The following is a 493114-nucleotide window of genomic DNA, read 5'->3' on the forward strand; positions in this document are numbered from 1 at the left end:
TCGTTTCCCAGATTCATTCAACAAATGTCAGTGGGTCGCTTTCTATGTTCTAGAGCCTGCACAAGGCATGGAGCATTCTAGACATTTGAAGCATCCAAACTTGAATCATTTTTATTTTTAAGAAAATCATTCAAAGTATTTTAAATACTTTTGTCCTGCTCATAAACAATATTCCAAGGAATTCTTTATGCCAAATATGCATGAAAACAAGAGAAGAGAGGTAAATTACCTTTGAGAGGCCCAATTACAGAATGGAATTAAAGAAACCCAATTTATTATTAAAAACACATGTATGTGAAAGGAAAGGGGAATATGAAAGGGAAAAAATCTAAGGAAGGGAGAAATAGGAGTGAGAAACAGTGGAAGTTACTGTGAGCTCCAAATGGTGTGCAGTTAATCACAAAGTAACGTAAACATCAAGTCGTGAGAAGCTTTAAGTGTACTATCCATAGGGGGAAAGTCACCAGTGACCTTCTTGTATTCACCATGATTCAAGAGATAGAAAGCCGTCCTACTGACTTCTGAAGCGGAATGTCTGTGTAAGGATAGAGTTACCATGAGCCCAGGAGCAGACCCTTACTCCCAAGGTAAGGAGTTGTGTATGAGACTGCTTGTTTAATCAGGTTATTAATATTACCCTACATTGAAAAATACAAAATACCACTTATAGAATGAGCATGGTATGCTTTGTTAGCTTCTTTATACTTTCCCTTCCAAGTAGAGAAGTCGCCTTGAGGCACTAAATTTAAATCAAAAGGTGGCTTGACAGAAGTGTAAATGAAGATTATCCTAAGGGATAATGTCATCAAGCTCTACTAGTCTGAAGCACCCTTCTTTACTATAAGGAAATCTAAGCAGACAAACATAGAACCAGCAGCCAGTCATGGCACATTTTCCCCTTGATACCATCAGAAATACAATTAGCAGAGTTTTAAAAAATTCTCTAACAGTCCTATTTCATTTTCTAAAAATCAGCCCCTAGAAATATTATATCGTTATAACACTTCTTCATAACATTTAAAACTCTTAAGGTTTTTATTCCATTGGTTTCATTTTAAAGTATAGCCTTCTTTTTTTAAAAAATTTTTATTGGAGTATAGTTGATTTACAATGTTGTGTTAGCCTCAGGTATACAGCAAAGTGAATCAGTTATACATATATCCATTGTTTTTTTTTTTTAGATTCTTTTCCCATATAGGCCATTACAGAGTATTGAGTAGAGTTCCCTGTGCTATACACAGTTCCCTGTGTTCTTATTAGTTATCTATTTTATAGGGATTAATCCCAAGGATGCAGGGATTCTTCAGTATCCACAAGTATAGTTTTCTTTATCAGCCACAATATTTTACGTGATTGTTTTCTCCACAGGATGGCTGATCTCATCAGTTTAATGTTGATTCTTGTTAGCTTTCATTTATTCAGCATTTTCTGGGGACTTCCCTGGTGGTCCAGTGATTAAGACTCTGCACTCCCAATGCAGGGGGCCTGGGTTCCATCCCTGGTCAGGGAACTAGATCCCACATGCCGCAACTAAGAGCCCACATGCTCCAACAAAGATCCTGCACGCCTCAACTGAGACCTGGTGCAGCCAAATAAATAAATAAAACATTTTCTGACTTCGTCTTCAAATTCTGGATGTATCTTACTGATTTCCCTAGGCCATTCTAAAGACCCACAGGATCCACATGGGAAAATACAGAGAAAGCATAAACTTTGGACTCCAAAGATCAGAATTTCAGTGTCACCACGCCACATCTTGGCTATATAATCTCAAGGCTGATAAACACAAATACCTGTTTGTTGTTGTTTCAATCTGTAAAACGAGGGGAGTGATAATGCCAGTCCTATCTATCTGTATCATTGTGACGATCAAACATTATAGGTTTGCCCTTTGTGAAATATAAAGTTACCCTCTTGGTTAGAATTCAGACAAAGCATAGCAGACATGGCTTATTTCTGCTCCATGATGTCTGTGACCTCAGCTGAGAAGCTGAATGCCTGGAGGTGTCTGAATGCCTGGAGGTGTCTCAGTCATGGGGGTCTGGAATCACCTGGAGGCTGATTTCCTCATATGTCAGCTGGTTGAAGCTGGGACCTCAGGTAAGGCAGTCAGCCAGGATGCCTAAATAATCTCTTCACGTGGCCTGAGCTTCCTCCTAGCATGGCTGCCTCAGGGTGGTCAGACTTGTAACAAGGCAGCTGAGGGCTCCATATACTAGGGTTCCTGTAAGCAAGGTGGAAGCTGTATTGCATTTTATGACCTAGTTTCCTAAGTCACACAGCATCACTTCTGCTGCATTTTATTGGATACAGGTAAGTCACAAAGTCCAGCCCAAATTCATGGAGAGAGACTATAGAACCCACCTCTCAATGAAAGACATGTCAAAGAATTTACAGACATATTTAACGTACAGACAGACTGTGTTTAGAATAATGGACTAGCTACTCTGTAGAAATAGCTGCTTATCCTCACCTTCTCCCAAGGGGATTCTACACTGAAACTCTCCCCCTTTTATTACTGAGAATCACCAAGACATATCTCAGTATGGTACAGAAGAAGGCCTTACCTTCTTTCTTTAGCTTCTGAGGCCCCCACTGCCTGCAAAACTAAATGCAGGTCCTTGGCTATTGGACACATCCTAACTCTCTCCTCTTGGGCATTTCCCCCCAAATCCCAATGCTGATGGGATTTGGTAGTGTTGATGTGCTGAAATCCACTACACAAAACAGTGGCACTGTGTTCTTGGAGCCTGTAATGAGCCAAGCCAGTTTGTGTTGAGCAGAAACAGAAATAACACCTCCCTTTTGTGTTATAGCATGCCATATGGGCATCAAAGCAGTCTTATCTTGCATTTTAAAGTCTTACAGACATTTTAGTCAACACAGTTCTTATAGCTTTTTCTCACCATCCCCTTTTCCCCTAGGGCATTCATGTATTCACAGGAAGCTGGGAAACAAATCTAGATGAGAAGCGCTACTCCGAACATTGCTCCAGAGGATGGCTGAGACACTGTTACGAAGCCTTGCTGGTAGGCCTGACCCTCTCTTCCCTGGAGATAAGTTTATTTCCGACTGGTGTTTCTAACCTGAATCCTGCATTCTATAGACACTGGATAGTCCCACCCATCAGCCAGACTTGCCCAGCGAGGTCTGATCCCACATGTATTGGTCAGCTACTCGAAAACAGGTAAGCAGCCTCTAGGAAGCTTCTATAGCTCCAACCATGTTCAATGCTGTAGAGCTCACCACAGTTTAATATTTTCTTTATGAATCAAGGTCATCATTACAAATAACACATTCTATATTGTTTAATTCTATATTGTTTAATAGAAGCTGTTTAGGTGTGAATAGAAAACAGAATCATAGAGTTGATTCCCCACCATCTTCCCACTGGGAGATACTTGGAATCTCCTCTGTGGAATTTTAAACTCTATCCAAGTACTTTAGTGGTAGGAACCTCACTAATACATACATTCAACTGTAACTTTTTTTTTCTGAAGTTAAATTGAAATCCTCCTCTTTATGACATCTGTATTCTGATTTGAGTTTTGCCTTATAGAGGAACACAAGATGAGTCTGTTTCTTGTTCTGTGTAACTGCTTTCAGATATTTGAAGGGAGTTCTCTCAAAGCATTTTCTCACCTTTCTGTGTACTCTTTTCAATGTTCCTGTTAAAATGTGGTCCCATGAATTAAACACTGTTCCAGATTTGATCCAACTAACAAAGAATAGAATCTCTCATTGCAATAACCTAGGAACCATGCTTTTGTTAATATAATCAAAAATCATATAAGCACCCATTATTGATACATATGAAGGTTACAGTCAACAAAAAACCTTTGTTGTTTCTTAAATAAAATGCTGTTGTATCAAGTCTAGATTTTCAGTCTTTTTAGCATTGGACATCTCTTCCACTGAACTCACATTTCTCAGACTTTAATTCTTGAAGGAAAACCTTGCTTTTTAATTCACAAAATTTGTTGGATATTACATTTCTAACATTTACCAAAGGATGTTTATATCAATATGTTATTTCATCTTATAACATCTTGCTTATACTATCCTTGGGTGTGTTAATAAGATACAGAGTTCTTTGAAATATTCTTTGTGAATTTGGTAATTTGGGGTATTAAATTTTTAAAGTTTGCTTTTATTGCAAGGTGTAGTTTTCCATATATATATATATGGAAAACTATATCTATATAGTGAAAATAGTACCTGATAAGGGATGGGTCAGAGAAGGGTGGAGGAGATAGTGTGGGAGTGAGGCTTCTCTGAGTATACCTTCTAATATGGTTTTACTTTATGAGACATGTAAATAAATGAAAAAGTAAGATCTAACCAAATGAACCTAATGGTACATCAAATTGATAACATAGCTACACAGAGAAAATGGTTAATTCAAGTAGCTTCTGAATATAGTTTTCTGACTGTAGACTACGGTGGGTTTACACTGTTTTATTAGCTAAACTGGACTTGTTTCCCAGAATCCTCTTCCATCCTGTAAGACCTGCTCACCATCTCCTTAAATATATCCCATGAAAGGGTCCAAAACACACTCTCTTCACCAAAGATGTAAGAAATGGATTTAGAGCTCTGTGGTGACTCCCTTCCGTAAGACAGAACTGACAATAAGCAATACCATTTTGGTGGAGTGGCCTTTTAACTGTGGTGGTGAGCACTGGCTTCTCCTGCAGGACCCACATCACTGGAGTTGCCATGAGAACCTCAGGTAGTGAGAGTCTGACTTATACTGCAGTCCCTCCTCACAGGTTCCAGCAGCAGACCCAGAAACACCGGCCTCACAGAGACTGCTTAAACACCTCCACAACTGCATAAGATCAAATCCCTATAGTAAATTCCTTGTTATTTACATTTCCTAGGGCTTCTGCTTCTGATTACGTACTGACTGGAATAGATTCTAAAAGCAAAATTAACTACAAATAATCTTCAACTTTATTAAGATTTATTATTGGTAGTCATCTTGGTTTTGTAATTCTGAAACAATTTGTCATTATTGTGGCATAGAGCAAATGAGTACATATGTTGATATTGGCAATCGGGGTTCTTTCTGTGGAAAAAGTAGAAATACATATGGAACAGGGGAAGTTGAAGAAGAACCCTGTGGTTCTTGGTGTTGGATTTGAATTGGAAGTAGCAGTATTAACATAAGATTTAGGGGGAAAAATATATGTATATATACACATACTATAAATATACATACACACAAACACACACCTAGACATACTGTATAATTTTTAAAAGAATATATGCTAGTTAATATACAGAGAAGGAATGATACAATTAGGAAAATACATACTAATAAGTATATATATTGCGTTAAGAACATGCATGTACTATATAAGTACATATGCTATAAAAGTGTATACTCTTGTCCCTTGAATAACACAGGTTGGAGCTGCATGGGTCTGCTTATACACAGGTCTTTTTCAAATAGTAAATACTACAGTACTACATGATCCAAGTCTGGTTGAATCCACAGATGCAGAACTGCGGATACGGAGGAACCGTGTATACAGCAGACTAACTGTAAGTTATACATGGATTTTCAACTGCGAGGCGGGTCAGTGCCCCTAACCCCTGCACTGTTCAAGAGTCAACTGTAGGGACTTCCCTGGTGGTCCAGTGGTTGAGATTCTGCACTTCCCCTGCAGGGGGCACGGGTTTGATCCCTGGTCTGGGGAGTTCTGCATGCCATGCCATACGGCCAAAAAGAAAACAGAAGAATTCAACGGTATATACTTATAAGTATATAATCTATATATTTGTATCTATGGCTATACCTATGTAGAATATACGTGTATACTACATTACTTATGTGTATGTGTATATATATTCAAGTACTTAAGTATTATGTATGTACTTACATAGATATATAATTTATTTTTTTAACAGAAAAAGCCAAATGAACTTTTTGGCCAACCCAACGCAGTATTATAAATAATAATATAAATAATATTATATATAATAATGTATTATTATATTATATATTTTAATATATTAAAATAATATAAATAATATATCATTCATATATTATTTTAATGTACTAAAAATATATACTAGGACTTCCCTGGTGGCGCAGTGGTTAAGAATCCACCTGCTGATGCAGGGGACATGGGTTCAAGCCCTGGTCCGGGAAGATCCCACATGCCACGGAGCAACTAAGCCCGTGCACCACAACTACTGAGCCTGTGCTCTACAGCCCGCGAGCCACAACTACTGAGCCCACGTGCCACAACTAATGAAGCCCGCGCGCCTAGAGTCTGTGCTCCACAACAAGAGAAGCCACTGCAATGAGAAGCCGGCGCACCACAACGAAGAGTAGCCCCCGCTCGCCGCAACTAGAGAAAGCCTGCGCACAGCAGCACAAGACCCAACGCAGCCAAAAACTTTTAAAAATAAAAAAATTTAAATAAAAATTTTGAAATATATATATACTATATAATAATTATAATTATTGTAATATATATACTATATAAAATATATAATTACATATTTTAATATATTAAAATATATAAATAATAAATAGTACAATATATAAATACTTATGTTTATATGTAGTCTATATAGATGTAGATATAGATTCAAAAGTTCTTAGCTCTGCCCGCCGAAAAAAGTGCCTAGGAGTAGTAGTAAGTATATCTGGTGCCTGGATCTTGGTTTTGAAAGGCCATTCTCCACGAAAAGTAACATGGGCTTTAAGAAATGGTTGATCCAGATCTAGGGAAGTATATGTATAAATTGAGCTTGCACAGGATGTGCCTTGGTATATGCAAGAGCAAGGATATGATAGAATTAGAAAAATTACCATTTTGCAACCACCAGTGTAATCATTACTCCGAGTCAGGACCATGAATAGTTGCTGAAACTATTATTGGGTAAAAGACTGTTAGGGAACAGGACCGTCTCATGGTTTCATAACACCACCGCACAGACCTCTTACTAATTATAAAGGGGAAGTGTATATTTACAGTGGAGAGATCTGGCAGCCACTCTATTAACCAAGTAATAAAACTTAGCACCACCAATAGGGGAACACTTCAACACTATGTAAGTCCTGATGCAGTACATAGTCTATGTAGTATTTGGGCCCAATAGGTTTAACCTGAATGTAATCATGAGGAGACAATCAAATCCAGAACGTGGGACGTTATATAAGACAACCGACTCTAACTCTTTAAAAATTCAATATTGTGTGGTCTTCCCTGGTGGCGCAGTGGTTGAGAGTCCGCCTGCTCGATGCAGGGGACACGGGTTCGTGCCCCGGTCCGGGAGGATCCCACATGCTGCGGAGCAGCTGGGCCCGTGAGCCATGGCCGCGGAGCCTGCGCGTCCGGAGCCTGTGCCCTGCGACGGGAGAGGCCGCAGTAGTGAGAAACCCGCGTACCGCAAAAAAAAAAAAAAAAATTCAATATTGTGAAAAATAAAAAGTCAAGGGCAGAGGACTATTCTAGTTTAAAACAGAGTAAAGAGATACAACAACCAAATGCAATACATGAAACTTAACTGAATCCCGGATAACAAAATAAACTATAAGAGATATTTTGGGGACAGTTGGGAAAATTTAAATATGGGCTATATATTAAATGCTAATTGTGAATTAAATTAATTAATTTAATTAATGTTAATATTCTTATTCCTATGAGATGAGTGGTGAAGTGTTTAGGGCTGAAATGTCATTATATCTTCAACTTATTTTAAAATGGCTCAGAAAAGGGCCCCGGTCTGGGAAGATCCCACATGCCGCGGAGCGGCTAGGCCCGTGAGCCGTGGCCACTGAGTCTGCGCGTCCGGAGCCTGCGCTCCGCAACGGGAGAGGCCACAACAGTGAGAGGCCCGCGTACAGCAAAAAAAAAAAAAAAAAAAAAAGGCTCAGAAAAAAATGGAGATAGAGATAAAGAAAAGGGGCAACCTAGACGGATATAGTAATGTGTTTGTAATACTATTCTTTTAACTTTTCTGTACATTTGAAATTTTTCCAAAAATGCTGGAAGAAACATTTTCTATATAAAAGTAATACGTACCTATGGTAATAAAACATTGTGGTAAGTTTCCAAAGGAATTTTTTTTCAGGCAATTAAAAACTTGTAAGGCATCTATTAATATTACATTAAGTTTTACCTTCTTACATTACCTGCCTAGGATTATTCCTGATAAATCTAGTTTGATAATACTTTTAATTTTCAGATACACTGGAATTAAACCATTTTGTATCATGATTTATAGACAATAAGAGTCATGAAGCAAAGTTCTGCTGTATCTTGCTCAGGTTTTAACAAGACCCTATAATGTACCTCTACCTATCAAGTGAGAATTTTCTCACATCTTAAATGTTGTTATGTTAATCTGTGTGTGTTTGGAGTACATATTTTTTATTTTAAATATTTGCAGCAAAACCTGTCCTAGTATCTTCTTGTTCTTAAGATATTTTTATGATGTCTCATAGTTCATATCTTCATTTATTCATTCACTCCACAAATACTTACTGCATACCTACTTGGTGCCAAACACTGCACTAGGCTTTTATGAAATCTGAACAATAATGAGAGTCTTAGATTTTGGTTTGTTTGTTTTAACACTTACCATCGCTTGGGAAGAGCCTCGTATACAGTAGATTGTTAAAAAGCAAATCTCTAATAGTACCCAACGTTAGAGACATCAGAACTTCTATTACTGGTTTTTGGTATTTAATGTCTCTAATGCTGATTTTTAAAACTGTGTTTTGCTTTTGTCTTCGATTCTTAGGTATAGAAACCTTTCTACGGGATCTTGCTTCCTACTTCACAGAGAAAATAGAGGCTTTAAGGCATGAACTCTTTAGTTTCCCCCAAGTGGGAACGTCTATGCATTTTTATTCATTCTCATCACCTTCCCTACTTCGCACTGTGAAGTGCCACTCCTCATTTACGCATCGACACTGCTGGCTGTCTCCTTTTTCTCAAAAATCTCTATTGCAGGCTTTCCTGGTGGCACAGTGGTTAAGAATCCGCCTGCCAATGCAGGGGACATGGGTTTGAGCCCTGGGCCAGGAAGACCCCACATGTCGCGGAGCAACTAAGCCCATGCGCCACAATTACTGAGCCCATGTGCCACAACTTCTGAAGCCCGCGTGCCTAGAGCCCGTGCTGCATAACAAGAGAAGCCACCGCAGTGAGAAGCCTGTGCACCACAGTGAAGAGTAGCTCCCCCTCACCTCAACCAGAGAAAAGCCCACGCGCAGCAACAAAGACCCAACGCAGCCAAAAATAAAACAAATATATTAAAAAATATACTTTATAAAAAAAATCTCTGTTGCCTTAGATTCCATGACTCCACACATTTCCAGTACTCCTCATAAAAGGTTAGTTCTTTCTTGGTTTCCTTTTTGGGGTCAGCTTTCACCATCTGCAATTTAACTGTAGGTATAACCCGGGCTTCCATATTCTGCCAATTATTTTTTCTCATGGAACTCATTTTATCCTCTTATCAATTCCATTGGTTTTATTTGCAATGATAACTTCTACATCTATATCACAGTGTAGGTATCTCCACCTGGCCTCAACCTTCTGTATCCAACTACCTACTAAGTGTCTTCACTTGAGTATGTCACAGACAGTGCAAACTCCACAAGTACCAAACTGAGCTCTACAATCCCACATTCTGCTTCAACAGCTGCTCATCCTGTATGTTTAAAAACACCTCGATGGCACCACCCTTCGACTTTTTAATTTAAATATAATGACTAAGTACATAACTTTGTTCTCTGATGTAGATATAACAAATCTTTGAGTTGATTTCTGTAATCCTTTTTAAGTAATTGAATTCAGCTACTTCTGAAGTTTTTTAGCAATAGATTGGTAAATGTATGTCTCTTCACCTTCACATCTTTTCTATTTTAGGTGTCCTCCTCTGAAAAATCTGGAGTTTTCTCTTCTAAAATTCTTTTATTTATTACTCTGATAAATTTTTAGCTGTCTTTTTCACTCCTGGTTTCTTGTTTCAGCATCTGCCATGATCACTTCTCGGCACTTTTATTTTAATGCCTCAATATTAGATAATTTAAGCCAAATTTAACATTATAGCTTTGGGAAGCAAATATCCTAATTATTCAGACCCTTTCACACTGTTCAGAATTAGTGTGGTTTTGTAGGTAGCACTTTTCATATAAGAATTTTTCTTGCATGAATACAAGTATATCTTCCATGATTTTGTATAGGACAATAATTCACTCTCTAGGAAATGTTATTAGTTGCTAAAAGAATGAAAGACATTAGATGTTAGGAAATTAAGGTGCCAAGAACACTGTTACTTTAATGAGAAAATTGAATATTTTATCATATTTGCATTTCATGCTGTTTGATACCTTTGAAACATACTATAAGTGTGGTGGATTGTTCTGGATGAGACTAGGCCCAAAGATTTTTGAAACACTGAAGAGAGAATACAGTTAAAACTGCCATAAAACTTATAAGCAGGAGACTGTCAGAGGGAACAGAGCTGTAGTGGTGGCAGACAACCAGGCTGGACTCAACCAGAAGCTGAATTTTACTGCTACTGGGTTACAGGATGGTGATAAATGCAGACAGCAGCTTCATAATATTACTCTAACTTTAGAAGTTTCTAAATATATAGATTGAGGTTGGAACTCCCAACCCTATATGGAAGGATGCTTAGAGAGGTCTCAGCTTAAAATGAACAAGTTAAAGGCAAAACTGACACAATGAAGAAATTTAAAAGCCTTTTGCTATGGGACTTCCCTGGTGGCGCAGTGTTTAAGAATCCACCTGCCAATGCAGGGGACACGGGTTTGAGCCCTGGTCTGGGAAGATCCCACATGCTGCAGAGCAACTAAGCCCATGAGCCACAACTACTGAGCCTGCCTGCTGCAACTACTGAAGCCCGCGAGCCTAGAGCCTGTGCTCCACAACAAGAGAAGCGGCCGCAGTGAGAAGCCCGCGCACCGCAATGGAGAGTAGCCCCTGCTCGCCACAACCAGAGCAGCAACGAAGACTCAACGCAGCCAAAAGTTAAATAAATAAATAAATTTATAAATAAGTAAAATAAAAGCCTTTTGCTAAAAGAATTGACATGGCTAAGTACTGAAGTATCAAAAGTGAGGATCATCCATCTTCTTAACTAGCTTATTTTTACTAAGTCTTAATGTATCTATTTATTCCCTTTGTTGAATTGACCTGCCAGTTATGAGGTGTTTGTGAGCTATAAACAATATTACAATTTTCTTGATAATATGGAACAGGTACAATTTCTTCAAGGCCATTATAGTTTTCCTCAAGACACTTGTCCTTGTAACTTGACCTTGCTGGATGTTGGAAACTTGAAGTTATGGAAGGTGTAAAACCAGTTTTCCTTTCTCTGTCCCTGAAGACTTATTTCATTGTCAAGTTTTCAGCATAGAGTTAATTGCACATCTTTGGTTGTGGTTTATTTAATTATTCTCTGTGGGAAAACAGATCATAGGAAAATAGTTTGGAAATGTTAAATATACTCAGTAAATTAAAGATTTTTAAAATTTAGAAGTTACAAAGTTTTACTTCTAGAATGGGTCTAGATATAAAGCAACTACCCGGTCGCTTTTACCTCTAAATACATATATGCATACATACATACACACATACCATCACTGTTAAATAACCACAGGTATTAGGTGTTCTGATTTAGATATATGCTTCTTTATCCTTTTGGATGGAGATTGGAGAAGGCACATGGAGATGTTGATGTATTGTGCATTGAGGCAGATTAACCCAAAACCAGCTGGTTATTCCATGGCTAAGGCAAACTTTTGGTAGGGGATAATGTTGAGAGTTGCTTGCAGGAGATGAAGAATGAATGGAGAGGGGAAGCTGATGGCACACTTTGGTGAGAGACTTCATAAGGTTTGCCTTGAACACCTGAGAAGCAGAGTACCATGAATGTAGGGAGCAGGCCTTTCTCCTCATACCTGCACAGAACCCAGGCCTGATCTGGAAATGTGCAAACAATTGGGCTGGCATTATCAAGGGGCTGCATCCTCGGCGTGAGTAGTGGGGAGCCTGCGAAGGGTGTCCTCAACATTCGTATCAGTGGTTCTCCTTCAGGCAATGTCAAGGACAGTCAACAGTGGCCAGGGGCACCGGAAGCAGAAGAGGAAGAACACAGTAGGTCCTGAGTGGGAGTTGGTTTGTGAACACCTGAAAGGCACAGGGTCAATGCTACACCATTCCAGGGACACTGTTCACATTTTACTTACTGTGAATCTCAGTTGTGCTCCAGGGAGTGACGTTCACCCAGGATATAATGTCAATTGTACCCCCTGGAATTGGGGAAGGTGACTGTCTGATCCTGGGACGCATCCCTTTTGCAGGTTCCCAGAAATAATTATAGGCTGCCTTAAATGGGCTGCTGAGGTTCAAACTATCCAACTGGTAGGGACACAAACCATTGTGATTTTGAGTTAATATATCCTCATTTTATTCATTTGGTCTGATAATATCTGGGAATTTGGATTGCTTAGTTTATACACTCTTGCCAGATATTGTTATGTTCTCTTACACAGGGACCCAGCTGGAGTCTCAGCAGTGTTCCAGATCCAAGTGTATTTGGAGGACTGGTGGGACATGCCTGCCGGCAGCCCATTTACATAAGGGATTGGAGTGCCTTGTAAATGGATCAAGGAACATGAACCAGTGTTGAAAAAGAGATTCACATAATAGTACATTACCTATTATTTAAATTGTTCTCCATTCCCACAGCTCTCACTCATACCTGAGGGGTTTTTTTGTTTGCTTGTTTTTTTAATTAATTATTTTATTTTGGGCTGCGTTGGGTACTCGTTGCTGCGCGCGGGCTTTCTCTAGTTGCAGTGAGTGGGGGGTGCTCTTCGTTGCGGTGCGCAGGCTTCTCATTGCGGTGGCTTCTCTTGTTGCGGAGCATGCGCTCTAGGTGCGTGGGCTTCAGTAGTTGTGGCATGCGGGCTCAGTAGTTGTGGCTCGTGGGCTCTAGAGCACAGGCTCAGTAGTTGTGGTGCATGGGCTTAGTTGCTCCATGGCATGTGGGATCTTCCTGGACCGGGGCTTGAACCCATGTCCCCTGCATTGGCAGGTGGCTTCTTAACCACTGTGCCACCAGCAAAGTCCCCATACCTGAGTTTTGAGGTAAATCTGTAAAAAGGTATATCTGTTCAGTATGGAGTTCAGTATGGAGCAAGCTCCAGTGGGAGAATCACAGTGCTGACCATTCTGGAGTGAGGCCATATGCCATCTGAAGAAGAGAATTACACACCTTTGAGAAACATTTGCTGGCATATCGCTGGGCCCTGATAGAGACAGAATATTAGACTATGGGGAGATAAGGCGCCATGGGTCCAGAAATGCTCATTAGGGGTTTTATCAGACCTGCCAATTTATAAGGTCAGATGGGCCCAGCAGCAATCCATCAAAAGAGTGAAATCAAGTAGGACCAGAGGGCAAAGCAGGGAACCTAGACCTCCTTGTCACCCACCACAGATGCACAGGTACCTCTTTCCTCACTCATACTTATGACTGCCTTGTCATGGGAGGTCCTCTAAAACCAGCTAAAGGAGCAGCAAAAAGGCCAAATGTGGTTCACAGGTGTGTTACCTAGGTACATGGGTGAAAACTGAATATGATTATGGCTGCAATATGTCCACTTTTAGGGATGGCCTTGAGCAATAGTAGGTAGGGAAAATCTTCCCTATGAGTTGAACTTCCCTATGAGTTGGACTATGAGTTGAACAACTGGTCACACACTTTATGGAAGGAGAAGTGGGCCAAGAGAAGAATATATGCAGATTCTTGGGCCGTGGTCAATGATCAGGGGCCTAGAAGGAAGGGACTGACAGATCTGTACAAGGAAATCTAGGGAAAAGCTTTGTGAGTAGACCTATGAGAGTCGGCACCAGTGAGCAGATCTTTATATCAAATGTTAACGTCCACCAGAGAGCATCCTCCGTGGATAAGGCATTAAACTACCAAACAGACAAAATGGTTAGGCCAGTTGATGTCAGCCAGCCTATGTCGTAAGACATCCCAGTGCTGGCACAATGGGCACATGAGCAAACTCTCTGTGGGAGCAGACACTGAGGTTGCTCATGGCCCCCCAGCCTGGCCTCGCACTTGCCAAGGTGGCTCTAGCTACTGCTGCCATCCTGCCAGCCACAGAGACCAAGGCTGAGCCCTTGATACTGCACGGTTTATTGAGGAGACCAATTGGTCACTTGGTGACAAATTGACCACACTAGACATCTTACTTTTCTTACTCAATAATACTAAAAATACCTGGTAGTCCCTCAAAGTCAACTGCCATGGCATGGGTTCGATCCCTGGTTGGGCAACTGAGATCCCCACAAGCTGTGTGATGCAGCAAAAAAAAAGCAGGTGTGCCTTGAAAAAGGTACAAATAAATGTAATTTTAATAGATATTGCCAATTGTTTTACAAAACGGCTCTAATACTTCCTATTTCCACCAACAATACATGAGAATCTCCTCCCCACATTCTTGCCAATACTAGACATTATCACTTCAAAAATTTTTTGAAAAATGGATTTAAAGTGATATCTCAAAGTTACTTTAATTTATATTTCCCTGATAATAGTATTTTTATGTGTCTATGGGTTATTACATTTTTTTCTTCTATGAATTGTCTGTTCATATCTTTTGCCTAATTTTCTACTAGTTTCTTACTCTCTCCTGCCTTAGTTTGTAAGAGCTCATTATTATCGTTACTGAATATTTATCCTCTTCCATATTATAAATATTTTCTCTGAATCTGTTGTCTATTAGTATAAATTATGATATCTCTTCCGTATTTATTCATACAAAAGTTAAAAATTTTTTAGAGTCATATTTGTCTTTTTTTTTCTTTTATATCTTCTGGCTTTCCAGTGCCTTCTACCTGTTGATTAAATATATATTTTTCCTAGATTTTTTCCCCTCAAGGATTTTGTTTGTTTGATTGATTTTTCAGTATTTCATCCAACCATTTTATCCATCTGTATTTTTTATATCTACCACAATAGCTAGTTGTGCTAGCACCATTTATTATATAATTTATCTTTCCTACAGTGATTCCACCCACCATTATCACATATTACTTTTCACATATATGCTGAAATCTCTTTCTGGATTCTTATTCCGTTCCATTGATATGTTTGTCTAATTTAGAGTTCTGTAATGATTTGATAACAGTGAATTTTCAGTGTGTTCTAATATCTGCTAAATCTTCCTTCACTGTTTATTTTGCTATACTCAGTCATTTATTTTTCTATATAACCTTTACAGGTATTTTATCTAATTCCAACCTACATCCATACCCTATTAGAGTAGTAATTGAAATTTTATTAAATTTATACAATGTTTTGAGAAAATTGACTTTTTTAATATTAATGTCCTCATCCAAGAACATGAATGCTTTTCCTTTTGTTCAGCACTTGCTTTATGTTCTGAAATAAGATGTTATTATTTTCTTCATTTAAGTGCTGTGCTTTTCTTGTCAAATTTATCTCTAAGTAATTTATATGTTTTTCTCCTATTGTGAGTAGCATTTTTAACCTCATTTCCTTTTCTAAATGCTTATTAAAAGAGGAAAGCCAGGGCTTCCCTGGTGGCCCAGTGGTTAAGAATCTGCCTGCCAATGCAGGGGATACGGGTTCGAGCCCTGGTCTGGGAAGATCCCATATGCTGCAGAGCAACAAAGCCAGCACGCCACAATTACTGAGCTTGTGCTCTAGAGCCCGCGAGCCACAACTACTGAGCCAACGCACCACAACTACTGAAGCCCGCGTGCCTAGAGCCTGTGCTCTGCAACAAGAGAAGCCACTGCAATGAAAGCCCACGCACCACAACGAAGAGTAGCCCCCGCTCACTGCAACTAGAGAAAGCCCACGCACATCAATGAAGACCCAATACAACCAAAAATAAATAAATAAAATAAATAAATTTGGGCTTCCCTGGTGGCGCAGTGGTTGAGAGTCCACCTGCCGATGCAGGGGACACGGGTTCGTGCCCCGGTCCGGGAGGATCCCACATGCCGCGGAGCGGCTGGGCCCCTGAACCATGGTCGCTGAGCCTGAGCGTCCGGAGCCTGTGCTCCGCAGCGGGAGAGGCCACAACAGTGAGAGGCCCGCGTACCGCAAAAAATAAAAAAAATTAAAAAAAAAAAAATTAAAAAAAAATAAAAATAAAAAAAATAAATAAATTTATTTTTTAAAAAAAGAGGAAAGCTATTAACTCCTATATATTGATCTTGTCTTCAGGCATCTTATCTTAGTTTTCTTTTTTTCTACCTATATCTCTTGAGTTTTATCTCCTTTTCTCCTAATATTTATACCATTTTTCCTGTCTCACTGAATGTACTAGACTGTCCAAGACAATGTTTAATAATACTGACATAGCATCCCTGAGTACTTAACGATTTTAATGAAACGGTTTTGGTATTTTGCTATTTAGGATACTTTCTATTGGGCTTTGGTAAACAGTCTATTGTACGAAGGTTTCCTTCTATTTTATGTAGAATTTTTATTAGGAATACTATTGGATTTTATCAAAAATCTTTTCAGCACCTATTGACATGATTATATAGTTTTTCTCCTTAAATTTTTTGATAAAATGGATTATACTGAAAAAATTCTTATTATTGAACCACCTCAAAAATACTTGATTACGTTAATGGATTAAATGTAATTGTTTGGAACCATGCAACTATATTTATAAACTTGGAAATGTATGTCTATACTCATGAATGAGACTGGTCTACAGTTTCCTGTTTTTTGTATTGTCTTTATCCAGTTTAGATTTAAAGTTCGCTGACTTTGTAAAATGAACTACTGGGGTTCCTATCTTTTCCTTAATAGCTTAGAATAGTTTAAATCACAATGAAATTTTATGCTCTTTAAAGAATAGATAAAAATCAGCTGGGAACCCATCTGGTTCTGGTACAATTTACAACATTAGAGTTCAACACTTTTCAAATTCCATCTACAGTAATTGTTCTGTTCATGTTTACCATCTTTCTTGGGTAGGTTTTGTTTATATAGGAAATCATCTATTTATCCCCAGTTTTCAAACGTATTGACATAAAGCTGTATATGGTATTCTCTTAGAATTCTTTTAATCACTCTATCTCTGGTATGTCTTCTATCTCTTTCCTAATCTTGTATATTTTTATTCCCTTTATTTGTCCCTAATTAGATTCATAAAAGTTTATTAATATTATTATTCATTAAAAATGTGTTTTATGTTATTAAAAGAGAGTACTTGAAGTTATAAAGCATCATGCAGGGACTTCCCTGGTGGCTAAGACTCCTAGCTCCCAATGCAGGGGGCCTGGGTTCGATCCCTGGTCAGGGAACTATATCCCACATGCATGCCGCAACTAAGAGTTTGCATGCCACAACTAAAGAGCCCACCTGCCACAACTATGACCAGGTGCAACTAAACAAATAAATAAAAATTTTTAAAAAAGCATCATACATCTCCCAATTGTCTTTGATGATGAAGAGGGACAGTATTTTTCCCCAGAAGAAATCTCAAAGAAACTTTAAAAAAAAGCCACAAAAGGAATTCCCTGGGAGTCCAGTGGTTAGGGCTCCACACTTCCACTGCAGGGGGCATGGGTTTGATCCCTGGTCGGGGAACTAAGGTCCCTCATGCCATGTGGCATGGCCAAAAATAAATAAACAAAATTTAAAAAAAATTTTAAAGCCATGGGACTTCCCTAGTGGTCCAGTGGGTAAGACTCCGTGCTCCCAATACAGGGGGCCCAGGTTCAATCCCTGGTCAGGGAACTAGATCCCATATGTGTGCCGCAACTAAGAGTCCGCATGCCACATTTAAAGATCACATGGTGCAGCAAGGATCCCACGTGTTGCATCTAAGACCAGGCACAGCCTAAATAAATAAATATTAAAAAAAAATAAAAATAAAATTTTAAAAGCCACAAAATAGGCAAAGTAGGCAATTATACAGCAGACAGAAAATAATGGAAAGAAACATGAGAAATACATATGAATTAAGTATAATTATCTTCGTTGTCATTTGTGAACTCAGAGTAAAACTTTTAAAATAAATGCTCATGCCTTTAACAAACAGATGTCTTCACTTAAGCATATGCACCTTGCTAAGAGTACTCTTTACCTTGGGGGGAAAGTGCAGTCAAACTTATACTGAGAAAGAAAACGTTTCCACAGTTACCAAGGTGTCTTGTCTCAGAGTACTGTGGGGAATAGCGTTTGGTTCTTCTTATTTTGTTGTCAAAGAGTTTAATTTTTAAATGAAAATCCTTATCAGTAGATAAGTAGGTTAAATTTGGTAACAACTTTGTTCTAAACCAAATAACAAATCTATAAACTTTCTAATAAGTTTACCATATGACCCAGCAATTCTACTTCTAGGTTTATACCCAAGATAATTGAAAACATATGTTGGGACTTCCCTGGTTGTCCAGTGGTCAAGACTCCACGCTTCCACTGCAGGGGGCCCACGTTTGATCCCTGGTGGGGGAACTAAGATCCCACATGCAGCACAGTGTGGCCAAAAAAAAAAAAAAAATCGAAAAATATGTTCATGTGAAAACTTGTGCATGGATGTCCATAGCAGTATTATTTTTTTATAATAGCCAAAAAACAATCCAAATATTCATCAACTGATGAATGGATAAAGAAAATGTTATATACTCTTACAATGGAATATTTTTCAGCCATTTAAAGGAATGTAGTACTGATCCATGTTTCAACATGGATGAACCAAGAAAGCATTATGCTAAGTGAGAGAAGGCAGTCTTAAAAGGCTGCATGTTGTATGATTCCATTTATATAACATGTCCAGAATAGGTAAATATGTAGAGACAGAAGGATTAGTGGTTGCCAGTAGTTGAGGGGAAGACGAATGGGGAATGTATACTAATGGGTAGACAAGGTATCTTTTTGGAGTGAAAAAAAATGTTCTGGAGATAGATAATGGTGATGATTGCATAACGTTGTGAATATGCTGAAAACCACTGAATTGTACACTTTGAAATGGTAAATGTTATATTATAAAATTTTACCTAAAAACATTGTGAAATAAAAAATGACTAAGGAAAATGTTAAGGATTGGTATATATGCAAGTCTGGAGCCCAGGGAAGAGGTCATACTAGAGATATAAATTTAGAAGTGATTGCTATATTGATGGGATATAAAGTGTCAAGTCAGTGTCTCTATTTGCAGATAATATGACTGAATGTGAGGAAAATCCTATGGATTCCACAAAGCAACCACCACAACTATTAAGTGAATTTAGCAAGGTCCCAGGATATAAGGTTATACATAAAAATCAGTTGTAGGGCTTCCCTGGTGGCGCAGTGGTTGAGAGTTCGCCTGCCGATGCAGGGGACACGGGTTCATGCCCCGGTCCGGGAAGATCCCCCATGCCGCGGAGCGGCTGGGCCCGTGAGCCATGGTCGCTGAGCCTGCGCGTCCGGAGCCTGTGCTCCGCAACGGGAGATGCCACAACAGTGAGAGGCCCGCGTACCGCAAAAAAAAAAAAAAAAAAAAATCAGCTGTATATTTATATACCATAGCAAAAAGTTAGAAAATGAAAAAACACTCCATTTATAACAATTTTATATTGGTCTCTATCCCTGATCCCTGACACAGTGTTGCAACCCTTGTTGATAGGGATGCTAGGAGAATCTTTTGTTCTTACCTTTAATCTTTGACCCCAGTTCCTGGCACGGAGATTCTAAAACTCTTGTAATTTCCAAGTGATAAGAGCACTGGGAGCATCTTTTGTTGTAATACTTGGTCTCTGACCCCAGTTCCTGACACAGGGCTTCTGAATCCGTTGGAATTTCCTGGGTGATAGGAGTGTCTTTTGTTCTAATGAGGTGACTCTGGATGGGCTCCTGGATGATTCCTGGATCAGGGCTGGTCACCAGAAAGACCAAGCCATGATTAGAAGCTTAGAATTTTCAGCCCCACTCCCTCATTCTCTAAGAGAGGGGAGAGGGGCTGGAAATGGAGTTAATAATTGACCATGCCTACGTGATGAAGCCTCCATTAAAATCCCAACAGTATGGGGTTGGTAAAGCTTCTACATTGGTGAATACATCCACGTACTGGGAAGGTGACAGATCCCAATTCCACAGGGACAGAAGCTCCTGTGTTTGGGACCCTCTCAAACCTTGCCCTGTGTATCTCTTCATCTGGATGTCCATCTGTATCCTTTACATTATCCCTTATTATACATTAAACAGGTAAATGTAAGCAAGTATTTACCTGAGTTCTGTGAGCTGTTCTAGCAAATAATCGAATCCAAGGGGGAGGAGATCATGGGAACCTCTGAACTGTAGCCAAGTTAGCCAGAAGCTGTTGGTAACCTGGGGACCTACTAGCAGTTGGCAGCTGAGTGGGGGCAGTCTCATGGTAATGAGCCCTTAACTTGTGGGATCTGTTGCTAACTCCAGGTGAATAGTATAAGAATTGAGTTTAATTGTAGGACACCCAACTGGTGTCACAGAAAGTTGCTTGGTGTGAGAAAAAAACCCCACGTATCTGGTGTCAGAAATGTTGTGAGCATGGTAGTAGTATGAATGTAAAGGAGGGACACAACTGAGGAGGATTGGGCTTTTCCTAATCACATGGATTGGCTGATTCAATATCGTTAAAACATCTATAGATTCAATGCAGTCTCAATAATAAGTCCACTAGACTTTTTTTTTTTTTAACTGAAAGGCTCATTCTAAAATTTGTATGGGGACTTCCTTGGCAGTCCAGTGGTTAAGACTCCACACTACCAATGCAGGGAGCATGGGTTCGATCCCTGGTCAGGGAACTAAGATCTCACATGCCTCATGGTGCCGTCAAAACAAACAAACAAACAAACAAACAAAAAAAGAAGTAAAATTTGTATGGAAGCAGAAATGGCCTAGAATATCTAAAGCAATCTTGCAAAATAAGAACAAAGTTGGAGGACTAACATTACTTGAATTCAGTATTTACAATAAATGTAAAATAATCAAGGCAGCATAGTATTGTTATAGGGATCAACTAATAGATCAATAGAATTGAAGAAAAATCCCAGAAACAGACACACATATAATCATTTGATTTTCAACAAAGATGTCAAAGCAATCCAATGAGGAAAGGAAAATCTTTTCAACAAATTATGCTAGAACAACTGGATATCATAGAAAATCCTTAACAACTATCTCACATCATATATAAAAATTAATGCTGAATTAGTCATAAACCTAAGCATAAAAGCTAAAACTATAAAGCATCTAAAAGAAAAGATAGGAGAATATCTTTGTGACTTGTGGTTAAACAAAGATTTTAGAACACAGACTTATCTAGCCATAAAAGAATAGATTGGAAAAGGGGAGGACTTCCCTGGTGGCGCAGTGGTTGAGAGTCCGCCTGCCGATGCAGGGGACATGGGTTCGTGCCCTGGTCCGGGAAGATCCCACATGCCGCGGAGCGGCTGGGCCCGTGAGCCATGGCCGCTGAGCCTGCGCGTCCGGAGCCTGCGCTCCACAACGGGAGAGGCCACAACAGTGAGAGGCCCATGTACCGCAAAAAAAAGAAAAAGGGGGAGATATTAATCAAAAAGTACAAAATTTTAGTTATAAGATGAATAAGTTCTGGATACCTAATGTAAACTATAGTTAACAATATTGTATAAGTAGCAATCCTGGAGATAAAAGTACACTAACTGAAATGAAAATTTAACTTGAAGAGCTCAACAGTAGATTTGAACATGCAGAAAAAAGAATCAGTGAACTTTAAAGTTAGTAAATTGAGATTATCCAGTGTGAGGAACAGAAAGGAAAAAAATGAATGAAGAAAAATGAAGACAGCCCTAGAGACTGTAGGACATCATTAAGTGTACCAACATATGCCTAATGGGACTCTCAGACGAAGAGTCAGAGAAAGGGCAGAAAGAGGATTTGAAAAAAACAGAATAAATTTGATGTCAGACATTATTATACACATCCAGGAAGTTCAACAAACTCCAAGTAGGATAAACAAGAAGAGAGTCAGACCTTGACACATCATAATCAAGCTATCAAAAGTTAGACAAAGAGAATCTTTATTTATTTATTTATTGCTGCATTGGATCTTCGTTGCTGTGTGCGGGCTTTCGCTAGTTGTGGTGAGTGGGAGCTACTCTTTGTTGTGGTGCGTGGGCTTCTCATCGCGGTGCCTTCTCTTGTTGCAGAGCACAGACTCCAGGTGCGTGGGCTTCAGTAGTTGTGGCACACGAGCTTAGTTGTTCTGTGGCACGTGAGATCTTCTTGGACCAGGGCTTGAACCTGTGTCTCCTGCACTGGCAGGTGGATTCTTAACCACTGCGCCACCAGGAAGTCCCTAGAGAATCTTGAAAGCAACAAGAGCAATGTGACTCATCACATACAAGGGATCTTCAATAAGATTATTTGATTTCTCATAGAAACTATGGAGGCCAGAAGGCATTGGGATCACATATTCAAAAGACTGAAAGAAAAATACTGTCAATTAAGAATTCTATACCCAAACAGGGGCTTCCCTGGTGGCGCAGTGTTTAAGAATCTGCCTGCCAATGCAGGGGACACAGGTTTGATCCCTGGTCTGGGAAGATCTCCCATGCTGCGGAGCAACTAAGCCTGTGTACAACAACTACTGAGCCACAACTACTGAGCCTGTGCTCTGGAGCCTGTGCACCACAACTACTGAAGCCCATGCACCTAGAGCCCATGCTCTGCAATGAGAAGCCACCACAATGAGAAGCCTGCGTACCGCAACTAAGAGTAGCCCCCGCTCGTCGCAACTAGAGGAAGCCTGCACGCAGCAACGAAGACCCAACGCAGTCAAAAATAAATAAATAAATAAATAAATTTTTAAAAAAAGAATTCTATACCCAAAACAAACAGCAACAACCAAAAAACCTATCTTTCAAAGATAAAGGGGAAATAAGACGTTCCTAGATAAGCAAAAATGGAGAGAATTTATTGCTAGCAGACCTGCCCTTATAAGAAACACTAAAGAGAGTCCTTCAAGCTGAAATAAAAAGATACTAGACAGTAACTTGAATTCATGTGAAGAAGTAAAGTGCAGTCGTAAAAGTAACGGCATAGGTAAATATTAAAAGCAATATGAATGTATTTTTTGCTTGTAATTCTTTATTTTCCCTGATTTAAAAAGAGATACATAAAGCAACAATTATAAATCTGTGTTGATGCACATACAATGTATATTGTATGACAGTAATAGCACAAAGGAGCAGGAAGGGAATGGAGCTTATAGGAGCAAAGTTTTTCATATACAATTGAAATTAAGATGGTACTAATGTGAACTAGATTGTTATACATTAAGATGTTATACATTAAGAGGTTATAAATTAAGATGGTACTAATGTGAATTAGATTGTTATACATTAAGATTGTTATACATTAAGATGTTATAAATTAAGATGGTACTAATGTGAACTAGATTGTTATACATTAAGATGTTATACATTAAGATGGTACTAATGTGAACTAGATTGTTATACATTAAGTTACAGTACTACGTAAGATCTCTCTTGTCTTTTACCACTTTTCCCTTCCTCCTTCTTACCCCAACCTTGGAGGGGCCACAAACCACATCTAATTGAGTAGAGAGCAAAATAGGACAAAGTGGAAAAACAGGAGTCACCCAGGGTCACCTTTTTCCACAGCAACCTTCCACCTGTGGGAGAAGAGAAACTTTACCTTAAATGGAGTTCATTTCATTGCACTTCTTTGTTCTATCACTACATGTGCATTGTTAAATATTATGGCATTTCTTTACACATTTTAAAACTTTATGTATGGGAATTCCCTGGTGGTCCAGTGGTTAGGACTCCACACTTTCGCTGCCGAGGATGCGGGTTCAGTCCCTGGTCAGGGAACTAAGATCCTGCAAGCTGTGCCTCATGGCCCCCCCCCCCCAAAAAAAAACTTTATGTAACTGCTGCATTGAACAAGCAGGAATACATGGAATAGAATTGGATGTCAATAAAGTTGTCTTTTGCTTGCAAGTCTATAGAGTCCTGTACCCTCAGCATCTAACAGTGCCTGGCATGTTGCAAGGTGGATAAGAATGAGGCCTCTGGCGGCAAAACTTGTATAAATCACAGCTCTATCACATACTCACCTGTGACTAGCTTGGTTTCCTCATTTGTAATAGGAGTAATTATACTCTCTAGCGCATAGGGGTGTTGCGAAGGTGGAATGAGATAATCCATACAGAGTTCTTAGCATGGTGCCTGGAACATAATGGACACGAAATAAATGTTAGTTATCAAGTTTGTTAAATAAAGGATTGAATCTATAACCCCCACCCCCCCCCCCCCGGGCATGTCCATGCCTCAAGTATTTTGGGGTTTAAATAAGTTTAGCATCAAAATGCCTTTCTTCATCTCTCTGACCTAGCAAAGCACAGAAAGAGACTGGGTTAATTAACTGGAAGGCAGACAGTGATTTGCAGTACTTCGGCAGCGTTTAAAGCCGCAGCATTTGAAGCCTATGATTGTCCTTCTGCCAATCAGTATGTTTCTTTCCATTTGACTACCTGTGTCTAGTTTTCTTTTTCATGGTATCTTGCTCTTGTTCTAGTATTTGCTTTGAATCTCTTTTCCTCTTTCTTTTCTTTGAAAATCGTGAAATACTACCAACACAGAGAAAAATAGAATAATAAAATTACAAGGGCACCCATAACCAAGCTTTATCAAGTATCACCATTTTACTTTTTGCTTCAAATTTACATTAAAAAATAAATATAAACATAGTTGAACCGCCTAGGCTGTTACTTTCCTCCCTTCTCCAGAGGTAACCACTATCCTGAATTCATGTTTATTACAATCATGCATTTTTGTACTTGTATTTCAATATATAAATATTCATAAACAAAATAATCATTTTACAGTTTAAAAAAATTATATAAATGATGATATACTATACTTATTACCTGTAACTTGCTTTTTTTAGGTCAACAGTATCTTTCTGAGATTTATACATGTTGATTTATGAAGCTCTAGTACATGCATTTTAATTGTCATATGAGTATAACAACATATATCTGTTTATCCTTTTGTTGATAGACATCTCCCTTCTCCCTTTTTTCTTCTGTTACAAACAGCACTGCAAGGAATATGCTTTTCTATGTCTCCTGTGCACAAGTGCAAGGGATTCTTGTACTCCACAGACCATACACTAAATACCAAGGGTCTAGGGTTGATATATAGAATTGGAATTGTTATGCCCATCTTCAACTGTACTAGCTTCTTCCAAGTTGCTCTCCAAAGTGATTGCACCAATGTACCCTTTACCAGCAATGTATGCATGTCCGCGTTTCTACATTTCCTTGCCAACACTTCGTATCAGATGTTACACATTCTGTCTATCTGATGAACATAAAAGGGTATCTCACCATTTTCATTTACATTTCCCTGATTATTCGTGTTAAACATACAGATTTACTAGGTTTAAACATGTATATTTATCGTGGTGGTTGTGTTTTTCATAAAACAAGTTCACGGCTAAGGTATCCTGGGCTGGTACATCTGTTTAATAGCCATTTAGGACTCAGGCTTAGTTTGCCCTTTCTTTCTTTTTTTCCTTGTGTTTTCTTCTATCCCTTTCTTCCCCAGCATTGCTAGTATGTTGGCTTTTGTCCTGATCTTGTTGCACGTGGTTGGGAGCTAGATGGCTATTCCACCTCCAGCTTTAAGTCTGGACTCTAGAGTGGAAGAAAGAGGAACAGGAAGTGTGTATCAAGAAAGCAAAAACCTTTCTAAAGTCCCCAGTGGATTTCTACTTATATTTCAGTCAAATCTTAGTTACATGGTGTAGGGGTTCAGAGTATGTCACCCCAAATTAGGCACTGTGGCATATTATTTTGAATTAAAGGTACTTGAGAAACAGCCAGTGCAAAAATGTCACTCTGACCCTCCTTTGACCCCTTGAAAGCAGGAGAAAAATCTCCCATGTGAAAAAGTACACTCCTTGTAGCAGGAGGGTAGAAAGGCATCCTTATCACTAGAGATAGGGAATTTAGGGCCAAGAAGGCTGTATAAACAAACATTGTTACTTCTTCACCATTTTACCACTAGCTCAAACGCCTTTGTCTTGTCAATTCTTTACAGATTTACTGTTTCTTTATTTACAAGGTATAAAGGCATCCTCCTCTGGTCACTTCTTTGAGCCTCATATCTTTATGGGACGCCCATGCATACACATGTAATTAAATTCGTTTTTCTCCCGTTAATGTCTCTTTATTACAGGGGAGCCTCTGTCAAGCGTCTAGAAGGGTAGAGGAAAAATGATTTCTTCTCCCCTCCAATGGCCACCGTAACATCAAGGAAGAACAGAGCCTCTATAGTACACCAGGCAAGAGATAAGGAGTTAGAGGTTGAGACAGGGTCAAACCTCCTCTGATTGCTACCTCTCATCTCTCTGTACACGCCCTTCTTCCCTTTCGGTGGAGAGGCGCATTTGTCTCCCCTTAAGGGAGACAACCACAAAGTCTCATCCACAGACTGTGTCCAGCTTGACACCCCAGATCTTTGAAGGAGTACCATCCTCTCCATCACGTATGAACATGGCTCTGGTAATCCTGCAACCCGTAAGCTTAACGACAAATTGCTTGTGTCCAGGATACCTAATATACAGTGGTGAGAAGACCAGGATGACGGCAATAAAACTCCCACTCAGAGAAAGGGGAAAATGGGAAATTACTGCGGTTACCAACCTTTAGAAATGATCAAATCCTGCTAGACAATTACTGAATCCTACTGGACAGGAACAGTGAGGACTCCTTGCCCTGATAGAGAAGTAATTTCCTTAATGTGCCAATCTGGCAGCCCCTAGTCTTCTCCCTGGGGTAAACCTGTGTCTCCCTCCATCTTTGGAGATAATGCCCTTCTCTTCCTCCTGGTACTACTTGGGGACCCAGAGATTGCTTTAGAATTCAACAGCCATAGGCTGTTACCATGCTTTGTGTTTTGTTTTGTTTTTCTTTCTTTTTTTTTTTAACACCTTTATTGGAGTATAATTGCTTTACAAGGGTGTGTTAGTTACTGCTTTATAACAAAGTGAATCAGTTATACATATACATATGTTCCCATATCTCATCCCTCTTGCGTCTCCCTCCCTCCCACCCTCACCATCCCACCCCTCCAAGCGGTCACAAATCACCGAGCTGATCTCCCTGTGCTATGTGGCTGCGTCCCACTAGCTATCTACCTTACGTTTGGTAGTGTATATATGTCCTTGCCTCTCTCTCGCTTTGTCACACCTTACCCTTCCCCCTCCCCATATCCTTAAGTCCATTCTCTAGTACGTCTGTGTCTTTATTCCTGTCTTACCCCGAGGTTCTTCATGACATTTTTTTCCTTAAATTCCATATATATGTGTTAGCATACGGTATTTGTCTTTCTCTTTCTGACTTCACTCTGCATGACAGACTCTAGGTCTATCCACCTCATTACAAATAGCTCAATTTCGTTTCATGGCTGAGTAATATTCCATTGTATATATGTGCCACATCTTCTTTATCCATTCATCCAATGATGGACACTTAGGTTGTTTCCATCTCTGGGCTATTGTAAATAGAGCTGCAATGAACATTTTGGTACATGACTCTTTTTGAATTATGGTTTTCTCAGGGTATATGCCCAGTAGTGGGATTGCTGGGTCATATGGTAGTTCTATTTGTAGTTTTTTAAGGAATCTCCATACTGTATCAATTTACGTTCCCACTAACAGTGCAAGAGGGTTTCCTTTTCGCCACACCCTCTCCAGCATTTATTGTTTCTAGATTTTTTGAAGATGGCCATTCTGACTGGTGTGAGATGACATCTCATTGTAGTTTTGATTTGCATTTCTCTAATGATTAATGATGTTGAGCATTCTTTCATGTGTTTGTTGGCAGTCTGTATACCTTCTTTAGAGAAATGTATAATTAGGTTTTCTGCCCATTTTTTGGATTGGGTTGTTTGTTTTTTTGTTATTGAGCTGCATGAGCTGCTTATGAATTTTGGAGATTAATCCTTTGTCAGTTGCTTTATTTGCAAATATTTTCTCCTATTCTGAGGGCTGTCTTTTGGTCTTGTTTATGGTTTCCTTTGCTGTGCAAAAGCTTTGAAGTTTCATTAGGTCCCATTTGTTTATTTTTGTTTTTATTTCCATTTCTCTAGGAGGTGGGTCAAAAAGGACCTTGCTGTGATTTATGTCATAGAGTGTTCTGCCTATGTTTTCCTCTAAGAGTTTGATAGTTTCCGGCCTTACATTTAGGTCTTTAATCCATTTTGAGCTTATTTTTGTGTATGGTGTTAGGGAGTGTTCTAATCTCATACTTTTACATGTAGCTGTCCAGTTTTCCCAGCACCACTTATTGAAGAGGCCGTCCTTTCTCCACTGTACATTCCTGCCTCCTTTATCAAAGATAAGGTGACCATATGTGCGTGGGTTTATCTCTGGGCTTTCTATCCTGTTCCATTGATCTATATTTCTGTTTTACTGCCAGTACCATACTGTCTTGATTACTGTAGCTTTGTAGTATAGTCTGAAGTCAGGGAGCCTGATTCCTCCAGCTCCGTTTTTCATTGTCAAGATTGCTTTGGCTATTCAGGGTCTTTTGTGTTTCCATACACATTGTGAAATTTTTTGTTCTAGTTCTGTGAAAAATGCCAGTGGTAGTTTGATAGGGATTGCATTGAATCTGTAGATTGCTTTGGGTAGCAGAGTCATTTTCACAATGTTGATTCTTCCAATCCAAGAACATGGTATATCTCTCCATCTATTTGCATCATCTTTAATTTCTTTCATCAGTGACTTATAATTTCCTGCATACAAGTCTTTTGTCTCCTTAGGTAGGTTTATTCCTAGATATTTTATCCTTTTTGTTGCAGTGGTAAATGGGAGTGTTTTCCTGATTTCACTTTCAGATTTTTCATCCTTAGTGTATAGGAATGCCAGAGATTTCTGTGCATTAATTTTGTATCCTGCTACTTTACCAAATTCATTGATTAGCTCTAGTAGTTTTCTGGTAGCATCTGCAAACAGTGATAGCTTTACTTCTTCTTTTCCAATTTGGATTCCTTTTATTTCCTTTTCTTCTCTGATTGCTGTGACTAAAACTTCCAAAACTATGTTGAATAAAAGTGGTGAGAGTGGGCAACCTTGTCTTGTTCCTGATCTTAGTGGAAATGCTTTCAGTTTTTCACCATTGAGGACGATGTTGGCTGTGGGTTTGTCATATATGGCCTTTATTATGTTGAGGAAAGTTCCCTCTATGCCTACTTTCTGCAGGGTTTTTATCATAAATTGGTGTTGAATTTTGTCGAAAGCTTTCTCTGCATCTATTGAGATGATCATACGGTTTTTTTCCTTCAATTTGTTAATATGGTGTATCACATTGATTGATTTGCGTATATTGAAGAATCCTTGCATTCCTGGAATAAACCCCATTTGATCATGGTGTTTGAGCCGTTTAATGTGCTGTTGGATTCTGTTTGCTAGTATTTTGTTGAGGATTTTTGCATTTATGTTCATCAGTGATATTGGCCTGTAGTTTTCTTTCTTTGTGACATTCTTGTCTGGTTTTGGTATCAGAGTGATGGTGGCCTTGTAGAATGAGTTTGGGAGTGTTCCTCCCTCTGCTATATTTTGGAAGAATTTGAGAAGGATAGGTGTTAGCTCTTCTCTAAATGTTTGATAGAATTCGCCTGTGAAGCCATCTGGTCCTGGGCTTTTGTTTGTTGGAAGATTTTAAATCACAGTTTCAATTTCAGTGCTTGTGATTGGCCTGTTCATATTTTCTATTTCTTCCTGATTCAGTCTTGGCAGGTTGTGCGTTTCTAAGAATTTGTCCATTTCTTCCAGGTTGTCCATTTTATTGGCATAGAGTTGCTTGTAGTAATCTCTCATAATCTTTTGTATTTCTGCAGTGTCAGTTGTTACTTCTCCTTTTTCATTTCTAATTCTATTGATTTGAGTCTTCTCCCTTTTTTTCTTGATGAGTCTGGCTAAGGGATTATCAATGTTGCTTATCTTCTCAAAGAACAAGCTTTTAGTTTTATTGATCTTTGCTATCATTTCCTTCATTTCTTTTTCTTTTATTTCTGATCTGATTTTTATGATTTCTTTCCTCCTGCTGACTTTGGGGGTTTTTTGTTCTTCTTTCTCTAATTGCTTTAGGTGCAAGGTTAGGTTGTTTATTCGAGATGTTTCCTGTTTCTTAAGGTAGGACTGTATTGCTATAAACTTCCCCCTTAGAACTGCTTTTGCTGCATCCCATAGATTTTGGGTCGTCGTGTCTCCATTGTCATTTGTTTCTAGGTATTTTTTTTATTTCCTCTTTGATTTCTTCAGTGATCACTTCGTTATTAAGTAGTGTATTGTTTAGCCTCCATGTGTTTGTATGTTTTACATATGTTTTCCTGTAATTGATATGTAGTCTCATAGCGTTGTGGTCGGAAAAGATACTTGATACAATTTCAGTGTTCTTAAATTTACCAAGGCTTGATTTGTGACCCAAGATATGATCTATCCTGGAGAATGTTCCATGAGCACTTGAGAAAAATGTGTATTCTATTGTTTTTGGATGGAATGTACTATAAATATCAATTAAGTCCATCTTGTTTAATGTATCATTTAAAGCTTGTGTTTCCTTATTTATTTTCATTTTGGATGATCTGTCCATTGGTGAAAGTGGGGTGTTAAAGTCCACTACTATGAATGTGTTACTGTTGATTTCCCCTTTTATGGCTGTTAGTATCTGCCTTATGTATTAAGGTGCTCCTATGTTGGGTGCATAAATATTTACAATTGTTATATCTTCTTCTTGTATCGATCCCTTGATGATTATGTAGTGTCCTTCTTTGTCTCTTGTAATAGTCTTTATTTTAAAGTCTATTTTGTCTCATATGAGAATTGCTACTCCAGCTTTCTTTTGGTTTCCATTTGCATGAAATATCTTTTTCCATCCCCTCACTTTCAGTCTGTATGTGTCCCTAGGTCTGAAGTGGGTCTCTTGTAGACAGCAAATATATGGGTGTTGTTTTTTTTTTTTTTTTTTTTTGCGGTACAAGGGCCTCTCCCATTGCAGAGCACAGGCTCCGGACGCACAGGCTCAGCGGCCATGGCTCACAGGCCCAGCCGCTCCGCGGCATATGGGATCTTCCCAGACTGGGGCACGAACCCGTATCCGCTGTATCGGCAGGCGGACTCTGAACCACTGCACCACCAGGGAAGCCCTGGGTGTTGTTTTTGTATCCATTCAGCCAATCTGTGTCTTTTGGTGGGAGCATTTAGTCCATTTACATTTAAGGTAATTATCGATATGTATGTTCCTATTCCCATTTTCTTAATTGTTTTGGGTTCGTTATTGTAGGTCTTTTCCTTCTCTTGTGTTTCTTGCCTAGAGAAGTTCCTTTAGCAGTTGTTGTAAAGCTGGTTTGGTGGTGCTGAACTCTCTCAGCTTTTGCTTGTCTGTAAAGGTTTTAATTTCTCCATCAAATCTGAATGAGATCCTTGCTGGGTAGAGGAATCTTGGTTGTAAGTTTTTCTCCTTCATCACTTTAAATATGTCCTGTCAGTCCCTTCTGGCTTGCAGAGTTTCTGCTGAAAGATCAGCTGTTAACCTTATGGGGATTCCCTTGTGTGTTATTTGTTGTTTTTCCCTTGCTGCTTTTAATATGTTTTCTTTGTATTTAATTTTTTTGACAGTTTGATTAATATGTGTCTTGGCATGTTTCTCCTTGGATTTATCCTGTATGGACCTCTCTGTGCTTCCTGGACTTGATTAACTATTTCCTTTCCCATATTAGGGAAGTTTTCAACTATAATCTCTTCAAATATTTTCTCAGTTCCTTTCTTTTTCTCTTCTTCTTCTGGAACCCCTATAATTTGAATGTTGGTGTGTTTAATGTTGTCCCAGAGGTCTCTGAGACTGTCCTCAGTTCTTTTCATTCTTTTTTCTTTATTCTGCTCTGCAGTAGTTATTTCCACTATTTTATCTTCCAAGTCACTTATCCGTTCTTCTGCCTTAGTTATTCTGCTATTGATCCCATCTAGAGTATTTTTAATTTCATTTATTGTGGTGTTCATCGTTGTCTGTTTCATCTTTAGTTCTTCTAGGTCCTTGTTAAATGTTTCTTGCATTTTGTCTATTCTATTTCCAAGATTTTGGATCATCTTTACTGTCATTATTCTGAATTCTTTTTCAGGTAGACTGCCTATTTCCTCTTCATTTGTTAGGTCTGGTGGGTTTTTATCTTGCTCCTTCATCTGCTGTGTGTTTTTCTGTCTTCTCATTTTGCTTATCTTACTGTGTTTGGGGCCTCCTTTTTGCAGGCTGCAGGTTCGTAGTTCCCATTGTTTCTGGTGTCTGTCCCCAGTGGCTAAGGTTGGTTCAGTGGGTTGTGTAGGCTTCCTGGTGGAGGGGACTAGTGCCTGTATTCTGGTGGATGAGGCTGGATCTTCTCTTTCTGGTGGGCAGGTCCACGTCTGGTGGTGTGTTTTGGGGTGTCTGTGGCCTTATTATAATTTTAGGCAGCCTCTCTGCTAATGGGTGTGGTTGTGTTCCTGTCTTGCTAGTTGTTTGGTATAGGATGTCCAGCACTGTTGCTTGCTGGTCATTGAGTGAAGCTGGGTGTTGGTTTTGAGATGGAGATCTCTGGGAGATTTTTGCCGTTTGATATTATGTGGAGCTGGGAGGTCTCTTGTGGACTAGTGTCTTGAAGTCGGCTCTCCCCCGTCAGAGGTACAGCACTGACTCCTGGCTGCAGCACCAAGAGCCTTTCATCCACATGGCTCAGAATAAAAGGGAGAAAAAGTAGAAAGAAAGAATTAGTAGAAGTAGAAAGAAAGAAAGGAGGGAGGGAGGGAGGAAGGAAGGAAGGAGGGAAGAAAGGAAAAAACAGAGAAAGAAGATAAAGTAAAATAAAATAAAGTAAGGTAAAATATAATAAAGTTATTAAGATAGAAAAATAATTATTAAGAGAAAAAAGAAAAAAATTTAAAAACAACAACAAAAAAACGGACGGATAGAATGCTAGGACAAATGGCGGAAGCAAAGCTATACAGACAAAATCTCACACAGAAGCATACACATACACACAAAAAGAGGAAAAGGGGAAAAAATCATAAATCTTGCTCTCAAAGTCCACCTCCTTAATTTGGGACGATTCGTTGTCTATTCATGTATTCCACAGATGCAGGGTACATCAAGTTGATTGTGGAGCTTTAATCCGCTGCTCCTGTGGCTGCTGGGAGAGATTTCCCTTTCTCTTCTTTGTTCTCACAGCTCCCGAGGCTCAGCTTTGGATTTGGCCCCGCCTCTGCGTGTAGGTCGCTGGAGGGCGTCTGTTCTTTGCTCAGACAGGACGGGGTTAAAGGAGCCGCTGCTTCCGGGGCTTTGGCTCACTCAGGCCAGGGGGAGGGCGGGGCATGGCGTGAGGGGCGGGCCTGCGGCGGCAGAGGCCGGCGTGACGTTGCACCAGCCTGAGGTGCGCCTTGCGTTCTCCCGGGGGAGTTGTCCCTGGCTCCCAGGACCCTGGCAGTGGCGGGCTGCACAGGCTCCCCGGAAGGGGTGTGTGGAGAGTGACCTGTGCTCGCACACAGGTTTCTTGGTGGCGGCAGCAGCAGCCTTAGCGTCTCATGCCCGTCTCTAAAGCCGCGGCTCGCGCCCGTCTCTGGAGCTCCTTTAAGCGGCGCTCTTAATCCCCTCTCCTCGCGCACCAGGAAACAAAGAGGGAAGAAAAAGTCTCTTGCCTCTTCGGCAGGTCCAGACTTTTCCCCGGACTCCCTCCCGGCTCGCCGTGGCGCACTAACCCCCTGCAGGCTGTTTTCACGCCGCCAGTCCCTTCCCTGCGCTCCGACCGAAGCCGAGCCTCAGGTCCCAACCTCCGCCTCTGGGTGAGCAGACAAGCCTCTTGGGCTGGTGAGTGCCGGTCGGCCCTGATCCTCTGTGCGGGAATCTCTCCGCTTTGCCCTCCGCACCCCTGTGGCTGGGCTCTCCTCCGCGGCACCGAAGCTTCCCTCTCCGACACCTGCAGTCTCCGCCTGTGAAGGGGCTTCCTAGTGTATGGAAACCTTTCCTCCTAAACTGCTCCCTCCCACTGGTGCAGGTCCCATCCCTATTCTTTTGTCTCTGTTTATTCTTTTTTCTTTTGCCCTACCCAGGTACGTGGGGGGTTTCTTGCCTTTCGGGAGGTCTGAGGTCTTCTGCCAGCGTTCAGTAGGTGTTCTGTAGGAGTTGTTCCACGTGTAGATGTATTTCTGGTGTATCTGTTGGGGGAGGAAGGTGATGTCCGCGTCTTACTCTTCCAACATCTTCCCGGAAGCTCCTTGTTTTGTTTTTCAATCAACACAGTCCTCTCCTAAACCTGGTAGGTTTTTGGATTATCTATTTCCAATTAATTGTATGTGCAAGTAACCACAGTCAAGACTTTTTCTAGATAGTCTTTGAGCCTGAAAATTTTTGGCTCTCAGGCCAGCCTTTGTGCTCTGCCAGTCCCCCACTCCCAGAATTTAACGGCCACAGGCTTGAGGCACTGTTTAAGCAAAGGCAGGAAAACAACACCCTTAATCCCATCTTCTTCCACTGGCATTCCTTGTCTGGCAAAGAATTTTTTTTAAATAAATTTATTGATTGATTTTTTGGCTGTGTTGGGTCTTCGTTGCTGTGCACAGGCTTTCTTTTCTCTAGCTGCGGCGAGCGGGGGCTACTCTTCGTTGCGGTGCGCGGGCTCCTCATTGCAGTGGCTTCTCTTGTTGCGGAGCACGGACTCTAGGCGCGCGGGCTTCAGTAGTTGTGGCGCACAGGCTTAGCTGCTCCGTGGCATGTGGATCTTCCCGGACCAGGGCTCGAACCCGTGTGCCCTGCCTTGGCAGGCAGATTCTCAACCACTGCGCCACCAGGGAAGTCTTGTCTGACAAAGAATTCTTAAGTGTGAAGGTATTGGGTAAAGTTCTGGGCACCCAGTCTTCTGCCCTGCTGACCTGTTGCTTCACAGCACTGCTGGCTTGGACCGCAGGGTGAGGTATTGAAGCAGTCGATGTTTTCAGCCTCACAAGTATCCCAACACTAGGACTTCCGGAGTCTGCAGACAGAGCCCCTCTTAGCCCTGCAGTTCTCCACATTCCCTTCCCTCTGTGTTTGCATCCCGCTAACTTGAGTCTCAGTTCACTCCTCTTTTAGAGATTCTTTGCTGAAAGTGGCAAGACATGTGGTTTCCAGCACACTCAGAGTCCTTACAATGGCCCCAAGGCCTTCCATGCTCTCACTCCCCTCCCCTACGACACACCCCTCTACATCATTTTTTACTATCCTCCTTTTCTTTGTTTCCTTAGTCTTCCAGGAACACTCTAGTGATACCCCTCCTATTCCCACAGCTTGGAGAGTGTCATCCAGGTAGCCTCATGGCTCTCCCTCTCACTTCCTTGAGGTCCCTGCCTACCTTTCACATTATCACAGTAGCCTTTTTGACCAACTCGTATAAAAGCAACTCCCATCTGTAGAACTCCCTTATCTCCTTTACTTTGCTGATTTTTTTCCTATAGCACTTCGTAGACTGCACATTATATGACAAGGTATGACAGATGATATTCTGCCCAGATATTTCATTACCACATATCAAATTTCACCACCTTTTCAGCCTGAAATGAGTGATTCCTTGGTACTCTCTGACCTACTTCCTCTTAGCCAATTCCACAATTTAGTTTTCTTACTCTTGTGGTTTCTCATTTCTGATAAAAGTCATAATCAGTCAGGAATACTTTCACCTGCAAGTAATCAAAAACTTCAGTGTGGTTGTTAAATAGATGGAGGATTATTTGTCTCAAATCACAAGAAATTGGGGGACAGGTAGGTAGTCCAGGTTTGGTGCAGTGAATTCTCTGGGTCCAGGCTTCTCCGTCTTCCCACACTTTTAGTATTTTGGCCTGTGTCCCCATGATGGTTTCCTGTTAGACACAATACGGCTGCTGCATCTTCATGCTTTGGACACACATTTAAGCAAGAGGAAGAAAGAAAGGGCATTAGCTGTATCAATAATGAAAAACTTTTCCAGAAATCCTCAGCACTTTCATTTTTTTCTTCATGTCCAGAACTGTATCACATGGCCTCTTCAATATGCAAGAAAATTGTAGACAGTGAATATTTTTAGCTGGAAACATTGCTCCCTGGAACGAAATCTGGGCTCTGTTAATAAGGAAGAAGAGGTGAATGGCTATTAGGTAAACAGAAAAATCTGTCAGTGTTTTCCTCTTCTGTGAAGTGCTATTTATACATTATGCCTGTTTTTTCTACTGGGTTATTTATCACCACCTCATTAATTTTTAGGGGCACATTGTATAATTGGAATGTTAATGCTTTGTTGATTTTATGCATTACAAATAGTTTCTACCATTCATTCATTCATTTTTTTAAAAGTGTGGTTAAAATACACATAAATTTACCATCTTAACTATTTTTAAGTGTACAGTTCAGTGACATTAAATACATAGTCACACTGTTGTGCAACCATTATCAGAACTTTTTCGTCTTTCTCAGCTTAAACTCTGTACCTATTAAATACTAACTCTCCATTCTCCACCTGCCCCCAACCCCTGGCGACCACCATTCTACTTTCTGTCTCTATGCATTCGACTACACTAGGACCTGATGTAAGTGGAATCATGCAATATTTGTCCTTTTGTGGCTAGCTTATTTCATTTAGCATAATGTACTCAAGGTTCATCCATGTTGTAGCATGTGACAACATTTCCTTCATTTTTAAGGCTGAATAATATTCCTTTTGTATATATAGACCACATTTTGCTTATCTATTCATCCGTCAGTGGTAAATGGACATTTGGGTTGCTTCTGCCTTTCGGCTACTGTGAATAATGCTGCTATGAATATGGGTGTACAAGTGTCTCCTCAGGACCTTGCTTTCCACTCTTTGAGGTATATATCATGAAGTGGAATTGTTGGGTTATTTTATTTATTTATTTGAGGAACCACCATGCTGTTTTGGCTGCACCATTTTACATTCCCACCAACAGTGCACAAGGGTTCCAATTCCTCCCCACCCTCGCCAACAAATTTTTTTTATAGTAGTAGTGGTCATCCTGATGGGTATGAGATGGTATCGCATTGTGGTTTTGATTTGCATTTCCCTAATGACTAGTGATGTTGGGCATCTTTTCATGTCCTTGTTGGCATTTGTATATCTTTTTTTTTTTTTGGCTGCGTTGGGTCTTCACTGCTGCACGGGGACTTTCTCTAGTTGCGGAGAGCGGGGGCTACTCTTCGTTGCAGTGTGCATGCTTCTCATTGCAGTGGCTTCTCTTGTTGCGGAGCACAGGCTCTAGGCGCATGGACTTCAGTAGTTGCAGCATGCGGGCTTCAGTAGCTGTGGCTCACAGGCTCTAGAGCGCAGGCTCAGTAGTTGTGGCGCACGGGCTTAGTTGCTCCGCGGCATGTGGGATCTTCCCAGACCAGGTCTCAAACCCGTGTGCCCCGCATTAGTGGGCGGATTCTTAACCACTGTGCCACCAGGGAAGTCCTGTATATCTTTTTTTTGAGAAATGTCTATTTAAGTCCTTTGCCCGTGTTTTAATCATGTTGCTTGGGGTTTTTTGTTGTTGTTGTTCAGTTGTAGGAGTTCTTTATATATTCTGGATATTAACCCTTTGTCAGATATTTGGTTTGTAAGTATTTTCTCCCATTCAGTGGGTTGACTTTTTACTCTGTGTCTTTTAATGCACAGAAGTTTTTAATCTTGATGCAGTCCTGTTTATCTGTTTTCACTTTTGTTGCCTGTGCTTTGGTGTCATTCCAAGAAATCATGGTCAAATTTAATATCAAGAAGCATTCCTCCTGTGTCTTTTCCTTAAAGTGTTATAGTTTTCACTCTTATGTTTAGGTCTTTAATACATTCTGAGTTAATTTTTTTTTTTTTTTTTTTGCGGTACGCAGGCTTCTCACTGTTGTGGCCTCTCCCGTTGTGGAGCACAGGCTCTGGACGCATAGGCTCAGCGGCCATGGCTCACGGGCCCAGCCGCTCCGCGCCATGTGGGATCTTCCTGGACCGGGGCACGAACCCGTGACCCCTGCATCGGCAGGCAGACTCCCAACTACTGCGCCATCAGGGAAGCACTGAGTTAATTTTTATATATGGTGTAAGGTAAGAGTCCAACTTCACTCTTTTGCATGTGGCTATCCAGTTTTCCCTATACCATTTGTCGAAAAGACTGTCCTTTCCCCACTGAATGGTCTTGGTATCCTTGTCAAAAATCATTTGACCACATATGGAAGAATTTATTTCTGGGCTATCTATTCTATTATGTTGGTCTGTATGTCTGTCTTTATGCCAGCACCACACTGTTAAAATACATAGTTAATATATATTATTTTAACAATGTCTAAAGTTATTCAGTATCCTTATCCTTCTCCCAAAACAATACAGATCTTGCACACTTTAACCATAAGATATCCTCCTCCATCTTTTAATTTCTGAACAGCTTTAAGTTGTCTTTCTTAAACACAAAGAAATTAGTTATTTGTAAGTTACCATTAGTAGTTATATTTAAATTTACCAACTTTTTAAAAAATCAATTTTTATCAGTTTCTGGGCTTTCTATTATTTATTTATTTTAAAAGATTTATTTTTATTTATTTAGTTAATTTATTTTTGGCTGTGTCAGGTCTTAGTTGCGGCACGAGGGATCTTTGTTGACGCACGTGGATATTTCGTTGTGGTGCGCAGGCTCTTCGTTGCGTCGCCCGGGCTTCTCTCTAGCTGTGGCATGCTGGTTTTCTCTTCTCTAGTTGTGGTGAGCAGGCTCCAGAGCGCTTGAGGAGCCTCTGAGGTTTGAGGCACGTGGGCTCTAGCTGAGGCGCGCGAGCTCAGTAGTTATGGCATGCAGGCTTAATTGCCCCACGGCATGTGGGATCTTAGTTCCCTGACCAGGGATTGAACCTGCATCCCCTGCATTGTAAGGTGGATTCTTTACCACTGGACCACCAGGGAAGTCCCATGGACTTTCTGTTGTTTATTGATTCTATGATATTCTCTAAGATTCCCCCTTCTTTTGCCGAAGGGCATTTGTACTGATTTTTAAGTTATTGTCTTTTAGCTCAAAATCCACTCTTTGCTCTGTGATGCTGGGCCTGGGACTTTGCAAACCATGTGTCTCCTTTGTCACCTGGCTCCCTGTTAGGTTTTACCAACAAGGGACCCTAAAAGTAGACTGGAGAGCTGGAGAAAAGAGGAGTGACTTGCTTCTTCTTATTTATGTTATTCCTGTTAGCATTTCCTCAAAATCTTTCCACATTCCACTCATCCCTTTGCATCTGAGGTCCAAAAAAACCACTTTTTTTTTAAAGGAGGAAGACTCATAATCTTACCTCGCTGGAAAAAAATGTTTTTGTATGCAAGTACTTTGAAAAAAAAAAAAGACGACAGCTTTATTGAGATATAATCTACATTCAATAAAACTCACGCACTTAAATGTACAATTCAGTGGTTTTTAGTATATTCAGAGTCATGCAACCATCACCACAATCTAATTTTAGAAAATTTTCATCACCCCCAAAAGAAACCCCATATGTATTAGCAGCCTAATAGAATCATTTTTAGTTTGAGATTCCATTTGGCCTTTAGCCGGATACATACACATTTTTATCCAATTATAATCATGGTGTACCTGACATTTTGTATACCTTATGATGGTCTTACTTTACATTGCAAGAATTTTCTGTTTCTAGAGTCTTCATAATTATTTAAGATTTTAATGTAATATGTCACTGTGTGGGCTTACCATGATTAACTGAGGAAGTGCGATTGTTTCCACCTAAGGCAAGGTTCCACAATACTGGCCCAGAAATTGTGCTAAAGCTTTATCTTAGGCCCTGTCTTTCACTTCTGGACAATTGCATTTGGTGGGTAAGAGATCAGATGAAGACAGTGCCAAACATTCCAGACCCTGTGTCCTCTGGGCTGACAGCCGCCCTTGGACAGGCCACATTCACATGTTGTGGCATCCTGCTTTATAGGTCCTGTTCAACTCAAACCAATCATGGTCAGGATGGGCAGGTTCTGTCTGCACAGGCTAAGCAATGCTCACAGGAGAAAGCCTGATCCAAAGGCTTCCTGTTAATTAGTGTTTCTCACCTGCTGGGTATTACCTGTCTTTTCATCACCTTACCCCCTCCATGCCAGAGGCAGCTTTTTTTTTTTTTTTTTTTTTTTTTTTTTGCGGTACGCGGGCCTCTCACTGTTGTGGCCTCTCCCTCTGCGGAGCACAGGCTCCGGACGCGCAGGCTCAGTGGTCATGGCTCACAGGCCCAGCCGCTCTGCGGTATGTGGGATCCTCCCAGACCTGGGCACGAACCTGTGTCCCCTGCATCGGCAGGCGGACTCTCAACCACTGCGCCACCAGGGAAGCCCCCAGAGGCAGCTTTGACCCTGAGGATCCTGAGGCCCATTGCCTAGATTCTATAAATTTTTTGCTGGGAAGATCAAAGATCCGAGAGGACTATAAGGTTTTACTCCTAAGAGATGTAAGCCTACATATTTTACCATGTTCTTAAAGACATAGGAAGCTTTTAAGACTTTATCCTTGAAATAAAATCTTGGCAGGACCACTGTCTTTGGCTGCACAATTCCAGGGGCCGCCATTCATAAAAACTACAGTATGTGAAAGGCACACCCTAGTGTACAGAGTGTAACCAGCACCAATGTCCTTAGCAGCCTGGGTTCTTGGCCAGCACATATATAGTAACAACAGGACAGAAGTAATGAGGAGGATAATTAACATTCTATGTCACCTTCTGTGTGTGAGTTTTAGCTAGAATGTCTCATCAAATCTGAACATAAAACCGGGGATGATACTTCGGCTCTCCTTCAGGCTCTCCCACCCCCATCTTTACTGAGGAATCATTGACAAACAAAAATTGTATATCTTTAAGGTGTACATCTTGCTGCTTTGATATATGTTTACGTTGTGAAGTAATTGCCACAATCAAGCTAATTAACATATTCATCCCCTCACGTAGTTACCATTTTCCTGTTCTTTTCTCTCGCTCTCTGTTTTGTTTGTTTGTTTGTTTGTTGGGGTTTTTTTTGGTGAAAACACGTAAGATTTTCCCTCTTAGCAAATAAACAACACGGTATTGTTGACTCTAGTCACAATACATTACATTAGTAATGTATTAGATCCGGAGATCTAATCTAGTACCTTAGATCTCCAGAACAATCTGCAAGATCTCATCTCGTATAACTGAAACTTCGTGCCCCTTAACCACCAACTCCCCATTTTTCTCTCCCCCAGTCCCTGGCCACCACCATCTACTCTCTGCTTCTATGAGTTTGCCTATTTTATTTATTTGTTTGTTTGTTTGTTTATTGGCTGCGTCAGGTCTTAGTTGCGACTCGCGGGCTTCTCTCTAGTTGTGGCGCATGGGCTTAGTTGCCCCGTGACACGCGGGACCCTAGTTCTCTGACCAGAGATCAAACTGGTGTCCCCTGCGTTGGAAGATGGACTCTCAACCGCTGGACCACCAGGGACGTCCCGAGTTTGGCCCTTTTAGATTCCGCTCTCCTCTGTGCTTTTACGTATGCAGTTCCCTCTGGCTGAGGCATTCTTTTCCTGTAGCTTCATGTGACCCACCTCTATTTTTTCTGCCCTACTTAGCTCTGCTGTCACCTTCCTAAGCTCCCTAAGTGGGAAGGTTGCTGTGCCTCTGGTCTCCGTTGCAGAAACACCCAGCAGATAGCTCTACCATAAGGCTTATTGAATAGAAAGCGATTGGCTGTTTGCCTATGTCTCCCCCAAAGATTTAATCATGTCTTCCTAGCATACTGAAAGTTTTCAATAACATTCACTGAACCTATAGATGAGGTACTGAGACTACCATAGTATTTCCCCAAACTTATGTGTAAAGGAGCCAGGAGTAGAACCCTGGCCTTTGACTTCAAATCCCAAGTTCTGGAGGTTCCTCTATCCAACCTCCATGCTGGAGGTTCCTCTATCCATCCCCAGTTAAAGTCCCACCTTCAAGGCATCTGTGTGATTTTGTTTTGAAGCTGGTATGTAACTTCACATGACCTGTGCATTGAATAAGCAAATCTTAAGGGAAAGTAATCAGAGAATGCATCTTTATTTTTCTTCCCACTGTTTCTCTCCTCTAGCTAAGACCATCTGTAGATGGAAATCTTTCTTCACTTTATGCTTCCACCCCTCCCCTTCAACTTGCTAAATAACCAAGATTTCTGGGTTCTCAGAGGTTGAAGGGGTGAAAAAAGAAGAAACACAGCTGGAAAGCAGGGTTGGAAGGAAGGTGCTTGCCTCAGGTGCAAAATTTAAAGGGCATCAGTAATCAAGGTAAATATTAATGCAATGTTTTAAAAAATTGAATGCAAAAAATCCAGCATGAACAACACACCAAAAGTGTAAATATAGACAGGCTGTCGTTTTTTGTTTGTTTTATGACCTTGAGTTATTGTGCAATGGAAACAGTGTTTCTAATCATCAGCTTGTAGTTCAAGGGCCACCAGGTCATCGGGATCATCGTGTCCCCCAATGAGTATGTTTATGAGGGTTTACAATGGTGGGAGAACAGACTGGGCAACTCAGGACTTCATATGTCATCCTGTTTTTAGATTGTAAAATCTTTATTAACTTTTCCACAGGTTCAACATATGGGAGGATAATTTGATAAGTGTATATAGGGGTGCGGATTTTTCCTATGGACGCAGGCTCCAATATGGCTTGGTACAGCACTGCAGGAAAGTTCTTACTTGACTGGTAGACTTGGAAGATGACCTTACAGCTCTGGGTCTGACAGATGTTTCTGGCTGACAATTTCTTTCATGGGACTCTTCCCAGGTTCTTTGGAGGCAGCCCCTGGGAACACTGGGCTGCCTTTCCTGTGATGTTTTCCACAGGTTGGCCAGTTCTTTCTCTGGTTTTTCAGGGGTTTGCTCCATGTAGAGTCTTGTTTTCTGCTGTCCTTCCTTCCTTCATGTGGCCCTCTGGGGCCAGGTCCAATATGGCTCCAGGCAGGCTCTCTACTGAGAGGGCCACAGTGGGTCTTCAAAATGCTCAAGCGTCCTCTGCTCTGACACTCTCTGGGAGCATGGCCACCCCAAGCAGCCACTCCCCTACACTCCCACTATCCTTATCTCACTTCCGGATCTGATGTCAGCCCTTCTCTGGCTTGGGGTTTTTCTAGGTGGGAATCAGGCACCAGTTCACTGTGTTTCTTCTTTCTTCACCTGACATAAAGGGAGAAGTACCCTCCACTCCCCTAAGGGGGGTAGGAGAGAGAATCACAGCACAATTTTCTGCAAGTAAATTTTGCTACAAATTCTTCTCCTTTTTCCACAATTTTCTCCTTTTATAGTTTTAATATGGGTAAAGGGTTTTTAAGAGCCATGCTACCAATTTTTTAGATATCCGCTGAAAGATTCCTGTAGGGTGGTCTATCTTGAAAATTCCTTTGGAATCAAATAGGTATTGCCTTGGTGTCTCAGCTGAAAAGTCCATTTTAACATTCTGCTACTGTTATATTGAAGAAGTATTTTTCCTAAAGATCTGGACATGGTGAGATGAAGTGTGAATTAAGATTCCTCAGCTCTATTCTTAAAGGCAGGGGTCTACATTTTAGTAAAAACTTAATATTTCAAACTGGAACCCGTGGAGTCCCTGTGAATGGTGTGACAGTGGAGCCAGTGCCTGGAACATCACCTAAAGTTAGTGTTCGTACCTGAGTCATGGCCGAGATAACTCACTTCATATCGGGCAGTGATTCATCAAACTTCAGATTCTTTACTACATCCTACTGAGAGTGGCTAAAACTCACAGGTAAAGATCCCAAAGGTGGAAGTTGCTACAGTCTCATTTTCAGACCAGATGTTGTGTGTGAAAGACAAACTTTGAAGAGCTATATACGGCTTTGTTATTCTTAGTTTTCTCTGGAAGTCTAATTCTCTGTATGCAGTGTCAAAGTATAGGTCAGCCAAATTTCTAAGTGAGTAATTCACAGATTCAAAATTAGCAGAATTCAGTTAAGGAGGGTTTGGCTGGGACTATCTTTATTCTGCTGTAGGAATATAATGCCAGTCTTTTTAGGTGTTGCTAGTAACCAGCCTCAGGCCAGTTTGTCTGTGTTGTCTCTCTGTTAGCAATCTTTGTACAATTTAGCTTACCTAAGAAAATGCTAATCCTAGTACGTGTTTCTCCTCGAGTCTATTTTAAATGGAAGTAGGACAATACTGCAGGATAGGAAATTGTTTATAGTATATCAGACTGATCTGACATTCAGCCATCACGTTAAATATCATTTCTGGAGAGGTGCTTTTGGAGTGTCAAGGTCCCTTGATAGGCTACAAGTACCATGAGGGTAGGGACTGTCTGTATCTCGCCCACTGCTGTGCCTCCAGGAGCTCGTACGTGGCTAGCACAAAGCAGATACTCCGTGATCATCCTCTCAATGGATGAACTCACATACTCACTAACGTGTTGCAGGCCCAGTGTTCGGTACTGGGATATAAAGAGGACAGATGAGGTCCCTGTCCTCGAGCAGCTTATGGTCCCTTGAGGGGAGACCGAGAACTGCTGTGCAGTACGAAAAGCACTTTGTAGAGCACAACATCTGAGTTGTGTGGGAACACAGAGGAGGGGTATGTGGCACTGTTTGAGTGAGGGTGGGAGGAATGGGGGAGTGACCCAGAGAGGGCAGTGTCGCTTGAACTAAGTGTTTAAGGATGGGTAAAAGTTAGCTAGATCAGAGCAGTAGAGGAGAAGAAATTGCTTGTTCAAAAGGAGAGAGTACAAAGAGTGTGTTTGTGTATCAGCACTGCCCTAAGGCAGGGTCTAAGAGGTATGTGAGTGTGTGTGTGTGTGTCTATGTCTATCAGTGTGTGGCTGTGATGAAAAAGTCAGCTGGTGCTCATGGGTTCCTCTGGAGACCCATGACCCTCTTTCCAAACAACGTATTGGGCTGAAACAGACTGTTTTTCCATCTGCTTGCTCTTTGCCTTGCACCCACTTCCGTCCTTCTCCCCCAAGTCATTTGTTTGGCCTTGATGCCTGGCTACCTGGCCAGGGCTCCTTTTCTTTCCTGTCCCTGCATGGGTGTAGCCTCCTCATTTACACGGCCAGCAGTCCTTGGAGTGGGGGACATCTCTGAGTCAGCCCCAAATCGTAGTCCCAGGACAGTGACTCCTTCATATCACAAATGGTGATTATTTCCCCTCTACGGAATTATTTGATTAATTGTCTTAATCTTTCATTTTTCTTTCCATTCAAAGACACAATCTGATATTCATGTCTTAGTTTTTTCTTTGGGAAAAGCAACCGAGGATACCACACTGCTAAGGCAATGGGACAAGAACAGTGGAATCAAGCTCAGAGAACCAGGTTCCAGTAAAACCAGGACCACTGATTAGCTGTATAACCTTGGAAAATTGGTTTTCTTGTGTTTAAAACAATAGCTGGACTAGTACTAGGTGCTCTCTAAGATATTGTCCCACTCAGATTCTTGTCAAGGGAGGAAATACTTAGCCTTTACTAAGGAAGAGACAAGGTATTATTGATATTGAGCAAAAAACACCTGCCCATCTCTCTCTCTCTGTTTCTCTCTCTCTCTCTCATACACACACAGACACACACACACTCCATGGGAATATCTCAGTGAAAGGAAATCAGCTAAACAGAAACCCAGCAGTGGGTGTAAGGTTAGCATTCTCCATAAATATCTTGATAATTGTACACTTGTGATTAAGTTCTGCTTGAGAAAATTTGTTCTCACGGTGCAGCTTGAGAACTTCCTTCATTGCTTATTCAACTCCAAAGCTAAGTGGGTCTCTGTATCCTATTAGTCACCAACTTAGTTTGTTGTCCTAAGGTCCAAAGCACTATGATACCACTGAGAGATGGCATCATCTACCTGACTTCTGACCAATATATGTTGGAAGTTGGTGATCTGTATTTTATGAACAACAACAAAACAAAAATCTGTTTACATTTAGATTTTGAAGAATATCTTCCCATCTAAAGGAGAGCTAATTACACTGTTTTTCTTCAAGGGGGTAGCTGGTTCTGAGTTTCTGGTATTCGGTATGTGTGCATGTGTGTGTGTACCTGTCTAAAATAAAGTAACAGTTCCAGTTTGGCAACCCCCTAATTGCAGGGATGGCTAAAAAGATTATTATACATGTTATTGCAGAGAACTCAGCACCCTATAAAGTCATGTGGCAGGAACTGGGGCATTTCTCAATTTATCGCGTAACATTGCATTAAACCAACTCTTCTCTGTAAACAGCAGGCCAGGAGGACTACCCGGAGGGTGGACTTGTAGGGTCTTCTCGAAACTTCTGTTGTCGTGGGAGGGTGGAGAAATCATTTTGTTAATTCTTATGTTGTTCTTTGGCTTTTCTCCTTTTATTTCTCTCTTTTTTTCTAATTAGAAAAGGAATACTTATTGAATGTAGAGTGCATAAAATGCATTTTGTAAAATGCATAAAAATATAAAGAAGCAGAAATAAAATTGAGATCCCATTTCCCAGTTACAACCATTATTAACCTTTAGAAATATTCCCTTACTGTCTTTATTCATGCATAAAAAATAGTTATGCTCTGCTTTTAACACAATGTTACAAGGCAGGCGTTTTTCTTATTTAAAAAATTATTAAAAACCATCATTTCAAGTGGCTACCTGGTGTTTTATTTATGGATTTGCCTAAACAGACTTCTATCATTAGTTGTTAGGTCAGTGTCAATTTTTCACCTGTATAAAAAGTTTTACGTTGTTCATCTTAATGTCAAAATACTTGTGTATATTTTGGATTACTACTTTAGCATAGGCTACTGAAAAATGGAATTTCAAGGTCAGAAAGTAGAACATTTTAAAGCATCTTTAAACACATTGTGAATTCTGAAAAGTTGTATTAATTTTTATTCCTACTACCAGCAATATATGAAAGGACCCATTTCATCACACTTTCGTCAGTTGGGACATTCACATTTTAACACATCTTTGCTCAGTTCATAGGTAGGCGAAATACCATGTATTTATAGTTTTAATTCTCAGTTATTTGATTTCAGTGAAGTTAATCATTTTACCAAATGTTTATCATCCAATTGCATGTGCATTGTCTCTTCATGTTCTTTGTCCATTGTCTATACAGAATTTAGAGGGTTTTTTCTTTTACTCATTTGTATGAGTTCATTTACTCCTTAGTCTATAATATTTGTTTCAGTATTTCCCTCAAGTGTTGCTTGTATTTCAAACCTACCTATATCTCTTTGATGCAGCTCAACTTTTTAATCTTTTATTTTCTTTTATTTATCTTTTTAATAAATTTATTTATTTTATTTAGGTATTTTTGGCTGCCCCGAGTCTTTGTTGCTGCATGCAGCCTTTCTCTAGTTGCGGCGAGTGGGGGTACTCTTCGTTGCGGTGCGCGGGCTTCTCATGGCGGTGGCTTCTCTTGTTGCGGAGCACGGGCTCTAGGTGCGCAGGCTTCAGTAGTTGTGGCACGTGGGCTCAGTAGTTGCAGCGTGCAGGCTCTAGAGTGCAGGTTCAGTAGTTGTGGCTTGCGGGCTTAGTTGCTCCGCGGCACGTGGGACCTTCCAGGACCAGGGCTCGAACCCATGACCCCTGTACTGGTGGCAGGCGGATTCTTAACCACTGCACCACCAGGGAAGCCCCTCTTTTATTTTTAAACTTAGAAAGTTATCTCCAGTCCAGAGATATTTAACAAAGTTTTCCTTCTCTTTTCTTTTATTGTATATCCATAAGCTATTTTAAATGCAAAACACTTACATACCGCCAAAGTCTGAGGATATACTCATCAGCTCAAAGAAAGCATAAGTAATGATTCATTAAGAAGGTAAAGCTGGTCTCTGTTAGGAACCAGTTGGACTGCAAACTTTTAATAAGAGTATTTGAAAGAAAAACCTGTGGGCTTCCCTGGTGGCACAGTGGTTGAGAGTCCGCCTGCCGATGCAGGGGACACGGGTTCTGTGCCCCGGCCGGGAAGATCCCACATGCCGCGGAGAGGCTGGGCCCGTGAGCCATGGCCACTGAGCCTGCGCGTCCGGAGCCTGTGCTGCGCAACTGGAGAGGCCACAACAGTGAGAGGCCCGCGTACCGCAAAAAAAAAAAAAAAAAAAAAGGAAAGAAAGAAACATCTGTGACTGTCCATGAGCTGCTGATTAGGAAGAGTGGGGATGACTGGGAGGGGATGGTTAGAGAGTCTGGAATGATGGATTTTCACACTGGTTTGAGGCCTCTTCATGTTTTTCATTCTTTTCTTTTCCTGAGTTTCTAGAGTAAATTTGTAGCAGCCGTGGGTTCAAGGAATGATGACTTAAGACCTTTCCTAAGAATGACAGAAAACTGTGGGTTGCGGAAAGCACAGTTCCTCATTTTCAAAAGGAACTGAGAAGAGAGAAAAAAGAGAGAACTGGGGGAAAGTGGACTGGGAATCTCTTAATGTCTCACCATGATAAACAAAAACAGTGGGTAAATGTAAAATTTTAGTGTCAAGGCACAGAAGGTGAGTTACATGGGAAAGTGGAGCCTAAATGAGAGAAAGTTATTCCCCTTTTGAAATGAAATGAGAATCGGAATTAGATTAAGCAGTCATACAGTTTGAAACTCAGTGTGAGAGAGGCAGATATTTGTAGTTCATATATTTTATCTATACTTTGAACCTACTTATCTTTATTTTATCATTGCGGATTATTTAAATATTTGTATAGGTTATCAATTCAGCTAGCACGCTTAATTTTTAGTTGAAATTACAATGTATGCCCTCATGATCATTCCCACTTGGACAAAGCCTAAGTGGCTGGTCTAGCAGCTACTAAGGAGAATTTATCTTTTAACCTACCTGAACTGCAAACATAGTGACTAAGAGGAACTACTTGGTTTGTAAAGCACTGGCTTGGTAAACTCAGCCTTATAAAGTGACCACAGGTTTCACAAATTAACATTTGTGCCCTGTTTGAGCACATTTGCCAATAGTCTTTCTGTAACCTGGGATCTAGTTCTGCATTTCTAAGGGATCCTGGGCAAAACATCTAGCTCCTGACATGCCAATTTCTTCAGCTGTTCTCTGGGGGCTTTGACTAAATCTCTAAGGTTGCTGCCAGCTCTAAAGCTTGGATTTTTTTTTTTAATCCTGCAATTAAAAGAAACCTAACAAGGAGAGTTTTCTTGCCATTCTTCTTCAGCCATATGAAAAATACATTTCAGGAGAGTCACAGGAAGCAGCCTGGAACTTTATAATTGATTAGGAATACTAGAAAGACAAAATAATATTATTCCTTTAAGTTACTCTAATTGCCTAAGCAGTGTGACAAGGCTCTGACTTTTTTTGAGTTCTTTTTTTTTTTAAATCTTTAAATTTTTTTTCTGTTTTCTTTATCTTGGTATGTAAGAAATATTTACCATATTCAATTAAGTGCAAAGATTTTAATAACGAATTAAAACAGAGCAAAGAATAAAACCATACATATTCTGATATATTAGAACACCTTCCTATAGTAAAATCCTTATTGTTCAAATAACTTGGCCATGATTGAGGCACTACCATCACCTGCTGGCACATTGCCTAATTACAGGAAAAGCATCTAAAGAAAAGTCAGCTTGTGAAACTAAAAAGTGATGGCACACGTTATGTTTTTTTTAATAAGCAGTGATTTTAAAAAAAATTTTGTTTATTTTCTGGCTGCATTGGGTCTTCGTTGCTGCGCACGGGCTTTCTCTAGTTGCAGCGAGCGGGGGCTACTCTTTGTTGTGGTGCACGGGCTTCTCATTGTGGTGTCTTCTCTTGTTGTGGAGCACGGGCTCTAGGTGCGCGGGCTTCAGTAGTTGTGGTGCAGAGGCTCAGTAGTTGTGGCTCATGGGCTCTAGAGCGCAGGCTCAGTAGTTGTGGTGCACGGGCTTAGTTGTTCCGTGGCATGTGGGATTTTTCCCAGACCAGGGCTTGAACCCGTGTCCCATGCATTGGCAGGCGGATTCTTAACCACTGCGCCACCAGGGAAGTCCCACAAGTGTTATAGTTTTAAACAAGCCTCTGAAATGTATATTTAACAAGGCAATTGCTATTTGGATAAAGATTTTATAATCTAGTAGTGACCAGGTTAGTGCCACTGAACCTATAGTCAGACAACATCGATTATTAAATTCTTGCATCTGTGCTCTTGGGAAGGAAAAAAATCCACTTTTTTTTTTTCCCCAATTGCTCCAGTAGCATTTATTTATTTATTTAAAATTTTAACCAAGTCATGATGTTTATTGTGGAAAAGTTAGAAACCTCAAAGAAGCAACAAGGTTATAAAAGTCATTTACAATGGCATCACCCAGGAGTAAACACTGTTAACTTTTGGGTATATTTCCAATATCATAATTTTTTCTACATCATTTTTAATGATGGGATAACAATATTAACAATAACAGCTAACACTTACATTGTACTTACTATATGCCAGGCACAGTTCCAAGTGCTTTATGTATATTAAATTTAATCTTCATGGCTGGCTTATGAAGAAGGTAGTATTATTATCTTCATGTTACACACATTGAAGCATATAGAAAAGAAATAACTTACCAGATGTTACACATATAATAATTGGTAGAGCTGGGATTCAAACTTAGTCTGCTTGGATTTAGAATCTGTTCTTAACCACTATACTCTACCGCCTTTCTGTATTCTGTTATGCTGATAAATTTTATTCACTAAATTACCACTGTTGGACAGTTAGGAAGTTTCTAAGTTATTGTCATTATAAACAGTGATGTGAGGGTCATCACTTTTGTTAATTTTTGCAAACATACTTCATTATACCTTTAGGCTAAATTCCAGTAAGTAAAAATGAGGGTCAAATTAACTCAGCATTTTTTAAGGTTCATTGTCTAATTGCCTTGTGTCAGACAGTAAGGATGTACTCAAAGAAAGAGGGGTGTAGTGAGGGAAAGCTAGAGTAAGCCAGTGGTATTGGATTGGAATTGAAGGTATGCGTATGAACTTATGGTATTTGAGAAACATATTTAGACTGTTAAATATAGAAATAGATACAGATATGTGTGTATTGGGAGGATATAAATGCATACATGTATATGTTTACCAGCTCTGTCTGCTGAAAGGGCCTAAAAACAATGACACCCAGTAGCAATGAGCAAACTTAGCACCCACATCTTGGTTTCTAAGTGCCATTCTTCCTTAAAAGCAACCACATCTTCCTTGGAGAAATGGCCAGTTCCAACGCTGGGCCTGGAAAAGTGCCAGATGAGTGTGCAACATTTTTGTGTCAGAAAGTAAGGCGGTGCCCGAAGAAAGAGGGAATATGTGAAAAGAACATAGGAGTCAGCTAAATGGGGCTCCCACTGGCCAAATCTGGGACAATTTGAGCATCAAAATGAATAATCATAGTAAAGAATCCATGAGTTCAAACTGATAAGAATGTATGAAAGAAAGAACAAACAAATGAATAAATGACAGAAAGGGAAAGTTTTCCTTGATAGTAATATTCTAACTAATTAATGTAGAAGGAATGATGGAAGTAGAAAATCACTATTACAAAGGAAAAACTAGTAAATTAACAGGGGAGAAACCTGGCAGACATCACCTTCACCAAGTGTTCAAGGTTTAACATCACCTGTAATGGCCCATAGTGTGCCTCCTGATACAGAGCATGGAGAACACATTACACCTATGATACTGCCACCCATAATGATAACCTAACCAGAATCATGAGGAAACATCAGACAAACCCAAACTGAGTCACTTTCTTCAAAATACTTGGACTGTATTCATCAGAAATATCAAGGTCATGAAAAACAAGGAAAGACTGAGGCACTGTCTCTGATCAAAGGAGACTAAAGAAACACGACAGCTGAATGCAATTCATTATCTGAGATTTTCTTTTCCTATAAAAGTCATTATTGGGATAATAGTTGAAATACAGTTTGTAGATTAGCTAATAGCTTTTTATCTATGTTAATTTCTTGATTTTCCTGATTTTGGTAATTATACTGCAGTTATGTAACAGAATGCTTTGCTTTAGTAAATACATGCTCAAGTATTTAGAGGTCCAAGGGTAATCATATCTGCAACTTACTCTCAGTTTTAAAAATTTACACACAAACACACACACAGAAAGAGAGAAAAAGGAGAGAGAGAGAAGGAAAGAGGGGAAAGGAGAGGGAGAGAGAGAAAACAAATCTGATATGTTAACATCTGGGGAATCTGGGTGGAGGTTATAAAGTAATTCTTTGGACTATTTTTGCAACTTAGTGTAAATCTGAAATTTTGCCAGAATCGAAAGTTTAAAAAAATCCAAACAATGCAAAAATGTATATGCTGTAATACGAATAAGAAAGTGATTTTTATTCTTTTTTTAATCCTTTTCCTTAGATATAATCACAATAAACAGTTTGGTGGGTAGGCTTACAAACATATGCTATGCATATATAAATAGATGTGTATGTACATGTCTGTATATGTGTTCTTACACATAATTTTTTTTTTATTTTTTTTTTGCGGTACGCGGGCCTCTCACTGTTGTGGCCTCTCCCGTTGTGGAGCACAGGCTCCGGATGCGCAGGCTCAGCGGCCATGGGTCACGGGCCCAGCCGCCCCGCGGCATGTGGGATCTTCCCGGACCGGGGCACGAACCCGCGTCCCCTGCATCGGCAGGCGGAGTCTCAACCACTGCGCCACCAGGGAAGCCCCCTTACACATAATTTTTAAGTAGGTTCATACTATAATACTTCAATAGAATGTTCTGCTACTTGATTTTTTAAAATGTTTTATCACTGATATTTTCCCATGTCAGAACATATACATATATCTCTTTTTAAAAACTAGTTGTTTAATATCCAGGGTATGGATGTATAGTACAACTTATTTAATAACTTTACTATTGATGAACATGGACATTTTTTTCCTGTTTTTCTACAAAAACTGCATGGACTTTTTTGTGCATTTGTATTGAATATCTGTATTCCTGTGCTACAGTCATATGGGATTCCTGAGTCAAAGGATATTCATATTTAACCTGTTGATTAATATTGCAAGGGCCACTTTAGAAAGCAAAAGCTCACCTAAGTAGTATCTCTTAATTGCCACTGTCAGAAACATACATTCAGAATAAATGTGAACAATGACTGAGACCAATCTGTGGGCTGTTTGAATGAGTCTTAGGGACCACGAGTTGCTTATTTTTTTGTGTGTGTGGTATGCGGGCCTCTCACTGTTGTGGCCTTTCCCGTTGCGGAGCACAGGCTCCGGACGCGCAGGCTCAGCGGCCATGGCTCACAGGCCCAGCTGCTCCGCGGCATGTGGGATCCTCCCAGACCGGGGCACGAATCCGTGTCCCCTGCATCGGCAGGCGGACTCTCAACCACTTGCGCCACTAGGGAAGCCCCATGAGTTGCTTATTGCTGTGCCTTGCTGACCAGCAGGGGCAGTGATAACTGCCTCTTGTATATTACCAATGAACATCTCTGGCTGTGTGTTATCTCATGCAGGCTGGTACCTGACTACACAGTCTCTCAAGAGTGCATTGTTAACCTGAGGGGTTATGCGAACTCTGTAAGTGCCCCATAATTACCTGCATGTTTGCTGGTGTGTTTGTCTTAAGAACACAGCTATTAATTATTGTGACTCTGGGATCACTACTTATCTTCTACTTTACTTTCTTCTCTTCACTGTTTTTTTGTCTTTCACTCACAACCAATTCAGTAATATCAGTTAGATACCTGTAGGAAAATATTAGCAGCATCAAGACAGGCTTAATATAAATGAATAGAAACATTACTTCCTTTTATTATACCATCTACCACCACCCCCTAAAAATATCTGCTCTGTAAGCTGGCTTTTCATCAGCAATGGATATGTTATGCAGTGGGAGAAGGCAGTGGGCAAGGGAAAGGGGGCAGAAATAGTTATCCCGACGAAACACAGGCTCAGAGATCGTTTCTAGGCCAATGCAAATGTTTTTGAATCATTACTGTAAATTAGCAAATTAAAGATACAAGGATAGTTTTTAAAGGATAGAAGGTTACAGTGTGAAAATCTTCAGGCAACATACGATTTACTATGACATGACTCTAAAACAAAGAAAGGAAAGATCAAAAAGTTGTTTTCATTTACTGAGCCTCTGTTCCAGGTCCCGGGCTGGGTGCTGAGGAACATAGATAACTAAGGCGTGCCCTTTGCCCTTGAGTAACTCAACTTCTTGTGGGGGACACAGATATGTGAGCATATAATTATAATATGGTAAGAAGACTCTGTAATACTGGTATGTACTAGATGTAGATGTAAAGTATCAAAGGTATCAAGGGAGCACAAAAGAGAGAATGATTAGTTTTGGCTCAGGTTATAAGGAAGGTTCCAATGGGGATGTGATCTTTGGGCTGGGCCTTGAGGGAGTTTGCCAGATTGATGAGCTGTTACGGAAGGTATTTCGGGGCACAGAGAATAACGAATTGCACGAGTAAAGGCAGAAAGGCTGCATTTGTGTCCCTGGTATACCTACGACCTCTAAGGACTCTGAAGGTTAATAATACAAATCTAAGTCAGTGCCTGCAAACCCCCTGGGGATCTTGTTAGCAAACAGATCCTGATCCAAAAGGTCTGGGCTGAGCCTGCAATTCTGCATTTCTAGCAAGCTCTCAGGGGGTCCACATATCACATTTTGAGTAAAAAGGCTCTAATTCTGTAAATGTTGTCTGCTTCAGCTGGGCCTGCTGGCTGGTGCAACCTAAGAGCAGGATGGAGAGCACAGGTTTGTCTGAGCAAGTTAATAAAAAGTATGAGAAGCCTCTTTTTTGGAGACTGTAGCATTTCAGAAACAGATTCGGCATTGTACCTGAACCGGTAAGTTGAGGGTCACTCACCCTGTAGGTCACCGGTTCAGGAAATGTGGGAGCAGGCACGGCAGTAATGCCGAGGGCAAAATTTCCGCAGGACCGGTCAGTTCCCGTGGATCAGGGCAGCAGGCCAGTGGAGAACTCCTGAGTCTGAGGGTCTGTGGTGGAAGGTGGAAAGGAAAGCAGGGCACGTGGGACTTGCACAAGTTTTAAACTGACTGGAGCTCCTGCAGAATAATAACAGTTAGGAAAACATAACCCACGTTACCATTTTGAGTTATTTTGTTGATGCTTTCTCAGGTGCTTCATTTTTAACTAGAAAATAGATGCATCCATTGAGATGCTCTGCTTTGAATTCATGACCATGTTCTTCCTAAAGAACGACCTTTTGTTTTGTTTTGTTTTGTATCATAGAAGTCATACTTGTTTTTTGCAGAACATTTGACAACCGACCATGTTTCGGAGTGATCTTAGTCGAGAGGATGATCTGGACTAATTTTCTTTTATTCCTGTTTTCCATACATCACCCTGTCGCCATGCCCTCCCTGGGGAGCTGGCTCTGGTGAGTGGCTTGGCGACGTGGCAAACAGAATCCCAGAGGGCCAACCTGTGTGCTAAAGACAGATTGCGATCTCCAAATGAGATCACTGAGCTTCTCTTCACTTTCATCTTCCCTGCTATTAAGGCTGGTTGTGAAATGCAGTGGGGAGACTTCAAAAGACTAATGAAGGCGGAGGAAAGATCAATTGATTATTTTTCACAAGAAAGGTAATTCTCGTCATGCCTGCCTTTCCATGATGAACTGTACAGCCTGCACAGATGGTTTGGAGCAGACCACGTGGCTGGAATTTAGCACCCAGGGATTCGGGTATCCTTACTACCTGTGCATCCTTGAACATGCCCCCGCAGAGACAAGATCATACCAGAATGATAAGCAATTATTAACACCAAGGCCTCACTAAGAATCAAACCAGACAGACATATGAGCTTGTTGGAGAGAATTATAAAATCAGAGCCTGAAGGAGATTGGTGATGAGGACCCCACAATTCAAAGTTGACTCAAGTCATCTTTGATACGTTTCCAAGCACACGGTCATCTGGAGGCCTACATCTTGTGGCTCACTAACGAAGTATCTTGGAACCAGTGTTTATCCCTTTCAATTTTGTTTCCACCAGAATTCCTGAAACAGTGATGCTCATGCTTTAAAGTGCATATTAATCACCTGGAAGCACTTGTGGGAAATGCAGATGCCTGGGCTGCAGCCCATCCAGCTGATTCAGAGACGCCTCAGGTGACGATTCTGCGCAGGAGGGCTGAGTCCATCCGCTGAGTGTTATTCCTTCTTGGAGTCACACTGATTGACAAGTGCAAGTCTTGTGCGACTGGGAAAGAAAGTGGTGTTTTAACTCCGACTGGTCTCCCACCCAGAGCTAAGAGCAAAGGCTAAACGAAGGGAAGAGGTCCAAAGAAAAACAGAATAGACAAACCCCAATTTTTACATCCTAGATGTATTTCTGAAAGGTTGTGTAAAAATCTAATTTATGTGAGCTCATCTTTACTTTCCCTTTACTTAAACCCCAGCATGTTCTATCCACTTTTGATTTTCACGTGGTAGTGGCTTTGCCGCCTCTCCTTTCTTTTTCAGCTCCACCTAGCCTCTCCACCACGAATAACTCCCCGTGAACAGGATAAGCAGAGCAAGCGAGAGCCCTGAGGGCCCCCGCCTTCACAGCGGCAGAGCCCCTCGTCCGCCTGAGGGCTCCCCTCCCCACACAGACGGCTGGTGCCTCCTCCTATCTCTCTGGGGGTCATTGCTGCTGGCTTCTGCCTCCGTGTGAGGGGTTTATACTCTGCCCAAGGCCCCGGCTCTCCCTGCGCTCTGCCCCGCTGACTGTCAAGTTGTGGCTGGAGAAGCAGAGTGACGGAGCCCTTGCCTTCTCTATGCCACCTGCCAGACCAGGTGTCCTGGTCGGGCTGGTCACCCATCTGGCTTCATTCTGGGTCAGTACCACCACTGACCCAAGGGCTCAGAAGTCATTCCCCATCGGAGTTCAAGTTCATGCTTGGCAGCCAGCAATTCCTACCCGTATTTGCTATCAGAGTAGGTAAGATGCACACTCACACAGGGAAGACAGCCAGAAAACTTCTGTTCCAGAACAGTGGTCCCTCCTGAAATGCATCATCTCTTCTTCCTCCCACCTCTGCCCTCAAACCACACAAATATGTCTGTCTCGTCCATGCAAAGCCTACTGGATCCTATTCTATTTTTTCCTTGGCTGTCGCAAGATCCCAGGAAACAGAGAGAGAACCAGGTGTCTTACTGCTTAGAGAAGAGCTGAGTGTGACAGAGCAGAAACCATGAAGCCTGCGAGGCTCTTCCTCGGTAGAATGTGCTTTCCTGTCTCAGTTTCTGACGGCATGGATTGATAGCACTGCCCCTGGAACTTAGGCGCTCTGGCTGCACTGGAACCTTGCAGAGAGCACCCTCACCAGCGACGCTCCTTCAACACCAAGGGGGCTGATTCAAACCCAGGCCAGGGACAGGCAGTGCCTTATCCTACAGTCACTCCCTGCCTGGCTCGTCACGTGGACTTCACTGCTTCGGCGAGATCCTGAAACTGAAAAGCCTACAGGAAAGCCACGCAGGTGACGGAACCAGAGAAACAGGCAGGGAAACAGCCCAGTAATAAACGGAGGCTGTCTCTGACTTCTCTGTCCTGGAGGGGCAGCCACAGACACCCAGTGTTCCCATGACTTCTGATTTTTTTTTTTTTAAAGAGAAGCTGATATCTGATGATGTAAATCTGATGATTTTACATTCTGATGTAAAATCTCTTCATTAAAAAACATTGATATCTACTTCACAGTTCAAAAAATATCATGTGGGCCAGACAAATCACATTCACGGGCCAAATATGGGCTGCAGGCTACCGGCCTATGACCTCTGGGCTAGATTCTTTCCCTCTGATCCTTCTTGGCCTGGTTGCTTCTTTCTTGAACTCTCTGGTCCTTATGCTTCCACACTCTGAGCTTGATTTTACCTTTTGCACTCTTCTTTCTCTAATTACTAACTCCAGGCTCACTTGTGTCCCCCAGCTGCCTAACCCATGTCCCCCTGCTCCGCCTTCTGCTGTCACTGCTGCTTCCAGGACCAGAGCCTTCGCCTGGGGAAACCTGCATGGGCCAAGGCAAGGTGCCATGTGTGTTAATCTCGTACTGTCATAGCCCTGCAACTCCAAGCCCATCTGTATCTTGCCAGGGTACCTGACAGAAGTCCCAGTTCTACTTATGGGGAAGAACTTCACAGGAGTGGTGTAGCCCTCTCAGTGTATCCTATCAGGAGTACAGGATGTCGGCGTGTCTTATTATTGATGTCAACGTGGATTACCTGCTTAAGGTGGTGCCCGCTAGGTTTCTCTACCTTAAAGTTACTACTTTTCTCCTTGTAAACAATAGTTATCTAGGGGATATCATTTAAAAGCATACAAATATCTGGTTTCTCCTAAAACTTTTGCCCACTAATTTCAGCATCCCATCAGTGGATCTGGGCTGCAGCAATGATTATGCGGTGTTCCGATGGTGATTTCCTCTTTCCCTCATTCCTTACATTTTTAAATTAGAATTCTTCTATAAGGAAGGGTTGTCCCTTCTTCCCAATTTATTTGTATCAGTATGAGCTCAAGGATATTTATTTTAATCTCTGGGTTTTAATTCAGTACTATTCTTATTTGTTTTGTTGCTCAAATTGTTCCAGCCTTGGCCACTGGGAACTTTTTCGGGTTGGATTCCATGCCCTTTCAACAGGTCCCTCATCCTTTTTTTGGAGGGGCACTTCCTGACTTTCTGGCATAATTTGTATCTTACCTGTCCCAGCTCTGGAATCCACTGTTTCTCCAAGGAGCTAGGATATATTTTGTTGGAGAATAGTGTTTAAAAATCAACACCATTTTGGGTCAGAGGATATGGGTGTTATTAATGGCTCAGTATACACATCGATAGATTCTTTTTCTTTTCTTTTTTTTAAAGCATAGGCTTTTAAATTAATTAATTATTAAAAATTTTGGCTGTGTTGGGTCTTCATTGCTGCCTGTGGGCTTTCTCTAGTTGTGGTGAGCGGGGGTTACTCTTCTTTGAGATGCACAGCCTTCTTATTGCGGTGGCTTCTCGTTGCGGAGCACGGGCTCTAGGTGCGTGGGCTCAGTAGTTGTGGCTTACGGGCTCTAGAGCACAGGCTCAGTAGTTGTGGCGCACGGGCTTAGTTGCTTCGTGGCATGTGGGATCTTCCCAGACCAGGGCTCGAACCTGTGTCCTCTGCTTTTGGCAGGCGGATTCTTAACCATTGCGCCACCAGGGAAGACCAGATTCTTTTCCCATAAGGTTAAACTAAATACGCTGCCGACAACGTTTTCCAGTTTTACTAAATCACGTTATCAATCCAAATGAATTATCATTATCATTCACTTATCTTTCTCTTCCTTCATCTCTCCCTCCCTCCCTTTCTCCTTTTCTTTCTCTCTTTTCTAATATAGTGAGAAAAATGTACCTCATTTACGTTCCAATTATAAGCAAGCTTGAGTATTTCATTCATTCAACAAAAATGTAGAGATTCTGACTACGAATCACGTACTGTTCGAGGCACTGGGGATATGGCAGTGTGTAAAATTCCTGTCCACACAGAGCTGGGTTCTAGCAAGGGGAAAAGGTGCCAGGGAGAAAAATGAAGCAGAAGAGGGGGTGTGGTTCACTAGTGAATAACATATGTGATTTTCAAATGGCTGGTCAGAGAAAGCTTTGTTGAGGTGACATTTGAACAAAGACCTGAAAAAGTGAGTTCAAGAGTCAGGTGGGACGTCTGGGGAGATTGTGTTTGGAGGCAAAGATATAATGGCCCTGAGGCCAAAGTGTGTATCCCCCCCACCCCCCCACCCCCCCACCGTGTATTTGTTTACTACTTCTAGTTGCTCTTTTTGTGTCATTTGCCTATTTATATCATTTGCCCTTTTTCTTTTGTTACATGAATGTTTTTCTCATAAAATTGTATGAGCTCTTTATATAACTTTAAAAATACCCTATTTATTTGTCTTGTTTGCCATAAATATTTTTTGGTATGATTTAAAAATTTTCTTAAGAACCTGTTTTTAATCTGCTTGCCTTTTCCTTGGGCTTCTTTTATTACTTGAAGTTAGAGAAGTAAATTCCTGTCCAAGTTTAGCTAATGATTCAGTTCTATTCCCTTATAGTTTCCATTAATAATTTTCCCCCCATGTTTAATTACTGACGCATCCAAAATTTATTTGGTGTATGGCATGAAGTGATAACCTAAATTGTTTTCCCCCCACCCAATTGCCAACTAATTGTCCCAATACCATTTATTAACTAATTTGTGAAGCATCTTTTATTATATGTTAATTCTTATACAAACTATTTCTGGGTTATCTCTTTTTTTCCCCAATGATTTATTCTTGTATGAATATCACTATTTTTAGAAACAACTTTTTTTTTTTTTTTGGCTGTGTTGGTTCTTTTTTGCAATGCGCAGGCTTCTCATTGCGGTGGCTTCTCTTGTTGCAGAGCACGGGCTCTAGGCGCGCAGGCTTCAGTAGTTGCAGCATACAGGCTCAGTAGTTGCCGCACGTGGGCCCTAGGGCACACGGGCTTCAGTAGTTGTGGCTCATGGGCTTAGTTGCTCCACAGCACGTGGGATCTTCCTGGACCAGGGATCTAACCTGTGTCCCCTGCATTGATAGGCAGATTCTATCCACTGCGCCACCAGGGAAATCCAGAAACAATTTAAATTATATGTTTCAACATCTGTTATAAGTCCCCACATTATTCTTCCTTTTCAGAATTTCTTGTGTTCTCTATTTTTCCTTCCAAATGGATTTTGAAATTTTAAATCCTTTTATCAAACACAAGAAATGTATATCGAAATTTTGGTATAAATTATATAAATTAAATGTAAACAATTAACATCTCAATAATACATAATCTTCCCATTCAGATATATGGGATCCCTCTCCATTTATTCAATTTTTTTTACAACATTCAGTATTTTCATAAACTTTCTCATATTAGCTAAATCTTTCTCCCTACCTGGGATACTTATTTTACTGCTGTCAAGTTCTAAAGATTTGAAAAGGTTCCAGGGTGGCTAGGGAATTTCACTAGCGAGGTAGAGCCACAGTAGTTTGCCAATGGGGGGACCTTGGCCAAGCGACTTTAAACTATTAGTTCTCCAAGTGTGGTCCCACACCAGCAGCACCAGCAACACCTGGGAAGCATTACGAATGCAAATTCTTGGGCCCCTTGGAGCCCTACTGAATAAGACACTCTGGGGTGTGGCCAGCTATGTCTGACAAGCTCTCCAGATGATACTGCTGAACACTGGAGTTTGAGGAATACTGCTTTAAACCAATGATTCTTAAACTTGGCTACACAACAGAGCCATAGGAGCTTCTCAGAAATACAGTGATTAAGTCATTTCTCCCTCCCTGTCCCAACTCGGATTGAATTGGCCTGGAGTGGGACCAGGCACAGGGCTCTTCTAACCTCCTGCCGGGGATTCTAATGGATAGCTGGAGCTGAGAACCACAGCTCTAAACTGCAGTCCACATATAAAATGGGAACGGTAACACTTCCTTCATAGGGTTGTTTTAAGAATTAAATGATATAGCTTATAGAAAGAGTTAAGCATAGTGCTTGGCAAATGCTAAAACACTGGACAAGTGGTAGTTATTGTTACGATAATCCTCTGACTTAGCAGATCTGTACTACTCTGTCGTGTCATAAAAGGTACAAGCTTTTGAGTCAGGCAGCTTGGATTTAAACCTCAGTCTAAGACATTTAGAGCTGTGTGATCTTGGGTACAAGATCTAAGCCTCAGTTTCTTCATCTGTAAAACGGGGATTCTTATCATATGGGGGTTACGTAAGGTTTACAAAGCACAACGCCTGGCATCTGGTAAGTGCTCCAAAAATGTTGACATTACTTGCAATCATTGTTTTCACTGCTTGTGAAGTTCCTGATGATTCAAACCACACGGATCTCTCCTCTCTGTTATTTCTTTATTAAGAGTTTAACTTGTTTGGTGCTTAATGCACTGGTCAATTCCCATACCGATATACTCAGCCTGGAGCTCTTTTTAGATAGATCCTTGTTCTCTTCAGTTTCTGTTGAGTGTTGTTTTTATGCCAAACTCAAAAGGAAGGGTCAGTTAGTAGTTTTCAGGCGATTTGGGGAAGATGATACCGAGCGCCAATTCAGATTGTCAGTAAGGAGAAGCGCATGTTTTCTGCAACAGACACAGAAAGTTCTCCGTAAATGAATCTATCCTGTCTCAGAAAACACATTTTCTTAAGTAGAAGACGATTTAGAATCTACATTGGTTTAAGTCTAGTTTCTACTTTAATATGAACTTATAATTCTACCAGATCTCCAGTGACGTTAGAAAGTTGCATCTGGGTAGGTTCTTTGGTCAGTCTTCCCACTAGTTTCATGAACTTCTCTGTTTTGCTGCTTCTATGTCATTTTACAAAACGTTTCAAGTTCAGCATAAATGTTTTACTGGTTTTCCAGTATTTGGATATCCAGGGTTTCACTGTTTGTTTCCCTGTTTCATCTAAGTCTTCTTGAATGTATTGCTGTTTGTTTTGCTGATTTTATCTCAAAAAAAATTTTTTTTTAAAGAAACGCTTCCTTTTGAACTAACAAATGAGTACTTAAGGGCCATGAAGACAGGATTGGCAGGTTGAAAGACCTTTCCCCCTGTCTATTGCTCTGGAAGTTTGTTCCTATCTCTCACTCTCTAAACTTTGAGACTTAGAAGCTTTGGGAGAAATGTGTGAGGAAAGAGGAAAAAGGTGAAGAGGGTGGAATTTTAAATTCTGACTTATTCTTCTGTGGAAGGTGCTTCATAAATAAAAGCACTATTATGTATGTGTGTGCTTTTTCAAAAAATAAATTTCTGGAACCCATGATTACATAACAATAAAATGCATTTTGGGACTTCCCTGGTGGTCCAGTGGTAAAGAATCCACCTTCCAATGCGGGGGACATCGGTTCGATCCCTGGTCCGGGAAGATCCCACATGCCGCGAAGCAACTAAGCCTGTGCGCCACAACTACTGAGCCCACGCGCCTCAACAGAGAGCCTGCATGCCGCCAACTGCAGAGCCCACACGCCCTGGAGCCCGCGCGCCCCAACTAGAGAGAAGCCTGCATGCCACGACGAAGAGCCCGTGTGCTGCAACTAACACATGGCGCAGCCAAAAATTAAATAAAATGTTAGAAACAAAAACAATAAAGTGCATCTCACACTTGTTTCTTCCTGAACCTATCACGCTGCATGTAAACACAGAGAACTTCATATTTTTAGCAGGTATTTGTCAACACCTTCTTGGAAAAATCTGCTAGTAAGACGTACCGATTCTTACTGGTCATACAAATAGCTGTATGTAAAAATATTTGATTAACCTTTTACAGTTTACCTAGTCCTTTTCACAAACATGATTTCATTAATCCAGTGAAGTATCATCAGGATTTGACAGAGGCAGAAAGAGGTTCAGAGGCGTTAAGTGACTTGAGGTCTCCCAGCCAGTGAGTAGAACTCGCACAAACCCATGACTTTTGAATCCAAACCCTAATCTCTTTTTACTATGCCACACTAAAGTCAAGGGCAAAATCCTTCATGCACACAAAACACTAAACATTAGAGGGAAAACAAATAGTTTGGGTCGTGACCAGAGAAATCCAACTAAACAATCTGGCTAGCTGAAACCTACAGTTAAAAGACTTTTTTTCTAGTTACAGTTAGTTCTTGTCTTAACCTTTGGTCACTGGTGTCCTGAAATGTGTTGGTTCCATGGCATCAAGAATTGACTAGTCCTCATGTACCACAATGTTCATTGCAGCTCTATTTACAATAGCCAGGACATGGAAGGAACCTAAGTGTCCATCGACAGATGAATGGATAAAGAAGATGTGGCACATATATACAATGGAATATTACTCAGCCACAAAAAGAAACGAAATTGAGTTATTTGCAGTGAGATGGATGGACCTAGAGTCTGTCGTACAGAGTGAAGTAAGTCAGAAAGAGAAAAACAAATACTGTATGCTAACACATATATATGGAATCTAAAAACAAAAACAAAAAATGGTCATGAAGAACCTAGGGGCAAGACAGGAATAAAGACGCAGACCTACTAGAGAATGGACTTGAGGACACGGGGAGGGGGAAGGGTAAGCTGGGACAAAGTGAGAGAGTGGCATGGACATATATACGCCACCAAACGTAAAATAGATAGCTAGTGGGAAGCAGCTGCATAGCACAGGGAGATCAGCTCGGTGCCTTGTGACCACCTGGAGGGGTGGGATAGGGAGGGTGGGAGACGCAAGAGGGAAGAGATATGGGGATATATGTATAACGGATTCACTTTGTTATAAAGCAGAAACTAACATACCATTGTAAAGCAATTATACTCCAATAAAGATGTTAAAAAAAAAAAAAAGAATTGACTCGTCCCTCTCATCCTCTACTTTCCATCTGGTCCACTGTTTAGTACAGGCTGTCTTGAGCTGCACAGTGTTTACTGTATCAGTTCGTTTTAGGGTACAGCTGATGTACAAATGCATTTTAGCTTTAGTTCCTAATTTTCAGCATGGAGCAGTGCCACACTAACCTGCTGCTGAGTTGTCTACAGCTTCCCTATCAAACAGTGCTAAGGCTCCTTGGAGGCTCGGGGCCCATCAGAGAACCAACACACAGATTTTTGCCTTGTTTTCTGACTCAGGATAGCTGTTGGGATCTAAAGCAGTTATCCTCTTTAAAGTATCAACCTAATGCTCCTAAGTTCCTCTTACAGTTAGTCTTTCTCCCAAAGGTGGAGATGGCATGATTCAGAACATCCATTTAGCTACACTGGATCCAGGCTACAAGCCTGTTTCTCAGTCCAGTGTCCTGGGGCCCATCCACCCACCAGGCTCAGCTGCATTGGCCAAGAGTAACAGTGCATCTGCACTTTTCTGAGCAAATCCCCAAGATCTTGTCGATACTTTACAACACACACATGCTCATTCACACAGTCTTAAGGACTACGGCTATTTATCTGTGTCCTCTAAAATTAGCATGTGCCAGGCATGTGGCAGGTGCTCGGGAAAGAGTTCTAACTGGATTCTCAGCCTTCTGCTGGAATTCACATCTATCAGATGGAATTACCCATTTTTAGTTAGTTTTTATTTTTACCAACAACTGTAATATAGGCCCTAGCTATACCATCTGGATTAGGCCTCTTTAAAAATATCATTTATCTAAGCATATGCAGCAGGATTCCTACTAGTTCAGGAATTATTCACGGGGCAGTTATTGCCAATACTTCCAGTGTTGGAGGGAAAGAAAATCATAGTTGGAGTAGTAGCTGCACGCGCTCCCGCCTGTGTGCTTTGCTCTTTTCCTGAGAGAGGTAGGAACGAGGTTAAAGGTACTTTATTTGGCACAACAATGTGCATATAGTTACCACTTCTGTACTGTACACTTGAAAATCGTTAAGATGGTAAATTTTATGATTTTACCACAATAAAAACAAAGTACTTAAAAAATTTCCTTGATGGTGCTAGAGATCTTCAGAATTCTTGGAAAAAAAAAAAATCAGAAAGCCCTTGCAACCTCATTGGAAACTCACTGCTAGAATATAACACAATGAGCATCGAGCTCCTCTACTGTATACAACTCACCTCTCACAGAAATAACGTCTTACGCACTTTGATCTCTGGTTAAGTTGGTTAAGTCCAACCTTTTTCACAGAACTTGCAAAGCCCTTCACAGTCTGGCCTTTGTCTATTTCATTATGACTAACCCATACTAGTTAGTGGTCATTTTTCCAATTCCTTGAACGGGACAATTTCTTCTTACCTTAGGGCTTTGCAAACGGCATTCTCTGTGCCTCAAATGCTTTTCCACCATTTTTCTTCTGCCTAACTCTAATTTATTCTTCAGAGCCCCACTTAAATATCATCTCTTCAGGGACGCCTTCTTTAAAATACCAAATGAGGTTTGGGCCTCTTGCTTTGTGGATCGATCCATCCACACTCTCACAGAAGTCTGGTCTGGATTTTTCCTTTGTAGCATGTAATACAATTGTATTTATGTAATTATGTAATATTAGGCTCTCCCTCAGGACTGAAAGTTCCACAAGGTACGGACTGTTTGTTGCAAACCACTGTATTACCCGGGCTCTGGTAGGCTGTATACAGCAGGTACCCAATGCTCTCTTAACAGACGCAGCCTTTTATCCCACAAATTTATCTTACAGATATTCTCAAAGGAGTAGGTGGAGAGGCACATCAAGTTTGTGAGCTTGGTGGTGGAGACCGTAGCTGAACAGCCAGAGAGATGAAAGAGCTTAGGGCTGGCTAAGTGGGGAAGCAAGGAGGGAGTAACGAGGGTGTTCATTTAATGAGTTTCCCCTCTACTCCGCCAACATCCCATCCCCTCCCAAACAAGTCATTCAATAGTAATCATGCACTCATTTCTCTGGGGAATAAGGTAAACTTCAGATTACAGAACCAAGGTAAACAATGTTGCAGAATTAAAATGTGTTCAAGAAACCAGTCACAATTCAACTGCATTAGACTTCAGCACGGAGATGACTGTATTCCTCTGAATAATCTTCAACTTAGGAAGCTTGTACTCCTCCAATATGTGGAGGGACAATAAATACACTTCGTCCTGCTCTTGGTTGCTGAGGGAGAAGTCCTCGCCTGATGGCCCAACACTATTTCCTTTTTGCTGCTCTCTTCCCTTCTCCTTTCCTTGGTTTCCCCTTTCCACGAAGCTTCTTCAGACGCCGCTGCTCATCCTTAAAGTCCTGATGCTCATCTCTAAAAGAGAAAGAAAAAAAAAGTAGCCAGTATTTTTATCAGACTGGAAAAGTACACCAATCTAGAATGTTCTCTTAGGTGGTTCTGGTTATCAAGCTTTGACTCCTACAGGGCGCATGCTCAGCTTGGTGAACAGAAAGGACAGGGAATCCCCGACATACAGATGGGCTGTGTTCCCAAAGTTCATTTCTAGGTCAGTTTTCCCTCACAGAAACAATGCTACCCACAGCTTAATTACCAAACCCGCCCATGTAAACCTAGGTAACTAGGATACAACACTGATAATTGCCCCAAATTTCCCTGTAACACTAAGACTAAACACTGAAGGGGGCAGAAAGTGGGTATAAGCTTCAACAGCTACATGAGACCCTGAGGGGCCCAGGGATTAGCACCTGCTACAAACGGGAAAGGTCTGGAGGAAGCTGCCCTGATGGCAGTGGATGATTCACACAAAAAGGCTGCCGGGGAAAGTCTCAGGCAGAAGGAAGCCGGATCAACAGACAGATCCTCCAGGGGTCAAGGCTGCCAGGACTGTCTGTACATACGAATGAAGACTGCCTGTACTGTATAAAAATATCTGCGTTCTAAGATCAAATACGGTCAGTGTTCTTGGGGGACTGGCTCTAGGACCCCCCCCAGATACCGAAATCCACTGACGCTCAAGTCCCTTACGTAAAACAGCATAGTATTTGCATATTCTACACTCATCCTCCTGAATATTTCAAATCATCTCTACATTACTTACAACACCTAATACAATGTAAATGCTATATAAATAGTTGCCAGGTGTGTGGCAAATTCAAGTTTTGCTTTTTGGAACTTTCTGGAATTTTTTTTAATATTTTTGATCCGTGGTCAGTTGAATCTGCAGATATGCAACCTGCGGATATAGAGGCCCTCAAACAGTATAGTGTTTAAATATGTAAGCTGTGGAACCCATTTGACCCTGGGTTTAAGTCACAGCTCCACCATTCAGTAGCTGTGTGACCTTGGATAAGGAATCTTCCCTCCCTGCCCCTTGGTCTCCTCACCTGTAAAAGGGTGGATAATGGCGTACCAATTAAATGTAAGAGAGGGGTTTGCTGGGCCCAATTTTTAACTCCCTAGGCTATTTTACTTTATTTTTTTATTTTGGCCGTGCCATGTGGTCTGTGGAATCTTAGTCCCCCAACCGCATTGAACCCGGGCCCTTAGCAGTGAAAGCTCAGAGTCTTAACCACTACACTGCCAGGGAATTCCCCCTAGGCTGTTTTAAAATAGATCAGTTTTAAGGGTATGATGTTTCATTCCATGAACATGATAGGTACAACAGACCTCTTAGGGATCAGCTATGATTGCCCCCCAAATAAGTCATTCTCAAAAACAGAGTAATTCTTCTGAAATATAAGTCAGATCATGTCACTCCTGTTTACAACCCGGCAAACTGCTCCCCGTTTTACTCAGCCCCCTGCACAATCCACCTCCTGTCCCACTGTTCTCCCCTCAGCCTGTGCAGCCCCTGGAACAGACGAGGAACATTCCAACTCAAGGCCTTTGCTCGGCTCTTGTCTCTGCCTTGCAAGCTCTTCCCTGGGTCCCACCTGGCTCACTCACCACTCTCAAGTCTCTGCTTAAGCCTCATCTTCTCAATGAGGCTAACCTTGACTGTCCTGTTTAATACTGTGCCCAGTCAGCACTCTTGATCCTGCTCAGCAGGCTCTACTGTTTTTCTTCCCTGTAGCACATTCAACTTGGTAACACACCACATAATTTACTTATTTAATATGTTTCCCCCTTCTCCTTCCCTCCCCGCCCCCCAACCTTTCCCGACAACCTCCTCCAGAGAGCAAGCGACCAAGGCAGGGGTCTTTGTCTCTGCTGATGAACCAGCCCAAGCACCTGCTTGGCTGAATGAGTCACTGTTTTTGAGAACCTGCTTCCCTCCCTGTTTTGTAGGTCTCTGAGTAAGATTTTCTTCATTGAAGACTGTCTAGTTTCATCCTGCCTGACTTCCCAGGAGGCCTTGTGTTAGAGGCACCATTTACCATAACTAGTGGCTAAATGTGAAAATAATTGTGCTTTTCCATGGATAACTAAATGCTAAGTATTTTTTCTCTGTCCCCAAAGATAGTCAAGGCTTTATTTTTCAAACAAATGGAGAGTAGCAGCAAACAAGTAAATTAAAATAACTGAATGTATTTAATTTGGTTATGGGTTATGATTTTCTACTGAGGACATCTACCTTCCAATATTTTATTTGGGGTAAGAATAAAATTAATTTTTATTTTTTGAGCCGAGACTAATGGCAAGGGAGATAATCCCAAAAGCAATTCCAGAAATTCAAAATAACGTCATGGACTATCATCTCTAGTAATATATTAACTAAGAAAATCTATTCTATTTTGTTAATTGCTGTTCCCCCTGTGCCCATCTTAAGTGCCTGTACATGGAAGGTACTTAAAAAAAAATCTATTGGATAAAAGAATGTACCAATCTTTAGTTATCTGGAATGAACTATTAATTTTATTATATTAGCGCCAACAGTCCCAAATTAATGTTTGTACTGTTGCCCTAAGACAAGTCCAATTAAAACTTGTTAAATTGAAAAAAAAAGTAGGCATTTTAACTTTATACAATTATGTACTGTTTAAATTCTTTTATAATGAGCATGTATTTGTTTGGTAACTAAGACTTTTTTTTAAAGAAAATGGTCACATGGGTATTTGATCTTTTTTCTTTCTAGAGCAGTATATCATCTTAAGCACCCACTTCCGACACATACACAAACATACAAATGCATGGTGGAAAGAGCCTGCTACTCTTACTATTACATATTATTATCCTATTATAATGTTGATTACATATTACTCTTAAAGGTAAACTACAGCTTATTTAGACCAAATTCGTATACCAAAAAGGGTACCAACTAAAAGTGTCCAAAGAGGGTGAAAGGAAATAAGAAATCCTACAAAACTGCCCTCAGGAAAGGAAGGAGGCTCCCCCTCGCCAGTTAGGAAGCAGATCAGCCACAGGGCAGGGACTCTTTTCATCTGACCAACAAAAATGTGCTCAGTGTTTAGGCCAGTTTTCCTCTGCATCCATTGAGTGCTCTTAGATTAATGACTAATTTAACATCTCACTATAGCTCAGTATCTAGTCAATGTTAGTCACATTTTAGACATAATTAAATTATGTCTTCCAATAACTGCATGTTTCTTTTTTTTTTTAAGTATATTCATTATGGATATTTTGAAAGCTTTCCCCTCCCACAACTGTACCTTTTGAACTACCTGGGCACTATTATAAGAACCACAAAACTATAAAGATAGAAAGGCTAATTTTTTCCTTTTCTGATCTACTAAACAAATTTCTTATAGGTTACTCTTCGTGTGTGTGGTTTTTTTTTGTCATTACCTGTAGAGTCCAAGAAAACGTAGTGTCCCCATGAGTGCAAAATAAGTGTTGTGATTAGGATACCAGTCATAAGTCTCCTTCCTCTTGGCCAAAGGCTGCTCGCTGAACAGCTTCACCACTTTCATGGATTTGGAATCAGCAGGCCTGGCAACTTCACCAAACAGCCGGGCACTGAGACGACTCATGCGCAAGGCATATTCTGAAAGTGACGACATTTCTTGCGCAGCAAGGAGCAAGAGTCCCTATAGAAAATGAGAAGAAAGATAAACAGGTTAGTGCAAGAAATTCCCAGATTATCGAATGAACGGTTTACAAAGTGAAAACACGGCAAGCCACACGTGAATCAGTTCACATCTTTGGCAGGATGTGCCTTGGTGTTGAGAAATATCCACAGTCCAAGTGGCTATTTCCTTTGCATGCTTTACATTTTTTGCATCTTTTTTTTTTTTTTTTTTTTGCGGTATGCGGGCCTCTCACTGTCGTGGCCTCTCCCGTTGCGGAGCACAGGCTCCGGACGCGCAGGCTCAGCGGCTATGGCTCATGGGCCCAGCCGCTCCGCGCGCGGCATGTGGGATCCTCCCGGACCAGGGCACGAACCCGTGTCCCCTGCATCGGCAGGCGGACTCTCAACCACTGCGCCACCAGGGAAGCCCCTTTTTGCATCTTTTACATTTGGTGTTCACACACTATTACGTCCCAGCTGTACTGCCTCTTTTACAATGAACGATTTTATGACTCAATAGGTTATTTACTGAGAGTCAGCTTACCTATTTGTAGGCTAGATGAGGACAGGGAAACAAGTTATCCTACCACAGCATTGTTATTATACCTTCAGAAAACACCTACCTCAGCAATCTGCATAATAAACATGCTGACTGCTTGCCACCTAAAGGTTTAATCATGGTGGAGAAATAATTATGCTGTTGTCTTTATTATCAGCCCTTTGAATGCTGTTCTCCTCAAGGGCTCCAGATGGCTCTAAGAACAGCTAATGAGTTATGAGGTCATTTAGCCTCCAGGTTGCTGGATTGAATTCTGCCTAGAGACTGAGAGCCAGCTGGGAAAAACAAAGATAGTAGTCTTATAGGAATTAACTCAACAGCTCAAAAGATTCATTTTATTCCTGAACAAAAGGCATTTATGAATTGTGATGTTACTTGCCTTATCTTCCATTTTATATATTCTGCTTTAATGAAAATTAGCTGAATTCTTATTAGCTGAAAACAGTAACTTTTTCTTCAGAGGCATAGAATGTTGAAATAGTATAAGAATGATATCTGTAATATGCAGAAATTATAGGTACTATATATCGAAGATTATATAGGTGATACATAAAAATCAAGAACGTTCACAGGTACTACAGCCAATATTTTATAATAACTGTAAATGGAGTATTACCTTTAAAAATTGTGAATCACTATATGGTACACTTGTAACATATAATATTGTACACCAACTATACTTCAATTAAAAAAAAAAAGCATTTGAGAGTTCCTTAACTGAAAAAAAACAAAAAAACAAAGAATGTTGCTGGTGGAATAACCCTCATTCCATGCTAGTTCAAATGTAAGGGTACCTGTTGGCAGAATATGCTAATTTACATGAAATTTTTATAGTGAGATGAGAGTCTTTGCTGACTAAGACAGTATCCTGGGGGACAGTTCAGCTGGGATGAAAAGGAGTTGATCTCCAAATAGAAAAAAGGCATAAACCTATCTTGAAAAACCAAGAGAAGAAATATATTAAAAAACCCTCCTCAACAGGAATGCCGCCAAGTTAATTTCAAAACTGCTCTGGCAATTTAAATATCCAGTATTTAAATTAAAGAATTTTTCATGTCCATTCCAAGATCCATTGAAAGAGCAGAGGATGACCTCAAACCAATTTCAGAATGTTAGTCTCAAACCATTTACCTTCCGAACACCAACTGAGCAATATTGGGCCAATAGCGCCACCTGAAGGCCAGCAGTGGGAGAACTGTCCAAGGTCTCTCCCCTCCAACCTGGGATCTGTGCAAACCTTACTTACTCCTTCCTTTTCCTTTCAGCACTCAGTTCTAGGATTCCTTTCTCTCCCAACTCTTGCTCCATTATGTGGATGGGGATGGATTGGGGTTGTCAGAGATGTATAATTTCATCAATGAGAAAAAAAGTCATTAACAGTTAATGTATAAAGAGAAAACAGTCAGTGCTATAAACCTCTAAAGGCCTTGCAAATTACCAGAAGTTGCCTTCAGAAGCTACAAAAAGTTTCTTTGCATGCATTATCTTTTGTCTTCTTTCCACTTTTAAGGTTATCTTTTTCCCAAACATCAGACAAAAAAACTTAAAAACAAAAGGTTTCTTAATCAACTTTTCTTTGTTTTGCTTAATTACCATTATGGCATCAGAACAGATTTCTGTTGCCATTGCACAATATTTCCACGATCAGTTATTTGTAAGGTGGTCTAGGAACTATCATTTTGCTACAAAAGTTTCACGAAAATATGTTCTGAACCCCAAATCATTTTATTTTATTTTATTTTATTTTATTTGCAGTACGCGGGCCTCTCACTGTTGCGGCCTCTCCCGTCGCAGAGCACAGGCTCCAGACGCGCAGGCTCAGCGGCCATGGTTCACGGGCCCAGCCGCTCCGCGGCATGTGGGATCTTCTCGGACCGAGGCACGAACCCGGTCCCCTGCATCGGCAGGCGGGCTCTCAACCACTGCGCCACCAGGGAAGCCCCAAATCATTTTATTTTTATTTATTTATTTTTATTTTTATTTTTTTTTTGCGGTACGCGGACCTTTCGCTGCTGTGGCCTCTCCCGTTGTGGAGCGCAGGCTCAGCGGCCATGGCTCACGGGCCCAGCCGCTCCGCGGCATGTGGGATCTTCCCGGACCGAGGCACGAACCCGGTCCCCTGCATCGGCAGGCGGACTCTCAACCACTGCGCCACCAGGGAAGCCCCAAATCATTTTATTTTTAAATGAAGAGGCAGCATGGAATCCTGAGGCCTAGGTTTGAGTACTGGCTCTGCCACTCATCAACCGGGTTATTTTGAACAATTACCTATCCTCTCTAAATATGAGTTTCCTTTTCGGAAAACAAAGCTTGAAGGACCATGTGAGAAACAAGACAGTGGCACTGAATCAATGGTAAACTAAAAAAAGAAAAAAGGAAAAACCTGAACATGCTTGGTGTTCATACGTTCTATACAGACACATTTGTTTATTCCTTGTCCTCATTTAATCATGTAAAAAAGCATCTGCACACTCCATGTAGTTGAACCTGCACCTCCCTGGAATGGTATCCTCACTTACAGACACTGACAGCCAGAGAAACATAGACGAGGGGACCAGCAGCTTGGTAATCTGACAGGTAGTAAGGAGGGAGGGACTCACTAGGACAGTGGTCACGGAAGCCTTCCCAGGATGCTAAGTTATCTCCATGCCCACCATGGAATGTAGCAAAGTACTGGGACACATAGCTCATAAATAATAAGGTCTCATTAGAATCCAATGGAAATGGTCATATCACAAAATCCAAGTCCTAAAACTTTTATGATGGAGAAGGAGAATAAGCCTCTCCAAACCTGAATCCTTTACTAGAAACAGAAACACTTGCTAAATAGAAGCAAACTGAAAATGCCTATGACAGTTGCCAATTACTGCTTTGTAGTCTCTTACAGAGCACAGACCTGTATGCTTCTGATGAAGTACAGCATAGGAGCTTGGTAAACCTTCCTGTTACATAGACTAAAACAGCTCACAAGTTCTGCTGTCCATAAATATTGGTCCTGAGACTGGCAAACTGCCACTATATTAGCTTTACGTTTTTTTAAAGATTGGAAAGCCTTATCTAGGATTTTTCAGGACCCTGGTATGCCCCTTTACAGAAACTTTCAACTTTATCTTAAAAAAACCATGATGACCGTGTGAAAGACATTAAGATAAAAGGCAAAAAAATTAGATTTTTTTGAAGCTATTCTAAGGGGTAGAGAATAGTCACTTAAAATATCAAATTTTCTTTAAATGTGAACTAAAGAAAACAGTATCATGAAGAAAAATTACCTGGACTTGAAAATGCTAAGCAAAAACAAATTACTGAAATGTGCCGGAGCAAAACATGTTAAGCCCATAGGAGAAAATATCCATCTCTTTACTTTAGCATAAAAGGCTAAGTTTCTCTGATCGTTCTGATAGGTCTGATGCATTTAAAAGGTCAAGTTTATACAGTAACTGGCTTTGGATTAGGTTTGCCTTTTTTCTTTGAAAAGTGCAGATAATGTGCAGGAGTTCTTAACCTGGGTAACCCTCAGTGTGGTGAATCCCCGGGGGGAACTTTAAAAGTGAATGCTGAAATGTGTGTGTGTGTGTGTGTTTGTAAATTCTGCTGGGGGGGGGGGAGGTTTCTCAAAAACCACGGGTTAGTGGAGAGCGCCAGCTCTGGAGTAGAAAAGCTGGTTGGAATCTTGCCACTGCACTTTAATGGACATATCGTGTTTGCAGTAGTATGTATTCTTTGCCTTCGTTTTCTCATCTACTACAGGACAGTTGTACTATCTCACTGAATTATGAGGCTGACGTGCGAAACTCATGGCCCAGGGCCTGCCCTAATAGAGTTATCAGGCCTCAAGGAACTCACACAATGTGCACACGTGTTTCACAGAAAAATCTAGACACAGTGCTTTTTTTTTTTTAAAGCCCAGTACCGCTTATTTTACTGGGTCGCAGAGACACGAACGGCTCTGAATGGATGTCAAGCTTTACTCAATTCAACAAGAACACCCCCAACCTCCAACCGCCTGGATCACGCCTGCCTGTGATGGAAGCAACAGTGTCAAGTCAACCGACGTTTAAATCGGTAGGGCATTTCGCTAATATTTTTCTTAAATATCATTCAATCATACTTTTCTGAAGCTGGTAACAAAACTAATCTGCACCCCCAGCCCCACAAAGCTAAGGCCAACTGATGAGCAGAGAAACCGAGCCTTGAATGCTGCCTAAACAGGAAGAGAGTAACTGCGCCGGAGAGGAAACTAGGCTAGCGTCCTTCGTTTGGTAAATCTCGCCAAGTTATGCAGGAAAAGGCCAAGTTGTTTGGGGGAGACCTGTGAAACCTCCGAGCTGCTTAATGAAATTGACTCGTCCTACTCCTGGAGACTCTACAAGGTTGGAGACCTCCGCAGGGTCTCTGCAGCCATTGCCCATAACTCACTACATGCCCCCCTAACAGTCACCTACAGACTTACCTATTCGCAAGCCTCCTCTGCCGCGCGCCCCTTTCCCGGAAGGCCCGCCCCCCAGTTCCTGCCGGAGACTTCAGCGGGGAGCAGTAGAGAAACGGAAGTTTGGCGGCTAGAGTGGAGTCTTAGTGAGAGACCCGGAACTCCTAACGTCTGACCTGGCGCCTGCGCAGTGAGACGAGCGCCTCCAGGTGAGCGGAGGACTGACGGAACGCAGGTTCAGGGACGAGAGGCCTGGCTTTCATGAACGTCCTGCAGGGTTCGCTAACTCTATTTTGTTGGAAATGGCTATAGCGCTGACCCCAACCCCCCAACCTCTGAAGCAATGTTTATGCGTGTGCCATGTGGTGGAGAATGAAATGCTTTTTTTTTTTCTTTTCCTCCTTCCACTTTCTTTCTGCGTGATTTTTTTTCTCTTTTCATCCAGCTTAGGCCTTGACGTGCTTCAAGCGCATTGCTTGACTTTAGGGGCTGAAGAAACTTCTGACTCATCAGGGGTGCCATTCCCCTCCCTCCCACCGAGCTACTCATCTCTAACAGTCAATTAGTATCGCTTCCCGGAGGCCATTCTTGATACCCCTTTGCTGGATTAGGGGAACTATTTGGAGTGCTCTGTGTTTCTCTACCCCACTGGCCTGAAGCTTCTTCAGGGAGTAGGGATGGGGTATTTATCTGACTCCTCAGTAGTTATCTAGACCCCGCTTGACAGTAGAAACACTGTATTTTACTCCATAAGACATCTGCTCTCAAGCAAGCCATATAGGCATTGGCTGAAGCATTTGTTGAATATTTAATAGTTCAGCTGAGAACACTTCTTATTTTCTGAGCATTTTTCAAGGCCTGTCATAAATACTCTAAAATGTACCCCGGAATTAAGGTAAATCAGTGGCAAGCTATATTCCTAGAGGGTATTCTATTGACACCCTCTTCCCTCCTATAGAATTTTGTTTTATTAGGTTTTGATATCTTATCAATATGTGCTATAGAATTTGTTTTTATCAAGTTAAGTTTTGATATGTTATCAACCTATGATATAATTAGTAGCCTTGTTAACTTGGGTCTGGCTTAAGAAGTTGACACAGGGTGTAATGAGTATAGCATGCATAGCTCAGTCCAAAAGAAATATCCTGGGTAGGAATTTCACCTTGTCTTGGCTTGTTTTTATCTAATAACCACTGAATCACATAAACAAGGAGACTTCCTTTGAATACTGGCTGTTAGAAACTTTAAAGCCAAATTTGCTGTGGACTCATGGCAGGAACTATTATATGTATATTTGCATACAGAAATATAAACCTTGTTGGCTCTGTTTTGCATATATATCTTTGGGTTTTCCCTTTTCGCCTATTTATTATTTGTGTTATCAGGATGTTTTGTGACTCTCTGTAAGCTACCATAACTCTTTCTTAAAATATAGCAAGGTATAGAGAGTTACAGATGGCTGTGTACTATGGGGCACTTTGTACCTTGTCTCTTATTAAGTCAATTTCATAGGGCTTATACTAGTTTCGGAGCCTGCTATAACAGAATACCACAAACTTGGTGGCTGAAAACATCAGAACTTTATTGTCTCACAGTTCTGGAGGCCGGAAGTCCAAAATCAGTATCAGTGGGCCCAAATCAAGGTGTTGGCAAGGCCACACTCCTTCCAGAGGCTCTGGGGTAGAATAATTTCTTTCACTCTTCCAGCTTCTGGTGGTTGCTGGCATTCACTGACTTATGGCCACATTATTCCAATCTTCAAGGCCAGAATCTTCAAATATCTCTGTGCCTCCTCTTTACATCACCTTCTCCTCGATGTGTATCAGATCTCCTACTGCCTTCCTCTTATAGGGTTATGTGTAATTGCATTTAGGGCCCACAGGATAATCCCGGATGATCTCCCCATCTCAAGATTCTTAATTTATTCATATCTGCCAGGGCCCTTGTCACATATATAGTGGGATTTACAAGTTCTAGGGATTAGGACTGATAACCTTGGGGGACATTTTCCTGTCTACCACAGAGTTGGAAACAGCAAGTCTATGATAATAGGCCTATAAAAGCTGTTACTGACCAATGGGGAAGTTTAAATATTACGGTGGGCAAACTAATGTAACAATAAAATTTAACCTCCTGTGGATATTAACTTCCAGACTTTGGCTTACCCACTTGTACCTCCAAGCTAAAGCTTCCTTAAGGACACTTGTTATAGTCAGAGATTGCCTTATATATTTCTATTTTCTATAGCCCAGTGTTTTAAATTTGTGGGTTATGAATCATTAGTTGGTTGTGAAATCAATTTAGTGGGTCGTGAACAGCATTAAAAGACATTAGAATAGGAAGTATCAGAGTGCATCACATGTAGTGAGGGTAATTATTGTTTCATGAAACAGTATGTATATGTGTATTGCATCATGATGTAAAATATACTGCTCACTCTAAGTTGTGGTAAAATGGAAAGCCTCTTCTGTAAGCAAATTCATTCTTCATCATACTCAGTGGCAAATGTTTCTTGCTATTTGAGCAGGAATTAAAGCTCACATCAATTCAAGTTCTTATTGTGTGGAATAGTCCACGGGACAGGTGGATACCTACTCCTTGAAGTAAATTAATTTATAGAGCCCTTATACTCTTTCCTAGTGTTGTGTAAGTTCTTCTTTCCTTCTTCTGCATTTACAATAGTTCTTTTCTAACTTTACAAAAGAAAGGTATATCCCTCACCTAGGGTGTAAAACCCTCTAGGATGACAAACAAAGGGACAATTCAACATGTTTTGGGAGAAGCTTCCTTTAATTATTAATCAAGGCATTATAAACCCTTCTTAGGCTTCCTGTCTTTTCCCATCTTACATATATCCCAGGTAAGGGTGAAGTAAGGCTGTTAGAAATATGGTAATTGGATATTTGTTGTGACTTTCTGAAATCAGATATACTGTGTGAGTGTGAATGGTGGGAGTGATAGTAATTTTCATCACATCTCTTTTAATCATCACATCTCTTTTATCTCTGTGGTTAAGAAGTGCATTATTATTGAAGGAGAGTCTGGTGAGAGCAAAGCAAAACCAGCATTGAAGAAAATATTGAACCCTAAATTTTTTTCACAGATTTAAACATAAGCAATATTTTCCAGCTATTCTGAACATTTATCTGTAAGATGTGTCATTATCTGGAAAGAAACGTGACTTTGAACAGCTGAAGGAGTGGAGGTTAGTGACAGTGATTCTTTTAAATATAAAATGGATTATTTTAAGAGACCTTCCTATTTTTTCCCATTATACAGAATAATCTGCAAAAAATGTCATATGTAATTTTATTTTAGATTTGGTATGTGTTGTTCAATAAAATTTAAAACGTATTGTAAAAATCACAGATCACCAAATAATTCCCATTCCCTCCCTTTTTAGGCATGAGGTTGGAGTTAATTTCATGGCAATCGTGGAATTGGGTAAGGCCATAGGATTATTTCTGGCCAGTGAGTTATGAACAGAAGTATTGCCTCTACCCATATGAAACCTCTAGAGCTCTCCTTTCCCTCTGGTGCAGGGGATCATCGCTCTGTCAGCCTGGGCCCTTGAGTGATTATGAGGAGCAGATCTGTTCTGCCAGCCACAGTGTGCATGTAGCTTAGGTTAGAAAGAAGCCTTTGTTGTTTTGAGTCATACCATTTTGTTGTTTGTTACTGCAGCATGACCTAGCCTATCCTGTCTGATATACTTATTTTATCAAATTCTGCATCAGTATATAAATACTCCCATCCTGACCTCACTTTATCTTTTAACATGTTTGATACTTTGTGCTTCTTATTATCAAAAAATTATGTGTTAGCTGCTGGACTGATCTATTTTTAACAACATACTTTTATTCCTCATTAAATATATGGGAAAAGTTTTTATTACTACTTCAAAAAAAAAAACTGGTTAGAGCTATTACAGAATTTTTATATGTGATTTTTATTTAGTTATTCCTGAAAGCTGAAAACCAAATTTCAGTATACACATGGATATACTTTATTAAAGGAATACTGTGCTTTAAAAAAATCATATTCTAATTCATAAATAATATTTATTGATTATGTTTTACTATTATGAATTAAGTGATGACAGACCCATATAGATTTATTCCTGGTTTTATGACATTATAAAAATGTATAAACTAATTCTATTAGTTCTTACATCATTTTAATCTTGATTGGTTTTAATAATTGAGCTTATGAGATACATTTTGTGATCTATTTCTCAGTTTTTAGAAAATTTACATCAAATTCATATACTAACACATTCATTTGAATTGAAAATTGTCACACTTTTTCTCAAAGTGAATTTTATTTAGATGATTGGTTTGACAGTGAGGATCGACTTTACTAATTAGATTACGTGGTCAATAGCACATTTTCTGCATATTGAATAAGTTATATCTGCAGCTGCAAGGTACAGCAAAAATATATAAAATACATGATGAAATGAAAGTATTTTATAAAAAATATTTTACGTTAAATTAATACTGTTTCCATTTTGCTAGTCCTTTAAGGGTTATTTCAGGTAAGGCAAGATGCTTCTAAATGAGAACAAAACAAATATGGATTTGGTAAATCTTCGTATTGCTTTTTTGGTTTATTTCCCAGACATTGTGAAAGTGAATGGCTATGATGGCTGTGTAATAAATTATTTTCCTTTTATCTCAGATTTTAGATTCTCTTTTGGAGTAAAACAGCCTCTACACTGTTTACAAGTTATTTTGAGTTGCAAAAATTCTTCTATGTTTTTCCTTATATTAGCATCTGTAGTAGAAACCTTAGCCACAGACAGTAACTGCTCCAGGTCAATATATTCTTTTAAAAGTCAGGTTGAAAACAATTCTTTGTTTTAAGAAATTTTAAAGGAGGAACTAGTGACGTTGTCAGTGGATAGATCATTACAAATAATTTTTATGATAGATTTCTATGTAATTTTTGGCATCTAACTTGGAATGGGTTTAAAGAATTGGGTGATATTGCTATACCTAGCTTTTTCCATTCCCATATACTTACTCATGTGAACAAAGTTTCTCAGTGCTTACGTCAATACAAGTGAAAATAGGGATAGAATTGATGCTGTCTCATTCAAGCAATAAGTAATAGTCATACATGGATACATTAGGTAAATGGGGAAAACTTATGTCAAGAGATGTGTTAAATTTTTTGTTGTTTATAAGCATTCACCAAAATTCATGATATATTTAGTTTGTTTTGCTCACTTGTGTACCAAAAAATTGAAGTTTAAAAAAAATTAAAATTCAATCTACAAATATTTTGTTGCAGAGAAATATGATAGATGATCAAGAAATAAATGTCTTTTAAGCATAAAAACATTAGGATATGGTGAAATTTCATGAGGTGAGTAGAATGTAAGTTGAAGGAGAAAAAGAAATGGTATAAACTTTTTGACTTCTAAAGAAGGCCTTATTCGTGAATTTTAAAAACAAATGATGATGGATATGAAATTACTATTCCTTTGGACATTGAAAAGATGATGTAATGGTTTTATTTTAAAATTTCAATGTTCATGATACACTTTGCCACCTTCTAAATTTATGATGAAAAATTTTAGATGTCAACCAAAGATGTGTGAGAGAGAACATGATTTTGTAAATTCTCTTAGGTGGCTCATAAGCAAAAGTTTGAAGACTGTGTTATATTTGTACACTAATGTTTTCTAAAGCTGTGTTGACAAGTGCTAACTGGAGAATTAAGGTAATTGTCTGAGAGTAATTACCATTTCCTGATATCTCTTTTTGTGAGAACTCATTGTAGGAAAAGAGTTTTATACCTGTTGCTTATCTGTGTAATTGTCTCATTTTCATAAGTGTGTGGATATTTACGTAGATTTAATCTAAATTATGGATACGGGAAAGCAAAGCTGTCTTCTGGTGGCACATACTACTACAAATGACCTTCATCCTTCCTTGTTGTTTCTATCACCCAATTCTCATATGTTTGTTGTATATCCTTTCAGACAAAGAAGTTGATAAATAAGGGAGAAATAAAACTTAGCAGTGTAGGAAACTGTTATCTCTTTATCAAAATAGTTTAAATGCGTTTTCCCTCACATCAACACATCTAAAAATGTCAACATTTTGTGAAAGGACTTAGTAGCATGTACGTATCATATGAAGACCCATTGCCAAAGGATTCCTGAACCCTAGGTCCTCTATTTTTTGGGCTTCCCAGCTTTATTTCAAGCCTAAAATGATATTTATCCATTTATCCTCCACTCTTTATACTAATACTTCAGTTGTCTGAAGTAGTACATGTACATATATTGAAAACTGGAGAAGGTTATAACTTCTGTTCTCAAGTCATACATATTTTTAAAAAAGAAGAAAAAGCATCTATTATATTTACCCAGATATTTACCATTTCTGTGTTCTTCCTTCATTCTTGAAGTTCCAAGTGTCCCTCTAGTATAATTTCCTTTCAGCCTAAAGAACTTCTTTTATCACTTTTTTTAGAGCAGATCTGCTTGTGACAAATTCTTTTATTTTTGCTTCATGTGAGAATGTCTTCATTTATTTATTTTTTTGCGGTACGCAGGCCTCTCACTGTTGTGGCCTCTCTCGTTGCGGAGCACAGGCTCCGGACACGCAGGCTCAGCGGCCATGGCTCACGGGCCCAGCCGCTCCGCAGCATGTGGGATCTTCCCGGACCAGTGCACGAACCCGTGTCCCCTGCATCGGCAGGTGGACTCTCAACCACTGCACCACCAGGGAAGCCCAAGAGAATGTCTTTATTTCACTGTCATTCCTTAAAGGTATTTTCACTGAATATAGAATTCTGTATTGATAGTTGTTTTCATTCAGCTCTTAAAAATGTTATTCCACTATCTTCTGCTCTCCATAGTTTCTGATGAGAAATCAGCAATAATTCAAATGGTTGTTCCCTTATATGTAATGTGTGAAGTTTTAAGATTTAAGAAAAAAAAAAACCTTTGGTCTTTAGAAGTTTGATTTGATGAATCTGCCTTTTTTTTTTTTTTTTTGCATTTATCCTGTTTGGGTTTCCTGAGCTTCTTGAATCTGTACATTTGTGTCTTTCACCAAATTAGGGAAGTTTTGGCCATTATTTTTTCAAAAATTCTTTTTATACTAATTTGCTTCTCCTGTCCTTCTAGGGCTCCAGTGACTCAAATGTTAGATTATTTGCTAATGCTCTGTTTTTTTATTCCCCTCTCACATGAGATAACGTCTATAATCTATTTTCAATCTAATCTTCAATTTCACTGGCCCTTTCCTTTCTCACTGTCTCTATTCTGTTATCAAGCCATTGCAGTGACATTTTTATTTCAGATGAAATGTTTATTTTATTTTCAGCCCTAAAATTTCGATTTGAGTTTTTGCTATTGATTCTGTTATTTTGCAAGAACTGTGTTTCTATTCACTTAAGGAATGTTTATCTTTGTGAAGCATGGATATGATGACTACTTTAAAGTAATTGATATTTCCAATATCTAGGTTGTTTTGGGGTTGGCATATCTTAATTTTCTTTTCCCTTGAGAATTGATCACAGTTTCCTGGTTTTTTGTATGTTGAGTAACTTTGGATTGTATCTTGTATTTCGAATATTAGGTAGTGAGTCTGTCAGCCCTGTTAAAATTCTCTGGAGAATGTTGATGTTTTGTCAGTTTGTTTTAGTAGGCAGTCAGCTTGGCTATATTTGGATTGCAAGTTATGTGTGGCTTCTATGTCAGTACAATTTTCAAAGCCCTTGCAATGCTGCTTTGGGTCAGTTCTTTTTTTTTTAAAATTATTGGTTGATTGATAGATTGATTGATTTTTGGCTGTGTTGGGTCTTCACTGCTGTGCACGGGCTTTCTCTAGTTGCGACAAGCGGGGGCTACTCTTCGTTGCGGTGCGCGGGCTTCTCATTGTTGTGGCTTCTCTTGTTGTAGGGCACGGGCTCTAGGCACGCAGCCTTCAGTAGTTGCAGCACGTGAGCTCAGTAGTTGTGGCTCATGGGCTCTAGAGCACAGGCTCAGTAGTTGTGGTGCACGGGCTTAGTTGCTCCGTGGCACATGGGATCTTCCCGGGCCAGGGCTCGAACCCGTGTCCCCTGCATTGGCAGGTGGATTCTTAACAACTGTGCCAGCAGTGAAGTCCCCTGGGTCAGTTCTAAGCATGTGCAGATTAGGGAGTGAGCCCCATAATGGGTCAGTTTATATAGAGAATTATGTTTCCCTTTCTCTCTGTTTCTACCCTCTGAGATTTCCTTCACACCCTCTGGCTCTCAGGGGCCTCTTTTTTTCCTCATCCTCTGGCTGCTATAAAGACATGTTTCTTTTAGGAGTTTAGTTATGTGCATTGCCATGACGGGGCCACCCATGGGGCCAAATAGGGAGGAAAAAGGGAGAGAGAAAAATGGTAGGGGTTCCTCTGCAGTCTTTAGATGACAAGGCCCCTCCCCCACTTCCTGTGTTCAGAATGATAAGTTACCTCTTGAGGTTTCAGATGCTTGCTCCACCACCAGCACTGTAGTGCAGCCCCATGACTGGGGCTAACCTTGCAGCAAGGCTAGAAAAGAAAAAAGAGAGGAAAAAGTGCATTTTCCCTATACTTTCTGGCTCTCAGGTTCCCCTTTTCTTGGTCCTCAAGACAGGAAGACAGTGTTTCTCTTGGAGTTTTTTGCTGCCTGTGCTGCTGCACAGTTCCTCACTTGGGCCACCCTCGGGTGAAATCTGGGAATTACAAGAGGAAAAACAAAAGGAAACTCATCACCTATTACCCAGAGATGATCTGTTTACATTCCAGAGTAAAAATCTTTCCCATCCTCTTGAGAAGAGATTGCCATCAGTCCCTTCATAAACTCTGAGTCTCATAATTTTGGGGTCTTCACCTCTGGTTTTAGCGCTGCTGCATCTGCAGGGTAACGTCAGGCCCTCATTGTGTTGTTCTGTGGGGAACTGGGCATCAGAACTGGTGCTAAGATGCTCTCTGAGTAATAAATGGCCTGTTGTCGAATCCAGAGACCTTGTATTTCCATGTACAGAAATCAACTCAAAATGTATCATAGATCTAAATGTAAGAACAAAAACTATAAAATTTCTTTGAGAAAACATACAAGAAGATTACTGTGACATTAGGTTAGGCAAAGTCTTCTTGGACAGGACATGAAAAATACAAGCCATAAAATAAAAAGTTGATAAATTGTACTTCATCGAAGATGTAAAACTTCTGATCTTTGAAATACACTGTTAAAAATATGAAGAGGTAAGCCACAACTGGGAGAAAATATTTGCAAAAATTATACCTGATAAAGGACTCATGTCCAGTCAGAAAATATAAAGAACTCCTACAACTAAAAATTAAGACAAACAACCCAATTAAAAATGGGCAAAAGATGTGAACAGACTCTTCACGAAAGAAGATATACAGATGGGAAATGAGCATGTGAAAAGATGCTTAACATCAGGGAAATGCGAACTAAAGGCAACTTACTGACTAGAATGGCTAAAATTAAAAACAGACAATAAAAGTGTTGGTGTGGATGTGGAGCTAGTGGAATTGGAACATGGTACAGGCACTTTGGAACACAATATGGCAAATTATTATGTTAAGTATATCCTTACCAGAATTCCCCAAAATTCCACTCCACCCAAGAGAAATGAAAAAATATGTTTACACAAAGACTTGTATTCAAATGTTCATAGCAGCCTTATTTATAATAGTCCAAACTGAGAAATGTGAAGGAATGTGTGTGTAAATGCAGAAGATATTCTTGAAGCCAGTCTGACTGAAAAAGTGTTCTTCTCTAGCTATTTCTTTTTTTTTTTTTTTTTTTTTTGCGGTACGTGGGCCCCTCACCGTTGTGGCCTCTCCCATTGCAGAGCACAGGCTCCAGACGCTCAGGCTCAGCGGCCATGGCTCACAGGCCCAGCCGCTCCGTGGCATGTGGGATCCTCCCAGACGGGGGCACGAACCCGTGTCCCCTGCATCGGCAGGCAGACTGTCAACCACTGCGCCACCAGGGAAGCCCTTCTCTAGCTATTTCTAATTTTATTAATTGAATTGCTTTTCTTTCTTTCTTAGCCAATTTCTCTTAATCAAACACTGTATTATCAGCACATCATGGTTTCTTCCCACTACTTGCTTGTTCAGTACTTTTCCCTATTTCTTTTTCTTAAAACTTTACTAATGGGGAAATTACCTCATCCCTTCACAGTGAATCTTGTCTGCTATCTGCTCATAGGAATTCTAGAAGCCCATCATCATCATCATCATTGTCATCATAGCAGCAGCAGCAGCATATAAGCATCACCATCACCATCATCATCATCCTTAAGTGATTTTTCAATCCCACTCACTGCCCATCTAAAACAGGGCAGATGCCACATAGCTTAGCTTTAGCAGACCTATTTTACTGTTCCAAAATAATCTCATTCCCAAGCCTGTTACAGTGGTTCTTATGGTGTGAGGTGCTATAGCAGAGTGGTTAAGAGCATATTCTGTGAAGCTAGATTCCCTGGATTCAAATTTTGGCTCAGCCGTTTACTAGCTGTGCAACCTCAGGCAAGTTATTTAACCCTTCTGTGCCTAAATCTTGGGCAAGTTATTTAACCTCTATGTGCCTTAATTTCCTCCTCGGTCAAATCAGACTGATGCTAGTACCTGTTTCATAGGATTGTTCTGAGTATTTTTTTTAAAAAATTTAAATTTTTAAATTAAAAAATTTTTTTAACATCTTTATTGGAGTATAATTGCTTTACAATGGTGTTTTAGTTTCTGCTTTATAACAAAGTGAATCAGCTATACATATACATGTATCCCCAAATCTCTTTCCTCTTGCGTCTCCCTCCCTCCCACCCCTTGTTCTGAGTATTAAATGTAGTATTATAGGTAAAGCACTTAGAACAGTGCCTGATAAATAGTTAGCTCTTAGTAAATGCTGATTGTTATTATAATTATATTGTTATTCCTCTTTCCTGGAATGTCCTGTTCCCTCCTTTCTATTTAACCAAGCCATCTATCCTGAAGGCTCAGATTAAGTTCCATGTCTGACTTAAAATCATCCTTTATTTTTTTAAATTTTTCTTGGAATAAAGTTGATTTAAAATGTTGTGCTAGATTCTGCTGTACAGCAAAGTGAGTCAGTTATACATATACATGTATCCACTCTTTTAAAAATTCTTTTCCCATATAGGTCATTAAGAATATTGAGAAGAGTTCCCTGTGCTCTGTAATAGGTCCTTATTAGTTATCTCTTTTATATATAGTAGCATGTATATGCATCCTGACTGTTTTTTGTTCTTACTGATATTCCTCCGCTCTACATTTGTATGGTACTTATAATCTGACCCATGTCATTTAACCCAATTATGTATTGAAATCTTTTGGCCTCCCCCTCTCTAGCTGCAGTTTAGCTTCTCTGAGAGCAGGAAGTGTGTCTTGTTTGCACTCTCTTTGAGTTCCAGACCCACATCTTTAAGGATGGGCTGGGAACTTTTAACCTGAGTGTCCCACCACTACTTCAAAGCCCATGTGCTGGGTATTCCCACTTGCACCTCCATATGTACTGTCCATTCTTTTCCACCCTGCCCTGTGCTGTAGGAGCTGACCTTCTAGGACTGCGTTTCATTGGGCCCAGGCATTGGGAGGCACCACCAAGAGATTGGAGGGCGGGGGTATTTATTCCCTTGAGTTTCCCCAGCCTGGGTGGCTACGTCTTCTACCCAAAGCCATTGGGCAGCCCTTCTCTACAGTCACAGCTCTTGCTGAGCTCTGCTAACTGCTCTCCTGCTCTGGACCCTTCAGGCCTATGGGCAGTAATAGCCTTCTGTTTTGGCAGTTGGGATGCTTCACCATCCATTGTTAGTTTCCTTAACAGCCCACGTATCTTTAATTTCTTCTTTTCTCATCCTTATATTATTTTTTTTCTGTTTAATAGAAATGATAACGGGAATCTCATTTTGCACCTGATTTCAGAAAGAGGAACCTTCCAATTTTTTTACCATTAAATATAATGCTTGCTGAGGTTTACTGTAGACATTATTTATCAGATTATGGCTTTTTGCTTCCCCCCCCCTTTTTTTTTTGACATCTTTATTGGAGTAAAATTGCTTTACGGTGTTGTGTTAGTTTTTTTTTTATTTTAATATCTTTATTGGAGTATAATTGCTTTACAATGGTGTGTTAGTTTCTGCCCCATAACAAAGTGAATCAGTTATACATATACACATGCTCCCATATCCCCTCCCTCTTGTGTCTCCCTCCCACCCTCCCTATCCCACCCCTCTAGGCTGTCACAAACCACCGAGCTGATCTCCCTGTGCTATGCGGCTGCCTCCCACCAGCTATACATTTTACGTTTGGTAGTGTATATATGTCCATGCCACTCTCTCACTCTGTCACAGCCTCCCCCTCCCCCTCCCCATATCCTCAAGTCCATTCTCTAGTAGGTCTGTGTCCTTATTCCCATCTTACCCCTAGGTTCTTCATGACCTTTTTTTCCCTTAGATTCCGTATATATGTGTTAGCATACAGTATTTGTTTTTCTCTTTCTGACTTACTTCACTCTGTATGACATACTCTAGGTCCCTCCACCTCACTACAAATAACTCAATTTCATTTCTTTTTATGGCTGAGTAATATTCCATTGTATATATGTGCCACATCTTCTTTATCCATTCATCTGTTGATGGACACTTAGGGTGCTTCCACGTCCTGGCTATTGTAAATAGAGCTGCAATGAACATTTTGGTACATGACTCATTTTGAATTATGGTTTTCTCAGGGTATATGCCCAGTAGTGGGATTGCTGGGTCATATGATAATTCTATTTTTAGTTTTTTAAGGAACCTCCATACTGTTCTCCATAGTGGCTGTATCAATTTACATTCCCACCAGTTGTGTTAGTTTCTGCTGTATAACAAAGTGAATCAGCTATATGTATACATATTTCCCCATATCCCCTCCCTCTTGCATCTGCCTCCCACCCTCCTTATCCAACCCCTCTAGGTGGTTGCAAAGCACCGAACTGATCTCCCTGTGCCATGCAGCTGCTACCCAGTAGCTATCTATTTTACACTTTGTAGTGTATATATGTTAGTGCCACCCTCTCACTTCATCCCAGCTTCTCCTTCCCCCTCCTTGTGTCCTCAAGTCCATTCTCTATGTCTATGTCTTTATTCCTGTCCTCCTCCTAGGTTCATCAGAACCAGTTTTTTTTTAATATTACATATATATGTGTTAGCATACTGTATTAGTTTTTCTCTTTCTGACTTACTTCACTCTGTATGACAGACTCTAGGTCCATCCACCTCACTACAAATAACTCAATTTCGTTTCCTTTTATGGCTGAGTAATATTCCATTGTATATATGTGCCCATCTTCTTTATCCATTCATCTGTTGATGGATACTTAGGTTGCTTCCATGTCCTGGCTATGGTAAATAGTGCTGCAATGAACATTGTGGTACATGACTCTTTTTGAATTATGGTTTTCTCAGGGTATATGCCCAGTAGTGGGATTGCTGGATCATATGGTAGTTGTTTTTAGTTTTTTAAGGAACCTCCATACTGTTCTCCATAGTGGCTGTATCAACTTACATTCCCACCAACAGTGCAGGAGGGTTCCCTTTTCTCCACACCCTCTCCAGCATTCATTGTTTGTAGATTTTTTGATGATGGCCATTCTGACTGGTGTGAGGTGATACCTCATTGTAGTTTTGATTTGCATTTCTCTAATGATTACTGATGTTGAGCATCTTTTCATGTGTTTGTTGGCAATCTGTATGTCTTCTTTGGAGAAATGTCTATTTAGGTCTTCTGCCCATTTTTAGATTGGGGTGTTTGTGATTTTGATATTGAGCTGCATGAGCTGCCTGTATATTTTGGAGATTAATCCTTTGTCAGTTTCTACATTTGCAAATATTTTCTCCCATTCTGAGGGTTGTCTTTTGGTCTTGTTTATGGTTTCCTTTGCTGTGCAAAAGCTTTTAAATTTCATTAGGTCCCATTTGTTTATTTTTGCTTTTATTTCCATTTCTCTAAGAGGTGGGTCAAAAAGGATCTTGCTGTGATTTATGTCATAGAGTGTTCTGCCTATGTTTTCCTCTAAGAGTTTTATACTGTCTGGCCTTACATTTATGTCTTTAATCCATTTTGAGTTTATTTTTGTGTATGGTGTTAGGAAGTGGTCTAATTTCATTCTTTTACATGTAGCTGTCCAGTTTCCCCAGCACCACTTATTGAAGACGCTGTCTTTTCTCCATTGTATATTCTTGCCTCCTTTATCAAAGATAAGGTGACCATATGTGCATGGGTTTATCTCTGGGCTTTCCATCCTGTTCCATTGATCTGTATTTCTGTTTTTGTGCCAGTACCATACTGTTTTGATTATTGTAGCTTTGTAGTATAGTCTGAAGTCTGGCAGCCTGATTCCTCCAGCTCTGTTTTTCTTTCTCAAGATTGTTTTGGCTATTCAGGGTCTTTTGTGTTTCCATACAAAGTGTGGAATTTTTTGTTCTAGTTCTGTGAAAAATGCCAGTGGTAGTTTGATAGGGATTGCATTGAATCTGTAGATTGCTTTGGGTATTATAGTCATTTTCACAGTGTTGATTCTTCCAATCCAAGAACATAGTATATCTCTCCATCTGTATCATCTTTAATTTCTTTCATCGGTGTCTTTTAGTTTTCTGTGTACAGGTCTTTTGTCTCCTTAGGTAGTTTTATTCGTAGGTATTTTATTCTTTTTGTTGCAGTGGTAAATGGGAGTGTTTCCTTAATTTCTCTTCCAGATTTTTCATCATTAGTGTTCCATGTAGCCTAACTTTTTATTGTCACAGTAGGCCCTGGGCTATCCATTTTCAGAGAACCAACCTTTGGCTTAGATAATCTTGTCTACTGTATGTTTGTTTTCTATTTTATTGTTTTCATCTACGTTTATTATCTTCTTTTCTGTTTGGGTTGAATTTGTTGCTTGTTTTTTGGTTTTTACTACTTATAAATGTGGATGCTTAGCATATTGATTTTAATCTACTTCATTATTTTTTTAATAAATTTATTTATTTTCTTTTTGGCTATATTGGGTCCTTGTTGCTGCGCACGGGCTTTCTCTAGTCGCGGCGAGTGGGAGCTACTCTTCGTTGTGGTGCACGGGCTTCTCATTGCAGTGGCTTCTCTTGTTGCAGAGCATGGGGTCTAGGTAGGCGGGCTTCATTAGTTGTGGCACATGGGGTCAGTAGTGGTGGCTTGCAGGCTCGAGAATGCAGGCTCAGTAGTTGTGGTGCACAGGCTTAGTTGCTCCATGGCATGTGGGATCTTCTCGGTCCAGGGCTCGAACCTGTGTCCCCTGCATTGGCAGGTGGATTCTTAACCACTGCTCCACCAGGGAAGCCCTTTAGCATATTGATTTTAAACCTGTCTTCTTTCCTACTATGTGCATTTAAAGAAATGATGACTTCTGAGGAGGGTGAGAACCCTGTGAGCTAGCATAGCTAGAGAAAGAATCACAGAGAAGATGGGACCTGCATTTTCAGAAAGAGGAAGGGAAGTGCATAGCAGGCTGATACAATATTGTAAACAAAAACTTAGTGGCAAGATGTATTAAAAGTTTTTTTAATAGAAAATTTCAAACATATACACAAGCAGAAAGAGCGACAGAATGAACCCCTATGTACCCATCACCCGATTTCATGGCCCATCTTCCCCTCCTTTAATATTATTTTGAAGCAAATCATAGATGGCATATGATTTCACATGCATGTATTTCAGCATACATGTCTAAAAGATTGGGACTTTCTTTTGCTTATTTAAAATAAAATCAGCCTTTTTCGGGACCTTGTAATGCAGTGTGAATAAGCAGTAACATTATCATGGTAATTTGGCCTGATGACTCATGAATATCCAAATCTGGGGCAATATGGCCTTCTGACTCTTAAACCCAAACTCAAATCCTGGAACTGTTATAACTCTGAGAGAGCAAAAAGTCACACCTGTCAATACCAGAGAAAAAGGATCCAAAGATGTTGTCATCACAGAGGTTATTGAAAAACATGTTTCCATTAGTGACCAGGAATCTTATCATTTAGATCACTTGCACAGGAAATCAACACAGTCTAGCATAGCCCATGGGCCATTTAGAAGGGCTCTTGTTTAAGGGGCATAATGCCTTGTGTAAATTGCAGGCACGCACTCTTTATCTTTTTCTTAATTGGTTAATGTATTTTTTTTAAATAAATAAATTTATTTATTTATTTATTTGGCTGCATTGGGTCTTTGTTGTTGCGAGCAGGCTTTCTCTAGTTGTGGCGAGTGAGGGCTACTCTTCATTGTGGTGCGCAGGTTTCTCATTGCAGCAGCTTCTCTTGTTGTGGAGCACAGGCTCTAGATGTGCGGACTTCAGTAGTTGTGGCTCGCGGGCTCTAGAGCACAGGCTTAGTAGTTGTGGCACACAGGCTTAGATGCTCCACGATATGTGGGATCTTCTTGGCCCAGGGCTCAAACCCATGTCCCCTGCATTGGCTGGCAGATTCTTAACCACTGCGCCAGCAGGGAAGCCCTAGGCACACACTCTTACGTTAGCTTGGCTCATTGTCTGCTGCGTTGACCCACTCCTTCTCACTCTAGCTTTTGGAAGTTCCCCTTTGTATCCCACCATTGGGGTGGATTTTGCGATCCTCGAAGAGGCATGCTCTTTTTCTGCTCCAGGGGGCAGCATGGTTAAAAACAAAAGTTTCGGAATCAGATAGAACTAGGTCTGAATCCTATGTCCCGTACTTAAGAGATCTAGATACTCTTTTAGCTATTTTCCTCATCAATAAAACAGGTTGGTAATGGCTATTTAGCAAGACCATCGTGAGAATTAATAAATATAATGTGTGAACCACATGGTGTTTGCCATTACTCATTCCTCTCAGTTTAAGGTTGAACCTGCCTTCCTAGGAGTTACCTAAACCTTGGTATGTATCTCTGGACTTGGTCAACAGAAATTAAACTCTACTTGGACATTTGTTATCATTATATCCGAATCTCCGAGTTGTCTGCTCTTAGAATGTTTTCCATATTTCTTAATTTCTGAATCCAGAAGTTCTCTCAAAGTTTCTAGTTTCCTCCACTATTCTGCCCTGGGTGGCAGGAGTTCTTGTCCTCGGCCATACATCAGAATGTTAGGAATTCTTATTTAACTGAAACATTTTGCCTTGAACCGTCTACTTGACAGCATTAGCATTCTTGGAACTCCACATTTATATTTCATCATATCCTCTCCAACCCATTTTGAGTTCTTAACTGAGTCATAATAATTTGGAGAGAATATATTATTTTCCAATAGCACCGTGGGGAATCAGAGTTACTAGTGAGAAAAGGGTTTGAAAGAGAGTTTAGAAACCCGAAAGGAAATACTCATTTGCTTCACAAATTTGCCTGCAGTTAGCTTTCCCAGTGACGAGACTGACGCTTCATTGTGGCAGCCTCGTATCTATTTAGTCTCTGTGGCTTCATTTTCCCATCTTCAGAGTGATAGATAATAGTGCCAGTGGTCAGTATCCTCTGAGTGGATTCTGAATAAGTATTCGTGTGACTTATTAATGATAGCATCGTAGTACCTACCCCACACGGTTAAGGAGATAGGAGAGTATTTGTGTTGCGGTTAAACACAAGAGTTTTAGAGCCAGACAACCTAGGTTTGAAGCCCAGCTTTACTACTTATTACCCACATGACTTTGGGCAAGTTACTTAACCTTTTATACCTTTACTTTCTCCATCTGTAAAATGGCAATAATAATAACATCTGTTTCATAGGGCTGTTAGAGGATTAAATGAAATAAATTCTGGTATTTAAGCACTCTATAAAAATCTTTTTATGGTTATTCTTAAAAGTACTAATGGTGATTAAAGTATTGAAATAAGTAGGTGTGAAAGCTCCAGCACAGTAGGTGCTTAATAAATGTGAGAAGCTGATAATTTTTTTTCTCTCTTTCAACACTTCCTTCTCTGTCAACTGAATAGAAAAGACGAAAAGTAAATGGTAAAGTGGTTAAGGACCTGGACTCTGGAATCAGACTGTCAGGGTTCAAATCCTAAATCTAAACTTTACTAGCTGTGTGGCCTTAGGCAAGTTACTTAACTTCTCTGTGCCTCAGTTCCCTCATCTATAAAGTTAGGTAATAGTAGAACCTACCTCATAAAATTATTATGAGGATTAAATGGTTTGATATAGTGAAGTATTTAATAACAGTCTCAATACACAGTCAGTGCTATATATATGTATATTAAATAAAATATTTTTTATTAAAAAAATTTTAATCCCAAATTCCACATGCATAAGTTCTCATTATGTAAATACATATGGTGGGTGATTGACATTGAGGTTGGATGAACTGTGGATAAGTTATATTGTTACAAATAGAGTTTTTAAACTCAGAGAAGAGAAACATGAAAACCAATATATACAGTTATATTAATAATTATTTAATACTTACTACACATTGGTTACTGGTTTAAATACTCAACATGAATTATCTCCTTTAATTCTTACCCCAATCCTTTGAGGTAGGAGCTATTTTATTCTTATGTTACAGATGAGAGAAATGAGGCACAGAGAGACTACATAACTTGCCTAAGGTCACAGAGTAGAGCTGGGTTAACTCTGAATCTGTCTCCACAGCCCTTGCATGTCACTCTCATGCCCAATCACCCTCCCAGTGAGACGGGCAGTATGGTGCTCTGCAGGTCATGGGCTTAAGCCAGTGGTTCTTCACACTCTGAGTCACTCATCCTTTTTTTTTTTTTTGGCGGTACGCGGGCCTCTCACTGCTGTGGCCTCTCCCGTTGCAGAGCACAGGCTCCAGACGCGCAGGCTCAGCGGCCATGGCTCACGGGCCCAGCCACTCTGCGGCATGTGGGATCCTCCCGGACCGGGGCACAAACCCGTGTCCCCTGCATCGACAGGCGGACTCTCAACCACTGCGCCACCAGGGAAGCCCTACTCATCCTTTTGAGATACAAGTGGACTTTCTCCTGGTTGAGGCCGGGGAGTTTAAAACATAGTGTCAGTTTTCTGCATAGCCTAATGCTAGTCCAAAAACTCTAGTAACATAAAATAAGTTTTCCCCCCTAAAATTTATTTGGCTCTTTATCCCAAGTTGCTTTTATACAAAAATGAACATGTAATAAATGTAGGCACTCCTGGGTCTTGCTAGTAATACAAAAATAAACACATTGACAAATAAATGTGGAAGTACAGTTGACCCTTGAACAATGCAGAGGTTAGGGGTGCGACCTTCCTCACAGTGGAAAATCCATGCATAACTTTATGGTCAGCCCTCCAAATCCCCAGTTCCCTATTCTCAGATTCAACTAACCTTGTATTGTGTGGTCCTGTAGTACTCATTTACTGAAAAGAATCTGTGTGTGTATGAACAACTTGTATTGTTCAAGGGTTGACTTCACTAAAGGCTGGCTTAGCGAAAAAACATGGTCGCCAATACACACAGAAGGCTTGACCATCAGCAGGATTTCTCTGACAATTACATTAATAGTTAAATTTCTGAACACAGAGAGGCAACAGATACTAAAGGGGTGTTGGGACATTTTCTTGGGAAAACCATGGAGCAGCTACATTTTGCCACAGTTCCTGGAACACTCGCGTTCGCCAGAGCCCTGGACCTTCCCTTGCTTTCCAAACAGGAGAGTCTGATACTGAAACTACGGTTGTTTAGGATCCAACTCTCACCATAGCAGCCACAGGTTACTTCAGTTTTATCTTAAACATCCATAGGCAACAGCGACTGTTTTGGTCACCCATCACACATTTGCTCTTCCTGTGGGCCAGAACATCCTGAATTTCCTCTGGTGAACCTTTCCCCGTGACTCAACCCTGTGGATTTTGGATCAGGTGAGGCTCCTTTCTGGCACCAGACGTGGAACATATGACCAAAGTCTGACTCATCAGGAGGGGACAGTGACCCAACTTGATCCAATCAGTGTGAACCCAGGACTCATAGGGGAGGTATTAGAAAAAGGCACTGTCTTCTCTGCTAGAATACAGTAGGGAGGATGGGAGCCCAGAGAGCTGCCGAGTGGAGAATGAGAATGAAGCCAACAGTGAGAGCAGTGCCAAGAGGGAAGGAAACGCTGTCATCCTGATAACATCATTTGGGCTCCAGGCTCACTGAAAATCATGCATCCTGAGACTTTTCAATAACAAACCAAAACCCTTTGCTGATGCCAGTTTGAGTTGAGTTTCTGTCACTTGCAACAGGACAGTTACCTGACATTGCAAAACAGACTATGGAGCTTTGTATTATTCATGGTAGCTTGTACCACTGTTTTAAAAAATTTATCTTAGGGCTTCCCTGGGGGCGCAGTGGTTGAGGGTCCGCCTGCCGATGCAGGGGACACGGGTTCGTGCCCTGGTCTGGGAAGATCCCACATGCTGCGGAGCGGCTGGGCCCATGAGCCATGGGTGCTGAGCCTGTGCGTCCGGAGCCTGTGCTCCGCAACGGGAGAGGCCACAACAGTGAGAGGCCCGCGTACCGCAAAAAAAAAAAAAAAAAAAAAAAAAATTATCTTAAAAAATCTATCTATCTATTATCTATTTCTTTTTCTTTTTAAAAATAGAGTAAAGCTTCATGTTTTTTGAGATCTCCTAGAGACCTTCATGGATCCCTAATTATTAATTGCCATTGTAGCATATAATTCCTTCCTAAATGCACATGTGAGAGTGCGCACGTCCATAATGACAAGTCAAGGACTGAAGATGCTGCAGTGGAATTTGGGTGCTGGGATCATGCACCAGCTGCTTGGGGCATAGGATTCTGAAAATTAATGTTTTAGCAAAATTATCTATTACCACAGGATGCAGACTTTAGGATCATTAAAGAGGAAACTAAACCTCAAATGCTAAATCTGCAATGTCAAGGATTAACTATATTGCCTCACTGTGTTAATTTGTCCTACTGCAATGTTTTCCTTTCCCTTCCATTTCATCAAGTCCGACTTTTCCTTTAAAAGCCTTCATATCTAACATCCATGCTCCAGAGTAAATTCTGGGTCCAAATACATTTGCTAGCCACTAAAGCAAAGTGAAAATATTAGAAATGTGCCACCTCCTTTTTTTAGTTAAAAAAAATTTTTTTTTAAACCTTTCTCTAAAGTCCACAGTTTACTGACCTTTACATTGTAGATTTTCTGTACTTACTGATACAGGAAAAGCAGAGTCATTTAAATGAGTTTCACTTTAAGAGAAGCTGGTATTTGAGAAGTAATATTTATGAAATGACTATTTGAAGGAGTGATTATTTGTATAAAAAAGATTTTTCACTTGAAACAAAGCCTTTTCTATGTTTCCCATTAATATTTACCCTAGTGAGTAAGCTATTTGACTTAATTTATAAAATTGTCCTTAGAATTCTGGAAATTCAGAACAGGAAAAATGTTTGATGATAATTTCATATTTGTAGAAGCCACGGAATGAGACAAGTTAAATAATTTGCCCAGTTAGTGATTGCTTGGTTAGCGGTAGTTGAGAATGTGTTGCCAGTAGACCCACCTTCTTCTTAAAAGAAGTTCTTCAGGAACCCTCCCTTTGCAACCCGACCCCCTTCCCCAGCCAAAGAAGTTCTTAGACAGAAAGAAAAATGATACAGGTCAGAAACTCGGGCCTCATAAAGAAAGGAAGAGCATTAGAGAAGGAATAAATAAAGGTAATATAAATCTTTTATTTTTCTCATTCTTAATCTAACATAATAGTTTGCTCAAAATAATAATAGAAACAAGGTATTTGGTGATTGTAGCTTATGCATAGTGAAATGAATGACAGTGCTATTATGAGGAATTGGAAATACCCTGTTATAAAGTACTTGGATTACCCATGAAGTGGTATAGTGTTATTTGAAAATGGACTTGGATTAGTTATTAACATCCATTATTTACCACCTGGATGAACTTGGGCAAATTACTGAGTGGCTCCCTTCATCTGACAAAAGTACATAATACAGGTTTATAGAATTTTGATGATCAAATGAAAAGTCCTCTGTTCAATGCTTGGCACAAATTAGGCAGCCAACAAATGGGGGGCTGGATGCTCATAACTGTCCTTCTGACCTGCCCTCCCTTCCAGTTGTCTGAGTTAATTGCAGAGGTTCTGGTTTTCCTTGCAGGACTATCCTTGTCCTGGTCTAGAATCTTGCTTTTGGACCACAGTTCCTGCTTCCTTTCTGGCTGTTTGTCCTCCTTCATTTAGTGGATGTTTTGGGTCCCATCAACTTGCTCGTTGACTGTGTTCCTGTGATTTTAGTTCTGGGTGCTCTCACTTGGCTTGGGTTAGAGCACCACTCCCATCAGGTCACTCAGTAACCTGCCTTCTAACCTTGGCAAAATCATTTCAGGTCCTGTACCATACCTGTGTTTCTCTATGGCATGTGCTTGTCAGACTGATGCATAAGGATCCAGTTGAGGGAGGAGATGGCTTTTGGCTTGCAATGAGCAGAGAACCCTGGAAAAACCACGACTCGTAATTTTTTCCTGAAAAGAATCTTCACTTTCAAAAAGAATAGGGTGAAAATATACAGTTCAAATCACTTAGAAGCAGAATTGTCTCTAAGGAGAATACTTTTAATTTTGGATGTCAGTGACTCTTTGATTGGTTTTGTACTTTTGAATGAATTTGTTCATTTTGGAACCTGGGGAAGCCTATCTGCATGGGCAATTAATCACACATATAAAAGTTTGAATTTGAGAACCTTTACTGTCTCAATATGACTGTTCTAGGTAATCAAGTAATACATGCTCATTATATAAAACCTAGAAAATACAAAAACCTTTAAAGAGAAAATAATCCAGAAATAATCCTAACATTTTGGTGTATGTCCTTGTCATTTGTTTTCCTTTATGAAATTTGGAAAATCCATGGTTTTATATCCTAGTCTTTGCACTTACCAGTATCTCTGGAGTGTCTTTCTACATTTAAAAATACTCCTCCAGGAGAACACTATGGAGGTTCCTTAAAAAACTAAATTAGAACTACCATATGACCCAGCAATCCTACTACTGGACATACACCCTGAGAAAAGCATAATTCAAAAAGAGTCATGTACCACAGTGTTCACTGCAGCACTATTTACAATAGCCAGGACATGGAAGCAACCTGAGTGTCCATTGACAGACGAATGGATAAAGAAGATGTGGTACATATATACAATGGAATATTACTCAGCCATAAAAAGAAATGAAACTGAGTTATTTGTAGTGAGCTGGATGGACCTAGAGTCTGTCATACAGAGTGAAGTAAGTCAGAAAGAGAAAAACAAATACTGTATGCTAACACATATGTATGGAATCTAAAAAAAAAATGGTTCTAATGAACCTAGGAGCAGGACAGGAATAAAGATGCAGACGTAGAGAATGGAGTTGAGGACATGGGGCGGGGGAAGAGTAAGCTGGTATGAAGTGAGACAGTAGCATTGACATATATACACTACCAAGCTAGTGGGAAGCAGCTGCATCGCACAGGGAGATCAGCTCGGTGCTTTGTGACCACCTAGAGGGGTGGGATAGGGAGGGTGGGAGGGAGATGCAAGAGGGAGGAGATATGGGGATATGTGTGTATGTATAGCTGGTTCACTTTGCTATACAGCAGAAACTAACACAACTTTGTAAAGCAATTATACTCCAATAAAGATGTTAAAAAAAATACTCCTCCAAAACATTATTTTTGATGGCTGCTTATCCTTTTATTGAATGACTGTATTATGATTTACTCATCTACCCCTATTGCTGGACATTTGTGAATCCTATTAGAAATAATACTTCAGTGTAAATATTTGAACTTTCATTTTTGAGTACTTATCCAGTTATACCCTTCAAATAGATTCTTTGTGAGCACTTTATATTTCCAAGGTCCTGTGGCTGTTCGTGAAGCTCTGGTTTGCCGTCCATGGGGTACCATTGAGATCAACTGCAGTGGGGCTAAAGGACCAAAGATGCGTTGGGTGGAGGATGCTCTCTGGTAGGATGCTTTTTATTACCTTCTAGGAGGGGGCTCTTCCCAGTGGGCTTAGTTGCTTGGCGCATATGAAATGGTAAACTTGACAAAGGCAGCTCGCTTTTGTTATGTTAGCTTGCTTATGTTATGAAGGAGTGGTTTCTGTGTCTGTGTTGCCTATTACAGGCTGTAGCCATGTGAGCGCCCTGTAATGCAATATCCTGGGCAGTACCTTCAAGTCTTGCGCAGGCCTTAGTTGAAGAGTGATTCCTTTTCCCAAAGGGAGTTCTCAGTCCAGGAGGTTGATGCCTGGAAAACCTCAGGGTATTGCATTGGCTGGGTGGCATTGCAGTGCACCTGTACTGGTCAAAGCCTGCCTGGGAGAAGTGTGTCTACTCATCACATTTCCAGATCCTGTGGAATTGTTGTCCCCAAGAGGTCTAATTTCATACAAATCACGTGTGCCATGATTTTTGGTGAATGATTAGATCAGGTTTCTTATTCTTTTTATTTATAAAAAAAATCCTGGGGCTCCTGGGGAAGAATTACAGAGTCTGAGAAGCAGATAATCACACAGTTTAAAATATTGTGGCTTTTAAAAATACTTATGAGATGGACTTCCCTGGTGGTGCAGTGGTTAAGAATCTGCCTGTCAGTGCACGGGACATGGGTTCGAGCCCTGGTGGGGAAGATCCCACATGCCACAGAGCAACTAAGCCCATGCGCCACAACTACTGAGCCTGTGCTCTAGAGCCCGCGAGCCACAACTACTGAGCCCGCGCTCCTAGAGCCTGTGCTCCGCAACAAGAGAAGCCACCGCAATGAGAAGCCCGCGCACCGCAATGAAGAATAGCCGCCCCCCACCCCCCGCTCGCCACAACTATAGAAAGCCCACGCGCAGCAACGAACATCCAGTGCAGCCAAAAATACGTACATACATACATACATACATACATACATACTTATGAGAGAGAAATTATCACAGAAAAATAACTATTCTCACTAGTAGATATTTACAGATGCACTTTAGAATTATTTTCCAATAAATACCTAGGTTTCAATAAAACCTATTGAAATTATGATTGGAACTGTGGTAAATATATGAATGATTTTGTAAAGCATTGGCATTTTAACAGTATTGAGTTGTTTCATTCAGGAACATGGTAGGTTTCTACATCTTTTCAGGTCATTTATGTCTATCGATAAAATTTTGTGGTTTTAAAGCCTTCACTTTCTTTGTAACTGTTACACTTAAGTATATTATAGGGTGTCTTTTGTTTGTTGTTGTTACTGTGCATAGGATACTTTTCCAGTAGTTGTTCTAACAATTAGTTGTTATTATATTAGAATGTATTGATTCCTGTGTATGTTTCTCATATCAGGCCATCTTATTGAACTCCCTTATTGGTGTTAATAGTTTTTTGGTTTTTTTCTTTTGAGTTTTCATTACCACCCCTCACCGCCCTAATATTAAATAGTGGTGGTAGAGAGAGCATACTTGTCTTTGTCCTGATTTTATGGAAATATCCCCTCTGGGCCAGTCCATCCTGGCCTGTTTGCCCTCAGATTTGTTCCTTGATTTTCCTTGCTCAGTTCTACTGCAGGGGGCTGACATTTGTAGGCTACATATCCTGAGGCTCCCATGTCAGCTGGTGTCCATCTGGGTTCAGCCAATGGGAGGTCCTGGGAAGAGATTAACGAACAAAAGAAAGGGAGCATCCAGAGTATCTCTCCCCTATTCTCTGCCGCAGGTAACAACTCCAGCCACAGCTGCCTCAATTCATGGTTCCATCTCTGGCCGGTCAAGTGTTTCCATGGTTCCAGCATCTGTTGGGTGAATCTGGTTCCTGGCCTCGGGACCTCTTTTTGTTCCTCCAGCTAGGCTGCCGTCAGTCCCCAGCAAGAGCGCCCTTGCCCTAGACCCCTTGTTTTAGAGGGCCCACATATCACAAACACACACAAAATAACTGTTGAAGACCTCATGGTTGCCTTTATGTCTTGGGATCCGGCATCAGTACTGGCATAGCATGGCTTGCAACCCAAAACATCTGTTCTTCTGGTTAACACAGAACAGGCCCCAAGGAGATGCTTATCTATACCTCTTGCCCTGTGTCCTCAAGACAAAAGGCAACTGCATCTGAATGCCTTTAAGTTATGCGGGTTGAGTTGCTGCTGATGTTGGCGATAGATACTGCTTTGGAGTGCTGAGAGGATCTGAGTTTGGAGGCACGTTGATAAAAGAAAAGATGAAATGATTAACTTGTCAAAGTCTTCCTCCCAGAGAGCAGGCCCACAGTAGATTTTTGAATAAGGAGGTATCATTTCCCAGGAGTGATGAGCATCCGTTTTCTTGCTTCCCTTTGTGTTCCAATTCATGGCTCTGGAGTTACACATGAATTAGCATGGTATTTTGAACAGTAGCACACAGTAACTGAGGAACTTTTTACAACATTATGCTCTTGCAATTCGTATTGCTCTTAAACTACCAGTGTATTTCTCTAGACCTAATCTGAATTTTGGCCCCCGATCCAGAAATATTCTTGTGTGGAACATAGTTTGAATTTGTTTCTAGCGATGTGGCCTCAACTGAGCGAATAGTCATGAAGTTCTTTGGGGAAACTCAAAGATTATTTATGATATGTCTTGAATCTATCCATAGATGAAATACATTTAAATTTGACTTTATAGCCACTTAAGACATATGATGGAAATGTCAATTAAATGTTGTTAAAGCCATTAAATTTAATTGAGAGTGGGTATAAGATATACTAGGATAGCTAAATGAAACAATAGAAGATCTTTAAATACAGAGCAAAATGTGGTCTTTGGTGGAAAATGAAATTAACTTTGGATTTGTGCTATCCAAAAGTTTTTGATATGAACTGTTGCTTGCTATTTTTAATATAAAAAAGCATATCTAAATTTGGCAATTTCTCACTTAAAGGGATTAAAATATTTTAAAATTGTAAAGAAAATGGTTTTCTAAGTAGAAATGAACTATGTAGAGCCAAAAGTGATATTCCAATAAAATATAAGGAAATTAGAACAAGGAAATGCAAATGTTTTTATGATTTTAAAGAAGATTCACATACAGTTAATCCCAAAGTAATGTCTGTAGTAACTATTTTCCAACCATTATTGATCAAATTATGGTCTTGTAGAGAGATTTGAATAAATTAAGCAATGTACTGCAATTTTTGGTTTTCTTCATTCTGACATTTAAATATTTGAAAGAACTTAATAAATATTGTGTGGATATAGATGTTACTTTAAGAGATAGTAAAAATCATGCTGTATGTGATAATGATTTATATGGTGAAAGTAATATAGTATTTTTTGCATTAACAATAATTTGTCATATGTGATTGCTACAATGCTTGAATGTAACATGTAAAATTCCAAATGCAAGTATTGCTTTAAGAATTTTATTGACACTTCCAATAGAAGTGCTATTGCCTCAGTAAAGTTTCTCCAAATTGAAATTAATTAAAAAAAACTATCTAGAAACTACAGTGAATCAAAAACAGTTGTCAAAAACATTTGGCATTATCATCTATGGAATATAATGTTATGTGAAAATCCTGGTTACAACAATAGAATGATTTTTCTGAAACAAAAGTCAAGAAGGTTAAGTCTTATGATACACATATTACAAGTTAATTACGAAGTCTTTATTTTACTCACTTTCACGTTGTTGGCCCATCAATGCATGAGCAATAATAATTAATTTGGTTGTCTTTGATATTTTGCCAACTTTTTTTCATACAAAAGCCATAACTTTACACATATTTGAAATTTCTGTCATCATAAAGGTAGAACGATAGAAAATTCTTAGTTAACAATTTTTCACTTGACTTCTGCCTTTTAAACATTTAGACATATGGTATGTGGGCCTCCATTTGTATGCTCGTCCTGAGCTCCTTGTTAGAGGTGAGCCTGCCTTCAGCTGCGGGGTGGTAGTGGCTTTTTGCTATCAACTTCCTGTTGCCTGCTTGGCTTCTTGGTTCTTCCATCATCCTTTAATTTTGCACAAATAAGCAGACACATGAATATTTTCTTATGTCCCTTTCTTTTTTACATGAAAGGTAAAGTCATGGGTTAAATAGTGTCCCCCCCCAAAAGGTATGTTGAAGTCCTTATCCTCATGCCCTCAAAATATGGCCTTATTTAGAAACAGTGTCATTGTAGATGTAATTAGTTAAGGTGAGGTTATGCTGGAGTAGGCTAGGCTCTTAATCCAATGAGACTAGTGTCCTTATAAGAAGAGAGAAATTTGGAGACAGAGGAAAGGATGATGTGAGAGAAGATGTTCATGTGCTGACACAAGCAAAGACTGGAGTGAAGCATCTGTAAACTGGGAAATGTCAAGAATTGCCAGCAGACCCTGGAGGTTAGAAGAGGCCGGGAAGGATTGTCCCCTACAGGTTCCAGAGGGAGCATGTCCGGCTAACAACTTGATTTTGGACTTCTAGCCTCTAGGACTGTGTGACGATACATTTCTGATGTTTTAAGACACATAGTTTGTGATACTTCGTCATAGAAACGCTAGGAAACTAATATAGGTGGTATAATGAATATACTCTTTGCCTGTTGTACAAGTGCTCTGCAGGCTAAATACCTGGAAGCACATCCATTGGGTCATAACAAGCCTGTATTTTTCATCTTAACAGCTCCTCCGAATTGTCCTCCAGTGTGGCAATGTCAGTTTACTCTCCTATCAGCCTTGCATGGGAGCACGTTTCCTTATGTCCTGGCCAACACTTGACATTAACAGACATGTACTTTTTCCCCATCTGATGGGTAAAAAGCAGTATTTAAAAAAATTGTATTCCCTGATTACTAGTGAGATTGAGTTTTTTCCCATATGTTAATTTCCCATTTGAATTTCTTCTTCTGTAAATTGTCTTTTTATAACCTTTGCCCGGTTTCCTGTTGTGTTATTTGTTTTATTCCTAGTAGTTTGAAATACTTCTTTATGCAGGAGATGATCTTACTCATTTTAAACCATTCCTGGTATAGGAAGAGCTTTTAAATATCAAGAATGTTTGTTGGGTTTAATTGGTTGTCTTTTCAGCTTCTAGTGAGATGATCAAATGATATTTATTTGACCTATTGATATGAGGCACCTGTAATTGTAAGAACTTTAAGAAGCAGAGCAATTAAATATTTATGGGCAAAAGGAGTGATGCCAATGTGGGGTTTTTCAAAATATGTCTAGAGGGCTGCCTGGTTAGAACAGAGGATGTGTCTAAGGGAATGTGACGGTCAGCTTTAGAAAACTGGCTGAAGCTTTGTGGGGCTTTATGTGGGGTACAGAGTTTGAGCTTTACTGTACAGGCAAAATGAAATCACTGCAGAATTTTGAGTAAAGGACTGTAGAATTTAAGAAGATTAATATGATGCTGTGGTGGAGGAAGACGAAAATAAAAGCAAGGAGTGGACTTAGAAACCCAGGGGTGAGATGAAAATAGCCTTTTGCCATAATGACCCTAATAAGGAAAAAAAGGAGGAAGGTAGGTATCACACCAATATGACTCTGATGAGGAGAGATTTAGGAAGAAGATCTTCATAAGGAAAGAAGTGTACCTATTCAAGCATAAGTACTAACGCGTCACAGACTTGGGGGACTTTGTCAGGAGGGCTAAAGTGGAAGATAACTTTTGGGTTTCAAATAATGTCCAGAGTTAATTAGGACAATAGAAATAAGAATATACAGAGGGCCTTTTCTCTGGGCAATGATGTAATCTTGATGGACGGCTAAGAGAAAGCACACCTCATCAACCTTTATTTTGCTTCCAATTGACAATGTCAAGGAGAGTGATTTTCAGACTGAAGGTGGGGTGTAGGGTAGAACAACTATGATAACTGAAGATAGTTCACAATGGGTGAAAAAATTATAGGAGAGCATCTATCTGCTCTGTGTGAGCTGTACCCCAGGAAACTGAAAGAAGTTTTAATGATATCTCTGAATCTCTGATGTTGACCTTGGAGAAAGCCTGGAGAATGTGAACTTAAAAATAGATGTGTGTGTATGCCTGTGTGTGTGTGTGTGTGTGTGTGTGCAAATAGAATTCCAAATTTCAAAAATGTAGATTTCACAAATTGCAAATGATCTTAATGTCATTTCGGGGCAAGATCCTAGGATAGCATTCCAAAGGGATGACTTGTAGTCTCCTAGAAGAGGAGGTGAGGATCTTTGGTTCTACATGGGTCATGCCATGACTGTTAGATCCAGGAGCACGATCTGATGCAGGAAGCACTAAAAATCAGGAGGTATTAGAAACCCAGTAGGAGCAAGCACAAGGAGGACATGAAGAAAGAATATTTAGCTTGGAGGGAAGAAGGCTTAGAGAGAACATCTGGTGGCTGATGTCAAATATGAGAAAGACCATTATATGGAAGAGGGATCAGGTATCTGTGGGCTTCTCGAAGGCCAATGGGTAGAATTCCAGGGACCTAGGATAAGACTTAGGATAAGGAAGACCTGTGTAACCACGTGCACCATCCAGTAGTGCTTTCCAAGACAGTGATTTTTCTTTTTCTTTTTTTAAAGATTTATTTATTTTTGGTCGTGCCGGGTCTTAGTTGCGGCACGCGGGATCTTCCTTGAGGCATGCGGGATCTTTTGTTGCAGCGCAGTCTTCTCTCTAGCTGTGGTGTACGGGTTTTCTCTCTCTAGTTGTGGTGCGTAGGCTCCAGGACGTGTGGGCTCTGTAGTCTGCAGCATGTGGGCTCTCTAGCTGAGGCTCGCGAGCTCAGTAGTTGTGGCGCCCGGGCTTAGTTGCCCCACAGCATGTGGGATCTTAGTTCCCTGACCAGACATCGAACCTGCATGCGCTGCATTGTAAGGCGGATTCTTTACCACTGGACCACCAGGGAAGTCCCCCAAGACAGTGATTTTTCTATCACTGCAAGTGTGCTAGCAGAAGCCGGTCAGTCACTTTTTTTGGAAATGTTCTTGAAGAGATTCATGTGTTATTGTGTGGGTAACTCTAAAGTTCCTTCCAATTTTGAGCTTCTGTGATCCTAGGCCAGTGTAGGTGCGAATGGGAAGGATTAGGTTGGAAATACAGAGACTGTGAAGCCGTAACTAATGAGGAATTGGAAGAAGACAGAGGGAAGAAATGTAGATCACTCAGTTGAGAAAAGAAAATCCTGTAGTCATATAGTCTAGAGGAAGAATCCACCATCTTTTTAGCCCCAAAGACCAGGATCATCTCCAAATGGTTTAGGGCTGTCCAAGAACGTTGCACTTTAAAGAAGGCCTCTAATCAGTGTCTTTCATAGGATTTTGGGGATGGAGGACAAACATTTCAAAATACAATTTTAATGATGTTCAGAAAAGATGACATTGTGCATTTTGCTCCCTTCCCCCCGCAGGACTGCTCAGGAGGACCATGAGGGAGGGGCGAGGCACATCATTGGAAGCAGGCCTAAGGCACAGGCCAGGAGAAAAAGTTAAAAAGCAAGAGCAAGAAAGGAGTGGAATAATGGCAGAGAGAGGAAGAATACAGACAAAATGAACAAGTACATTTATTGTGAACAGAAGCTGCCTGGGCTTCCAGAGGTCTCAGGCGCACCTCTTTCAGCTGGTTCTCAGGGGCAGGAGAGTTGGGTACCAGGAGACTGAGGCTCTACTGCTGGCTGTGCCCCAGCTTCCCGAGTGACCTTGTAGATGTCATTTCGCCTTTCTGCCTCCTTCCTATTGTCAAAGGCAGGCATACTGCTAAGCTAAAAGTGCTCTGGGCTTTACCGAAGAAAATAGCTCCAGAAATTTAAGACGTTGCCTGCCTGTGTACGAAGTGTCTGCACTTGTTTCTGTTTTTTTCACGGTTGACGGAGGGAGAGCGGGTAAGAGGAGTGTAGAAAGAAAGGTGAGAAGACATTGTGGCCAAAGTCGCTTAGCTCCGCCTTAGCTCCCGGGACCGGGATCTGGCAGAGGGGACATGCCTGCAGCCCGCGACCAGTGGGGCACCCAGGAACCCGAGCGGACATCCTCGGGTTCAGCTGTCCCTTCAGCGAGTCCCATTGCAGCATCAGGGACGAAAAGCGAGGCACACCCCTCCCCCACTAGATGGCACTGAAACGCCTCGTTCGCGATTTTCAAAATGCAGGAAGGAGGAAAAAAGACAAAAAGAATATGGTGGAGGTGCGCTCATTTTGCATCGCAGGCCCAGTTGTTCAAAGCAGGGTGCCGGACCCTCTCTTACTCCCCAGGGTAGCTCTTTACCCGGCAGTGCAGGCCCTCGGCTTTGGAATGAGGGTGAAAATGAGGGGCGAGGCTTAGAGTGAAGAGCCTAAGGTTTCGACCTGGGAGGGAGGCTCCCAGCCCTGCGGCGCCGTCTCACGTGAGCCGGGCGGTGTGTGTGTGGGGATGAAGCTGGGCTCGCTCGGGGCCCACTCGCTCAAGGTCTGGGGTCTACCCGCGACACCTCTCAGAGCCCTCGCAGAGCCCAAATCCAGCCCCCACCCGCATAAGGACAAAGCCCGCACCGAGGTTTCGTTTAACCCCACTTCCCCTCCTCAAAGCGCGAGGCCCTGGGCGTTTTCATAATGTCTATTAAGCACCACCCCCCCACCCATGAAAATTCTGTTCCTCTTGTCTGGAAAGGATCAGTCAATTTTCTTTTTTCTTCTCCCGCTGAGGAGGGAGGTGGAGGCAAGTGGAGGTGGGTGTGTGTCGGGTGTCTGGCGCTGGCGTGGGGCTGGACCGGGGCTGGCGGTGACAACCCCGCGGACACGCGTTCAGCCCCGGGTGGAAACGCCTGTAGCTAATAGGATAGCGCCTGTGGCTTTCTAGGGAAAACAAAGATCAAATACAATCCAGGACATCTGCGACCGAAACCGGGGATGCAGGGAACTTCCTCAGCCCCTCTGAATGCCGACTCCGCAATAAGCAGTCTTTTCTTCTATTTAAGGGAATTTTCCACGACTGAAAAGAGATAAACAGGAGATGGAGGCAACATCCCTAATTTAATACTAATGCGTGTAAACATGCTACATACCACATATATGTATATGTGCATAAATATGGATGTGGTTGGGCACAAACCTCTCTAGACACCATTGACTTGCCTGGTCAAAGAATAAGGCTTAGACATTTTGCCTGGGAAATGGTGCACTTTATCTTTAAGAATGCTAGAAAAATAAGAGATGAGGCTCACGTTGCACGGATGACATCACTAGCTTTTGGCTGCGCGCTCCGTGTTCTCGTCTGTGGGTTTTAGCCAAGGCTGCAGCGCCCGGCGCCCGAGCGAGCACAGCAGCGGCTTCCTACAGCGCCCGCAATCGGGCGATGCTATTTCCCGAGCCTCCCGGGCGCAGCCTGGGCTCTCGCTCCCCGGCACCGGCCGAGACCGCAAGGCCCCGGAGCCGCCGCGGCTAGAGGAGGAGGCCGGGAGGGGAAGCTGAGCGACCCAGCCTCCCTCCCCCACCCTCGCCCCATTCACCTCGGCGACCACCTCGCCGGGAGCCTGATCGTGGAACGCCGAGGCTGGGATGCGATTCTCTGCACGCTGCCGAGCGAGCCGGCACCTCAGCTCCTGGGTGGGCTGCGAAGAAAATGCTGCAATCTGAGAGCGGCTGACCCCAGTTGGGCAGCGCAGACGGGGTGCTAGAGTGCCGGGGCTCAGGTGTAAGGAGAAGGGGGCGGATTGTGTTGAAGGGCCGGGGCAGTTGTTTTTCTGGGTACCAGCAGCTCCCGGGCAGCACGTTCCCGGGGCTACCCGGGAGCCAGATGAAGTGAGGCGGAGGCGCCGCGGGAGAGGCGGGTCTGAAGGTGGCAGGGTGGACACTCCAGGAAGAAGACGGCACTGGGGAGGGCGGCATGACGCCCCGGGGGCTGGCTGCTTGGCTGGCGGGGAGCAGCCATCGCGCGACCTGTCCATGGTGTTGAAGGCGCCCTGCGCCGAGCTCCGCGAGCCCCGCGTGGTGCGCCCTGCCGGGTGCGCCCTCCCCGGCGCAGCCCGCCTCTCGCGCCCGCGAGCTGCCGCCGCAAACCCTCGGCCAAGGCTCGTCCGGTAACGCCGTCCGGGTGACCGCACCGTCGGCCCGAGGGGCCGCCTGAATGGCGAAGCAAGAGTTAGACGACCCGGGAGCTCGCGGGGAAAGGTCGGCCGAGACCGTGCGCCGACTGCGAGCCCGCCTCTGAGCGCAGCGCGCTGGCCAGAAGAAGCAAAGGACCTGCTGGTGGCCAGAGGACAGAGATTTTTAAAAGACCCGACCCAGAGAGGAAGAACATTTCTTCTCTCGCAGACCGGAAGGGGGAGAGTGGCTGAGAGGGAGACCCAGGCGGGACCCAGGGCAGGCAGCCCTGGCATCTGGAGGTTTCCTTCGCGGGGCGGCCGCATCGCGGGTGTTGCAGTTCATCCAGTCGTCTAGCGGCTCCTCCTGATAGACACTCTCCCACCCCATCCCCCTCCCAAGAAAGCCAAGCGAGTGGGTCCCATCGCCCCCCTACACAAAGAAAGCCCAAGGAGCCCCGCCGCAGCCGAGGGCACTCGGTGTTTGGTTTCCGGCCCGAGGGCAGCGTCGCCCGAAGCCCGGCTGAGTGCGGCCGCGGCGGGTTCGGAGCAGTCGCTTCCTGCCGAGCCGGGAGGGGGCGGGAGGCGGCCGTGTCTGGCTCGCCGCCGCCTGAGGCTGCACCTGCTCCGCAGGATGCGCAGAGGCTTGCCGGAGCCTCTCCGGATGAGAACTTTTTAGGCTGCCCGCCCGCGTTCCCGCAGTCCCTGGGCTGCGCACCGGCAGCCGGGGGCCGAGGGGGCGCCGCTGCGCGACCCCCTCTCCCGCCCCCTCCCCCTCCTTGGCTCGGCAGCCCGCCCGCCCGCAGCTGTGTTCCGGGCGCGCGGAGGGAAGGCGAGGCTGCGGCGGGTCATGCCCACGGTGTAGCCGCGAAGCGGAGGCATGGCTGCCGGAAGGTTCCTGCTCTACACGGGCCTGTCGCTAGCGCTCTGCGCCCTGGGCATGCTGGCCGTGGCCGTCTGCTCAGACCACTGGTACGAGACGGACGCCAGGAAGCACAGGGACAGGTGCAAGGCCTTCAACACGCGCCGGGTCGACCCTGGTTTCATTTACAACAATAACAACAACTTGCCACTCCGGGCCAGCCGCTCGCGCCTGGACCGCTGGGAGGGCACACTCCTCCGGGCCCGGAATCGCCGGCAGCTCTTCGCCATGAGCCCCGCCGACGAGTGCAGCCGGCAGTACAACTCCACCAACACTGGCCTCTGGAGGAAGTGCCACCGACAGGGCTTCGACGCGGAGATCGCGGCCCTGATTCGGAAAGGTAAGCGCTCGCCGCGACGCGTGGCGCTGCGGAGAGACCGGCGCCTCTGGGCCGGGCCGCCCTCTCCTCCCTTGAGCGGCCGCAGTCTCGCAGGCCTCCTGGTTCCAGGAGGTCAGGTTATCCAGGCTCGGCTGAGGCTTGCAGTGGCCAGATCTTGCCGCCGAGTAGCTGGTAATGGAGGCTTACCTCTCCCTACCCGGCCTCTTGCCTTGCGTTTTGTCTGATGGGATTCCAGTAGAATCTCACGGTCCAGGGTTTTTACACAGGGAAATGGCTTCAGTAGTCTCTGAAAAGCAAGGGAGTCTATAATGTTCTGCTTTTAGTAGAGGAAGCCCTTTAAGAGTGATTTGTCGGTGTAGACACACTCCTAGTTTTAATCTTTGTTTTAGATGTTGTTGAACTGATTCATCAAGGGAAATTTGGGAAAACATCTCACAGAGAAGGCCTTATTCATGCCGGAAGCGTTTAAGTGCTATGCTCTACCGGGCATACTGCAGGCATTGGTCATATAAACATTAATAAATCACAGCCCCTGCCCTGTTTCACCCCAAAAGCCCGTTGACCTGTAGCATCATGCCACAATTCTTGATTTCTCATTTTGAGAAAGTGGTTGACAAAAGTGTCTTATGCACATTGAATATGAACAAGATCTAATAAGCACACAAGAAGTAGTTCTTCCAGCAGCACCAAAGTGGGTACTTAAGACAAAAAAATACTATTTTCAGAAGATTTGTATACAAAATACCCAAAGTATACCAAAACAGAAAACAAACTGCATTTGCTAATGATAAAAATTTATTTGATACTTTAATATGATCACATAAATTTTTAAAAGTCTCTTCATCTGATGCAGTTTGTAAATCTTGCATGATTTATACTTTGGGGACTCTCCTGTTCCGTTAGCCTACTGAGATGTTGTTTCGATGTATACTAATGTTGCTCTGAAGAAGGGAATATGCATTGATGGTAGCTGCACCCTGGAAGATGTGGTGCAATTCTATATGTCTCGTTCCCCGCACCTCCCTTCATTTTCTTCATCTATTAAGTGGTGATACCAAAGTGAAAACAATGCTGTTAGCTGCAAAGTCTCTGTGGCCAAGATACCAAGCAGTTTCTTAATGTCTCAGTAAATATAATGCAAGGTTTCTCCTGTTTTAAAATCTTATATGTGAGAACTGATATTCTTTGATTTATAAAACTGTTGACATGGATCAGAAAACAATTGTTAATTTGAAAAAAAAGTCAGTTGTTTAAGAAAGGCAAACAGTGCGTATGGATTTAGATTTAGGTGGGGTAGGTCCAGAAAGAGAATCCATCTTAATGTTTGTTTTACAGCTTCTGTAGAATGACGAGGGATTTTAGCTGATTTAGTTAAGAATGTATTACTATTAGAAATATCACATCTGCTTCATGGTTAGACTCTTATTAGAGCAGGGTGTCCTGCTTGGAGCTCTACAACTTTGTCAAGCTGTACAGGATATTGGAGAATTGCAGAAGAGAACAACTTGGGTTTGGATTTAGAAGTGGGAAAACAAGAGGAAGCGGAAGAGTTTTTGACAATGGGTGACTTCGTAGCAGTTTTCAAATTCTCAGATTCAGAAAATGTTGTTTTATCCGTCATTTTCTGCTTTTATTAAAATTGCAGTGGTAGGAAGTTAGCTGACATGTGAGGAAGAATTCATGTTAATAATGACTGACAAACACTGGTAGGACTTGCTGAAGGACATTCTTGAATTTCCTTTCTTGAACATCTCCTGGAACAAGACTGGTATCCTTCTGTCTGGTACTGGTTAACCCCACTTAGAAAAAGGGGGATGGAATTCGTGGCTTCTGGTGGTTCCATTGAGAGCTTTGATTCCATGTTGCTCTGCTTGGCGATCCGACTAGAAAGGTTGACTTGGTCTGTGCACCAGAGGGATTGGTTACCATAGTGACATGTTCTTCCGGTGAAGCTGGAAACACAGTGACAGGGAAAGGGGTAGGGGAAGGATGTACAACATTTTGACTTTGTATCGACTGATTTTTAATTGAAGCAACAGAAAATGGACCAGCAGGGGGATTGAATACACTGATACCTAGAGTTGGGAGGGCACTGTATTTCTCTTGAACTAATGCAAACACTGTTCCCCATCACCCAAAATAAAGCAATCACTGTCAGCTGCAAGCCCTTGCTTACCATGGCTGTTTCTGTCCATTTGACATTCTTGTTAGTTATTATTGAGATAGATGGCATGCCAGCCTTACAAATCTTGAGAGACTTAAGGGCACTATCTTCATTTTTAATCTCAAAACATAATCTTTCAAAGCCAGATCTGCTTTTTCTAAGTAGTGATGGACACGTTTTGGAAATAAGTGCATCTTATATTAGGAGAATTCACAAGCAATTCCAATGGCACATAGAATGTAACCTCTAGACTTAATGTTCCTCCTAGAAGTACAGATTTTAGAAGGAAGTTAAAAAATAAATTGATATCCCTATATTTACTTTTAGGACACCTTAGGGAAAGATATTTCTCTCATGGTATTCATTAGCAGCCTCAAAAGCTATCTTACGCCTTTGTCTTTTTTGGAAACATCTTCGATTAAAATTCTGGAGATATGTGTTGGGCAGGGGGAAAGGGAAATCAGAGAAAAGACTGCTTAAAATCTGTCAGTATTATGGGAAAATTAGAGATTTATCTAAATGATCATATAGCCCTAAAGAACTCAGTCATTTGTTAAATCAATGTTCATTACATTAGAAAGTGCTGTTTTTGCATTTTACAATAAAACCACATAATTAATAAGAAAACAAAACAAATCCATATCTGATTTGAAGATAAAGTCCTTGGGATTCATGTTCTTTCTGGAATCTGTTTCTTGCCCTGCTGACATGACTGTACCCACAAAAAGGCATTTCTGATCACTGCGTATTTATTTGTTTGTCTTACTGAACAATAAGTTCCTGGAGGGCAGGAAAGATAATCATTTGTAAAATACATCTGCTTGGTACTTGGGAAATATACAAATTAGGTTCACAGAAACTTATCCATCAAGAGCTTATTCTAATTGTAGGAACACTGTATGGGAATCCAAATAAAGGATTAGTCAGAAAACTGTGATAGGAAATGAACCAGTGTAGCTCTCAGGGCAGGTTAATATTGCAACAGAGGCTACATAATTTAACAAGGAGGATTTCTTGAGCAAAAGCTTTGCTAAGGAATAGAGGTAACACCGTAGTTTTGGATAACACGTGTCATTGAAAAAACACATATCACGCACAATCATTATTTTTCACATTAGATAAGATTTTAATTATTTCCTTCTCGAGGGTAGGATTTGGGTAGAGGGTGCAGCAAGGATCAGTCACTCTTGAATTCCCATCTGTGTCCATACTCATGTCCTCTTGTCTTCCTGCTTTTCAACCTCATCTGTGTCTCCCTAGTAAGTCACTGCACTGGGGACAGATCAATGGCGGGATCAGCTTCTGAAATCCAAGAGACTTCCAGAACCTTAGGAGGACCAGCTACAGGTAGGATTCTGTTCCCGGGAACATGTATATTCTTTGGTTAGTACTGAAATCTTATATTGATATGGCTTGAAATCAGCAGACCTTCAACTGAGACGCTAAGAACTTTTTTATTATTTGAAAATAAGCCTTATAATAGCATTTGACCTAAATGGTTTTCATAATCATGGAGTGATGGTCAATGTTCTGAAGTATATTTTAATGGAACATTGCACGTATTCACAAATTAATAATGTTACTCAGCAAATATTTACTGCATAGGTATTATGGGATGGGCACATATCACTAGAACGAAGAGAGAATAAGACCTGGTCCTTAGAATTCCCATAGTCTGTTAGTGTCACATAGAATAAGTGACAAGTACAAGACACTGAGAGCAACAGAAACAGATGCAGAGAAACAGAGGACGTGATGCTGGACTGTGTCGGCAGTGGGATGAGGTCAGGCGGGAAGGAGTTAGGGAGAGCTGCCCTGAGGAAATGAAATTTGAACAAGATTTTCATAAAGTTTGGAGGTGGATGGGGAAGAAGGGCATTTCAGGCAAAGAGGCCAGCATATGCACAGCCATGGAGGTGTGAACCAGCAGTTTGGCCTTGTGAGTGTTGATTTCTGGGGCGAGGGAGAGGAGCAGACCAACAGCTGGAGAGCAGGCGAGGGCCAAGTCAAGGAGCTTGTGAGCTCAGATCCCCTGTAGCAGTGCGGCCCATAGGATGGCTGCTAGCCACACGCGGCTACTTAACTTAAAATAACCAAAATTAAATAAAATTTAAAAATCACTTCTGGGCTTCCCTGGTGGTGCAGTGGTTGAGAGTCCACCTGCCGATGCAGGGGACAGGGGTTCGTGCCCCGGTCCGGGAAGATCCCACATGCCGCAGAGCGGCTGGGCCCGTGAGCCATGGCCGCTGAGCCTGCGCGTCCGGAGCCTGTGCTCCGCAATGGGAGAAGCCACAACAGTGAGAGGCCCGCGTACCTCAAAAAAAAAAAAAAAAAAAAAAAAAATCACTTCTTTAGTCACATTGGTCACATTACAGATGCTCAGTAGCTGTATGTATCTAGTAGCCATCATTTCAGACAGTGCAGATTAGAGAATGTTTCCATCACCACAGAAAGTTCTATGGGACAGGGCGACATGGAGCCTATAGCCTCTAAGAGCAAGCGCATACTTTATTTCAGATGAGGGATAATTGAACATGGTAACTTGGGCTTAAATTTAAGAGTATTATTCTACACCTGAAGAAACTTTGCTACTTGAATGTTTCACAGAAGGTTTTAGTTCATGGTCAGTTGTGCTAAATCTATGTTTTATTAATTTTCCATGTTTTTCTTTTTAAATAAATTTAATTAATTAACTAATTAATTAATTTATTTATTTTTGGCCGCGTTGGGTCTTCATTGATGTGCGCGGGCTTTTCTCTAGTTGTGGCGAGCGGGGGGCCACTCCTCGCTGCGGTGCGCAGGCCTCTCAATACGGTGGCCTCACCCGTCGTGGCGTGCGGGCTCAGTAGCTGTGGCTCACAGGCTCCAGGCGTGCGGGCTTCAGTAGTTGTGGCGCATGGGCCTAGTTGCTCCGTGGCATGTTGGATCTTCCCGGACCAGGGCTGGAACCCGTGTCCGCTGCATTGGCAGGCGGATTCTTAACCACCGTGCCACCAGCGAAGCCGCTAATTTTCCATGTTTGACTCACAGAATTCTCTTCTCTCCTTTCCCTCCCCGACTCCATTAAAGTAACTTGCAAAGTTGACTGGGTGGGAAGATTAATAGTAATCAGACTTGGTGCCAGGTACTCTGCTAAAAGCTTTACATATATTACCTAACTTATTCTTCATAATACTGCTCTGAAGTGGGTAGTATTATTATTTATCTCTATTCTACAGTTGAGGAAACTGAGACACACAAAGCTTCATTAACTTGCCACAGCTCATGATAAGGAAATGAAGTTGTCAGGATTTGAATTCTGGCTCCTGGTTTGGAGACTCACGCACCCCACTCTACTGTCACCGTAGAGTCTGTCAGGGCAGGGGTGGGGGGAGAAGAAGCTGGTATACTGATTCCCCAAACTAAAAAAGAAATAGGGTCCCTTTGCTGTACACCTGAAACTAACACAACTTTGTAAATCAACTATAACTTTGTAAATCAACTTCAATAAGAAATAAACTTGCTATTTCAAAGATATAACAAAATAGGAAGTAATTTTAGAATCCACAAAGGTGAGACCTGCTGGAGGACTCCAGCTTAGCACTGAGAGGAAGGTCATTTCAAAGCAAAGCATCTCACTTTGCCTTGAGACCCCCGGACAGAAGCTTGTCCACCTTTTGTTCTGTGATTTTGAGTATTTTTTTTTTTTGAGTGTTTGTTTTGTTCACTGTGGTAGGTGCTGAGGTTATAGACATGAAGGACGTACACATTCATTCCACAAATATTTATTGATGGCCTGGAGGCTGGGTATTGTGGAGAAGCTTACATTCCATGGGGGGAGAGACAAACAATAAATAAATACAGATGGAATAAAAATAATATCGAATGAACTAATCAATATATAATATAATGTGCAGTAGTGGATGCTATGAAGTGTCTTTGCCCTTGGGAAGCAGAAAGGGGAAGGTGGACAAGTAAGCCAAAAATTAAATAGTTCTATTAGTTTTGGTTTCATAATATCCAGAGACTTTACCTGCTCACAGGCAGACATACACAAAGCCCACGGTCTCTGTATAAGGTGTGCATCCCCGTGCATATGTGTTATATGTGTGTTGGAGGAGAACAAAGAGTCATCATGTGGTTCTTGTCCTGAGGGAGCTTACGCTCCAGCTCACTGTTTCCCAAGTTCATTGTCACGTGTGGGTGAATCAGGCTCTTCTGCAGGAGGTCACGTCTGTATCAACTGGATCAGGAATCAGCTGGTCAGGGAACTCAAGGGTGAGCTCATCTTATTGAACCAACAAAGTCAAGGGTCTTGTTTCTGTTGCAGAAGGTGAGTTTATTTGTTCCTTTACTGTAGGGTAGGTAAGGATCAATTAGAGGATCGATTCTGTACATTCCACTTTGGATTGTCAGTTAAAAATATTTTCTCCTAAAAAAAATATATATATATTTTCTCCTTCTTTGCTATTTGTAGGTGATCTTAGGCCTTCGGGCAGAATCCTAAACACACTCTGGGTTAGTTTGACCCTTCACACACACACATGCATGCACGCAGGTATGCATCTAGACATTAGACAGTAGAGTCACAAATGTTCATTCAGATGCAGATACTTTTATAACTACTTACCCCAAAAAATACACAGAGAGAGAAGGGAGTGCGTGACTTGATAGATGAGTGGACAGAACGTTTATTCTAACATCTTGATTGGATGTCTGCTGTTTTTGAGAGAATGCATACATTCTTTTAAAGGACTTTTGTTTCCTCATGTGTAAGAGTGGGTTTGGGGGCTTTCCTGGTGGCGCAGTGGTTGAGAGTCCGCCTGCCGATGCAGGGGACCTGGGTTCGTGCCCCGGTCCGGGAAGATCCCACGTGCTGCAGAGCGGCTGGGCCTGTGAGCCATGGCTGCTGAGCCTGCATGTCTGGAGCCTGTGCTCCGCAAAGGGAGAGGCCACAGCAGTGAGAGGCCCGCGTACCACCAAAAAAAAAAGAGTGGGTTTGGATTGTAAACACATCAAACCCTTTCACATTTGATGAGAAAGTTAAGTTTATGTGATAGAGAGTAAATAAAGGGTGAATGGCTGAGAGAAGGTGAAAGAGAGGGATGGGAAATCAGGGAGAGGAAAGGGAGAGAAAGAGAGCAAATTGAGAGACAGAGACAGATGCTTCTGAAGGGATCATGGCGGGCTGCTAGTTTGTAAAAGGAAGAGGTGGAAAACAAAGCAGCTAATTTCATACTAATGTAGGACCTTGTAATAAGAATGAACTATTTCTCTCTCTAATGATTTGAAATGCCATGTTGCAGATTGGGGTTAAAAATCTGAAAAGTTAATGGAGGAAGGTGGTGTTGGTAGCACAACAGTGTGGATATACTTAATGCCACAGAGCCATACTCTTAAAAATGCTTAAAATGATAAAGTTTATATTATGTATGTTTTAACACAATTAAAATAAATAAATAAGTGAATTAAAAGAATTAAAAAACTTAATAGAGAGAGGAACTGGATTCCTGGTATGTAGAATGCTTCAAAACTGAGGATCTTCATTTAGTCAATACATTTTTTTAGCACCTACTGTGTGCCAGGCACTAGCTCAGATATGCTTGGGACACAGAAGTTAATAAAACAGACATAATCCCTGTTCTCATAGGGCTTACCCTGAAACACCTTCAAGGATTGTATCTTTTTCCTAAACAAAACTTTTCAAGAGCACCAGTATGTAAAACAAGTAAAAGTAATGAATACATTCCTCGGGTTATTTTAAAACCATTGTATGGTAAAGAACACTTCACTGTGTTTATTCTAAAGATGTCTATTGAGTACCAACTATTTCAGGCACGTTACTTGGGGTAGAGGATCCTGAGTGAAATACATAGCTGCTGTCCTCAGAGAGACCAAAAAAGGTAGTATACAAGAAGAGAAACAAATACAAACCCCAAGTTTTTTTTTTTAATATTTTAATTTGATTGGAGTATAGTTGATTTAAAACGTTGTGTTAGTTTCAGGTGTACAGCAAAGTGATTCAGTTATACATAAACATATACTCATTCTTTTTTAGATTCTTTTCTCCTATAGGTTATCACAGAATATTGAGTAGAGTTCCCTGCGCTATACGATACATCCCCATTGGTCATCTATCCTATGCAATAGTAGTGTGCATGAGTTCATCTCAAGCTCCTGATTTATCCCTCCCCCACTGCGTCTCCCCTTTGGTAACCAGAAGTTTGTTTTCGATATTGATAAGTCTGCTTCTGTTTTGTAAATAAGTTCATCTGTATCTTTTTTTTAAAAAATTAGATGACACATATGAGTGATGCCCTGTGATATTTGTCTTTCTCTGTCTGACTTACTTCATTTAGTATGATAATCTCTAAGTCCATCCACGTCTCTACAAATGACCCAGTTTCATTCCTTTTTATGGCTGAGTAATAGTCCATTGTATATATGTACCACATCTTCTTTATCCTTTCCTCTGTTGATGGACATTTAGGTTGCTTCCATGTCTTGGCAATTGTAAATCGTGCTGCAATGAACACTGTGGCACATGACTCTTTTTGAACTATGGTTGTCTCAGGGTATATGCCCAGTAGTGGGATTGCTGGGTCATATGGTAGTTCTATTTTTAGTTTTTTAAGGGACCTCCATACTGTTCTCCATAGTGGCTGTACCAATTTACATTCCCACCTGTTGGAATGTAGGAGGGTTCCCTTTTCTCCACACCCTCTCCAGCATTTATTGTCTGTAGACTTTTTGATGATGGCCATTCTGACCAGCGTGAGGTGATACCTCATTGTAGTTTTGATTTGAATTTCTCTGATAATTAGTGGTGTTGAGCATCTTTTCATGTGCTTTTTGGCCATCTGTATGTCTTCTTTGGAGAACTGTATATTTAGATCTTCTGCCCATTTTTTGATTGGCTTGTTTTTTTGACATAGAGCTGCATGAGCTGTTTGTTTATTTTGGAGATCCAAGTTTGGTTCTTTGAGAGATTTATGTGTTGGGGGCTTGAGTGATTCTTGAGTTTTGGAGGAGTTAGAGGAAGCTTTGCAGAAAAGGGGACATCTAGTCCTAACATGTACTTAGAGAGGTTGACTGTGGGTTGATAAGGTGAAGTCTTAGCCTCATTTAAAAATGATTAATTAATAATGACAAAGTAGTAACTTGTCCCGTCTGCTTTCCGCCCACCTTTGTCCCCTAGACTCCCAGTGCTTCTCCGAAGAGGCAGCTGTTGCTACCAGATTTTAAGAAATCATATCAGAGATATTCTGTTCAGCAATATTTAAAAATACCAGCAAGTATAAATATAGGTCAGGCAATGAACAGGGGATTTAAGGATGAAAAAAGTTTATTTTTTTTGCAAATTTGTACACACAGAGATGATATTTAGAGGCCCATTCCAGGAGTCACTAGGAATCTTCTACAGGTGATGTTTATTTTAAGGGGAGGCTGCTGTGGGCATTCAGAGAAGTTTGACAGATTTGCTGCTTTTATGGGAGAGTTCAGTATCTGAATTATTTCAATTGATTTTTTTTTTTTTTGGTGTCCAAGTAGTTTGCCAAGAAAAGGCAATTTACTTTATATTAGGTCATCTTCATAAATTTATATCATTTCCTACGTTTGAAAATGCCCTGCTGTTCTATATCCTGAAGCTCACTCTGTTGGACACTTTATTTGCTCTAGAGCAATCTCTCACTCAGTTTTGCCCTCAGTTTCTTTTCATCTTTGTAAGAGCAATTCTATTTAGGCAGACACAACTCTTATTCCCCAAGGCTCTGGAGTATTTTGCACACCTGGATGGGATAGGGTGATTTTTGCCTTGAAGAAGCTCTGGGCTCATACGCTGCTGTATGCTAACTAATACAGCATCGGACACTATCCTGTGAGTCTGAAGACACACGTGCCTTGTCGCCTGGCGCTTCTACCCCTGGCTATATACTCATGAGTCCATGGAACACATCCAAGACTCTCCGTGGCATCACTGTCTTATAATAATAAAATAAATAAGTAAAAAAAAGGAAAAAACTTGTATTCATTAATAGGAGAATGGGTAATAGGCATGGTATGTTCATACAGTGGAAACTACCACTGTGTATTTAAAATAAATATACTAGATGTACATATTTCCAAATGGATAAAATTTGAGTGAAAAGAGCAGGGTGCAGATTGAAATGAAGAGTATGGTGCTCTTTATATGAAGCTCAAAAACAGATCAGATAACATTAGATATTGTTTATTTGCCTTGTGTTTATAAACATATGCATGTGACTGATAAACACAAAATGAAGGATGGTGTTTATCTTTCTCAGGGCAAGAAAAGAAATGGAATTGGGGCGGTGCTTTCATCTGTGATATTTTATTTCTTGAAAAGCAGAAAAGATCTGAAGAAACTGGGACACACACATTCATGCACACTGAAGCTATTTGGAAAGTTGTTGCCGTTCTGACAAAAAAGAAGTTAACATTTTATTCAGACTACTATTCAGCGTTCAGGAGGAAGGTCCTTTAAAGAAAATTCTTGGAAAACTTTGCTTTGAGGCAATCTGTGACTGACTTTTGTAAGTAGCAGTAGCAAAGAGGAGAATCAGGTAACCTTTAACCAACAATTTTCACCGAAAGTAGCTCCCGGGGAAGGGTTTAGAAAGGATAAAATCATGTTTTACTCCCTTCTGATGTAATGTAAGAAGAGGAAATCAGGGCTTTAAAATGACTTATTTGTGAGATAGAGACTAGTGTACATGTCACTCCCTGCTTTGTAGATTTCCTGCAGCTTGTGGAGAAAAACCAAGAGTTCTAAGGGCCAGAAAGTTAAACCAAAGCCACCCCTCCAATGAACTTGATCAGACATTGAACGTTAATAGCTAAGGCACGGAGGCAGAGAGAGCGGGACAAACCAGAGACTGAGCACGAACACCTGGAAAGGCGTGTGAGCCCTAAGGGAGGAACTCAGCATAAACTAGGAAAGGAAAAGCTAAGGACTTCTAAGAAGGAATCAGAATTGTAGTCTTAAAATTGTGGGGATGACTTCAGCCAGGAGCCCGTCTGTTATGGTAATGGTATGTTCCCATGCCATACAAGTTCCAGCTGGAACAGGAAAGTCCCATCGGAATTACAGCAAGGGTTCCATTTTCACCTGATAACGCTTTTAAAACACCAAAGCTGGGCCTGAAGTTACTAGGGATCATGAAAGTCCTAGGGGGTTTCAGGGGTGTTGAAGCTGAATAACGATCACGTTTTAGTAACCACAGGGCTAAAGAGATGCCCACGTGTAGCTCTGGGCAGGCCTGCATCGCCAGGTCCCAGGTGGATAAGCTGCTTTATTCATTATGCTCCGCTGGGATGCTCTTCCTGCCCACCCTTAAATGAACGACTTTGGGAAGGGCTGGGCTCTGTGTTTCCAGCCTCTCCCTCTCTCTCCCTCCTCCCGGAATGGGTTAACACAAGCGAAACAGAAGATCATCTTGCTTGGCCCTTTTTCTTTTCAGGTGTGGCCTCTCCTCCTTGCCTGGGTCTCTTGTCTTCTTCACCTTCACCTTCAGTGCACTTTGAGGCCTCTGCCAATGGGTTTCCTCCCCGACCCCCAAGCTGGGACTACTCCTTCCCTGTGAAAACTTCACCTCCCCTGGCTTTGAGGACACCGTTCTCTCTTGGTCTGCTTCTGTCTTGGTTCTTACCCCCTCTCAGTCATTGGCTCTTCTTTCTCAGCCCGTGTGAGTGTTCTCCAGGGTACCACTTTTTCTTCTCACCCTTTGCCCTCTCCTTGAGCCATCTCACTCATGCCCCGGGCCAATTTCAGCCCTTGATGTTCACAACCTGTTGCACTGGGAATCTCTCACTCAGACCTTCCACCCAAACATCTCGCCTGTTGGATATCTCCACGTGGAGGTTCCATGTGTCCAGAAGAACCTATTTTCTCTTTTTCCCCCAGAGTCATTCCTCTTTCATTTTCCTTCATCTGGGGGAATGATATCACTTCCTCTCTCCTTGCCCAAACCGGAAACTTGAGAGTCATCCTTAGGGATCTCTTCATTCTTGCCCTCCTCATCCAAGCAGTGAACAAGCCACTTTTCCTGCTGATACATTCATCTCCCCATGCTATTCGGGTATCGCTGCTGAGGTGAGGTCCTCCTCACCTGTATTCTTGTAGCATTCTCTATTTGGTTTCTCTGTACTCTAATCTCATCTCCCGTAAATGCTTTTCTATATAGAGTGATTTTTTAAAAAATGTAAATCTAATCATGTTATCTCTTTGCTCAAAACCCTTCAGTGGCTCCTCGCAGCCTGTCTGTCACAATAAGGTCCATAATCTTCATTCACCTTGGCACATAAGGCTTCACAGGTCTGGCAACATTCTCCCCTCCCCACCCCCCAGCCTGCCCATCTCATCCTTTTGTCTACTTCTCTCCATAGAGAGATAGAGAGATAGAGAGATGAAGGACTCCTGGGTCCCCAAGCAGGCTAAGCTGTTTGGTGCCTTTGTTTATGAAGCTTCTTCCTTCTCCTGAAGGTCCCTGTCCCTGCTCACGGCCACCCCCAAGCCAGCCTGGCCAACACCTTCTCATGCTTTAGGCGTCAGCCTTCAGCCCCTCCTCCTAGTCTCGTCTGGGGTTCTGTCACCTCCATCTCCCAGGGAGAATTGCCTTCTTCCCCCTTAGCCCTCTGTCACACACTAGACATCTTTCCCCTCCTAGCACCAGTGACATTTTGCTTCCCCATATGTTTCCCTCCTTTCAAAGACTATTTTTGACCTGTTTATTATTCATTTTTTATCTGCAGTGTTTTGCATAATGCATGGGCCACAATAGGTATTTAATACATAGCTGTTGAATGAATGAAGGTTTATTTCAGTTAATGCAGTCGACCTGGAAACCTCATTTAGCGAAGAGCCATAATTTCATTGGACTAGGGAAACTCACTGTTAAAAGGAAACCTGCTGTGAGTTGTTCTGTAATGCACACAATCAACTTCAATTTATTTTCTTTGTTAAGGTTTGTATTCGCTTCAAGTGTTCATATCTCTGATTCACAAGAGGAGAATTTCAAGTGGGGACTGTTCCATTTTTCCTGGACTAGACCTCTTCATTATGATCGTACCTGCTTTCTCTTCTCAGCATGCTTTCCTTAGGCAGGTCCTCCCACCCGTAGTGTATTGGATAAAGAGAAGCCTAGCTCCATTTCTTGTCCCCATCATGGATATTAGAATTGCCAAATTTACCTCTGGGTCAGGCATATGTGACCATTCCCTCAAGTTTCGCAGTGTTTATCACCAGGCATGTCTTCAGGCTGTCTCAGTGAAGCCCCCCTCTCAACTGTTTATCTAGGGCAGCTTTCTCAAATCTCTTCTAGTAGAGATTTTGGTCAGATAATGGCCACAAGACAGAGGATGTGCTTTTGTGAGTGCCTCCCTTCTGGTTCATACCTCAGTTCGCTTTTCATAACTTCCAGCTGGGGTGGGTCAGCGATGCTGGGAAGACACGGCCAGTATCTATTTCCAGGTCTCTGATGCATCTGGCCCCATTGTGGCTGGTGAGCAACATTGCTCCCAGGAAACATCCATCCCCACAGAGGGTCTGGGGCCAGAAAGACATCATGACCGACCAGTACACCTTGGCTTATGAAGACCACCGAGTCCCAGTTCAGTTCACTCTCAGGGTGTCACTGGGAAGTGGATTCTATTCCGGAATGACAGTGACTATTGTTCAGGCTGATAATCTCATGGGGAAGGTTTTAAGGACCTCTTCTTTAGCCATGTGATTTACTAAGGGCAGAGCCATGGCTGTCATTCGGATTAGTAGAGTAATTCTTTTGTTTTCAGCAGATAAATGTACACTCAGCTACATTGCTTGGTTCTCTAAACTAGGTTGAATAAATGATTCATATCAAGGAAACATCTTCTATGACCACTGTATCTCCTGGATTTATATTAGTTAAGTCTATGCTGGGTTTAACCTAGAAAAATGATTTCCAGCGCCTTCTGCCTAAGTTGCATAAAGTGCTATAGTCCAAAACTTAGATTGTACATTCAGTAGTAACCATTGGGTAGGCCTCCCAACTAAACACTAAACTTGTGTTTTGAAGAGCTGGGTTAATTGTAAAAAATAATTATAAAAATTGTTAGTGATCTATGCAGTAATGTGGGTCCTATAAAATGGAGGGTAGCCCTTACCCTAGAAAACTGTCTCTTTGTCATATATGCTTGTTTTAAAACCTGTAGGAACCCAGCAGTTTACTTCAAACTGGAAGGTGGCATTTCATCTTTTTGGGTCAGCAGAATTGTTAACATTTCAGAAAAGGACTTTTGTGCTCCTGTGCCAGCAGCACGCCTGTATCAGCTTTTATTACACATATCCGTAGTGGTGTGGTGGCTGGCTGGGTGCTTGTAGATCAATAAGTTGCTAAAAGGGGAGATGCATCAGAGACTATAATGGCTTCTTCACAGAAGATAGATCGTCTCCAGGTAGTGAAGTGCATTTAGGAACAACAGTGATATCCCTGTACTGAGAGCCTTATTATTTAGAAGAGAGAAGTGGACTCTCTCAAGGTGATGAGTCCTATGATAAAGACTTTAACATGCTAAACATATACTCCAGGAGATTTTCTTTAAAAAAAAAAAAAAGAAAATAATAAATTAATTAAGTTTTGGCGGCGTTGGGTCTTCGTTGCTGTGCGCGGGCTTTCTCTAGTTGCGGCAAGCGGGGGCTACTCTTTGTTGCGATGCGCGGGCTTCTCATTTCAGTGGCTTCTCTGGTTGCAGAGCACGGACTCTGGTGTGTGGGCTTCATAGTTGTGGCTTGCGGGCTCTAGAGCACAGGCTCAGTAGTTGTGGCGCAGAGGCTTAGTTGCTCCGAGGCATGTGGGATCTTTCCAGACCAGGGCTCGAACTCATGTCCCCTGCCTTGGCAGGCAGATACTTAACCACTGCGCCACCAGGGAAGTCCAGAGGAGATCTTCTGTTCCAAACAAATTCAGTTTGTTTTAATAGAAGAATTCCCAGATGGAGAAGTACAGAATTAATTCTCTTGGCCTCAAACATGCCTTGATTGTAGTTGTTCTGCAACTTTGTTGTCCTATTAATTTAAAAAAGTCTTCTTATAATTTTAACACTGATTTTTAAGAGACTTGGGTGGGCTTGTATACAGCATCAGTGAGGAGTTGGGAAAAGTAGTGACCCTAACACAAAGTGATATGGCTGGGGTTTGAGGGTGGTGGAAACTTCCAGAAGATGGCACAGAGCTCCTTGGCTAAGGTTCTTGACTTGAAGGCTGTGGACACATGGAGTCAAGGTTATATCTGAGCTGAGTGTACTTATATACAGGAGAGTTCCTAGGAATATGGCGTCAGAGAGGATGGTGACTTTTTCCGGTTTGTGTGTGATAATTTCTACTCAGTGGTTCTCCTTCATGATGCAGGAATAAATTATATATTCATTTATTCAACACATATTTGGTGAATACTTTTATGTCAGGATTTGTACTAGGAGCTTAGGGTATAGTAGTGCACCAAATAGGCAAAACCCCCTGCCCACATGGAGATTATATTCCAGTGAGACAATAAAAAGATTAATAAGTAAAATATGTAATATATTTGACAGTGTTTAGTGCTAGGGAGAAAAAACAAAGCATGGAAAGGGAAAGGACATGTGAGGAGGCAGGGTTGGAATTATAGATGGAGTGGCCAGGGAGAACCTCACCGAGAAGGTGACTTTGAGTAAAGACCTGATGGGCATGCAGAAACTAGCTATGGGGAGATCTGGGGCAAGAGGATTTCAGACAGAGGGAGTAACAAGGACATTGGCCTTGATGTGGGAGAACAGCTAGCATGTTGGAGAAATAACAAGGATGGAAGAATGGCTGGGTGGGAGGAAGAAATGAAGGGGGGATTGTAGTAGGATATGATGTCAGCAGAGTAGAGAGCCACCTCCCACAGGGTTTGAAGGCCATAGGAAGGAGTGAGATGGGAAGCCATCATAGGGTTCTGAGAAGAGGAGTGACATGATTAGACTAGACATGGTTTAAAAGGATCACTTAGGTTGCTATGTTAATAATTAGATGCAGTGGGACACATATGGAAGCAGGGAGACTAGCCCACATAGGTAATGGATGGAACTAGAGTGGGGGAGAAGAGATTGGGTTCTGGATATATTTTGAATGAAAAACTATCAGGATTTTGGCTGATGGATCAGACACAGGTGGGTGAGAAAAAGCAAAGTCAAAGATGACATCAAGGTTTTTAGCCTGAGGACCTGGTAGCATGGAGTTGCCATTAAATATGATGGCCAGAACTGCAGGAAGATCTCGATTTGGGAATCCACACTTTTGGACATGATAACATTTGAGATACCTTTTAAATGCTCAGGTGGAAATGTCTATATCTAGTTGGATATGTTGGCCTGGGTTCAGGGGAGAAGTCTCACTTGGGATGTAAATTTAAGAGTCATCAGCTTATCGTATTTTTAAAGTCATGAGATGGAATGAGATCACCTAGAGAGTGCATGTAAATAGAGAAGAGAGGCGGTCTAAGGATTGAATCCTGGGGCACACGGGCTTTATAGACCTCAGGGAGTTGAGGAAGAATCAGCAAAAGAGACCGAGAAAGAACAGCTAGTGTAGTGAGGGAAAAATTAGCAGTGTGTCCTGGAAGCCAAGTAAAGGAAGTAGTTTAAGGAGGAAGAGGAAGTGATCAACGGTGTGCAAGGCTGCCTGTGGGTCGAGTAAGATGAGGCTGAGACTTGAACTTTGGATTTTACAACATGGAAGTTTTTGATTCCAGTGGTAGATTCAAGAGTGAATGGGAGGAGGGGAGGAATTGGAGGCACTGAGTTTAGACAACTTTTAAAAGGGTTTTCCGTGTAAAAGTGAGGAGAGAAGTGGTAGCTGGACTGAGAAATTTAGATTAAGAGAGACTTAAGAACTTTTTTTTTTAATTAGAGAAATATTAGTGTAACTGTAGGCTGATGGGAATGACACAGTAGACAGGGACAAAACTGATGGTACAGGGAAAAAAGAAGGAAGAATTGCTGGAGCAATTGCTGGAGAGGGTTGAGGCAGAAAGGAAGACAGAGAAAAGAGTGAAAGGAAAGGGATGTAGCCCATGTAGCCCAGGAAGAAACACATGTTTTAAGTGAGTAAGTAAAAATCTGAGATTATCATTTATTTATTTATTTAGTACTTTTTAACTGAAGTATAGTTTAATTTATAATGTGTTAGTTTCAGGTGCATAGCAAAGTGATTCAGTTATCCATATGTGTGAGTGTGTGTGTGTGTGTGTGTGTGTGTGTATATATATATATATATGTATGTATGTGTATATCTACATGCTTTTTAAAATTCCTTTCCATTATAGTTTTTCTTTTTTTCCCCGGTACGCGGGCCTCTCACTGTTGTGGTCTCTCCCGTTGCGGAGCACAGGCTCCGGACGCGCAGGCTCAGCGGCCATGGCTCACGGGCCCAGCCGCTCTGTGGCATGTGGGATCTTCCCGGACCGGGGCACGAACCCGTGTCCCCTGCATTGGCAGGCGGACTCTCAACCACTGCGCCACCAGGGAAGCCCTGCAGTGATCTTTTAACCAACAACTTCTGCAGTATTTTCATTTAAACCATCACTCTAATTAGGATCTTAGGATGCTTTGACTCTGATGACATTCATTTTTGAGATAAAGCTGCTTTATTTTCAGGCTGAATAGACACACTCTTGCCTTATCATCCTAAAAATGCCGCACTGTGTCTGCATTTCAGAGCCACTGGTTAAATGAGTGAAGACCTATGGTGGTGTGGAATTAGTCTTTTTTGTGTATTATACTGTAAGTTTCTCTGGAAAACAAAGCCCAAGAATTTCTGGTAACCTCTCAGCAGCAAATATTTTCTATGATTAGTGTAGGAACTAAAGTCACAAAATCTCCCTTTCTTGGGGGAGAAAAGAGTCTGGATATCGTGAAAAAATTATGAGTCAAATTTATAGGCAATCGCTTATCTGCATGTTTTTTGAAAAGGTGTGGATGTCATTAGCCTCTTTGATTTCTTCTTTGCAGATTGTAAAGACTCAAAAATCTAAGAAAAACTGTATAAGTTCTAGAGACAAAGAGTAACAGGTGCAAGTTAGGGGAGAGGTGGTGTATAATTTCACCTTTGCCTCCTACTCAGAAATAGGGAGGAAATTAGGTCCCAGTTTGGAAACCATGCGAGAAATGTCATTCATTGCCACCTAAAATTGCATGTAACTTTTGATTTTTTCTTTACCCTCCTGGCTTGTGGCTGGGAGTACATTTGGTTCCATCTAGAAGCAAGTAGGTTCTGAATTTCCACAAAATATCTTTCAGGGTGTATGCCGTGACCAATTTTATTTTTTCAAGCTCTTAGAAATTTTTAAGCTTATCATATTTCCCGATTAGGTTATTGCCACTTTCTTTCACAACTGTCACAGTAATAGGTTTATTCAAAGGTTGCTCTCCTCCCTAATCTTCTATCACCTACTTTTTCTCTCTCTTTCAGAGGTTGCTTATTCTCTCAAGTATATCCTTTCATCAGGACTTGTTTTCACCAGATAAACCCTGAGGCGCCTCACCAATATGTGGGGCCTATAGAGCAGATATAATTATTCCCATCATTTTACATATGAGGCACATGAGACTCAAAAAAAGTTTATCATCTGCTGCCTGACTAGTAAATAGTGAAACCGTACAAGGACTATTGCTTTTTTCCATATTGTTTCAACCACTACACACCAGGATGCTGCCTCATAGTGCTGGGTTGAATTGGGGGTGTGCCTGTATATTTTCCTATTTTGTACTCCTACCTCTCTTTCATCATTGCATCCATAAGAGGGACCAGATGGGTGAAAGGAAGTGCAAGCGCTGATGGTGGCTCTAGGCAATCAAGCCCTATCTCTCCACGGGCATCGACAGCCTCAGATGTGGTATCTAGAAGGGAAGAGACTCAGAACTACATTCTATACAACATGATTAGCATCTTAGCCAGGTTCTTGCTCTGGCTTCTTTTTTTTTTTTAACTGGAATAGTCTCTATTTTATTGAGTTGTTGCAAGGATCAAATTAAATTATGCATGTAAAGTGCTTAATATGGAGCCTGGCACATGATAAGCTTAGATAAATAATAACCATTACTGCATTATGGTTGTTATTTTGTCAAACTACTTTCTCTACCTTACTTTTTATTTTTTATTTTTACATCTTTATTGGATTATAATTGCTTTACAAAGGTGTGTTAGTTTCTGCTTTATAAGAAAGTGAATCAGTTATACATATACATATGTTCCCATATCCCCTCCCTCTTGCGTCTCCCTCCCACCCTCCCTATCCCACCCCTCTAGGTGGTCACAAAGCACCGAGCTGATCTCCCTGTGCTATGCGGCTGCTTCCCACTAGCAATCTACCTTACGTTTGGTAGTGTATATATATCCATGCCACTCGCTTTGTCACAGGTTACCCTTCCTCCTCCCCATATCCTCAAGTCCATTCTCTAGTAGGTCTGTGTCTTTATTCCTGTCTTACCCCTAGGTTCTTCATAACATTTTTTTTTCTTAAATTCCATAAATATGTGTTAGCATATGGTATTTGTCTTTCTCTTTCTGACTTACTTCACTCTGTATGACAGACTGTAGGTCCATCCACCTCATTCCAAATAGCTCAATTTCGTTTCTTTTTATGGCTGAGTAATATTCCATTGTATATATGTGCCACATCTTCTTTTTTTTTTTTCTAACATCTTTATTGGAGTATAATTGCTTTACAATGTTGTGTTAGTTTCTGCTTTACAACAAAATGAATCAGTTATATATATACATATGTTCCCATATCTCTTCCCTCTTGTGTCTCCCTCCCTCCCACCCACCCTATCCCTCCCCTCCAGGCGGTCACAAAGCACCAAGCTGATCTCCCTGTGCTATGCGGCTGCTTCCTACTAGCTATGTACCTTACGTTTGGTAGTGTATATATGTCCATGACTCTCTCTAGCTTTGTCACACCTTATCCTTCCCCCTCCCCATATGCTCAAGTCCATTCTCTAGTAGGTCTGTGTCTTTATTCCTGTTTTACCCCTAGGTTCTTCATGACCTTTTTTTTTCTTAAATTCCATATATATGTGTTAGCATACGGTATTTGTCTCTCTCTTTCTGACTTACTTCACTCTGTATGACAGACTCTAGGTCTATCCACCTCATTACAAATAGCTCAATTTCGTTCCTTTTTATGGCTCAGTAATATTTCATTGTATATATGTGCCACATCTTCTTTATCCATTCATCCGATGATGGACACTTAGGTTGTTTCCATCTCCAGGCTACTGTAAATAGAGCTGCAATGAACATTTTGGTACATGACTCTTTTTGAATTATGGTTTTCTCAGGGTATATGCCCAGTAGTGGGATTGCTGGGTCATATGGTATTCTATTTTTAGTTTTTTAAGGAGCCACCATACTGTTCTCCACAGTGGCTGTATCAATTTACATTCCCACCAACAGTGCAAGAGGATTCCCTTTTCTCCACACACTCTCCAGCATTTATTGTTTCTAGATTTTTTGATGATGGCCATTCTGACTGGTGTGAGATGATATCTCATTGTAGTTTTGATTTGCATTTCTCTAATGATTAGTGACGTTGAGCATTCTTTCATGTGTTTGTTGGCAGTCTGTATATCTTCTTTGGAGAAATGTCTATTTAGGTCTTCTGCCCATTTGTGGATTGGGTTGTTTGTTTTTTGTTATTGAGCTTCATGAGCTGCTTATAAATTTTGGAGATTAATCCTTTGTCAGTTGCTTCATTTGCAAATATTTTCTCCCATTCTGAGGGTTGTCTTTTGGTCTTGTTTATGGTTTCCTTTGCTGTGCAAAAGCTTTGAAGTTTCATTAGGTCCCATTTGTTTATTTTTGTTTTTATTTCCATTTCTTTAGGAGGTGGGTCAAAAAGGATTCTGCTGTGATTTATGTCATAGAGTGTTTTGCCTATGTTTTCCTCTAAGAGTTTTATACTGTCTGGCCTTACATTTACGTCTTTAATCCATTTTGAGCTTATTTTTGTGTATGGTGTTAGGGAGTGATCTAATCTCATACTTTTACATGTACCAGTCCAGTTTTCCCAGCACCACTTATTGAAGAGGCCGTCCTTTCTCCACTGTACATTCCTGCCTCCTTTATCAAAGATAAGGTGACCATATGTGCGTGGGTTTATCTCTGGGCTTTCTATCTTATGCCATTGATCTATCTTTCTGTTTTTGTGCCAGTACCATACTGTCTTGATTACTGTAGCTTTGTAGTATAGTCTGAAGTCAGGGAGCCTGATTCCTCCAGCTCCATTTTTCGTTCTCAAGATTGCTTCGGCTATTCGGGGTCTTTTGTGTTTCCATACAAATTGTGAAATTTTTTGTTCTAGTTCTGTGAAAAATGCCAGTGGTAGTTTGATAGGGATTGCACTGAATCTGTAGATTGCTTTGGGTAGTAGAGTCATTTTCACAATGTTTATTCTTCCAATCCAAGAACATGGTATATCTCCCCATCTACTTGTATCATCTTTAAATTCTTTCATCAGTGTCTTATAATTTTCTGCATACAGGTCTTTTGTCTCCTTAGGTAGGTTTATTCCTAGATATTTTATTCTTTTTGTTGCAATGGTAAATGGGAGTGTTTCCTTGATTCACTTTCAGATTTTTCATCATTAGTGTATAGGAATGCCAGAGATTTCTGTGCATTAATTTTGTATCCTGCTACTTTACCAAATTCATTGATTAGCTCTAGCAGTTTTCTGGTAGCATCTTTAGGATTCTCTATGTATAGTATATCATGCCATCTACAAACAGTGACAGCTTTATTTCTTCTTTTCCGATTTGGATTCCTTTTATTTAATTTTCTTCTCTGATTGCTGTGGCTAAAACATCCAAAACTATGTCAAATAAGAGTGGTGAGAGTGGGCAACCTTGTCTTGTTCCTGATCTTAGTGGAAATGCTTTCAATTTTTCACCATTGAGGACGATGTTGGCTGTGGGTTTGTCATATATAGCCTTTATTATGTGGAGGAAAGTTCCCTCTGTGCCTACTTTCTGCAGGGTTTTTATCATAAATGGGTGTTAAATTTTGTCAAAAGCTTTCTTTGCATCTATTGAGATAATCATATGGTTTTTCTCCTTCAATTTGTTAATATGGTGTATCACGTTGATTGATTTGCATATATTGAAGAATCCTTGCATTCCTGGAATAAACCCCACTTGATCATGGTATATGATCCTTTTAATGTGCTGTCAGATTCTGTTTGCTAGTATTTTGTTGAGGATTTTTGCATGTATGTTCATCAGTGATATTGGCCTGTAGTTTTCTTTCTTTGTGACATCCTTGTCTGGTTTTGGTATCAGTGTGATGGTGGCCTCGTAGAATGAGTTTAGGAGTGTTCCTCCCTCTGCTATATTTTGGAAGAGTTTGAGAAGGATAGGTGTTAGCTCTTCTCTAAATGTTTGATAGAATTCGCCTGTGAAGCCATCTGGTCCTGGGCTTTTGTTCGTTGGAAGACTTTTTTTTTTTTTTTTTTTGTGGTACGCGGTCCTCTCACTGTTGTGGCCTCTCCCGTTGCAGAACACAGGCTCTGGACGCACAGGCTCAGCGGCCATGGCTCACGGGTTCAGCCGCTCCGTGGCATGTGGGATCTTCCCAGACCGGGGCATGAACCCATGTCCCCTGCATCGGCAGGCAGACTCTCAACCACTGCGCCAGCAGGGAAGCCCTGTTGGAAGATTTTTAATCACAGTTTCAATTTCAGTGCTTCTGATTGGTCTGTTCATTATTTCTATTTCTTCCTGATTCAGTCTTGGCAGGTTGTGCATTTCTGAGAATTTGTCCATTTCTTCCAGGTTGTCCATTTTATTGGCATAGAGTTGCTTGTAGTAATCTCTCATGATCTTTTGTATTTCTGCAGTGTCAGTTGTTATTTCTCCTTTTTCATTTCTAATTCTATTGATTTGAGTCTTTTCTCCCTTTTTTTCTTGATGAGTCTGGCTAATGGTTTATCAATTTTGTTTATCTTCTCAAAGAACCAGCTTTTAGTTTTATTGATCTTTGCTATCGTTTCCTTCATTTCTTTTTCATTTATTTCTGATCTGATTTTTATGATTTCTTTCCTTCTGCTAACTTTGGGGTTTTTTTGTTTTTCTTTCTCTAATTGCTTTAGGTGCAAGCTTAGGTTGTTTATTCAAGATGTTTCCTGTTTCTTAAGGTAGGATTGTATTGCTATAAACTTCCCTCTTAGAACTGCTTTTGCTGCGTCCCATAGGTTTTGGGTCGTCGTGTCTCCATTGTCATTTGTTTCTAGGTATTTCTTGATTTCCTCTTTGATTTCTTCAGTGATCACTTCGTTATTAAGTAGTGTATTGTTTAGCCTCCATGTGTTTGTATTTTTTACAGATCTTTTCCTGTAATTGATATCTAGTCTCATAGCGTTGTGGTCGGAAAAGATACTTGATAGAATTTCAGTGTTCTTAAATTTACCAAGGCTTGATTTGTGACCCAAGATATGATCTATCCTGGAGAATGTTCCATGAGCACTTGAGAAAAATGTGTATTCTATTGTTTTTGGATGGAGTGTCCTATAAATATCAATTGAGTCCATCTTGTTTAATGCATCATTTAAAGCTTGTGTTTCCTTATTTATTTTCATTTTGGATGATCTGTCCATTGGTGAAAGTGGGGTGTTAAAGTCCCCTACTATGAATGTGTTACTGTTGATTTCCTCTTTTATGGCTGCTAGTATTTGCCGTATGTATTGAGGTGCTCCTATGTTGGGTGCATAAATATTTACAATTGTTATATCTTCTTCTTCATCGATCCCTTGATCATTATGTATTGTCCTTCTTTGTCTCTTGTAATAGTCTTTATTTTAAAGTCCATTTTGTCTGATATGAGAATTGCTACTCCAGCTTTCTTTTGGTTTCCATTTGCATGGAATATTTTTTTCCACCCCCTCACTTTCAGTCTGTATGTGTCCCTAGGTCTGAAGTGGGTCTCTTGTAGACAGCATATATATGGGTCTTGTTTTTGTATCCATTCAGCCAGTCTGTGTCTTTTGGTGGGAGCATTTAATCCATTTACATTTAAGGTAATTATCGATATGTATATTCCTATTCCCATTTTCTTAATTGTTTTGGGTTTGTTATTGTAGGTCTTTTCCTTCTCTTGTGTTTCTTGCCGAGAGAAGTTCCTTTAGCATTTGTTGTAAAGCTGGTTTGGTGGTGCTGAACTCTCTCAGCTTTTGCTTGTCTGTAAAGGTTTTAATTTCTCCATCAAATCAGAATGAGATCCTTGCTGGGTAGAGGAATCTTGGTTGTAAGTTTCTCTCCTTCATCACTTTAAATATGTCCTGCCAGTCCCTTCTGGCTTGTAGAGTTTCTGCTGAAAGATCAGCTGTTAACCTTATGGGGATTCCCTTGTGTGTTATTTGTTGTTTTTCCCTTGCTGCTTTTAATATTTTTTCTTTGTATTTAATTTTTGACAGTTTGATTAATATGTGTTTTGGCGTGTTTCTCCTTGGATTTATCCTGTATCGTACTCTCTGTGCTTCCTGGACTTGATTAACTATTTCCTTTCCCATATTAGGGAAGTTTTCAACTATAATCTCTTCAAATATTTTCTCAGTCCCTTTCTTTTTCTCTTCTTCTGGAACCCCTATAATTCGAATGTTGGTGCGTTTAATGTTTTCCCAGAGGTCTCTGAGACTGTCAGTTCTTTTCATTCTTTTTTCTTTATTCTGCTCTGCAGTAGTTATTTCCACTATTTTATCTTCCAGGTCACTTATCCGTTCTTCTGCCTCAGTTATTCTGCTATTGATCCCATCTAGAGTATTTTTAATTTCATTTATTGTGGTGTTCATCATTGCTTGTTTCATCTTTAGTTCTTCTAGGTCTTTGTTAAATGTTTCTTGCATTTTCTCTATTCTATTTCCAAGATTTTGGATTATCATTACTATCATTATTCTGAATTCTTTTTCAGGTAGACTGCCTATTTCCTCTTCATTTGTTAGGTCTGGTGGGTTTTTATCTTGCTTCTTCATCTGCTGTGTGTTTTTCTGTCTTCTCATTTTGCTTATCTTACTGTGTTTGGGGTCTCCTTTTTGCAGGCTGCAGGTTCGTAGTTCCCGTAGTTTTTGGTGTCTGTCCCCAGTGGCTCAAGTTGGTTCAGTGGGTTGTGTAGGCTTCCTGGTGGAGGGGACTAGTGCCTGTGTTCTGGTGGATGAGGCTGGATCTTGTCTTTCTGGTGGCTAGGTCTACGTCTGGTGGTGTGTTTTGGGGTGTCTGTGGACTTATTATAATTTTAGGCAGCCTCTGTGCTAATGGGTGGGGTTGTGTTCCTCTCTTGCTAGTTGTTTGGCATACGGTGTCCAGCACTGTAGCTTGCTGGTCGTTGAGTGAAGCTGGGTGCTGGCGTTGAGATGGAGATCTCTCGGAGATTTTTGCTGTTTGATATTATGTGCAGCTGGGAGGTCTCTTGTGGACCAGTGTCCTGAAGTTGGCTCTCCCATGTCAGAGGCACAGCACTGACTCCTGGCTGCAGCACCAAGAGCCTTTCATCCACATGGCTCAGAATAAAAGGGAGAGAGAGAGAGAAAAAGAAAGAAAGAGAGAGCGAGAGAGAGAGCGAGAGAGAGAAAGAAAGAGACGGGGGGGGAGGGAGGGAGGAAGGAAGGGAGAAAAAGAAGGAAAGAAAGGAAGAAAGGAAGGAAGAAAGAAAGAAAGAAAAGGATAAAATAAAGTAAGATAAAATAAAAGTTATTAAAATAAAAAATAATTATTAAGAAAAAAAATTTTTAAAGAAAAAAAAAAACGGACGGATAGAACCCTAGGACAAATATTGAAAGCAAAGCTATACAGACAAAATTTCTCACAGAAGCATACACATGCACGCTCAGAAAAAGAGGAAAAGGGGACAAAATCATAAATCTTGCTCTCAAGTGCACCACCTCAATTTGGGATGATTCGTTGTCTATTCATGTATTCCACAGATGCAGGTACATCCAGTTGTTTGTGGAGCTTTAATCCGCTGCTTCTGAGGCTGCTGGGAGAGATTTCCCTTTCTCTTCTGTGTTCGCACAGCTCCCGGGGCTCAGCTTTGGATTTGGCCCCGCCTCTGCATGTAGGTCGCCTGCGGGCTTCTGTTTTTCGCTCAGACAGGACGGTGTTAAAGGAGCCACTGATTCGGGGGCTCTGGCTCACTCAGGCCAGGGGGAGGGAGGGGCACGGAGTGCGGGGCGAGCCTGCGGCGGCAGAGGCCGGTGTGACGTTGCACCAGCCTGAGGCACGCCGTTCTTCCGGGGAAGTTGTCTCTGGATCCCGGGACCCTGGCAGTGGCGGGCTGCACAGGCTCCCCGGAAGGGGTGTGTGGAGAGTGACCTGTGCTCACACACAGGCTTCTGGGTGGCGGCAGCAGCAGCCTTAGCGTCTCATGCCCGTCTCTGGGGTCCGCGCTTTTAGCCGCGGCTCGCGCCCGTCTCTGGAGCTCCTTTAAGCGGCGCCCTTAAACCCCTCTCCTCGCGCACCAGGAAACAAAGAGGGAAGAAAAAGTCTCTTGCCTCTTCGGCAGGTCCAGACTTTCCCCCGGACTCCCTCCCGGCTAGCTGTGGTGCACTAAACACCTGGAGGCTGCGTTCACGCCGCCAACCCCAGTCCTCTCCCTGCGCTCCAGCCGAAGCCCGAGCCTCAACTCCAGGCCCTGCCCGCCCCGGCGGGTGAGCAGACAAGCCTCTTGGTCTGGTGAGTGCCGGTCGGCCCTGATCCTCTGTGCGGGAATCTCTCCGCTTTTCCCTCCGCACCCCTGTTGCTGTGCTCTCCTCCGCGGCTCCGAAGCTTACCCGCTCCGCCACCCGCAGTCTCCACCCGCGAATGGGCTCCAAGTGTGCAGAAACCTTTCCTCCTTCACGGCTCCCTCCCACTGGTGCAGGTCCCATCCCTATTCTTTTGTCTCTGTTTATTCTTTTTTCTTTTGCCCTACCCAGGTACGTGGGGAGTTTCTTGCCTTTTGGGAGGTCTGAGGTCTTCTGCCAGCGTTCAGTAGGTGTTCTGTAGGAGTTGTTCCACGTGTAGATGCATTTCTGATATATCTGTGGGGAGGAAGGTGATCTCTGCGTCTTACTCTTCCGCCATCTTCTCCCTCTCTCCCCCAAGTAAAGATTTAAGAACAGTTCCTGGCACACAGTGACAGTTGGCTATTATCATATTTAAAACTTGCAAGAAAATAGAATGGATTAAACAGGATAAATTATATGTAGGTCTCTGGTATTAAATAATTGTCAAAATGATCTCTGTGGCCAAAAGTGCCTTATGGATAAGCAGATATCTGAAAGTCTCCAATTTTTAATTTCTTTGGGGTTTTCTCTTCATCTTTCAAGAGCAGATGATGTTTGCTCTTTTAAGAATCCATTTTTGATCCCAGTACTGGTCATGGTTATTTACAAAAACCAGATCAAAACAAAAACAAATAAAAAATCTGTTAAAAAACCCCAAAACAAAATTCTTCAACTTTGCTAAAGCCAGCTTGACCATACAACACCATCCACAGCAAAACTGGAACTAGGCACAGCTGTGAAATTTGTCTTTGGATACCCTGTGTCCCCTTTCAGAATCTTTTCCTCCTTTGATAGAATCCCATTTTTGTCTATTAAAACATTAATCTACTTTCCTTCCTATCATAGCTCTTCATCTGAGGAAAGAATCTGAGTAGGTTCTTCACTATCAATTGTAAATGTCCAACAAAGCTCAATGCCTAGGCCTTCCCAGAGGAACTTGCTACAGATAAGGAGAAGTGTTAAGCTAAAGGAATACATTTCTAATGTGAAATTTTAGCAATTAGATGGGATGAATATTTTGTGGTCACACATTCTTTTCTAACATCCTTATAAATAGCTACCTTTTTCCACTTTCTTACATATCTCGGCTCTGATTAAGTGTTTATATGTTAATTCATTCTGCACTGAATTGTAGTCTTGTTGAATGGACTTAAATGTGGCTAGCAATTTATTGTTAAAGAACCATAAGCTGAGGCCTTCAAAGAGGGAGGCAAATCAGAATAGAGCTCCCATCCTCAGTAACGTTCCAGTCTCTTGATTGGGCACGGTAGCTTGATTTGTCCTGTTGTAGATTCATAGCAAATCACAATTTCATATGTATCAACTGGTGTCAATGTGTTATTGTCCTTAATCACAGCTATTGGTGACATTTAGTTGAAAGATCACTGTGCTAGGTTTAATCAAAGCCTTGGATCCTACTTCTAGCTCTGCCATTTACCTGGGGTCACTGCCTCCTTTGTTTTATAGCTTCTGTCTGTAAAATGAAAATGGTGTCTCTTAATTCAGGCTGCAGTCAGTATCACCTGGGCAGCTTAAAACTATGCAGCTTCTTAGACCTCAGCTCTATAACTTCTAATTTAGTATGTTTGAGTGGGCTAGGTGGTCTATAATAAGACTGGATTGGGAATTACTGGACGGGTCCATTTTTAAGGTCCTTTGGATCTTTTGAGCAATTATTTTCTTTCTAAATGCTCTTAGTCTGCACTCTCTGTAAGTGCAAACACTCATACACATACCTTCTCCTTGTACTGTGAAGTGTGAGAGATGCTAGCATTTTTGATAACCAGCTTCGAGTAGATAGCAAGCTGGATTCTATGGAGAGTGCAGGAAACGTGGTCAGCCTCCCAGGTATTCCTAATTCAGTCTGGCCCCCCATCATTATGTGGTTTGTTATTTCAGTTGAAATAAATTTATAGACGTTCCAAAACAACTACATTCTAACAGGAAAATACAAAAGCATGCTCAACCAAATAGAAATGATTTTTACATCATTCACTCTGAAGTTCTTCTTTTGGATATAAAGGAGGGTGGAATGCATTTGAGTGCATGCATAGTGCATGGCAATAAGCTGATTTTCTTGTGTGGCTCATAAACTTATTCTAACAATTATTTCAAAGGAAATATTCCAGAAGTGTTTTGAGCAGTGGAATAATTATATTGACCTCAAAGGTAAAGCATTAAAGGGCTCTACGGGACAATCAAGTGATCGTATACATTTTGCATTTGTTTAAACAAGCAGATGCCTTTAAATAGTTTGGCTACTTTATAAGTAGACAGGTTCTGACTTAAGTGCCCTCAAAGCTCTTACTCCTTTTCATGGATCTTTGGAAAGGAGAAAAATTGACTTCCATAGGCTTGATTTGAGTACTTTCTAAGTTATTGAAATAATCCTTTGAGATACATTCTTTGAAACGTCAGATAAGGCATCCAGTTCTAAGTCTGTAATCTGAAAATCTGGGAAAAAATATTTTGGCTCTTTTGAACCTAATTTGGGTTTGGCAAAAGTTACTCCAAATCTGTTGCCTGTTGTCTAACTCTTGATGGATTAATGAATGAACTACAGTAAAATGTTTTATGCAGCCTTTCTGTTTTTCCCTTTAACCTTTAAAAACTAGAATAATAGATTTTCACCTCTTTCTTTTTGCCAGTGTTCATGTAGTAAACATTGATTTCTTCAGCTGTGGCCCTCACTGCTCTTTAAAGAGCCTTAGTGGAAATGGTTGAAGTTATTAACTTGTGTTTTTCCTGGTACAGGTGGTGATGCCCTTGGAGCTTGGGGCATAAGGTGTGTAGCTCTCTGAGGTGGTTCTGGTGGCTTGGAAGCTGCTGTAATGGTAACAAGCCTGAAACAGACATATCTCATTATGTCATAGTGCTTTCTTCTCTCTTGTTTGGTGACGGCAGCTGGGGAGACTGATGGATGACAGATAGCTATCTAGAAATAAAAATATATGTAGCATATTTTGATACAACCTCCTCTATTAGGTATCCAATATTTTTGTTGTAGTGGAGTTTAGTTTTAATGACAGTATTACTAAAAATTACATTTCCAGTGTCCAGAGCTGAAGCCCTGCTCTTCCTGAATCAGCCATTGCAAAGGAATAACCTGAGTGTGAGGGTCCCCTACCACCTTTGTCATTACCTCTATTTTTCTTCTTCTAGTTCCTGGATAGTGTATGTAGGAGGTGTGTGTGTGTGTGTGTGTGTGTGTGTGCGCGCGCTGCATGCCTACCTGTATGTCTGAGTGAGTTTTAGTTTTTCAGTAGGTTTGATTGGGATGTTTGAGGTGAGAATCAGTGAAAAAGCGCGAGGGCCGTTGAAGAGTAATTGCTACTTGATGGCAGAACTAAAGCACTGTGAAGAGGTTAGCAACCCCTTTTATTGCCTGCAATGCAGAGATTTTGTAATTAGTAGTTTCATTAGAGAGTGTGGATGACTATTAAATGGTTCAGCCAAACAAAGCATTCATTGTATCGGAAAATTTACTGTAATCAGATAGAAAAAGTACTGTTTTTGGGAATCATTTGTCAGGTTGTGGAAATAGTTTCACTATCTGGAAATCTTTTGAAAGGGTTTTTACTCATAAGCTTTGAAATGTATAGGTCAGTGTCTTAGTCCGTTTGGGCTGCTGTAGCAACAATACCATGGACAGGGTGGCTTATACAACAAACATTTATTTCTCACAGTTCTAAAGACTGGGAAGTCCAAGATTGAGGCCCTGGCAGATTTGATGTCTGGTGAGAGCCTACTTCCCGGTTCACAGACAGCCATCTTCTTGCTGTGTCCTCACATGGCACAAGGGTCTCTTTTATAAGGGCACTAATCCCATTCATGAAGGCTCCACCCTCATGACCTAATCACTTCCCAGTACCATCACATTGGGGGTTTGGTTTCTGTATACGAATTCGGGGTGGGAGAGGCACAAACATCTGGTCCATAACAGTCAGTGTTCAAAACATGGTTACTTTGCTAGAGGTTCTATCTGCATTTATCCTGTGTATGTCCTCTGAATGGGGTTTCTTTATCTAATAGTGCAGGGTATATTTTATTCCATTGATAGAGGTTGGTGTTCAACATATTTCTTGAGTGTTGGGACAGTTGTGTTTGGCAGTGGTGTTGGCCTATTGCAGATTTCATTTCGTGAGCTCTCCTACACTGCTGCTATAAGGCCAACAGAAACGTGCTAGTTTCTAGGCATATGCAGGTTTCCTGGCGTGGAAAATGCTTATGGGGGTTTGCCCACACACCAACTGTCTCTGTTTAGGAGTAGCTGTCCCTATTTTTTAACCATCTTCACACTTTGTCGATCCAGAGGGGTACAGTATATTTTAATCAAGCCCTAAGGCAGCTTTGTGGCTAGGTTAATTATAACCCTCTCATATTTGTACAGTGTTTTTCAGGCTTAAGAACATTTCTCCTTATCACAGTTCCTTTGATTTTCTAAGCTTCCTGTGAGGTAGGCAGGGTAGATGGTATGACCCCATTTTGCAGACAAGAAAGTTGAAGCTGATGGCATTAAAGAAAATGTGTCCAGTTAAGTGGCTGAGGTGGGTGGAGCCAGGACTCTGGAGTCTCCATCTGGAACTCTCTCCATCACAGCCCACTAGCTACCTTTACTGCTATCCCCAGGGGCCCAGAGATACCCAGAATAGCACTCCATGCCATTTGTGAGTTTCCTCTACTCTTATAGCTGTCATTTCCCTGCTACCTAGTTTTCTTTCAAGTGGGGAGAGAAAAAATTGATTGCTCCCCAGGTGGTGCCAACTCATCTTTTCTGTGGACTTTGGGAGGCAGAGACCAGTCTAGACCTGCTGAATCATGTGACGTGGACCATGGGATCAGGAAAGAGAGGAGCAGTTGGTGGTGGACATAGATTGTTAGACTGAGTTGAGATCACAAAGCATTAAAACCAGCGTGCTCTGTGGTTCTCATCCGCTTGGCTTGGAAGTCACAATTCAGGTGCCTCCAGAATCCTGAATACAAGGACCACCTTTTTCTCCGTTTCCATCTCTCTTTCACTTTGCCTCTAGTGTAGCACGTATCATACTACATTCTAATCTGTTGATTTATTTGTCTGTCTAATTTGCCTGATAATGAATTCTTTGAAGGCAGAGGCTGTATCTCATCTGTCTACCTCCATTTCTATCACCCCGCTTGGCATGTAGTAGGTTTTCTCTGAGCGTTGGTTGAATGATTGAGGGAACTTTTAACGCTGGGCTCGGATGGAGGACTAGGGGTGGTGTTGGCTTTCACACCGTTTTAGGGGACAAGATTTGATTTGGAAGAAACCTGAATTTGTGCGGTAACGAGGTGTGTTGTTTGAATTTGCAGCATGCAGTATGTTGTTCCACTCATTTACTAACAGCATTGCCGACAGATTTTCTTTGAAGGTTTATTGGCAGATTTTACTAACTGTTAGTGCGGGAATTATGGGTTTTCCCTCGTAAACCTTATCATAGCAAAGGAAAACAGGGTTGACTGGACTCAGGATACTTCACAGATCCTCTGCATAATCACTGTTGAAGAGAAGAGAGTCTTCCTCACTTGGGGCAACTGGGTATCAGAATAGAAACAATTTTCTTTGTTTCTTCTCCATTCACCACCTGGCGATGCACAACTGAGAACACATTCATTCGTTTTTCAAGCTCTTGCTACCAGTGTTTCAGTTGAATCTGAGCAAAGTCAGAAATTTGACCAGTGTTGAATGTAAAGCAAACAGAATTCATGTTCCCCCAGCCTCCCGAGATGCAGGAAGAGCATCTGGGCAGGTGGCAAAGCCTTTGTCTTACCTGGAGGCTCACAGGAAGTGGGCTGTCCTGGTTCCTACTGTGGGGGCAAAGGGATCTCTGTTTTCAGCCCATATTTTATGCACAGTGAACCTAGAAAGGCTGACCTAGGGCTCCTGGGGGGCTCAGGAACGCCTTCCACTGGCAGCAGAAGAGGTGAAATTCCTTTGCAGGTGGAATGATGTGTTACTAGGTGCCAGGGAGTAACTGCTGTCTAACAAAACAAGGATCCTTTCTAGGTCTAAAAACATACTCAGATTTCCAGAGTTTTATTCTCCCTCTGCCTGCTGCTCTATTTCTGCCATCTGGGCACCATCGTCAATTACCTCCACGCCTTCCTACCCTCGCTTTCATCATTACTGAATTGCACCTACGGTTTATGGGCTGTATTCCTTTGCTAGGGCTGCTGTAGCAAAGTACCACAGACCGGGTAGCTTAACAACGGAAATTTATTTTCTGACAGTTCTGGAGGCTGGAACTCCGGGATGAAGGTTCTGGCAGGGTTGGTTTCTTCTGCGGCCCCTCTCCTTGGCTTGTAGATGGCCATCTTCTCTCTGTGTCTTCACCATCTTCCCTGTGTGTGTGTCTGTTTCCTAATCTCCTCTTCTTACAGTGATGTCAGTCGTATATATTAGAGCCCACTCTAATAATGTCATTTTAACCTAATTACCTCTTTAAAGACCCTGTCTCCAAATACAGTCCCATTCTGAGGTACCAGTGGTTAGGACTCTAACATGAATTTTGGGGGACACAGTTCAGCTTATAACGTGGGCTGAAGTCAGAACTCTCCATGCGCTTTGAGGACAGTTGCACTGAAGTCAGACTTATACCCCCAACCCCAATGTGGCTTTTTGTCTAAATGTTAGGACATGATGGAGGAGGAAGGGAAAAGAGAAAAGAGGGGATAACCCCAATGTGGCTTTTTGTCTAAATGTTAGGACATGATGGAAGAGGAAGGGAAAAGAGAAAAGAGGGGATAAGTGTAGTAATCAGAATGTGGTGAGGGAAGGACCAGCTGGCTGAGCTGTAGCGCCTGGCTCAGCCTCCACCCCAAGATTTTATCTGAAAGATGGAATATTTTATTCCTTTTGCTTTATTTAGCCACAAATGGAAATGCATGTTAATATCATTTTCTTTAAAATTACTCTCCTCCTTAATTTCTCTCATCGGTTGTAATGACTTCTTCCAAGTTAGAGCTGCTAAAGGATGTTAGAGGGAAAACATAAAATGTGACATGCAGGGCTTCCCTGGTGGCGCAGTGGTTGAGAGTCTGCCTGCCGATGCAGGGGACGCGGGTTCGTGCCCCGGTCCGGGAAGATCCCACATGCCGCGGAGCGGCTGGGCCCGTGAGCCATGGCCGCTGAGCCTGCGCGTCCGGAGCCTGTGCTCCGCAACGGGAGAGGCCACAACAGTGAGAGGCCCGCGTACCGCAAAAAAAAAAAAAAAGTGACATGCAGCTTCTCTAAAGATAACAGAGCTTCTCTCTAGAACAAAGTGTGTGGTCATTAGAAGGCTGTGAAGCAAAGACAGAAATTCACACAGAGTCTGTTTAATTCAAAGGAACCTCTCAATAGGACCTTTAAGAAGGGTCACTTAGCGTCCGACAAGGCAAAATTATGAAACAGGCCAGTTTGTTTTGACGCTTCCGTGTGGCTCTGCAACCCTCTTGGTTGCTGTTCGGTAGTTCCAAAGTGCCCTGTGATTATCAAAGTGGAGTTCCTGTACTCCCTAGGAGTATGTGACACCCAGGACAAACATGGTACCCCTTTGTCATTTGTGAGTTTTACTCTAGGAGTGTTTGGGAAATCAAGTAATTAAACAATTTAATATTATTTTTATATTAAAACAAATGGATGTATTACAGAGAGAAGTACAAAATGTGTACGACTTTTAAAGCTAAAACATGATACTTTAAAGACATTTAGGGCTTTGGTGGGCCATGCCCACTTCTCATTTACTCTAGGAGTACAAATTCCCAGTCATTTACTCTTTGGAGTAGGTTGCTGGGTTGTGAGAGAGTTTTAGAAATACTTAAGCCTTCTTTTGGCCTCAGGCCACTTTCCAAAGTAACAATCGGATAATTTGATAAGAACGTATGTGTAAATACACTAATAAATGCTAACTCATTAATGGGAACACAGTCGTCCTTTTACTCATCACCCTCTTCACTCCAGGATAAGCTTTGAGTATTTTAATTGTGGCCATTGAGTGACCGTGTCTCTGCCTCTTGTTGTATGTATTCACTCAACATATATTCATTGGGCACTAACAATGTGCCAGGCACTGTTCCAGGCACCTGAGATACAGGAGTAAAAAATAAATGAAATCCCTGCCCTGGCCGAGCCTACATTCTAGCAGGGAGATAATAATCAGAATAAGTAAATGATATACTGTGTTTGAAGCTGATGAGTGCTTTGGGAAAAATGGGATAAGGTAGGGGGCATAAGGAGTGGGGCACTGGTTTGCAATTTGAAAGAGGCCAGACAGGGAAGGACTCACCAAGTAGATGACATTGAAGGAGATAAAGGACCGAGACATATAGATTTCTAGGGAAAGATAAGGAAGAGTGAGGAAGTAGCCATGTAAAATCTCTAAGGCTGGAGTATGCCTGGCCTGCCTGAGAAACAGCCAGAGGCCAGCGGAGTGGAGTGGAATGAGTGAGTGAGTGAGTGAGGGGCAGAGCAGCAGGAGATGTGTTCATGTAGGGCCATTGTAAGGTCTTTGGCTTCCACTCTGAGATGGGATCGCAGCCACTGGGATCATTCTGATTGCTGTGTTGATAGCAGACTTGGGGGACAACAACAGAAGCCGGGAGATCAGTTAGGAGGCTATTCACAACTCAGACAAGGTGATGGTGGCTTGGGGCAGAGTGTTGGCGGTAGAAGTGGTGACGAGTGATTGGATTCTGGATATATTTTAAAGGTAAAGTGAACCTGGATTGATATGAGGGATGTGAGAGAAAGAGAGGACTCAGGGAAGGCTCCAGAGTTTTCAGTTGACCAGGGATGGAGTTGCCGTCAACCAAGATGGAGACCACAATGATTCGGCAGGCTTTGGGAAGATAAGGGCTTTGGTTTTTGGGGATATTAAGTTGGAGATGGCTGTTAGATGTTGCAGAGTAGGCACTTGGGTATATGTGTCTGGAGTTCAGCCGAGCAATCTGGACTGGAGATATAAACTTGAGAGTCATCAGCATAGATGGTGTTTAAAGCTATGATTAGATGAGACCACAAGGGAGTGGGTGAGAGAAGACTAAAGGTCCTAAGACTGAGGCTTGGGGCACTACAACATAAGGAGGTCCAGGAGAAAGAAGACCAAGAAGGAGTGGTCAGTATATTCTGGAAATTTAGTGAATAAAGTATTTCCAGGAGAAGGAAGTAGTCTGTGTCAAATATTGCTGGTTGATCAAATGGAATGAAGAGTGAGAATTGCCCAATGGGGTTGACAATTCGGAGGTCATTGCTGGTTGTTTTGGTAGAGGAGCAGAAGCCCAGTTGGGTTGGTTCATGAGAGGATGGAAGAGGAGATATTGGATAAATATAAAGTATAAATAACTCAACTATAAATAAGTATAAATAACTCAAGTATAAATAACTCCTCTAGTTAACTATGGTTTGTCATAAAAGTGGTAGAGAAATGGAGAATTAGCTGCAGTGAGAAGTGGGCCTAGGAAAGGGATTTTTAAAGGTGGGAGAAATAACACATTTGCATGATAACAGGAATGGTCCAATAGAGAAGGGAAATTTGTGGATGTGGGAGAGGGGGAGAATCCTTACAGTGATGTCACTGAGTAGGCACACGGAGATGGTATCTAGTGCACAAGTTTGCATCAGACAGGTGTACGAGCAGCTCATTTGTAGTCACAGGAGGCAAGGCAGAATGTGTGGTAGTTAGGCACGTGCTGGTAGGTAGACAGATGTGGTAGTGGGAGTTTGTGGAAATTCTATCAATTGCCTCAGTTCTCAGTGCTGCAGGATGCAAGATCATCGCCTGTGAAGATGGGAAGCAGGTGACAAAGGGCTGGACTTGGAAATGTAGTATCCTTGCAGGCAGCATTAAAGGTTCAGTCAAGGCTTGCGGTTCCACATTTAACACGAGACTAGCATGGCATGATTATGTGTTTTTCTCTAGAGTGTTTTGCTGCGTGAGCAAATGCATGGAGAAGGCAAAGAGTTAGAGTTAACCGAGAGTTCGCTAGAATAGAATATGAAGAAGTGAAAGAGACTGTGGCATCTACGCTTGAAAATGTGAAGAGAAAGGTCAGGAGATGAGGGATAGTGAAAAAGTGATGGGATCGATGGAATGTAAATCTTGGTGGGATCAAAGAATTGTTGGAGATGGGTCACTAGAGGGAGTAAACTGCAAACTTCAGGAGGTGGTGGACAAAGAGTGTGACCCTGAAATTGTGATTATGGAAGACTTACATTATGGGTAATGACAAGGCCTTTGAATTCTTACCTGACTTCCTGTTCTTAGGTTTTACAGACCTGGGTTCCTCTCCTTCAGTACACTTAATCCAGGTAGTAATTACACATTTATTATCATGATTGTTTCCTTCACTAGAGTATAAGCATCATAAGGGCAGGGACTGTGTCTGTTTCTTCTCATGGTTACATCACTCTGTGTCTAGGTCAGTGCTTGGCAAATTGTAGGAGCTTCACAAATAATTGTTGAATGAAAGGTAAGACCCATGCTGATGGTAGTAATGTGACCCAAGATGGGGAAGACACTGTCTACTTGGGCCCTGTGGATTTTGATGATGCCAACACAGGAGTCAAACATTGACTCCTAAGCAAAAATCAAATAGGATTTGACAATATCTCTGATCTGTTGATTAAAAGACACAATCCTGCACCATTTTTAAAAAAAATTTATTTATTTTATTTATTTACTTTTGGCTGTGTTGGGTCTTCGTTGCTGCGCGTGGGGTTTCTCTAGTTGCGGCGAGCGGGGGCTACTTTTCATTGCGGTGCATGGGCTTCTCATCGCAGTGGCTTCTCTTGTTGCGGAGCACGGGCTCTAGGCGCGCGCGGGCTTCAGTAGTTGTGGTGCGTGGGCTTCAGTAGTTGTGGCTCGTGGGCTCTAGAGTACAGGCTCAGTAGTTGTGGCGCATGGGCTTAGTTGCTCTGCGGCATGTGGGATCTTCCCAGACCAGGGCTTGAACCCATGTTCCCTGCATTGGCAGGCAGATTCTTAACCACTACGCCACCAGGGAAGTCCCCTGCACCATTTTTGAAAGTTAATTTCTAGGAAAAAGAAGGCATATGGTAGGAAAGATAGGATTGGATTTTAGGAGCTTATTTCTTTAACAATTTTATTAAAATAATGTTTTAAAATTTTGAGCAAGGTTATTGTTGTTTCTTTATTCATTCAGCAACTGTATGAATGTCAGTACGTGTCAGACACTATGTAGCTGTGAGTTTCATTGGAACAGGGCAAAGTCCTGTCCCCCAAGGACTTACAGAATTAAGAACTGATTGAAGAAAGAACTTTTTTTGGATAAATAAGTAGTGGAAATTCAGTAATACAATTCAGAATATACAGTTGCATCAGAACTTGGGAAGAACACACAAATAGTGATTTGAATTGTACTACTTCCTCCTGAGGCACCATACTTAATGTATAGATCAGCATTTTGAGAGTCAATAAGCTCACTTTAAAGGTGAATATATAAAACTGAAGATCTGAATAAGTGAGGCAGTCATTGTTCGGACATGAACATGTGTTCACTGTTTCTTTTCCTTTGAACATTTCTTCCCCTTTTCCCTCTTTTCCCTTTCACATCAGGAAATTGCCTGGCACATATTAGGAACTGAATAAATACTGACTGACTGAGTAAATAATTTACCTAAGTTCCAGAGAATAACAGATTTCTCCATAGGTAGTGTTGTGGTGTTGTTATGGATAGAATGTACACGATCTCCCCACCTTCCCCCCAATTCATATGTGGGAGCCCTAACCCCCAGTGTAGCTATATTTGTACTACACTGGGAAGTACAAGGGTTAAATGGGAAGTACTTAGGGTTAAATGAGGTCACGAGGGTGGGGCCCTGATCCGAAAGGATTAGTGTCCTTATGAGAAGAGACATCAGAGAGCTCACTGGCTCTCCGTCTATGCGTACACACGGAGGACAGGCCACATGAGGACTTAGCGAGAAGGTGGCCATCTGCAAGTGGGAAGGGAGATCCCAGCAGAAACTGAACCGTGTGGGAACCTTGATCCTGGACTTTCCACCCTCCAGAACTGTGAGAAAATAAATGTCTGTTGTGTGAGGCACCCAGTCTGTGGTATTTTGCTGACTAACACGGGCATGTGAAACTGCCTACAACTTGAAGAATGTGACATCTGCCAACCTCTGTTTATCTGATACATTAAATTTCCATTTATGTTATATAGGATTGCTTCACAGATGGTGTCTTTGCTGACAATTCCTTGGTCTAGGGAAAGTTCCTCAAATATGGATTGCTGCTTCTTGCCTCAACTGTGGAGAGAAGCCCGCTTTCATAGCATCTGAGAAGACAAATTTTAAAAGGGTCAGGGGATTTTCTGATGCTAATTCTGGATTAAAAAAAATAAAGAGAAGGAGGAAGGGTCAGAATCAAAAAGGCTCTCCATCACCTCTTCAGACATAACAGTGCTGGAACACTTTATAAAAACTTTTTCCGAGGAGAGAAGAGAGTAGGACAGATGAATGCCGCTGTGGATTGTGTTTCTATTTATTTTTCTATTGCCAGAAATGAGTGTTTGCTTATATCAATATTTTTATTCTGATTACACTCTTCAGTAAACTAAAGTGTGTGTACTAATTTATAGAAGTAGTTGAACAAAGTTAACAATTTTGTCATTTCATGACGAAGCCAGAAACATTAGTCTCTAGATCAGAAGTATTAAGGATGCACAATTTACAAAGTCAATAATTGTTTTTCCTGCTATTTGTTGATATTTGATCTTTCTTTTTTGCCCATGTGTATAATAGGTCATCAGGAAGAATTAACACATGCAGGACATTTTCATATGCTTTTTGGGCTGATTCTACTCTGGAAGGTTTATTTGCCTCAAAGCAGTTTATCTTCAGAAACTACCTCACTGACTCTGTGTTATTACTGGATTAGAATGTAAAAATCTACTAATAGTTCAGGTCAAGGTACCAGCAATCTCCCCTCTTTTCCACTTCACAGTTCCTAACCTTTTAGCAAGAACATCTCTGCATGGTCTGCAGCTAAGGACTCCAGGGAGGTAACAGCAAAGGTCTTTCTCTTGTTCATCAGAGAAGTGAGAACACCCCTCAAAACCGTGCGTTCCGTTCTGCAAATACCCACTCACCCACTTGGCCCGGGTGATAAATGGCTTTTGCTGGGTGAGTGGCCACGGAGCACGTTTCATTTATCTTACTGCTCAAGCCCCTCATGTGGGGAAGAGGAGGAAAAAGAGGTGAAGTGTATTGTGACCTGGGAGCTTGCTCTGCATTTTAGCCAGAGGCAGACCATTGGCTATCAGTGAATACCCCACCAGGCTTCCAAATGTTACGTAGCTTCCCCGAAGCTGTCTAACTTCTGCAATGGCAGGAACAGTTGGAGACATTTTGAGAAGTGCTGAGGATGAGGGTGAGGAAACCGAGGCCCCTCGAGGCTCCAGGTCCTGCTCCTGTGGCTGGTTGGTGGTAGCAGGGTGGGTCCCTAACTCCTGCACCAGTGCTTTCCACTCCATGAGCAGTTTTTACTTTTTTTTTCTTTCTTATTTTTTTTTTTTTTGCGGTATGCAGGCCTCTCACTGCTGTGGCCTCTCCCGTTGCGGAGCACAGGCTCCGGACGCGCAGGCTCAGCAGCCATGGCTCACGGGCCCAGCCACTCCACAGCATGTGGGATCTTCCCAGGCCGGGGCACGAACCCGTGTCCCCTGCATCGGCAGGCGGACTCTCAACCACTGTGCCACCAGGGAAGCCCCAGTTTTTACTTTTTAAATGCTTGTTTAACAGTGGAGTTCATTTTCTTCTAACTCAGCTGCTCTAGTTGAAGTGGGAAGGGGACCTCAGAGTCCTGTGCTCTGTCCCATCTGTCCCATTGCTGTCCATCTGTTCTCCGAGTTCCCGGGACTCCACATAACACAGCTTGAAAACTATCAGACTTGATAACCATTGGATTAGAAGGGCGTGGGAGGGCCCAGGTGAAGACATCGCCCAGCCAAATGAGTCTTCTTATTCCTATTCTCATGCCTCTCTCTGGGAGCATCCTTCTAGGTGGAATGACCAGTCAGAGCCCATCTCAACATCCTCTTCTCCAGGAAGCCATTCCCAATCCCCCCATCGGAATGGGAGCCCCCTCCCTCTGAACTCCAGTGCATCTGTTTCTCTGGGGCTCCTCTTGTTGTCTACCTTGGTGATAAGCTGGACCATCTTCAGTCTGAGGGTAAGCTTCCTGAGGCCAGGGACCACGGCATACTCATTTCATCTCTTCAGCACCTATAACGGCATAATGCAAACAATGGGGACTCAGCAAATGCTTGTGGAATTGAATTGAAGAGACCGTTTTAATTTGGTCACCATTTAAGCACCATTTGAGCTCTCTAACCTCTGATTTCTGGGTATACTAATTGTGCTACATCAGGCAGGGGGAGAAGGTTATTTAGATAATAAGTGTTCAGAAATGCTATGTAAAAATCTAAAGTCATGATTATATTTCTTGCTGTCTTCACAGTTAAGGGCATTTTAATATGGGGATCAAAGAACGTTTATAATTGGTATAAAGAGGAAGCCTTGAGTTTTCCAGGTTTGAAAGTAGATGACCACAGAATACCACTGGTCGGTGTGCAAGGTCCTCAAGGAGGAAGTGTGTGAGTTAATTTCACCATTAAGGACAGCACACCTATTTTAAGTATAGCATTGCATTAAGGTACTGAGGGTCTGTGTCAGACATCTCTGTGTCCTGCTTCACATCCTCTCAACCCATCTTTTACTCCAGCCATTACTGGGCAAGCAGCCTCACACAGGTGTAACCAGAAAGCATCTTGCTTCAGCTGCACCACATGGCTCTCCCTTTCTGCTCATAGGTTTCTGGGAACCATCGTTGGGAGGCCCCTTGGCGTGCAAAGGAGTCAACAGCTATTATGGGTTGTCCCTTACCAGTGAGGGGCGGGAGCTGGTGGTGAATTGCTCCCTTCTTTGTCCTTTGGATGGGTGATTCTGAGCCATATTCTGTTCATCTTCAGAGGGGCCAGTGCGATGGAGTCAGCCACACAAGGACCCACACAGAGAGCACTCATTCATGCACCTTTGTGTTGGCTCTCTCCCCTCCTGTGTTTCTCTCACCCCTAGTTCTTCACTCCCACTCCTGGGATCCATCCCAGATAACCTGCTGCATGAACATAAGCTGTTAGCAAAGACTCTGCTTTTAGTGGGGAATTCAGGCTAAGTTATGGGATTAAGGAGTGCCGTGGGATATTTTTCCTGTCTTACGAAAGCTTATAGCTTGGGGAGTCTTGTGGAACATTTGGTTACTTTAGAAGGCATTGAAAGGCCAAAATGGGTGAGTGCTACTGCAGAAAGGAAAAGGGAAGGTCTGTGTGAGTGGAGCTTGTGGACTAGGCACATCCCGAGAAGGAGGTGAGTGGGTGGGGAGGAAGGGCAGAGGAAGCTCCAGTGTTATGTAACAGCAGGTGTGAGCAGAAAAGCTGCGTTAGCGTTATTGTAGGGAAAGAGTGAAAAGTACATTTGGAGTTATCAGATTGTGTACAGCCTTGAATACCAGGCATAGGATTCCCGACTTTCCCTTGATTTGATGAAAAGTAGGAATTATGGAAATTTGAAAACTTGGGCCGTATAGTCTGGAGAAGGAAGAGAAAGGGACAAGAAACTGTTGAGACATTAAAGTGGGATCAGGTGAATGAGGGGCAAAGTTCAATGACCCAATCAATTGCAAACTTCGTTGAGCGTTCTGCTAGGAGCAGGGTTCCATGGGGGATACAAAGATCAACCTCGACAAAGGGGCATTCACTGGAGGGAGTTACGCTGAGTGAAACAAGTCAGACAAAGAAAGACAGATACTGTGTGATATCACTTATATGTGGAATCTAAAAAATACAACAGACTAGTGAATAAACCAAGAAAAAGCAGACTCACAGAATAAACTAGTGGTTACCAGTGGGGGTGGGAGGGTGGGAGACACAAACTACTGGGTATAAGATAGGCTCACAGATGTATTGTACAACATGGGGAATATAGCTAATATTTTGTAATAACTGTAAATGGAAATCAGCCCTTAAAAATTGTATAAAAAATTAAAAAGATATGTTTGCCCATTGTTAAAACAAAACAGAAAACCCCCAGGGGGCATTCACATCTGAGGAAGAGGCCCGTGTGTAAGGAGTAGAGTGGTGGTTAAAAGAAAAAAGTTCTCACGGACCCCCAGAGTTGACTTAAATTATTTTTATTATAGTTTTATTTAAATGTGTATAAAATAAGGCTAGGTATAAACTCATATGTCCATAAAACCCAAAGAGATTTACACATTAAAAACAAATAAGATGACAAAAATCAATAAAATTCACATTACCAACATTAATTTAATGTGCTGGATGATGTTTTCTGCTAAAATGAAATTGCTGTGGGTGAATGAGCGCGGTCCTGCCGGCCGCAGCTTGGACTCTGAGTTGAGGTTGCTGTTAGCCCTGCAAAGACTCCATCCTGCTGCCTGTTTCTGTTTGAACCACTGAGAAACCTTTGTTTGAACAGCTGGCCATGATTGAATGCATTATCTACCCACAGAGGCCGCCTCTGTTCTTTTCTCGTTAGTCAGAGACAATGAAAGTGGCATCCTTTGTACCAACTCAGCCTGAAGCACGAAGCGAAAGTGGGTGCGGACCTTCTGTGGCAGAGGGTGGGGGGAGGAGGCCCTGGAAGGAAGCTGGGAGATGGAGGTGGGAGGTCAACGGAGGACTGGAGAAAACGGTCAGCATCTCATGAGACCAAGAGGGATGCCGAAATCCAATATTTAGTTCAGCTGGGGAGCTGAAGTCAATTTCTTCGACTATTAAATTTCAGTGAAGGTGGGGATCTCAGAGATATTTTTCCGGATTAAAGGAACCCCCCCCCCCCCCCCCCCCCCCGCCGCAATGGCATCTGTGGGTGGAGGAGAATATTTGTGAAATATTACATTATTTACTATCTCCCATACAGTTTTGTGAAATTATTTTATTACAAGAAAGTCCTCCTACGGAAGGGAGCTTTGTTGTAAAGTTCAGGCTCTGGGCTCTCTGAGCACTGAAAATGCTTCACCTGTGGCTCATTTGTGCGCCCACCCCCGCCCCATCTATTTAAGGGCTTCTCTCGTGGGGCTAATTCCTAGACCTGAGGATGCCGCCAGTACCGGTGGACTCTGTTTGGAGGTCTGCCTTCGCTCTTAGACTTAGGGCTCAGAGGTAAGGCAGCCTGGGTTTTAATCTCAGCTTCTCCATTTCCTATGTGACTTTAGATCCAGTCTCTTCATCTGTCCAGTGGGGATGATAATAATGCTTGCTTTGTAGTACGAATGAGTTAACATACGTGAAGTGTTCAGAACACTCGGTGTGTAGTAAGTGCTGTGTAACAGTTAATGATGGTGATGGTGACGGTGTTGGTGACGTTTGACCCCAAAGGGAAGTGCTGGGCCTGCTGTTTGAAGGGTCTTGTACAGGTTTTGTGGGAGAAATGATTGGTGGACAACTATGGGGACCCTGCTGAAGGGGCAACACCAGGATATAAAAATACATCAGGAATCACAAAACCTCACTCTTTCAGCCCTCGTTCATTTGTGGTCAGTTGAAGTTTGCCTTTGCAAAGAGAGGGTGATGAAGGGAGGGTGTGAAGAAACAACAGTGAGAACAGACGTGAAAGGGCCTTTTCTGAGGCACTTCTGAAAACCTTACTTTTTTTTTTCTTTTTTTTTTTTTTTTTTTGCGGTACACGGGCCTCGCACTGTTGTGGCCTCTCCCGTTGCGGAGCACAGGCTCCGGACGTGCAGGCTCAGCAGCCATGGCTCACAGGCCCAGCCGCTCCGCGGCATGTGGGATCTTCCCGGACCGGGGCACGAACCCGTGTCCCCTGCATCGGCAGGCGGACTCTCAACCACTGCGCCACCAGGGAAGCCCGAAAACCTTACTTTCTAAATATGTTTATCTTGCAGTAAAAAAGATGTGCTAATTATGTGTCTTTTTAAAATAAATTTATTTATTTATTTTATTGTTTCTGGCTGCTTTGGGTCTTTGTTGCTGCTTCGTTGCTTTTCTCTAGTTGCAGCGAGCAGGGGCTACTCTGTTGCAGTGTACGGGCTTCTCATTGCAGTGGCTTCTCTTGTTGCAGAGCACAGGCTCTAGGCACACGGGCTTCAGTAGTTGTGGCACGTGGGCTTAGTAGTTGTGGCTCCAGGGCGCTGGAGCACAGGCTCAGTAGTTGTGGAGCACGGGCTTAGCTGCTCCGCGGCATGTGGTATCTTCCCGGGCCAGGGCTCGAACCCGTGTCCCCTGCCTTGACAGGTGGATTCTTAACTACTGAGCCACCAGGGAAGCCCATGTCAGTCTTATCTATTAACTATAGCAGGTCCCCAAGGACGATTAATTGGCGCACGTGGGTCTCTTAAGACATTTTGCTGAGTCAGGCCTCGTGTGAGGCCCCCATCCCGAGACAAGGACTGGAGGAGGCGTGGGGAGGGGGACGGGACAGGGTGGGTCATGAGAGGGCTGTTGCTGTGGGCAGCCTCTGGGGGACAGTGTGGAAAACGCTTCCAGTTTCTCAGGCTGACCTGTGAGGGTGTGTGCTGCGTATCCACCAATCCTCCAAGGCCCTGCGTTGAGGCCTGTGGGGGTGGGGAGAAGGCGTTAGCTAGCCGGCACTTGTGGTCTGTCTCGCAGAGCCCCAGAGGGACCAGAGAGGTGTCCAGGGAGGTTCTGTAGACAGGCTGTCAGGTCCTGGCAGCTGGAAGACTGGGCTCACCTGCAGGGACTGAGGCACCCCTGGGGGTGTGGGCTGGGATGGTGGCTAAGTCCTTTCCGAGTTCTGTGTTCTGTGCGACACTTGCACCTTCAGTTAGCACTCGGCAAATGTTTTCATTAACACGCTTTGTTACATTCTGCAGCTATATTTGCTAAGCGCCCTCATCCTTGGTGAGGAATCCCTGTTTGGTCCAGTCTCAGATAAAGGGGGGGCGGGCTGAGGTGGAGGAAAGGCTGGTGAAGGGAGCCAGGGCTGTGCAGGTTGGCGGAGGCTGCAGAGGCACCTGGCATGTGAAGGGGCTGGGCTCTCCCCTCCTTCAGGGGCAGCCATTGCGGGTGTGGGAAGAGGCTTCTCTCTCCCTCCTGGATCAGGGCAGGGCTCTGCCTTCACTGTGGGATTGAAAGGCTTAGCAGGGCGTGGTCTGCTTTTCCTAGGTAGTCTGGTGGAAACGGTGAGATGGCAGATTCTAGACATGGGTGAGAGGGTAAGGTGGAGTGCAGATGGATCTTGTAACTGGCTTTGGGAAGAGCAATGTGTTTCTCCACATTTGCAGGCAAAATCTGGGGGTATTAGCGTTGGGGGATCTGGCTTAGAACAGGGAGGCGGTATCAATGACAGCTACTGTGCAGCTGGAGACAGGAGGGGGGGAGGGTCTCCACTCTGTTCTGAGCCTTGTGACCTTGGGCAGGTTGACCTCTGTTCCTTCATCTGAAGGAAGAAATGGTAATATGCAACTTACCAGGTCATTAAGATCAGGTGAGCTGATATATCTGTTAGAAAACTGTCATGTTCTTCAGACTGGTGGTTGCCGAGGGGGTTGGGGGAGGGATGGAGTGGGAGTTTGGGGTTAGCAGGTGTAAGGTATTATACATAGAATGGTTAACAACAGGGTCCTACTGTATAGCACAGGAAACTATCTTCAATATCCTATGATTAAACCATAATGGAAAAGAATAAAAAAAGAATGTATATATATGTATAACTGAATCATTTTGCTGTGGAGCAGAAATTAACACAACATTGTAAGTCAACTATTCTTTTTTTATTTTTAATTAATTAATTTTTGGCTGCATTGGGTCTTCCTTGCTGCGTGCAGGCTTTCTCTGTTGCGTGAGGTGAGCGGGGGCTCTTCTTTGTCGAGGTGCACGTGCTTCTCATTGCGGTGGCTTCTCTTGTTGTGGAGCCCAGGCGCCCGGGCTCAGTAGTTTTGGCTTGTGGGCTCTAGAGCGCAGGCTCAGTCAGTAGTTGTGGCTCATGGGCTTAGTTGCTCTGCAGCATGTGGGATCTTCTCAGACCAGGGCTCGAATCCATGTCCCCTGTATCGGCAGGCAGATTCTTAACCACTGCACCACCAGGGTAAGTCCCTAAGTCAACTATTCTTCAGTTAAAAAAAAAAAAAAACTGGTATTAAAAAATAGTGCAACCACTTTGGAAAAGGTTTTGAAACTTTCTTATAAAATTAAACATATACTTACCATGGGAAAAACAAACAAAAAATCTCAAAGCAGTCCTGTTCTTTTGTGTGGAATGCTTTATTATCTTTTTTTAAGATTTTTTTTTTTTTTTTGCGGTACGCGGGCCTCTCACTGCTGTGGCCTCTCCCGTTGCGGAGCACAGGCTCCGGACGCGCAGGCCCAGCGGCCATGGCTCACTGGCCCAGCCGCTCTGTGGCATGTGGGATCCTCCTGGACCGGGGCACGAACCCATGTCCTCTGCATTGGCAGGCGGACTCCCAACCACTGCGCCATGGTTGGGAAGGACACAGAGAGGGAAGCCCTAAGATTTTTTTTGATGTGGACCATTTTTAAAGTCTTTATTGAATGTGTTATAATATTGCTTCTGTTTTTATGTATTCGTTTTTTGGCTACGAGGCATGTGGGATCTTAGCTCCCCGACCAGGGATCGAACCCCCACCCCCGGCATTGGAAGGCAAAGTCTTAATCACTGGACTGCCAGGGAAGTCCCTGGGATATTTTAAATGTTCGCATTTTTTAATTAAAAGCATTTAATTAAATGTAACCTAATGCAGTTATGCTATTTACAAGATAATTGCAGGTTTTATAAAAATGTTAATTCAGAGTATATATTAATGGGACACAAAATTTAAATTTAGATTTTTATTAACTTTTTAATCAAAGTAAAATAGTGGTAATAAAATACAACTAAAAGTGTCCTAAAGAAAAAAAACCAGTCTTTTGCCTCTCATTTCCCAAGCCAGTTTTTTAGAGGCAGTTACTTTAGATGTTTTTAGTTGTTTCCTCATTTTAAAATGATATACTCATGCTGCAATGTGTTAGGTATTACATAGTAACTTTCTGCTACCGATTGAATTTTAGTCCTTATACCCTATGCTTCATTCACCTCCTTATTTTCTCAATATTAAGTATATCACAATTTTTGGTTAAATCCTTTGTCAGTATTGACATTATTATGACTGTAGTTATCATTTACTTCTGAGCCAAATTGTGTACTCTGATTCTATTTCTTATACATTTTGTTTTCCTAGAGGTAGTAACTGCCTTTTAAAAAATTTGCTTAGCATTTGGTGTATCTTTTGCTAATTTCTCCCTAAGATTCTACAATAGATCTGTCAAATATCTATCAATACTGTTTTCCAAACACCTCAACAGGGGAGAGAATCTCTAAGTTCCATTCCCCCCTCTCACAGCCCTCTTTCATTCTGCTCTGGTGGGTCTTTCCTTAGGCTGGGACTGCAACTCCAGTGATCTGAGGACTTTAATTGACTACTCTCCTGGTTAAAATCCCTTTTTCATGGGTGTCCTGTATTTTTTTCTTAGTTTACTTCCTCTTTTTGCTGTAGCACATCCTATAGTAGCTTCTTTAAAAAGGGTGAATTTGAGTTCTTGTTGGTTTGAAAATGCTTTTATTCTTACTCTTGGTTGATAGAATTCTCTCCCTGGTCAAACTAAGTTGAAATGAACTATGTCTAAAATTTGAAACAATGAATCCATTGGTTTCTAGGTAATGAGTGGTGTGATGCTGCTTAGATTGTTTCTCTGTATGAGACATGATTTTTTTTTTCTCCCCCTGTGCACCTGGCACCCTAAGCCTCTCCAGGGCTCTGTGGTAGAGAATCACTCCCTTATGGTTGGCATCGTCACTTTTAACTTGCTGAGGTTATAACTTCCTTCACACTGTTTAGTCAGGTACCCTCCTCCACCTGCTGTCTCTTTAAAAAATTTGTTGAAGTCTTTGACATAAATGCAGCAATATATTTTTGGATTTGTCTCCAAGGGTAATGGAAACAAAAGTAAAAATAAACAAATGGAACCTAATTAAACTTAAAAGCTTTTGCACAGCAAAGGAAACCATAAATGAAAGAGACAGCCTACAGAATGGGAGAAAATATTCACAAATGATGCAACTGTCAAGTGTTTAGTTTCCAAAATATACAAACAGCTTATACAGCTGTAGATTACAAAAACAACCCAACCCAATCAAAAAATTGGGCAGAGGACATAGACATTTCTCTAAAGAAGACAGACAGATGGCCAACAGGCACTTGAAGATGCTCAAAATCACTAATTATTAGAGAAATGCAAATCGAAACTACAATGAAGCACCACCTCACATGGGTCAGAATGGCCATCATTAGAAAGTCTACAAATAATAAATGCTGGAGAAGGTGTGAGGTAAGGGAACCCTCCTACACTCTTGGTGGGAATGTAAATTGGTAGGCCACTATGGAGAACAGTATGAAGGTTCCTTAGAAAATTAAAAATAGAATTACCATATGATCCAGCAGTCCCACTCCTGGGCATGTATTAAAAGATGAAAACTGTAATTCAAAAAGATACGTGAACCCCTATGTTCATAGCAGCAGTATTTACAATAGCCAGGACATGAAAGCAACCTAAAGGTCCATTGACAAATGAATGGATAAAGAAGACGTGGTACATATATAGGATGGAATATTACTCATATAGGATGGAATATTACTCAGCCATAAGGAAGAATGAAATAATGTCATTTGCAGCAACATGGATGGACCTGGAGATTATCATACTAAGTAAGTCAAAGACAAATATCATGATATCACTTATATGTGGAATCTAAAAAAAGATACAAATAAACTTATTTACAAAACAGACAGACTCACAGACTTAGGAAAAGCTTATGTTTACCAAAGGGGAAAAGGTGGGGAGGGATAAATTAGGGGTTTGGGATTAACAGATACTCTCCTACATATAAAATAGATAAACAACAAGGACCTACTGTATAGGACAGGGAACTATACTCAATATCCTGTAATAACCTATAATGGAAAATCTGAAAAAGAATAAATATAACTAAATCACCTTGCTGTACACCTGAAACATTGTAAACCAGCTATACTTGAATTAAAAAAAACAACCACCCCTCACTAAACCAACAATTTGGAATCTTTCATGTGTTGATGTCTCCTTTTCTGTTCTGTTTTTGTGGAATTGTGACTTTTTCTTGGTAATTCATTTCCTTCCCTTAGAGTTCACGAGGAGAGAAGAACAAGTGTATTTGATCTGCTGTGTCCAATTTGAAATGTTATTAAAATTATTAGAATTATTATCATTAAATGAGAACACCTGAAAATTCCCCTGGAAAACTGGAACATAATGTATTCAAGGCCTTTTGTTAAGTAAATAAGACTTTGGCTGAGAAAGAAAAGAGGCAGGACAGGGCAAAGGAAGAAAAAGAAATGGAAGAATGAAGGAAGAGGGTTCAGTAGAAAAAATATGCCTCAGTGAAGGACTCTAGCGACATATTAAGAAGGAAAAAGTTGAAACCCAGGTCTGTCCTAATTCAGGTTCTTTGTCTGCTGTAGATCAGGGAATTGTTATTGATAATGGATTTATCAGTAAGCCACTGTACCTCTTACATATAAGAATTTTATACCTGTCAGCCTCAGAGGGTCCTAAAAACACAGGATTGTAAAACAAAGGACATTGATTATGCAAAACAAACTCTTTCCTGTCCTACTGAGCGGTGCTTCACCTCCATCAGAAGACTACCACTAGCGTCCTGGTAGATGAAATGCAGGGTCTGGCTGTGTATGAACGTACCGTATGGAGACTGTAGACTCAACCTTAAATGTGATTCCACAAATCATGATGGTGAGGGAGAAGATTACGGATAAGGGCTTTTTCCTTTGTCATCTTGTCCATTCTTTTTTTTTTTTTTAAACCACTTTTCTTGTTTGCAAATCTGAAGGCTCTGAATGAAAGATAATGATAATAGCTTGTTTCTTTGTGTAGCTCTTAAGACAACCATTATAGCTAGTTTGTTTCCATAGCCAAATACAGTATTTCTTGTCCGTTTACAGGTGGGTTAAGGCCACTGGTCAGAATAAGAAGAGAAACTTAAACTCTGGAAATTCCAGTTTTGGTCAGCCAGGACCAAAGAGAGAGGCAGGATAGGGCAAAGGAAAAAAAGGGAAGATAGTAAAGCTTCTGTCAAGCTGAGCTTGGGAGAGGGGAAGTGGGAAGGAGAGGGATGTGGTTCAGATCCCATTGGCTCTCACTGTTCCGAGTTTAGTAGATTTTCTTGAATAAATGTTGCTTCACTTTAAAAAAAAAAAAAGGGAGGGCTCAGCAGAAAAAATATGCCTCAGTGAAGGACTTCATAGAGACATATCTTCGTAGAGACATTCCTTCATAGAGGAAATTCAGGACTCAATTTCAGTCCAGTTTCATATGCAACATTCTGATGATGCCCTTGGTTCTTTTCCTTTAATTACTTTATTATCGCCTCTTTGTTTGAAGGTTTTTAGTGTGCTGAATGCTGCCCCATCTGTCTCGGCCCATCTTCTCTGTCTCTCGATGTTCTATTAGAGATACAGAAAAGTAGGAATTGGGCCCAAGTTGTGGAAAGAGAAGTTTTTTGAGATCAGCCAGGGCGGGAAGAGCAGCCCTAAGCTTTGCCGGATATTCAGTTGTTTAGTGGGTGTTCCGGTGACCAGGAGGCTCCCCCGTTCCTCCTTTTACGACTTGTCCCAGGGCCAGTGGTGTCTCTGTCATTAAGAAGATCCCCCGAAGCCTGCACTCCTCTCTGTCCTTCTGTAGCAAATGTAGGGAAGCAATGGGAACAGGAGTGGTCCCCCCTCCTCTTGGCTCCCACACACCCTCCCCGCTGAACTCCTTGAAGAGTCCAAGGAAGAAGCGTTAGCGTCATGCAGGGGAGAGGGCAGCTGCTCGTGGCAGTACGCCTGCCTCAGACCCAGGACATGGGTTCTAATCCCCTTGTCTACACTGGTGGCCGCTGTGAACTCAGACAAATGCAGACCTCGGGGGCCTCGGCTTCCTTGGTTGTATAGTAATGAGGAAGCTAGAGATCTCTGTAATCCTTTGAACTAGAACATTCTGTGAAGCTAGCGGCAATACGTATTCTAGAATTGTGTGCAGGAATACCTTGGAGATACTGTGGGTTCTGTTCCAGGCACTGCAGTAAGACAAATATCATGATAAAGTGAGTCACATGAGGTTTTTGGTTTCCCAGTGTATATAAAAGTTATGTTTATACTGTATTCTCTTAAGTATGTAACAGCATTATGTCTAAAAAATTTACATATCTTAGTTTATTGCTTAAAAAATGCTAACCATCATCTGAGGCTTCAGGGAGTCGGTCTTTTTTGCAATGGTAACAGCAAAGATCACTGATCACAGATCACCATAACAAATATAATAATGAGGAAGTTTGAAATATTGTAAGAATTACCAAAACGTGACAGACATGAAGCGAGCACATGCTTTTGGAAAAATGTCACCGATAGACCTGTTTGATGCAGGGTTGCTGTAAACCTTCAACTTACTAAAAAAAAGAAAAAAACAACAACAAAAAAACCCCAGTATCTGACAAGCACAATCAAGTGAGGTATGCTTGTACTGGTTATACATCCTTTCTTAGAGTGACATTAAACATTCACTTTTTAGAAGCTTCAAAGGATGAACTTCTCCTCATGTGGACCCACTTTAGTTTTTCTGACAGGGAGTATCGAACATTACGGAACAATGAGCTTTTGTGTCCTCCCCCGGCCCCAACCCGGGTCCTTTTTTAATAATGACAAGCATTATCCCCTAGACTAATCTCCCTGAAGGCAGGACTCCTGTTTGTCTTATGTAAGAATCCCTCAGAGCATCTGCCTGTCCACATGACTAGAAGTGAAAGTTGATCATACTTTGTTTTGTTTCTTTAGCACCTAGCATAGTGCTAGGCATGTAATATTTGTTGGAATTGGTGCCTAACATATGGTATTCTAAGTATTGTAACTGCTTGAAATTGCAACCTAAGCAAGGTAAGGGTATGAGCATGGTATTTTATTTGTTCTAAGAAAAAAAATATGGTCCAAAATAAAACCTTTCAAAGAAGATTACAAAGCTGTTTTCTTTCTCATTACTCATCACTTTCCTCCTCCCCAGAATTTCAAGTCCTGTTGTCTCACCAAACAGTGAAAAGAGAAAAATATAGGAAAGCTTCCAGAATTACCTAGGCTACTTATGCCCCTCCTTTTTTTGGTGTGTGTCCTTTTTGTGCTTTGTTTTGGTGGAAGGTAACCAAGGATAAAAAGAAGTATCTGAGGCCCCCTGTTAGAATGTTACTTGTTTTCTTGTCAAAGGAATTAAAAAGATGTTTCTGAGAGAATATCTACGTTTGATTTAGGAGGGAACTTCTCTCCTGTCTCAACCCGTTTTATGTGACATACTCAGGTGTCTCCAGTTAGCTCAAGAGGTGTTGAGACATTTAAAAAATTCTCAAAGCAAAATTAATTTTAGTTTGCTTTGGCTTAATATATGCCATACCTCCCCTCAGGAGGAAGAAGAGCTCTGATAAAATCTGGAAAACAATTAAAAAAAATCTCGGCTCCCCAGCTGCTTGGAAGGGAGTGAAGTCCAGTGTGAAGGTGACTGGAAAACAAAGCAGTTGTTTTAATAGCAGTTGGCATTTGCAACTCTCCAGGTGAAAGAAGTCAGCTTGATGGAAAACTTCTTCTGGCATCAGAAGCACAAGAGATGAATAAGAAAGAACCAAAGACAAAGTTGTCCTTACCCGTTAAAGCTCGTCTCTGGAATTGCTTACGACCCCGACCCCTCGAGTAACCTTTTGTGGTGGACGTTGAGAGACTGCCAAGTGGAGGGTGTCTGCAGGTGCAGAGAACTCCCTTCCCTAAAGGGCTCGGGGCTAGTTGAGAGTGGGAAGGGAGCAAGACACTTAAGAGAGAACCCGAGTTTGTGGGCCGAGTGTTCAAATCATCGGTGTGCTGGGATCTCAGAGAAACGAGAGGCCGTGTTGGACTGGAGTCCAGAAAGAAGACGCCATGGTGGGGGGTGGGGGCGGTGGTACATGGAGGGCGTTAATGAGAGATGAGGCAGGAATGGCGGGCAGGGACAGAGGTGTGAAATGCCTTGAAGATGGTGCTGTTTGAATCCGGAATGTCTTTCCCTGAGCCCAGTCTACTCCATCCTTTTCCGTCCATGCCCTTCACCATGTTCTGGGAGTACATAGAAACCGGTTGGGAAAGCACTGCCGTCGCAGTGGGCAGTCAGGGATGCTTTGATCAGGGGGATGCTATGTCTCAGAAGATGAGTATGTAAGAACTTATTTTTTAAATATAATTGTAATTGTTTTATGTCTTGTTTACAGCTGCAGCTTTTTTTTTTTTTGCGGTACGTGGGCCTCTCACTGCTGTGGCCTCTCCCGTTGCGGAGCGCAGGCTCAGCGGCCATGGCTCATGGGCCCAGCCGCTCCGCGGCATGTGGGATCTTCCCGGACCAGGGCACGAACCCGTGTCCCCTGCATCGGCAGGCGGACTCTCAACCATCTGCGCCACCAGGGAAGCCCCAGCTGCAGCTTTTGATGGACAGTGGACATGCTAAATTGTATCAGTGGTTGCTGTTTAATTCACTTGGTCAGGAGGGATCTTGGTCTAAAAATACCCTGGGGGAGTTCTGAGATGGCAGCCACCCATTGTTCTTGATGACTGTGGCCTGAGGAGTCCCAGTCTTTGCTTTGGCATCCCTCCAGAGTGTGTGTGTGGGGGGGCTAGTCAGTATATTTGGTGACCAAAAAGTGGACAGTACAGAGGCTTTAGGATGAGGCAGATTTTTTTTAATTGAAGTATAGTTAATTTACAGTGTTGTTAGTTTCAAGTGTACATCAAAGTGACTTAGTTACATATATATAAATTTATATATATGCATATATATAAATTTATATATATGTAAATTCTTTTTCAGATTCTTTTCTGGTATAGGTTATTAGAAGATAATGAGTATATTTCCCTGTGCTATACAGTAGGTCCTTGTTGTTCTATCTGTTTTATATGTAGTAGTGTGTATATGTTAATCCCAAACTCCTAATTTATCTCCCCCACCCCTCCCACTATCCCCTTTGATAACCACAAGTTTGTTTTCTGTGTCTGAGTCTGTTTTGTAAATAAGTTCATTTGTATCATGTTTTATAGAGTCCACATATAATATCATATGATATTTGTCTTTCTCTGCCTGACTTACTTCCCTTAGTATGATAATCTCTAGTTCCATTCATGTCGCTGCAAATAGCATTATTTCATTCTTTTTTTTACGGCTGAGTAATATTCCATTGTATACATGTACCACATCTTCTTTATCCGTTCCTCTGTCGATGGGCATCTAGGTTGAGGAATAGGCAGATCTGTGTCAGATGCAGCTCTGCTCCTTTCAGCCCTGTGACCTGTGTTGGAGTGTCACAGTCCAGCAACAGTGACTACCAGGGAAAGCCCCGTAGGCGAGAGGTGGGGAATGACTGTCAGGGGGTCCAGCCTCTCCTTGTTGGACACAGTGGCCTCAAAAGGAGACAGAGGAGGGTCTCCACTCATTGGGCATTTGGTTTGCTTGTATATTCTCTCCTGCAGGGAGTCTAGTTCTTTTTCTTCTTCCTCCAGATTTAGCTTAGAAGGACTTTAAAATTTTTTTTAAAAGAATATTTGGTGGACTTTGAGTCACCTGGGCACCATTTTGTACACATGTGTACAAAATGGTGTACAAAAAAGATACGTCCAAGTCCTAACCCCTGGAGCCTATGAAAGTCCCTTATTTGGAAAAAGGCTGTTTGCAGATGTAATTAAGAATCTCATGATGAGATCGTCCTGGATTTAAGATGAGCCCAAGTCTAATGACAGGTGCCCCTATGAGAAGAGGAGAGGACCCAGAGATATAGAGACACAGATAGAGGCTGTGTGAAGCTCAGGCAGAGACTGGAATGTTGGAATGCTAAGGGTTGCTGCAAATTACCAGAAGCTAGGAGAGAGGCATAGAACGCATCCTCCCAGAAGGAGCCATCCCTGCTGACACCCTGATTTTAGACTTCTGGCCTCCAGAACCACGAGAGAGTAAATTTCTGTGTTAAGCCACGCAGTTTATGGTAATTTGTTTTGGCGGCCCTAGGAAACTCGTATAACACCCATGTGGCCGAGCTTCCTCTCGCCTTTGTGGTCCAAGCCCTTTTAGCCTCTCTGAGTAGTTATCTTCTTTAGAAGTTTTGCACTTTCATTTCTCCGTGAGGTAGAGTTAGAATTTCATGTTTTAGGTCCACTTCCTTTGCACTGATTTCCTCCCAGGGTCTGTTGGTCCTGGAATCTGTACCTGTCTGAATGGGCCCTAGCATATCAGAGGACCTGGTCCCTTTCCCAGGGCTGTGCCAATTCCAGTTCACTGGCTCTTGCTTCTTTTACTGATAAGGTGTCTCTATAGTATATTGTTCAAGCTAGGACGCTTGTGAGAGTTAAAGGGGATGCTATTGGTATTTATAACAAATGTAAACTGAGACTGTCCTAGGTGAACCAGGACATCTGGTCGTCCTTCTTACTCTTCATTTGCAGATTCCAAATATTAGTCCCGTTGGGCTTCCTTTCTGGTCTTGTCAGTATTAAAGTCAGGAGTACTTGCTTAGCCTTAGAAAGAGTGAGAAATGCAGGGTGTTCAGAATCACTGACTGGCCTTCCTAGTCCCTTTTCTCTTGCTCTCTTGTTCTCTCCAGAGGTTGATTTTTTTTTTTTTTTCCTTTTCCTTTTTAGCTCCAGGGTTATCCAACTTGTTTTGTCTTCAGACCTCTTTGTAAGGCAACACAGCCCCTGGACCCCTTACTTGTTCCCGTTTTTTGCCACTCAGCTTTGTAAAAATGCTTCTCTACGGTGGGTAAGAAGATCAGGGCTCTTTTGGATGAACCATCAATTAATTTGAATCCTGTAGAATAAAACTTAAAATACGTTAAATTATTAATTCATACCAGAAACGAGAGCAAAGAGTTTGTCGTGTTTCATACATGAATGCTGCATGGGGCCAACTCTTAAACCATCTGGAGCGCAGAATCCTGGGGCCCATGATGAGGGCTGTAGGCAGTTGCTGAAGTTGTTTCATGATTCCCACACCACCGCCACTGCTGGGAGAACAGAGTGTCGTCTCTTGGATGTTCCTCTGGGGTGGAAGCTGGGCCACGTTCTCTAAAATTAGCCTCTTTCCTCTGCTGTTGTCGCAAATGAGGGGCCTTCCAGGAGAATATTTGCCATCACCACCAGTGACCTAGAAATGTCAGTTGCAATTAAGTACCATGATCTATTACCCATATTGCTTCTCAGGAGAAATGACCATGCATGGTGTTTCAGTTATTGGACTGGAATTAGGGGCTAAGGTATCTCTTGGGGAAGTCGGTAAACTGCTTCAGGACCCTGTAGCCACATTAAGAGAAGCTGCCCCCAGCTGCCCCAGGGTAGTGGGTTACACGTTTGACTGCCCGTTTCAGGGATGCTCTTAAGGGTAGGGATAGTGTTGCTATGTTCATTCATGTGTCCTGGGCACCCAGCATGGTGCTTGGCAGCTGGGAGATGCTCAGGAGATACGTATTGAATGAAGGAGCTATTTATAGTAGAAAAGGTCCAGCATTTCCATTCACTGAAGTCATCAGTGGCTAAAAATTTCTGAGATACTACATAAGAAATATTCATATTCCCAAATGTGCTTCTTTATTTAGCTTGATTGCACTATATTATGAGGAATAACATGCATAAAACACTCAGATCTGTAGTGAACAGCTCAGTTTTTATACATGTACACACTGATGTCATCACCACTCAGGTCAAGATCAAGAACATTTCTAACACACAAGGCTCCCCCGTGCCCCCTTCCAGTTAACAGTTTCTGCCAAACATAACCACTTTTCTGTCTTCTGTTATCGTAGGTTGGCTTTGCCTGTCTTTGAACTTCATATATATGAAATTATATAGTATGTGGTCTCTTGTGTTTGGCTTCTTTCACTCAATAGTATGTCTGTGAGATTCAAGTTGTTAATTGCTGTGTAGCAGCAGTTTTTATTGCAGGGAGGTATTCCATTATATGAATATACCACAGTTTATCCATTCTGCTGTTTGGGTTGTTTCCAGTTTGGGCTATTATGAATGAAACTATTATGAATGTTTTTGTACATGTCTTTAATTGCTCATATGTCCTAAAATTTCATGTTTTACTTATAGGAAGGGAGAGAGAGGAGGGAAATAATGATGATAATAACTGACACTATTGAAAGGTTATGCTATGCCAGGAAGTACAGTAAGCAATTAAGCAAATGCTCTATAGCCCTATCCATTGCATGCTCTTTATTGCTATACCATTCTGTCCTGCAACTTTGTACCTTAATTAGAAAAAAACCCTAAGGCAAGATACCCTTTTAGTACACATTGGGTACATGGTCAGTCAGCATCCGAAATTGTCTAATTGACTTTTTTCTTTTTTTTTTTTGTGGTACGCGGGCCTCTCACTGCTGTGGCCTCTCCCGTTGCAGAGCACAGGCTCCGGATACTCAGGCTCAGTGGCCATGGCTCACGGGCCCAGCCGCTCCGCGGCATGTGGGATCCTCCCGGACCGGGGCACGAACCTGTGTCCCCTGCATCGGTAGGCGGACTCTCAACCACTGCGCCACCAGGGAAGCCCTAATTGACTTTTTTTGTTTTGTTCTATAGTCGCCCCCCTTCCCCTTCTACCATTTCATCCCTCACTAGAATGGGAACCCAGCAGATTTGGGGCTGAATCCCCAACAACTGGTTCTGTGCCTGGCACTGAAACTCTGAGTAAATAGTCCTACTTACAAGGGGGTTATTTTTTTTAAAAGATTATTTGTGAGCAGGTTGGTTTTTGAATCTCAGACACACTTTGCCACAAAATTGTCTTGGACTGGTCTAACCCAACCTGTTGTTACTGAACTGGAATGCCACTGATGGCCACTAGGATATCATACGCTCTTAATTTCTAAGAGAGCAGCTCTTCAACTCAGATTTTTTAATATTGTTTATTGTGCCTATTGTGTTTTTTTATATTGTTTATTGTGTTGTGTGTGACATTTATTATGCCAGTGAGAGGCATAATACATGATTATTGATTGAATAAAGCAAGACAAGATGTTTGGCCTCTGAGTTTGGGCATCAAGAACTAGTATTGATAAACAACAAGGTCCTACTATATAGCACAGGGAACTATATTCAATATCCTGTGATAAACCATACTGGAAAAGAATATAAAGAATGTATGACTGAATCACCCTGCTGTACAGCAGAAATCAGCACAACGTTGTAAATCAACTGTACTTCAATAAAAAATTTAAAAAAAGAACTAATATTGAATCGCTAACATTAACAGTGTCTGTGGGACATCAGTAAAGGTATAGTTTTTTTTAAACATCTTTATTGGAGTATAATTGCTTTACAATGGTGTGTTAGTTTCTGCTTTATAACAAAGTGAATCAGTTATACATATACATATGTTCCCATATCTCTTCCCTCTTGTGTCTCCCTCCCACCCTCCCTACCCCACCGCTCTAGGTGGTCACAAAGCACCGAGCTGATCTCACTGTGTTATGTGGCTGCTTCCCACTAACTATCTGTTTTATGTTTGGTAGTGTTTATATGTCCATGCCACTCTCACTTGGTCCCAGCTTACCCTTCCCCCTCCCTGTGTCCTCAAGTCCATTCTCTACATCTGTGTGTTTATTCCTGTCCTGCCCCTAGGTTCATTAGAACCATTCTTTTTTTTTTTTTTTAAGATTCCATATATATGTGTTAGCAAACGGTATTTGTTTTTCTCTTTCTGACTTACTTCACTCTGTATGACAGACTCCAGGTCCATCCACCTCACTACAAATAACTCAATTTCATTTCTCTTTATGGCTGAGTAATATTCTATTGTATATATGTGCCACATCTTCTTTATCCATTCATCTGTTGATGGACACTTAGGTTGCTTTCATGCCCTGGCTATTGTAAGTAGAGCTGCAATGAACATTTTGGTACATGACTCTTTTTGAATTCTGGTTTTCTCAGATTATATGCCCAGTAGTGGGATTGCTGGATCGTATGGTAGTTCTATTTTCAGTTTTTTAAGGAACCTCCATACTGTTCTCCATAGTGATGGTATCAATTTACGTTCCCATCAACAGTTCAAGAGGGTTCCCTTTTCTCCACACCCTCTCCAGCATTTATCGTTTGTAGATTTTTTTGTTTAGATGTTGGGGGTAGGAGTTTATTAATTAATCTAGTTTTGCTGTGTTGGGTCTCCGTTTCTGTGCGAGGGCCTTCCCCAGTTGCGGCGAGCGGGGGCCACTCCTCATCGCGACGTGCGGGCCTCTCTGTTGCGGCCTCTCCTGCTGCGGAGCACAGGCTCCAGATGCGCAGGCTCAGCAGCCGTGGCTCACGGGCCCAGCCGCTCCGCGGCATGTGGGATCTTCCCGGACCGGGGCACGAACCCGTGTCCCCTGCATCAGCAGGCACACTCCCAACCACCGCGCCACCAGTGAAGCCCTGTGTGTAGATATTTTGCTGATGGCCATTCTGACCGGTGTGAGTTGATACCTATTGTAGTTTTGATTTGCATTTCTCCAATGATTAATGATGTTGAGCATTCTTTCATGTGTTTGTTGGCAATGTGTGTATCTTCTTTGTAGAATGTCTATTTAGATACCTCTAGTTTTTTTTTTTTTTTTTTTTTGTGGTACGCGGGCCTCTCACTGTTGTGGCCTCTCCCGTTGCGGAGCACAGGCTCCGGACGCGCAGGCTCAGCGGCCATGGCTCACGGGCCCAGCCGCTCCGCGGCATGTGGGATCTTCCCGGACCGGGGCACGAACCCGTGTCCCCTGCATCAGCAGTCGGACTCTTAACCACTGTGCCACCAGGAAAGCCCAAAACCTCTCGTTTTTATCTTCAGTATTTCAATTCCCTTTTACTTTTATAAAATGAGTGAATATAATATATTGCATAGTTGAACAAACATTGCTCTGCTAAGTAAGATGGCGGTACTGATGACACTGCCCTTCTTTTATTGCTTCTCACTGTACTTAGAGTAAGCTCCTTCCTCTTACTAGAGTCAAGGCGTTGAGTGGTCTCCTACCTACTCCCTCACCCTTATTTCTCACCACTCTCCCTCTTGTTCATGCCACTTTGGGAAGCTAACATTCTCTCCATTCCTTAGATGTACCAGCTTCTTTCCTGCTGGAGGGTTTTTACACATACTGTTTCCTAAGCTGTGAACACACTCCTTTCTTCACATGAGCTAGACCTTCAAGTCCAGGCTTAAATTTAACTCCCCAGCGAGGCTTTCTCAGACCACTCTATTTAAATTAGATTGCCCTCTCCATTTATTTATTTCTTTTTATTCATAGACTTTTAGTTTTAGAATAGTTCTAGATTTAAAGAAAAATTGAGCTAGATAGTACAGAGAGTTCTTAGCTAGCCCCTGCACAGTTTCCCTTACTATTAACACCTTGTATTAGTGGGGTTCATTTGTTTTCATTAATGAACCAATATTGCTGATGTTAACTAAAGTCTATATTTTATTCAGATTTCCTTAGTTTTTCTCTGTCCTTTTTCTGTTTTAGGACCCTAGTCAGGATACCACATTACATTTCGTTGTCATGTCTCCTTGGGCTCCTCTTGGCTGTGACAGTTTTTTAGACTCTCCTTGTTTTTGATGACTTTGACAGTGTTGAGGAATACTGGTTAGGGCTTTGGTGGGACGCTCTTCTTTTGAAACTTGTCTGATTTTTTTTTTCCCCCCCTCATGATTAGACTGGATAATGGGTTTGGGAGGAAAATTACACAGGTAAAGTGCCATTTTCATCACATCTTATTAGGGGTCCCTCCTGTCAACATGATTTATGACTGTTGATATTGACTTTGATCACTTAGCTGAAGTAGTATTTGTCAGATTTCTCTAAAGTTACTGTCCTCTTTGGAAGGAAGGGACAAGGCACAGCCCATAGCTAAGGAACGGGGCCATAACTCTCCAGTCCTTTAGGGTGGAGTATCTACATAAGTTATTTGGAATTTCTCGGTATGGGAGATTTTTCTTCATTTATTAATATAGTCAATTATTCATATTAGTATGGACTCATGAATATTTATATGTTGGGTTATAATCCAATACTATTTTATTTTGTTGCTCTGGTTGTTCCAGCTTTGGCCATTAGGAGCTCTTTCAGTTGGTTCCTGTGTCTCTTTGATCTTGCCCCATCAATAAGGTATTTATTTTTGAACACCTTCCTTCTTTCTGCCACTGCAAGGATATCTTGTATATTTCCTGCCCCACGCCTACAATCAGCCCTGTTCCTTTTATTGGAGAATGGTAGTAGAGACCAAGACCTAGGTGCTAGGTATGCTCGTCGCTGCTGGTGCGTTCCCATTTATTTTATTAGAGTACGCTGATTCTTTCATTCATAGCATAAATTAGTATGTTGTTTGCTTTATTGTCTGTCTTCCCACCTATATTGTCTGCTCCACAAAGTCACCCACAGTGCCTGACACATAGTTGGCCCTCAAGAAACATTTGTTGAAGGATGAATGAATGAATGAATGAATGCTGGCTGGAAGGCAGGACTTTCCTTAGAGCTTGAATGTTCATCTAACAGCTGTAGTTCAGTATATGAGTGGTGGTTCAGACTAGGGGTTTCGGTGTACAAAGTATTAGAGAAAGGTTAGGCAAGTCAAAGCTGAGCATATGAAACTGAGGATTTCCTTTATATATACAGTACTTAAAAATTCATTAATTGTGTTGATGTTTACATTCTAATTCTCTAGTCAGTTGTTTATTAGCTTTACAGTCAGAAAAAGTGTATACAAATTCTAGCTAAGTATTGCTCTCTGTAGTTAAGATAGCTGGATACTGAAAACTGATTTTTATTTTCTGGTAGATACAGTAAAGACAGTTTTTTTGTTTTGTTTTTTAATGTCTCCCTCCATCCCCAATAGCTGTGGACAAAGAAGTGCAAATGGAGGCACAGTAAATGTGCTCATTACTTTTTCTCTGTTAAAAGTAACATTTGGGGGGCTTCCCTGGTGGCGCAGTGGTTGAGAGTCTGCCTGCCGATGCAGGGGACACGGGTTCGTGCCCCGCTCCGGGAAGGTCCCACATGCTGCTCCACATGGAGCGGCTGGGCCCGTGAGCCATGGCCGCTGAGCCTGCGCGTCCGGAGCCTGTGCTCTGCAACGGGAGAGGCCACAACAGTGAGAGGCCCGTGTACCGCAAAAAAAAAAAAAAAAAAAAAGTAACATTTTGGAACAAAGTTAGAGATATGACAGGTAAAGCACAGAGGGCTGGAATAGGCTGGGGGGCGCTGGGGCCTGAAGCAGGTGCTCAGTGGGGGTGATTACTCAGGGACTCTGGGTGCAAGGGTCAGAACTGGAAGGGTCTCAAGTTTCTCATCGTCAGCCTGGGAGACTGCACCCTGGGGAGACCACAGTGTCCTTGCAGTGCAGAATCCAGACACAAACAATGCGGGGGGTCTGTGCACTGAGTGGGAACATTCTGGGGGTGCCTGCTAAGAGCAGGGCCCTAGTTCATCCAAGGAGCTTGGGAAGAGCCCTTCATTGAAAGAAGGGGGAGAGGGAGCATCTTGGGCTCAGAGACGTGGGCACAAGGGAGGTGGGGCTTATTTGCCAGGACTGGAGTCCATGGTGGGAGCAAGGGAGAGAAGCGTGACGCCAGGACTGGGCTACTGCAGGGCAGACTTGAGGTTCAACTCTAATGTGGGCTGGTACCCCTTAGTTGTCTCCTGTCGTTAACCAGGCTCAGGGCAGGTGGAGGTTGCAGGGCCTCGGGGTCCCGGGTTGGGGAGGTTGGTCATGTGACCACAGCCTTAGGTAGAGAGGAAATGCTGGGCCCGATTTGGGGGCCTTTGGTTACTGTTTGACCTTTAGCTCTGGTGTAATTACTTTTATGAGGAAATGATTCTAAGGCCACTTTAGGTTGCTTCCTGAGGCAGCCAGCAAGACTCACCCTTGCCCTGTATCCTGGGCAGCCTGAAGACTACATTCCACCAGCCCCAGTAGATGTTGGGCTGCCCTTGGGCTCTGCTCCCTTGTGCCTAGGGCCACGTTGCTGCCCTCCGAGTTCCCTTCCCGGGCTCCTCTGAGGAGAGGTGAATGGGGGACTGTGTTCCTCACCCTTTTACACTACAGTCAGCGATTCTGTCCCCCAGGAATTTTCTCCCTTACCTCAGAGCCACCTCTTCCTTCCAAGACAGACCTGGTAGAGTTAACGCTTCATGTTCCCTGCTGTGCGTAGCTTTTCAGACTTCTGAAATCTCTGTGGGGAAGGCACGGTGGCTTCCCCTCGAAGATTTCCTGGAAATCCTAGATTAAGAGGGCCACTTCTTTCCAGTGACAGAAATGGCCTTTGTTTATTTCCTGTCTTGTATAAAAGAAACATCTGAAGTTGGCAGTATTGCAGGTTAACTCATTCACCCCTGGGCTATGCATTTATTTGGAAAACACAGTGTCTCTTTCCTTTTTAATTCAGTGGTTCTCAAAATTGAGGGTGTACAAGAATTTAAACAGTAGAGCCTAGGGGCCCACCCCAGGAAAGTCAGATTCTGTAGGTCTGAAGCAGATTTAGGCCGCCTTGATTCTCAGCTGGGTGGAGAACTCAGATGCCTCAGGGGCTGGGCTGATGGTAATTGCAAATCTAGGTGCTGAGCTGCTTATCTTGTGGTGGCAACTTTTAAAATACTTTTTTGGCCTAATATATGCCGGGCCGTAATTTGCAATCGTTTTTCTAATGTTTCTGGAAAGCATTTGGTTTAAGGGAGTGTTGAAGAGTAACTAGTTGTTGAAGCAACGAGAGGAAGGGATTTATTTATTGAGAGCTCACTCACACTTAGCACTTTTGTATATAGTATCTTATTTAATTCCAATAAAGCTCAACAAGGTAGATATTAATATCTTCATTTATGGAGGAGGAAACTGATGCTCAGGGAGGTTAATAACATAACTTGCTGCGGTTTGCACAAATAATGGGCGGCAGAACTAGGAACTGGCTCCAGGTCAGCCTGACTTCAAGGCCAGTGTCCATCCACTAGTACCTGTCGCTGCCTTCTTTTCATGCTGCCTCTTCAGGGAAAGAAAACACACAGCCCGAACTCCAGCATGTGAGCTCCTAGTGGTCCGTGAGCACCTTACTCACAGGCAGGGTCTTGCATTGGGAGCTCGGTAAGAACACACTCTGGATCTGACTGCCTGGTTAGGAATCCAGGTCTTGCCACTTGTTAGCAATATGATGCTGGACATGTCACTTAACTTTCTGGGACCCCAGTACATCATCTGTGCATTGGGGATAATATCTACCTCATGAAATTGCTATGGGGATCAAATGAGGTAATATAACACTTAGTGCCTGGTGTATAGTGACCACAGTTGGAATATTAGCTGCTGTTTGATGATGATGACGACTACTGCTACTGTGGATCTGTTGCTTAGCAACATGGCATTTGGCCTATTGTTGGGGCTTAGGGAAGGTTGGTGAATGAGTATAGCCCAGTTGACTCTTCTGTGGTCATTCCTCTTTTCTTCCATTTACCCTCAACCTTCTACCATCCTTTCCCACCTCTCCTGTTTCTTTATTCTCACATTCCGTAAGCCACAGAAGTTGTCTGCTGCCCCACCTTTGGATGTTTGTGTCTTCAGGCTGTGTCTGTGTGAGAGGATCTTAAGGGTACTTGTGGGAAGGCACATGCAGTTGGATGAGCATCTGTCTGTATCTTCTGTGTTTGTATGTCTGTGGGTGGCCATATCTATAAGGAACTGAATACTTGCATGAATTTGCAAGTTGGGGTGTGATTTTGCATTTTTGGGGCGTGTCTTTCTTGAGTAATGAGAATGAATAATTGCTGATATATATGTTTGAGGAGGTGTTTGTATGGAGGAGGTGTTTCTACTCCCCTTTGGTAGTTCATCTGATTGGGGTTTTGGGAAAGGTATACACGGTGAAGGAAAGACCCCGTAGTGAGACCAAGTTTTTTCCTTCCTTCCCTCCCTCTTCCCAGTCTTCTAATAGAGGAGTGCACTTGGGGGCGTTGGAAGATGGGCTGCCATGAGGAGGAGGTGAGGCTGGAGTGATCGGGGTGGGAGGCAGACAGGGAAGCCTTGTAAGTCGCATTTAGCAACTTGACTTTTATGCTAGAGGAACCTATGGATAGAAAGGAGGGATGTGGAAAGATACTTGAATTTCAAAAAGAAAAATGCGGCGTGGAGGATGGATTTGAGGGGTTCAAGGATGGAGGTTGGGAGATCGGTTGGAAGACTTTTGTGGAAACCAAGACTGTGATAGAAACAATGGAGAGGAAGGGACAAGTTTATGAGATGAAATTAGCAGGACTTAGAGATTAGTTGGACGCTGGGGTGAAGAATAGGGAGTCCTCAAGGTGCCCTGCTTGGAACAGTTGGGTGTACGATGCTGCTGTCACCTGAGACAGAATACAAGTGGATGCTGTAATGGGATCCCAGAAAGTTAAGTGACATGTTGGGGTGGTGTGAGAGAGGGATTTGAGCTGAGGACATGGAATTTGGGGTGTCCATCAGACATCCAGTTAAAGATGTTAACAAGCTGTTGAATATGTAAATCTGAATTTTGGAGGAGAAACATCTGCTTGTAAAGGGTCATTGAAGCCGTAGGTGAAGATGAAGTTGCCCAAAGAGAGCATACAGAATGGAAGAGGAGAGAACTGTATTAATTTCCTAATATTGCTGTAACAAATTACTACAAACTTGGTGGCTTAAACAACAGAAATTTATTACCTTATTGTGCTAGAGGTCAGAAGTCTGAAATGGGCCTCACGTGGGAGTAAAATCAAGATGTCGGCAGAGCTACGTTCCTTCTGGAGACTCTTGGGGAGAATCTGTTCCTTGCCTTCCCAGCCTCTAGCGGCTGCCCACATTTCTTAGCTCGTGGCCACGTCACTCTCACCTCTGCTTTAGTTTTCATAACTTTCTCTCTGGTTCAGATCCTCCTGCCTCCCTTTCATAAGGATCCTGGTAATTACATTGGGCCCACCTGGATAACCCGGGATAATCTCCCCTTTGCAGATCCTTAACTTAATTGCATCTGCAAAGTCCTTTTTGCTGCAGAAGGTAACATATTCACAGGTTCCAGGCGTTAGGATGTGGACATCTTTGGGGGAGCCATTATCCTGCCTGCCACAGGGACCTGAAATAGAACCCCAAAGCTGGTTTACTGGCTTTAAAGGCACAGAGGCAGAGGAGTGTGCAAAGGAGCCAGAGAAATTAGACAGAACTAGGAGACCGCAGCCTGGAGGTTGGCTGGGGATAGGAGGAGATGGCGGAGAATTTCGTGAAGAGGAAATGACTGCTTCTATCCAACGCACTAGGTTCTAAAGGATAAAGATAGAAAAATGTCCATCGGACTTGACAACCAAGAGGCAGTTCATTCTTTCAAAAAATACTTAACTGAGCATCTCCTTTGTGCCAGGCACTCTCAGGCGTGGTGAATATAGCAGTGATGGAGGCCCAGTCCCTGCTTACATCCTAGCAGGGGAGGCAGGCGATGGATCAACAAGTAAAGAAGTCAGATAGTTACAAGCGCTATGTAAGGAATCAAATTAGGACATGTGAAAGAATGACTGGGAAGACCTCTGAAGGGGTGACGTCGAAACCTATGTCTGAGTGCCAAGAGGAATGAGTCATTGAGTCCTGGGGATGGCGTTCCAGGCGCTGGGAGCAGCCAGTGGAAAGGTCCTCACTTGGGCGGGTCCTCACTGGGCAGGAACAGAGAGGGTCTCCGTGTGGCCGTAGCATGAGAGTGAGGAGTGTGGTGGAGACTGAGGTTGGGAAAGGCTGTGTAGATCTTGGCTTTGCGCTTTGAATGCCAGGTAAGGAGTTTAGATTTTGTCCTGAGATTTTGCTGTAGGTGGTCAAGAGTGAAACAGGGAGACTAGAAAAAGAGGTGATTGCAGTGAGAAGGGATGGTGGCTTGGACTGGGATTATAGTAGTTGTTATGATTGAATTATGTCCCCTCACCCTCCAAAGATAATGTTGAAGTCCTAACACCTGGTACCTGTGAATGTGACTTTACTTGAAAATAGGGTCTTTGCAGATGTAAACAAATTAAAATGAGACCATACTGGATCAGGATGGGCCCTAGTCCAATATGACTGGTATCTTTATAAGAAGAGGGAAATTTCGACAGAGACAGACGCAAGGAGAGTGCCATGTGATGACGGACGCAGAGATGGGAGTGATGTAGCTGCAAACCAGGGAGCACCAAGGCCACCGCGAGAAGTTAGGAGGCAAGGAAGGATTCTCCCCTACAGATTACAGAAGGAGCAGGGCTCTACCAACACCTTGATTTCAGACTTCTCGCCTCTGGAACGATGAGACAATAAATTTCTGTTGCTCTAAGCCACCCAGTTGGTGGAAGTTTGGTACAGCAAGCCCTAGGAAATGGATATGGTAGTGGAGATGGGGAAGGGGTGGTGTGGAGGTAGAGCTGACGGGATTTGCTGTTGGATTGAAAATTGGATGTGTGAAGGAGGGGAAGCAATTGAGGACAAAGTAGATTCGTGGCCTGAGCAGCTGGATAACGGATGATTTTCTCTTCTGAGACTAGAAAGACCATGGATGGAGCAAGTTTGGGCAGCAAAATCAAGACTTGACTCTGTGAGTCAGAAGCTGAGCTGGAGGTGTACGTTTGAGGGTCATTAGCATATAGATGGCATTGAAATAATGAGGGTAAATGAAGTCACCCAGGGAGAAGAAGTTTCAGGCAACCCTGAGTGCCCTTAAATTCCTAATGTGGAGAAAAAGTATTTTCCAATGTCAGCTACTCCTGACTTTATGGGTTCCAGTAGGGGGATGTGTGCTAGTCCTCCAAGTTAAATGCATATTTCTTTTACTTCGTCTGGTTTGCAGACCTGGTTTGAAACCAAAATATTTTGAAGCTCCTTTCATGGAGATGTAGAGTCTATTCTTTCCTCCAAATTCCTCCCCGCTAGAAATAATTGTATTGGTCACGGGATTTGCTTTGACTGATGGATGTGGTAGAAGTGATGCTGAGCGAGTCTCAGAGCCTGGGCTCCAGAGGTCTTGCGGCTTCTGACTCTGCCCTCTTGGACCACTGCTACCTCCGTATAAGGAAGACTGGGCTCTATTGCTGATGATGGGAGAGTCGTCTGACTGCAACCCAGTGAGTGCATCCAAGTGAGACCGGCAGCAGAACTGCCTGGTCAGCCCACCCAACCGGGGGGAATCATACATGGTGGGTGGTTCTAAGCCGCAGAGTTTCAGACTGGTTGGCTCCATAAAGCGACCCACTTGGTTCAGAGCTCGCATCCACATGGGCAGGATAATATGGAGGGAGAGGGCTGTATGCTATTCAAGGTCATGAAAATAAATCAGGGTTTAATCTAGATGCGTGATTAAATGGCAATCTGTAAGGTCATGGAATCATACATCATTCACGAAATGATAAAATACAGAAGGCACATTTCGGAGACCAAATGGCATTCGTTAAATCATTCCTGCAACAAATATTTAAGGGTCTGCTCTCTACGGTATACCTGCAGGGCAGTAGGTGAGAGGCACAGAGGTGAGTGGGATGAGCCCTCAGAATACTGTCACTGACTGTATGGAGTTTATTACTGGGGGTGTGACATCACTGTGTGCTAGGAGTGGCCGTGGAGATGCACACTGGGGTTAATGATGGCAATGGCTGTCACTGATTGACCTCTCACTGGGTCCCGTGCCCTTTACATTTATTATCTTATTTAGACCTCACCACAGGCCTATGCAGTGGGGCTCGTCTGTTTCCATTCTACAGATGAACAGACAGACCGGCTCTTGTAAAGGTCAAGTAGCTTGGCCAGGATCACACATCTGGCAGGGGGTGGCTACACCACCACTTATGTCTGACTCTCAAGTTTATCCTCTTCTTCTACCAGGGTGTCTTAATTTCCCACGAATCCCTCACCTGACTTGAAGGCAGGTTATAGGGCCAGATTATAGTTTGGGTTTGGGGTACCCTGTCATCAGATGGAGTTCCTCTCTGGGTTGGCAGTTGACATGAGGAGGGTTGATGCTGAAGGGTGAAAACCACCGTGGACATACAGCACCTCCAGTGTCTCTGCACGAGGAGAATAAGGATCCCAGAGGGATGGGAAGACCGCATGAACCCACACCATCATGAATTCAATCTGTAAAATCTTGAAAGACCCCCCCCACCACCCCGCCCCAAGTCGACTTTAACAGGGAGGATCGCCCCTCCAGGATACGTGCTCATTGTGCCGGGTTCATGGCACAGCTGCAGGGGTGATGGGGGTGAGCTGTGAGGGGAGGACCACCTTCAGAGTCAGCGCCCCTCGCCTCGGGTCCCTCCTGGTGTGTGAGCTGCGTCCTGTGCCGTCCACAGCTTGGCGTGGGAGCCGGTTCCGTCAGCAGAGCTAGGGCATGGTGTCACAGCCATTGGACAGCGTGCTATGGGTGGGTGTGTGTGAGTGAGCTAAGTTCGGAGGAGGGCTTGCATGTCACTTGACTCTGAGGGGAAGAGGGAGGTCATGGCTAGGGGGTCGTCCCGTGCCGAAAGGAATGGCACCGTGCGGACTCGGAGGGAGCCCGTGGCAGCTACTGTCCTGAGAGTTAGGCTGATGAGAGGTCACAGGCAGAGAAAGGTTCCTCGCAGGGAGGCAGAAGTCAGCATCTCAGGATAGGATGCAGGAGACAGGGCCACGTGCTGCGAGGCCGCGCACGACTCTCAGTCCTGGAGCCCCCACCCCCCTTGCATGGGCCGCTGTCTGCAGTGAGGCCCCTCTTGGGGGCTGCGTGCAGGCACCGTCCCTGGGAGGGCCTCAGGGTGTCACAGGTCAGGCTGACTCAGCTTCCAGACTTCACAATGGGGGTCGCCTCAAAGATCGGTGCTTCTTTTTGCTTCCTGGTGTCCACTGTGGACCCTAGGTTCTGTGAGTCCTGGGACTTGAGGGCAGAGTGTGACCAAGAGTCCCTTCTATGCCACTGGACTGGGCTTTTGTCCTGACTCAGGCACTTAGGAGAGTTTTGAAGTTTGGAAAAAAAAAAAATCCTGAGGTAGCCTTGCTCTGCGGTGGCTGCAGGCTTTGTGGCCGTAGGAGCTAGAGTACCAGCAGGAGGTGAGTGGTGGAACGGGGGTCCCTCCCATCCAGTGGCTCTGTGGAGGACCACCAGCCAGAAGGGCCTTCTCTTCTTGGACAGAACTGGCCTTTTACCTGGACAGGCAGATTCTGTTAGACCCCAGTAGATACCAAAGCCAAACCTCCAAATATGTTCTTTTCTCTTTTTATTTTTTTCTTTTTTCTTTGCGGTACGCGGGCCTCTCACTGCTGTGGCCTCTCCCGTTGAGGAGCACAGGCTCCGGACGCGCAGGCTCAGCGGCCATGGCTCACGGGCCCAGCCGCTCCACGGCATGTGGGATCTTCCCGGACCGGGGCACGAACCCGTGTCCTCTGCATCGGCAGGCAGACTCTCAACAACTGCGCCACCAGGGAAGCCCCTTTTCTCTTTTTAAATGATAGTTACTGTTCATTTTCTCTAATGGCAGTAGCTGATATTTACCAGACATTTATTAGGTACCAGGAATTGTGCTAAGTACTTCACAGAGATTGTATTATTCGATTCTCACAACACTATGAGGCAGACACTAGCAGAACCCCTTTTGTACAGATGGTGGAACTGAGGTGCAGAGAAAGTAGATAATCTGTCCTGAGTCACATGGCTGGTAAGTCATGGACTCAGGAATTAAAGCCTGAGTGCTTACCTGTGCTGCTTCCAACAGGCAGAGAACAGGCTCAGGGCAGAAAATTTGCAAAACATTGAGAGAAACAAATCATCTGTAGTCTCTCTCTCCACAGATAACCTCTGTTAATATTTTTTCCATGCACATGGAATTAAAAAAAAAATGGAGTTACAGTAACTACTGACTTTAGTCTGCTTTTTTAAAATTCTGCATTGTATTTTGAACATTTTCCAATGTTAAGTATTTTCAACACCTTTTTTTTCTTGGCTACAAAGTATCTTATTATATAGGAATCTGTACTTTAACTTAAAAACATCTATTATTGGAACTTCAAGTTGTTTATAAGTTCTGTTATAAATAATGCCATGACTCACAATTTTGTTTATGCATCTTTGCATATATCACAGAAGACTGCCTACTTGAGGATAACTTCTTAGAAGAGGCATTTCTGAATTAAGAGGCAGGTATGCCTTAGAGGCTCTTGGTATTGGAAAAAGCACTTTCCAGAAGTTTTGTACTAATTTCCTTTCCCACTGTCTGGGTACCTATTTATTCCTAACTCTGCTAACACTGGATATTTCATTGTTTTTAAACTTTGTAAAATTTCTCATTGAGAAGCGACATCTTTCTTTGATTACTAATGACATTGAACACTATATGTTTATCAGCCGCATGTAGTTCCATTGTGAATTGCCTTCATTTTTTGTTTATTTTTTATTTTATTTTTTCTTCCAGTGTTTTTGAGAGGTAACTGACATATAGCACTGCATAAGTTTAAGGTGTACAGCGTAACGATTGGACTTTGGTACATACTTTCAGACAAAACGATGACCACAGTAGGTTTAGTGAACATCCGTCATCTCATGTAGATACAAAATGAAAGAAAAAGTGTTTTTTCCTTGTGATGAGACTCTTAGGATTTTCTCTCTTAACAACTTTCACATATAACAGACAGCAGTGCTAATTATATATTCATCATGTTGTACATTACATCCCTAGTATTTATTTATCTTATAACTGGAAGTTTATACCTTTTGACCACCTTCATCCCATTGCCCCTCCCACTCTGGTAACCACTAATCTGATCTCTTTTTCTATGAGTTAGTTTGTTTGCTTGTTTGTTTTTGAAGTATAATTTACCTAGAAAACTGTGTTAGTTCCTGGTGCACAAGATTGTGATTTAACATTTCTGTGCATTACAAAATACATGTCTTTATTTTTATTAGAATATTTATCTCTTTTCTTGACTTGGATGAGCTCTTTATATATTAAAATGTGACCTGAACCTTTTGTCATATATGTTGTAGATATTTTTCTATTTGCCATGTACTTTTATATTTTATGTAAAGTGGTTTCTTTATGTAAAGAAGTTTTAAATTTCTAGGTAATCAGATCTACCTATCTTTGCCTTTACTGTTTTCTACTTTTGGTTCTATGCAAGATGATATAGTTACCTCCATTTAAAAAAATTTATTCTGTTACTCATTTTTAAGTGATTAACTTGACAAATATTTATTGCATACCTGTGCTACACCTGACCCTTTCTAGGCATTGGGGATATACATAAGCAAGAGGGACAAATGTTCCACTTCTTTGACCTTTTCCATCCATCTGAAATTTATTTTTAAGTACGATGGGAGGCGAGGTTTTAAGAATATAGTCTGTCTTCACAAGGTCAGCTGCAGCTTGACTGAACTCCTCTGTGGTGGCCCTGCCTTCCTTAGCAAGAAAAGGTGAAAAGGAAAATTCTTAAGGCTGGAGTTTTAAGGCTTGAACTATAATGGCATTTTGCCTCAATGGAAGATACATCACCAAGAACCGTGTCCCTTCACTTGTAATCATCAGACTGTAAAAATCCGAGACCCTTTGCCACAGGCCAGTTCATCCCACTGAGGGCCACTGAGGCCCTCTGTCCTGAAATTGGCCCTTTCACATGGGCTTGGGCCCTCATCCAAACAGACCCAAGGCTTCAGTGTAACCGCTGGAATTACCGGTTGGCTTTTTTATTTGTACAGAAGATCCTCCAGAGGTGGCTTGGTTTGGACAAGAAAACTTGGCTTGACCCACTGAGGGTCATCGCCACCCCCAATAAGCTCATTACACCGAAGTCTCCTTTTTCAGTCTTCTTGTAGCGGTTCCTTCACGTGAGTTTTCTGGAAAACGCTGGATGCTTTCTCCATGGAAGGGTGACGGACCAAGGATTCACAGTGGCTGTTGGATAATTATAGTTCTGTTTCCTTGCTAGTTACCTGGAGGCCTGGGGCCCTTGGTCCCTGGAATGCAGCTGTTGACTTTTCTAACTCAGGTTGGAAAAGGAGAGAAGGGGTTGGTTTCCTTGCTATTGCCCCAACTTGGTCAGTCTGTGGAGGATTCAAAGGACACAGTGCTAGATATCCAGGACTGAAATCAGGGGCTAGTGTGGGGAGCAAGAATCAGGGATTCTAGGCAAAAGCCTTAGACAGACAAGGAGTTCCCAGAGGCAAGTTCTCATAGTTCAGGGACAAAGCTCTTGAGGGTCCTGGAGCTCTGACAGGGATCCAGGGAAGAGCTCTTGGATCCTTGCTTATTCTGGTTTTGGTTTTTTTCCTCTGAGTAGGCTGATCTCTAGGGAAGGGGCTTCTCAGTTTTAGGGTAAGCCATCAGTCCCTGGTGGAGGGACAACAGCCTATGCTGTGATCAAGAAAATGATACCACCCTTAAAAGTTGGCACGTGCCAGTTTCCACAGCATAAATACTCCCACTGTGGCTGATTGGAGCTACCAGCAGATTAGCAGTGGGTTCACAAAATTGAACTGTTGGCTTTCAGGAGCTGTCAAGAGCTGGTTGCAGCACACGATGGCAGCACCCTTTCCCTGCCAGGGGCCTTGGCGTCCATGTCTGAAGGAAGCCCTGTGTCTGCTCAGCAGACCTGGGCTCAGCCTGGTGTCCGAGGCACCAGTAGTCCTGGCAGCCTGCTGGCTCTTCAGGGAGGTCTCTGTTTCTTCCCAATAGGGGTCATTTTCTTCCCCAGCCTCAGAGCATGAGTCCTGGCATCTTCACAAATATGGACATAGTTTCAGTGGCTCCCTTAGACAGTTGGGCTTGTTGTGTGTTTAGAGCACAGTCCTGCTAATCTCATTCGTAGCACTGGTCACTCTGCCACTAACTAGCTGTGTGACATCAGAAATATCACTTACGTTCCTTGGGCCTCACTGTCCTTATCTCTAAAATGACGGCATTGGAACGAATGATCTCTAAGGTCTCTTCCAGCCCTAGCATGCTATGATTATAAGAACCTTTGGGTGACGGCAATATTTATAGGCAGTGATATGACTTAGATTATGAGCCAGCCTGAACATTCCCTATGTGAGGCAGAGAAGAACATGCCAAGTCATTTGGAAAGAAATGTTATTTTTGAGTACTGTAGACTCTAGTAATAAAACACAAATTCAGAACCGAAAGAAAGTGGGCCACATTTCATAGGTACAAAAGACTGACACCTTGCAAGACGATGGGGTTAATAGGTTCAGCTGTGATGCTCCCTGTGGCTCCAGCTCTGGAAGGAAGGTCCTCCTGGGAGATCAACAGGAGCTCTTTTAGACAGATCACCTCTACATTATGGAGGGATTATCTAGGTTCAATCTTGCTTTCATGCTTTTTGACTGCATCTGTTCTGCTTAATTACTTACTTGGTTGGCATCTCAAATTTCCTCTGTTTTCTTGTAGCCTGCAGGGAATCCCTTTGAGAGAGGGTGGTGTAGTGAAAAAGCAGTGGATTAGCAATCGGGAGACCCAATTTTTAACTGTTTCTAATGATAAGACTCCAACAGATCGGTTCTCCAGTCTGGGTCTCAGATGCATTTATTGAAAAATAAGGGATTTGGGATAGCTCAGTGACTTTCAACAAGGGGCCATGTCAGGACGTTGCTGGTCTGGCTTTGGCTCCTAGCTGCAGTTGGAGTTCAGGTCTGCTTTACCTGGCTCTCAGTGTTCTGGGACCGGTGGAGCATGTTCTTCTCTTAGCAGTGGTGGAAGTGGAAACATGGGGTGCATTCGTGTTTACGCGGAGTCGAGGCTCACGGTCACGTTTGCCCATATTCCACTGGCCAAGGCAGGTCACACAGCCAAGCTGAACATCCTTGGTGCGGGAATGTATGCTCCACTTCTCGTGGGACAAACTTCAAAGTCACATGGGTGACTGTGGGAATAGGAAGGGATGAAGACTGGGAACAGTATGCCCGTCTACCAGCGAGGACTCTCATCCTGCAGTCCCAGGAGAGGAGCCCTCTTCATTGTATAGGACAGCTTCCAGACAAGAAAGAAAGCAAAGCACAGCAGATCTTCACTTCCCTGCCCCTACACAACACACGCATGCGCGCGCACACACACACACACAAAACATAAGACACCAAGCAATGAACAATAACAGTGGTGACCACACAGAGAGAGGAGGTCTATGGGCATGTATAGTAAACACGGCTTACTTATCTGAATGGCTGGAGGCCAGGATCTATAGCTGGTAGTCTTATTTCAAAACACTTTTAGTTATACTAAGCCTCAGTTTCCCATCTGTGAAATGGGGATAATAACTTCAGTCTCACTCCCCACAGGGTGGCTGTGAGGATTGCGTTAATGGCCGTGAAGCTTGGCACGTAGTGAGTATTAAGACCTTTGTTTCTCCTTCTTGCTCACCTTTGGACCCTTATCTCCTCGTGGCTGGATTTTTAGATCAGCCTCCCATATGCCCCTTCCCACCTTCGGCTTCCCTCCTAATGGCTCTGCTTTTTCCTGCCTCTGTGCCTTTGATGGGGCGCTTTTCTCTGCTTGGTGTATCCTTTCTTCTCTGCAAAAATAGTGTTTTTCTTAAGGCCAGCACAAGTCCCACTTTCTTTTGCTAACAGACATCAGCTTACAACGGATTTTCTCTCCTTGCCGTTGGTATTTAACCTTGTGTGGCCTCCTATTGCCAATTGATGTCTCTGCTGAAAGTTTTTCAAGGGCAAAATCCATGTCTGATCCATCTCTGTATCTCTTATACCAGCACATTGCAAAGACCATGGTAGGTGCTTAGTAAATATTTGTTGAATGGTTAGAAAAATAATCTCAGGCTCCCCAGAGCCATCACCTTTATCTATGAGACGTGACCAAGGACAAGGAGACCAGCAGGATGTCAGGACTTATGAGGGTTCTTTGAGATAAGAGGCCAGGTCTGTGTAAAGGGTCACTCTGCCCGGAGCCCAGCCCTGGATGACATGGTCTCAGGAGCTCCTCCTGAGTGCAGGGACCCACTAATAAGCGACTGGCCAACTGTCCGGCTGCTGTTTGGAGATGTGATCTGACCCCCTGCTGGCCTGCATGGCCGAGGGACAAGCCTGTAGAATCCCCTGGTGTCTGGGTGTGGAGCTGGGGTCCCTGCCTGTGCCTCCTGAGGGTACCAGTTGCTTTCTGGCTGCACAGAACTTGATCCTGTGCCTGACCTGTTGATGAGTCATTTTCTGTCCCTGAGGAGTTTGGCAGGGAGGCCAGAGAGAATGCAGGTTCAATGGAGATTTATGGGTGTTTAAAAAAAAAAGGGGGGGTGGGGGGCTGCTGGGGAGAACAAGGGAAAGGAGGGGAAGTGTTGGCAGTGTTTCTGTCCCTTTTGTGAACTGTTTAAAGATACTTATGTTCATTCCTCTCTTCATCTCAGGGAATGCCGTCACCATACAGTCAGGGGCTCAGGCCGGAAACCTGAGGGTGTTCTTCACCTCCTTCCCCTCCTGTCCCACCTTTTCCCCGCGTTCTAGCCCTCGTCTGGCTGTAGTGGTTGAGTAATTTGGGGAAGCACAGCTGGCTGGCTGTGATTGGTTGCCTTTCGGTTTTGATTTCTTAACCCTGGGACACGTTCCAGGCTTAGGTTGGGGTTTGCTTACTTAGGCTACCGAGGCAGCGAAGCCGCCTCTGTCTGATGGGCTCCTTGTTTAATTAATTTCACAGCCTCAGAGCTGAAAGTAAAGTTTGAAGGAGGGATTTGCATACCACGTTTAGAGCAGTATTATTCACAGGAGCCAAAAGGTGGCAGCAACCCAAGTGTCCATCAGGGATGAATGGATAAACCAATGTCGTACATGCACACGGTGGACTATTATTCAGCCTCAGAAGGAAAGAAACCTTGTCACACGTTACAGCACGGATAAATCTTGTAGACGTTATGCTCCGCGTAACCAGCCAGTGACAAAAAGGTAGATACGGTGTGATTCTGCTTATATGAGGTTTGGAGTCTAATTCGTAGAGACAGACAGTAGGAAAATGGTAGTTGCCAGGGGATGGTGGAGGGGGGATGGGGAATCGCTGTTTAATGGGTATAGAATTTCAGATTTGCAAAATGAAAAATGTTCTGGAGAGGGGGTGGTGGGTGCACGATGTGCATGAATGTAGCGCCCCTGAACTGTGCCCTGAAAAATAGTTCAGGTGGTAAATTGTATGTTGTGTGTGATTTGTCAATGAAAAAGGAGCCCAGCCTTCTCATGACCGGTGGGTCTCTACCTGATCTGCCTCCACCTGAGCCTTCAGCCTCATGGTGCTGGGCCCTAATACACACTGTCTGGGTACCAGTCTCCCTTCTCTTCAGCTTCTCTTCTCCCAGAAGGGAATTTGCGTGGCTCGTGCCTTCTCATGGGTGGGTCTCCGCTCCAAGGTCACCTCCATCTCTTCCCTGCCCCACCTTCTCCCAGTTACTCTTTATAACCTTACCCCCTTTCTGGACCTTTATGGTGCTCGTTTTCTCTAGGATGGATTTTGTCCATCTGCCTCCCTAACCTGTTGCTTGACTTGTCTGCCCTCGTGGCCGGCAGAGTGTCAGCTTCAGGAAAAGATACTCGGTAACTACTGGCTGAGTGGTATTTCCTGATGCGTATCTCTGTTTGGCTATGAAGAGGGCATATGATCTAAGCCGTTTTCCTCATTGTGGGCCTGAGTTACACTGAACCAGCCGTGATCCCTGGGCCGGGCCGCTTATGTTCAGTGATGGAAACTGGCCGGATGTGGGATTAACAGAATTAATTGGTCCTCATAGGAATTAAATTATTAACCTCGAACTCAACACATTTTTATTGGATTTTTTTTACGATTAAGACATTAGGGCAGGGGAAGAGAGTTACAGGGATGAATGAGACGCAGGCTGTGTCTCACAGAGCTTCCAGTCTGACAAGATTGAAGATGTGCGTAGTCTGGGCCATGGTGAACGGCCGGAGGCGGCGAGTGGTGGGAGGGGTCTGTTACTTTTAGCCACAGGGCTCCAGAAAGTTCTCCATAGAAAGGTTCTGTTGAGGCAGGTCTGGATGGGGGGGGGGGGCTCTTAAGTGGAGAACAAGCCTGGCCTGTGATGCAGGAGCAACACGAGAGATGTGGGTCAGGGCGGGGCGGGCAGCGGTGGTGCCAGAGTGCGTGTCTGTGGCGTGGCTGTTACGCTGTAATCCTGAGGGAATCCAGGCTTCTGAGCAGAAGAGGGAGGAGATCAGAGCTGAGTTCCATGAAGATCATTGGACAGCCGTGGGCAGGTTGGCCCGGGTGGGTTGGGAGGCTGGCAGCAGGGGCCCCAGTGAGACTGGAGGCTCTTCCGGTGGTATAGGTAGAAGGCAGCGTGGGTGAGCGTGGCTGAGTGAAAGGAGGGCGAGGCCTTTCTGAGGTGGGTCAGACAGGACTTGACAGCTCTGTGTGTGTGTGAGGGGGTGTGTGTGCACTCGTGGGCAGAAAGGGGAGGCGTTCCTCCCGGTGCCCCACAGTCAGGTGCCACTAACCGCCTTTCCCCACCTGCAGGGCTTGGCCACCTCCCCTAGGATTCCCTGTTTCCCCGCAGGAACCACAGAGAAGCCCATTCAGGAGCAGGAAGCCATCTCGGATCTGGAGGGTGACGTGGAGGCAGGACGCCCAGTGGCTTCTGCGAGCCCCGTGGCCCCTGCTGCCTCCTCTCCAGCCACCGGCCTCTCGCCTTGTTCCGCTCATGTTTACATCCCTCTGCTGTACCCGGGCTCTGTGGCTGACTGTCCTTTGACCCCCGCAGGGCCTCGTGGCACCTTGTCTGCTGTGTTGCTGGCATGTGACACACTCTGGGTTTTTCTGGTTCTGGCTGCTGCCCGCACCCCGGGGCTGACTTCTGAACAGTGTGTGTGTAGAGCAACTTGACGCTTAATACGTGTTTGTGGAGTGATGTAAGAACAAGCAGAATGGGCCCAGCTAAATACATTTGCCTTTTAGCACGACTGCCTAAGGGGACAAAAGGAATATTCAACTCATTATAGGAGGCTGACATCTAATTTCGTTTCTTACCAATGCATAGTTAGAAAAAGAATCGTATCATTCGCATGGTACCACTACTAGCATTTGATTTCATTAATCAAAGTGGGCAAGGCTTTGTTGAATACAGGCACTGAACAAGATGGGGACTGGTATAAATAGTTTTTACATCATGATTTTAAAAGGCGGTATTGTGTAGATAAATGAGCATTTGCGTGCGTTTTTATGGGAGTGGAGAATAAAACTCGAGGGTTGTGCATGCAGGGTAGGCAGACTTCTTATCCATCTGTGGACAAAGGATTGATTGTGAGCGTGGCACCAAGTGGGCATCTGAATCCGTCAGTTCACAAGCAAGTCCATTTCTTGCAGAGCATTTTATGGCAAATACACGTTCCCAGTTCTTGTCAAAAACAGGTTCCCTCCAAAACTGAGGTTTTAAGGTGGTGTATCGGCTAGCTTTTGCTGTGTAACAAACAACCACACAAAGTCAGTGGCTTGTAATGCTTTGGGTACAGTGATCTGGCCTCTGCTGTGTGGCTCTGTTGATCAGTGAGGCTCACTCATGTATCTGGAGGTTGATGGGGATTTGTCTGGGGCACTTTAGCTGGGTCAGTTCTTTATATACTTCTCATCCTCCTCCTGCCAAGACCAGCAGGCTAGATTCAGCGTGTCATTCTCACAGCAATGGTGGAAGTGCCGTGAGTGCACGTGGAGACATGGTAAGCCTTGGAGCTGGCCCCCCATCACTCCTACCACCTAATAGTGACCAAAACAAGTCATATGGCTGAGCCCAGATTCTGGGGGTAGGGAAATAGGCTCTGCTTCGTTGGTGAGAAGAACTGCAGAGTTAGTTAGAAAGGTGAGGGTACGGGGAGGGGTGAAAAATTGGGACCAAATGCAATCTACCACAGAGCGGTGTTCTCTGTCTAGCAAACAGCATGTTGTTAAGCAGGTTTGATGAAGAAAGCAAAGGTATATATATTTGAATCGGTCATTTATGCATAGGTATTGAAATCTGAATGATTGCTCAGTGTTTTGAAGTTATGGATTATTAGAATTAGAAGGGAACTCAGAGGAAATCAAATCCCAACGAAACCACTAATTTTACAGACTAAGAAAATTTTAACCCAGATTGGTGAGGTGATGTTCGTAGGGTTTTTAGTCATCAGTGACCATAACTATTGAAACTATATATTTTTTTCTGAGTATAATACTGTTTGGTAGGTATAATAATACACACTTTCCTTCCTACATCCTCTTTTGAATAAAAACCAAGTAAATATACCAATAGCATTACTTTTAATATTAGAGCTTCTTGTTCACAAAACTCAAAATGTGAAAGTCACAGAATTATAATTTGCGGATGTGTTGCTGCATTCAGTAATTGATTCTTAAATGAAAAATTTAAGGATGTTTTCACCGGAGGTAGGTAAGTCAGTGTGACAACCAGAAGAAGCCTGCATTGCAGCATTTCACCCTGACTTTTATGTATATGATGATATTAATACTGCAGTGCCAGCGTTTGGAATTGTCACCAAGCAGTGAGACAGGTGGAGGAAATTGGACTGGGATAGGGCTGGGTCCCCATGTTTACTGCTGGTGACAGGACCTGGGCACATGATTCACCTCTTTGGTTCTTCTTTTACTCATGTGAAAAATAACAGGTTCGACGAGATGAAATCTAAGGCCAATACCAAGGCTAAAATCCTAATTATTTCATCAGTGATGGAAATGATACAGCTTTTCCCTATATTGCTGTTATTAATAAGGATTAGATTCAGCAGTACCTGACAGAAAGTTCCCCAAATAAGTGGCTTGTATAATATAGAGGCTATTTCGCTTTCTTATTAACAACCAAAAAAAGATTTGGAGTTAGGAGTTCAGGGCTAATAAGATAGCATTGCACAGTGAGAGGCCTGCATACCGCAAAAAAAAAAAAAAAAAAAAAAAAAATGATAGCATTGCGCATCATTGGGGATCCAGACTTCTATCTTTCTGTCCTGCCATCCTTAGGACAGGACTCCCATCCTCAAGGTGACCTTCAAGGTCGCCTCATGGATCAGAATGGGTGCTAGAGCTCCAGCAATCTTCATCATATGACAGGACAGCAGTAGAAAGAAATGGAGGAATGGGCAAAAGCACTTGCCCTTGCTTTTTGAAACCCTTTTTATTTTGAAATAATTTTAGATTTACTGAAGAGTTGCAAAGATAGAGTTCCCATGTATCTTTCATTCAACTTTTCCTAATGTTAACGTTATATATATAACCATGATATATTTATCAAAACCAAGAAATTAACATTGCTACAACACTATGAACCTAACTACAGTCAGTGTTTGTATGTTACAGTTTTTATACAAGTGTTTCTTTTGGGTTCCAGGATCCCATTCTGGATACCATGTTGCGCGTTTAGTCCGCATATCTCCTTCAGTCTGTGACAGTTTCTCTGTCTTTCCTTGTTTTCCCCACCTTCACAATCTTTAAGATTACTGGTCAGGTATTTTGTAGAAAGTGCCTCAATTTGGGGTTGTCTGACGTTCTTTCACGATTAGACAGCAGTTACGGGTTTCGGGGAAAATTCACAGAGGGGACGTCCCTTTCTCATTGCATTATATCAGGGTATGTGATATCAGTACGACTTATTACTGGTGATGTTAACCTTGATTGCCTGGTTAAGGTGGTGTCTTTCCATTGTCAAGTTATTCTGTTTCCATTTCCAGACTCTCTTGGGTAGAAGTAAGTTTCTAAATTGAGCTCACCCTCAAGGGAAGGGGAATGAAGCCCCACCTCCTGGATCTCTCGCCTTGAAGGCACATTCCAGGAGGTCCCACACAGAGCTTCCGCTTCTATTGGCTGGAATTTAGTGGAGTGTAATTGATGGTGAAGAGCTTTGACTGACTTCAGGCTGCTTGAGTTCAAATGGTAGCTCTGGCACTCATTAACAGTATGAATTGGGCAAATCGCTTAACTTCTGTGTTTGTTTCCTTGGTCAAAAAGGGGATAATAACTGCCTGCTCATAAGCTCACTGTGAGGATGGAGTGAGTTTCTACTCGTAAAGGTGCTTAGAATTGTGCCCGGCACATAATGAGGTGGCATCATGGTTAGCTATTGACGTTGTTATGTGGCCACACCCAGCTACGAGCGAGGCTGGGAAATGCAGTCTTTTTCCCACGAAGCAAAAATTGGCTAAAAATTGGGATGCTGCTGCTAAGGAGGAAAAGGGAGGCTATTCAGAGACAGTCAGCGGTGTCTGCCGTAATGGGCTGTTTTCAAGATCTGGATCTCTAGTAGGTGGGACGGTGAACTGAGCATCTTTCCTGTTACAAAGTCTCCCTTGAACAGGGTCCCCTGTGCTCTTGAAGTGGGCTCTGGGAAAGTGAGAAACACAGGCTGCCACCAGAAGGGAGCTAAGAGTTCGTCAGAAATTAAGGGTCCTGTTGGGTTTACTTGATCTTTGGGGAAGAATCAGTTTCCTCTCTGCATCCCATTCCCAGCCGAGGACATAGTGTGAGTGGCTCACACCTGGGATGAGCTTGGTGGAAGGAATGGTGAATCCATTTGAAAGTGTTTGATGTGTTTGCGTTCCTGAAAATATATTTAATCCTCAAAAAGGAAGAGATGGGGTGGGCTAGAAGTCTTTGCAAAGATCAGAGCCACCTTATCCTGTGTGTCAGTAGAAGGAGAGGTAAGAAAACATCCCTGGGACGGGAGGGCTGACATCCAGAAGAGCCGTGGGAATGACCCAGAAGCTGCCCAACCCTATCTTTCATGGATCAGGCGCTCCTTCAGAGCACCAGGAACCAAGGCCTGGGGCACCGCCAAGTCGTGCCTTTGGGTTTTCAGGTTTGAAAAAGAGCATAAAGAGAAAGGACCGAGAATGGCTCTGCTTTTGCCGATATGGGATCTCAACACTAATTATAGCTGGAGCCCTGCAGGCCTGTGTCTGACCTGCTCCAGCTCCTGAAGCTTGGTCCCGATAGGTGGCTCCTAACGAGCTTCCACTCCCCTCCCTATTATGTCAGTTGTCTGGGAGCAGTTTCCTCCCAGTCTAGCATTTACCCTGCCAGATTTGTGCTTTTCATAGAACGTGTCTGGAGAATGATAGTGTTCAAGGTCATAGCCGGAGCTTGCTGTGTGGCCTAGAGTTAGTTGCTTAACCTCTCTGGGCTCTAGTCTTCTCTGTCAAATAAGGGGATCAAAGACCCCTTCCAGCAAAAACTGCTCTGGGCTCTTTGTCCTGATCCAAGGGCACGTTATCCAGAGCTGCCTGTGAGTACTGCATCTTGTCCTTTGATGCGGGGCATAAGAACTCACCTCTGCACCCGTGTGTTACCCAGAGTGTCCCTCCGTATCGTTTGTTTATTTGACTCCAAGTGGCTCCAGTGCAGGGCGCTCCATCCTCCCATGGCAGCAGCCCAAGCCCGCACGAGGTGGGCGCCGCGAATGTGTGCGAGTCACATTGTTCTGCCAGTTCACCTCTCCTCGCTCTGGTCAGGTCTGATTAGGGATGACAACTCTGCAGCAGATTCGTGCCTTTAATCACTTCACCATGTACAAGGGCCTGGATCCGTGTCACGGACATCCCCTTGCTCTTTTTCATCCTTTTGATCAGAGACGGTGCCTGATGTGCTCTCTCACAACGGGCTTCCTTCCAATCCCTTAAACTGAAAACATTTTTGCAAAAATACTTGTGCCTGTGCTGCCCGCAGATGCATAATTAGGAAGGTAGTGTGGCTGAGGTCCCCGAGGCTGCTACCTCTTCAAGGGCCGGTGAAAGAATTCAGTACCCCCCGGGCGGGGTGGTGTGCAGGCCCCTTCGCTGGGGACCACCCATCCCAGGGGCCAATTTGCCTGCAGTTTGAATACTCCTTCCCCTGTCAAGGGAAACTGCGATTATCCTGCTGCTCTGAAGTTAAAACGTCTGCTCCCCACCTTATACTTGCTTCTATGTTTCTGTGAAAATCACACGATCATTGGCTCCTTTCCACGCTTTTATGCACTCATGTGCTCCAACATTTATTGTTTGAGGTTCTTATATAGCATTTACAGTTTATCCATCTGTTTCACGTACATTTTCATAACATGTTTGATTTTTATGACAGCCCCGTGAAAGACCAAGACAGAGGCCAGAAATCTGAGTCTCAGAAAGGGTGAGTGATTTGCTAAGCTGAGCACGTTCTTAGCTGGGTCTTCTGTCTCTACTCATCCAGGGACTCTGATCTTTCACGATTCTGACTTGTTATCATTTGCTTGTCTTCTGGCTTTAAGTCATTCTCCTCGTGACTTTGAATTTCATGCAAACTTCATGGCATCTCCTTCCGCAGACGAGCTCTGCCTCGGGGAAGATCTCCATACTTTGGAGAACTGGAGCTCTCCCATGCTTGTGCATCTGGGGAATTCAATTTGCCGAATTACAGCAAAGGGGCAAAATTCAGAAATTTTCAGTCAAGTCCTCTCTTCCCCAGAGCTTGCTCTCATCTCCTCTTTAAAAAAGAAAAAAAAGGTTCCTCCTGGGTATTTTCTTGAACCTCTAATTCATCGAATTAATATCTAGACACATGGCTCTGAATGATCAAATGGTCCCAGGCTCAGCAGAGGATCATCCAAGTGGTTGTCTGTCACCTTCTTTCAGTATTTATTGAGGTCCAGTCACTTGCAGAAAACTCTGGAGACACAAAGATGAGAAAGACACTGGTCTCGGTTTCAACAAGCTCACAGAGATGACTGGGGCTCTTGGAGACCTCAGGTTCCAGCACAATTTCCTTCATTTTCTGTTTTAAATTTTACATGGTACGCCAATAATGTTCAATATTTGTACAACTCTGAATTAAAAAAAGAAAAAAAATTTCACCCACGGTTTCCTCACACCCCCAAATCAAGCTGTTCTCAGTGTTCTGTGTTCCCTTCCACTTTTTGCCTATGTGAACATGAATTATGACTTTTCTTCAATATTATACAAATGTTTTTCCACATTGCTGTACAGTCGTTTTATTAATCAAGTGTATGTTTTGCGTGCTTAGCCTTTTGTTTACCATTAGATACTTAGGTTTCCACATTTCTGCCATTATAGAGCTGTAGTAAACTTCTGCCAATAATTTTAGTTATTTTGGGTTATTTCCTTCGTCTAGGTTCCTTGAAGTATGACTACTTGGTCAAAGGTTGAACATCTTCATGGCTCTTGATCGGTTTGTCATACTGTTATTTAAATGGTTATATTACCTTATCCTATCATCCACAAAGTGTGAGTTAATGTTCTTGACCCAAATTACCCCTGGATGGATTCTTTTCCATTATAACAGTAATCCTGGAGGTCCCTTGGAGTAACAGTCTTATGATTGAACCTTGTTTCTTCCATTGCAGTTCTTCTCAATTCTTTCTCAGTTGTGATGTGACCAGTGGTGAGATCACGGATAAGTGACTTAGCCTGAGTATTCTCCAGCCTGTTCATCACTAGAATGGGGACCATCAATTATTTCTGGGTTGTTGTGAGGATCAAACAATATAATTTATGGAATTTCTCTGTAAATGATACAGAAGTAAGCTGTTACTGATGATGTAACTGATTGCCTCTTAAACCCCCTTTCTCTGCTCTGAATGACCCTTCTCCCAAGGGGAAGGATGGCTGACACTAAGCTCCCACCAGCTACAAGGACTCTGCAGTGCATGGCTGTACCAGGGAGGAGATGGTGGGGTGAGGGGCAGGGATATGTGCTAGTGGAGAAGGGGCTGGAAGAGCCTAAGATAGAACTAATAATCCCAGACCAGTCCCTGTTGGTGAGGCCTTCAGTTAAGAGCTGTTCCTTCCTTCCTCGATGTACTCTTACAGATCCTGTGCTGAGCCCCTCTCCTGAGGCATCCTCCTTTCCTGGCCCGACACACTAGTTGATATTGAAGGAGATGCTACAGCTGTGGAGCAGCTCCTGCTGGGGGTGGTGAGGCTGGTGGAGCACACATGCCAAACCACGTAGCAAAGTCGGCATTCTTCTATCAATCAAAAGCCTATGCCCTGTTTTCTAGTTCCCTCGGATTGATGAATCTACACCTTCTGAATGAATCATTGGTTAGTGCAAATTTCACACAGATACATAAAACACCCCAAACGTAAAATATGCTTGACTACTCTTAGTCTTCTAGACTACTCTTAGTTCCTTAATATAGATCTATTGTCTATTTTAAAAATAAATATTTTAGAGTTTTACTATATGATAGAAACCGTTCTAAGTGCTTTACAGTCATTATCTTATTTCATCCATATAACGGTGATATGATGTAGGTACTAATGTTAAATCCATTTTACTGAGTGGGAAACAGTCTGGGACCTTAAATAACTTGCCCATGGTCACTTGGTTGCTAAGTGGTGGAGCCAGGATTAGAACTCGAGACTTTAAAAATATTCTGCTTATTGGTGTCTCGGGGCTCTGTCTTGGCCAGACCCGTACCCACAACTTATTCTGGATCGAGGTGCGTGACTGTACTCGGCAGCCGGTCTCCCTTATGTACCTGCCTTCTGAGGGACGCTTGCAAATCCCATGCAGAGGAAGGGCGTGGGGTGTCACAGCAGAGAGCCAGTGATGGGGGACGGTGCTTCGGGTGGGGCTGGGGGAGGGAAGAAGGTGGAACACGTGAGTGTGGGCCGGGGCAGGGGCAAGGGGAGCTATATGCCTGCAGTTCTTGTTGGAGTCTTGGCGTGTTGATTTTCAACAGATACTTGAGTACCTACTACGTGCCAGTGCCACGATGGCTGCAGCCATCTGTTGTGTGCTGACTGTGCTCCGCTCACTGGGGCAGGTACTTTATATCCGTTTTCTCTGTTCCTCCCAGTGATGCCGTGTGGTACATAGTCTTTTACCGATGAGGAAATGGAGGCACATAGAGATTAAATAGTTGCAACACAGTTCTAGAGTTGGAACCACTATTCCAGCTCCCAGGACGGTGAGTGTGAATAGTTTATTTCATAATTTCATTTTAATCATCCATTCACAGATGTTTACTGAGAGCCTGCTAGGTGGCAATCACAGTGTTAGGCACTGGGGTGAAGGGTGAAACCCTGGATTTGCTGCCAGGAAGAATGTGAAGAGTGTGACACAGGAGGTTCAAGACTCCACGTCTCTGTACTTGATGGGATCTCTTTCAGCTAGAACTTAAGCTGAAAGTTATTTTTCACACCAGAAGGGAAGCTGCCAATCCCCTCTTAGATGCTGCAGTGAAGCAGAGAACGCAGGCTGAGCAGGTCTGGCCAGAGGATTTGGGTCCTGGAACAGAGGGCACGGTGAACGGCAGGGCCCCCTCTCACGAGAGAAGAAGGTGCTGAGCTCAGCACCCAGCAGAGACGCAGGCTTGGCTGCAGAGCCTGACCAGGACTGCTGCCTCCCAGCCGTGAGGGATGCCACAGAGGGAGGACCTGAGAAGGTTTAGCAGGAAGGAACGCACACGGAAACAATTACAGCCACCTCTGCAAGGGAGGAGGAGGAATTAGCGATTATTGGACGTTGAAGGTGTAGTACTTCCAGATTGCTGTACATGATGAGGTGTGAGTTCTATCCCAAAGCAGAAATAGTCATTCTCAATTAATTCTTTTGTTCTCCTCATGAAATCCTAGTTAAAATACTCCTTGAGGTATTGTTATAGATGAGATCTGTACAAACATGGTACGAGTGTGTGTGTGCATGAAAAGAGCTGTTGAAGTTCAGACTGTAAGGCCTGGAGTGGGTGGCCAGCTAAGTGTCCCTAAGTCTGCTGGACATTGCACTTGGGCCTGGGATCCAGAGATGAATACGACAAAAGCCCTTCCCCTTAAGGAACTCAAAACAGGTGAATTCTACAAGGTAGACTGTAAGCTCCTTGAAGGCAGGAACCATATTGTATGTGAATTTGTATCCCCAGTGCCTAGCACCATGCCTGACGTGGAGTAGATACTCAATCAATGTTTCCTGATTGAGTTGAGTGAATGATAGACAAAGTGTTAAGGAAACAGAATAGCACCCGTTACTTACTACCTAACCACCTCTTCCCCAACCCTTTTTTCCTTGGGTGTTTTGGGGAATGTTCCTTGAGGAGGGATGTTTGAGTCAGATCTTCAAGACTGGACTGTGGTCATGGTGAGGATGTGAAGATACCAAGGAAGATAGCCCCTTGCCCCTGAAACACCTTCAACCTTGACAATTTATAAATCTACTCTGAGGCTGTGTAGCAATGACTTAGGCCTGGAATTGTTTCCTTCTGAATGTCCACCCAGTCAACCCAGATGGTGGCCTGAATTTGTGTTGAGAGGAGGATTGGGAAGTCTGTTACTGGCCATGCTTGCCGTGGTGTGGGAGAGGTGCTGGTGGTATTTGTAAGTGTCCGTATTAAGTCTCTGGGCTCTTAAAATAACCCCACTCCTTTCTTTGGCCTCAGCGCCATCTATAGGGGGAAAGCAGATTCATGGTGAACGGGGCGTGGCATTGCATGTGGTGCCAGCTCACACTAGGGGAAGAGACCGTACAGGGGAGAGAAGGGGTTCTCTGCTTTTTCATCGGTCAGGTCCTCCATCACAAAAGCATTTCTTCTGAGGCTGAGTGGATGGATTAGGCTTTGAAGAGATTCTCGTGGAGATGTTCTCTTGAAAAACAGTAATTGTCAGAAAGGAATTATGCGTCACAGAAGCAGACATTTTCGCACTATTCACTTTAATAATGTCTAATTGTTCTAGAGTTGTTGAGGTATCAACTGAACCACAAAGGTTAGATTTCCAGATTACTACTTAGGTTTTGTGTTAAAAACTTAAACACAGCTTAAAACAATTTTAAAGGGAATAACTATAGAATTGATGGTAGAATGTACTTAAATGGCTCACTCGCAAAGGCTGTTATTAAAGGTATCGTTGGTGATACATTGTCATCCTCATATGGTTAAGTTATTGTTATTTTGTTGTAATGCAGTTGTGTCCCCAAGGGTTACTGGGCTGCTTGGTCCTGCACTGAACAGTCCCAGGTGGCTTTTGAGACTTTACGTCTTCATTTTGTTTTCCTATGTCTTACTTTGATGTCAGCTCACAGCCTCCTGTCACTTTTCCTGCTTCCTTAGCAGCGCTTCTGTTTGTGTTACAGTTTTCTGAATTTCTCCAAAATCACGTAAGTAAGCCTGTTAAGATTTTGTCTAAAGGAAGCCACAGCAGGCTCTGAATGAAGGCCTGAGGGACGTTTCTGTGAATAAAGAACGTGCGCTTCCCACGCGTGGGTGTCTGGGCTTGCCCTGACACCTCTTTTCACTTACTTTGGGTTTCTCAGCTGGCTTTTGCTTCGTCGAGGTTGCTGCATAAGTGACCTGGGGATAAATCGAGGTATAACCGTGCTGCAGGAGATCCCCTGATTTTATGGGCGAGCGTTTGAGGTCAGACTTAAAACCACCGATCTAGAGAATAAGACTCCAGCCCGCAAAGCATTTGCTAGAATTTGCTTAGCTTCTCTGAAATTTTGAAGAAAATGCTGTCCTTTAACCTGGCTTCCAATAATTTAAGACTTTAGTTTCTTAGATAAAGGGCTGTATCAAGATCAGTATAAATACTTGCAGTGAAGAGTTAATATTAATTTAGGCAAAGTAGTGGCAGAATTTGCCAAAAAGAAAAAATTCTGAAAAATGGCATTTTGATTAATTTTTTTTTCTTTTGCGAGACGGTGAGGAGAGGCTTTCTGGTTAAAAAAAAAAAGTCATTGTTTGAAATGGTTGCATAATATTACCCGGCAGCCCTTCATCATGGACACAATGTACCACTGCTACAATATGCAGTGTCACTCGCAACTAATCCCTTTATTGATTTTCTTGTTTGTTTTCCTCCCCCTCTGAATTTGCTGACAGCAAAAGATTAGGTCTAGAGAAATAGTTGTGGTTCAGATTCTATTTGACAATATTTAGAATTTAAAGTGACCTTCAAAAGTGAAAGGGCTGCCCGGAGTGGGATTTAAGTGGTTAGGGACAGTGCGGTATTAAGGGCGAGGCGGGCCTCTCACTGTTTTGGCCTCTCCGTTGCGGAGCACAGGCTCCGGACGCGCAGGCTCAGCGGCCATGGCTCACGGGCCCAGCCACTCCGCGTCATGTGGGATCTTCCCGGACCGGGGCACGCACCCGTGTCCCCTGCATCGGCAGGCGGACTCCCAACCACTGCGCCACCAGGGAAGCCCGGGAATGCCTTTTTAATGCTGCTGTCAGGGCAGACCAGCCTGGAGAAGTATCCTCTGTCCTCAAGACCACATGAGAGCCCAGGGCCAGGTTGACCCTTGGCTTTGTTGTGAAGGAGATGAAGTTTGATTTTTGTCCCATTTGGTCTTTAATGCACTTGACTCTCCCTTCTGTAACCACCTCCTACCAGGCTCCTCTGTTTCTCTTGATCTCGCTCGTGTTGTCCAAAGCCCCCACTGTATATCCCACCCAGTCCTGCACATCTTCAGTGCCCTGGGCTCCCACGCCACCTCCAGTGGTCCTCCCATCTCTGCCCATTTTTAAGGGGAAAGTAGTCTAATTAAACTAATAAGATGTGAATGGCTGGTGGTCCTTAACTCTCCATGCAGTAAAGCCTTTGAAACTGTATATTGCTGGAGTTTTTTTTTCCTTTGTGCTTATCAATATGTCAAAATGATAGAAGGAGAGAATTGGTGGATGTGGTTTAACACATTAAGAACTTAACTAAAATACAAATATGTCCAAAAGCACGACACTCATTCCAGCCCTATCCTTTACTCTCTACCCTGCATCTGGCGGTCACCATTTCTCCTTTCCTTAGTCACTTTCATGGGAACAAAATTCATTCCTTTCTGGTAGACTTAGTGTGTCAAATGGAGCTTGTATTAGTGTTGGTCATACCTTTAGGAGTTATTTCACCTTGGTATATCCAGGTTCAAGTGATGGGTTCCATTCTGTCCTTTCACTTTTCAGTATCACCCGGCAGAGGACAGTGACATTTCCATTAGTTCCCAAATTGCATAATTACTAGTTTCTAGTTGTTTGACTTGTCATTTGATTCCTCTGGTCTTTAGTTTCCTTATCTGTGAAATTAGAAATGTGACCAGTTACCTCAAAGGCCACTTCTAACTGTAAAATTCTAGGTTTTCTTGTTCCTTGCCCTCTGTTGCTTCTAAATCCTATTCCAAAATCCTCCACCTGAGAAAAATTCCACCAGCATCCTTTCAGTCATCCATCCATCCCTCGTGTGCCAAGTACGATAGTGAACTGTAATAGGGTAAGATGACGGGGATTTAAAAGCCATAGAAGATGTGATCCTTTCTCTGGGGAACCTATATTTTAGTTTTAGAGACAAAATTAGGTATATAGGGCTTCCCTGGTGGCGCAGTGGTTGAGAGTCCGCCTGCCGATGCAGGGGACACGGGTTCGTGCCCCAGTCCGGGAAGATCCCACATGACGCGGAGCAGCTGGGCCCGTGAGCCATGGCCGCTGAGCCTGCACGTCCGGAGCCTATGTTCCGCAACGGGAGAGGCCACAGCAGTGAGAGGCCCACGTACTGAAAAAAAAAAGATTAGGTATATAAAATAGCCAGAGACCAGAAAAAAATATAAGTTTGTGTCATCACAGCAATGTGCTCATAATACATCTTTATGTAGTTAGGCTGTAAGCCTTCTGAGGCCTTAACACTCGGTAAATTCTTGATACATGTTTGAATCTCATGATGAGATACGTACAATGGAAATGTACAATACAGGGGTGACCAAGGTCGAGAGGCTGACTGGGGAGGGGTTGATGTAGGCTGGCTGACTAAGGAGGGGCCCAGTGTAGACTGGCTACCCGGAGGAGGAAGGGAGTTTTGAGACAAGTGGCTCGGGTGATTGTATCCTGAGCTGTAGTTCTGGAAGGGTGCTACCCATGAACATTGCTTTTCTTTGCATGTGAATGTGCCTTTGCCACTTTGGGTCTGTAGTGAGAGTGAGTTCAGGTTCATAGCCAGGAGCTGGGACCAGGAGCCACAGCTACGTGTACCCTTCTCTGTCGCTGGTCCTGGAGTCTGGTCCTTGAATGTCATTGTACTAAACTGCATCCCTCATTTCCTAAAACTCTTGGCGTGTCTTCCTTCTTGGGTTTTAAGCCTTTCCAAGTTCTGTCATCCCCTTCCCTAGAATCATGGTGCTACCAGCTGCCCAACTAGGAGGCTCATCTCGACCCAAAATGTCCTACTGCCAGAGTCCACCCACCATCTTGGACCCCTTGTCTGTTAACTAGAGGTGTTGATGTTTGGACTGATGATAATTCTCATTCAGGGCTGGACCTTGAGGTGGGTAGTCATTTCCTAGGCCTGCTTATTCCCAGCTGCACAATCTTCCCTATTGGCTTACATCTGAGGTCCTCATACTTTGAAGCTGGACCTGCAAGAATTATGATACAGAGAAAGTTAGGAGGTAGGAGTTTTGGGGCTTGGAATGTCAGGAACCAGGCAGGTGTTCCGGGCACCAGGGGAGGCCCAGGCATGCCTGCTGGGCCGTGGCCTCAGAATGCCATGATTGAGAAGACCGTCACCACTGAGAACACATTTGCACCCAGGAAGCTTTTTAGCCTCTTTCTACTGGGTTTAGGTGCAATTCTGGGGCATGGTCTATTGGGACTCACCCAGGGAAGAGAAAAGAAGCGGGTCATCTGGCTGGAAACAGTGAATGGGGGAAACATGTAGAAGGAATTGACACTGACTGGTCAGCATGTTGCAGTTGTGTTCATTCAAGATATGGAAGTAAAATAGTGAAACAATAGTCCTGAAGGATATCAAAGTCCCGAATCTTGTCACCTATTCAGAGGTTTTTTTTACTGGTGAGTTGCATGTGTTTGAATGAGCTGTGAAGCACCCTAACTGGCTAAAATTCCTCATTATAAAAACAACGTTGACTCTAAGTCATAACAAATTATAAGTCAGAGAGCCTCACAAACGGCTGTGTCCTTGCTGATCTCTTCCCAGACCTGAAATCTTTCAACGGCTTGGGGTTAAGTGAACCAAGGGTGGGAGGAAACAGCTCTTAATCTTTGGCAACTTTCACAGCTCTCACCCTGTCATCCACGTGTTCACTCAAATTCCAGGTCCTTTGTATTGCCCTTAATTGTTGAAAATGCACATGGAATTAACTTTGTCAGTGGTAAAAAATTAGTGCTCCGTTAAGTTAGAACTTTGCATTCTTCAAACAGGTCTGGGATTGGAATTTTTCTTTGTGTTACTTAGGGAAAAAACAGGGGGTTGAGGGTATTAGAAATGTAAGTATAACTTTCTGATTTCCAACAATTTAGAAGTACCTATTTATACCTTGACCATTGGTATGTTAATCACCAAACAGTGCTTTCTGTTTACCAGTGTAGTATTTCCCTGGACTTGATTTCTAGCTTGCTTTCTCCTCTTCCTCCTTTCTGCTCCCCTTCCCAAATTAGATTTTAAACTGCTGACACTGAGACTGTATTCATTTTCTTACCCCAGCACCTAGTGCAGTGCCTGGATACCTAATGACAGGAATGATGGATAATTGTGAACCTTTATAAGGTCATGACTGTCTGATAAGACCACTTCCTGGAAGGTGCAGGTTCTGAGCAGAGGGCAGCTGCTGGCCTGTGGCCTGTGGCCGAGTTTGCCCCAGCTTGCTGGCCTCCTTGGGACATAGAGCAGCCAGGTTTGGCCTCAGCAAAGGAACATCACCTTTCAGACATGACGGAACCAGCACCCTCTGGGCTCAGCCTGCTGCCGGGTGGGTCTCCCAGCTGGGCTCCTGGCACTGATGCTTTTTGAGAGCTCTTTCCTTCAGGAGGGTTTTTACCAAAGGAGAGACACTCTTCATGGATTTCTTCTGGGAGGTTCCAGTCTCTCACAGGATCTAAACAGCACAGACTAATGAGAACGGCAACTTGTTGGGACACAGGTAATAGAGTGAGATTCTGGAGGGCATATCTCCTCCATCATCTTACACAGTTGCTTGGGGAGCGTTTGTTGACTGACTTGTTGACTGATTGGAGTGGGTGCTAGACCTGCGACTGCTTCATTGTTTTGGTTCAGGTTTTAGGCATGGATTTAGCTTATCCTGATTTACACAGTCCTTCTTCCCCCACTGTTGTTCTTTAGGGACTCGCAAATTCCTCCCAGTGGGTTCAGGAAGTCCTAGAGGTGTCTGATGTATATTTCCAAACGTTCTTGGCTACCTGGAGGGCTCTTGTGATTCATTCAGAATGTGTCAAGACCTGTTCTCTCGGCCAGCGACAGCTGCCCTACAGCCTCTTCTGCTCCCACCGCTAGGCTCTCCTGCTGCTGCTCTCGTCTGATGAATGGGAGCCTCTGCCCTCCTAGTCTGTTCCAGACTTGGGCTGGTCCAGCTTTCTGTGCACCCTGACTCCCCAGGAGCATGGCTCTTGGTTGTCATTTCACTGGAGAGGGAAGAACCGCTCCCCCTGTTTGTGGGTCACCAGCACGCACTGTCGTGTGTGTGTGGCAGTGTCTTTCTTACAGGAGATTTTGGTATTTGCATTTATTTTGTTAAAGCTGTTCTTTCCTGAGGCTCTGGCACGAATCCTGGGTGCCAGGAGCCTGGGGACTCCAGAGCAGCACATCCTGCTGCGTTTGGAATCGCCCTGCCTCCACCCTGAACTGTTGTCCTTGGACCAGGCTTGTGCACAGTGACCTTTCCCTCAGGATGAATATTTTCCTGGTGGTCTCCTTGGTCCCTGGTGCAAATAAACTTCTGGAACGCTCAGAGAGGGGAAGAGACAGGTAATCCTGGGACTAGACTGCAGATACTCTGAATTCCAATCGGTCCCTCTCCTGCTCTGCAGGGCATCTGCCCTACTGACCCTCCGGATGTGCCCAGACGTGTCGAATGCCCCATGCAGTCACGGCTTAGGCTGTTACCATGGTACTTTCAGTGCTTTTCTGGGGAGGTGATGTTTAGCGGCTCATTCATGAGCCCCATCCAAAGAGGGTCTTAATTATGACATTAAATGTGAACTTTGGTCCTTGATCAGCTCCTCCTGAGAATTCTTTCCTTTTGAAAGTTCAATTTTTAACCTTTTAGATCCTTAATACCTTGGTCTTTCTGTCCCACTGTGACTTGAAACTATTTTAAGAAAAAAAAGAAACAGGGTTGGGGGGTGACCTATGATCAGTAAGTCAGGGTGACAGTTCATTCAGTTCATGATGAGTCAAGGTCATGGATAGGAAACCAGAGCTGATCCTAGAGGGGTCTGGGTAGTTGCCAAGAACTGAGAGGGTTTTGCCAACAACCATGGTCCAGGGAGGGAGCTACATCTTGGAAACTGCATGCCTTTTCAGTCAAGTCTGACTGGCTTGACTTCAAGGACCACAGGGTACTCACGTGGAGGGGGCTAATTGGGAGGATGGACTGCAGCTGGGAAGGTGAAGAACCGGGACAGCCCAGATCCAACCCCCTTTCTCTCGGGGCCTCTGCTTCTTCCTCATCTCTTTCTACCCAGGTTCCTACTTCCCTGCCTCCTTTATAACTTTAACCTGCCTTTTATTCTGTTGATTTTGTTTATTCTGTTTGTTTTTCTTGGTACCAGCCTAACGTGATTGGCTACCCCTTCAACTTCCTCTGCATTTCTTCAGCGTTTCTGCGATCATTTCACTTGAGGGAGGATGTGATTGGCTTAGCTGCGGATCTCGTGCTGGGCCCTTGCCATGGGTGGCTGTGGCCATCCCCGGCCCAGTCTTGGGTTGAGGGTCACGTGGCCATATTGCTGTTTAAGCAGCAGGAAAAACTGGTGAAGCACACTCTCTTAGAAGGAAGTTTGGGTGGTTCAGGCTTCTGGGGCAGGATTTCTCTGGTTTCCAGGAAGGTGGTTCTCTTGATTCCGTCACCGAGGCCACTGACAACATGGGCTGCCCTCATCTCAGGGCTCTTGCCTCTGCAGCATCTGTAAGGAGTCCCTGAGTATTGGCACGTGGCAACATCGCAAGTCCATTTACATAATGTAGAGCCTGTATCTTCTAGGTATACATCTTTGACAAGATGTCTGTAAAATGACTCTCAAGACACTAATTCCTGTGTTGTGTGTAATGGCTGGAACTGTACCTTCATACACCTGAACTCCTTAAACCTTCACAACAGCCCTGTGGAGTATGTGCTATTGCTTTCATTTTACACGGGAGGGCACTGAGTCAGGGAGAAGTTGTGAGACTTGCGTGATGAGTATGTGAAAGAGGCAGGATTAAGTCTTCTGACTTCTAGCCCTGTACCTCTTACTTGCCATACGTCACACATCTGTATGCCGAGCCTTGTAGTTCCCTAGGTGTTAGGAGGAGATAAAAAAGAAATAAGCTTACATTCCTAGTTAGGAGAAATTGCAAACAACATCTATTAAGACAGTCATCTGAGAGCTGATTGTTCTGTGCTGGTGATGGTGACCTTGAAATACACAGGAGGACACACAAATTACAGGCTGCTTTGAAAGTCTGGGATGTGCTGTGGATTGAAGATAAGCCCAGAGAGAATCAAGGTCACGTGCTTGTCCAAACCCGGGAAACCCTACCAGGAGTCAACGTTATTTGGTGGAAATACAGTGAGCTGGAGGGTGTTCCTGAATCCTGCTGCCTGAGGAGGTCCAGGCCTGGTGGTGACGGAATTGACAAGGAATCTGAAGCTGAAACCAAGGAGGTTGCTGTGTCCTTTGGGAAGAGAGTGGTGGAGCCAGTGTAGCTCTGAAGGTCCACACCGTGATGGTGTTTCATTTTCCAGACAGCCATGGTCCTTGCCGAGGACTTCACAAGAGGTTTTAAAAGCAGTTTTAACGTAGCCTAGAATGAACATCAAATGACAAGAGAGAATCCCTCAGTACAGTGTACTAGAACATAGCCGAGGGCAAGACTTGAAGAGCTGTTTCCGGGAACAAAGCTTGGACAGGTTGGCCACGGGGAGCACAGGAGTGAAGGCAGAGCTCTCCAAGCAGCGGGAAGGGGGGGTACCCAGGGGGAAGCCCAGCCAGCGGGGCGTCGCGGCGGGCAGACAGAGCAACAGGAACTAAAGGTCAGGCTGCGTGCTGCTGGATTGACGCACGGGAGACTGGCAGCCAGTGGCCGAGTCTCCTGAGGCTCGTCCAGGGCTAGGAATGCAGCTGTCCATCCGGACAAGCGGAAGGGGGAGCCTTCGGCCTGGAGGAAGTGGTGATTTAAGTGGCCATCACAGTCAGTCCTAGTCATGGGAGGATAGGCAGGACTGGTGAACAGGGGAGGGCAGGGTGAGTGGTGAGATGGCAGTTCTGACCTTGCCCCAATCTGAGCGTGGCCCCGGAGGCCACCAGCTCACCCACTGGCCGTGTCAGCCATTCTAAAGTCTCTCTGCGAAGGGCCGGTGCTGCTTTTAAGGTTAAGAGAGGGGTGGCTCAGACTGTGGGGAGCGGAGGGCTCTGAGGGCCGAGAAGAAAAAAGCGTCCGTCAAGGACCACCAAGGATGCTGAGTGCCAGGCAGCTGTGATATGGAAGCCAGAGGGCAGGGATCAGAATCTGTGGTTCAGAGCGGGGAACTGACTGCCTCGAAACCATCCGGAGCAGAGCTGGATTTTCTTTTTTATGATCTTAACTTTACCTTGTTTTGTTTTTATCATCATAATTTACTTTTTTGTATAGGTAAGACATTGACATGGTTCAGTGTTTTAAAAATATAAAACGATTATATGAAATATAAAATGGGGAATGTCTCTTTGCTTCTCATTTTCCCAACCTCCTGATTCTTTGTGTAGAAGGAAATACCACTGTTTTCCTCCTAGAGATGTTTTATGTATGTGCCGGAATGTACCTGTATAACTACATCTATATCTATCATCTCCTTCCCCCCCTTACATAAATGTGGTATATATTATGTACTGTTATGCACCTTGCTTATTTTCACTTAATTTATCTCGTAAGGCTTTCCATAGCGGTTTCTAAACAGTTTGGTCTTTTTCAAAATGTTGTATTGCCTTCCATTGTGTGGATATATCATAATTTATTTAACTAGTCTCCTATTGATGGAAATTTAGGTTGCTCTTGTAAGCAAACGGGCAATGAATAACCTTGTACCTATGTCATTTCACACCTGTGAGACATCTCTCAGATAAATGACTAAAAGGGGAATTTCTGGGTCAGACTGAGTCTTTGTAATTTGGAGGGAGATTGATGAATTGCCCTCCAGAGAGGTTGTACAAATTTATAAAATTTACATTCCAACAGCAGCCCCTAAGAGTATCTGTTTCCCCACACCTCACCAGGAGGTGTGTCATCAAACTTCTGGACCTCTGCCAGAATGAAAAGGGCACCTCAGTGTAGATTTAATTTGTAATTCTCTTATTTTGAGTGTTCTTGAGCATCTTTTCATATGTTTGATATATAGTATTTTCATGAACTATGTATATCTTTTGCTCATTTTAAAATTGGACTGTTGGTCTTTTTCTTATCAACGTGTAGGTGCTTTTTATGTATGAGGGAAATCAGTTCTTTGTGATGTGAGTTGCAAATATTTCCCTCAGTTTGTCTTTTGCTTTTGTTTACAGTGGGTTTTGCTATGTGGAAATTTTGTATTTTTTTGTTGTCAAATTTATCAGTATTTTCTTATTTTGTGTCATAGTTGTAAAGGCTTCCTCTCTCTAAGGCTTCAAAAGTTTTCTCCATGGTTTCTTCTAGTACTTTTATGATTTAACTTTTTTCCCAAACGAGTGTTCGATCTATCTGAAATTTATCCTGGCCTAAGATGCAAAGTATGCCTTGAGTTTTTTTCCCCAGAAGGTTTACCTAGTTTTCTGAATACAATTGATTGAATAAACCATCTTATCCCTATTGATTAAGATGCCACTATTACTATGCTAAGGACTGAATTGTGTCCCATCAAAAAATCCATACCTTGAAGCCCTAACCCCCAATGTGACTGTATTTGGACATGGGGCCCTCAGGTTAAATGAGGTCATATGGATGGGGCCCTAACTGGGTAGAACTAGTGTCCTTTGGAGGAAGAGACACCAGCCTGCTCTTTCTCCTTGTATCACAGAGGAAAGGCCATGTGAGGACACAGTGAGAAGTCAGCCACCTGTAAGCCATGGAAGAGTAGGTTCATCAGAAACCAACCCTGGCACCTTGATCTTGGACTTCTAGTCTCCGTATTATGAGAAAATAAATGACTGTAGTTTAATCCACCCAGTCTGTGGTGTTTCGTTGTGACCACCTGAGCAGACTGATACATACTGTATAGTAAATTCCCATGTGTTTTGGGTTGACTTCAGCTTTTCTGAGTTCTGGTCTACTTCTTCTATTGCCCACCAACTAGGCAGCAGGGCTAGAGTTGGGGCTCCCAAAGCCTGGGGAGGGGCGGCGGGGGGCAGAGGGAAATGCTGGGGAAGGGAAGCATCAAGTAGTGAGTGGAGAGAGGGAGCAGGGAGGGACTGAGATCAGTGGAGACCCTAGAGGCTGGAGAAGGACTGTTGGGCGTGGAGGGGGAACCACACGACTGGGCAAGAGGGAGACGGGAGCTGCTGGGCCCAGCAGAAGGAAACACCCGGACAGATGTCCTCAGAGCCAGCTGGGGGCTGCTGCAACTTGAACCAGAGATAGGAGAGAATGGGGACTCTGTGAGTGTATTCTTTGTCTTTCAGGTGTTTATTTCAGTGGAAAACAAAACATTGTTTTCCAGTGAAAAACAAAAACAAACTGCACTTGTTTTTCCGGTTGCATACCTGCCCTCAAACCCCAGGCTCCTTAGTTAGAGTCTTTCTTGATTCCGAGAACGTCTCCACAGTGTACATTTGGAGTACTAACTCTGGGCGGTGGCATCTTACTAGTCGATGTTTACACTTCTTTAAAAGAATCTTAATGTCTGCCATCTTCTGTAAGCAGGAAAGATATTAGTGAATGAGGTGCTTCCAGTACTAGCTGCCCCTGCCCTCCTTTAACCATCCCACTCCTGCCCCGCCCCTTCTCCCTGCCCGCACTGGTGGGGTCTGCTCTGTTCCTCTGCCTCCAGCCCTGCCTTTGGGGCGCTCCTGCTCTTGGCTCTCTTTCTGCATCCTGGGTCCCCTCCAGAAAGCCTCCTTTCCGGGCTGAGGCCGCACCAGTTCTGTTCCATTGCAGTGAGTGGAGTGACTCTCTGAGTCCTTGCAAAACTAGATGAAGACAGCTGTCCGTCTGACCTTGCTCTGCCTGTGTGTTGCCTGCTGATTTCCGTGAAGTCCTGGATGCAGAGCCTAAGGGGGCCTGGGAGTAATGGTCACTGTCCTTAGGGAGGAGTGGGGCAGCCTTTCAAGGAGCGGGTTACTCCATTAGGATGATCTGCACCTCTGCGCTCGCTCAGTCTGGATGTCTGGGGCCCCAGAGGGCACCCGCTCGCCACCTCTTTGCCCCTGTGATCTGAAAGTTGGGCAGCCGTTTGACTCAGCTGCAGTGGAAATGTTGGTCCACTGAGCAGGGAGGATGTTCCTGTGCCCGCCCTTTCAAGGAGCCAGGGAGGTAGACCAGAAGGCTCCACAGTGTCCTCCCCCTGTCCACACTTCCAGCCGTACTCGGGCCCTGGTATCTGGACAACCATGACAGCCCCCTGCCTGAGTTCTCCCCTCAGTGCCCTGCCACCAGCCCAAACGCAAGTCCCAGCGGGACCTCCCTAGGCTCTGGCCGAGGAGGAGTCTGTTTGCTGTTGAGTTCGCTGCAGACTCAGACGTGAGCTGGGCCCAGGCTACCCTTTCCCCCATATTCTGTGTCCCCCAAACTGAAGACCGTGATTCTTCCTTCTTCCTCCATCAGCCTTCCCTGATGTGCTCAGCCGCCTGTGGCCTCCCCTCGCCGCCCCTCCCCCGGCCCCGTGCAGCAGTCACCACGCCCTCTGTTCCCTGGTGCTTTCCTGTGTCTGTGTCATCTGCCCCTCTGGGCAGCGGAGGTGAGGTGGGGCTCACGGGTGGTTAGAAGTTACCAGGAGAAGGTCAGTGGGAGGTGAGCCAGAGCCCCCGGAGGTTCTCCTACCATTAAAACTTGGATAATACGGCTTTGATTTTGTTAAGTGACTGAGTGGATTTCTTCTCGAGAAGTGACTATTCTTTCTCATTGGGTCTCAAGACTATGTTTTGTGGGAGGAAAAAATCTAAAATACTGAAAAGTGCAAAGATACTGTAGGTATAACTCCACAGTTCTGTTTTCACTCTGTGTTATATTTTGAGGTCTATTAATGTGTACAGTTCATTTAAAGTATTGTATAATATCCTGTCATGTAAATATAACCACCTTCTATTTTCTTGCTCCTGATCGAGGGACCTTTAGGTCTTCACTATTTTTTGCAAGCAGTACTTTATAGAACATTCTGCTCTTCTCTCGTCCTCATGCACATGTGTAGGATTTTGTCTAAGGGTGTGATTTGGAGCCATAGGGTGTATATGTTTCCAATTTACTTGATTTTTGTCAAGTGTTTGTGACAACTTACACTCTCAACAATAGTGTCTGAATGCTTCCCCCAGCCGGCCCCCCGTCTTTACCAAACCTTGAAGTTATCCGACTCTGTTAGGTTTTGCTATTTTGATTGGGAGGTGGAATGTGGGGCAGCATTTCCAGAAAGTTAAAAAAAAAAAAAAAAATTTCATCTTGGTGTGGACCAGTGAGTGATTCATCAGGTGAGGGCTAGGAGACACCCTTCCAACTAGGAAGGGTCATCGTCACAGGTCACAGGTTTTCCTAAATCGCCACTCTCCTGGGTTTGGGTGGTCAACGTACTCGGTGCTGTGTAGTTGCAGCGATGCTTGTGCTGTTCTGTCTGTGAGGGTCTTACAGGTAGGCAGGGAGATGTATTCTGGAAGCTCACTGGTGTAACCAGTGTTACACCAGGGGGCTGGATTTGGGGGTGGTGGTCTCAGTCCTTGAGGCAGGAGCAGTGTGATAAGATGTAGGCAGGGTTGGAGCCTATGGGGAAATGCCCTGACCTGGGAGTTGGGGGGCTGGTGCCAGAGCCACAGCTGAGGAAGCATGAGGCAGGCAAAGACGGGGGGCTGGGAACCTGTCTTGTGGGACATCCATTTCTTTTGCTCAAACGTGTCAGATACACGATTGCTGCGTGTGTCTGACTCACACATGAGAACTTATTTGGCATCTGACACACATCATAAATCTGCGTCCTGTATGGTGATGACATAGTGTCAGGAATAATTATGGCGAGCTTACCAGGTGCAGGATCCTGTATGGTGATGACACAGTATCAGGAGTAATCATGGAGAGCTTACCAGGTGCAGGTGCTGGGTGCTTTATCTAAACTAACTCACTGAATTCTCACTGCACCCTTACGGGGGGTAGATATTTGTATCACGTCCCTTTAAAGTGAAGGCATGGAGGCACAGAGGGCTTTATTTGGCCGAAATCACTCACCCTGAGAGTTTCAAAGCTGGGATTTGACCCCAGGCAAGCTGGCTCCGGTTCCCAGCCTCTTGACCGCAAATACTGCTCCTGGACACAGCGGGGAAGGTGGAATAATTCACTATTCATATTTTCAACTCTGGTTTTGAATTTCATTTCAGCTAATGAGTCTGGTTTTGAATTTCATTTCAACTAATGAGTCAGGCTAAGTTAACACTTTAATTAACATCTTTAATCTAGCCAAGTCATTTAACTTAAACAAGAAAATAATCAATTTTGTGAGTAGAGGTATTAAGAAAAACATCATTAATCTGTTTGGGTTTTCTACTTTAATTCTGTGATCTTTAGTTTCCATTCAGTTTTTAGCTCAGGCACACAAGTTTAAGAGTAAAATAATGAACAGTCATCTGGGTTTGGTTTCTCACATAGTACAGCCCAACTTTCCCTAATGCTGCCCTACACACACACACACACACACACACACACACACACACACACACACACACACACACACACACACACACACACAATCTCTCTGTCCCTCTCCCTAAATTAACTGGTAAAAAGGAAAATCAGCATTATAAAACTCCTTTTTCAAATGAAAAGTAGAAAACTCAGTAAGCTGGATTTTTTCCCCCCTAGCTGAAAACAAACATTCAGCTCTTTGGAAATACCTGGGCAGCTGTCTGAATTCTGACTTTTATCTGGTGCCTCCATAGGGAATGGCTGGCCCTGGTCTTACAGAGATGCACACCTGAGGGTGGCAGAGCCTCCATCCCAGAAGCTGACAGTGTCCACGATCTGATCTGGAGCCCACCTGGGAGCAGCAGTGCCCTGCAAAGGCAGAGCCATCCTTGCCCTTGCGTCTGCAATGCTGGCAGCTCAGGGACTATCATCGTACTTTTCTCTGAAGGAGCAGGAATGAAGAATTTCCAGCTCGGTTTATCTTCTCCCTGTTCCTCCCCTTTAGGACAGTGTGTGCCTCGTGCTGGATCCTTAATTTAAAGAATATGGATGTTTCCCTCCAGCCTGAGAGCTGGGGATTCCTATCAAAAGTGACATTAGGGCTTCCCTGGTGGCGCAGTGGTTGAGGGTCCGCCTGCCGATGCAGGGGACGCGGGTTCGTGCCCCGGTCCGGGAGGATCCCACATGCCGCGGAGCGGCTGGGCCCGCGGGCCATGGCTGCTGAGGCTGCGCGTCCGGAGCCTGTGCTCTGCAACGGGAGAGGCCACAACAGTGAGAGGCCCGCGTACCGCAAAAAAAAAAAAAAAAAAAAGTGATATTAAAAAAGTGCGAGCCTGGCCTCCTCCGTCTTTCCTGCCCATCCCTCATCACTCCTGTCTGCTTACGTCACTGTCTCCCCATCTCCGGGTCTGTCTCTACTTCCTGGGTCTCTGGAGAGAAAGCATGAGCTCATTGTTTTCCAGTGAAAAACCACATTTGGTCTCCTCCGCTCCTCGTTTGTCTGTCAGGGCCTGGAGGTGGATGATGCCTCCACCAGCTGAAAGTGTGCCCGGAGGAGCCGCAGACTTGTGCACGGGGTGTCGGTGCTCCGGGGTGGGAGGCGGCCTTGGGGAGGACAGTGGCAGCTCAGGGCCCTGAACTCTCCGGAGGGTCATTAGGGATGTGATGGGAACAAGGGAGCAGATTATTTGCTACACCCCAGATGGTAATTTCAAGCCATACCTCACCTTCTCATTCTTTCCCAAGCAGCCTGTTTCAAGCTGGAAAGTACATGAGCAAGTTGGGGAAAAAGGCGGCCAGGACCTCGCAGGGAAGATGGTGGTGTGAGGCCAGCATGATGACACCTCGTTCTTTATTTTCCTTTTGTGAGGAAGTTACTATGTAATGACACCTTTTGCGTGTTTTAAACAAGACATTTTTAAGACTCAGGGGAAAAGATGTTCAAAATCCGGGAACAGGGAAGTGAGCATGAAAAGGTTGTAGATCGCACAAAAGATGAGGCGACGTTTAGCGCAGAAGACTGTGAAATGTCAGATGCTGCAGCGGTGAGTCAAGGAGTCACTTGATAAGGCGATGAGAAGAGCCTGGGGTGGGGGTGAGGGTGGAGCCAGGAGCCAGGGGCGGGGACCGTGCTCCGACGGGCGATGTGGACGTGCGTGGGGGTCACCCAGCAGAGAGGCCTCATTTCTATTCCTCGATTGCCGTGTTGGCCGCCAGGTGATGCAGAAGGATGGCAGGGAGCGTGGGAGGTCGTTTCTCCAGTGAGGTCACCCCGTTTGCGAAGGGAGACCGGACGGTCAGAGTAAGCTGTGGCGTCCAGGGTGCTGTGAGCCTGTGGGTAGGTGTGCCGTGTCCAGATTTTCAATCAAGGAGACTGGGGATTCCGTGCACGCAGACGAGCAGCTGTGCTAGAGGGAAAGGGCTTAGGAAACAGAGGGGGGTGGCGGGGTGCTCAGCAAGGAAGCTGTGGTGCTGAGCTGACCTCATCCCCTCTGTGGATGCAGTTCCTAGACCCGGTAGGTGGGCTGAACGGTACAGACAGGGTCTTTCATGACATCCAGGTACACAAGACGCGGACGTGGGGGAGGTGGATCGGGAATGTGAATTCACAGCAGGCTGGATGGTCCCACCCGAAGAGCTCTCTCTTAATGGTTTGATTTCTGATCACAAGGGGGGGGGGGGGTGGTGTGTGTGTGTGTGTGTGTGTGTGTGTGTGTGTGTGTGTGTGTGTGTGTGTGTGTGTGTCCAGAGTTCTGCCCTCACCACTGCCCTGTCGGGGGATTTTAGTGATGACTTGAATGAGGATGGGGGTGGCCTGCTGATGGAGTGTGTGGACTGATGGCTAATTCATGGAAGGACAGCATCACCATCCAGAAATGTCTTCAGGGGCCTGGAACAAATAGGAGATCCCACAGGAGGTAACAAATCAAACTACAGAAAACAACCCCGAATGAGACATGATAGCTGCCCAAGCCCGTGGTGGCTACATAGCTTCCCTGGAGGAAAGTACTTGTGCGTCGTCCCCTGCATGCGACCAGCCCTGTGACGTGGCTGCCCGCGAAGCTCACGGGGAACCTGGCTGCGCTGATACAGTTACGGCTCCAGACCAGGAGAGGCGTAGGTGTTGCATCCTCGGGGAATGATCGTGGTCAGTGTTGCCCTGGGAGAGATTTTGACGTGTGGCCGAACCTTGGGGACGACCAGTATGGTGCTGGGTTCTGAGACTGTGGGTGCAGAACCTGGACGTTCTCAGCTGGAAGAAAAGGAACCTTGGGTGGGAGGGGTGTGAGAGCTGTCTTTACATGCTTATGGGCTGTTCTATGGGAGCGGGTGTGTGTCCCAGAGAGAGAACTGATAAATGAACATTTCTTGAATGCCTTCTCTGGAGCAGGTTTTACATAAGTTGTCTCATTTATTCCTCGTCAGTCTTAAGAGGTGGATGCTATCATTATCTGCATTTTGCAGAAGAAGAAGTGAGGTTCTGAGAGGCTGAGTAACTTGCCCAAGGCCCTCCTGCTGATGAGTGGCTTGTGCTGGGAGCGGGGACAGGGCTGTGGCCAAGTGTGGGTCTGGTAGACACATTCTCAGCCCTCTTCCACCACGACTAGGAGCTGTCTTCTGGCCAGCTCATGAGGGGAGCTCTGGAAGCAAACATTCCGTCCTGCTCTGATAAGAGCAGCAAAGTCTGCAGAAGCTGGAAATCCCTGCACATGGAAAAGTTTTGCCTTGTTTCCGATAGAAAACCTTGGAGGGACTCTCTTTTTCTGAAGAGCTTGATTTTTCCCAGTTTCTCTTCACAAGTGGGTATAGTGTGGTGCTAGGGAGCGGGGTAGGTGGGTTTACGTCCCACCTGTGCCAAATAATAGCTCTGCATTCTTGGGCAGGAGACCTCTCTAAGCCTCTATGTCCTCATCTGTGAAATGGGGATAGTAACAGAGTCTAACTTTTAGGATTAAATGAGATAATGTGTAGTAAAGTCCTTTGTACAGTACTTAACACATAGAAAGCATTCATTGAACATAAACGATTGTTCAAAGGAGTTACTGTTGACCCTTGAACAATGAAGGGGTTAGACGTGGCCCCTCTGTGCAGTCGAAAATCCGAGTATAACTTATAGTCAGGGTATCCTGTACGTGGTTCCTCTGTAGCGTCGATTTCAACCAACCATGGATAGTATAGTACTGTAGTCTTTTTTTTTTTTTTTTGGCTGTGTTGGGTCTTCGTTTCTGTGCGAGGGCTTTCTCTACTTGTGGCAAGCGGGGGCCACCCTTCATCGCGGTGCGCGGGCCTCTCACTATCGCGGCCTCTCCTGTTGCGGAGCACAGGCTCCGGATGCGCAGGCTCAGTAGTTGTGGCTCACGGGCCCAGTTGCTCTGCGGCATGTGGGATCTTCCCAGACCAGGGCTCGAACCCGTGTCCCCTACATTGGCAGGCGGATTTTCAACCACTGCGCCACCAGGGAAGCCCAGTACTGTAGTCCTTACGATTGAAAAAATCTGTGAATAAGTGGATCCGTGCAGTTCAAACCCATGTTGGTCAAGGGTCATTTGTACCATACTCAAAGCACCATCTTGGCCGTCAGGAGTACAAAGATGAAAACCACAAGCTCCCCTATCCCAGACCATTTACCACAGACAGAAAGAGACGATTAATATACAAACAGCTGTGTTACAATAGAAGTCAGCAGAAGTGTTGGAGGAGAGGGTGAGGGGTCAGAAATGGGGTGGAGGGCTGGCATTTGGGAGCAGGGTTTTTAAGAATGCAACCCCTCTGTGTGAGTCCGGAGGGCCCCCTGAACATGGCTCCTAACAAGCATTTATGAAACATTGAATGGAAAGGAATTAAATATTTATGAGTCTGTCTGTGCGTTGCATACAAAACAACATTAAAAGGCCACGCCGACACCACAAACACAAAAAACAATGCGCACCAAATGGAACGCGTTTGCAAGCATTAAAAATGAAACGTCCGTAACACTTTTCCTCAGTATGAAGAAAATAAAACATTCTTTCTTGCCAGGTCGGCAGCAGCGATAAGCCTTGCAAATCCTTCGGCTCAGAACACCTGGAAGGGACAGGAGGCGCCAAAGAGGAGATGGGGGCGGGCTGGGGAGGGTTCTTGCAGTAAGCTTTTGCGAAGACCTGTCTGAGATCCGGGAGCATTTGTAAACATCGCTGCCCTCGTCACCCTCCTCCCCTTCCTGCCGGGCTTGGGGACCCCAGTCCCGTCTGCCCTCCTTGAACCCCTGGGACATCCCTGGTTTGCTTCCCTCCCCTTTCATCGGGGACGTGGTTTTGCTTCTGATCTCAAACCTTTAACCCCCTAATCTCCATCCCCACTCTTGTGGCTGGCTGAAGAATCCAACATTGCTAATGCTAATCTGATAATGGCTTTCCTCATTTGCCAAAGGAGATCGTCTCTACTTCCTCTCTCTTCTAAGGTGTAATTTTAACTTTTTTTTTTTTTGAAAATGCCCTTTAAGGAGGAGATGAAGTCCAAAATTTAAATCCTCAACCGGTTTCCTTTTTTTTTTTTTTTAAAGGTTGGCTTTCAAGTTTTTTCCAGTGTGTTCTTTCTACCTTTACTTAGTCTTTCCATTTATTAGGCACAGAGCACAGGCCTCGGGCTAGAACACTGGTTAAGAACCGCCAGCCCGGTGGGCGAGACAGATGTCAAAGTGAGACCATAAGAGCTCACCCTGTAGTGGGCTGAGGCCAGGGCCGGTCAGCGGGACTGACGCCAGTGTCCTGGCCATTCTCACCGTTGGCACCGAGGAAGGGCGAGCGGCAGACAACACATGGGTGATGTCCCTTCCTCCCTTTCTTCTTCTTCAGTGAATGTATCACGTTCCTCCACATACAAAGCACTGTGGCTGCGAAATTATCCTTGTTCCCAGTGAATCTCCAACCAGGCAGTGACTCAGCTGTGGTGTCTGAAACCTCTGCGCCGACACCCAGACACTGGCTGTTCTCCTTGCTGGCTGAGTGGCTCCAGAGAAGGCCTTCATCTGTCTAAACTCTCTCTTCCTTCAGTCAAATGGGAATATTACTGTAATATTTACCTCGCAAGGTTGTTGTGAGGATGACGGGGGATAAAATGAGTGTCCGGCGTCTGGAAGGCATTGTGAATAGATTTAATTTTTTTAAAGAAGGAGCTCTGGAATGAAGGAAACACGGGGACGCTCAGAAGCGGTCCAGTCATCCATCCGTGTGTCTTTAGGATGCTCGAATATCAAGAAGAAAAGAACATGAGGAACAAGGGAAGCTGAGAAGGAGCAGAGCCTGCCTCAGCCCTGGGTCCTGACGGGACCCTTCACAGCAACCTCGGGATCGAGTTGGACCAACTTTTTTTACTTCTTACTGTTCACACTTCTCAAACATATGAACCATTTGCACTGCTCTCCCCTAGGTGGTGGTTCTTCAGTGTTTGGTCCCCCAAAGCAGAGCCCGAGACAGGGACTTTGGGGGAGTTCCCGGGAAGGAGGAGAAGCCAGTGGATGGTGCAGTGCTGAGCAGCTTCCTGCTGTGAGCGTCCGTTTGGATCCCAGGGCCGCCCTCAGGGTCACCGTGCAGAGGGTGCCTTGTGGTCATCCCCCAGTGGGTGGGGTGCGTGCTCTGTCTCTCACGCCCTGGGTTGAGGGTCTCTCTTGTGAGTATTGACTCTCCTGCACCCTTGTGGGCTGCCCGTTGAGGGCCAAGTGACCTGTGAGTTGTAAAGAGGCGGGAGACTTGCCAGGGACCTGACGTGGGTGCCATGAGCACGCCCGGGAGCACTCGCTGCAGTTGCGGCCGGAGTCCAAGGTGGGCCAAGAGCACGGAGAGCCATGGCTCTAGTCCTGCCCACAAAGGTCCCAGACTGACTTCACGACATCGTGCAAACACAGCTCCTGGATGGGCATCTGCACCTGGTGCTGCATTGCTCCCAGATGTGGCTACGGAGATATGGCTCCCAGATATGGCTAGGAGAGGAGGCCAGCACATACTTGGGGCCAGCTACCTCCTTTACCTTGTGTGATGAAAGGACAGACCCTGGTGTCTATTCCCCACTCATCCAGATATGTATTGCTTGCCTGGCCCTGGGGGTAGAAGTGCAAACAAGAGACCTGGTTTCTGGGTTTGAGGAGCTCACAGTTGAGCGATAGAAACTGCTCTTTGAATAAGAAAGGATTTGGAGTCAAAGGAGTCTGGGGAAGTCTGCACGCCATACCTGTCCCCTCTAGGGGAGTTACAGTGTACGTTAAGAACTCTTAAAGTCCTGCAGCAAGAAAACCTTTTAAACATTGTTAAACCCAATTTTTCCTAAATACGTTTGACCATCGCATACCCAGCAGGCATCACTCCACTTTTAAAGTGAGAGCTGGGGAGGGGGTCCCATGTTCTGGTTCTTTCTCAGGCCCACGCTGATCAGCACCAGATATGGTCGTGAAGTTGCAGGGTTGCCTTTACAGCACACCTTCCCCCTCCCTCATGAGCTGCCGGGATCCTCAGCCTCTTTTCTCTAGGGTCCCTCTGCTGCTGAGGGTCCATCTAGAGGAAGGGATTTCGGAATCTCATCCACACCTAGGCACTAGTGACTCAGAACTACCCTCTTTGGACTTACTTAAAAGAGTTGTTTTTTTTTTTTGCGGTACGCGAGCCTCTCACTGTTGTGGACTCTCCCGTTGCGGAGCACAGGCTCTGGACGTGCAGGCTCAGCAGCCCTGGCTCACGGGCCCAGCCGCTCCGCGGCATGTGGGATCTTCCCGGACCGGGGCACGAACCCGTGTCCCCTGCATCGGCAGGCGGACTCTCAACCACTGCGCCACCAGGGAAGCCCCTTAAAAGAGCTTTAAAAATAGGTACCTAAGAGAACAATGTCTGAGCCAAAGGAATGATTCTCTAATGCATGAATATAAGTGCTGTGGCACCTGTTTAGGGAAGGTAAGTTTAGATGGTGTGGGGATGGGTCCTAGCACTGCCTCTGAAGTCTCCCTGCCTAAGAAGGTTTCCACTTAATATACATAACGGTGGAGTAATAGACTCCTTCTACAGCTACTTAGGAAACCAGGTCTTGCTGATAGCAGATTGCGCGTGAAAGGAATATCACCTGCTGGTATCATGGTAGAGCGTGGTCAGAATCCAGAGTTCATTGTGTACGCTGTCTCTGCTGCCCCCCTCCAGTCTGTTTCCTCATATGCCCAGTGTACATCAGGGGTCTTGTGCTACCAGCCTCCTAGGGGTATTGCATGTGAAATTTCTCTCTCCCCCTCTCCCCACCCCCTGCCTCTGTGTTTGTATAGTGTGATATAAACATTGCTTACTAATATTATTTCTGATTTCCTGTGGTCTTGCCCCCTTAGAGTAAGTAGTCTTAGGGCAGCAGTTCATAATAACTGGTGTTTATTGAGCACTTACTATGTGCAGGAAGTACATTAGTTTTTAACATGAATTATTACACTCATGCCTTGGGTCTTAAAGGATTTGAAAGGCAGGAAAAGGATAGGAACAGTCTCCCCCTGTTCCTTGTTCCAGGGTCTCCCTTCACCACTGAAGACCTTGAGAGGTGGAGGTGGGGGAGAGGCGGAAGGTGCTAGCATTGGACTAAGGGAAGCTGGAGTGATGTTTTAGAACGGGAGAGGGCTGGGGAGGTGTGGAAGGAAAGAGGAAGAAGGGCAGAGTGAGCTGGATGCTTGTGTTTGCCCCGTGGGTCCAGTCCCCACCTTCACCTGCTCGTACTCAGAGGCTGCCCCCCTGCACCTGGTGGGTTCAGGAAACGGAGGGGGGGGACTGGCAGGGAATGAGGGTAGGAGGAGTGAGAGGTAGGGTGCTTATTCCCTGCCCTTCACACAGGTTGGCTGTGACCCCCTGCCGAAGCCTGCATCACCTCTCCAGGTTCCGGTGATGCACCGCCCCCCCCCCCCGCCCCCCCGCCTTTCCCGGTCTCGGTGTTATAACCACATCCTTGTGTTGCGAGCCCCAGGGCCCTGCACCACCCTTGCCTGGTCTCTTTACACTCTGCGCTCAGCTTTGTAAATTGTCCCTTTTGGAAACTCTCCTCGGTTACCCATTTGGGTATCCTATCTCCCTGGGATCCTGACACGCAGATAGGAGGGTCCTCAGCTCAGAGGGCAGAGCATGGCTGAAGGTATAAAGTCCCAAGGGGCCCACAGGAGGGGCCACCCCTGCTGCCTCGCTGACCAGTTTTCTGGCCCCCAGCTGAGGCTTCCAGAGTGGGAAGCTCATGTCTCTGGGCTGGAATGCAGGAGGTGGGGAAGGTCATGGGCTTCTCCGTTGCCTTCCAGGTCGCCCCTCTAACCCATTCTTTGCAGGAAAATCTGTTTGTATTGGGAAGCCCACATTCTGGGCACACGAATTTGGTGCCCAGATGGCGCCTGAACTGACAAAAGCCCAGCACACTGACAGGACCTGCAGACACATGGGTAAATATTTTGCCTTTCTTCTTAGGCAATATTTGAGTCTTTCAAATTTAATTGCTGTCACAGGCAGGATGCTTGCATCCTTGAGGCAAAGCAAATAGTGAGGGCCTCCACCGGGGCTGCTGGGAAGTTCTCCAGCCAGGCTTCCTGGCCGGCTGCCCGCGGCGCCTGTCCGTCAGCTCCTGCTCTTGTCGAGTGTCAGGTGGCCTCTTGCCTCACTGGCTGGGTGGGCTGGGGGTGAGGGAGGCTCAGGGAGCCTGGAACCTGTGGCCACTTGTTGAGTATGTTTTGAGGCTGAGAGAACCTGGTCTTGGCTAGGAAATCAGGTACTTTTCTCAGACATGAGTGACAGGCACCAATCTAGCTCTTAACAGTGGGATCCTGTCTTGTGTCTCCCAAGCGGGGTCCAGGGAGGATTTTGTTTGATCTTGAAATCGCGGAATGTAGGGTGGCTGCTAGTTTGCATGACATCTTTGTGCAAATTAGATAAAGGCAGCCTCTCTGACAGGGACATCTCCCGCATACCCCACCAGGGTGCATGTCTTGGCAAGCAGAGCAGCAGCTGGACTTCAGCACCTAGGTACTCTCGGGAGGTACCCTTACGCAGTGCACAACCTGCTCAACTGTATATGTCCCAGGTAGTTGCCGATGATATTCATGTAAAAACCCTTTCTCCCTTATATCTCCCTCTCTTCTTTCTTTTTCTCTTTATTCCACCCCGAAACCATCGACCTAGTTGTCCCTCGGATTACATTTACAAAGTGCAGTGAGAGGCTATTCCACGTTCATGTGTGATCGACAAGCCTCTCCTTACGTTGTCCAGACAGGGAAGAGGTATTTGCTGTAGGATCCCAGAGTTCTGCAACAATCACCTCCTTTTATTCATGACATTCTAATTTGCCTCAATTATCTTAATCCCTTGCATATAATAGAAGCAGTTGGGGTCCTTGCCCACTGTGGTCTTCTAAAGGGCGCCTTATGTTGTTCATTGCTTTCTTCAAAGCACGTGTTCTTGATGCCCGCCCTGTGCTGGTGGCCGGGGAGATAAAGATGAATGAGTAAGACAGGTCCCTGCCCTTGAGAAACTCATCATCCAGTGGGGGAGCGAGGCGTGTAAATAGATAAATCACAGGGCATTGGTGTGCTGGCTGCATAGCGCAAGGAGCTTAGGGAGGGAGAAGGAGGGGATGTTGAATGCCTGCTGCTGTGTGCTGTCCTGGATGCAGGGAGGCTTTGCCGAGGAGCTGGAGGTGTACTAGGTGAAAGGCCGGGAGGAGAGGAGGGACAGAGTCGTGAGCGGACAGGGCATTATCAGGGCAGGGTGGAGGGGGGCGCGCCTGGCTGGAGCCTAGGGTGTGTAGTGGCTGGGGCCCAATGGGGGCTGGGACTTTCTGCCGGGAGTGTTGGGTTTATCCGGTGTGTGAAAGAGACTGCATTTTCTGGAATGCATTTTCCTTCTGGAATGCAGTCTGAGCAGCGGGTGCGGTGCGGAGGGTGGGCTGGTGGAGGAGACTCCCATCAGACAATTCTGAGTTCTAATCCTGGCACGGGCAAGTCACTTCATCTTCTTGAGCCTCCATTTTCCTATTCGTAAAATAGGGGTGATGAGCATCATAGCTCCTACTTAATTGGATTATAGAAAGGATTAGTAGGACAGTGTTCATAACAGAGTGTCTCGCTGGTGGGACAGGTACAGAAGCCGCGAATAGGTTATGGGTGGCTGAGGTGTGGCTCCTTCAACCCTCCCCGAGGCTGGACCGGACGCAGCAGCCCATCTGCTCATCCCGGCTGCCTTGCACGCATCTCTTCTACATGCGCCAGGGCATGAGTAAAGTTGGAAACCACTGGTCTACAAGGCTCTTGGCAAGTCTCTCCTACCTAGTAAGTCCTCAGCAAATGTGGAATCAGTCACTGTTTTTTTTTTTTTCAGTCACTGTTTTTGTGCAACTATGATAGAGGGAGTGGATACAGAGAGGGCAGGCTGGATGCCAGGGACATTTCTGAGACAGAACTGGCAAAATTTGGTGACCAGTTGGATGTCAAGGAGGCGTGGCACGGCTAGAGCTGGGAAAGCCTTGGGGATGACTGTGGGATTTGTGATGTGGCCTGGATGGGAGGTGATGCTGTTGATGGAAATTGCTATGGAAATGAGGTATGAATGTGCGTTGAAGAAGCGGAGACTGTCTGGCAGACTACTTTTTCTAGAAGTATTACCAGCTTAGGGAAGAAGGAACATAGAGGTGTGGGGGGATGTGGTCTGGGGGAGGGTATGGCATGCGAGAGACTCAGGATGTTTGTAGGCTAAGGGGAAAAAGACAGAGGAGTTGAGAAATTAAAAGAAAAATAGTGCACAGCACTTTCCTCAAACTTTGCCCCTTTGGACAGCGTCTGTCCCACTGGAGGAGTGTCTGCCAATAATGGGCGGTGGGCGGTTGTCCAGATATGATTTGCAATAAGGCGCTGTCTAAATTACTGCACTCCGCCAATTGCCAGGTTCCCTGCTGACAGTGAGCCAGGAATCAGACGATTCAGTCAGGTGCCACCACTTATAAACTGAAAATCAGTGGGGTGCAAAATGGATTACCATCAAAATCCATTCAGGTGCAAAACCAAATTTTAAAACCCCTAACCTTTAAAGATGACACCTTTCCTGATTGTTCACAACGCGCTGACGCTGAGTTTTAACATCCCCCAGATAAGCAAGTGTCGATGGAAGCGTCTGCAGGAGGCCAAGGACTCCTAATCATGCCTTCCTTTTGGAATTTGCAGACATGGCGGATTTATAAATTCGTGCTTTGGCAGTTCTGTTAGATTCTCAAAGGCGTCGGTTCTCAAACTAAAGTGTGCAACAGAATCACCTGGAGGGCCTATTAAAATTCAGATTGCAGGCTCTACCTCCTGGTTCTTGATTTAGCAGGTCTGGGGTCAGGCCTGGGAAATGACATTTCTAGAAAGTTCCCAGAGGATGCTGATGCTGTGATCCCAGGGCCACACTTGGAGGGCCTCTGCTCTAAGATGTAGGACTATTTTGACAATCTGACTAGCAAAGCATGCATTGATTGATAACGGCTTCTCAGTAAAAGTCCTACTGGACCAGGTGTTGAGTATGTCAGGGGGCTTCAGTTTTGTCCAAGAAATCTGAGAAGAGACTGGTTCAAGGAGATACAGATGGATCTGAGTGCTTTGTGTTCAGAGGTGAGGCTGGGGGGGCAGGGGATGGAGAAAAGGCAAGAGGCCCCCTCTAGCTCAGCATTCCGCAAGACAGCACGTACTACATGGTTAAGGCCGAGGCCTGCCGTTTACTGGTCTGTGGGTGCAAACTCTAAACGTCTTTAGATGCCAAACTTCCTCCCTTGATATAAAAGTTGATTTTCCTAAGGTTAAACACACATGGCTACTACTTTCTTTAACAAGCTGCTATCAGCCTAAGCATTGACTCTTCCCACCTCTGAATGATGCCAGAGGTGTATTTTTCTATCTAAATCCATGGCGTTTGATTTTGTCCTACCCTCTTGCTCTTTTGGAGTCAAGGTTATTACCTTGTACGTGTAAAATGTAGGTGTCACCAGGCCCGATATGAAACAAGTCCCTTGCCCCAGGACAGAAAAATGGATCCTGGAGACTGCCCCAGACCTGGTTCCTGCCTCATTAACCTTTGGTCTCCTGTCTCTCTTTGCCAGGAGAAATTGAGAGATGCACGTACATCAAATACCACTACTCCTCAGCCACCATCCCCAGGAACCTCACCTTCAACATCACGAAGACCATCCGCCAGGATGAGTGGCACGCCCTGCGTAAGTACACCTGAGTTTCTTTCTCTGGCTGTGACCTGTGGAGGGCGCGGAGACTGGATGCCCGTCAGCAGCTCGGTCCGGATGGACAGATGCACCTCCGTGTGAGACCTGTGGACAGTCTCAGAACTTGGCGGCAATCCTTAAAGTGTCGATGTCTGTGGGTCACAGTGGCCTCGGTTGGTTTTGATGGCATTGTAGCTTTTGAGGAATTTGCTTCTACAGTTAAAACAAAAAACGACCAGCAGTTAGACGGTGATCAGTGGTCTTGCTTCGCCATCCTGGTAGGCATTTAAGATTTCACCTATCTGACCAAACCAACTCCTGGGATTCAAGTCCAGTGTGTCTCCAAGTTGCCTGGGGTGTTACTGTGGCAACCTGCTAATCTCTCTCGTGTTGTCCTCTGTACGGGGTAAGACCTGCTAAGACCCGGTGGTGGTTGCAGGCAGCGTGGCGCTGGGAATTTGCATGTCGGAGGGGTCACGAAGGGGGAGGGGCTGGTCCTCAACTTCCAAGTTTCTGTTTCCCCTAGAATGATGGGACCCATGTTCGCATGTGATTGCTCAGAGAAGATCAGAGTATCTGCCTCCATTGGTTAGGGGAATTCTTGGTCAGGGATTCTCAGAGACTTAAATTATGAGAGGGTGACGTCATGAGCGGACACAGTTGGTTTGCTATTTTTACCTTTCTGCTCCATGGGGATCCACCTGCTTGTCTGTGTCAGGAAAGTTCTCCTTCCTCACCAGCATTGTTCTTCATGTGAACATGTTCTTCCTCTTAGTAAGCTCCACGCTGCCTCTGGTGCATTTGTCACTTCTCCCCGATTCTAGCTATTTTCACATAATGTCACAAGGTTAACTTTATGTTTATATGTGAAGGAGGCTCTTTGTTTCTTGATAACAAGGTTCCTGTAATCGGTAAACTTTGAAGAAGGTCAAAACCATCTTTTGTCTCTTTATTGTTGCCTCATTGTCTTTTGCATGCATGGGGCCCACCACTTTTTGGTTTGGTTTTAATCAAATCACCATAGCTTGAAGTGGGGGTGGGGTGAGAGACGAGTAAAATTAAACAGAGCAATCGTTCGTTGGTTTCAGGAAAAAGATTCTGACTAGGTGTCTGGATGAGTGTTACCTAATGCCAGTGGCCCAAAATGATGTAGGGCAGGTATGAGCAGATAGGAATGCGTTAACCAGATGGTTCCCCCCCCCCCCCCCCTTACAAGCTTTATCGCTGCTGGAGACACGAACCAGAAGCTGGGAACAGGGAGCTAATGTCCAATGGGCATCCTCAGGTGCTAGACATTGAGCTAAGCATACCACATACTTATTTAATTTTAATGTGAGATTTGCCTTAGGGACACTAGTAATCAGGGCTATTAATTTCCTTTTTGGAGGGAGACATGTGAAGAGCCAAGTGTATAAATCCCTGACAGTGACTGCTTATTCGTCAAGTTGCATTGGTCTAGGATAGTCACTTAATAGACACCTACAGTGCATGTTCAAGATACATGACAAGCCTGGTAGAAGAACCACTTAAATATAACTTAAGCAATGCAGTGGAGGGGGAGGGGCGTCGTGGAATCTCAGAAGGAAGACGTTGTTGTCGGTATTTCGGCTTCAATTCAGATTCACTCAGTTCAATCACAGTTACCGAGTGTTTCTGTGTACCGGGCACATGGTGGATACCGAGGCCACAGGGAGCTCTTTCAAAGAGCTCATGTCTGGAGGTGGAGGAGGGTGGGCAGGAGTGGAGAGATACAGTCACAAAGCAAATAATTACAGGGCAATGCCCTGATTACAATATAGTATAACGGTTTCATGCAGTTAAGGTAGTTTGTGAAAGTGTTTCAGCAAGAAGAATTATTCTAGCGTAAATTGCACAGATGCATTTCAAGGGCATCACTGAAAACATGTTACATGGTGTTAGCAAAGGCAGAGAGGAGGCTAATGCTAAGCTTTATGGCCCTTCTCTGAGCCCAGTGTCTCCCGGGTCCTTGTTCTGAAACTGGAGTGCCCTTAGGTTCTGCAAGATCGAGCGTGCAGGCTCTGCTGTGGTGAATGGGGGTGCTGACAGATCTATTTTTAAGTGATAAAAGCCATCTCAGCGACTGATACATGCAGACGTTTTGGGCACCCCGTGTTGGGTGAAGTCGAGGCTCCCCTTTGGTGAGGGATTCATCTGCCTGTTTCACAAAGTGACCTGCTGGTCTGTGAGGCAGGCAGAGAACGTTTGCCGTTCCGAGAGCAGGCGACCGTGGGTCACGCCTGAAGCTGCTGCTGAACGTAATTGGCAATGTTGGCGCAATGGGGAGGTGTAGTAAATGTCAGTTTTAATTTTCAAAGGTCAGATATCGATGACATTAGGTGGGACATGGGCACATAAGCCCCCTTTGAAATTAAGTAGAAACTGTCAAAGATTAGCAAACCCCTATGACCAAGCTTTGGAAATTAAGAAAAAAAAAACAGACTCTGATTTCTTTACTTATTTGAGAGTCCTGTATTGTTTAATACTGTCAGTGGGATCAAATTCCTTTAATACTAGGTCGGTTATCGTTTTATAATTTCGTCATAATACCTTACATTCTGTAATTTTTCTCAGGAAGTAATTTTTGCCAAAGCAAAAATTTTGATTTTTTCTCCTGAAATAACTTCTGGTAAATATTTTGGACTTTGGTTAAACTTAGGTTATACCTACATTTTCATCAAGAATTTGCATGTGGTCATGAAACACTGTTGTGGAAAAAAATGTTTTCAAAGAAGAAAAGCACCATTTGGTTTAAAACTATGCTGTGGGTTTTGAACAGGTAACCTCACCAATGGGAGGCTTCACTGGCTGTGAGCTCATTCACCTTATGGTCACATGAATAGCAGGTGAAAGAATAAAAGTATCTGTAGGTCGCTAGGTTTATAAGTCCAAGTGTAAAGAGCTAATAACCACGAGTCTGGGGAGTAAAGGTCGGAGAATCAAATGTGTTTGTGCATGTGTGTGTGTGTGTTGAGGGTGGTCTCTGCTATGGAGGTTTGAATACTGAGTTTTCTGGGTGATTTGGTGACAAGGTTCTGAATCTGTCTTGGATGATGATTGCAGATGAAGTGTTGGGTGTACCTGTTTCTCCTTCCCACCCTGGCAAGAGCCCCCCCAGAGAAGGCAGAACTCCTTCAATAGTTGGGACCGTGCCCTCAGTCCACCCAGACCTGACTGTTTGCCTGGGGCAGCCCACCTGGGCTTTCCTCCCTGTCTGCTGCCTCCCATGAGATCGCAGTGACCCCAAGTGGCATGGGTCCGGGCTCCGTGGGCTCCGAGGGTGCACTGCACCCCTGATCTGGGTCCTCCTGCCCCCTCCAGGGCTGGAGCAGGGTGGGTGAGTATCGCTGGGCCAGCGAGGATGGGGCGGTGGCTACAGGAGATGAGAGTGGCCGATGCCACTCTCTGGGTGGGTGGTCTGGTTTCATGTTTGGAATATGACAGAAGCAGATTGGCAGTGGTCAGGGGAAGCAGGCTGGCAGGACAGTGACATCTTAAACGGTGCCACTTCCTCCTCTCACTAGAACACATCCGCATGGGCTTTTCGTGCTCTGAAGTCCAGGCTTGGGTTGCTGTGTTTGTTTGGAGAATTCTGTGTCCTTGTGTCACCTTCAGGAACCCCTGAGGCCATCCCTAGTGGTCGTTCCTTTGCTTTCACTGTCACTGGTGTCCCTTTGGAATGCGCTTGTAGCACAGCTGGGGTCCTGGATGCTGCCAGTGGCAGGGCAGGGGGTGGGAGGGGTGCCTGGGTGGCCCGTGATGCGGACTGGGCAGCCAGGGTGCTGAGAAAGCAGGCTCTGGGGAGATGCTGCTGCTGAGATGTGGGTGCTTCTGCAAGGAGGAGCTGGCATGGAGTGGAGCTGGGCTTGGGGGGCTGCTCCAGCGACCGGGCTGAGGGAATGGGTGGCGGGGGCACAGTGGGGGGCCTGCCTGGGGGCTGCAGGGCAGGTACCCACTGGAAGGTGTGAGAAGGGCAGCCCTTTGTCACCCCCCTGGTCTCCAACTCTGCTTGTCAGGGACTCTGGGTAGCTGCTGACGAGTCTACCCCAGGGTCCAAGCCCTGAGGCTCCAGAGTCCTGTGCTTGTGAGCTCAGATTCTCTCCTTCCACTTAGCTTTTCAAGATGCAGGTTTCAGCTCACAGTTGATTGCCCCTGGCAGTGGGAATCAGGGAGTTGGGATTCCGCTTTCCTGCAATCACATCCTCTCCGCTATCTTTCAAGAGGCTGAGAGCCAAGAAAGCTCCAGGTTTTTTTGTTTTTGTTTTTGTTTTTTTTAAAGCTTCCTTCTGTCAAGACTGAAAGTTCAGCTAATTAAATTGGATGGTCACACAGCACATTTCCAGCTGGCCAGGGAGGGAGGGAGAGATGATCTCCTCCCCCGACACCCCCCCCCACCATCCTCCTGAGGGCTCACTCCCCACCCCCAGGGACACACAAACACAGCCTCACACAGTAGCTTTGCAAAGTGGAATCAGAAGCAATATGATATGTAGTTAAAGAGGGACGGAGAAGAGGAGGGAAAGGGCATTGGGGGAGGGAGGGAGCAGAGATGGAGGCTTTGTGGAGGAGCGAGAATGTGTCAGTGGATGTGCTGCTAAGAGGGGGAAGCAATAAAATTCAGAACTGTCTTGTCTAATGCACACACCTGAGTGACACACTTGGATCCCTGACCCCGAGACTCCTGACCGCCCACCGTGGAGGCCTGTAGCTTAGCTCAGTCTGGGGGTACCAGCCCCACCCAGGCTGTGCATGGTGGGAAGCCCAGCCTGTCTGCTAATCTGCTGTAGATCTTGGTGCCGAACTCTTCTCTTACTCTGCTTGGCCAAGCCCTACCCAGTTCCCCCTCTTCTAGCCTCTTCCGTAATCTCTTCCACACGCTCCCCTCTTTCTAGGATTAGCACGTCCTGCCCCTGAACCCTAGTCTCCCCGGTGCTAAGACTCCCTCCAGCCACCCCCAGGTACCGCCCACCTCCTGGGTCCAAAGCTGCTCCTTGCCCCTCCCCGCTGGCATTGGCCTTGGCCTTGGCCTTGTGTTGGCTTCTTGCCCGATGGCGCTTATCTTCTCCTTTCCTGATGGACTGTCCTGGCCCCTCAGGACCAGCCTGCTCATTGCCCTCTGAACTTTACTCCTACTCAGACCTCTGGCCTCACAGCCTAGGAGTGGCCTAGGTTTCTGGTCCCTCGTCCCCCAGCCATCCCTGCTTATGGCGAAATGAATGTGGTAGACCCAAGGGGTTGGGATGATGATAAGAGTAATTGTAACAGCGATAACTGCCTCTTGCAGATGGGGTAACCATGCCAGGCAGGAAGGGGCTGCCTAGAGGTCCCTTCTTGGCCTCAGAAGGATCTGAGACTCAGGATCCAGGTTTGAACTCCAGCAGACACCCTCCAGCTATTTTTTCTTTGTTTTTGGCGGATGTGATGTAAAACAGCCTAATGAGGTAAACATCCTAGACAAGAGAAGCTTCGGTCCCCTGCAGTGTTGACCATTTTCCTTCCCCTGCATCTGCCTCTGAGCCCAGCCAGTGTGAGGTTCTCACTGTGTGCAGTCTGTTGTGAGCTGCCTCTTGCTTGCAAGACTGCCATCCTTGGGGGTCATCCCTAGCAAGAAACCTCCCCAGAATTCTGGAAGCTTGGTAGCACAGGAACTCAACTGACAGAGCATCCCCATATGTCGCTTGGTGTTCTGAAGTCTTTGCTTTTTGCAACCCATCCCATGTCTCTCTGCCCCCAAGCCCTTGCAGGGAACATTGTAAACCTTTCAGGATACCCAAAGCCTGCAGCCCAGAGGCTGCCCTATGCTTGTCCTCCCAGAGCTCCTATGGTATTTTTGCAACAGGCCAGGCAGAGAACACACACCCCTTAATGTGGCATCACACCTACACCTGCTCTGGCAGCTGTAACTCATGCCAGGACTCCTTTCCTTCACAGCTTTCCCTGCCTGTCAAAACCTACCTCTTGGGCTTCCCTGGTGGCGCAGTGGTTGAGAGTCCGCCTGCCGATGCAGGGGACACGGGTTCGTGCCCCGGTCCGGGAAGATCCCACATGCTGCGGAGCGGCTGGGCCCGTGAGCCATGGCCGCTGAGCCTGCGTGTCCGGAGCCTCTGCAACGGGAGAGGCCACAGCAGGGAGAGGCCCGCGTACCACAAAAAACAAACAAACAAACAAAACAAACCTACCTCTCTTCTGTCCCATTCCCTCAGGCTTCTGCTAGACAGCACACTTCCTAATTGGATGAACTTTTTTAAGGTGTTAATGTCTTCTTGGGTTACCTGTCCTGATAGCATTGTTATTTTTCAGGAGACTTCACCCAAAGGTGTGATAGTGAGGTGTTAAAGGTCATGTGGAGATACTTTAAAATTGTAACATGTGTAGCTGTTGATCCCACCTACTTAAATGGCGGCCTGGCTAGGAACCAGTGGCGGAAATGGAGTGGACAAGAGGGAGAGTTTATTTTTGAGGCGGCCTTAGGAGTCGGGAAGGGAGGAGGCCTGGAGTAAGGGGCGGGGTGGAGTAGGGCACAACCTTTTCTGTTAAAGATAGCCAGGTACTGAAACGAAGCTGAGAACCACTGTGCTGGTGTAACTGCAGTCTTCAAGCCACAGTTCATCTGAATGGGCAGGTCCAATTTTGTGCTGGGAATTAGTTGCAAGTCTGGCCTAGAGGCGTTCTCTTAGCTTCTGCAGATTGGAAGGTGTTTTCTTCCGGCCGAGCACACCGATCTGGACACCACAAAGGAGACCTGGGTGCAACCCCACTGGCATCCCTCATCCATTTGTTCATTTACTCATTCAATATTCATGGAGTGCCTGTTCCATGAGAAGCCCCGGGTTAGGTGCTGGAGGAGATATTAAAAGGTATCCTGCTTTCCAAATTGGATGATATATTTCCAGGTGCCAACTGGGCAAGGGATCAAACTGCTTGTTGCTTAATGTTTATCGACTACCCAGAGTGCAGGCTAACGCGGCTGACACGCGCACACATCATGGGTCCCGACCTCCACGTTTAAATTGGCAAGAACTCATTGCAGGGGAAATAAAGGCAGAACATAAGGCAGAACTACCGTATCACAGAGGCTTTGGCCTCTGTGGGAAAAGTGGGGATGGTCTAAGATCTGCTTTCTCTGGGCCCTCTAGGGGAACTGTCCCAGCTCTAGGTGCTGAAAAGGAAGCTCAGTATTGCAGGTGATTCATCTTTCCAACAGCTCAGACAACAGCAGCTCACTGTGCAGGTGAGCTACAGCAGTGAGGGGGAGAAACAGGACCCGGAGCCGAGTGTTCCAGCGGGCAGGGGCAGCTCAGCAATAGGGAATCTGGGTTGGATGAGACACGGATATCTGAGCAGCAGACACTTGTCATCAGGGCAGTGGGTCAGCAGGTATGAATACAGTAAGTGGTGCTTTGGGGTTTCAGGACTGCATGATCCAATAGGGAAGAGGCTTGGCCAGGAGAAGGCAGGCACTAGTTCCCGAGAAATCTGGGACATTAGGGAGTTAGAATAAGAAATAGAGAACAGCAGCTAGGAGAGAAGCCCAGTTTTAAGGTCAGGGATACTACGCCTTGAACAAGAATGGGGCGTGATCTTAGAGCAGCAGTCTCAAACTGTGATCAGGATGGGTCCTGGGATTTGGAGATGAGGCTGCTTCTGAGGATGGTAGGACTGCAGGGGGAGGGTAGGGGAAGAGGCATCTGGGAACCAGAATCACTTAACAGAAAAAGTAGGGAGGTTCTACATTGTGTGGTAAAGGTCCTATCAGAGTCTAGTCCAGTGCACCTCAAAGGCGGTTCATGGACCAGTAGCATCTGCATCATCTGGGAACTTGCTAGAAATGCAAACTCTTGGGCCTCAGCCCAAAGCCACTGACTCCAGATCTCTGTGGGTGGGGCCTAGGAATCTGTGTGATTCTTAACACATTAAAGCTTGAGAACTCTTGGTCTGGAGGGCATTGAGGGCAGGGGGCTGTGGTGGTCAGTGAAGGCTCAGGAGAGGAGAGAGTGTGGGTGGGCTTTGGACGGGAGCTGGGAGAGGAAATATTGCATTTTGCACCTCTCACGCAGAAGCAGGACTTTTAAGTTATTTGTATGTCGTGTGTTGTCTGTTTCTACTTGGTTATAGCTTTGGTAATTTAACTTTTCCATATTTCTTTCTGTTAATTGAATAAAACAGCATGGAAGAGGTGAGGTGTATTTTCTTTTTTTCCCCCATTGTGGGAGCATCGTCCTGTTATCTAGCCTGAAATCTCTATCTTGCCTCTGCAATGTTCTCCTTTCAAAACGGACTTCAAGCTAGGGGACGTGGCATTGAGTTCCAGCTCTGTCGCTGTCTAGGTGTATGACCCTGGGCAAACTACATGAGTGTTTTAAACCCAGTACAGTCGTCTGTAAACCGGAGGTAATACTACCTGTCTTGAGAGTTTTATAAAACTTAAATGATTCATGTGAAATCGGTCAGTAACTCTGGAAAGGCTGATACCAAGTAGCATTAGGTGCTGTTATTATCGGAGCACAGCTGTGCCAGGCACTGGGTTCCCCATAGGAAATGGGGGAAAGGCTCTAAAATGGTACTTCGTGGACTTGGGGGCTTTTCTGTTCAACTCTGTGCAGCCTGTGTGGGTGAGTGTGCCTCGTGTGTGGCTGTATGTATTGGTGGGTCTGCTGTGAGTTTGCTGTCTGCACAGGTGTGTGTGTGTGTGTGTGTGTGTGTGTGTGTGTGTGTGTGAGAGAGAGAGAGAGAGAGCGCGAGGGGGGGGGGGCGGGGGATGGGAGCTGGCATCGGGCGTCTCCAGTGTGGGAGTAGAAAGTGGCTGAGCAGTGTTATGTGCTGAGTGGCAACAGTGTGGCATATTGTGAAAGGAGTTTAAGAGCAGAGAATGGGATAGTGCAGCAGAAGCAGCTCTCTAATTTATCAGTTGTGTCCAATAAGAATGCAGTTTAGACCATAACGTGAGTCTCTAAAAGAGACTTACATGCTGAGTGTCTAAAAAGTAACATTTTCAGAGCTTTGAAGATAAATACACTGTGAGTACATTTGTATTGAAATTGTCAAGGGAAGTATGGAAATGATTGTCTCCTAACTGTTGTAGCCCAGCCCTGCCTTCCAGGAAGGCTGCGGTTTCCAGTATGTACTATGATGAGGTCCTTTCCTATTCCTGAAAGGAAAAGACACATTCCCAAAGAGGATACTGTGAGAGTGTTGGTGGTATAGGGAAAAGAGGGTCCAGGAAGAGGATAGGAGATGCTGTTAGGGTGGGGTGGGGGAGGTGCTGGAGGCGATATTCCTGGGAATTCCTTGTTTTCAGCTCAGTGCCCACAGTGGGCCATGGGGTGGTGCTGGCTGTGGTTGGTCTTGGTTTCTGCCCTTCCCTGTTAGCAACTAAGAGGGACGAAGAATTGCAGGGAGAATGAGTTGGCCTTGGAGACAGCTGGTAACCTGCCAGCTGGGAGAGGGGCTACACAGCTGCCCCGCCTGAGTCCCTCTGGGAGGCAGAACTAGAACCCACGCCTTTGTGAATGCCAAGTTCACTCTCTTTCCTCACTCCGAGGGTCCCCCCACCACCACCTACGTCTTATTGACATGAGACAAGCCTACTCACTTTTTCTTCTCCTCTCTCTGCCTGCTTTCACAAATATGCTTTTGTTTTTCATTATCCCAGAGGACAACTCTAATTCGTCCTACAGCCGGCCCTCCCCCACCATCAGCTCCTTCCCCTCCATCCCATTGTCTAAAGTAAATGAAGAGCCCCTCCCCCCACCCCCACCCCCGCCACTCCATCCAAGAGCTCTAGTATTCAAAGGAAACGAAAGAAAGCTGTTTATTTTCCACTTCTCTGTTTTTCTTTTTCATTTAATTACTGGTATCACAACAGGATTTTTTTCTGTTGCTTTTCATTGCAAGCTTATAGTATTTCATCTACATTATGAGTTAAATAGGCTTTTGTGGACTAGCCTAGAGACCCAATCATCATTTATAACAGATATGACTTCCCTGGACATGGTTTCTGAATTCCAAATAACCAACTTACTAATGAGGTTTTAGAATAGAGCTCATTTCAGAGCTGGAGACTGTATCTTCTACTTTCTAGGCAATATGCCTCTGAATGGTCTTGTGGCCTCCCGTTTCTACATCTGTTGTTCTTAGGCTGGATCCCCCAAATTAGACACCCTCACTGGGGTGACAGCTCAGACTCCCCTGTCCCTTGTTCTCAGCCCATAACCAGCTACTGATACAACGTTAATTCATGCCCCATGATGTGTCCTGTGTAGGCTTAGCTGATATCCAGAAACCCAACCACAAGACATCAAGCATCCTTCGTGCCTAGGTATCGTTCAGTCTCAGGCCCCACCTCTCAGTTCACGTTGGTAAATGAGGCTATTCATGTAACGTTTCCCTGAGGCTCCTTGCTTGGGCATCTGGTACCACATTAGAAATGAGCAGTTGGAGTGGGGAGTGTGTGTGTTTGACCTTCTGAGGCTGAGATGCTGCTAAACGTGGGTGTGGAGGTGACACCGCTTGGGACGGACGCAGCGTTCGTGTTCCTCGCACCACCACATCCCACCGCCTCACTCTTGGAGCATCTAGATGCTGCACGGTTGCCGGGGAAACCAGGAAAAGGAACTGTACAAAAGCGACCTCCTCCCTAAGCTCCTGGGCACGCCCTCTTGGGGGTGGGGGTAGAGGAGAAGGAGGGGTGCGTTCCTTCTGGCTCTGTGTGTGTGTGTGTGTGTGTGTGTGTGTGTTGGGGGGGGCAATGCCGACACCCAGCCAGCACCCGTCCCCACCCCAGCCTGGCTTTTTCCATGTGTCCTGTTAGCATTACATTCTGCTACCCTCCCCTCGTTCACATTGCCATCAGCTCCTGCCCAAGGGATCGTTTCATTTCCTGGAAGTGAAGATGACTTCTCCACTTCAAAAAGAGTAGGGACCTCTGGTTTGTGGTTAAGGTTTGAAATCCAGCTGCTATGTAGCTTGGCAGAACTAACAGAAGTGTGCAATTAAAAAGATTACTAACTCAGCTCCATTTCCTCACTCAATTCAAGGAGAAGGGCTGGGATCCTAAGTGTTTACAATTCCCCCTCGGAGCTTTGTGGCCCTGGCTAACGAGGACCCATCTTTGGTCATTCTTGGAATGACCCGGCAGGCTCTTCATGCCTGGTTGAGGGCCTGTGGTGTGCACAGCATCTGAACCGGGCAGCGAAAGAGGGGCTTTACGCTAGAGGACATAGGGCAGTGATATCGCCTTGAGACAGCAGGGGTCGGCGCTACAGGACGTGGACAAGCAAAATACTATTAGCAACATCCACGGGAGGAAAAGGTCATGTCAGCCAAGGATAACGGGGCAGGAGCAGTGGCATTGACATGGGCCTGAAATACTTCATTTGTTAAGTTTATTGAGTTCCCACCATTTACTGGGAACTGTTATAGGCACCAGATGAAAGAACCAGCAATTCCTGCCCTCATGGAGCTTGCATTCTCATGAGATGGTAACTCCCACTTATTGGTGAAGCCTTAACACGGGCCGGCGGCTGTATCCCCAGTGTGCATTATTTCACTTAAACCTCAACTGTCTTCTGAGGAGCATATTATTATTATTACAGCTTACTGATAAGGAGACTGAGGCTTCCAGCAGTTCAATAACTCGAGGGAGAGCCACGTGGTGTGAGTGTTACGACTTTATGATCCCTTAGGAATTTCATCCATCAGCTCTGTCTGGGATGGATGGAGAGGAGTCTGGACTCCGAGGGGCTTTCTGTGATGTTCCAGGCCTGAGGTCACGGTGGTCTGGACTGGACTCTCAGCAGTGGATTATGTGAGACTTGCTAAAAGGAGGGGAGGCCACCCGCTAGGTGGGTGCACTTGTGTAAGTGCTTGATGGGCAAGGGCTGAGATTCTGATCTGTAGACAAGGTCTGAACGAGCTGGTCTCTAACTCACTTCCCTACAGGGGCATGGAGACTGTCTTTATTTTGAGAACAACTTTATTAGCGCTAACTATGGGCTGAGAATATGGAAAGTAAGCTTTCCTTGAACTGTAGGGAAGAGTTAACTATACTTTGTCGAGCTTACATTTCTCTTTCTGTGCGTAGAAATAAGGTATATTCATTATATCCAGAGCTAATTCACCGTTGGCATCTGATAAATGCATGAATCCTACATCTCTTTGGCCTTCAAGTCTCAAGGCTAACAACAGTTTTCGTTCTGTCATTAAACAAGACCTCTTTGATCATGGTCATTAATCTATAAAAATTCGTTTTTGTATATATGTTATATTTAAAATAAATTTAAATATGCCAATCTCTCTGAAACTATTCTTGAGAGAACAGAATTGTCAACTGTAACACAGGTCGCAAATACACCAATTACTCATGAACTCAGATTTAAGAGGATAGTTAGATCTTCTTCCATCTTTGGATATTTAAACTGGGTTCTCACCTAGGGATCGCAAAGGGGGAAAAAAATCAATGAGGAGCTATTACTTACTCTCTGAAGAGGGGTTCTTCTGCCTTACCCGATTGGAGCTGTGAATAATTCAGCATGATCCCAGGCTCCTTTTTCCTTTCTTGAGGTTGAGCTTATTAAAATTGCATGGCCAGAAGACACTGGTGAGGAAATGGCTGGCACCCTCCATCTCAGCTGTCAGAACCCCCAATCTCAGCCCACTCTCTGGGGACACTGGGCTGCCATCAGCTGGGGATGTCCCATGGGTGAATGAAGAAAAGGAGGAAGAGCCGCTAAGTGTCTCCTGCACGCGGTAGTTTTTGTCCCTTCTCTCAGCGGCCATCCTGGTAGTGGTGGAAATGGGATGCTGTCTCCGTGTTCACTATTGATGAACTGAGTCATCCCTGTCGGCTGCCTCATTAAGTATTAAGAGTTCACTGTACTCTAGGTAAGTGCTAAATAGACAGGGCACCGTTTTAGAAGCTGTCCAAGACTAATCCATCTCCTTCAGTGAGATACGGAATCTCTAGAGAAAGCATCTAAACAAAAGAGTCAATTGATTACAGTCAGTGCTATGGTGTTTTCTTTTGGGGGGGAGGGGAAATCTGATGACGCTACAAAAGATTTTTTGAAATAACTTTTGAAAGTGCTATGGTTCTATAGGAGCTTTTTTTTTTTTTTTTCATGAGTCAATATATAAAGTTTCTAGGACCAACTAGGATTCAACTTGGAGGCTGAAAATGGTGGGAACCAAATGAGACTTTTAAAATCCTATAGAGCCGGGTCAGAGTTATTTAAGCGTTGTCAGGGCGATTGAAACTGAATGTGAAATCTGATTAATCGTGAAAGGAAGGAGGAAATCTGAGACGGACATCGTCACCAAGCACTATTCTGGCAGCAAACATTTGCCCACCATCTGAATCTTCCTTTGTCTCTGGTTGTAATCCTTCCCTCTAACCACCCACCCCCATCCCACTTCCTGTTCTTCCTCATTAGGTTAATGTTTTCCCCTCCTCCTATTTTCTCTCTTTTTCATCAGCTTATTTCATTTCTCCTGATGCTCAAGATAAAACATGATTATTATAGAAGACTTTGATAGGAAAGTATAGAAGAGCAGAAAAACCTCATCTGAAATTCTACTACCAATAGACAAATTACTGTTACTTCATATATCCTTTTGCATTTCTTTCCATGTTGTAAATCATACTTTTTATATAATTTTTATTCCAATTTTTATTTATAATTATAGGCATTAAAACTTGGCATCAAAACGTCTCATAATCATAATTTTAATGGCATCATAATACTCTACCATATGGATATTCATAATTTACTTAACCTTTCCTTTCAAGTTAAGTGTTTATGTGGTTCTAATTTTAGACTGTTATAATGTAATGATAAACCCTTGTGTGTAAATCGTTAACCATATTTTTGATAATTTGTTGAGGATAAATTTCTAGAACAGGAACTATTGGCTCAAAAGGTACATACTTTTTTTTTTTAGTTTTAGTTTCTTCACAAACAATGACAAATTTCCTTTCAGAAAACTTGGGCTAGTTTCATCTTACCTAAATTTACCTACACTGAAAATTCTTTTTTCACTCAAGTATATGCTAATTTAATTGATGAGAAATAGTAACTCGTTTTTGAAATTGTCATTACTATGATTATGAGACAGGTTGAACTGGAAGAAATGGTTATGTTTCTCCTTTTTCAAGTTCTCTCTTCAATTGCTTTGTCTTTCCTATTCCTTACGTTTCCATCTTACATGAATTAATCCATCTTCAGGATGTATGTCACTTGGCTCCTCCTCTAGTCCGCCCCCCGCCCCCTGCTTAATCCTTTGCTGCCTCTTACAGATTTCCCTCTCAAGGCCAGTAGGTTGACAACTCCTGGTTTACAGGTACCAGGCCCTCACAGGTGTTCAGAAAATGAATCCCAGTAGCTACTTAAATGGGTTCAGGAACACTTTGGATTTTATGGCTCTTGGAGTTGGTTAATGTTTCGGGCAACTCCAAGAGAAATGAGACCTTGTGTTGCTCAAATCTGTATGTCCAGCACCTGGAACAGAGCTGGCACACAGAAGGCAAGGTGCTCGGTGCACGTTTGTTTAATGAAAGGGCAAATCCTTTTCAAGTTTCCAGCTTCTTTGCAGTGATCTGGCTGTCCTGACCCACAGCCCTATCCCTGATCTCAAGAAAAGTACAAGATGGCTGCCAAGCAAATTTGAAATTAATCTACGTTTTGCAATTTGTACAAGAATATAATTAGATTCCTTCTCCAGAGGTAATCCGTTCATGTAATCAGTGACGGTAGTTACTCGGCATGTAGCCTTAAAAAATTGCTGATGCCTCATGAAAATAAACACTTGCCTAGTAAAATTCTGTGCCCGGTACTAGCCATCTATCTGTTTTCTTTTTGTATGAGACATGGTATCTCCTCTGCAGCATGTCCACTTAGAGACAGAAGCCAGGTCTGTTCCCTGGAGGCTGGGAGGGCCCCCCTCAGTCACCACACCTGTGAGGTGCAGGGCTGCTGCTTTCGGTGGGAGGTGCAGAGCGGCATGGCCACCACCATCAATCAGGTATTTCTCCCATGCTGGCTACCCAGTGCTCACATAATTGGCCATCTGATACAGTCAGCACTGCTTGTTGCTATACAGCTTAACTCTTTTTTTTTTTTTTGAGTAGAAGTGTAAGCATGAATTAAGCACCAATTAAACTCGTGTAAACAGGGGAGCAACTTCCTTTCTTCCTCCTTGGCTAACTTTGATTTTTCCTTCTCCTGCCAGAAAGCTTTCCCTAGCCCTGGGGTGTTGTGAGTCTTCAATTATCCTGCTTTTAAGGGCAGGCAGGCCTGTGCCCAGCAGGGGCCCTGAGCCTCCCCTCCAAGGCCTGTGCGGATACACCAGTCAGGCCCCAAACCCGGGAAGCAAGAGGTTGGTAACCAGGAGGCATCACGCCCCGGTTGAGAAAAGCTTGAGAAGGTCGTCTGAGCACAGCTGTCAGCTGCCCTCTCTAGTAACCAGGGGGAAAGAGATGATGTCAGTTCCCTGGGCTGGGAAGTTCTTCAGTGACTTGGAACAGATGGAGGGAGAGTATACTGATTTGCACGTGGTGATCCTGGAGGAGTCTGTCAGTTCTGAGATTAGTCTCCATCCTCCATCCTCGGCTCTCTAAAGGAGGTTGGGTGCCCCTCCTGTATATCGCTTTCAGCACACTTTGTACTTTGTATCGCAGTCATTTACCGTAGTGCTTGTCTACCCTAGGGCAAGGAACAGGTCTTATTCACCTTTTAATTCCAGGGTCTAGTATGGCATCTGGCACGTAGTAGTCATGAAAAACAATTCTCTAATGAGAAGAAGCTAAGGAGTGTAAGAGTGGAGTCGTTGCCTGCAGGGGCAGCTCAGAGCATAATGGTGCCGACTCAGGATTGTTGAAAGTAGAATTTATATTGCTGTCAACTGGGTGAGCTGTGTTTTGAGGAAGAATTTTCTCCATTTTCCATATTCACTCCGGAAACCTTTCTCCAAGTGATGGTTCCCCAGAGCTCTTCCTCCATTTTCAGGCTGGTCCTTCTCACAGGTTCCTGTGCATCTCAACACAGACAGACACTGGGAGCTAAACTGTGGGTGTTTTAACTCCCACGTCCTACTAGGGTATGTGTTCTGCCAGGGAAGAGTCTTAGCCTCTGGTCACACAGATGCTTCCAAGGAGCTCAGTGTTTGGAAAGTCAGGAGCACTCTGACTTGTACCTTTGCTGGTCAGAAGGATGTTGAGAATTCCATGCATCCCTGGGGGTTCTCCACCAAATAGTACTTCTCCCTTTTGAAAAATTGGCAGCACGTTGTTCAGCTTCTTCTTTTTTTTTTTTTTTTTTTTTTTGGCGGTACGCGGGCCTCTCACTGTTGTGGCCTCTCCCGTTGTGGAGCACAGGCTCCGGACGCGCAGGCCCAGCGGCCATGGCTCACGGGCCCGGCCGCTCCACGGCATGTGGGATCTTCCCGGACCGGGGCACGAACCCGTGTCCCCTGCATTGGCAGGCAGACTCTCAACCACTGCGCCACCAGGGAAGCCCTGTTCAGCTTCTTTGACTTCACTGTGCCTCTGTCTGTATCCCATGAAATAGTCCCCCACAGAATTTCCAAACTGTGGTCCCAGGACCAGCAGCCCCAGAATCATCTGTGTGGGCTTGCAAAATACCCGATTTTTGTCCTGCCAGTTCAGACTACTGAATCCAAATTGTAAGCAGGGCCCAGGAACCTGCATTTTAACAAACTGACAGTTATTCCTATGTGCTAGCTGAAGTTGGATAACTCCTGCTCTAGGGCATGGGGAGTTGGTCTGCCTGAGATCAGTGGTCCTAAAAGATGTCTGGTCCAGATGGTGCCAAGGGATAGTAACTGCTTCCTTTCTACAGCCTGCTTCTTGCTGATTCATAGTTATATATAAAGCTTGTGATATGAACTGTTGGGGTTAGAGTATGAATAAGATGATGCAGCTGCCCTATATTGCGTAAAGTCCAAGATGTCTGCATTCATACATGAATCACTTTAATACACGGCACGCTGGGGCAAATCAGTGCCATAAAAGATGGGGAGAGGAGAGAGCATTTTACTGAGGTTAGGATGATCTGGTGAGAGTTTAATGGGAGGTAGGATGCAAATTGGACCTTGAAGCGTGGCTAGGACTTCCCAGGCACACTCAGGAAACAAAGACTGTCTAGACTGCTGGAGCCGCTTGAGCAAAGTCCCGGAGATCAGGAGGATGCTGGGATGTCCCGTGTGGCTGGAACGGAGAATGCACCGAGGCTTACTCATGGGGAGAAGAGACTGAAGGAGGGGTAAAACTCACGTACATCAGGACTCTCTTCTGTTTGCGCAGGGTAGCCTTGAAACATTTTCTAGTGGGATTTTTTTTTTTTTTTTTTTTTTTTTTCTGGTACGCGGGCCTCTCACTGTTGTGGCCTTTTCCATTGCGGAGCACAGGCTCCGGACGCGCAGGCCCAGCGGCCATGGCTCACGGGCCCAGCCGCTCCGTGGCACGTGGGATCTTCCCGGACCGGGGCACGAACCCGCGTCCCCTGCATCGGCAGGCGGACTCTCAACCACTGCGCCACCAGGGAAGCCCTTCTAGTGGGATTTGATGTGATCCCATCCTCTGGGTACAAAACCTGGTCCACGTGTTTGCATGACCATTCTATTTCCCCACGTTTGGGTTCATAAGGTCCTTTATTCCCTTTCTGCCATCTCACACCCCGCGCCCTCAGAAGAGTTCTAGGCCGTCTGCGCTTCTGTTTTATGTGGTAGAGGCAAGCCTTGGTGAGAGAGCAGAGGACAGAGAGAGAAGAGACATGGTTTGGTCATCTCTGCGTTGTCCACGCTACTGGAGGGACGGACGTGGGAGGTGACAGTCCACGACGGTGGGTGATAGCAAAGGCATTTATATTTGGCTTTGCAGTGCGCGGCGTGATGGCTGGCAGCAGGAACAGATTTACCTTCCTAATTAGGCAAATATTCAAATGAGCTGGCACTCCCTGAACACATGCCACCGAATTGCAAGGCCCTGTCAAAGAAATCGTATCCATTTTCATTTCAGTATTAATTATTTACATTAATACTAGTTGGAGTACTCTGGAGCATTTGCAGTAAGAGATCCCCATCATATTGGCTTCTATGGCAAATGGGCTCCCAGCTGTACATCTTCATTTGTGATTGAATTTTTTATGAAGCTGGGAATAACCTACCAAATTCAGAATCATTGAATCAAGCCTTCTGATTTATTGTAGTAAGGGATGTGTTATAAATTATACTGATAATAGTTTCCTGGTTGGTGTAGAATTCTTGCTCGAAGACGGATTTCTCTGTGTTGCAGTGTACACAGTAGGCTGGGAAAGGCCATTTGTGGTTCTCATTCCCTTTTGAACTTTAGTTTCCACTAAAGTACAGTCAGATGTAAATGATGGGCTGTACTCTAAGCCCATATGTGGATAGAACAGAAGTTATAACCGTCAATAAAAGCATTCATCTGTCACTTATTCATCTCATCATGGAATTTTATAGCTGGAAGCAACATTGGAGATCATCTAATCAAACTTTATCATTTTAGTGATGAAGCCCAGAGAAAGTTAAAGATCTTGAGGCTGAGGTACTGAAAGTGTGTTTGTGGGGTACAGACTAGCCAAGGGTAAAAAGAAAAGTGGATGGGTTACCAAAACCAAACCAAACCCTAAAAACCCTCTGAGGATAATGCCAGGTTGCTTGTCTACATATATTTCAGTCACCATACTTCCTAGGGGTCCATGATGGAGAGGTACTCCTACTTGTTCCTTAACAGTTACCCACTGAGCCCCAAGAAATTGCCAGTCGCCCTCTGAGGTCTTGGAGTACGCTCGTGAACAAGGTGGGCATCGTCCTTGCCATTTGGATCTTACATTTCCCCTGGACACACTGTGCTTGTCTGCTGGCTTCAGGCCTGTCTACCCAGCTCAGCCTTCCGGCTCCTAGGTGTGTGATGTTTCTTAAGCTTGCCTGCTGTTTGGCTTTCTAATGAGAGCAAACTGAAGAGCACAAGAGGGATTTTTTTTTCTCTCTGTTTAATCACCAGCAAAAGTTGGACTGGATGAGAGCAAGAGAAAGAGCAGAGCTGCAGTGATGTTCTCTGATTCCAGCTTCTCAGCGTTCTCTGGGAGGCTGGCCAAGCAAACGCCCTCACCCAGAGGCCGCTGTGCATGTTGGGAGAGACCGGATAGAGGGAGCTCAGATCTCAGGAAGGGCTTGTATGGAGGGGGAGAGGAAATGGAAAGGGTTCCCCAGCATCTCTGACTAAACCACATGCAAGTTCGGGAAATTACGGAGATTAGGTGGAGAGGAACTAGACAAAGGGAAAGATGGGAACGAGCGAGGGGAAAGCAGATGTGCGAGTGTGTGTGTGACGGTGGTGATGCGGTTACCAGAGCCCCTGAGAGGAGTCATGAAAGCCCTGAGCAGAACTTCTCTCTTCCCTGGGCACAGGCAGACATCACCCGCGGGAGGGGAGGCAGGCGCTGGGGCATTGTATCTGTGCCCTGTGCACATGTTGAAAGAAGATAACAGAGCCAAGTCAACTGCCTGGGGCCTGCATCTTTCCCAAGATACAGATTATTTAAAAGGGATTGTCTCTGTCCCTCCAAGAACAGTTGCAGCGTATGGGATGGGTGAAGAGCTAGAATAAAGTAATCCAGGGTAAGGGAAGGCCTGGGAAAGAAGCTGATGAGACATGCCTTGAGAGTGGGAATACTCAATGAGAAAACTATTAAAGTAGCAAAAAAAATAGGTAAATATTTATCTGATGCTCTGACAGGGGAAAGATTTTCTAAGCTTAACGGAAATCACAAAGGAAAAGACTGATAGGTTTGTCTACATTCAAATTAAAAACTGTGCAGGACAAACATTAATAAAAAATCAAAAGGTAAAGAAACCTGGGCAAATACTTGCAACAAACACCAACAGATGAGACATTAGCTTTCTTAATACGGTAAGAGGGCATGTACATAGATTCAGAGCCCAATAAATAAATGTGTAAAGGATTTGACGAGGTTGCCTAAAAGAAGTCCACATTTCTAATAAACGTGAAAAGTGTTCAGTTTCACCAAGTAATCTGAGATGCTAATTAATATAGTAATAACATATCTTTCTTTTGCCAAACAAAATTAGAGAGCTCTCATTCATCGTTGGTGTGTCTGATATAAGCTTACTTGAAATATATTTGGCTGTATTTATCAAAAGCCTTAGCATGTTCCGACCCCTGGACTAAGTAATTTCACTGGTGGCGCAGTGGTTAAGAATCCGCCTGCCAATGCAGGGATCGTGGGTTCGATCCCTGATCTGGGAAGATCCCACGTGCCGCGGAGCAACTAAGCCCGTGCGCCACAACTACTGAGCCCGCGAGCCACAACTACTGAAGCCCGCGCATCTAGAGAGCCGGTGCTCCGCAAGTAAGAGAAGCCACCGCAATGAGAAGCCTTCACACTGCAACGAAGAGTAGCCCCTGCTCGCCGCAACTAGAGAAAAGCCCGTGCGCAGCAACAAAGACCCAATGCAGCCAAAAATAAAAATTAAAAAAAATGAAAAAAAGGGCTGCTATCCGAAGGAAGCAGTCTGAAATACACGTAAAGTTCTATATTCAAATTGTTCATTGCTAAAAACCAGTAATGACCTTAATGCTCAAGAATGGGGGGTAAGGGTTAAACAAAGTATGCCTCAGTCATATGGTAGATGATGCTGTAACCAGTACGTGGGATGTTTCTGCAGAATTTTTAAAACCATGAAGAAATGCTTACATATTGGATGTTAATTGAAAAAAGCAACATGCAAACATATGTAGACTCTTTCCAATTAGAATGTTACAAGGAACTGTATACCCACATGCAAGGAAAAGGGCTCCGAGGAGATAAACCAAAATGTTAACGGTGGTTATCTCCTGATGGTGGGATTATGAGCGATTTTTTTTTAAGAGTTTTTTTGTGTGTGTGTGTTTATTCCTGTAAGCATGCGTGGTTCACTGAAATAAAACAATAACAGCAAGAAAACCACATACTTTATTTGAGAGTAAGAAGAGCAGGAGGTAAATAGAGCACCGTGAACTGGGGAACGGGGTGATGTCAGTGGAGACACATAGCCAGGGAGCTGAGTCAGCAGGTTGTGTAGCTGGTCCCCAGGGCTGGAGCCCGGGAGTAGTGCATGTTGTAGATGCAGGGAAGTCACAACTGGAAGCCCAGGAATAGATCTGAGTCCGGATTGGAAAGGCCCTACTTCTCTGTGGAGGCAAAGGGTGGTCTGTGTTATAACCTCCAGGGCTTGGGAAGAGAGACCACCAGGCAGCCCCCGGAAGGCTGGTGCCCGTCCTCACCTGACTTGGGGTGTAGTAAAAGCCATACTCGTGATGTGTCTTGACTGTGTAAAACCTGCACCCCGAGATCTCTGACCTGCAGGAACAATACCTGTGCTATTCAACTGAAGTATCATGGACCAGGTAGGGAGGTAACATTGCAGAGAAAAAGTGCGTAGACCAGGCATGTGAAGCACCATTGCTGAGGGGAAAATCACTCCTCTTTGCGATGGTAGCAGTGAGTGAACCTGGGCAGGTCACACCAGAGGGTGGCTGGGCAGCCCCCTGCCTGGGTGTGCCTTTGTGGGTTACCTGGTCACTCTTTGTGCCTGTGTTCCCCACAGCCGCCCTGGGACCCATAGTGCACATGCTTCCAGAGGTCTGTGTGGTGAGGGGTGCAGTTTGTGGTCAAGGAACAGAAGGAAATTGTTACGTCCCCTTGGAAGAGCTGAGGCCTTTATCTCCAGACTTCTTAAAAAGGGCTCTAAGTAGGGGCTTCCCTGGTGGCGCAGTGGTTGAGGGTCCGCCTGCCAATGCAGGGGACACGGGTTCGTGCCCCCGTCCGGGAGGATCCCACATGCCGCGGAGCGGCTGGGCCCGTGAGCCATGGCCGCTGAGCCTGCGCGTCCGGAGCCTGTGCTCCGCAACGGGAGAGGCCACAGCAGTGAGAGGCCCGTGTACCGCAAAAAAAAAAAAAAAAAAAAAAGAAAAAATAAAAGGGCTCTAAGTAGGTGACATCACCAGCTATGTGTCGCTTAGCTCTTGGGTGTCAGGATGTCTTTTCTTTGCCCAAATAAGGAGAGATGGACAGATGTTTCCCAGTAATCATCACAACTGAGAAGAGCGAGGGGGAACTGATACGAGCTTCGTGTGTGTGTGTGTGTGTGTGTGTGTGTGTGTAGCTGACTCAAATATCCTGACTTCATTCCTGAGCTCAAATGCTTGTACACGTGTGTGCACCCAATACCCTTTTTCCGTACGTTTTCTTCCTATCTGAGGATATCTTAGGTGGGTTCACTGAGAAGCAGGCTCTCTTAGCTGCTATGACAAAAACGTGATGGACTGGGAGGCTTAAACAACAGATGTTTCTTTTCTCAGTTTTGGAGGTTGGAAGTCCAAGATCAACGTGCCTACCGGGCTACAGATGTGTTCTGGTGAGGGCCCACTTCCTGGTTTGCAGATGGCTGCCTTCTTGCTACGTACATTTTCACATGGTGGAGGGCAGAGAGAGGAAACAGTCTCTCTAGGGTCTTCTCTTGTAATCACTAATGCCATCATGAAGGCTCCAACTTCATGACATAATTACCTCGCAGAGTCTCCGTCTCCAAAAGCCAGAGTGCTGTCCCTGGTCTGCCATGGCAGGCTGGTCCGCCCGCCCGCTTCTCCCTGTGTGGCGCTGCTGGGCAGCTGGCCGACGCGCTCCTCCGCTGGGCCTGAGCCTCGGGAGGGTTTCAGCATATGAATTGGGGGGGGTGCACAATCGTTCAGTCCATAACATAGACCTTGAGACTGAGCTTTGCATGCGGAGAGTTTACTGGGAAATGCCCTGTGAGGAAACAAGAGAGGGAAGCAGGATTGGGCAGAAAGAACAGCTAGATGCTAATGGAGTTGTGACAGAGACCTCAGCTGGGGGCTTTGGAGCTGGGATAGCCCTTCAGAGTGTCCTGAGTTAAGGCAAGGCATCGACCACCACATTGACCTGTCACTGGGGTGCAGGCTGCTGCTTGGAAGGCGTCTAGCCTTGGGCAAGGCGGCTCCCTTTGGCTAAGGACAATGACCAGGGAGAGTCTCAGCTGTGAGCCTCAGTGCTGCAGAGGGATCTGGTGGCGAATCACAGCATCCACTACAGGGGGCAGCAAGAGTCTCAGAACACCTCCATTCTGACAACTGCCCACCACCCTGGGCCCATCTGTGGGTTTCCAACAGCAGGATAGCTTTCTTGATGGTTCTAGGCATTGCATCAGGGAGTCAGGGCTTGTCCACAGGACTTGGTGGTCCTCCTCCAGAATACCATCGACCTCATGTGTAAGTGAACGTGGGCCATTTTCCCCCTGCTTTTAGGGAGCTAAAGTTGGTCACTTTGGAGTGGCACTCTTAGAAATAGGAGCCATAGACTAAAAACTTTTAATATTCACTTTTTAAAAAATGAAACAGGCGACATTAACCTTAATAACGTAGTTTAACCTAAAATAATCAAAATTTTATTTCAACATATCTATTTAAAAAATTTTTAATAAGTTATTTTAAAATTTTTGGTACTAGGTCTTTGGAGTCCAGTGTAAGTTACAGTCTCCATCTGGACCAGCTACATGTCAAGTGCTCAGTAGGCGTGTGGCTCATGACTCCTGTATTAGATGGCTTAGAAAGCAATTTCTTTCTGCTATGAATTCCACTGCCCCCCCCCCCCCGTACCGATTAATAAAATGAAAGTTTTCTTGGAGGGAGTTTAGGAAGCCAGTAATTCAAATTCATCACCATTAATATTAAAAAAATATGTGTAAAGTACAGGGCTGGATCTGTTTTGTGTGTGTAGCACTAAGAAGGCTATAGCTTCCTTCTAGAGGCCTCTAAGCTTCTGTTACAGTGTTTGCTATTTAAGCTTCTAAATCTACACAGTCCATTTTCAGGGTCTTCTGGACTCTGGGCCAACTTTCAAGAGATGATATAGTTTATGATGAGCTGAAAACAACAACAATAACAGCAACAAACCAACAACAACCTGAACCTAAGAATGTGAGCATCAATACCTTAAAAAGTCCCAAGATACTGGGATATTAGGCCATAAAAGTAGAAGATACTCTTCTCTCTTCCGTGGGTGCTGATACCTTTACTTTCCCAAAGTAGAAAGTTGATGATTTTCTCTGTTGCCAATGAGGACAAGAATTTCTGTGAGTAGAAATTGTACTTTTAAGAATGTTTGGGGGTAAAACTTTTTAATTAATTGGATTATATTTTCACCCCAAAGACAATGCTATCAGAAGTGAGTTAGATCGACCTTTCTTTGACTTTGGCAAACCCCAGGATGGATTTTCCAGCTACAAGCACTTTTTGCTCTCATTTACATAAAGCAGATTGCTTTCTTACCCTCCCCTGCTCTGGGTGTGCTTGTGTTCCTTTTGTTACCCTCCCCTGCTCTGGGTGTGCTTGTGTTCCTTTTGTTACCCTCCCCTGCTCTGGGTGTGCTTGTGTTCCTTTTGTTCATTCACATCTCTGTTTTTCTCCTCCTCCTGGTGATTTGGTACCTGCCGGCTTTTGGAAAGTTCTCCGAAAGGTGGGTGCTGGCGAGGCTGCCCTTGGACTTTCTGCCCTGTGTCTCCTCTGGGCAGGAAGCCTACGGAAACCCTCTCTGTGAGGTCAGAACATCATCGCTTCCTTTCAGATCCCTTTTTAATCCAAAGTGGGTTCCTCCTTCCCCTGGCTCGTCTCACCCCAGAAATCAACATGGCAGATTACTTAGAAGTTATCTGACTCCTCAGTTATCAAGCGTCGGCAAGATTTGGGCGCACGTGGTGATGCTGGTTTCCGTTAGATCTCTTTTTAAGTAGCTTTGCCTTGCTTCCTTCAGAGCAGGGCTAACTGATAGAAGCGCGATGTGAGTCATATACTAAACTTTTAATTTTCCAGTAATTGCATTTAAAAAAAAAGTGAGGGCTTCCCTGGTGGTGCAGTGGTTGGGAGTCCGCCTGCCGATGCAGGGGACGCGGGTTCGTGCCCCGGTCTGGGAGGATCCCACATGCTGTGGAGCTGCTGGGCCCGTAAGCCATGGCCCCTGAGCCTGCGCGTCCGGAGCCTGTGCTCCGTAATGGGAGAGGCCACAGCAGTGAGAGGCCCGTGTACCGCAAAAAAAAAAAAAAAAAAAAAGTGAAAAGAAACAGGTGCCATTATACTTAATACTGTATTTTATTTAACCCTGTATATCCAAAATAACCTCATTTCAGTGTCTCATCAACACAAAAAATTATTGAGATATTTTACATTCTTGATTTTCATACTAAGTCTTCAGTACCTGGTGGGCATTTTACACTTAGAACACATCTGAATTTGAGTGGTAAGTTTTCATCAGAAATATTTGGTCGGTATTTACAGTTCAAAAAATTTACAGTAGAAAATGTGGATTCCCATATCCAAGTTGTTCCAAACACACGTAAAAGTTTTTCAGTAACTAGATTGAGTACCTTCCAAAATCAGTTTTCTTTATTTATCCGTATTAATAAAACTGGTTTATCAGTGAAGAATGAATTGATTTGACTTTGAAGCAAAGTGAAAAGTAGTCCTACTAAATAACATTGTGTTTAATGAAAAAAGACGTTATATTACTTTCATTTTAAAATATAAACTTAAGAGTAATTAAAATTGTGTCAAATTAAAAATTCATTTTCTCGATCACAGTAGCCGCGATTCAGATGCTCAATTCAGGCACATGTTGCTATCTTAGGATATTTTAAAGCCCTGTTGAATTGAAAAGAACAAAATATAAACAGAACTTTATAGTGTTTTTTCCCACAGTACCTCTCCGTTTGGTTATTTTCAAGTGTTTCGTTTTAAACGTGTGTATGTGTGTCTTCTTTAACTACTTTTCTGACTCTTTATCTGGGATTATAACTGCTGTTTTTCTACCTTTTAATTGCAGTGGATTTTTCCTGTCTTTCCGATATCGTTTTTCATCTCACCCTCCATCCAGCTTTTTTACTTCCCCTCTCTCCTTCTTTCATATCTGACTTTCTTTATGAACTAGTCATACAGTGTATTTTTTAAATTAATTAATTAATTAATTTTTGTGGTACGCGGGCCTCTCACTGCTGTGGCCTCTCCCGTTGCGGAGCAGAGGCTCCGGACGCGCAGGCTCAGCGGCCATGGCCCACGGACCCAGCCTCTCCGCGGCATGCGGGATCCTCCCGGACCGGGGCACAAACCCGTGTCCCCTGCACTGGCAGACGGACTCTCAACCACTGCGCCACCAGGGAAGCCCACAGTGTATTTTAAAAAAAAAAAAAAAAGATTTTGTTTTTAGAGGAAGCTGTAGGATCACAGCAACACCGAGTGGAATGTACAGAGATTTCCCACGTACCTCATCCCCTGCCCCGCATGCACAGTCTCCCCCATCATCCACGTCCCCCACCAGAGCAGTGTACCTGTTACACTCCATCAACCTACACTGACACCTCGTCATCACCCGAAGTCCATAGTTTACCTTAGGTTCACTCTTGGTGGTGTACATTCTGTGGGTTGGGGAAATGTCTAATGGCATGTATCCATCACTGCAGTATCATACAGGGTGATATTTCACTGCCCTAAAAATCCTCCGTGTTCCATCTTTTTAAAAAATTATTTTTTTGTATTGAATAATTTTGAATTCTCAGTAGTTTAAAAAAAAAAGAGAGACAGTTTAGATTTTTCCCTTACTCTAAAATAAAATTTAAGCAGACCTGGAACACTTGATTGATTTCCTTTCCTTGAGGGTCATTGACTAACAAAGGGGGAAAATATCCCTGCTACTAAATCCATCTGAGGTCAGCTAGGCACTCTGTGTTGGGTTTTGCAGAGAGGGCTGCTGGGATAGTCACTTGCTTTTTCGGTCTGACCCCAACAATTAGCTTCTGTTTTGAGATGAAAAAGAGCACAGAAGGCTCTCAGCTCTTCTATCCTTGCAAGGGGCGAAGGGAGGTCAGCTCTGCATTGTGGGGTTATGGTCGCCATGGGAAGTGATAAACAGCATCTTAGCCAAGGATGTGAGATGCTTATGAAGTGGAGGGAAAGGTCAGCTGGGACTGGGTGTTGTCATCGGACAAGACCTGGGGGGAGAGGGGACTGAGGCAGGGCCCTCAGGTTAACTTGGGCCAGTAGATGTGTGACCTTGAGTAAGTCACTCTCCTCCTCCGACCTCAGCTTCCTTCCTCATTGTCAGGTTCAGCTGCCTCTGTGTGGTTCTTCCACTGTATTAGCCTGTGAGTCCAGATCCACGTTTTTAGAACACACTCATTCCTACTGCCAGGCAGGCGCCCAGTTACAGAACTGAGAAGAGGTTAAATCAAGCAGTTACATTATTAAAGGCAATGGGGAGAAGGAATAAAATAGTAGCTAATGTATTTCCATGTGCCATTTTCACTCCCCAAATAATTCAAGTCTGCATGAGTTTTTGCTTGACCCCTTAAGACCCAAACATGTATCCACCATGCACGCACATCCTCCAGATGCCTGGCCCAGATATGGCCTGGCACTCTGAGCTTTCCTCTACAACTGGCAGAAGAGGCAAACTGGGGCCTCTTGGGATGTGGATGTCTTGGGAGCATTTCACATAGTTCAGTCTTACTCAGTTTGCCAAGTGTTTATTGAGTATCTACTTATCTTTTTTTTTTAATTAATTTATTTTTGGCTGCTTTGGGTCTTCGTTACTACGCGTGGGCTTTCTCTAGTTGCCGTGAGCGGGGGCTACTCTTCGTTGCGGTGCGCGGGCTTATCATTGCGATGGCTTCTCTTGTTGTGGAGCATGGGCTCTAGGCGTGCGGGCTTCAGTAGTTGTGGCATGCGGGCTCAGTAGTTGTGGTGCACGGGCTTACCTGCTCCGCAGCATGTGGGATCTTCCCTGACCAGGGCTTGAACCCGTGTCCCCTGCATTGGCAGGCGGATTCTTAACCACTGCGCCACCAGGGAAGTCCTACTTAATTATCTTTAAACCTATATTTTTAGGCTCATATTTTGTGCCAGTCCCTGAAATAAGCATTTTATAAAGATCAGCTCATTCACTTACGTGTGAAGATAGGCAGATCCTTTAAAATAAATTCACCAACACAGTTCCTATCATCCAGAAGCTCATAGAATACTTTGAGGTGTATAATATGTCTGCAGGAAACAGTTAAGAGTCCAAGGCATTGTTTTATTAAGTGCATAAGAGATAGTGCTTCAGACATTCACGGAAGGGAGAGATCAGTTAGGACTAGAATTGAGTCATGACGATAGTTCTCCGGGGAGACGTGGGGGGGAAGGAAGATAGTTTTTTGAGTAGGAATAATATGGGTTACAGTTTTAGTTATGGTTGACTGGTAGGTATATGAGAAATAAAAGACACACAGGTAAGTCATTGTTCAATGAACAGATGAATGGCTTCAAGCTTCAGGTAGGGTGACCGAACCTAGTTAAGCTGTTGAAGGAGAATAGTTTGTGATGACGACGTGTCCAGTTGGAGATGCTTGTGGACACCTGAACTGGAGTGTAGATAAGAAACCGAGGGAGGAATACAGATTGAGAGTCATGGAGTAGAGGTGATCGTGAAGTCATAAGTAGGATGTGTTTCCTAAATGAAGGAGAGTAAAGACCAGAGTCGCGTGAAGTGCACAGGGCTTGCACTTGGGGGAAGAAGGGGTCAGAAAAGGGCACAGAGAAGGGGTGACCAGAGACATGGGAGGAAAGCAAAGAAGTGTCACATCGAGGGGTCAAGGAGTGAGGAGGTTTCCTGGTGTGGCTGCCACCTGTGCCTCTTGATAGCGGGAGGGACAGCAGAACCCTGGACAGGCCAGAGGCAGAACCCAGGGTTCTTCTGGATGAGGACGAAGAAAGGACTTAGTGGAAAGAGGTTTGTTCATTTCATGCTCATAGATAATTTTGCTCAGAGGCCTGGATGTTACTATAGGACGATTGCCAGGGTTGAGTCTTCTTTCGAGTACACTTTATAAAATGGAAAAACACAACAAAAAAATCTGAGAGCCTGTTGAGTTTACAGCACAGAGAGGAATCATTGAGGTCTCAGAACTGTTTCCCTTCCCTGCTGAGAATCCTCTTCTACAAACTTTCTTGTTTCTGCAAATAATGCACATATGTTTTCACTTGTCCCGAAGCTCAGATGCAGCCCCACTGCACTCGTAAGCCAGCTGCCCTGACAGAGCTCCGTATTATTTGGGAATGTCTGTAGATTTTCAACTGAAATAGAGGCAGGAGAGTGAGCACGCTATGAGCAGATCTGCTTCCAAACCTAATCCCAAATCCACATTCTTTGCGTTGTGTAAGTTGTCCAATGAATGTCCTTATGGCGCATAATGTTGTCATGAGGAATCAGATGTAAATCCACTTCCGTTATGTAAACAAGCACTATTTGGATCTCATTCCAGAACCACCATCAGACTGGAAAAGGGTTAGGAGGTAAGGATGGAAATAGAAGAATTGGGGAAATGTTTTGTTTTGTTTTGTTTTCTGAATTCTGATTAAACCTGTAACTTCTGGAGATTTCTACACACTCAACAAGAGCCCGTCTGGCTTTGGTTTAGCACAGCCTACGTTTTGTTCAAACTTGTTTCTGAAGGGGTTCATTCTGACTAAGAATCAGATTCTTCCAGGTCCTAGACATCAACGGAAGAACGGCAGCAACTTCTGTACTTTTTTGTTGATGTTCATTTCAATGGAGCCGTGCTTATTTTAGTTCAAATCAAATCATAGCATCAAATGTTTATTATTCCCTGAGTAAAATGGAATTGAAAAGTACTTACAGGTGAGTGGCCCCTTGCCCTACATTGATGCAAGTGGCATTTTTTTCCTTCATGATTTCAGCAAGTATCTATCAGGTCCAGTTTATCAGGCAAGGGGATTTTGAGACTACAAAAGGCTGTTTGGAGTGGTATCTATTCTTCAGGAGCTTACAGCCTACGTGGAGAGACAAGAATAAGTCAAATAAAAGGATTTTAAAATAATCTGGCTAAATATATAAAGTATTTTATAGTATAGCCTGTGTGCTTAGGAATTCAAAGGAAGTTAAGTAGGATTAAGTGATGCAGTAACCAGAGACGGCTGCTTGGAGGAGGTCGAGTCATGAACTGGATGGACCATATTGGATGGTAAAGTTAAAACTGGAAGAAATATTGAAGCTGGAAAAGAGCCTAAACATATACAAAGGTACAGAGGCTTGGTGGAGGTGGAGAATTTGTGTTGCAGAGGATGAAATTGGGTAAACTAATTGGGGTTAGGTTATAGAAAGTCCTAAGTGCCGGACTTACCAATGCTGTGTTCCAGAAGGACATGGAACCTGTGCAGGTTTCCAGTAGGAGAGTGACGGCATAGAGAGAATGTCCAGTCACCTCTAGCACTCTTTTCTCCATTACCAAGCATTATTTCTTTAGAGCACTTTTCACTCTCTGCAATCAGTATGTATCTGTTTACTTCTTATAGCTCTTCTACTCCACTAGGATGTGAGTGCCTTGAAGTCAGGGGCCTTGTCTGTTAGCCTCACTGCATGACCCTTCCTAGCATGAGGAAGAATGCATGGTTGAGTAGTGTCTCTCTTTGTCACCATGTCTCTGTCCGTGTCTGTATATATAGCTCTATCTCTGCCCCTGTCTCTACTTTTACTCTCTCTGGAGAAGTGTATACTCACAAAGTATTGTGTATAATTTTAAGCTGCTCCCATCACCCCAGACCCATGAAGGACCCTGCAACCAAGTTAGGATCACACATTCTGTTCAGGGAGTTTGAGTTCAGCCACCTCTCCATGGCGTCTCCCTCTGTCACCAGGGGAGGGGTTTTTCTTTGGGTCTCTTATTCTTTTTGCCAGTGGAGAAAGGGAAAGAGGGTGAGCAACATGCTTTCTTCATCTCTGTACCTCCAGTGGAGGATGTAGTGGAAGAGGGAATGAGAGAGGATTTCTGGCAGCTTCTTCAACAGGTGGGAGCAGTTAGTACCGAGATGTCTCCAGTGTCTAATTGGAGGTCTGACGTCTCCAGGCCAGGTGAAATATAGGAGGCCGAGTTAAATTTGAATTTCAGATAAACAATGAATAATTTTTTTAGTGCAAGTATAGACTTCTGTTAAAGCAAGTATAAGTATATAAGTATGTCCCCACTATTTCCTGAGACATACTAAAAAGTTACTCATTATTTATCTGATATTCAGATTTAACTGGGTGTCCTGTTTTTTTCCCCCCGAACTCTAATAATCCTAATTAGGATCTAAGGGCTTTTACAAGGTCCTAAAGGCACCATCACATCTACTTACTCAGTCCTCTGTTAATACGCATACAACCCATCTACGCCTTCCCTTCTTTTCAATTCTATTCCATAGTCCCCTGCAAATTGTCCCTTAAGTCACAAAGATTTTGTTGTGTGCACGGAGCTGGAATCTCTCCTTATTGTGATTTTCCAACTTCCTGCTGAGATTTCCTGCTGAGATTTCTGGGATGCAGACAGTGAGGGTTGTTTGCTATCAGTGGTTCCCTCTAGAAAAGAGTGGAGAGCTGTTCTAGCTGGGAAGGGCAAAAATGGGGCTGATGGTGGAAGGGCAGAGGAATGCCTGGTTAAGGGAGGGTGTTAGCTGATGTTGAAGCATGAACAGTTGGCAGTCACGTGGGAAACAGTGAGAAAACAAGCCCTATCGCGATGTGCCCGACTGAGGGTGGGGTTGTTAGGAAAAATGGAACGTGGCAGCTCCCTGGAGTATTTTCTGCTGTAAACAGGAAGTTCGTCTTCTGCCATTGCAACAGGTGATGATACAATTTCATGTCTTCCCTGGAGATGCTTTTCAGAGTAGCAGAATTTTAAAAACAAATTGTATGTGGTTATATTAAATCGAATATGAGACTCACCTCCCTCTAATATCATTGTAATAATTCAGAGACAAACTCTAGGGGAGATGATTAATTCCACATAGGTGTTACTCTCTTTAAGGAAACAGACTCTGTAAACTTACAGAGCCAGAGGGGAGTAGTGGTGAATTCATCTGAAAGAAAGGAAACTTTCAAAATGAAAGCTTTTCAGGTGGAAATTGGCGATACTAATAATTACGGTGGCAACAACAACGATGACTGCTCTTAGCTCAGTTACTACTTAAGCAACTGTGCTTGCTTGGCGTCTTATACTGAATGTATGCATTGCTGCCAGTTTCGCAAACGCTCTGCAAGGTGGCTGTTATTAACGCAGTTTTCCATAGGTGGAAACAGTCTCGCGGAGTCACGTGGCTGGTGAATGGTGCGCCGAGGGTTTGAACTCAGCAGTTGCTGACTCGAGAGCCCATGCTCCTCTGGGGCCATCTCATCAGCACTGGAGCCAGTGTGTGCAGCATGCAGTGCTGGGAACACTCCCGGGAGGAGGGAACTGTGTCCTAGGAATTGCGAGCGTCGAGTCCAGAAATGCTCAAGCAAGGGAGGAATCCTGATTTGAATAAGGGCGCAGGGTGGCGGAATAATCAGAGGAGAAATCTCAGAGTTTGGAAGGTGCTTCAGAGTCCTCAGGGTCCTGAACACCTGAACCACTCCCAGGCCTCATGTGTAGGGTCCTGGCCACCACGACCTCAGCCTTCTGCTGGAGCCTAATGTGTCATCTGTGTGAAATAGGTACACAGCGAACTCACTGGATCCCTATCACAGCCTGATGCCCAGGCTGAGGTTGCCGTATTACATACAGGATGCTCAGTTACATCTGAATTTCAGATAAACAGCAAACATGTTTTTAGTATAAGTATGTCCCATACAACATTTGAAACATACTTATACTAAGGATTTATTTGTTGTTTATCTGAACTTTGAATGTAAGTGGGCATCGTCTTTTTATTAGCTGTTCCTGATAGCGCTGGTCCAGGCTCCTGCCTCCTTTTGGGATGGGTTTCTGGCCTGCTTGCTTTTCCTCTTCAATCTGAATCTTGTCTGTTAGGCAGGTTAGTAGAGCTTCAGGTCACTTTTAAGCACTCATGTGTTAATTTACTGAATCTTCATACTTAACCCTATGAGTAAGTACTGTTATTATCATTCAGTTTTATAGATGAGACAGTTGAAGTACAGAGAGGTTAAGTAACATGTTCAAAGTCACACAGCAAGTGAGAGGCAGAGGAAGGATTTGAACTGGGCAGTCTAGCTCCAGAATCAGTGTTCTTTTCCACTACCTTGTACCCCCTCTTGTGTAATTGGGACAGAACCAGAAGGAAATACATTGAGACGGAAAGAAAGCATGGTGGAGTGGAGAGAACCGTTCAGTGGCTGGAGCTCAGAGGAAAGAGCAGAGGGTGGAGGAAAGAGAACCTTTCTCACAGGGGCAGAGCAGGTTCTCGGTACCCACCTTCCCTCCGTCCTCCCGAGACCTCCTGATAGCATCCTCTCCACAGCCAGAGGCTCCTGCCGAGCCCTGGGCCACTCACGGCTCTTCCACCCCTTCCCCAAGATATGCTAAATCAGTTTCTCTTTCCCACTGTAGTGTTTTAACCTTCTTCACCAAGTGGAGCCCTGACCAGCGTGCCTCAGGGTTCCTGAAAAGCCTTTTTCACATCAGACAGGACCAAATGGGTCTAATTTCACTACAGTCTTTCTGAAAACACTTATGGGGGACATTTCTCCAAACTCCAGGCTGTGGGAAAGGAAGACTGCACCCCCCGCCCCCTTCATAGACCTTTACTTTGTATTCAACTTGGTGTTTCCTTAAAGGATCAGCTTTAATAGTCTCCCTTAGGCCTGTGTGCCGCGGGGCTCCACCCTGAAGATACAGTGATGGGTAAGAGGTTCCCAGTCTAGCTCGTATGGGAACCCCTCAGTCCCCAAGGAGGAAGCACTGTCTTTGCCAGTCCCAACCCACAGTATTCTCTCCAAGGTTAACAGACTCATTTCTTTCTTTTTTTGCGGTACGCGGGCCTCTCACTGTTGTGGCCTCTCCCATTGTGGAGCGCAGGCTCAGCGGCCATGGCTTACGGGCCCAGCCGCTCTGCGGCATGTGGGATCTTCCCGGACCGGGGCACGAACCCGTGTTCCCTGCATCGGCAGGCGGACTCTCAACCACTGCGCCACCAGGGAAGCCCTTCATTTCTTTAACTTATTAGTAGACTTGGCCTTAAAATGACATGTTTTCCTCAGGCTGCCTCCCCCTGGGATTTTCATCTGAGGATGCCAGCAGCTGCACCCCGGAGGACCTCACATGAGGGGCAGCACGCTTTACCCTTCCCAGGGTGCAAGGGAAGTCACACTGCTCTTTGCAATTTCAGTCAACTTGATGCTTTCTTTTATCATTTAATTCTTTTCTTTTTCTGCTTAGGAGGAAGGAATTTCTCCAAGATTTCTATTTGCTTAAGGCTTAAAAAAATGGGATTCTACTATGCATTAGTGTTCTTTTTCAAGCTGCTTTGAGATAACAAGAGAAAGATTTTGTCAAGCTACAGAACTGACTTGAGGACTGGACTTCCAGTCCCCTTCTCCATTTGGGTGTCTGAGCCCTCTCGCCTGCATGCACAGCTGCAGAGACTGGAGCGCAAGCTACCTCATCTTCTAATGTTGTCCATGTTTGCTGTTCTCGAAAGGAACAAGGCAGCCATGTGAAATTGTGAACTCTTCAATAATCCAAAGGGAAACCGGTCGAAATGTGAGAGTAGCTCTGGTGGTAAAGCTGAGAATCAAGAAATGAGAATTCCTTGGGCCTGTATTTCTGTTCCTGTGGCTTTGATCTCTATCTGGATTGTGGAGGTAGGAAACAGACTGTTTCACAGATTGAAGGGTACAGGTTTAAAGCTTTGTGATAACCATAGTAGCTAATGTGTTATCGGCTAATTCTGCACATCTCCTGGGTCTGCTTAGCTTTTGCATCCGTATTAGTCTTGGATTAGAGTTGCAGGATGTAAAAACTAAAAGACACCATAGAGACTGTCTAGTTCAGTCTCTTTCCTGGAAGTCTAACCATGCTGAAGGGTGTCCAAAGTCACAAAGCCAGTAGCGGCACAGCTGGAACCAGGTGTCCTGACCCTCGGTTTGGGGCTTTTTGCTGGTTTCGCTTCATTTGCCCCAGCTTCGTTCTCCGGGCCCTGGGAAGCTGACCCTGATGGCCTGCATTACCTCTGGGCCCACTTACTCTCGGCTTTCCACCTGGGTTTGGTCAATGGGAGGCGAGGCCAGAGGAAAAAGGTGGCTTTCTCCATGGGCACCACGCCCCGCCTTCTGCATCCTCCCGTGCTGCAGTGCTGGGCTCCTTTAAGGCACGGGTCCTGCCGCGGGGTGGGGGGTCTCCTCCACTGCTCTGACTCTTCCCAGGCTCACAGTTCCCTCCCCTTTTCCCCCAGGCCTAGGGGCGGTGATAGCTTCCCTTTCGTTGCCAATCCCTGGGTGCTTCACTGTCCCTTAAATTCTGCACAAAACTGTGCTTGGTGCCTTCCTGAAACTCTCTTCAGTCAAGTCCACTTGAGTGTGTTCTCCCTACCCTGTTGGGTCCTGACAGTTCCAGGCACTTCCCTCCTCCCTGGGCTATTGGATCTTAAATCAGCGGCCTCACCAGCTCCAGGCTTCTGCACTTTCTAATCCCCTGTAGCAGGTGTATCTTGGTTTACACAATAGCTGTGCTCCGGAAACTGCATTAAGTTACACATGTATTAGTTGAGCTGCTACTTTTCTATACTATTTTCATTTCAGATACACATTTTCCCTTCATTTTTGAGTGCCTTACAAGGAGTGGTAGCTCCTAAGACTAGGGACCTATAATCCCACCACAAAAGGAGCAGAGAGCCTCCTCCTATAATAAAGCCTGCATTTGGATCCCAGGGCAAAGATAGACGCCTTTTGGTAAAAGGAGTTCCGCCACCCTGTCCCCTTCTTTTCTCCCTTCAAACTTTTTGCTTATTTGTGAGTTTGGCTTTTTGCCTTTCAAAATGGTTTCAAAAGTGTGGCTCACGTGGACTCTGCTAGTAAAGTAGAAAAGAATGTTCCTGATGGGAAGGAAGGGTAGTTATTTTGTTGTATTTTTTTGGTTTTATTTATCTTTATTGAAGTAACATTGACTTGTAACATTATATAGGTTGCATGTGTACATTATAGTTCTACTTCTGTATACCCTACAATGTGCTTACCACCAAAAATTTATTTTCCATCTGTCACCGTACAGTTGGTCCCCTTTACCTACGTTCCCTCCCCCCCTGCCCCTTCGTCTCTGATAACCACTATTATGTTGTCTGTATCTAGATGCTTGTTTTCGTTTGGTTTGTTCATTTGTTTCTGTTGATTCTTTTTAATATTCCACATATGAGTGAAATCATACAGTATTAGTCTTTCTCTGTCTGACTTATTTCATTTAGCATGATACCCTCAAAGTCCATCCATGTTGTTGCAGATGGCAAGATTTCATCCTTCTTGTGGCTGAGTAGTATTCCAATGTGTGCGTGTGTGTACACATTGGTCTTAGCAATGTCTTTCTAGATCTGGCTCAGACAAGGGAAGCAAAAACAAAAGTAAATAAGTGGGACTACATCAAACTAAAAAGCTTCTGCACAACAAAAGGAAACCATCAAAAAAAAAAATGAAAAGACAACCTACCAAATGGGAGAAATGATACATTCGATAAGGGGTGAATATCCAAAATATGTAAAGAACTCGTACAACTCAACAACAAAAAACCAAGCAAGCCAGTTAAAAAAAAATGGGCAGAAGTGCTTGCTTTCTTAAGAGGGCAATGCCTCACTTGTGTGATTGGCATCTGGGCATGGAAGTTTGGGCATCTCCAGCAAAGTGGAGAGGCAGTGTGGGTGGGGAAAGAGCTTTCAGAGGTAAGCCCTAACAGGTGGTGCCCATGAGACGAAGTGCCCACCAGTGATAACTCAGAGTTCCTGGGGAAGACGGCTCCACTCCCCTTGGCTTCTTTTTTTGCTTTCCTTCTCGCTTGAAATTAGAAGCTTGTTTACTTCAAGTAGAATTCAAGAGGGGTGAGTGAGAGAACTGAATCCTCATCTTCACAATTTTTAGATTCCAGAATCTAAGAAAAGGTGACCCAATTTTAACAGCAGCTGATAAATCAAAATCTAGACTTACAAAATATATAGATCAAGGGGCAGTCTTACAAAATATGTAAATCAAGGGTCAATCTTTCCCCATATGAAACACTTTTTCATTTCACAGTAAGAAAAGGTCTTTATATCCCCTGAGTATTTCAAATCACTGACTATACCTGGTAGAGGTCAGGGAAACGCCAAGTTCATGTGTTCGCGTCCACTGTCTTTAGAAGAGCAACCATTAGAGAAGAGAAGTAACTATGGGGTCAATGGGCAGATAGGATTCCATATACCAAGGCTTATTTTGTGCCTGATTTCAGGAGCATAATGTCAGGCTCCACCTGTGGGTCTTTCTCATTTTTCCCTGCTCTTGGCAGGATCTCTGCCAGTGGGATCAGGGCCCCAGAGGCAGGACTGGGGAACTGTAGCTGACTCCTCTTCATGGTGTTATGAGAAGCTGCTTAAATGCAAGGCCAGAGTTCAGCCTTGAAGAAACTGGGGTACTTTGCTTATTGTTGATTTTGACAAGACTTTGGGGTTGTGGAAGAGTTGGGTCACAGGAAGAAGGTAGAAGAGCAGGGACTAGAAATAGCTGTTTCCAAACCTTCGATTTCATGAACAAACATCCTTCCCCCCTAAAAGAGCAGCATTGGATCACAAACCAATCTTAACATTTATGCAGCACAGGGGAACCCAGGTCTCACCTGAGGTATGCTGGAAAAAAAAGTCTCCTTTATAAGGGTCCCTTTCACTTGAAGATTTGGAGTGAAGAGTTAAGTAGGTGATAAGTAATTTAAAATACGTTATTTTCAAAGTAATCAACACAGGTATAACATAAAGTAGGATACAAAATTCAGAAGAAAGTACTTCATGTGTTTCAATAAAACCATGGGACATCAGAGAAATTTTACACTTACGCTGACCGCCTTGGGGTACCCCTAGAGGTATGACTTCATTCTCGGGAGTATTTTCATTGAAAAATTACAGAACTGGTCTAGAGATGAGGCTTCAAACAGTTCATAAAAGGTAATATAGGCTTTCTGGTAAGGAAGCTTCAAGATTTATTACATTGAAAGGAAGATCGTGTGTCATAAGGTAAGTGGTGATCCAAGTTCAGCCTTAGTCATTGAAAAGAACTGAGAATTCTCAATGCAGGTATATTCCTATACTTAAAAAGAAACCCCAATTTTTTATTGAATTTTTGAATTTTATTTTATTGATTTTTTTTTTTTATACAGCACGTTCCTTTTTTTAAAAACATCTTTATTGGAGTATAATGGCTTTACAGTGGTGTGTTAGTTTCTGTAGGTTCTTATTCGTCATCTGTTTTATACACATCAGTGTATGCATGTCAATCCTGATCGCCCAATTCATCCCACCACCCCCACCCCCCTGCTGCTTTCCCCCATTGGTGTCCATACGTTTGTTCTCTACATCTTTGTCTCTGTTTCTGCCCTGCAAACCAGTTCATCTGTACCATTTTTCTAGGTTCCACGTATATGTGTTAATATACGATATTTGTTTTTCTCTTTCTGACTTACTTCACTCTGTATGACAGTCTCTAGATCCATCCACGTCTCTACAAATGACCTGATTTCATTCCTTTTTATGGCTGAGTAATATTCCATTGTATATATGTACCACATCTTCATTATCCGTTTGTCTGTTGATGGGCATTTAGGTTGCTTCCATGACCTGGCTGTTGTAAATAGTGCTGCCGTGAACACTGGGGTGCATGTGTCTTTTTGAATTACGGTTTTCTCTGGGTATATGCCCAATAGTGGGATTGCTGGGTCATATGGTAATTCTATTTTTAGTTTTTTAAGGAACCTCCATACTGTTCTCCATAGTGGCTCTATCAGTTTACATTCCCACCAACAGTGCAAGAGGGTTCCCTTTTCTCCACACCCTCTCCAGCATTTGTTGAAGAAACCCAGATTTAATGAACACATTCCTTGCAGTCAAAAACTGGTAGAGTGCGGCCTGATTTCTGCACAGTTGTTTTGATTGGGGCATAGAGTTTTTACAGATGTGTTTTGAGTGCCTCATTTGTTGGGGTGGGGCAGTGGATCCCGTCTCCTCTCTTGAGCCACAGTCCTCCTCCCTATAGCCTTACTTTGGGCAACCTCATTTGTTTTGATTTCTTGATTGTCTCCTAAAGGCAGTTGAGTGTGCTACCCTCGCATTGATCAAATTCTAAGCAAAGGCTGGGGTGAAGTGGGGGCGGGAGTTAGAATCTTAGTCTGCAAGAAAAGAGAGCATTGGATTATGAGTAGCACTTTTGGATGGCTGGGAACGGGACAGACCAGGCACGGAAATTGTGGACGTAGAGGAGGGTCTCAAGCGCGGAAATTGCTAATCATCTGTGGTCCCACAGCTAACCAAACAGCAGGACAGGAAGTCTAAAACCCAACAAGTGATTGAGAGTGGTAAGTGATCTTGATCATCATCACATGTCCCAGAGTCTGAGCTCCTGCTCTGCTCTGGGCTCTCTGTCCTTTCCACGATCCCAGAAAACAGAACAAGGACAAGGGGATGGGAAAGTGGAGTCCAGTGCTAGAGTTCCCGAAGTGCAAAGGGAGTGTGTGCTCGGTCTGTCACAGCTGTCTTTTTGGTTATTGTTGTATTTTTCTTTCTTTAAAAAAACCCACTTTATTGAGTTATGATTGACATGCAAAAAGCTGTATGTTTTTGATGTTTACAGTTTGATGGGTTTGGAGATAAGTATACACCTGTGAAACCATTACCACGATATATGCCATAAACCTATCCATCACCTCTAACAGTTTCCTCCCACCTTCTTATTTGTTACTACTACTAGTATTATGATTATTATTATCATCTTATAAGAACACTTGACATAAGATCTACCCTCTTACAGAGTTTATAAGTATACAATAAATCTTTTTGCCATTTGATTTTTAAAAAAATTTTATTGAAATATGGGGCTTCCCTGGTGGCGCGGTGGTTGAGAGTCCGCCTGCCGATGCAGGGGACACGGGTTCGTGCCCTCCGGGAGGATCCCACATGCCGCGGAGCGGCTGGGCCCGTGAGCCATGGCTGCTGAGCCTGCGTGTCCGGAGCCTGTGCTCCGCAACGGGAGAGGCCACAACAGTGAAAGGCCCATGTACCGGAAAAAAAAAAAAAAAAAAAATTATTGAAAAATAGTTGATTTACAACGTTGTTATTTTCAGGTGTACAGCGAAGTGATTGGGTTATACACATATATTCTTTTTTTTACTTTCTCTTCCATTATAGGTTATTACAAGATATTGAGTATAGTGCCCTGTACTACACAGTAGGTCCTTGTTGGTTATCTATTACAATACAGTATTGCTAACTGTAGGAACTGTGCTGTACAGTAGATCTCTAGGATGTATTCAGTTGTATAATAGAAACTTTGGACTCTTTAATACCTCGCTATTTCCCCTCCCCCAGGCTCTGGATGCCGCCATTCCATTTCTGTTGCTGCCATCTCCCACCCTTGCATGTATCAGTCTCTCTCACCATCTGACAACAGGAGAAATTATCATTTTGCATCGCAAGCGTCACAGAATCTTAACTCTTAGACCTGGAAGAATCTTGCTAGGCTATCAGGTCCAGCCCCCGATTCCAAGAAAGTAAGGTATCGTTACCCACGGTCCAAAAGGCAGCTCAGGCCAGAAAAAAGCCTTAGACACTTAGAATGTTAGGGCGAAGAGGAGCTTAGAGGTCATTCAGTTCCCTCTCCTAATTTACAGACAAAGGAGCTGTTTGCAGAGGGTCATCAAGGAGAGAAGATAGCAATACCAGAGTTAGAACCTGTTTGCAAGCCAAGGCTGTACCACACCAGGAACCCTGAGCTGTCTTTTAAAAAGTGGCCTCACCTGGTGAATCCACTTGAGTTGCATGTTTCTCTTTGGGCTCAGCAAACGTCCATTACGTCCATTTGTTCAGGCTCTGATTTTGAGTGGAATCTGTAGAAAAATCAGGTTTGGTGCTCTCTTTCTCCCTCTGCTGGCTCTCAAGGCTGATTCCCTGAAACTGACGTAGATATTTGGGCAATGAAATGACTTGAAATAAAATGGAGACATGCATGTGGTTGCTTTAGAAACAAGGCAGAAATCTACATTTTTTCTCAAACAGGCAAAACCAATCCAATGGAAGCTTGAACACACACACACATATATATATATATATATATATATATATATATATATATATATATATATATATATATATATATATATAATGTCTTTCCAACTCTTCCACCACCCCCCCCCCCCACCTCCCGGTTTCTCTTGGCTACACACAATGGCAAAGCAAAAATGGAAAACTTGAAAAAAAATAAAAAAGTTGATAGCGTTTCTATGATTCAGCTGACAATTTGCTACGGTATCCAGGGAGACAGTTTCTCACATACATTAGCATAATGTGAAATGGCAGCTAGAACCAGAATTTACTGCCTAAGCAACTCAGCCTGAACAGCCTCTGACGACAATGCAATTTAAAGGAAATCCAACTATTAGACTTCAGTGACTGATACAGCCCTGAAACCCCTTCATTTTAAACATATGGGGTCCAGTTTGTCCCCTCATTTTACTCCCCGTTCTTGGAGCAGATGGCTGGGGTTCAAGGTTAACAAAGAAAGACATTGTGGCTAGTTGAGATCCAGTATAACATTTGGCCAGCATCAGCTCACTCCAGTCCTGTTATCACCAAAATGCATTTTCTTTCTCTCTTGATTTTTTTTGAAATTTTCCATTTCCGTTGGTATCCAAATGCTGACATTTTTCCTTCCTGTATTTTCCCCATGAGCCTTGACACGCGAATGTATCTCCTTGCTCTCGTTATCTGGCCACCAGACCACTGCAGATAGCAGCACAACCTTGAAAAGGGTTTTATTTCTCAGCAGGGGAACCCAGCGAGCCTGGGGAAGACATCCTAACAGGTGTGAATCCTGAAGATTCAGAGGTTGTCATGGACCGCACTCGCCCTGGCCTCTGGCTTCCCCAGCATTCCTCTGGCTCCTCTTTTCCCTCCCTCTGTCTATAGAATTTCCTCCCCTGAGTTGAGGATCCGGCTCAGCAGAATGGTGACTATGACATTTTTGAGGCAGATGAGACACATGGACACAGGTGGTGGTCTCCCAGGTATGGTTTTCCAGATGATATCCCTGTAATCCACCTCCAGTCTGCCACCTCTGTGACTACCTATGCCAGACTTAGAAGTCCCAGATGCCCCAGAGGCAGGAGCTCACCCACGTTGAGCATGGAGGTCAGAGGACAGAGAGAGGGCTGAGGGGTCCATCTATACACACAAACTCAGAGATTGTAGATCATCAAGACCCCACAAGGTCTTGCAAGTGGACACAGAGTAACAATTTTAGGCCTTGAGGCTCAATTTCTGATGACAGGGAATGATCCAAGGGTGCAGTTTTTCAGTTTCTTAGAGATGTCCCTAGCGCACATGGAACCCACCTGCCCACCTGAAGGAATTTTCCCAATGATCTCTGAAATGTTAGAGGAATAGCTGACAAGACTGTTCTCACTTCTGACACCAATTGCAAGCTCAGGAGCCCCCAAGAGCTCTCTTAGTATCGATAATTCACTAGAATGTCTCATAGAATGTTCTGAAAGCTGTTATGGTTACGGTTTATTACAGTGAAAAGATACAAATTAAAATCAGCCAAGGGAAGAAGCACAAAGGGCAGAGTCCAGGAAAGTTCCAAATGTGGAGCTTCCAGTTTTCCTCTCTCTGTGGAATCATGGGCACCATTGCTTTCTTGGCATCAATGTGATGATAATATGTATGGAGTACTGTCAACCATGGCAGCCCATTGATCCTTGGTGACCAGAGTTTTTATTCAGGCTCCGTCATGTAGGCATGGTTGACCGACCACAGGGTTGATCTCAGTCTCCAGCCCCTCCTGAGGCTGAGCTGATACCACGTGACCCGAAGTCCCAACTCTAAGTCACCTTATACTATCCTTTATGACGATAGGCCCCAGGCAGACAGACCCCTGTCAGGTGTTATGTGCCATGGGCTTAGAGAATTGCCTCCCAGAAGCCCATGGCAAAGGCCAGACCTCTCTTAGGGCAAGGTTGATTCTTTACTACGCAGCCTGTCTTTAAGGCTGAACGAGCTGCAGATATCTGTTCCGTTAAGCCTGGGTGTTCCTGACCTGTATGAGGCAAGTGGCCATTGTGAAGATGGAGGTGAAAGAACTGTAAATGAGGGACTGGGATGAGAAAAAAAAACTGTCGTTGGAAAGGAAGAGGGGCTGCTGTGAAGACATGAACTTCAATATTATGTCTGAATAGAGTGGGAGACATGAAACCCGATGGGTTTGTGAAATTTTTCAGGTAGTGATTTATTCTTTGATTTTGTCCACAAGGTGTGTGTTAAACCAGGGATAAATGTATCTTAACCTTCAGGGTTGAGAGCTAGTTTTCCCAAAAAGGCAAGATGAATTGGGGTCCACGGGTAGAAATAATGGGTTCTGGAGTCAATGGCGGCATTGCTTTCTCTGTATGTTTATTCAGGCAATACAGAAATCAAGGGGCATAGGATGAAATGGGCTATGTTTTGTAAGCATGTCAATAGTAATGACTGTTATAAACAGTAACGACTACCATTTATAGAGTGCTTCTAAGTGCTAAGCACTGTTAAATTATTTACCAACATTATCACATTTAATTATTGGGACATCACTATGGGGTAGGTATTATCTGAGTTTTCTACATGTGAAAATTGAACCTTAGTGTGGTACTTGAAGCTAAGTAATTAGCTTAAAGGATCACAAGTGACAGTTAAGATTCAAACCCGGGTCTTTCTGACATTGTGCTTAACCTGCTACAAGTCCTTATGATGGACATAGTTAACGTGGTCTACAGGGTAGAGAGAAACCTCTGGTTTAGTGGTTTGATATTTAATGTGTTTATTTCAGAAGTGGCTTCAAAAAACTGTGCATCTGCTAAGAATGAGGCTGGGTCCACCAGGACTTCTGGGAGGCAAGAAATTGCTAATTACTTGTTAATTACTTGCAAGGGCCAAGGTGATGGGGTTGGTGGGGGGACAGCTGAGTCTCCTGGCTTCATGACAGTGGTGCAGACTTAACCTCAGACTCAGCTCCCGGGTAGGGTGGCATGTTCAAGGCCTGTTCATCTACACCAGGAAGGTGGTGTAGGGATCTTGCTAGGACGGGATTTACCGATTAAGAATATAAAATGAAGGTGGAAATAGATAGTGTTAGAATCCTCTAGATTCATGCTCCCTGAGGGCAGGAAGTGTGTCTCATTTATTATTCTATCTCCATCTAGCACAGTGCTGGCACCCTGGGGAAGTTTAATGAATGTTTGTTGAATAAATGAATGGGTAGGTATGTGAGGTAGTTAGGTGGGGCTCATCTCTTCTGGGATTGGGTTAGATGAAGGATGAAGAAGCAGGATCAGCTTTTTTGCCACTTTATGTATTTTCAAAAGGTGCCCAGGTGCTGTCAAAATAATACTTGATATTGCTGTGGCCCTTCATGGTTTTAAGATACTTTTATATACGTTATTCCATTTGATCCTCACCAGCATCCTTGGAGTTAAGTTTTATTGTGTTCATATAAGTGGTGGGGACACTGGAGGTTTACAGAGGTTAAATGACTTGCTGAAGGCTTCATAACTCATAAAGGACCAAGAAATTGTAACCCCCAAATCCAGTGCTCTTTCTAGGACCTCAGAAACGATGGTGGGCACAGGTTACGGTGGTGTTCCTTCAGCCCCCTGACTGCTAAATATGGTCATGATGGCTATCAACTTCCCCTTCCTGACAGTAGATTTTAATTGATTTCAGAGTGCATTCTTGTGACAACAGGTCGGGTTTCTCCAGCTAATGAGTCTTTGCCAGTTGGACTAAAGCTCTCCAGTACTGGCCCCAGGTATGGCCTGGCTGGGGGATTGGGGTCCTCCATGAGCTTGTCCTGGGGATCCTGAGGTTCCTCCTCCTTGAATTCCTTCTGCTCCGTCATCCAGCCCATCCTGGAGCGTGATCAGGGCTTCTCATGGCGGAAACCTTAACCAGAGTGGCTGCTTGGGGACTAAATGAGATAAAGTCTCTTAAGTTTCTTGAGAAAAATACTGAAACTTGGAACCCCAAATGGTGCTGTAGCTTTGAGCAGTCCCTCTTCTGATATAACTTGTTCGGGGGTCACCTACCCTTGGCCTCCTCTTCCTCCGTGTTAGGTTGGCCCTGGCTTCAAGCCAGCATCCTCCAGGGCACAGGCGTAGATGTGGGCATCCCTGGTTAATGTACTGACATCAAGCATCAGGCTGAAAACCAAGCCACGTCTGCAGAGTCTGGAGCGGTTACAGAGCCCAGAGGCGGGCGTTCTGTGCCGCAGCTCGGCTGGCTTCAGCCACTGTGGAGCTGCCATGTTCTCTGGGCTTTGCTGGCTTTCTTGCTCTGGCATCTGGGATAGCCTCATAGTTAATTCATGCTGTGTTCTTCTCTGGGTCATGCTTTTCTTTTTTTGTGTGTGGTACGCGGGCCTCTGACTGTTGTGGCCTTTCCCGTTGCGGAGCACAGGCTCCGGACGTGCAGGCCCAGCGGCCATGGCTCACGGGCCCAGCCGCTCCGCGGCATGTGGGATCTTCCCGGACCGGGGCACGAACCCGTGTCCCCTGCATCGGCAGGCGGACTCTCAACCACTGCACCACCAGGGAAGCCCCATGCTTTCTTTAAGAGCCTCTTCAGGGCTGTGCTGGCCTGATTCTCTACTCTTCATCCTGTAACTGGGTCGGGGGAGGAGCTGGCCTGACGACCATTTCACCTGTGGAACCTAGCTGGTACCTGCACTTAGCAAATGCTTAATTAAATGTTCTCAAAGTTCCCCCTGAAAGTCAACATTGGAGCTCTTAAGGGAGTACGAGGCTTGTTTTCGCCAGCTAGGGGCACTGTATCCTGTGCCACTCTGTTTATATCAGAGCTACAGAATTACATGGAGACCCATATTCTCACTGGCCATCAATAAGAAGTGCAGTGACTGTCTAGACATTCACGATAGGATGGATTCCCTCAGATAGGATATGTTAATGTCTTTTGATTACAGAGCTGTGGTCCCTGAAGTACTATAAAAATTGTGTGGCTTTAGGGTCTAGTAGCAGCAATGAAGACCCTTGGGGAAACACCTGGTTCAACTTCTGATTCTTGTATGGTCAGTCCGCAGCTCTAGGGAGTCCCTGGTTTGAGCTGAGATGCTCAGGTGGGCAGCTCAGCTCTGGGAAGAGACTCCAGAATGATAAGAAAATGACATTCAGGAATTTTCTTTGAGTACATTCTCTTTTGTTCCTAAAATCTGGTGCAGTTTAGCAACATATATATTCAACCACCATTTAACATCATCCTTGTTTGTCAGATATATTCACCAAAAGTCATTTCACTACTTTCAGTGTTTTTTTGGGTACTGCTGTTTTTACCATTCTTCCTGAAAGCAGCGTTTCTAATTAAAATATGGGCTTTTTTAAAAAAAAACAAAACACTGCATAATTCCAGTTGAAGCTTAATCAAAATGTTGCAAAGAAAGATAAGTTTTCTTTCTAAGCCTTCTAAAAACCGAAGCCATAGCTCTTGCTGACCTTTGCTGCTAAGTGTTATCATGTCCTTAGGGCCACATCATTCTCACTCTGGTACCGAGAAGAAAATGCCACTACACTTTGGCTGCTCAGCCAGCCGGGCAGCCCAGGTGTTCACCGGAAGAATGCTTCCCTGATCAGCCTTGTCAGTGCCTCCTGTGCCTTCCAGAACTTCCTGGTTCTAGTTCTGTGTGTTTCTGCTGGACCATCATTGCTGTGAGCCTTGACACTAGCCCACAGGCAGCCACTTTGGAGGTGTGCTTGTTCCTGAATGCTCTAAGACGGGTCTATCTGACACGGGCTCTAAAAGTCTCCCCTGGGACATTGCAGGGACAGTTGACCGTATCCTCGGTTTGCCTGTTGCCCCAGTAACAGAGGAGTCCCTACCCCTGCATCGGCTCCCTGAGGAGGCAAATCGCACCCTCTCTGTAGACGGCTGTATCCACATTCCAGTGAGTGGTGTTCCTGCATCACTGGGTCTTCTGAAAAGCTGGGGTTGGGGAAGCTGTCGGTTGTCTCGGCCTTCAGGAACTCTGCTTTTCTGTGGCTTCCTGACGGGGAGGATCACAAGGTACCATCCTCAGGTGTTTCCCGGCATTGGTTTCCTTCTGACATTCCTTTTATGGGGTTTTTAAAAGAGTGTAAGTGGTTTAGGAGCTGGGCAAGGGTGAGTGGACTCCACTTGTAGTAGCCACTGAGGGGGGGGGCAAGTGCGGGGAAGAGTCAGACGTGCTGACCGTGACCCTCTTTTCCTGTGTCACTCCCTCACGTTCATTTTCACGGCAAGCAGCATGGAGCTCCATGACCCATTTCCTTTCTCCAGTCATTAAGTTGCTATTGCAAAACAAGGTCCCTCCTTTTTTTTTTTGCGGTACGCGGGCCTCTCACTGTTGTGGCCTCTCCCATTGCGGAGCACAGGCTCCGGACGCGCAGGCTCAGCGGCCATGGCTCACGGGCCCAGCCGCTCCGCGGCATGTGGGATCTTCCCGGACCGGAGCACGAACCCGCATCCCCTGCATCGGCAGGCGGACTCTCAACCACTGCGCCACCAAGGAAGCCGCCGGTCCCTCCATTTTTGATCTCCGCTCTAGCATAGAGCTCAACCCAAGGGTTGCCTGTGTTCCTCTATAACCTTGAAAGTAAAATGATAGTTAACATGTACTGAGGGTTTACTCTCGGTTCTGGGTGGTTCTGCTAAGTGCTTCATTTGCATGATCTCCTTTACTCTTCGCAACAGTCCTGGGAGCTAGGTTCCTCTAGTATCCCCCTTTTACAGTGAGAAAACGGAGGCTCAGAGAGGCCTAGCAACTTGCCCAAGGTCACACAGCTTGCAAGTGTCGGGATTTGACTTGCTTTCCCACCAGGCAGGACTGCCCTACTCTGCCTCACCTTCATGTCCTTGGACATATTGTCCCCTTGCTCAGGCCTCCTTCCTTCCATGCTGCAGTGCCCAGCTCCACACCCGGCCCTTCTGTGAACGCTAGACAGAAGCGAGCTCTTACATAGACTCCTGTGGCTCACATAGCTCAGCTGCTTAACCATTCACCACATTGTGCTGTAGCGCACTTTCATGTCTCCGGTCTCTAATTGGGTGGCACCTTTTCAGAAGGCAATTCCTAGTGCGTTTCGCTTCTCCTGCAGTGATGAGTATACGTTCCCACATAGTACGTGTTCAACAAATCCTGCTCGTTGATGATGTTACTTTAAATTTGGGCCGTTACCTATGAAGGCAGGAATGCATTTTGCTGAATTGATGTTGTGTGGCCCAACTGGAGGATTTTACTGACATCATTTACTTTCCCCCCTTATTTAATAAGTAATTTATTTCTAAAACAAAGAAGGAATAATCTGTAGCTATTTCTATGAAATGATTTATTGCAAACAAGAAAAATGGTTTAGACCTGCTAATGTCAAATCTATAAATAATGTTCTGTATCAACTCTGCTGTCTCTGGAGAAAAAACAAAATTCCCATTTTGAAACCTAATTTTGGGTCACTCCACCAGAGTCTGTCCCCTTTTGCTGGGGATTATGTCACCAGGCACAACCTTTTTTCTGCTCCAAAATTCAGGGGTTCTGAGAACTCCCCTCCACCCACCTGCTAGGGGGCTCCGCTCACCACCTCACTCTCCCCTTTCCGGGATGTGACTTGTGGACATGGTAACAGTGGCTTGTGCTAAAACAAAAAATTCTATAGAAACGACCTTCTCAAACCTTCGTGGTCCCTGGGATATAATGAGTGAGTGAGAAATTGCGACATTTTTGTAGAGATATTAGGGCACAAAGAAGAGGCTGATCTAAGACATTAAAAAAACCAAAACAAAATACGGCATTCTACAAATTGGTAATTATTGGCCATCTAAACAGATACTGTCTCAACAAACTGACCAGTAATTACAACTGGAGAGAGACTGTGCATCTGTTTTCCTGCTCTGGTGTGCTCCAGTTATAAGCGTCAAGCAGGTCTGCCAGAAGCTTCTGTGCCCAGTACTGTCCCAGGAGCCGTGAAGGGTCCCTAGAAGCCCCTGTCCAAGTATCAGGCCTCTCCCAAGACAAGACAGTTGAAAGCAATATCTGAATAAGTAAAGACACATGTGGCTGGAGTTTTTACTCATATGTGCAATGGGGCATCTAGATATAACACAGTGTTGAATAGTTTGTCATGTGACTCTCCACTAGTCTTCAGGAGCTTCACATGACAGGGGACTTACGTACAGCATCTCCAATAAAATAGTTGGAGAGCATCTGTCCTTGAAACCCTGTCAGGGAAGGATGGGAGTGCCATCTTCAGCTTCCAGAGGAGGTGCTCGTGGATGGGTTTCATTGAAGGATTTTTGGTACTTGAAAGCAGGATAAAGGAGGTGTAGACCGCTCTGCTTGGGTTAATTTTCCTTGCCCATAATGTGAGTCGCTTCATCAAAGTCTCTTCTGCATATAAGGTTCTACGATTTCTTTAATTCCATTATAAGGTTCTTGGAAAAACTGCGATACATAGAGAATGCAGGAAAAGCCCTTTTTATATACATACTTAGAAGAATTCATTATTGCTCCATCAGTGACAGAGTGTGTCTCAAGGCCTTGGTCTGGCATGTGTGGAGACAGCATTGCTGCAGAGAACAATACTTTGTGAAGGTCCGGAGGCATCTCCACGTAGGATAGATGTGTTCATGGAAAGTTGCGTGTTGACTGCATATGGGCACGTCAAGTCATATTTTAAATACGCTAAAGGGGGCTTTTATAAAAATCCGTGACAGGCCATTTTGTAGAGAGAATCCCATTTTTAAAGTAGATGATGATTCTCTGTTTTGGTTAATCTGAATGATCACAGGTTTGCTCCAGGTATTTCTCCTGTGTGATGGCCTGTACTAGAAATGCTAAGGGAACATGGGGGCAATGCAGCGCGTCATGGCGTGTGGACGCACTGAGTCTTGAGGAGGCGGAAGGCAGTGATGGCGACCGGGGAGGGGGCTGGTGATTTATGGAGAGCAGAGTGTGTCTGGATGCACGCAGCCTGCTTTGGGTGCAGCCGCTGGGTCCTACGGAGACAAGTGAGAGTCACATCTGGAAACGTGTGGGTGAGAAGGGGGCAGTTGGAAGAAGTCTTCGGGTGCTACCCTTGGGACTTAAATGTGATTCATCAGGAGTTGAGAGTCCTGGGGGATATTAGGATTCAGGTAGAGCTTAATGAACCAACACATATTTGGTTCATTACCCTTATTCCTTATAGCAAAGTATATGAGATACCATCTCAAGAACTTAACCTCTAGTTGGAGAGATAAGATATGAAAAGCCAGATAAGAATCAAAGATACTGACTCGCAAAAATACATACAATAGGGCTAAATGGAAAAGATCTGCGTTTGGATTGAAAATACCAATTAAGAAATTCTAAGAATTTCTTAGAATATCTAAGAATTTTAGTTGACTCCTATCTCACAGGAGTCAGCAGTACGAAATGGCTACCAGAAAGCAAATATAGTCTCAAGCTTCAGGAATAAAGTCTTTGTGCCCAGGGCAAGAGGGCCGAGGGGCTTTGGCATTCCACGCAGCTGAGCCCATCTGGTGCGTGGCACACACTTCTGGGCGTGACATTTTGAGAGGCACACGGAGATATTGCAGTGCCTCTCGAGGGACACGGCCAGGAAAGTGAAGGGGAAATCACGTTGAATGAAGAGCAGTTCATCCTTTCATTCTGCAGCAAGCAGTTAGGGAGTGTCTGCCATGTAGCCGGCACTGTGAAATACGCAGGGGATTCAGAGAGAAGCTTGTCATCCTGAAAATGCTGAACGAGGCCTAGTTAGTCTGGAGAAGAAAGGACTTAGGGGTGAAATTTGAAAACAACTATGTGGAAGGAAAGTTCTAAGGGGTAAGGTAAGGGCCAAAGAGTGGACATTAGAGGGAAGCAGAACTAGACCCCAGATAAGGAGAGGTCTTGGTAACAATTGGAGCAGGTGAGTGCGAAGTTGACACTCTCTTTATGGGGAGATTTCACGGGTCTGTGACATTTTAAACTTTGGGAAGTACTGTCCAATTCTCTTTCTGACTCGAAGGCTGTCACTGATGCCATGAATTGTCATACAAGGGCTAAATTTGTCGTAGGCACAGCAAATGCTGTGGAAATTGATAGAAGGGAGAGACGGCCGCTTTCATTCCCGGCAGCAGGGGATGTTTTCTTAAAAAGGCCATGTCCAATCTAGGAGCTGGACTCAGAGGTGTGCACTCCTAGCTGGGAAGGATGGCGCTCTGGGTCTTTGAGGCCGGTGGGCGGGTGGGCTGGCGGACTCAGGCAGGGGACTGGCTGGAAAGGAGTGCAGTGGCTGCCGGGGCAGGGTCCCCCCCGCCATGAATCCCGAGTCTGACCGAAGTGACCCAACTTACTGAGCAAAACTGCAGTGCTTCTGGGGAAGCTGGCTGTGAGCAAATGGCATGGGTACTTCTTAGATCACCCACTCTGTAGCCGTTGGAAGCTTCCCACTGCGTATCTGCAAGTTGTCATCTGATACACTTCTGGGATCCTGGCAGAAACCCTCAAACCGAGTCCATTTTCCCTTTAATGGCCCTTGTGTCACAGGGCCCTTTGGGTTGTCCGGAAGAGTCCCACAGTCCCACCTTGGGTAAACTGGGTCACAAGTCCGTTTCCCATGGCATGGGGATGTGGACGAGGGGGAGGGGCCTGGCTGCACCCGCCCATCTTCCTGGGCTCATCCTCAAGGAGGGACTCCTGGTGGCCTGGCCTGAGTCAGGTGCCCATCCTTTCACCTGTAACCCTGACTGCGATAACCCTGATGATGGAGGTGGTGCCTGCTCGTCTCAGATTTGTGCTGTGCATTTGGGTGCGGGATGAGGAGATAGGAATCCTCCATGTCGAGGGTCAGTGCTATTTCCAGAACGAGGAGAGGGGCCGGGCTCGCCGACCACGAATCGTCCATGAGTCCATGCTTGGGGAAGTTTCCTGGCTGGGCTGCCTTCATACTGTAGACTCCCTGCTGGCTTAGGCCGGTAATTAAAGCCTGATTTTTTTCATTAATGAGTTGAGAGGCAACAGCCCGGGCTCTTGCTGACACAGGCAGGTCAGAGGCAGGGCTGTGTTTCTGGGCACCACTCACAAAACTATTTCTTGGGGCAGCTTTCCAGAAAGCATGCATTTAAATGATACTTTATTATTATTTTTTCCTAGCAGAGATTCTGATTCCACGTTCTGAGGGGGTGTCTGGAATTGGCATTTGTACTCAGAACCCGCAGATGGCCTGCGGACCACACTGGGAGGAAGCTTCTTTTGGTGCCTGTCTGCTTCCCTGCCCATCATTTTCGTCTCCCCTTCAGACTCTTAATATTTTGAAAACACATGGTTAACTGTACGAAGTGAACTCTTTCAAGGGGCTGGAGGAATGAATGCTTTTGCAAAGTGAAGCATAATCTTTTGATGACGGAGCCCACTGTTTTGTTCCTTTTCCACAGTCTCCCGGGGAAGGGATATAGTGGTTTGTCAAGGCTCCGTGAAGGGCTTTTTTCCAGACTCGAGGTGCCCTGTTACTGTGGGAACCTGTGAGCACTCCAGCCATTAGTATTACTTTAAGTCTCAGTTTTAAAATAGCTGCAGGGCTGCACCTGGAATGAAAATGAGTTAAAAAGAAAATCACTGAGTGTAATTTAAATAGCGCCTCGGGGATAGGCTTGTTCTTCTGGTGCCACCAGTTAGACCCACAAGATTTTTTTTCCGTCCTGAAAGCTTTCCAGAATGCCACTCACGTGAGCAGACACAGGGCTTTTGTCATCTTTTCCTCTTTGGGGTTTAAAAATATCGTTCTGAAGGAATACTTCTCTATCTTCTCTAGTCATTTATCAGATTGGGCACCACGTGGTTGACATGTACCATCTGCCTGTGAGGGACCGGTGACCACAGTCCAGTAAGGTGTGCCCCCCCCCCCCCCCCACACCAAGGAGCTTCCTGGAGAATGTGAAGGCAAGAAACGCTAATGGTCCCCGGTCACGTGGGGATTCCTGTGTGCCATGGGAGGGGCACAGGACCCTCTGCCTGGGGAGCCCGCCTGGAGCTGAATCTTCCACAAGGGGGTGGAGTTTGCAGTGAGGGAGGTGGGCGAGGGCACTTGCAGCAGAGGGGACAGCATGTGTGCAAAGGGAAGGGCATGGCGCTGTGGAGAGGCAAGTGGGATGCGGGGAGAAACGCAGGAGGTGTGGCAGGGCCGGATCAAGAGGCGACTTGTGTGCTGTAGGGAATTGTCTGGATATGATTTCATAGGTGAAAAAAAAATTGAGGAGGGGAGTGATGTGATAGAATTTGCTTTTTTGAAGGACCATTTTGCCAGTGGAAGAGGGTTGGTATTGGAGGGTGTGTGGGGTTGACCTCAGAGACAAGAAAACCTACTTGGGAGCCATGGCAGGGGTCCAGGTGAGCAATGAGGAAGGTTTGAGCTAGGTCAGGGCACTGGGGGTGAAGAACTGACAGAAAGAAGAGATGTTTAGAAGACATGATGGAGCAAGAGGTTCTCTGACCTAAGAGGGAGTGAAACCAGGTGCCAGTGAAGGAGAGAATCTGGAGATGGAGATGGTGGTGAGGCTGGAAGAGTGCCCTTGGGTTTGGCAATCGTGAGACCCCTGGAACCCTGGCCTTAAAAACAGCAGTTTATTGTGTTGGGGGGTTATAAAGGAAAGCAGAAGGTTTTATCATGATTTTTGCTTTAGCAACTTTGGGACAAATTAAAAGTCCTAAACTCTGGTGCCAGAAAAAAAAAACAACCAAATAAAAACAGCAGTTTAAAAGCATCGGGTGGGGGAGAGAAGGATGGAGGGAGAGAAACAGATCCGTGTGTGTGTGTGTGTGTGTGTGTGTGTGTGTGTGTGTGTGTGTGTGTGTGTCAGGAGAGGACGTAAGGGGAGAAGCAAAGATAGTATCCAACTGTGAAAAGTAAATCGTACAATTAAGCCACCTGCTTGTAATTCATGGGGCTTTTCTTTTTGAAAAAAAATCCCCCTTTGCTCATTATTTTCATTCCAAATTCCTGAGGGTGAAGGACAACTCTGAAGATGAGATGCCTGGTAAATGTGGACTAGGGGGGAAGAATTAGGAAATTCGTTAATTATCGCTCTGTTTACAGTTCTGTTGCAGAGTCCAAATGGTAGTTGATGACACCAATGTAAGCTTTACCTGGATAAGAGGTATTGACATAGCGTGACTCCCTGGAGAGGAGTGCTAGTGAAATTCAAACATGCTTGTGAATGTAAATTCAAACCCGTACAGGATATTAATCAAGGCACATCCTCTAAAATAAATGAACACTTGAAAATGCGGGCATGGCAGACAGCAGGTGATCCAAAAATGTTCGCATTGTTTGTTCTTCTTTGCAACTGCATGGGGATGAGAAAGGAGGAAAGGGAAGAATCATGAAGAATTCTAATAATAAGGATAACTTATTAAATGCTCAGAAGGTGCCACTGTGCTGAGAATAGTTCATCAACTGTCGGCTTTAGATGATCTCATTTAATATTTCCTACAGTTAATGAGGGAGGGACTCTTATTATCCTCATTTTGTCACTGAGGAACTTGGAGGCCAGGTGGTCATGGCTGGCAAAGTGGGCGTCATGATCTCTGGTTACGGGCACACTGACCCCGTGAGGAGGAACAGCAGGCTTGGACTCAGCTCCTCCCCATTATAATGCACTGGGTCTCAGCTGCCTTATCAGCAGAAGGTGGAGGTTGCTTCAAAATACTCCTAAAATGCTCTTCGCCTATAAAATCCAGCCAACTTCTTCCACCTGTGGTTGCTTTGGTCCCTGGCCCCGGGAATCCAGCAACTGTGTCCGTAGCTCAAAGTAAGAGTGACCAGTGGGAATGAACATAGTCATACTGGCCTCACTGGGGAAAAAGAAGGTGAATTTCAGAGGAGAAATGTCTGCTTCCTGTAAGCTGCCTGCCCGACCCTGGGAGGTGCACCAGAGGGCTCGGGGCATTCCCATCCTGTCTCCTGCAGCCAAAGGTACAGTTTCTCCTGGTTGGACTCAGCTGCTATTAATTTCGCATGTGTCTGGAAATCTTATCGTTCACCCTTTAACTTTCTGTCTTTCACTTTTGACGTGTCTTATTGCAAAGACAAATGTCTGAAGTATTTGTGGAAATCCCCCATGTCTTTCCCGAGGTGACCACCACATGAGCTCTTTCCACTCTGCTTTCTTACTGAATGTCGCTGGGGTGAAGAATTTTGGGTGATAGATTAATGCATATTTATTTTTTACAGAAGGATTTTTTTTGAGACCAGATGATCTTGGTATTGGAAAATTTCTAGTGCCGGATCCTCTTGCTAGGTGTGGAAGGGCTTGTCTGGAATGCCCAAGGTTGATCCCAAGTGTTGAGCTAAGAGGTGGAAAGATGGTGGTTGTTGATCTGTTGAAGACAGAATAATAACGCAGTGGAACAACTGTTATATTGAGCTGGGCCCCACTTCCTTCCGCTGAATTGTGTAAGAATTACTGCCACTCAACTGCCGCTGTTGCTCTTTATCGAGTCTTGGTGTGCCAGGCGCTGTGTGAAGTACTTATACAGGGACCGTCCCATGTAATCGTCGCAATGGATGAACAAACACAAAGGCTTAAGGGCTATGGCTTGTAAAGCTCAACTATTGGTCGACAGCATGACATGTGATTTGAGGGTTGCGCTTTCGTCTACAGGTTAGAGATGTTCAGTTTCCTCCTAATGCGAATACGTAGATTTTTCCATGACTTTATCTAAACCCTCCTTAAATTTACATGTTTAGTCTTTATCACCTCTCGATGTTAACAGTTTTATTGTTATTATTAGTCATTTCTTTCTAACTGCCCTATATTTGTCTGCTTTAAGATTCAAGGGAGGGGCTTCCCTGGTGGCGCAGTGGTGGAGAGTCCGCCTGCCGATGCAGGGGACACGGGTTCGTGCCCCGGTCCGGGAAGATCCCACATGCTGTGGAGCGGCTGGACCCGTGAGCCATGGCCGCTGAGCCTGCGCGTCTGGAGCCTGTGCTCCTCAACGGGAGAGGCCGCAACAGGGAGAGGCCCGCGTACCGCAAAAAAAAAAAAAGGTTCAGGGGATGATGCTTCAGTGTGGGATTCCGGAATTTGGTTTATGACTGTATTTTTATCCTCTCCAAGACTTTCGGAAAACTTTGACGTTTGTCTCCTCCTAACATTTTATTTGTCTTGCAGACTCCTAATTTATTTAATTCATCCTTATGAAGGAGACTTTTCTATTTTTGATGGTTTCAGCTGCCCTTCTCCAGACCTTTTCTGACTCCATTAGATTTTTACGAAGAATTGAAAGTGAAAGTGATATTTATCATAGAACGCCATGGTCTTATTCCGAAGGCTCTTAGGACAGAACAATACAAGGCATAATATGGGGTCATATTGTGAACAACTTGGCTAAGTGTATTAGACTAAGGAATGACCACCAAGTACCACTGTCTGTTCAAATACAGTACGAAGGCTGAGTCAGATGGGCCATTGGCCCTGAGGGCCTGGACTGGTCAGTATTATCTCAGGATGTCAAAGGTGATTGGAAACAGTGTAATCAGAGGGGTTACATAACTATATATGAGGATTCAGCTGGGAGCCAGGCGGGTTTGCAGTAGCTGAGAGAGCAGAGTCTAAGATCAATTAAGGACAGTGGATCACAGCAGAGGTAAAGGTTATGGGGTTCATATTTTGGGGCGACTGGCTGCGAGATAAGTGGTGAAGTCTTCTAGACTGGGCAGGTACATGTGAAAGCTCTTTCCTTAGAGATGGTGTGGTAACTTAGGAGAGCCAGCTGAAGGTAATCACTGATGTGGTCCATTGGCCGCGGTACAGTCTTGTCTGAAGACGGGGCTCTAGCTTCCCAGTCCCTTCCTCAACTTGGGTCACTGGTTGTCCACTTGGGTCTGCCCAGCCTCAGGGAGAATTATGCTTGTTGCTGGACCCATGAATGAACAGCCCCCGAGTCTTCCCAAAGCAGAGCTCTGGACAGACCAGCATAGGGGTTGTGGGACCCTGAGCGGCCATGCAGAAGAAGAATGTGGAAAGTTCTCCAGAGTGTTTTAAACAATTAGTATTCAGCTTGTTCCAGAATTCACCTGTACTGAATGTTGCTTAAAATAATCAGGCCAACATTTGGGGACTGAGAATACCTTTATGGTACTGGGAGTCTGTTACAAAGTTTACTTTAATTTGAATTACAGATAATCTTGGAGCATAGAATTAAAGGGACTCTTATTCTTGGAGGTGTTACAAGTTAGTTTATCTTACATCTAACTGCCAGAAATTTCCTTCAAGTCTTTGTTATCATTACTGTCCCCTTTATGAGGAGTCTCAGGAGAAGTTTCTTTGGGGTCTAGTCTCAAGAATAATTGTGCTTTTCTTCCCCCCACCCCATTTAATTTTCACAGTAATTCTTTGAGGTGGGTAAAATTATTCTAGTTTTAGAGTTGAACAAATAATAACTCAAATTGTTTAATAGATTTGGCCACGCAAACAAAGCAGAGAAAGTGAGATTTAACTCAAGTCGGTCAAACTCCAAAGCTCTTCAGACTGGGAGCTCCTAAGACGGAACTCTGACTTCCTTAATGAGGTAATAATGCAAGCCCATGGAGGGTGTGGCTTCTGTAACCTCTAATAAGTGGCCTTTCGGCATTTTTCTTATTATCATTGTGAGTATCTCATTGTGAGGGTCATAATTCTCCTGGCCTCAGTTATTAAGATATTTTTCCATGCCCTGCACAGCCTTTCCCCTCCCCCTCCATGAGTGTGCATAAGGGCTAAATGTTATTTATTGTGCTTTTCTTTATTTCTTTCAATCTTTCTGCCTGCCTCCATCCATCCCCCCTTTCCTTTCTCCCTTCTTCCTACTTCTGTGGTAAATTTCCTAGTTGGCGTGAAGTGAATGACCCATCAGGTCACTCTTTTGTTGTTGCCTGCTACAACAGAGAGGCAGATGAGTATCTGTCTTTAACAAGTGAGTAGAATTCGCTTTAACAAATGGGTAGAACTCTCTGCTGCACGTTTTATTTATTTATTTGTTTGTTGTTTGTTTATTTTTGGCTGCGTTGGGTCTTCATTGCTGTGCGCGGGCTTTCTCTAGTTGCGGCGAGCGGGGGCTACACTTTGTTGCAGTGCACGGGCTTCTCGTTGCGGTGGCTTCTCTTGTTGCGGAGCATGGGCTCTAGGCGTGCAGGCTTCAGTAGTTGCGGCATGTGGGCTCAGTAGTTGCGGAGTGCAGGCTCAGTAGTCGTGGCGCACAGGCTTAGTTGCTCCGTGGCATGTGGGATCTTCCCAGACCAGGGCTCGAACCCATGTCCCCTGCATTGGCAGGCGGATTCTTAACCACTGCGCCACCAGGGAAGTCCCTGCACGTTTTAATATTAGTCTTACTTATGGCTCCATTTTTAGGTCTCTTCTGTCTTTTTTCTTGTTTTCTTTCTCATGTATCTGTAACTTGTAGTGTCTCCGTAGATTTTTGGTGTCCCTTTAATCAACCTGCAATTCTTTTTGGAATGAGACAGGGTATAAGTAAATGAGTACCAGCCTAATCATCCCTCTCTCTCGAAATATGGAACTGAGGTTTACCTAGCCCAACTGATGAACCCCGGTGGCCTTCATAATCAACATATTCTCTTCTAAATACTCACAAGCCAGCAGTTTAATAATTCGTTTCCATTTGGGGATCAGGTTGGGGCTTCTAAGGGAGTGCCTTTCTCCTTCTCCTAATCTGGACAACATTTGTTCCTCACCAGTCAACTGGCATCTCTTTGAAAACTTTCCCAGATACAGACCCGTGAGCCATACCTTCAGTTCTGGGCCTGAATAGTTGAACTCATTTTAGGAGACCAACTGTTCTCTTATTATCTCTTCACTCTCTCTCGCTTCACTTATTTCTTTATGATGTTTTTACCTTCTTCACTTCCCGGATCATTTCCTTAAGGAAAGGCAGACAGAATAGCAGGCTTGCCTTCTTTTGGCCATCTGTGAGCACTGAGTTATCTTTCCCATGCAGTGGATTCATCTTTTCCTGGTTGTTTTTCCCCAAACATAGCTCATAAGCTCTTTAAAAACTTATCTAGCGCTTTTGAATTCCCCAGCCCTGCTGACAGACACCCCAGGCCCCTGCCTCGGAGCGTGTGCCCCCCATGATTGGGGCCCCTCCTCCGCACGTTTGTACCTGTCTCTTCAGTGCTCGGGCTCCGGTTGACAGCTGTCTGGTCTGGGTGCCCTTGTGGCAGCTTTAGATGTCTTCCTCTCTTCTTCTTCTTGGGGATCTCTCGTGTGCAGCTGAAATTTCACTTTGCATAATCTTTCTTGCGCAAAGGGTTGACTTGGACTACCTCGCCATGAAATCTACCCATTTTTCTCACCGCTGATACTTCCATCTCACTTTTTCTAAAGTCCAGGTGCCTCCCGAGGCCCGGACCCTGCCCCATTCTTTATTCCCTGTCACAGCTTCCGTTCTGCCCGAGGGCTCCTTACCTTCTGCCTAAAAAGATAAGCAGAGTTTCGTTGTCCGGAAAAATAGGGGAAGAAAGGACTTAAAATGAAAGTAAAGAGGAAAAGATAAGAAGAAACTGTCTTTCAAATACCGTATGCTAACACATATATATATGGAATTTAAGAAAAAAAAATGTCATAAAGAACCTAGGGGTAAGACAGGAGTAAAGACACAGACCTACTGGAGAATGGACTTGAGGATATGGGGAGGGGGAAGGGTGAGCTGTGACAAAGCGAGAGAGAGGCATGGACATATATACACTAACAAATGTAAGGTAGCTAGCTAGTGGGAAGCAGCCGCATGGTACAGGGAGATGAGCTTGGTGCTTTGTGACCGCCTGGAGGGGTGGGATAGGGAGGGTGGGAGGGAGGGAGACGCAAGAGGGAAGAGAGATGGGAATATATGTATAACTGATTCACTTTGTTATAAAGCAGAAACTAACACACCATTGTAAAGCAATTATACTCCAATAAAGATGTTAAAAAAAAAAAAGAGGAAGAAACTGTCTTTGACTTTCCTGTCCCCTCCAGTGACTATCTTACTTCTCTCCTTCCTTTCAAGTTTGTGCCCACGTTCCTTGACGGTCTTGCCTCGCCATCACTGGCTCCCCATTCACTCCTTCCTCGGTCCTTTGCAGACTGACTTCTGACCTCCTGGTGCCTTTGAAGCTATGAGCTCCAGTGTGGCTCTTCCAAAGAGCTGCCCGCATCCAGGCATCAGACAGCAGGTGTGACACCAAAGTGCCGTCCCTCGCCGTGTGCTGGCCGACCTGGGTCCTCGGCTCATTCTACCTTCCTTCATTCCTTGCCCTCTGTCCTGCCCCACACCACCTCTCCTGACCTGGCGACTGACCTCGCTGTTCTCCAGCCTCTCTAGCCTCACCTCCCATGACTGTCCAACAGGTTCTTGTCCCTTGGGCTAACGACCTTGTCTGTCCTTCCAATTTTATTTTCCTCTCTTTCCCAGTAGGCTCAGTGCATGTACAGACAACCCTGAAAAAGTCTGCTGACTGGGCCCGGACCTCAGGATCTTCTCTCCCATGCCTGTCCCGTCCTTGCTCAGAAATCTTCCACTCCTTATGTACGGGACTAAGCCCAGAGTCTTTAGTTATAAGCTCTGGGTGCAACTCACGTGCCTTTCCAAGGCATGGGGGAGAAGAACGATGGGGTTGAGAGCAGAGGCCCCAAGACAGAGTGTCTGGTGCCAGTCCTGGCGCTGCCATCCTCCTGGAAGCTTCGTGACCTTATACAGGTTACTTAGAGTCCATAGTATCGACCTACAGGTCTGTGGAGGTAACTGTGTAAAAGTGATCAGCTCAGTCAGTGCCCGGCACATAGGAAAGTGTTAACCATTGTCATCATTGTGGCCTTGGGATGTAGTCCCAGAACTCAGCAGTCTGGTTTGAGTTAAAAGAGTGCATCGGGGTGCCTGGCTTTTATGGACCCCAACACAAGAAGGGCAGCCCGCCCCAGGAGGGATCAGGATAGGACTGAACAAGGCAAGGCTCCTCTCTGCTTTTCCTTTTTTGTCTGCTTCACTCTCCTTCTGCAGACTGCCTTCCCACTGTGTTTTTTGGGTTTTTTTTTCCTCTTAGTTAGCAGATGGTTTCCCCAGAGCTCCTGAGTTTCTGCACCCATAAAGCAGCCGACCTGCAGAGAATCCAAATTCCTGGGAGAAAAGTATTTGTTTGGTTCAGCTTTTGTCATGTGTTCGCCCCAGTCCAAACAGCTGTGGTGCAATGGTGTGAATGGTGACTTAGAACAAGGATGCTTGCAGGGGCCCGCCCTGAGGGCTGAGGCAGTTCTCCGAGAAGACGGGAATGGCTTATTGAACACCTAAAAGGCGCGTGTTACCTTGTGTCTTCAATCACATCACTCACTGTGTCCTTAAAGGAACTCTTCATTGGGCCAAACTCAATGCCGAACACACGTGTCTTCACATTCTAGTTCTCAACCCACTGGCCAAGCGTGGAAACTGTGTTCCTCCTTCACACACCCACTCCTGTACCCTTTATCTAATCCATCACCTTCCGTAAGTCAGCTCAAGTCAGATTTCTGTAGCAGACCTTTTCTGAACACCTTGTCCTCTCCGCCAGATACTCTTCCTTCCTTGAACTTGGTCTTTCTGCTTCTCCTTTGTCATTGATTAAATGCCCTGGAAGTTATTTATCTTCCGTATAAAGTGGAAGCTCTCAGAGGCAGGAGCCCAACCCGATTTCTGTCCATGAATGCTGGCTGCAGCGATGACTGTGTCCACCTCTGCCGGGCATTCCCTTCCCGAGCTATCCCAAATCCTGAGCTAACGTGGTCCCTTAGGAGCCCCCTGCCGCTTACACATTGCCAGCTGGTTCCTCCCTGATGTTCAGAATTGTGTCACAAATAGCAGTTTCCCTAATTGCTTTCTCTACCTTTGTAGAGATAAAATCGTCAGCAGGACAAGGCAGGAATCTGTTTGACGTTCTGCGTGTAATAGAGTTGGGCTACCAGAGATCCCAGGATTCTGTCAGCCCTGCCGTGGCTGGATTCTGAGAAAGTGTTGTCATCTCTACAGCCGGAGGAGGGTTCTGTACTCGATTACCTCCACCTATTTTAGGAGACCCTCTGGGAAATCTTTTGATCATCCTGAGGCCTTCTGACATCACCGTGTGACAGATTTTTCTGTCTTATGAGAAGCAGCTGGAATTAGCAGACGGTGCCTGTTGTCTGTGATTCTTAACTAGATGAAGCCAGGATGGTTGCCCCCTTTGCTAGAGGAAAAGCTGGCCAGTGCCCCGAGGAGCAAGAATCCTTAATGGCTGCCAGAGTCCCTTTCGAACTTTCTCTGCTGAGTAACCATGCTGACTTCCTTTCTTTGTTTCTACTAGAAAACACACAGAAAAATTGTACCAGTCACTGTGCAGAATGAGGTAAGAAAATTGGCATCAAGGGCTCATTCATGTCCCAAGGGGAGGTGATAAAAGAGGTGAGAACATCTTATTCTCTTTGTCAGCCATCCCCCAGTCAAGACGGCAGCGAGAGCCCTGGGCCCAGAATTGTGGAGATAATCAAAGAATCTCACCTTCAGTTCGTGGGAAATTTAGGGACAGTATCACTTGGGGGCCAAGCGTCCTCTTTGAGGGGGCTGAAATTTCCACCTAATTACAGTGAAAAAAAAAAATCAGTCTTGTCCAACCCACAGTGGAACAGCCACCATCTCGACACCATCACCAGTCACCTTCTTTTGTCTTCACCTGAACGTCCTCCCTGGGAATTCTGTACTCTGCTTTGTGTATCTCATACATGTTTTTCAAATATCAAAACCCTGCCTGCTCTTTGTCCTCCCATTATTGGCGCTTTGTCATTTCATCTTGGGTACACGTTTTAGAAAGACAGCACGTCTCTCTGCTTGTTGTGTCACGTCACAAACAGCCAGCCTGTGTCTCTCAGTAGGGAGCCTCTGAGAGCCATGCTGTACCTGTGTCCGCCCCCCCCCCCCCGCCCCGGTCCCCCCCGCCCTGCCCCGGGCACTAATGAGTTTCCTTCCACCTATGCAAGAATTCACCTCCGTGCTCTGCAGAGCGGAGAACACTGATCTTATTTGGACGATTCAGGATATTGGCGCGTGGGGATCGTAGTTGCAAAGTGATTGGATTTCTCCTCCCGCTGTTGATCTACTGTGTCATAGTCTTTGACATCATTTCCTCTTATCTTTGGTTTTATTCTAATTTCTCAGAAATAGCTTTTCACTGTCATCTTGCCATCTTGTCTAGGAGGGCTTTATCTTGTCTAATAAACCGGACTGTAAAGAATCATTCCTCAAGCACATTTCATCTTGGGAAGCAGAGGAAGGAGCTCGCCCTTGCAAGTTCCTATCCTCAGGCAGGAAAGCAAGAGGACAGCCTGCACATGCCCTGAAAGTCACTGACTGGGTGCCCATGTTCTTGCATCACTAATGAACCAATACCTTTCCTGGCTTCCTCTCTGTATTTCGCCTTTAGATATTCCCCTGCCCCTTCAGGTTTGCTTTCAGATCTTTTTATTGAGTTCACTGGCCGCTACTCTGGGGAACAGTTGAGCCTGAAATACTGAGGTTGTCGGGGTCATGGCAAAAAGGGTCCTGTGAAATAAAAATATTACAGGGATCTGTGGATCTCCCTCAGTGCTGGAGATCATTCTATTTTTGGAGACAAATCTGGGGAGAGTCCACATCACTCTTATCTGGAGAGGAGGACTCATATGGGATTTGGGGGTGACTCAAACTTGAAATGGCCTTAGAGATCCCAAACTGAAGCCTATGTCCTCAGCAGACTGCACCTCGGCCCATCTAATTGGGGACCACCAGGACCACCGGAAGAGGACCTACCTGGGCTCCTGGGCTTTCCCTAGGCGTGGCCTGTGAGCATCTTCCAGGTGTTACCTGTTTCCCTTGCGGTGTCCTCCCTCCCCAGGGGGCCTGAGGCTCACTAGGAGTCAGGGTCTTTGTCAAGCCTTTCATTTAGAACAATCCCCTTTGTTGTTAAGACCGCTGACTGCCTTGGGTTTTTCGGTTTGTTTTTGTGGCAAAAAAAAATTAACCTTTGGAGATGTTATAAGTACTAAGGAGCTTAGATACTGCAAGTGCATCTGCCATCTGCATCTGAAGTGGGATGGTGGCAAAGAGGACAATTGCAGGCAGCGGAAATGGAAAGGAAGGAAAGGAGGTGAGATTGTGGGCAGAGACAGGCAGGATGGCTTTACTGGATTCAGTCTTGCTAAACATTTACTGAGAACTGCTTGTTGTTGTTTTGCATAATGGACAACGAAGGTTCTCTTTGCATCTCTTTAATTTGCTATTAGGAGAGCAAAGGAGGGAGTTTTATTCCTTAATAGCGGAAAGGTGTCATGTGTAACGCTTGTCAAGGTTACCTAGCTGTGGCCCGTGCCATGCCTTCCATGCAGAGAGCGAATAGAGAGTATGAATCACAGTAATAGATCTCATGTTTTTCCATCACAAATGTAGGAAATCCAGAAAGGAGTGATTCACGTGGTTACTTCTTTCTTCATCTTTTGGTTTGGAAGGGAGCACAGGAGAGCACCTCAAGTTCTTCTGTTTGACGTGTCTACCCTCTGAATGTCTGAGATCAATAGAAGAAGGCTATGGATGGCGGTGGGAGAGTCAGAGAATTTGGATCACGCCCCCTGGGTATGAGTCCTAAGTTTGCCACTTGGTAGTCGAGGGGACCTGGGCAAGTTTGTTTCTCTCTGTCTACTGGGCGATGGTTCTTGCCCACCCCCAGGGTGCTGTAAAGATCAAAGAAAATGCTATAGAGAGGAGTAATCAGGAAACTGCAAAACTGATTTACAAAATTAATTGCAGTGATTAATGTAATAAAGGTATAGTTTCAGGTCCCTCAGTCCCCTTCCCACCCCTGCTGATCTCAGCTGCTTAACCCAGGAAAGGGAACGTGGTCCTTCTGAAGGGGACCTTAACTTATTCCAAGGCTCAGGATCTCAGCCCCAAAGCAAGAGGCAGCAGGAACCCATCTCTCTCTGCCGTGCTCACGGGTCTGGCTGGTGACTAAGTGCTCGTGCATAAACATGTTTCACAGAGAGAAAGAAAGAGGCAGTTGAAAAATGAACAGACCACTGAACAAAAACAGACATGTAGATACAGAGAGTACTGGTTACCAGAGGAGAAGGGCGAAATGGGTATGGTGACGGATGGAAACTAAATTTTTGGTGGTGAGCAGGCTGTAGGGTAAACAGAAGTAGAAATATAATGTTGAAACTTATATATTGTTATAAACCGATGTTACCTCGATAAAAAATAAAGCTAAAAAAAGAGAAAGAAAAGAAGGAGACCAGCTCAGGCTCAGGCTGTGGATCCCCTTCTCTCCTGTTATTTTTCAAAACACATTAACAAAACGCCCCCTTCCCCCCCAATTCAATACTTCGTGAGCGGGGAGAGGGAGCTGAGGTGGGCGTTCCTTCTGTGCTGGCCCAGTGCCCTCAGCTCCCAGCCTGGCCCACCAGAGACCAGCTTGGTTTCCGGGAGGACGGAGGCTTTCAAACCCCTTTCCCACTGGGGGTCAGACTCCTTTGGAGAATATGGAGAAGAGAACAAAGAAGAGAAATCCTGAACTTTATTCACTTTACCCTCATTTCTCTCCTGGAGAGAATTAGAGCCTCCTGTAACATCCTGGTGAGTGTGCCCTCGCCCGGTTGCAGGCCAGTCACCTATGAACAGACATCGCTCAAACGTGGGCCCTTTTCAGTCGAATATATATGTGCACTCCGCTTGCACATATAATTTTGCGGTTTTAATCTCTAGAGAGAGGGACTGTTTGGCGCCTGCTGTCCTTGACACAGGACGGGATGATGTGGTAGGAAGTGCCCTTGCCTTTAGTGGAGTCCCACCCAGGGCCAGACGGGGGCTGCCTACCTGGGAGCCTGCTTCGGATGTGATGGGTGTCTACACCTGTGCACTTGCTTTGCTATTGGATGTGGATGAAAACATCCAGATTCCAGAAATCTAAATACAGGGTATGAGGGAGATGGGGGTTGGGAGAGATTTGGGGCTTTGTGGGGTGAACCTTGGGTAGCCCCCAGCATAGTTAGGGGAATTAGAGTTAGGTATTAGATCGGGAAGGTGCAGAGAGGTGAGGAAAGAGGCCGTCTAGAACAGCACCAAGAGCAAACCGCACGTGCAGCCCGGAGCCTCAGATCCACACGTACTGTCCGCAATTTCATTTCTCCAGGCTTGTCTGGGCAGTAGCCGTGGCTGGGCCTGCCGTGATGCCCCCGAAGAGGATGTCTGGTTTCTTTATTCGTGACTACATTCAGCTCAGGGTCTGGCAGGTCCCAGATGCCCAAGGATTACTATGAGGCACTAAGAAGCAGCAAAGGAAGGAGGTAACCTGTCGAGCTGTGGTTGGTGAGCGGGGAGTGTTTTCTTAGCAAACAGACTTGGCCTTACCTTTGGTTTCTGCAGGGGGCCAGTTCCTCTGCTCATTCGCTTTATCTTGTGTCAAGAGAGGCAGTTCACGAAGCACACGGCCAAGAGCAGGGAATGAAATTAGTGTGGGTATTTTGACTGCCAAACTGGAGGCAGGCAGAAGAGCAGAGAGGGAATACCAGCTCAGAGGAGCAGCTCACCTTTGTCCCACATTTCCAGAAACCTGAAGATCGTCCAGCCGCAGCCCTGCTACCATTAACCTCCTGATGCTGATGGCGCCTGGTTTGCATTCCTGTTAACCTTTCCTGGCTGGGCGTCTGTAGCTGACAGCAGTGCACACATGTCTCTTCTAGTTGAGGTTTCCAAAGACAGAAAAAAATGAAATGCACAGAACCCTGGAGCCACAGGGGAAGGAGTGCCTTCAACCAGCCTTCAGTGGTGAGGGGCTTGGGAAAGAGGATGAGTCCTCTTATGCATCGATGTAACATCTATTGTGAGTCTGTGGCACGCCAGGCACAGCCCTACGCTCGGGATGCAGAGATGGAAAAAAATGGTTCCTGCTGTCAGGAAGCCTGGCCCAGAGTGGGGATGGCAAGAGATCCAGCTGGCTGACGGCACCCAGATTCGTTTTAGTAGAAGCTGAGGGACCTGGGCTTCTGGCAGACTTCTTTTTTTGAGCTTATTTTGAGATCATTTTAGATTCCCAGAAAGATCTTGACTCCCTCCGCTCAGTTTTCCCCAGGGGTAACATCTTGCATCACTATAGTGCAATCTGGAAGACTTTCAAGCGTGTTCAAGTGTGTTTTCTCTGGGCTGCTTCCCACCCCCTCTTTTCTTTTCTTCTTCTAAGTGGATCTTCCTTGTCTCATCCCCACAACCCTGTCATGCTATAGGGTCTCTCCAGTCGTGAAGCAAAGTCATTCAATTAGTCGACGAATGCATCTTATGTTGGTGACTTGCATGCTCAGAGCATTGTTCTGCGGAGAGGAAGCTGACAGTGGCAGTTGTCAGCCCGACCTGATTCTCACCGTTTACTTGTCCGTCATAGTGCATCACTAGGGGAGGTGAGAATTACTGGCTTTAAAAAAGTAATAGTGATTGATACTGTTACAATGCCCTTTGCCACGGTCTTCATATATTGCTGTATCTTACCCTCAAAATAAGTCTGCGGAGTAGGTCCTGGGACCATCCCTACCAGGTTGAGTTCTGAAGTGACACAACTGTGAAGTAGCAGAGCCCAGGTTATCCACCTCTGAAGCCCCCGCTCTTAACTTCCACTTAACAAAGGAATGAATCTATGCCAGTGGCCTTTGAGGAGCCTGGGGAATGTGGAGCAGCGTCAGAGGACAGGGAATCTCTGATGCTCCCCGGAGCACACGGCACAGTCCTCTTGGGGTCTTTGGAACCCAAGGCTGGGCCTGGCTGTCTTGAGGATACTTCACTTTGCTAAGAACTCTAAGAAAGCAGCAAGGCAGGAAGGAGAGGTCTAGGGTCATAATATATGCAGACTAAAATTGGGTAGAATTTTCCAGGATTTGATTTTTAAGCTTCTTGAATTAATATAAATCAGCCCCCAGTAGTTCTTAACTCACTAATTTATGTCATCAGACTAGGAATTGGAATGAAATAAGCTTATCTCGTACTATTGGAGGAAAAGGCTCTGTAAGCAAGTAAATACGGTGAAAAGAGAACCAAGTCCTTAGAAGCACTTGGGGAGCATCTGTTTGCAGGTGTGTAATCCATGTAGCAATTTCAAAAGTCTTATTTCCTGTAAAGGTCGGTGAGAGTGGCTGAATGACTCAGTGGTCGGTGGCGAGAGTATAGTTGAGAAGGACATGGAGAGAGAGCTCACTGTCTGGCCAGGACGCTGACCCATCCGCCACGCCTCCCCGTAGCCCACCTGGCTTGTGTGCTTACCTGAGTTTCATAGGAATATGTGGGCTCTTGTCTGCAGGAGATGGGAGCAAGGACCTGTTTCTGGGAGGGGTGAGTGAGGTATCACTGCAACAAACCTATTTTGGGGAAAAGGGGAGCTGCCTGGTAGCGGGAGAGAGGACTAGGATGGTGTTTCAGAGAAGGGGGCTTACCGACAGCTCTTTCCTCTTAGAGAGCAAGCTGGTTTCTTTCCATTCTGATAACTGGGTCTTGTATTACATTTCCTGTTCCACTGACAGGCTCCCAGAATGTTGCTGTCTGCACCCAAGGCAGCTCCTGAGGCAGAGCTGAAGTGCTACCTTCCAGAAGCCCAGGCTTCCCCTCGGGGGTCTTTGGGGGCCCTCCTTCCCCAGGGCTCCCCTGGCCAGGCCAGGTCAGGCCTGGGTCCTTCCTTCCCAGCTTTCTGGGTTCTCTCTCCTCCGAGCTCCCTAGCTCCCTGCTCTAAGCAGGATTGGAAGACCCTACCTCGTCTCCCTTTGATTCTCTGCTGATGGGAGGGGGTTGGAGGGTGTACTCTCCTCTGTCCCTTTTCCTGGCCACACACTTGGAGATCCGAAATCTGGGATTCTGGTGACAGTTCTAGGTGGTCTTACATAGTGGCGGCTTTTGTTTTAAAATTCATTGTCAACATTGGACAGATTTCACACTGAAAATCACAGACTATAATTCGTCATGGAGCAATTAGGAGGATCCGAGAGGTGGTTGCTCCCTTTAGGATGCACTTTCTCTTCTTGATCCGGGTCCTACGACCTGGGCTTCTGTCGCTGCCCTTGTCCGTCTCACCTGGCAGCGTTGGAGGCTGCCACCTCTGTCATAAATCAGTGGAACGGCACATGGTCCCATCTGGTTCTGCTCAGCTACTCTTGGGGCACATCCTCAGGGGACTCATATATCCTTTGATGAAACAGTGGTGGTCACGGGAAGAAACGCTGTTTCATTTGGCGGAGCTCAGCGTGGGAGAGATGGATGAGAAACAGTGAGGGAGGAAGGGACACCCGCCTGGTCCACTGGAACAACAGTCCGTGTGCCTTCATGCCCCATCCATACCTGTCTCTGATGAAATGTCAGGAGAGTGAGAGTTTTGTTCCTTCTCTCCAGGAAACTGGACACCTTCTTCTGCTTCTCCTACCATCTCTTAACTTCTTGGGTCCCTCACCGTTTTTGGCTCATTCCAAGGCCAGATGCCAAGTGACAGCCTGAAGATGGTGGGGGAAAAGCTTTTACCCCTAACATTGACCGGGTTGTTGACCCTCAGGGGGCAGGATGGCAGAGATCAGTGCTCTGTCCCTGCTAGTGTTCCCCACTCCCCCCACCCCTTCCATCCCTCACCAGACCCCACTGCTGGTCTTCTTTCTTCTTCTCTCTTCCTCTGTCCACCTCCATTTACCCCTCTCCTTAATTTCATGTTTTTCCCAACCCACAATTACTGACTTGTCTTACATTTCTGTGTTTCCAGAAAATTCCTCAGCTGTTCCTGTCACTTCTCTAGACTAAGCCCCCTTTCCCGTCTCTCTTTGGCTCCATTCTACTCTCCTAGGCTGTGCAAGGCGTAGCCCGCCTGCGGAGGACAGGTCACCGTGCTTACGGAATGCTTTCCTCCAGATTCCTCTGTGCTTTGCGGCGCTGACTCTGAAATCGGGCTCATTTGAGTAAAGGCTCAACAAACCAGAAAGTGAGCTTATACCTGAAAGACCTGGCAGTATTTGGAGGAAATTGGGATTTAATTAGCGTTTCCTTTTATGCCACTGTCAATATGCCTCTGTTACATTTATGGGGTTGTGTGGGTATCCTCTGGTGACTAATTACGTGAAATTTCTCTTTTTTGTTAAATTCTAACGAATGTGCACAATATATAAAGTTGAAACTGGCTCTGTTGCCAAAAATGAGATTCTTAATTTGAATGGGCATTTATTTTTCTCTTCTTCAAGGAGATGGTAGTTTCACGTATTCATGTGTCACTGATGGATGAGTGATAGTTCTAATTTTCTTTCTCTTACAGGAGATAACAGTGAGTAATCTGAACCAGCAACACTTTCTCTTCTTTTTGTTTATGTCCAGAAGGGTTGCAATGAAAAAAAAAAAACAACAGCAAATGGGAACTTAAATTTAGATTGTTCATGTTGTGCTTGGTTCTCCAACCTCCAGCTCAGTGTGGTTATTTATACCAAGAACAATGTTTTGTAGGTGCCTGTAAAGGTTGGGAACAACTGCACTTCTTGCCGTGTGGGAAGCGTTGGCCCCTTCTCCCTTGGCATGTGGGACCTGTGTGTGTGTTCCCAGATGTCCCCCCAATCCAGCTGCCACTGAGTTGGCTGTAAGCACCAGCCCAGAAAGAGGGGGTGCCGGAGGGGCTTGAGTCAAACGAAAAAGACTCAATTGGCATTGAAACAACTCCCAGGTCCAAGGCTGTGCTTACATGTGTCCATTTTTCAGATGAAGAAGCTGAGGCTTAAAGGTTGACGGTCATAGCTGGCATGCTTGCCGGGGGCTGAGAGGAGGAGGAAACAGGGAGTTAGTGTTTAATGGGTGTTTCAGTTTGGGAAGGTGAGAAAGTTCTGGAGATGGATGGTGGTGATGTTTGCACAACAGTGAGAATGTACTTTATGCCACTGAACTGTATACTTTGAAATGGTTAAATGTTACATATATTTTATCACAATGAAAAACCAAGTTTTGTAATTGCTAGTCATTATTTTTTTTTAATTTAAAAAAAATTTATTTTATTTATTTATTTTTGGCTACATTGGGTCTTCGTTGCTGAGCGCGGGCTCTCTCTAGTTGCGGTGAGCGGGGGCTACTCTTTGTTGCGGTGCACGGGGTTCTCATTGCAGTGGCTTCTCTTGTTGCGGAGCACAGGCTCTAGGCATACGGGCTCAGTAGTTGTGGCTCGCGGGCTCTAGAGCGCAGGCTCAGTAGTTGTGGCGCATGGGCTTAGTTGCTCCTCAGTATGTGGGGTCTTCCCGGACCAGGGCTCGAACCCGTGTCCCCTGCATTGGCAGGCGGATTCTTAACCACTGCGCCACCAGCGAGGTCCCGCTAGTCATTAATTTAAAAACACAAAAATTCAGGTGAACAGATTTTTTTAAACGTGGTATATACAGACAATGAAATATTCAGCCTTAAAAAGGAAGGAAATTCTGACACACGCTACAACATGGATGAATCTTGAAAACATTATGGTAAGTGAAATCAGCCCGACCCAAAAGGGCAAACACTGTATGATTCCACTTATGTGAGGAATTACCTAGAGTAATCAAATTTCATAGACAGAAAGGAGAAGAGCGGTTGCCAGGGCCTGTGGGAGGGGAGAATGGGGAGTTAGTGTTTAATGGGTATGGAGTTTCAGTTTGGGAAGATGAAAAAGTTCTGGAGACAGATGGGGGTGATGGTTACACAACAGTGTGAATGTACACGGTGCCACTGAACTGCGTACTTGAAAATGATTAAAATAGTAAAGTTTATGTATGTTTCAACACACACACACACACACACACACACACACACACACACACACACACACACACACACACACACACACACACACACACACACACACACACACACACACACACACACACACACACACACACACACACACACACACACACACACACACAGTCCTGGAAGCTCTCCTATTGTCCCGGCCCAGTACTGCTTCGCTTAGTACTGACTACCTCTCTGAGAACACTGTGTAAATAAAACCAGAAAAGATTCTCTGTCATGACAGATGCCCACCATTGCTGCATGCCAGAGAGCAAATGGCAGCCTGATAGAGACTTGACTTCTGGGCACAGAAGACGCAAACACAAATGCCAGCTTGGAAAAGGGATTAATGATTTAAACGGTCCGAGGGAAAGAAAATCCTATTAGTGCGAGCTTGGCTCACTGAGAAGGGTCCATTAATTCACATACAGGCGTTCCAGGGGGAGAAATGTTGCCCTAATTATGCCTGGGGTAATTTGGCCATTTAAATGGCTAACCAATTTGCAACTCGGTTCTTCCTCAAGGTATCACATCTTTTTATTCGGTGCTGTTCCCTCCCACCCAGAGCCAGGCTGCTCTTCCGATGCGTGCGGCATTGTGGAGATGTTAGCTTGTCTTTGCCGACTGCTACCCCTCCTCCTTTTCAGTCATGTGACCTTGTAGCTCTTCTGCGCTGTTGGAAATGTGTCTCGCTGGAATTATCACCTATGTGAACAGGATTCTTGTAGCCTCCGGAAGGTACAAGGCCAAATGCCATGTATGCAGCATCTTCCATGAGTAGCTGTGATGGGTAAGGATCAGACAGTTGTACTTCAATGAAGATGAAGGGGAGATTCAGAACCCATCCAGGTCCCATTCTTGTGAGATGCCTGCTGGGGAAGCTTGGTCCATAGGAACAGCCAGTGCCCTGCTGTTCAGGCAGGACCCAGCCTCCACAGATGGCCTCCCCATGCCTGATGAGCTGAGTGTCTGTATCTCAGTCGTGATTGATAGATAAGCTCCAGGCAGCCCTTGCTGACGTTATCCCCGGGACGCAAGATATGTCTCCAGTCTTTGGTGGAGAGAGCGCTTCTGGATCAATGCTTCTAATTCTTGCTTCCACCAATCCCTAGTAGAAGCAAGATTCCAATCAGAGTTTTGGATTCAAATGTCCATATTCTTTTGGCAATTCCACAGCTGCTCAGGGACTAGCGTTCATTGCAAGAGCTAAATATCTGGGGCTTAAGGTAACCAACTTTAGTTCAGAATACCAGTGAACTACATTATGGGGTTATTAATTGATTCAGTTTTTTTAAGTGCCACACATTTCTCCTCTTTCTCTTCCTACCTTTGCAGGTCTTCCACACTCTGTGTATTGGTGATTCAAGATGGAGGTGGAGGAAAATGGAAAGTGGTGGTTGGAGGTGGGTGGGCAGAGTTGCCATGGTATAGAAGGACTCCATTCTTTGTAACCCATCCTATGTTCTTTTGAGAAAATGGCAGTGAATTTGCTCCACTGGCTCTGTGTACCACGTGCCTGCCCTCCTCCTCCTCCCACCTTTTGCCCACCCTATGTGGACATTCCCAAAGCAGCATTCTATCTGAGCTGTCTTCTCTTGCACATTCTCTTCTACAGAACCCTCATCCACTACTTGGCTTCTGCCACCAAGACCACCATGGGAGTTGTTCTCAGTTCTGTGTCATCAGCTCCAACCTCCTCTGATCCTCAGACCTGCTTTCCACCTCCCTATTGGACTGTTCCCCTGGGGGTCACTCTATCATTTTGATTCAGCATGCTCTCAATCGCCTTATCTTCCCTCCCACCCCCACCCCAGCACCCTCTCCCCCATCTGACCACCACAGTTCCTGTCACCTCCTGGTCCCAGTCCTCTTTGACACCTGCATCTCTCTTTCCATATCTAACTTGTTGCCAAGTCCTGTGACTTCTGCCTTTTCAATGTCTCTAGATCCATCCATTCCTTTTATTCATTCAGCACCTCTTTACTGCACACCCGCCAAGGGCCAAGCTCTTTCCACATTGTATGCACCACCCTGGACCAGATTCTCATGAACTTTTTCAATAGATGATAAGAATAACTTCTTATCTGAAATTCCTACCTTCTGTTTCTTTCCACCCCACTCTGTCCTATGCTATTGCCAGATAAACGTTCCCAGATTGTAAAACTCAGATCACATCAGCTGGGTCAAAAATATTTTACGGTCTGTGGCATTTGGGGCTTTCCAGACTATGATCCCAAATCGCGTTCCAGTCTCATGCTCTGCTATCACTTCTCTACACCGAAAATAGAAGGAGCAGCGATAGGCATAGTAGTAATACTACCAGTAGTAGTAAAGCAACAGCAATATAGTGGTAGCCAATGGTCATAGAACACTTTGTGCGCTGAGCAGTGTTCTAAGTGCTTTCTTTATATATATTAACTCATTTAAAAGTTCTCCTAACCACCCAGCGAGTAGATACTCTTACTCTAGAAAATGCGTCACTTGCAATGCATGATGTTGCAGATCATGCCCTCTGCTGTCCTCCTTCTGTACCTCTTCTCCTACTGCTGTGTCTGACAAGACTCCTTCTCCCTTTATACCTCTCCAAGTCTACATCTTACTCATATCTTGAGATTGTCATAAGTGCCCTGTCCTCCTTGCTCTTTTCCATGGTGCTCTCTCGTTAGATAGGTTCTTTTTGTGTCTGCTTCTCTCTCATCCCTCTCTTCATCTTATGTCTGGTGCTGTAGACATGTGTGCACTTGGGTTATCCTCTCTGGCTTCTTGGAAGGACCTTGAGGGCATGGACTGCCTCCTGCAGATCTGTATCCTCTGTAGCATCCAGCAGGTACTTTGCACATGGTAAGCGCTGGCTGTACTTGGTCTATTGAACCGAAGTTAATGGGCTTCAATTCACATTCTGATTCCTTGGCTGCGGTTGATGTCTTTCATGTAGCCTACCCGCTTCTAGTTAAAGGCTAGATAAACCCAACCAAATCAGGAAGAATGAAGATGACAAGCGTGAGCGAGAGGGAAAATCCTCTTTCACGTGCTCATCAGTATTCAGTAATTATCTGTGCTCCTGAGAAGAGAGCAGCGGGAGGGCCCTTTATGGAGGGATGCCCTTTGCTTGAGGGCAGGGAGAGGATGGGTACACCTTTGTGGCTTTGTTAATAATACATTGGGGACCTGAAGGTCCAGGTTCCTGCTGTAAGTAGCAGGAAGGAAATTCTGTATCTAGAAGAGGTACCCCAATATGATATGAGAATGCCTTTCTTAATTAGCTTTGAAAAATCAAATATTATTAGTATAATTCATTCTTGCAAGTTTATCAGTATGGCCAGCTTTAACTAGGAAGAGCTTAGAGGCAGAAGTATGTGGGATATTCATGACCCTGAGAGCTTGTTTGACTTCTGGTCTCTCCGGTCTCCTTAATTCAGTCTGTTCCAGTCCACCTTGCCTTCCTCCGCAGCCCTCACCTTCCTTACTCTCTTTGTGTCACATCCCTCGCTTTAAAAAACCAGTGGCTTGGGCTTCCCTGGTGGCGCAGTGGTTGAGAGTCTGCCTGCCGATGCAGGGGACACGGGTTCGTGCCCCGGTCCGGGAAGATCCCACATGCCGCGGAGCAGCTGGGCCCGTGAGCCATGGCCGCTGAGCCAGCGCGTCCGGAGCCCGTGCTCCGCAACGGGAGAGGCCACAACAGTGAGAGGCCCGCGTACCGCAAAAAAAAAAAAAACACCAGTGGCTCCAGGTTCCAGTCTTCCCAAAGTAAACCATATTCATACCTGTGTCCTACTGTTTAGCCTTCAAGCCTCTTGAAGATCAATTTCCACCTCTTCCAGAAAGTCTTTCTTTTTTTTTTTTTTTTTTTTTTTTTTTGCGGTACATGGGCCTCTCACTGTTGTGGCCTCTCCTGTCTTCAGACGCGCAGGCTCAGCGGCCATGGCTCACGGGCCCAGCCACTCTGCGGCATGTGGGATCCTCCCGGACCGGGGCACGAACCGTGTCCCCTGCAGCAGCAGGCGGACTCTCAACCACTGCGCCACCAGGGAAGCCCCCAGAAAGCCTTTCTTGACTTCTTCGATCCACACTGATGCTACCTGTTCTTTCTCAAACTTCTGCGGAACCTATGGCCTGTACCACGCAATTCAGCCCTCAGTTGTATTGCTGTGTGTTGGTGCTCACTGTGTATTGGGTCTTGTCTCCCAGATGGATTGGGGTCTTCTTGAGGACGGTGGCCTCATTTTATCTTGCTTCTTTGATCCAGCAGCTCTCCACAACATGTTGAGCATACAAAACACAGATCTCTTTCCTTTTAGATATTGATTGATTGGGGATGTTGGTACCATTTGATATCTACTTGGTTTTAAAGATAATGCTTGGACTGTAGCCTGCTTAAGCCTAACTATTGAAATCATATTTTTCTCCATTTAAGAGGGCAGATTTGTTTAAAAAGGTAAAACGGATTGATTTAGCAAGTATTAACTACTACCTGTATAATAAATACTTCCTATAAGGGTTTGTCCTATAAGCAGTTTATCAAAGGTGCTAATTCATGAATGTGACCCCGGTACCCCATAGCAGAGGAGGGCTCCCTGGAAGGGGGATTCTGGCCCTGGGGGTCTCTCATATCCCTTTCTCCTCAGTGGGATGCCCCTCCTGTAGCTCCTGCCCCCAGCCCAACAGGAAGTTCCCACCAGGCAGACCCTGTCAGGGCACACATGTGCCGGAATCCAGCATTTCAGGGGCGGTGCCTGATGGCAGGGTCCCTGAGCTAATCAGTGTGATTGGGGGGCGCTCCCCCATGTTCTTTCTTGACCCTCCTCCTGAGGACACAGATTAGCCTTCCTGGAAAGTGGGATAAATAGGAACTAAGAAAGTACTTGTTCTCCCTCCCTTCTTTATTATCTCGGAAGCCACCTCATTTTCAGTACATGGTGGTGGGGGAAACTCACTTCCTATATTACAGGCCCCAGGCTAAGGGCTTTCTATACTTTACTCACTTAATCCACATGTTGGAGACAGAGCAGGGTCTTGAAGTTTGAGCATATTGATGAGAATATGAGACCTGCATATAGTGGATGATCAATGAATATGTGTTGAATGGATGAATACAAGTGTGGAGTTTATGATTATTTTCGCTGTGAAAAACTTAACTTTTGGAGCAGATGTTTTGTATAAAGCACTTCTCACTTGTAGTGTCTTCCTGAGTCTTTATAACATTCTCTGGTAGAGATCTGGTTTCTATCCTCGTTTGAAGAGGAAGAAACTGGGGGCAGAAGGGTGAACAACTGGTCCCAAATCACACATCAGGTAAATGTCAGACGAGGGCAGGACCAAGACTCAAAGACAGATTCTGTGATTTTGAAACCCATACCCTTTCCACCTGCCTATTAAGAAATAGAACTCCAGGGCTTCCCTGGTGGTGCAGTGGTTGAGAGTCCGCCTGCCGATGCAGGGGACGCGGGTTCGTGCCCTGGTCCGGGAGGATCCCACATGCCGCGGAGCGGCTGGGCCTGTGAGCCATGGCCGCTGAGCCTGCGCGTCCGGAGCCTGTGCTCCGCAACGGGAGAGGCCACAGCAGTGAGAGGCCCGCGTACTGCAAAAAAAAAAAAAAAAAAAAATTGAACTCCAGCTTGAAAAAAATCATTCTGATTTCTCAGACTTTAGTCCAGACTGTCAGGTGAGACAGATCCAGTTTGTAACAGGTGGGGTTGGGAGTGGTAGGGAGAAAGTTGCAAATGTATTTTTTAAACAAGTGGAGCCCCTTTTTTCAACCTGTTTTTATGTGGAGCCTGAGATAAAAAGCAGATAAATGCTCTAGTTGAAGGAGGGGCTCAGGGCCCCAAACCCCAGCACTCAGTCTCCGCATCACCCTACAGCAGTCTCCAAAGAACGCAGTGATGAGCTGGGGGCAGGGAGGAGTGAGGACCACGGCTCCTGACTGCCCAGCCTCCACTGTAACTGGCCGCCTCTGTCATACACCCATCCCACCATGTAACATTACCGATCAACCCAAAGTGCGAAAGTAAAACAAACATGATATAAAGACATCCTGATTCCCAAGTGCTCTGGGGCGGAACCGAGAAAATGGATCAAGTTAATTTTATAGAGGAAAGGCACTCAGAACTTGTGCTTGAAATAGGAGAGGCTTTAATTCTGCCGACAGGAAGAGTAAAGCAGTTCAACTCATATTTTATTTTTTATGATTATAACAATAATATTTTCATTATAAAATAACTTGAAAAATTCAGAAAAAATAAAAGAAGAAAATAAAAATCACCTATAACCCTACAACCCTACCCTACTCAAGGCTTTGCATAGTATATTTTCTTCCAGGGTTTTTCTTGTATATAATGCATCTATGCCTAAGCGGATCAAATTGTGTTTATATATTGTTTAATTTCTGCTTCTTGCTCTTTGCATTTTCCATTCTCATCAATATGTTGTTGTAAACATAATTTAAAACATCTCACTCGTTACACACGTAACATGTTTATTGTAGATGGTTGGAAAAATAGGTAAGCGCTAAGAAGAATGTAAAGATCACTGTTGCTTAGCATTTTGGTGAATATTTCTCTAGTCCTTTTATTACACTTACTCATATATACATAGACATTGTTAACATATTAATGGTTATATTACATATACTTAAATATTTTCCAATGTGATGAATTAGGGATAGATATTAATTTTATCTTCTTTTATTACTTTATGATAACTTAAAATATTTATTATTTTTCTGTGAATTGCCTATCCATGTCTTGTCATTTTTATAGAATTATTCTTGATTTATAAATGTTTTTAATAGATTAAAGAGATTTATCTTTTCTCTTTTGCACCTCTGGGAAAATATTGAGTACGTAATTAAAAACCCTACATTTTATTAGTCCTCTAAAGTATCAATATATGAAATATATAAAGTTTACAAGTTTTTGCTACTATAAATAATGCTACACTTAATATATTTGCACATTGATTTTTTTATTGGAGTATAATTGCTTTACAATGGTGTGTTAGTTTCTGCCTTATAACAAAGTGAATCAGTTATACATATACATATGTTCCCATATCTCTTCCCTCTTGCGTCTCCCTCCCTCCCACCTTCCCTAACCCACACCTCCGGGCAGTCACAAAGCACCGAGCTGATCTCCCTGTGCTATGTGGCTGCTTCCCACTAGCTATCTACCTTACGTTTGGTAGTGTATATATGTCCATGCCACTCTCTCACTCTGTCACAGCCTCCCCCTCCCCCTCCCCATATCCTCAAGTCCATTCTCTAGTAGGTCTGTGTCTTTATTCCTGTCTTACCCCTAGGTTCTTCATGATATTTTTTTCCCTTTAAATTCCATATATATGTGTTAGCATACGGTATTTGTCTTTCTCTTTCTGACTTACTTCACTCTGTATGACAGACTCTAGGTCTATCCACCTCATTCCAAATAGCTCAATTTCGTCCCTTTTTATGGCTGAGTAATATTCCATTGTATATATGTGCCACATCTTCTTTATCCATTCATCCAATGATGGACACTTATGTTGTTTCCATCTCCGGGCTATTGTAAATAGAGCTGCAATGAACATTTTGGTACATGACTCTTTTTGAATTATGGTTTTCTCAGGGTATATGCCCAGTAGTGGGATTGCTGGGTCATATGGTAGTTCTATTTGTAGTTTTTTAAGGAACCTCTATACTGTTCTCCATAGTGGCTGTACCAATTCACATTCCCACCAGAAGTGCAAGAGTGTTCCCTTTTCTCCACACCCTCTCCAGCATTTATTGTTTCTAGATTTTTTGATGATGGCCATTCTGACCAGTGTAAGGTGATATCTCATTGTAGTTTTGATTTGCATTTCTCTAATGATTAATGATGTTGAGCATTCTTTCATGTGTTTGTTGGCAGTCTGTATATCTTCTTTGGAGAAATGTCTATTTAGGTCTTCTGCCCATTTTTGGATTGGGTTGTTTGTTTTTTTGTTATTGAGCTGCATGAGCTGCTTATAAATTTTGGAGATTAATCCTTTGTCAGTTGCTTCATTTGCAAATATTTTCTCCCATTCTGAGGGTTGTCTTTTGGTCTTGTTTATGGTTTCCTTTGCTGTGCAAAAGCTTTGAAGTTTCATTAGGTCCCATTTGTTTATTTTTGTTTTTATTTCCATTTCTCTAGGAGGTGGGTCAAAAAGGATCTTGCTGTGATTTTTGTCATAGAGTGTTCTGTCTATGTTTTCCTCTAAGAGTTTGATAGTTTCTGGCCTTACATTTAGGTCTTTAATCCATTTTGAGCTTATTTTTGTGTATGGTGTTAGGGAGTGATCTAATCTCCTACTTTTATATGTACGTGTCCAGTTTTCCCAGCACCACTTATTGAAGAGTCTGTCCTTTCTCCACTGTACATTCCTGCCTCCTTTATCAAAGATAAGGTGACCATATGCACATTGATTTCTTTTAGTTTTTCAATTTTATGCAGCAGGTTCTTATTAGTCATCAATTTTATACACATCAGTGTATATATGTCAATCTCAATCGCCCAATTCATCACACCACCACCCCCTGCTGCTTTCCCCCCGTGGTGTCCATACGTTCGTTCTCTACATATGTGTCTCAATTTCTGCTCTGCAAACCAGTTCATCTGTACCATTTTTCTAGGTTCCACATATATACGTTAATATACGACATTTGTTTTTCTCTTTCTGACTCACTTCACTCTGTATGACAGTCTCTAGATCCATCCATGTCTCAACAAATGACCCAATTTCATTCCTTTTTATGGCTGAGTAATATTCAATTGTATATATGTACCACATCTTCTTTATCCATTCATCTATCGATGGGCATTTAGGTTGCTTCCATGACCTGGCTATTGTAAATAGTGCTGCAGTGAACATTGGGGTGCATGTGTCTTTTTGAATTATGGTTTTCTCTGGGTCTGCGCCCAGTAGTGGGATTGCTGGATCATATGGTCATTTTACTTTTAGTTTTTTAAGGAAACTCCATACTGTTCTCCATAGTGGCTGTATCAATTTACATTCCCACCAACAGTGCAAGAGGGCTCTCTTTTCTCCACACCCTCTCCAGCATTTGTTGTTTGTAGATTTTCTGATGATGCCCATTCATACGGGTGTGAGGTGATACCTCATTGTAGCTTTGATTTGCATTTCTCTAATAATTAGTGATGTTGAGCAGCTTTTCATGTGCTTCTTGGTCATCTGTGTGTCTTCTTTGGAGAAATGTCTATTTAGGTCTTCTGCCAGTTTTTGGATTGTGTTGTTTGTTTTTTTAATACTGAGCTGCATGAGCTGTTTATATATTTTGGAGATTAATCCTTTGTCTGTTGGTTTGGTAGCAAATATTTTCCCCTTCTGAGGGTTGTCTTTTCATCTTCTTTATGGTTCCCTTTGCTGTGCAAAAGCTCTGAAGTTTCATTAGGTCCCATTTGTTTATTTTTGTTTTTATTTCCATTACTCTAGGAGGTGGATCAAAAAAGATCTTGCTGTGATTTATGTCAAAGAGTGTTCTTCCTATGTTTTTCTCTAAGACTTTTATAGTGTCCGGTCTTACATTTAGGTCTCTAATCCATTCTGAGTTTATTTTTGTGTATGGTGTTAGGGAGTGTTCTAATTTCATTCTTTTACATGTAGCTGCCCAGTTTTCCCAGCACCACTTATTGAAGAGACTGTCTTTTCTCCATTGCATATCCTTGCCTCCTTTGTCATAGATTAGTTGACCATACGTGCATGGGTTTATCTCTAGGCTTTCTATCTTGTTGCATGATCTATATTTCTGTCCTTGTGACAATATCATATTGTCTTGATTACTGTAGCTTTGTAGTGTAGTCTGAAGTCAGGGAGTCTGATTCCTCCAGCTCTGCTTTCTTTCTTCAAGACTGCTTTGACTATTTGGGGTCTTTTGTGTCTCCATACAAATTTGAAGATGTTTTGTTCTAGTTCTGTAAAAAATGCCACTGGTAATTTGATAGGGATTACACTGAATCTGTAGATTGCTTTGGGTAGTATAGTCATTTTCACAATACTGATTCTTCCAATCCAAGAAAATGGTATATCTCTCCATCTGTTTGTATCATCTTTAATTTCTTTCATGAGTGTCTTATAGTTTTCTGCGTACAGGTCTTTTGTCTCCCTAGGTAGGTTTATTCCTAGGTATTTTATTCTTTTTGTTGCAGTGGTAAATGGGAGTGTTTCCTTAATTTCTCTTTCTGGTTTTTCATCATTAGTGTATAGGAATGCAAGAGATTTCTGTGCATTAATTTTGTATCCTGCAACTTTACCAAATTCATTGATTAGCTCTAGTAGTTTTCTGGTGGCATCTTTAGGATTCTCTGTGTATAGTATCATGTCATCTGCAAACAGTGACAGTTTTACTTCTTCTTTTCCAATTTGGATTCCTTTTATTGCTTTTTCTTCTCTGATTGCTGTGGCTAGGACTTCCAAATCTATGTTGAATAATAGTGGTGAGAGTGGACATCCTTGTCTTGTTCCTGATCTTAGAGGAAATGCTTCCAGTTTTTCACCATTGAGATTGAAGTTTGCTGTTGGTTTGTCATGTATGGCCTTTATTATGTTGAGGTAAGTTCCCTCTCTTCCCACTTTCTGGAGAGTTTTTATCATAAATTGGTGTTGAATTTTGTCAGAAGCTTTTTCTACATCTATTGAGATGATCATATAGTTTTTATTCTTCAGTTTGTTAATATGGTGTATCACATTGATTGATTTGCGTATATTGAAAAATTCTTGCATCCCTGGGATAAATCCCACTTGATCGTGGTTTATGATCCTTTTAATGTGTTGTTGGATTCTGTTTGCTAGTATTTTGTCGAGGATTTTTGCATCTATATTCCTCAGTGATATTGGTCTGTAATTTTCTTTTTTTGGAGTATCTTTGTCTCGTTATGGTATCAGGATGATGGTGGCCTCGTAGAATGAGTTTGGGAGTGTTCATTCCTCTGCGATTTTTGGCAAGAATCTGAGAAGGATGGGTGTTAGCTCTTCTCTAAATGTTTGATAGAATTCACCTGTGAAGCCATCTGGTCCTGGACTTTTGTTTGTTGGAAGATTTTTAATCACAGTTTCTATTTCATTACTTGTGCTAGGTCTGTTCATATTTTCTGTTTCTTCCTGGTTCAGTCTTGGAAGGTTATACCTTTCTAGGAATTTGTCCATTTCTTCCAGGTTGTCCATTTTATTGGCATAGAGTTGCTTGTAGTAGTCTCTTAGGATGCTTTGTATTTCTGCGGTGTCTGTTGTAACTTCTCCTTTTCCATTTCTAATTTTATTGGTTTGAGTCCTCTTCCTCTTTTCCTTGATGAGTCTGGCTAATGGTTTATCAATTTTGTTTGTCTTCTCAAAGAACCAGTTTTTAGTTTTATTGATCTTTGCTATTGTTTTCTTTGCTTCTATTTCATTTATTTCTACTCTGATCTGTATGATTTCTTTCCTTCTGCTAACTTTGGGTTTTGTTTGCTCTTCTTTCTCTGGTTCCTTCAGGTGTAGGGTTAGATTGTTTATTTGAGATTTTTCTTGTTTCTTGAGGTAGGCTTGTATAGCTATAAACTTCCCACTTAGAACTGCTTTTGCTGCATCCCATAGGTTGTGGATCATCATGTTTTCATTGTCATTTGTCTCTAGGTATTTTTTGATTTCCTCTTTGATTTCTTCAGTGATATCTTGGTTACTTAGTAACGTATTGTTTAGCCTGTATGTGTTTGTGTGTTTTACGTTTTTTTCCCTGTAATTCATTTCTAATATCATAGCGTTGTGGTCAGAAAAGATGCTTGATACGATTTTAATTTTCTTAAATTTGCTGAGCCTTAATTGGTGACCCAAGATGTCATCTATCCTGGAGAATGTTCCATGTGCACTTGAGAAGAAAGTGTAATCTGCTGTTTTTGGATGGAATGTCCTTTAAGTATCAATTAAATCTATCTGGTCTGTTGTGTCATTTAAAGCTTCTGTTTCCTTATTTATTTTCATTTTGGATGATCTGTCCATTGGTGTAAGTGAGGTGTTAAAGTCCCCCGCTATTATTGTATTACTGTCGATTTCCTCTTTTATAGCTGTTAGCAGTTGCCTTATGTATTGAGGTGCCCTTATGTTGGGTGCATATATATTTATAATTGTTATATCTTCTTCTTGGATTGATCCATTGATCATTACTTAGTGTCCTTCCTTGTCTATTGTAACATTCTATATTTTAAAGTCTATTTTATCTGATGTGAGTATTGCTATTCCAGCTTTCTTTTGATTTCCATTTGCATGGAATATCTTTTTCCATCCCCTCACTTTCTGTCTGTATGTGTCCCTAGGTCTGAAGTGGGTCTCTTGTAGACAGCATATTTATGGGTCTTGTTTTTGTATCCATTCAGCAAGCCTGTGTCTTTTGGTTGGAGCATTTAATCTGTTCACGTTTAAGGTAATTATTGATATGTATGTTCCTTTGACTATTTTCTTAAATGTTTTGGGTTTGTTTTTGCAGGTCCTTTTCTTCTGTTGTGTTTCCCGCTTAGAGAAGTTCCTTTAGCATTTGTTGTAGAGCTGGTTTGGTGGTGCTGAATTCTCTTAGCTTTTGCTTGTCTGTAAAGGTTTTGATTTCTCCATCGACTCTGAATGAGATCCTTTCTGGGTAAAGTAGTCTTGGTTGTAGGTTCTTCCCTTTCATCACTTTAAGTATATCATGCCACTCCCTTCTGGCTTGTAGATTTTCTGCTGAGAAGTCAGCTGTTAACCTTATGCGAGTTCCCTTGTATGTTATTTGTCATTTTTCCCTTGCTGCTCTCATTAAGTTTTCTTTGTCTTTAATTTTTGCCAATTTGATTACCATGTGTCTTGGCGTGTTTCTCCTTGGGTTTATCCTGTGTGGGACTCTCTGCACTTCCTGGACTTGGGTGGCTATTTCCTTTCCCATGTTAGGGAAGTTTTCGACTATAATCTCCTCAAATATTTTTTCAGGTCCTTTCTCTCTCTCTTCTCCTTCTGGGACCCATATAATGCGAATGTTGTGTTTAATGTTGTCCCAGAGGTCTCTTAGGGTGTCTTCATTTCTTTTCATTCTTTTTTCTTTATTCTCTTCCGCAGCAGTGAATTCCACCATTCTGTCTTCCAGGTCACTTATCCGTTCTTCTGCCTCAGTTATTCTGCTATTGATTCTTTCTAGTGTATTTTTCATTTCAGATATTGTATTGTTCATCTCTGTTTGTTTGTTCTTTAATTCTTCTAGGTCTTTGTTAAACATTTCTTGCATCTTCTCGATCTTTGCCTCCATTCTTTTTCCAAGGTCCTGGATCATCTTCACTATCATTATTCTGAATTCCTTTTCTGGAAGGTTGCCTATCGCCACTTCATTTAGTTGTTTTTCTGGGGTTTTATCTTGTTCCTTCATCTGGTACATAGCCCTCAGCCTTTTCATCTTGTCTGTCTTTCTGTGAATATGGTTTTTGTTCCACAGGCTGCAGGATTGTAGTTCTTCTTGCTTCTGCTGTCTGCCCTGTGGTGGATGAGGCTATTTAAGAGGCTTGCGCAAGTTTCCTGCTGGGAGGGACTGGTGGTAGGTAGAGCTGGCTGTTGCTCTGGTGGGCAGAGCTCAGTAAAACTTTAATCTGCTTGTCTACTGATGGGTGGGGCTGGGATCTCTCCCTGTTGGTTGTTTGGTCTGAGGCGACCCAACACTGGAGCCTACCCGGGCTCTTTGGTGGAGCTAATGGCAGACTCTCGGAGGGCTCACGCCAAGGAGTACTTCCCGGAACTTCTGCTGCCAGTGTACTTGTCCCCACGGTGAGCCACAGCCACCCCCCGCCTCTGCAGGAGACCCTTCAACACTAGCAGGTAGGTCTGGTTCAGTCTTCCCTGGGATCACTGCTCCTTCCCCTGGGTCCCAGAGCGCACATCACTTTGTGTGTACCCTCCAAGAGTGGAGTCTCTGTTTCCCCCAGTCCTGTCGAAGTCCTGCAATCAAATCCCGCTAGCCTTCAAAGTCTGATTCTCTAGGAATTCCTCCTCCCATTGCCGGACCCGACCGGACCCCCAGATTGGGAAGCCTGAAGTGGGGCCCAGAACCTTCACTCCAGTGGGTGGACTTCTGTGGTATGCGTTCTCCAGTCTGTGAGTCACCCACGCAGCAGTTATAGGATTTGATTTTACTGTGATTGTGCCCCTCTTACCGTCTCATTGTGGCTTCTCCTTTGTCTTTGGATGTGGGGTATGTTTTTTGGTGAGGTCCAGTGTCCTCCTGTCGATGACTGTCCAGCAGCTAGTTGTGATTCTGGTGTTCTTGCAAGAGGGAGTGAGAGCACATCCTTGTACTCTGCCATCTTGGTTCAGGGCCTGCACATAGATCTTATTTGTATCATTTCTTTGGGATTGATTTAGAGAAATGGGATTATTGGGGCACTACCCACAAGAAGTATAGGCAAATACCTATTTCTCTAAACTCTTAGTATAACTGAGTATTATGTTTAAGGAGCTGTCCAACTTATTAAGCAAAAAAAAAGACTTTTAGTTTTAAATTATTTGATTATTAGAATGTTTTTCTTTCATATTTTATTATCTATTTGTATCTGAATGCTTTGTGTCTTTGCTATTATTCTTTGCCCAACTGGGCTGTTATTGGTTTTCTAACTGATTTTTTTATGTTTAAAAAATATAAATTAAGGAACTTAACCTTATGCTATTTGCTGCAAATTTGTTTCTCACTTTGTTCCATGAATTCTTATTTTTATGCTTGGTTTGATTTGCTGTTTTAGATTATTTTAGATTATACTGTCAAATCTATTCCATTCTTTGCGATTTTCTACCATTTGTATTTTGCTTTAGAGAAAGTCCTTTGATTATTCTTCTGGTTTGATTTTGTTCATTTAGCTTTAACATCCATTGATAGTATATTTTCATGTGTCACCTGTCTGAGGTGGGACGGTTTGAAAAGACTCTAAGGGAGAATGAGGACCAGGTTTGAGCAGTCATCGGAAGGTGGAACTGGGATTTCAGAGGGAGAAGAGAGGCTATGACACAGGACATTCAGGGTCAGGTTACAGGTCCTCAAAAGATGTACAGATCCATATAGCTGAAGTACAGTCCAAAGCTGAGGTTGAGAAAGAGAGAACCACAAAGAGAGGACACGCTTATTCTTTTTTTGTTTGTTGTTCATTTATTTATTTTTTGGCCATGCTCATGGGATCTTAGTATCCTGACCGGGGATCGAATCTGGGCCCTCGGCAGTGAAAGCTTGGAGGAATCCTGGGAATTCCCCAGGACATGCTTATTCTGGATGGTGGGAATAGGATGGCTTTGATTAGGGAATAGTAAGTTTAAAAACTATCGTTGCTCTCGCCAAGTTCACCAAGGACTTCCCATGTGTCAAATCTCTTTTCCTTTCTTGTTTACCTCTTCTGCAGCTTTTGACCCTGTCTGAGTTTCCTGGTTTTCAAAGCACCAAATCCCCTCAGATTCCATGGCATCTCCTCTCCCAGTTTTCTTTCTCCCTTCTCAAGTGGGGGCTTCTCTGTTCTTCTGCCATCCCTGCCTCAGGGTTGAGCCCTGTTCCCTCTACTTGATAAACTCTCCCTGGGTGACCTTATTTATCCCCACACCTTCAGTTACCATCCACATGTCGATGACCCTAGTCCTCAACGTGTATCTCCAACCTGGAGCTCTCTTCTGAATCGGGGTGAATATATTTACTCAATGTTTGGATGGTTTATTGCAGACTTAGCATTAAATTTCCAAACTTAACGAATCTTCGCTTTTCCGCCCCCTCGCTGTCCCCAAACCCAACTTGCTCTTCTTCCCAGATTCCCTGTCTTAGTGAGTGGGTTTCTCTTGCAAGCTGCTCATGTGCTCTACTTTCAGAAGAAAGGGACTTACATCTCTGCGAGAACCTCGGCGTCAATATGAAGATGTTCCTGTGGCTGAGAATGAGTAGGTACTAGTTTCCCAAGGAAAGCTAAAATAGCAGAGACAACACGCTGTCCTTTGACTTGGGAAATAAAGCCCTAACCCCTAGATATTTTCAAGGCCCTGAGAGGTCATTTGGGAGACAAGAGTTTCTGAGCATTCCTCCAGTATAAAGATTTTTAAGGTAAACCATCCCAGTCTTCAGCTTGCAAATTCAGTCTCCAGAGGTAACATATTCCAAAACAGTTTCTAAATTTGCTCCTGTGATTTTGCATTCATAAGAAGATGAACTGCAGATCCTGTAGGGTAACAACTAAGCAGTAGAATTTCAATGCTCTACGGGTGGTCCAGGTAGGGCAGCAAATGCAGTTCCTGAAGCAGGTGGAAGCCTTTTAAAGAAAAACTTCTCAAAGATCTCATTTGAGCAGAGTTAGCTCTTTATTGTATTTTTGCTTATATTAACAAAAGACACCGCAGATTGATCAGAATGGCATCACTTCTTTTTAGATAAACGTTCTAAAGCTTCAAGGAAGAGATGTTCAAATTTGGGCTAGTTATTAAATCTTCGAGGGAGAAGACAGAGTAAAGTATTACTTTTTATCCATTTGGAGGCATCAGAGTCATTAAGAAAATAATCAGAAGTGAAGCAGCATCAAGCATTTGAGCGAGTGGGAAGGAAGGTTTCCAGCTGCTAAGGAGTGTCAGAGAAGACCTTGCCACGAGTTCTGCTTCTTCCTGTCCTCACCGTGTTCTTTTTGGCAACCACGAAGCTCACTAAAAAGAGAAGCTTCCTTTTCACTGCTCTGCAGGCTACTGGGTGGTGAGATCACTCATGCTCCAGGATCACCCTGGAAGTCAGGTTCGCTCTTACCCACATGCCCCCTGTCCTTCCCCGGATTATCTGTCTCCTCCCACTTTAAAGAATTGAATCTTGCCCAGGACACTGAAGCTTCATTATCAGCTTTCCTGAAAATGCCCCATGCTTCCTGCTAACTTGTGAATATGAACCACAGACATTTTCTTTCAAGGAGACTATGGATTTTTAGTAGAACCAGTAGGTTCATTCATACACAATTGCTAAAGAAAGTCCTGTGCCCCAAAATGGTTGGGGGCTCCAAATGCCATTGGCCCTTTGCTGAAATGCTTTCCCTCCGGGGACTTTAGCTGCCCTCCAGAGAGAAAAATACTGCTACCGAGTTCGCGCTGCAAGTTGACAGTCTGAAAGAAGAACGTAAGTGTGGCTTTCAGTGGACACATATAGGCATTCTGGACATATTTTTATGCTTTTCTTTTGAAAAGTCTGCATTTTCACTTTCTGCATTATTGATATGTGTCTTTGGAGGGAGGGTCTAATTTTGGAAAGATGTAGAGACGCACATTGCCTAGGAGCCCCCTGATGAGACAAGGAAAATCAGTAAGTGCAAAAATCACTGATTTAAATCCAGTTCCTGATAAGGAGCAGATAGGAACCAGTTAGCGCTTCCAGGAAACAATGCCAGCGAGATCTGAGAGCAATGAGCTGAAAACAAACCGAGCAAAAAGTTCTGCTTGCTTGCGGTGCAGCCGTTTCAGTGGAGTATCACCACCACCTGACTTTTCTCTCATTTAGTTGCAACAGCCAGAGCTTCTCGCCTGGAAACCCAGGAGATTCCTTCTCTCATCTCTTCTTGGAAAGCTTTAACCCTTGCCAGCTGGAATCAGCGTTGCAGGGAAGAAAGAGCAGCCGTGTGGCCTCCGCCCTCCGATTGAGTTTTCAGGCCTGCACCCTGCACATTGTGGGTATCGTGGGATCGTTTTCTCCTGCAGGATCCTTGTCAGGAGGCAGGCTCTTGGGATGTCTCTACTCTCTTGAAAACAGGAGAGCATTCCTCCTGATGGGGCAGGGATGGGACTCTGGGGGCTGTGTCTGCATGCACTACCATCTTGCACGCACTGCTGTGTTCGTGATCACGTGAGCAAACATGTGGTGCCTCGTATCAGCCATCTCCTTCCACTACATCCCCATCCCCATGTCTCCCCGGCCCCTTGGGATCTAGCTTTCATCCTCACCAGTATACTGGAGTGATGCTCTCTGAAGAGCCAGTTGGCTTAGGTCCTGTGTCCTTTTCTTGGGCATCTTCCTTCTTTCCTTCTCAACAGTGCTTGATGCTGTTCCTGTGGCCACCACACCACTCTCTGATCTTGCTTTCCCTCCTGCCTCTGTAACTGCTCCTGCTTTGTCTCCATCAGTGGCTCTCATCTCTCCCCACTCTTCCTAGATGCTCACTCTGTTCTTCAGTGCTCACCGTCTTCCCTCTGAGGTCTCAGTCACCCTAATGGCCAAGTTGCCTGCTCTATTCAGGTACTCCCAGGCTGTGCCCTAGTCTCATTGAGTTCCAGCAGAAGATGAACCAGGTGCTTACTGGCCATTTCTACCCACGTATCACATTATCATCTCAGACTCAGTCTACTTCAAACTCATCCAGTCATTCTCCATCCACACTTGAGTTGTCTTCCTGATGTTCCTCAGCCATGAAAGCCAAAGCCCATTCTTGATACTTAGTTCTGTTTTAGAGGCGTGTATCCAGTCGGTTGCCAAGGGCTGATAGCTTTTTTCTGAATGTCCCTTCCACGTTGCTTGCCATCTGTGATGCAGTCCAGTTACACCTGAAGTTTTGCTGTTGCATGGGAGCTGATCTTCTTGCCACTGCTCTCTGCCACATGAATCTCTTGAAAACACTGCTTTCCTGCACCACATCCCTTCTGCAAACCCTTTACCATGGTGAACAGCCTGAAGTCTACAATTTGTAGGCTGTCACTGAGGACCTCCCAATTCTGGCCAATGTGAGTCCACACCTCCAGTCAACGGTGTACCCAGAACATGCCAAGGGCATGCCTGCCCACACGCATGCTTGTGCCAGCTTCCTCACCCCAGAAGGCCTTCTCACTCTCCTCTCCTGTTTGTAGATCTTACACCTTCTTCAAACTGGATTAGGATCTGCTTTTCTCATGAAACTTCCTATAAATATTTGAGCCTTAAGGACCCTGATCTCCAACATCTAAACAGTGATATCCAGCACTTACCTTACATTTAATCAACTACTGCTTTTTGGTATCTTGTGCATTGTTTTCTTTTACTGGTATTTAATTTTTATTTTTGGATTAATTTTTTCTTTCCTTTTGCATGTTTTTGGCACTGACACAGTTATAAGCTTCTTGAAGGCATGAGCTATACATTTTTTCCTTGTGTCCCCCTAGAATTTGGCAGGTAGGAACTTCTTGGCACTTGAGAGCAGAATGAGATTTACTGTTAGCTGGGACTTTATTTTAATGAAGGAAACCTATTTTTAAAATAACTATTTTTTCCTCTACAAGATTATTTATTGACCTCTTCATCCCTCCCATCTTTCCATCAATATGTAAAATTTTACTCATCAAAAAAAGGGGTTGTTTCTTTTTTTAAAAAAATTTATTTATTTATTTTGGGCTGTGTTGGGTCTTCGTTTCTGTGCGAGGGCTTTCTCTAGTTGCGGCGAGTGGGGGGCACTCTTCATTGCGGTGCGCGGGCCTCTCACTGTCGCGGCCTCTCTTGTTGCGGAGCACAGGCTCCAGACGCGCAGGCTCAGCGGCCATGGCTCACGGGCCCAGCCGCTCCGCGGCATGTGGGATCTTCCCGGACCAGGGCTCGAACCCGTGTCCCCTGCATCGGCAGGCGGACTCTCAACCACTGCGCCACCAGGGAAGTCCAAGGTGTTGTTTCTTGCTTGTGAGCTTGATTATCTGTGATTGACATCTGAGACGTACTAATACACTCCTTCTTTTTCACGACATGTTGTTGGCGCCTCTTCCCCGATGAGGTGGTATGAATGATGCTCAGGGTGGAATCTTGCTGGGGGTCATGTGTTTGAACCCCAGAGAGGGGAGGAAGTAGTAACACTGCGTGCAGAGACTGCCAAACCTAATTCAGGCACTGCTTGACCTTGATGGCTTTTGTATTAAAGGATATTAAAGAAAAGAGCGATTAGCTGGCTGGCAAATGAGGCTGAGCCCGGTTCTCAGCTTGGCAAATCCAGAAACTTCATTTAACAGTTCACCACATTCTCTGAGGAAGAAATTGGTATTTACCAGATCTAAAAACACTGGTTATAAAACCAGCATTCCAATGTATTAATTTATAATTAAACATTTTAGGGATTGATGTATTTATATCCTTTTTCTAGGGTGACTTGGAGAGTATGAAGGCATCTAGGCAACCTAATTCTAAATCAGAGAGTTGAACGATGACTGTGAGAGAATCAGAGCAGTGGTTCCGGAGGAGTCTTGAACTCTGGGGAGGCCTGGAGAATTGCCTCTGGACAGCTGTGTGTGTGTGTGTGTGTGTGTGTGTGTGTGTGTGTGTGTGTGTGTGTGTGTGTGTGTGTGTGTGTGTGTGTGTGTGTGTGTGTGTGTACTCATATACACACACACATTTCTCCCCCACATCCTGCATATTCACACCTGCCATTTGCAAGTATTTGTTGAGCACCTACTAAGTGCTTGATGCCATGTGCTGAAGACAGAGGCACTATTCCTACTCCTCTGGAGTTCATAGACAGGCATCTGTCCTTTGGACAGTAGTGAGTAAACAGTATCAATCTCATTCATCAGCCCTTTTTTTTCTAACTCCCTATAGATGACCATTTCCTTTGGATCTTAAAAATCATTTCTGAAGTTGGTGTGTTTATGAAACTGGCTGATGTGATCAATTTCACGTCCCTTTATTTTTTGGAAATGACATTTTCTAACCTTCCCTCCAGTTTTGGATGACAGTCTTCTCGGGGTGGGTAGACCCACGCGTGTCCAAACACCCCAGGAAGAGGAATAGGGAGCTATGGGTAGGCATTCGCCACTATTCCTCAAGCCTGCCTCTGGTGCTGGAGATCCTTGTTTTCTCAGGTGTACCTGAAAAGTTCTGGTGGAAATTGGTTTTCGGAAGCTCTTGTTAAAGCAGTCTGTGTCCAAGGTGGGCAGTGGAAGTTTTAGTTTGCTCCCTTGGCTGCTTTGAGAAGTGCCCTTGTATTTAAAAGCAGCGTCTAGTAGCCCAGCTTTTACTGGAGATGCCTACGGGGAGGGGACTTTTTCTTTCCCCTTAAGGAGGAGTGGGAAGTTTTCTTCTTCTCCGTGGGAGACAAGAGATGACAGGGTGTCATGGTGGCATAGAGAAAAAGCCCTACGTGGATGTAATCCTACCTTTTCTGCTTTGCCCACTTGGCTGCAGGTGTGTCAGTGAGAATGGCAGACCTTTTCTAGCTGGTGGGGAGACGAGAAGGGCAGACTAAGGCTGTGTTTTTAATTAGCGTGAACAAGTAAAAGCAGGTGACAAGAGCACTGGAACCGGAGACAAACTGCTGGTACCTATGAGACGTGGGGGGACTTTTAATGCCAAGATGACCTTTAGTCCTGGAGCAGAGATTCCCAGGATGTCTGCCCAGGAATGGTCAGATGCCAAGATAAAGAGTCTCCGTGTGATTTAAGATGATGTGTTTTAATCAGGCTTTTGGCACAGAACTGACTGGGAACTCCAGAGCCATAACCCAGTCCCAGAAGCTATTTCATTCCAAGATATGATTCAGAGTTGGAAAGGAGCATTTTACCAGAGTCTAGGGATCAGACTAAAGTTGTCCGTGTGTGCCAGCAGTTAAGGATTAGTGATGAACTATGTGGACAAAGGATGTCGCCTGCCATATCAGTAAACACAGGATGTTGCAGCCATGGAGCCGGCAGCCACTGTAGCCGTACCATGATGGTGCACTCTGAGAGGATTCAGGATGGGCAAAAAACAGGATCCTGGCCCTAGATAGTTAAGGTGCATATCAAAGGAATGATTTCAGTGAGCCCAGACTCTTGCGTCTTCCCTCAGTTAGAAAAGCGCCAACTTCCTTAATTTGAGATGTCTGGTTTTCTTTCATCTTTTGATGTTCCAACTACATGGAGTTTTTCCGCAAAATCTCCTATCTATCCTGTCTCCTCCCTTACCTCTTAGGGGCAGTCCCTCAGTGCTCTCTGAGAGAGCATCTTCTGAGCTGAGGTCCTCAGTTTGTCCACCGAATAAAATACAATTCTCAGCTTTTAGGTTGTACTTTCTTTTTTTTTCAGTCAACAAGTATCAGATTTCACTTGTTATATTTTGAGCAGTTAAAAAAACAGCAACTGTGATGGTTGAATAGGGTTGTCAGAAGCTGCAGAATATGGCTATGCCAACATCCACAAGTGTGCAGTGTCAGTAGGATTTCTCTACTGTCCATAGTTTCAAAAAATTATTTTATTAGATTTTGGCTTTTTAAAAGAGGTTAGGTACTTGAGAGGGATTACAGGTTTATTTTAAATTTAGTTAAAACACCTCTTGTTGAAGAAGCTTTCTCAGACCTTCTGGTTAGGACTTTGGTATGATCACAATGTGGGGTGGTATGAGATGTCCATCTGTCTGTCTGTCCATTTATCCCTCCAATGACAATTCATTGAGCCTACAATATGGTATCCCCTACGTGAGTGACATACAGACTCAACATCCAATACATTTGTAAACAATATGCGATGATGGCTGGCCATCCTTTCTTACAGCCTATTTTCAGGATGGAAATGGGGTTGAAAAATCAATAATTGGGTGTTTTAACAATAAGAAGCTTGTGCACCCATATATCTAAGTTGGCTTGAATTAATTTAGTTGGGGGAAACACCCCCAAGTGTGTGGATTCATTAAACCATTCAAGTCTTTCTTTAGCTTCCACTTATTTGAATAAATGCTTTGTCTGAGTTTAAAAATTTTTCATTCAGAGTAGGACAGGCATCCCTTGTCACTCAATGGAAAATGGAAATGTATTGGGGACTAAAATATGTCTTCCCTCTTCAGACCTGTTCCATGTTGTCCGGTTGTTTTACAACCAAAGCTGAGCCCACCCTTCAGAAGCCTGTACAAGACATCTGGAACTTCGCTACTTTAAGTCTGTCTGATTCACAGCGCATCTTGATTTTACAATATCTGTTACCTTATAGAGAGCAATGCACCAACTCTACCACATGTGCTAAGAATAATACTGTCAAATATTGTTAAACTGCTAGAAATCAACTTTTGGAAATGGGCTAAATGAATGTGTATTTTCCATGCTGTCTTAATTCAGTTAAAGAGATATTTTTTTTTTAACCATATGTGCCAGAAATGCTTACCTTGGATCCAAGCTTGAATATGAGATACTGTGCCAAAAAAAAAAATGAACAGTTTTTACCAAGTTTTAAGCAATTGCAAAAAAATGGTGACTGTGATGGTTGGAGAGAATTGTCAGAGACTACAAAATGTGATTCTTACTCATCTCTAGAAAATAAAGTGCAAAGCAGCAGGCTTGGAAATAGCATAAAATCAAGAGATATGGTGATCCTAGTGGACCACTGTATTTAGAACGAGAGCATAGGAGAGTCACTCTAGAAGTAAATTGGCCTTTGAGTACCTGTCCCAAAATGCAATGGGTCCCGTTAGGTTTTCTTTAGGAAGAGAGACCCTCGTTGACAGACTCAACAGCCTTTCCTCTGAAGCTTCTGGTCTTTTGTAGCATGGAGCTTGAGCTCACAGCTGGAAGACTTGGGTGTTCCCTCGAGTCCTCAGAAGGCTTGTGAGCTTGACAATTGCAATGTTTGTGCCCATTTGGTTAGCCTTTGGTCCCTAAAGTAGTTTGAACTTTTTGCTTAGTATCTTGTCAAGAAAAGGGGGAACTAGGCATTTTTTGATGGTGAAAAGATCCAACAGAGAGGCCATCTTCTAAAGAATGGGATGAAACAATTGTCTTTCTGACTGTGTCATTGTGTTTGTCTTCTCACCATCAAGGTTAAGAACAATGAGCTTTAAAGCCCATTTAAAGCCCACTTGGGATGGGATCTATGCATTTCCACTTACTAGCTGTGAGACCTTAGGCAAGTTTCTTAGCGTCCCAGCGCCTCAGTTTTTTCCCACCCGTCCAAATCTGGCAAACCTGACTTAGAAGATTGGTGTGAGGACTAAAGGTATTAAGGGGCTCAGCGCAGAGTTTGCATTCACCACCTGTTGACTCTTACTCTGGTTAAGGGGCCTCTATCAGGCATGCGTATTTGAGCTGGAAAAGTCGAGATGACTTCTGTGGCTGGAGTGAGCTCTGGGAAGGGAGAAACATGACTTAGAACTTCTGAGCCTTGTGAGAGATAAAAGGGTCGTGCCTCTCCTCAGTCCTGGGTAGCCAGCTGATCCCACCCTGGGTCCTTAGACTCCTGTCACCTGGAGCCTCAGGCCATTCTCAACCCTGAGTGAGTCTTGGAATCCTTTCCTTATTCAGTCATTCAGCATGTTGCTGCCATTCCATTTGTTAAATGCTTTGACTCTTACCCTGTGTTTACTCCTCAAACAAATCTATGATGGAGATATCCTCATCATCATCCCCATTTTACAGAAAAGGAAACTAAGGCACAGAGAAGTTAAGTAACTCGCTCAAGGTCACACAGCCAGTAGGTAGCAAGGGAGTTGGACCTGGGAGGTCTAAGTCCAGCTCCTGCTCTTAATCTCCAAGCTGTAGCACCCTGTCTGTGAGGCAGCTGAAGGGCTGGCTTTCCCTATGGGGCGAGGCTTCCAGAGTTGGAGATGCTTTTTACAATTTGCTTCCCATTTTAGCTCACCTGGATTCCCTCAGAGTCCTTGGTTGAGAATAAGCCTCATCACAGTCAGTGGTGAAACATTGTCACATGCACATGCTTCTTAAGAAGATGAAGTCAGTCGGCATATATGACTCCTCTCTGTAGAGAAAGGAACTTCTGGCCGTTAAAAATACATGGAAAGCCTGTGCCGTGGTGCGTGAGGCCCAGCGTCCAGAAGCAGCCAAGACCACGTCTGCAGCCCTGAGTATCTCCAGACAAACGACACACTCACCAGCAGTGTGGGTCGGCCATTCTCGCCCATCCTGTGCAGCAGGGCAGACATTTCCCAGACGCCAGTGGCCTCTCCTGAAGCGGTTTGTCTGCCCCATCATCTTGGGCGTCTCTGCCATGTGTTGCCACCGGTGTGAACAGTGGAGCCTCACTGACTCCTGTGGCAAGTCACATTTGTTGGGTGTCATGCATGCCCACACTGCGCTGGTCGCTGAGGCCCCGAGGACCAAGATTAGGCTTCACGAGGAAGCCACGCCAGGGAGGGGGGCAGAGGTGAGAGGAAGTGGTCATTACTCGTGCCCTGCAGCCACACATTCAGTTTTCCTTTCCTCCCCGATGTGCCACGGTTCCTTGAAAGTGGCTAAAAGGGGCTCAACGCTGGTCCCTTGCCTTGTGATTTTGTTCCAGGCCTGAGTAGGGCACGGAGGAGGAGGGAGCTCTCACACTTGCTACGTGGCCAAATAGCCTTCAGGCCAGAGCAGTGGTTCTCAGCCCTGGCTGCCGTTGGGCCACCTGGAGAGCCTTGAAAGAGGACCAATGCCCGGGCCCCAGTGAAGTTTCTGCTTTACTTGTCTGGGTCCTAATTGTCAGCATTTAAAAAAAAAAAAAAATGCTCCCTAGGTGAGCCTCATGTGCAGGTGGGAATGGAGAAGCTCGGGCCCCAGCTTCAGCCCTCACCCCTGGATCTAGGGAGCTTGGATTTAAACAGATGTGGAAGCCGTTTCCCACTGATTGGAGGCAGCCTGGTCTCATCATCATTATTGGCAGCGTCCATTTGTGGAGTTCCTCAACTGTACAAATGCTCTCTGCTTTGTGCTGGGAAACAGGGAGATTGAAATCAAATTAGACGTGTACTGACTGGCTGGGAATCTGAAATGATCCGAGGCCCAGGCCCAGCCTGTCTCATTCGTCTTATGCCTCCTCCCTACCTGCCCTGTCATGGGAGCAGAATACACATTATTGTTTATGTTGTTATTAAAAGCAATAAGCACGACAACCAACAACGCCAAGGGATACATCCTCCGTGTTAGTTAGGAATAACTAGAAGCGTGCATTCGTGGGAGTCGGGGGTCAGAAAGCTTCGGGGAGGAAAGGGGATTCTAGCCTGCCTAGAAGGACAGGGCATTCAAGGCATGGCCGTGACAAGCACAAAGGCATGGAGGTGGGCTGTGCATGGGCTTGTCAGCAAACTCAGTTACCTAACCTGACCGGAATGAGGCCTACAGGTGAGGTGGGCTGGCCAGGTAGAAAAGGGGCTTTTGCTCTGAGGACCCCCTTTGTTCACAAAATATTAATGAATGAGCTAGACTTATTTATCTTTTATCATTTCCTTACATGTGCTTTTGTTGTCAGGGAAGGGCACAGATCTTCCTTTGGAATTCTGAAGAGCGTGCTGTCAAATATATTCCGGAGGGTTGGACTGAAAGGGTTTGAAGGTTGCTGTTTATGGGATATTACGTCTAGTTGGGCTCTTTGCAGGTAGCTAACCCTTGGTAAATGTTAAAAGAGGAAACTCCCCTTACAAAATTCTGTTTAAAAGCTGCTCATTGTAGGAAATCCAAGGCATAAAGAAAGCAAAAATCTTCTCAAATTCTTCTATCATAATTGTTTGAGCTCTTTTCTCCTCTTTCTCTCTCTCTCTCTCTCTCTCTCTCTCTCTCTCTCTCTCTCTCTCTCTCTCAACCATCAATCTAGCCACACAAATACATGCACAAATGGAGTTTTATGATATAGGTGATGCGTACACACAATATTTATGTAATGCCTTACACCGCGATAATACTGTACTTAACTGTTTTGCAGTCTTCCTGTTTGACTTAATAGGTTGTAGTAATCCTTTCACATTAGTGAGTAATTCTACATCATTATTTTAAGGGCTGCATCGTGTATCTCTTTATGGCTGCAGCATTATCTAACCAGTTTCACGTTCATAGGCATTTAGGCCATTTCTAATTATTTTCCAATTACGTTTTGTTTTTAACTTGTAATTCACGGAGTGCTGATTACTGTATTTTCAGAGTTCATAGATTCAACAAGTGTTGAGTGCCGTGCACTGTGCTAGGCACTAGAGCAGTGATGCATTCATGAACGAAAGGGACAAAAATCCTTGCCCTTATGGGGCTCACGTTCTATTGTGAGACATAGATGATGAACAAGATAAATGATGAAGTATGCTGGGTAGTGATAAGTGCTAAGTGGAAAAAATAGTGTGGATAGAGATATGAAATATTGTGATGGGAGCAGAAACTGAGATTTTGAGAAGGGTTGTCAGGAAGGGCTTCAGTGAGCAGGGGACATTTGGAAATAGTGACAGGAGAGAGCCAGCCATGGGAATATGAGGGGAAGGGCATTCCAGACAGAAGGACCAGCAAGTGCAAAGGCCCTGAGGCTTTGAGGTGCAGGCATGTTCAAGAAACTCCCTGGAGGTCATGAACTTGGAGGAGAGTGAGTGAGGGAGAGCTTAGTGGGAGATGATGTAAGAGAGACAGGAAGAAGGCAAGATTATTTGGGGCTCTTGGTTCCTGGAAGGGAAGCCATGGGGAAGTTGATCAGAGTGATATGAAATGACTTTTATTTTAATAGGATGTAGGCTGAGGGCAGAGCAAAATCAGAGGCAGAGAGATGGGTGCGGGTATTTAAATATTCTGGGTTGCAGGTGGTAGTAGCCTGGATTAACATGGTGGCAGGGGAGAGGTAAGGAGTGGTAGGACTTTGAATGTACTTTGACGCAGTCAAATTTGCTGACAGATCAGATGTGGGGTGTGAGAGCAGAGGGGAGTGAAAGACGATTTCAGGGTTTTTGTCCTGAGTAACGAAGATCAGCATTGCCACGAACTGAGAATGATGGGGATAAATGCTCTGTCCATGAGGGCAGTGGGTGGGGAGGGGGTCGGGAGCTGAGTTTGACTTAATGTCCTTTGAGATGCATTCTGCCTCGAACAAGTTCTTTTTACAGCTGTGGCTCATTTAAGGTACAAGTTGGCTTCCAAACAGTTTTGAGAAATGCAGCTGTTAGATTTTAGGGGATTTTCTCATCATAGTTTTGAATCGGGGTATAACGTCCCTTTAAAGAATCATCCGCCGCTTTTTGGTGTGCGAATTTGGAAGCACACGTCTCATTTTAGCCATAAATCTGTTTATCGTAGATTACAGTTTTGGTCATTATTTCTGCAGATTCTTTATGTGCATTTGCATAAAAACAGGGCCTTTTGTTTCTGAACCGATGAGTAGCTCTTAGCTGTATCCGGGTTTGAAGTCGTAATCCTCTTTGTGGCAGCATAGTGGTTGCTCTTGGAAATGATTAGGATGTCGTAATTGGTTTAGGATTCCAGGTGGGGAATAAGCGAGAGGGGCAGGTGATCATTTTCTCAGAAGCAAAAAATTCCTGCTTCCTCCCCATGCTCTCAGCGATAAGAGAGGGAGGCCAGAAAAATGCATGATCTATAAATAGAACTGTGTCTAGGGAGGCTGCTTTCCTAAAGGTGTCATTAGGCATCAGAAAGCCCTTTACTCTTAGCAATTAATTGCACTGATTTGTCTGTGCTCTATTGTGAAGATGCAGAAAAGAAACCTAAACTTGCTTCCTTGGGGAAGAGATGCAGGTAAAATGCCTGAGAGAACTCTAAATGGGTTTCTATAAATCTCAAGTCATTCTTCCAGATTATCAAAGCATTCTGAGGAAGATAACTTGCCCCGTGTCTCTGTGTTAAGTCTTCATCGTTGACTGTAGCTAAGAGGATGCTGTGCCTTTCTCTGCCTTCCCAGACACTGTCTACCCGCTGCGAGGGCATCCCCAGGAGGGTCCCCCAGAGATAAAAGAACCATGTTTGCTGCTGGACCTTAGGCAGACCAGTGGGGGCACCTCTCTCTTAGTTGGTCGTTATAGGGATTGGGCTTATGGTCTGACCTCATTAAAATCACACCCAAGCCTCCTGAACTGACAGGGCCCAAAGAAGGTGAAACAAGCTTGAACTTCTTGGGAAGACCACAGGAAATCTTTTTCTATATGCTGGGTCCATGTCTCCAGGCTTAGAAAAAGACATAAGAACTTCCTTCCCCATTTTTCTTGAGTGAATTATGTTAATACCCAGCAGCAGTTCCACCTGGGATACTTTGAATTCAGATAGATGGGTTTGGTTAGTTACAGAAGACTGCCCAGGGAAAAATATCTGCTTCTCTAGGGAGTTCAGCCATTGATGGTGAGAAATGTGAAGGCCTGTGGGTCCAGGCCTGGGGATAACTGAAGGGTTCTCCACTTTTTTAGGTCACAGATAACTTTGATAATCCTTCAAAAACTATAGAGCATGCCACAAAATCTCACATACCCCCAGCATTACTAATGTAGTGAAGTCATAGAATTCCTAGTCTGTTCATGAACACACTGCTATTTGGAATATTCAGTCATTTTTTCATTTGACAAATATTTATTGAGCACCTATCACGTGTTCAGCACTGTTCCAGGTACTAAGAATATAGCTGTGAACAAAGGAATCATGTATTTATATTTATCTAACAGTGGTTAAAAAAAGTCTCCTGCGGAGAAACTCAGATGATCTCCTTTTCCTCTCTTATTTTTTTATAATTTTGCTTTTTCATTTTTCTAAACCAAACATGCATTACTTGTATTAGAGAAACATGATAAAAGAGTTAAAATTCGTGGTTCACTTCTTGAGAATAATACACAACGACAAATGCTCCTTTGAAAGAAGTTATGGTTTTAAATGGATTTGTATTTTATCAGTCACGATAATATAGAGACATTCTGATAAATGAAGGTCCAGGTATATGGCAAACATATTATTTACTTAGTCTATAGCTACTGCTTTTGATGCCTGTGGATAGATGCCCTGCAGTAACTTAAGACCTCCTGGGCGTCAAATGTCCCTAGATTAGGAATGGTTCCTCTAGACCAGGGCTTGACAAAATTGGCTGCAGACCAAATCCAATTTTTGTAAATAAAGTTTTATTGGAACACAACTGTGCCCATTCCTTTGCATATTGTCTATGACTGTTTTCCCACTGGAAAGGCAGTGTTGAGTAGTTATGACAGAACACCATTTCTTTGTGGTGGCCCACAAAGCCTAAAACATTTACTTTCTAACCCTTTACAGAAAAAGTTTGCAGGTACTTGCCCTGGACTAGTGGTGGCTCTTTCTGCAGTGATGGAAATGTCCTGTATCAGTGCGGTGCTGTCCAATACAGTAGCCGCTAGCCACGTGTATCTCTTGAGCCCTTGGAATGTGGCTAATGTGACTGAGGAAGTGACACTTTAGTTTAATTGAATTGAATTTACATTTGAATATAAGTAGCCACATGTGCCCAGATCTACTGAGTTGAGCAAGGAGACCCTAGACCAAACAGCGAGGTCCATAGTTTACATGAGGGTTCGCTCTTGGTGTTGTGCATTCTGTAGGTTTTGACAAATGTATAATGTACAGGTGTTCAAATCCCTTTTGGGAAGAGAATGACACAGTGTGTAACCCAACCATTAGCCTTTCATTTCTAGATAAAGCTCACAAGGAACGTGTAAGATCCTAAATGAAGACACAGCTTTGGGGATAGAGCCAGGAAGGCAAGTCGAGGATGATGGAGAACGTGCTGAAAGGAGATGGAGGAGAATAAAGAAACACGTAATTGCTTTACCATTTTGACACTTTCTCTTTCTCTCCTGGAAGCTGGAGGTGGGCAGGTAGGCATACGTGAATGTGAACTTCATGCACTCAGGCATCCTCCCTCCATCATGTGCAGCCATGATCAGAAAGGATGGGATCCCAGTTTCCGGCTCATTTCAGGTGATTCCCAGAGACAGCTGGACCCGATAGAGAGCAGTGCTGGTGATGCAGATGGCCAACCTAAGTTTCCTTGGGAGACTCATGTTCTCAGGGATGCTTCTGGTTCTAGTGGCAGCTCACAAAGCTCTTATTTTCAAACTGAGAGTGTGTTCAGTGCAACTGACACTAAAACATGCTGTAAGGTCTGTGAACTTTGTTCTTTGAACTTGACCTCTTTCAGTTACTCTCTGTGTAGCCCAAGATGAAGTTAAGATTTGCTTTTTGCCATGACATGTATAATGTGGCTTCAGGATGAAATTGCCATTTTAGGCAACATGCTTTGACATTTTGGTCTTTCAAAGAAAGCCATATTTATTTTATTCAAAGTCTCAGATTTTGGTGATGATCTAATATGCTGAACTTCCAACCCCTCCTCTGCCTCTGAAGTTTGACATTATTAATGCACACACTGGAAGGGCATTTGAAGAATCTCAGTGTCTTTCAGGGAATGATCTTCAATTATATTTTAGCACCACCACAGATCGTGGTGGTTTATTGCTCAGTCTTTAATGCATTTTGCAGTTGAAATGAGAAATAGAGAAGATGAGACTGGCATAGGATATGTAAGATGTGGTCTGTAAAATGGGGATAAGTTAACCTGCAGCTAACGTCATGGAGTATTTATGAGGCTTATATATCCTAAATTGTGGCATAACTGGGGCATAATGTTAAAAAGTAAAGTAATTTCAGGGGTATCGTCTGTTCAAGTTCTAGTTGAAAAACGTTTCTAAACCAACACTACACCCATATAAAGTAGAGTGTGTGTAATTCAGCATGGTCACTAAGTGAATGCTTTTTTTTAAATTAAAAAAGATTTTATTGACGTATAGTTGATTTACAATGTTGTGTTAGGTTCAGAGCAAAGTGATTCAGCATATATATATATATATATATATATATACACATACACACACACATACACACATATACATATACATATAGTTTTTCAGATTCTTTTCCATTATAGGTTATTGCAAGATATCGAATATAGTTCCCTGTGCTATACAGTAGGTCCTTGTTGTTTATCTGTTTTATACATAGTAGTGTGTATCTGTTAATCCCCAACTTCTAATTTATCCCTCATTTCCCATTTGGTAACCATAAGTTTGTTTCTATGTCTGTGAGTCTATTTCTGTTTTGTAAATAAGTTCATTTGTATCATTTTTTTAAGATTCCATGCATGTGATATCATATGATGTTTGTCTTTCTTGACTTCACACTAAGTGAATGTAAATAACACTTTAGAGAAACACTGAGTCAAGCCCCCTCTGCCTGGCCTCCTCATGCATTCCGGGCCCCTGCAGACCCTGAGTTCTACTTAGCACTGAGAGTACGGAGCCAGCTTGGGAAGTGGAAGGCTGAAGCCTTCAAGGACGACCAGATAACGTTGCATCTTAACTTTGGACCTCACGTCATTCATAAGTGTGGCATAAGCCCTTCAGTTGCACACTCACTTATGTTTCACAAGTGGAGAAGGAAGGAGGGAGGCCAGCTCCTGAGGGAGAAGGTACATATTTTCCTTTCTGGTCATCACTTTTCTTCTGGAGGCATAGGCACTGTTACTGCAGTGGTGGAGAGAAATGCCTGTTTGGGATTCTGTCCAAACTTCACACAAGTGGTATCTTGTATCTAATACCTTTTTTGATGGGAGGAATCTGAGAAGGGACTGTGAGACACAGCATCTGCGGATAGGAAAAGAAACAAATGGCGTTCTTCCTCCCTCCCTCCCTCCAGCGAAGCCTGGGGGCTGAGGGAGGGAATTCCAAGCCTAAAAGTCAGCGTGATGTGGCAGGAAGAGCTCTGGCCTGGGACATGAGACACCTGGGCCACTGAGCATGTGACTGGCCACTTTGGGTCTCTGGGTCTAGACCAGTCATAAAAAGAGTTTTTCCTGTTCCTACTGTCCTGTGGCGCATTCTGGCTTATAAACGGCTCTGTCTTCACCCGTTCCTGTATCCCGCTGCAACACCCCGCATACAGTTTTTATTCTGCTCCGGAGAAGAGGTTGAAGCTGTTGTTGTGAATCTCCTCTGATGGGCAAGGGGCCTGGTGGTTGTCGTGTACCATCCCCAGGTTGAACGATCCAGGCCGAAGATGCCTTTCATTTTGTCTTCTTAGAAGAAATGCTAGGCTCACAGACCTGCAGAGGTCTCTGAAGACCAGCTAGTATAAGATCACCTTTATTTCCAACTCCTTCTTTCTACAGAGGAGGCTCAGAGAGTTTCTGTACCCAGCTCAAGGTGACTTAGGAAATTAGTGGTTAGAATCAGGTCTCATGACTCTCAGATCATTTTGATAAGCTGTACTTCTTCCCTGGTGGGTCCTCTTTATATATTGTGTGCCCCACTCCTCCAATCTACGACGTCTTTAGGTTTTATTGCCTTCATGTCCTTAGAGTTGACCTCCAGGGTTTGGAATGAAGGCTAGGCACTTGAGGCATTGACACTGGATGTCCTAAAGCTCCCCAAGGCTGTGCAGCCTCTGTTACCACCATCCAACCAGTTCATCCTGAGATGTCTACCAAGAGATTGTATGGAGTTTTGTTAAAACTTGCCATGGTAAAATGAGTGAAGTAACTGTGCCCCTCAAACTGTCACTCCATCCCCCCCACCAGGCATCAGGGGTTCAGATGTGGAGCAGTGTCTGTGGGCAGAATATCAGGCACCCACCTGTGTAAGGCAGGAGGGAGGAAAGCTGGGGCTCTGGTTGGTCTGGCCACTGTGCTTACCGTCCTCATTGCCAGTTTCCTCCTGTGACTGGGTAGCAGATTCTGCAAGCCAGCGGACAGCCTGTTGAACCACTATATCAAATCATCATCCTTTTGTCCTGATACTTATCAGGTCAGCAGAGCTGCCTTTTATTCTTGTCCCAGGGGATAAAGCTTTCCTGTCATTGCAACATATTCAGGTAAAGTCATCTGTCCTTGGCGTTTTTGTTCGACGGAATTGAAAAATGAGTTGTACCGAACTGCTAGTACATCAACCATTCTACAGACCATTCATTCTATAATAGCCATTGCAGATGTGTTAGGGGAAGGAAATGAACCCCATGGCCCAGAAATACTTAGGAAGCATCCCTTTATACAAGTTACACTGTCTTTTCTTCCCCATTAATTAAACAAGCATCAAGTGACTTGCTATCATCAGGGAGCTGATAAGGAGACAGAAAATAAAATAGGAGACGCAATCCCAGCGCACAAAGAGTTAAAAATAATCTGGTTAGAGAAATCAAACTCACACAAAGAGGGCAACTCTTCAGAAAGTATTCTAATGGCAGGTTGCTAATACAGTGTGCACAGAATCAGCGGTAGCTGAATGGGCTCCTCAAAGCGCATGGCCAGGAGATAGACTAGGACCACCACTGCACAGCAAAGTGAAGCTGGATTGAGCTTATCAAGAAGGTCATGGCATGCCTGAGGAACTTAGACTTTATCCTGAGGTCGGTAGGACCACATTGAAGGGCTTTTTATTGGAGGGTACCATGATTAGATTTCTCCTATAGAAAGATCATGGCTGCCGGGTGGAGAACGATATGGCGGCATGGGGGTATTGACACAGAGGGAAGTAAAGGCGTAGGTCAAAAGAAACTGATGGATTTGAGAGTAACTCTCCAGTGGGAAGCCATTGGAGGATTTTGAGCAGAAGAATGACATGATCTGACTTACTAGAATCACTTTAGCTCCGAGATTGAATATATACCGGCGGTTGGGAAGAGGGCAGTAGCAAAGGGAGCAGCTATTGCAATAATCTAGACGAGGGATGGTAGGCAGTGGAGATTGTGAGAGGTAGTCAAATTCTGTCTTGATTTTGAAGGTTGAGCCAACAGGATTTCCTGATAGGCTGGTTGTGAGGTACGAGAGAAAGAAAAGTCAGGGATGCCTCCAAGACTTTCTGGTCTGAGCAACGGAAAGGGTGCATTGCCATGAATTGAGATGGAGAAGACAGAAGAAGGAGTTAGATTGATGGGGGAAGTGTTGGATGTGTTAATATATCCAACTGGAGATTCTGCATAGGCAAGTAGATGACGAGTCTTGAGTTCACTGTGAGCTCTAGTGGAGACTTTAGAGACTGGAGACATAAATTTGGGAGTCTCTGGCATGTAGATGGTATTTAGAGGTGGATGATCTCACCAAGGGAGTAAACATATGTAAGTAGAAGAGAGAAGAGTTGGACTCACTCCTGGGGCACTCCAAAGCTAAGAGGTCAAGTTGATGAGGAAGCAGCAGTAGAATAGACAAGCTGTGACCACTGAGTTAGTAGGAACCTGACAGTGTGGTCCTTGGAAGCCTTGTGAATATGGTGTTCACAAGGGGAGGAAATGATGAGCATGATAAATGCTACTGATGGGTCAGATAAAAAGAGGACCGATGAGTTTCCATTGAATTGAGCAGCATGAGATGCAATGATGAGCTTGATGAGAACAGTTTGGGGAAATGGAGGGAGCAGAAATCTGATTGGACTGGTTTCAGGAGAGAATGAGAGATGAGAAATTAGATATAGTGACTACAGATATTTCTTTTGGAGAATTTTGCTCTAAAGGGAGGGAGAGAAATGGGGAGGGTGAGTTGGAAATAGAAGTGAGGACAAGGAAGTCACTGGTGCCTCTGATGGAAACAGTTTCAGGGGATGATGCTCTGGGGAAAGAGGGCATTGAATGTCTGCTTGCTCGTGCTTAAAAACACGGTGAGTGCTTTGGGCCAGTTGGTGCATGTCCTCAAAAACCAGTGGCAGACCTCGGGATTCTCTCGGTGGCCTCCTTACTTGTGATACTCGATGTGCCTATTCACATTTCACTGCTCTCACCCATGTGTTGTCTTATTCAGGACCTCCTACTGCTCCCTTTGGAATATTCCCCCATGAGGTTGTGTCCTCTGATTGGGCTTTTCCCTGTGTTCTCAGGACACGTACTTGTACCCCTAGAGCAAGGGGATGACCTCCTGCCTGCGCCTCTAAATCTGACCTTCACATCTGTCATTCCGAGTCAGTCTAACCCGACTCACGGTTCTGAAAAATCTTGTGCTACTGCCCAAGATCCAAGACCCTCTTGCAAACCTTTATGCATAGTTTTGTTCATTAATACATTATTCAGGTACCCATTATCCAGATTCACATTCCAAATATTTTAAAACTCCTGTTCTTTTAATGGCCTAAATACTACATTGCATTGTGAAAAAATTAGAATATACCCGTGAACAAAAAGAAAAGAAATTCCCTCGTAGGCCCACCACCCTCATCTAGCTGTTGTTACCATCCTATGGTTTCCCATGTACACCGATACATGCACCTGTAAACACACACACTCCATTGGTACAGTCTGTTCACTCAGACCAGCGATCGACGTGACCCGTGGGAATGGTTGCCCTTCCCCTCCCTGTGCTTTTGTTCTCTTCACACAAGTTCCCTGCCTCCTCCACCCCTCGCTCCTCTTGGGGAGGAATCATCAATTTAGAGATGCACGTGCCTGTCACATGATTGTCCACAAGGTTTTCAAGCATCTCTTTTAGACATTCTTTTCAAAATCCAGAAAGCAACAGTGTGTTTATGGGGAGGAGGGTGACGGTTGACTTTGCCCAGAGAAATGCAAGCGTGAAATGCAGATGAGTTTGTCTCCTGCCTGCAATCCTGTCCTTCCCCACGGGGGACACTCTCCATTGCCCCATCCATCTGTCTCACCTGGAATATGCAAAATGTGTCAGCCTTCTCTAGTGCCTCCTCATCTTGCAGTGAGTGTTGCGGATTAAGTTCACACCAACCAGCCCAAGTGCTTCATTCGTCATTTTGAGAACGGATGTATTTTGGTGCTTTGCAGCTCACTCCCTCCCAGTTTTCGTAGGGGTCTCCTTGGTGAGCGCCGAAGAGCACGTGGCTGAAGAATTGTCCCCATCCATTTTGAATCCACCATTTTAATGAAATTTCCAAGTTTTTTTTTTTTTTTTTTTTTACCACCCTGGGATCAAAGCAGTTTACTGAGGGGCTTCGGGGGAGAAGGTGGAAGGGCTGGGAGGACAGTGAGATTTGATGTTCTTGGCCGGGATCTCCCTGGCTTAACAGTTGCTGAAAAGCCCATTTCTTTATTGTCAAATCCACTCTACCTCACCCCTCCACTGCTCCTAGGGGGTCAGCAGTCCCGAGGGGCGGCCCAGAATGAACACCTACTTTTTTCCAGGTCCCAATGGCATCTCGCTTAAATACTCAGCTCTAAATTTCTGTGGTGTTGGAAACACCATTGGCCACAGACATTCGTGTGACTCCATCACATGTCGGTTGGCAGACCTTAGCCAGGCTGGGACCCCTTAGGACTTGTGTAGGTGTTGGGGTGTCCATTTTCCACTCTCTCTCCTTCCCCAGCCCAGCCCCTTGTCACAGCCAGGCACAGCTACTTTGGGTCCCTCATTCCCTTTCTGGTCTCAGCAATGTCTTATTTGGCTTTTCTGCCTGTGAACCAACTGTGCCCACACAGTCGTTAGCAAGTGTGGGAATGGTGATGAGCTGCATATTTATTGTAAACCCACCAATTTTTAGGTGCTGTGCAGAATACAATTGTCAGGGGATTGCTTTTGTCTAAGATGCCAAAGGAAGTTCATTAGCATTTGAGAGAAATGCCCACATTACAGATGGGGCTCCTGGCCACAATGGGCCAGAGCCGGACAGAGGCTGGACCGAGGCCTCGTCAGCTGTACTGAGTAGGGGGAGGGCATCCTCCCAGGGCTTGGAAAGAGGCAAGCTGGAGGAGGACCCATGCCTAGGAGGAGGAGGCCACAGAGGCGAGGAAGCCGGTCTCCAAAACTGTCTGGCATGTGTTCATCCTAACTCCACACAGCCCTAGGACAGAAACTAGGTCAGATTTCTGGAGCTTTTCTGGGAATGTGTGGGCCTTCCTCAGGACTGGCTTGACACGCAACACAGTGTTTCACTCAGACTGATGTGTGTTTGAGTCCTGGTTCAGCAACTTACTGGTAGGTGCCCGGGGGTAAGTTATATAACATCTCGGAGCCTCTCTTTTTCTCATCTGAAAAATGGGCATGATAACACCTCCATGCAGGCTTATTATTATACGGCTTAGAAATGAGGTATATTAGGAAGTGGGAGCCACGTTTGACCTATGAAGGTGTTTCGCACCTGTTACTTACTGTCATCGTTGTGGTTGTTGCCGTGATCAGTTCTCGATTGTATGCTTTGTCGTGTGTCCTCGGGTCCTGAAGAAGACGGGTGCCTGGGAGCCAGCTACCCCAGGCGGAGTCCTAAGGAAGAGGCACAACCTGATTCCTTGGAAATGGGGAAAAGATGTGTTGTACTTGAACATGGGAAAATCTGTTGAAGGGAGTAGAGAAGAAAGCAATGGTAAAAAAGGGAAGAGCATTTCTGAAATTTCCACTAGGAAAAAATCACTAGTTACACCTGTGGCTCCCCTTCCCTCCTCCCCATGTGGAGGTCACCATCTCAGGGACCGTCCTCTTTACAGATCACTGGGGAGAAGCCCTGGAAATGTGCATAGTTGGCATTCCAGCCACGTGTATGCCATGTCCTATAGAGGAGAGCACTTGATCCAGGTAATTAAAAGTGTCAGCTCCTTATCCAGGAGAGGGTTCTATTAAATTATGTAAATATTTTTGCAAGTTGGAACTCTGAAGAAGACTTACTGATCTGGGGCAAGCTGCCAGGCGGCTGGTAAAGATTGGGAAGATTGTTCTCAATCCAAGGCAGGTCCTAGGAGGGGTGGGAACGCGCACGGTCCGGAGACTCTTTTGTTTCACCTTTATCTTTGCCTCCCTTGAGGAAGCTGCAGTTTCTCCCAGGGCTGCTGAATCAATAGCAGACAATGACGTGAACTGCTTGGTTACCTCAGTGATTCTGATACAAGCCATAGGCATGGTTGCTCAGGGGGGCAGCCTGGATGAGGGAGGGGAAGTCGGTGTCAGGGGATGAGAGTCTGATCCAACTGGAGGGGGCAGGTGGCCCTGTTGGGAGGCGGGTGGAGGGGACAATGCTTCCTAGACCCTCGGCTCTGTCCTGTCCTCCAGGATCTCCTGAGTGGCACTAACCCCCACCCGCCGGTCCTTATCTGCCCTTCCTCCTCTCTCCTGCCTCAGCCCCTGGCTCTGCCCTGAGGATGCTGGGAATGGCGTTGGCCGACTGATATGTGTAGTCAGCTGGGTCTTGAGAACAGAGACACAGAGATGGGAAGGGGAGGGCTGGCGTGGCCAGGAGATCTTTCCTCATGCTTTTGGTTCTGTGCAGTTGGACAGGCACCCCGAGGAGGGGCCAAGGGTGACAGCTGAGAGGGCTGCCCAAATGCCTAGCGCTTCTAGAACCCCTGCTAGCTAAACTAGCTAAACTAGCACTACTAGTTTCCTGGTGTATATGGTGTCTCTCTCCTTCCTTGTCTTCTTCATGGCAGTATTCCCAGTTCTTAGAACTCTTCCTAGCACGTAGTAGGTGCTCAGTAAATATGCACTGAATAAATGAATGATTCCCACCTTCTTTGTCTTGATTTACTTCTCCTGTGAAGGTTCCCAGGGGTGGAGAAAGGGCTATTCTAGTGATCGGAGGTTTTGGAAAATCCTACTGACCCTGTATGCCGAGGAATGCAGTGGGGACTGCTCCAGGACCGGAGTCCAGGTGCTTCCTGTCATTTGGAAGCTCCTGGCAGCTGGGCTGTACGGCAGAAGGAGTGACTAGAAACAAAGGGACAGGTGTTCAAGGAAAGAGGAGACATTGGGAATAGGTAATACACACGATACCTGCAACTGACGCTTCCTCTCTCTGTCCCGCTCCAGCCCTATGTGTTCAGCAGCTCCTACCTCCCCACTTCCCTCTCCTCTCGATTCCTGTCACCGGTGGTCTTGGCATGTCTCTGGGGTCCTGGCACGGGCTGATGTGGCCTTTTGGGCTCCCTTAACTCTCTTTCTTCCCACTGCCTGGCATTTTGCAGATTTTTGGCTCATTTGCACCTTTAGTGGTCATGGACGAAGCGGAGAACAGAACCCAGAAATATACAGTTTTGCTGTTTGTTAGTAGCTTCTGTCGGGGGAGAGAAGCCGAACTGAGTCGTAATACCGTGTGCAGTTTGGGATTGCGCCTTTTTTTCCCTTTAAACTTACCATTGCCTCACCTCTCCCCATTAGTACAACATGATGGGGACTGCCTGCGTTACAGACATGCCCGGAGCAGAGACACATTGGTGGTTCCGTCAGGCTGGTTCAGCATTTCAGGTGACAGTCTGAGCAATACAGTAGAGAGAGGGCTGCAAAGATGATGCGTGTGTGCACGTGTGTCCTAGATGGTTCTGAGGCCATGCTCTCTTTCCTAAATTTGAGGAAACTTGCTAATTTTCCTCCCAGTGTCTCTGGGAAAAGAGAAGCCCCACTCCGTGCTTGAAGTTTCGTTCTCTGCAGGGAGCCGTTACTTCGCTGTTTAAAGAAGGCTTTACTGCCTTGCAGCTTCAGATCGGTTCACATGCTGAAACACCATCTCGCTACTGACAGTTGTAATTTAAAATGTTTGACGGTCTTTTCAACTGAGAAAGAGTGATCATCACGTGCCACAGGCAGACTCGGAGAGTCGCTGTTAACTGAGCCAACTGGGAGAACCTCGCTGGCTCCCCGTGGAAGAGTCGAGTCCTCACTGGGGCCTGCGCTGCCTCACGTGCCCCCGTCCTTGCTGTCTTTGCACCCCCGCAGCGGCGCTCTGCCTCAGGGTCCCACCACCGTCACCCCGCACGCACAGCTTGCCTTCTGTTCGCAGGCCTCCATGTCTGTCTTCATCCCCTCATCCATGGAAGACTGGTGGGGTGAACTGGGAGATTGGGATGGACCTATATACACTAATATGTATAAAATAGATGACTAATAAGAACCTGCTGTGTATAAAAAAAAAATTCCAAAACAAACCCCCAAATACTGGGAATCTGAACCCTGGGCTGCTGGTTGCAGTGGAAGGAACAGGCAGTGGGAAGTGCTGAGCTTTGGAGAGAGACTGGCGGGGAGGAGAATGTTGAATGACAGAATGCTGGGTCTACCCCTGTCCACTCTGTGACCTTGGGCGGTACTTATTTAACTGTTGTGGGTCTCTGTTTTCTCATGTGTCAAATTACCTACCTGTTTGGACTGTTGTAAATTTTGGAGCCAATGTTACAAAGTTCCTAATCCAAGGGTTGGCTCAGTGAACCTGTTTTCTCAGGAGGATGATATCTGTAGGACAGTGTATTTAGAAAATAATGTAAATCGTGTAAATGTGTGGTTTTACTGCTCATACTCTCTTGCTCAATGAACTACACATCATAAAACTTCTACCATCACCGCCATTACCACTGCCCCATCACCAAGCCTACCCCCACCAGCACCACCGCTGCTGTTAACTCCACCGTCACTATCATCACCGTGACCTCCACCACCACCAAAATCAGCCACAGGGAACTCTTGTTGGACTGACTTACCAAGCACAGTTATAAGTGCTTTGTACGTATCTACTCAGTTCTTACAAAAACTCTGTGATGTATTCAGATATCATTAACCTCATTTCCAGTGTTATTACCTTCATGACAGATGACAAATCTAAGTCTCAGAGATATTCAGTGATTTGCCCAAGGTCATAGAGTTATTAATAAGTGGTGACGAAGCCTCTGTTCTAGCTATACTTTCGGCTACATCATTCCGATGATTTACACGTGTGCTTTTGTGTCTGTGTGTCTGTGGATATGTGTTTTTATATAGGTCGGTACATACGTTGTCGTTTTGACATTGAGGAGGCCATGGTGGCCTTACTAAAGATTTTAAATATTAAAATATATTAAAGATACAAATATATTAAGAGATTAAATCTTATTAAAGATTTTCAGTCCATTACAAACAACAGGGGTAGAAAAAATTCAGGAGATATCTATCAGATACCACGAGATGGCTTGGTATGTTTAAAAGCAAGGTTATTTTTGAAACTCTGTGATAGAAATTAATTAGAGGAATAAAGGTGTAAGAAAGGGGAAGGAAAGTAGAATTTTGATCATAAGGCAGTTAAAATCTTCACTAATAACCTTTTCTTTAAAAGTGATTATAATCAGTGGAGAAATGCTGTAAATGAGTCAATTATATAATTGAGCTTTCTCTCAACCTTTCCTTTTATTCTCTCCCAACTTTGTTTTCTTCCCTGGAAATCAAAGAAGCATATAAAAGTAGTCTTTGGGGTTCAGGTTAGAGGGCACTCACTCTTATTCTGGCCAGAAACATCTCATTAAGACAGTCAATAATGAAAACACCTGGAACCCTACAGCACCTGCCCTCTATTTGACCTTGGATGGTGATTGAAGGAAGGCAGGGGTAATGTCTGTTTTCTTACATAGTTTAGAACAAAAGAAAAAAGACATCCCCCTTTTCAGTGATTTCACCTGCCAGCGACACATTGCCCGTGAGGTCTGGACTGCTTAGCCTTGTGAGCGAGTTCGTGACATTTGATTCCGTCTGGACATGCAGGGAAAGCAGTGACCGAACTCTCACCCTGGTAGCTACTAGCCTTGTGGCTGCGGTCTACCCTGTGTGCTGACTTGATTCACTCTACCTCTCACAGCTGTCAAATCCAATCCAATCCTGGTTGGTCAGGGGTGACATCTCTGCATAAAACGTCACTTTATTTTGTATGTTAGAAACAGGTCCTTGGAAGGATGTTTGCTTTGGGTGCACTTCGTTCCCATCACAAACAGTTGTGCATTGGGGAGTTATCTTACTGGTAGGAAACTGGAGTCATCTATTAAAATGGAAATACATAGTTACTTCAGAAAAGTACAGGGACTTCCATGGCAGGTGTCAGGGAGAGAAGATGGGAGAGTGTGTGTGTGTGTGTGTGTGTGTGTGTGTGTTGGGGGTAGGGGCGTGCACTGTGACTTTAACATGTAGACGTGCATTGTAAATCCCTGAGGGGGTCAGTTTTTTCAGACCCAGGTTGGGGAAGGCTCTAGCAACCCCCTTGGGGCCACCTTCCTTCTCTTTGGCTCTCTTTGCACTGGGGAGTGGAAAGAGGGTCCCTGCAAGGAAAGGGGTCTGAAGCCAGTGAGGAATCCTTTCAGCAGTGGACAGCCTCGCACAGCTGGGGAGGAGAAGGTAGCAGTCTCTGGTGGAACTCAGTAGACGGATCCGGAGAATGGGCAATGCGCTGCAGCAGCCAGGCCCACGACGGGGCCCCCTCAGCCATGCAGGCAGGTGGGGTGGGACTCGTGACGGCTCAGGAAACCAGCTGGGGGCAAGTATGGATTTCAGAAGGCAGGCCAAATAGGAGGTCAGAAAACCAAGCCTGCACTTCAGCAAGAGATCTAGTAAAAGGGGTTCAAATTAGCAAAGGAGATTTGTTTTTTAAATAAGGAGTTTTGTAAAGTTGAAGGTGCAACTATAAAATCAAATAGAAAAGCAAGGGCATTCACGTGCATCACGAAAGAAAAATCGAACTTTAGAGCAGATTCTCTCCCCATCTCGTCACGTCTCACCCTTTGCGGCAGAAAGTATTCCTCGATGCTGTGTATGGGGGCAGGTACCTGCTGGACACCCCCTGTCTGAAGGTGGGGGGAGGATGTAGGCTGAAAGACAGGAGCAGGTAGAACCTGGTACAGCCAGGCTGCCCTTGAGTGAACGGACCGCTCTGCCAAACATCTGCTGTCAACCTGGCTTGAAGTTACAGAGCCAGACAGTCGGCTGCCCAAGAGGATTCTGGCCAAGTTGGAAAAGGTCGTTTTGTCAAAGTCTTGGAGTGAGACCAGGGATCAAATGAAAACGTGATGATTGTTAGGCATGATTTGTTGAGAGTGGTGCTGTGCTAGACAGAGAAATTGCCTGTGAGATGTCTACATCTTCATCTCTGAAACCTGTGAGTATGTTACCGTCCGTGGCAAAAGGGTCTTCTCAGATGTGATTGAGTTCAGGATCCGGAGACAGAGCATTATACTGGATTACTCAGGTGAGACCAATATAAACACACTGATCCCTATGAAAAGGCAGGAGGGTTGGAGTTAGAGATTTGAAGATGCTGCACTGTTGGCTTTGAAGTTAGAGGAGGAGGCTGTCATCCAGGAAATACAGGTGGCTTCTAGAAGCTGGAAAAGACAAGGAAACAGATTTTCCCCTAGAGCCTCCAGAGACAGCACAGTCCTGTCGACACCTTGATTTTGGACAGGTGAAAACCATTTTGGACATTCCAACCTACACAACTATAATGTAATAGATACATGTATTTTAAGCCTCTAAATTTGTGGTAATTTGTATAGTAGTAATCAGAAACTAATACACCTACCAATTTCTTCTGAGATACTTCTTTTAAAAGCTTGCTGTAGAATCTTCATCTGTAATTCCTGTTATTATAATTTGGCATGTATAGCTGCATTGACAACATTTAAATAAGGATTCACATTTTCAAAAGGAGTAAAATCATGCTTGTTTCAGTCTTAGTTAAAACTCATCAGGGGCTTCCCTGGTGGCGCAGTGGTTGAGAGGCACCTGCCGATGCAGGGGACACGGGTTTGTGCCCTGGTCTGGGAAGATCCCACATGCCGCGGAGCGGCTGGGCCCGTGAGCCGTGGCCGCTGAGCCTGCGCGTCCGGAGCCTGTGCTCCACAACGGGAGAGGCCACAGCAGTGAGAGGCCCGCGTACCGCCAAAAAAAAAAAAAAAAAACTCATCAGAAGATGATGTGTGCTTCTCGGCACCCTAATTGTAGCCATACCACCACCTGTTGGCAGTACAATGTTCCCTTCAGGAAAAATATCTAAGGAAAACACAAGGTAGGCCGGGAGCATGGCAACAGGAAAACACTAAAGTTACAAAGCAAAAGCAAATATCCTGCCTTGACATGAAACTGTACCTAATAGATTGGTGGGTCGTTGATGGATTTTACAAATATTGCATGAGTCTGGAGCACTTTGAGAAAACAGTTTCTCTCCTCAGTGCATACAGAATACTGTAGGCTGTTTTTTTCTGCAAGATCATTTAATATTCCTTTTTTTCCCCCAATGATATACAATTATGTAGCTGTATGTTCTCAAATACATGGCTAAATATGAAATTCATTGCTCCATCCCTCCAAATCAGAAACAAAGACAAGCTCTCGGAAATCACTCGCAGACAAAAATATTGAGTGAGATCAAAGCACAGAAACACATGTACGCACCATCGCAACAAATCCGCACGTAAACATCAATGAGAAGGAAGTGGATCTACTTTCTTTCTCAACGTAGAGCGGTTTTGACCCCGTTTGGAGTTATCTGTGCGCAAGCTGGAGAGAGGGGTGCAGGCTGCTTGCTCGTTGTTGTTGCTATGGAAACTGTCAGAGACAAAAGGCCACACAAATGAAGGAATACGATGACATCTGAGGACTAAAAAACACAACAAAACGGGGTTTTCTTTCTTCCCTTCTCTCCATTTTGCTACATGAATATATTAAATGATATGATTAGAGAGGCCAGAAGTTCAGGGAGGGAAATACGAAGAAGGACAAAAGACAAGGTTTTGCCTTCGGTCTCATCACTTGTTTTAACTGCATAATCCAATTAAGGTTTTTCTCTTGAATTCCCCATCACTTTCCTCTCCTACAAAAGAAAAGGATCTACCCATCCATCTGAAGATAGCGTGCAAAGCTCTCCTTTCTCTCTAAGGAAGGAAGTGTGACAGTTTCAACTCAGTGTGAGGAAGGTCTTTCTAATCAGTGGACTGCCTGCCTGCCTTCCGACTGGGGTATTTTCAGCCCTAGAGGTTAAGGAGTGGCAGAATGGCTACCAAAGATCCCTGGCAACTCTTGTGTCTAGTGATTCAGGGGTTAGTCATTTCAGTCATTTGACTGAAACAGGATTGAGTTTCAAATGCATCTCTCTTTTTCAATCTAGGGGGAAAAAAAACCCCCACATGTTTGCAAGGATCCTGTCCTGGGAAACCCAGAGATCTTCCACTGCCTTTTCACTAGCCCCATTCTGCTTGATCTGGGAAATTTCCTACGCTTTGGGATTGCAGTGAGTTTTTTGCTATTTCAGAAATTAGCCTTGGGCTTCCCTGGTGGCGCAGTGGTTGAGAGCCGATGCAGGGGACACGGGTTCGTGTCCCGGTCCGGGAAGATCCCACATGCCGCGGAGCAGCTGGGCCCGTGAGCCATGGCCGCTGAGCCTGCGCGTCCGGAGCCTGTGCTCCGCAACGGGAGAGGCCACAACAGTGAGAGGCCCACGTACCGCAAAAAAAAAAAAAAAAAAAAAATAGAAATTAGCCTTAACTTCTACAATGTCTTCTGGGAGAAACTTACAAATTACATAAAAAAATACAACTGAAAAGCAAACAGTAGTTGAATAAAAGAGGAATAATAGATCTGTAGATGTCATTGGTTCCAACCCTCTGATGTTGGATGAGTGAAGCCGGTATTTCTCGACTGAACTAAGTCGGGACAGGTGGAGTCCTGTGTTAAGATGCATATTCAGAAAATTCTTACTCATGGAGCCCCTTCTCAAACCTCCTGAAGTAAGGAATCTCTTGGGATGAGCTTAAGGAATCTGCTCATTTTACTCTCATTTTATCCTTGAGATAAAGTTCCGCCTTCCAGCCCACGTCTTTCTGACGACGTTCAGGGTGGCCGGAGAGTCCGGGATGGTGTTCACTTAGCTGGTCACTTGGCTCCTTGGTTGATACGGAGTCTCTTTGGGGTAAGTTTAAGCAAGTCTTCATCACTTGGACAGAGAGAAGAGCAAGCTCAGTATCCACTTTATACAAGACTCTTCTCACATATGCATGGCTCAGTCACTCCTGGTTTTTTCCATTTGATTTTCTGCAGGCAATGAGGTGTGAAAACACCCTGACCTATCTCATGTGTGTCCGTCTCCAGTTTCTCTGTGCTTGATTGACTCTTCTGCCTAGCCTGATAGGTTCTTCATGCTGTGGAGTTTGTTATACATACTGTCTGTCCTGATGGAATGCCAGCTTCCTGTCATCATTTTGTTTGTCATTGGTCCCATCTGGCTGCTCCCTTAAACATTCTATACTGTTGGTTCTCAAGCTTTAACTGCATCAGAATTACCTGGAGGCGTGTTAACACACGGGCTGTGGGCCTGCCCCCAGGGATTTCTGGTTCAGTAGGTCTGGGACGAGGCCTGAGAATGTGTGTCTCTAACAAGTGATTCTTGCTGATGCCCAGGTGATGCTGCTGGTCTAGGAACCTCACTTTGAGAACCGCTGCCCTATATTTTACACACATCGCTGGACCACGTAGGCCCCTTAAGGAGTCTGATTCATTCCTGTCCCACTGACACCGTGCATTGCATCTGACAAGGTTACACACAGTAAATATGCGTTATGCTGAATTGGACAAATGAAACGAGACACCTCTCTGAACTCAGACTAGTCCTTGGATTCTGACTACAAGTTTCCAAAGCCAGATGGGCCCCCAGAGAGGCCTGGCTGGCACTCCCCAAATCCAGCTGGGGCCTATTGTTGGACTCATTTGCAGCCACAGAATCTAAGGCCAGATTGGTGCCAGGGCTGCTGACCTTCCCACAGCTGCCCGGCTCAGAATCAGGCTTGATATAGTTCGCAGCTGTGATGGGAAAACGTCCTTAAGCCTCTGTGCTCCGGCTCCTTCTTTAGAGACAACTGTGGGGCGAGCTGCCCAAGCCCTTGGACTCTTGTCTCACCCCCGAGTGTCCGTGGTCTCAGCCTGTGACTCCCAAGCCTCTTTGGGAGCAGAGTAAATCTACTTATTCCTACTGCAGAGGATGAGAGTTTGAATTGCAGTAAGTCTGAAAATACAGAGTATATTGACCCCTCACTATACACTGGTCTAAAGTTCTGTTCTCTGGTGTTAATGTGTAGGTGACATTGCCTAATAATGAACATATCAACAGCCACAGCGGTGAGCTTGGTTATGGCATTGATCTTCTATGCTGTAAAGTTTTGTAAGTCCCATTTCACAGACCAGGACACTGAGGCTGGACTGGTTAAGTAACTCGTGTGTGGTCACAGAGTTGGAGGCACTGGTCTCAGGTCTGTCTGACTTCAAGGCCCGAGCTCTGAACCTCTGATTCTGTGACCCTTCAGTCACCAAGCTTCAGATGGTGTTTTAAGGGATACAACTTATATTGAATTCTACTCTGTAATGAAGAGTTATAAACTTCCAGCATATTTTAGAAAATTTTTTTACCTTGAAAATAATTTTAATGTGATTTAAAAACTTTTTTTAAGCCATGGATTTTTATTTTTAAATCAAATAACTCTTAGGCAGAAGACTAAAGTATGAAATCAATAAAGATGTACCCGGAAGGCCCAGAACTCCACCCTCTCAGACCCCTAGAGATTCATGGATCAGTTTGGAAATGACTGGAGAGAATAAAGATGGCAAAACATTGGGCATCAGAAGACCTGGCTTTTAGCCAGTGGCTCTGCCACCAGCTGTGAGACCTGATGCAAGTCGTCAAGCTCTCCAGGACTCAGTGGCCTTGGTTGTAAAGTCACAGAGATGGACAAGGGTCCTACATGTCTCTGATTATGACCTTGATTAATGAACTAATGGCTAAAAAAAAATTTAAAAATAGGCTTTATTTTTATGAAGAGATTAAAGCTAGTCATAATTAGCACATTGCATACAACTGTATTATGAAAAAGAGTCTGGACAGAAATTATGTCCTTAAGTAAAAGGTTACAGATACACTCTGATTTATATTAGTACTTTCTCAGGATCCCTTCTCCCCACCGTTCTTCCATTTATACATAGAAGACAGCTAATGTTTCCACCTAACCCCGGTCAAATTGGCACAAATTCATTATCAATAGTAACTGAATTAATAACAGGTTATTAATTATCAGAAGCCCCCACTTTTACAAATACATTTACAGAAGGAGTTGATAATTCTGTGATAAAAATCTTTAAACCCAAATGTTAATGATTTGGGTAGTAAAGATTTTTCAGAGATTCTGGAGAAGTAGGGTGTTGCTTTCCGCCTTAATTTTGCTTCCTGTCCTCACTGTTACAGTGCTTGGCCTCTTTCTTTGACAAGCTACAGGGAAGATGACACTGTTACGGTGAATAATAGAGTTATCTTGGCGTAAGCTGTGATGTATGCATCAGGGTCCTGGTAGCCTTTTATAGTCAAGCATTAGGTGATTTTGTCATGAGCCTCACTAGACAATGGTTTGGTACAGATGGTTAGTGTTGCACAGAAATGCAACAGGTAATCTGATGTGGCCAGTAAATTAATATTTATCTTGCAAGGAAGAGAAAAAAGCTGAAGAGATTGGTTTAGTGAATTATTAAACCAAATTATAAAGGATTATGTACAATGGAATATTACTCAGCCATAAAAAGGAACGAAACTGGGTCATTTGTAGAGATGTGGATGGACCTAGAGACTGTCATACAGAGTGAAGTAAGTCAGAAAGAGGAAAACAAATATTATATATTAATGCATATATGTGGAATCTAGAAAAATGGTACAGATGAACCGGTTTGCAAGGCAGAAATAGAGACACAGACGTAGAGAACAAACATATGGACACCAAGGGGGCAGAGCGGGGTGGGGGGTGGGATGAACTGGGAGATTGGGATTGACATGTATACACTAATATGTATAAAATAGATAACTAATAAGAACCTGCTGTACAGCACAGGGAACTCCACTTCGCTGTACAGTAGAAACTAACACAATATTGTAAAACAACTATACCCCAATAAAAAAAAGAAAAAAAAGGATTATTTAAAATACCTTTACTAGGACTTCCCTGGTGGCGCAGTGGTTAAGCACCTGCCAGCCAATGCAGGGGACCACGGGTTCCAGCCCTGGTCCAGGAAGATCCCATATGCTGTGGAGAAACTAAGCCCGTGTGCGACAACTACTGAGCCTGCTCTCTAGAGCCTGCGAGCCACAGCTGTTGAGCCCATGTGCCGCAACTACTGAAGCCCGCGCACCTAGAGCCCATGCTCCGCAACAAGAGAAGCCACCGCAATGAGAAGCCTGCGCACCGCAACGAGTAGTAGCCCCCGCTCGCTGCAACTAGAGGAAGCCCACGCACAGCAACAACGAAGACCCAACGCAGCCATAAATAAATAAATTTATTAAAATAAGTAAAATAAAATACCTTTACTGGTTGTTTTATAGTAACTACCACTTACCACGAGATGGGCCTTTTAAAACTTTGAGTCCTTAGCCAGATGAGAACTACAAGTTGGGCATCCTGTCGCCAGGTGGTAGATGGTAGGAAACTTGTTTTGTGGCATGTGGTCCGGATCTCTTACCCATTTATTTATTAAAAGTAAGTCTTGGGCTTCCCTGGTGGCGCAGTGGTTGAGAGTCCGCCTGCCGATGCAGGGGACATGGGTTCGTGTCCCGGTCCGGGAGGATCCCACGTGCTGCGGAGCCTGCGCTTCCAGAAACTGTGCTCCGCAATGGGAGAGGTCACGGCAGTGAGAGGCCCGCGTACCACAAAAAAAAAAAGTCTTTACAAAACTAGGTGATATGGAAAACAGTAAATCATGATGTAGAAAAATACTAAAAAGTACAGACTTAGGACAATTTGACATCCTTTTCAACAATTCTTGGGTGTTATCCATCAACCCTGGTACAAGCATCATAGTTCCTTCTTTCCTAATTTATCTAAAATGTCACCTGGAAGATCAGTCTTCCTTGGGACAGTACCCATCTCCAGGGCTTGATACCAGCTTTACGTAGGGCTGCTAGTTTATCAGCACCTTACGGGTAGGAATCCCATGTCACTATCTGTATGTCCTCCCTGCCCTCACTTCAGCCACCCCAGATACAGGCTATGAATACCTCTGTGTACACACACATGGATAGACTCACATTTTTTAAACCAGGAAGTAAATTTCCATTACAAAGTAAATTCCTCATAAAGAAAAGAGAGGCGTTTCCTGCCCCATAAGGAATCTTCTAGACCAGGTCTACCTAGGTTTCTCACGAAATTTAAATATAGGATAGCAGAGAGGCATGCTACTCTGGGTGTATTCTAAAGTTAGGATGTAAAGTGGAAACCCGTCCCGTGGAAACTCCTTTGGGCGCTGCCACATTGGAGGTCAGCACACAGTCTCCCAGGGCGCCCAGCAGAGCCTGGTTTTCCTTCAGCCTGGAAAGAGACCACTGTTTGCTCAGCTGAACATCAGATGACACAGTTGGTTTGTGTTGAGAAGACACACTGTGCAAAAACACTTTCATTAAGGACCGGCATCACACTCTGTGCAGCTAGATGCTCATATGTGAGGGAGCCATGGTGACGGGATGCCTCCAGGGCCAGCAGGTTCCCAGCTCTGGTCCACCTCACCCCAGCTTGCTCTTTGCATGGAGGCTTGGCACATACACCATCTTTCTCTCTCCATCTCTCCTCTGCCTTCTCCCTCTCTCCCCTTCTTGTCCCCCTCCCCTCACCTCTTACTGACTGCCCTCCCCCTACTCCACCACCCCCGCCAGCAGTGCAATGTGTGTATAATGAATGCAATCCCAAGACAAAATGCCCTGACAATCTTGCTTTGTCCCGGTTGTTACCCAGGAAAGATGACTTCATAAACAGTCTCTGTCATAAAACCTTTCAAAATGTAATTTCCAAAGGTCTGCATCTAATTACTACAGAAATTTTAAAAACAATATTTACACTAGTTGGAGGAGAAAAGGATTTTAAAAGCTCTAGCCACATTGAGCAACAAGCTCTATATTCTGTTGCATCCTCGTGAGATTTTTATTAACCAGGTCTTTGTTTTCTTTTTTACTTTTTATTTGTTTTTATTGAGGCATAATTGACATATAACGTATTAGTTTTAGGCATACAACATAATGATTCCATATTTGTATATATTGCAAAGTGATCACCAAAATAAGTCCAGTTCACATCCATCACCACCTATAGTTACAATATTCTTTTCTTGTGATGAGAACTTTTAAGATCTACTTACTTAGCAACTTTCAAATATACAATGCAGTATTTTTTTTAATTGGAGTATAATTGCTTTACAATGTTGTGTTAGTTTCTGCTGTACAGTGAAGTGAATCAGCTCTATGTATACCTGTATCCCCTCCCGCTTGGACCTCCCTCCCACCTCCCCTCACACCCCCGCCCTTCCCACCCATCTAGGTCATCACAGAGCACTGATCTGAGCTTCCTGTGCTTTACAGCATGTTCCCACTAGCTATCTGTTTTATGCATGGTAGTGTATATATGTCAATCCTAATCTCCCAATTCCTCCCACCCTCCCCTTCCCTCCCTGTGTCCACACGTCCGTTCTCTACGTCTGTGTCTCTATTCCTGCCCTGCAAATGGGCTCTTTAACTTTTTATTTTGTATTGGAGTGTAGTTGATTAACAATGTTGTGTTAGTTTCAGGTGTACAGCAAAGTGATTCAGTTATACATATACATGTATCTATTCTTTTTCAAATTCTTTTCCCGTTTAGGTTGTTACCTAATACTGAGCAGAGTTTCCCATGCTTTACAGTAGGTCGTTGTTGGTTATCCATTTTAAATACAGCAGTGTGTAACCAGGTCTTTTTATTTCGTTTTGTTTTGTTTTTAGTCTTAGCTAAAATCTTGGCTTTTGCTGTAGTGGGTTTTTTAAATTTATTTCTTATTTTTAAAATTTGTTTCTAAATTTTGAAGTTGTTTTGTTTTGCATAAAAATAAGATCACAAAATCAGTGAATCAAAGCTTCTTCTGTAATAAAGCCCAAATCATGTAAAAGTTTTCTAAGATCACATCTGAAAAGGTTATAAATTGCATTTAACATGTCTGTCAGCTGGGTGTTGTGCACGTAATTTGTTAAAGGGTGTTGGACTTTTCCAGGGCCTGGCAGGGCAGTGAGGGGGCTGTGAAGGAATGGCTTTCTGATTGGGGAGTCAAGTTTTAGAAGAAAGACAGGGTTTTGGAAGTAATAGACCATCTCTGGGCTATCTTGGCAAAGTGTAATTTAGGGAGAGAGCAGCCTGAAATTAGTTAATCTAATTTAGACTGTGAGAAAAATGCAGCCATTTCAGAGAGCGTGTGGATAATTTCAGGCTGAAGGCAAATTTTAACTGACAAGAATATCTCCAGCCTTGTTAAGCTAGTGAAACCTTAACTAGGTTACAAAGAAATCAGAATATGAGAGTTTGAAATGGACCTGGGAAGAAAAGGAGCAATTTCAGATAATGTGTCTTACTCTGGGCGGAAGGTTGAGTTTTGTCTGAAAAAGAATAGCTTTAGCCTAGTTAAGATAATGAAACCTTAACTAGGTTACAAAGCCATCAGAGCATGAGTGAGCAGACCTGACCCCTAGGAACTTGTCAGAATCCTGTTAAGAGAGTGGCAGGCAGAGTTCATGACAGGCTACGGGGGGCAAGGAGCCACTGATGGACAGATCATGCTACATTCCCACATGACTGACACGTGGGCAAAGGAAAAAGGTCCACAGATAATAGTTTGAATATATTTTGTAATTTTCCCATCAGACTCTTCTTCTTCACTTTAGTTCATAGTTAATGTTGTTATTGGTTCATAGATGATAAACAATGTAGCTTTTATTTATAAACCGTAAGTGCTCTATATTTTTTAAGTATTTCTGATCTATATTTTCCCTGTGTATCTACCTTGCTCAAATTTTTAGATTGCCAAAAAAATTACATATTTTTAAGAATAAATTATTCATGGAGCCTGTCTCAACTTCTCTTTGGTGAACCTACGTTTGTGGATAGAACACGTAACTGATGGATCTTCCTAAAAGCAGACATCTCGCAGGAGAAGCTAAACAGGAAAGGGACCAAGACACACATTAGGTCAGTCTCCAGAAAAACTGAGATGGACAAGGTCACATTCAGACATTTAACGTGCATGTTTTCAGCTCTTACTATGTCCTGAGCATTGCATGAGGCATCTGGGTTATGCTAATAAGCAAAACAGGCAAAGATCCCCGCCCTTGTGGAGCTTGGATTCCAGTGATAGGAGACAGATGCTCAATAAACAAAGCAAGTAGGTCAGTTATCTGCTGTGTCAGAAGGTGTACATTGCTGTGAATCAAAGGAAAAATACAGCAGGGTAAGAGTTTGGGAGTGCTGGGTGTGGGGATGGGGCAGAATGGGGTTTGAAGCCTCGCTGGTGGCCCCAGTCAGCATTTACTGAGCAGCCGTTATTCTCAGAGCCATGAGGAAGAATGAATCTACCAACCCACCCACCTGTCTTCCATTCATTCAGTAAGATTTATTGGGTACCTGGCACTGGTCTGGACTTGAAGATACAGAGGTGAATAAGACATGGTCCCTACCTTCAAGATGTCACGGTGAAAAAAAAGACCTAGACGAGAAAACTAGTGATTACACAACAGCGCTCTGCCTCTCAGTGTCCCTTCATTCAGGCTGTGCTCAGATCCTTCATGAGTGAGGCCTTCTTTGCTCATCTCACCTAAAAGAGCCTCCTCAATGCCTTTCTATTCCTTGACAATGCATTATTTTACTGTATGGCACTGTTATGTACTTATTTGTATTTTATTCTCCCCCACTAGAATGTAAACTCTGAAAGGAGTCATGTCGTTTTGCTCATTGCTGTATTCTTAGTGCCCAGCATAATACCTGGTACATAGAAGATGCTTAATAAGGTTTGTTGAATGAATGAATAAATAAATGAAGTGCTATAGCAGAGAGGTATATTAAGTATGGAGCTGCTGACCTTGTATCTCCTAATAAAGTGGTGACTAGAAAAAGCAGTATTACATAGAATCCCCTGGAAACAATGTAAGGGATGATTAAAAATAATGTTATTATAGTAAGAAATGTAATACATTTCTTACCAGGTTAAAAACTTTTATTTTAAATTATGAAATATTTCAGACAAACAAAAAAGTACATAATATATCCATATACACCTTTTACATGGGTTTTTGTTTTATTTTTTCTGACATTCTCTCTCTCTCTCTCTCTCTCTCTCTCATTTCCTTGAAGGTTTTATAATGCTTCAGTCCCAAGACTCACAATAGCAAAGCTTAGTAACAAACAGTCCCTGGTCACTTGAAGTCCATCTCTCAAAGAACTTCCCCTACCCCCAGTAGTGGTGGAACCATACCTGGGCACCCCTGTAACATGTGACCTGTGTACCCTCTGGCATCCTTTTGAGCAAATCTTATCACCATGTGGATGATAGATGGCGTGGTATACAGCAGAGAGTGCTGTTAGTGGTGGACTCTGCACATCTGGAACTGATCTCCAGAGTAGTTGGGGCACCAATTTCCTTTGAAGTAGGGCGCCAAGGAAGAGTGTCTTACATAGTCCTTTTACACAGATAGTCTATCCATAGCTTTTGCTACACATAATCTCCAAACTCTAGTGGCTTAAAGTAACATGTATTTAACTCAAGTTTCTGAGTTGGCGATGTGGGCTGGGCTCAGCTGGGCAGTTCTTGTCTCCAGGAGCTCATTCGGTATCTGCAGTCAGCTGAGGTTGGCTGAGGGCCAGCTGATCCGGTGGATCCAGCCACTGGAATGGCTGGTCCAGAAAGGCCTCAGCTGGATTGGCTGGTCCAGCAATGGCCTCAAATGGAATATCTGGTCTCTGTTCTATGGGAGTTTCCATCCTCCAACAGGCCAGCTTAGCTTGTTCAAGTGGTGGCTGGGCAGGGTTCTGAGAGAAAGCAGCAGTGTACAAGGTCACTTCTGCTGGATCCGGTTGCTCAAAGCAAGTCACAAGGTCAATCTAGATTGAAGGGCAGGTGGGGAAACAAACTCCACCCCTTGATAGGAGGAGCTTCAAAGTCACATTTTTAAGGAATGTGGTTACAAGGAGGAGAATACAATGATTGTTGCCATTTTTGTAAAGAATCCCCTTGAATTCTGACATCACTTCACCATTTTACCTTAGCCTGGATATCTGCCTTTGTTTCCCTTTTCATGTCATTTTTTTAATCTGAAATTTTTTCTAATTTCATGACCTTTTTGAACACCCCCGACTTCAGATCCCTGAACCAGCTATTCCTAGAGATAGGAAATAAACACACAGGTAATCAGCTGATGTGTCCCACCCTTGAGGTGCTACTACAGAGGCAAATAAGAAACTTGAGAACGCCACGATTTCATGGAAGTTTGTTGAGCACCCCAAATGTGCCAGGCTCGGCATGAGAAAAGAAAAAGCCAAGGATGAATATGACATGAACTCTGTTCTTAAGGCAGTCATAGTTGTTTTCAGATCACTTAGCGTTGTTTCAAGTAGCTCACTCTCCCTCCTCCCTATTTAAATGCAACGTCCTGCGGATTTTACTTTTACATGCCTTCCGGAGGCATCCCTTCCACCACCACCTCAATTCAGTCCTCTTCATCTGTTGCCATGACTACAACACAGCCTTCTTGCTGGTCTCCCTGACTCAATTCCTCCCCCTCTGCCAAGCTTGGCTAAGTCTAGATTGCTGCCAGAATGTCTTCTAACATGAACATTTGGTCATGTCCCTCCCCTGTGATGATGTTCCCATGGATGGCCCCCAGCCTAACGGCTTACAGCTAAAGATCCTTATGTGCCACGCAAGACCCTTTTGAGCTGGCATCCCATCACCCCACCATCTCACATTTTATGCTTGAGCAAAACTGAACCATTGTTAGTTTCATGAATACACCGGCCTTTCTCAAATCTTTTGCCTTACATATGTTGCTCCCTTTGACAAGAACAACCTCTCTCCTGCTTCACTGCCCGAAGATCTTGACTTTCTTTGAGCACAGGTTATTCTTAAAAAGATACCTACATTATTTAGAAGCTGTATATGAAACTCAAACTTATGCTCTTGCTGCTGTCTGTAATGACTTCAGACTTCTATTCCTACTTCAAGTGCAAGCCCCATTGCTCCACTCCTATTAGCATTATTTTGTCTCTTCTCATTACTATTGTTTTGTTTATTATCTGAAACCTCCTTTGAGACGGCGGCCTTTTCAACTTTTAAAAATCTAGCAACTAACACTTAATAAATATTAATTAAATGAATGAAATCAAACCAAAAAGAAGTGAAAATATTAAGTTCGTTTAAATTACATAGATGGACAGGCAGCGAGGTGTCGTGTACTGATCACCGGACTTGATGCCGGAAGACGTTGCTTTGCTACTTCATAGCCACTTGACCTTGAGGAAGTCTCATTCCTTCTTTGAAGTCTCAGTTTCCTCATTAGCTAAACAAGAATAAACCTACCCTTTCTACCTCATAGTGTTAGGAGGGTCAAACGAGAGAGCGAAATGTGAGCATCTTATTATTGGCGAGCAAAAACTGAGAACTAGCCCTAATCCTTAAGCAGGTTTTTAGGAGTCTATGGTCTTTCCCCCCTGCTTTGCTCCACAGTGTATGGTCCATGACTTGTAAAGACTCTGGTAGGCAGTAGCAATATATACGCTTTGAATATTAATATATGTGATACTTTGGGTTTAATACAACCTTCTAAATTCTGTGGTTTTTTTGTTGTTTTAGAATAAGCTATCCTCAAAGAACATTAACGAACTTCATGGTAACATGGAAATAGGTCATATTCGGTGGAAATGCTTTTGTTGCCGTGGTGGTGATGTTATACGTAGTCAGTCCTTTTCCACTTCCTGCCATGACCCTAGAACTTCAAATTTGGTATGGCATCCAGTTCTGACAAAATAATGAAGCAGGCTACTAATCCCAGTATAGTCCAGGAAAGTGAGAAGTTTAGGAGTTAAAGTGTGTGTGTGTGTGTGTGTGTGTGTGTGATGGGGAAGGGAATTGTAGGTGCACACATATGTGCTTGAGAGTTAAATTATTTTCATTTATGGGGGGTTTCTTACATTATTTGGTATTGCCTTCCTACCTATTTTCCCGCTTCCCTCCATTATTGACCTCCAAAATCAAATCTTTTTAAGCCTTAGGGGGTGTATTGTGGTAACTCATCTCTACGTCCCACTCTCTCCACCTAGTTTCGCTTTAGTGGTTTCTGTGGTTCTCACTTGTGCACCCCCTCCCATTACATTTCTATATCCTTTATTTATTTCTGAGCCATTGCCATTCACACCACCACCTTCTGAGACATTTCTCTGAGTTTCTCCCTCTTTCATCTCTTTGGGACATCAGGGCTTCTTCCTTCTTCAGCCTTGCTGTGAACTGATCATGAATATCCTTACAGGTTTCAGAGATTCTAGTTGCTCTCTATTTAAGATGATTTTTTTTACCCTTTGAGTTGTTGTTTTGTTTTGTTTTGCTTAGAAGGAACAAATTTATTCATGTTAATGAAAAGAATTCGCTAAAAGCAGCCAGACCAAGTAAACAGCTTCCTCAGCCAGACGGCTGCTGTGATGAAAAGGGTGGAAGGGATGAAGGATTTTCCCTTGGGAAGGCAGAGAGAGCACCAGGGTGAATACTGATCATCTTTTTCAGGGGTATCTCCAGTTTTATGGAAGGGAATCAAATGTTCTTGCTAATTATTGTCAGGGATCTGACATGAATTGAGAGAGATGCAGAACAGATGAAGACCATTGATTCTCTTAAAGAGGGAGAGAAACGATGGTAAATATTTCAGGATCTTTTAATTCTTGAGTGGGGCAGAATGAGTGTGTACTGTATGGGAAGGGCATGGTGGAGCCAGACAAGCTTAGGCATTCCACACAGGTTTAAAGTTCCTGTTAAAATAAAGGCTGGAGGGAAGATCACGCCTATGACTGAGCTGTCCACGGTGCTGACTTGCCTCTGAATTAGGTGACCTCGGGGCATTGATCTTATTCTCAGAGATTCTGCCTAAGAACTTAACTACTTTGAACCTTGCTGCCCTTGGCACTATGACCCTAGCCTTCGCTCCTTTCAACCTCTTCTCTGGGTCGTAAAATCACTCTCTACCTGCTTCCCTGCAAATATGATATTTTGTGATCCATAAAATACACCTTAAATCAGCAGGGAAAGCGCAAGTTTTTAGTGCTCAGTACCTGATGCTGGGTGATGAAATAGAGATATGCAATCATTGTGGGTTGTATTATAATTTGTTTTAATCGGGTACAGAGGAAATGAAAAAAACTGATTCATTAGAACAAGGGTAGACTCTTAAAGAAGGAGAGAAATATAACATTATTGGTTCATACCCAGTGGTCTCCAACTTTATCTTCTCCATCAAATGATGTCTTCAGATGAAGGTTCTATTGTCTTCCCTAATGCCAACCGTAAAGGTTAAGTGCTTCCAGCTCTGCTCTCTTAGGAGCTGCTTATGGTTAAAATTGACAGGTTTGTCCAAACACTTTTTGAATCCTTTCACATTTCCAATCTGCTGAAATAGTGAGGTACACATCTTTTCAAGGCTTCTTGTAAACTTGCCTTTTGTGGTCCTAAACTCACTGTACTTGTGTTTCTTCTGCTTCCATCCCACGCATCTTCACTTACATAGACACGGGACATAAGTTTGTTCATCTCCATTATTCATTACATGTTAAGCATTGATCATATTATTTCTCAACCCTTGCTGTTATGACAGGGGCACTTAGCTTTGGGTTCCCAAACCACCAGGGGGCCTAAGAGAAATCCAAGGGGGTTATGAACTTCGATGGGAAAATTTTTTTTTATTTAATTTTTTTTTGTACACCACGTTCTTATTTAGTCATCCGTTTTATACACATCAGTGTATACATGTCATTCCCAATCTCCCAATTCATCATACCACCACCGCTATCTCCCGCCGCTTTCCCCCCTTGGTGTCCATACGTTTGTTCTCTACATCTGTGTCACAATTTCTGTCCTGAAAACCAGTTCATCTGTACCATTTTCTTTTTTTTTTTTTAAGGGCTCAGTAGTTGTGGCTCGCAGGCTCTAGAGCACAAGCTCAGTAGTTGTGGAGCATGGGCTTAGTTGCTCCACAGCATGTGGGATCCTCCTGGTCCAGGGCTCAAACCCGTGTCCCCTGCATTGGCAGGTGGATTCTTAACCACTGCACCACCAGGGAAGCCCCATCTGTACCATTTTCTAGGTTCCACATATATGCGTTGATATACAAGATTTGTTTTTCTCTTTCTGACTTACTTCACTCTATATGACAGTCTCTAGATCCATCCACATCTCTACAATGACCCAATTTCATTCCTTCTTATGGCTGAATAATATTCCATTGTATATATGTACCACATCTTCATTATCCATTTGTCTTTCAGTGGGCATTTAGGTTGCTTCCATGACCTAGCTATTGTAAATAGTGCTGCAATGAACATTGGGGTGCATGTGGCTTTTTGAATTATAGTTTTCTCTGGGTATATGCCCAGTAGTGGGATTGCTGGGTCATATGGTAATTCTGTTTTTAGTTTTTGTTGTAGTTGTTGTTGTTTTGCGGTATGCGGGCCTCTCACTGTTGTGGCCTCTCCCATTGTGGAGCACAGGCTCCGGACGTGCAGGGTCAGCGGCCATGGCTCACGGGCCCAGCCGCTCCGCGGCATGTGGGATCTTCCCGGACTGGGGCACGAACCTGTGTCCCCTGCATCGGCAGGTGGACTCTCAGCCACTGCGCCACCAGGGAAGCCCTATTTTTAGTCTTTTAAGGAACCTCCATACTGTTCTCCATAGTGGCTGTATCAATTTACATTCCCACCAACAGTGCAAGAGGGTTCCCTTTTCTCCATACCCTCTCCATCATTTGTTGTTTGTAGATTTGCTGATGGTGCCCATGCTAATTGGTGTGAGGTGATACCTCACTGTAGTATTGATTTGTATTTCTCTAATAATTAGTGATGTTGAGCAGCTTTTCATGTGCCTCTTGGCCATCTGTATGTCTTCTTTGAAGAAATGTCTATTTAGGTCTTCTGCCCATTTTTGGGTTGTGTTGTTTGTTTTTTTAATATTGAGCTGCATGAGCTGTTTACATATTTTGGAGATTAATCCTTTGTCCGTTGATTCGTTTGCAAATATTTTCTCCCATTCTGAGGGTTGTCTTTTCGTCTTGTTTATGGTTTCCTTTGCTGTGCAAAAGCTTTGAAGTTTCATTAGGTCCCATTTGTTTATTTTTGTTTTTATTTCCATTACTCTAGGAGGTGGATCCAAAAAGATCTTGCTGTGATTTATGTCATAGAGTGTTCTTCCTATGTTTTCCTCTAAGAGTTTTATAGTGTCCGGTCTTACATTTAGGTCTCTAATCCATTTTGAGTTTATTTTTGTGTATGGTGTTAGGGAGTGTTCTAATTTCATTCTTTTACGTGTAGCTGCCCAGTTTTCCCAGCACCACTTATTGAAGAGACTGTCGTTTCTCCATTGCATATCCTTGCCTCCTTTGTCAAAGATTAGTTGACCATAGGTACATGGGTTTATCTCTGGGCTTTCTATCTTGTTCCATTGATCTATATTTCTGTTTTTTTTTTTGCGGTACGCGGGCCTCTCACTGTTGTGGCCTCTCCCGTTGCGGAGCCGGACGCGCAGGCTCAGCAGCCATGGCTCACGGGCACAGCCGCGCAGGCTCAGCGGCCATGGCTCACGGGCACAGCCTCTCCGCAGCATGTGGGATCTTCCCGGACCGGGGCACGAACCCGTGTCCCCTGCATCGGCAGGCGGACTCTCAACCACTGCGCCACTAGGGAAGCCCTATATTTCTGTTTTTGTGGCAATACTATATTGTCTTGATTACTGTAGCTTTGTAGTATAGTCTGAAGTCAGGGAGTCTGATTCCTCCAGCTCTGCTTTTTTCCCTCAATACTGCTATGACTACACAAGGTCTTTTGTGTCTCCATACAAATTTTAAGATGTTTTGTTCTAGTTCTGTAAAAAATGCCATTGGTAATTTGATAGGGATTACAGTGAATCTGTAGATTGCTTTGGGTAGTATAGTCATTTTCACAATATTGATTCTTCCAATCCAAGAACATGATATATCTCTCCATCTGTTGGTATCATCTTTAATTTCTTTCATGAGTGTCTTATAGTTTTCTGCATACAGGTCTTTTGTCTCCCTAGGTAGGTTTATTCCTAGGTATTTTATTCTTTTTGTTGCAGTGGTAAATGGAAGTGTTTCCTTAATTTCTCTTTCAGATTTTTCATCATTAGTGTATAGGAATGCAAGAGATGTCTGTGCATTAATTTTGTATCCTACAACTGTACGAAATTCATTGATTAGCTCTAGTAGTTTTCTGGTGGCATCTTTAGGATTCTCTATGTATAGTATCATTTCATCTGCAAACAGTGACAGTTTTACTTCTTTTCCAATTTGTATTCCTTTCATTTCTTTTTATTTCTGATTGCCATGGTTAGGACTTCCAAAACTATGTTGAATAATAGTGGTGAAAGTGGCCATCCTTATCTTGTTCCTGATCTTAGAGGAAACGCTTTCAGTTTTTCACCATTGAGAATGATGTTTGCTGTGGGTTTGTTGTTTATGGCGTTTATTATGTTGAGGTAGGTTCCCTCTGTGCCCAGTTCCTGGAGAGTTTTTATCATAAATGGGTGTTGAATTTTGTCAAAAGCTTTTTCTGCATCTATTGAGGTGATCATATGGTTTTTATTCTTCAATTTGTTAATATGGTGTATCACATTCATTGATTTGTGTATATTGAAGAATCCCTGCATCCCTGGGATAAATCCCACTTGATCATGGTGTATGACCCTTTTACTGTGTTGTTGGATTCTGTTTGGTAGTATTTTGTTGAGGATTTTTGGATCTATATTCCTCAGTGATAATTGGTCTGTCATTTTCTTTTTTGGGAGTATCTTTGTCTGGTTTTGGTATCAGGGTGATGGTGGCCTCATAGAATGAGTGTGGGAGTGTTCCTTCCTTCCTCTGTAATTTTTTGGAACAGTTTGAGAAGGATGGGTGTTAGCTCTTCTCTAAATGTTTGATAGAATTCACCTGTGAAGCCATCTGGTCCTGGACTTCTGTTTGTTGGAAGGTTTTTAATCATAGTTTCAATTTCATTACTTGTGCTAAGTCTGTTCATATTTTCTATTTCTTCCTGGTTCAGTCTTGGAAGGTTATACCTTTCTAAGAATTTGTCCACTTCTTCCAGGTTGTCCGTTTTATTGGCATAGAGTTACTTGTAGTAGTCTCTTAGGATGCTTTGTATTTCCGCGGTGTCCGTGTAACTTCTCCTTTTTCATTTCTAATTTTATTGACTTGAGTCCTCTCCCTTTTTTTCTTGATGAGTCTTACTAATGGTTTATCAATTTTGTTTATCTTCTCAGAGAACCAGCTTTTAGTCTTATTGATCTTTGCTATTGTTTTCTTTGTTTCTATTTCATTTATTTCTGCTCTGATATTTATGATTTCTTTCCTTCTGCTAACTTTGGGCTTTGTTTGTTTAACTTTGGGTGGGTTTTTAGATTGTTTATTTGAGATTTTTCTTGTTTCTTGAGGTAGGCTTGTATAGTTCTAAACTTCCCTCTTAGAACTGCTTTTGCTGCATCCCATAGGTTTTGGATTGTCGTGTTTTCTTGTCATTTGTCTCTAAGTTTTTTTTGATTTCTTCAGTGATATCTTGGTTATTTACTAACGTATTGTTTAGCTTCCATGTGTTTGTGTTTTTTACACTTCTTTCCCTGTAATTCATTTCTAATCTCATAGCGTTGTGGTCAGAAAAGATGCTTGATATGATTTCAATTTTCTTAAATTTACTGAGCCTTGATTTGTGACCCAGGATGTGATATATCCTGGAGAATGTTCCATGCGCACTTGAGAAGAAAGTGTAATCTGCTGTTTTTTGATGGAATGTCCTATAAATATCAATTAAATCTATCTGGTCTATTGTGTCATTTAACGCTTGTGTTTCCTTATTAATTTTCTGTTTGGATGACCTGTCCATTGGTGCAAGTGAGGTGTTAAAGTTCCCCACTATTATTGTGTTACTGTCGATTTCCTCTTTTATAGCTGTTAGTAGTTGCCTTATGTGTTGAGGTGCTCCTATGTTGGGTGCATATATATTTATAATTGTTATATCTTCCTCTTGGATTGATCCCTTGATCATTATGTAGTGTCCTTCCTTGTCCCTTGTAACATTCTTTATTTTAAAGTCTATTTTATCTGATGTGAGTATTGCTACTCCAGCTTTCTTTTGATTTCCATTTGCATGGAATATCTTTTCCCATCCCCTCACTTTCAGTCTGTATGTGTCCGTAGGTCTGAAGTGCGTCTCTTATAGACAGCATATATATGGGTCTTATTTTTGTATCCATTCAGCAAGCCTGTGTCTTTTGGTTGGAGCATTTAATCCATTCACGTTTAAGGTAAGTATCGATATGTATGTTCCTATGACCATTTTCTTAATTGTTTTGGGTTTGTTTTTGCAGGTCCTTTTCTTCCCTTGTGTTTCCCGCTTAGAGAAGTTCCTTTAGCATTTGTTGTAGAGCTGGTTTGGTGGTGCTGAATTCTCTTAGCTTTTGCTTGTCTGTAAAGGTTTTGATTTCTCCATCGACTCTGAATGAGATCCTTGCTGGGTAAAGTAATCTTGGTTGTAGGTTCTTCCCTTTCATCACTTTAAGTATATCATGCCACTCTCTTCTGGCTTGTAGAGATTCTGCTGAGAAATCAGCTGCTAACCTTATGGGAGTTCCCTTGTATGTTAGTTGTCATTTTTCCCTTGCTGCTTTCAATAATTTTTCTTTGTCTTTAATTTTTGCCAGTTTGGTTACTATGTGGCTCGGCATGTTTCTCCTTGGGTTTATCCTGTGTGGGACTCTCTGTGCTTCCTGGACTTGGGTGGCTATTTCCTTTCCCATGTTATGGAAGTTTTCGACTATAATCTCTTCAAATATTTTCTCTGGTCCTTTCTCTCTCTCTTCTCCTTCTGGGACCCATATAATGCGAATGTTGTGTTTAATGTTGTCCCAGAGGTGTCTTAGGCTGTCTTCATTCTTTTTTCTTTATTCTGTTCTGGAGCAGTGAATTCCACCATTCTTTCTTCCAGGTCACTTATCCGTTCTTCTGCCTCCGTTATTCTGCTATTGATCCTTCTAGTGTATTTTTCATTTCAGTTATTGTATTGTTCATCTCTGTTTGTTTGTTCTTTAATTCTTCTAGGTCTTTGTTAAACATTTCTTGCATCTTCTCGATCTTTGCCTCCATTCTTTTTCCGAGGTCCTGGATCATCTTCACTATCATTATTCTGAATTCTTTTTCTGGAAGGTTGCCTATCTCCACTTCATTTAGTTGTTTTCCTGGGGTTTTATCTTGTTCCTTCATCTGGTACATAGCCCTCTGCCTTTTCATCTTGTCTGTCTTTCTGTGAATGTGGTTTTTGTTCCACAGGCTGCAGGATTGTAGTTCTTTTGCTTCTGCTGTCTCTGGATGGGAAAATTTGCGACTTTATTTCCACTAACATCTAATTGAAATTCAGGGTTTTATTCCATTACAAATACCACCAATAGATATCACAGATATTTTTGTAGCATGTCCAGGTTTGTAAGAGTTTCCTGTATCTTTTTTTCAATGAGCTTGAGTCTTCTCTCTCCCTACCAGTTTGTTGTCATCTGTGAGGCATACTTACGTCCTTTCTCCTAAACATTGTTTTTGGAGATGCTAAACAGCACTGGCTTGGTGCTTATCTTTGAGAAACCAGCCTCTTCATATTTTGCTTCTGTACTCAGAGATAGTTTCTTAAATACTCTGTTCCCTAACTGCTTTTTATCTGGGAAACCCTAACCCTACCCTGTCTCCTCAGTTCCATCACAGTTCATTCAATAAATTGAAAAACCATTGAGTGGAGAAGCTTTTATTAATGATGAAGAAATTCTGTTCCTCCTTATTTAGATTCCTTCTTCCTTTCTCGAGAATTCTAACAAGTAGGCAGATACCACTGTTCTCTTGTTTGAGCCATGTTACTTTCCCATTATAAGGATGCTTAGATTTTATAACCATCTATTAAAAATGAATATTTTAATAAATATTAAATCTCTGGGAGATGGAGTTCAGACAGATCATCAAAGGATGTGGAAGTTTTGATTTTCAAGAGCTTTATTAGTTACTAAGTCTTTCCCAGAGGTTCAGTCTTTCTCACACACACACACACACACACACACACACACACACACTCTCACTCACTCACCACTGTTTGTACTCCTGCACGGACAGTTCATAGTTACCTTAACTGACTCAGAGTGATCAGCTGCTTTTCATAAAATAGGTGCTACGTTTGATATTGAATGAAATGGTCCCAAGACTTTCTATTTGGGAGAATCTTCCATGCAAAACCCAGGAATCTTGCACTAGTGTCTTTTTTTCGAGTCTTTTCGCTCAGTGGTGTATTGCTGTTCTGTTTTCTTCTTGCCTTCCCAGGGTACATCTGGTCTTAGTGAGATGTACTTACCCGTTCTGCCTCAGGGTGCAGCCTGCCAGCTTGGTGCCCTCCTTGCAGTTGAATCTGGCATAATTAACACACTTGATGGGATTGTTGAAGTTCTGTATTGAATTTCTCTTTACCATTTTCTTATACCAACTGCCATGCTCTTATCCAGCCTCTCAGATTCACTCTATCCCAAGCTGCACTCCAATCTCTCCTAGTTGACCCATTATTATTAACTCGATTGTTAGCTTGTTCTATCCATAATGACTATAAACAACTGTGATGGTAACCTGTCCTTTCGAGCGCTACAGAGACAATTTGGCTTGTAGTGGCTCATAGCTTCTTATCAGAGAAGCCATCAGCCATTTCTTCAGATCCACCTTGGAGTTCTTCTTCTGAACAGGGGATACATTTTTAGGAAAGCAGTCTTTAGAACTGGTGGCCATTTATACGCGTGGGTAACATATTTTGGCCAGTTTTATTCTTCAGTTCCCTCAGAATTCTTGGGTGCATGCCATCTCATTCTGATAATTAATGTATTTGTTTTGTAAATTGAGCTTGTGGCATACTTTGCCTGTAGAAGAGCTATATGACCATCCCTTCCCTGCTAACAGAACCCAGGTTCTGTTCACATAAGGATAAGGAGGGGAAGGTAGGTTCCTCGGACAGCCTTGGAGGATGGATCATGACTGATAAGAGCCAGTCATGCTCATGACATTCTGCTCCGACAGACACTCCCTTGGCGGCTTCTCCTGCAGCTAGGGGTGTCTATGGGACTGTTGTAGCTAATAAGAGGAAAGGAGAAGTCTTCTGGGGGTTTCTGGAAAGGATTTGGATTCCAAATAAAAGGTGAGCTCCTTGCGACCAGCGGGCCTTTTTTCCTCTGCGCCTTCCTTCCTGCCTGGCATGCAAGCACGCGGCCATAATTTCTTCAGTGGCTGTAGCTGTCTTGCGAACGTGATGGAACAGTCGAGAGAGACCCAGAATGCTGACCCAGCACCCTAACATTTTTGAGCCCCTTCACTAACTGTAACAGCTCACTCCCAGAACTAGTGTTGTGTAGAATACTTAAACGACCTCAACTTCTCATAATTCAGATTTTCTGTTGCTTGCAACCAAATGCATTCTTAACTAATTTGGGCTTAAAATACAGTGTTCTGACTGCTTTCTCCATCTGGGATTTAGGTTAGGTTCTGGGTTTTAGATGTAGTCATAAGTAAGATCGAACATTTTAGAGGGCATTTGGGAACAGAACATCATCTAATCCTCCTCGGTCAAAGAAAAAAAAATGACAATTTGGTGACGCTTCTGAGTTCCAAGGGAAGACAGCAAGGAGAACATTAATCACTGTGGGCAATTTGGCCCCACAAAGAAAAGCCTCAAAGAAGGGAAACAGTGAGCGGAGCTTCTCTAGGCAGAGAGAAGAGAAGAGGTCAAAAAGGCATTAAACCAGGAAGGACGTGATGCCTTCTGTGGGTATCTTCCCAGGTAGTGTGCCAGAATAAGAGGCTATTTGAAGGGAGAGAATATGGTCTGGGGATCTTGACACTGCCTAGGTCCAAGGCACCACCCTGCCACTGGCTGGGCATGTGACATGGTGACCTCTCTGCTCCTCACTGCTTTACCTGGGACGTGGCAGAGTTTGGCACCAAGAGGTCATTTGTCTCCGCCATCCCTCTGGGTTTGAAGGTGAGGAAGCAGGGAGTGGAGGAACAACCCGATTACAGTGTCCAGTAACTCAGAGGACGTACGGTCCTCCCTCGGTATCCTCAGGGGATTGGTTCCAGGACCTCCTGTGGATATCACAAATCTGTGGAAGCTCAAGTCCTTTCGTCTGCCCACCGCACCTGTGGAATCTGCTTTTGCGGATTCAACCAACCCAATCTGCTGTTGGTTGGATCTGCAGATGCAGAACCCATGGATAGCTAGGGCCAACTGTACTGGAAAATCAGTTCTGTTTTTGAACGGAAGAATCTTCCATTTCTCTATATCCACGGCACATCTCGGGGGAGAGGCGAACAAGAACAAACGGCTTGAATGGAGCTTGCAAGACTGTCCCAGAGGTCTTGATTTGGTAAGACGTGCGTCGTTTCACCTACCCACTTTACATGTTTAAGATAATAGGTGCCGACATTTAATAATCAGGAGACTTTGCATAAAAATTCATGTTTCTGGTTTCAAAGCAAGTAGACATCTTGGCAACATTAGGCCTACATAACTGCATGCCACTCGGGTTGGAGCAGGGTAACCTTTGTCCTATCACGTGTTTCCTAGTTGGAGACTGTCAGCTTTGCTTTATGGTCTACATGACACCGAGGCCGAGGGTTAGTTTATCATCACTCTTGCAATGCTTTTTTTTTTTCCTCATAATAGAGACTGTCTTTCTCCAGAGTGGGGAAACAAAAGAATAGATGAAGTAGGTTGCATGTTTCTTACACCCAGCCCACTTCATCATTAAAATTAGCTGCCTACCAGCACTTGTAGGCCTTAGAATTTGCAAATTTGCAAACCCAACTATAACTGTAGTGCAGGCCACAAATGGAAATTTGTCTCTGTGACACTTTCATGCCCATCCTTCTTGGAAAAGGGGAGGTGAGGAGGTTGATTATTCTTACAAGGCAAAGCATCTTTAGTGCATGGCAATGGCTAAAAATTAATTCAGCTTTCCAGACCTCTTTGCCGCAAGACAGCTAGTCTGACAAATGCCATTGCTAATTAGTGTGCCAAGTCACAGGAGGGACCCGCTCTCTGGCAATCACAATTAGTGCTTTTCAATAGGCCCCACAGATGAAGACATAACGTGCAGTTTGGGCCTAGGTGGCAGCAGTAGGACCTTTATTTTGCTGTGGAAGGGGACATTCCCACCAGGGCCATTTGCTGGGACAAAAATCCCACCTCTGGTGCAAGGAAATAAATATAGGGCACGGCAGTCATGCCAAAGTGGACCGTTTTTGGCTTTGAAACGTACAGACAAGATGCCTGCAGCCTGATCGTCTTTCAGGCTCCAGGATAAGACGCTGGCCCCTCGGCATCTGTGAAACTGCTTGTTTCCTCTTCGATTCTCTCATAAGGGTGAAAGCTTAACACGTGTACAGTATTTTAAAAGACCTATTAATTAGCCAGACTATTCATTTGCCCACTAAAAAAAGCTCCATGGAACAGGGAGGTCTAGGTCATATGATGATCCAAGTGTCGATCTAAGCATATGGACATGGGCAGTTGGCTCTCGGGCTCAGGGAATGCTCCATTGGACATTGGGTGCTTTGAGGTCAGCATCGTACCTTTGCTGACATTCTGGGTGAAGGACTGGCTGAGGGTCTGGTTTCTGGACGTCAGTGAGCAATTGGGACAGCATCTGTGAGTTCCCACCTCCGCTGGGCAGAGGTGCTCTGAGCAGTTTGAAAGTTACAGGAGGTGGGCAGGAAGTCACCCACGCTGTATTCTTCCCTCCTCTAGCCACCAACAAATGCTCAGTGGGCAGCTCTTGCCATCCAGAGCAGGCGGCTAGCTGGCTGGCCATCTGGAGAAACCCTGGTGAAGTCAGACACAGCAGACAAAGAGGGACGTTTTTTGAGCAGACAGAGCAAGGGCTGGGAAGGCAAAGGTAGGCTTTCCTCCAGGGATAGAGCAGGCCATGAGTCCCCACGCCTGTGGGCTCTGGAGAGCTGGCAGGGCAGAAAATTCAGGGGAGACGAGACCATCGCAAAAGTCTCCAGGGCCTAAAACAGAGTAGCTTGTTAATGCTAGGAGAAGAGTGAGCAGATCTTAATGTGAGTCAGAATACTGTGACTCATGAATGGGGCTATCATGACACCCTCAGGGTTTGCCTTTGTGGGGTTCGTAAACAGCTAGGAATTCCTTTAGGATCTTGACGTCGAGAGCCAGATTATTTAGAGCAACATGCATGACACATAGTTCTCTTCCCTGAGTCCATCGTGTATAGCCTTTGGCTGGTCAGTTACTCAAGATATCGTGACCATGTCCACGAAGTACCTCCATGTATGGCCTCGGAGGACCTGCCAAGTAACCCCTTGGAGTTGACAGGAGGGTTTCAGTTTTCAAGGGAGGGAAACTGAAGATCAGTGGAGTGATTGGCCACGGTCAGGCTAATTCAGTGGGAGACCAGGACTTGCACCCGCCTCCGATTGCAGGGCTGCTGCCTCTGTTCAAGGCTGAATGGTTCCCCAAGATGAGTTTCTTTACGTGTCAATGAACTTTCCCTCCTCTCTCCTTTATGTGCAGGGGTGGGAAAAAGAGAGATTTCTGTGGAAGTTAGATCTCTTAGTGCTCTTCTCAATAAAGATAAGCCCGGGGCAAGGAGGGACTCAGCGGTGGCCAACCTCCCTGTGGCCTTTAAAGGGTGAAGAGGCTCCATGAACTGCCTCAACTCCCTCTGGATGTCTGTTTATGTTTTCATCACCCATGAAGGTATCCATTTTTGGATCTAGTTATAGCTTTACATCTTCTGGAGTTAATGGATTTATATGCCTTCTGCATCTAACAAATGTGACTTCTTTTGATTTGTCTTCTGATTCCTTTAAATCTTACTTTACAAGGTGAGCAGCCCCCCTTTCCTGTCCTAAAATAATTTTCAAGAGACAACTACCTCGGTACAGTCAGATAGTCATTCATTTTTTCTGCACTTCTGGGCTGTGCCCCCTTGCAAAGCAAATACCTCTCCCATGTAAGAACCCATTAAAAAATTGGGCCCAGGATCGCATCCTGCAACGTCTACTCTACAGACCAGGCAGGTGATCCGAGAGGGAAGTGGACAGGATGTAGGAAAAGCAGCACCATGAGAGAGAGGTAACAGGCAGCTGGCATTTGGCACCTGCAAGGATGTAGGCCTTGTGTTGCCAGATCTTCTGCTTTTTCCAATAAAAGCTGGGAATCAAGATTTGAAGGTAATGTCTCCTGGCATTTGGATGTCATAACTCATTAAAAAATTTTTTCTTTTCACTTTGTGGACTAAACAAAACACATCTGTGGCCCAGGGATGGTGCCAAGGACCAACCTGGGGAGACTGGAGCCCCTCTCTCAGAATTGCCACCACTCCTCCCTTCTTTGATATGGACACTCAGCATTTTCTCAGTAAAACCCTGGGTAAGTGCAGCTTTGAGAACCCTCGCTCTTTCCACCCAGATTGTTACTTTTAAATCCCTACCATCGACATTCTGGGTTCAACGTGACCCTCATGATGTGAGTTAAAGGTGCAGTCAGGGTGTGACCTTGGCAAAGATAAAGGACAGTTTCTTCATCTTAAAAAGAGGCAGTCAAGAGGGCTTCCCTGGTGGCGCAGTGGTTGGGAGTCCGCCTGCCGATGTGGGGGACGCGGGTTCGTGCCCCGGTCCGGGAAGATCCCACATGCCGCAGAACGGCTGGGCCCGTGAGCCATGGCCGCTGAGCCTGCGCGTCCGGAGCCTGTGCTCCGCAACAGGAGAGGCCACAGCAGTGGGAAGCCCGCGTACCACAAAAAAAAAAAAAGAGGCAGTCAAACTTGGAGGCCCACACTGGAGCTCTGATTTGATGGAAGGGTGTCGGGGCTTGCGGATTAAGGCTCCTGGATTCAAATGTTGCCCCCTTGATGGCTGTACACATTTCCTTAACTTCTCTGAGTCTCTACCTATAAAATGGGGATAGTGACGATCCCTGGACTTGCAAGGATGTTTCGGGTTAAAGGAAATGTATATAAAGTCCTGGGCACAGAGTCCTAAGTAAATGCCACCATGTTTCTATTTTACACCAAAGGTTTACAGGCGTTAATATCAGCTTTTTTCCTTACTGACAGCTGAGATCACTGACCAACGAAATGGAATTTGTTGAGGAGAAGGGTCAAGAGAAGTGGGAAGAGGTTTTGGTGCTCGGATGACACTAGCGCCGTGTGATGGGGCGCCTCAGTGAGCCACGTGGGGTGGCTTGGTGGCTTACAAGGAGAGAGGAGTGGCCCGGCCAGGGCGGCCGGGGTGGCAGGATGGCCGGTGGGAAGATAAGCCTCACGGGAGCGCATTAGGGAATCCTGGGGGCTGCCGTGGCAGTCACACCCCACAGCTGTGCCTGAGTGAGTGTGTGAGTTTCCTAGGGCTGCCAGAGCCCCCCAGACTCCGGTGGCTTAAAACAAGGGATCGATTCTGTCACAGTTCTAGAGGCTAGAAGTCCAAAATCCAGGTTTTGGCAGGGCCGTGCTCTTTCTCCAGCTTCTGGTGGTTGAACGGGGCTGCAGTTGCCTCACCCCAGTCTCTGCTTCTGTTATCACGTGGCCGTCTTCTCTTTGTGTCTGTGTGTTCAGATGACATTCTCCTTTCCGGGTGTGTCTTTCTCTGTCTTCTCTTTTTATAAAGCTATCAGTCATATTGGATGAAAGGCTCACCCTACTCCAGTATAATCTCAACTTCCATCTTAATTACATCTGCAAGGACCCTATTTCCAAATAAGGTCCCATTGACAGGAACTGCGATTAGGGTTTCAGCATATCTTCTTAGGGGACACAGTTCAACCCACAGCAGTGACCTGGGCAAATCATTTAACCCTCAGAACGTCTCTTCCTTCTTTTGTCAGACAGAGACATGTCCATCTCCCCCATCACCCAGGGCTGTTTGGAAGATCAAATGCAATGTTGGGGGAAACCTTTCTGTAAAGCATTTAAGTACTTTATAACTGTTCAGTATTTTGTTATCGCCCTGGAAGGGATGTGATAAGGTCAGAGATGATGATTGTCGAGCGCGTGCCTTCCTCTGGAGCTATCATAAAAATAAAAGCTTGTAGTATTTATTATTAATAACCTGCGTGCTAGGTCCCTGGAGGCCCAGGAGCCCGCTGATGGAAGCCTTTGACACTCTTCTCATTTTTACTTCTGATCACCCCCTCCAGTTCCTGCAGACACTGAAAATGCAAGAGGGAAATAATTGTTCTCTTTCCTCTTCCTCCTCCAATAAAAATCCTCCACACGAGGATTCGTGACAAACTTATCTCAAGGTATTTTGCTTTTCATATCCATGCCGACTCTGTGACCTGATTGCATATTACCCAGAGGGATCTATTTGTGTTTAAAACCTACTTGTTGTTAAGAATTTAACAGACTGCACACCTGTGTGAACTCAGAGGTGATTTATTTGGAGGAGGGAAGGGAGCCCAGATTTCTTGGCATTTCAGGCCCTCCATTCTCCTGACTGCACGGTCCCCGACTCCCTCAGCTTTTTGTTTATTCTCTTTATCACCATGTTGTTTGGTTTCCACTGCTTTTCTTTAACCCTCTCTTCACTCTGCATACTTCCTCCCCCATTTCTCTCATTTTTTCCTTCCCTTTTTCCTCCTTTGCTTCTGCTCCCTTTCTAGAACATTCTCTCTCCTTCTTCCCCTCACTTCCTTGTCTTCATCGGGTTGGACTAGATCTTTGGGTCACCTCCGCTTTATTTTCCTTCTAGAGACCCCTCCGATCGTCCAGGCCGTAATGTACTCTGCCACTCTCCTGTGACAGTTTATAAGCTGCTTTGTGGACCTTAAAACTATTGAATCTTCTTGCTTCCGAGAGAGGGTGGTAGATAGTGAACGGACTCCAAAGGCGTTTGCAGGTGGGGCTGCTCCTTCGTGGACAGCTGCTGCTTTATGTCCCTCTTCGGGTTTGGTTTGTTGGTTGGGTTGCGCTGCTGCGGTTCTGGGCCTCAGTCCCGGGAAGGGCCACACACGTGCGGAGGAGGGGCGAGCAAAGGCTTCCAGCCCTGTGGAGGCAGCTACCCCCTGCCCAGCCCCCTGGACGGGGAGAGAGAAGGGGCAAGACGCTCTGTCGTGTGGTGTCTATGAAAGCTTGAACTTCTTCTACAAGCCAGTTATTTATAAGAGGATGGGGAGGTTCTCCATTCATTCATCCAACAATTACTTTTCAAGTTCCTCTTAGGGACCAGGCATCAGGCTGAGCGCTAGGGAGCATCGTGTTTGGTAAAGCCATCTCTTAAAACCAGAAGAGTTTATTGGTCAAGACACAGATGAGATGTTGTGCTGGGCACTAGCCTGGGCTCTAACCTGACCTACATGGTGGGAGGTGGAGGGAAGGGAAGGAAGGCTCTCCTGTGAGGCAGTGACCTTGAGCTGAGACCTGAAGGATGCACTGGGGGAAGACATGGGAGTAAGACAGCGAGGGGCAGAGAGGGCGGGGCTCTGGGCAAAGGCCTTTAGGGCAGGTAGACCTTGGAGCATCCAAAGATCTGAAGACCAACGGGATGGAGGAGCCAGGGGAGCACAGGGGCTGAGTCCCCAAACGAGGCAAGAGGTGGGGGGCAGAGGCCATGTTCATTCTGGAAAAGCAGAGGAATGTTGAAAAATATAAAAAAGGAAAAAGGATCTGTGTCATACTGTCTTTACACATTTTAAACTTTTTTGTGCCAGAACATACAGTAAAGTGCATAAAGGGTGCTTAAGTGTGTATCTCATTGAATTTTTGCATGAATGGACTGGACTTATAAACCTTTTTGGTGTAATTTCATATCACAAAAAATTTATGCTATTAAAAGTACGTCAAGATGAGGATACGGGGAGGGGGAAGGGGAAGCTGGGACGAGTGAGAGAGTGGCATGGACATATATACACTACCAAATGTAAAATAGATAGCTAGTGGGAAGCAGCCGTGTAGCACAGGGAGATCAGCTCGGTGCTTTATGTCCACCTAGAGGGGTGGGATAGGGAGGGTGGGAGGGAGGAGATATGGGGATATATGTATATGTATAGCTGATTACTTTGTTATACAGCAGAAACTAATATACCATTGTAAAGCAATAATACACCAATAAAGATGTTAAGAAAAAAAAAAAAGTATGTCCAGAATTGGAAGCTAAAGACCAAATCCCGTTCTGTCATCGGGTGCGTTATAATTCCTCCATTTGTCAGTGTGTCTGTGTCTCTCGTGTCAGTGTTTCCTCGTGTACTGTGCACTGAACATTACTGTACGTAACTGGTGGTGCATGTCTAGTTATCTTCATAGTGATGCTAGAGGTAAGAAGGGCATGAACGTTGGTGAGGCTCTTGAGACATGCTGCAAGATCGCAGAAAGATTAACTTTCACTCCAGGGTTTCCAGCAGAGTGGGAAGCATCCCTGAATCCCCTCTGCGTGGCTGTCTTCTCCTCTATCTGGCTCTCTCGTGAGAGGATCCTGCTGCTTGTGCTTTCTGTTCCCCTACATCTGAGTCTGAACAAAGAAAAATTCTCAAGTCAGGGAACGTCAGTGAGTGTTTGACCTGACAGGGAGGAAGACCCCCATTTCCTTTGAGGTGGGAAAGCCTGAGCCCCGAGGCCGTGGGCCCCTCCTGGCGATGGGGCTGATCCCAGAAATAATGATGGGGGACGCTTCTCACTCCCCTCCCCACCTGCCTGGTCCCTCTAAGAGGTTTCCAAGCTGTAGAAAGGATAAACCTCCCTTCAGCCTCAACTTGGCTCTTCTTCCCCACTGGACCTACTCATTCCGCATAAGGTATAGATATTCAGATTTTGTTTCTTGAATCAGTGAAGAAAGATGTAATTTCTTCAAGTGATACTGTCTAAGAATTTCCTCTATTCTTTTTTTCCGTGTGTGTGTGTGTGTGTGTGTGTGTGTGTGTAAAGGGGAGAGAGGGTAATAACTTTATCACCACAAAGAAGGTAAAATTCTGTTGGTCTCTCTGGCACTGACTTTCTCTCAAAGCAGCAACTCCTTGCAGGGTTTCTGGGCTTCTCCAGCTGTTTAAAATGGCTAACCTCCTGTTTACTTTCTTGTTTATATGTCTGAGCAAAGTGGAAAATTCAAAGGAAGGTGTTTTGCTTATTCCCTGAGCTAGAATGCTGAGCAGGGAAGTACTTCCACCCGTGTTACTAATGGAGCTTGCTCTCTGCAGACTGGCTCTGAGCCCAGGTTTACGGAAATTCACTTCAGACAAATACATTCTGCCACTTTGTTTCTTGGGAACAGACATGGCAGAGTCCCAGTGGGTCACTCCATCTGTTCCCTGGAGCCAGGATTACTTCCTACATCATTCCACAACAGCTTTTTCCACATGACTTTTAAATAAACCATAAAATAAAAATATGCCAGCAACTGGAGAGAGATTCTGCTGGTTGAGAAGGCTCAGGAATCCTCCAGCTTGAAGAAAAACAAAGAAAACAATATAAAAGCAATGAACAAACCTCTGCTTACTTTTTCCCTTTTTCTCCCGGCCCGAAGCACACCCAGCCCTCAGTCATCCCAAATAACAATGGATTCTGTGTGCGATTTACGCTCCCAGGCCCAAGGGATGAGCTGGAGGTCTGCCCCAGGTTAGAGGGTCCTGGCGCCAGATGGGGGAACCCCCAAGTGTATCCCTGAACCCCAGAGGTCCAGGGAGCGGTAGCAGGAGGGCCGCAGAAAGAAGAGGAAACTTGCAGAGAGATTCAAAGGGAAGATCCAGTCTTAGCCTATCAAGAGTAGTGGCCAAGAGACCCCAAGCATTATAGTTCTGTCTGGGTGTATGCCCAGGAGTGGGATGGCTGGATCATAGGGTAACTATATTTTTAGTTTTCCGAGGAACCTCCATACTGTTTTCCATAGTGGCTGCACCAGTTTACATTCCCACCGACAGTGTAGGAGGGTTCCCTTTTCTCCATACCCTCTCCAGCATTTTTCATTTGTAGACATTTTAATGATGGCCGTTCTGACTCCTGTGAGGTGGTACCTCATTGTAGTTTTGATTTGCATTTCTCTAATAATTAGTGATATTGAGTATCTTTTCATGTGCCTACTTGCCTTCTGTATGTCTTCTTTAGAGAAATGTCTGTTAAGGTCTTCTGCCCATGTTTCGATTGTTTGTTTTTTTGTTGTCGAGTTGTATGAGCTGTTTGTATATTTTGGAGGTGAAGCTCTTGTCGGTCCCATCATTTGCAAAATTAGCACAACATTGTATCAGTAAATCAACTATATTTCAATTACAAAAAGAGAGAGACCCCAAGAAAAGGGAGCGAGGATCCAGGATTTCCACTGGCCGGCAGCTCAGAAAGCGATGCTGGGAGGCGAGGGATACGTAGCTGGGCTCCGTTGTGGCCGCTGGGAGAGGCAGTATCGAGTGGGACGTGACTGAGCTGGGCTCGTATTCCAGGTGAGCGACCCCAGAACTTTGAGAAGTGTGATCAGAATGTATGGCTCGTGACCTCTGCCCTCAAGGAGCTTTTAATCCAGTCAAGGAGGTTGATAAATACAAGTGGTGGCAGAAAATAATGTGTGATAAAGTCTCCCAGCGTGCGTAATCGACAGGAAGTTCCTTTTGTGCTCAGCACCAGGAGAAACTAGCTTAGGCTGAAATAGTAGAGGGGGATTTCCTGGAGAGGGAATTTATGCTAAGTCTTGGAGGATGAATGAGATTTGGACAGGAAGGAAGGGCAAGGTGTTTCAGACTCTGGCTCTGTGACATATGCTAATATTTAATAGGGATCGTTCTTGCCAGGCCAAGCCCTTGGAGGTTGGTTAATGAGCTCCTAGGTATGAGAAAAGAAGAGCCCTCCTGCTTGCACATGGCCGGTGTGGAAGATGAGCGCTTCTGTCCCCACTTAGGCCAGGGCATCTGTTACTCGGTCATCTGATGCCGCTCTGTCACATGCTCAGAAGCGTGGTGGTGTCGGCATTCTGGGAGTGGATCCATCTTTCCTGAGGGGATGGAGAGTGACCAAAAGCTGGACTGTGCACTCACAGAGACAGCTCGGTGGTTACATGGGTAGGAATAGCCAGTGGCTTGTATGACCAGCTCTTCTTTTCTCCCATGTAGGCAGAGATCTGTGAGCAAAGCAGAATTGTAACCGCCGGAAGTTACCATGTAAACGTGGAATAACAATAAGTAGGGCTGGACAGAAAGGGGGTATAATGGCACCAGGCTAAGACAAACTCGGCATCTCCATCTCTCAGATGCCTCTGATCTCCTCAATGACACCAGGATGCACGAGACCAGAATATTCAAGGTCTGAAGGCTGTGACCCCGGGCATACATCTCCGCATTATAGATAGTCGGGCCGATGGGGCCAGGACACCCAGTGTCCACAGGCTAAGGCCATGTCAGCCCATGTGCCCAGCCAGCGTCCCCCCTCCTCCCACCTAAAGCTGGTCCCTCCAGATCCCATCTCCTCTTGACACCTCACCGCCCCGCCAGTTCCTCGCTTCTCTCGTCTTTTTCTTTCTCTCCACTCCCTCCATCTCAGCAGCATACAAATATCTGTTACTTTTCTCATCTTAACCAAGTCTCCTCTTGAACCCATTTTCTCCCTGCCAATTAGTCCTTCACACCTTTTCTCCTTTTTGCGGCAGAGCTTGGAAGACGTGTCCAGTCCCTCCCCTTCCTCTCTCTCTCACACTCACTCTAATTCGGCTTTCGCCGCCTAGGAGGTGCTCCAGAGCTTGGGTGACCCTTCAGAGAAGTCCCAGTTGAGACCCAGGGACCAGGCCTTTCACCCCTGCGTTCACCGTTGTTGGATGCAGGCTGCCCCCAGGACAGGGGCATGACCTCCGCTGAGGCAGCCTGCGCCTGCCAAGAGCGACTCCAGGGGAGGGCCCAGCTGAGAGCCTGCAGCGCGGGGAAAGGCGGGCTTGGTCCTGAGGTGAGCAGGGCGGAGTCCACCCCAGCGCTGCTTTCTGTTACTGCACCTGAGTGCGGAGGTAGGGGATTGAAAATATTGAAACCTCTGCTCAGCAGTCAGAATGTGAACCTCCAGGTGTGCCGCTAAGTCCCCCCAAGGGCCAACATTTAGTTACGCATCAGACCCCTCTCTAGGGGATGGACTTGAACACACAAGGAAGAAAACGGCCGTGATGTTGAAAGGACCCGCCCCTCCTCCCATTGTTTTTCCTTACAAAGTGGCTGTGAGGTGAAACGAAGGCCTGCCCCGCAGCCGATGGGAGCGGGGTCACCATGGTGAGCTTCATCCCTTTCCAGGGTTTTCGAGGGGAAGCCCAGGCCTGTAAACATCCAGGAGCAGGACCTCCCTTGCAGCCTCACAGTGTTAAAATGGTGCTTAATCCACACTTCTGGACTGAAAATCAGCATTTAACTGGGACTCCATCAGCAGGCTCAGTGCCTCTAAGGGGAGAGCATGTGGCATCTCTTAGGGTTGTTCCTGGTGCTCTGGGGTGCCGGACACCCAAATGGCTGACCACCCTTTAAAATGATTACCTGTATAGGCGCACAGATACAGGTCGGCGGTGTAGACAACTCTCTTCTGCACACAGTCTTCTTACACCTTCTTTGATGGGTGCATCGTCAGTGGAGAGAAGAGTGAGTACATAGCTGGGTGAGAAAAAGTGACCGTTCCAGGGAGGGAGTGGGCTGACGGGTGGGTGTGGAGTGAGCGCGATAGTGCAGATCAGAAACCCTCACACTCTCTAGTGAAAGAGTCCCTCCCACCTGTGCAACCGCCGCGTTCAAAGTGCTCTCGACCGTGTCACCTCATGTGACAATTACTTCAGCATTCACGGGACCTCCTTGCCCTACCTGGTAACTTGTCACTTGATTTTACTCTGGTGTGTACTTTTCCAGGGCATTTTCTCTGAGTGACTGTGTATTCATCTCTGGCATTTGAACTAAATTTGTGAAAATTTAATCTGACAGGCTAGATCATTACCAGGGACCTTCCACTCCAAAGATTCCACAGATGCCAAATGCAATGAGGCAGAGTACCAGCTGCAGTTACACATTCCCAGGGTGCCTAACACCTTCTGCATCCTACCCAGTATTCACTTTGTATTTGTCTTAAGATATATGTCCCCATGTCCCATGTCTGGGACTTGAGGATTTGTCTCGCTATTTCCATCTGTTTCTTTTTCATAATTTAATGTATCCTTGGATACTGACAGATGCTTTCCCTTCTGGATTTTGCATATTTGATGGACAGGTCACCACCTCACTTTATATATTGGATGATGAGTGTTACTGTTTGCTTTCATTTGCTCCCTTATACATTTAAATGTTCCATCTCCCTGTGATTTTAATAATTAACATGAGTAAATTATGCCTATAATTGTATAACCTTGATGGAGTCTGACATCATGGAAAGGTCTTGGTGTGGCCCGTATTTGAAACTGCTTGTAGGCTGAAAATACTAGCCCCATCATTTCAGGGCCATTGTGATGTGTCATGTAAATTGCAAAAAGTAAATCCTTCCATTACATCCATCTTGACTGCAACTGCATAGAGGTTGTCTAAGTCAGACTCTTATTTTTAAATGAAAAAGACAAGGAGTTAAAAGTACAGTAAAAACCTTTTATGATGCTGATTTTAGCAGACAGGAGTGACGTCTGTGTTAGAAGTAAACTGTATTACATCCTGTTTCTTATTACAGCAGGTAATAGTTGCGATTACCTATATAGGCTCAGAGACACAGGTCTGCAGTGTAGACGGTACGTCCAGACTCTCTTCTGCACAGTCTTCTTGCACCTTCTTTGCTGTGTGCATCATCACGGAGAGAAGAGTGAGTACATAGGTGGGTGAGAGAAAGTGACTGTTCCAGGGAAAAGAATTTGACTCTGGGGGTTCTTCTACCATTTTCTCTTAAGGAAGCCACAAGGAAATGAACCCGCTGTTACTCTGTATAATTCTTGGTTATGGGAGGCTACGGTTCTTGTAGTATATTTAAGAAGCCATGCTTATCGTAGTTTATTTAGAAATAGCCATGTTGATGGGGGAGAATTTAATATACTGCCATATTAATTAGGAGGTGGAGGGTGGTCTCACTTAAAGGGAGAGATTATTCTTGGGGAAGAGGCCAGACTCTTAGACATAATATAAAGAGCCCAAGCTTCAGATGAGCACCAGAAGGGGACATCCCTTTAGACCTTAAGCCTAGAAGAGTTTAGATGGGACCAGCCCAGGGACAAAGGCAAGGTGACTTGAAATCATGCCAGTCCTCTGGGTACCTATCTTCATCTTTGTCAGCCAAAGCATCTTCTATTTTATATTTGTAATACTCTCAATATTTATCTGCACTCGTACTTCCTTAATGCTTAGCAAAATCTTTTAAATGCTTCAGCCAGCATTTCCCCTTGTCTTTTCTGTAGGAACTGTAGTTAAGGGTAGCTATATAGACCCAAATGATTAGGGAATGCTGTGCTTTATGGAAGAAAGCCACCTAATAAGAAGAAAGAATTTTAAAAATAAGTTCATGAAATTATTGATTCAGGGAAGTAGTATTAATTAGGATGAAAATCACCGGATAGCTAGCTATTCGGGAAAAGGATATTCGTTATACTACCAAAATTACACTGACTCACAGATTGGTCTCACTTTTTGGTCTCAAGAGGAAAACATAATTGCACAATATAAGGAAAAGGTTATCACCACCCTCATCTGGTAACCAATCATAACATCACTAATGGTGTAACAGCCTGAAGTTTTGTGTCTTGTGATGTAATTGAGCCGTGACTACATAATATCACTTACAATGTTTTCTAGGAAAAAAGTGTTTAACCCATCAAGGCTTTGGATTGATATTTCAGCTCCTAGGAAATACAGGGGTTAGAGGAGAGGAACAAGTTAAGCATCACCAGAAGGAAGTAATTACACAAATCCGGAGGCTGAGACATTCTGTAGGAGCCTCTGGCCTAATATCTTCACAAATCAGGGTCGATAAGGGAACCTTACTAGGTTTAAAAGTATTTAAAGGACATAACAATCAGATGCAATCATCCTGGATTGGATACTGGTTGGAACAAAGAAGTTGTAAGAACATTTGGAGGGAAATTTGAATATGATAAAAAGTATTAGATGATACGAAAGTTTACTGAAGTGGAAATGAAGAAATCATTGACCAAAAAAGGCTGCAGGGCAGCATGTACTGTAAAATCTCATATTGGTAAATATATGTGGACATATATGTAAGAAAGAGAGCACACCCTAAAATAGTAACAGGTGATTTCTGGGTCATAGAAATACGATATTTTGATGTTTAGTTTTTACCTTGTATACATTTTGTAATTTTCTATAATGGCGTGGAGGCTGTTTTTATTATTTTAATAAATCACCGTAAAGAAAGCGTGTCAGAAAGGAATTAAGATTTCATTTTGTATTAAGATCTGTTGATTCTTTTGGAACTCAAGTATATTTTAAATAAACTTTTTATTTTGGAGTAGTGTTAGATTTAGAGAAAAATTATGAAGATAGTACAGAGCGTTATTTTATATCCTTCCCTCATTTCCTCTAATGTTACCATTTTACTTACAGTACTGTGGGTCATTTGTGAAAGCTAAGAAATTAATAGTGGTATATTAGTCTTTACTAAACTCCAGACTTGATTCAGATTTCACCACTTCTTCCACTAATGTCCTTCTGTTCCAGCAGCCACATTGCATTTAGTCATCATATCTCTTCAGTCTGTGCCAATTTCTGAGTCTTTCCTTGCTTTTCCTGACCTTGGCAGTTTTGAAGAATATTACTCAGGTATTTTGTACAATGTCCCTCATTCTGGATTTGTCTGATGTGTTTCTCACAGTTAGACTAGGGTTATGGGCTTTGCGGCAGGATTCCATAGAGGTGAGGTGCCTGCCTTAGTGTGTTACATGGGGGGCTGCATGATACCAACATGGCTTATCACTGGTGAAGTTAACCTCGATCACTTGGTCTCGCCACTGTTTCTTACTTTTCTTAAAAGTAAGTTAAGAAATAGTAAGTACTTTAAAGTTTCTTAAAGTTACTATTTTTCCCTTTCTCTGTCCTCTGGAAGTGAGTCACTGAGTCTAGCCGATGTGTTTTTGATTTTCACAAAACGCTGCTCTGTATTGACCCCCACCCCCCCAAAAAAAAACCCAGGGCACTAGTTAATTTTAGCTGAGCTAAGGGGAGCTTATTTTTGTCTCCTCTTGAAAGAGCATTGTCAGATAATAATATACACTAGGGACATGGTATGGGTGGAGCTGGTGATGAAGTATGGGGACCCTAAGGGAAAGTAAGTGATACTCAGGGACAGAGATGGGGTCCCTTGATCAGCCACTGCTCCTCCACATTGTCCTTTGACCAACCTGGAGATTCTTCTCACACTCAACTTGAAAAAAATATCGGGGTTTCAAATGATCAGAGAGGTGGTCTTCCCTTGTAGAAGCTACTTTTGATTTCCAAGAATCTTTCATTGCTACGGGAGAATGGGTAGCAGGTGAATGGAAGGGAAGGTACCGAGAGTCAAAGGAAATTACCAGCCAAGCTCTCTTCCCTGGTGGACAACACTTTGGTGTGTAGAGAAGGACCCCACGCAGCCAGTGTAAGAATCTCTCCCATTTGTGTAACTGCCATTTTCATAGAGGCACTCACAGGTTTTTTTTTAATAGTTTTTCCAATTTTTTCCATTTTTGTTGAGAAATAGTTGACATGCATCCACTCTGTAAGTTTAGGTGTACAACATGATGGTTTGATTTACATATTGTGAAATGATGATCGCAATAGGTTCAACCAACATTCATCCTCTCATATAGATACAAAATAAGTAAAAGAAAAAGAAAAAAAGAAAAATTTTTCTCCTTGTGATGAGAACCCTTCGGATTTACTCTCTTAACTTTTCTCTGTATCATTCAGCAGTGTTAACTATAGTCATTAAGTTGTACGTTACATCCCTAGTACTTATGTTTCCTATAACTGGAAATTTGTACACCTTCTTGATTACAAGTGTCACTGCATGAGAAATGAAGGTTTCAGCTCAGGCTAACAATGAAACAGTTCTTGGAAGATTTTTTATCAAACTGGGGGATTGTTCAGGTGTATTATGATTCTAGCAGAGAATTCTTTTACCTTTGGAGAATTTGGAAATGGATGTTAATTTACAGAATTTGACACTGGCTCTCTTTTTCTACCCATCATTTCTTACTATTCTAGATATAGACTATTCTAGATATAGCACTCTGCCCCCCACCCATAAATGTAGATTTGAAAACAAATTGAGTCACATATTAAAAATGCATATTTCATGACAAAATTTTTAGGGCTAGATGTATATTTTGGGAAATAGTTGATTAAAGTCTTTATACATTTGTGCTGATCACCCCAATAGGCTAGAACTGATCATTCTGCAGTGGTTAACAGGGTGGGGCCACAAAAAGTTAATTATGTCAATATTTGTTGGCTGTGCACAAAAATCTGGACACATGAAGTATGTGAATGTTTTGGATTGATAGCAAAGCACTTGGAATAACTGATCTCTCAATTATATTCTTTGCATGTGTGAAGACCTTTCTAAGGCAGTTAGAAAGGAGACTCCACCTTACTGATGTTCAATTGTAGGAACCTTTCTGCCCCTTTAGGAAATGATACCCCACATTCTCTTCTTTGTCATCTCTAAACTTTGTGGGTTTCATGTCAACATTTTTTAGGTTTTTGCCTTCCTAACTGGAATACACATTTTACCAGGCATCCTGCTCAAATAGAATATGTTATATACTACTGAGATTATTTTATGCTATGTAGAGTCCAAGTATTTTGATTAAACTTAAAGAAAAACAAAAGAATGATATGTGCCTATCCCTTCTAACAGTAAAAATCCAACTTCTTGTTGTTGTCGTGTGTGCATGTGTATGTGTGTTTGGGGAAGGATTCTATGCTTTTCCACAAGCAAATATTAACTGATAGCATTTATCATCCTGATCCTTAAGCTTAATTATTCACCTAAATTGTAATCATCCTCAGCTGTATTCTATCATGACATTGTAAGTGAAGTAGTCTCAGCGTGCTGAACTCACAGCATTTTAGAGGCAGGATATCATCTCTGAAAAGAGACTTACACCTTTCTGTCTGTCTGGAAATTTCAGACTCAGATACTTACCTAGAAGAAATCAGACCTGTAACTGGGTATTACAGAGGTTAATATTGCAGATGACAAGACCCTTGTCTTGTCCATCACTGTCTCCCTACCCCTTGTCCCCTATAACAACACAGTCCATACCTTACCTGTGTACACAGCGTATTTCTTTTATATGCTTCCTTCAGTTTCCCATAATATTACGGGGAGTGAGGTAAGGTGTACGAAAGTGTTCCGGACCCCAGAAGTCAGGGCAAGCGTAGCGTCTATGTGACTGTGATCTTTTCGTGTAACTCAGTGACGTGCCCTAGCGCCCACACCCCCCGCATCTGAGTCTTGTAGTCAATTTAACAATGGCTTCTTCTGATTTTCCTCTGTGGCCTTGTTCACATTTCTTAAATTCTTGTAGACCCTTAAGCCATATAATAGACAATTCCAGCCCCCCATTCTGAATAAAGATGTAGACTCTTCCCTGTAGTCATACAGGAAGTAATTTCCATTTGATTTTCCTGTGCCACACTTGGTTTGTCAGAGAGCTAAGTGTTGTGTGAAATTTCTCCTTCCTAAGAAGGCACAACTTTCATTTTTCATATTTTTTCCTTTTCTTTCCTGAGCTTCAAATACTGCTGTCTATAAATTATTTTAAAAGACTATTTCTGTTTCTCTTACTTCTTTCCAGATAGCCCTCAAATCTTGCCTAATGAGAGACATACGGGTCTCAAATATGTTTAAGGAATATGAGGGTAGGTTGACAAGTGTGGGAGGGGCTTCCATTGTCTTAGGACAATGACAATTCAGACTCCCTTTTGCGCACAAAGATAATACATTTTTCTCTTGTAACTGAAGGGAACTGAATGCATTTACACTACTCTTCTATTCTGTCTTGGCTACAACTTTTTCCATTTAATACAGAGAGTAGGCCTCAGGCATTCATTTATTCGTTCTGGATTTAAATCTCCAATCCTCTTTTCCTCTCTGAGTTCTAGGATCAGATACCTTCTCCTGTCTGATTGATGTCTGATTGACATCTCCACACATATGTCTAAGACTTATCTCAAATTTCACATGCCCCAACGGAATTGGATTCTCCTCCCCTAAACCAGTTCCTTCCTCTGTCTTGCCGATCTCGATAGTGGTACCACTATCCACCCTATTTCCTCAAATTATGCTTGATTCCCCTCTCCCTAATCCCACACCCAGTCCATCAGTAAATCCATTGGCTCTAATCTCCAATTTATCTCGAACCAGTTGTCAATCCCCAAATCCAGGCCACCATGACCCCTCGCCTGATGTGTTCTAGTAGCCATCTCCACAGGGACACCTGGTCTACCTCCTACCAATGCTTTTCCCATCATCTGTTCTCTGCGTAGCAGCCAGAGTGACCTTTTAAAACTGAAATCATATCACTTCCCTGTGTAAAAATGTCCAAAGTCTTCCTGTCGCACTTAGATCAATATCCAAACACTTCATTATGAACCACTAGGCACTGCGTACCTTCGTTGCTGCCTATCTTTCAAACTCCCATGTGCCAGGCACCACTGTAGGCATTGGGGTTCAATGAAGTATCAGACAAAGTCTGCCTTCCTGGAACTGACAATCTGGTGGGATTCTTAAGGGATGGGTCTCAACCTTCGAGAATCTACCAATTTGTGAACATCACTACATTATTAAAAAATCCCCCATAAATTACAGCTTTCGCACTGGCTGAAACACTCATAAATTACATTTCCTAATATCCCCTGTAAGTGAACTTGTTGGTTTCACATGTCTGATCTGCTGCCAAATTCAACATTCCACTCTTTATTTTATACAAGTACCACTTGCTAAGACCTCTCTCTCCTCATCTATCTCATCTATTACCAGCAGTAGCCGTTGGCTTCCTTTAATGGACTGTTTTTTCACAAGAAAGGCAATTTAAAAAATCACTTTAGGAATGTGAATGCACGTGTAACAACAAAGAGAAAACAGCACTAATACATTGAGTTGGGAATGCCTTTCCTCACTAGGTAAATGATTCAGTCCCACAAACAAACCGCACAGTGCACACAGTTCAAAGTTCTGCTTCAGTAAAGTGGTGAGCTCCTCTGTGCCTCTGGAGTCTAATGGAAAATGTACACATCACAGCAACATCTGCCCACGGGAATCCACAGACACCCCTTTACTTACCTCTCTTACATTCCAGGGACCCTTGTCAACACTGTCCTATCCTCCCACACCCTCTCCCCTTGAAAACTTGGGAGCCTGGAAAACAAACTCATCTTTCTGCCCCAAGCTTGTGTCATGCCTTGGGCCAGGGTGGGAGGCTGCAATCCAGCCTGGACTCCTTGGTTACCACTGATGTCCCCTCTTGGCCTGAGTTCACACTGGCATTGAACCGTTGCTCTTGGAATTGCTTTTATTTTTAACACGTGGAGGAGACTGTTCACTGACAGAGTTATTCATCTTCCTATGTGTGTGGGGTTTTGGGAGTAATTTCCCCCAGCTTTACTGAAGTATGTAATTGACAAAGAAAATTGTAAGATATTTAAAATGTACAACATGATGATACGTATACATTGTGAAAGGAATCCCTCCATTGAGTTAATTAACCCATCTCTCACCTCCCATGCTTACCCTTTTTTTTTTTTTTTTTTTGCGGTGCGCGGGCCTCTCACCATTGTGGCCTCTCCTGTTGTGGAGCACAGGCTCCGAAAGTGCAGGCTCAGCAGCCATGGCTCACGGGCCCAGCCGCTCCGTGGCACGTGGGATCTTCCCGGACCGGGGCGCGAACCCATGTCCCCTGCGTCGGCAGGCGGACTCGCAACCACTGCGCCACCAGGGATATGCTTACCTTTTTTTGTGTGTGAGAACATTTAAGTTCTAATCTCTTAGCAGATTTCAAGTATGTGATACAGTGTTATCACCTTGAGTCATTGTGTCATCCATTAGATTCTCAGACCTTATTCAGCTTATAACTGAAAGTTTGTACCCTTTTACTAACCTCTGACTATTTTCCCCACCAATTTGTGAATATCTTATTTTCTACAAGTGATACCATGCGGTATTTGTCTTTCTGTGGGTTATTTCACTTAGCATAATGTCCTCCAGGTTCATCTATGTTATTGCAAATGGCAGTTTTCCTTATTTTTAAAGGTGTGTGTGTGTTTACCACATTTTCTTTATTCATTTATTCATCATTGGACACTTAGGTGAATTAGATGTTTCTTTGATATAATTCCTTTTCCTTTGGGTATATACTCAGAAATGGAATTGCTAGATCAATGGGCAGTTCTTCTTTAATGTTTTTGAAGACCCTCCATGCTGTTTTCCATAGTGGCTGCACCAATTTACATTGCCACCAACAGTGTTGTACAAGTGTTCCCTTTGTTCCAAAGTGTTCCACCAACAGTGTTGTACAAGTGTTCCCTTTGTTCCAAGAGATAACAGTATTTGTTATCTCTTGTCTTTTTGATAACAGACATCCTAACGTGTGGGGTGATATGAGATGGTGGTTTTGATTTGCATTTCTCTGATGATTAGTGATGTTGTGCACCCTTTCATGTAACTGTTAGCCACTTGTATGTCTTTGGGAAAATGTCTATTTAGGTCCTTTGCCCATTTTTTAATTGGGTTATGTTTATTTTCTATTGAGTTGTATGCTTATATGTTTTGAAATATGTTCTCACCACTTTCTGTAGGTCAGGTTTACTTGAGATCTCACTAATCATCTAGTATTGTAATAATCTATGTAGTGTGGAAATCCATCATATGTAATTAGTCTACTTTTTGTCCCTTATGGACAGACCATGCTGGCACTCTTATATTGTTTTTTCCCCATTTCTTTGTTCCCATAAACCAACCTTCTTTCTAAGTCTGTTGTGAATCCCTGAATTCAAAATTGAACTCAAAGCATTCTTTTTTTTTTTTAGCATCTTTATTGGGGTGTAATTGCTTTACAATGCTGTGTTAGTTTCTGCTTTATAACAAAGTGAATCAGTTATACATATACATATGTTCCCATATCTCTTCCCTCTTGCGTCTCCCTCCCTCCCACCCTCCCTATCCCACCCCTCCAGGCAGTCACAAAGCACCGAGCTGATCTCCCTGTGCTATTCAAAGCATTCTTTAATCCAAGTGACTGTCCTGACTTAAATTTATATGGGTCTTCAAAAACGTCCCCCAATTTTTTTTCCACCAAAAGAGATTCCTTTCCCTACTTTTCATATTTTTCAATATAAATCTCATGATCCTGTTTCTGACATTTCAAGGTCCTTAATTATGCCAGTTTTTCAGCACATGCAATATGTCCATTACTGAAATAGAAGAATCTGCTGCAAGACCAGCCCTTAGTGCTGAACCAGATCGCTGGAGTTCTGTCTGCGTCATTATGGTCCCTGCCATCAGATGGTCTTTCTAGGCGCATCCTCACAGGTGGACCGAATTTGTGTAGGCACAATTTGCCTTTAGCAGAGATACTCCAGTCAACCCAGCCATTCGGACTTTTATATGAAGATTTACATTTTAAAAGATTAGAAACACATTATGTATAACCTTGAACCCTATTTGCAAGTAACTCATATCTTAGAGTAAGTAGGGGAAAAAAGACTTCTAAGTTCCAAAAGCATACCATTAGTGCTTACTTAACTGTTAGCGAACAGTGTTTCAAATAATCCTTTCTGTTTTGAGGTCAACCACACATTGTTATCCAGCCCTACCTGTCTGTCTTGCTTGTTTTCAGCCAGATTTCAAGGCATAAATCCCTCTTACCTCATTAGAACTTTTCCTCTTATTCCCTGGCCGCCCATTGGTCTTAATTATCCCTAACCTAGGTGAGTCTAGGAACAACGGTTATCAGTTCCTCAGCCCCACTCCCATCTCCGCAAGCGCAACTCCCTGACAAATTACAAGGTGGCGCCTTCCTTCTACACCACCCTCTGCTAAAAAGCAAAAACAAAACAAAAGCAAAACCCAAAAGAAATCTCCCAACTCCTAGTTCGGCCTCACCTGAGCTTTGTTTTATTACCAAGAGAGCAGACTCTTCTTCTGGGGACTCTTTTGGAACTCATTACACTACATGGTGATTACAAGTTTTTCTTTGAGGCTCTGGACTTCCCACAACGTTCCTCTCCCTTTCAGCATCCATTCATCACAGTCACAAGGACCAGAAACTTTGGGCAGGTGGCCTCTGAAAGACTTGGACAGGGGTTTTGAAGGGCTAAAGAGGTTTTTTAAATTTTGCTCCCCTCTTCTGGGCTTTGATTTGTCATGGATATAATTAGTTCTCTCTGTGTCTTCCCTTGGCTCCTTTCTCTCCTGGGTGATGACTTGATTAAAAATCGTATCTACTTGTTGGTGGCATTCTTTTTTTATTTTATTTCATTTATTTATTTGGTTGTGCCGGGTCTTAGTTGTGGCAGGCAGGCTTCTGAGTTGCAGCACGTGGGCTCCTTAGTTGCGGCATGCATGTGGGATCCAGTTCCCTGACCAGGGATCGAACCTGGGCCGCCTGCATTGGGAGCGTAGAGTGTTATCCACTGTACCACCAGGGAAGTCCCTTATTAGTGGCATTCTAGTACAAAGGGTTATTTGGGAACTTTGCAGAAACTTCGGCACCATTCCCTGGACTCTGAAATATGGGAGAAGTCAAAAGCATTCAAATCTACTCTCAGGAACTTTGCTCTCCAGTGAATCAAATAAAATGCTATTCATTCTCCATAGAGCTACCTCTCTATTACTTTATTACATGAAGGTCTTGTATCTTGGAGTTTAATCATTTTGGGGGGGAAGTCAGGAATAAAACTATTATGAAAACTATGAATCTTCTTTCTGAATAATGTGATTATGCACATACCCGTGTGCACCATTGCCCTGTCCTGTGTTTGCAAGCAATGGAAACAGCTCTGGCTGACATAGACGAAAAAGAAGGATGTTAGACTAACTCACGGAGTTGAGTAAGAGAGAAGCATCCTAGATAAGAGCAGGACAGGAGCCTGAGCAGTCCCACGGTTTGAGTCTTCCTCCTGACTCAGCTCCAGTGACCCCCAGTGTCTGTATCTGCCCCAAATTTTAAAATCCCAGGAGAGAGAAGTTAATTGTCCTAGCTTGAGTCAGATCAGTCAGCTGCACGAGGAGGGCAGGATGCTTATTTGGGTCCACTGTGTGTAGCGTGAGGCCATTCCCAGCAATGGGGAAATCATTGTAAGCTATGCGGACATCTCTCCTGCGATCTAAACTTTGCACACAGTTTCAAGGCATTCACTGTCCTCCTGCTTTGGAGGAAGATAAAACCAGTTTTGACAGAATTCACAGAACCTCAGAATACTGGAGTGGAAGGAACCTTAGATAACACATCCTTTTATTGAGCATTTACTATGTGTCAGACATTAGGCTAAACACTTTACAGGCACCGTCTCTTTATTTCTGCAATAACTCCTTTAGACAAGTACATATTACATATTATTCTACAGATAAGGAAACCTAGACATTCAGCTTAGAAAAGAGATCATTTGAAATCCCCTATGCTCTTCGTCCCTGGTCCTCATAACTTATTACAGTCAGGGGAAGAAATTCTACTCCTAATTCTGAGTTCCTAGATACCCAAGTTTTATTTCTGGTTAATTTATGTAGGTCAGAGGTAAGTTACAGAATGACGTTTGTCCCTGCCTAAAATGGATTTGGTGGTAGATGCATCCCTCGTCATGCCCATCTTTTCTTACACCACTGCCAGCTAGGACTTAGAAAAGGTTTTCATGGACAGAAGCTATATCTAGCAGACCCCTTTTTAATAAAGGGAAAATGTTGAGCCTGCACGCATTCACCCATTTCTGTCACCCAGAGGCATGGACTCCCTCTGCCCGCCCACCACTGCCTGCTGTGTTTCCCTGTGGCCTGACACTTGTCTCCCATCACCACATGGCTCACCCACAACTGTTCCGTTTCTGGACCTCTCATCCACCCACTCTTGCTCTGTTATTCTGTCACACAACCCAAAATTCATGCATATTCTCCACCCAGCCCTCCACGGTCATCCTCCTGGACACTCTGTTCTAGAAGAAGCCCGTTCTCTCACCCAATACCCACCTGCTGTTTGAAACCTGCCTTCTTCCACTCACCTGTAGTTATTTGCTGAAGGGGCCAAGGCACACCCCCCTCTAGCTCTTCATCGGCTGACTCTGTGGGGTGTGTGCGTTCATGGCTATAAGGCTGTGATTGAAGCGCGTAGGTGCCTCTAGGTGACTATATAGGACGTTTCTGCTACGGAAGCAGCTTTCCTCGCTCATATGGTATCATTACGGCTTGAGCGTCTATCAGGTAGCCACGCAAGTTCCTGGAGGACAGCAAGAAGCGGCTTAGGTGTACCTTCGGCGCCTCTGGACCCGGCACAACGTCAGGCTCGTGGTAGGCACTAAATAAGAACTTGCCCTGAATGGCCTCCGTCATATCAGTCAGACTTCGGGTGGAGATGTTTGCCTAAGATAAATAGTAGGCTTGCCTTTCTACTTTAAAGAGGGTGTCACTATTACGACCACCTGGCTTGCTGTGAGTGCAACTGGAAACTCACTGAAGATTGAGCCACCTTTCTTTAGGTGAAAAACATTCTCATCACCTTAATTGATTCAGGCTGAATTCTTCTAAACAATAAGGGAGCAAATTCATTATTTCTTCCTTCTGAGGTTGTCATGCTCCCTCCCCCTAAGCCCCCTCCTACCAGTCAGAAGGATCCTGCTGGGATATCGAAAACCTAATTCTAGGAACAGAATTAAGGAGTTAGTTTAAAAGGACTAGAATAATAACTACTTCAAATAGGCATTAACTTTTCCTACCATGGCAGGCTGGGTGATGAACAATAGTTTTCATAGGTCCAATTCCATTGTAGTTCTGAAGTTTCACAACGCTGGACATTTTATATACAGTTTGGGGCTGATTTAGGTAGGAGTCAGCAAGACTTTCACTCATTTCCAAGGATATACACAAGCAAACAATGGGTCAAAATAAAATAATCCAGTTTCTTGGAAGTTCTGTCAAGAATTGCAGATGTTTAATTGGTACAGCCATTATGGAAAATAGTATGGATGTTCCTCTAAAACTTAAAAATAGAACTGCCTTGTGATCCAGCAATCCCACTTCTGGGTATATATACAAAGAAAGTGAAATCAGTACCTCAGAGAGACGTCTGTACTCCCATGTTCATTGCACCATTATTCATGATAGCCAAGGTACAGAAACAGCCTAAACATTTGTTGAAAGATGAATGGATAAAGGAAATGTTCAAGGCTATATTATTCAGCCTTAAAAAAGAAGGAGATTCTGTCATGTTTGTGACAACATGGATAAACTGGGAAGATATTATGCTAACTGAAATAAGCCAGGGGCGAAAAAACAAATACTCCATGATCTAACTTATATGTGGAATCTAAAAATGTCAAACTCGTAGAAATGTAGAGTAGAATGGCGGTTACTAGGGGCTGGGGGAAGGCGGGATATGAGGCGATGGTGGTTAAGTGATACAAACTTCTACTTGTACACAAGATAAATAGGTTTCAGATCAAACTCGTAGAAACATAGAGTGGAATGGTGGTTACTAGGGGCTGGGGGAAGGCGGGATATGAGGCGATGGTGGTTAAGTGATACAAACTTTTACTTGTACACAAGATAAATAGGTTTCAGAGACCTAATGTACAACCATGTGACTATAGTGACAATATTGTATTGTAGACCTGAAATGTACTAAAAGGGTTGATCTTAAAGGTTCTCACCGCAAAGAAAAAGGGTAACTCTCTGAGGTGATGGATGTGTTCATCAGCCTGATTGTGGTGAATATCTCACAATGTATATTAACTTAGCAAGTTGTACACCTTAAGTATATATAATTTTTAATTGTCAATGGTAACTCAATAAAGTTCGAAAAAAATTTTAATTTGAGATGGTAAATAGAATAGCAGCCTATGCATTTACTGATACTAATTTTTATACTGATTATCGGATATTTTATATACATGATGTCTTTCCTTTCCATTCCAAAACAGACCAAAAGAAAAAAAAAAAACAGAATTGCAAATGTTTTGAATACACCGTTTCTGCAGACACAGCTACATTACTGTCCTGGGACTGTCAAAAGCCCCCTGGTGGTACCTTACTCCTGGCAGCAGTAAGGATTCAATAGATCTCCCTGGGCTGCGAAGTCCAGCTGAGTCCAGGTGTCACCACACCTGGATGAACACAGTCTAGGAACTAGGCCTTCCTGGATTTCTTTACACTGGCAGAAACAGACTCTTTACTCTGAACTCCAGTCAGCAGGAACATGCCAGGAAGTTTATCACTTTTTCCTGATACCAACTACTCTTATTAGGTCCAGGAGGTATAAATAGAAAATTCATAGTAAAAAACGTGTAGCTCTTCTGGGCTCTCCTGTGTCAATTACATGGGTAATGTATAATGTAAAAGGGAAAGAGTGTCTTTCTCTATTACCAGCTTGCCGTAACAAGTAAGTCATATCCACCCTCCTAATAGCCCCTTCTGGGTCCATGGAGTGGTCTCTCTAGTAAATTGGTTTTGAAGCTGGGTCATATCCAGGCCTGGACTTCCATTTGTACAGCCTAATGGAAGAAAGAGGGGGCGTCCATAGACAACTTCATAGGGTAGAGTAAAAAAAACAGTCATGAGAGCTGTTATGTATTCAACACTCAGAGCTGGGGTGTTTGGTGAGTGTGGGAGGTCCTTGTGTTCTAAGATCTTAAGATCTCTGATTAGTCAGTAATAACACACGGGCACACCAATTATACCAGCTGTTGCTAGGCAGCACCACGTAGCCAAAGTCATCAAAAGAGTGACAGTCCTGTTTACTGTCAAGACTGTCCTTGATCAGTGGCCAAACATGAACGGTGAGAGTTGTCTACATGAATCTGAGTGCAGACAGTTGTGTGGGGTTTGCAGTTTTACAAGAAACCTTTGGGTCAGAACAAAAGTCATTCAGAGACTTTGGGGAGAACGGTTGTTTCCAGAGACCTCCGTCTTTCAGCGGGGTACCTGCCGTGAGGCCCTCAATGATCTGCCTGGGAAAATAGCGAGAGATTCTCTTTTTTCTTTTAAAAATACAGCTGCTTTGGGAACTGAGCAGTGCCTTCAGAGACCAAGCACATGGCTGGAAACGCCTTGTCCTGGGCCCAAATAATTACTACTAAGGGACATTTTGGCTTCTCACCGAGAAATACTTCAAGCATTCAAATCCATTTCTTTTCGAGTTAAGATTCCCTTCAAACAAAGAAGAGAAAATCATTTAGGCTTAAAGGAGAGAATGGGAGAGGGCAAGCCCAAATTGAGTGAAAGGGTAAATCATCACTTCTCTCTCTGCCACCTTCCTCCTTTCTTTTTTTTTTAATAAATTTATTTAGTTAGTTGGTTTCGGCTGTGTTGGGTCTTCGTTTCTGTGCAAGGGCTTTCTCTAGTGGCGGCAAGCGGGGGCCACTCTTCATCGCGGTATGCGGGCCTCTCACTGTCGCGGCCTCTCTTGTTTTGCGGAGCAAAGGCTCCAGACGCGCAGGCTCAGTAGCTGTGGCTCACGGGCCCAGTTGCTCCGCGGCATGTGGGATCTTCCCGGACCAGGGCTCGAACCCGTGTCCCCTGCATTGGCAGGCAGATTCTCAACCACTGCACCACCAGGGAAGCCCCCTCCTTTCTTTCCTGGGTTTTGGGGGCAGTACTCCTCCTTTTGAGTCAGGAAGCGGTCACGTGTTATTCTTTATCATGTGCACCGTGGGCTCTATGCCCCAGCTGTGCACTTTATGAACAAGCTTTGATGGTTTCTGCCCTCCAGTGACAAACTTTTGCTTGTTTATTTGTGTTTTTATGTACTATATCCTATTCCACAAAAATACTGCGGTTTGGGGGGATCAGCTCCTTCTTAGAATCAAGTGATTTTCACTTGTTGGGGAAATCAGAGCTCTCTGCCTGCTTCTCTCCATCTCCAGAGGGGGCCGGCCTCATCCCCCATTCTGACGGGCTGGCGGGTATCCTAGTGAGATTTTAGGGACACACGTTACATATTACAATTTGGTTTACCTTACTTTTGGGTTTTCAAAGCCAGAACTCCTCAAACTGCCTGGCACATCCTGAGATGACATTTGGTTGGAAATTTTATATGCAGCTGGGGATTGAAGGTAGAGATCATAATTTCCCAGCTATAACCTTTAACCCTCGTCCCGTGTTACCCATAACCTTTCTAACGTGCATGTTTCCTTGAAAGAAAATTTATGCTCCTGTACCTCTGCTGGGACTCTCAAATGAATTATATGCACAATGTACTCAGCCTTGGCCAGAATCTGAGCGTTGATTTTGTGTTTAAGGGCAAACGAATATTTACGGAGAATACAGACGAGATGTAGCAGGAATCAGAGAAGGACAGTATCGCTCTGGTCAGAATTTGGGAGGGTTTTAAAAAGAAGATGACAGCTTTTTTCTAAAGACGGGAGCTTGACTTCCGGAATAGATGGGATTTGACAGATGGAAAAGGAGAGAGAGAACTCACATGTCAGGACTAACAAGAGGAAAGGCGCAGAGAGGCTGGGTGGTGTTGGGTGTGCGCAGGGCCCAGTACAGAGCAGGAAGCACTCAGCAGACCCGGGATGGCCTTGAAGGCCGGGCTCAGGAAGCTTACTGTGAGTGTGCCTAGCTTCTTTCTTTCAGCTCTTTATTATGAAGCTTTTTAATTGTGGCAAAATATACGCAACATAAAACTTGCCGTTTTAACCATTTTTAAGTGTACACCTTTGTAGCCTTCAGCACATTCACGTTGCTGTGCAGCCATTACCCCCATCCGTCTCCAGAACTTTATCCTCCCCAACTGAAACTCTCCACCCATTAAACATTATCCCATTTCTTCCTCTCCCAGCAGCTGGCAACCACCGTTCTACTTTCTGTTGCTATGAATTGTCTACTCCAGCTATCCCAGATAAGTGCAATCATGCAGTATTTGTTGTTTTGTGGCCGACTTACTTCACTTAGCTGACGTCCTCAATGTGCATCTATGTTGAAGCATGTGTCAGAATTTCCTTCCTTTTTAAGGCTAAATTAACATCCCACTGTGTGAACGTACCACGTTTATTTATCCACTCACCTGTCTGTGGACATTTGGGTTGCTTCCACCTTTTGACTATTGTCAATAACGCTGTGAACATGGGTGTACAAATATCTATTCAGATCCCTACTTTGACTTCTTTTGGGTATATACCCAGAAGTGGAATTGCTGGATCATAGGGTAATTCCATGTTTAATGTTTTTAGGAACCAACATACCACTTCTATTACGAAAAATTTTAAACATTAACAAAAGTTGAAAGAAAAGGCATATACTAACTTCTCAGATTCAACACAGCAGAAGTCTCAAACCACCTGGCCCTAGGCTGCCGTTTGATTAGAGATGTTACTTAGCGTTTGGGATTGAGAGGCAAAGATCAGAATTACGTAGTCTAGCCTTCAGCTTTCAATCCCATATCAGACATAAACGTCTGATACTTATTTCCTTGAAAGAAAATCTATGCTCCTGTCCTTCTGAAAGGAACAGATGACATTCATAGGTCCACAATCCAAATCTAACAAATGCTGACATTTTGCTCTATTTGCTTCATCTTTCTCTCTTCTCTACCTGTCCAAAATGTTTGATATCAAAAAAACAAACAACCCAATCCAAAAATGGGCAGAAGACCTAAATAGACATTTCTCCAAAGAAGATATACAGACTGCCAACAAACACATGAAAGGATGCTCAACATCACTAATCATTAGAGAAATGCAAGTCAAAACTACAATGAGGTATCACCTCACACCAGTCAGAATGGCCATCATCAAGAAATCTACAGACCATAAATGTTGGAGAGGGTGTGGAGAAAAGGGAACCCTCTTGCACTGTTGGTGGGAATGTAAATTGATACAGCCACTATGGAGAACAGTATGGAGGTTCCTTAAAAAACTAAAAATAGAACTACCCTACGACCCAGCAATCCCACTACTGGGCATATACTTGAGAAAACCATAATTCAAAAAGAGACATATACCACAATGTTCATTGCAGCTCTATTTGCAATAGCCAGGGCATGGAAGCAACCTAAGTGTCCATCGACGGATGAATGGATAAAGAAGATGTGGCACATATATACAATGGAATATTACCCAGCCATAAAAGGAAATGAAATTGAACTATTTGTAGTGAGGTGGATGGACCTGGAGTCTGTCATACAGAGTGAAGTAAGTCAGAAAGAGAAAAACAAATACCGTATTCTAACATATATATGTGGAATCTAAAAAACAAAAATGGTTCTGAAGAACCTGGGAGCAGGACAGGAATAAAGACGCAGATGTAGAGAATGGACCTGAGGACATGGGGAGGGGGAAGGGTAAGTTGGGACGAAGTAAGAGAGTGACATGGACATATATACACTACCAAATGTAAAATAGCTAGCTAGTGGGAAGCAGCCGCATGGCACAGGGAGATCATCTCCGTGCTTTGTGACCACCTAGAGGGGTGGGATAGAGAGGGTGGGAGGGAGATGCAAGAGGGAGGAGATATGGGGATATATGTATATGTATAGCTGATTCACTTTGTTATAAAGCAGAAATTAACACACCATTGTAAAGCAGTTATACTCAAATAAAGATGTTAAAAAAAAATGTTTGATCTTTAGTGAACTGCTCCAATGTAAGTTGCAGACTTCATGGCCCTAAATACCCCAGGGTATTTACCTATCCACGTTGTCATTATCACATTCAACAAAATGAGCAATAATTTCCTAACGTCACCCATGCTTAGTCTCATGTTCACTGTTGTCCCCCAGATGTCTTTTGTGGTTGAATTTCTTTTTCCAAACCAGAATCCATTAGCCAAGGGTCATATGTGGCAGACTTTGACTGTCCAGCAGATGGAACGGAAAGACTGGAGGTTTTGAGCAGTGAGAGAGGAGATTCAAGATGAAATCTGGTGTTGCAGACAGCAGCCTTTTTCCTGGGTCCCTCAGGGCCATTATCTAACTCTTGGGAATGGATTTAAGAGATTAAAGAGTGCCGGCTTCCCTGGTGGCGCAGTGGTTGAGAGTCCGCCTGCCGATGCAGGGTACACGGGTTCGTGCCCCAGTCCGGGAGGATCCCACATGCCGCGGATCGGCTGAGCCCGTGAGCCATGGCCGCTGAGCCTGTGCGTCCGGAGCCTGTGCTCCGCAACGGGAGAGGCCACAACAGTGAGAGGCCCAGTGTACCACAAAAAAAAAAAAAAGAAAGATTAAGGAGTGAATTCTTTGCTCCGGAGAAAACCAGATACAAGTTCTAATAGGGCTTGCATCTGGCATCTACTCTCTCCAAACTTTCAACACGTCTGAAAGAAAGACTTACAGTCGGTCATTATCCAGCTACCAGAAGTTCTGCATATACAATCTCCAAGCCCTGTTACTTAAGGTAAATAACTCCCCAGTTCCAGCACTTTGAGCCTGTGCATTTGTGGTATGTTTAGACACTGGGAATTCACAAAACGTATGATGATTCATCTTCTCCTCTTTGATAAAGAGAGCTTGTTGCCGGGGGAGGATGCCGTCCTAGGTGCTTCAAGGGGTTTCTCTTCCCCAGGGTAACTCAGTCTTTGTCCTCCTTTCCTTCCCTCTATCTTCAGGTAACCGTGAACTCCTAAATCCTTCATCTGTTACCGAATCAGCAGGATATTTACCGAGTGACGGCTCTTTACTCAGCAGTGAGGAGTCGTCAAAGGAAACGTAAGCACTTGAGACCAGGAGAATGAGAAGTGAGACAGGCATGATAACTACGGAATCAGTGCTTTCAGTCCAGAGTGCAGGGTATCGTAGATGTTCAGATCAGGGAGGAATGAAGGAGCTGGAGGACTTCCAGGGAAATAGAGGAGTTGAAGGGTCTCGAAGGATTTGGGGGTGTGGCTAAGAGGTCAGGAGAAGGGAAAGGGTTCATCCCCTCAGCATTTTGGAGTCAGGGCTCAGCTCTAGCCCTGCTTCACCCTCGTTACGTAAACCTCTCCCACCTCGTTACTTGACAGCCACGCCTGAGGCTGGTACTCCCAGGAGCAGGGTCGCGGGAACAAAATGGCAGCCGTCTCCTGCAAAGATACTCTCAGGAAGACCTTCATTTTCTTACCACTGCTTTTCGTGCACTTGGTTATCACAGGCCACACACATGCTTCTCTTACGGGTTCCGTGTGTGGGTTTGGAGAAGGTTAACTAGACAAGTGACTTCCAGGTGTGCAAAAATTGGGGGGGATTAGTATGAAGACATACTTTTCACCTTAATTTAGGAGGAATTTATTAGCCCCCAATTTTTCTTTTTGTCTTTAGACAAAGGGATGGCTTCATTCTTTGGTGTTTATCCTCTATTACTTATTTATGTTCTTTTTTTTTTTTTTAACCTTCTAATGACTGGACATGTTGAAGGAAACTTCTCTTCTTGTCTCGATAAATCACCGGCAAGCTCTGTTGCTTGACCTCTCCTTGACTTGCAGTTGCGTTTCTGGGGGATTTTGTCTGAAGATGGATTCTACCCAATTTAGTCAAGGGTTTTCTCTCTAACCACCACAGTAGCATCCTCTGCGCCTTGCCGACAGACCCTGGAAGGACTGGACAGACAGCAGCTCCATGGTGGTCAGCCCACAGCCTGACCATTGATGGTTTTGGTACATTCTTCTCGAGCTTCCAGGATGGACAAGGGTTGGGGTTTTCTAGGAGGAAATGGGTGTGATGACAAGAACTTAGGCTTTGAGCGTAAGAGAGCTTGGTTTAGATATGATCTCCCCACATCCTAGTTATGGGGGCCTAATGCAAAGTAGAGACCCTCCTGTCTACCATGAGAGGCAGCTCAGGAGTCAGATGTGGTTTGAATCCCAGCTCTGACACTTACTGGCCGTGTGGCCTTGGGCAAGATGTCTGTTTTTCTGCGCCTCCGTTTCCTGATCAGTGATACCTACTTCAAGGGTTGTTCAGGGGATTATAAATTATAAAATGCCTCACCCTCCACAGTGATACCAAAAGCCAAATCGTGGCCCCTCTGTAGAAATAATAATGTCCACGGCACCTCCGTCCCAGGGGTACAGCCCATGACACGGCTGTTACTTTCTACCACCACCAGTGTGAATGTAGATCTGTGGTACTTTGAGCAAATTCTGGCATTTTCCATTTTTCATCTATGCGTGGTTCAATTACAGATTCTCAGATTCTAAAATACAGATGAATTGCACAGTGTATATATTTATATATATTCTCCTTGGCCCCAATCCTCCGCCTCTCTGAATTCCCCCCACTGTGCTAGCCCATTTTTAAGTTCTTATTCCATGTTTTAAGTGTGTGCTCCCCACAAATCCTGGACCCACCTGTGATACCTCTGACCTTTCATTATCGTGAACCTTCTCTTTGTCCACCCACAATCCCCTGCTGCTTCTCACACGCAGTGCGTCCCCCTCACTCCCGCTTCCTGGACCTGAGCCGCTCCCACCTCTATCGACTTACTTGTATGTAATAATTCTGATTCTGTTTCCTTAGTTTAGTCAGGTTTCCAAAGCAACCTGGCTACAGATACGCTCCAGAAGACTCTAGAGAAGGAATTCCACAGACACATGGAACAGTAATGAAGAATTTAGCTGCAAACGTATATAGCATTTCACAGCTTCCCCGGTTTCGTTGTTTTTATCCTCGTAACAAGCTCGGGGCGAGCAGGGCTGGTTTGTTATACCTGTTTTAGGACCGGGAAGCTTCTCGGGTGGTTGGTGGTGGTACCAGAGGCAGACCTGTGACTTTTAGCTGGGTGTTTGGTCCACGGTGCTCCGCCCTCCCCCTTCCTCAGTAAACGGGAAACAGCACTGTGTGTTTACTCTGCTTGTGCATTTATGGCTTCAGGGGAATGGCAGAAGAGGACGGGGCTGGGAACTGGAAAGCTAGAATTAATCCTCTTTCCCACGCAAACCACTGAAATATCACAAATGAGAAACAGCATCACCTGCAAAATGCCACCATTACGCAGCATTGCTTTGTATTTGGGAGGAAAGGCGGGTGGTGCTAACTAACAGGTGGAGACGGAATGTTTACAGCATCCTATTACTGGTAATGGAATTATCTTCACCCTCCTAATCATAATGGAGATCAGGGCTCCTCCCAGCCAGGCGTCTGGCCGTGCCTTGTGCAAGAGGATGAAGCGAGAGCCTTGGGGGCCTTGATGCCGTCCCCTGACCCCCAGGAGGGGCAGTGAAGAGCACGGCAGTGGCTAGGGTGGAGGAGGGGTGAGTCATTACACCAGGGCGGAAGCAGCTTTGCCGGCATCCCTCACCTGTGCATCCCAACTTGTTCCTGGTCGTCTGGCGTGCCTCACCACCCAGGAGTTTGCTGCCCAAATTCCAAAGGAAGAAAATGGAGAATCTGTTTCCAGAAGTCAAAAGAGGCAAATGCCCTACCACGTTTCCCTCCCTGACCCCGCACACCACCCTCCAGCCTGTTTCCCACAGGCATCCCTTGATCATTCAGCTGCCCTCCCCACGTGGTCCTGCTGCCTTTGGAGGTTCAAGTGTCTTGGGAGCCAGAATGATCTTCAGGGCTCACCTGGTCTGGGCCTCTCACGTGACAGAGAAGAAAACAGAGCATCAGAAAGATGCAGGTGACAGAGTGGGGCCGTTAAAGATTTCACCAGCACTCAGGCGAGCACTGTCTTCCTCTCCTCTTCATCATACCTATATCTGTCCAGAGGCAAGAAGCCACTCCAGATGTGGCCTTAAAGAAGAGAAGATGGGGACAAGGCTCAGGGTACAAGGTTTTTTTTTTTTTGCGGTACGCGGGCCTCTCACTGCTGTGGCCTCTCCCGTTGCGGAGCACAGGCTCCAGACGCGCAGGCTCAGCGGCCTATGGCTCATGGGCCCAGCCGCTCCGTGGCATGTGGGATCTTCCCGGACCAGGGCACGAACCCGCGTCCCCTGCATCGGCAGGTGGACTCTCAACCACTGCGCCACCAGGGAAGCCCAAGGTATTTTTTTTTAACACTGAGAGTTGGCATGTCTCCTAGGAGTCCACATGATACCAAGAGAAAGATCATAAAGAAGGTCACTGTCACAGAGTGACAGTGAGGGATGAACTACTGGTGGACTAGGAAAGAGCACTTCAGTGGCCGCCGCCCTTTAGGTGGTGGTGAAATCCCTCCATCAGTTCAGTGTGGGGACCATAACACTCTAAGACATTTGTGATTGTTGTCATTCATGGGAGAAAAAGAGAGCCAAGGGGACAAAATATCTTCCAGATTGCACTTTTTTTTGTCCCATGAACATCATTGAGCACTGAGCACAGACATTGTTTTAGCACCTCGGCCACCATCACCCCCAGGGGACCACGTGTCAGCTTCCCTTCATTGAAGGTTAATGGTTGCAAGAAAGATGAACTTCGATTGGTGCTTGAAGTAATGAGATCATGGAATTTTTATCTCCATAAAAAATCATAGTGATTGTTTCGTTCATTCCTTTCCCTTAGAAATAGTGCAGTGAGAAGAAAACTTAAGCATGGTCTTGGGAGACTAGAAGAGGTTCCCTCCCCAGTGGTTTTTGGACTCCCTTTAACACTGAGTCCTGAGGGCACTTTGCACCATGATGATCCTTCTGTGGGCAGGTCAGTCCAGGAGTAACATCATTTCCTTGAGTCTGACCCCTTCTGTAAGCCCTAATACAGACAGACCCTATACGGAATTGGTGGTCTCCAACTTAGAATGAGCCCTGTTCCAGATTTTCCCTACGATATGGTGATTGGGAACTCAGAACACAGTTTCTGATAGAAACCGTGCCATAAACAGTAGGCAGGTTTCCACGCCAAAGAGTAAAAGCCCATCTGTAACTGAACTGGGAGTTAGGAGCCCTGGGTTTCAGCGCTACCCTGTCGCTAGCTGCCTCTGTGACCATGGGCAAGTCATCTAGTCACTGCTTCTGATTTTCTCACTTGAATACTGATTATCTTTCTATATTGAATAATATAGAATTTAATCACCATTATAAATCCTTCCCTGGGAAGTTAGATTCCAATTTCTAATTTGCAATGCCAGGAATGAGTCTGCTCAGTCGGGGGCAGAAGCAGAGATGTCCTACACCTGTGCCTTCCAGTAAGCTCTTGGGCAAGTGGGACTCAGATGGGAAGGGCCCCAGCTCCAGCTGTACTAGGGGCTGAGTCAGGGTCATCTGCAGGGTCAGGAGACTGGGGGGGGGGATGGGTAGGTGAGAAGTCACCAATGCAAGATTGGGGGAGGGGTGCCACAGTGTATATCGGTGGACTTTCTAACACGCTGGGGACTCAGTAAGGAACCTTTGACTGGGGCTAAGGGTGGTATCAAAGACCAACTTTAGGATATTTGAGACCTTTGCTTGGCTTTGGTCCTAGGCTTGGACCTTTGTGAGAACTTTGTAGCAACTCTTGGAGTTTAACCAGAGGGGTAGATTGAAGTTCTGGATTCCCATTTTGAAAAGGAGGAGACCTCTTCATGACTTGCTTCTGAAAACTCTTCGTCATCTAGATACACTGAAGCTGCAGGGACCCCTGGTTTTGCTACACGGCTCCAGGAGCAGCTGTTACCCAGCCCCTTGCCTTGGAGCGTGGGAACACCCCAAGGAGGCATGGCGCTAATACATAGGGAGCTGGACTGACCAGCCTTCTCTACACCGCCCCCCCCCCCCAACTCCCCTTCCCCACCACAGCGGGGTTTCTTTTCTATCCAAGGCTTGGAGCCTCAGACACCAGTGTGGACTTTCCTCTGGGCCATTTGCAGGAGCACATGGGGGGCAAATTAGACTGTTAGGCAGGGAGCAGAAAATATTCTTTGCTAGAATGGTTTGAAGGAGAATCCTGGGCTTTCTGGAAGCAGCAGGAGGGGCTGCAGAGGGCTCCAACGAGCTATGTTCTACTGGCCTGGGGCAGGAGATCCCAGAGCTGGCAGGTGAGGCAGGCAGCTCTTCTCCACCCCTCTCTGTGTACAGATGAGGAATCTGAGGCCCAGAAAGGTGAACTGACTTCTCCGAGATCACAAAGCTAGGAGGCGACAGAGGCAAGAAATGGCTCCACTGTCTGTCATTGTTGAAGCTCCTCCTACACCTCCCGAGAAGGGACATTAAGGACAGAGGCTCCAAAGGGCATTTTCATCAGTAGAAAAGCACACCAGCTCCCCAGTCATCCCAAATTAGCAAGCATCACGCTGTAGCCAGTGTTCGGTGAATATTCGGACAGCCCAGATTCAGCACCTGTTCGCTTCCTTTGCTTTTTTAATCTTGGAAAGGTTTCCTATCAACGCAAATTCAGACCAGATTTATCTCCCCCATCCTGACTTCCCTCCCGTTTTCTTGTTTCTTATCCTCAGTTGCAGCACCACTTGGGCCTTTATCTCAGAGCCAGTTTAAGTGTTTTCCTTATTACTCCTGGATTGTGGCTGCTGCCATCTAACGGGATCCCTGGACCTCAGTTTGTCCCTGATTCGGGCAACACCCCGCTTGACAGAACAAGCATTTGGGGAAGGTAGCGGGAAGTATGGGATGTGGTGGAATCACATTTTAACGTATTAGCTGATATATGGTCAAGGCAGAATCATGATAAAAACTCAGGCCTTCTGACTCCTCTTTCCAGGTTATGGTAATAAAATGTTCTCTATACTCACACATGTCCTAAGAAGGTAACTGGCCCTTCCTGGGTTAGCTAGATATGCCTGAGCCTCTGCCCAGGAGATCAGTTTCACACCTGTTGTCCACGTACATGTCTTTGCTGTTTCTTGTAAGGTTTATAGGGGTCATTTGTTAGCCTTCTTTGCCTGCATATCGAACCGTATTAGAGGGAGAGTCAGATGACTTCCAGATTGCTGAATCATCAAGGGCATATCTACAACTCTATGAATTCTTTTCTTCTGCTGGTCCCAGAGATTTTCCATTTTACTTTCCTTTTTAAATTGGTGTCTTACTTTGGGTCTTGGGATTTTCACTGCCTCTTCTTTGCTCTTTTTGAAAATAAATGCACAGGCATTCTCCACTTGTAAAGAAAACTCAATGAGGAGCAAAATACATATTCAGGAACTTTTAAAATAGTCTCCCATACAGCAAACTCTGTGTTGGGATCTGGGAACACAAAGATGAACTCAACCTGGTATCTGTTCCCAGTGAGTCCACGGTCAAGTGGAAACTACAGGCATAGACACAAATCATTATAACACGACATCCAAGGGTTATAGGTGCTCATGCACCCACTGGTAGGGGTTCTCCTGGTAGCAGGCCACCCTGACACAGTGGGAGTTCTAAAGTTTTAGACCAAGCTTGGTTGAGTTCACTGCTTCTGTTTTTTATCTTTCATGCATCTATTCACCAGATAAGAACAAAGATATGTGCAAATTAACTCAGACTGACTTTCGGAAGCACAGATTTCTATATCCCCTCCCTCCTTTTTTCAGTTCCCTCTGCCCTGAACTCCCAGAAGCCTTCACGCCTGGCTGCTCAAACACACCTGCATTTTTCTGCCTTATTCCGCTTCTTCAGCGCGGGCCCTGAGATGTCGCTTTAGCTTGTATCAGTTTTGCCCTTCCTTTCCCAAGTCTGTTTCATCTTTCCTAGAACCTCCTTTCTCCTCTTCTTTGTTCCAAGCTGGGAATACACCCACCCATTCCAGGAATAGTCTTTTACCCATACTCTTGTTTAAGGCAGCCGGCAGCTTTACATTGGAGCTAAGTTTCCTGCAATTCTGAGAAAAGATATTTAAGTTCTCTTGTAAAGCGAGGGCCTCTGTAACACTCTCACAAAGAAGACTGCAGCTTATTCTCCCTGGGCACCGGGGTGAGGGGTGGTCAGGGAGGGCTTCAGGAGACAGTAGCCTTTGAGCTGGGGCTAGAGCGGGGGAGGTATTCTTTGCACGGAGGGTCACTGGTGGGACAGCATGAAAGCTGTGGAAGGACGTGGTGTGTCTTTGCCTCTGGCCTGTTCTCTCTGCCTCCAGATTAGATGGTGACCAGTTGTCCCAATGTCCTACTTTTATTCTCATTTATTCTCTGAAACCTCTGAAGGCCTGAGAAGCACTTCCTCCTGAAAGACCCCCTAGAAGGACTATTAGGGGGAACAAGAGTGAGCCGGTGACCATTAACAATACAAGACTCAGATGGCTAACTAATTATCTCAGGAAGCTACAGCCTGGGAGCCCAGCGCTCCTGATTCTATCCAGTGCCAAAGAGTAATTTTCAAAAAGTTAAAGACATGACTCCCATACAAAATAGAATGGACTTGTCTCAAAAATTTATTCAGGGCTTCCCTGGTGGCGCAGTGGTTGAGAATCTGCCTGCTAATGCAGGGGACACAGGTTCGAGCCCTGCTCTGGGAGGATCCCACATGCCGCGGAGCAACTAGGCCCGTGAGCCACAACTACTGAGCCTGCGCCTCTGGAGCCTGTGCTCCGCAACAAGAGAGGCTGCGATAGTGAGAGGCCCACGCACCGCGATGAAGAGTGGCCCCCGCTTGCCACAACTGGAGAAAGCCCTCGCACAGAAATGAAGACGCAACACAGCAAAAATAAATAAATTAATTAATAAACTCCTACCCCCACCATCTTCTGTAAAAAAAAAAAAATTATTCAGCTTACCAATCAATGAGGGAACCAGTAAGATGGTAAAGCTGGTTCGAAGACCATTGAAGAGCAGGGGGTTTTATGTTCTGTAGGGAAAGGCATTTAAAATATCCTAGCATAAGAAATAAGATTGCTAGGTTAGATACAAAACTGGTTATGAACCACAGGACAATAAACAGTAAGCACTGACTGGGCCTGTCTTTTCTTCAGGCTAGAAATCATTTGCGTCTCTACAGGACAATATTCATTTGCGTTACCGTTGGCTGGAATCATTTGCTTTGCCATCAGTTTTCTAAGTTAACATCTACCCTGACAGAGTTGTAAATATCTTAATCAATAGTAAATAGCAAATCAAACTAAGGCACTCATTTCTAAAGAATCAGCTCCAGGCAGCCAGCTGCCTGGTAAGTCCGTAAACGAACCCACGGTAAATCCTTTGTTCCATTTCCAAATCTTCCAGATTTTTTCTAACCCAAGGAAAGGTGGCCTTAGGAGTATCCTCATAGTAGTTTTGCTCTTTTTTTCCTTCATTAATAACAACAGCAAACACGTATTGAGCATCTTCAATGTGCAAGGTATTCTGCTGTGCCACGGCGGTCACAGTCCCAGGCGAAGCGTAAGGGTGAGCCCCACCCTTGAGGACTTCTCTACACTGACAGGCGCCACGAGAAAGGGTTAAAAAGAGAAGCAGCACAGGCCATAGATATTATTTCAGTTCTGGGGAGAGAAAACTACATTCTGGCATGGAAGGGCAGGAAGGCTTGTGGAGGAAGCTCCATGATGCCTGTGCGTTGAGCTAACCTGGTTTCCCCTCGTCTGGAGCGTGGGAGTCTGCCTGTCTGCCCGCGTGGGTGTGGGTGTCTGTCTTCGCATGTTCTGCGGGGCAGGGAGTCGGGGCTGTGCAGCAATTGATTTCCTCCCTCCCACCGGTGCCTGTCATTGTTGCCGACGTTTCCTCTGTTGGAGCTGCATCGTGGTGGATCGAACGATGCGCTGTGTCTGCTCGCTGCCGCCAGCGCAGGATCAAGCGAGTCGATGCTCCGGTGTAAAGACAAAACCGAGCCAGGGGAGGACAGGAGAGCTGAGAAACAGGGGCAGAGTCAACGTCTGAGGAGTGGCCTGGAGATGGGTGGACAGGTGTGGACTGAGCTAGATGGACAGACTGGAGGAGACAAATGTAACAACCTCGGCTAGTTTGGGGCTGTAATTAGCCGAGCTCCCACCAACCCATTATTATAGGCACTTAGCCGAGCTGAGGAGAAGCCCGAGGCACCAAGCACTCAGTGGCCTGAGTGTTGACAGCAGCTGCACATCTGGGGAGGGCTCTGGGTCAGAAGCAAAAGAAGGGGTAGAACCCAGAAACAAAGGTATCTACTTTCCTTTGTTTTTCATTTAACCCCCTTAAGGAGGAACCTACCACCCTTGGCAGGGCTCTGTCGAGAGCTGTTTTATGGTATCAGATGAAGGAAGGCTCAAACCAGAGCATAGGTGGCCTTCCCCACGTGCTTGTATAAATTACATTTGCCCTCGGCTTGTGGCTGTTTGAAAGACTGGCCCGAATCCGCATGCAGTTGTCACCCAGGGCATTCTCTAGGCCAACATGGGCCAATAGGAACAGAATAGGAGCCACATACATAATTCTTCCTTTCCTAGTTGCCACGTTAAAAATAGTCTAAAATCAGGGCTTCCCTGGTGGCGCAGTGCTTGAGAATCTGCCTGCCAATGCAGGGGACACGGGTTCGAGCCCTGGTCTGGGAAGATCCCACATGCCGCGGAGCAACTGGGCCCGTGAGCCACAATTACTGCTCCTGCGGGTCTGGAGCCTGTGCTCCGCAACAAGAGAGGCCGCGACAGTGAGAGACCCGCGCACCTCGATGAAGGGTGGCCCCCGCTCGCCGCAACTGGAGAAAGCCCTCGCACAGAAACGAAGACCCAACACAGCCATAAATAAATAAAATTTAAAATAGTCTAAAATCAAACAGGTGAAATTAATTGTAATAATATGTCTTATTGAACTCAGTCGGTCCAAAGTACCATTTCAACATGTAATCAAAATAGGAAATAGTAGTGAGATAATCTACACTCCTTCGACTTGGTGGCCCATCTCCATTTGGCCCAGTCACGTCCTAGTACTCAGTGGCCACACTCGGCTCGTGTCAGCCGTCCTGGACAGCACACACCTGGGCAGGACAACGCAGGTGCTTGTGACCTGTGACATCAGGGCCGTGGCTCAGTTGGTCTTTACAGCGAGCCCCAGGAGGAGGGCAGGATGAGCTGTGTATCCCCAGCTCTGTTAGTTTCCTACGGCTGCCGTAACAATATCCCGTAGGCTCGACGGCGTTAACACGACAGGAATTTATTGTCTCAGTTCTCCAGGCCAGGAGTCCAAGATCAAGGCATCAGCGGGCTCTAGGGGAGACTCCTTTCTACCTCTTCCAGCCTCTGGTGGCTTCAGGCATCCTCTGACTGTGGCAGCATCCCTCCAATCTCTGCCTCACTTGTCACATGACCTTCTCCCCTGTGTCTCTGTGTGTCACATCTTCCTGTCCTTTCTCTTCTAAGGACACCAGTCGTTGGATTTCAGGTCCGACCTAAATCCAGGATGATCTCATTTTCAGATTCTTAATTTCATCTGCAAAGAGCCTATTTCAAAATGAGGTCATATTCACAGGTACTGGGGGTTAGGACTTGGGCATACCTTTTGGGGCGGGGGGACACAATGCAACCCACTCTGCCCATTTTACATATAAGGATATTGGGGCTCCTGTCTTTTCCAGGGTTGTGTGGTTGCTTAGCGACACAGCTGTGATGAGGACCTAGACCTTCTGTGTCTGGTCCAGTGTCCTGTCCGCTACTCCGAGCAGCCCTCTGACCACACCCAACGCCCCAAGGGCAGGGCTACGGGCGATGTTCCCCTGGGCAGCCTCTCCTGCGGCACGTGGGCACACGGTGCTTCTGCTTTGGGCCTTTCCAACCATCCTTCTTTCCTCTCACATCCAGGCTTTCCTCTGTGACCTGCCGGGGTGGCTGCTTCCTGCTAATGCCTTACAGTGGAAACCGACATGTTTCTGTGACCCTCCCCAGTCTCACTGGGGCACTTGAGCATAGCCAGATCTGGAGGCCTGGAGTCTTAACCCCGTGAAGGGAATTTGGACACAGGAATTGCAGTTCCTCTGACAGTCTGGTGCCATTTGGGCAGTTGGGCCTTCGGGTACCTTGCATTGTACCATGGGCAGGTGCACACTGGTATCCACTCCAGGCCAGTCTAGGGCAGTGCCGTTGACCTCATGTCCCTGGGACAGGGGAGGGACCTCCTCCTCCTGGAGGCCTTTCCTCAAGCCCAGAGACAAGGTCATGGTCCCTCTATACAACTTTCTTGACATTACCTAACCTTGACCATGGGACCCATTTCCCTATCTCGCAGGCTGAGGAGCAAATGAACTAAGTTATATAAAAGTACTTTAGGCCTTCCCTGGTAGCACAGTGGTTGAGAGTCCGCCTGCCGATGCAGGGGACATGGGTTTGTGTCCCGGTCGAGGAAGATCCCACATGCCGCGGAGCGGCTGGGCCCGTGAGCCATGGCCGCTGAGCCTGCGCGTCCGGAGCCTGTGCTCTGCAACGGGAGAGGCCACAGCAGTGAGAGGCCCGCGTACCGCAAAGCAAAACAAAACAGAAGTATTTTAACGCAAGTGGTGAGGATTAATCGTATTATTATCCTTCCACTTCCCTCTACCCCACCTGCAAACTGAAACCCAGACCCCAGGGCATACCCGCCCCTCTGCCCAGAGGTGGGACCAGCAACCCAGACCTTTCAGGAGCCGCCCTCCTGGGGCCTGGGATCCAGCCTAAAGGAGGAGGCGTGTGCCATGACAACGGCATTGGGCTCCTTCCCCCACTGCGTGGAAACCTCTGGGCCTCTTTGGAGTAGGGTAGGGATTGGGCTTCCTGGTGTCCTGAAGCAGCTGTGACAGGCTCTACAGACAGATTTCCATTTTAATGGATGTGTCAGGGTGTCAAAATGTCTATGTTGCCTTCAATCCTCATTAAAATGGAAGCCCACTGCCACCAGCTACAGAGAAGGTGTGCTGCATTATTTGTTTTTTACCTGTTTTCCTAAAACTGGGCTGTTCAGGTTCAAATGGCAGATAAAATTGCCACCCACTTCTCTCCAGCCTGTCATTTTCCAGCTCACATCTCTTCAGTGCACATTGTATGTTAAATGTTACGTTACCGGCGTGTCAGAAGCCCCGAGTGGTACCCTCCGAAATCTTATTTGTTTAGCTTCCTGGCAAGTTGTAGGGGTTATTTCTGCGCCATCCTTTCTCCGCAAGGTCCCTGGCTCTGGTTTCCATCTCTCTGCATTCGGGCCTCCTCTCCATCTTGTGCCCTGCGAGGCCCCTGCCCTACGCTGTTCGGAAGTTTCTGCTGTTCTCTATTCATTGCCTTGTCCCCCATTTTCTGTCTTAACCCTCTACTTGACCCAGCCCCTCATCCTACTCCCACATTACACCAGAGTGGGATGTAAAAATGAGAACTTCCACCACCACTCATGAATCCGAAGGACTTTTTTATTTTTAATTAATTAATTAATTTTTGCCTTGCGTTGGGTATTCGTTGCTGCGCACAGGCTTTCTCTAGTTGCTGCGAGCGGGGACTGCTCTTCGTTGCGGTGCGTGGGCTTCTCATTGCGGTGGCTTCTCTTGTTGTGGAGCACGGGTTCTAGGCGTGTGGGCTTCAGTAGTTGTGGCTCACGGGCTTAGTTGTTCCACGGCATGGGGGATCTTCCCGGACCAGGGATCGAACCCGTGTCCCTTGCATTGGCAGGCGGATTCTTAACCACTGCGCCACCAGGGGAGGGGAGTCCCCCTAAGGACTTTTAACAAAACAAAACTACTAATTCAACCCCACATCACTTAGAGATCGATGTCTAAGTGTATTAAGATTACTTATCACAGCACTGATGCTCTTACACTATTACTGTACACATACCCTGGGTCAAAAGGACGGACTGTCTTTCTATAACTTTGATCAGCTCCTAGGAAAACACAGATTGGCTGCAATGCATGTAGTATACTAAAGTTTTCACTTAATAAAATGCATCATATTCGAATTAGGATGAGAGAGAGGCAGACTGTGTGGGCAGACATGGAAATAGGGTTTGTTTTTTTTTTAATAACTCTGGACCTTCAATGTCATTTGTTGAGATAAAAATCCCATAATGAAATGAACTCTGTGTAACTCAAATTCTGAAGTTGAAGTGGGATTTTGCTACAATTTATACATTTCTAGAATTCATACCCTGGGGCTGCATGAACTCGAGATAAAATGGAGTTGATAGCCAGTTTCTCTGTAATGAATTAGCAAAGAAAATGAAGTGTTTTGAATGGGGCTGAGGAAAGGAGGGACCATGATTCTATCACGTCTAGTTTCTTGGTTCTCTAAGCCAGAGGTTGGCAAACTATGGCCCGTGGGCCAAATCCAGCCCACCTACTTGGTTTGCGTGTCATCTACTGTGCCTTTGTACTTCAGTGGCAGAGTTGAGTAGCAGTGGCAACAAAGACCCCATGGCCTGTAAAGCCTGAAATATTTACTCTCTGACCCTTTAAAGAAAAAGTTCACTGACCCCTGTCTTAAGTTATTGGACACTCTGTGCTGTTTAGCGTCCATGGGTGGACTTCTTGGCAAGGATGGTCCCTGAAATAGTCAAAAGGTTTTGAAAGGCTGCCCTGTTTGATGTCTGAACCAACCAAATAAGACCAAAACAAACCAAAACCAATGAAACAGTACTCTGTAGCCTGGAGCACAAAAAAAATATACAATTCAGTGTCACATAATCAGAAGATTGTATTGACTAAGACTCTTCTTTATAGATTGTGTAGCACCAGATGATCTCTTATTTTGTGCTGTTCCCCTCAGGAATGAACATAGCGCCATTAAATACAGCAATAGTGCATTAGTAACAAGAGTCCCCAACGTTTTTGAATGCTTCCAGTACACTTCCAGCATCTTACATATATTCAAACAACCCTGTGAGGTGAGTGGGAGTAATGACCCATTTTACAGATGAGGAAACTGCAGGAAGGGTAAGTCACTTTTCCATGTCACACACTTTTGGAAGCATCAGAGCTGGTTAGAACCCAAGCTTGATGCCTCAGCCTGCATCATGACCCACCGCTCTCTCCTCATGGACCCTGTCTTTTCTTAGTGTTTGTTGAAGTGGGATTTTGTCGAGATTTCACAGAATCAGAGAATTTTAGAGCTGGAGCACTTTTGCACTCATCTAGCCCAGTGTATCTCATTTTGTCATGAGGGACGAACGCTTCGAGGATGCTTTAGAATTGAGGACGCACATTCACAAAGAATCTCTTACTTGACGTTTATGCCAATCCCCTGAGGTAGGCAGGTTTCCTTTTCAGAAAAAGAAGGGAGGACCAGAGAGCACACGTGTTACCCAGGAAGAGCCAGAGCTGGCCTGGTCCCTGAGTTTCACTGTATTTCCAAAAGGCTACGTGACCTGAAGATTGATTCATTTTGTTCCAGTCGCCTCTCTAGTTGTCAGCTGCACCAGCGCTAGAACAGGATTGAAAATATGGTGATCCCAGCATCACTGGGCAAGACAGGGAAGCTCACAAAGAAAGTCTCATCCCCTCCCCAGGGGAGGATGGAGCAACCCTGAGGCCACCAGAGGCTCCAGGATAGCTGGTTTCTATCAGCTATCCCATTTATTGTGACAATCCACAGTTATTGAGTACGATATGCCAGGCGTTGGTTCCCAAACTGGATGGCTTACTAAAACAGAGACTCCATTCAGTAGGTCTGTGGTGAGACCTGAGAATTTGCATTTCTAACAAGTTCCCAGGCTGACCAGGCTGCTACCCGGGACCACACTTAGAGAACCACTTTACTCAAGGCTGGAGACGCAGTGCTTACACCAGAGGTGGTTGTAGTTCCTTCCCTCAGTGGAGCTTACATGTGTGAGTGGATGAGTGGATGAATACATGAATGAATGAATGAGTCTCATGGGGGAGAGGGGGTAGTGAGGAAAGATACCATCGAAATGCAATGTGGGAAGAGCTATAGCAGGATCAAGATGGAAGGTGCAGGGAGCAGAGAGAAGCCAGCACAGTCTGGCTGGGCACAGGAAGCTCGGTGGAGGAGGTGGCCTCGGCCGACTCTGAAGGTCCAGGAGGGGGACCGGGCAGAAGGGGGAAGCGATTTTACACCCAAGGAGCAGCAGGGGAAAAGGCCCAGGGTTAGGAGAGCAGGAAGCCGGAGAGCCCAGGATGAGTTGCGGGGGGGGGGTCCCTGTTCATCAGCATGAAAGGTTCACTCATGGGCTACAGATGCTGGGGTTGGGGCCAGGAATGGAGGAGATGAGGCTGGAGAGGCAGGGAGGAGCCAGACCACAAGAGGCCTTGCGTGGCATGTGGAAGAGCTGGGATTTCATTCTAAAGGCGGGGGGAGCCACTGAAGGACTTTCAGCTGTGGGGTGGCAAGATGCGACGTGCATTGGGGGAAGCTGCAGAGACTCCCAAGCGGGAATTGGGCCACCACGTAACACTGCCAGGAGCGATGGCGGAAAGCCTGTGAGAGATGGGGGCAAAGCCACTACAGAGAAGAGGGGCAAGAAACTCTTCTCAGCTGCGTCTTATTGGGGACCCTCGCTAACTCCTTTTTAGGCAGTTTTTTTTAAAAAACATTATGAGATAGCTATTGAGTGTCTCGGGAAGGAAGATGAAGTGTTTGTTTTGATTCCATTTTGTTGTGTGACCTTGGGCAAGTTAGTTATTTACTTAACCTCTCTGCGCGGCTGTTTCCACATCTGTGAAATGAGGATGGTGGATTTTTGTGAGGATTTTATGGGATACTGTTTAAGTAAAATGTGCCCCCCACGGGTTTGGTATTTTTATTAATTTATTTGAGTTAGTATTTTCTGCTTTCCTAGGAGAGATGATAAGGTTGGATATTTCTGTTTTATCTCTGGTCTCTGTAATTAGCCTGTTTCCTTCAAGAAAGAGAACAAAAGTCTCCCCAGTACACAAACGTAAGTGACTGTCTTTGTCTTTTTATTTGTTTTAGAAGTAATTTCATGGCTCTGTGCACTTGAGAATCCATCAGGAAAGCAGGCCTTCTCTATCAGGCAGATGATCGCCCCTGCTGGGCGCTCATTGGCAAATCATAGCTCTGTTAATTAACACAACGTGGGATTCAAGCTCTCAGCTCCTTTCACACTCGCCTTTTCTCGCTTGGGGTTTGGTCGTGGGCTCTCCTGAGCCCTGGGGACCTGCGTGTCTTGGGGCCATCCCTGTGTCCTTGCTCCGTCCTGGGCGCTGCAGCCAGGAGCACGGGGCCACGTGCTCCCCCACACCCACAAGACGTCTTAGGCGTCTTGTTCTGCTGCTTCCTTCTTCTAACACCAACATCCCCATCACCTACTTTCCGGAAAATTTCCTGATTTCTCCCCGGTGTCAAAAGGGACTTACGTTTCTATTCTGAGCACTTTGTTTGACTGGGCATGCCTTCCTGGTGTTCAGCGAGGCGCCTGGTCTGTGTAATGAGCCTCTCTCTGAGCCTCAGCTGACAGCCCCTAGTAGCGCTGCTTTGCTGTTGCACTTGCAGCAAATTCCCCCAGGTGGAACCCCCTTAACAGATGCGTTCACAGGTCAGGTCTCCAGCTCTGTTATCACTCTCGTACTTCCCTTGAGACTGTATCCTTGGGCATTTTTCTCTTTTATGAATATTAACCAGAGCTAGTAATGGGTTGTAATAATCCCCCCTGACGACTCTGACCTGGGACCATCACCAGAGACCTAAAAATAGCCGGCTCAGGAGATGGGCGACTTGTGAAGTTCTCAGCACAGCCAGGTTCTAATCCAGACCTCCTGACCTCTCTTCTGATACCAGCTCTGAAAGAAATTTGAAAAGTGAGGAGGGCTGTACTGTGCAGTCTGTTGTCGCTGTTGCTACACCTATCGTATTACAAATGAACCACCGTGACCACTGAACTGGATCCTTAAAAATGGTCACAATGGTAAACTTTATATTGTGTATATTCTGCCGCAGTTCTTAAAAAAAGGCATGAAATCCTCACGCCTGCTACAACGTGGCTGGACCTTGAAAATATTATGCTAAGTGAAATAAGCCAGACACGAGAGGACAGATGATTGTATGGTGCCACATATATGAGTTTCCTAGGGCATCAAATTCATAGAGGCAGAAAGTAGAAGGGGGTTGCCAGGGGGAGGGGGGAGGGAAGAACAGGGAGTTAGTGTTTACCAAGTGCAGAGTTTCAGTTGGGAGGATGAAAAAGTTCTGGAGACGGAGGGTGGTGACGGTTGCACAACAATGTGGATGTACTTAATCTCACCAAACTATACGCTTAAAAACAGTTTACATGGTAAACTTTATGTATCCACACAATTTTGAGAGGTGGGGGAGGGAACCACCGTGAAAACATTTTTAAAGCACAAAATGCACATTGGTGGGAAAACAAAAATATAAAAGTAACTTTTTTGAAAGCCCCGTTTATCGATTCAAAGACACTTGTTTAGCTTCGGGACATACAGCTTATCCGTGTATTCAGTGCATTTGTGGAGCCTTTGTGGGGGCACAGGGCTCAGCGCCGAAGAAAACAATCAGTGCAAACTCACTGATTGAATTTATTTTTTTATAACTTTTTAAAAATTAATTTATTTATTTATCTTTGGCTGCGTTGGGTCTTCGTTGCTGCACGCAGGCTTTCTCTAGTTGCAGCGAGCGGGGGCTACTCTTTTTTTTTTTAACTTTATTTATTTATTTTTGGCGGTGTTGGGTCTTCGTTTCTGTGCGAGGGCTTTCTCTAGTTGCGGCGAGCGGGGGCCCCTCTTCATCGCGGTATGCAGGCCTCTCACTGTCGCGGCCTCTCTTGTTGCGGAGCACAGGCTCCAGACGCGCAGGCTCAGTAGTTGTGGCTCATGGGCCTAGTTGCTCCGCGGCATGTGGGACCTTCCCAGACCAGGGCTCGAACCCGTGTCCCCTGCATTGGCAGGCGGATTCTCAACCTCTTCGCCACCAGGGAAGCCCAGCGGGGGCTGCTCTTCGTTGCAGTGCACGGGCTTCTCATTGCAGTGGCTTCTCTTGTTGCAGGGCATGGGCTCTAGGCGCACGGGCTTCAGTAGTTGTGGAGCGCAAGCTCAGTAGTTGTGGCGCGCAGGCTCTAGAGCGCAGGCTCAGTAGTTGTAGCGCACAGCCTTAGTTGCTCCGTGGCATGTGGGATCTTTCCGGACCAGGGCTCGAACCCATGTCCCTTGCATTGGCAGGAGGATTCTTAACCACCGCGCCACCAGGGAAGCCTCTCTAGTTGAATTTAATGTAAAACGGTCGACCTTTTTCTTACACGTAGCTCAACAAGCTGCTGAACTTTTGGAATCTAGCAACTCTTGGCTTTTGTGGATTTTACTGGTGAGTCTCCTTCACGTCGCAGCAGAGAGGCAAGCCTAGGTTGTGTTTGCTGACAGACTTGTGTTGCAGAGATACAAGGAAATGAAGTGGGGGGAGCCGGCGGGGTAGCGGGGGAACCATGTCCTTAGCCCCACCACTTCCCTGGGTCCCAGCGCTTCCAAGGCTGGGCTCTATGGCAACAGTGACTCCACGGTTTTGGATTTCAGGCTGAGCTCGAGTGACCTGTCCTTTCTGTATGCCCCTCACATCCCTGTCTCTCCAAAGACGATCTGTCTGAGCCAGCTTGTCATTTTTTTCAGTAAGAAGTGACCCCCCCCCACATGGGGCAGGATGTTCGTCTGAGTCATCTCCAAAGCATCAGGTTGTTATGACAATTAAATGACTTAATAAGTGCACAGTTTTTAGGACAGTGCTTTATTCAGTGCACGGCAAGTGCCAGGAATATGCTGTCCGTATTATGAAGCAAGGCATGGTGTCAGAACCTAAGGATGAGAGCGGGGAAGGCAGAGACTAGGTATCAAATCTGACCAACGTTTGGATGCTCTGACTCGACCTCATTCAAATAGAAATTGTCCGACAGTCCTGCTCTAGATTCTGCTGCTCTAAATGTGCCCTAGGCTTTCGAAACGAGGCAAGTGCAGAAGCAGCTGGATCTTCTCTTATATTTCTGCTTTGGAATCACGAGCCCAAGAGATTTGCAGCAGCGTGAGTTGGTTGACAACAAGATTCATGCTGTTCATTGACAGAAAAACTTTCACTTAACTTCTGCATTTAGCTTCTGCAACAGGTTGGGTTTTACTTTATCTAAGCCATTTGCAGAAGAGTATTTGGGCAGATTCAGATGAGGGAGTGGAAAGGAACCACTTTGCCAACAACACGGAGTGTTCAGTGGAACCTGGAGTGAAGCTCAGCCAGTGTCCAGTGCCCCAAATAGCTCCCTTTCATGGAGCATCTAATAGGTATCATGCGTGATCCTCCCTAACCCTCAGGTTCTAAAGGAGACACTGTTATTAACCCCATTTTACAGGTGGGAAACTGAGGCTGAGAGATGCCCAAAGTCTCATGGCTGGCAAGAGCCAATGCTTAAACCCAGGCAGTCTGAGTCCAGACCCTGAGTCTCAAGCTTTAACGTTTCCACTCTTAATGAAAAAGCATCAATGTAATTGGTAAACTCTTGTGCTCTCTTTGGATCTTTGGAAGAACACTCAGCTTCATGATGTCACAAAGAAGCACAGATGGTAGCACTCTACTGCCATGTCATGATGATCTTTCACATTGGAAAAATTGTCAGTGGGTCAACCAAGAATATTGCCTGAGCACTTTCTATGTGCCAAGCATGGTGCCAAGTTCAAAGCACTTTTCTGCTGGCCCATCCTCTGTCTGACATTCAGGATTTTACAGCTGATACGTTCCTCAGGGCTTATATCTCCTTGTCTGTAGAAAACTGATTTCATATCCCTGTGTTTTTCCCGCCCCAATCACAGCACGTGTCCATCAATCTGTAATCATTTCAAGTCTCACTGGCGCTTTCGGAGATCCCTGTGCATGTTCTGATCCTTGAAAGAGACCTACAGAGAGATTGCTTAGTGCACAGATGCATAATCGTCTTAAGAATCTGAACAACTCAATAAATAAAATAATGCCTTCTACCAGTATGCATCGTCAATCACGGACAGAGGTGTTACAGAAAAAAAAAAAAAAAAAAGGTCTGTCCTTTTGCGAGACCTTGACTCCTTTGCCTGGCATTCTTGGGTCATCTTACCTGTAGGTGAAGTCACTCCTTAGTGTGCAGCTGGTCACAGGATTTGGTTCAGAGGCTGTTGATGAGGAAACCTTTGTGATTAGGCTGTGGAAACCAAATGCCTCCAGGGGGCGACAGCTTCTGGCTAGAGGATGCTGAAAGGGCTGCTTGAACTTCCTCTATCCTTATATTGCCTCATCTAAGCCCAAGGACATTTTTTTGTTGCTGTATTTGTTTTCGAATCATGCTTTGAATATTTTCCTCTCTGACTGTAAAAGCAACACATGCTTATTATTGAGAATTTGGAAACTACAGAAAAGGATAAAGGATATAAAAAACAACCGTAATCTTCTTCCTGCACAATTAACCTTTTGGTATATTTTCTTTTGGTCTTTTTTTCTTGCTGACTGTTGTTATCATTTGCGATTATATTCGTCATTATTATATGTCCAGGAGCAGACAGAATATACAATTTCTTATCTTGCATTTTTCAACATCATTTAATTTCTTCAAAAACGTCATTTTTACGGCTGCATAATAGCCTCTAATGTGAGCATACCATAATTTATTTAACTGTGTCCCAATTATTGGAGTAGTTTAAGTTGTTTTCAGTTTTCACAGCTGGGTTTTTAACGTCTGCAACACTTCTTACATAGAAGGATATGCCTGGTCAGCTTATAACGTTCGGGAATTAATAATACTTCACTAGAGAATATCTGCAAATGACTTTTATTTCTCAAACTAATTTACTATCTAGAAATATGGAAATCTCTATACCGAAAGCTAGTGTCTTAGCTTTCATCTCTGTCTATCCCCCCCACACCCACAAAACACACTAAGCTACTGTAAATTTATATACTTAGTAATGGCATCTCCTTAACATAAACATTATTTAACTTTGACAATTAAATGATCCCTGCAGAGTGCTAAAAGTTGGGTAAATGACGTGTGCGTTATTATTTATTTTGGTTTTTGCCACAAATCAAGTATCAGGAAGACTTTCCCAAGGGTTGAGCTGAGCTGGATGGGTCAGAACTGGACACATAGACACGGAGCAGGTGCCTTCTCTCCAGCATCAGGAAAGGAAAGAGGCTAGGAGAGCAGAGGGCAATCTCGGAGATGCGTCAGCCATCCAGGTGGCCACAGCACAGGGGATGTGAAGGAGAGAAGACAGAAAAGTGATTGTGCTGGTAGTGAGGGTCAGATATGAAGGGCCTAAACTAGGCCCTCGGTGTGGACTTTACTCCGAGACACAGTGGGGAGCAGTTCAAGGTTTTGAGCACAGAGGTGAGAAAGTGAGTTTTGCATTTGAAGAATTAATCTGGCAGCAGAGAATGAAATGGATCGGAGCAGAGAAATGCTGGGAGGAAGGACTCTGGGGGGCAGAGCAGCAAGTAGGAAAGGAACTGCTGCTCCCTGGGCTCCAACTAGGGGCCGGATGCTGTGCACGCATTTCATGTAAATTCTCTCATTTTATCTCCTGTCCTTAGAGGTGGGGAAACTGAGACTTGCTGAAGGTCTTGGGGCCGGAAGTTATGGAGCCAGTAGTTAACCCTAATAACGAAGTGCAGGCTCCTTTGACTGCACCAGGGGTGGGGTGAGGTGGGCTGGACCAGACAGTCAGGAGGAGAGGGGAATCACGTGGGTTAATTATCATGGAAGCGAAATCCGGGGAACTTGGCAACTGTTCAGAAAGGAAGGTGGCAAAAAAGGGGATTCAGAATGCTGCTGGAGTATGGGGGACAGAAGGTTATGAGGTTGGTGATGCCATTGGCATCGGTAGAGGAGGAGCCCTTTGACAGTGAAGATGAGGAATTGGGGGTTAGAGGTTCAGAATTAGAAGCACAGGCAGACCACCCTTGACGAGGTGTCCAGAAAGCCCAGGGGAAAGGTCTGCACCTTCAGGTAGCATTAATAGATATCAGACATTTAGCTCTCATTTAGGCAGGTTACAAGTATATTGGAATGCAGCCTAAGTACAGTTTAATATAAATTCAGATACACTCTAACTTTACAATAAAGGGGAATGCTCTCTTTTAAATTCTTTGGTGGGTCATAAGGTCCCAGAGCCTGAAGGAGCCAGGTTTCAACCTCCTTCCTGTTCTAAAACCTTAAGTCTTCTTGCCCTGTGCTCTCTGGAGCCTTCTAAGCAGGCAGGACAATGAATTCTTTGTTTTTAACCTGCCCAAGCACATCTAGGTGACTCTGCCAGCAGAGTTCATTCTACCCACAGACCCATGAGTTCCAGTCCAGGGGGATGTTCCCCCCACCCCTGCATCCAAATGCTACAAGGCCAGAAGCCCTTGACTCTTTTTTCCCTTTTCCAGTGCCAAGGACAGTGTCCCCAGAAGGCCAAAATGAATCTTGAACTTGAGAATTGCTTTGTGCTGCTGGGCGGGAGGACACGGGAAGCGTAAAGACCTGATGAGCTAGCGTAGGCTACACAACTTGGTTATTGTTCCTTTAGAAGTCATTGGAGGGGTAGAAAAGATGGGCTACCAATATATAAACATCTTGCCTTCAATATTTTGGCCATCATGATTTAAAAAAAAAAAAAAAATCCGGGCCTCCCTGGTGGCACAGTGGTTGAGAGTCCGCCTGCCAATGCAGGGGACACGGGTTCGTGCCCCGGTCCAGGAAGATCCCACATGCCGCGGAGCGGCTGGGCCCGTGAGCCATGGCCGCTGAGCCTGCGCGTCCGGAGCCTGTGCTCCACAACGGGAGAGGCCAGAGCAGTGAGAGGCCCGCGTATCGGAAAAAAAAAAAAAAAAAAAAATCCACGATCCATTTATTTATTTATTTTTTCTGACTTGGAGGTAAACCAAACACACTAGTTCCCCTGGAAGAACCGAAAAAAAATGTTTTTGCCCAATGATTCCTGTTTGGTTCTGGGTTTTCACTCATCTGCCGATGACCCTGGCCTTACTAATTAGGCACATTGCTGGAACGGGCTTTGATAGGCTGCCACAGAACAAAGATAACGTCGAGGGCAGAGGGAGAGAGTGTGCACGCGGGGCCAGAGGGGTGGGCTTGCTCTTGTCTTGCAGAACCAAAGTACATAACAAGCATTTACTTAACAAAAGACCCAACAGCCAAACACTGGCAAAATCCCAAAGCGACTGACTACACGTGAAGCATGAAAAATGTTTCCAGTCACGTGAGACATTTCAAGCATAGAAAGCAAACCACACATAATGGAAAACATTTGAAAACATAAGAATGAAGCCATTAGGCATCAGTTTTCAACAAAAGGAGTAGGAAAGGCTTTTTCTCACCCACTGGCTGTAAGTGAGTAGTGTACTGTCAACGGTGCGTGGCACGTAGTAAGGGACAAAGAAGCGTCAGCTCCTTTCTCCCTTGATAACTCATCGTCTGGGAGACGGTGTGGGCTCCTACTCATTCGGGTGCCTACAGAATGGAATAGACGTTCATTCCTTCATCCTGTGGGGTTTTGGCGCTCCTACTGTGTATTAGATGCTCTGAGAGACACAGAGAAGAAATGATGCTGTCCCAGTTCCTGAGCGGTTGAATGACCACACCACACATGGCAGACAGCAGGAGAGAAGACCCAAGGCTTTCTGGACCAGCAGCCTTCTCGAGGGAAGGGCTAGTGTCTTACCCATCTTTGTAGAACGATACCTGGACGAGGGATGGAGCTCTGTGGGTGATGAACAAATGAATGAGTCAGTGAATGGATGAATGTGCCCTAAGTAAGAGGTCGGCCCACAGGTATGCTCCATGCTGGGTACTTCCTACAGAATGTGTCATTCTGGGTAGAACTCCCCAAGAGAGTTTCAGAGAAGGTGGGGTTCTGAGCTGAGCGCTGCATGGCTTTGGAAGAAGAAAGATACATACTCACCCGTGTGCTCACCCATTTTCTAACCCTCCTCCCATCTACCAAGCTTCGTATGTGTAAATCGTGTGTCTGTTTCTAGACTTTACTTTCCCAACACTTGCATAGCACTTACTTTGGGCCAGCCTCTAAGTGATATAAAAATATCATCGTCATAACAGTCTTTGAGGATAACTGTTATTATCCCTGCTCGCAGATGGGGAAACTGAGGCACGGAGCCGTGAAGGTCACATGGCTAGTAAGTGGTAGATCTGGAATTCAAGCCCAGATCGTCTGACCCTCAGGCTCAGCGTTTCTCACCGCCAGGCTCTGCTGCCCTCGTTTGTCAAGTGGAAGCAGGGACTTGGCTGCGTTTGGGTGCGAGTCTGCTCTTTTGATCTGGATAAGACTCAGAGCACATGAATGGGTGTTGCCTCTGATACCTTCGGGTTCATCCTCTCTGCTAATTCTTTCTCCTCTGCATAGAAATACAGGCAAGTCTTAAAGACTTTAGGAAAAGAAAAATCCCCCTCACTCCACATTCCATCCTAAGTGTCTCTCCGTTTCCCTCCTCTTCACTAGAGTCAGGCCACCTGAAAGCAGAGTGTCAAAGAGTGACTTTTATTTCCTTACCTCCTATTCGTTCCTAGGAACTCAGTGAGGTCGACTTCCACTCAAGGAGCCTATGCCAAGGTCGCGGGGACCTCCTAGCTGTGAACCTAGTGAGCTCTGTGTGGAAGAGACCATGCCAGTCTTGTGAATTGCAGTGTTCCGTGTGGCTGGCACAATGCCTGGCACACAGTCGGTGCTCGGCAAGCCTTTCTGACTGTTTTCTAACATAAGGTCTTATTTGATCTCAGCATCATTAGCCATCGTTGAAACCTTTCTTCCTTTCCCTCCCGGGATGACCCTTATGCCGGATTTTGCCCCGCCCTTCTTAGGCACCCATTCTCATTCTTCTTCTCTTCCTCTTCTCATCCCTTAAATCTTGATGTTCAAATTCTGTCCTTCACCTTTGTGTCTTCTCACTTTTATGAGAAGTACCATAAGGGACATCTCCAGTTAGATGTCTGTTAAATGCTTAACAAACTGACCTTAGCATCCTCTCTTCTCCTACAAGACCTGCCCTTCACATTCTTTCTCCCATCCCCCTCCAAAAAGTGAATAAAAATAAAACTGAATTCAAACAGAGGAGCAACACTCTCTGCTTCTTCTTTTACTCTGTATCTGGGTCAATGACATCATTATTTTCCCCCTTATCTAAGCCAGAGACCTGGGGATCATCAGTGATGTGTCTCCTTCATCTCTCATATTTAGCTAGTCACCAATTCCTATCAATTCTACTGCTTTTCTTTCCCTAAGTTGAAAGAGAACTTAGCTGGTTATACCAAGTACTTCTTTGCTTCCAAACAATCACTAGGATTATCACGTGGCTCTAAGTCAGCGTGTTACACTAATAATTGGGAAGAGAAAGATATCCTACAGGATTATGTAGAATGTGTCGTCTACCTGCTGTTCCTCAAGTGTGCTAAGCAGATTCCTGCCTGAGTGCTTTTGCTTCTCCTATTCCCTCTTCCTGGAATGCCTTTCCCTCAGATATCCACCTGTCTGTTCCCGCACTTCCTCAGGTATCTGCTGAAGTGTCACTTTATTAAGATCATTTCTAACCTCCCTCTGTTAATTAGCGACTCCCCCACTTCTGCCCCATTACATTTCATCCCTGTCACCTACTTTATTTTTCTTTCTAGCATTTATCACCACCTGCCATGGTGTGATACGTATGCGTATATGGAAATCATTTGTCTCTCTCCCTGGAAAGTACCTTTCATTGAAGCCAGGGACCCAGTTTTGTTGTTGAACATAGCTGCTGCTTGCTAAACATGCAATGAATGAATAAATGAGTATAAGTTGACCCCAGAGAGGGAATTTCTGTTGATGAATTGTTTTTAGGTGGAGGGTATGATATACTTTTAGTTTCCTTACAGAGGCCCTTTTCTTGGCAAGATCTTTATTTGAATGAGATTTAACCATTTGCCAAAGAAGCCTGGGTCACAGGAAGCCTCCAAAAACAAGCCAGGGGAGCCACAGAGGAAGGCATAAGGGGAAAGGGAGGTAGGTCATCCAAGTCCACTCACTCACTACTGATCGCTACCGAGCGTCCCCTTACCAGGGAGAGACCCGGAGTGGGGGATGGGAGGTTGACCACACAGAGGAGGCGGCTCTGTGTCTCATGCCCGGGACGCCCAGCCTTGTGGGAGGCGTACAGCCTCCCTTGATTTATGTTACCTGCTTGAGTTATGATCATTCAGCACTCCTCAGAAATGGCCCCAGGATGTAGTATTAGTGTTAGTAATGTACCCATTGTTTCTGAATTGTGCTCCGTGTCTTGAGCTAAAGACAGGCTGGCATATTGCAGAAATGGGGCTGAGTATCACAGCTGCTAGAGCAGAATCATCTGGTCTACCCCAGACCTCCAGGCAGGAAAGGTATGATTATCCCCATTTCAGAACGTAGAGGAACCCTGCAATTATAGGACTTACCTAAAGTAATAGAACTAGTAGCAGGGGTCAAAGACCAGATATCCTGTTGCCCGGGGCAGTGCGCACCCACTATTCCATGGTCCTTACTACTACAAAGCACCCTTTTTTTTTTTTCTGTCACACTGCCTGTTCCTGCCACCCCATGCACATGGGCTTTGGAAAACCTCTCTGCTTATATGTGGCCAGAGGCAAGCACACACTTCTTAGGCCCTTCATTATCATACTTCTAAATTAGAAAACAAAATTTGCCTGGATTGCAAATTTAAAGACTTGGGGAAGGGCCAGGGAGGGGGAGAAGTTATTTGTCTTGGATTTCCCGTGTTGTTTGTAATGACCAGTGTGTCCTGAGACTGCTAACTACACATTAGAGGATACCAGTAACGCCCCCTGGGTGCCCTGTGTTTGTTCCTCTGCCTTGCAGCCTGCCAGTGAACATAAATGATCACTGGTATTTGTGGTGGTACTTTACAGTTTGCAAAGGGCTGTTGTCACAGATGTCACTTGGTCAATGACTCCAAGAGACTGCAGAGCAAAGTGACTAAAAGCCTGGGTTTTGGAGTCTCCTACTTGCAAGCTGCCTGACTTGGGGCAAGTTACTTTTTATCTCATCAATAAAAGGAGCATTATAAACTCTTCAATTTGTTGGGAAGATTAAATGGGATAAGGTATAGGAAGTGCTTAGGACACGCCTGACTCATGAAAAAGGCTGGCTGTATTGTGATCATTCTTGTTTCAGATATGACTTGTATAAGATCATTTTTAACCAATTTATTGAAAAGGCTGCATCTACAACTTTTATTCTCACTACCACCCTTTAGCCCCATTCTGTCTGATCTCCCGTTCTTAGTTGACATCTATAGGAGATCCCACAGTTTCTTTGGGTAACCTTCAGGTATTAGTAAACTTGCATTTGTAGATGTTAACATTTGAGTCGGATCTAGTATCAGAATGTCGGTCTTGTATCTGGTTTAAATCTTCTCCCTTCCCCAGGGCATGGGCTTGACCCCCTCCTGGAAACGTGCAGTAAGAAAGAAGGTCTGTTCTGCTCCTTCTTCAGCATCGTTCCACCTGCCCCCCTTTAGCTATACTACTACTGCTTCCTCTAGGGTTGGGGCAGGCCGGGGGGTGGGGGGGTCGAGAGAACGATGGGTAAAAGGCCCGCGGGGTCTTGTTTGCCTGGTGGCGTTGCTGTCTCTTGGTGCCCTGCATGCAGCAAGGCCCAAGTGCTGATCTGTCTCTTGCAGGGCACCTTTGTGATTCCTTTGGAAAAGCTTCTCAGTGACTGACCACACCTCATCGTCTCCTGATGTGGGCAGTGCACCTTCCAGCTGACCTGGTCCCACTCCTTCCTCAGCCCCCAATTTTGACGCTACCCCTCATAGGACTCTGTGGCAGTCATCACACCCTACCAGGTGAAGCTCTTGGGTCGCGTCTTTTCTAGGAACCTTTAGTCTTCGTTGGCCTCCGCTTGGCCCGTGGAGAAAGCACAGGATCGTTCCCCAGCCAGACTCTGGATGTGTAGCTTCGTCTTTGCTTTCATGGGCAACTCTAACCGGCTTCTCGCCTCATCTTTTCGGGCCACACGTAGGTACCATGCCCTGTGTCCTCTAAACTCTAGGGTACCTGTGTGCCGCTCTCCAAATGGTTCTCTCAAGGGCCCTTTTCTTGGCTTGAGGAGGTGGTGCTGGGAGTGGGGAAGCTATCGTGGGAGGAAGGGAAACACGCAGCCCTTTGCTGACTCTCTTCTAAGAACCCTCCCTCTTCAGTCTCTGCCCCCTAATCTCCTTCTGTGTGTAAACTGAAGGTGGAGAGTACACTTCAAGTTGCAAAACCCTCGTAGCAAGTTCTGCCCAATGTCTTACCCTTCTCTTTAGAAAATACTGGGCTTCCCTGGTGGCGCAGTGGTTGAGGGTCCGCCTGCCGATGCAGGGGACACAGGTTCGTGCCCCGGTCCGGGAGGATCCCACATGCCGCGGAGCAGCTGGGCCCGTGAGCCATGGCCGCTGAACCTGCGCGTCCGGAGCCTGTGCTCCGCAACGGGAGAGGCCACAACAGTGAGAGGCCCGCGTACCGCAAAAAAAAGAAAAAAAAACCGAAAAAACAGAAAGTGCTGTCCAGTATATGCACTACCAAATGTAAAATAGATACCTCGTGGGAAGCAGCCGCATCGCACAGGGAGACCAGCTCGGTCTTTTGCATCCACCTAGAGGGGTGGGATAGGGACGGTGGGAGGGAGACGCAAGAGGGAAGGGATATGGGGATATACGTATGCATATGGCTGGTTCACTTTGTTATACAGCAGCAACTAACACCATTGTAAAGCAATTATACAGCAGTAAAGATGTTAAATAAATAAGTGCTGTGTTGCCAACACAGCAAATTCAAAAAAAAAAAAAGTGCTGTCCATTGAAATATCATGCAAACTGTAATCCAATTTAGAATGTTCTACTAGCCCATTAACTGTGTAAAAACAAATAATAACACTAATTTTCATCACATATTTTATCTACTCCAGTATATCCCAAATACTGTCACATCAGCATGTAATCAGTGTACAGATTATTCCGGTATTTCATGAAAACTCATACCGTCTTGGACAGCTGGTGTGTATTGTACATGTACGTGTCTCAGCCCAGGTGCTTGATGACGATTTCAAGTCCTCAGCTCCCACGTGTAGCCCTGGCTGCCGTAAGGCCCACGCAGCTGGAGAACGTGGAGGGAGCAGGGCGCTCGCCATCCACTGTTCTCTGCCCCATTGTTGTTCTCTCTGTATCGTTCTTAGGCCTCAGAACTAAGAGTTTGGTGTGACCTGTACGCTGCATCCCAGCCAACACGGGGAGAACTGGGCCTCAGAGGCAGGTCTTCTGACATCAAGTTCCGTGTTTTGTTTATCTCTACACCATCGTGTCATTCAAACAGAAATTGCTGTGCTTGTTCCTGGGAACCTCATTAGTGGAAGGGACGCTTGAGGGTGAGAAGATTGCTATAGAGACATCCGTGTGAGCCGTCTGAGGTTCTCGGGTATCTGCAAGGTGCCTAGCCCCTAAAGCACGGGATCTAGTCAGACAGAGAGTACTGAGGGGCCCCGCACACCTCCCTGACGGCATCCCATGTGGAAAGAATGGCAGCGGAGGGCAGCGACATCTTAGAGCCCCGTTCCTGTGCTGGCCTGAGCTGGAGCTGCCAGCTAAAGGAAGCACTGCCCTCTGATGGCAAGTATTCCACAGTCCATACTGTTGGCCAAAGAGCAGCTTGGCAAGTCTTGCTTTCACTGTTGAAAAGACTGAAGAAACTACTGAGTGGCAGTGTGTCTTTAAGAAGGGGGTACTCATGAGAAGGAATCTGCGGCCAGGCCTGAGATCAACGTCTCCTATCAGTTCGGTGTGCCTCATTATTTGTACTTAGAACTTTAAAAAGCAGTAAAGCTCACATCTCCCAGAGAACTCAGCGTTTCATTGTTAAAGGAATTCATTCTCATTGGAGAAAAGAACAAACAAAACCCCAAACATCACAACCCAGAAAGGCTCCCTGTTAGCATCTGGGGTACTTCTCCCTTGCGTCTCCCACGTGGGTGTACGTGCGTGGATGCACGTACGTACACCCGCAGCCTAGGGGTTGTATGGAATAGATAGGCTTGTGCATTATTTTTCATTTAATATTCTGTTGTGAACTTTTCCCTGGTCATTGACATTCTCCACGAGAGTAATTTTAACAGCTGAATAATATTCCATTACATTTTACTGAATGTTAAATTCTCTTCTGGGGTTTGAAGCAGCACGGAATCGAATGGAAAGGGCATGGGCAGAGGGAGGCCGTTTCCCAGGCCTGCCTCTGCCTGGCTGTGTGACCTTGATCGACTGAAATTCCATTGTCTCCATAGCTAAGTCTACAAAATGAGAGAAATAGTATCTTCCTTATAGAGCCATTGCGAGGCTTCACAGGCGTGTCCCGTGTAAATTGCCCAGCCCAGCGCCTTGCGCATAGTAGATGCACAATAAACGCTCATTCCTATTTATCTTCCTCTTCCCCAGGCCTTTCACATTCTTTGCAATCAACCGATTCTCAGGCGCCTGCAGCATGTTTCTGGAAAGCATAGTGCTCTCTAGGGTGCCCACGTGTCTTAAAGCTCCTATCTTCTCATTGCCTTGTGGGGACCCTCTGGGGACACATTCTTGCCACCCCGATTTCTGTCCTCTGCACTCAGAGCAGCTGTCAGTGACACGTGATCTAGAGGAGGAGAGTTGGGAGCTTCTCTAGGGTGGAATAGCGACTGTATTGGTTTAGCTCGTCGTTCCCGGCTGGAAGACCCCCGAGGACAGAGAACTGGGCACCCAGTGGGTCTACTCGCGTGTATCTGGCTGGCTGCGCTGTAGTTTCCTTCTCATCATTCCTGTCTGCAGTTTCTGCTGTTGGCTCAGCAGTGTGGCAGCAGGGAGGAGGGAGTCATTCTTGAGGGTTTTTTTTGTTTGGGACTCTGCCTCTCGGTTCTGGGTTTTTTCCCCATTCTTTCTTCTCTCCAGGCACTTGCTTTAGCTGCTGACCTAGCTTTCTTTCATCAGGCGGGTACAAATGTTGCAATTTGCCTTCCCTTGTCTTGACAATGGATGTGATTTGTATATGCTATATCACATAATGTCCCTATTTATGGCAGCTCTCTAATCCGGAGGTAGGGTTGAGGAGCAGGAAGCGCCAAGCCCGTCTTCTGACCCAGAAACCACTTCTCGTTTCTACAGCAACTACCTTCCCCCACGATCTCTTCCTGACTTGTGGGGACAGCACAGAAAGGTCTGTTGGAATCGTGATCTGTGGGGTTTCACATGTGCTCATTAAACTTTATGGTAAGGAGTCCCCATGTTGCATGGCTCTGTGCGATCGGAAACCTAACCTATGTTGATGATGTTTCTTTTCTTTGTGTACACAAAAAAAAAAGCAAAAAATTACGTTGAATTGTTAAGCAATAATTAATGCTGACTTTTAAAAAATAAGGTTGGAGGAGAGAGAAGTTGGCTTCAAGTCACAATGACGTTTGAGTCACTGGAGTGGGTTGAGTTGGGTGAGCGCGTCCTCTTCATTCTGCTTTAGTCCATGGTGCATACAGTTTTAGCAATCATCACAGGGTGGGATGGTGATCTCACTTAGCAGACATTTATTGAGCACCTGCTTTTGCCGGGCAACGCGCTGGGGACTGGGAAGGCAAAATAAACCGGACACGACCACAGCCCTGAACAAGCTCACATTTGCTGGAGGAAGGGAGACATAAATAATTACAGTAAGACGTGGTAAGTGTTGGAGGAATGATTATCAGCCACGTGCTACAGGAGCCTGGAGCACTGGACGCCAGTGTCGGCTAAAGCACCTTAGAAGCCTCCCAGACATTTACTTTTTAGGGAAATTTTAAGGATGATGAGAAGCTTGCCCGGTGGAACGTGTGGGCAGCCATGTTGGCAGAGAGCACAGCGTCATCAAGGAAAGGGAGGAAAATGCCAAGCCTTTCAGAGAACTGCAGTGTTTTCATGACTGGAACACGGGGCTCTTGGAGAAAGGTGGAGGCACAGGGATGGGCAGAGGACACTTTCTTATGGAAACCCAAGAACTATTTTGTTTTCACATAAAAATGGTTTCTTAAATACAACTACATCACGATGCTGAACCGACTTATACTCTGGAAGAAAGCCATAGGCAAAAACCTTTTAATCACATATACAAAGAAGACATCAACATAGGTTCCTACTCCAGATTTGTGCGCTACTTCTCTGTTTCACTGTTAACTAATTAGATCACTGAAAAGTTAGGGTCTTGCCCCATGCCTCTTCCTTTTAGATCAGTACAGTGCTCAATGCTAGAGCCCAGGTTTCAAGCAGCCTCTATGGCCCCCGGCACCTCTGCTATTAGCTGCCATGGCCTCTAGCTGTTTTGGGTCCCCCAAGGATAAGGAGCATCACCACTCCAGGGTGGATGCATCTCAATATTAACAAGTAGATGCATAAAGCCTTCACCTCAGCCTCTCCTGGTACCCGAGAGAGGTACAAGAACAGACCCCAGAAACCTGTTCCCTCTGGGTACCAATCCTTAATTAGGGGCTAACCCCAACATGCCGCTTAGCTCTTGTGTGCTCTTGCACAACACGTGTGAGAGATGTGGTGTATGAAAAAAGAGAACAGCTTTAATTTAAGTGTCTTCCATTTCTATTTACATCTGTATAGCTCTCGCTTTGTGCCAGGTACTATTCTAAGCAGTTTATACATAATAACTTATTTAATCCTCTTAATAACCCTTTGAAGTAGGCACTGTTATAACCTCCCATTATAGATGTGGAAACTGAGATCCAGAGAGAGGGACTAACGTGCTCAAGTTCACGCAGCCAGTACACGGCAGAGCCAGGATTTGAATCAGGGCAGCCTGATTCCAAGAATCCGTGCTTGCATCCGCATCTGTTGAATCTCTGTGTGGTTACCCAGAATCAAGCCCCACTTCCTTCAGAGATGGTTGCTGTGCAGTAATTGGTTCCTGGAATATTCCTTCCCCTGTGAATCAGTTTGTCCTGAGTTGATCCCACGGCTAACATGTTCATCGCCCAACTATCTCTCTCCACTTCTAACCTTCCAGACTGATCCCTTGGGGCCAAAGCACTGAGTTCTGTCCTCACCACCTTGCTCTGCCCTCCAATTCTTGTGACCTTGAACCCCAAAGGGACTGATTAATTTGTGAATGCATGTCCAGCTACCAGGGCAGCTGACACTCTTCCATCCTTATAGCCAAGGCAGTGCTCATCTCAGGCAGAGGTGCCTCGCGTGGCCAGCAGAAGAGGACCATGACCTTGTTGGTTTCGCCATACTCTTCACCCTGGACTGTTAATACAGTGTCTGCCCTCCCCATCACCTGTCTTTACTGACACAGCAAGGTCTAACCCATACTTATCCCGACCATCTCTGTTTTTTTAATGAGAAGAAAATCCCAGCCCTCATCAGTTTTTTTGTACTGAGTTCTTTAAAGAGCAAATAGAAAGAAATTCAGAGCCCATATATATTTTCCTTCTCTGAATGGTGTTTATTTAAATGCAGATATCCTGGTTTCCTAGGTAGAGTTGCAAGCAATACCTTTCAATTTAAATGTTAATAGGAGCGTAAACTTCAAAATAAAAATTTTTCCACGAGGGAGAACGGCTTTTTTCTGCTTCTGTTTAATGGTTCTCCTGGTTTTCCTCCTCCTCTGTCCTCATCATCCACCCGCTTCTGCCCGCTCCTTTCCACTGCACTGAGCTAAATTCTTTTTCTAGAAAGTTTAGAATGCACCTTTCTCATTTCGAACATTAGAATGTCAAACATTACGGTCGTGGAATACAGATATTAGACTCAAACCCAACACAATTCATGAGAAGATTTTTCTTTATCTCAGCCTTTGCCTGCCCAACTCACTATTCCAAGTTCTTTCCAAGGGGATTATTCTTAGGCTGACCCTGCAGAATATTTTCCCATGGCTTCAGATAGTTGAGTTAGGTTTTCTTTTTCCTTTTCTTTTTCCTTTCCTCCCCCCACCTCACCTCCTTCCCTCCCTCCCTCCTTGCCTCCTTCCTTCTTTCTACAAAAAGGCAGGAAAAGACGGGGAAAGAAATAACAGTTGACCCTTGAACAACACAGTTTTGAACTACATGGGTCCACTTATTCGCGGGTGTTTTTCAAGAGTACATACTACAGCAGCACAACATGCGTGGTTGACTAAATCCACGGATGCAGAACCGTGGATTCAGAGAAGCTAAGTGTACAGAGGGCCAACGATAAGTTATACGTGGATTTTCCACTGTGCGGGGCGTCGGTGCCCCAACTCCCCTCTTTGTTCAAGGGTTAACTGTACAAGCTATGTAAATTCCTGGGTGCAAAGTACTGCTGTGAGCACAGTGAGAAATCACAAAGAGTAAAAAAGGCAGATTCTTACTCCTAAAGAAATGAAATTGACACATGGGCTAATGCAGGTGGGCAGGAATGGGGCCATCTATATGTGGGTCATTCCATAGGCAGAGTGGCCTTCGGGATTTTCTCAAATGCAAATAAAAAACAACAAAGATGTAAAGATAATCAAAATAATATCTAATGCCTTAAATCCAAATATGGTGACTATAATAACCTTTCTAAAGACATCGTGGACCAAATTTTGTGTGTGAATGTGATATCTGGCTTCATCTTCTTTTTTTTTTTATTTTCTCTTTCCTTCATTTCCTTGTTGATTATTTTTATCCTGTTATACTGTGTGCATTTTGTAAGACTCCTAAATATTTTAGAACAAGATAGGACTGTTAATCCATAAATTAGAATTGATTTTATAATATTAATTTCAGTGATTTTGATTCCATTATTATAAGGTATTATTTTTGTTCTTCAGAGAGTTCTTTTCAATAGTATCCTGTTCGTATTTCATGGAGGCAAACTGTGTTTCTTCTCTTGTCTCTTGGGGATATTAATAATTTAATTTATTTAAAAAAATTTTTATACAACTTTTAAAGATTACTTTCCATTTACAGTTATTGTTAAATATTGGCTATATTCCCCATGTTGTACAGTACATCCTTGAGCTTATCTTACACCCAGTAGTTTGTTTCTCCCACCCTCACCCCTGTATTCCCCCTGCCATCCCCCCACTGGTAAGCACTAGTTTGTTCTCTGTATCTGTGAGTCTGCTTCTTTTTTGTTATATTCACTAGTTTGTTGTATTTTTTAGATTCCACATATATGTGATGTCATACAGTATTTGTCTTTCTCTGTCTGGCTTGTTTCACTTAGCATAATGCCCTCCAAGTCCATCCATGTTGCTGCAAATGGCAAAATTTTGTTATTTTTTTTATAGAGTACTGAGTAGTATTCCATTGTGTGTGTGTGTATAAATATATTTATCACATTTTCTTTATTCATCTGTTGATGGACATTTAGGTTGCTTCCATATCTTGACGATTGTAAATAATGCTGCTCTGAACACTGGGGTGCATGTATCTTTTCAAATTAGTGCTTTTGTTCTTTTCGGATATTTACCCAGGAGTGGAATTGCTGGGTCATAGGGTAGTTCTAGTTTTAGTTTTTTGAGAACCCTCCATACCGTTTTCCACAGTGGCTGCACAAATCTGCATTGCCACCAACAGTGCACAAGGGTTCCCTTTTCTCCACATCCTCACCAACATTTGTTATTTGTGGTCTTTTTGACGATGGCCATTCTGACGGGTATGGGGTGGTATCTCATTGTGGTTTTGATTTGCATTTCCCAGGAGTAATTTTTAATTATTGTTTCTTTTCCCTGCAGTTTGTTTCCTCAAGCTCTTCTCCCAGCTTATAGCTTTTCTCAGGTATTTGGGGCTGCCTGGAAGCCCTGAGTCGGGGGTGGGCTTGCCAATGGGAAGCTTCGCTGTGGCTGCTGGGAGTGGCTGCTTATGCCTCCCTTGCGACACACGGCGGCAATGTGTCTAGATATTTTCTCTTGTGCTGGTCATCACCAGAAAGGTCTCTCCCAGCTTCCAGGCTATAGGGCAAAGGCAGGGCAGTCTGCTTCTGAGAGCCAGGCAGAAGAGGTCTGGGGTCTCAAGGGTAAGCATTCAACGTTCTGTATGTGCACAGACACCTGCTCTGTGCATAATGACCCTCAGCTGTGCCGGCCAGCCCTCACCTGAGCTTGTCAGCCCCCAGTCCTAAGTATGCCCACTCCACCCTGGGGGGTGCGGGAAAGGGGGTAGCCCCAGAGGTGTAGAGTGGGTGAGGGGAGCTAGGGTTCTAGTTCCAGCTCAGACAACTTGTACCAAATCCTTGTTTTATCTCCCTCCCCTCTGCTTAACTTCCTGATGCCAGTTCCTGAGCCTTTTGGGGATTTGGCAAGATGGTTTCCAGCTTCCCCCCTGCTGGCTCTCGCCTTAGCTCTGTAGTTCTGCTGAGGCGATTATACTGTCTCTCAGCTTTACGGTTTCCAATCTTCTGTTGCCGCTGTCTCCTTTCCTAGTTTCCCCTTCTGTGTGAATTTCTGTCTTAAAAAAAAAAATCTTGTAACTATAATCCTGGCTTAATTTGGGAGGAAGAAATACTAGATACATTAATTACATTTTAACTTTACTTTCCCACACAACTCAATAACCCAACTCACTCCTTTTTTTAGTTCACGGGTTTGAGACTGTTAATAAATTATGTAACTTCTTTAAATCCTGCAAAATAGGAATATTTCTTGTCCTGCCTACCTTATAAGTTGTTGCTGCAGCTGCCCTGAGTTACCACGTGGGTCTGAGGGCAAAATAACCAGCCGTACTTGCATGGCTCTAGCAAAATCAGGCTCATAGGGTGATGGTGAATATCCTCCCAGGTCAGTGAAAATACTCAGACCTGACCTCTGGTTTTCATCCTTCTTTCCAGATCAACAACTTAACGTGACCCTCAGCTTTTGTTGACCAAGCCTTTGGGAGACAGCAGAGTGTACCTAGTCTGTGTTGGAGACACAGCCCTCCCTGACCTGGGACACAGATGACTACTATCTGTCTCAGGACTTTTGGAAGAGGAATTATTCTCTCCATTTCCCTTCCTGCCTTTTGCTCTGTTTTCTTCTAAGTAAAGCACTCTGCTTTCGTTCACCAACAGCAATACGCTTCCCTCTTTTAATGATTTGCATTTCTCTTTTCCTGCCCAGCGCGCTTTTCCATCCCTGGCCCAAGTGCACACACCTTACAGGACCCCGTCTCCATTCAGTTCCCCAGGCAGTACCTTTGCTCCCATGGGTCTGCACAGCCCAGGGGCCGGTACCGGCCAAGTGCAGCTGGAAGGGGCTCTGGGGCTTCCGCAGGTTGGTCCTCTCTAGTGCTGGCAGAGGGGCCGAGATTTTTCCTGGAAACCCTCCAGTTACTGAAAAGGGAACCATTGGTTTCACAGGGGTATAGAAGAAAAATTTCCTGACCTGTTTAAGGGAATATAAATCTCCTTTAGACTGAAAATACCCTGACCTCTCTTTTCCCATTCCCATCACCTGCTTGCCCTTGACTACAGTGGAGAGTGGAGGGAGCCCCCAGAGCAAAGAGTAACGGATGTGACTGCTGCCTGGCTGCGGCGGGCACTCCGGGTCGGCAGGGGTGGGGAGGACCAAGGAGAACTCAGTAAAGCAGGAACGGGCTCTCTGTGGATTTCTGCCTCTGTGAAAGGGCCCTGTCAGGTCCCCCCGCCTCCTCGGGGAGGCTCTGCTGCTGTTCTCCTTCCCACCCACCCCCACCCCCCAACCAGCTTCCTCCCTGGAGGGCGGGGAGGCGGCTTCCAGTGTCTGATATTCAGTGTCAGGGCAAGGCTCGTGGACCACATCCATCTCCAGCGTGAGGGTGGCGGCAGGGAGGGCAGGAGGCCTCAAGCCAAACTGTGCCAGGGATCCTCTGTTTGCTCTGCACTGGAGTGGGAGAGAGGCAGAGAAGGGACGTGATGCCTGTGAGGTACGCCCCATGGAAACCTGGGTGTTCGTTTCCCGGGGGTGAGAAGAGACCGTCCGTGCTTGCTTGGATGCGGGGGGTTGGGGGGGTGGGGATTGGTGTAGTTTGCTGTCCGGTCCTCAGCGTCGCACACACACATTCCTCCCTCCCTTCCTCCAAGAGAAGGGAACGCCCAGGGGATCTCCAGGCTGCTCTGAAATCCCCACCTCCCACCCCTTAGGGCAGAGGCCCAGACAAACGGCTCCTGTTGGGAGCCCCGTTGTGGTGTGTTACCCAGGAGGGCGGTAAGAAGGCCGGGCTCCAGGGGAGGCAGGTGCAGGGGAGGAGGCACTGGAGGGCGGGGTGGAACTGGGAGGAAGCCAGGCCGAGCCAGTTGCTGAATGAGGCTGACATGGCAGCAGCTCTGCCCTCTCCCTTCTGCTAAAAATACCACCTTTCCAGACGGCCCTCCTCCCCTCTGTGCCTACGCCAGGCTTTGTCTGGCGGGTCAGTGGGGCGCAGAGCGGAGAAGGGCCTGATCTGGAAAACCGGGTTGACCTGAGGAGGCCTCCTCGGGGGTACAGTCTGAGAGCAGGAAGCACGGTGCCCACCCTGCGGCCTCACGTGCACAGGGAGCTGAGACCCTGGGGGCCGGACTGGAGAAGGAGGAAAGCGATGCCGCCGGCAGCTTCATGCTCACTCCTGACCTCCTGGGAGACCAGCAAACCCTGGAGGGAAGGGAGGGAGTCCTTTGGCAGGTGCAGCCAGACTGCCAGGACCCGACCCAGCCCAGCTCTAACGGTCCATTCGTCTGGTTCTCCCTGCCCGGAGAGGTGACTAATGCTGGATTATGACTGGGGAGCCGCACAGATCTGGGCTTGTCGCCCTGTCCTACCACTCACTGTATGGCTTTCCGCAACTTGCTGCATTTTTCAGATAGGGATAAAGACAGTACATATCTTAGAAGGTTGAGAGAGAAGCCTGGGGAAGAACAGTGCTGTGCCTGGCACAAAGGAGATTTAAAAGAAATGACAGCTATGATGATGATCTCTCCCTGTGCGAGTGGACCACGCGGCCCCAGCATGTGTTTGCACGCGAGGAGACAGTCACCACTGAGGGCTCTGTCCTCTGCAGAGGAAGCTTGGTTGTACCAACCTGTCTGTAAAGGGCAGGTGGCCTCCCTGCCCCCTCGCCCGGGGCCGGGGTGCACTGGACCCTGAGTTCCGGGCTCTGATGCTAACTGTTGTCTGCCTGCTTCCCCGCAGACCTGCGTAGGATGACGGCCGGCTTCATGGGCATGGCGGTGGCCATCATCCTCTTCGGCTGGATCATCGGCGTGCTGGGCTGCTGCTGGGACCGAGGCCTTATGCAGTATGTGGCAGGGCTTCTCTTCCTCATGGGAGGTAAGACTTGGGGACTGCGGGATTGGGGGGGGGGGCGCTCCTGGTTACTGGGATTCCGAGAGAATGGCTGGTGGGCGTGTGGGCGAAGGCCCAGGCTCGGCGGGGCCCTTTCATTCACTCAATCAGCGAACATGTTTTGAGCTCCTCTTAGCCACTCTCCACTGCTGGTCTTTGCACTCGGGCGTCTGCCCACCTGGTGTGGGAAAGACTGTGGCGATGGCGTCGAGCGAGGTGTCAGATCTGGGGCAAGTGAGAACCCACGTGATACTCGGGCGTTTTATGCACATACTATACTTTGGGGTGGGCGGCAGGTGCTATCTGGGCAGTTTCCCCTTCAAAAGCGTACCTTTACCCTTGATTTATGGGTCTTAATGCCGCTCCGTTTCCCAACGAGGCTCTAAAGGTGGTAAGACGGGGCTAGACCTTCGTCACACGTCTCCCTTACCCTCTATTACTGTCAGGGCCATAGAACCGACTGCACCCTTATAAAGGGCTGTATATGAGCAGAACTGTGTAGCTATGAGGGAATAGGTTCCAGTCCACGGGAAGTAAAGGTTAATCCACTATCTACACGTGCCTCTTTTCCCCTGAGGAGCTGAGATGTGCTTTTTGGTCTCCTGGTTTGAGTCTCAGTCTGAAGCCAAAGCTAACGGGCGGCATGCCCATCACAGTACACTCCTCGGGGAGAAGTGGGTGGATGACTTGCATGGAGTTAGGAAGAGGGGGAATTGGGCTTGGACAGAGGGAGTTAGAAATATGTGTGGGGAAAAAGGACAGTGAGTCCCATGCGTGGAAACCACCATCAGGTAGATGGTAGACACCACGTGAATGGCCCGACTCAGGGTCTCAGCAGGGGCAGGCGGTGGAGGGGTGGGTCTGGCTGGAGAAAGGAGGCGGCTATCCTTCTAGGTGGACGGAGAGATCTGGGGTTCAGTGAGTGAGCTGTGGGTTGGGAGAGGAGGAGAGTTGCAGGATTCCACCTCGTGCCTGACCGCTTATCCTTGTTCCCCCAAAGCACAGACACCCTGTGCCTCCCGGATCCTCTGCCGTCAGGGTCAGCTGCCCCTGCCCAGCACTGCCTCCCTGTGGGTCCCACAGCGGCACTTAGGGCAGAGGCTGGGGAGGGAGGGGCACGGTGGCTCCTTCACCCCTCCTTCCGGTCTCCCGCTGAGACGGGGGCCCCCAAAACCAGCCGCACCACCTTTTCTGCACCCGGGTGTCCTCCTCACTGAAGCGAGGGTCACACTTGGCCCGGGATTTCCATACTTGGTGTTAGCAGCACGGAGTCTTTTTTGTTTCCACCTTCCAGTCAGAATCTTCCGTGGACCCCAAAAAGTGAAAAGCTAAAAGTGGAGTGGCTGTGTTTGTAGTGAATGTTCTCTCTAAGACTCTTGTGGTTGTACAAAGATGGGCTCCAGTAAAACGGGGCTTTTCTAAGGCTCTAGAGAGGGCTCCCAGGGATCCGAGAAAAGCTGAGCAAACAGGCCTCGGGCAGAGCAGAAATCCAGGAGCCCTGGGAGCCGATACTCTTTCTCTTCCGAGGCGATCGTCATCCCCTGCACGTTCCCCTCGCCAGGCCGGCACTTGGCTCACATCCTTCCCAGGTGCTAAGTAAGCCTTCCAACTCTGACAGCTTCCAGAGAACGAGTGATGGGCCCAGTGATCCTCCCAGGCCAGGCCACACATCACTGTGACCTGAAGAGGGGGTGGTCCCTGAGACACTTCCCACTCACCTGAGACCCCGGGTAGGAACTCTCCCAGAAGAGGGTGTGGGGCAGACAGTGGGGGGCAGGAGGGTGCCTGGAAGCCCTGTCTCCCATTTGCTAAGGTACCGCCCAGGAGCCCTAGGGCTCTGGGGACGCCAGGAAAGCCCTTAGGCTGGACTGGGGACCTGAGGCCCCTCCCCACGGGGAATGAGTGAGGGTGTTGCTTCCCTTCTGCCTGGTTAGTGGTTCTTAATCACCACACAGTCGAATCACCTGCAGAACTTTTAAAAGTACTGATGCTAGGGCCTCACCCCAGACCGATCCAAGCCGAACTTCTGGGGGTGACGCTCAATAAGGGGTGAGAGCTGGGGGAATAGGTGACCTTTAAATTTCCCTCCAGTTCTGAAATGTTATGTTCTGGGGATGAATCCGTTGGGCAAGACCTCTCGTGATTTGTTTTCTTCCTTCCCCCGATGCCCCCCAGCCGCCCCATTTTATGACTACCTTAGGCAGCATCAGACAGGGAAGTGCTGTCACAGGGCTTCGATTATGACTGTGGAGGCCTGTCCGAGCCCTGATCACCGAGGGTCCCAGCTAAACCCACTTCCCCAGCACACGCACTCCCTTTCTTTTTTTTTTAATGGAAAAACCATAGTTCATAATAAAATGTTAGCGTCCAGAAGAACTCTGGGGAAGCTTGCTGTCCTAAGAGCTGTTTCTTCCTGACGGGAGTCTTGTCCTGGTTGGAGTGGGGGCATCCATCCACCATGGGGCTTGTGTCCATAGGTAGAACTGTCCTCTCCCCAGAGAGGCTGGGGAGGAAAGTGGTGTCCACACACCTCATGGGTACCGTCAGAGAGGCCCCAGTAGGAGAGGGAGAAGGACAAAGCCGCTAAGAGCTGACCCCTTGAACCCTGGTCTTTTGGGGAAGATAAAGCTCTACGCGGGGGAAGGCACCCTCTTCCTTTTCAAATTAGTGCCCTTTCCAAGGAGGCCCGACACAGCTTCAGGGGGTCCCAATGCCCAGGGCAGCTGCAGCCTGCTGACCCCATGAGCGTGGTTTAGTTGGAGGCTGGGAGGAAGCAGACTCAGTGTAGAGGCTGTGCCTCCCCCCATCCCCGCTCAGCACCGAGAGCTGCTGAGAGGTTGGGAGCCAAACCCCAAAATGAAGTCTTGTCCTGTAGAGCCCTGTGTGTCAGAGAGACATGTCAGCATCAACCCCTCCCAGAGCCCGACCGGTGCCTGCCCTCCAGGGCAGCCCCTCTAGGGCTGACCTTTGACGGGCTTGGAGAGTCAGCTGCCTGTGACAGGAACCTCCTGAGCACAGCAGAGCAGTCACTCAAACTGTAGATATTTGTGACCAAAAGGCCCCACGGCCTTAGCTTTCACCCAGATTGGCATTTCAGGCACCCGGAACTGAGCACAGACTAGGGCCCAGGGGGTTAGACTGGGCAGCAAGTGAGAAAGGTGGTGGGCACCAGCTGTCGCAGTGCTGGCCGGGTGTGGGTGTGGTGAGCAGCTGGAAAAGGAGGGGTTGGCAAGAGTGGAAAAGGTGAATTTCAAGTCGGGAGTCTGAAGATGGAATTGCAGTTGACTGCAGATGAACCGGCCGAGGCCGCAATACAAACAGAAGAGTTCTCTTCACAACCTCTTCTCTGTTCCCACACGAAAGGAGGTGGCCCACACTGGGTGCTTCTCTTCTCGATTTAACTGTTTCCGGGGTTAAAGAGAGGGCACCCCACACCTCGTGAGATGACTAGCAACAAAGTGTTCAATTAACGCTCAGCCCAGAGGAGGCGCTTAGTTAAGTACGGCAGCTCTGTGGGGCCAGGAGGCTGCGGGTGGTGAGTGGGATCCAGCTTCCCCTTTGGCGTGGCCTCCAGGGGAGAATCTAGTCCAGACTGGCACAACGGCGTTTGGGTGCAACTGCCGGAAACAAGTGTCTGGATTCGTCATCAGTGAGATTCAGAAGCACAGGGACAGGATGACATGGGGGGCGGGGCCGTGTGGCAGGGAGCGTGTGACTCCTACGATTACTTGTAATTCGCTCGCCGGGCGAACCTAGACCCACCTCGTGGGCACAGATCCACAAGATGGGTGTGAACATCCAACACCCGTGCCCCACCCCTCAGCACCCGCTCACATGTCCTCGTCCTCCCACTCTTGGGAGGCGTCCATCATCTCTGCCGTGAGCTTTCACCTAGGCTAATGCTGGAGCCGCCTATCTAGACTGTCACCGGGCAGTCAGCCCTTCACAGGGCAGTTGGCATAATATTTTTGAAACTATAAATCAGATATTCACTTATCTACCACTGCTCAAAAAGCTTACACTTGAACTTAAAATCCAAACTCCTTACCCTTCTTTAGAAGCTGTGTTAGTTAGCTTGGGCTGCTATAACAAAATACCAGACACTGGGCGGCTTAGAACAGAAGTTTATTTCTTGCTGTCCTGGAGTCTGGAAAGTCCAAGATCAAGGCACTGGCAGACTCGGTGTCTGGTGAGAACCTGCCTTCTGGGTCATAGATGTCATAGATGGTACCTTCTTGTGTGTTCTCATACGGTGGCAGGGCCAAGGGAACTCTCTGGGGCCTCTTTTATTTATTTTTGGCTGTGTTGGGTCTTTGTTGCTGTGTGCAGGCTTTCTTTAGTTGCGGCGAGTGGGGGCTACTCTGTTGCGGTGCGCGGGCTTCTCATTGCGGTGGTTTCTCTTGTTGTGGAGCACGGGCTCTAGGCACGCGGGCTTTAGTAGTTGCAGCACGCAGGCTCAGTAGTTGTGGCACGTGGGCCTTAGAGCACGTGGGCTTCAGTAGTTGTGGCACGCAGGCTCAGTAGTTGTGTCTCATGGGTTCTAGAGTGCAGGCTCAGTAGTTGTGGCTCACGGGCTTAGTTGCTCTGCGGCATGTGGGATCCTCCCGGACCAGGGCTTGAACCCGTGTCCCCTGCATTGGCAGGCAGGTTCCTAACCACTGCGTCACCAGGGAAGCCCTGGGGCCTCTTTTATAAGGTCACTAATGCCATTCACGGGGGCACCACCCTCATGACCTAATCACCTCCCAAAGGCCCCTCCATTTAATACCAATGTCTCGGGGGTTAGCATTTCAACATATGAATCTGGGGGCATGCAAACATTCAGTCCACGGTGGAAACCCTGTGTAATCTGGCTCATTCTGCCTCCCCCACCTCCTTTCCTATTCCTTCCCCTATGCTCATGTCACTCCAGCCACACAGGCTGCCTCTCTCCCGGTACACGCACAGTTTTACTTCAAGGCCGTGCAGTGGCCTGATAGCTTTGCCCACCGTGCTTTCCCCGCCAATACCTCATGACTGGCTCCGCTTAGGATTCAGATTCCAACTGAAAAGTCACCCCCTCGGAGAGGGCTTCCTCAACCACCCAATTTAACAGACCTACCCAGTTGCTCTCTACATTTTAATTAATTTTCTGCAGCACACCCACTACTTTATGACATGTTTATTGTTGTTGTGTTTTGGTTGCTTTTTTTTTTTTTTAAAGCAGCTTAAAACAAACATTTGTTATGTCACAGTTTCCATGAATCAGAATTCCAGGCAGGCTTAACTGGGTTCTCTGCTCAGGGTCTCACAAAACTGCAGTCCAGGTATCATCCAGCACTGGGGTCTCGTCTGAGGCCAGGATCCTCTTCCAAGATCATGATGCCGTTGGCAGAATTCGTTCCCTGCAGCTGTAGGACTCAGGGAAGCTTGCTTACGCAAAGCCAGCAGGAGAAGAGGGTCTCTGACTTCTTCCATCTCTGACCTCCAGATTCTTTTTTTTAAATCGACTTTCTTTTTTGGAACAGTTTTAGGTTTACAGAAAAACTGAGCAGATAGTACAGAGAATTCCCATATTACCCTTTGCCCTTGCACACAGTTTTCCCTATTATTAACATCTTACATTAGTACAGTACATTTATTGCAATTCATGAATAAATATTGGCACATTGTTATTAATTAGTGTCCGTAGTTATTTAGCTTCTAAGTTTTACCTGATATCCTTTTTCTGTTCCTGGACCATCCAGGATCCCCCGTTACATTTAGTTGTCATGTTTCCTCGGTCTCCTCTTTCTGTGACACTTTCTCAGACTTTCCTTGTTTTTAGTGACCTTGACAGTTGAGTACTTGAAGAGTACTGGCCATCCATACTGTAGGATGCTCCTCTGTGGGAACTTGTCTGATGTTCTTCTCGTGATTAGACTGGGTTATGGTTTTGGAGAGGCAGATCACACAGGTAAGGTGCCATGTTCATCACGTCATTTCAAGGATACATACTATCACCATGACCTCTGACTGTGGCTACTACCCTTCATCCCCTGGCTGAAGGAGTATGTGTCAAGTTTCTCTACTGTAACGTTACTCTTTTTGCCCCTGTTTCCATACTGTCCTCTTTGGAAGGAAGTCGCTAGGCACAGCCCACACCTAAGGAGTCGGGGGTTACGTTTCTCCTCCTTTAGGGTAGAGCAGCTACATAAATTATTTGGAATTCTTCTGCACGGGAGATTCGTCTCTTCTTCCCTGTTTATTAATTGATTCAATCATTTATTTATATCAGTGTGGACTCGTGAATGTTTATTTTATACTTCGGGTCATAATTCAATACTATATTTGTTGTCCAGTTCTGGCTTTGGCCACTGGGAGCTCTTTTGGTTGGCCCCTGTGCCCCTTTGGTGGACTCTTATCACTGTGGGGTTTTGCTTTTGCTTTTTTGTGAGTACTTCCTTCGTTTGGGGCACTACAAGGTGTTCCAGGCTCATCTCGTGTATTTCCTGCCCTACTCTTAGAACCGGCCACTTCTTCTAGGAACCTGGTTCCTTTTATTGGAGAATGGTATTAGAAACCGAGATCTGGACACTAGGTGTCTGCAGTGTTTCTAACATTTGGTGTTTTTTCATTGCCTCCCACCACCAACATAGATATCAGCTCCATGAGCTCCAGAACTTTGCCTTATTCTCCAAGGCACCCCCTGTGTCTGGAACAGTGTCTGCAGCCTCAAATATCTGTTGAATGCATGTATCAGAAAAGGGAATTATGTACAACAGAGGAAGTGTTTTGTTTTTTCTTGATAGAGCAGCAGTCCTTCAAGAAATTAGCCTGTCTCCTGTTCTTGGTCTGAGCTTTTCTTCCATGGGGCTCCTTATTCTCTTTTCATCTTTATTTGAATAGTCCTGGGGTCTGTCCCAAATTCCTTTTGGATGTAGGGTATGAATTATACATGACCTCATGAAGAACGTTCTGCCTTTAATTTGGACTCCTAGAATGTTAGAAATGGCAGGGGCCTTAGAGACCATCCAGTTCAACCTTCTTGTGTTTCCAGATAAGAGTAGTTGTGTCAGTTGTCCGAGGTCATCCAGTCTAGTGAGTGGCAGAACTGGAGCCAGAGCCCAGCCCATGACACCAGCCTGGATCCTCATAGCCCATCCTGCTGCCTCTGCTTTCAGCTCCCCGTGATGGAGATCCCCCTGACCCCCTGCACCACACACGTCTTCCCACGCTAGCATACCTCCAATTCTGTGCTTCTAAGCAGGTGCCAGTCCCAGAATCTTGCTCTATTCCCTTTCTGTTCCTCCCTTCTCAAAGCACGAAGGGACATATGGAGGAGACAGCGGCCAGAATTGAGGGCACAGGTGGTAAGGTCCTTTTCCTCCCACCTGTGATCAGTGTAACATTTTCTGCCTTCCCAGTCAGTCAGGAGAGCAAAGAGAGTGCCCCAAAGAAGCTCAAGCTATCCACTTGGAGTGATTGCAGTCATTTGCAAACCAGTGATGCCAAATGGCTCCCCCTCCGCCAGGCTCACCAGTTCAGCTGTGTGCTGAACCCCCAGATACCCCTCTTCTGGTAGACAAAGACCTTGATAAAGGCCCAGCGATTATGAAAACTTACAAACCTAAAATGAAAAGGCCAAGGCATGGATGTCTTGACTGGGTGACTGTTTCTTCCAGGCAGTAGAGTGATTTTAGGGATGCTGTAAAGTAGGGCAACATCCATCAGCTTCTCCTTACCGTCCTTCCGAGCTCCAGCAGTGCTCAGTGACTAGGGCTGCATTTCTGAAGGTCCAGTAGGGACTGTGCCTCGAAATTCATGACTCGTGGGTAAGAGTCATGTGGGCAACCACCTAAGTTAGATACTATTCTAGGGAGGGAAGGTAGAATCAGTAAGCCAGTGACTTAACATGATGCAAGCTTAGAAGAAACCCTCAGTAAATCATAGCTATTACTATTATATGTAAATGATAGTAAAGTGGTAGTGAGTATTACCAAGTGAAATCCATTCCAATAGGCAGAAGAGAGCCCATAATCTATCGTGACCAAACGAGGGCATAAAGCCCGTCTACCTACCCCGCTAAACGGCTTTTATAGTTTCATGTGGGATTTCACTAGAACATCACAACTCTTCTCTTGACTTTTTTGTCTCACAGTCTTTCTTTCAAAATCCTAAGCGGAAATTCACAGACTACTTCCGGCCCTGGGGTATGTCTCGCCCTTTGGAAGGTGCATGTTTGAATATGTATTAGCATTTGATAATTACATTCAAAACAAAGACCTTTGGGGGAGGAGACACATCGTCAGGAGGAATAGGAAATAACATCCATGCTTGCCTAATGTAGAACCAGTGGCCAGGACCGATCACTCCAGCAACCCGGACAGCAGGGGTGGGGCTTCATTTCTGTCTTAAGAGCCGAAATAGACCTCAAAGCGGTTTCGCCCTTGCCACCCAGTGGGACCTGCCTCTGTTATAGATTTGCACTTTGGAGGAAAATAGTAAGCAGCCCTGGCCCAATGTGGTCAGTGAAGGCCATGCCAGAATGACTTATAACCTGTCCACCAAACACTCAACAAAGCCACACTGCTTACATATTCTCCAGGGCAGAGGCTATGACAGAGCAGACTCTGGAAAGAAATGGAAGGTGGGGGGAGGGTGGTCGGTGGTTTGGGAAGAACCAACTCTCGTCTCAGATGTCCCTGCCCACACTTGCCCTGAGCCACCTTCCATTCCCTGCTACCTGACTGGGGGTTAAAGTCCTTCTTCAGGAAGTAGAATCATCCAGCTAAAAGGGAGAGTTACGGTTTTATCATGGAGAACCTGTCGAGGACCAAAGGAGTCTTGGACTAGCCCTGTGACACTGGGAATGTTACTTAACTGCCTTTCATGTGTTGCTTCAATTTTCTCACCTGTAACACAGGACTAATAATAGTACCCACTTGAGACCTAGTAGTGAAAATTATAGTTCACTCATGTAAAAGGATGAGAACAATGCCTGCCAATGTTCTCAATAAATTTCTCGATGTTATTATTTTTACTACTGAGATGCTTCTTTTTTTAAACAACCACCTTCAGGGACACGTTAAGCAGCCCCGTACCACGACCACCAACACCACGCAGACACACACGCTACGGGGTGATGAAGACGGAATTGCTCGAACAGATATTGTTTCTCTGGCTAATCGCCACCCTACCCATTCATTCATTCATCCATTCATTCAATATTGATAGCCTATTAGGTTCCAGACACTGTTTAAGCACTTGGGCTATAGTAGGGAATAGAATCAAGTCCTCACGAAGCTTACATTCTAGCTGGAGAAACAGACAAGAAGCAAGTATCATAAACACATGATCTGATGTCAGGGGATGAGAACTATGGAGAAAAATTAAGCTAGGCGGAAGATAGGGAGTTCTGGGGGGCCTTATTGTAGATGAGGGACCACTGGGTGGGCACGGAGGCCTCTCAGAAGTGGTAACAGTGAACAGAGGCTTGAATGAAGGGAGGTGGTGAGCTGTGGGAGGACTCGGGCAAGATGAGTCCCTGCAGAAAGAACAGCAAACGCAGGGGACCTGGGATGGGAATGAGCTTGTTGAGTCTGAAGAAGTTGCGCAACAGGAAGCTTGTGACAGGAGCGGAGTGAGATGGCGGTATGCCCGAAGCTGGGTAGATTGCGTAGGGCCTTGGAGGCCATGGGCTGGGTTCGACTGATTCTGCCCTGCCCTCTCTCTGTTTCCACATTGCTCTGGGGTTCTCCCCTGGGTGATCCTTTGATATCGTGTGGCTTTTATCAGCCGTCTGGCTCCCTTCAGGGGTACCTATAGCTGGGGCTTCTTCAACCTGCCATGCCCAGTTCCAGTGAGTGAGGGCATGGTATCTATGCCTGGGGTGGCCGGGTGAGGGTAGGGGGACTGCCACGCGCCCCCTGAAGGTGTTGCATTGCCACACACCCGGTAGCATCCTTCCCCTCCAGTCAAGACCAGCAACATAATTGGTGGGGCCCAGTGTAAAATGAAAACTTGGACTCCTCATTCAAACATTATTAAGAATTTCAGGGGGACAACAGCAGAGCCTTAGAGTAAGCACACGGCTGCTCAGGTGGCATGCCCACGAAGCCGCCTCTGCCTCCAGAATCGTTCCACACCCAGACTCCCCGATCCCAGGGCACCACAGCCTTTTGCCACAGGGGCTCGCGGAGAGCTTGAGAACTCAGGTCTTCTCCCTATTCTGCATGCAGCTCTCCTTCTCCCTAACTCAGGCTGAGTCTGCTGTGTTTAAAATCACCCCTCGTCTTGGATGACTGAATAATCACATAGAACGTGTGTTCCCGCCTGTCTCAGGTCAAAAGCTGGCTCCGCAGACATTGCCAACACAACTCGCTAATAAGACTAGACTGAGTTCATCGCTTACTGCCATCAGGGAGAACAGCAGCTTCCAAAACTGGTGGGGTCTGAGAGGGGGCAGGTTAAGGGTGGGAGTTATTGAGAATTGGAACCTTGGTTTAAGCCCTTTGTTTCTATGCAGGTCTTTGATTAAGACTGGGTGAGAATACTGAGATTATCCAAGGTCGATGGAAACAGCAGGACCGAAGAAGTCTTAGCGCTCACACTGTCTCCTCATGCTCTCAATGGGCGAGTTGATGGCTCTTGCAGGAAGTTCCTGTAATGCAGTCAAACCACTTGCGTGGGCAGGGCAGACCCAGAAGGGTAAAGGTGTAAAGGAGGGAATAGCAGAGTTAGGTTACTATAGATGGTAAAGCATGGTTATGATTCTGCGTTTAGGCTGGGTGTGGGTGGGTGATTTGGTGTCCACTCAGGATGAGTGATTTCTCCACAGCCTCGGTGCATTCCTGGCTGGCCTGTCTCCACCAGGACAGATACGCTCAGACATAGTCGAGACTCAGGCTGGGCTGCTGACAACCTGAGGTCTCCTCCTGTCTTTCCTAGAAATACTAACATCGCTGCCCTAAGTTGGGGCCTCTTGCTTCCGGACAGTAGACTATCGGCAAGAATGGGATGGGGAAGGGCAGCCAGGAGAAGGGAGAGGGGGCAGGGTAGCCAGAAGCCCATCTCCATTCTTGGAGTGGTTGAGAAAACAGATTTCTCCAACAGCCTTTTCACTGGAAACAGAAAGACCCAGACGGTGGTGGTGACTCCACAGTGCTTGACTGCCATGGAAACTTAGGTAATTTCTAAAGCACCTTCAAAATCCTCCCTCCCTGTGGCTCTTCTAGGATGTCCTTACAGAGGTGAGCAAGCTTCAGAGGAAAGGAACTTGTTTGGCAAGTTCTTGGCCTCTTGAAACAAGTCATACATCAAAGAAAAACGCTCATTCCTGAAGTAAATGCAAAGACCCCTCCGATGGGGCTTAAAACCTGCTCCTGGGGGCTTCCCTGGTGGCGCAGTGGTTGAGAGTCCGCCTGCCGATGCAGGGGACGCGGGTTTGTGCCCCGGTCCGGGAGGATCCCACATGCCGCGGAGCGGCTGGGCCCGTGAGCCATGGCCACTGAGCCTGCGCATCCGGAGCCTGTGCTCCGCAACGGGAGGGGCCACAACAGTGAGAGGCCCGCGTACTGCAAAAAAAAAAAAAAAAAAAAAGCTGCTCCTGGGAAAAACTTAAGAGGGAGGAGCTGGTGGAAGTGAGGAGGAATTGCCTCTCTCCTGCCCTGGGTGCAGAGAGGAGTCTGAGGAAGGGGAAAAGTGGCATCAGAAATAGGCACGCCCAGGGAAGGGGAACAGGGGGTTCTGCTCTCAAGAGGCTCCTGTCACCCTCACTGCTTGGATGGCTGGGATGTGCTGTGTGTCCAGGGACTGAAGCCAGAGTACCCGACACCAAGGAAAATGGCCCAGACCAGACACAAGGGCCCCCTGGATAGACTCAGAGGACATCACCAGCAGATGAGTTGGGGTATGTGCACGGGCGCAGGGCCCCAGCTCCCCCTGGGGACCAGAGAGCTGATTTGGAGAGGCAGCCCAGATCAGAGAGCGGGGGTGAGGGAGGGTGGGCAGCCGGCCCCCACAGTGTGCAGTCAAGCACACCCTGGGCCCAGGTCTGCCCCCCACCCCGCCCCTGGACCTCATTGTGGACGATGCCCACTGTGGGCAGAGGTAGAGAGGCGCTTAGCAAGCCTGTACCGATTGCTGTGTACACCATCCGGGGTCTGGTGGTGATGGCCTTGAAGGCCTAGGAGGTGCTGGTGGGGAATGATTCTGGGGAGACCTTAAAGCATTACACCGGAGAGGGTTTATGAAGACAGCCCCAGAGGTGTACGTGAATTCTGCTCTCGTGGACGTGCCTCTTCATCCCAACAGAACTTGGGCTTTTGGGACAGATGGGGAGTCACTTGCATTTTACCTCCTGGTATAAAATAATTAGAGAATGAGTGCCTGTGTAGAGCTGTTCTTTCCCTGACATTCTAGAAGTCTCCTGATTTCAAATACACTTAACCTCTTATTAGATCATGTCTCATTCCATGTGCCTTGATTTGGGGTTTGAAAACTACACTCACCCTATCTATAGAAGCCATCAGAATATCTAGGATGTCCAAGACGTGGCTGTGAGAGACAAGAGCCCATCCCCACGTTAGTAAACCATTAGAATCTGCCCAATGCTTATAATTTACTCAATAAACAGCCGGTTAAGTACCGGCCAAGTACTAGGTGGTCGGAGGATAAAATAAAATAAAACTCGTCGCTGCCTCGGTGTTGCCCACAATCTTAGAGGAGAGTCAGACACCTCGACCAATTAGCGTGATAAATGAGCCGTTTTCCTTTTAATGACTGACACCTTTAAAATGCAAGATATTAAAAACAAAAGAATTCCGTGTCATTGCAGCAGTCGGGAGGATGAGGATGTCTTCAATCTACCTGTCTACCGTTCCTGGGGAAGGAAGGTGCTGTTCATCCAGAAAGGATTTTAAAAGGGTCAATTACGATTTAGCTGACAGTTTTTAGTTCACAGAGCTCCAAAGGGGGGGTAAGGGCGTATTTGACCTTCACACCCCCTGAGAAGGCAGGTGGAAGAGGCAGGCAGGAAGGTAAGAGCTCACTTTTTGGAGTATCAATGCTGTGTCAATGGTAGATGCTCTTCAAACGGTATTTCCTTTCATCTTCCCAGCAGCCCTTAAGGTCGCCATTACCACCCTGATTTTGTGGATAATGAACTAGACCCAGAGAGCCATGAAACAAGCTTAGAGTCATGCAGTTAAGTAAATGGTGGAGCCTTAATCTAAGGCCTTCAGATTAACCCCCGACCCCTTTCTTCTCTGTTCCTAGAAACTGTGGGAGGAAAGAGAAAAGGGTACTGGGCAAGGCCACCTGGGATAAAGAAGGAGGCGTGAGAACCGAACCAGAAGTCAGATGCAGGCTTACCCACCAGCTTCCGTTAGTATTCGTAGGCCAGAGGGGTCCGCCTCTGCCCCCACCAGCAAGGGGCAGGTAGATGTCTCTTTGGGGCAGGACAGGAGGAAGACAGGCAGAGAAGACACAGAGGGGCCACCTCTCCTACATTAGGTCTAGATGTGTGGAGATCAACCCTGGAGTCAGGTCTGAATCTAAGCTCTACAAACTTAGGCAAATGTAGCCTTTATATACCTCAGTTTCACCAGCTGTAAAATAGTACCTACCTTGTAGGGTTGTTGCGGGAATTAAATAAGCCAAGATGTGTAACATGCTTAGTACCGTGCCAGGCACGGAATGAGCACTTACTACATTCTCGTTCATGGGTGCTCCGTTTATCACTGGCTATTCCCTCCTTTGCAGTTCCTAGCTCTTGCTTAGAAAGTTTTAAGTACCTTGCCCGAGGTCACATAGTTCCCAGATCAACTCAAATCTATTTAACTCTGAAGACTGGGTTTTTAATCACCAGGCAGCGGTATCTCCCAAATAATAATGAACTTGCTGACATCTTTATGAATCTCAAGCAGCTTCGTGACCTGATAGGGTAAGAGACGACCCCACACGGACGTGTCATCGTAGTGGACAAATGGCATTGTTCTCGGGGTGGCAGAGAACATGAGGCTGATTCTGTTCAAGGAGTGTTTCCTAGAGAAATGGGAAAATGAGGACCTTATCTTTCCACATGCTCTGAGACAAAAGACGAAGCTTGCGACTCATGTAGCAAAAAGAATAATCCTTACTTATTACTTCTGTGGCTCGGCTACCAACCCACTTCGCCTCTTGAAGTCTGGATTCTGTTCCCACCACGTCACAGAAGCTGCTTGGAGACCTGCTAACTTCCGGCTGCTCACCTGTCCTTGAACCCTCTCTTCCTGAGCTCCCTCAGATTTACCTATCTCCATCTTTCCTGAAACTCTCATCACTTGTCTTCCATGATAATACACTCATGATTTTTGCTTTTCTCTGTGCCCTTCGATTTTCTTTGCTCTTGTCTCCACCTGTAGATATGGTCTTCAATACTCTTCTTTTTCCCTATAAACATGCCCCCCTTGTCAACAACACCTACCTTCACAGTGATCACTGTCTCTGCACAGATGAGTCTGGAACCTGTGCATGGAACAGTCTTTTCTGAGCTCCAGCCTCATGTTTTTCATTGTTCACTAGACATCTCCCCCTTCTGGAACCTCAAGCATGCCTTGAACTAGGCTTGTCCTTTCTCTACATACATGTGCTTTATGTTTTTTGCATACATACCAAACACCTGGCTTACTCTGGACACCATCCTTTCCCTTCCCCCAATGAAATGAGCTGCGTTTCTTGACTTCCTCAGCACGTGTGTCTGTCAGTTACCCCTGGATCATTTTTCACTTTTCCAGTTTCATCCCATACCTTTCCATCAATTATCAACATCTGCCAATATTCCCTTTGCAATAATCTTTGGGGCCCATTCACTTGTTTCCAACCCCTGAGCACCACGTGGGCCTCTATTACTATTGTAGAGCCCCTAGTGGAACTCTCTGTCCCACCACTTAGTTGCTAACCTCTGAGCCTCTATTTTCTCATCTGTAAAATTGAGATGTTGCTGTAAAGATGAAATAATACATAGGAAAAACATCTGGCCGAGGATAAACATTCCTTAAGTATTCACTTCCCTGCTTTCCACTAAATTCCATCTTTGCACCATACCACCTTTCTAAAATACACTTATTACCATGTCATTTGTCTGATGAGAAACATTCTGTGGTTCCGTATGGTCTGTAAAAGCCCATGTCCCTGGCCTGGAGCTTAATGTCGGCCACAGTCCCATCTTCAGCCGTACATCCTGTGTTCCCTCCCCTTCAGACCACCTGTCATTGTCTGCCACCATGCCACCTTTCTCTGCCTGTTGAAGCCCTGTGCTTTCCTCAAGGTTCAATTTATAGTCAGTGTCTTCCAGAAACCTTTCTGAATCAGCTTAACTAAAACCAGACTCTTCCTCTGGACTCAGACATCCCTTTGTAACATTTTGATGGTACTTACCTCATTGTGAAGACCTTGGAGAGCAGAAATCTAGATCACTTCCTGCCTCCCCTCTGGGTCAAAGCCTCTGTGGTGGCAGGGGGCCTCCTTTTTGCTGACTTTGCCAGTTGTCATTTTGCTCTTTTCTATTTTTAAACCTTAATATGGGGATTTCCCCAGTGGTCCACTGGTTAAGGCTTTGCAGTTCCACCACAGGGAGTTTGATCCCTGGTCGGGGAACTAAGATCCCACACGCCACGTGATGTGGCCAAAAATTTTTTTTCAAAGATTAAAAAAAACAAAACCAACCTTAATATGGCTTCTGGTAACTGACTTATTGGACTTGGGTCCTCTCTGCTAAAGTAAGATCAATTAAAGTCATTACTTTCTTCCTCCAATGATCCTTAAAGTATTTGGAGACAATCCTATTGCACTTGCTAATTATTTGCTTTACAAACTAAATTCAACTCAATAAACATTGATTGGTGCCCACTGTGTGCTAGGCATTGTGCTAGTACCCAGGACACACATGGTCCCTGCCTTAAGGACACCCAGGCAGAGTGATCGGTGCTGTAACAGAGGGGACTGTGGGTGCAGCAGAGAAAGGGAGCGTCTCTCTGCTGGGTATCAGGAGCAGCCTCGCAGGGGAGCTTATGATTGAGGCTAAAGGGAGAATTGAGTAAACTTGCCCGGTTCTTATTGTTGCCCCTTAAAGGCCTTTTAATGTTCATTTATCCAATGAAACTGCTCCTAGACTTGGAGTTGGCCACTCTTCAGAAGAAGCATGCCAAGTCCTTATTTATTCATTCTCGTTTAGGATTTCACATGTCATTAATACATATCCGTTTTTATACATCTCTGGGTAACTAAACTCTATTGTGAATGAGGAAAAAAATCCATTTCATCTTTTATTTTATTTTATTTTATTTTATTTTTCCAAAACCCATCTTTAATATTTTACATTATTTGCCAGTGATCCCTGATTTCAAATATTTTCCCCCATGTACACTCACTTCATTTTTTTTCTTTTTTTTTAATTTTTAAATTTTATTTATTTTTTTTATACAGCAGGTTCTTATTAGTCATCAATTTTATACACATCAGTGTATACATGTCAATCCCAATCTCCCAATTCATCACACCACCATTCCCACAACCCCGCGGCTTTCCCGCCTTGGTGTCCATATGTTTGTTCTCTACATCTGTGTCTCAACTTCTGCCCTGAAAACTGGTTCATCTGTACCATTTTTCTAGGTTTCACATACAAGCGTTAATATACGATATTTCTTTTTCTCTTTCTGACTTACTTCACTCTGTATGACAGTCTCTAGATCCATCCACAACTCAACATATGACCCAGTTTCGTTCCTTTTTATGGCTGAGCAATATTCCATTGTATATATGTGCCACATCTTCTTTATCCATTTCATCTGTCAATGGGCATTTAGGTTGCTTCCATGACCTGGCTATTGTAAATAGTGCTGCAATGAACATTGGGGTGCATGTGTCTTTTTGAATTGTGCTTTTCTCTGGGTATATGCCCAGTAGTGGGATTGCTGGATCATATGGTAATTCTATTTTTAGTTTTTTAGGGAACCTCCATACTGTTCTTCATAGTGGCTGTATCAATTTACATTCCCACCAAGAGTGCAAGAGGGTTCCCTTTTCTCCACACCCTCTCCAGCATTTGTTGTTTGTAGATTTTCTGATGATGCCCATTCTAACTGGTATGAGGTGATACCCCATTGTAGTTTTGATTTGCATTTCTCTAATAATTAGGGATGTTGAGCAGCTTTTCATGTGCTTCTTGGCCATCTGTATGTCTTCTTTGGAGAAATGTCTATTTAGGTCTTCTGCCCATTTTTTGATTGGGTTGTTTTTTCTTGACATAGAGCTACATGAATGGTTGTATATATTGGAGATTAATCAATCCTTTGTCCGTTGATTCGTTTGCAAATATTTTCTCCCATTCTAAGGGTTGTCTTTTCGTCTTGTTTATGGTTTCCTTTGCTGTGCAAAAGCTTTGAAGTTTCATTAGGTCCCATTTGTTTATTTTTGTTTTTATTTCCATTACTCTAGGAGGTGGATCAAAAAAAATCTTGCTGTGATTTATGTCAAAGAGTGTTCTTCCTATGTTTTCCTCTAAGAGTTTTATAGTCTCCGGTCTTATAGTTAGCTCTCTAATCCATTTTGAGTTTATTTTTGGGTATGAGGTTAGGGAGTGTTCTAATTTCATTTTTTTACATGTAGCTGTCCAGTTTTCCCAGCATCACTTATTGAACAGACTGTCTTTTCTCCATTGTATATCCTTGCCTCCTTCGTCATAGATTAGTTGACCATAGGTGTGTGGGTTTATCTCTGAGATTTCTATCTTGTTCCATTGATCTATGTTTCTGTTTTTGTGCCAGTACCATATTGTCTTGATTACTGTAGCTTTGTAGTATAGTCTGAAGTCAGGGAGTCTGATTCCTCCAGCTCTGCTTTTTTCCCTCAAGACTGCTTTGGCTATTTGGGGTCTTTTGTGTCTCCATACAAATTTTAAGATTTTTTATTCTAGTTCTGTAAAAAATGCCATTGGTAATTTAATGGCATTAAATTACCATTTAATTGGTAATTTAATTGGTACTTTAATTTAATTAAGAGGGATTGCATTGAATCTGTAGATTGCTTTGGGTAGTATAGTCATTTTCACAATATTGATTCTTCCAATCCAAAAACATGGTATATCTCTCCATCTGTTGGTATCATCTTTAATTTCTTTCATCACTGTCTTATAGTTTTCTGCATACAGGTTTTTGTCTCCCTAGGTAGGTTTATTCCTAGGTATTTTATTCTTTTTGTTTCAATGGTAAATGGGAGTGTTTCCTTAATTTCTCTTTCAAATTTTCATCATTAGTGTATAGGAATGCAAGAGATTTCTGTGCATTAATTTTGTATCCTGCAACTTTACCAAATTCATTGATTAGCTCTAGTGGTCTTCTGGTGGCATTTTTAGGATTCTCTATGTATAGTATCATGTCATCAGCAAACAGTGGCAGTTTTACTACTTCTTTTCCAATTTATATTCCTTTTATTTCTTTTTCTTCTCTGATTCTCATGGCTAGGACTTCCAAAACTATGTTGAATAATAGTGGTGAGAGTGGACATCCTTGTCTTGTTCCTGATCTGAGAGGAAATGCTTTCAGTTTTTCACCATTGAGGATGATGTTTGCTGTGGGTTTGTCGTATATGGCCTTTATTATGTTGAGGTAGTTTCCCTCTATGCCCACTTTTTGGAGAGTTTTTATCATAAACGGGTGTTGGATTTTGTCAGAAGCTTTTTCTACATCTATTGAGATGATCATATGGTTTTCATCCTTCAGTTTGTTAATATGGTGTATCACATTCATTGATGCGTATATTGAAGAATCCTTGCATCCCTATGATAAATCCCACTTGATCATGGTGTATGATCCTTTTAATGTGTTGTTGGATTCTGTTTGCTAGTATTTTGTTGAGGATTTTTGCATCTATATTCGTCAGTGATATTGGTCTGTCATTTTCTTTTTTGGGAGTATCTTTGTCTGGTTTTGGTATCAGGGTGATGGTGGCCTCATAGAATGAGTTTGGGAGTGTTCCTTTGCAGTTTTTTGGAAGAGTTTGAGAAGGATGGGTGTTAGCTCTTCTCTAAATGTTTGACAGAATTCACCTGTGAAGCCATCTGGTCCTGGACTTTTGTTTGTTGGAAGATTTTTAATCACAGTTACAATTTCATTACTTGTGATTGATCTGTTCATATTTTCTATTTCTTCCTGGTTCAGTCTTGGAAGGTTATACCTTTCTACGAATTTGTCCCTTTCTTCCAGGTTGTCCATTTGATTGGCATAGAGTTGCTTGTCGTAGTCTCTTAGGATGCTTTGTATTTCTGTGGTGTCTGCTGTAACTTCTTTTTCATTTCTAATTTTATTGATTTGAGTCCTCTCTCTCTTTTTCTTGATGAGTCTGGCTAATGGTTTATCAGTTTTGTTTATCTTCTCAAAGAACCAGCTTTTAGTTTTATTGATCTTTGCTATTGTTTTCTTTGTTTCTATTTCATTTATTTCTGCTCTGATCTTTATGATTTCTTTCCTTCTGCTAACTTTAGGTTTTGTTTGTTCTTCTTTCTCTAGTTCCTTTAGGTGTAAGGTTAGGTTGTTCATTTGAGATTTTTCTTTTTTCTTGAGGTAGACTTGTATAGCTATAAACTTCCTTCTTAGAACTGCTTTTGCTGCATCCTATAGGTTTTGGATCGTTGTGTTTTCATTGTCATTTGTCTCTAGGTATTTTTTGATTTCTTCTTTGATTTCTTCAGTGATCTCTTGGTTATTTAGTAATGTATTGTTTAGCCTCCATGTGTTTGTGTTTTTTACGTTTTTTACCCTGTGACTTATTTCTAATCTCATAGCGTTGTGGTCAGAAAAAGATGCTTGATATGATTTCAATTTTCTTAAATTTACTGAGGCTTGATTTGTGGCCCAAATTGTGATCTGTCCTGGAGAATGTTCCATGCACACTTGAGAAGAAAGTGTAATCTGCTGTTTTTCGATGGAATGTCCTATAAATATAAATTAAATATATCTGGTCTATTGTGTCATTTAAAGCTTCTGTTTCCTTATTTTTTTTTTCATTTTGGATGATCTGTCCATCGGTGTAAGTGAGGTGTTAAAATCCCCCACTATTTTTGTGTTACTGTTGATTTCCTCTTTTATAGCTGTTAGCAGTTGCCTTATGTATTGAGGTGCTCCTATGTTGGGTGCATATATATTTATAATTGTTATGTCTTCTTTTTGGATTGATCCCTTGATCATTATATAGTGTCCTTCCTTGTCCCTTGTAACATTCTTTATTTTAAAGTCTATTTTATCTGATGTGAGTATTGCTACTCCAGCTTTCTTTTGATTTCCATTTGCATGGAATATCTTTTTCCATCCCCTCACTTTCAGTCTGTATGTGTCCCTAGGTCTGAAGTGGGTCTCTTGTAGACAGCATATAGATGGGTCTTGTTTTTGTATCCATTCAGCAAGCCTGTGTCTTTTGGTTGGAGCATTTAATCTATTCACATTTAAGGTAATTATCGATATGTATGTTCCTTTGACCATTTTCTTAATTGTTTTGGGTTTGTTTTTGCAGGTCCTTTTCTTCTGTTGTGTTTCCCACTTAGAGAAGTTCCTTTAGCATTTGTTGTAGAGCTGGTTTGGTGGTGCTGAATTCTCTTAGCTTTTGCTTGTCTGTAAAGCTTTTGATTTTCCATCGAATCTGAATGAGATCGTTGCAGGGTAGAGCAATCTTGGTTGTAGGTACTTCCCTTTCATCACTTTAAGTATCTCATACCACTCCCTCTGGCTTGTGGAGTTTCTGCTGAGAAACCAGCTGTTAACCTTATGGGAGTTCCCTTGTATGTTATTTGTCATTTTTCCCTTGCTGCTTTCAATAATTTTTCTTTGTCTTTAATTTTTGCCAATTTGATTACTATGTGGCTCAGTGTGTTTCTCCTTAGGTTTATCCTGTATGGGACTCGCTGTGCTTCCTGGACTTGGGTGGCTATTTCCTCCCCATGTTAGGGACATTTTCGACTATAATCTCTTTAAATGTTTTCTCTGGTCCTTTCTCTCTCTCCTCTCCTCCTGGGACCCCTATAATTCGAATATTGTTACGTTTAATGTTGTCCCAGAGGTCTCTTATGCTCTCTTCATTTCTTTTCATTCTTTTTTCTTTATTCCGTTCTGCAGCAGTGAATTCCACCATTCTGTCTTCCAGGTCACTTATCCGTTCTTCTGCCTCCGTTATTCTGCTATTGATTCCTTGTAGTGTAGTTTTCATTTCAGTTATTGTATTGTTCATCTCTGTTTGTTTGTTCTTTAATTCTTCTAGGTGTTTGTTAAACATTTCTTGCATCTTCTCCATCTTTGCCTCCATTGTTTTTCTGAGGTCCTGGATCATCTTCACTATCATTATTCTGAATTCTTTTTCTGGAAGTTTGCCTATCTCCACTTCATTTAGTTGTTTTTCTGGGGTTTTATCTTTTTCCTTCATCTGGTACATAACCCTCTGCCTTTTCATCTTGTCTATCTTTCTGTGAATGTGGTTTTTGTTCCACAGGCTGCAGGATTGTAGTTCTTCCTGTTTCTGCCATCTGCCCTCTCCCCTTTCACCTTAAAAAAAAAAAAAAAAGCTTAAGCAGCTTTGTGTCAAGTTAAATGTAAATTTAGTATGATATTTGACCCCGTAATTTTGGCCCTGGGGGGGAAGAAATGCCAATAGCTGTGTCCTTCCTACTGCCCATGTAACAAAACCTAGGAATCCCTTAAACATTCCACCACACTCCCAGGCTACAGTTTATTTAAAATGATAATTAATTAAAATATCCCTTCCAATTCAGCTCTCAACATTTTCAGACAAGTTCTCCTGAAATCACATTTCCAGGAAGCCTCTGGGTCACAGCCCTTTAGGGTCCCTGAGTTAGTATAGCCAAGGGAAATTGGATTGCATTTTCTCTTTATCTCAGCATTCCCATCTGGGCCCATAAAGTAGGAAACTTCTCTCCTCTCTTTAGAAGGGTACCAAGTCTACCTTTTAAGGCCCTACTTCTTTTTTTTTTTTAATTTATTTAATTTATTTATTTTTGGTTGTGTTGGGTCTTCATTGCTGTGCACAGGCTTTCTCTAGTTGCAGCGGGCGGGGGCTACTCTTCGTTGCGGTGCACAGGCTTCTCATTGTGGTGGCCTCTTTTTTCAGAGCACGGGCTCTAGGCGCATGGGCCTCAGTAGTTGTGGCATGCAGGCTCAGCTGTTGTGGCTCGCGGCTCTAGGGCACAGGCTCTAGCAGCTGTGGTGCACAGGCTCAGTTGCTCCGCGGCATGTGGGATCTTCCCAGACCAGGGCTCGAACCTGTGTCGCCTGCATTGGCATGCAGATTCTTAACCACTGCGCCACCAGGGAAGCCCTAAGGCCCTGCTTCTACAGGAGAAGAGGTGACTGACTTCTCCGATTGGTGAGGTTGCCAGAGGAGGCCAAGCCTGGGGAGTCCAGCAACATCTGGGTCTTCTGCCCATGCTTTGCTCCTCCGGGTGGCCAGTATTCCCAGGGTCAAGGCTCAGGCCAGCATCAGGAGGCCAGATTGGAGGCCTATTTCCCTTTCTTCTTCTGGCCTACCAGTGTGAGTCACTTCTGGGTGAGTGTATCTGCCCTGCAGGCCCAAACATTCCCTTGGGGAAACCATCCTAAAATGTCAGCCTTGCGGGGCAAGTGTTACTCAGCTTGATTGTGGCCAGGGGCCAAGCCACAGTTGCCACACTTGCCTCAACAGTAAGAAAGCTGGTATTTCCCATCCTGTCTACCTCCTTTCTGGGACTCTCTTCTCATCAGAGTTTGAATTCAGAAAGTGAAGAGCAGTGAATAGTGATCATTCCCTAAATCTCCCAGACAAAAGTGGAGCTAAAGGGGTTGTTAGGCGGAGGCCCACTGACGAGCCAGGAGCACTGTGGGGAGGAGCCCTCTGATGGGCTGCGGTCCGTACCGAGCTCCTTTGGGTCTTCTGACCACCAGCTTACTCTGCCCACTGGGGTTGGTGTCTGACTTCCTGGGAAGCTACTAACTGCCTTACTGTAAGAGAGTTAATGCTCTGATCTTGACTCCTTTCCTTCCTCAGCCACACCATCCTGCTCCTCATAGGAAACTCATGTCCCTCTACAGGAAGCCACCCTTTTACCCAACACAAATAGGAGTGAAGTTACGTACGGTTGTGATAGGGTTTCCTAGTTCTCTGGAGAATTCAGCAACGAGATTTTATTAATTGAGCCTTGAGTCTGAGGGGCACCCAGAACCTCCTCTGGACCACGTTTGATAACAATAGGGCCTCTTCTCCCAATCTCACCATCTAGTGGATAATTTTTTTTTTTTTAGCGGTACGCGGGCCTCTCACTGTTGTGGCCTCTCCCGTTGCGGAGCACAGGCTACGGACGCGCAGGCTCAGCGGCCATGGCTCACGGGCCCAGCCGCTCCGCGGCATGTGGGATCTTCCCGGACCGGGGCATGAACCCGCATCCCCTGCATCGGCAGGCGGACTCTCAACCACTGCGCCACCAGGGAAGCCCAGTAAATCTTACTTAAACACCACTGGGTATAGGGCCCTATTGGGGAAAAGAGCTTCTCTGCTTACATTGCTTACAGTCCAGCTCTAGAGATAATACGCATGCACGTGAAATAACTGGAATGAGAGAAAACAAGTGGCGAAAACATGGATTTGAATCCTGGCTCCAGTACAGAGCAGCTGGTGATCTTGGGCAATTTACTTAACCTCTCTGTGTCTTTCCCCATCTAAATCTCATAAGGTTGCTTTGAGGATTCAAAGAACTACCATTTTATTGGTAAAGCATTTGGGACAATGCCTATCCTATTAAAAATAGTATATATAAGCGCTTGATCCATCTAAATCTATATATGTGTCCAGTGACCCAGTGGTGAGGTGACAGCACGCCAGAATCACTTGGGTCCGGGTTCTCATCTCAAAGAAAGGCCAGGCCAAGCTGACGAATGTGCCAGGCATATGGAAACATAAGCCAAACCAGGCGGTAGACTCTCCTGATCTTCTGGCTACCACCCCAAGCGTCTTCCTCTGCTAATGAACATGGCATTGGCTTGGATCACATAGGGCAGAAGCCAGAGAGATTTCTTACAGGAGCCAAGTTCTTCCAGACACTTAAACAGCTGGGTCCCAATCCTTCCATGTTTCAAATCAGGGCAGTTTTGAGCTGAGCCTCCTAGGCACGTTGATGGCAAATAATGACATCTAATGGTCCCATTCACCAGCCCTTCTGTGCGCGTCAGGAGGTGAGAAGCAGTATCTTCTCTCCAGGCAGCTCACGTCTGACGAAATAACTGACAGCAAGTCCTAGAACAATTCAGAGAGAATGGTACCTTTTTGTCCCAATACCTAGAGTCACAGGATCATTTAATTGGAAGGATCTCAGAGATCTGGTCCTACCCCCTGTATTTCATGGTTGATCATAGCCAAGAGAGATGAGGTGGTTTATCCACTTAATGGGAAAGAATGGGACCAGAACCTGGATTTTCTGATTCTTGGTGGAGTTGTCTCTCCACTAAGCCACATCCCCATTGGTAGCAGCTCTCCTCCCAGGAAGCTGTTGCAGGCTGACTTGGTGGACCTCTGGGCGGGCCAGGAGAGCCTTATGATGACCAAGACAGGAATTCAAACATAATGATAGATTTACTTGTATTGGGCTTCATGCTGGCTTTGGGGGGTGGGGGTGGCATTGGTGACGTGGCTTTCTCTGCAAAACCCTTGTATCTACTTAGGAAGATGAATGTTAGACCAAACAGAGAGCTGTAGTATCTGAGATGGTCTGCAGGAGGTTTTGTATGACTTCAAACATTGTCCCTAGCAAGAAACCCAGGGCAAGATTGCCCTCTGCCCTAAAGGTTCTCAAAGTTTGCTCCATGGACCCTTGTCCACCAGAAAGTGCTGGCCTAGAAAGAGAAGGAGAGAAAAGAGAAGCCGGGGCAGGAATATGGCATGCTCTAAGTGGCCTTACGCTTGGAAGCTCGCTCTTCACAGCTTCAGAACGTTCCTTTCTACACAGCTGCAGATGCCACACTTGGTCTAGTTAAGAAGCCAGTTGGATCCACTAACTCTCAGCTCTGAACCAAGGCCCAGATGGATAGAAAACTGCAAAAGTTCGCATTGAGAAAAATGTGATGCTGCAGTCTTGATTCATTTCCTCTCTAGAACTCTCTTTCCTGCCCTATTTGGAAAGGTCTTAGCTCACCACAGACCACCAGGCTCAGATGTTCGCAACTTTTCATTCCCTGAAATATCCAAGACCCGGTGGGCAAGAGTGGAGTGGGCCAGTGGTTGCTTCCCCTGGGGTATATTGTGTTTTAATGGGGCCAGTGGAGGCAAGTGTGATGCGTAGTTCTCATGTGTTTCCACAGTCAAATAGTTTGAGGCTTTACAGCGACATCAAATATTTGCTCTGTTCCTTATACTTTGGGACCTTCAGCAAATTATTTAATTTGGGATTATGATGTGAATTATATAATTTATAGGATGTGTGTATATATAGAGATTAATGCATAGACATAGATGATTTACGTAAACGTATGTAATCTCACAGCAACCTCAAGAGGTACAGAAGAGACAGAAACTGAGGCTTGGCTTGAGTCAACTGCCCCTGCCTGAATTAATCCTTGTGGTCACAGAATGGCTTTCCTGGGAGAAAGAATGGTGGTGGTGCTTTAACAAAAGAAGAAAGAAGGGAAAGTGTATTGTGTAGACTGAAAACAAAACAAAACATTATAAAGCAGAAACTAACACACATTGTAAAGCAATTATACCCCAATAAAGATGTTAAACAAAACAAAAAAATAGCTCTCACAGTCCACTAGGCAATAGGTGTTTAATAAATGAATTTTATAATAATTTAATAAATGCCGCCTCTACATTCCAGGGGAGTCACGCTCAGAGCCTCTACAGCACTTATAAAAGGTCCCCAACTCATGTCACCTAGCTATTCCCAACCCTTCTCTTAGAGCTGCTTCCTTTTACCCGTCCCAGTTGAGCCACAGGCTTCTTTGCAAACCCAGCGATGTCATGATGTGACTAACCCCCACGGGATGCTGCAACCTGAGCCCAAAGATAGGTTCCCTTACTAAGGAGGGTCTCAGAAGTGTATTCGGAGATCTTCCAAATTCCATGGTTGGAGTGCCAACAAAGCCCACAGAACGAAGGGTCCTGAGGGAGCACTGTCTCTGGTCCCTGCTGAGAGCAAGTGCTTCCTGGTTTGGCACTTGCCCTGCGACGGGGCCGGGAGAGAATGGAGCGGGTGATGGAGGTGAAAAGCAACAAGCACAATTTTTCTTGTCCTCCGGAACAATTTGTCTTCACCCTCGCTTAAAGCTTTCCATTTCTAATATCATCCCTTACATATAGAAAGCAATCTTAACTTCTCTCAGCCTTTTCACACTTATTATTATCGCTCTTCAAAATAATCCTGCGGAGAGGGTATTATCCTGATGCTGAATTTCCCTAAAAATAAAAATGCTTCCTGAAATCCAGGGCACCCATTGAAACACAAGGTAGGTGGGCACACGCGTGAACGCACGCAAAGACACCTCAGCAACCGCAAAACGATTTAGGAGAAAGGAGGGTGAGAGGGCCAGCCGTGATATCGCCTTCATTCCCTTCTGGGTTTCAAAGCCCATATTTTCATTTAAAAGCTCCACAGCCCAGAAATCCATTTCCTCCAGTGATATAGATTTACTGGGCAGTGCTGTATCTAATATGAAGGGAGACACCACTACCGTAACCAATTCTGGAGAAAATTACAGTCTAGCTGAACACAAACTAAAACAGAGAACAAGAGAAGGTTCCTATAGCTCATTGTGAGATTGCCTGTTCCAGACCAGAAAGTTTTAGGGCTTCTGAAAAAAAATGTGGATTATCTGGTGCTGGGCATACTCAGAGAAGACTTCTTGGGCCATTCGGGGCTTGGACTGGGCCATAAAGGTTAACTGCCAGGATAGCTGCAGGGACCCTGTGTAGACTGGGTAAAGGATGGAAACGGCAGAGTCCAGTTAAGGAGACTGGACAGTGGCGCTTTGACCTTAGTAAATTCCCATGACAACATTTGAACCCACTGATGCTCTCTTCCATTGGCTCAGCCCTTTAGGTGTTTCCCCGAGTTTGAAAAGGCTCAGTCTTGGGTGTAGAGGTCACCAGGGCCAGTGATCTTGTGATCAAATCTAACATACACCCAGAAGGATAAGTATCGTGATGGGGCTTGAGGGGGAGTGAGCGTAGATGCGTTGATGAGACGGAGAAAAACCCACACGACGCCCGGCAGCTACGTTTTGTACGGCTGTGTTCAGATGCCTGTTTCAGTTACCGGTAGCCATAAAGTCTGGAAACAGAGCCTTATTTTATCATGTATTGTAACGTTCTGTTAATAAGCCAGTCATCATATATCCACCTGTTGTATCAGATTGCATTGGCTGCCAAAACAAAATACGACACACTGGGCGGCTTAAACAAGAGAAATTCATTTTCTCACAGTGCTGGAAGTCCAAGATGAAGGTGTCATCAGGGTTGCTTCCTCTGAGGCCTCTCTCGCAGCCTTGCAGATGGCCTCCCTCTTGCTGCCTTTTCATGTGGTCTTTCCTCTGTGCGTGCAGCTGTCTCATATCTCTTTGTATGTCCTAATCTCCTCTTCTTACAAAGACACCAGTCACATTGGATTAGGGCCCACCCTAAGAGCCTCATTTTCACTTAATTAGCTCTCTAACAGCCCTATCTCCAAATACAGTCACATTCTGAAATATTGGGGGCTTAGGGCTTCAATTTAGGAATTTTGTGAGGAGATATGGAAAACCAAGCGATGAGACTCCATGTGCTATGATAGGAACGCAGAGGTTTCTTCTTTAGAGTCAATGCCAAGCTATTTGAACCAGCCAGTCCCTTTCGTCGCTTGAGTTGAGGATGTGGCATTACTGTGGCATAATCATGCCCGGACGTAGACCAGCCTTGCAGTGTGCAGACACAGGCTCGGGGATACAAAAGCCGCTTGCCTTGGGGGTGAGGTGGCATTTATGCAATGACTGCCTAGAGCATCTGCAGAGTTTGCAGGATGATGGATGGTTTTGTCTTAGCTCAGGGCCCCATCCCCTGCAGTGTGTTCTCCCCCAGAGCCTGTCACCACCCCCTGCCTCATCCCAGTGAACCCCTAAGGCACCTTGGCTGTAAAGCCCCACATGACCTGCCTGCTGGCTGCCGCTGATGCAATGGTGTATAATTCAACAGTAATTTATATTCCGTGCAGGTCTGAGCAAAGCTATAAAGTGCTATCAAGAGCTAAATGCTGCTGAGGCATTTAATCTAAGCAAAGGATGGGTTTGTATACATCAGCTTCCTGGGGTGCATACCACTGTTAAAGGAGGAGGGATCCTTTTTCTGCTTGCCGATTTGCTTCTTTACGGTTTTAAAGATCAGAGGGGGCGCAAGGGAGAGAGTCTTAAGAGAGAGGACTGGGCTGCTTCCGGACCTCCCTGACACACACGTCCACCAGGGCACTTCTGCAGAGACAGCTTTGCGGCGACCTGTGGGGCTGGGGTCAGGACAGAGGCCCTCTGGCCACCATAGCAATAAGGCACCACGTGAGGGTCAGGGATAAGCAGGCGTCACTCCTTATTCCCAAGAGCAGAAAATGTCACACAGATGGATTTCTGGCCCTGGAAAGCTGCAGAAATTATACTCCATTAACTACCCCAAAACAGTGCTCTCCTGGCCAGGCATTTCTTAACGTGGCAACAGACCTGGGGATCCAAGTTTCTGTGCTTCCACTGGGTTAAGGCTTTAGGTTTTCTGTAACTTACAAGCGAGGATTCATTTCTGTAGTCATTGCAGTGTCACCGATTGGCCCCAGAGTGCAGGGCAGGAGGGAACGTGTAGGAAGGGTGACCAATGTGTACTCCTTAGCCCACATCTTTCTAGTTTTAGGACCAAAAGTCACCCTTACCAGGGACACACCCTCTACCCTCACCAGCTCCCAGGCAAACTGGGATGCTTGATCACCCTTCTAGGGAAGGAAGAAAGAAAACAAAAGTCAGAAACTGAAGGGAATTGGGGATTATGGGGGAAGCAGTGGAAATCCTGTGTGTAGCCAGGGAGTGCCTCAAACATACCGTGTCCCTGGGGATGGGGACGCAGAATTACATAACATGTGATAGCGCACACTATCATACAATCCTATGAAGCGCTCATGTTCTGGTGGTAGTTCAAATCAGAGGAGAGGGTGAAGTGGCCAGAAAGAGTACGGAATGTGGTTTCAGAGGAAGACTGACAAGCCCCAAGTCTGAAAAGACAAAGGAGGAGACAGACAGGGACATCTAGGGAGGGGGACCAAGCCTGGATCAAGGGGCAGCTTGGAAACTCAGGGAAGAGATAGCCAAGCAGGAGGAAGTTGTCAGACAGCCCAGAAACTAAAAGTGGGGAGAAAACTAGAATCTAATATCGGCACCAGAGAAACGTTAATTAGAAACGGCAGCAATGCGAGGAGCTTGGTGAGGGGGCTGTATTTGGCGCTGGGACAAGAAGTCGGCCGGCTGGGCGTGGAAACCCTTCTCTCGGTCTCACCCTCACTCAAGCCTCAGCGGTGCCTGGAGCGGAGGGGTGGGGGGCGGCCGGTGGGCGTGCGGCCAGTGATCCCAGAACCCCACGCAGCCCTCGCCCCTTCCAGCTAGGCGCTGACGGGACACTCAGACACCGGTGACTGGGGCTGGCCCATGGGTTGCCAGGTGACATCATGGGTTTGATTCCTGAAAGAGCTCCAGGTGGGGTTGGTCATCCAAGGAAGCAGGTGCTGTGTTGGAATCAAAAGGAAGCATTTATGTTTGCAGAGTACGTTCCACTCCTTGGCCATGCCTTCCCGCTCACAGGTGGAGTTTGCAAATGGGGACACCAGAGGGTTCTGGACGACACTGTTCCCTCTGTGCCAGTGGGTCTTGTTAGCACTGGCTCTCAGGCTGCGGGCACATGGGGTGGTGTGGTCTCATCTAACTGGACTTCCTGAGCTGAGAGTCCTGGCACGGAAAGGGTAACTAGGTGTCATTTCTCCTTGCAACCCGCTGCAACTGACTAGTTGCGGCTGGCTGCTGGGGAGGGCTGGGCTGAGTCGGAGTCTGAGGCCAGCAGGAATAAGGGTTGAGATTGATTAGCTATTTCGGCCAAAGGCATGGACTTGAAACTAATAGAAGAGCCATTGCACTTTGCTGTCCAGAGCTTTACAGTTCCTGCAATGACAGGCCTTACGGTCCCCTTGTGAATGGACAAGGCTGGTGCTTTTCAAAAATGTTTAGATCAAGTGAAAGTTCACGTGGAAACAGATCAAAGCAGGGCTCTTCTGGCCACAGAGAGGAGAGAGGGCTGGGAGGCTCTTTTACTCCCTCTTCCTTTCCCAGTGGGAGCTCCTGAGGCACCTCCATGGAACGGGGTTTGAAAACCACTGGAGGAGGGACTGCTTTAGGAGAGGGTCAGGAAGGGTCTCTGAGAGGATGGCGTTTGAATTGAGATCCCAGAAGATCTCAAGAAGAAGGCCATTCTTCTTAGCTAGAGTACAGGGAGTATGGGGGTCAAGGTGAGAAATGAGGTCAGATCGGTAGGAAGCGTCCACTCAGGTAAGCCCATACAGGCAGGGTAAGGAAGGTGGGATTTAAATTTGTTTAAATGTCACTGGAAGAAGGCAGGGAACCCATGATCTGTTACCAGAGGTTCTGTGGGAGATGATGGAAGCCTGACCAGGATGGCAGCGGTGAGCGTTTCAGTAGTTAGAGGCACGATGGGAGTGGGATGTGGACATGCCTTCTCGACTCAGACTTAGAGACCTAGGACACTGGGGCACCGGGGTTGAAGGAGGGATGCTCTCCAGGCCAGGTGCGGACCCCGTTCTCTTTATTGCCTGCGGACACCCTGCTTCCTCTGGGAAACCTTCCCTGGCCCAGCATAGTTGTCTCTTACCATTTACCTCTGGGTATTAGCCCTTCTTTTCCTAAAAATGGCTAGATATAGGAGCCACCTTAGAGCTGTCTGGTCCAGCGCCCTGATTTTACAGATGAGGGGACCAAAGATTCAGAGCTGATACTAAACTCAGGTCTCTTAATCCCCAGTCTGGTGCTATTTTCACTTCATCCTCAGCTTTTCAGTTATATCTGTCTCATATCCCCAGCGAGATTATAAGATTTTTTTTCATCTTTTTATTTTAGACTTTCTTAAAAATTCTTAAGAACAGTGATCCTATCTTATTCTCCTTTTTATCCCCCTAGCATCTAGCATAATGCTTGGCACAAACACAGAAGTTCAACAAATATTTGCTGATTGGCCGTTGGGTACACCGTGGAGCCTGCGGCCACAGGAATGTCCCCTTCCACCTGCCCCATTGCAGTTAACCTGCCTCCCCAGACCTGACGTCACTTAGGTCTGACAGCCGCGCTGCTGCTGTCCCTACTTGCCTAGCCAGTGTTACAGCCAGTTCTGGCCACACAGCAGAGCCTTGCTCCAAAGGGAAGGGCTTGGGTAGTTCATTTCACTTAATTGCCAACTGTGACTACAGTTAGTCTTGGAGTCTGATTGGAGTGAGGCTCAAATCCCAAGCCATGGGGGGGAATTACTGAGAAGATGTGACCACGCATTATTACGTTTGCCTTTCTGGATCCTCACTCACCAGTCGATAAGTGCTCCCGAGAAATAAAATGACCCAGGCCACGTCCTGTTCCTTGAGGGGAGAGGAGAGCCTTATACTTGCCCAAAGGACCACTGTACTTTTGGGTGAACGGAAGGAGGCTGCAATCCCCCGTGCTGTAATATCTATTACCGCCCTTTAATTGAGGATGTTTTCTAGCAGAAACATTTAGAATCTCTATTAGTTCCCCAGAGAACCCCTCAGAGTTGGTGGTGGTAGGGGGAGTTCTGCACCCCACCCTTCCCGGTTGGTCACCAGTCCACAGGTCTGAGAGCTGGGCTCATCACCTGAGACAGAAAGCTGGGTCAGGTAGGGTCCTTGCGTGCCTGTGCCCCTCGTCCTCCCACACTCCGGTACTCCTGCCGTGTGTATTTCCAGTTATTAATGCACATTTCCAAACTTGAATTTATAAGTGCAGAAGTACATAAAAATATATAAATCCTTGCTCCGAATGGAAAACAGCCGTGTCTATGGTAGCTGGCAGAAGCTGCTTCAACTCTTCTCTCTCTGTCACAACGGGCTTTCCTGACATGTTGTACAGATGACCTGCGTAACGCGCCGTCTTAAGTGAGAGCCCTCAGAGTTTTTTTCCCATCTACGGGGATATTGACGGGAGCTAACAAACTACAGAAATCTTTAAAGGTTCCAGAGTCACAGAACAACTGACAGGAAGTGGAGGCAGGAAGATATCCCAACTAACCCTATTAACATGACAACAAGATGGATGTTACCAACAAGCTGGGCCACTTCCAATTGGTAGCTAATTAAGTCCGTATGGTAATTAAGTAATTAGGTCTTGATTTATCAACCGCATCTTTGTGTCCTGTCTGCTCTGCTTGCAGAACACCCTTAAAATAGTGTCTGTCAAGCTTTTTCAGCTACTGGTAACTTAGGAAGATCAAAACTTCCTTGAGATCGACCTTCTCTCCCGGAACAAATCACTGTGCACAATTTGATGAGAAGAAACGTCTCCATTTTTAAAAGTATCCTATGTGGATACAGTTTATAGAGAGCCCTTGGGTGACCTCAGTCCCATCCAGAGCTTCAATCTATAAGATGATGACTCAGTCCGCATCTCTAGCTCAGAAATTACTACCAGGCTCCAGACCCACGGTGCCAAGTGCCTTAACATCCCAGGGGCAGCTCAGATTTGAACTCAGCACGCATGCACACGTGTGCGCGCTCTCTCTCCCTCTTCCTGTCCTAAATCTAAATTTTAGTAGATGACGTCATCGCACACTCAGGTTTCTGAACCAGAAATTGAAAGCGTACTTGAGGCACGAGCAGGCCAGCTCTCGTTTGTTGGAGTTTGGAGTCTTTGAAACTGGTGTCAATACGAAGCTTTCTTCAGTTCAGTGATGGCCAAGCCATCACGCTGTCCTTGGCCAGGGTCCCACCGGCTACCTCCTTCCCTGTGGCCCCCCCTCTGCTTCTTCCCTCACCTGAATCTGTGCCTCAAGGTTATACAAAGAACCTCTGCCCTAACACAGGGTCTCACCAAGAAATCATCTGAGGAACTTTTAAAAAGGAGAGATTCCGTCCTCTCCCTAAGATTCCGATTAAGAAAGTCTGGGATGAGACCTAATCCACCCTGGGTGCCGTCTTAGAATTCCATCTGAACCCCAGGGCACAGCAGGAGAGACTCGGGGTGCTTTGTAACCCCCCACTGTTTTCCCAGGTAATGATGGTACCATATCTGTTTGTACACGATGACTGTCGCTGCACGCACATGCACAAGCATGTACACGCACACACGTGCACACACACACACACACATGTACACCTACATGCTTCCCACCCACACAATTTTATTTATGCGGCACCTGTGCCCAGGTCACCCCTGACTCGCTGCTTTCCATTGCCTCTACCAGCCATCATTCACTAACATTCATTCAGCCCTGCCCTGCTCCCTCCTCGCCAGACCCCTCCTTCCTTCTCCCCTTGACTACAGCTCCTAACTGGTCTCCTGCCTCTGGACCGCCCTCTGCTCTGCTCCTGAATTAGTGGTCTTTGGAAACACAGATCACAGCCCCTGAAGAGCCTGGACCCCTGCAGTACTATCAACCCCACCCAGCCTTTTCCAGACTTTACTTCTTCAGGCCATTGCTCTCCTATCTGCAGTGACAGAGGAAACATTAGACATAGCAAATATCGAGAAAAGGTCTTAAACTCATTTTAGGTACATCAAATATCTATTGGCTAAAAGTGGACTTATAATTCTGTTCTATTTGATAACATTGTATCTCTTGTAGCAGCCTTCTCATTGGAGGTTAATTTGAGCAATGGTTTTTTTTAAAGGAGCATCATTGAATAAGTTTGTGAAATACTTCGTAAGACTAGGCTGGACAAGTTAACTTACGTTACTGTGGATGATGAATCTTAGTGGGTGAGAAGTGACGTACAGAGTTTCCCAGAGTTATCGACTCTGCTGCCGCGTCGTGAAGGAGTTATCTCCTAGGCTTAGTTTTCCACAGAAAACGCTGGGAAATGTCTTACGGGAAAAGGCTTCCAGGATTTGGATGGCTGGTTGGTAAATGGATTAAAGGAAAACCTAATATCGTATGAGACATTGTGTATGGAAAAGAAAAGAGTAAAAATGTTTCTCTCTTTAAAGAAGTAGCAGTGGGGGGTGTTTTCTGCATCTCCAAGGAAAGACTGAATTTTAAAGGCTTTTGAAAAATGAGCTGAATACTCTCCTGCTTCACTGCTCCCTACACAAACTTTCATGTGATATATTTTTAGTATTTCCCCAAAGGAGAGACTCCCCGAGTTTATCCAAGACTGGGTCGTTATTGAAGCATGAGGAAGCCTTGATACTATTCCCTTCTCCGTGAATCCTTCCAAATATTGATCTCGTTAGCAGGTTACTCTTACCTGGATCTCCTCATTGTTTCTACTCAAGAAAATCGAAAATGTAGTAAACCTCACTTCTCTCTTTCTCTCTCCCTCTCCTCTTCCCTTTCCTTCTCTGTTACCCCACCCCTGTTTCTTCCCTTCTCCTCCAGGAACTTTCTGCATCATTTCACTGTGCACCTGTGTGGCCGGGATCAACTTTGAGCTGTCACGCTACCCACGCTACCTGTATGGACTCCCCGACGACATCAGCCATGGCTACGGATGGTCCATGTTCTGTGCTTGGGGGGGCCTGGGCCTCACGCTAATCTCGGGATTCTTCTGTACCTTGGCCCCTTCTGTCCAACCTGTCCCGAGGACCAACTGCCCCAAATCCAGACCCGAGAATGGGACAGTGTGCTAAAAAAACAAACCCATACATATATATATATATAAATATATATATAATATGCATATATACAACAGAACTCAATCAAGATGGCGCCAGTGCCGAGGCAGAGTGCGGCTGGCTTAGGCACCTGCATCTCGTCGGACTTTGTGTTGCCTCATCACCGAGATGGGGAAAGCGTTCCCATCACGTGGCTCTTCCATCAGTTCTTAACTTTTGGCTCCGTGGTTTCTTGAAGACATCACCACTCGAGACAGTCCCGATTCCCGCCCGTCACTCACGAGGATGGGGTGGTGGGCTGGGAAGGGACGGTGCCCGTGGTCTGGGGCGGCACGGGTGTAGACAAGGAAGCACCCTCCGCTGGGCTGGCAGAAGGGGACGATACCCCGACACCGATCACATCAGAGGAACGACGCCCTTAGTTCATAGAATGGAACCAGATCTTTGAGGCCATTTCCAGAACCATTTTCTTCTCCTGCTCTTCCCGTCTGATTTCCTTCCTGGCCGACCAGTGACGCACAAGAAGTGGAAGAGAAGACACACCGCGAAGGGAGTTTTCTCTTTGCTGCCGAACTTTGGGACAAAGTTTCGGAGGTGGGGAGGGGGAGAGCACGACATGCTGAGGGACAAGGTCCGCCTCGATGAGAGGACACTTCAGTGGATGCTCAGAAAACCCAGTCTTACCTTCCAGCTGCCTTACACCCAGTTAAGCAAGAGGCCGCCCTGCCCCGAGCCCCATCTGCACTCCCCGGGAAGATCGGAGCCTTGGAGTAACGCTGTAATGTGTGTGTGTGTGTGCGTGCGCGTGTGTGTGCAACAACTTCAGGCAGTTTCCTTTTTTTTCTTTTCCCCTTTTTAAATGGCAATACTGGGTTATGACTGTTGTCTGTCATTTGGGGTGGTTTCATGGCCCAGGATGGAGGGCCCAAGACCTAGGAAGCATCATGAGGGGGGGGCTTCTATGGGGGCCAGTTTTGCAGCTTCAGATCCCTGGAGTGTGTGTGCGTGCGTGTGCGTGTGTGTGTTTTCTGAGTGTGGGGTTTTATCATTTGTGTTGCGTTTTTCTGTTATTTTTAGTGCACCTGAAATTCCCAGAGGGCAGAACCAAGGACAAAACCACTGGGCAGAGGACCTGTGTGCTTCACATCCTAGTTCTGGGATGCCACAGGATTTAGTCCTCTGATTTTGGAAGTTCAAGACACAGCTGGGTACACGAGCCATGCGCGAAGAGGGGGAACACGGTTCAAGAGGGAGAAGGAAAGTGGCCTCTGTTGCTGTTGGAAAGTCCACATACCAGACAAGACCTTTCACTTCCCATCACAGAAGCTGTCCTTTGTCACTGGACATCCACCCCTTTTGTAGGGTTGACCTCTGTACAGACAAAAGAAAATGGGTCACCTGCAGAGAGCCGCCATGTCCCATGGACTCCAGTTTGTATGATATTGTGTAAATTCATGGAGAACTCTTGACGCTTGCCCTCTTCCTGTTCCTCTTGGTATTCAAGGCCATGAATCCCCAAGTAGCCATCCTGGTGGCTAGCACCCAAACGGAAGTGGCCTCAATCCAGCCCGGTGTCTCAGGCTCGGTTGAGCGCATTGGCACTGCGGGGGTTGGCGAGCTATGGAGTCAGCCAGCGGGTTGTGAAAGCTGGGGGGACAGGAGTCTGCCAGCAAGAGTGGGCAGCAGCAGCTGACCGTCACCTCAGTGACCCCGCGGGGGCCGAGCAGCCCTGGGGAGGCAAAGAGAGAATTCCCCGAGCCGTCCAGCCGTGGGTCACCCGTGTAGCCGAGAATTCAGTTGCTTCATAACTGAATGTGCTCTGGGAACTTTGCCACCCACTCAGCAGCCTTCCTTCCCAGCCATGCCCTCTGTTTCATCTACCTGTCCTCTACCCTGCCTCCCCCCCAGCTCCCCCCTTTTCTCACCTGTGAACCATTTCCCTTCTCCCTCTTCCATCCACCAGGCTCCAAGTCCCGCCTCTCTCCTCATCTGCTCTTTTTGACTGTGTGTGTGTGTGTAATTCACAACCACATAGGACATCTGATGTGCGTGGACGGGTCTGAGTGTGGGGCTCTGTGTGTGTGTATCTCTCTGGTGCATTTTGTGTACATTTGTGTCAGTATGTACCTGGACGCAGGTGTGGGTGTGTACTACTCAAGACTTCCTTGCTGGCGACACGGATTAGCTTCTGCAGATAGGCTCACGTGTGAGTGAGTGCCCTGTGCATGGGGAGCTAGGAGACGACGGGGCAGGAAATGCTGTTAGCTCCTAATTGCACTTCTAAGGATGGTTTTTAAAACAAAGGATGTATTCTGTGAGAAGGGAGATAATTTTCAGGAAAACCCAGTGTTTCAATTGTACAGCGAATTAAAAAAATAATAATTTGCTTTGAAAAGTTAGATTTCCCACTTCAGGGGAAGGGCATACTTGGGCTTGAGGAAAAGTGAGAAGTATCTCAGATTGTGTCTTCCTTCCAAGCATCTCGACTGGGCTCCGCCTAGCAGGGAGAGCTGGGCGTCCACCAGCATCTGTTTGGGGCGGGAGGCTTGTCTGTGACCACATCCAAATTTCAGCTGTTTCCCAATTGTAGGAAAATGCGGAAAGAAATTCCAAATGGGGCAATTTGTAATCAATCATTTAAACTTTTCCTAAGGAACCGGTACTGTTCACCAACCTGTAATTTATACCCTCTTTTTTAATCCCATGCTTGCCATAAATAGATCATCCACTCTCTCCAACTACTAATCTTCATCATAGACCTTCATCACAGATTGCTGCATCCCTTTGAAATGTTCCTAAACGCTAGGAGGACCCCTAGGAAAGAAGTAAACCACCTGGGCCCAACTCACCATCAGCAGAGCAGGAGCTTAGAGCCGCTTTCTTTGGTAATGGGGCCAGAAATGTACAGACACGCACACTCTGGGTCTGACCCTGCTCGGGGCCAATAAAAGCCCAGCCACGTGGCCAGGACGGAAGCCCTGTACAGATGGCAAGTGGGAGAACTGCTCTGGTCACCTTGATCCCTCCGGCCTAGGGACTTGACCACAGATGAAGACGTGTCACTCCAAGCTGTCACTGAAGCTTTCGTGCTGTGAGGGCTGAGGAAGAAAAGGCAGAGAGGGAGGAGAAGGAAGGAGGAGGCTCAACCTTCGGGACTCTTTACATCAGACTCTGCTAACCCCAGATCCGAGTAGAACCCAGCCTTCCGACGGGAGTTAGGGTCCACGGCCTCACCCACCAGCCCCCACCCCGGGTCAAGTTCAAATTCCCTACAGGTGTGCAGGCGAGGCCTGTGACCGTGTATGTGTTTTGAGCTCCGTGAAAGTCGACCTTGAGCACGGGCCCTTTTATTTCCTTCCCTGCCCTAGGACCCTGGGGATTCAGGAAAGTGGGGTGTCTGCCTTAGAAAGAGGTCCTATTTCTTCCCCCATCTGGAGAGTTTTGGTTTCTTCTTCTGATTTCTGTTCCTTTCTGTGCACTCACTTCCACCTTCTCCCTGCATCAACTACGACCCATTAAAATAGTTAAGGAATCTGTCTTTAGAGACGCTCATCCGCTCCAAGCAGCCCCCTTCCTTGTTCGTTGTGGCTGTAGGTTTCATAAGCAGTTCTGTGACTCCCTGCCATCAAAGCGTAAACCAACTTCAGATGTACCTGTTCCAGCTTCAATCCTCCTCCAAGTCCCAGCCTTTCAACGATAACACCCTTTCGATTTCAGGGATCACAAGGTCACAAACACTGGACAACTCCACCAAATCAAGACAAAGCCTCCCTCAATCACACGTCCCTGTGCGGCACCCTGGGCCCTGGCGCCATCTGGGGATGTTCTCTTGTTGGGAGTGAGTGGTTTCACCTCGCAATGCTTGCCTTTCTTTCGATAAGGGAAGAAGATGTCCTGAGACTCTTCCGTCGGTGCCCCACGTCTTAGTGTTCATCCACTGTCACCATGAGAGGTCTGAAATGAAAGAACCACGTGTAGTTGTTCTGCTTTAATGGGAGGATGTGCTGCTTACGTCTCCAAAGCTGCCCACCTGAGTCGGAGGCGTGTAGAATTGACTCTGTCTTCACCTGGCTTATTCTGAGAGCATTAACGAACTGATTTTCAAGTATCGTGGGGGAAGGAGTGGGAAGAAATACACTCTGGTCATCTTTGGTGTGATGCGTGGGGGATGTTTGCTTGATTCTTGTAGCTAAAGGGAAGCTGCTCTTCTGAAAAGGTCCCCTCTGCTCTAGGGACGAACCTTTCCCGTGGACATATCCAGCCCTTTCCAGGGAAAGGTGATGAGTCATGGAGTGATTTCACCACAGATAGAAATAGTTCGTGCATTAACGGCCGGGTTGGCTTCTGTGCTGTCTTCCAGCTGTTATACCATAGGGTAAGGGGACAGATTTTTAAACAAGACCCCCTGAGTTGATGGTCACAAAAGTTTCTGGTTTCCCTCAACGTGGTCACCTTGGTGGGCTGGGTTTTCCCTCTTTTCATCAATGTCTCCATGGTGCAAAATATTTCTTAAACATTATGGTTAGTTCTTAGACTGCATTATTATTGGCTATTTGATTTTTTTTCCTGAATAATACATGTTCATTGTAGAAAACTAGAAAAATAAAATACAAAAGAAAAAAAACCTTAGAAGATTGTTCATAATCCCGTGGCTCTGGGCATCACAACGATCATAGCCCCAACACTTCATCAGTGGTTGTCTCTGGGTTGGCAGTTGGGGCCAGGGGTGCAGCCCATGACCACAGAACTACATTGGGCTGCGTGGAGTCGACCCCATGTTAACGGCAGTGAGAGCACAGAGCCCTGAGCCCCCAGAGGTAGCAAACAGCCCTTTGAAGAGGCCAGAGCTTAGGGGCAGGGTGGAACAGAGCTAAAAGATTCCAACTTTGGGATTTCTTTCCTTTTTCTGTTTCTCCTTCCTTCCTTCCTTCCTTCCTTCCTTCCTTCCTTCTTTCCTTCCTTCCTCTCTCTTTTTTTTTTTTGAGTGCCATCTCAGTCTAATGATAGGTGTGAGAGCACTGAAGCCAGAGTAACTCACTAATTCAGCTACACCTGTATAATGCAATTACCGTACATTTCATTTCAGCTCTGCACTAAAATGATTTGTGACTCTGGGCACTGTGTATTCTCCATACTTGAACTTCCTCATCCACAAAATGAGGATAGAGATAACACTTTACCTCATGGTATATTAAGGGTGACAAAGAAATTGCAAAGTGATTTGCAAACATGAAGCGTCGTATGAATTATGCGCTGTTCAAATCCTCCTGCAGCGGCCGAGCCCCCACCGAATGGAATTTTTCCACGTGATTTCTCAGTCTCACCGCGGAAAGGATAATCTAGAAACGAGGGGTCATCTTGGCCACTGAACAGGACTGTCCTCTCCAACTTAGGCACATAGATTTTATTTGATCATCCAGGTTCCTCAGAGAAGTCGGCTCCTTAATTTACCCATCCCCAGCCTTCCTTCCTTATGTCCAAGGCCAGTGCAAGAGCACTCTTAATCGTCTTTATTATTCCCAGAGGTGATGGAATAAGTAAACCATATGTGGCAAATGGCATAAGTGAGCTAAAACAGTTAACTGTTAAGGCACAGAGTCGAGGCCTCAGTTATTTACTGTTTTACCATTCTCCTCACGTTGTTTCTAGCTGTCCGGGCCCAAGTGGTGGGGCAAGTCAGATTCCGAAGCATTTTAATGGTCTTAGAAGTTTACGATGGGAACGAGCTTCAAGGAACTGGGATCTTCTTTCCCTTGGCCGTTGGTGAAGCGGATGGCTTCATCAAAAGCACGTGGGTTCTTATAGGAAGGCCTTTGGAGGGTGCATTCACTAGGAGTTGTTCTGGGCATGATCCTGTTTGGGAAAAGCTGAATTCTAGGTTCTAAACAAGACAAGAAAGCATTTCCCAAAGGGTCTGCACGCTTTCCACTTTGCAGTGGATCAGCTTAAGTGGTATGGCGAGACCTTCTCTAAGGGAAATCCAGGTCACTACTCCCGGTATGGTTGGAGCCCAGCCAGGGATGGGGCAACCACCCAACCGCAGAGGGTGGTTGTTCACTATTGAAAAACAGAAAACTGGGTGTAAGTTACACGGCAGTAACTCAAACCTGGCCTCGCTTTGACAGACAGCAACCTCAGCCATTGCAGCTCTCTTCACTTCCAAGGACCGGGTGTCTGTTCCTGGAGGAACTCTGTGTCCCGCTGTCCTCTCCTGGCTACGCATTTCCCTTCCTTTCCGGGTGGCCCGTAGACCCTTTCTAGGCTGAACGTATGTGTGTGTCTGTGTCGCTGTGACTGTAATGATGTCTTTCACATGAAGAGCTTTCACCAACTCCATCTCCTCCTTTCCCCTTTCCACCCATGGTGTGACCGTTTTGCCAGTCAAGACTATCTGTAAAAATGTACAAATAAAAGTGGAAACTGAAAATAAGGGGGAGGGAATTGAGACTAAACAAATGCATTGCTGTAGCCCTCGGTTTTCTGAGGACTTACGTGGACTGCCCTAAAATCCCAACTCTGGGTGGGATTTGAAGGGAGGGAGGCCATTGGCGCAGGAATTTTGTTGGGTTTTTCTTTCTGGTTGTTTCTCTGACAGTCAACGAGTGTCTGCTTGGAACTCTCTTTTCTAAAGGTTTGGGCCTTTAAAGTATATTTTCCAAAAAGTAAAAGCAAGTCATCCAAGTGTGAAGGGTGAAGGTCATCGTGAAGGTCAACACAGAGACCCGATCTGGGGGCGGTAGTAATAGCTTTGTCACCGGCTCGCTCGGGGCCTTGGGCGAATGTGGTTACCTCACCAGGTCTCTGCGTCCTCTCAGCCAGACGGGGCTGGGGGCTCCTGGGGCTCCCAGTCTCCTTGGCCATTCTGCTGCTACTTTGGGAGAGGCTTCAAGCCCGTGCTGGTACGTGTTTACTGCAGGAGGTGCGTTCAGAGAGTCCCTCCTGGCTACTCTCGCCCCACGCTTTCACTCCTCGGAAAGTAACCTCGAGCTAACAGCCATTCTGTGCTCAGAGTCCAAAGCCTTTTATCTACCTTTTCATTCTCAGATGCCTTTCCACCCACTTTGATGATGTCATTTTACTGTGGTTACGGACAGAGCTTTGCTGTGCTGGGGTAGGAGGTAGAGTTTCAAAGGAGATGATGTATGTGAATTGCTTTGGAATCTGTGACTTACTCTGCCACCCCAGCTTGTACTATCAGAAGCAGGGAGTCTGGCCCAGGGATGCGACCGAATCAGAATGAAGAAAGCCTTGGTGGGGTGTGGGGGTAGATGCAGTCGAGGTAAGGTAGAGAAAGCTTTCGGAGGGGGAAGTGGCAGAATCACAGGGCATCCTCAGCATGGCAGCAGAGAAGGATCCCCAAAAGGCGGGGCACCCAGAAGAGGAAGTAGAAAAGAGAAACGGGGGCAGGTAATCCTATAGCACAAGGAGCTGCCTCCCCACAGGATAGAGAAGACTAGCTGCTCCAGGGGCAGATTCACACCAAGCTTGGCCAGTGACCTAAGCCCTCCTCCTTCATGGCACCTTCAATCCAAACCTTTCTCCTCTCTGATGGTACACAGTGATCATCTCTAGGGTCAGCTTCAGGAAGGCAATTCAGAACAGTGCTGTCCAGTAGATACAATGCAAGCCAGATATGCAATTTTAAATATCCTAGTAGCCCCCTTTTTAAAAGTCCAAAGAAATAGGTGAGATTAATTTTAATACCTATTTTGACCCAACATATCAAAAATATTATCATTTCAACATAGAACCAGTATAAAAATTACTGAGCTACTTACGTTCTTTTTTTTTTTTTTAAATGAAATCTTCGAAATCCAATGTGAATTTTACTCTTAGAAAACACCTCAGTTTGGACCAGCCACATTTCCAGTGTTCAGTAACCACACGCAGCCACTGGCTGACGTGTAGGACAGCAAAGATTTAGTCTCTTCATTAGGGGATGGAATGGAATCACCCTTACCTGTGAGTCACACAGATCTCACGGCAGGCAGATGCTGGAGGTCGGTGTTGGCCCCGGGTAGAAAACACAGGAGCAATGTCCAGGCTGCCATCCTGGCGTCTGGAAGTTGCTCACCTGCTTAGAGGAGAGGACCGCTGCTTGTCAAATACATAGCACATCTGCCCCAGAGGGTCAGTGCTGCCCCTGGGCATGGCCCCGATGACCTGTCAAAGTTCTAGAGGCCAAAGCAAGTCACTTTCTTCAGCTGTAGGAACACCAGCTTATCCCTTATCCAGACGTCCTTTATCTTAGGATGGAAAGGGGCGGACGGACCTTCTCTTTGTCAAGAATAAAGATCTACACAACTTCTCGTCCCCTGGTCCAGTCACCTGCTAATAGCATCTCACCAATATTTGGAGCTGTTTTCTCAATCCCTTACTTTCCTTAAATGCTAAAAGGGGCTATGCTGTAAAGAGCAGTGGCCACAGGCAGACTGGGTCTCCTAGGAGGTGGCAGTGACAAGCTCTGTCCCTTACACTAGGACTCAGTCCACTATTGCCCACCACTCCTTCCTGCCCCAAGGCTTTCCTTAGATTTGAAGAAACCTCTTTCAGCGGGGCAGGGACAGAAGCAGGGTGGAGACAAGAAGTGAGGTCTTAGTGCAGAGAACAGAATAAAATGCAAGCAAACAACCCCTGGGCATTCTCAAAGCATTTCAAAGAGCCAATATGACAAGGTTGGATTCATTTAAAATATTGCATTCTGAGCCCTGTGTTACGGAGCAAAAGAGAATGAGCTGATTTGGTGAGTACATTTTATATATGGTCATTAGACAGGGACTGTAGCCGTAAAAACTCAGTTTATGGTCCACCAGATTATTATTGCTCAGTCAATATAAATTGATTTACCTTTAATTTGCATAGTGCGTTCTGATTGGTTAGACAAGGAGTGATGTGTACTGCAGGGTTCCAACACCGCCTCTGCCCTGAGAGGTAGCAATTCCTGTGGTTATTGGTGCTAAAATAAGATTAAATGTTAATTTGTTCTGATACGATGTGAATAAATGTGTTGTTTAATCTTAACAAGAATGCTACATCTTATCAGATCTATTGTACTGTCTGTTCCTTCTCATAGTTAATTACAGGAAAGGTGATCCAAACCAGATCTTGAAACTATTGTGCTATCCTGAGAGGTGAATTTAACAGGGAAGTGGGAGGGGGGATGAAAAGGGAAATTGCCAGGTTCCTGTGACTTTGCAAGGACTGAGGAAGCAGAGAGCATTTGGGGGCTTCACTGACACTGACTGCATCTTGCAATTTTCTTTTTCAAATTGGCAGAAATATTGTATTTCCATCGATTGAAGAAATAAAGTGTCTGGTAATTAAATGACTTGTTCATGGAAAAAATAAAAATAAATAATCTGTCAGTTGTGGAATGTAAACTGATTAAAAATTAAATAAAGAAGATCATGTTGTGTGTTTTAAGTAATTGTATCTACTTGGGGAAGAGGGGTACACCCTGCAGTATTTGATGGAGAACTACAGTTTTCCCTCAGGCTTTGTACAGAAGAAAAACAGAACAACTTTTATGTAGATAACAGACTGAAAACTCTAATCCTGAGGGAAATAGACAGTAAACATTTCAAGCATGTGTAAGCCGAAGGTAAATGCTTTTAAAGTTGCAGGGCCGGGTGGGGTGGGGATGGAGAGGGACTCCGAAGAGAAAAACAAGGAAACTATTGTTCTTTTTCTCCTAGTGTTGGCATTCATAACATTTTTTAAAATGCTTTATAAGAGGCTGAAATTACTGGTTACATTCTAACCTCCCACCCTATTTCTTAGCTATCAGTAAGGAGAGACACTTCTCTCACAGTCTTCATCATCTCTATCCCTACCTTAGAATCCCAGTTCCTTTCCACCCATGTGCCTTTTAAACATTTCTGGCTCATGCCTGGGTAGGACATCTAGGGAAGAAGTGAAGATGACAGGAGGTAGGTGCTTTTTTTTTTTTTTTTTAATTTTATTTATTTATTTATGGCTGTGTTGGGTCTTCGTTTCTGTGCATGGGCTTTCTCTAGTTGCGGCGAGCGGGGGCCACTCTTCATCGCGGTGCGTGGGCCTTTCACTGTTGCGGCCTCTCTTGTTGCGGAGCACAAGCTCCAGTCGCGCAGCTCAGTACTTGTGGCTCATGGGCCTAGTTGCTCTGTGGCATGTGGGATCTTCCCAGACCAGGGCTCGAACCCGTGTCCCCTGCATTGGCAGGCAGATTCTCAACCACTGCGCCACCAGGGAAGCCCAGGTAGGTGCTTTTTAAGGATAGTGTCAGTCAGCATCTTGGGTTTTAAGCCAAAGAAACCGGCTCTGTCTGGTCTAAGTGGGAAAGTCATTTACTGAAAAGACATGGGCAGCTGGAAGCCCACAGCGCAGGCAGGAAGAAATGAGCAGCTAGCTAGCCAGAATCACACCCAGTCCAGTCTGGACTCTCCATCACAGTTGCCTGGTTGCCACTGTCACCATGGAGACCATATGTTGCTGCGCTGCCACTGTCAACAGGATGAATCTCCAGGTACCCGCTTCTTTCAGTCGGTATCCCCAGAATCCCAGGGGTGTGCACCATCTGAGGGGGACAGGCAAACAGGTCTAGAGCCCTTAGCTTCTCTCTTGAATGGTGAACCCTGTCTCCCACCAAGATTCATAGAGTAGGCAATTCCCCAAGCACTGGAAGAGGCATAGGTCCTGGGCAGGCAAAAAAGGGGAAATGTTCATTAGAGGTGGGATATCTGAGCGAGAGGAAGGATCCCTGAATGAGAGGCACGTTGCTGCATCTCTTTATGGTGCATCTGAATAGTGTCCAGTGGGTCTGTGTAGGATCTTCATGACAGTGATTAGCACCATGGCTGGCAGCCTGTGTTCCAAGATATGCACAAGTGTTAGGCATCGTACAAGAAGACCTGCCTAGATTTAGTTGGAGAAAGGGGCACTAATAAAACCAGTGCCTGGTGAGTGTTATCCAACACCACCAAGCAGTTCTCCAAGTCTCAGAGGATACTGACCGGATGTCCTACAGTTCGACTCAGTTCTGACACTGTCAGCCTGGAGATAGTGTCAGATCTCATAGGTTAAGGACTCAGTCCCACAAGGCTGTCCCCATTTTGGACACAATCAGAAGTCCAGGTTATCACCTGTGCTTCTGATCGACTGGATACAAATTGGAGGTTTCCACGACCCCTCCTAAGGTTCAGTTAATTTGCTAGAGCAGCTCATAGGACTCAGGAAAACAATTTACTTACTAGATGAAGAGTTTATTATAAAAGGATATAACTCAGGAAGAGACACTTGGGAGAGATGCATAGGGCACGGTATGGGGAAGGAGGCGTGGAGCTTCTGTGCCCGCTCCAGGCACCAGTTTCCCCAAATCTCTGCATGTTCACCAACCCTGAAGCTCTCCAAACCACATCCTTTGGGTTTTTTATGAAAGCTTCATTATCTAAGTACATTTGATTAAATCGTTGGCCATTGGTGATTGAACTTGATCTCCAGCCCCTCCCCCCTCCCCGGAAGGCTGGGGGATGGGACCGAAAGTTCCAACCATCCAATCACCTGGTTGATCCCCTTGACAACCAGCCCCCATCCTTAGTGACTTTCCAAAACGACCTCATTAACATAAACTCTGATGTGGTTGAAAAGGGCTTGTTATGAATTACAAGACACTCCTTCCACCTTTACGGAGCTGGAGCTCTTTCAGGATTTCAGAAACTTAGGACAAAAGAACAAATATTAGAACAAAAGATGCTCCCCTTGTTCTTTCTGCTTAGGAAATCCCAATGGCTTTAGAAGCTCTGTGCCAGCAATAGGGATGAAGACCTAATGTATATCTCTTATTATAAATAACAGTATCACAAGTGGAAATTTTTTTTTAAAGAGGAATCCTGGAAGTAATGGAAATAAACAGTAAAATACTTCAAAAGTAAGTACAGGCCGAAGGTAAGTGCCTTACAGAATGGGCAAGGGGAAGTTTAACTTGAAGAAGTGGGAGACCAGAATCCTAAGGGTCCCCTGCCCTCCTTGTTGGTGATGTCCCTTGGAAGAGAGAAAGTGGAAGCACCACTGATCCTAAGAAATGAGCAAGGCCTTTCAGCCCAGGTACCTCAGGGTCAGGTGAGGAGCATTGGGAGGAGGCTTCTGGGATGAGGCTCCCAGAAGTTCCTATGAGTTTGTGCCGCAGTGTTCCGACCTGAAGGGTGGGCAGGGTCACCAGCAACTATCTGAGGCATAATACAGATGCCCTGGAGACAGCCTGGGCTGAACCACAAAGAGGTAAACAGCCTGCTTCTCCTTTTTCCAAGGAAGAAGCACAACTTTGATCTCTGTGTCTGTGATGAATTATGCAGTCCACTGGGTATGTAGGAAACACACTTACTTCATTTCAGCACCTGTGCCTCCAGGCACAAAAATCCGCACAGCGAGAGCTGTTAAATAAGGAAAAGCAGCACCAGAAACTGTGACCAGGTCCCCCCAGTAGCTGGGATGTCCACAGAGGGGTGCCCTCCTCTAGGAAGCCTTCCTTTCCCGAGTGCCCATGCTGCTAAGTGCCCTTCTTCAGCCCCATGGCATCACGTTGTGTCTCTCTCATAGCACTTACACTTCCAGATGAAATGAGTGTTTTCCTTTGGACCCCCTCAGGAACTGGGTTGTCTTGAGGAGCAGGGCTTCTGACTTACTCATCTTCGTATTCCAATGACTAGTAGTGGCTGGTGTGTAGTAAGTGCTCAGTAAACACTTACTGATCTGAATCCATCTAAAGTCTTCCCCCATCCACTCACTCAAGTTGGTCCTTAATGCTGGTGTTAAATTCCTGTTTAGGTAAGTGTTGTTGGGGGTTCTCAAGACCGCCCTCAGATTCAGTGATTTGCTAGAAGGACGGACAGAACTCAGAAAAGCTGTTATACTCAGGATTATGGTTTATTACACTGAAAGGATATAGATTAAAATCAACAAAGGTAAAAGGCAGGTAGGACAGGGTTCAGGAGAGATGAGACAGCTTCCAGCTGTCCTCCCGCCGTGGATTTGTACAGACAGTGCTTAATTCTCCCAGCAAAGCTGTGTGACAACAGGAGTATTGCTAACCAGGGGAGCTCCCCTGAGCCTTAGTGCCCAGGCAGGGACTTGGGGGAGGTCAGTAGGGTGGGCACGGAACACCCATATAGCTGACCTTAGTTACCCAACCTCCAAAGGTCAAACAAGGTCTCCACCATACATCACATTGTTAGCATAAATTATCCAACATGGCCCAAGGAAAACCAGGTAAACAAAGACACTGATCAGACAGATATACCAAGGGCTTGAAGGTTATCTCCCAGGAGCCACGCAAAGGCCACATCTTTCTTTGGAATGTGCAGAGTTTGGGCACCCCAGCCCTGCCGAGTGAACCCTTTACTGTGCACTGTGCTACATCTTAAGTTAGATCAAACAAGACATAGTTCCTCTCCACGTTGAAGCCCTCCCCCAGGTATCCTAGCTTCCCTCCCCTCCCCCTGATCCACTACAGACAAGCCCAGCCCTGGCCTTCTTCTCAGGTCATTGGCTAAAGTTCTCTGTCTAGTGGACTCCTTTCCATACATGCTTCTTCTCAAGCAGCTCACATGCCCTTCACGAGAGATGGGTGTGGGTGTGGGGTGGAAGGAGCACAGATCTGTATTCGTATCTTTCTATATACAGGTTGTGTCACTTGGCCCCCTCAACCTGTGTGCCTGTGTGTTATGTAAGTGGGTTTCCACCATCTGCCTTCCAGACTGCTGTGGAAGATGAGAGAGTTGCCCCCCACGAAAGGGCCTGCCCAGAACTGTGATCAGTGCTCATCAGGCTCCCTTCCCTGCTCTGCACAGTTTGTCCTCTTCCGTTAGTAAGCAGGCTCTACCTCTTACCCTCTAAGACGGGTGTCTGAGCAGAAGCCCACCCAGGTGTTAGAGTCCCACAGGCACCCTGCTCACTCACCACACCCAAAGCTCCGTGGACGCATTGACAATTTAAATGTATTCACCATTCTTCAGTCAATACAGCTACCCTGTAAAGGTATGTGTGTGTGTGTGTATGTGTGTGTGTGGGTGTGTGTGTGTGTGTGTGTGTGTGTGTGTGTGTGTGTGTGTGTGTGTGTGATAAAATCATGCTTTGAAATACTTTTATTTCAGGAGAGGGGAAAACCTGGGAATGAAAATACTCTTTCCCTTTGCAGAACTCTTCCTTTTCTAGGAGAGAGAGACATGCTCTAGAACCTTGCTACTCACTGTGTGGTCCAAGGGCCAAGCAGCCTCCACATCACCTGGGATCTTGCTAGACATGCAGAGTCTTTGGTCCAACCCCAGAGCCACTGAATCGGAGTCTGCATTTTAACATGAGCTCCAGGTGATTCGTATGCACTGATCTGGAAGGGTCACTTACTAGCTGTGTGGTTTGAGCGTTCGTTTCAATGCTTCTGCTAATATCTTTTATCTAGGATCATGATCACAGGAGGATTTCAAAGGACAATGAAAACAGTTGTCCCCATCTGAGGTCTCAAAGCCAATTTGGAACAGGTATCATTTTTTAAAATTTTATTTTATTGAAGTATAGTTGATTTACAATGTTGTGTTAATTTCTGCTGTACAGCAAAGTGATTCAATTATATATTCTTTTTCATATTCTTTTCCATTATGCTCTATTACAGGATAGTGAATAGAGTTCCCTGTGCTATACAGTAGGACTTGCTTATCCATTCTATATATAATAGTTTGCATCTGCTAACCCCGAACTCCCAATCTACCCCTTCCTCACCCTCTTCCCCCTTAGCAACCACAAGTCTGTTCTCTATGTCTGTGAGTCGGAACAGGTATCGTTTTTAACTAACATGCCAAGAAAGATCCCTTCTGCTGGGTGTAACGCTGGTTTTTAGGGTCACCACTGGGAGAACAAGGCCAAGTAATTAGGTTTTGTTTCTCCCAGTGAGCAGGTTTGAACTCTGCATCAGCTGCCCCGGAGCAGGTGTGTGTGAGACCACGAGGTTTCAGCCACTGTGGGAAAGTAGACATGGGGTGGCTCTAGGGGGAAGAGTTCACTTTTGCCTCTTCCTGAAAAAGTCTAGACCACAAGACAGAGTAGATCTGGAGTGAGGGGACTTGGAGGCCCTTCACCCTGATATCCCTTCTTTTGTGTTTTTTGTGAGCTAGATGCAAAGCTTTCGTTCATGACAGTATACCTTCCTGGTTATAAGCAAGGACTCTAGGGTCAGATGGCCTGCGTTCAAATTTGGCCCCTTCTACTAGCGGTGTAACCTTGGGCAAGATGTTTACCCTTTCCATGCTTCACTTTCCCCCTCAGCGAATGAGGATGGTACCAATAATATCTACCTTGTAGGGCTGTTGTGAGGATAAAATGGGTTCATATTGGCCAGGTACTTAAAAGGGCGCCTGGCATATACTAGCTGTTATATACGTATTTATCATTAAATAATTCAAACTTTAAATGGCCTATGCGAAGTTCCACGGACTAATGAGACATGATCAGAAGGTGTGACTGGTACTAAATTGTGGAACAGAGCCTTTGTAAAGAACGGTAATGGAAAAGGATTTTCTGCAAGGCGTCACTTTGAAGGTGATGGTGATTCCAGCCGTCTGGACACAACAGAAGGCCTGTCTCCGTGAGCATCTGTTGGCATCACTGGTTGCAGCCTGACCCTTTCCATGTCCGGGTGTTGCGACACCGATTGGGCTGTGGCCCCTACAGCAGTGATGTCCACAGTTCTACCTCCTGCTCCGTGGCAGGGACTACAGCGGCCCCTCTGTATTTTCTCTGGGCCGCCATCTCTCTACTACTTGATGGGGAGGGTACAGAGCCCTGCCTCGGGAACCCCCTTCCTCCCACCGATGAGGTGGAAATGGTGTGAAAAGAGTCTTCCATATGTCTTCAGCACCCTCCTTATCACTGAGGTTTGTGACAAGGGGGTTTACCTTGGGAGTGGAGGGTCATCCTTAGCTTTTCCTCCCTTATGTCCCTAAACTACTCTTTAAATTTTGGCAGTGTGCCATATAAGACTGAAGACCTTTTTTTTTTTTTCTTTTTAAAATATAAACTGGGGACTTCCCTGGTGGCACAGTGCTTAAGAATCCGCCTGCCAATGCAGGGGACACGGGTTTGATCCCTGGTCCGGGAAGATCCCACATGCTGAGGAGCAGCTAAGCCCATGTGCCACAACTACTGAAGCCCACGTGCCTAGATCCCATGCTCTGCAACAAGACAAGCCACCGCAGTGAGAAGCCCGTGCACTGCAACAAAGAGTAGCCCCTGCTGGCCGCAACTAGAGAAAGCCCACACGCAGCAGCAAAGACCCAACGCAGCAAAAAAAAAAAATAATAAATATATATATATATAAACTATTTTTAGAACACGTTTAGATTTACAGAAAAATTGCAAATATACTTCAGAGAATTCCCATGTATCTCTCAGTTTCCTCCATTGTTAACATGTTACATAAGTGTGGTATATTTAGTACAAGTAATGAACCAAGATTGACACACTATTATTAATAAAAGTCCATTCTGGATTCAGCTTTCCCTCGCTTTTACCTGATGTCCTTTTTGTGTTCCAGAATCTCATCTTATCCAGGAAGCCACATCACATTTAGTTGTCACATCTCTTTAGGCTCCTCTTGGCTAGGACAGTTTCTTCAACTTTCTTTGTTTTTGATGACCTTGACAATTTTGAGGCATACAAGTCAGGTATTTTGTAGACTGTTTCTCCACTGCACTGGGATTTGTCTTATGTTTTTCTCATGATTGGACTGGTTTTAGGAGGAAGACCACAGAGGAGAATTGCCATTTTCTTCATATCATATCAAGGGTACATACTATCACCTTGATTTATCACTTCTTGATGTTGACCTTGATCACCTGGCTGAGGTCATGTTTGTCAGATTTCTCTTCTCTGAAGTTGACTCTCTGTCCTCTTTCCATACTGTACTCTCTGAAAATAAGTCACTGTATGTAGCTCACACTTTAGTGGGGAATTATGGGCCCCTTCCCTGAAGAACTAATTTTTCCCCGGGCCTCTGATCTACAGGAAAAAAAAAAAAAAAACAACCAACACAATACTACTAATAACTAAAACCAATTAATTTTACTGTTCTCAGTATACTACACACCTAACTTTAAAAAGTAAACACTTGAAATTGCTTAAGTAAATACAGTAAATAAACATTAAAAATTACTTTGGATCAGCTCCAACAGAGGTGGTAACCATTTTTCTCAAATTTTAGAGTGCACCACAATCATTTGGAGGGTTGTTTTTTTTTTTTTTTAACTTCTTTATTGAAGTATAATTGCTTTATAGAGTTGGGTTAGTTTCTGCTTTATAACAAAGTGAATCAGCTATATGTATACGTATATTCCCATACCCTCTCCCTCGAGCATCTCTCTCCCACCCTCTCTATCCCACTGCTCTAGGTGGTCACAAAGCACCGAGCTGACCTCCCTGTGCTATGCAGCTGCTTCCCACTAGCTATCTATTTTACATTTGGTAGTGTATATATGTCAATGCTACTCTCTCACTTTGTCCCAGCTTACCCTTCTCCCTCCCTGTGTCCACAAGTCCATTCTCTACATCTGCCTCTTTATTCCTGTCCTGCCCCTAGGTTCATCAGAACCATTTTTTTTTTTAGATTCCATATATATATGTTAGCATACAATATTTGTTTTTCTTGTTGTGACTTACTTCACTCTGTATGACAGACTCTAAGTCCATCCACCTCACTACAAATAGTTCAATTTCATTTCATTTTATGGCTGAGTTATATTCCATTGTATGTATATGCCACATCTTCTTTATCCATTCATCTGTTGATGGACACTTAGGTTGCTTCCAGGTCCTGGCTATTGTAAATAGAGCTGCAATGAACATTGTGGTACATGTCTCTTTTTGAATTTTGCTTTTCTTAGGGTATATGCCCAGTAGTGGGATTGCTGGGTCGTATGGTAGTTCTATTTTTAGTTTTTTAAGGAACCTCCGTACTGTTCTCCATAGTGGCTGTATCAATTTACATTCCCACCTACAGTGCAAGAGGGTTCCCTTTTCTCCACACCCTCTCCAGCACTTATTGTTTGTAGATTTTTTTGTTGATGGCCATTCTGACCAGTGTGAAGTGATAACTCACTGTAGTTTGATTTGCATTTCTCTAATGATCACTGATGTTGAGCGTCCTTTCATGTGTTTGTTGGCAATCTGTATATCTTCTTTGGAGAAATGTCTATTTAGGTCTTCTGCCCATTTTTGGATTGGGTTGTTTGTTTTTCTGATATTGAGCTGCATGAGCTGCTTGTATATTTTGGAGATTAATCCTTTGTCAGTTGCTTCATTTGAAAATATTTTGTCCCATTCTGAGGGTTGTCTTTTGGTCTTGTTTATGGTTTCCTTTGCTGTGCAAAAGCTTTTAAGTTTCATTAGGTCCCATTTGTTTATTTTTGTTTTTATTTCTATTCCTCTAGGAGGTGGGTCAAAAAGGATCTTGCTGTGGTTTATGTCATGGAGTGTTCTGCCTATGTTTTTTTTGTTTTGGTTTGGTTTTTTTTGCGGTACGCGGGCCTCTCACTGTTGTGGCCTCTCCCGTTGCAGAGCACAGGCTCTGGACGCACAGGCTCAATGGCCATAGCTCACGGGCCCAGCTGCTCCGCGGCATGTGGGATCTTTCTGGACCGGGGCACGAACCCGTGTCCCCTGCATCGGCAGGCGCACTCTCAACCACCGCGCCACCAGGGAAGCCCCAAAGATACTTTTGAATGGAGTTAACATATCTGGCACTGTGGATCCCAGACCAACAAAGATCTTCACCGTCCGTATTATAACATAAGGTTCTCCATCTATGGCAATATATTTCCACTGTTGTGTCCGTTGAGGGGGTCAAAAATCATTTTAGTGGTTTAATAGACTTGGGGACATCGAGACCTCTCTAAAATTTTATAGAGTCATCAGTTGCCTTCTGAGGCTCTTTTTCACAGGAAGAATTATCTCTTCTTTTAGAAGAAAAAAGAAACATTCCAAAAGATGTGAAAATACGAGGATTCAACCAAGACACAGAGCTTTTCTTGTCCCATGTGTCCCTTCCCCCCAGTGGAATATTTGAAGTTGGTTTTCTTAACTCCTCCAACAGTCTCTAAATTCCTTGGGTATTTAATACCATAATTGGTGGCTTTAATAACTTGATAAATGTTCTAAAATTGTGGGCCTTAAAAGATAATTATCTCTGAGGTTCATAGACTAGCACAGTAATGGTTTGGGAACAGAAAAAAAAATCTACTTTGATAATCTATATCTACAAGGTGAGTGGAAGAATCCCCAAAAGGTACTGTTTAGAATATAAAATGATATCTATGCAAAGTAGTTCTCATTAATTCTGAACCAAATGGTCATAAAAACAAATTGGCCTTCAGAAAGGACTCTAGCTATCCAAGCTTGAGAATTTGGGTTCTAGCCCCTAGAGGTCTGCCTTTTAATATAACTTTCAAGTGTTGAAGGATTGAGCTTCATCTACAGTAAAATTAGGACTAAGTAAAAATAAAATCTGTCCTTAGCTATTTTGAAGGCCAAGTGTGGATTCATCTTACTGAATATTGCATATCCAGGCATATATATTTTCTTCTAGAATAACCCAGTTCCTCCGACACTGAACACTTTTCTGGAACTAAAATACGCAATGGCTTTTAGCCATTGTAGAGGAAAAATTTTTGAATCGCCACCGTGTCTGCACCAAGAACTTAAAGTTTAAAAAGGGGATTCTTACCCTTAAGAAATTGTTTTCATTGAGAAAAATGCAAATAAGGAAAACAAAACGAACAAACAACAAGAAGTAGGAGGAGATCTACTACATCCCACCACCCAAAGAAGACCATCACCAATAACATCTGACATACTTACTTTCTAGCTGTTATTTGCTAAAATCATGGTAAGCCTGCTGGTTATGCAGCACAAGTGACATAGCAGCTTATAAAAATCAGGAACATTTTCTCCCGTGCACTGAAGCTTCATTCTTCAATCCTTCATCATCTTCTGCTTCAACATCAAAATGCTGTTGAAATGAGGCCAGACTTCAAGCACCAGCTCCAGACTTGATCTGAAAATCAGTCTCAGTTTTAAGTCTTACACATGGCCTTCAAGTACACGACAGTGAAGCTCTGCTTTTCATTTTGCCCCTCTTTTATCCCTTAATAATTAGCACAATGGTTCTGCCAATTGCTAAGCTACTGGTTGAATTGTTCTCCATAATTTAATGAATTTTCTTATAAGAACTATCAGAACTTAGAGTATTATTTTTCTTGTTATTAGCCTTTTGAAGGATTATACACAGAATATTTTATTGTGGTCTGTTGCATCCCTCATTTCTCTTCCCTTCCTCCCTCCAGTCTGTCTTTCTGTCTGTCCCCTTCTCTCCCTCTTCCTCTCCTTCTCTCCTTTCTTCTCCCCTTCTCTAAACACATACACACATGTGCGTGCGCGCATGCGTGCACGCACGCGCACACACACACACACACACATACACATTGTTGAGTCCCACCACTAAGCCCGAATACATAGCTGGAGATGGGGAAAAACAGTTGAGAAGAACAACTAGAGTGTAGGAATTGGATGTGGTCTCAGGGTTTCTGCATATTTTTGTACAAAATAGACTATAATGTAAATGGCATCCTCTAGATTTGTGCAGTGCACACCTGGACAATATTCACGGCAGCCCAGTTGTGCAATATCAAGGCTGACTCATGACAAAAGTTGAGA

The 493114-nt window shown here is 44.6% G+C and overlaps 2 protein-coding genes across 5 annotated transcripts; one reads left to right on the forward strand and one right to left on the reverse strand.

Moving 5' to 3' along the window:
* Positions 1-61356: 61356 nt before the first annotated feature.
* Positions 61357-75415, reverse strand: MRPS33 (mitochondrial ribosomal protein S33). Of its 2 annotated transcripts, XR_013829976.1 has the most exons (4): positions 75376-75415; positions 70144-70385; positions 65783-66750; positions 61357-62165 (listed from the first exon to the last, which is right to left on the reverse strand). XR_013829976.1 is itself a non-coding variant. In XM_079932682.1 (3 exons), exons 2-3 carry the CDS (start codon positions 70356-70358, stop codon positions 66645-66647), a joined length of 321 nt encoding a protein of 106 aa, XP_079788808.1. In that variant the 5' UTR covers positions 70359-70385; positions 75376-75415; the 3' UTR covers positions 63851-66644. The 2 variants fall into 2 exon arrangements, 1 of the variants encoding a protein (XP_079788808.1); XM_079932682.1 differs by lacking the exon at positions 61357-62165 and having other exon boundaries at positions 63851-66750.
* Positions 75416-108895: 33480 nt separating this feature from the next.
* On the forward strand, positions 108896-481191 carry TMEM178B (transmembrane protein 178B). 3 transcript variants are annotated; one of them, XR_013829753.1, is made up of 6 exons: positions 108896-110584; positions 114009-114095; positions 226976-227089; positions 437370-437507; positions 472149-473162; positions 473462-481191. XR_013829753.1 is itself a non-coding variant. In XM_079931482.1 (5 exons), exons 1-5 carry the CDS (start codon positions 110203-110205, stop codon positions 472397-472399), a joined length of 972 nt encoding a protein of 323 aa, XP_079787608.1. In that variant the 5' UTR covers positions 108896-110202; the 3' UTR covers positions 472400-481191. The 3 variants fall into 3 exon arrangements, 2 of the variants coding, with proteins under 2 accessions (XP_079787608.1, XP_079787609.1); XM_079931482.1 differs by having other exon boundaries at positions 472149-481191; XM_079931483.1 differs by lacking the exon at positions 114009-114095 and having other exon boundaries at positions 472149-481191.
* The last annotated feature ends 11923 nt before the right edge of the window (positions 481192-493114 follow it).

Source organism: Stenella coeruleoalba (genome assembly GCF_951394435.1).
Source record: "Stenella coeruleoalba genome assembly, chromosome: 9".
NCBI classification, from domain to species: Eukaryota; Metazoa; Chordata; class Mammalia; order Artiodactyla; family Delphinidae; genus Stenella; species Stenella coeruleoalba.

Excerpts from the sequence above, each read along its gene's own strand:
- MRPS33 (XM_079932682.1), bottom strand. The coding sequence starts at position 70,358 with ATGTCGTCACTTTCAGAATATGCCTTGCGCATGAGTCGTCTCAGTGCC. Across the intron at positions 66,751-70,143 it reads CGTTTTCTTGGACTCTACAG|AGATGAGCATCAGGACTTTA; the intron begins GTAATGACAAAA and ends TTTCTCTTTTAG.
- TMEM178B (XM_079931482.1), top strand. The coding sequence starts at position 110,203 with ATGGCTGCCGGAAGGTTCCTGCTCTACACGGGCCTGTCGCTAGCGCTC. Across the intron at positions 110,585-114,008 it reads CGCGGCCCTGATTCGGAAAG|TAAGTCACTGCACTGGGGAC; the intron begins GTAAGCGCTCGC and ends GTGTCTCCCTAG. Across the intron at positions 114,096-226,975 it reads CTTAGGAGGACCAGCTACAG|GAGAAATTGAGAGATGCACG; the intron begins GTAGGATTCTGT and ends TCTCTTTGCCAG.